At 38.9% G+C, this 576,716-nt stretch overlaps 3 protein-coding genes, 1 long non-coding RNA gene and 4 pseudogenes across 33 annotated transcripts; 3 read left to right on the plus strand and 5 right to left on the minus strand.

The window, feature by feature from the left end:
* The first annotated feature begins 39,430 nt into the window (after positions 1-39,430).
* EOMES (eomesodermin) lies at positions 39,431-45,988 on the plus strand. 2 transcript variants are annotated; one of them, XM_019745299.2, is made up of 6 exons: positions 39,431-40,661; positions 41,682-41,836; positions 42,480-42,601; positions 43,055-43,213; positions 43,298-43,359; positions 44,108-45,988. In XM_019745299.2, the coding sequence occupies exons 1-6, from the start codon at positions 39,784-39,786 to the stop codon at positions 44,844-44,846; spliced, it is 2,115 nt and encodes a 704-aa protein (XP_019600858.2). In that variant the 5' UTR covers positions 39,431-39,783; the 3' UTR covers positions 44,847-45,988. The 2 variants fall into 2 exon arrangements, with proteins under 2 accessions (XP_019600858.2, XP_019600860.2); XM_019745301.2 differs by having other exon boundaries at positions 44,165-45,988.
* A 36,313-nt stretch (positions 45,989-82,301) lies between these two features.
* On the minus strand, positions 82,302-83,467 carry LOC109454526 (BRISC and BRCA1-A complex member 1; annotated as a pseudogene).
* Positions 83,468-91,880: 8,413 nt separating this feature from the next.
* On the minus strand, positions 91,881-135,319 carry LOC141567196 (uncharacterized). 6 transcript variants are annotated; one of them, XR_012489635.1, is made up of 6 exons: positions 135,091-135,319; positions 130,875-130,952; positions 129,772-129,916; positions 123,266-123,407; positions 114,733-114,874; positions 113,615-113,861 (listed from the first exon to the last, which is right to left on the minus strand). It is a non-coding gene; the product is annotated as an uncharacterized LOC141567196 (long non-coding RNA). The 6 variants fall into 6 exon arrangements; XR_012489638.1 differs by lacking the exons at positions 113,615-113,861; positions 123,266-123,407 and adding an exon at positions 91,881-99,619; XR_012489639.1 differs by lacking the exons at positions 113,615-113,861; positions 123,266-123,407 and adding an exon at positions 99,626-100,026.
* Positions 135,320-193,907: 58,588 nt separating this feature from the next.
* On the plus strand, positions 193,908-292,629 carry SLC4A7 (solute carrier family 4 member 7). Of its 19 annotated transcripts, none has more exons than XM_019745246.2 (27): positions 193,934-194,240; positions 229,508-229,589; positions 233,775-233,921; positions 239,798-239,936; positions 240,495-240,655; positions 242,667-242,816; positions 245,342-245,710; positions 252,098-252,213; positions 253,368-253,427; positions 254,168-254,325; positions 255,742-255,829; positions 258,483-258,629; positions 262,658-262,764; positions 265,059-265,233; positions 268,850-268,983; positions 270,198-270,443; positions 272,408-272,513; positions 274,702-274,863; positions 275,234-275,347; positions 277,835-277,996; positions 278,210-278,461; positions 280,863-280,931; positions 282,301-282,474; positions 286,782-286,913; positions 287,520-287,617; positions 290,348-290,455; positions 292,398-292,629. In XM_019745246.2, exons 1-27 carry the CDS (start codon positions 194,193-194,195, stop codon positions 292,477-292,479), a joined length of 3,786 nt encoding a protein of 1,261 aa, XP_019600805.2. In that variant the 5' UTR covers positions 193,934-194,192; the 3' UTR covers positions 292,480-292,629. The 19 variants fall into 19 exon arrangements, with proteins under 19 accessions (XP_019600813.2, XP_074168839.1, XP_019600818.2 ...); XM_019745244.2 differs by having other exon boundaries at positions 194,057-194,252; XM_019745247.2 differs by lacking the exon at positions 193,934-194,240 and adding an exon at positions 221,764-221,811.
* On the minus strand, positions 228,051-228,851 carry LOC109454519 (dnaJ homolog subfamily C member 9; annotated as a pseudogene).
* On the minus strand, positions 249,543-249,931 carry LOC141567189 (ATP synthase F(0) complex subunit g, mitochondrial pseudogene; annotated as a pseudogene).
* A 7,012-nt stretch (positions 292,630-299,641) lies between the features above and the next one.
* On the plus strand, positions 299,642-480,776 carry NEK10 (NIMA related kinase 10). Of its 6 annotated transcripts, none has more exons than XM_019745290.2 (37): positions 299,642-299,845; positions 313,258-313,369; positions 313,653-313,713; positions 320,393-320,523; positions 322,209-322,307; positions 333,372-333,456; positions 342,230-342,271; positions 343,806-343,884; positions 345,029-345,096; positions 347,085-347,164; positions 349,507-349,593; positions 352,575-352,799; positions 355,814-355,953; positions 357,277-357,338; positions 358,906-358,983; positions 360,811-360,875; positions 362,264-362,366; positions 362,460-362,588; positions 363,118-363,255; positions 366,317-366,362; positions 370,633-370,754; positions 370,888-370,990; positions 384,248-384,323; positions 407,633-407,762; positions 408,306-408,376; positions 416,546-416,759; positions 433,031-433,214; positions 433,309-433,395; positions 434,882-434,936; positions 443,428-443,465; positions 443,565-443,705; positions 454,106-454,206; positions 462,202-462,312; positions 470,066-470,174; positions 472,129-472,181; positions 472,262-472,317; positions 477,014-477,607. In XM_019745290.2, the coding sequence occupies exons 2-37, from the start codon at positions 313,296-313,298 to the stop codon at positions 477,060-477,062; spliced, it is 3,492 nt and encodes a 1,163-aa protein (XP_019600849.2). In that variant the 5' UTR covers positions 299,642-299,845; positions 313,258-313,295; the 3' UTR covers positions 477,063-477,607. The 6 variants fall into 6 exon arrangements, with proteins under 6 accessions (XP_019600849.2, XP_019600851.2, XP_074168843.1 ...); XM_074312740.1 differs by lacking the exon at positions 299,642-299,845 and adding an exon at positions 299,908-300,005; XM_019745292.2 differs by lacking the exon at positions 443,565-443,705 and having other exon boundaries at positions 299,652-299,845; positions 477,014-480,776.
* Positions 480,777-565,992: 85,216 nt separating this feature from the next.
* Positions 565,993-566,615, minus strand: LOC141567097 (small ribosomal subunit protein eS8 pseudogene; annotated as a pseudogene).
* Positions 566,616-576,716: the final 10,101 nt, after the last annotated feature.

The following is a 576,716-nucleotide window of genomic DNA, read 5'->3' on the forward strand; positions in this document are numbered from 1 at the left end:
AATTAATGAGCCTACAATATGAACCCAATCTTGATCCTCAGCAATTGTCAGTCACCTCTTCTGCCTAGTCTTTTTTTGCTCTACCCAAACTACCCTACACTCTGCCCCTAGAACACCAAGCTGCTTTGGCAAGTATTATCCTTTTCTGCTCATCCAAGTCTTAGCCACCACCACCACAACTTTCCACCACCCCCGTAGGCTTAACTCAAAACGTGCTTTCTCAGAAACCCTTCCCCTAGCTGTTCAAGTCCTCAAATAATATTTTCTTTGCCTCCTGTGAACTCATAGCCCCTAATGGGAGCACTTCTCTGGGGTCCCTCATTATATACACTACCTTTTGCTATCTCTACTGCAATATAATACCTGATCTTGTTCTTTAACTTGTGTGGAGCTACCTAACTCTGCAGAGCTGAATGTTATCTGGATTCCCCAGTGACTTTGCAAATGGCAAGGACCATTTGCTATGCTTTGCCATATTCACACTTAGCAGTGTGCAAAGCCAAAAGTAGACAGTTGATAAATAATTATGAAAGGAATAAAGAAAGTAGGGGAAGGGCTAGTAAAAGGAGAGTTAGGGGAGGAAGGAAGATGGAGCTGGAGGTGAGAAGAAGAGCAAAAATGAAATGAGCTTCTAGAATGAATATTTTATGTAAATAATAGACAAATAATTTAATAAAAAGCTTTGATTTTTTTTTACATATATACATCACTATATAGCTATGCTATGGTATAACTCTCAATTTATCTTATTTTACTTGAAATATATATATTTTTTTTACTTCTTAGGCACTACTGTGAAATTTCACATATTCAGCTTTTGAACAGCCTCACTTTTTTGAGCATTGTACATCCACACTGCTGACTCAATAGATATATGATAGATAGATAGATAGATAGATAGATAGATAGATAGATAGATAGATAGATAGAATTTTTATTTTTATACATTTGTGTATATTCATGACCAAATATAGAATCTCACACACTGATTAATGAATGAACATTTTGGAGCTGAAAGAGTCCATTCAGAAAGTGGAAATATTGACACTGCTTTTATGTAGCATAAGTATCACAAATTAATACAGTTGATACAAGGGTAAAAACTATTCAGTGCCTCAAAAACAGAAAATCTTTACCTTCAGTGAGATGCTTAAGGATTCAGCTTATTGACAGAGTATGCTCTTTTTAAAATGCAATTAAAGAATATACATATTGTCTGAAAATTTGGGGGGGTTAAAATATATTTTTTATTTGTTTCAGGTGTGCAAAACAACATAATAATTAGATATTTGTACCCCTCATAAAGTGATAACTCCCCCCCAAGTCCACTACCCTTCTGACATCATATACAGCTATTACAATACCATTGACTATATTCCCTATGCTGTACTTTACATCCCATGATGATACATATATCAATTTTACATATATATATATATATATATATATATATATATATATATATATGGATGGGGGGGTGCCATAAAAATGTACACAAAGGGCACTTTGGTCAATGTTGCTCAAGCAGTAGTGTCAGGATGCTGATGGTAACCACTTTGAGCACCTCTTGTAATTGCAGAAGTCAAATGTGACTTGTATTCATCTTTTGTTTCCGGTATGAATTGAGTATTACAATTTTAATATAGTTTTTTTCCTTTCTTAAAATGTGTATACATTTTTTGGTACTCTGTGTGCATGCATGTGTGTTTGACACTTAATATTATTTTACATTAGTTTCAGATATACAGTGCAGTGGTTAGGCATTTATATAATCTATCAAGTGATCCCCCCCACAACAATTCCAGTACCCATATGACATCCTACATAGTCTTTACATTATTGATTATATTCCCCATACTGTATTTCACATCCCCATGACTATTTTGTGACTGCTAGTTTGTGCTTTCCAATCCCTTCACCTTCTCTCCCATACCCCAACCCTCCTCCCATCTAGAACCATCAGTTTGTTCTCTGTATTTGTGAGTCTCTTTCTGTTTTGTTTGCTCGTTTATTCTGCTCTTTAGATTCCACATATAACTAAGGTCATATGGTAGTTGTCTTTCTCAGTCTGACTTATTTCACTTAGCATAATACCCTCTTGGTCCACCCATGTTATTGCAAATGGTAAGATTTCATTCTTTTTATGGCAGAGTAATACTCCATTATATAAATGTATCACAATTTCTTTATCCAATTGTCGATGGGCATTGTGGTTGTTTCCATATGTTGGCTATTGTAAATAGTGCTGTAATAAATATAGGGGTGCATATGTTTTTTTCAAATTAGTGTTTTGGATTTCTTTGGATAAATACCCAGAAGTGGAACTGCTGAGTCATAAGATAGTTCTATTTTTAATTTTTTGAGGAACCACCACACTATTTTCCATAGTGGCTGCACCAATTTGCTATCCCACCAAGAGTGCGCGAGGATTCCCTTTTCTCCACATCCTTGCCAACACTTGTTTGTTGATTTATTAATGATAGCCATGTGGACAGGAGTGAGGTGGTATCTCATTGTGGTTTTAATTTGCATTTCTCTGATGATCAGTGACATTGAGCATCTTTTCATAAGTCTATTGACCATCTGTATGACCTCTTTGGAGAAATGTCTGTTCATGTCCTCTGCCCATTTTTAAATTGGATTGTTTGCTTTTTTGGTGTTGAGTCATATGAGTTTTTTATAAATTTTGGGTATTAACCTCTTATCAGATGTATCATTGGCAAATATCTTCTCCAATTCAGTAGGATATCTTTTTGTATTGTTGATGGTTTCCTTTGATGTGAAAAAAATTTTTAGTTTGATGTAGTCCCATTTGTTTATTTTTTCTTTTGTTTCTCTTGCCTGAGGGGATACAGCAATAAAAATATTACTAAGGGTAATGTCTGAGAGTTTAGTTCCTATATTTTATTCTAGGAATTTTAAGGTTTCAAGGCTTACATTTAAGTCTTTAATCCATTTTGAGTTTATTCTTGTATGTGGCATAATAAGACAGTCCAGTTTCATTCTTTTTACATGTATCTGTCCAGTTTTCCCAGCACCGTTTATTAAATAGACTCCTTACCCCAGTGTAAATTCTTGCTTCCTTTGTCATAGATTAAATGACCATATAGGCATGGATTTATTTCTGTTCCATTGATCTATGTGTCTGTTTTTATGCCAATACCATGCTGTTTTGATTATTATAGCCTTGTAGTATAATTTGATAATCAGATAGCATGATACCCCCTGCTTTGTTCTTATTTCTCAGGATTGCCGTGGTTTTTGGGGGTCTTTTATGGTTCATGGAAATATCTTTTGAGGTCTATCCTTAGATGAAGTATAATTAAGAATATTATAATATATTTTAACTCTCTTGAAATAGAAAACATGTATTATAACATGTAAATCTTTCATTTCAATGAGACCCCATGGTTTCAGGAATGCATTGTGTATAAAAGGGGAGGGGCGAGTGAATTACCTCTTGGAGCCTTATAAAGTAGAGCAAGCTTTCCCCATAAGTTATTATTATTTTGCTTACAAATAATAGAAACCATATGAGTTTCAGAAAAAAGAGGAATTTATTATTAAAGTAATAGGTATAAGTCTCCACCCTAAAGCCAGGGAAGAGGGCTTTAGAACAGTGCTTCCCAAAGTGTAATCCATAGCCCAGTGTCAGCCCAGAAAATATTAGTTACCCATATGCAACAAGGGAAATAGAGAAAGGAAGCCTTAATATTCAGAAACTGTTATAACCACTGACATTGCCACAACATCCAAGCACTTGACTTGAAACTTTACAAAATTGTTGGTCCACCATATTACATATCATTTCTAATGTCCATTATAAGTTTGAAAGAAATAGGCCTTCACCACATATAGTTTGAGATGCATTGCTTTAGAGGGCCCTGTCCGGCCCTCTTCTGCCATGTACCTCTCCATGGGGTAGAGACTGTGGACCAAGGGGACACATCCATCCAGATCCTTTTAGACCATGCTGCAAATGCCTGTGACTGCAGAGAGTTCTGTTCAAATGCACAGGAAGAAAAGCAAGTGTCAGAAAGTGGATCCAGCCCGGCTCAGAAGCAGGATTATTTCTTTAGCCTGTCTTCACTGTGCTTCCCTCTGTCTTCACTTCATATTTTAAAATAGAAGCATAACAAGGGAAGAGAGAAAGGATGGTGATCAGGGGGAAAAAAAGAAAAAGTAGGAGGAGGAGGAGAAAGTGAAGAGGAGGAGGAGGAGGAGGAGGAGGAGGAGGAGGAGAAGAAGAAGAAGAAGGAGAAGAATGCATAATGATGAGAAGCTTTGAAAACATAGAAGCAGAATTGACATCACCAGGAGAAAAGCAAGGGGTTTTCTCCCACTCAGCCGATGTCAAACACTGAAACAGAGACTCCTCCCCCACAGAGTCATCTTCTAAAACTGTGGTGGTTCAATAAGCCAAAAGTAAACTGGCCTCAGGTTCAGCTCTTGCCTGCTCATGCAGGCAACAAGCAAGCTCAGTGCCAAGTTTCTCCTGAAGTTCTTGAAGGTCACAACTCTGTATTAAGCCACTACTGCCCCAAATGCCCTGCCCTCCCCCTCTTTTCACTGAAGCTCATATGGTTTCTGTTATTTGTAATCAAAAGAAAATAATAACTTATATGGGAAGTAGACAGCTCTTTGCTCTATTTTAAAAGGCTTCTAGAGGTAATTCACCCCAAATTGCAACCAGTTTGGATTCCAGTCAACAGATGCCCTGTCTCGAGCTGCTCTTTTCTCCCTGTAGATTTGAACTCACTAGCCATGGGCTGAAGAACTGATAAACCCTACCTGCCAAGAAACCAAAGTCCACCTAATTTCCCAAAGTACTTACTTTCTTGACCCAAATCAGAGGAAACCAGGAAGTGAGAACCTGGGAGCCCTTGAGATCCTGTCGGTCTCTGTGGTATCAGAGAGAAAACATCTTTTGTTTACTCCTTTATTTTTTACCATAGAAGTTCTGCCAAATTCAGTCATTCTGATGACCTAGGTACCACCCCATCTCCCTGACTAGCCTCTCCTTCAGTTTGTTTACTATTTATCCAGTAAATCCTGGAAACATCTATATAGGATTTAAGGAGAAAGAAAATACAATAATTATTGTCATTCTAAGCAGTTGGAGGAGGGATTGGGGGCCAGGCATACGCACGCCATGTGGAAAAGAAGCTGGAACAGTTCCCCTACCATGTGGAGAAGAGCAACTGGCAAACCAACTAAAGGGGGTGGGGTGGGAGTGTGACTGCCATGAGGGAGAAGATGCTAATCCAAATGGCTCTGTAAATCATGGATACCAGAGGCAACAGAACTAAAGTCTTAAAAAGAAACCAAAGCAAAGGGGATCGAACTCATGGCTTGGTACTGGCTGAAGCAGTCGCCATCAAGAAAGGGCTGTACCGCTGTTGAACTTGAGACCTGAAATAAAAGTCCTGGATTGACTAAAGTAGAGGCAGCCTGGCGACCTCGAAAAGGAGGCTGTGTAGTTGTTTCCAGAGCTTCACAGACCAGACAAGAAAAGAGAGATGTTCACTTGCCTTTATTACTTTGGTTTGCCAAAGTGGAGTTTTGCTAAGAAGCTGTGTCTTTCTGTTCCAGACAAATCCAGAAGGGTTCCTACAAGAACAGGCAGAGGGAGCTGATGAAGCTCTCCTGAGTGGGAGAAATATGCCTGGAGTGGTCACAATGAAAAGAGGAAAAGAAAATAGTGCTCAGGGACAGTAACAAATGTACAGGTTCAATGAGATCCATTGAGTAGGTTTGTAATGCCAAGAACACAGAGCAAGTGACCACTGCAGGGAACGTCTGCAGAGTGGGTGTTGCTTGGAAGTTGAAGGTTCCACAGCAAGGAATGATGAGCGTCACCCAGTGTCGAAGGTGCCATGGTGCAAGGAGAAAGGAGGGGAATAAAGGGAAGGGCACAAAATCAGTTCTGCTGGCTAGGGAAACACGGAGAAAAAGCATCCAGAGGGCATTGGTGCCATTCTAAGCAGGGTAAACACATTCAGATCCTTTCTGACTCTGGTCAAGAGGGTGCCACATTAATATGCTCTTTGTTTTCAGAAGTCCTTTCTTTTTGAAAACACACCTTTTCTGCCCCTGTTGCCCTCCCCTACCTCCACCACTGTACCTTTCCACCCTGCGCGCGCATGGCCTCTATCCAGATTTGAGCAATAACAGATGGAAAAAGAGGCTTGAGGAGATCGCCCGTCCTTTGATCTTCCAGAGACCGCACTGAGCCCCACTCCCCTGGGTGCCCATCACCTCTTCCTGCCTGCTCAGAAAGTCCCATTGATCTTTCACTACTACTTCCCTGTGAAAAAAGTAGAGTGAATGCCATTACCATAGCTCTCTAGATGTCAAAGCTGGAGCCCTGAGAAATTCAGCAATTTGCTGCAAATATACCCAAGAGATCAGTGAACTTCCAAGAAGCGCTGAGTGGCCAACATTCTAAATTCAACTTATTGCTCTTCTACAGGACAACTTTTCTGTACAAAGTGTTCACTATCTCAGAAAAACCTGTGCTAACTCATGCAGGATGACTGAGGGCAGTGAGGGCTTTAAAGGTAACTTTGAAAGAAGGAGATTGTAGGCATAATATTTCAAAGGAGAAGAGATAGTGGCAAAAATAACATGTTAGGGAAAAGAAAGAACAAACTGGAGCCTGAAATTTTTTCAAACGAAATAAAATATTCAGTGTCTTAATTAGATAAGGTTTTGAAAGCGTGTAAGTATTAATAGCACTCTGAGAAAGGGGAAAATTAATTAGGAGAGAGGGAAAGGCTGGGCAGGGGTACTATAAGTTTTTAGCTAAGTCTACTCAGCACACAATTAAATATCGGGAAATACACACAAAAATTATTTATAGTCTCCCTTTCCCCCCAAAATTTAAGACAACTTAAAAGATAGTATGAAATAATCAATTTAAAATAAATAAGAAAATTTAACTGAGACTAAAGGTGGGATAACAAGATAGAGAAAAGGAGGTTAGTATCCAAAATACTGGCCTTGGGAGGAAGTGTTGCTGAATGGTTAAGAGCATTTTGCTGTCAGAAAAAAACGGGGTCTGCGTTCCTGCTCTGTTATTCTTCCATGACTTTGAGCAAGTCCACTTAACCTGGCTACGTCTCGGTTTCTTCCTCTATAAAATGGAGATTGAATAGAGCACTTACTTCATAGTCCTATTATTACAAATACATGAGAAAAATCTCATAAAGGATTTATCACAATGTTTGTCAAATTTGATAAACATTGGTAAACAAGACCATCTATTGTAACCCACTCACATGCTAAAAGAAACCCCCACATAGGATCTAAGCTTTTTAGCAACAACCAAGATTACAAGATTTACAGTGGACCCTGTAAATTGAAACAAATTCATTGTTCCATTCCAGAAAAGTATAAAAATTTTTCCTGAATCTGAGTCTAGACAAACAGGTTACTCCCATGGATCCAACAACAAAACACAATGAGTTAAATGCCCTCATAGTCTAAACATAGTAATAAGCTACAGAAGGTTGGGTGTTTTCTTTCTTTCTTTCTTTCTTTCTTTCCTTCCTTCCTTCCTTCCTTCCTTCCTTCCTTCCTTCCTTCCTTCCTTCCTTCCTTCCTTCTTTCTTTCTTTCTTTCTTTCTTTCTTTCTTTCTTTCGTGTGGTTTTTTTTGTTTTGTTTTTTATCACACCCGTCATTATGGGCTCTATGCTGAAGCACGTGAAAAATAAGGCAGTCTTTCAGAGGCATCATGATATGTTCAGCTACAAAGACCTCCAAAGGTCCTTTTTATATTAGAGGTAGACGTTAGAGTTTCAGAAAGAGTTTTTGTTTTATTTTGTTTTTTTAACATAGGGTCCCTAGACCCTGATTTAAGTTTGGATTTCTGTATATCTCTGAAGCCACTACTGTCAGGTGCAAAATCTTGGGGGGACAGGGGCAAAAATATATGTACTTTTCAGAGAGGTAATCCATAGCTTTCATCAGATTCTCAGTGGAGTCTGTGACCTCATACATAAAGACCCACTTTCCTAAAGGCATGGATAGAATATATAAGCTGCAAGTAAAAATAATTCAATTTGTTTGGTCAATTGCATATGGGTAGAAAAAGCTATGAAATAAAAGCCCTTGATATAGAGTCTCAACTGAGAACCTGAAAGCTCAGTATACTTAGCGAATCAGGGAAGTGTATTTAGCAAATAAATAAATACATAAGGTGAGCTGATAAAAGGTGATTAACCAAGGCAGAAAATGGAAAACTTACAAAATAATAAAAAATACAATTTGGCAAAGATTAACATCATTTTTATTACAGAAGAGTAGTATTAAAAATACTTAAATTGGCCCTTATATCTTACAAATAATTCAAGTATGCTGATGAGATTTATAAAATTTTGAGGATTCCCAATTGGATAGCAAAGACATACAGGGTATCACTTACACTTAAATATATCACTTCTCTACTGGCTTCAGGTCATAACAGAAATCATCTTCTCAACAAAGCCTGTCATCACATAAAATAGCTACTCCCACATCTGACATTTTGTATCCTTCTTAATTTTTGTCCAAGAATGTATCGTTTTCTAATACCCTCTGTATTTTTCCTTTCAGCTTATTTATTGTCTCCTTCCCAATTAGAATAAATTCCATGAGGGCAGAATTTTGTTCATTGCGACTAGAGTTTCTGGGTGGGAATTCCCGCCCATTCTCAGGAATTTGTTTCTCTTTCCCATTCCTGAATCCCGAAATACAAACTGTTTTCTGTTCTCCACAGTAAATCATTTCCACAAAGTGATGACGATACTACCAACCACCTGGGTTCAAGGAGCCAATTTTCCTGATTTCCCAACCAACTTTTTTCGGGATTCAGGAATGGAAAAGTGAAAAAAATTCCCAAGAATGATGGGAATTCCCGCCTGGAAACCCTAATTGTGACATTGTATGTAATAGCTAAAAATGGGAAACAGCTTAGAGTTCTATCAGTAGGAAAATGGAATAAATGATGTTATTCTCATATTTGGAAAATTGTTTTCATAATTTAAAAAATTAAATCTAGGTCACTCAAATGAAAATCTCTCCAAGCATTAATGTTACATGGAAACAAACAAGTTGAGGAAAAATACAGACAGTGCGATGCAACTTGTGTTTTAGGGAAAAAAAAAAAAACACTCTAATTCTATATTTTTCTACAGATCCAAATATATGGACATAAATACATAAAAAAAGACTAGAGAGCTAAATCAAACTCATAATAGTGTTTATATCAAGAAGGGATTTCAATGTGGGATTCTTATATTTTTACAAAAATGAATTCACTTAACATAATTTAAAATATAATAAACAAATGCATTAGTTGTGTTAAATTCCTACAGAATCAATAGCCATATATGGGTTATGCCTTATACATACAATTTGATCCCATAGCTGGTGAGAAGTTGGCCCTTTTCCAAATTCCCCCTTGATTTTTCTGTTCCTATTATGCTTCACATGACACTTCCTTATCTTGAAATATTTTTATTTATATGCACCTTTTACTAGTATAGAGTAGGAAATATCACTTAGCTTTTCAGTGAAATAAAGTATTCCCCACTAAAATATAAATTGCTGGTTAACTCAGAAAGCGGCTGAAATTCGGAACGAAGCATTGACCATAGCCCACCACATCCATTCTCCCATGCCCGCCCTATCCCAATGGCCTAGTGTCCTTCTGGTGCATTTATCCAGAGATTCCAGGTGGCTTTACCGTCTGCTGCACTGTGGCCACCTTGTTACCTCCTTCTCTTCCTGCTCCCACGGGGATTCTTCCCTAACTACACGGACTGGCTGTGGGTGCCCTTCCTTTGGACATTCTTGATACCCCACAACTTTCATGCTCAGAGCACTTATCACACTGTCTCCGTCAGAGCAAGTATTAATAGTACTGAGCATGTATCACAACCCGTGTGCCAGACACTATAGAAGAGTCTGCCAATAAAGGAGTGAATTAAAGAGATGTTTCCTGCCCTCATGGAGTTCGCAGTGTAGGATGTTTGCTTGTTTACTTATTTATGTTTCTCTCTTGATCTACTGTCTTCAAATTATCTTCATCTCACACTCTAATAAATACGTTTGAATTCATATTCCCAATAACGTGCTAAGAGACTTACATTTAAAATGGGATAAAACAACAACAAGAAATAGGAAAAAAGGTTTTGCACTTGGTGAGAGCAATATAATTTAATATCCTTTTAAAAAATAAATCTTGGTTTAATCCTTTGTAGTTCAGTAATTTTCTGGTATTAAGGCTTCTTTGTTTCAACACAAAGCTGTTTGACAATACAGTTGGAACAACAAAGGAGGTTCATAGCTATATAGGCCTACCTCAAGAAACAAGAAAATCCCAAATAAACAATCTAACTTCACACCTAAAGAAACTAGAAAAAGAACAAACAAAACCCAAAGTAAAGAGAAGAAAGGAAATAATTAAGATCAGAGTGGAAATAAACAAATAGAAATTTAAAAAACAATAGAGAAGATCAATGAAAATAAGAGCTGGTTCTTTGAAAAGATAACCAAAATTGACAAATCTTTAGCTAAACTCATAAAAAAACAAAACAAAACAAAAAAGATAGCCCAAATAATAAATGAAGTTAAAAGGGATACCAGAGAAATAAGTCATTAAAAAATACTACAAACTATTATATGCCAACAAATCTGACAATCTAGAAGAAATGGATAAATTTCTAGAAGTATTTAACCTTCCATTATTGAACCAAGAAGAAACAGAAATTCTATAAACAGACCAATTGCAAGTTTTAACTGCTGTCACGGCTGAAAATATATCCTAAAGGATCCTTAGATGGAAAAGGAAGAAGCACACTGCTGATTGACCTGCTTTTCCAAACTTAAAAGTCAACTACACAAAAATTTTTAGGAAATTTAGGAAATTTGCCTAGTAAATATCCATTTTCTCTGATATCGACCAAATATTTCTGGTTCTTCTCTCAGGTAGTAGGATTGTGCTCCCTCTCCCCAATCTCGGAATCAGATATCTCCATGTGACTTCTTCTGGCCAAAGTAATGTGCAGAAGCTTTTAAAGCCTGTGCACAATTCACCACAGCTCTCTTTCCCTCTGACATGGTGACCACGAATGCGACAAGCAGTGACAATGCGACTGCTGTGTCAGCTTCTGTCCAGGAGTGGAGATGACACCGAGCAGAGGCCCAGCCAACCTGCAGTGGACATAGAGGATCAACGAAAAGTAAGCCTTCGCCATCTAGATGTGGGAGTGCTTTATTGCAGCATAACTTAGCCTACCTGGACGGATTGGATGCTGTGAATCAAATGGCCAGTTATTCAGCAATTGCCTCTTTGCTCCAAACCCCCTCTTCGGTACTATGCCTTGTGGTGCTGAGCCTGGAGATTCTGCAGATTTCACGTCTCCTTTTCCAGCTGGCTCCTCGTTAGGCTGTGCCAACATGGAGGGTATTGGAACATGGGAGAGTAGTGATAGGGGTAGTGAGGGGAGATTGTTCCTTCTTGTTGGCTCACTTTTTCTCTTAGCATATATCAGCAGTAGCCTTTTTCTCTGACTGTAGCACATGGTTCCAGTTTCTATATTGCGACACTCCCAGGACCAGTGTGGTATTCGTCCCTCAGAGACAATCACACCACCTGAATAACGCCCCTCCTCAGGGGTCCCAGTTCCAAGAAGCCCTTCCTGTGAGTTCCTGAACCACCAGCTCCATCCAGGCAATACCTCCTTCCTCCCTTAGCTCCCATCCTCCCACTCTCATCCCGCAAAGATCCGAGTTTCAACAGCACACATCACACGGCCTCTCTTCCAAGTTCTATGTTCCAATAACTTTAACCTCATCTCTTTGTTCCGCCAGCGCTAGAAGTCATAGTTTCTTCTTGGGGTTGCTATCTCTGGATTATCTCAACTACTACACTCCAGTTTTTTGGTCCTACAAATCTGTTAAACTAATTCCCAATATTAGATTCTCTCTGTTAACATACCGTTGCAGTTTCTGTTTTCTTGTTTGGACCCTAACTACCAAACCAAGAAATATTTTTATGTGAGTGATTTGAGATTAATCTCTCTTTTCCTCATCTTGCCCTATATTTCTCCCAATCTTTCTTGACAGAAGGAAAAGTTGAGCCACTGATGTCATCTCTTCCTGTCTTTTCTATGAAGGAAATTGTGCAAGCCAGTAATGTGTATGTAGCAATTGCAATCAGCCACATAGTTAAGTGCTGAGGGGACATTTGACACTGAACCAAGGCCTGTGCCCTTGATTTCTAAACAATTCCAACACCAGAGATTGTCAAACATAGTTCTGGTATTGTTTTAAAAAGTAGACTCTTTAAGAAGAAAACTTAAGTGATGTTATCCACTCAGAATAAAATCTATTCCCAGGCTACTTCTTAAAGAAAATTCCCACCTACTCCTCAATTTACTGTTTGCACCTATTGAAGACACCAGCAAAGTAATGGAAATGCAGTCTTTGCTTGTTGATGTACAAGGACAGAAATCGTTTGACTTAATAACAAGGAATTCTAATTCATAGCAGACAACTCAGCCAAGCATCAATGGGAGCTGTTTTTCAACTCCCTTTATTACACAGATATAGCTAACAAGAAGATCTTCTTTTTTCCATCAAGTTTGATATTGACTGTTCTTTGCCTAGTTCTGCGAATGCAGTCTCACTTATATAATATGGAAAGTAAGTTTGGTTTTTTTAACCAGCATCTCGTAGCATAGCTTTTAAAAAGCCACTCAAAAGGAAATTGAAGCTAAGAATTCTAACAAGTGGCTTGTTAGTGAAGAATGTCCTGCCTGAAGCAAGGAGCAGGCCTGTCACTTTTTACCCCATCCTCTGAGGATAATAAGTAAGGAGGACAAAATGAGTGCAGCCCTCCTGGGTCTCCCCTTAAGAGTTTAAAAGCAAAATATTGATTTTGAGTTACCCTGCTTCAACTCAGCTTTGCGCTCATGATATTTTTATTCCCTTGTAGATTCCTGAGTCCATTTGTTGCAGATTTTAAAAAGTAAATCACTGGTGAATCTGTGGTGTGTCCATGTAACATTTCTGCACCTAAAAATATGGTCAATTGACACCTTAAAGGTTTCTGAGCAGCTCTAACTCTTAGTGACATCTCCAGTTGCATCCCCAGTATGTTCAAAACAGATAAAGTGGATGCATTGATTTTAGTTGTATAAAATCCTTGACAAAATCTCTCTGTGGCCATCTAGCAGTCTCTTGATGATTTATAAAGGATTTGCTTATGGCACAAATGTGATCCTTCCACTCTTTTCCATTTCATTTTTCAACTAGGTCCACAGTGAATTTCCAGAGGCCAATAGACCAACAGCAGAAAATTCTTAGGCACCCAGTGTTGGCCATGGAATCTTTAGTATTAAGAGACCGCACTGGAATTGTGACTCAGATTATTATCGGTAGAACCTTAAATTGGACCAGTTAGGACTCTTAAATTCTAGCTACTACTTTAAAATGAGCTTTCTCCTGATACATATAAAAAATTTGTTGACTAAATTCTGACTGGGGAGAGCTGGAACAAAAGCATACTAACATTCACTCTAAATGACGTTTAGACACTCCTATGGGTGTCTTGGGAGGGATAAAAGAGTTTGCACTAGAATATAAGTCTAAATTCTAAATCTCCCTTTAAATCTCTCCAAAAGAACTTCCTAACTTTATTATAGTTTCATAAGCATCCAAAGGAATGAACTCCTTTCTTTTTCTGGAATCTTCTGGGCAGATGAGGAGAGAGTTCCATCTAACAGAATAGATGTCAGCTTCTTTATCTGTAAAGGGAGGTTTTGGAAGTCTCCAACATGCTTTGATATTAAATGCCAAATGTGGAAGATTGCCCTTGGCTGTGCCATAGAGATGTTAGGTGACCTTTACTGATTTACTTTCACTCCACCTTTTCATATCTCTGGATTTCCCTCTATAAAGTGAAAGTCACCATATTCCTATGAGACAAATAGGTCTCCATAGAGATGCTGCTAACATCATTGAAAAGGTAAAAATCTGTTTGTTCAGTAGTACACAATGAGACATTTATGCAAGGAGCTACAATAAAGCGATGAACAAGGCACAGATCATGGTGAGATACAAGCAAAGAAATCAATGGTCAAAATGCAAAAGACATGAGGAGAGACAGAGTGGAGTCCTACTAACTCAGCTGTGGGAGTGAGCAGGGGATGTCAGAAAAAGCTTTCAAAAGAGGTGACCAACTATTGAACCTAAATATTGAACAATGGATAGGAGTTCATCAAATGGAAAGAAGGCATATTAGTTCCCTAGGGTTGCTATAACAAAGTATCATAAACTAGGTGGCTTGGAACAATAGAAATTTATTATCTCAGAGTTCTGAAAGCCAGAAGTTCAACATCAAGGTGCCAGGAGGGTCATACTCCTGCTGAAGCTGCTCTGGAAAGCTTTGTTGCAAGGCTCTCTCTTAGCTTCTGGTAGTTCCTTGCCTTGCAGCACATCATTCCAATCTTCACATGATGTTCTCCCAGTGTGCACATCTCTGTGTCCAAATTTCCGCTTTTTATAAGGACAATAGTCATTTGTATAAGGGCCCTTCATACTCTGGTGTGACCTCATCTTAACTAATTACATCTGCAATGAATCTATTTTCAAATAAGGTCCCATTCTGAGGTACTGGGGTTGGGACTTCAGCATATGAATTGGAGCAGGAGGGAACCCAATTCAACTTCCTTACAGCAGAGGGGAAGGGTGAAGTAGGTCAAGGAAATGCCTGTGCAGTCATGGAGGGAGGATCTCAAGGTATGGCTGAAGTGTATGCTGGAAAGAACATCAGAAAACAAGAAGAGAGCTAGACGGATTTGATAACAGAGGGCCTTGGAGGCCAACCAAACACTTTGACTCCTATCCTGAACATCACCAGAAGCCACTGGAGAACTTGCATCAGAGGAGTGGCATAATCAGGACTGTGCTTTAAAAAGAACTCTCTGGCAACAATAGGAGAATGAACTGAAAGGGGCAAGATTGAGGCAGGGAGATGATTTGGGAGACTTTAACAGAAGTTAAGGAAAAAAAATACTAGCTCATGGCCAAGTTATGAACTATTTCTTAGTCTGATCATTTCATTAATAACTTATATCCTCATTAAGGCTAATTACCCACAGAGGGAATGACTTTCATAATCAGGCTGAGTGAGCTCTTACTATACGCCTTTATGGCATAGTACTAGTTTATGAGGATGAACAGATACGTCATAGAGATCTATGTCTAAGTTATGAAGCATATAACCATAACAAATTATACACAAATTAAACAAATAGAGGACAAAATAGATTAAAAAGAAAATAAAAGTCAAATACCAAAACAGAATGTGTTGCTAAAACCGAAAATTGCAAGAAAACCTTCTGGAGGAAGTGGTAATTTGTATGGGTCTTAAAAGACAACTCGCATTTAGATTCAGAATAAACTGAGCTTGTGTTTTCATCACTTAGTTCAAAACAAGTTATTGCTTTCTTCAGTTGCCAGGAGATGAACTCAAAACTCCTTAACAATGCTTAGATTGGAAATGGAGAGCAATAATAGGCATGCATCGCAAAATTCTTTCCTTTAAAAAAATGCTTTAAATATTTGTAACTCCACGTGAGACGATCTATACCGTGTAAAATGCCTTGGCTCCAACTTAACACTTGAACACTGATAACTGGCTATTCTAGGGGCACCAACAAGAAATCTTCTCTCAAGAATATATGCAGCATTGAATGTCAGCCCTCTGGCAAGTAAACTGTGTCAATGTATTTCTGAGCCATCCTAACTTGTTCTTAATCCAAAAAGAAAGTGATTCATTTTTGCCCTTTAGGAAACAGGAGCAATTTTCATATTGTGAAATCTTGGCAAAGGTTTCCGCTTCACAATAGGTGAGGGGAAAAAAGCTGCATTAGGTACCATCTGTCAAATACAAATCCTTCAAAACTAGTAGTGGCCTCAGAATAAAATGTTTAGTGGTAATGTGGGCAATATAGTTTGCATGCCTAATCCTGCTAAGAGGAGGTGTCTTCACATAGTTGATTATCCTTCTTTCTTAATGACATTAAAAAACAATACTTCCCTATGCATCATACTACTTCCTTCTGGGGTTATTGATTAAGATGTTTTGATAACTTTATAACTGTTTTCTTAACACATGACTCAATTCTCATCAAATAATAATTAAATATTAGAGATTAAAAAACAATAGTGTGGCTCAAAATATGGTTTCTTTCTTTACAATGTAAACCTGGAGGAAAACGAATACATCAGTTAAGATGCTTTTAGCTATAAGCTGTAGAACCCCAACTAAATATGGCAAAAATAAATAAGTAAATAACTAGTATATTAAACAAAGCGACCTTATGGCATGTAATCAGACAACATCTTTATTTAGGTCTCTGACTCTCCTGTTAAAAGGTATTCAATGTGGAAAGTTTTCCCTCTCCCCCTAGATGAAAACTCAGACACTTAGCAGTCCTACCTATGATTTGTCTAATAACAGGAATGAATGAATGAATGAATGAATGAATGAATGAATGAATGAATGAATGAATGAAGAGCTTGCAGTCATTTTAAGTTGGAAGACTTATCTAAATTTAGTAAATAAATGTTTGTAGTCCCATGTAGTAATCATAAATTTGAACACGATTTTCATTAAAACATTCTCCCTTCCTAATTCTGGGGGCTTCTGAAGACAGGAAGCTGAGGAAAGCAGCGGGAACCTGCTTTCTTTTCCTGCCTCTCATCTCCATCCCTCCTTTTTCATCCTCCTGATCATGGTTGCGGATTTGCTCTAGGAGTCAAGGAGCTGGGGGAGAAGATGGTGAAATAGGGCAGAAAATTTCTTACTTGCCTGGCTCTGTCACTGTCATATGATGATATGTGACCCAGCCAATGATGAAAGTGGATTCTTCTTGGGAACTTTCATAGTTTGTTCAGAGACCACCAGTGGGAACGTGTATTCCCTGTGATGTAGGTGAAGCATTTTCTTTCTCTCTGGCCATTCTCCCCTCTGCTATTTGGGATTCTCCAGCAGTCCACTCCACAGCTGTGGCCTCATTGCCCCTACAGGTGGTCCTCCTTTGGGTGCTCTCTTTTCTTCTTCTCTCCTCTCATCTCTTCTCTCCTCTCTTCACATTCAATCCTTGGAAAAATCTCACTCTTCCTGAGCACAAAAATCTCTAACATCCACCTTCAGAGATTTCAACTAGAGGGAAAAAGAGTTGTTATTGATGGACCTCAGGAACCCTCTTAAGGTGATGAGCATGATTATGCTAATATTTAGTAACCACATACTAGTGCCAAGCACTATTTGAAACACTTTTCATGAATTAGCTCATTTAATCTTCACTACCTATTAGGTAAGAATTTTTCATTATCTCCAGGAAACGGAAGCACAGAGAAATTAAGAAACTTTCATTGTCACCCAGCTGGCAAGTAATGGAGCATGGATAGGTCCTCTTTCCATTGTATTTTTGTCTCTTAATTAGATTTCCTAACTGCTTTTTGCCTCCAGTCCTCTTCCTTTGCATGCACATAAGGACACGCCCTGGCCCATTGTCCCTATAGGGCTCCTCTGAAGAGAACAGGCTTTCCAGCACCGTGTGCAAGCCTTAAAAGATATATCTTTCATATCCATGTGACACCAAGTAGCACAGTGTCTGCCCCCACCCTTGCTTTGACCAGAGAGCTAAGCCTATTCACTCTCCAGACATTTGGCCAACACCCAAGAAGAAAAGCACAAGGTAACCCAAGTGGCCACAGGAATGGACCCAGATGGTTTTGCCTCATTCCCACCTTGACTTTTACCTGCCATTCTCTCCTTTGTTTAGCTTGTTCTTTAACAGTTAGGGAAGCATCTGTGCTTGGCTCTTCCAGCTGAATCTTTTTCATCATCTTGTTTAAGGGCAGCTTGGTTAATAGATAAACCAGACACTACAAGACCCTAGCCCACAATCTCTCAGGCCAACCAACCAGGGAATGCCAAACAAAAATGTTGGAAAAGAATTCATTCCCACTTCATTCACACCAGCAAGAATTTGGTCAATTCCACAATATAAATATGTGTGTTTTCAGCCTTGTTTCTGTAGCACATTAGAGCATTTCATTTGGAAAATCCAATAAAATGGAGATCATCAACTATATACTGAGAAAAAATAAAAGCAACTGTGTTCTATGTAAACAAAAAGAAACAAACATCCAGTCTGGCCTTCTGTGCATCACTGACAGATGTGAGGACCAGTCAAATCACAAGAAAATTCAACCAATCAGAATTTAGCCACTCCTTTATCCTGAACACCTCTGCACCCCAGTAATTTACTTTTCCCAGTAAATGACTTTTGTTGAGAAGCAAAATAGATATATTAAAATGTACATTACAAATGATTAATGTTCAGTAATAAAGTTGTTAGTAACTAACAATAAAATAAGGTTTTATCTGTTTTACATATCCAACTTAAATGAGTGGTTGATTCTAAAAATGAAGTAAATGTAAACGACAATAAATATATGAACTCAATTTTAGTCATTAATTTTAAATTACAAATCTAAACAGTATGCCATTTTTTAACCTATCAGACTGAAATAACACAACCTCCTCTAAGTTATGTATTCCTCTCCTGATTTTACATACATTTTAGATATTCACTTTTAATTGACAAAATCAGAAATCCAGAGAATTCCAAAGTCCATAGAAATTTCCATTGCATTGGCTGGGAGATGTTGAAGGGAATGGGATGGAAGGGTTACTGAGGCAAATTTCAGTTTATGGTAAAAAAGAAAAAAATTAACATTTTTCAGGTCCTTGATTTCCATGTAAATTTGCTTCCCAAAGTATTAAGCCCATCTATACCACCATAGTTGATACTTTCAGCAACATTTGATTTTATTGTTTTAAAACTGTTTATTGCTGTGTGGCAAAAATGAACTCCCTGGTCTGTTTTTATTGTTGTTGTTGTTTTGCATTGTTTGAATTATTAGTAAGTTATATCTTTGTTTTATAGATGCCGTTTATGTTCAATTTTGTTCATCACTTATCATTATTACTTCCATTCTTGACATATGTTTGTTACGAGTATTTCTTACACCACAGTTCTATTTTATTTTGGTTTGGTACTTTTTGAATTATAGAAATTTTCTATTTTTTATTACCAGATTTGTCTCTCTTTTCCTTGGAAATTATAAAAACATCATTCTAAGATTAGAAAATTAGGCATTCTCCAAAAATTTAATAAATATTCAAGTGTGTATTTTATTTTTAAAATTCAGTTACCTGGAATTAATTTCTGTCATCTAATTGTTATATTTTGCCCATTGTATATTGTTAGGCTAAGAATAATACCAAGTATTTACTCTATAGGTCTTTCTCTATGCCTTGTGCCATCAAATCTTTTTTGTTTTTATCAAATCTTTTTAAAGAGAGAAGAAATGTAAGTTTAATAGCTATTCTTAATGAAGAAATGGCTTCACTCCCCTAGCTTTGACACACAACATCTGAGAATTTTCAACAGAAAAAATAATTGGCCACTTTCCTCATGTTCAGAAAGGGGAAATCTGAGGGGAATTGCACCATTTTCATAAATCTGGGACACTTATTATCCACTTTCCCACAAGCATTTGCTGCAGTTCATTTTGTATACTACAAACTCCTAAACACAGGAAGTTAATTAAAAGTACAGTCGTCCTTCAGCATCTGCAGGGGATTGGGTCCAGGACCCTCTCGGATGCCAAAAATCCGTGGATGTTCAAGTCCCTTATATAAAATGGTATGTTATCTGCATAAAACCTGCGTACATCCTCCTGGATACTTTAAATCATGTCTAGATTATGTATAATACCTAATACAGTATATGTGCTACATAAATAGTTGTTATGCTGCATTGCTTAGGGAGTAATGACAAGGAAAAACAGTCTGTACATGTTCAGTACAGACGCAACCAACCATCGTAGGCCTCACTACAGAGTACATGTCAGCAATAACGTAACTTTTTTATCCAAATAGTTTCCATCATGGTGGCTTGAATCCTCAGACGTGGAACCCTGGGATACAGAGGGCAGAATGCATACTCTTGTCCTTCCTAGATAATGATAACATACTGGCAACAGTGTTACTGCCTGTATTTACAAGTACAGCTAAAGAGCTTAAAGTGACATCATTTCTCTTCTTGGGAATCACAAGTTTAACTGATGTTTTCAGTAGTGGTGATACTAGATCTTCAAAGTACTAGGCAGGCAAGTCAATAAGTAGCAATCAATCCATAAGTAATAATTCCTTCATTTAAGTAAAACGGTCTTGTTTTTATTGTTGCCATTGCTTGGTTGGTTTCATATTACCCGTAACCTTTGTAAAGTCTCTAAATAATAAGAGTAACAATGTTAGAGAATCAATAGATTTAACAATCCTCAAAGACATAAATCTAACCTTATTAAGTTTGGTATCGTCAGGCCCAGCACAGAGACTGGCATCTAGTAAGTTCTTCACAAATTTATGTTAAATGAAGGTACCTATCACAATCAAAATGGTGCAATCCTAAAAAAATAAATAAATAAAGCATTATGCTGCTGTCCAAGAGCCCCTTGACTAATTTGGTCTCTCCCTTCTGGAAGTCCTTTTAATACAACTATATTTCATTAGTGCTAACATTTTTTTTTTCCTCTTAAGGAGGGTGCAGCTCATAGTGGCCCATGTGGGGATTGAACCAGCAACCTTGGTGTTATTAGCACCATGCTCTAACCAACTGAGCTAAACAGCTAACCCAACGTATTCTTTATAATATCACTGAAGAAGGAGGAAGAGGAAAGGGACAGGGAGGAAGAAAAATAAAGAAAGAAAAGAAAAGGAAGAAAGTATACAAACAAAAAAATTTATCCACCTTATCTCTCTTACTGCTTTTTTCTCAGAATGAGCCATCCTAGGAGGTGGATTTGGGTCCGGGGAGCTAATCTTTACCAGGTGTTTAATCTGGCATCTTATGGTTCACATTTAGTTCACAGATTGCTTTCTTGGTCATAGGCAAAATTTTTCCAGACTTCAAGACATTGGAATGGTGTCCAATATTTTAAAATCTAGAAAGCTTGCATAAATATTTAAATTCTGACTTTACTTGAAAAATCCCTAGAGTTGACAAAACTGGTCTCTAATTCTCACCAGATAACAGTTAGCTGGGGCTGAATAATGATTGCTCCTTTGGATGGGGGCATGTGTTCTCCCACAGACGTTCCACTTCCAAATCTGTCTGCAATCCCTAATGTCAGTTGCATTTGTGATGCATGGATTTCAGACAGCCAGTCCACCACAGTAGCTATTAAGGCATGGGCTGCAGACCAGACTGCATGGGTCTAAATCCAGATTCCATAATGTATGACCAGTGATCATTTTGGGGAAGTTACTTGACCTTTCTGTCCTTCAGTTCCAGATTTGTAAAGCGGGATAATAACTGTTACCCATCTTGTGATGAGGATTAAATTATTCTATACATGCTAGTACTTAAAACAGTGCCTCATACATTGCAAGCACTCAGTAAACATCCGTTATTGTCAGCATCTTGCCTGAGCTGTGTTTTCTTATGGTAAGATTAAGGGGAAAAAGTGAAATTGCACTTACCCTTCTGTCTCTATCAAAAGTGAAAAATTTATAATAAAGTCAGAAAAATAAAGACTATTCCTGCATGTGGAATATGCAAATAAAATGTGTCTGTTTCAAAGAAATGAATGACACCATTCATTATGAAACGATTCAGAGTAAGAGCTTTAACCAGAAACACAAAAAAATGGTGGGAAATTATTATCTAAAGAAAGGATTGGGATTTCAACAACATCATTTTTCTTTAATTCAAGCAATGTAGTTTATCTTGATGAACAATACAGTAATGTAGGAAGAGAAAAGAAAATGGCAGCAACCCTGCTTCCCTCATTTACTCTATTCGCCTGTCCCTCATAAGCATCCAGTTTGGTTACCACAAATTTAGGCTTTCATTTCAGAAAAGGTCTAAGAACTACCAGGGAAAAAACGGGGGGGGAAAAAAAAGAAGAAAAGAGAGAGAGTTGTTCAAGTGAGGCAAACTGAACTAAAACCCTCAGACATTAAAAAAATCTATGTGTAGACGTATTTAATTTTGACATTATTTTAATAGCAAATTATTGTAAAACTGTGAAATGAATAATCACATTTTTGAACAATCAATTTAATAATACAGTGAATATAAAATAGACTTCCAAAGAAAGGTGGCCCAGACGTACAGAACATTGCTTTCCACAAAATGGAACAAAATGAACAGAAGACAAAAGACTCAAAGAAAGAGCCAGCCATGCTAAAACAAAAGAGAAAGTAACCTAATACAATAAACTGTGATAAGAATCATCCAGAGACAGAAAAATCTGCAATGTGTTGAAAAACAGACTCTGAGAATCAATACTGGGTTGTTACAAAACAAAAGCAGTAAGTCAAACTGATGCTATTGGCTACAACTCTGGAAGTTCTCACCAAGCCCGGAGCACAGTTGGCCCAAGGGGAAGATCAGAACATCTTATATGGAGCCCCTTTCCCATCATCAACAGGAAGTAATGAGGTCAGGTCTAGAGAAGTGCTAAGGTTCACACAATGAATGTTTCAGAGAGTCGAAGGAATACGTGTATAGGTATGGTTTACCATACATCACTTTCACCCAAAAGACTTTCATAAAAAGTCACAACCCCAGGAATTCTGATTCAGTTGGTGTTGAATAGGAAAGGACTCAGCAATGCAAAAGGTTACCTATTACAGCATCATTTATATAGCAATTGACTGGAAACAACCTAAATGACCATCAGTGGGAAAATGGATAAGTAATCAGTGTGCATTCCTGTAATGGGATACCTTACAACTGGCCAAAAGGAGAGAGAGACAGAGAGAAAACTCTTTATTAGTATGAAATTATTTCCAACATACATTGTTAAGGGGTGGGGGGAAGCATAATTTAGAAATATGCTATAATATGCAACCAATGGGAAAAAATTAAAGTATCTCCAGAAACATCCATAAGAAAATGATAATATTGGTTGTGTCTGGGAAGAGGAACTGAGTGGTTGGGAAAGGAGAAGAAAGAAGATTTCCCTTTTTTATTCTTGAGTTTTGAACCATGTAAATGTATTACTTATTCTAAAAATAAATAAAGGTCTTAGAAAAATAGAATGAGAGGATGGAAGAGAGGGTGGGTGGAGGGAGGGCAAGAGGAGGGAGGAAGGGAAGAAGATTTGAGCATAGGAAAATAGCACCTGCAAAGTTTTCCTGAAAAAAATCTGTATAATAACACAAGACAGTCATGCAAAAAAAAAAAAAAAAATTGGAAAGGCAGAGGTCACTTCACAAGAGGACTGGCAGTGAGCTCAGAATTCATTTAATTAGAAATGATGGCAAATCATTATAGCAATTGCAGTATTAAAATGAATGTTAAATGTTCTTATATTTTGAAGGGAAAACAACATAATGTCAAACTTACGAGAATATAGGTATAATACAGATATAATGGATTGGTACCTAATCTCAAAGCCTACTGTCAAAAATTCAAAGGTGGGCGTCCATGACTGCACTAATTCATTTATCCAATCAATTTCTATGTATCTAACATCTGCTATGTCTGAGGACCTGTGCTAGGCACTGAGGATACTGCAACAGCAAAAAGAGGAAAGTACTCACTCCCTAATGATACTTCCATTCCAGCCAGTTGTCTTCATTCATAAATCTATAGAAGTTATTTTGTTTCTTACACTGGGGGAGGGGGCAGGGGGGGGCGGGAGAAAAGCATAGGTATATTGTTTAAAGCAATAAACATCATCACTAATAGCAGGTATCTTCTGAAATACTTACAAAATATAAGGAGGAAAATGGGAGACAAAAATATATAGACTATATCACACAAACAAACAAAAAAGAAGAAAACCAAAAGGCAGCAAGGAGGAAGTAGACTCATAAAATAAGATGGTAGAATCAAGAACAAACATAAAACATGCCTATATTACTATATAAAATGGATTGATATATTAAATGACCATACTATTTGGTATAATTATCTGCTAAAACATTTGAAATTTAAGAATTAGACCAATAAAAATAAGTGAAGAAATTGTAAAGCATATTCCCAAGTTCCTATTCATGTCAGGGATACATTCTTGTTAAACTGATACTTGTATTTAAGTTGTTTCATAGAGAATAAAACAAAGTTCCCAAATTAATTTTACAAAGGTAGTCTATGATTACAATTAAAACCTAACAAAGACAGGGGGCAGCCGGTTAGCACAGTTGGTTAGAGAGTGAGCTCTTAACAACAAGGTTTCCGGTTTGATCCCCACAAGGGCCAGTGTGAGCTGCACCCTCCACAACTAGATTGAAACAACTATTTGACTTGGAGCTGACGGGTCCTGGAAAAACACACTTAAAAAAAAAAAAACTAACAAAGACAACAGAGACCAATTTCCCTTTTAAGTATTGATGGAAAACTTCCAAATACTAGGTTAGCATGTAGAGTCTAGCAATACATTGTGAATATAAAATATGACCACAGTTTTCTACAGGAATGTAAGGGTATAGAATATTACATACTCTCATAGTAAAGTTCCCCCATAATAATGGATTAAATAGGGAAAAATATACAGACATACCTCGTTTTATTGCACTTTGCTTTACTGTGCTTTGCAGATATTGTGTTTTTTACAAATTCAAGGTTTGTGGCAACCCTGCACTGAGCAAGTCTATTGGCACTGTTTTTCTAACAGCATTTGCTCACTTCCTGTTTCTATGTCACATTTTGGTAATTCTTGCAGTACTTCAAACTATTTCATTATTATTATATTTGTTGTGATGATCTGTAATCAGTGATCTTTGGTGTTACTACTGTAATGGTTTGGGCACAACACAAACCATGCCCATAGAAGACAGCAAACTTAATTGATAAACATGTGTGCTCTGACTTCCCTACCATTCGGGCTTTCTCCTGTTTCTCTCCCTCTCCTCAGGCCTCCCTATTCCCTAAGACACAACAATATTGAAATTAGGCCAATTAATAACTCTACAGTGGCCTTGAAGCATTCAACTAAAAGAAAGAGTAACACATCTCTCACTTTAAATCAAAAGGTAGAAATGATTAAGCTTACTTAGAAAGACATGTCGAAAGCCAAGACAGGCCAAAAGCTAGGCCTCTAGCACCTAAAAGCCTAGTTGTGAATGCAAAGGAAAAGTACGTAAAGGAAATTAAAAGTGCTACTCCAGTGAACACAGGCATGATAAGAAAGCAAACAGCCTAATTGTTGGTATGAAGAAAGTTTTAGTGGTCTAGATAGAAGATCAAACCAGCCACAAGATTCCCTTAAGCCAAAGCCTGATCCAGAGCGAGGCCCTAAATCTCAAGACTGAGAGAGGTGAGAAAGCTGCAGAAGAAAAGTTTGAAGCTAGCAGAGGTCGATTCATGAGGTTTAAGGAGAAAAGCCATCATAGCATCAAAGTGCAAGGTGAAATATCAAGTGCTGATGTATAAGCAAGTTTTCCAGAAGATCAAGCTAAGATAATTAATGAAGGTGTCTATGCTAAACACAGATTTTCAATGTAGACAAAACAGCTTTATACTGGAAGAAGATGTCATCTAGGTTTTTCATAGCTACAGAGAAGTCAATGCCTTATTTCCAAATTTCAAAGGACAGGATGACTCCTTTTTAGGGGCTAATGCAGCTGGTGCCTTAAATGAAATCAGCACTCATTTACCACTCTGAAAATCCTAGGGCCCCTAAAAACTATGTTAAATCTACTCTGCCTGTGTTCCGGAAATAGAACAGCAAAGCCTGGATGGCACCAAGTCTGTTTACAACATGGTTCACTGAATATTTTGTGCCCACTCTTGAGACCTACTACTCAGAAAAGAAGATGCCTTTCAAACTATGACTGCTCATTGACAAAGAACCTGGTCACCCAAGAGCTCTGATGAGATGTACAAGGAGATTCATGTTGTCTTCAGACCTGCTAACACAACATCCATTCTGCAGCCCATGGATCAAGGAGTAATTTCAACTTTCAAGTCTTATTATTCAAGAAATACATTTCATGAGGTTATAGTTGCCATAGATACCGTGTTTCCCCGAAAATAAGACCTAGCCAGACAATCAGCTCTAATGCATCTTTTGGAGCAAAAATTAATGTAAGACCTGGTCTTATTATAGCATAATGTAAAACTGGGTCTTTAAAATAAAATAAAATAAAATAAAATAATTAATATAATATAATATAATACCAGGTCTTATCTTAATTTTTGCTCCAAAAGATGCATTAGAGCTGATTGTCTGGCTAGGTCTTATTTTCGGTGAAATACGACAGTGATTCCTCTGACAGATCTTGGCAAAGTAAATTGAAAATGTTCTGGAAAGGATTCACCATTCTGGGTACCATTAAGAACATTTGTGATTCATGGGAAGAGGTCAAAATATCAAGATTGACAGGAGTTTGGAAGAAGTTGATTCCCACCCTCATGGATGACTTCAGTGGAAGAAGTAATTGCCGATGTGGTGGAAATAGCAAGAGAACTAGAATTAGAAATGCAATCTGAAGAATGGCTGGAATCTTATCATTAATCTTGAGTGGATGAGGAGTTGCTTCTTATAGCTGAGTAAATAAAATGGTTTCTTAAGATAGAATCTACTCCCTACCAGAATGACAGAGTGGAAGAATTAGTAATACTTGGTGATGGTGAGGATAAGAAATGCAGAGAGTGTCAAAAAATATATACACATTTTAAGAAAGGAAAGAACTGTATTAAAATTGTAATACTCAATATATACCGATAACAAAAGATGAATACAAGTTATGTGTATACATTTTTTTGGCACCCCGGTAGATGCTCTTAATCATTTTTATTGGGAGTGCAAGTTGGTACAAAAGACTGTCTATTAATATGTGCCAAAGTTTTATACAAATGTATTTCAATCAAACAGTACCAATACTAGGGATTTATTCTAAGGAAATAGTAGAACATATATATGTAAAGATGTTTATGCAAGGATGTTTATTATGGTGTTACTGATAACAGGAACAATGGAATTGTTTGTATATTTACATATATAATTGTGTAACATTATGCCCAAGCTTATTTGGAGAGATATACAATTTTAAAGTTAGGGTGTTGATTCAAATTAGCTTGAACATTAAGCTAATTATTACTTCAGAAGGTAGTACATCTACATCTCAGAGAAGTTATCAAGGATCCAAATTCTTCGCCTCCCTCATCTGTTACTTCAGCACTGGGTTCCCCTAAAGAGATTCCCCTCTTTGTCCCAAGATGGTGCCACGGCAATCAGGCTACTTGCTTTCTTTTTCTATTTAAGTAGGGCTGTGAAAGGAAAAAAAAATCTCTCTGACAAAAATGGACTCCAAGTCATCCCATTTAGTCTGGACCAATCCCAAATTCCGTGGAAACACACACTGAGTGACTTAGACTAAAGACGCTCTCCCGTAGTACTAGGTCTGGGATCACTTTTCCCTGAGTCGTGTGGGGAGGAATGGATGCCTGGATAAAATAGGAATTCTTTTAGGGAAAAAAAAAAGTGGGGTGAGATGGACACCAGGTAGACGCCCCTACAACCACCAAACGCTAAGCGTGGTTATTACTTGGAGGCTGGGTTATGAGTGTTTGGGCAGGTGTTTGGTTGTTTTGTTTCTGTTTTTGTTTTTTGTTTATTTTCTCACTCTTACTTTTAAAAATGATCGTATACTATCGGGGAGGGGGGGAGTTCTTCCTTTATTATTATTTTTTTAAAAAGAAATATCTAGACTTGAGAATTTACTGGTATCAGTAACCCCACATTTACAGGCTAGAAATTTTCAACCTAGGCAATTGTTACAAAGTCATAAATATATAAAATGAAAGTAAAGCAAGTGGTTCCCTCTGGCATTCTGAGTATTCCTCAAGTCCTGTCTGCTCTGCAAAATACACTTATCTATGGCTGTTCAACAATTTGTGGAAGAAATGTAAACATTCATAAGCATTTAGTGCTTTAATACTAGAGCATAGCAGTTCTTTTCATCTTTTCCTGCTTTACTTAATATCCCTTCCCTTAATACTACCAAATATTGTTGCAGTTAAGTTCAAGGAGTATAAGATGCCATGCTTAAATAGCCCAAAATTCTAAAATGTTACTAATCTTGTTTAAAAATATATAGGCTGAACTCTGACCCAGCAATCTCATTCCTGTGTGTATAGGCCTGACAGAAACGCAATACAGATATCCACCAAAGGACGCGTTGAAGAGTATTTATACCAGCACTATCCATAATAACCCAAACTGGAAACAACTCAAATGTCTCCAGCAGTAGAATGAATAAATTATGTATTCACACGATGGAATATTACACAGCAAGCAGAATGCACAAATGCAATTACACACAACAACATGAGAAAATGCTCCAAAGAAGTTGAATGAAAGAAGCCAAATGCAAAAATCACACTGTAAGCTTCCATTTATGTAAAATTCAAAAATTGGGTAAGCTTATCAGTGGTGATAAAAGTCAAAATTGTGGTCACCTTATGGGAGGCAGTGAACAGAAGGGGGGTGTGGGGGGTTCAAGCAATTCTGGATTTCTCAGCATGAATGCTGGTTATACAAGTGTGTTCAGTTTGGGAAAACTTATTGAGCTGTGCATTTAGGATATGTGTGCCTTTCTGTATGTACTGTACTTCAATTCCTTAAAAAGGTTTACTGAAAAAAACTATGTGGCCTGAAATATGCAGATATTTCCTTATGGTAAGTTCTTTCAACGGATGACATGAATGCTCTCGGCTGTGTAATATTGTTTTACCACCTGATCCTTTTCTACCCCCAAACGGTTACAAAACTAAGCTCCAACTGAAATGGAGATCCCAACCTCCCACTTAACTGAGCTCTCAAGTCCTTTCTCTCATCTTTCACCCCTATACAGTCCTTTTAACTCTTTTGGGTCTGTTGACTCAACTGGACACTGTTCTCAACTTAGTGTGGTAATTAAGCCCATAATGGGTTATATTCTATCTCTGAAACTTGGTAGTGGCCTGACTTAAAGTAACTTACCTTTCCATGCCTCAGTTTTCTCATTTGTAAAATGTTAATAAATAATAGTTCCAACCTCATATAGTTGTTGTATGGATTAAATGAGCTAAGATGTTTACATCATTGAGAGTAGCAACCTCTTACATGACACATGCTGGCATTAATTCTATGATACACCTTTTAATTTCTGGAAATCCAGATGCATTTTACAATCAATAGTGTCTTCTAATCACTGTTTGTCAGGCAGTAGTCATGACGTAGTTGTCATTGCTTGTGCATACCGTTTATTTTCTTTTTATGTGTGTATGAGTGAAATAGGAAATAACACATTGTCTAAATAAGCAGTTCTTTCTATAAGCACAGAAATTAAAATTTTAGGAGGCAGCTTTTTGTTTTCCTTAGTGGAAAACTAAATAATGGGGCATGTTAATAAATGGCGTCTTAGATTTGATGAAATGTCCTCATGAAATACCTCATGCAGTTACTATTAGAAGCTTTCCAGCATTATTCTATTTTAAAACTTCTCCCATGCACGATATGATTTTTAAATTATGTTGAAAAATCAATCGTTTTAAACTAGTTTCCAGTGATCTTTAAAAGCTTCCTTAGGAATTGGGCAATTGAAAGACTTCCTGGGAATGCATAACACTGTGACCAGCTGCTCAGCAATCACTTGCTTCCTTCTGCTGTTAAAATGCCCTTTCTTCCTTCTCCACTGCCAGTCCCAGAGCACCAGCAGACATAGGACCTGGGCACAGGGTGTTCCCTCAGGTCTTCTCCTGCCTACCACCTCTGCATTTCCATCTGAACTCAAATGTCAGTTCTTCAGAAAGACCTCCATCAACTCCCAAACCCATAAGCCCAATGGTTCTCCAACTTTGCTGCATATGGGAATCATCTGGAGATTTTAAAATAATACTCATGCCTGGTTCTCACTCTCAAAAATTCTGTTTCAGTTGTCCCAGGGCACTACCTGGGCATCAGCATTTTTAAGAACTCCCCAGGATGCAGCAGGTTAGCTCAGTTGGTTAGAGCATGATGCTAGTAACACCAGGCTTGCCAGTTCCATCCCTGCATGGGCCAGTGTGAGCTGGCCTCCACAATCAGATTGAAACAACTATTTGACTTGGAGCTGATGGGTCCTGGAAAAAACACACTTAAAATAAATAAAAATTAAAAAAAAAAAAAAACCTTCCCAGGAGATTGCAACATGTAGTCAAGATTGGGAACCATTTCATTACCCTGTTTGATCTTTCTGATATTCTCTTAATTGATGATTTGTTGTCTGTATCTTCCACCAGTTCCCCAAGACGTGGAATTTTATCCTTGTCAACATCGTGGGTTCTGTATTCCAGCACCCCGCACCCCACTATGAACTGAGCCTCATAGCAAGAGTTCTAAGAAGAGTAACTAGATAGTTTCGGCTTCTTCAAGAGTTGCCATCCGGGCTGAAGGGAATTCAGGAAATATTTCAGGATGGGTCACTCCTTGGGCCGTTTGCAACACGATTCCTGGCTCTCTATGCCCAACCTCATGCCCGCCCCTAGCTTCCAAGCCTAGAGAGATGTTAATGGAGCTGACTGTCCCCTCCAGGTCCTCCGCTTTGATCGGCAACGGGACTGTCTAGCAGATTGCTCCCCCACCCACAAGCCCCAGGAGCACAGGGCAGGGTCCGAGAGCTTGTTTACCCGCTAATGGGGTCTCCGAGGACAAACAATGAGGGATCTCAAAGAAAGGAAAATTCCCACAGGGAGGCCCAGGCGGGGTTCCGCGCACGTGGAGCAAGGGGGCGCTGCGCCTTCTGCGGCGCAAACCTCTCCTCCCGCCGCGCGCTTCCCGAGGCCCAGAACAGCTGGCAGCCAGCCTCGGAGGGGACCGTGGCGCAGCTGCTAGGAAAGCCCACAAAGCACCACTATAATCTACGTAAGCGGTTCCCGCCAATTTTGCCCCCCCACCTGACCCCCCCCCCATGTGCTGAGCCAGCAAAAACTCCGAAGTCTTCAAAAACTAACTTCAGTATGTATTTTAGTTGAAAAAAGCAAGGTGTTGAACAGTGTGTGTGACAGCATTCAGATGGGTGGAGGACAAATAAGGAGAAATTCAGGTGCAAACATGCTGGTGCAAACATAATAATAAGCCCCGGAAATACGAGAAATTAATCGTGGTTGCTATCTGGCTGAGGCGCGAGACGTTGCAACCTGGCGACTTTTTGAGGGTTTTTTTTAAGCCTGATGCAAGTATGTTTTAAAGTATATACTGGTTTTATATTTATATTGTATGGTGTTATATGTAATATATTCTATTGTGAAAGATACATTTATTATACATTATTATATTTAAAACCCAACAAAATGCTGTATAAGACACATATATCTCTGGCTGGTGGAGTCAAAGTCTAAGTTAGGTGTTCGAGGCTGACCTAAATAAAGCGGGTGAAAAGGGCAAAGCGGGAGGACCAGAGGAAACATGTGGGACACGCCATCCCCCAGTATCTTTTCACTGAAGACAACTGAGAAGTTGTGACGAACAGGACCAAGGGAAATTGAGGCGTCGAACTTCACGAGTGCATTTGGATGGAGTGCTAATCCGCGCGGGGGCGACGCCGGAACCCACGACCAGAGTTGCTGGCTCCGGGGGCAGACGCCTGGGATCCAGCTCCTGCCTGGTATTGGCATTTTTTGCTCAGGCCTCCTACCAGGTCGTGGGTGGGAACAATTATGCGTCATGATGGGGGCATTTGCCAGGCGCTGGGAGCCCTATGACACTCACTAAAAGAGTCTTTACTAGAAGAGGAATTGTCTTCTCTGATGGCGAGAGCGTGGTCCCAAGCCTACGTGTTGTGGGGTTAGGGCGGCCGCAGGGGGCCGCACGCGTAGAAGGGCCAGATCCTAGGCACGTTCTGGCGTCCCCGCCCGTCCGCAATTCAAAGGCTTCCAGCACCTGCCAGAGAGTGGAAAAGAGCCCCTAGCGTCCCCCTAAACCCGGCCCTGGAGCGCGTGGACAGGCCCGGAAGACAGGAAGAGAAAAGGAAAGTCGGCAGGCAGCGGGTGGCTATTGCTTCGCCTCTGCTCCCCTCCCCTCCGTAGAAGCTCGGAAGCCGGGAGACCCCAGTTTTCTATTAAAGGTTTCGAAGTTCCAGGGAGACGGAACCGCCTCCCCAGCTTCCAGGTCTGCTGGGACCTTCTACTTTCAAATTATATACCCTCAGGCAAGTTTACCTCTCCCAGACTCGGTTTCCTTATCTGTAAAATGGGGGTGATAAAAGTACCTACCTCTGGGAGGTGGTGATGAGGGTTTAAATAGGATATTGTGTGCCTAAGGGCTTGGTCCAAGCCTACCTTTTGGAGAGAAGTCCCCCCCCACACACACACACACACACTGCTATGGTTATCCCAAGCAAAAATGACCAACTCGAACCCAGACTTGAGATTTAGGGTGGAATTATGGAGCCCAGCAGCCTCCAGAGAGACTCATTCTAAAGTTAGAGCAGCTACAGACGGACACCGACACCGAACGCAGTCCACTCCCTTCCTCCGAAACCGTTTTAGAGGGTCCCTGTTCCAGTGCCAACCTGGGAGCCTTCCTCCTCAAGGAAAACCACACGCCCCGCCCTCTTCACACGTACTTAACCCCATCACCCGGAGCCCCGCAGCCCAGACTGCCAGGATTCAAATTCCCGGGCTACCTACCATTTTACCTTGTGCCCTTGGACAAGGGCCTTCACCTCTCCTACATCACTTTACTCTTCTGTAAAATGGGATGATAACATTTTAGGGCGCTGATTTGAAAAGGTTGTACACGTAAAGCAACAAGTCTGCCTTATAATCTGTTTCTTTTATTATTTCCCTTATTTGGCTGTGGATTCCAGGATAAGCTCTAGTCTTGAAAAATCAGCCCCAAATGGATGGAGCAATGATCCCAGCTGTTCTTTGCTCCCCATAGAGACTCTTTTCCTGTGGGCCTCTCATAATCTGGGGAAGATGGGCCCCTGCGGAGTGGTTAAGCAGCCCAGGGAGACCTGGGCTTGGGGGCCTCTTCCAGACTTTCCTGAGCAGCATCCCTTTATGGCTGGTCTTTCTCTGCCCTAGTCCAGTCAATTTGCAGATACCGCCACTGAGGCCCGCAGAGGCGTCCTTTTCGGGACTCCTAGGTCAGAGTCCCTTCTCCCGGAGCGAGAGCCCTGCGGGAGCTTCCGACTGTTCACCTAACTCCAGCGTCGTCTAGTGTTTAATCAAGAATAAAACCTGAGCTAAACACCCTATTTTCTTTCTTTGACAAGTAACCTGCCGGAACGGCAAAATCCCAGTGGGGGGCGGGAGGGCGGGGAAGTCTAGGAAAAACAGAATGCTAATGGCAGACTGGAGGGGGCGGAAGGCTCTCTCCCAGGTTGGGGCTCCTGGCCGCCTCCCTTTGAAATGCACCTTTCCAGCCGCGCACACGGGGAGGATACAGGATTTCCTTCCTTTCTGGGGAAATAGAAAGAAGCTGATGGAACAACTGAGGACTCTCCTCTCAGGTTCTGACTGATTCACTCCAGCTTCCTACCTCTGGTTCACGTGGCCTTTGACCTGTTTGCTTCGGGCCTCCCGCGCCCCCCCATCAGACTGGGAATCTCTGGAGGAGAAAAAGCCTAATGTTCACACATCCTCTTTCAGTACAGTATCTACGTAGCAAGAAGGGCAAAAAGGCAGCTGCTTGTAAGTGTGATAGGTAGAATAGGAAAGACTTTAGACTGTGCTCTCTGCCAGGTGCTGTTCTAATTGTTTTCTATTCTGTGTGCTATTATTGCATTGGGCATTAGGGACAGAGAAGTTAAGGAGCTTACCCAGACTCACAAAGCCCTGAAGAGAGAACCATAGATACATACAATTCTGCCTACAACGTTCTGCTTTTCTCCTAGGGGTCTAAAAAGGGAGAAGTGTAAGGAATGATCTCTTTGGTCTCTCTATCCTATTGACTTTCCTTCCTTCCTCTTTCCCTCTCATTCTCTTAACAGGGTATCTTATGGACTTAATTCTTTATGCTGAGTAAACTCCCCAACCCAGACTTCCCCTCTCCTCATTTCTCACATAGGGCCTGGATCTGAGATTCCAGCTGCCCCTGTCATATTGAAGCCTTGGTCATCAGGATTGGCTTCTGCCCACCTGTTGTGTAAACATCCTGCCACACCTGTATCATAAGGGGGGTCTTCTGCTGAAACATTAATTTCCAAAGGCTCTGCCAACTCGATTAGTGATGTGTAAGTGATTTATGTTCTGGAGAATATTTCTCCTTGGCTGCATGGTGGTGAGTCCCATTAACAGCTGCACTGCAATTCCGGCACGAACTTTTCTATTGTCCTGTGGAAGAATGTCAACATTGGCATAGACACGAAAAGCCATGCAATAATGTGAGAACTTTGGGTTAGGAAAGGTCTAAAAAAGACTTCTAAAAGCTTTAAAAGTGTAAAAAAGATGAAAATGCTTGTTCTATTAATTTAGGAAAATCTGTTTTTCCATTTATTATTATTATTATTATTTATTTTTAGGGAGAAAAAAAGCATTTGCACTTTAATCTCCATGTTTATGAAGCCTGAGACCTGACACCTTGGGCTCTTTTAGGTATCCTATCTTACAGATTTAGTAACCCTTTTCCTTCAATTAACAGATGAGCACCTACTAAGTGGCAGGCCTTTCAAGGTGCAAAGTAAGCAAGACAGGTGGAGACTGGTATAACTCTTTCATATTTTAATGTAGCCACAATTAGCCAAACATTCCCATAATTTATTTTTGAAAGTAATTTACTTTATTTGCTTTGCTTCATGTGGCTTTTCTTGTTATTTATGTGAATCTATGTACTTCCATAAATATCTTGATGATGATAGTGACAATAAAACAGTAGTTAACTCCAGGAATTAATCATTTGTAGTTTAAAAACTACTCTCATAAAAATTTATTGATTCAATGTTTAAGAAAAGATCATTTATTTTTTGTAATAAGCAACTTTTGGTATGTTCATTAACTTTTCATTCCAGGATTCCCCCAGCTCCTCGTATTTTAACAGTGAACAACCATTGCATTTAGGAATCTGAATATATGAATTGATAGCTAAAATAATAGGTTAAATTCGACATGTTTATTTGAAAAAATACAGTAAATTTTAACATAACCCTTTGCTAAACACATTGATGGACCTGGTGATTTTTTTAAAGCCATTGATCATTCTATTTTAGTATCACGGTGAAATATAAATTGTTATAAAAGTGAAACTATGTTGGTGGGAATATCTCAACTGTTGTCAACAGAATCAACACTACTTGCCTTTGCCAAAATGTTTTATCTTACGGGACATTTTCTTTTTTTAAAAGAAAAAAAGTGAAACACGAACAACCTTACGGTGATGAAAGCTCCCTCCCCCTTCAGAAAATCGAGGTGGCAGATCTGGCCATCAGAGAACAAAGGGCCAAACAGTGAACCCGAGATGGTGAAATAAAATGTAACGTCAACAAAGAAAAGGCCATAGATAAATAGTAAAAGGACCAACTCACCACAAAAAACCCATTGACGTTTTCCCAGAGTCCAGGCGAAGCGCTGGTGACCGGTTAATGTTGGAATGTTTTCCTAGGGTTAAAAGGAGAACCGGCAGCAAGTCTGCTCAGAATTTACAAAGTGTTTGAATAACACGGACAGTGTTTTGATAACACATTTTTAGTGGGGGTGAAAATAATAGAATTTATTGGGACGTTTATATAGGCCCCCTTGGTTGTGTGTGGGGGGTGGGGCGAGGTAAATCATATATCCCTGCACTCATCTATAACTGACCGCTGTAATTTATTCACACATGTGGATATGTATTTGATGTGTAATAGTCGTGTAACAGCCAAATGCTTCTCAGTTTTACTTTTAAAAGATGAGTGTCCTGATAGTGGTTTCATTTAAGAGAGAGAAAGGGGTAAAGAGGTCCCCTCGCCAGGATAGCAATCACTTTGTGTTATCAGGGTGAGACAGTGGCATGAAGTTAGTCTTTGAGACAACAGTACGAGATCTTTAATAAACTCACACAGGCTTGGCCTTGGCTTCATTGTAACCTTCAAAGGCTCCTGCTTGCTCCATCTCAGGCTGAAAGGTGCAAGATTTGAGTTAATCCAGCCGGCATTTGGGTCTGGAGTTCCAAGGGGTCTCCATGTTTCCTCCCCAGTGTTGATGTTTTTGTTCAGTGTATTCCAATACACTGTCAGTTGAGCCACATAAAACCAGGCACCTTTCAATAAATGTCTCATTTGGATTTCATGAAGCTTGGGGTGTAATTGAAATCAAACAGCAAACGGGCTGGAAGGCTCTGTTATTTGCCCACCCAATCTAAGGAGGGTGCTGCCTGACGTGTTCACAGAAGCCACTGCCTTAGGTTTCTTTTCTGCTTCTATTTCTGGAAAAGAGCATTTGGATTTTAAAGGGCGGCTGAGACACGTGAAAATAATGTCCATGTCTCTTTCCCTAGTTATAAGTAAAATTGAGCCAGCAAAAGGAAAGCCCATTCTAAGTAGAAAATCACAGATTTGCTCATCCATAATTCTCCAGGCATTGAGACTTGTATATTCCATATGTAATAATAAAAATGTAGTTAGTTAATTAATACAGAAGAACCATTAAATGTGATTTCCTTATCTCTATGAAGTAAGAAAAAAAATCTTTAATTGAGACAGTCCTTTTAATTATGTTAAAAAGATACTTGTAATATATATTCATAAAATGTAATATAAATTATATATATATTTTTTTCCATGTTCCAAAACTCCTGAGTCCCCAAACAGATTTTTTTTTGAAAGCTTTAATTAATCTTTATTTTTGGCAAGGGAGTAGGGAGCATAAAACAAAATGTCAAAAATGGGATTAATGGAATGAAAATGCCCTATTTCCATTCTTTTTTTAAACTTTTTTTATTAGTTTCAGGTGCACAAAACAATGTAATAGTTAGACATTTATCATTTATATCCCTCACACAGTGACAACTGCCCCCCCATCCACTCCCCCTCTGACATCGCACACAGCCATTACATTTCCACTGTCTCTATTCCTAATGCTGTACTCTGCTCCAGAACAGATTTTTAGAGCCTGAATTTTTATTCTCTTTCTCTTTGTTTCTGTGTCTGTAAAATGGGTTAAAGTTTGGGTAAAATAATAGATATATTAGGGAGGTGAAGAGAGATAAACTGCTGTTTCTTGCCCCAAAAATCAACGCTATACTGATTCCACATACTGTGTACGTATATATTTAATAATTAGGTAGCACTCAGAATGAGCCCACGCACTTTCAGGAGCTTGCTCTAGGGCTAGAATAAAATCAGCTCTTTCTGATGTGGCGCGAGGGACAGCTGGCTCGAGTTATTTGCGCCAGAGTGGGTCGGAACGATGCCTGTTGCCTGCGATGGCACTTTGCCACGCGCAGCGCTTCCATGGCCACCTCGAAAGCAATTTGGAGGGACACCGAGGCTCGCTTTCTCGCTGTGATAAAGCGCAAAACTGCTACCTACCCCCGGCTACCCTATCTTCAAATAATGTGAGATTCGAGCTCATCCCTATGTTTTCCTTAAACATCCCGAAGCTCAGGTCAAGGGTTCTGTGGAGGAGCCAACGAGTCTTGACCTGGATAGTGCTCCAAACCCGCCAATCCGCGCGTCCCCTTCCTTTCCTTGCTCTCCTCACTCCTCTCAGGGAATCTCCACTTTGAACATCACAAAGTCTACAAAAGCACAAAGGACTGGCAAAATTCAATTATTCGACCCTTCCCCGGGTCAAAATAAACCAAAAAGCCGGGGAGGTGAGAGTGGACGGTGGGCCAAGCCAAACCGGAACTAAACTAACCGGTGGGACGAGAGCAAGGAGCGCAGGGCTCAGCGCGCTCTGGGCCAGCTTTCCAGCGACCTGCAATCAGGCTGCTCCGCGCCGGACCTACAAGGCCCCCGCCCTGGCCCACTCGCAAAACTTGCTCCCTCCCACTAGCTGTGCCTCGACGCTGAACCTTCGCGCGCTCTCGGCTTTCACTACAGCGAAAAACTGGTAAATGCCCAGGAGCGTTGGAGTTGCGCTAAGGACCGCCTCGGTCTCTAACCCAGACGTGCCGCTGTTGGTGTTGCTGTGGGTTGAACCTAGCTGGGAAAGCTTCGAGCCGTTCTGCAGTGGTGTGAGCGCTCAGCAAATCCTGTGGCTGCCTCATCTGTTGTGGGCGAGGAGTTTCCCGTGTGATCGTGTTGGATTGGGGAAGGAGAGTCCTGATAGCTCAGCCGGAAAATGCGCTCCCGGAGCGATTACAAGCCGCGTCTGTAATTGCTTATTAACAGCGAATATTCAGGCTTGTCCTTATCAGCAACGAAATATGCCCCGTCTCGTGTAATAATAAAACAATAAAATATGATGGCATCACGCTTAACTCTACCTCTGCGGAAACGCACGAGAGAAACAGGCAGCTGGAGCAGAAGGGCTTCATTCAATATCAAACTGATTATTTCACTAATTATTCTACCTTCTGTGTTGTGAGGCAGAGGAGAGGCGCAGGGAATCTTAACCGCGAGGCTGCTGGGGGACCTTTGTTTCTCGGTGTCAAGCAAAGCTGAAGGTGGAGTGGGGGAAGAGCCGAGATTCGGGGAAACTGAGTGGCTTGGATTTTAAAGTGTGGGGAGTGAACGTGATTGCCTCCTGAAAGCAGGCATGTTGGCGTGAGAATGAGGGCGTGCCAGTGTCTTACCCCACCCAGACTTTTGATTCATAAGCTGAGGGCTTCTGCCCTCAAGAATAGCAGTCCCCGAATCCCAAAATCCCAGCACGAGGTTCCTCTCCACAAATCCTCCTCATTGAGTACAAGGATGGAACCAAAAGACAGGGAGCCCTCCCCTATCCGGAGGAAAGTGTGCCTTGAAGTTACAGCCCCTGACGAGGAACTAGACTTGCTTGGGCCTTTCTCCAGCTGGCCTCAGATCCCCACCCTCAGGGACTGGAGCCTCCCTGCAAGCCAGCTTGCTGAGCCTTTCTCCCTCCGGGCCTCTAAAACTTGCTTCCGCCCCCCATCCCCCACTCGGAACGTAGAGATGACTTCTGTGCCAAGAGTGGATGGACCCTGCTACGGAGATCCCAAACCCTGTTCCCCTAAACTCCAGCAAAATACATCAGAATTGATTCTCACAGCAGGAGAGTCTCAAAAAGAAAAAAAGAAGAAAAAGAAAAAAAAAATCAGACAAGGAAAAGTCGAAGGCGACTTGATCCAATTAGTATATGCCTAATTGAATTACTGTCACCCCCATCAGCCAATAGGAGGGTCCCGAGGCTGTGGGGCCGCGAAGCCCCTCCTTGCAGCACGTATATAAAGCAGCCAATGACAGCCTGCGAGTTTCCAAGTGGTCAACTTGACCGACAGTTTGGCAGTTGAGAAGGGCAGAAAGGCTAGCGCTAGGTCCTCGTTTACCAGGGCTTGAGTGTGGGAGGAGAGTGCGGGTTCAGAAAGGCTAGAAGCGCCGGGAAGGAAAAGGAGAGCGTTTCCACCTCCTGCCTTTCAAACTCAGTGCGCTTTCCTTGTGGAAAGGACACTGGGTTCAGGGCGCGCGAGTGCGCCTTAGCTGCCCGCGTCTCGCCAGGTGGGTAGCTCCGGCACTGGAGGAAGGGGAAGTTACCTTCCCCTCGGAAGAGGGCGCTGGCTCCCCCATCCTGCCTTTATAATAAGGCCTCGGGAGGAGAGGAAGCACTACCGTCTGCTCTTTGCAAAGCATGCAGTTAGGGGAGCAGCTCTTGGTGAGCTCGGTAAACCTGCCCGGCGCGCACTTCTACCCGCTGGAGAGTGCGCGAGGCGGCGGCAGCGGGACCTCCGGCCACCTCCCTGGCGCGACACCCTCGCCTCAGAGGCTGGACTTAGACAAGGCGCCCAAGAAGTTCTCGGGCAGCCTCTCGTGTGAGGCAGGGAGCGGGGAACCCGCAGCTGCCAGCGCGGGAACCCCCGCGGTCATGCTCAGTGACGCCGACACCGGGGACGCTTTTGCCAGCAGAGAGGCAGTGGCCAAGCCAAGGCCCCCGGACGGCCGCAAGGGCTCTCCCTGCGGGGAAGAGGAGCTGCCCTCAGCCGCGACTGCCGCTGCTACTGCGGCGGCCGCCGCCACCGCGCGCTACTCCATGGACAGCCTGAGCAGCTCGGAGCGCTACTACCTCCAGTCCCCCGGGCCTCAGGGCTCCGAGCTGGCCGCGCCCTGCTCGCTCTTCCCGTACCAGTCAGCAGCCGGGGCGCCCCATGGATCTGTGTACTCGGCTCCCAACGGGGCGCGCTACCCCTATGGCTCCATGCTGCCCTCCGGCGGCTTCCCCGCGGCTGTGTGCCCACCCGGGAGGGCGCAGTTCGGCCCGGGAACCGGCGCTAGCAGTGGCTCGGGCGCAAGCAGCGGCGGGGCAGGTGGCCCTGGAGCCTATCAGTACAGCCAGGGAGCTCCGCTCTATGGGCCCTACCCTGGGACGGCAGCCGCGGGTTCTTGCGGAGGTTGGGGGAGCTTGGAGGTTTCTGGTTCCAATTTACGCGCCCACGTCTACCTGTGCAACCGGCCTCTGTGGCTCAAATTCCACCGCCACCAAACCGAGATGATCATTACGAAACAGGGCAGGTGAGCGCAGCGCCGAGGGGCCCCGGGTCTCGGGGATGAACAGTGAATGTGTGGTCCTGGGGAAGGCTGGGGTTGCACTTTGCTAGGAGAGTGTTTTTCCTAGCGCAGTAAGTGGAGACTCCGCATCTTCCAATTCGTTGTCCCTCCGGGTCCGCTCACCCGCGCGGTTTGTGCAGGGTGTTAATGTTACGGCAGCTTCTTCCCTCCGGTTACCCTCACCTGGACTGACAAGGCGGAGGCGAAAATGGAAACTGGGGCTTGTTCACACAGCTGGATTTACTAGATCCGCCCGCTCGGCGGTACGCTGCTCCCTTCTTTCCTGAAAGGAACCGCTGATGGGGGGAGGTGCAAGGGTTGGCCTGGTGAGCGCAGTAGATGGGCTCCCGCAGTTTTAGGCGCCAAGGTCTCCCTGGGACGCCTTTGGAGGATGGGCGTGAGGACCAGAGCCCCGGCTTCCGAGGGTTGGTCAGCGTAGTTTGTTAGGCAGGCCTTAGAGCCAGACCTGGCTGGGTTTCGCGGGTGAGAAAGTTCTGATACACATCCAGCTGCTAACAGTGGTTAGTTACATATGCGGAAAGGCAGGAGTGAGTGCTGGGAGAGGGGCTGTCGAAGGGGACTTTTAGTTTTATGGGTAGAATTGAAAAAAAATTTTTTTTTGACAGGAACAACTTAATGTTGTTCTTTGGCACTTGTACGTATAAAAATGAATGATTTTTAACATCAAGGAAGAAAAATGAGCATCTAAAAGGGTCGAGAACTTGATGGGGAGGGCGCAGAAACACGTGAGTGGGAAATACTAACTTTGGGGCAAATTATATAGAAACAGGGATGTTCAAAGAGTTGTCAACGCACAAATATTTCACACAGTGTCACTTTATCTACCGGTATTGTTTTCATTCTGTAGACTTCTAAATGTTGTACTCTGACCCTACCCCTGGTGTCCGCAAACCTGGCCGAGTATGGGCCTGCTTTGGGGCATCGGGATTAAATCGCTTATCCTGGTTCTATTCCCTTGCACAGGCGCATGTTTCCTTTCTTGAGCTTCAACATAAATGGACTCAATCCCGCCGCTCACTACAATGTGTTCGTAGAGGTGGTGCTGGCGGACCCGAACCACTGGCGTTTCCAGGGAGGAAAGTGGGTGACCTGCGGCAAAGCCGACAATAACATGCAGGGTGAGGAGAGAGTAGGCCCCGGCGGGGTAGAGGGGTGGGGAACCCTTGACTCTGGCAATTCACATTTAAATGTAGGACCCCTCCCCCCCAATCTGGGACCTAAACAGGAGTTTCTTCGTGTTTGTTTGACTGAGGGAGAAAATTGTTAAATCAGACTTCCTGCCTACCAATATATAAAACTTAACCCTACTCCACAACCCCCGCCCCTGCGTTTGAGAAATGAATTGTCATAAACTCTCCCGGTGGCAAAGACTCTTGGCATTCTCATCTTCACTTGAGAAAGTCCTCCCCAAGATTGAATCCCACCTGTAAAAATCCAACTATTTCCATCAGATGTTGCCCCTTCAGCTTTATTTGAACTTCATGAGGCATTTTCCGTTTGCTCCGTTTAAATATTTTGAGATAGTGTTAAGATGAGTGGGGAAGGCTGGAAGCACACGGGCCTTGGGGGTGGGGGGGAGGATATTAGGCGAGTCTGGTTGGTCTCCACTGGCCTTCTTAAGCAGCTAGTGCTGGGGAGATTTGTGCTGTAAGTCCTGCTCTTAAACCTTGCCCATTGGTAGCAGACATCCCTCCCCCTTACTCTCCATTTGTAAACAGCCCTATCTGCTTGGGTTTTGTGTTTTGTTTCATTTTCTCTTAGGCAACAAAATGTATGTCCACCCAGAGTCTCCTAATACTGGTTCCCACTGGATGAGACAGGAGATTTCCTTTGGGAAATTAAAACTCACCAATAACAAAGGCGCAAATAACAACAACACTCAGGTAGAGTGACAGGAGTGGGGTATCTTCTGGCTCTAGATCTCTTTTCTAACAAGTTTCCATACTCTTCACTGTATTTATATTTACAGTGTCATCTGTATTTCTAAGCGGTTTATTTTATTTTATTTTTTATTATTATTATTTTTTGACTTTTCTCATTTTCGCTTTCTTACTAGATTTCAGTAACAGTGAGTTGACTATTAGGAACAGAAATACTGAAATCTTTGGAGGAATTAGGAAACCAATAGGGAAGAATGTTTCTCCAACATGCATACCCAACTATGTTTTAAAAAATGGCCATGTCAAGAGCTTGAAAATGGCAGTAGAAAAAAGGTAGCTGGTGGTGGGGAGTAAGCAGAAGTCCCATTCCACATATGTAATTTGTCAAAATCTACTCTTGTTGAGCCCCTAAGAGACTTTTTGGATTTGACCCCTCTTTGCCTGTACCATTTCCAGATGATAGTCCTACAGTCTTTACACAAGTACCAACCACGATTGCACATTGTTGAAGTTACAGAGGATGGTGTGGAGGACTTAAACGAGCCCTCAAAGACTCAGACCTTTACCTTCTCAGAGACGCAGTTCATAGCCGTCACTGCCTACCAAAACACCGACGTGAGTATCCCAAACATCCCAGAGCTCTCAAAGCGAGGTCCAGGGTGTTAAAGCACTCAATGACTATTTTCCTCCCCTATCTAGATAACGCAACTAAAGATTGACCATAACCCCTTTGCAAAAGGCTTCAGGGACAACTATGATTCGTAAGTACAGCTTTTATTTATACTTGCATGTCATTTTGAAAAGGCATACATAATCAAACACTTTCCTGAGAGCATAGTCCAGGAAGAGATTTCATATTTGGGATCTTTACATATATATCTTGGCTAATCTGGCTTTAGAATTTTTGCTGAAGTGTTTCTTTAATTTCTAAAGAAATGTTGAGGGCTTAAAAATCAGGAGCGGTTTTTTTTCTTTAAGATTTAAGTGGAGATTTGAAATTTTCATAATGTGCATTTACATACCTTCCTTTCCACTTAATCCAACTTTTTTATCCTCCCAGGAGCAAGTATTATTACTCTCCCACCTCTTTTTTTTTTTTTTTTTAACATAAGAAAAACCTGAAAGTAAGAGGATGTAATTTTCACAACATCAGCAACAAGGCCCTGCAAATGCCTTTTAAATTTGGGATTTCTCACAGCACATCAAGCATTCCTTCCATCACACTGACAAGGGAGACTTGCTCTGAGTTCTTCAAATCCTAGGACTAGCCAAGGTGGATTTTCTATGGTTTAAATGCTTAGTGCCTTTTGCTTAGGTGGTGGAAAATTTTTCTCGATGAACCAAGAGTTCAGCTCAAATGGCCCACTGCGTCTCTTACCTCTCCCTCCATTCCAACAGACCAGCGCTCCCCATACAGAGCCCCATACACCAGCCTTTTTTATTTCTGGGAATTTGGTTTGTTTGGGGACATTAGGTGTTTTTTTTTAAGTGTTTCTTTTTATATTGTAGCATGTACACCGCTTCAGAAAATGACAGGTTAACTCCATCTCCCACGGATTCTCCTAGATCCCATCAGATTGTCCCTGGAGGTCGGTACGGCGTTCAGTCCTTCTTCCCGGAGCCCTTTGTCAACACTTTACCTCAAGCCCGATATTATAATGGCGAGCGAACCGTGCCGCAGACCAACGGCCTCCTTTCACCCCAACCGAACGAAGAGGTGGCTAACCCTCCCCAGCGGTGGCTCGTCACACCTGTCCAGCAACCTGGGACCAACAAACTAGACATCAGTTCCTATGAGTCTGAATATACTTCCAGCACCTTGCTCCCATATGGTATTAAATCCTTGCCCCTCCAGACATCCCATGCCCTGGGGTATTACCCTGACCCAGCTTTCCCTGCAATGGCAGGATGGGGAGGTCGAGGTTCTTATCAGAGGAAGATGGCGGCTGGACTGCCATGGACCTCCAGAACAAGCCCCCCTGTGTTCTCTGAAGATCAACTCTCCAAGGAGAAAGTCAAGGAAGAAATTAGCTCTTCTTGGATAGAGACACCCCCTTCTATCAAGTCTCTTGATTCCAACGATTCTGGGGTATACACCAGTGCTTGTAAGCGAAGGCGGCTGTCTCCCAGCACCTCTAGTAATGAAAATTCTCCCTCCATAAAGTGTGAGGACATTAACACTGAAGAGTACAGTAAAGACACCTCAAAAGGAATGGGGGGGTATTATGCTTTTTACACAACTCCCTAAAGAGTTATTTTAACCTCATAAAAATGAGCTAACTTTTTGCAGATGGACTTGGTGTGTTTTGCTGTCTTCTTTGCCTAGGTTGCCAAAAAGATGTTTGCCTCCCACCTTGATGCATCCTGTTTTGTGCAATTCTCTAAAAGAAGGTGCCAAAGCTTTTTGATTGCTGCAGGTAACTGAAACAAGCCTAGTATTTTATTTTATTTTTTCAAAGTAAAGTTAATGGAGGAACTTTAAAGGGTTTTAAAATTTGAAGGTTATGCAAGATTGTGGATTTATTTATTGGAGACACTAAATGTTCAGAGAAACAGGCTGTGAAGATTGAGTGCTGAGCACTATGAAATGAGTTGAAAGCTTTGGTTCTTATTTCTATTTTTAAATCTGTAAGCAAACAGAAGCCTGTGGTGGTTAAAGTATTTTGCTTCTGGAAGAGAAAGGCTGGGCCTTGAGCTCGAACAGTGGACTTTTTTGCTGTTACCTTCTGTTAGGGACAAAAGAGGTTAGACCTGGGAGGCAAGAAAAATAATGTGAAGGTGCTGGTTTTACCTGACTTTGATTTCTCCCAGGCTTTCAAAACAAGCCATGTTTGCCCTAATTCAGGATTGCCTCACTTGCTAGGCCTCTTTGTTTCCCCCCACCCCACCCCCTCTGGCTTGTAGGACTCAGGAGAAGGCAAGGGAGGGAGTAAAAAAAGAAGAAAAAGGAAAGAAAAAGAAAAAAGTTAAAGTGTACAGTTGTGTGTGCTTAGATACACTGTAGAATAACGTGGAATATATTGTACAAATAGTCTACATAGGTGTCTGAGAGTATGTAAAATTGGTGCTTTGGCTCTGTAAAAAAATTGCAAATCACCTGACAACAGCTGCAGGGGCAGGGGGATAGTTTTTCTCCTCATCCCCACCATATTTTGGAATATTCTGTTTACTTCTTAGATAGTTAAGAATGTATTCAGCTACTCTGTACTAACTTGAACCGTGTCTAAGGAAAAACGCCTATTTCGTGCTCTTCCTTTGCCAACCCCACCACCCAACTTGGTAATGTGAAGAAAACCTGATGCCACAGCTCCTAGAGGCTTTTTAGAAATCTTGGATTTTTATGTACAGTTTTAGTCATTTTTAATAAATGTGGTTCATTAAGGGAACAGATACAGCTTTGTCTTCTGTACTGTGGGTTTTAATCTTTGCTTTAAAGATCTTATTTTACTTCCTCCTCCAGCATGAACCAGTTTCCCACTAACCAGTTTCCCACTAACCTCTTTCCCCCATGGAAGGCTCTAGAATCTCTAAGTGGACACTGTAGTCACCAGGGGGCTGAGGATGCTTTTGTTTATCTTCTTTTTTCCTGGAAGATGAATGGGGTTATTTCCTCATCCCACTGGGAAGTCTGGACAATGGGTGTTGGGGCTAAAGCGTGGGCGTTGCCGGGATTCAAGATTACCCATACCAAGCTAATCCAAGCCTGGAAAACCTCCGCCCCAGCCCTTGATGTCCGGGCCGCGGGGCCGTAACCGCTTAGCTCTGTGGGCTTTTTCCTAGGCTTGCTTGGGGCCACCCATCCCCGGACTTATGTGGGCTCCCTGGGAACCCCCGAGGCCCTCTGAGCGCCCACGAGTTCCGGGTACACGAGGAGCCGCGGGGATCTAGCCGCCCACAGTTGAGCTTCTGCCCCCGCCTGCGGCTTTCTTCTTCGTGGAGCCCTGGGGCTCACCCGCCCGCCGCGGGCTGCGTGCCTCGGTAGCTGCTGGCCGGGGGGGCACTTTGCGGTCAGTCAAACTAGCCCGGGTACGTTGGGGCTGCGGCGCGGTCGCGACACCTCCAAATGAAGATTCTAGTCCCGCGCACCGCCCCACTGCAAACAGCGGCCTGGCAGCAGTTCGCATCGCGTTTAGCTCCGTTTATTTGCCTCTCATTCCCCAGTAGGGCGCAGGCCATCCCATCCCCTGGCTGAGCCCTGGGCTGGCCAGAGGTAAACCAAGGAGTGGGGTGGAAGGCCCTTTGTCCCACTGCCAGACGTCCCGCCAGGCTTATCTGCAGACGGCTTCTGACCCAGCTTGCAAACTTTTCCAGCCCCCCTCCTGACCCTCCCGGGGTAAAGGTCTGGCCAGGAGGGTAATTCTGCTAACTGTGTGGCGCGGAAATGCAGCTGCTAAGAGGATTAGCTGCTGGGAGGCGAGCAATCTGCCGGGACCTCCCCCACTTCCGCGCCCAATTAAGACTGCTAGGAGCTTGTACCTCGCTTTCCCCCAGTTTCCCATTCCATCCACCCTTCTGGGGCCCGAGTTCTGCCCGCGCCGCCCGTGACCTTGGGGGATCTGACTCTAGCCCCGCGGGCTCTCTGACCGTGCAGGTTCAAAAGCTTTACCAAAAGAAGTGAAAGCTCTGAAGTGTGGTGTATGTATATTTATTCTGGATGACAGATTCAGACTCGGGGAAGAGGACTCCTTCCCTGATCAGTGCGTTCCCTCTTCCCATTTCCGAGGAACCACAGCGTATTGGGAGATGCGATGGAATTTCGAAAGGGTGCTCTCCTGTTCTGCCCTCTAGAAAGCCCGGAACTGCTAATCACCACTAGGATAAAGCCAACTCTGGCCCCCGTTTATTTCGAGTCCTGTATATCTTTGCACCGCACGGTAAAAAGAACCTGGTACTTGTGAAAAGTCCCTCACAGTGTTTAATAGAAACGTTAGTAGCTGAGTGGCCCCAATTAACACCTTGTGATAAGGCATTCCTAAGATGGAGTGTCAGACACCAAATTGTGAAGAGATGTATCTAATTAATCCTCCTAGGATGACACCGATAAACAAGCTTCTATTTAAATAAAGATCAAGGGCTCGGCGCCCCTTTGTTTAGATTCTCCGCCAGGGTCTCCGCGTTTGCACCCGCGCGGGCGGCGTTACCTGCGCTGCGTGGAGACTCCAGCTTAGAGGTCTGCTGGCACAGGAGGGCTGGCTTCACCTCTGTTCCGGCCTCAAACGAAAATATACAATAAAACAAGTAAATAAACCGCAACGAAAGAGAAAAAAGGCAAAAAGAACCCGACTTAGAGTTGGAAATAGTGTCGTTTACATTGCCAAACACTTTTTGTTGTTCGGGTTTAAGGGGGGGGGGCAAAACGAAAAAAAGCAGCCCACCCGTAGCCTCTGGAAGTCTTTTCTGCTTTGGGGAGAACTCGGAGCAGGACCTTCCTCCATCCTCCACCGCATCTTCGCACGAGTTCGCCCCCCCACCCCGTTGCCCCAGGATTTCCCCCTCTCAGTGCTAAAGCTGAGAATTGCTGGGACCTTGGGTAGCTTTCTTGGGGGGTGGAGGGAGAGCCTCCCGCTGGGTAAAGCAGGATGAGTCAGAAAAGAAATCGGGGAGGAGGGACAGCTGCAGGCTAGTGCGCCCAACTCTGTCGGTGAACCAGGGCCGGGGTTTGGAGCGGACTCGAAGTCGACAGCAGCGCATCTCCCAACTCCGCCATCGAGAGTATGGAGGCTCCAGATCAGCTTCTGGTCCTAGAATCCTTCCTTCCCGGTCACCATTAGCTTTAAACCTGAGTGTAAGGGCAGACTCACTGTTCTCCCTTTCCTCTGCAGCCTCTTCCTTCTTTCGGAACCTGTGAACAGGGGAGGCGGGGACGGGGTGGGGTCGCGGGTGGGAGGTGCGGGCCGGGATGATACAGGTTATTTAGAAATTCTGCAGGTGTCATGGAAACGCTCGGAATAAAAACATTCCCGCATGCCACTTAATTTTAATCAAAATTGAACCTCCAGTAGGGACAAAAAATTTAAATCACTTATTTTCCACTCTCCTGGGCGCTGCGTCCTTCCCTTTTCCTGCGGGCGCCGCGATGTACCCACCCCTCTGCACGCCGACTCCAAAAGTTTGGCTTTCACCCCCCGGAAATTGCGGCGCCATGGGGAAGCGCTTTTAAAAAGAGTTTGCAAAGCTCTGTTGGTGAGCCCGACTGAGTCCACTTCTATGAAATCCCATACCTCCATCTCCCATTACTCAAGCTTAGGCTTTCGAGTACGCGAGCTCCGCGGGTCCAGCCCCGGGTAGACTCGAACCCGCAGAATCTGTCCACCAATACCTGTCTGTCGAGGGTCGGATTCCCTCCTGCGATTCGCAGAGGCCTGGAACCAGCGAATGCACTTGGGGTTCTCGCGGGTTACCGCCGGCGCGAACCCCACAAGGGCTGGAGATCCTCCCCCGCCCGTGACCTGAGTGGTTCGTGGGCAGCCTGAAGTTACATTTATTTTTTAATATGATAGGAACTCTGACCTTGGTGACCACCGAATTTCACCTTATTATGGCGTAAGAGAAAAGTAAACTCCTGGCGATCCATTCACCCTCTCCCTCTTTCTCCTTCGGTCCTAGGAACCCTTTGCGTGATGCCGAGATCGTGCATCAAATTCACCAGGGGAGGGATTTGGTTGCGCCAGATACGGAGCAGGCCCTCAGCGATGGTCCCCGAAGAGTACCGGCTACTGTTGCGTTCAGAGCACACCCGAAGCACTAGTCACTGTTTATTTTAGGCTGCAGGGTGCGTACCCCCAACTTTAATCTCTCCCAGTCTCCTTAAAAACCCCTAAATTTTCTTCTATAAGCTCTTGTGGAGGCAGCAAGGCTTGAACAGTAACTGGTCATTTTAAGCTCGACTCAGCTTTCCCTGCACTGTTGGCGGGAAAGTGGACCCCGTGCCTTGCCCTTGGTCTTCAGGTCTGGCCGCAGCCTCCGCGCGGTGCTGCAGCGGACGTTCTCCTCTGCGAGGCGAGCAGCCTTCGCCATCTGGTGGCCACGACGAGTAAGACTATCCCTAGACGACTACGGCTTCCGCTCGCTGATTTGTCTGGTCCTGAAGCGTTCTGTAAAAGTGTTTTCTTCATCCCACTCTGACTCTTCCTTTTTAAAGCGTCGTGGTGTGCGGGGAGGAGCCCGGAATTTGGAATTTTAAGACTCGAAGTTCTAGACCTGAGCTGCAATTCAACTTGGTTTCTTTGAGCTTCATTCCCTCATCTGTGAGGTGGTGATTCCAACACCTCTCTCGCCAAGTAGTACCCCGGAGGACGAAATGAGATTATAAATTTAACTGCTTTGTGAACTGTTCAGTAGCTCCAAGTATTAGTAGGCATTATTAATTACTAATTTTATAACATGGTATGTGATGGTAAACTCAGATGCATTGATAAATGAAAGATTTTTTACTAATTCAAAAATAATGACAAAATTTCAAAATACACGAAAGTAAAGAGCAATGGACCCCCATATAGCTGTCTTCAGGCATTAACTCCTGGCCACTCTTGTTTCATTCTGTAACCCCAACCCCTTTCTTTCCACCACAAATCACATAAATTCCTGTCATCAAATCCATGCTGTTTCCACATAGAGCCCTAGAAGATACGAATTCTTAAAAACAAACAACAACAAATACACACACACACACACACACACACACACATATGTTTTTGTTGTTTTTCTTTGTTTGTTTTAAGTTGGTTTGTTTGAATCAGGATCCAAACAAGTGTCACACATCTGGTCAATGTCTCACTTAATTCTCTGAATCTAGATGTCTTCCCTTGCTCCCCTCTTTTATTTTTCCTTGAAATTTGTTGAAGAAGTCTGAGCATTTATTCTGTCTAGTTTTCCAGGTTCTGGATTTTGCTGATTGCATTCCTGTCATGATAACATGATCCTCTGACCCTTGTATTTCCGACAGTGGTAATTAGGTATGAATATTTGATCTGACTCAGATTCTGTGTTTTCCACAACACTATTCATATGTAGGTAGTAACCTCCCATCAGAAGGCTTGTAATGTCTGGATTGTCTCTCCTTGGGGCATGCCATTGTCCATTTAGGGTTGTCAACTAGATCCATTATTTCATTAAGGGTTTGACAGAGAACGTAAATTTCAGTACAGCTATTATTATCAACTGCATATACATGAGAAAGTTTTATTCAATGACACTTTGTTTTTTTAACATGTTTCTTCCCAGATTTATTGAGATATAATTGATATAGAACATTGTGTAAGATACATATATGCCAATTTTCATTCATTCATTCATTCATTCATTCATTCATTCATTCATTCATTGATATACGGTAAGGTTGTGTCCATGTTTTGGCTATTGTGAATAATGCTGTGATGAATGTGGGGCTGCAGATATCCCTTTGAAAGAGTGAATCTCAATGACATCTTCAATGTGACATTAAACTGAGTGAATGAAAGAGCCAAGACCTCTGCTCTTTACATATCATCTCAGGAAAATAACTGTGGCCCTCTGAGGGACATGGGCCATAGAAAACCAAGTGAGAAATGGACAAAGTGTATAAATTGGTAAGATTTAGCAAATGATACACATTTATTGAAACAGTTGCTTCAGGCAAATTGCTAAGAAAGCATATTAATCCAGTGTATAACAAAGTGATAAAGAATGTTTCTATTGTTTGCTTTTCTACTCCCAGGTCAAATTATCAATCTCTTAATCCTCTTAAAATATATATTTCCAGAATTGATAAGGAGGAGCATCATATAAAATCACAAGTGATAAGAAGAACTATCAAATCATTTGATGGTTGTTATCAAGAGGTGGAGATTCCATCCATGAGAAGGAAAGAAAGTCGTTTCTTACCACTTAGTTTGGAGTGAGAGGAAGGTTTGAAGAGGAGATCTGAGGAAGGGCTGAGAGTCCATGGAACTCCCAGTTTATTATCCACAATTCACAGCCAGAATGTCTGGAACTGGGACAGAATTGGTGACTGAGAATATCATCGTAATTCTAAGAACAACAGGGTAGATTTTAACAGGTAGAATGCTATCGCTATGATCCTGACCCCTTCCCCATTCCAGACACCAAATTATAGTTTATTCCACAGGCTACCAGGTAGTCAGAATGTTTGCTGCAGCCATCTATCTATGTTACCATTTCTTCTTATAATATCTCAATGCCCTGGGAACATGGCCTTCTGTTGATTAGACTTCTTCCTAGTCCCCAAGTCAGTTGTCAGTCCTTTAGCCACTCTAAGGAGAGCTGGAAGGCACCTTAGAGACTGCCCTAGTTCTGTCCGCCCCACTATGCAGAGGCAGAACCAAGGGTCACATTGCTCACGTGGGTGTCATGCCCTCCGAGGAGCCCACTGGTTCTTCAGTGGACTGCGGATTCTGCAGCGTACCATAAAGGATACATTTATACTTTAAACATAAAATTTTCAAAGGCTCGTAAAATGTTTAGTCATGAAAACCTTAAATTCTAAAGCGTAGTTTTTATTATTGTTTCTATTGTTTTTCAGGGGATAAACAAGGCTTGAGATCTAAGTGGGTCAATGATTAATCATGTCTTTTTCTTTATTTTTTCCTAAAATCTAAGCTTGTCATGGAGTGACATCTGTTTCTCCGTGCACTTGGACCTATGCTCAGCTCTGGGGCAGTGAGTCCATAGAATATAGTCTTCCACCTCACATATTTACTGGTTTTCTTAATCTTGGCAGGCAGGTTTTATCTTTAGCTTATAAATCTAAAAATCCAAGAATATTCTTTAACAGTTTACTTCTTCCAGGATTCCACTTCCTTTCTGTGCTAAAAAGGTGATTGTTGATCTAATTAAACAACTAATTAGGCCATGCTCATCACTAACATTTAGAAGACTGCAGATAGAGACCACATGGCTGTGACAGAAAAGCAGAGAGAAATATGGGTTGAGTTAGTGTGCATAACTGCGTATACGGCCTTGTATGTGGGGGGTGTATTTGTGCTCCAGTGCTGAATATCATTAAACTGAGATTGCAGAGTGCAAAATATGATTAGAATAAAATGATATGGTGGTATCTAATATTTCCTTTAGGGACTCTTCTGCTCAGAGCTGTCAAAATAGATTGTGTAAATAGACCAGACTGAGGGAGGTGATCCTAGTCATACTGATGAACTGCTCTTCTGAAAGGCAATGTAAACAGAAGAGTCTCTAGGAATACAATTAAGTCTTAATCCAGATGTGGTTGCCTCAACATAATTCCCTCCTCTTCCTCTTTCTCTTTCAGCAAAAAGAAAGTTTCTGGGAAAGGGCAAAGCAAGGGCTCCAGAGCCCTGCCATGTGCTCTTTCCCACTGGAGTTTTAGGAAACAACTTACGAGTCCCATTCTTAGCCTGGTACTAAGGAAGCAAGGTTCTTGCTGGGCTCTCTGAAGTCAGGGCAGTAATGTCTACCAACCATCCCTTTGGTTTCTCTTGTTTCCTAGCCCCCACCCTTCACCTAAGCAGGCTCACTGGAACTCAGAGAAGAACAGTATGTATATATATACGTATATATATATATATATATATATATATATATATATATATAGGTATAGGTATAGGTATATAGGTATATAGGTATATAGGTATATATACATATATACATATATATATATACACACACACACACACACACACACATATATATGTAAGGCCATTTGCCAAAAGCCACAGCCCTTTGAAGAAGGACTTGGCCAACCTGCGGCAAGCTAGCAAAGGGCAAGCCAGATTCTCTTCTCACCCTCTGATCCCCGGCGAGCGCCCCTGATGGACTGAACCCAAAGGGAAGCCAGAGGGCCAGGAAGTCCGTTGATGCAATCATACAAGTCAGCCTCCTGGGCACAGGGCAGAAGGAGAAGAATGGAGAGTGGAACTGAGGGTAATGAAGGTATCCGGCCCAGCTCTCACCTTCCGCCCTCTCCTGCACGCCTCCCCCTAACCCCCAGGCCTTGATGCTAAAGGTTAGCCTTCTGAATACCTTCCAGTTGTTTTGCGATACCCCAGAAAAGCTGTTTCAAGAACAAAAGGAAATCTAAGTGGTCAATACACACTCTTGTGTGTGGGATATGATGAATTTGTCACAAATATTTGTAATGTGTTAGAGACTGTTCTAACCACTTTGCAAACACTGATTCACTTATTGCTCAAAATGACCCTGTGAGGCAGTGTGAGGACAAAGCCAGGAGTGCGGTTTCCAGGCTCTCGGCCTCAAGTGGAAAGTTGCTGGCTCAGGTAATAAATGGCCATCAACTGTGAGTGGATGGCCATCAGCTGTGACTAGTTGGCCATCAGCTGTAACCAGTGAGCCATTGGCTACTAATATAACTGCTGTGGCTACGCTAGTAGAAAATGGAGGCTAGCAAGAAGATAGGGGCTAGCAAAGGCGGAGTGTGGATTGTGGATCCTGTGGCTCCTGCTTCCTGTGTCTCCAACCCAGCCGCCAGCAAGACTATAGTGGTATGACTCCCCGACATATGGCTCCATGGGTGTTCCCTTTTGGCCTCACCATGTCCTGCGTTCTTATGTGGGGAGCAGGACCAGAGACCCTGCATGAGACCCTGCATGACAGGCAGGTTATCCCCGAGTAACAGGCGAGGAAACCGAGGCACAAAGAGAGTCAGAAAACATGCCTCAGCTCATATATCTAATAAGGGCAGAGCTGAATTTTAACCCAGGCAGTCAGGCTGCTGAATCTAGATGCTTAAACACTGTGTCATGTGGCTGAGTCCATGAAGTGCAATCTTAGCACAAATAACATGTCCCAAACTGTCCCTGATTCTCATCATATTCCTATGACACCGGAACTATTATCCCAGTTTGATATATGAGAGAGCCGAGGATTGAGTGCCATGCACAGTTGACTCCAAACCCAACGATTTTGCCCGTATCGATAGCATGTCTTTATTCTCCCATAAGTCGTTACATTTATCGAGTAACAAGTCCATTTTTGGCAGACATGCTCTGCATATTCAGTCAGTCTGAGCAGTATTGGCAAAATCTCAATCTGCTGGTTAGTTTTGGGAAATGCAGTCAAGTCTCAACCATCCCATTTCTCTAGGGGCCCGCTTTTTCTCACGCTTACGTCTTCTCATTGCTCACTAGAGGGCAGAGTTGTGTCACCACTTTCTTCTCTGAGAGAAAAATGAGGATGCCCCAGTCAAGCCAGAAGAACCAGAAGCTGAGGACAAACGTTTCCTTGAAAATTAAAACGTGGACAGTTTTACCTCCTCGGTAGGCAAGTTGTTAGATGGCAGGGCATGAAACACCTCACATGGGCCTTAGAGCACGTCATTCCCGGTGATCACTTTCTGATGACTGCCGACAATGAAGGCAATGATAACTCGGGAACAGCTGTCCCCCTGTTTCCTTCACTCTTTCTGAAATCTCCAGCCACTTAAGTGAAGGACCTGGAGACATGGGAGTCAGGAGATGGTAACAAATGTGTGGGAACAGGATGAGTTCTTCTGGCGGCTTCGAGTTCTCAAGCTTGGTGCTGAGCATAAAGAGGCAGTGTGCTGTCAGGATTGTGCTCAGGTCCTCACGAATGCAGTTGGCTTGTAGCAGAGCTCCAGGAGAGAGCTGTGGGACCGTCGTCCATGGTCTGGCTTGCTGAGCGTGCTCAGCTGGTGTTCCCTGACAAGCCCCAACTGGGTGAGGCACGTGCCCATTTCTGGGTCATTGTCAGTCTAGTTAGCCCTGATTCCTGTGATAAGCTACTTGGATTCAGTGGGAGAGGAGAGAAGAGGACAGAGATGATCCTGGAGAGAGATGAGCTGTCTTTCTGTAGATGCTGGCAGTCTTGAGTGAGTAGCGGCCACAGCCTTTTCTAAGCAGTTTACAGCTAAACTTGATCACCAGATCTCTAAGTGCTGTTGGGGTGAAGGAAAGGGCATCATTCTCGTCTTCAGAACTAGGAGTAGAGATAGGTGAAGAAAACCAAAGTGAAAAGCAAAAACCAAACCCCAAACCTTGAAAACTAAATGTCTATAAACTGGGTGAAAAGAAGGGGCCCCTAGGGCTTGGCTCCACTCTCATGCAAAGGCGATATGTGCAGCCTGTTTGGGACTTACCTCTGTCATTTGAATGTATGTGACATTCTTTTGGTTCTATTTCTTCCAGTACCCTGCGTGTCAGAGCTCAGCTCTTTATGTCTGATGGTCCGCCCCGCATCATCATCTGTTCTAATACAAAAGTTAGTGGAAACAGAGCAAGTTCCATGCAGACAACCAGGAAGCCAGGGTGGGGGCTCTTTAAGTCACTTAAAGCCTTTATTTACACGTTGGCCACTTGAGGTCCTCAGGAACCAGGAGGCACTTTGATTTTTGTAATTTTATGGTGTTTTTTCCCTAAGGTTTCCTGCCAAGAAAAGAGAAAATCTGTTTCTCTGGGTACCATTTATTTTACAGAAACTAAATATTTTGAAGAGGCTAAAAGGACGGAGTAAGAAGATCCTGAGTTCTAGAACTGTTTTGATCTTAGAATAGCTACTTGCCCTCCGTGAGCCTCAGTTTCCCCATCTGTAAAATCAGAATTTGGATACAACTGAATCCATAGGTGGGGAAAGGGTTGAGTGAGAGGAGACACATTGAGGTGCTCGTTCTGGTGCTTGCACATTGTACATACTCAGTAAAAGGTTAGCTGTTCGGTTACTATTTGTGAAAGGAGTGCCTTGATATTCATTGCGATGTCAGTAGCTACTAAAGCACCCCCCTCTCAGTGACTTCTGTACCCTGAGTGTTGCCACCTCTTGACTGTTTTCTTTAAAACATTAAAAAAATTTTTTAAAAATATTTTTATTAAAAATATAACTAACTTACAATATTATATTAGTTTCAGGGGTACACCATAGTTGTTCAACATTTATATACCTAAAGAAGTGATCAGCATAAATCCAACAACCATCTGACACTGTAACACGCTATCACATTATTGACTATAGTCCCCCCTCTGTACATTGCATCTCCATGACTAATTTGTTTTATAGATGGAAACTTGAACCTCTTATTCCCCTTCACCTTCCCGCCCTTTTTGAATTTTTCAATTACAGTTGACATTCAATATTATTTTATATTAATTTCAGAGGTACAGCATAGTGGTTAGACATTGATATAATTTAAGAAGTGATCTCCCAGCTAGTCTAGTAGCGACCCAGCACTTTACATAGGTGTTACCGTATTATTGACTATATTCCCTATGCTTTACTTCACACCTCCATGACTATTTTATAACTACTAATTTGTACTTTTTAATCCCTTCACCTTTTTCACCCTGCCCCCCAACTCCTTCCCATCTGTCACTGCCAACAAATCTAGTACCCATCTGACACCATACATAGTTATTACAATATTATTGACTGTATTCCTTATGCTATAACCTACATCCCCATGATTACTGTGTAACAACCAATTGTTACTTCTTAATCCCTTCTCCTTCTTTCACCCATAACCCCAACCCCCCCCCCAATCTGGCAACCATCAAAATGTTTTCTGTATCTATGAGTTTCTGTTTTGTTTGTTAATTTTGTTCTTGGATTCTACATATAAGTGAAATCATCCTACATCTGTTTTTCTCTGTCTGATATACTCCACTCAGCACAATACCCTCTAGGTCCATCTATGTCACCGCAGATGGCAAGAACCCATTCCCTTCCTTTGCCAAGCAATGTTCCATTGTATATATGTACCACCTCTTCTTTATCCATTCTTACGTTGATGAACCCCCAGGCTGCCTCCACATCTTGGCCATTGTAAACAATGCTGCAATGAACATATGAATGCACATATTCCCTCAAAGTAGGGTTTTGGGTTTCTTCGGATAAATATCCTGAAGTGAGATTACTGGATCCTTCATTGTCTCTTCCTGTAGCCTTTGTTTCATAGTCTCTTTTGGGGGCAGCCAGTTAGATCAGTTGGTTAGAGCATGGTGCTAATAAGACCAAGGGTGCTGGTTCGATTCCTGCATGGGCCACTGTGAGCTGCACCCTCTTTAAAAAAATAAAAAGAAAAAAAACAAAGACAACACCCAATTGGAACAACAAAAAGAAAAAAAGAATCTTTAAAAAATAATAATAATAAAGTGTCTTTGGTCTGGTATAAGTATTGTTACCCCAGATTTTTTTGTTGTTGTTATCCATTCAGCCCTCCTATGTTTTTGATTGGAGCATTTACTCCATTTACATTGACAATAATTGTTGATAGATATGTAGCTATTCCCATTTTATTATATATAATTTTAGTTTTTTTTCCCCTGTCTTAAAGAAGTCCCTCTAACATTCTTTATAATACTGGTTTGGTGGTGATGAACTCCTTTAGCTCTTTCTGGTCTGGAAAGCTCTCTATCGGTCCTTCAATTTTAAATGGCAGCTTTGCTGGGTAGAGTGTTGGTTGTAGGTCCTTGCTTTTCATCATGTTAAATATTTGCTGCCATTCCCTTCTGCCCTGCAATGTTTCTGTTGAGAGATCAGCTGACAGGCTTATGGGAGCTGCCTTATCAGTTACTAGTTGCCTTTCTCTTGCTGTGTTTAGAATTCTCTCTTTGTCTTTAACTTACGCCATTTTAATTATAATGTGTCTAGTTGAGGGCCTGTTTGGGTTCATCATGTTTGGGACTCTCTGCACTTCCTGGACTTGTATGTCTATTTCCTTCACCATGTTAGAAAAGTTTTCAGTCATTATTCTTCAAATAGGTTCTCAATCTCTTGTTTTCTCTCTTCTCCTTCTGGTACTCCTATGACACGAATGTTGTTACACTTAATGTTGATCCAGAAATCTTTTAAACAATCCTCATTTTTTTGGATTCTTTTTTCTTTTTGCTGCTCTGATTGGGTGTTTTCTGCTACCTTGTGTTCTAAATCACTAATTTGATCCTATGCTTTATCTAGTCTGCTGGTGATTGCTTCTAGTGCATTCTTCGTTTCAGTTATTGTATTTCTTCCTGACAGGTTCTTTTTTATGGTTGCTACATTCTTTTTTATCTTTGTTGTCTTTGTTATCTTTGCTATCTCTTTGTTGAAGTTCTCAGTAAGTTCCTTGAGCATCCTTATAACGATTGTTTTGAACTCTGTCTCTGGTAGGTTGCTTTCCTCCATTTTGTTTAGTTATTTTTCTGGATTTTTCTCCTGTTTTATGATTTGGGACACGTTTCTTTGTTTCCTCATTTTGGCTGTCTATCTGTGTTTGTTTCTATGTATTAGATAAATCTGCTATGTCTCCCAGTCTTGGTTGGTTGGTTTTATGTAGTAGGTGTCCTGTGGGGCTCAGTGAAACAGTCTCTCTGGTCACCTGCTCCGGGTGCTCCAGTAGTGTACTTTGTGTGGGTTGTGTGTGCTGTTCTGTTATAGTTGAGCCTTGATCACTCTTGGCATGTCAGTAGGTGGGATTGACCCTCAAGCTGACTGGTTGTGAGGTTTGGTCACGTCCACAGTTTATGGGCTGCTGTGCAGGAGACTTACCCCACTGAGTGGGATTCATCCCAGTGGGCTCTGGTGACTGTTGAGACCACCCTTTGTGTGTGCTGCTTGTGGGGTAATTGGGTGGAGCTCTGCTGTGGTCTGAAGCCAAGCTCCAAGTATGTTGGTTCTGGAGACTCTTGGGAGGAGCTCTGGTGCAGGCCCAGGTTAGCCTGTGACTGGGCAGGGGTTACCTGGTAGGAGCTCAGTTGTTTGCTGCCTATGCTAAACCTAGATGCACATGGGAGAGGCCACACTGCAAACTGAGGACAGCTGCCACCAGTAACTGGGGTAACTCTGCAAAAGCCAGGACACCCAGAGGCCTGCTGTCACCTCTCAGCTCCCTTAAGTTTCAGCCACTGATAAAGCCTCATGCAGTATGCAAGTTAAGTGAGGCAGATCTCAGGCAGTCACTAGAGTGGAAAGAGTTGTGGTCACCAGGTTAATGTAGACTCTGTTTTGGTGCCAGTGCTGATCCTGGAGGGACTCATCAAAAGTCTCAGAGCACACTGAGGCCAGTCACTGCCCTCCCAGAGCCCATGGACTCCAATAATTTTCCTAGAAAGAATGCAGTGCAGGTGGGGCTGGCTTCTCCTGGAGAAAGTGCCTCAGGTGGTTTTTGAGTTGGGTGGGGCAGGGTCCCAGCTGAGTCAGCAGGGCAGAGCAGCGTTGCTCACTAGGCCAATCAGATTTATATTTGGCCTTTAGGGGTAGGCTGAACATAGAAAAGATGGCTGCCCACCTGCCAGCTGCACAGGAGGCCCTCTCACCAGGAAAATGCTGACTATCCTCTTGTCCTCCCAGTGTAGCCACACAACTCAGCCTGCCTCCCATAAGTCTTCGAGGACCCCCGAGTTACCGTCCCTCTGCTGGAGCCCAAGGTGAGTGCCTGTGAATGAGTGCATCTGTGCATGAGCTGTTTAAGAGGACATCTGGGTTTCCCACAGCCTTTTGTCCCACCCGAATGGTTGGAATCCCCCTGTCTGTCACAGCCAGATGTTGTGGGGACTCTTCTTCCCAGCACCAGTACTCCAGGCTGGGGAGCACAGTGTTGGGGTGCTGGGATCCCTCACTCCTCTGGAGGTAATCTCTGTGGCCAACATATCCCTCCTGATTCTCAACTGCCACAGGGAGGTTTGGGGCCTGTTCTGTGTCTCTGCCAGTCTTGATATGGCTTCTTTATATTTTTAGTTATAGGGCTTCTGTTCAGCTAGACTTCAGATGGTTCTCCAGGTTGATTGCTCTATAATTTAGTTGTAATTTTAATGTTTTCAAGGAAGGATGCATGTACAGTATTTTTCTACTCTGCCATTTGGATCTCTTTTTTTTTAAACATTTTTTAAACCCATCTTTTTCGTTGGTAAATATTGTCTTATATAACTTTTTATCCAGAGAAGCTGGAAGAAAGGGAAGGAAAATGTGCCTAGCTCCTGGAGGCCTTTTCCAAGCTACCCAGTATAAAAGCAATGATGAAATTGAGGTCAGAGAGTTGGAAATACCTGAGGGGGAGAGCCAAGGCCTGAGTCATATTTTGCATTGCTATTAAAATTCTCACCTGTTCAGCTCCTTTTCCTTACAAGTCCTATGTAATTTATTTCAGGGCCTGTGCCTGGGTGCATCTGTGTGTCTGCTCTAACATGTACTTATGATGCAGCAAAAATTCACTTCATTGTTTTTACTGTGGAGCTAGGGAACAACCCAGGCCCTCATTTTGGTTAGGTGTTACTCATTCAGACTCTTTTTTCTTCTTAACCTGGCTCTCTCCCTCATCACTCTTTTTAATTTCAGTTGGGGTGGGGTGGAAGAACAAGGTAGTTCTCTCAGTGTAGTCTAGCCATTACTGAATTCTAAGGAAATCAGCTACTAGAATTGTTCTCTCCCAAATAGGGTCTTTAAGGCAATACACAAGAAGGCCCTCACTCCACACCAGTGAATTCAGTGTGTGTGTATATTTTGAGTATATGTACGTGTGTATACATGTCTGGTTAGAGGAATGTGTACATGGTATATTGTGTTTGGTTGGGGGTATGTGAATATGCTGGGCATGTGCTGGGATAGTTGAGATGGAATAACAAAATTTTATCACAGCTGCTGCAGCCCTTTATATGTATCACTAACAAATATTTATTGAGACCCTAGTCTATGCAAAGCATGAGATAAAAAGGTGCATTACATGTGGTTCCTAATCTTGAGATCCATTATAATCAATATGGAGACAATATGTGAATATATGAGAAACAAAAAAGCAGTGACAATGACAATTGATAACAATTGCTTCAGGAATTCAAATGAGGAAGTATTCACTAAGGCCTAATGGGTTCTAGAAGACTGCAAGCATAAGGCAATATTTTAACTGGACTTTGGGGAAAAATATTAGGGCTCAGAGAATCAGAGGAAGGGCAACCTCTGGATAGGCTTGCTTAACAATACACTTAATACACTGTATTACTGGGATTATCATTCAAAATTCTTTAGGTGGCCAGTGATCAAAACCCCACTCAGATTACAAACACAACCAAGATGACCTATATAACTGAGAGGTTCAAGGCATAGTGCTGATTTCAGTTCTCAAAGATGCCATCAGGACACTGTCACACTATCCCTTCGCCCTGCTCTTCTCATTGTTGGCTTTATTCTCAGGTAGGCACTCAGTGTAGAGAGGGCTACCTGGTGCTCCAGAATTTAATTCTACTGGCACAATGTATATACCTTTTCCTGAGCCATGCCAACAAAACTTCCTGGATTCTCATTAGCCTGGCTTGGGTCAAATGCCCATCTATGAATCAGGTGCCATGACCAGTGGCATTCTCTGATAGCCAGATCTGAGTCATATGCCATTCCTAGAGACAGGTGGTGGGAAGAGTCCAACCTGAACCTCATGAACTGAGAGTGGGAGAGGAGTGTTTCCACGAAGGAAATTGGGATGGTACTACCAGAAGAAAGAAATGCAGTCTTGGCAGATGAAAACAACAGACGTCCTCTGTCATCTTATCCATTAGCAATCTGTTGGTGATGGTTCATATCCACTCCTTTCCTGAGTTTCACAGTTCTTTTGTATTAATATCAGAGATTCCTGAACACAATGTATCTTCAATATGTGATTAAATCTCTGGTTTCTATTCTACGTTTTATCGATAAGAGATCTATTGGTTGATGCATTCAAGCCCGCAGGGAAATGGGCACTAGAAAATCCTCATTCATGAAATTAGGACTGAACTATTCCCTGTAACTATAAAAGCTTATTTGACCAAATTATTGAGATAGAATAATACTTTGGCATTCACGGCTTATCTCAGTGAGTAAATTCTGTCTTTCTGAATGAACCTCCTAAGAGGTCACCCAATCCATTAGGAAATGGGAATCTAAATACATTTCTAGATATTTTTGTCCCTAAGGATGATAGTAACCAAAGTTTTAGCTCACTCCCAATCAAGAAACAATGCCATTGTTCTAGCGTTTCTTAATAGAGCAACACTTAGGATCAAGATAGATGTGCAAATGAGCTGAATTATGCTTGTTAATTGGGACTTGGCAAATGTATCTGGCAATGAACCATGTTCTTTTTCATTCTGAAGTCTTGTCATTAATGAAAGATGCCTAAAGCTACACTCAGCATCTGTATCATCAGGGTCTTGAAAATGAGGCAAATGCACTAGTCTATTGTTTTAAACTACAAGACAATTTGTTCCTCTAGACATTAATACTCAAGCCTTTAATTGAATTAATTTATATACATTTTATAGATTCAAACATATGTCAGAGTCATGAGGAAGCTTATGTTTGTTTTGTATTCATTTTTATTTTTTGTTTTCAATCTTTATTTTTTATATAAATTTATTTTTAAAGTCTTTGTTATTTCAACCAGACATAGTACAGATATCGTGCCATATACATGCAAATGTAAAAAAAAAAAAAAAAAGTTTTTTAAATGTTCATTGTAATCCAAGGCCATATCTACATAAAGCCACAAATTTGTAATTTTCTAAATGAATCAGAGATTAGGACAGCATTTAATAAGCTATTCTTTCCCCAAAAAGAAATATAAATTTCATAAGCTATATATAAATACATTTTCCTTTTTTAAAAAAATCAACTTAAGATAGAGCTAAAATTTATAGATAAAGCTAAAATTTCCCTCCTTCCTCACCTACCACCGACTCCCAATCCTGGTGCTTTACCCCACCTTCTCCCTGGTAAACTTTTATCAGTTTGGAGCATGTTCACAAATGTGCATGCACACGTACATACACCTATAGGCATAGAAACTTTACAGTGTTATTTACATAAATGACATTATACAAAACATATCTATCTACAACTTGCTTTTTAAAATTCAACAGTATGTCTTGTAAGTCTATTGATATTTTCACATATACATCTAGCCAGTCCCCAATTTAAGGACATATAGGTTATTTTTTATTTTTTACCACTATAAACAAAGCCATTGCAAATATCCTTGAACAGCCCTCCTGTGTGTATGTGTAAATGATTCTGTAGGTAGATACTGAAAAGTGAAATGGCTAAGTCACAGGGAGTTCTCAATTTCAATTTTAATAGGTACTAGTGAACTGCCATAAAAAGTAGCTGTAGTAATTTATGTCACTTCCAAAGTCCCAATTCTCTGAATATTATGATAATAATTTACCTTTTTTGCCGGTCAAATACATATTTGCCAATACTAAATGCCATCCCATTGCTTGAAGTTGAATTTCCCAGTTATTACAGAGGTTTTCCCTAAAATAAAACTGTCACCCCAAAATATCAAGTGGCTCAGCATGGTGCCTGGAGTGGCCAAGTCGGCAAAATAACTTTCTTGCGCTAAGTGTGATTTCTTGCTCCCCTAAGAGAAATCCATTTCAGGTGCCTACATATCCTGCTTAGTATTACAGGTGTGTGAAAAAACAATATTTGATAATTACCTATGCAAAGAATAAAATTCCATAGAAATACAATCTGGAAATGCACAGGCAAGACTTATTGTTTAATGTCTTTTTTAGTCCATTTCTATCTGTAAGAAAGCAGACAATGGTGCTCTTTACAGAAAGAAGAGTTGAAAGGCAAGATTTGAAAATCTGTGTGACTGCCACCTGTCAATATTTTTTTTTGTCATGTCCAAGAGATAATATGTCTCACTATTTTGAAGGGTTTCCAGGAAACACTATATTGTATCTACAGAGTCCTTTGTGAAGTGTACTGAGCCCTTTGAATGGGAACATTGGGAAAATAATAAGCTTTTTCCTGCTGGTACCTCTAGTTGCAAAACATTGCCCCTTTCCTGAACTTTTCACAGTCTCATTTTTGTCCCAAAAGTAGACATTTAAAGGGCATCAAGAATCTGCAATGGCCGAATCAATGGAACCCGCAGGCTTATTCTTCTTCACTGCTGTCTGTCGGTTGACTTTATTGACTACCTGCCTCCTTGAAACTATTTCCTCTGCTGTTTGCTGTGATGCTCTGTTAGGAAGAGCACTACTCAGGAAATCACAATATCCAGTTTTTAGTCCTGGCTCTACCACTTGCAAGCTATAATGTACCCTCTCTGAAATTCCCTTCCTTTGTCTATAAAACGGAAAACATGAACTAGAAGATCTTGAATAGTCCCTCCTGGCACTAAATTTCCATGGTCCAAGATTCTCTCTTTCACTATTTTTTTGTTTTCTTTTGATGCTATGCTTGTTAGTTCCATCCACTCTTTAGCATGGTTAAGTTTCTGGACTTCTCCCTGGCTAGTATCATCTACTCCAAATGAATGCTTCTAAATCACCAGTTTTAACTGCTCTTCCAAATGCTAGTGTCACATCTCCAGCTGTATACTGCCTCCCTATTTCCTCATAGAATACAGTCTGAATCTCTTAGCCTACCATTCAGAGATTACAGCCTGTTCCCAGTCTGCCCTATCTATATTCACCTCCATTCTTCCTTTAACAAGCCCTTCCCTCCAGGCACATAGTCCTCTGTCTCTCCCCCAATACAATTTCTACTTCCTTTTCAGGTTATTTGTTTCACATGACTCATTCATCCCGCTCATTACTGTCTCCAAAATCCCTCTCCTTCTTTAAAGGACAGCCTCAATTCTGCCTCAACTAGGAGTCTTCTGTGAGACCACAGGGATCTCTTCTGTCTTGAAATTGCTCAAGTCCCATGTTTAAGCAATTATAAGAAACATGTCTTTTTCTTTTTTCACATTTCAATGTCTCTGGAATTTGGATTAATGTTACAAACACTGTTGGCTGTGTAGCAGTCATGATAAGGTTGTGTTTGCCTGGGTGTGTGCATCAAAATTTGCAGATAAGGTTTTAGCAGCTTGGAAGAAAATTCTGAAAACATTAACAGAACACTCTTTCAAAAAAAGAAAAAATGCTGTATCACCAATGCTTCCGATAGTACAGAGAACAATACTGTGTGGAAAAGATTCAGAAGAGTCAAACTGTAATTCAAAGTTATAAGAATTCTTTAATTTATTTCACTTTAGTTTTTATTGTGCAATATTATACATCACAGAAAATTGATACATGATGAAAATCAATGTACAAATGAGTATCTAAAATATCTCTCTCGTTAAGTATAAAATAAAATTTCTAAATGAAAAGGCAGCATTGTGCCATAATTTAATTGGTCACATCCTTTCTTTTCCTAGTGACATATCATATAATGTTGTCACTTAAAATTAATAGTGCTTTAGATTTGGTGAAATGTGGTATATTAGTGAGATGGCATTTTTACCACTATGTTATGATTACTGGTTGCTTCTTATGTCATCAACTGGGTTGAAACTCCTAAAAAGCAGAGCTGTGGTTAAATATGGTTCAAAAAAATGTATAGAAAGTATTGCAGAGAAAAAGTCTCCTTTCCACCACAGTGCCCATCGGCCCAATATCCTCCCTACCATGAAATAAGGAAATGATTGTTAGTTTCTTCCAGAAATTTTTGACCCATGTACCTGCAAATAAGATATACATTCTATGTTCTTCTTTCCCCCTAAATAAATGGTAGCTGGCTCTGCATACTGTTCTATACCTTGCGTTTGTGAAATTTGTCTTAAAAACCTATCTGTTATCAGTTCATTGAGAACTTTTTCATCTTTTTCTTCTTCCTCTTCCCCTTCCTCTTTTCTCCTCTTCCTCCTCCTCCTCCTTCTCTTTCTTCTTCCTCTGTAGCTGCATTGTATTTATTCATATAGATATATTTAACCAGTTTCTCACTGATGAATATTTGGGTCATTTTCCTATGATAATCAATCTTGCATAGAATACCCGTGAGCATATATTGTCACCTACAGGATACATTCTTAGAATTGGAATTTCTGGGATCGATATCAATTGGCATATCAAATTGTGTAATTTTGATAAGCTTTTCCAAATTGTTCTTCATAAGATTCTGCCAGTTTCTATTCCTGGTAGCAATGCATGAGAACCTTCAATAAAAAGCTGAAGAATAAAGAAGTGGTGAATATGGAGTCACGTACTCATTTTGGGACCACAAAATTTCTCTTTTGAGTCAGTAGGCAAAATCTCCCCAATATTTAATCAATCATTCAAATGTTAAAAGATTGGTTTCCTTTAAAAGGCCAGTAACTTCCTTAGTTCTTCGTGTAATCTAATTATCTTCATCTGAAAGTGCCACCCAATTTTCTCTCTCACTTCAGTTAGTTAGACCTTTGTTAGTCCTCAAAAAGGAGCCTTGCAGGGTTAAGGAGACATCACAGGTCATACCAACCCACAGTGGTTGTGGTGATCATTACAAATCAAGGGCAAAATGAGGCCTACACCATGTTCTGGCGATGGAAATACCTCCCCCCACTATCATTCTTAGAAAAGTTTTGCATCTGCTCCTGCCCCCAAATCTGCCATATAGCTGGAGTACTTACAATTCAGATGGTCAAACTATTCCTTGTGTGAATGCACACAATGTGGGGGAGTGGGGGTGTGGAGTATATGAGAGTGTTTCTGTCTTCATGGAGTTTACTGAAGACACACTTGAAAGCAAATACAATTTATCCTGAGAAAATAAAATTTTTAAATTCAGATCACTTATCCAGATCTCAAATTATGATTTATTTGCACTATCATAAATAGTAGTGCTGAATATTTCTACAAAAACTCATCTAATGTTCATTCAGGAGAGATCGCAAACAAATTGTGACAAAATAATTATTAAGGCTTAACCAGCATTGGCAAGATGGCTCTGGAGTGTGTCCCAGGTTCCTTGTTACAGAGGTATCTTAGGTCAGGTTCCCTAGAAGCAGAGCTTACGGTGGCAACACTCCTGAATGAGATTAATTGAGGTAGGTCTCTCAGGAGAAGGGAAGTGAGAGAAGCAGGAAGCGGCAGTGGAGGGATTAGCATTATTTCTGCATGCAGACAAGTTTATTGAGAATGAATTACATAATAATTTTGAATTTAATAACGTAATAAGAATAATTTGGCCTTAATGAATCTTTCTTTCCTTAGATTCCAGGAAGCTCAGAGCTTAATACAATGCCCAAGTTGACCATATTTGCCTAATTAGGGTTAATATAATAGCTATCACTTACCACCACTACCCTCCCCCCACATACACATCCCATGTATATAGATTTTACTTTTCTGCATCAGTTTTGCTCTTACATAGGCATAACTTATTACTAGAATGCTAATTGTTCTCATTACCTGGAAAGTATTGTACTAAATTCTTTGCATCTATTATCTTATTTAATCATCACGAGAATCCTATAAAATCCTGATTTTTCAGATGAGGAAATTGAGACCTAGCAAGATGTATAATAGTAATAGATGACAGCCTGGATTTAGACTCAGGTAGTCTGACTCTTAACCACTCTTCTAGACCATCTCCTCTGTTTTATGTTCTGCTAACTGGTAGAATTAAACTATAAATATTACTGGTAGAGCCCTTACTCATCTAGAGAGATGATAGCACTTACCTTTTATACGGATCAATTTGCTCGGTCACAGGTTATCTTTAAGGCCTACACCATGTTCTGGCTGTGGATCAGAACAACATTCTGTGCACACCTGGCTAGAACACCATGGCTTTGCTCCAGAGGTCTTTGAAGACAGACAGCTCGCCCACCATCACGCGGGCGGTTGCAGCCTCAGGGAGGACATGCCACCCTGGACCACACTTGAGCTGCCTTCAATGAGTCACTGCCCTGTCTGAAGCTCTCTTTAACGAGCCTCACCGGGCCTAATGAGCTCTGTTTGATACTCTGCTCTGCAAAAGGCTGTCTCTCACTGTCTGTTCTCAAAAGACACCTGTGTCTTCTTTGTTCTTGCATTCACCTTAGTTTGGTGATTCTTGGTGTTTTGATAATCTGGCTGTGCTTTTTTAAAAGTTAGCATTTCCAACATCAGCCCTACTTTTCCATTGCTTCCAGGGACAGGCAATATTTATAACTTGCCAGACCTGTCCTCTCTCCTGAGGGTGAAAGCGCAAATGAGGCAATGTCTGAACAGGGAATTGAGTGACTTGAAGGTGAGCAAAAGGAAACTTGCATTGTGGTCTTCACATGGTTTTAACCTGTCTCTGTCCTGACAGGTTTAAGTTTGATATTACCTTGTTAAATAAATCCGCTTGTATTTGTTTAGACGTTGGTTATAATTTTCTTTTTATTTCTTATTGGGGAACAGTGTGTTTCTCCAGGGCCCATCAGCTCCAAGTCATTGTCCTTCAATCTAGTTGTGGAGGGCACAGCTCAGCTCCAAGTCCAGTTGCTGTTTTCAATCTTTAGCTGCAGGGGGCGCAGCCCACCATCCCATGTGGGAATTGACCTGTCAACCTTGTTGAGAGCTTGCGCTCTCCCCAACTGAGCCATCCGGCTGCCCCATATCATTTTTGATTCCTCTAATAGTTGTGAAACTATTAGAGGCAATTTTAATTTGCCAAAGGAGGTGTGTGATGACTAAAGGAGCACTGTCAAGAAGACAGTTCTCAATTCCATGTGTCTCTGAAGCTCCCACCAACTGCATTCGACAGGTTTGCCACTTGCTCTCTGATAAACAAGTTGGATAGGAGAGTTATGTTTGCAAGGTCTTAAAGTTTGTCTTAAAGTTTGAAAAGTGCATTGACAGTATCGTATATGCTGAGGTATTCAACAGATTATTTTAATTTAATGATGGTGTCACATCCTAGCCATATAGCCATGACATCAGTCTCTGAGACAACCCTAAACGCTTTTGCCCAACAGAATAGAATTTGCAGGTTTGTTTCCTTTGAGTACTCCTGGAGCAGACAAAGTAGTGTTACAAGTTTGGGAATCAGTTTTTATCTGTTCAAATTGGAAAATAGATGGAGACCTACCTTCACAGAATGCAGCCATGATGGAAAACAGAAAAACATGGGTAGACAACATCTGGGTGGGTTGGGAAGGTGAAAGGAACACCACGGTGGGGACAGGGTAGGACAGCTGGTGGGAATGGGGAGACATGTTTCTTCTCAGACAAATGCTTCTCAGGCTAGCCAGGAAAAAAACAAACAAATTCATATTAGCTTCTGGTTCCCTCGGTTTAGAAACTTTAGGCACTATTCTAATTTTTGTGCAAACATTCAGTTACAAGAGTTGGGCTTGGAGCTTGTCACGCTAATTTTAGCACAAGTCTTTTTTTTTTTTTTTTTTTTTAATTCTCCTCCCCCTCCTTTCTCCTTCTCCTCCCCTCCTCGTCCTTTCCTTCCTACTCCAGCTCTGCTATGAATGCTGCTTGACAGAGTTTCCAGCTTTTCAGTTTGAATGGCATAATCTTCTACAGAAGGTACCCATGCTGCATAGTGAAGCTTTCTGGAGCACACCCAAGTAATAAAAGTCAAGGATCTGAAACACCATTTCCCCACCACTGAACACAATCCCTATTAGAGAAAGAAAAACACGTCTATGTCCTAGTGAGAGGAAATTAAAAGAAACACACCGGGAAATTAATTCTCTTGGAGAAATGATATCTCACAATTCTATCCAATTTCTACTCTCTTTCAACTTTGGCCCAAGATTGATTTTATAGCAGACCCTATCCATCCCCATCCATACGTGGCTGATGGTCAATATTCCACTCTGATTTCCAGCTGCACCTCTGTGCCTGACTCCCCTTCCCCAAACACTCACCCTTCTGCTGTTCTGCTGCCAGGAAACTAACATTCCCCAAGAACAACCTCAAATACTGAGTTGATGTGTAAATACCTCAGCTCCCTCACTCTTCTCATGGATCACTCTGAGGTGTGTTTTATACTAAGTCCCAAAGTTGCCCCAAAACACTAAACTCCAGCTGCCCACTACTGCAATGGGCTCAGTAAGTGTACTCTTCACTGGGTGTCTTCTTTCCCTGTCTCATTCTCCACCCTTCTGCTTCCCTAACCTGCTAAATAAACTCCTCAGGCTGGAACCCTTATTTCAGCATCTGCTTGCCAATTAAGCCCACTTTGAAACATTTATTTAACCGATATTTATTGAATGCCTATTGTATACCAGGCACTTTTATGAGCCAGATGACACGGGTCTTGCCAGTTTTAAACTGCACAAGATCTCTTCCCGCTCTGTTCCTCCTCTTCCTCACCATTGAACTCTTCAGCCTGGGTTGCCTCCATTCTATCCTATGCATGAGTTCCAGAATCACCATCGTAATACACATCTCATTATGACCTTCTCTGGCTTAAGAACCCACAATGGCTTCTCATGACCAAAAAACAAACTTCCACCTTTTTGAAATGGCACTGGAGGGTATCATCATCGAGCCCTGGGCTTTGCTTCCCAGAAGTCTTGACTCTTGTTTCTCCTCTTTTCCCATGTATCCTGTGATCTGGACTTTCCCGAGCAATGGGATGAGCATCATACCAAGATTAAGAGCATGGGCTTTGGAGCCAGAAGCCTGTCTCTGCTACCCAATGTAAACACTGTTGTGACCTTGGGCAAGTTGTTTTGCCTCGCTGACTTTGTCTGCAACATGGCGTAGCTCTGCTTACCCTGTCGAGTCACTGCGAGGATTAAATAAGATAATGCATATAAAGTCCATAGTACAGTAGCTGGGCATGCTGTCAGGGCTGTTATTATTGATAGTTTTTGAGTACCTCTCATGTGGGACACACAGCATGTGCTTGTGTTGGGCCCTGCCTCGACAATATTCCCCTTTTGGCCCATTTAACAAACTTCTTCAAGGCCCTACTCAAGTATTAACCTCTCAGTGCACCTTTCTCTTACCAGATATTCACATCAACTCTAAGAAATAATTTCAATTCCATGATATTTTGCATATTTTTTTTGTACCAACACTGTATTATGGTTAATCGTGTGTGTGTGTGTGTGTGTATGTTTGTGTGTGTGTGTGAGAGAGAGAGAGAGAGAGAGAGAGAGAGAGAGGACCTCCCATGTGGACTGTGAGCTCCCTCAGGGTGGAGACTGTATCTTATTTGCCTTTACATCTCCAATGTCCTGTATATATGTGTATATATATATATATATATATATATATATATACACACACACACACATATATATAATAGATATAATATATATATAATTTTACAGAGCACCAACTTTACTCCAATATATATTATATATATATGTACATTTATATATATAGGAATAAAATTGGTGCTCCATAAAACTAGTTTAATGTAAAAATGAGTAAGTGTATTAATTAATTAATTAATTTGTTGCAGGATATAGAGTAGGACCTACATCTAAAGCCCATCCATCTTCTGCCTCTTTCTTGAGACCTCCAATAGAGCGGGCGACATCTTTCCTGATCCTTTAACAGTTTATTTGCTTCATATTCCCCTTGAGTACTGATTTCCTCCCCTCATTATACCTCCTTTCTAATGCTTCTACTCCGGGCCAGGAGAACAGAAGGATGTGACTACTGAAAGATGCTCAGCATTTGAGCAGGGAAGCAGGTTCCCATGGTAACCATCCACAAAAAGAGTAGCAGCATGTGCTACTGTTTCTCTTCAGGCCTGGGCTCCCCGCCTGGCCATGACTGGTGGGAGGCAGATGAGAGACATTAGGTGGCATTTCCACATTACACTTTGTGCTGTGTGCCCTTTTGTCTCCTCATTTCACGCTGCTGTTGTGAATTTTTATAATTTATTTATTTTTAAGCAGTGTAGACGTTATTTTACAACGAAAGTTCTCAGACCTTACATATGTAGGGTACATTTCTGTCTCTCTGAAGCATAAGCTAAAGAAAGACATTAATGCTGTTTATTTTTATCTTGTTCTCCTTACAGTGTTTATCTGTATTTATTGCATGTTGTGAATTTTTAAAGCTTGCTTTCCTGTAGGGATTTTGTTTCCTTAAGATTTGTGGTGATGGAAGAGGGAGGAATAGGCAGAGTAAACCCAAGGCACCTTTCTACATGGTTCTTAAAATAACAGGCGTCTACACTTGGTCTCCTATTCTTATCCCATAGAAATGCTTTGGGGATTAGTGAGGAAGCTCAGCTTGGTGCTTAAGAGCTTCTTTGTGAGGAAAGTATCATTATTGTAGAGCCAGAAACAAGCCACAGGTGTGTTGTGTTCAGTCCTTGGTGAGAAGATCAGGCTGGGAAGGACTTACTCCTCAGGTATTGTTCTTTCGAACCTATTGTTGTTTACTGAGCCTTTCACAAAAATCACATGGGAAATGTCTTTGCATTTCCTGTAAAAAAAAAAAAAAAACAGTTGTGGGGAAACTTCTTTACAATAAACAAGAATCTGGTGATACGTTCTGAGAACTCAAGGCCGCGAAAAGTTTATTTCTTTTCATGAACGATGGATTTTTTTTTTCTTCTGCTAATGGACAGTGAATGTCATATGGCGCTGGAAGCGCTGAGCTGCATATTATATTCCAAATGCTGTTTTTCCTCAGTCAGCAGGTCTTGTTACAGAATATTTTAATATATTTGTTTATATATTCCCTTTTTTGGCCTTTTTTGAAGCTGTGGTTTTATTAGAAATTGTCTTCTATCTTTTTGGTAACTGGGGATGGGGCAAGAATGGTATGTGTACCTGGTATCCTGAAGAATCTCAATAATGACATAATTGGTCCCTGTCGGCAAGTCCTAGGGGAAGGCAGTTGGCCCCAGCCTCTGCAGGTTCACTGAGGAGAGACTGTGGGCTTCCTGTTGCCTTTTGTTTTCAGCAATGACTCTGAGTCACAATTCTGGGAAAATGGGGAGGAAACATCACACAGACCCATAATCCCATCCTGTGGGAGTAAGTAAATTGTCAAAAATTGTTTCCTGAGCACATGAAGGGTTTATGGCACCAGAAAAGACAACCAGAGGGTTTTTTTGTTTGTTTGTTTTTTTTAGTAGTATTGCTCTCCTTTACAGATGTCAGACCTTATTTGAAGGAAAGGACAGATAAAAAGGCTTGCCATTTCCACTCTTTCCTTTGCCTCTAGGGGGCAGTGGTTTCACCTACAGCTCAAGACTGCAACATCTATCTTATAGGCTCCAGAGACAGGCACTTGGGAGCTCACTTCCTCATTCTCTGTTCTCCAGGTATGTTGTTGCTACGTAGCTCTCGCTATGTATCATGGACTAGAGAACATGTCTACATTCTTTTTAGTGTATGAGTTGGGAAACATGCTGTATGGTGAAGCTCACAAGGAATCTGTTTTCCTGCCCTGGATCATGAACAGTTGGGTAAATCCAACTATCAAAAAAGGACAAGAGGCTTAGAAATCAACGGGAGAACAGTCCTCATACAGCTCTATAAATCTAGTTTGATGTTGCACTTGCTCTGTGGCTACAGTGTTGTGATTAGCATAGAGCTATCCTAGGGAGAAGCCAACCTCTTGTTGATAGATGGGCTGCAGTGTTTGTGGGGGGCTCACACTTAAAAAGTATGATCATCTGCGTTGTCAGTCACCTGAGGAGCACACACGTAATTTAGAGCTTGAACTGAGATCAATACCCCCAGGTAAAAATAATAGCTACCAGGTGTTGAACACTCCATCCTCAATAGTTATCAAGTATTATCTCACCTATTCTCCACAACACCACCATGAAGTACATCCTATTAATACAGGCAGGAAAACTGAGGCACAGAGAAGTTAAGTAACTTGTTCAAAGTCACACAGCCAGTAAGCAGTAGAGTATGGATTTGAACGTGAGTGATTTCTCTTCAGAGCCCAAATTCTGTACCCTCTGCTATATTATTGCTGCCCTGGTGCAGGCGGGAGTTGGGGTACAGCACCTAAGCTGGGGAACCAGGATAAAGCCCACCAGCCAAAGGAGCAGAAACTGGCTCATTATACCGTTTGTGCCTTTTTTTTACTTACTCACTTGTTTCTGTTCGGTTTTCTATGGTATTGATTATACACTTTTTAGTTTAATTAGAGAGTCCATGAGAATGGGGATTTTACAGTTGGGTCAGATTGACACAGAGGGATGAGAGCAACTTGGGGCCACCGTGATGGTGGCACAGCAGGGGTCAAAGTGAGATGCCACCAAAGGCACCCTGGCAAAGGAGGCCTGGTCTCAGTTGTTTGGTGTGTCTACACTTGTTCCCATCTGGACACTCTCTCTCCAGGCCGAAGCTTGAAGTTCCTGGTTTGATTTTTGTTGGAGAATACAGTATTGTGAAACATAGCACCTTCACAAAAAAACTTAAGAGATTAAAAAAAATAAACAGCAGGGAAAGGTGAGGTGAAAAAGATGTTAAGTTTTGACGCGGTATAAAAGAGAATCTGGAAAATAGTCTACACCTGAAATTAATATAAACTCATACTGAGTGGCAGCTGTAATAGAAAAAATAATTAGAAAAAGAAAATAGACAATTGTTCCAGAAGCACACGTGAAATTTGTTGAATGTGACATGGATTCGTGTTAAAGTAGCACCCCCTTGGGCCATCATTTGGGGAAAAGAATTTCCTAGTAATGAATGTCACAGCTAACAGAAATAATTTATTTTAATAATGTTTTAAAATTTATACATTTTTGCATGAGGGAGTTTTTTTTAGGTGACAGATCTGTTCTGTATTCTGATTGTGGTGGTGGTTACATGAGTCTATTCATGTGTTAAAATTCTCTGAACTGTACACACCAATGACGGTCAATTTTGTTGTATGATAATTTTTTAAATGGAAAAAAATTTTTTGAAGGAAAAAAATCCTACTTTCTTTAGGGAAATATCAGAATGTATGCTTCCCAGCCTTTCTCAACAAGGTGAGTTGCATATGCGTTTACCTCTTCTGTGGGACTCGGGGGCATCATTTGAGGAGCCAGGTAACAAGTGATGTTCACTTTGGTAAAGGCAGCTTTCCTGGAAGGCGGATGAAACGTAAGCGCCAGGACCCCCTTCATTATCGCAGGTGCATGAGTTCAGGCTCTAGCATTGCAGAGTGTTTTGGTAAATTGCAAAATAGCTGATACATCTCAAAAGAAAGGGATCAGTAATTGTGTGTGTGTGTGTGTGTGTGTGTGTGTGTGTGTGTGTGTGTGTTTTCCCATTGCAAACAAATATTGCCCTTTATACCTAATTGTGGTTTACATACTTGTACTTTTTTTCTTAACGATAGTCCCTTAAGTTCTATAAGGTTCAAATCCCTCCCACAACACCTGGGTTCATCCTTGCTCAAGGGTTGCAGAGGTCCTTTGGGTATCTGATAACCCAGCATGCTGTGCTCTAGTCGTCCTTGGGTTGACTTTTTTTAGAGGATTTTTGCCATTACTCCCGTTTTTTTCCTGTGGCATTTTGCCTGACTTTAATAGTACTCACATTTTATTTGTTAATTCCCTTCTTCTGGTCTGTTTGGGGCTAGAAAATCATATAATGAAGTTTTTAGAATCACATCAACTCCGGGTAAGAGTTTAACAAAGATTCTTGTGTTTGAACACACTACCTAGATTTTTTTCTGCATGCTTCCCAGCTCGCACATATACTTCAGATGGTTGACGTTTCTACACAAGTCATTACTGCATGAGTCAGATTTTTATCATGTGCTTGTTAATACAACAAGACATTTTATTTTGAAAAAAGAAGGAAATGGAGTGTTAGGAGTTGATACATTTTTAAGACAAACTTTAAACGTTTACGCTGCTTATTATAGTCATCTTGATTCTCCAAGAAAGTACCCACCAGTGTACAGGCATGTACGTACTTTCGATCAATATCTGTGATTTCAGAGGCTCTAGGAGCACCTGTGCCCATTCAGGCTCTGACTATAATAAGTGGTGTGAGTTTTAATAAGTCACGTCCCTTCCCTGCACGGTGGTCCCTACGGCTCCTCCCAGCTCTGTGAGTCTTTCTGTAGTCTGTCTCTGGAGTTGAGGAGTGGGTCTTCCAGGGAAGCTCAGAAGTGTCACTGTAGCTTGTGGCCAGCAGGAGGCTGTGGCACGTAGTGGCTGGAGGCCTCCAGAACGCAGAATTGCCAAGAACAAGCAGAGGGCGCCGACCCATCCACGGAGCTGCTCACCACTATTCATCCCAAGCCGTATTGTCCACCTCTACACTATGTCAGCTGTAGAACTAGACACTAGTAATGAATAATAACTACCATTAGTATTAGCTACTGTATAATTAATAGGTTGTAATGAACAGTACTTTTAGTAACAACAATAACCTGTATTCTTAGGAAACTTTCGTCCTAAACTAGACAGCAGCTCTTTTCCAGTTGCATGACTGAGTGGAGGCAGAGGGCTACGGGAGGCCAACAATTTCCTCCAATCTGAACCAGGGAGGAAAGCCATCCCTTCTTTCCACCCATCACCTGACATAGCTCTAATGGGTACAGCATGACTCACAGGTCTATTGTCCAAGAAGTCTTTGGGCCCATTTCTGCCTCCCAATCTGCTGGTTCCAGTGATAAGTACCCAGGAAGTCTTAGCTGTTTGGTTGTACTTTAACCTTGGCCAGCTGAGGTAATAGGACATTGAGTACAGGACGAGGGAAACCCATACTCTTCTCTGTCCCTTTCCAAGGGACAGAAGATGAAAGACTACTGACAAAGCCTTTCTTGTTGAAGTGACAATGAGGCAGCAAATTCAGTAACAAGAGCATGGGTTTCTGATAAGGCCCTGGCCCAGGGTTGTTATATGATCTGCTTAGCTCCTCTGGGGGGTTTCCTTTCCCTGAACTCATCTGGAAAATGGGCTTTTACAACACCAGAACTTTGCTTAACACACGCGTATGTTTTTATTTATGTTTTTAAATAATATACTGTCATTGCCATCTCTATAGACTAAGATTCCAGAGGGCACACCAAGTACAGCTTATCGTCACCACATACGTGGAGTGTGCAATGCACTGATGATAATATTGTTCATGTTGTCATTCCCCAGAGAGGAACAAGCCACCAACACGTATTGGCCATTGTGTGTGGGCATTGTTTTTGTATAAATCACAGGGGTCATAATCTTTGAGGAGTTTACAGGTTAGTGGGGGAGTACCAGTGTAATTCTGTGAGTGCTGTGAATGTGGGGAGCACAGAGAGCCATCTAGACGGCCCCTTATCTCATATGAGGGGCCAGAGAGGACTTAAGGAGGCGACACTTGAGCTGAATTTTGAAGGACGCGTAGGAGATAGCTAGACGAAGAACAGCATAACCACGCAGAGATATACTGTTCATTAATGCCAATCTGAATGTCTTGTAGAGAAAAGCAAAGAGTCATATGGCCCTCTGGTCCAGAGGTTAGGAATCCTGGAGTCTTCTCTTGGTACTGTCAACAGATGTGTGAACTTGATTCACCCAGTCACTTAATCTCTCTGGGCTTCTTTACTCATCGACCCAATGGGAGGGCAGGCTGGTTATGCTCAAAGATGGCCCAAGCCCTAACTTTCTGGAATTCTGCATTTGGGGTGGGCCCTAAGAAGCCAAGTGAGGGTTTCAGGCATCAAGTGACATTGTACCATGGCTGGCAGCCCTGAGACAGTCATCAGTAAAGTCTTGCTGAGCACAATGATGATGCGTTTTATCCAGCACAAGGGCCTTGCCCAGCACAGCTGCTCAATCAGTATTATGTGAAAACTGGAACTCAGCACGTCACCTCCTCTCTGGGGGGGTGGAATTAGTGAGAATCATTTAGAACCGGCGAAATCAGAAATGTGATGTGTTGGCCGGACAGCAAAGTGCCGAATGATGATGGAGCCGAGAATTCTGGATTTGTGTCATGACGGTGTGTTATGAAAAGAGTTGGAAAGTTAATCCTGCCCCATGTGAGGCCCCTGATATTTTCAATGGATTGGGATCTCCGGGAAACATTCAGCTTCTGGAAGATTAAGCCTTTAACCTTGAATGTGGCTTTTGAAAGGCTTGGGGAATCTAGTTCCTTTGGACTCATTTAGATATGATAAAATTTGTACTGGCCTGCTGTGAGAGGGAAAATGAATTCCTGCACTGGCGCTGGAGGGGGCAGCGCGTGTGTTTAGGCAGAATTAGTCCTGGTTCTAGTCTTTGTCTCAGCAGCGCTGTATGTCCTTAACTGTTCAAAGCAAAGAGGGCCTGTAAGAGCTTGTATCCCCTACTCCCTTCTCTCCCTCCTGCCTCATATTCTAGAAATAGCTCCTGCTCTTTGTGAATCAGATCTTTTTACTCTTTAGATCTGGTTGTTAGCAGCCAGCCTCAGTACACACCCCCCACACCCAAAGCCCCTTCTCCATTCTTGCAAGAAATCAGCAAAGTCAAAGAAAAGGGAATTGGGCCAGAAATGTAGATTCTGGTTCCTTGGCCAAATGACATAAGGCTAAGGAAGGGCCTTATTCTCTGAAACTGTTTAACCAAGAGTAGCAAGAGAGGTTTTAAAAACATGAGGAGGTTGTGCGAATTGAAGACATTTTGCTTGCAGTTTCAACATTATTCGTTGTTCTTCTAAACTGAGTTCCCCATGACATTGCAGGCTCAAATTGATTTTCTCCATGAATCACGAAAAAATGTTCCAATAATAATCAGTGACCTGCAGAGAGACAGGCAAAGTAAATCACACCTGAGAGGGTGTCCCAAGTGTACAATTCAAGAATGTCAAGTCCTCACTATTTCCTTATCAAGAAAAATGTGGGAGGAAAAAATAAAGAGAGACAAAGGACCAGTAACCAGAAATTGGGGAAATTGTCACAAGGTTTCCCTTGGAGCCAAAAGTCAATTGAAATTTAATGTTTGTTTCCACTGCAACCTCTAAGTTCAAAGAAGCTTCGTTCGAGATTTCTTGTGCTCTCCTTCATAACCCTTGAACTACATTTAAGCCCACATACAACCTCTGTGTTTATGACGGTGTCCAATCCAAGATTGCCAGTTTGGGGAAACCTTTGCACCTTATTGCTGATTTAGGTAACACTGATTAATTAGGATTAATGACTAGTTGGGAGGAGTGTTTGAAATGAGATTAAGCTGTAGCAGAGCTAACTGTTACGTCAGCTTGAGTCCATGAGGGATGGGCCAACTGTGAGGGAGAAGTCTTGCCTTCCTTGCCCTCAGGAAACTGCTTTTGAAAAGTAAACAGAATGGTTCACTGCATTTGGGAATCCATAGATGAGTCTTTGACATGATGGCAAATACAGCTTCCGACATAAAAGTATCTGCTAACTAAAGCATATAGCTGCTGTTGCAAGGATCCTTTGGTGACCTGGAAGGCCAAGCTGAAGCGGTTGTGTGTGTGTGTGTGTGTGTGTGTGTGTGTGTGTGTGTGTATTGGGGCGATGGGTGGGGAGGCTCTTGGCTGATGCAATGAAAGCAAGGTCTTCCTTTTCTATGTGGGACTGCTCCTCAGCCTACATTCCGCCCTGCATCTTGATGAGAAATACAACTCCACTGCAATAAGAGGTGTCCGTTGTGAGAAATAAAAGATTGAGTTTTTAACAATGCACAAGGCATAGAGGACATATGTGAGGACAGAGTCCCAGAGAGCAGTTTTCAGGCTTTCGACCTCACGTGGAGGGGTGCTGGCTCGGGTAGTAGATCAGCTGTAACTAGTTGGCCATCAGCTGTAACCAGTTAGCCATTAGCCACTAATATAACTGCTGTGGCTGCACTGGCAAGGGGGTGGGTTGGTTGGCAGAGAAGCCGACGGTGGATTGCAGCTAGCAAGTGGTGTTGGTTGGTTGGCAGAGAAATGGACCGTAGATTGCAGCTGGCAAGTGCAGTTAGCAAGAGCGGATTGCGGCTAGCAAGTGCAGTTAGCAAGCGGATTTTGTAGATTGCGGATCGTGTTGATCCTACTTCCTGTGTCTTGCCTGGCTGACAGTGAGAATGATGTACAGGAAGACCCCTCATTGGGGTACTGGTGGATGTTTGCTTTTGTGTCTCGACCAGCCGCCATCGAGAATATAGTGGTATGACTCCCCTATCTATGGCTCCATTGGTGTTCCTTTTTGGCCTCACCATGTCCTGAGTTCTTGTCTGGGGAGCAGGAGCTGAGACCCTGCATCACAACATATCTTGGAAGGCATTCTTTCTGATTATTTTGCATCATAATTCGAGCCAACTGCTATTTTGTAGGAGTCATCCGTGAGTGCACAGCACCTTGGAGCATTTTTGCCTTGGCCATTCGGGATATGACATAACATCATATTCCCTGTCAGGGACTCCTTGAGATTGCCTTGTAGAAGGTGAGGGGCAGTCTAGCTGCTGCTCCTGTCCTGCATGCGTTTCCCGTGCTTTGCTGGTCTCCGCCTCTGTGTTGTGAACAGCATGGTGAGGAGAAGCCTCTCCTTTCATCTCTACAGTCTCTCTGAATAAGGGATTTCCATACACGTTTCCAGTTTAGTTGGATAAGAGGCACCTCTGAGAAGCCAGTGTGACCCCCATACACAATCTGGTCTGCTCGTGTGCCCAGTAAGACAGTGGTTCTCCAAGTTTGATGTATACTTTAGTTACTATTTGTTGTTTTTTTTTAAACTCACGCTGTACCCCAGACCAGTTTAACTAGATTCCCTTGAGAAGGGACGCAGACTCCAATATTTTTCATGTGCCTTGGGTGATTATAAGATGTAGCCAAGTTGGAGAACCAGCACTCAAGAATACCCAGCAGTTGGTGTTGGGACGGATGACAAAGCTCTGCACCCCACAAGGGCGTCTGGAGCAGCTACAGATGAATGCGTTTGTCTGAAACAGCAAGAAGAGAAAAAGAGACCTCACAGTTGTGAATGTTGCTGCCCCACAAACCATGTGAGGTGCAGTGTGCCCCCTCAGCACCTCTTTCTTTGCTTCTGAAATAGTGCAAACATATCTCAGAACGTGGATCTGAGATAACAGGCTGACATGTCAATCTTGACTAAATAACTAAGCAGACATTTTAAGCAGTGTCAGTTCAAATGCGTGTGAGTCTTCTGTCCATTTGCTTACCACCTGTTCTTAGCGTGAATTTATGCTGTGAGCCATGGCCCTGGTTTGGCAACAAAATTCCCCCTTCATGATTGGAAAAGCTGAGTGGAGAAGCACTAAACACACGCGTGCACACACACACACACACACACACACACACACAGAAAGAGAGAGAAAGAGAGGGAGGAAGTGAGGGAAGGAGGGAGGGAGGGAGGGAGAGAGAGAAAGAGATTGCGAGAGAGAGAGAGAGAGAGAGAGGGAAATGGGTCTTTAATATGACAGCCAGAAATATTATCACAAGCTGCTCTCAGACCAATTCCATCCTCCATTCCTGCTCAGTTACAACAGGTGTATCAGAGGCTATTTCCCCTCACTGATGCTGGAAAACAGTGAGGCATCACAGCTCCAACACAATTATGTGCGTTTGGGGCTTGGGTTTGCCATCTGAGGGACTGGGGAACACATTCTCCCTCATATCTATTTTCCAATATTAAAGAAAACCAGGAGCTGAGTTGCTCCCTTGGTAGAGTGTGGGGGTCACAGGACATGTCAGAGGCAGATACCTAGTTTTGCTACCTGTTGGCTCTTGGAAGAGACTGAGGTCAGCTTGTGGACACAGCTTGTCACGGATGGCCTTGAAAGGGCCACAAGTATTGATTTTGGGGTTAGAAATAAATTTTAGTGAGTAGGCAAATTTGCAAATATAGAATTCACAAATAATAAGGATCAACTGTATTTCCTAGGCTATATTCTTAGAATTGGACTCGTAGAATAATAGAGTTTACACACTTTAAGTACTGATAGATACTGTCAAATTTCTACCTTCACGAAAAGATATATTAAATTGTTTTGCCATCAATGTTATGTGAGAGTGCTCACTTTCCCACCTTCTTGTCAACCCTACGCCAGACTTTTGGTGGGGGTGTTGATATGGATTAGGGAGCCTTAGATTTTTATTTTGATGACAAAAATCACATGGGTAAGAACAAAAATTACAATTGACAAACTGGGAGTGAGGTGTGGGCTGAGAAACAAGGGGGATGGGTACCCAGAGTTCCTGAGATGCTTCCTAGCATCTTGGTTTACTTCCAGAGTCCTCCAGGTGCCCTGGGTATCTCCTGGAACCCCCAGGGTCCCACAGAGTTCAGTTTGACAACCAGCACTCTAGGCCAGAATGTTGAGATGTACAGGGATGATTCAGACAGTGAGCTCAGCCTCAATGGGTACCTCGTCCTCCTCTAGCAGGCTGTAGGAGGTGTGACTTTGGCACAGCTGTTGCAGTGGATGAGCCAACAGCTTGGCCATGCAGCTGTGCAACTTGAGGACTGGCCCGGCCAGCATCACCTCATACTTGTAGCTTATACCCTTGGTATCCAGGCTGCACATAAAGGCCAAACATGTCCTTCCAGCTCATCTCCTCCTCCTGTTGGGCACTGTAAACAGACACTGGAACATTTTCTCATGGGTGCTGTCAGGGAGAACAAGTTGGCAGGGCAGACAGCTATAGAAGAGAGTGGTGCAGACCCTGTAGTGGGGCACATTCTTCTGTGTGTTTTCATTGACTGGCAGCTCGGTTGTCTGCTGCATGAGGCTCAAGAGACCGTCTAGATTGAAGGTGAAGCAGGAGGCCCTCTCCTGGTCTGAGGAAGATGCCGAGCTTCCAGCGGTCTGAGGTCAGGTGTGACAGCCAGGCCCTGTGGTCACTTAACCATCACCAGTGCGAATTCGTGGCTCTTGTTGATCTTGGGTTTTATCCACAGTAGTTTTTTTATTACCTCCTGGGAGACAGTGAGGGTATTGGTTTGGCAGCTGTTGAGCGAATTCAGTTTTAGCACCAACATTTTCCCCAACAGGTTCAGGTATGTGATCACCTTCTGGACAATTGACCTAGAGCATCTACATAGGAACTCAGGGGCTGACAGGGGCACCTACCAGGGCCTGGGCCTGGTGCCTGGAGGGTCCCATTATCAGTAGTGGCTGCCTCTCCCCAGCCTTGTTGCAGCTGCCCACATTGGCCTGGGCTCCCAGCCTAGGTCCTCAGCTTCCTCAGAGTTGCATTACATGTGGGGACATGGTTTGGCAGACTCTGACTCCACCCCCTCCCAGCTGGAGGTGGTGCAGCACTGCCACAACACCTAAGTCTTTAACTTCTGTAGGGGCCGTGCTTCGCATGGTGCTTGGCATGTTGTCGGTGCTGAATCAATGATGGTTGGTTGAATGAATGAATGAATACTTCACTTCTGGGTCTTTACTTCTGTCCCATTTGGTTGTAGACTTACCAGATTTCTCTGAATTTAATCTTAACAGTAGTCCTTGGATAGATTCTCTGGGTATTTTACCCTGACTTTCAATGAATCCAAACAGCAGTGGGAAAGCAAAGGTTCTGAAAAGCAATGATGACTCAGGGGCCCAGCTTTTTCTCCACAAGTGCCAAGAGCTACTAGCAGAAAGTGCAGTTACTTTGACTAAGCTGATAAGAAATTGATTTTTCAATTTGGTAAATTATGAAACATTTTTCAAACCAAAGACAATACTAATTAAAGGCAAAGAAGATTAAGCATGCACTTAAGTCTTTCACTAACTTTAATGAATGACTTGGGTTGCTGGAACATTACTCAGCCCTGGAAGAATAAAGGACAGATATGTGCACCCCAGTCTGCTGAGCATGATAATAAGGTCTCCACCTCATTTGCAGGAAAAATGTTCTTCTGTGGGCATCCAGAAGAACTGACTGAGATAATGAATCTATGCCCAATTTTACTTCCAGTTTTATTAATAGATTATTTTACAGACTAATGCAATTATAAATTAGCTATTCAACAGAACACAGTGGAGCTCATGAACAAATCTGGTTAAATGCTTTCCTTGATTGCACGGCGTGCATAACATCTTTAAAGCAGGGATTCAATCCTTAATTCACACCATCAATTAATGTTTGCACACATTGTATTAATCAGTTCCCTTTGCCAGGAGAAAGTTGTTTATTGGTATGGATGTATTAGCATTTGCTGGCATCTCTAATTACTAATCTGAAATTCCTGGGGAAAGAGGGAGACATTTTTTAATTTATGCTTTTAAATAGCAAATTACTCTCTTATGTTCATGATATAGTAAAGGTAAAAAGCAGATTCAAATGATGTGAATTGTACAGTGCCATTTTTGTTCACCATCTAGAAGAGTCTTTTCTTTTTGTTTTCCTGTATTTAGGGCTTCTGAAAGCACACAGGCTCACCCAGAGTTTAAAATTCAGTAGAGTTGGGGTGGGATCTGAGAATTGCATTTCAAGTGAACTCCCAGGTGATGCTGATGGGGCCGGTCTGACCATACTTTGGGTACCACTGGCTTCAAAGAACTAATGTGGTTTAGGACTTTACCTAATGTGGGAATTGTAAAACCAAGGGATGAAAAAGGAATGAATTCAGCCCTCTGGTGAGCCCCAGGGTGCAATCACCTGTCATGTTTTCTCCAGTGCTCTGAACACTGACATAGCTCTTTATTTTACCTGCAGGCTTCCCCTGCAAAAGGTATGTTTGACTGCTTATCTGCTGGAGGAGAATCGACTTCCTCAAATGTTTTCTTTGTGTACAGGAACGCCAAAGGGTGTGTCTCTGTTTCAGCGGTTCTCAAATTTTATCATGCATGAGAGAATCACTTGGTGAGCGTATTTTAAAAGCACATTTCTGGGCCCCACCCAAGAGACTTTGATTTATTAGATAATAATAGCAACTATTTATGACACATTTACTATGTGCCAAGCACTATTATAAGCACTTTACTTGTATGAACTCATTTAATCCTTGCAACAACAGTATGAGGTAGCTACTATTGTTATTCTACAGATGAGAAAGCTGAAGGTCTGAACGGTTAATAACTAGTTAGCTAGTTGTCTTTCATAACAAGTTATTAACTAGTTAGTGGTGGAGCCTGGATGGGTACCCAGGAAGTTCGCTCCAAAGCCTCTTACCCACGGCACCTCTGTTGCCACTTGTCTGGGATGAGTCTCCTTCAGCTGAGTTCTTCAAAAGGACACTCTAAAATGTAATGTAGATGTAAGCGGTTTGTTGGGGTGGTGGTCCCAGAAGCACAAACAAGGGAGCAGAAAGTGAGGCAGGGCAAGTATACATTAAAGAGCAGGTTGTTGCCATGGGCAACCAGGGGACTCTCTAAGGAAGCAAACAGAACATGCCTTACAACTGCCCTACTAAAGTCAAGAAAAACTGGGGTATTTACTCACACTCCTTTCCCTTATTGGTTGAGAGTTGTCTTGCTGGGCATGAATTCTTTGGCTCTTACAAACTCATTTGAAGCCAGAGAAGGCCCTCAGGCAGAAGAGTTGAGGGATTAAAGCAGGGAACTAACCATCCATCAGAGCTTCAGGCAAGCTCTGAGTTGGGTCATGGGGATTGAGGTAGAGCCTCAATAATAGGAGCCTGCAACTTAATACACCATTGCAGGTGGGCCAGGAAATACGCTTTGAGAAACATGGTTTTAATTTGAGGATGACCTTGGGCTGCCCCAGTGTGGTGGCTCAAGCCACGACAACAGGGTTCTAAATGCTATGAAGCTAGATGATTTTCCCTTTCTCTTTTCATCCCCAGTGCCCAAAACTGTACCCTAAGAAGTGAGCCAAACCAGACGAGCAATTCATTGAGATTCCACAGTTGAGTTCTGCCTTATGTCTTAGAAGGACACGTTACACAGCCGTCCAGGGACCGCTGGATCTAACCAGTCACAAGCAAATCCAAGTTCTCTGGATGGATAAGGAAAGGAAAATTTTCTGCGTCCATATTTCCTTTACTAAGGAAATCTGTTTAAAAATCTGTCACTGTCTTTCTCACCCCACACGAATAAAATTAAACAGAACCCAGAACCCAAATCATGGGAAGGAAGAAGCAAGGACAAAGTTTAGGAGGCATCTAAACTTAATAGATCTAATTCTTGTCTCCCTCGGCACTTACTGAGTCCTGGTGAAGCAGCACAATGCTAAGAGGATAGTAACAAAGAACTAGAATCAGAAAGGTCAGAGCTGAAAGGGAGATTGTTATGTATTGGTTTGATATGATTTCAAGTCCACTTGTGGATGACAAAAATGAAGTTTCTAAGAGTAAATGGTTTTGATATAAGAGTGAGATAAGTATGTCAGGATGCCATCCTCTTATCTGTTGTCCTTGATAAACACTCAGTAGCTCAGCTACTGGTGTCTTAGCAAATAAAAGATGTGGAGAAGCAACTATGGCAAGCGGGCATTTAGACTATAAATACTGAGAATTTGTGAGGCTCATTCAAGAGTGTTTGGTCTGGGCAAGGTGACCCTCTGCTGATCGAACACCTCTCTGAAGACCTCTGGGCTATTAGTTCCTGCCATAGTAAAGGAACCCTCTTATGGGTAGTGCTAAAAGTGCAGCAGATGACCCAAGAAGGCCCTCCAATACCAGCACCATCGTTCCCTAGCAATGTGCTCTAGCAATGAGGGACTTATTTTTTTCTGTGCTGGCACCTGGAAGTCAGTTGGCAATTGGTTAAGCTGTCTCTCCCAAGAATCAGCCTCACAGAAAAGGTACACCTCAACTAAAGTTGGACTTTATTTTCTTTCCTCTCCCCTTGCCTGAAACAATAGTGTAATTAATCTATCATTACTTTGGAGTATGTTATTTCTTTATTGGTTTATTAAGAGGCATTATTATCCTGTATACTATTGGATAGTGAAATTCCCACAGAGAACCTATGTTAAATAAATTACCAGCAAAGACAAACTCAGTCTCTGGGCAGAGTTTTCCACCCCAAACAAAACAGGGACCTAGGAAAGCTTTCAATTCAGGGACTGCAAACTCAGAGGCCATCATGGGCCAAGCAGGCATCATGGCTGCTTGTATATATATACATGTATGTGCAACAATTGTGAAAACACTATAGAGAGTGGTGAGGTCTGTGGTAAACTGGAGAATGTACACTCTAATTTTCAATAATACTGGGCTGGCCAAAAGCCGAACAAAACCAAATACTTCAGAGTTCATATCTGTCTGCAGACAACTAGGATGTGAATGTTCAGTCTAATCTAATCGGTTCCCCTTTAATTGAGAGGAGACAGTTTCCTGGGGTCACTTGGGGACTTATAGTTAGAGCAGCTACGTGCCGAAATAGCTACACTTGTTATGAGTCGTCAGGGCTTGCCTATACATTTTCTTAAATATTCGACTATCACCTTTGAACTCACGCAACCTGCAGAACAAAGAACTGAAAATATGCCCATATTCTCTTCTGTCCCCTGCCTTTAAAAACTTACATTTTGCATTCATAATGCAGAAAAATAAATGCATATGAAAATTTTGAAAACAATAAGAAATACACAGACAAATGTATTTATCTGTGTAAAATAAGATAGTATTCCAGGTGAGGGGGTACTTAGCTTGTATTAAAAACTCATTGGGAGGGCAAGTCCGTCAGCAGGGTACCATTAATGATGTAAACATTCGTTAATCTTCCTTTCGTTGAAAATTATAGTCTCATTAGAATACCTGTCCATGTATTCTCATCAAGAATACATCAAAACTTATTGGAAAACTCTCTTGACCTTATTTTTAAAATATGTGTTTATAAATACAAAGTCTTGCTGTATTACTCTAAAGGAACTTCAATAAAAACCCTGAGATTTGGCAGCAGTCAACAGTTAAAGAAACCAATAGGTTGTACCACCAGGATGTCAGCTTGAGGAAGTAAGGGTATTTTCTGTTTTGTCCCCCTCCATATTCCCAGGAACCTATAATTACGTCTGTCCCAGACACTGAGCATGTTGCCTTGGCTCCCACTTGCTAATTGGTGGTAGAGATCGGCTGCCTGGAAGGTTTAAATTCTGAATTATTTGAAAGCCAACTTCTGTTATATCTACAAGTGCCGAGTAATGAGAGAAGTAGATGAGGGAATGACAAAGTACAAGGGATCATCTGGAAAGATTTTAGTAAATAGCAGAGTTTGGTGACAGAGTTTGAAGGGATAGGGGTTCGGGGTTAGGGTTGAGATGGGTGGGAATCCGAGGAGGTGAGCCTTCTGAACCTGGGCCCAGTGATTCAGAGTGGAGAGGAAAGAGAGTTGGGGAGCAAAATAGAGTTTTCTTCATTGAACAGGCAGCACAAGGCAGAGAGGATGGAAAAATAAGACTGGAGATCCAGAGAGAGGAGTCATTGGCAGGGTCTTGAAAGCCACTTTTTCAGGAGTTTCTGGTGTCTAAGTTTTGCTAGTCCATAGTGCTGTGTATACAGGGAATGCAAAGCATTGGATAGATAATACATAATTAAGATTAAAGATACCATATCAGGGAGATATTGCAGTATGCCCAGGAAACAGGAGTTGGAACAGCAGAGAAAAAGACAATGGGACTTAGGGCCAACCTTACAGACCAAGAGGCCGCTGCCCTAGGCATAAAGTGATAGGTGAGTGCTAGATAGTGCTTCTAATCTCACTGCAAAGATGGCCTGGGAAAATTTGTACCCAGGAGCCCAGGATCCTGAATGACTGTACCTTGTCATTCTTTTTTTCAGTAAATAAACTCATAGAAGTTAGATTAGGCATTGCCTTTTTTTCTTTCTAACTATATCATAAAAATGTTCTGTGAAACTTTGTATCAGTGTAATTAGTCAAAGGAAAGCAGGATCTTAGGAAGGCTGAAGAAACTTTTGATCCCATTAGAGCTACCGGGAGATTTGCTGAGCAAAGTCAGGGAAGGTTAATGTCTAACCAGGGCTTAATTTATGATCTGAGTGTACAAATCTCTTTCAAGACCATATAGCTGACTAATGAATTTATTAGGGAGATTAATGCTTAATATCTGCCATTTCAAGCTGTGCTGGTATGCACTAACTTGATTGTTAAACCTCAGAACATGCTGAAACCTCCCAAGGTTCACCAGAATGGCGGCATGTTTTCCAAGCCCAGGGCTCCCAGTTTGAAGTGGTGGGTTGAGAGGAGTCAGCCCTGACTCCTGTGTAGACTTATGTGCCTCAAAGCTCATCTTCAGGGTAAGGATAACCCAACAGGCTGACACATTCCCCCTACCCCACCCCCAGCCTTGCTCAGGGCTCGTCTTGAGTAGGTGCAAGCAATGTACCTGCTGCAGGTAATTACCCCCACCCTCTGGCATCCAAGTCGCCACCTCCCTTATGGAAGGTAAACATTTTTTTCCTATTGCCACTCACCTTCAGCCCCTCCCCACCCCCACCTCATACACATGAGCAAGTGAACAACGCTATACAGCCAGGTAGAAATAAAGCTCATTAAGGAAGCTATTAATAAGGCAGGGCTAATCACCTGATTCGTCCATGCCCAGCCCCAGATTCTTATCTGCAATTGCCTCATTGGGTCCTCCTTGTCCAGAGATCTCTTTTCCTTTAACCCAGAGTCACGTGAAAACAGCCAGGAATTTTGTAAAGAAAGACTGAATCTATGCAGTGGGGTGATAACCATATGCATTTCGTCTTTACATTTTCCCTAGACCGTGTAATTCATATGGCCCAGTTGATCGGCTCAAGTGGAGTCCAACCTACCCTTACTATCACAAAGCATAGCATCTCTCTCAAGAACCAGCTCCTCACTCCTTGAATTGACTATGGACATCAGGGACTTACTCAGACCAAATGGAGAGCATTGAAAAGTGCCTCATTGGTCTAGTATCACTGTTGCCTCGACTGTGGGCATGGCTGTTGCATCTGATCCCACATAGGCTGGGGATCACTTATCCACCATGACAGTGAGTCCCTTACTGGTCAAACGATGCCTGGGCCAGCAGTGCCCCAGCTTGGGACTGATCCAAGGTTATAAGCCTTATCATTAACCCTCATGTGCTTCACACAGTCCCTACGGTTTGCTACTGCCCTGCGGAATTTAACCTCAGCTGCCTGCTGTGCCAGTAGAACCCTCCCCCACACCTTCTCCAACTGTGGTGACCACCGTTTACCAGCCCCAACATTCCCTCCCCTCACACTGAGCTCCTCTTTGAGGATTTCTCTGGATAGCAGCTGTCAGTGGACCTATCTAAATCTAAGAGACATTCTCAAAGTGTGGACCCTCAAAAGAGTTGGAGTTGGGCTTTTCAGTCCCTCCTGTCCCAGCAGGCTACTTTATCACTACAAAATGTGTCTAACTCTCCCTCAGAGACTAGCTCTGTAAGGGGCAGGGTCCAGAGCAATGGACACCTCCCCATCCCCTTTGCCCCTAAGGCCTGAAGACTCTTCCCTGAATTTAAAAAATGCTGGCTATTCTCACTGCCCTGCCCCCACACCCTCCCAAAAGAACAAAAAAGTATATCCTTTCCTCTCCTACAGGCACCCCATTGTGAACAATCTATAGTAATTTCTGATTCCTTCTGCTAAACAACTGTTGCTGGAAGTTAATGGGTAGACAACAGGTTTTGGCTGAGGGAATCACCTCTGTTCTGCTATGGTCTAGATTGTTCTTCTTTAAGGTTCTACAAATTTTCTTCTCTCTGTCTACTGTGTAATATCCCAGCTCCAAGGTCTGCTTATGCACTTACTTAATGTTCAGGTTGTATTCTTACCTTTGTCTCATGCTTTCTTCTCAAGTGGGGACCTACAGATGTGCTCTAAAAATCTGAGCTGCTGTTATACATATTGTCCTAGGTAGATTTGTCTTCTGTCTGCTTACAAGATGCTGCAATGCAGCTCTGCTTGCTACCCTGGGCAGGGGTCAGTGTTATGAACTGAACGTTTGTGTCCTCCCCAAATTCATATGTTGAAACCTCATCCCCCAATATAATTCTATTAGAAGGTGGGGCTTTTGGGAGGTAATTAGGGTTAGATGAGGTCATGAGGGTGGAGCCCTCATGAATGAATTCGTGTTCTTACACGAGTCTTGAGGAGCTTGTTGCTTCTCTCTGCTCTCCACCAGGGGTAGAAACAGTGAGAAGTTGGCAGTGTGCAACCTGGAAGAGAGCTCTCACCAGGACCGTACCATGCTGGCACTCTGACCTCAGACTTCCATCCTCTAGAACTGTGAGAAATAAATTTCTGTTATATAAGAACCACCCAGTCTGCAGCCCAAACTGACTATGACAATTAGCAATGTCTTTTAGTGTGCTGTGTTACGGGTCTGTGGGAGGATCGGAGAGGTCTTTACTCTGCTGCTTTTGACATGAATTATTTCCTGATTGAGGTCTGAGCTAAGAGCAGGTTTTCTCCCAGAAAGGCAGAAACCAAGGAATACCATTACATTTCCTATATAACACAACTGAACTGGGATTAAAGACCAAATACTAAAACAAAAGATGCTCTTAGTACGCTTATCACTTAGGAAATCACAAGGGTTTTAGGAGCTCTGTGCCAGGAAGTAGGGCAGACAACAATATACATTGTTTCTATTATCTCACAGGCACTCATCCTCAAAGTCAGAGAAGTGGTTGGTAATGGTGGTGTAGTCATTGTCAGTTCCAGCTGATCTTTGTCATACAGGGAACGTGAAATTTCTTTATTTTTAAAAAAAGATTTTTATTTAAACATATAGCTAACATACAACATTATGTCAGTTTCAGGTGTATACCACGGTTGTTCAACATTCATATACCTAAAGAAGTGATTACTGTAAGTCCAGCAACCATCTGACACCGTACTATGCTATCACAATATTATTGACTATATTCCCTATGCTGTATATTAAATCCCCATGATTTATTTGTTTTATACCTGGAAATTGAACCTCTTATTGCCCTTCACCTTTCCCCCTTCTTAAATTTTTCAATTATAGTTAACGTTCGATATTATTTTGTATTAATTTCAGGTGTACAGCATAGTGGTTAGACATTTGTATAATTTAAGAAGTAACCCCTCTGACTATCCACCTGGCATTATACAATTATTACCATATTATTGACTATATTCCCTATGCTTTTTTTTACATCCCCATGACTATTTTGTAACTACTAATTTGTACTTCTTAATCCCTTCACCTTTTGCACCCTTTCCCCCAAACCTCCTTCCATTTATCACCCAATAAATCTAGTACCCATCTGACACCATACATAGTTATTACAATATTGTTGACTATATTCCTTGTGTTATACACTACACCCCCATGACTACTTTGTGACAACCAATTTGTACTTCTTAATCCCTTCCTCTTTTTCACCCACCCCCTCAAATCCTCCCATCTGGCAACCATCAAATTATTCTCTGTGACTATGAGTTTTTTCTGCTTTGTTTGTTAATTTTGTTCTTAGATTCTACATATAAGTGAAATCATATTGCATCTGTCTTTCTCTGTCTGATACACTCCACTCAGCACAATTTCCTTTTATCCAGGAGAAAAAGATTCAGAGAGCATTGTTTTCCTTGGTTCAAATTAGAATTCTAACTTGGAAGTAGCTAGGTGAGGGGGAGAAGTTGAGAGTGGTGGGTTATGTGTTCACTGGTACTCCCCCTCTCCCCTCATCACTGCATTTGGGAGAGAAAGGACAAGAGGTAGATTTCTTATATGGTAAAAGAAAATTATGGGCTGGAAATGGAAAGAGGTATTCAATTATACAGATGTTTGCAAATATCCATGAGGCTGATATCATGTAGTCAAAATCTAGATGAATCACGGAACCTGTCAGCCTTTGGATACATGCCTGGCATATGAGTATTGTGAGGGTGCTGTTTCCACTTAACAGATGCCGTGCCTTTTTCTTCCTTTCTTGGTTCTTTCATCCAACAAAGGATTCCAGAGACACTCAATGTAGTATTCCTGGACTATAAATAAGGGACCCATGGAAGCTGTTCTATCCCTTTCATAGCCCCAGGGTGTCAGACCATTCTTACTGGTCTCCTAAACTAAGTAACATCTGATGGGGCTCATATTTAGAGTATGTGTGTGTAACCCTCATGCTATCTAATCATAGCTGAATAGGTTACATAGCTGGCCCACTGTTTGCAATGGACCTAATAATTAGCAATGTCCAAGGTTACATAAAACATGCATAGAAAGGAAATCTATTAAATAATGAAGAGGGAAATGGACATGAGTAGGTACAACCTGAGTTTGACTTATTGGGCAAACAAAGAATTTGATTATTCTCACATGCATGAAAATAATGCTAATGAGTACATCAAACATAGCAAACAAAACAAAACGTGATCTGACAGTCGGTCTATTGCTTTAATTGATAGATATGATTTTTAATTAGACTATTAATTACCTGTAGGTTAATGAGTGTTAGAAAATTACTAGTTTTCTTTAACCTCCCAAATCTGTATTCTCAGAGTCATATTTGAATCATCTCTGTCTCTAAAAATATCAAGAGGGCCGGCCCAGTGGCTCAGGTGGTTAGAGGTCCGTGCTCCTAACTCCGAAGGCTGCCTGTTAGATTCCCACACAAGCCAGTGGGCTCTCAACCACAAGGTTGACGGTTCAACTCCTCGAGTCCCGCAAGGGATGGTGGTCTCCGCCCTGCAACTAATATTGAACACGGCACCTTGAGCTGACCTGCCTCCCAGATGGCTCAGTTGGTAGGAGCACGGGCTCTCAACCACAAGGTTGCCAGTTTGATTCCTCGACTCCCACAAGGGATGGTGAGCTGTGCCCCCTGCAACTAGCAACAGCAACTAGACCTGGATCTGAGCTGCGCCCTCCACAGCTAAGACTGAAAGGACAACAACTTGACTTGGAAAAAAGTCCTGGAAGTACACACTGTTCCCCAATAAAGTCCTGTTCCCCTTTCCCAATAAAAAATCTGTTCCCCTTCCCCCCCAAAAAATATCAAGATACCAAGGCCTGCTAATTGTCACCTTCATATGCTTTTCAAATCTACCATTCTCTCCTCAGTCTCTCAGCTAACATCCTAGCCCAGTGCTTCTGAAATTTCAATTATACTGTCAAAACTCCTGGGGAGTTTGTTAAAATATATGTATTCTGGTTCAGATCTTGTTGGTCCAGGGATCACACTTTGAGTAGCAAGGTCCTAGCCTATTCTGTCCTCACATCTCCACATTCTACTCTCAATTCTAACCTCATCATTGGCTCTTCCAACCCTTCCTGGATCCCACTGGCAGATAAATGTTTCCTAAGTACTGTCCTGGTTCTTTCAGTAAGGAATCAATCAGCTTCCTTTCGAGAGAGAGAGACTCAGGGCCCCCCAACAGTTGAGGAGGCAAGCCCTGACTTGTTGACTCTTCTGGAAAAGGCCTGCTGAACAAGTAAACCTGGTAATCTTCTCTGAAACTCCCCCTTCTCTGGGCTGTCTTTTTCTAGCTGTGATTTCTGCTGCCAGTATCACACCAGTCCCAAAGGATTCTCTGCTGCTGCTTTAAAACCCTCACGTGGGAATGGCCAAAGCCCTCTCTCTTGGTTATACTTAGCACAAAAAGGAAGTAGTGATAGAAATTCTCAAGGACATTATGGTAGTCAAATTCAACTATCTGATCTTAAGACAATGCACTCCATCCTGAAAGCCTGGTGTAATTTTTCAGAAGATGATCTGACTTTCTTTTCCAACTCCAACTTCCATTATGAGCACCATCTTATTTCTAGTGTCCTGAAAGATGATTCCCCAACAAGTAGACCCAGATATAAGTCTTTCAGACACACTGTATTTTCCCACTAAGTCCCGCTTTCCAGCTGGAGGGTATTTCATGGCCATGGCCAAATGGCAGACACAACAAATGAGCTCATCCTTCCTGAGCCAGGTTTGCCCACATGAAAGCATTTTCTGATCCTGGTGAGACCTACCTCTCCATATACAGAAAATGGTTGTGTTCATTTGTATAAAATGGCCGTAACACTTCCTTAACCATAAAATATCTGTAACGTATACACAAACTAGCAAACATTAATCAGAGCCAACTTATCCATTAGGCATGGCAGGCACAGTGCCTAAGACCCATGATACTTTGAGAGTCCCACGGAAATCTTTTAATTTTAAAATAAGAAGAAACAAATAACTATAATATAAATATAATACATGCATACTGCATTATATTCACCTTTATATTAATATGGTCATAATATAATTTTTAATGTGTTTTTATGAAGGAAGGGATCCATGAAGGCAAAAGTGCCTAGGGCCCATGAAAGTCATAATGTAGCCCTGACTGTAATCTGAGAATGGGCCTTGGAATTCATCCAAAGCCCGCTGGCTGACGATCAAGGTCTTCCCCAACATGGCCTCACTCTGCATGTAAAGCCTATTCCTAATTTTCTTCTGCTTGCACCCTCTATGTCAAGCTGGTTCTTTTCTAACTATTTTTTGGGGGAGAGTCCCAGGTCAAGCTTTCTTTTGTTCATGTGTCTTTATTCACCTCTTTTGCACATCTGGAAAGCTCTCCATTCTATTAATACAGAACCTACCCATCTTCATCCTACCTTTCTTCATGAGGCCTTCCTTGACTGTAACCGCCCACTTGATCTGTAGTCTATAATAACTGACAGCACCTTTAGTTTACCGTAGATGACAGAATACAGACAACCTCAGATCGTAAGCAATCATTCCTTTTCCCAATGAGAAACTGCCCCTTCCACAAGAAAACGAGTTTTGGCGAATTTAAATTGATAAACGTTTGGTGATGTAGATGAAATGTCTACTTAACATGTTTAATTTGTTAAATACACAAAAGTTTTAAACATTCCTTTTTATATAAAATCATATCTTGGTTTAGAAATACTGCCTTTTGGTCTTATCTCACATTTCATGAGACAGTTTTATTGAAACTCATTGCAGCTGAGTTCTTAGTCATCACTAGGGCTACGTTTTGAGTCATCAAACGGCAGTGTCTAGATGTTTTCATCTTCACTTCCAGCTGCATTCTTTACTTCCAAATAAGTCCGTCTTGAAGTTTTTTATGGGGCTAATGCTAGCGAATTTATTCCAAGCCACATGTGGCTATTTACATAATAGCAGGACTGTTTGCTCACATTTGTGATTTCCTCAATGTAACCACTGAATTGCTTTTAAGAAATGATCTTGTTTTAAACTAATTTCTTTATAATAATGGACATTTGCAACTGAGAGGCCATAGCTTTCAGAATAATTGCTGTATCTTTGTTAAATCTCTATATTCCTTTTAAAACAGTTTCCTTACCTGATATCTATAAACCTCAAGTTAGTATTAACTGAAGTGGTTGCAGGTTAATTAATATGTTGTTCCCCACTAATACTTTGTTGTTCAAAATGAAATCATTGAGACACAGCCCCATAATGAGAGAGACCTATCAGGACTGGAATTTAAGGTCACCCACTCATTTTCTGAAACATAATTTAGGGGATAGATTTTTGCTTTGTATTTGAGCCTGTATAACTATTTATACATGTCCCAACATTTAATGGCATGATTTGCCAAGTGTCTCAGATGTTGTCTTCCACCCAAATAATTATTTTTATTTTCCACTTTTTATGATGGAAATTCTTAAACATGTACAAAAAATAGAGACACTAGCTTGATGAATCAAATATACTTATCATCCAGCATCAACAATAATCAATATTAGCCAATCTTTTTACCACCCAGTCCCCCCACCCTGATTATTTTGAGGCAAATGTCAGGTATCATATCACTTCATCTATTAATATCACAAAAATACCCAAAACACCATAACACCATTTTCAAACACTTTCAAACCATGTAGCAATTCTTTAACATAATTAAATATTCAATGATCACCTTTTTGTTTTACATTGTTTGTACATTTTTTTTCTTTTATTCTGGATCAAAATAATGTCCACAGAATTGTGATTGTTTGATCTGTCTTACCTCTTTTGACTTATAGATTCCTCTAATGTCTCTCTTTCTTTCTTTTCTCCTTGCAATTTTTTTGAAGTAGCTTGAGTTGATTTGAAGTTTCCTACTGTGTGGATTCTGATGACTGCGTCCCCATGGTGTCATTTAACACATTTCTCTGTGCCTGTATTTCCGGTAAATGTGTTGTCAGACCAGAGGCTTGATCAGTTTTAGCCTTAATTATTATTTTTTGGGGGGGCAAAACTACATCATAGGTGGTACTGTTTGTTTCTCCGGGGAGGTATGTAATGTCTGCCCTCTCCCTTTTTGTGATGTTATCAACTCTTAGTGATCGTTGCCTTGTTCCAGTAACTCATGGTAATATTCTAACTCTATCACTCGTTCTTTATTTATTAGCTGTGATTTTTTTTATAAAGAAAAATTTCCCTTGGCAACTATTGAGTTATTTTTTCCATAGTAAAGGCAGAATAAAAATTTGATTCTTTATTTGCCAGTTTAAAAAATAATGAAGTATTTCTCTAGCATTCTTAAAGGGATTCATTAAGTTGATTTGATATATTTTTTTAATTATCATAATGAACTGTGGATTTAAACATATCTCTGAATTTTAATTCATTATTGATGCTTAATTTGCTCCATCTTTGAACTGTGGGAACTTCAGTATGGTGTTTGCCTTTTTTTGTTTGGTTAATAGTAAATTTTACTTTTATTGAGGTTACATTGGTTTAAAACATCATGCAAGTATCAGGTATACAACATTACACAATTTGACATCTGTATACACCAAAGGTCAAGTTTCCATTTGTCACCATACAATTGACCCCCTTTACCCATTTCTCCCTTCCCCACCTCCTTCCTTTCTGGTAACCACCAATCTGTTGTCTGCTTCTATGAGTTTGTTTGTTCATTTGTTTTGTTTTGTTTCTTATATTCCACATATGAATGAAATCATATGGTATTTGTCTTTCTCCTTCTGACTTATTTCACTAGGCACAATACCCTCAAGGTCCATTCATGTTGTCACAAATAACAAGACTTCATCTTTTCTATGGCTGAATAGTATTCCATTCTCTCTCTCTCTCTCTCTCTCCCTCACTCTTTCCTGGCCAATACAGTTTCTGCTGAGAAATCTGATAGCCTAATGGGTATTCTTTTGTAGGTTACTGTCTTTTCCTCCTGGCTGCCTTTACAATTCTTTATCACTGACTTTTGACAGTTTTAATATAATTTGTCTCAGAGAAAATCTTTTTGTGTTGAGATAATTAGGTATTTTATTAGCTTCATTGACTTGTATGTCTAGTTTCTCCTTCAGGTTTGGAAAGTTTTCAGCTATTATTTCTCCAGAGAAGCTCTCTGCTCCTTTCTCCCTCTGTTCTCCTTCTGGGATGGTCATTATCCTTATGTTACTTTTTCTAATAGAGTTTCTTCATTTTTAAAAAAATCTTAGTTCTTTGTCCACTTCCACCTGAATTACTTTTAGATTTCTGTCTTTGAGATCACTAATTCTCTCTTCCATGTGATCTGCTCTATTTCTAATTCATTCTAGTATATTCTTCATCTCATTTATTGAGTTGTTCAGCTCCAAAATTTTTGTCTGTGTTTTTAAAGCTATTTCTGAGTTCATTGAACTGCCTTTCTGAGTTTTCTTGTAGTTTGTTTAGTTTCGTCATGACAGCTATTTTGAATTTTCTGTCAGATCACAATCTTCCATGACTTTAAATTTGGGCTTTTTGAAAATTGCCATTTTCTTTTTGTGATACTGTGTCACCATGATTTTTCATGGTGCTTCATGAGTTTTTCCTCTGCGGACACATTTGAAGTAGTGAACACTTTTCTTATTTGGGTAAAGCTTTGTTTACTTTGATTCTAACAGTTCAAGTTGGTAATTAGAAGTGTTTCTTTTGTTTTACAGTAGGTGGTGCTATAGCACAAGATTTTGGTTTCGCTTACATGTGCTTCCTGGGGCTATATTTGAGAGCCAGCATTTTCCACACTCAGATGCCTATGCCAGGGTTGCCACCCGGGAGGGACCCTCCTTGTTGTCTGTGTCCCAGAGGTCTGTTGCTGTCTTGCTGCTATCGCTGTTGCTGCAGTCATGGTCGTTGCCTCTGAGGTCACTGGGGTGTGCAGCACCAATGCTCCATCTAGGGGCGCGGGCACAGCCCTGTGGAGGGAATCCGGGTGGAAAGCTGGGGCCAGTGGTGCCTTCACTGCATTTGAGGTGTTCGGGCTTACAGGTGCCACTGCTGTGAGTGGAGGAGCCAGGGTCACAGATGCCACTGCAGCAGGGGAACCTGGGGTTGTGTGTGCTGCTTCCAGCTGCTGCTACTGGGTTCTCTGGGAGTACAGATACGTCTCTCTGCAGCTGGTGGGGGAGCAGCTGGAGTCGGTGCCTATGTCGCTGGTGCCTTTTTTTTTTTTTTTGTAGGGGCGGTGTTGAGGGGACACTGGTTTCACTGGCCCCTCCACTGCTGCTACTGGGTTTTCTGGGGCTGTGGGCTTAGCCATTTAGGCCAGGCTGCCGGGATGCAGGCACTGCCTCCACTCTTCCCGAGTTCTGACTCCTCTATGCGCTCCAATCCATCTGTCTTCACATATACTGATGAGTGGATCTCTTTGCATCCTGGTGTATAGAGGAGAGAAACCTTTGTTGAGTTATAGATGTTCCACTCCTTGTAGATTGAAACGGAGAGACAAAAGGAGATTCTCCCTCCGCCATGAAGCTGATGTCACTTAGTAAACTGTCAAGGATAGAAGTACCACACTGCAGAAAGCATGAGGGTTCTTTCCGGATGTGGGGAGTGGCCGGGCATGCGTTCAAGGCATCTATCATTTGACACCACCCTAGTTGTCTTTAGAGCTACCTTGCTTTTTGGCATGACAAATTGTGGTGGAGTCCTTTTATAGAGAGAAATATATAATGTTTCTGATTGGAATTGGCCATTTCTCCAAGGCCTCCCAGTCTGGATGCTAGGGCTACGCATTGGTCGTGGGTTGGTCACTGTTGCTAGGCCTTTTCAGTGGACAGACCTAGGAAATATAAATTTCTTTTAAATCAACTTTATTGAAGTATAATTTATATACAATATTCACAAATTTCAAGAATATAGGTAAAGATCTTTGACAAAGTTTATACTATGCACACAGCACTCCAATCAAGATATAAAAAATGTCCTGTGCTGTTTGGTAAATTCCCTCTTTCCCCTTAGACAATCATTGATCTGACTTATATCACTGTACATTGTTTGTGACTCATATAAGTTCATATAAATTCAGTCATCCTCTATGTATTCTTTTGAGTCTGATCTCTTTTGTTCAACATATTTTTGAGAGTCATCCATGATGCTGTGTATATAAATAATCCATTCATTTCTATTGCTGGGTAGAGCCCCAATATGCAAATATGCTATAATTTGCTTATTTCTTTACCCATTGATGGATATGTTTGATTTCTTTCCAGTTTGGGGCTATTATGAATAAAGCTATGAATATCTGCATACAAATATATTATTGAGCATATATTTTTATTGATCTTGGATAAATACATAGAAATAGAACTGCTGGATCATTTGGTATGCGTATAAAGTTTAGCTTTATAAAAAACTGTCAAAATGTTTTCCAAAGTAGTTGTGCTATTTAATACTCCCAATAAAAAATTTATGAAGGTTACAGTTGCTTCCCATCCCTGTCAACATATACTATTACCGGAATTTTCATTTAGCCATTATATTCAGCGTGAAGTGAAAGTTCATGGTGGTTTTAATTTGCATTTCTTTTATGAACACTTTAACATGTGCTATTTGGCCACATATATGTTCGTATCTGTGTGTGTGACATGTGTAAGACTTTTGACCATTTTTTAACAATCGATGAACTAATTTGTTAATTTATTCAATAATGTGCCAGCACTGATATAGGAGTTGCAGGAAATAGAAAAAAGTTAACTTGTGTAAATTATCATTTCCCTACTTATAACTGACCAATTTCTTACCATATTAGAATAAACAACAGACAACAAACACCTGGAAAAAAGAGATCTTAAAATTATAATTATTTTGACTTGACCATTTTTAAATTGAGTTGTTTGTTTCCTAATTGAATTATAAAAGTTCTTTATATATTCTGGCTATAAATCCTTTGTCAGATATATGTGTTGTGAAGACTTTCTCCCAGTCTGTGGCTTATTTTTTCATTAATACTTTCAAAGACCAGAAAGTTTTAATTTCAACGAATTCAGGTGTATCATTTTTCCTTTTATGCATAATGCTTTTTTGTGTCCTATCTAAAAAAATTTTCCCTATCCCAAGTTCACAAAGATCTTTATTCTATGTTTTCTTTTAGAAGTTGTATGATTTTACTCTTATGCTTTAGTGTATGATCCATTTTGAACAAATTCGAGTGTACGGTGTGATACAGAGATGGAAGTTCATTTTTTTCTTACATATATCCAGTTCTCCAGCATTTGTTAAAAGACTATCTTTTCCTCCATTGAATTGCATTAATCCCTTTATCAAAACTCAGTTGACCATAGATTTGTAGGTCTACATCTGGACTCTATTTTATTTCACTGATCCATTTGCTCCTTGATAACTGAGGTTTTGCAGTGAGTCTTGAAATTATTTGGTATAAGTTCTCTGTATTAGGGTTCACTCATATAAACAGAACCTCTTAGAGTTTATATAAAATTAATAAGATGTTTGTTACAGGATTGGATTGTATGTGATTATGGTAACTGGTTAGACAAGCTCTGTAAGACTGTTGTCTTAACGTCAGAATCTGGAGCTTGGTGTCCATGGGGCAAGCAGTCAGAAAGGGAAAATAGATTTAAAGTAGTGAAGAGCCAGACAAGCTGGAACCCATCAGTATGAATTGGAACCCTGTGTCAGTTCTCACTGTATACAATAATCGTGATGAAGTATATGCCTGCAAGAGAAGCTGGTATCTTCATCATGGAGTAAAACACATACCTGGCCCAGGACTCAGAGAAACTACAGGAGGATCCAGGAGAAGGTGCCGGCCTAGTTGCTGCACGTTCCCATCGCACAGATCAACAGTAAAGAACTAAGTGCATGAGCTATAAAAATGTCTGCCCTGATATGCCTGCTGTGTCACTTCTGCCCTCCAAATCTTACCTACAAAATCATGTTTCTTGAGGCCCTGAAAACATGCAAGGAAGGGAATTCTGGAAAATGTAGTTCAACCTAGACAAATTGGCACATTACAAAGCCAACACACCATCCAACATTATTATCTTCCAAAATTGTTTTGGCTATTTTAAATCCTTTGCATTTTCATATAAATTTTAAAATAAACACATTATTACTTTAAAAAAACAAAACAAAACTGCTGATTGTCAATTGGAATTGCATTGAATCTATAGAACAATTTAGGGACATTGGACTTCCTAACAATATTGAGCCTTCCAACCCACAAATATAGTATGTCTCTCAATTTATTTAGATTGTCCTTAATTTTTCTCAACAATACTTAGCAGTTTTCAATGTAATGATTGTGCACATCTCTCAATAAATTTATTTCTAAGTCATTTATGATTTGATGGTATTGTAAATATTATAAATAATATATTTTACAATTCATTTCCCAATTGTTTGTTGCTAGCAAATAGGTATTCAATTGACCTTGTATCGTAAAGGCTTGATAAAGTCATTTATTAATTCTAGTATTTTTTTTTTATAGCTTGCTTGGGATTTGCTATGTAGACAATCATGTTTCTTGTAAATAGAGAATTCTTTTCCCCTTTCTTTTCCAAGCCGATGTCTTTAAATTTTTTACTTATTGCCCTTTTGGGGGGCCAGTACCTCCTGTTCTCTGTTGACAAGAAATGATAAGAATGTACAAGCTTGCCTTGTTTCCAGCCTTAGAGAGGAAAAGATTTACTCTTTCATCATTAAGTATATTGTTAGCTGTAGGTTTTTTAAATATGCTGTTTATTGGATTTAGAAAGTTGTCTTTTTTTTTTTTTTTAATTTTATTGGGGAATATTGGGGAACAGTGTGTTTCTTCAGGGCCAATCAGCTCTAAGTCATTGTCCTTCAATCTAGCTGTGGAGGGCGCAGCTCAGCTACAAGGCCAGTCACCGTTTTCAATTTTTAGTTGCAGGGGGCGCAGCCCACCATCCCATGCGGGAATTGAACTGGCAACCTTGTTGTTGGGAGCTTGTGCTCTAAACAACTGAGCCATCCTGCTGCGTCTCTGGAAGCTCAGTGGCAGCTTGTTGTCTTCAATCTAGTTGTGGAGGGCGCAGCTCACTGGTCCATGTGGGAATTGAACCGGCAACCCTGTTGTCCAGAGCTCGTGCTCTAACCAGCTGAGCCATCCTGAAAGTTGTCTTTCTAATTTGCTGACAGAGTTTATTATGAGTGGGTGTTTTTTTCAAATACTTTTTATGCATCTACTAAAATGCTTATATGATTTTTCTCCTTTATTTTGTTAATTTCATAAATTACACTGATGTTTAGATGTCAACTCAATCATGCATTCTTGGAATAAATCCCACTTGGTCATGATAGATTATCCTTTTTACTTATTGCTGGATTTGAATTGCTAATATTTTTTGTATATATATTGTATATATATTCATTAGGAGGTCAGTAATTTTCTTACAATGTCTTTGTAAGATTTTGATACGAGTTATACCAGTCTGAAAATGAGATGGATACATTAACTTGTCCTCTCTTTCCTAAAAGTTGGTTTGTGTTAGTATTATTTTTTTACTTCAATGTTTGGTAGAATTCATTCATGAAATCATTTGGCCTTGGAGCATTTTTTGTGGGAAGTTTTTAAGAGTTTGCACCCAATTAACAGTACATACAGCACTGTTCACATTTTTTAATCTTTTCAAATAACCACATTTATGATTTTTAAATTTCTGGGTTTTGTGTGTTTTCTATCTCATTGATTTCTGTTCTTTGTGCAAAGCCATTACAATGAAAACTACTAAACACTGGTGAGAAAAAATAAGAAAAATCCAAAGCAATAGATTTATAAAGAACAATTTTATTTTTTTCTTTCTATACATTTATTTTTTCTTAGCTTCCTAAAATGGAAATTGAAATGATTGATTTTAAACTTTCTTCTTTGGTAATATAGGCATTTAAAGCTTTAAATGTTTTTCTCTAAGCCATGCTTTAGCTGCACCTTACACGTTTTGACATATTTTTAATTATCATTCAGTTGAAAATGTTTTTCTAGTATATCCTTGTCATTTATTCTTTGATTAAAAAATTACTTAGAAATCATATATATGGTGATGGAAGGAGAACTGACTCTGGGTGGTGAACACACAATGGGATTTATAGATGATGTAATACAGAATTGTACACCTGAAATCTATGTAATTTGACTAACAATTGTCACCCCAATAAACTTTAATTTAAAAAAAAATTTAGAAATCGCATATATCTGGATTACTTCTTTCCTTACTAATATCTGAACACTTTTTATATTCCCTTTGTCCCCATGATCTCAGTCCTGCTCGGTTTGAATTCTATAACCAGCAGTTTCTCCTCACTGCTGGGCTTTGCCTGGGAAGGGAGTTCCTGTCTGTCTGTTAGTTTTCCTGAGTTTTCAGGGCCCAGGTGGCTCTAGCACTGTCAAACCCTATTGCTTTGCTACCGTCTAGAATGTACCCCTTAATTGGATCATGTGGGATCCCCTTCCATTTTTATTGGCTATTCTCAGATTGATGCACTGTGCTTTCTGGCAAATGCCTGTCGGTGACTTAAGGGCTGTCAGAAGCCCAGTTGCCTTACCTCCGTGTCGTCTCATACAGTTCCTTATTCCATGGGTCTTGAAGATTTGAGTAGTTTGTCCTCACCCACCTGTGTTTGGAGTTTGTGAGGATACCTTGCCGTGTAGTTTTATGGTAGAGGTTGCCTATGGGTGTTTGATTTTGGTGGCCTAACTACTTTGTGTGTTCATCTGAGAGATTCAGGGAAATCATAAAATATGTCACCTCCTCCATCTATCTGGGATTCTCTCTCTCCAACTAGTTGCTAAGCAGAAAAAAGGTCATATATTTCTGTCATAACTACCATGCAATTTGCCACAGTACTAGGCACAAATGAAATCATCTGATAGCTGCTGACTGAAGAAATTAATGTATTGGTTTTCTATTGCTATGTATCAAATTATCATAAATATGTGGGGCTTAAAACCACACATATTATAATCTCAGAAGTATATATTCTATTGGTTAGATACTGGCAAGTAATATGTTCCTCCCACATTCGAGGAAAGACCATGACGCAGGGCATCCACTGGAGCCACTCTAGGCTCTGTCTCCCACAGTTTACATCTGCCTTGGAACCTGGCTTTCCCTCTTTATTTGTTAAGAGAAGGTTTATATGAATAGACTGACAATAGTGATGTTTAGCTCAATTCCAGGACAAATGATAACACATTTAAATATAATAATGAAATAGCCAGTTCAAATAGAAAAATCTGACCTCGGAGACTTGAAAATGTACTACAGTGAAGTTGTTTTTAAGGCTCCGATTCTCTGTGGAATGGGCAGGGGGTGCTCTGCCACTCCCAACCTCACAGAAAAACTATAAAATGATGCTTTGTAATGGTCTTAGGAAAAATGAGATTCATATACATCTAATGCATTTTTTAACCTCTCGTGTCATCTGCGCTTGTGTGTATTTTTAGTGTCCTTCATAGAACTCACATTAAAAACTGACAGAGTAGCAAAGCAGTTGTTACCGTTAAACTCCAATAAATCAGATAATGCAAGGAATCATTGGAGGAGAATCAACAGACCATTTTTGGTGCAAATGATGAAGGAAATAATCTTATTTCCCATGCCAGGCCATTGTAAGATTTTAATGAATAAATCCATTGTTTGAATATGAGGTGGCATTATTACTTCAACTTTTATTCTAATAAATGGGAGGGATTACCCATCACTTTTTTCTGCCTTCTCACATGCTAGTTCTGTCTTCTATGTTCTTGATCTCATCATTTTCCCATTGAGCATGAAAAGGACAGGAAAAAGTGCCTTTCTTTGATGAAGATACATAATCATTTTTTTTTAGTAATGAAGTTCTGTACTCTTGGAAGCATTCAGTTGTGGGACTGAAGGATTTTTCTCATCTGCTACACTGTAGGTGACACATTGAAGAGTTTGATGGATGACACGTGAATGCTGTTTGCTATGGTGACGTTGTCTCCCCCTGGCAACAAGGAAGAGGTAGGGATGGGAGACTCAGGAATACAACATACAATGTATGGGTACAAATTGTACAGGACACTCTGCCCTGTGAATTCCTGATCCCCTTGCTTGTGAGAACAACAGTAATAATAATCAGAGTTAACACTTATTGCATGATTAACACTAAAAGTGGCAGACAGAATATTTAACAACCAAAACAGTATTAGTATCAACCAATTAGAATGAATGCTGACTAAAACAGCACCCATTCTCATGAGTCCATACCCTCTCCTGCAGTTGTTAAATATTTTGACAACTGTCTATTTGGATAGTTGAGGACTGCCAATGGCAACCCTGCTTTACCGCATGCCGGGTACTGTGCCAAGTATCTTAAAGACCTTTGCTCATTAAAACCTCCCAGCCCCTCTGGAAGATGAATACTCTTATTACTCCAACCTAACACAGAGAGAAACTGAGGCTTACAGAGTTTGAATGACTTGTCCCATATCACACAGCTAAGGAAAAATGGGACTGGATTCATACCCTGGTCTGCTGGCCCAAGAGTTCGAGCTGTTAAGTTCTGCACCCTAATGACTCTTGAGAAAGCCACACCCTCTGGCTCTCTCTGCTCTTACAAGAAATGTACGCTTTAGGCACATGAAGGCTGAACTTTATCACTGTGTCCTTAGTGACAAGGAAAGTAGCCCTTGGCCTGTCCATGAAGAAAAGCAATACAAACAGTTCAATAAAAATGACAGAATGAAGAATAAGCCCTGGGGTGAGGCCTACGCACCAGAAATCATTTTGGAGTTGATCCAAGGTCTTAGGAGGACAAGGGAAGCCCAAAGTCCATACTGGCCTTCCACCCTGAGGGGTATTTGTTAGATAACTATCACAGATCCTGACTCCACATTCCTCTATTCATTAAGTGAATTATCTGGTTGTGGCTTTCAAGCTGGGTTTATGTAAAACAAAGCAAACAACTGGATTCCTGAGACGAGCCACCCTGATCTTTTGTCACTGTCTTTTCTGACTATATGACTGCTGGTTGGGTGATGTTTTTTGTTCCTCAGCCATCAGGACGCCACATCATCACTGCCTGTGAGCCATTCTTGATAATGACACATTCCATTTCCAGAAACCTTATTTTTCAGCTGTGTCGCATACATCCACATGCCCAGCACACTGCCATGAGCTACCTTTGGGTGGTGTGCTACTCCCAGGGGTCACCCTCATCCCTCTCTTTCCCGTTCAAGAATGTGTATGGCAAATCAAAGAGTAAGGCTGATGTTACTAGAGGTATCCATTTGGACAACTTCCTTAAACTCTCTGAGCCTCAGTTTCCACATGTATAAAATGTAATTGAAATATATATGCTTTGAGGTGAGGTGGGGGTCACAGCATGGAAGAAGGCATGATGGGTCAGAGCAAATATTTATCTCAACTTTTTCACAACACTCACATACACAGACTGGATCAGATTCCTGAGTTGCAAAGAATAAGTTACTAACAATCAAATGCCAATATTTATATTATCATCGTCATTACTATTACTACCATTACTATTATTAACAACAACGATATAATAGCAGTTGTTATGGATTGAATGTTTGCTACATGCCAAGCTCCACACAAAAGGAGATAGATTTCATATCTCATTCATTCTTCAAAATCGCCCTATGAAATTAGACTTTGTGGGGGTATGTTTTACCATTGCTATGGCCTGGAGGAATAGGCCAATGGGTCCCGGAATGGAAGGATCAGATCTAGGTGGTCCATGTAGAGACCCAGAGTCCTGAAGCCTCCACCAGCCAGCATGAGCACCATCTGCTGCTGGTACCAGGAAGCTGTATGGGCTCTTAGTGCCATGGAGCCTCCAGCTTCCATTGTAGTGAGAAGTATTGCCTTTTCTAAGGAGCTGCACTAGTCATCCCGCCTCTTGGAGTCCTGGGAAGACAGCCCAGCCTCAGCAGCCAGCAAGATGCTATTGCCTAATAACCATCTAGCAGAAGTGATGTGTATCGGGCCTCAACATTTGTAGTACTCATGTGACATATTCCACATGACCCATACCACTCCGAAACTCTCTGCTCTGTGATGAGGCTGGCGTTGTAGACACTCAGAGCCAGGGCAGTGGTAAAATACAGCCACATTCACTCTTAGGGTTGCTTTGAGGAATGAGTGAGCTATGAGATACATACTATTGAACACAGTCCCTGGGACATCATTAACACTCAATAAATACACATTGCTATTGTTAGTAAATAATGATAGCACAACAAAAAATAGTATGCAGGCATTGGTACTATATTACTAGGAACATATTGCCAACACTCCTCACAAAGGATCATGACGAAGAGCACATCACCACACTCTGTTTCAGAAGCCTTGCTCCAGACAATGGAGGCAGTGTGACCTCAGATGCCCGGAGGGGAATTTCTGGCCTGGGTTGTGCCTGGTCTTGGACAGTGTTACTGGGTGCTGCCTCAGAGGAGATGTTTCTGTTTCTAGTACCAGCCAGCCAGGGAGACACTGATAAACTGGCCACAGCTGTGTAGATATGAGGTGCAGGGAAAGCAGCCAAATACAACCCAATGCAGACATCAAACATTATGTCTCATCAGCACTCAGCCAGGATATTGACAGTGCCACGTTAGAGCTAAATGTTCTTGCTTTCAAGGTCATTCCAGACAGAATAAAACTCTACAAATCACTAATACCCCATAGTTCTTTGTTTTGTTTTATGTTTAGTGTATCTGGACCTCTTAACAATACGTGGCCATTTTACTTCTCTCTCCAGAGTTATGCTAAATCTTGCACAGATTCATTCATTTGCTCATCTTCTCAGCCTATGATGAGCTCATTTTCTTACCCTAGGTAGAGTCTTTGAGTCTTAGATCTGAAAAAGACCTGTGAGTGCATCAGTCTGGGTCTAATAGAACTATCTGCAAGGATAGGACTGTCCTATATCTGCACTGTTTAGTGTGTTAGTCACTGGATAGGTAGCTATTGAGCTCTTCAAATGTGGCTCATATAATTGAGAAATGGAATTCTTAAATTTAATTTTAATCAATTAAAATTTTTTAAAAATACTTTTTAATTTTTCAATTACCATTGATGTGTAGTATTATATTAGTTTCAGGTGTACAATATAGTGATTAGACATTTATACAACTTATGAAGTGATCACCCTGATAAATCTAGTACCTATCTGACACCATACATAGTTATTACAATATTATTGACTATATTCCCTGTGCTATATTCTACATCCCCATGACTATTCTGTAACTGCCAATTTGTACCTCTCAATCCCTCCCCTCCAAACCATCCCTCAATCCCCCTTCCATTTGGCAACCATCAAAATATTTTCTGTATCTATGAGTTTGTTTCTTTTTTGTTTGTTCTTTCATTTTTTAGATTCCACATATAAGTGAAATTATTTGGTACTTGACTTTCTCTCTCTGATTTATTTCACCCAGCGTAATACCTTCTAGGTCCATCCATGTTGTTGCAGATGGCAAGATTTTATTCTTTTTTATGGCTGGGTAATATTCTACTGTATATATTTGTACCATCTCCTCTTTATCCATTCATCTATTGATAGACACTTAGGTTGCTTCTATATCTTGGCTATTATAAATAATGCTGCAATTAATGTATGGATGCACGTGTCCATTCAAAGTACTGTTTTGGGTGTCTTCGGAAAAATATCCAGAAATGGGATTACTGAGTCATTCTTTGTCTCTATAGCCTTTGTTTTAAAGTCTATTTTGTCTGGTATAAGTATAGCTACCCCAACTTTTTATTTTTCACTTTCATGAAATATTTTTTTTCCATCCCTTTACTTTCAGATTGTGTGTGTCATTTGATCTAAAGTGAGTCTCTTGTAGACAGTGTATGTAAGGGTCTTGTCTTCTTATCCATTTAGGCACCCTACGACTTTTGATTGGAGTATTTAATCTCTTTATATTTAAAGTAATTGTTGATAGAGATGTAGTTATTGCCATTTCATTTTTCATATTTTTCACCTTTTTCTTTTCTTTCTTTTTAAAAAAGTCCCTTTAACTTTTCTTGTAATATTGGCTTTGTGGTGATGAACTCCTTTAGGTTTTCTTGTCTGGGAAGCTCTTTATCTATCATTTGATTCTAAATGATAGCTTTGCTGGGTAGAGTAATCTTGGTTGTAGGTCCTTGCTTCCCATCACTTCATATATTTCATACCAATCCCTCCTGGCCTGCAAAATTTCTGTTGAGAAATCAGTTGATAGTCTTATGTGAGTGTCTTTGTAGGTAATTGCTTTTTTCTTGCTGGTTTTACGATTCTCTCTGTATTTAACCTTTCACATTTTAATTATGATGTGTCTTGGTGTGGGCCTCTTTGGGTTCATCTTGTTTGGGACTCTCTGTGCTTCCTCGGCTGGTATGTCTGTTTTCTTCACCAGGTTAGGGAATTTTCTGTCATTATTTCTTCAAAGAGATTCTCAGTTCCTTGCTCTCTCTCTCTCTTTTCCTGGTACCCCTATGAATATTGTTACACTTGATGTCCCTGAGGTCCCTTAAACTATCCTCATTTTGGGGGATTCTTTTTTCTTTTTGCTGTTCAGATTGGATGTTTTCTTCTACTTTATCTTCCAAATCACTGATTAGATCCTCCGTTTCATCTAATCTACTGTTGACTCCTTCTAATGTAGTCTTCATTTCAGTTATTGTATTCTTCATTTCTGATTAATTCTTTTTTATGTTTTTTATCTCCATTTTTATGTTTCCAATTTGTTAAAGTTCTCACTGAGATCACTGAGCATCCTTATAACCAGTGTTTTGAACTCTGCATCTGGTAGATTGCTTATCTCCATTTTGTTTAGTTCTTTATCTGGAGCTTTGTCCTGACCTTTTATTTGGGAAATATTTCTTTGTTTCCTAATTTTGGCTGCCTCTCCTTATTTGTTTCTGTGTATTAGGTAGAGCAGCTATGTCTCCTGGTCTTGGTAGAGTGGCCTTATGTAGTAGGTCTCCTGTGGGACCTAGTGGTACAGTTTCCCTGGTCTGGGTGCTCCAGGTGTGTCACTCGTGTAGGTTTTGTGTACCTTCCTACTGCAGTTGAAACTTGGTTCCTGTTGACATGTCAGTGGCAGGGATTGATCCTCAGGAGATTGGTTGTGAGGACTGGCCATGACTACAGTGAAGGAGTTGTGTGCAGATGCTGACCCTAGGGATCAGGGTACTTTTTAGCAGGGCTCTGTTTCCTGCCCAGTCTGCCCTTTGGGTATGTCATTTGTGGAAGTGGTTGGGTGGTGCTCTAGTGTGCTCTGAAGCTGGCCACCAGGTATGTTGGTTCTGGGTTCTCTGGGGTGCGGGGGAAGTGTCTGGTGCAGGTCAAGGTCAGCCTCTGCCTGTGCCCTGCACGGAGCCACTTACTATAAGCTATAAAGTAATCTATAGATGGTTGACACTTTTGCTGGGCTTGGAGGTGCCTGGGAGATGCTAAGTTGTTAACTGAGGCCTACTGCTGCTAGTGCCAGGTTTGGGGCTGCTTAGCAAGAGGTACAGGGTATGTCAAGGGCGGACGCTGCTTGTTTGGGGTTTGTGAACCTGTGAGAGATTTTAGGAAAGTCTGCAGCATGAGCCAAGACAGGCTGTATGGAAAATCTACTGGAAACAGCTTGGGTAGGCCTGCAAGTTGGGTGGAGGAGGGCCTCAGGGAATCACCACGGTGGGGTGAATGCTATTACCCAGGTTAATGGAGATTCAGATATGGTACCTACCTGCATGTGCACAAGGCTGGGGGAGGGCTCAACAAAGGAACAATGGCTTCTGCCAGCACTTCTGTCTGGGAGAAAGCTGCCCCTCCTGCCCTCATCCAGAAGCCAGACAATTCAGTTCTTTCCCATAGTGTCTAGTGCCTTTCAAGCTGCTGCCGCAGTGCTGGAGCTCAGAGCAAGTGAGACCATCAGTGAGTAAGTCTGTGAGCAGGCCCTTTAAGAAGAGCACCTGGGACTTCAGCAACCCTGTCTTACTCGGCCAAAATCTCTGCTGGTTTTCACAGCGAGAAGTTGTAGACTTCTGTTCCTCATATTGGAACCCTGGTCTGGGGAGCCTGGTGTGGGGAGGACCTCTCACTCCTCAAGGGAGACCTCTGAAGCCAAGACGTCCTTCCTGATTTTTAACTGTCACATGTGCGTGTGGGCCCAGCCATTTCTGCAACTTCACCCCTCTTACCAGTCTCAAAGTGGCTTCTGTCTATCCTTAGTGATAGGACTTCTGTTCAGCTACACTTCAGTTCAGGCAGTTCTCAGTGATGACTATTTTGTAGTTTAGTTGTACTTTTGAGGTGGTCATGGGAGGAAGTGAGCATAATGTTTACCTACACTGCCATCTTGACCAGAAACTCTCAATTCTTTTTTAATAGATCTAATTTATTTAAATGTTAATAGTCATAGGTTCTGGTGCTAATTATTACATAGTGAAGATCTAGTTGAATCCCTTCATTTCACCAATGAGTCTCAGAGGCATCAGTGACCTGTACAAGATCACACAGTTTGTGAGAGGCAGAGCAAAGCATAAAAAATCACTGCTTGCTGTCTTAGTCTGTTCAGGCTGCTATAACAAAAACCATAAACTGGGTGGCCTCTAAAAAACTGGCATTTATTTTCACAGTTCTGGAGGCTGGAAGGTTCAGGATGCCAGCATGATCAAGTATTGGGGAAGGACCCATTCCTGATTCATAGACGGCTGTTCTTTCACAGTGACATCTGACACAAGGGGAAGAGAGAGCTCTCTGGGTTCCTTTTATAAGGCCAGTAATCCCATTCATGAGGGTTCTGCCTTTATGATCTAATCACTTTTGAAAGGCTTTACCTCCAAGTACAATCACATTCAGCTTTAGGTTTTAACATACGAATTTTTTGGGGGGAGGGTGTCACAAACATTTAGTCTAAAGCAATGACCAGCTCAGTGTTCTTTTCTAACACACGATATTGGCACTTCATTGGCCCCAGGCAGAAACAGCTTTCGATGTAGCCACTTAGGTTATTGGCAGGGATGGAAGGAGGGAGGGTGGGGAGATGGGCAGATGCAAGCTGCTTTTGTTTTCTTGGTATAACAAGTATGCAAACACTTTGAGGAGACAGAAAGACTATAAATATCCTGTTTGAAATCTAAGAAGGACAGAGAGGAGTTAAGAATTGGGAGCTGAAGATCAGGGTGATGAAATGTGTTTTTTGTTATCACATCGTAATTAAACACTGTCAATTCACAGTGGCTCTTTTTTTCATGGTTATGTTTGTATAGAGTGAATGCATACAATGAAACTCACTTAAACACTGTTGAGAACCCACTGTACAGAAGACCCAGTGTTACGTACTATAGGGAGGTTTCAAAGAAGCAAAATATAGTCTTTCCCTGTTAGGCACGGCCAGAGGAATGAGTCGTGGGAAACCAAGATTGGTCTATTAGAATTTATTTGGGATGTTTGAGCTGCGGGAGGTCAGGCTAGAGCAAAGGGAAAAGGTCATAACCTCTCTGAGCAAAGAGGGGTATGGAATTTTATAGGAGGGAGTAAATGAGGCTGTTCCCCCTTCAATGCTTTAGGGGGTTTTCATTGACAAAGGGTTTCAGGGCTTGACCAAGCCCTCCAGCTCCATCCCCTGGCCCCAGGTTGCAGTCTGGACGCCCAGGCCTGCCCAGGCCCCTAGGAGATAAAGCAAGACAGGATCAAGACAAGATGGCTTTTAAGAAAAGGTTTCTGCTCCTGGCCTACATATGGCTTAACACTCCCTTTATAGAACAGCTCATCTAGCTGTAAAGACACGACATTGTATGAGAGGAAAGATGATTTTCCCTTTATCCTCTTGAGTTCTTAGCTGAGACCCCAGTAATATAATAAAAGACAGATTAACAACAACAACAACAACAAAAAAAAAAAACCCAGAAGTTTATTAACATGTATACCTCATGTATACATGCAGATACCCAGGAAAACTGAATAACTTCTCCAGGTGGCTTAATTAGAATTCAGATTAATAGCATCTTAGTAGGAGAAGGAAAGGACGATATAGACCTCCTAGGGGAGAGGAAATGATTTTTAGATGAATGGGCTCTTAGAAGAACATATGGGAGATAGAGTTTGTGACAACGTTTGTCTGGGTGTGGTGTCTACTTCAGGTCTCCTCTCCTGTGATAAGACTCAATCTTCCCTGGTGATAAAACTCCCAGGGAGGGGATTTGTGATGATTGAGTTCCCCTGGGAGGATCTGACTTTAAGCAGATAAAGGGAGTTCAAAGAAATCTTCTTCCTGCATTTGCTGTTTTTCAAGGGCTTACGGCTCAAAATAATCAATCTGCCAAAGCGACATATTTTGGGGTGGCATATTCTGCTCCCCTTCATCACTGAAGCAGGAAGAAAAAAAAAAAGTATTAGGCCCTAAATAATTGCCAGATCTGTTTGGTGCAAGCCTGAGCGATGATGGCTCCCTGCTTTTGAGAATGTGTTACACCATTGTGCTTATTTCGTAAGTGCCTTTCATTTCCTTGTAGGGACATTAGCAGTGGCCAGTGCTTACCTATAATATGTCCAAGGCAAGCTAAGAGCCCATTATCAGGAAGAGGGAGTGACATCAGAGCTTTGATCTCCTTAGTCAGAGCTCTCTCTGGCTGGATGGCCTTTAGCAAGTAACTTCGCCTCTTGGGACTTTGTTTTCTCACCTGTCAAAGGGAGAGAGAATAACTTTAGTTGAGCAGGTTGTTACCAGCTCACCCATGGATTCACCCACACCCTATCCCACTTCTAAATTCAAGCTACGAGCACCACCATTATTTGAGACTTGCTAGTCCTCCTTCCCCTTGTCAACGCTTCCACAATTCTTTGGATACAGAATTCTTAACTCTGGTATTGATTCCTCTCTTGTCTCCTGTCAGCTCAAGCTTGGCTTATTTCTCTTGGCTTTGCCTTCCCTTGTGAATGAAAGACACATTTGGAGAAGATTAAATGATAAAATGAGTGTAAGTGACATAGTACTTGGCACAAAGTAAGCACTTAATAAGGAGAATCATAAGTGGAATAGCTGTCAACATTGTGCATGCAACGGGGGCTCTGTAATAAATCTGACCAAAAGGAACCTCACAGGGTACTCTGATCATAAAATTCCTAACTGGGGTGGTCATGGTGGGTAGTCACACCCTATGCCATAAAAAGGTTTATCTTTGCCTTAAGCCAGCCCTGTCCATTGTTCTTATGCATCTAGGTTAACACACCTTTGAAATGCCAGAGTTATTTTTTCAAACACCTCCTTCATAACCACCGTTGAGGGAGCAAACTATCCAGTAATCCAATCATAGAGCTTTCCCCACCTTGCTTTCTTCCACCTTCATGTAATTTTCCTTACATTTCTTCCCTCCTTAAACTCCAAATGTACAAAAGAAATTGCAAAACTGCCGTTGGCTGGAACATTCTCAGTCTGTCACAATCTTGCTGCCAGGTGTGTCCACTATTGGGCTCAAATGAACTCTAATCACCTCTTATAAAAATGTTCTACAGATCTGGACATTCTTATGTCAATAATATTTATTAAGTTCTTATTATGTGCCAGGGATTGTTCTAAATCATTTGCGTGTGTTAGCTCCTTGAGAGAAGGTCCCTGAGAGAAGACCCAAGTGCAAGTGATGTTTAAAGACAGTGATCCTTAACTTGGAAGGAAGTGAGGGGAGCAGGAAACAAAACAGCATACTAAGTACAATTTCAGGAAAAATACCACAAAAGGTGGCTTCTGCTGGATCTCACAGGGGAGCTGTGGCATATAAGTTCTGTCTTGGTTGCTGAGCTTTCTTTCATATTGAGGCCCCTGGTAACATAAATCCTCAGGCTCTGTGCCCCCTCCGATGAGCAGCTCCAGGATGCTGAGAAGGCCTCCCAAGAGAGTTGTAGGTGTTCATGGTCAGGCGGACGCAAAAGCACAGAGAAGCCAGAACAGGGGTGCACAGAAAGTATTCAAGGGATGCAGGGAGATCTGGCCAGAACACTAACAACATCTCCTGCAAAGATTTACAAGAAAAAAACCCATGTTCCAGATGAAGCACAGGAGGTTAAGTAATTTGCTCTGGTCACAAAGCTAGTAGGTGGAAAATAAAGATTCAAATCCAGGCAGCCCATCTCCCGAGTCTGTGCCATTCAACTTGGTGCAGTATCAGCCATCTCTCCTAACAGACACCAGCTACTCTTTTTGGACATAATGCCTGCATGTTGGTCTGTGTGGCAGACATCTGGAAACACATGAAAGCGAACCAAATTATTCCTTCATGTAGGAGGTCCTTTGTCGTCCTGACTTTTCTCAGCCTCCATCACCATAATGTAATCAGGACGCTTTTCATCCCCATCAGCTCCTAATTCCTGCAATTTTCTCTTAATGGCACTCCGGATCTTACCGCTGATTATGCGCCATTCACGGCCCTGCAGTGGATACTGCGTTGTAGGCACCAGGTGCAGGCTCTCCAGACCCCAGCTTTTCATTTGAAACAGATTTCATTTTATTTCAACATTTCAAGAAATGTTACTCTCCTTTCAACATGTTAAATGGCTTTTTCCTGGGAAGAGTTTGGCCACAATTATTTTTTTCTATAAAAATAACGTCGAAGTATTTCCTGTTGGTGTAAACCACTGCAGAAACTATGGACTTCATAATGTGCTTTGACGTTTGGCAGCAGTTAAGTTTCATTTGATGTTTGAGTTCACAACCACTGGCTGTGAGGGCGAAAAAAATAGACTATGAAGATCTATGGCTGAATTGATGGAATGATGATAAAACTTTAATCTATTGATAAAATGTTCCAGATGAAATATATATTGTTTTTTACATGTGACTGATTACTTTTTACAATCAGAAAAATGGCAGGAAATAGGATAAAGCATTGATGTTGGTCATTACTCTCTAGAGCAGGGCTTCTCAACGTTAGCATTATTGACATTTTAGGTTGGATAGTTCTTTGTTGTGAAGGGCGATCCTGTGAATTGTAGGATGTTTAACAGCACCACTAGCCTCGGCTCAGTAGATGCCAAGAGCAGTACCCATCCCTCCAAGCTGAGATAACCAAAAATATCTCTAGACATGGCCACTTCTCTGGGAAGCAAACTTGCCCTTGGTTGAGAACCATTGTCCGAAAGGACCATAACAAGAAAATGGCTTCCCATTGTGTGCCTTCTGGGCTCATACCCACCAACCTTTCTGACAATTTCCCTTCTTGGTTTCTGTTTGACTGGTGTGTCTGAGATTGGCCAGTTTTGTTTCCTTGTATTTTGCAAATTTTTCTGGCTGTTTGTCACCTACCATCATCTCCTAGATGTCCACAACATTTCCAGTACTCAAATTTTGATCCAATGACTATATTTCTGGAACTGGATTGTGCCCAGTGCCTTCACATCTGCAGTGAAGGTCATTATTAGTAAGCATTAAATAGAAACTATTCTCCTTTTGCTCCATGGTTGTAAAACATATAGAGAAAGGAAAATTTATTGCTTAAGGTACAGAGAAAGCTTGTTTCCTTGCTAATGAGCCTCATTTCCTTTGGATTGCCTGAGTTTTTCTATGGCTTTAGGATTGTGAAGGATGGGAAATAATAAAGTGCTCATTTGGAAGCACCATGACTTCCCCACTGTGTGAATATCTGTATGTTCTCCCCTTGGTGCAGGAACTTTGGTCATGTGATGGCATTTCCTCCAAATATAACATCCATCAGCCCGAATCTGGATTTTCCATTATCAAATAGATTCTGCAGCATCCTGCAGCTGGTTGTGCTGCTTTTAATACGAGGCTATTTTAAACCACAGTCGACACTTGCTGCTCACATATGCAACTATAAAGGCTTGGAGGAGCTCAGTCAGAATAGAAATCAGGCTGGAGGTATAGCAAGAGTGACTTCAGTTAACTGTAGGAAGGTTTCCTGACCAAGAAGTTAGCCCAATCACACAGGCTCAAAGACGTGTGGTTTTAGTCCCATGGCTTATACAAAGCGTACAACACAGAAAAAAAAGACAGTCGTGTTAGAGGCCAAAGAAGACATGAGGGAATCAGATGTCTATTGGTTACATAGTTCATATGGAAAAGAACCCTTTGGGGCTTTGCTTGACGGGATTTGGAAATCTAATCAAAATGGGTGGATTGAATTGAGAAGAATGTAGTCAAAGCAGGAAACCCAGCCTAGAGCAATGTTATGACCAAGTCCTAAATTTCCCAAGATACAGGGTCTTCCCTGAACAGTCCATACTCCTAGAGGCTAGGTAGGATTCAGGGATTTGAATCATATGTCAAATTTTATACATTTTTATAGGACAAGAATCCATCCCTAGAAAGTGGAAATGTAACAATGTAGTTGACCAAAGAATTAGACTCTCTCCGCAAAGAGAGAAAAAGGAAAGTGCGGGCTGTTCCTGGAGGTTAAAATGTGAGAATGCGGGACATTTTGTCAGGAAGTTAAAATTCACAGCCATCCTACCTAATGTATTAGCACCTTCTAGCCGAAGCGGGTCAGTCTAAATAAAAGGAGTGAGGAGCGCAGTTGTCTGTATTTGTCTCATCCCTCTGGCACATGCAGCTCTGATCCCGCAGATTTCTGAAGAGCAGAGACTTGGTGAGGTGACACAGTCAGACAAGCTCTGGTTCCTGAATATTTAATGATGCGATGCCTTTCAGTTGCTCACTTCTTTTGTTATTTATAGTTTCCACAATCTCAACAGAATAGAGATACCATGGCCTTATTCCAGAGGCTGCCCAAGAGCAGGACTAAAATAAACACTAGGGGAGGTGGAGTGATCGACACATTAATTGTGGAGGTGTAAATGGGAGCTACCTTCACATTTTGATCTGAGAGGCTTCAAGAACAGCATTGCCCATTGATTTGCTATGGACAATGTCAGCAACCCCATCATTATCAGAATCACTGGACTGTGTCACAGCTTTACTTCTATTACATGGAAATACATCGATCACCAAGCCTTTAGTGTGAATCAGGATTCCCTTTTTTTCTCAACTAAGAGTATGTTGAGAGGGTGTGCTTTGTACTTTGCTTTAAATAAGAGAGAGAAGAGGGAGAAAGCGTTAGAAAATGAGAACAGAACTGGAGGGGTGACAGAGAGGGGAAAGGAAGGGGGATTCCAATAGAAAACCAGCAGAAAGGTGGGAGATGCTTAGATGACCCTAGGGGCAAACTTAACTGGCTTTACACATTGGCCCAGGACCAGCTCTAGGCATGGAATGTGATCTTCTTTCCCATATTGGTTCCTACATTAGGTCACAGACATTATTAGGTTTAAGATCAAAGTGTCTTAAACAATGCAGGTAATTTCAAGACTCACTCAAGCCAAGTGTCTAGAGGTCTAGAGGTAATTCGGGTTTTAAGGCTGACTTGTTTCTGACTCAGCAGAGCTCAATTTATTTCCATTAAGCCCTGGTGTGTCAGGTCCATTTTATGGCTGCCACCAGTTCTTCATGCTTCCTCTTCCATATTCAGAGAGAGAGAAGCAGTTTCTGGGAGATCTACCATGACAACAAGGAAATGTATTTCTCCAAACCTCTAAGAAAATCATCTCATGTATCATTGTCCATAATTTGGTTACATGTCCATTCCTGAGTCATTTTCTGCACTGGGGAAATTCCATGTGTTGATTGCCATCCAAACCAAGAACCGATCACTAAACAAGGGGGATGAGATTGGGTTCAACAAATGGGATCCACACCTGCACCTGGGTGCAGTTGACTGAATTGTCTCTATGCCAGAGGATCATAGCTGCTGCCCAGTGGGAGAGAGACCACTAATAATGTCCATTTTGCTACTCTTACATTAGTTTTAGTTTTTGACAAACATAGTGAAGAAAAAAGGAACTAACATTTATTGAATGCCCGTTATGTTCATTCAAGCCTTACCACATCTTCTGTGGTAGGAATTATACTTTCCATTTTACTGATTAAAAAAACGGAGAAAAGCTAACTTACCTATATTTACATAGTAGAGTGGCAGAGCTGAAGCATAAACCTGGGTCTGCCCATAACGAAATCTTCTTACCAACTGTTGTCTACTAGATTGTTGCTAATCTATTGTCTGATAAATTTATTGTGCATTATGAGAGGAATTACTCAATTTATTTCAACAAACATTTATTTAATACCTACTCTTTGCATAGATAGCACTCTGCTAGGCCTTGCTTTTCCCTGGATATAAGGTACATCTAGAACCTAACACTAATTTCCAATTTATAGAGAGGGAGAATGATTAAGTAGTGAACAGCAAAGAAGTATAGAAATGTTTATTTATTATTTATTTATTCAGTTCATTTAGAAAATCTTTATTCACCATCTATTATATGCCAATCACCAGGTTAGTCACTATTTACTTAGTACATGGGCCACAAACAGAAATGCCTACATGCAGGCAACAAAATGTATAAATGGGGAATTGGTGACTGTGAGACCTGGGGTGTCTACACCCCATCCAAGGACACCCAAAATTCATGCAGCCAATGTCTAGGCCCTGAGTATACAACCTCTGGCTTCATATGAGGATGAGCACGGTTTCACATTAGATACGTGATTTTTACCAGAAGCAATTACAAATCCGAGTGCCTCAAAGTAACCAATACCTGGCACATATATTGCCATTTAATCATCCTCTCTCCACACGACACATGTATCTTATCCACCCATGCCAGACATCACTTATCAATTGCTGCACTTTTTACCTATATCTGAATGTGACCCCATAAGGATAAATAACACCCTTATATCTTCAGCATTTAAAGGCACAAGGCATTTATTAAACACCTGTCAAAGGGATGTAATAGGGCCTTTATATAGCTTTTAAAATGTGCCCAACACAATTCTAAACATTGACCACATATTAACTCTTTTATTCCTCATAATCTCTTGGATGTAGATAATACTATGATACCTATTTTATATATGAGTACATTAAGGAAGAATGAGTTAAACAACTTGTCGAAGACCACCCAACTGGTAAGGATGGAACCAGAGTTAGGACTTGTGTTGTCTACATCTATGTGTATAATCTTAACCCCTGCTATACTGCCTCTTACCTCACTGTAACAAATAGATAAATCCTTTATAACACAATGCTCCTACTGACCCTATGACCCTACCATTCAACCATACTAATCAACCAGTCAACCATAACAATCTGCCTGGTTAGCTGATGAAGATTTTAATTTCTAAGGTTTATTTTGAGATTACTTATATCTAATGTGACCCCCTCCATGTGGCTTGAATATGAACGAATAAGTGCTATCTCAATGAAAATAGGTCCTTGAAACCCTCTCTCACTATAACTCTTGAGGAACTAATGTGATAGAAATTTATGATCTATCTATCTATATCACTTGGAAATTAACTTCTTCCATTAAAGCATTTCTTGTTTTGAGAAGAGGTGCTAACATGAGCCTTTGTATTCAATAAAACAATCTGATGCTATTTCTGCTTCAATGCCAATGAAGGAATAAAGAGGTAGAAATAATACAAAACAATAGGAATTTTGAAAAACATTTACTTCATCTATTTTGGAACAGTTTATTCTATAGTCCCTTGAAGCAATAACTTACTCTTGGTGGCCAAAAAATGAAGTAATTAGTGCAAATTAGGTGATGTCAGGATAAATTACAAAGGTGAAAGAATACCCTGCAAACTGGAACGGACAGTAACTGAGATCTGAATCTATTTTGTTATTTCAAAACTATTTCTATCTATAGTAATCCACTCTATAGTTAAATTTATACAGACTGATATTACCAAATGTTAGGAAGGATATAGACCAACTGGAAACTTCCTATATTGTTGGGGTGATGGAAAATTGGTGCAACCACTTGGGAAAACTGTTGGAAGTTTCTTATATAGTTAAGTCTACACCTGTCCAACATTCTACTTCTAGATATTCTCCAAGAGAAATGAAAACATCCCCACACACCAAAAAACCTGGATAAACATGCTCACAGAAGCCTTATTCATAACAGCCAAGTACTGAAAACAGTCCAAATCTCCATTAGTAAGTGAATAGATAAACTTATTGTAATACATTTGTACAACTGAATGTTACCACTGAGCAGTAAAAATGAAAAATTAATGTTACACATGACAATGTGGGTGAATTTCAAGAATATTATGCTGAGCAAAGGAAGGTAGACACAAAAGAGTACATACTGACTGAGAGCATTTATAAAAAGACTGAAAATAGGTGATAGAAGAAACCAAGAGTGGTTGACTCTGGGACACAAGAGGTTGACTGGAAAGGAGCCTGAGAAAACTTGCTGGGGCGTAGAAAATGTTCTCAGTTGTGATGCTGGTGATGGTTACATAGATGTACACAATTGTCGAAGCTCGTCTAAGTGCAAACTTAAGACCTGTGTGTTTTACTGGATGTAATTTATACTTCAGTAAAAAATTAAAATATAAAAAGTAAAGTAAACTATTATAGCCATAAAAAGTAAACTCTTGACCTTACTCAACTTGTCTAATCTCCTTAATATGGTCTAATTTAAAATTAATTCATCTTGTGGACTAATCACAAACTGTCATCATTTGAGCTAAAAGTACCTTGCAGAAAAGTTCAAAGTTCGTCTGTATTCTGTTGAATCATTCCATGTTGTGTTTTTTTTTTGTTGTTTTTTGTTTTGTTTTGTTTTGTTTTGTTTTTTAATCCTAAGTGTAGTTTCTATTTTAGTAATGGGAATAGCATTGATTTTGGGAATGACTGTTCAATTCGGGTGATACCTATTGGTCAATTAGAATTTTGAGTTAATAAAGGTGTTATTATTCATTTTGGGGTGAAACTTTTTTAGAAGTTGTTCATTTCTGTCAAGGGAGCACATTTTTTTTCTCCCCTAAAGTAATGAATTAGGAATCAACCTATTAGGTACATCAATATCCATGTTTCACTTAATGGTTTTCTTTCTCTTGGCCTGTTGTTTCTCAGATTCTTTAATTAATTAAAAATGAAAAAGGAAAAAAAAGTTTCGGTCTTTGCCTCAAACCCTGTCTTCCCAGAGCCTCAGATACTAATCCTTTGGTTGTTTGATGTAACCAAGTTGGCTCCAGGATGACTGACCTGGTATTTTCAAGCTAAAATTAGCCCCCATGCAGCAAGCAGGACCAGTCATTAAGACACATGAATCACCAAGTCATCAGAACCGTGGTCTGGGTTTCTTGTTGTGATGAGATTGCAGCTTCACGTCACTAGAGATTAGTTCCTTAACAAGAAAGATAAAAAACTGCTGTTTAATTCAACGTTTCAGCTAGCCACCCAGCTGGGATGGGAAAATTCCTGAATAAATGAAGAGAGCTGTGCATTTCCGCTCTGTGTTCCATAAAAGGGAGAGGGCCAGGGCCAGGCTCGGAAACACTTTCCAGCTATGCTTTAGTAATAATTCTGCCCTCTTCTTAGTCAATCCCCCCTAGCTAAATATAAGCATCTAATTATTATTACTGACATTATTATTTGATTTGTATTCAAGTGTTACAAATGGCTTGATGTTTAGTAGGATATCAAATGTATTTTGTACTTTTGGGGAAAATACTGCTGCTTTCCTCTAGCAACAATCAGGCCAGAGTGAACAGCCCAAAAAATTGTGGTTTGTTTTTTTGGCTTTTGTTGAATCTCTTCTCGTTTTCTTTTCTTTTTTTGCTTTTATGCTCCACTGGCCATGGGTGAGCAATTTTATTTATAGTCCAGAGAAATGCAGTTTTAGGTGGGGGTTACCAGAAGCAGACCCAGAGACCAAGATTTATGCTCAAGTGCTTTATGAGGAAGAATTCCTGGGAAGAAACAAATAAGGAATCGGGAAGTTTGATCTGGAAAGAAGGGAGCAGGTCAGGAGGCAGTGTCAAGCACAGTCCCAGGCAGGATTGCTTCAAACCTGCAGAGGAACTCTGGAGAAGGTAGTTGCCTCCGACACGGATGAGGGAGATGAAGTATTTATGCCCATCAATCAATGGTTAAAGTCTGTCTCAAGAGTCACAGATTCCTAGACTCTCTCATAGCTCTGTGTGCATGCAACCAAAGGGAGCTCTGATACTGAGGACAGTCCTCTGACAAACAGACCTAAGTTCCACCTGTTGTGAGTGAAAGCACCGTGGGAATCTGTGTGCATGAAAAAATGTAGTGTGTATGAAAATGGTAAAGGAATCCGAGAGGATATTGGTGAAGCACCAACATACGTACATCTAGTAGCAGGCTTCTCTTTTAGGGCATTTGATGTGACAAAGATGGACCTTCCTTCCTTCTTTCTTTTCTTCTTTTCCTCCCTTCATTTCTGCTTTCTGTTCTGTTTTTCCAGTTTTCCTCGAAGCCATTTTTTGAATAGTGGGCTAATAAGGCTGATCATTGGTTTTGCTTTTAAATGACTTGGCCAATTGCTCAGGCTGTCCCCCTTGACAAGGTGCAATATTTTGAAGACTCTTTTTTTCCAGTCTTCTTTTACTCTTAAAAGCAGGTCAAATCAAAGTGCTGTGCGGTCCCCTGAGGCTCTTTTGGGTTCCTGTCATACTAAGCCAGTTAGACAGTGTTTGATTACTTTTCCTTTTCTCTTCATCAGTCACTTTCTATCTTGTCATTACTTATATTCACCTTGGAGAGCTTGAGTTTATATTGTTTCAGTGTCTGTCTAGGGTTATAGACTTTATATCAGTTAGGAACATTTTTGGGTACAAGTAACACAATCACAACAATAAACAACAACAACAATGAAGAGTAAAGCAGCTTAAACAAATAAGCTTCATTTGTCTTTCAGGGAATTCTGGATGGGAACAGTTGGTGGAATGGCTGGATAATAATAACTAGGATTCAGGATTTTTCTTTCTTTCTTGATGCTCTGCTGTCTTTAGTGTGTTGCCTTTCATACTCATATTAATTATCCTGTGGGGATAAGATGGCTACTACATTTCAAGGCATCACATCCACATCTAAGGGAGAAAGAAAAGAGAAGGGATGGTGCTAATACCATCTGCCTCTTTTGTGGGAAAAGCAAAAGCTTATTATCTATGATCTCTTCAGCAGATTTTTCATTCTCTGTTCTTGGCCAGAACTTGAACAGTTGCTTCTTCCACAGCAAAGGATGCTGAGAAAGCAAGTATATAGTGACAGGAAGGGAACAAGGAAAAGAAGAATGAGTATTATGTTAGCCAATGAGCAGTACCTGCCGGAGGTACCATGGAAATACTTCAACTGGCAGAAATGTTTATATTTTTCCCCAATGTCTTTGTGGCTTAAAAGGAGGAGCTCTTCGGGGCGGCCGGATGGCTCAGTTGGTTAGAGCAGGAGCTCTCAACAACAAGGTTGCCAGTTCAATTCCCACATGGGATGGTGGGCTGTTTCCCCTGCAACTAAAGGTTGAAAACGTCAACTGAACTTGGAGCTGAGCTGCTCCCTCCACAACTATTGAAGGACAATGACTGATGGGTCCTGGAAAAACACATTGTTCCCCAATATTCCCCCCCCAAAAAAAAGGTTGTGCCCAACTATATATATATATATATATATATATATATATATATATATATATATATATACACACACACATGTATATGTATATTATGTATTATACATTTATAAAATTATATTTATAAGTATATTTTTGCAGGAAAAATTTAGAATATTAACTGAAATTTAGATTATTAACTGGATATATTAGCTTTTGTGAATATTTTAACTAAGTACATGAACAATAAATATTGGAAATCTGAGTGAATAATAAATAATACTGGAAAATGGAAACCATATTTTTTCCAGCATTGTTATACTTAATAACAAGAAAATCACATAATATTTAGTGACTGCTCCCAAATGTAAGCGAGCTTTTTTTTTTTTTAATTAGGGAATATTGGGGAACAGTGTCTTTTTCTAGGACCCATTGGCTCCATGTCAAGTCGTTGTTTTCAATCTAGTTGTGGAGGGGGCAGCTCACTGGCCCATGTGGGAATCGAACCGGCCACCTTGGTGTTATGAGCACTTCGCTCTAACCAGTGAGCCAACTGGCTGTCCATAAGTGAGCTTTTTAATGAAGAGATTTGTCCTCACTTTCGAGCAAGCTTGTGTTATTTGCAAATTGTGAAGGAACCACATTTAAATGATTGTCTTATTAAAATAATCTCACAGAAGTGTCCATTGAAGTGGAATTTTCATTTTCAATCTTTTTGTCATTTAAGATTTTCACTTCTCTGGGGCTTCCTGACATGTTCCTATCCCTGAGGAATGCCTCCAGGAAGTAAAACAGTTCATGCAGTTAGGGAGGAGGATGAGGAAGGGTATGATTTTTAGAAGTTGCAAAACCTATGGCTGTCCAGTATTACTCATTATATGAATTAATGTAATTTATTTTGTAGTGCAATTAAAGAGGGTGTAAATGACTCTATCCTTCCAATGCTGACATTCCACCCAGCTCTTTCTTCTGACATAATTGCCCAATGATTTATGGGTTTCCCATGGCTTCCTTACCTTGACTGGCTGTCACCAATTTCTTTCTGAGATATGAAAGTGGACTAGTGGGGAATTCATGATTCAAAGTCAATGGCTACTGGGCTTTGGTGTTACATCTAATGTACTCAGCTGGATTCTGCTCCAGGAGGAGATAAAAAATGAGAAGTTACTGGAACACTTCATTTGTAAGAAGGCAGCAGCTGCATATTGACCTTCAACTTCTAAGTGTATCCCTGCCAAAATGATAGTTGCTTAGTTTTCAGTCAAAATTACTGATAAAATGCAATGACTTTCTCCCAGTAGACAATGTGTGTGTGTGTGTGTGTGTGTGTGTGTGTGTGTGTCTGAGAGAGAGAGAGAGAGAGAGAGAGAGAGAGAGAGAGAAACCTTGATTGGAATGATGAAGGATTTCATACTGTTTTTAGGACTTGATGAAGGCATGGAGGCTATTGGTCTTCCTTCAAAAACCCTCTCCTCAGCCCAGGTAGAAGTTTTACCTAGTAGTCTACAAGCCATTAACACCCTGTCTGTCTGAGGAGGTGAAGACAAGAAAACTTAATGCAAAATCCCAGGCTGGAAAATAACTGTTCTTAAGACTGTATTATGGTGGAAAGTGAGAACAGGCCTGGAATCATATGTGTTGTAGTGATTATCTTTTATGACTCAATGTTAAAATGCCTCTGGTTGCTTGGGGTTTGGTGGGACAGGAAAGTGAAAGTACGGAGAGAATAAGGAACAAAGAGGAAGAGAGTGCAGAAAACATTCTGAGAGCAAAATTGAAGTGTGCCAATGTTGGACTTGTCCTGCCTTTCTTTTCTTTCCTTCTTTTTTTTTAATTTTTTTTATTTTCATTTATTGAAGCGAGTTATATAAAAGTATGTTCACAGTAGAGAGTTGGAATAGTATATAAAATGTCTCAGTTGGAACTTTGCGAGTTCTAAAGGGAAAATACTCTTTTTCAGCTTAACTCTTTCTGGCAGAATTTCATATAAACAGACTGCTATTTGCCTCCTTGAAACTGTTGATTAAGCCAAGCTTTAAGGGAAATGAAAGTATCTTTGGTCTCTGCACAACCACTTCTTTATTTTTTTCCTTTGCTGTTTACCAACTTAATGCATCTGTGTTGACAGCTAAAGACTGAAGATTAAATCAGAGAAAGGTTCTTATTGCATTTTAAGATTATGTTAAACACTTGAACACATTGCAATTCTCCAAGGCGGAAATGGCTCCTGTAATCTTTCATCAAGATGGATGACCAACATTTCCTTCACTGACAGTATCAAAAAGTTACAATGGCCAGAGAATGTTCTCACCCACACCGGCAAGGGGATATGATTATATTCTCAAGTGGAAGTTGTGACTTCCGGTTGCTTTTTGTCCCCTTGTGAAAACAATAGTTTCTGGTTACCCCCAGGGGTACTGTGACTTCATGAAACACTACTTCATAAAACCAGCTCTGCATTTCTTGAAGAGGACCTAGTAGAGATGGTGAATTTCTCTCTCTTTGGAAATGAAATTGTTCTCTTCTGGAAAATGGCAGAGGAAATAATATTCTAGGCCAGCACCTACTCCTGTGCAGGGAGACTGGGCTTTATCAGAAGTGATGACTGAATTTATATCTTGGAGCATGCAGCTCACCCTCCAGCACTGCTTTTCATTTTTCTTGACAGAAAATGTATTTATTTTTTCCTCCTTCAACCTGGCATTGTGTACATGTCCATGGAGAACAGAACAGTTGCCAATATTTCCCAAGAAGTCTTTTGCCTATAGAGGAAATCAAGCTCATGTTTACTTTTATGTAATCAGCAGAGAAGGAAAGAGATGAGAAAGCTATAAGGATGGACAGCATTTCTGTCTTGCTCTTTCTTGCTTGTTTTTTTCTCTTGTTGATGTCCATTTCTTGCTTCTTCAATTTTTATTCTTCTGCTACCTTCATATCTTCTTTTTGTTTTCTTTCTCCGATGTAATCCTGTTTTCTATCTCTTCACTTTGCTTTCTTTCCCCTCTTTGCTCAAGAGGAAATTCCCTCTGCTAGGTAGAGGAAAGGGACAGGATTGGGGAAGAGCATGTAGTAAAAATAATGGTATTGGTGATATCCTGGTCGTTTCATTGAGCTGGTTGATTCTACCTTCAGTGTATCCAGAATCTGACCTCTTACCACCTCCACTGCTACTGCCATAGTTTATTTAACTCACCACCATCTGTTGCCTAAATTGTGACGTCCTAACTGATCACTCTCATTCCACTTTTGTCTCTATAAAGTTACCATGTCAACCAGAATGACCCTTTTAAAAGTTAAATTACTCCTCTGCTCACAATCCTTCAACGGCTTCAGAATAAATTCCAAATTCCTTACAGTAGACTATGAGGCTCTAAACAATGCAACCCCTTGCTACTTCCCAAGTCTCGGCTCCTTTCGCTCTTCTCTTTGTTCACTGCACTCCAGCCACGCTGCTCCTCTTGCTGGTCGGCCTTTAACACCTTCTCAGTTACTCATCCCTCTGCCTGAGCCACTCTTGCCCAGAGAGCCAAAGTCTCTCCCCCGCCACTTCCTTACTGTCTCCTCTTGAATGTCAACCTTTCATTAAATCTTCCTGGAAGAACCTCTCTAAAATAGCATCCCCTTCTATTTTTGTCCTCTTTATTTAACAGTTATTGCCAGCTGACATATAATGATATGCTTATTATTTTATATTGTCTCCCCAGACCAGAATACAGAATAGAGAAATTGGTCTCTTTCCCCAGCACCTAAAACAGATTCCAGCACATTTACCATAATAAATATTTGTGGACTGGGTAAGCAAAAGTCGTAATACCAGCAAAATATGTAGCCTTTGGCCAACCCCCCTCTTTGTGACATTTGTGTGTTATAAGGCCACACTTCTTGTGGTATATTGGGGAAGAAAGCCATATTGGAATGCTGAGGCCCTGACCAGGAGCCAGTTACTTTTGCCTGTAAGTGGGCTTGCTTTCTTATCCTCAGCTTACTGGTCAGAAAGGACATGCCCAGTCAAGTACCTAATTTAAGCATTTTCCAACAGGAACAGTGTGCGCCTGCCCTTCCCTCATGCCCCAGTGCCAGGGGCTGTACCTGTTGGTTGCATTTTTAGATCTTATTCACAGTCATGATTCTGCCCCACCTGAGTACTTTATGCCTGGCCACTCTTGGAAATTGCAGGTCACCCTTGGCTTCTTGCAAACTGGTCAGGTGGGGGAGGAAGGTCAAAGCCTCTTCCAAGATGACTCGGTGGACAAAGCCATCTTTGCTCAGACTGTCACGGAATCCTAGAATATTAGAATGGGGCAGGATTTGGAAGACCTTGGAGTACCTTGATGTGAAATTTTTTCACAAGAGCAATGATACTTTTTCATAAAACAAATTCTTTTCTGGAAGCCCAACATGTCAACAAACCAAATAGTAGCTTCTCTGTTTGGCAGAGAGGCAGGGAGCAGAGTCTGCTTGGTTCTATTCAGCCTGAGGAATTTTGCAGAGCCAAGAGTTTCCACAGGGAACAGTGTGGAAACCCCAAGTGTCATCGAACTCTGTTGCCTTATAAGTAAGCAAAGCAACGTTCAGGGAGGGGAAAGGATTTCCCCCAAGGTTATACAGGAAGCCGCAGTCCTAGAATGAGAACTCCAGTCTCTTAACTTCCAGTTTATACACCTATTCCCACCATATCCACCATACTCTGCCCATAGTCTACCATCTATTAAGTACCTACCATGTGCCAATCATCATACTAGGTATTTTACATTCACCATTTCATTTAATCCTTACACATATCCTTTGTTGTAGATACGATTAATCTCATGTTATACAACAGAGACTAATAAGGGCTCCCAGGGCATAAGCACTAGAGAGTGGATTCGAACTCACATCAGTCTCATTCTAAAGCCTATGTTGTTTCAACTATGTCTCACTCAGAATAAACAAGGGAACAAGCTAAGTGTATCAGTAACAAATGGACCTAACAATGCATAACAACCAAAGTCCAAACAAAAATTATTTCTTGTTCCTCTGAGACCATTGGACAGGTGAACAGGTTGGCGAGAGACTTTCCACCTTGTAGTCATTTAGGGGCCAAGGTGTCAGAGGCTTTGTCATCTTTCACACAGTAGCTTTAACATAATGTCACTTTGGATGTCATCTTCATTCCAGACAGCCAGAGAGGGAAATAGCATGGAGGATCACTAAATGGAGACGTTTTCTAAACTAAGCCTGGAAGTGGCATGTGTTACTTACATATTCCACAAAGTCACTTGGGTGTGGTGGCTAATATAGTCCCTCGACGAGAAGTCACTTCCCTTTGAGAGGTCTGTCCTATAGAAGGAAGAGCACAGAGTTTTGGTGGACATCTAGCTATTTCTGCCTCACTAACCAGGCGCTGGTGCACATACAAATTTCTAGATACCATGTTCTTTTTATTGACATAGCTTTCAAAATGTTCATGGTTGCCATCATAGTTGTGATAGACACTTATCAATTAAAAAAAAATTCCTACTGTTCAATCTCCCTTCTTATTTTGGACGATTCCACCAATGTGCCTATTATTATGGCACGTAGTCCCCCTCAACTTCCTAAAATAAAGGAGAGGAAGGGTGAGGGTATCCTCCTTTTCCCTTGCCTCCAGCAGTAAGGATTCAAGCAAGGGAACTAGATTTTACCAATCAATCAAATGATCTCCCTTGCTACTTTGAATCTTCAAAGTATAGTGCAAAAGCATGGGACCTGCCGGTGTTCACTTCTACAGTTTCAACAGTGTCCATTGGGGGGGGGGGGGGGGGCTTGTTTTTTTTTTTTGAGGTGTCCAGCTGAGGATTGGCATTCAGCCAGAGAATGAAAAACCTGGTCAAATTGTTCCTGTGACAATTTCTGAAACCCCTCAGTTCCTACCTATTTTCTGAAGTTTCCGTACACTGCCATCTAAGCCCCTGCCTCTGGTCAATTCTGTGAGTCACTTCCTGATATCCTTCAAGAAATCCTCTTTTTGCTTATGTTTCACCCAGAGTTGTCTGTTGCCTGCAACCAACAACTTTGATTGATACAAAGCTTTTCAGAACACTTTGTCTAGTCTGTCTTCCCTCAGGCCTGCAGTTTGGTTAATTCTGCTCCCACTAGAAACACCATGGTGATTGACAAATCTGGATCCCCACCTTCTTAAGAGCTGAAGCCAGAGTTCCTGGCATGACCCATGCTCTTTTTTAAAGGTGGGGTGAGTCTAGTAGTAATAAAGTTTCATACTTCCTATGAGAAAGAAGGATATGGAAACAAGTTCAGAGGCAAGCAGCCTGGCTCCTGCCAGCTATTTCCAACCATTTCTTCAAGCAAAGAGCAGGGTATATAAAAATATTTCTGCAGAATTTTTTTCATGGTGGTTAGGTAGAGTCTTCAAATCTGGCTAACTAGAAGAGTGGGTGTTGAAGGGCGTAAGCACACACACACACTTTAGAGAAGGGAGCAAGATGGCCTGTGCTAGACTCTCCTGAGAAGGACATAGGAAAAGGAAATGAATGACCAACTTGTTATCTGGTAAACTTTTAAAAACCAGACATTGTGTACTTTCTTTCAGACAATCAAATCTGTTGACGCTATTTTTCCCTGCACTGTTTGAGGGATCTTCTGTGGTCAAAGAGAAGACCCAGACTCTGTACTGTTAGGTTGTTAACCATTAAGACCAGTAAATAATCACGGTGCTCTTTGATACCCCCGGGCTTATAGACACTGGCTTTTTGTGTCGGTGGAATTCTGACTTAACTTGGATTCATTGATAATCTTTCACAGGGCAACGATCTCTGTACTTCAAATTTGTTAAAGACCCCAAAGCTCACAGATATAAATGAGGTCATATTTACATACTATTTGCATACTATTTACATAAAAATTTCACTGGCTCATAGTCCTCACCTGTGTCTTCCTGCTCTCTACCAAGTCCATGTCCTTATTCTCAGGTGATTTTCAGATGTCTCCTCAATGACAGCCCTCTGATGTTCTTCAGTCCCAGCCATCCCACAAGCTACATCTCTGTTATGGACTGAATTATTTAAGCCTCCAAAATTCATATGTGGAAGCCCTAACCCCCACTACCTCAGAATGTGACTGGATTTGGATGTAGGGCCTTTAAAGAGGTGATTAATTTAAAATAAGGTTATTAGGATGGGCTCAAATCCAATCTGACTAATATCATTATAAAAAGAGGAAATTTGGACATATAAAGAGCCATGAGGGATGTGCTTGCACAGAGAAAAGACCATGTAAGGACACAGGGAGAAGGCAGCTATCTGTAAGGCCAGGAGGGAGGCCTCAGAATGAAGTCAACCCTGCTGACACTTTGACCTTGGACTTCTCACCTCCAAAACTGTGCGAAAATAAATTTCTGTTGTTTAACACACCAGTCACTGCTATTTTGTTATTGTAGCCCTAGCCAACTCATACAGTTCCTGACCATGACCATGATTGCTGAGACTTGTGTTATCCACGTGTTTCTGATGTTTTGACATCTTGGGGCCTTGCTGATCCTGGAAGAACTGTCCCTCCAAGGTCTAGCCAGTTCCTAGAAATAGTGAAGGACTCACCCACAAGTGTGCCTTATGCAAACCTATAAGCGCGTATATGGAAACCAACCAATCCAAATCTCTTATCCCATCACTTTCTTTACATAATTGGGCTTTCCCACTCAGAGTCACTAAGCCCCTGCCTAATCACCCCGGATCCAGGACCAGACAACTATGGACAGCCCCTATACCCCAGACAGCTGCAATTATTCAAATTAGCTGCGTCTAAGCCTGCTTACCCTGTCTCACCCATTCCTTCTCACAGAAACCACAGTAAAGGCTCTTCCCACCCCCCTACCTCCTGACTGACCCTAGTGCTTTCCGAATGGTCCTGAATGACATGCCATGCCCCTCCTGTTGGGAACTATGAGTAACCAACTATCTTTCCAATGGCAATTGTGTCCTGATCTTTTGGCCTCATTATATCTGAACAATAAAACCTATATTTTAAAACAAGGCTTTTGCTGAAAACCTGAGACCCAGGCTAAGATGCTATCTCCCAGCTCTCCTAAAACTGGAAACCCGACAGGTAGCAAAACAGTGCCATATTCCTTTCGGTCCTCCTTGGTAGGAACCATGAGGAATGCATGCAGAAATGGGGAGAGGGACCCCCAACTCTATACTACACCATCACCTGGCCTGAGAGCAGTACTGCTAATGCCCTGAGAGCTACAAAACCCCTCAAGAATCTGGCCCTCCTGCTTTGGCAACAGCTCCTACTCTCCCCAGAGCCCACCTGAATCCCCGGGGCCCAACTTTGGTAGCAAAAATCATGCCACTCTCTCCATCTTGCCGCACTAAACTTCCTCTTGGAATGCCCTCCCCCTCATGCAAAGCAGTAACATGTAAACTGATTCTTGTTTGCACAGCTTTTATATAAGCAGTTAAGTCTAAATTTGTACTATGGCCAGCCAAGACATACCAACCTCCACAATCACCTCTCCTAACAAGGTGGTTAATGAAGTGCGGAAGGGCGGAGGCAATAGACAGCACCACAGGACACAGTACCTGCCCTCCAGCTTTCACTACTTGTCTGGGGAGACTCACCACCTAGGGAATGAAGTAGTCTCCATATTATGATTCAGGAAATGCAAACGAAGCCTATTGACAGGCTTCAAAGGAGGGAGAGATGCCTTCTGATTGGGAATCAGGAAAGATATGTGAGAGCTAAGGGGCTTGAGATAAGGCACTTGCAAGTGCAGCCAGATTTTGACAAAGAGATTACCAGGGAGGGAAGGGCAAGAGGACTGATTGACTTACCTGGAGTAGGAAAGGAGGAAAGCGAGAGGCTTTAGGCTGCAGAAGCAGTTGCTGCCTGATAGAAAAGGCGTCTGTCATGTTTAGAAACATCTGTGGGAAATCCACAAGACGTGGACGATTGATCTTTGCCCTCAAGACTATGCTTTTTGTAACAGAGATGAAACTTAAATGGTGAAACATACAAGAGAACATATAATATTTATAAATTGACATTTTTGGGGTCTTAGCATGTGTGATATAGAGCAGGGGTCAGCACACATTTTCTAAGGTCCAGAGAGTAAATGTTTTAGGCTTTGCATGTGGTCTCTGCTGCAATTTCATAACTGCAAATGTTATGTGGTCTCTGCTGCAATTTCTTAACTCTGCCATTTTATTGAGAAAGCAGCCTGAGACGATGCATAAATGAGTGGGTACGGCTGTGTTCTGATTAAACTTTATTTACAAAAACTATCAATGGCCCAGATTTGGCCTGTAGGCTCTAGTTTGCTGACCATCAATATAGAGTACAACCTTTAAGTTGTTTGGGTCCCACAGTCAAGAGCTTGGCTCAAACCTCAGGGAACAACGCAATTTTAAACAGCGATTACATGAAAGATAACATATCTCAGGGTTGACACACAAACAGGTCTAGAAAATTAGGGGCTTACCAACATATCTTTACGTGTATCGAGAAGCTAGGTCCTTCCAGTCAAGAACAGGGGACCGTCATCCAAAGGGGAAATCTGAGTCTTGCACACAGTGGACTTAAACCCTGGAAAATCGATAAAGTAAGCATAGCAACTGCCCTTTGCTCCAGCCTGTGTTTATGACCTAGCAGGATTGGTCATCCATCTGTTGATTCCCAATCCTCTACTGTTTTTCTTTTCTAAGCTTACATTTATTGAGTGCTTGCTATGTGCCAACTGGTGTGTCGTAGCACAGATCCCCAGGGCTCTCTGAGGATTCTGAGCCAAGTACACACAGTTCCACACCATCCTGGGACCAGGAACAAGAGTTTGTACTAGTCCAGAAAGAGTTAGTTAATATTTCAAAGTTTCACCCTACTGTGCAGTTAATCCTCACATCCATCCTATGAAGTAGGAACTCTAGCTATAATTCCCATTCAACTGGGAGTGAGGAAACTGAGGGTGAGGGAGGCTCATTACTTGCCCAAGTTTATATACTAAGTGAACGAAGTCAATGGCAAGCTAGAGTTAGAACTCAGATACATCTGACCTCAAAGCCTATGAGTACAGGCCTTGCTTGTTCTGTGACTTGTGTTCTGTCTCAGGAGAGTAACTGCCCCCCCATGGGTGGGATAAGGTGTGGGAGAAAAGACTTGCTATGGCTGTCTAGTTTCTTTCGGACAGGACCAGAAATTAGCTGACCATGGGGGTCATTCCCGGGGTAGGTTCCAGGAACTGAAATGACTCAGGGACTGTACCCAGACCTTCCAGACAAAATCCAAAGGGCAGGTACCAATATTGGAGCCAAAGAAGAGAACTCTGGTCATTTTCAGAGAACCCAAATCGGTCTCAGATCCAAGGGACAAGTGTGAGGCCAGAGATGCAGGAGATGAAACACCAGGACCAGAGCCCCAGAGACTAGAAGCAGGTTAGGAAGAAGAGGAAAAGCCAGAAAGAGGCAAAATGCTTCAAAGTATAGAGTAAGAACAAGGCTGGGAAGTGTGTGTGTGGGGGTGTTGAACTGGATTCTGGCTGTCACGAGGAAGTAGGACAGCTTAACTGCAGACGTGGTTACACAGGCAATTGGGAATGGCTTCATGGAAGAGGTGATAATGGGGTTTGAGCTAACCCTTAAGGGATTGGAGAGGTTGGATTACACCAGGGAGTTATTTTAGGAGACTTAAACAAACCTGGGTCTATGCCTGATCAGAGAACAGCAAACTGGTCTTGTGGTTACGTAGAATTTAATAGGAGGCATTGCTTTGGAGCCAATTATGCTGTGAGTACTCCTGGTCTGTTCTCCCCAACCCCAGTGGTCCAAGAATGAAGTATCTGGTGTTCTTGTCAAGGGATTGCCCTTCATCTAACCAGAGGCGCTTAAGATCCAGGGCAGGGCTTCTACGAATGAATGCCAAGACAGAGATATTCTTACAGGAGCATAACACTCCAGTTTTTTATGGCTACACCAGGGGAACTCTCTTGGAGACTTGTCAGTGTGTGCAGCTGGGACTCAATCTTGGAGGCTTATCACTCTTTGTTCTAATGTATTACGTGTGCATATTGCTCAAAATATAGGGCTGTCACTAAGATTCTCTCTGAGGAAGCTTGGAAATCAATAATAGGTCAATCTGGAAACCCCTAAGAAAGTAAGAATTACACCAAGTGCCTTTCTGCCTTCACACAGGGAGCTATGCCCCACCTTATTATAAATTACACAATGAATTGAGGTTCTGGTGTTGTTTTGTTGGATTCAGGGTTTTGAAATATGCCTCGCCACTCCTCCGTACTCACCCCACCCTCCCACCCCAGCAAAAACACTTAAAGTCGTACCAACTAGAACGAATTCCGAATTCAGAAATAACATCTGGGACACGAAAGGATGATCACATGACTGTGTCATATTAATTTTCCAAAGAACAGACAGAGTACAGGACGTGAGCTGACTTGTCAGGTCACAATGTCTCGCTTACAAATGAAGCATCTGGAACAAGGATTGTGAGGGGAGCTCTGCCCGGGGAGGAGAGCCGGTACCCTGAAGGAACGTTCCTTGGTTGACATGGTCCCAGCTCTCTCAGAAGCCACTTTGTTGCAGGTCACCGGGAAGGAGTGTGCTGGGATTCGATGATGTACAGCAAGGCAAACAGCCTAGGTGCCCTCCTTCCTTTTAGAAACACTTTGAAACAGGATCCAGGAAGAAGAAAAGTCCGAGAATGATTAAGAGAATCTGCAAAGCTAATGAAGTCCGTGGGGGGCCCACAGGCAGGTAGTCTGAGCGGGTTTGAAATTCTCAGTAAAACATCTCTGTGTGCTAACCCTGCTTTCCGGTCTGAGGCCTTGAGAAGCCATAGGCCCCAGCTGGGAGAGCACGTGGGTGGCCTAGGAGCTGTGTCTGAACCTTGTAAGCACACGTACTTTTCAGTTTTCAGCTGCCCGTGTCCTTCCACCCCCCACCCCCACCCCCGTCACCCCTAATACAAAGCCTTGTGAGAGACTCAGGGCCAGGGCAGAGCATGTTGTCATTGTCAAGGGGAATACAACAACACGAAGCCTCCTTTGTTTCATTTTGTTTGAGGCTGAAAGACAAAAGAGTGACAGCACATGGCATTATTTTTTTAAACAGGAATAGAGCAGATGGGGAACCGGGCATCGACACAATTATTTTATTACTCTTGGTTTATTGCTGGTGTTTGCTCCTGCTGAGAACAGAACCATCAGAAATGTTCCTGTCATCAGACAGGTGTGTGTGTATGTGTGTGTGTGTGTGTGTGCTTGTGCATGTGCATGCCCGATAAGAAGGTCTCTGATGGGACATTCTCCCAGCAGGGTCTTTGACTTAGCATCAACCCAGCCAATCCTAGGTACAGTAATGAAGCAAAACCATAGACCACCAGATTGCAAGTTTTGGAAGGGCCCTTAGAAATTATAGTTGCCTACCCCCTCATAGTACAGATGGGAACTGAAGCCCAGAGAGGTGAATTTATTTGGAAGGCCACACAGCTTGATTATCACCAAGACGGGTCAAGAACCCAGGACTCCAACAAGATATAGTGGAAAAAACATTGACAGATCTGGGTCCTTATATCAGGTCTGTCACCCACTGGTTAGCTGTGTGATTTAGATAAGTCATTTAGCCTCTCTGAGTTTTGCTTTCCTTGTTTGTAAAAATGATTATGGCAATTTAATATCTATCTGTCTTCTCTCAGCGGCTGGCAGAGCAAATGGATCAGAAGGTGCTTTATGAAATACTCTACAAAAATAAATGATTTTGTGTGTGTATATGTGCGTGTGTTTCTATAACAAAATGTAGGCTGTGTAGTATCATGGGAAGAGCTTGGATAGAGGAGTCCAAATTTTTAAGGATTTTTTTTGGTTGTTCTATTGCAAATAATAAATCCCAAGTCATACTTACTTAGAAACGAGGAAGGGAGGGAGGGAAGGAGAGAGGTAGAGAAGAAGAAGTGGAGAGATTAAGATTTATTTATCCTGTAACTGAAAAGTCCAGAGATAATAGTCTTCAGGTTTGGCTGGATCTAGGAACTCAAGTGATGGCATCTGGCTCGTCCTCTCTCCTCCTTTATCTCATTTTCCTCTTTGATGCCTCCATTATTAGAATCTCCATAATGGCTGCTGGTGGATTCAGGCTCACAACACCCTTATAACTGCCGTTCCCAATGGAAACAGGAGCTCCTTATTCTCTTTCATCTGATTGAAATATGAATCTGACTTGGGTCATGTGTCCATCTTTGAACCAAGGGGAGAACATACAGTGATTGGCTTGTACCTGGATAACGTGAGCTCCTATGAAACTATGGATGGAGACATCTTTACCTGAACAACAAAGATTGAGGGCAGAAGAATCGTTTCCAGAAAAGAAATGTAGGCACTGTTACCAGAAGAAAGAGAAATGGATCCTGAACAGAGAAAAACCAACAGAGGTAGTTCAGAATCAGGTGGACCTCGGTTCTACTCCCAGGCTTGTGTAGGCTTGGGCACACGTCTTCCCTTCTCTGAGCCTCCGTTTTCTCTTCTATGTGATAAGGAGAATACTCCTTTCCTAAAGGCACACTGAGGATCACAGAGTACCATGAAGGCCGGCAGGAAAGCTAGGCAACTACTGTGAAGGAGAATCATCTACAGGGGTCTCAGTACGACAGCGCTAGAAATGTAACCTGATGGTGAAAATAGTGTTTGCCCAGTGTGCTGGGGAAAAGTACTCTCTGTGGTTGGAAGAAAGAGGTTCATGAACAATGTGGGGTAGGGGTAGGGAATGGGAACCCAAACCCTTGGTCTTCCTGTTGGAGAAGGGGCAACAATTACTTACAGGGCTTCCGTTTTACTGTATTTACAAGAGCTGGATTGTGTCCCACAGGCGGAAGGAGGCCGGGCTCCTGTCAACCTTCATCCATTCCCATCTCCCTACGGAAGGCCCAACCTCACCTCTTACTGTGTGGTCACGACATATTTTAAAAACATGGGCTGAAGGGCTGCCACGTGTAGAAGTCTCTTTGTCCATGGTCCTTAGTAGATAATTTATTTTCCTTTTTTTTTTTTTTTTATTTTGTTTAGGTGGGAGTATGAGGAATGGCTAGGGACTCAAAACCACATCGTGTGAGAAATATGTTGAAAGAATTGGAAATGTCTCTTTTCAGATATTTGAAGGGCTGACATGTGGAACAAGCATTAGGTGTTCTGAGCAGCTTCAGAGGGCTCAACTAGCAGCCCACAGGAAATTTGGAGACGGGGAGATTTAGAAAAAATGGGGAAGCATGTCTAACACTTGAGATTGCCAAGAGTGAAATCACTTGGCCAGGAAGTGCCAAGTTTCCTGTCACTTCAGGTATGGGGGTGAGAATTGGGACAACCACTTGTCACAAATTCCTGATGGAAATTGAAATCACCTGTGGATATTTTCCCTGGAAGGTGGTGTAGCAAATGTCCCACTAGCCCACAGCCCTCAGACTTCGCCACGTCAATATGCTTTGGCTAACTTCCACCTTCCAGCATCTATCTGCTCCTCGGAGACCGAGAGATTTTTCTGGAACTGTAGAAGGTCACCCTGTGGTCCTATGTGTGGCAAGCTTGAGGAGCTAGGAAATTATTATACCCTCAGGACATGTATCTGTTCCCAGAGATTCCCTGGGAGATAAGGCTTCAGTTGCCCACAGAGATAACTTGATAACACACCCTTTATCGGCTGCTTTCCTACGCCATCTCACTTCCCCTCTCCACCATAGATGTCCCTGGGGATACTTGCCAAATAAACTACTTGCACTGGAATCTTTGTTTCAGGGCATGCTTTTGGGGGAACTCAAATTAGGCAAGATAGCTTCTAATACTATTCCTTCATGGCGTCATTTAGCAACCAACACCAAGGGTGATTGGGGGTGGTAGGTGTTACAGGAGAAATTAAGGTAGCTAAGATGTGGCCCTTGAGCACAAGAACAGTCAGTGTGAAAGGGGAAGATGGAATGTACCTTGACGCATTCTACATCAGAGGAGGTAAGAGATGCTGTGAGATGCAGCCCCAAGAGCAGTCAGGCAATCATCCCATGAATCCCTTTGCATTTACTTGGTTTCCACAAGCAAAGAATATTTTTGAAACAAGAGTTCCTGAAGGCCTGGCCTCCTTGCATTTTTTGGCCTGGGCCTGCCTGGGAGTCTCACCATTCGCATCCATCCATGTTCTTAGGAAGCCCTCTTTAGTAATGATTCTGTCTTTCCTTTCCATGCTCTCCCAGGCTGAAGCCAGGCAGATGGGGAAGGCTGCAGCCAGCAGTGTGGGCATGTTTCCAGGCACCTGGCTGCTGAGCAGTGCTGCCAGCACCAGCAGGCTGACGTTGCTTCTTTATTTTGGAAGCGGAAAGGACCCAAATCCCCCAATCCTCCTAATCCTTACCTACCCTTTCAAGGCTCAGTTTCAATCTTTGTTGACTAGCTTGTTCCCAGCCTGCAACGGCCTCCCTCCTCTAAATTCCTCTGCCATCACTTGTAGGACCCTTCCCTCTTCTTGCTTTGAGTTACCACCACCCTCTTCTTGTGTATATAGTTCTTCTTTGTGGACAGAAGCAATGCTGTTTGTTGAACACCATGTTTTATGGTTAAGAAGTACAAAGTTTAGCGGGAGTCAAAGGTACATAAATGGACAATTAGAAACTTTGAAAAAAACCTATGTGTCCATCAGGAAGGAAAAGGATAAAGAAGTTTGTATAATCATGCTATGAAATACTTACATAGCTATTGAAAAAAAGGAGATAGATGTAGATTTAAGGATGACCAACCTTTCAGACCCCTCCTCCTAATATGTGACCACGCTTTCAGACCCCTTCTTTTAAAGCAGGACCACCCACAAGGGAGCACATAATCTTTACTCTGTAATCCAACCCCCTGTTGCTTTCTCCCACCTTTGGTTAATCTTCCTTAACGCTCCCTTCTTGATTTCAAATGCATAAAAGAAACTGCAAAATTGTTATTCTCCAGAGCATCTGGGGTCTTGCTCCCTGGTATATGGTGTCTATTTTGCTCAGATTGACTCATAAAAATTCTCTACAGGCTTGGACGTTTGTTAGGTTGACAGTGAATATTTATATTTGGAAACATAGCAAAAGGTCTAGGAAATGAATACACAATAAACTGTAAACAGTAGTGTGTTTTGGGGTTTTTTTTTGACAAAGAGGATGAGTAGCAAAAAAAAAAAAGGGAAAGACTGTCACATTTTAATGAAATAGTCCAGATAGAAGAAGGTATATAGAATAACACAATGAACACTGTATGTCTTTCCCAGTTCCACCAACCAACTTATGAATCCAAACATGGGTGAAGGGATTTATACTTGCCACTCTACGTACTTTTATGTTTTACAATATTCATATCTAAACACATATTAATATTGTTTTTTAAAGATAAAGAAAAAAGCTAGAAGAGTGATGAGACAAAGTACTGCATGAGAATAAAAGTGGAAGCAATGAATTATGCCTGCAGTTAGGGAGAGTCAGAGGTTGGCAGACAGGTGACATTGAAGCTGGGATGGAATTAGAGGAAGAGGGAAGGGGGAATTAGCACATGCCAAAACAAAGGTCTGGGAAAGGCCCAGCTCCTTTAGGAAACAGGAAGTGATTCTGAAAGCTGGGGGCAGGGAGGAGGGAAAGTGTTCTATGGAGCCTAGAGTGTTTGGTTGTGGTTTGATTATGAAAGGTATTCAGTATTGTGGTAAGGAGTTTGGTCTTTATGTTATCAGCAAAAAGTACCTAGAAGCAGCATCTAAGATGGTGCCAGACATGCTCAGATCTGTTTTGTAGGGAACAGCAGCAGGTAGGTAGCAAGGAAGAGGGATCACCAATGGGTAGACTCTTGCATCTCCCAGTTTCAAAGACATTACGTAGGTGTGTATTTTACTTTATAGTCTTTTAGGTGTTTTGTTCATTTGGACAAGTAAACCTAAGTATTTTCTCCTGAGATGTTGAAACAACTTGGAAGTATGCGTAAAAACCTGACTGCCCCGCTTTACTCCTCCCAACCTCAGTCTTCCTGAAAGTTAGATTCCATTAACCCTTATTATTTTTGGATGTCAAGGTACAGAGAAGACCACAGACTTCCCAGCATCCTCATAAAGGGGTAGGAACTATCTACAGGAGGTCCCAGTTAAAAGCATCTGTGTTACCCGGGCATGGCACTAAATTCCCAAAGTCACAGTGATAGCATGCGCTTTCTTTAGAGCTGATTGGATGTGTTTTATATTTCCTCCTTAATGGCATGCCATTGATTTTGTGAGTTCAGAGGTGAAAGACCTGATGGTCTTATGAAGCCATTTGTCTTTTCTAGGAGACAACCTTGTTTTGCCTGTTAGGATGAAGGGTCACTATTTAAGTCTCAATATTAGAACCAGAGATGCCTCTTGATTTGGGGGGGGGGGGGGGGGAGCATTGTCACAGATTGGATCTCCTGGGAAGCAGATTCTGAGATGGAATTAGGGTGCCGGAGGCTAACTGGGACGTGTTCCTGTGATCCACACCTGGGGAAGGAAAAGAAGTGAAGCACGATCAGGCAGAGGGGGAAGGTGAACAGTCCGGCAGATTCAGTGAAGGCCTCAGCCAACCCCACAGGGAACTCTGAAGATGGGAGGATCCTTTAGATCCTTCTGGATTAGGGCAAGAGGGCAGGCCCTCTATACCTCACCTGGATCAGTCATTGGGTTTGGATGGCTCTGGGAGGGAGGTGTGATGTTGGGTGAGGCAGCTCTCTTCAGCTGAGGTAATCCCCAAAAGGGGCTGAGCTGAAAAAAATAAAACCATCATTCCTGAAGAGTGATGTGCGCTAAGCATCACAACGTCCACCCCAGGGGTAATGTACTCATTTAGGTGCTTTGCTGCCATGCAAGGAAACCCACAGGGTCCTGTGCCTCCAGGATCTCCTCTCTTCTTCATCTTGAGCTTATACAGTGGCAGTTTGCCTTGCAGAAAAAGCCCTCAAAAAGTTTTTTAAATTAATTTATTTGACAAGTACTTATTGAGTTTCTACCCTATGGCAGACACTGTTTTCAATGCTACAACATCACCACCACGAATCAGCACTGTAGTGCTGACATTATAGAGGTCATGGGGTATAGATCATAAAAAAAAGAACTGATTAGAAGATATGGTACTTTAGATGGTAAGGATTACTGTGGAACAGGAAGGGAGAATGGGAAGTGCTAGTTGGGGAGGGAGTGGGAGTGAGGATTTCCAGGCAGAAGGAATAGTACGTACAAAGACCTTGAGGTAAGAGTAGGTCTGGGGTGTTTAAAGAACAGCAAGCAGGCCCATGTGACTGGAATAGAATAAAAGAGAATACTTGCAGAGAATACTTACAGGAGAAGCCCAAGAGGTGAGCAGAGAGGTTAGGGAAGGGCTTTGAGTCTCGAAGAGCCTGTGGGTCATTATAAGGAGTCAGGTTTTCCTCTGAATGAGAAGTTGGTGGAGGGTTCGGAGCACAGAGGTGACATGATGTGGCTGACGTTTTAACAGCATCACTGTTGAGAACAGACTGTGGGGAGCAAGAGTGGAAGTAAGGAGGCCAGTGAGGGAGGCTATCACAGTAGTTCCACTGAGAAATGGTGGGTGGCTTGGACTAGGGTGGTAGCAGTAGTGACAATAGCATGTGATGGGACACATTCTATGCGTTTTAGAGATGAAGCCAGCCACATCTGCTGATGAATTCCATCTGAGTAATGAGAAAAAGAGAGGAGTCAAAGATGATTGCAATGTGTTGGCCTGAGACAACGTGGAAAATGGTGTCTCCATTAACTGAGATGAGGAGAACAGCTGGGGGAAAGTTAAGTGTAGGGAAGCAATCGGGAGCATAGTCACAGACTTCTGAGTTTCAAAAGGTCTTAGAACACACTGTTTCCATTGGTTGGCCGTTTTTCATCAGCTACCCAGATTCTCACAGTGATTATTTTCTGAAGTGGAATCCATGGCTGCCAAAGCAGATCATTTCCCTAGAATACGCCCTCTTCACACCCTATGCTTTTTTCTTCAGAGACATGGCAGTTTGCAATGATATATATGTCATTCTTTCATGAATTGCTGTTTTCCCCACTAACCTGCAAGTTGCATGAGGACAGAAAAGTCTGTTTCATCCACGACCCAATCCCCAACTTTAAAATTAGTTCCTGTTATGCTGTCTTTATTAATATACTGAATAAATAAACTGAAATAAGCATATATGGAGAGGGAAAGATGTGTTTCACACTTCTTCCCATCTTTTTTTGCAAAAGTTGGAAAAATCCTCAACTAGGAGCAACCCTATCTCTAATATCTTTCGCCACGCATTAGTCTTTCACACTTCCCCCCAACACTGTGTTCCTAAATCCAGCTCTGGTGCCAAAGAGCATGGAATTTTTGTGTTCAAAATCTGTGTGACCTTGAGCAAGTTTATTTATTTTTCTAAGATGTGGGGAATAACAGTAGCCGTTTCATAGGATCATTGTTAGGATTAAATAAAGTAGTTTATGAAAAATGCTTAGTGCAAAGGTTAGCAAACAGTAAGTGTTTAATAAACATTAGTTATTTTTATTTTACACATCTTACCTCAAAAAGTCCTTTTGGCTCACATTAGGGCCTATAGAAATTAGGGCCTAAACTCTACAGTAGGCATTCAAGCCTATCATCTTTTATTACATCTTAATTCCATTCTCTGCACCCCTGTTACCACCCAACTACCCCACCAAACTATTTACCTTGATCGTCACGCTTTCTTAAAACCCACTCCTTCTTCTTTGTCCTGCCTTTATCTTAGTCTTCTGGCTGTGAAGCGATTGCCCATCTATCTCTCAGACCCCACTCAACTTAGGGTCAGTATAATGTAGTTTTTCTCGCCTTCCTACTCTAGGGAACAGAGCCGGAGGCAAGGACTGCAGTGCTGCTGCTTCCTGGTAGGTCACATCAATGGCAGCAAAGATGAGGAGAAAGTGCAGTGAGGCAAGGGAAGATGTGGAGCAACACGAAGTGATGTTTTACTGTGTTGAACACACATTTTCAGGCAGGTGTGTCTGCTTAGCACACAGGACTTCTCTCATGTTGAGGTTTCCCATGGGAGAGAGGGAATTGGGGAAAGCCAGTCTCCACTTCCCCGGAGGCAGAGACTACCCTGCACTCCTGGGTGTGTCATCTATTCCTTTCTTCCATCCAATTCCATGCCTGGCAGCAGGATGTTTCATCCAAATCCTGAAGTTGGGGGAGAAGAGTGTTTGCTTGATCAGCCACAGGGTACAACCATGGGGGGAGAGAAGCACCTTGAAGTGCCAGCAGGTCTGTGGAGGCTCACAGGGTCCTTTACGGTGCCCACATGGCAATGTGAGTGGATTCTGGAGAAGACCATTTTCCACCGTTCATAAGCTGTATGAGCTGGGCAATTCACATAATTGCTCTGTGCCAGTGTGCCTTCTTCTTTTTCTCTTTTTAACCTTTTCATTTTGAAATAATTTCACACTTAGAGAAAACTTCAAAACCTCCAGTATACCTGTCACCCATATTTACCAATTGTTAACATTTTGCTGCATTTCTTTTGTCATTCTCTCCCACCACGCTCCCTCTACACACACACACACACACACACACACACACACACACACCACACAATTACTATTTTCTGAAATATTTGACAGGTAGTGTACAACCTCATGCCCCTTTATTCTTAATCCTCAGAGTGAAATTCCTATGAACAAGGACATTCTCCTGTATAACCACAAACAAGTATCAAAATCAAGAAAGCTAGTATTCATATAGTACTATTATCAATCGAATCTGCAGGCCATATTGACATTTTACCAGTGGTTCCAATAATATCCTTTATAGCATATTCTCCCTCTGTGGCTGGCTAATGGGAACAATAACAGTGCCATCTCATAAAGTTGTTATGAGAATGAGATGGGATGATACATGTAGGCACTTTAATGCCAGCGCCTGGCACAAATTCAGTTCCCGAATTTGTAGCACACAAATTCAGTGTGTTAGCTACTATTGTTATGATAATTATTTCTCCTCCAAAGTATATTCCAGTCCCCTTCCCATCAATTCTGAATCAATGTCTTGCTTCTGTATCCTTAGCACTGTATTTCTCTATTCCTTATTGCACTGCCACATTTAGCCTTATTTTATAAGCTGCTTAAGACCCCAGCCTAATTCCTCTTTGTTTCTCCTCATGGCACCAAGCACAGTACCTTGTACATAATAGGGCAGAATTGAGTTTATTAGTATGAAAGTGGAGGGCTGATGAAGGAGGATGGAAGGGATGTAGGTCACAGTATTGTGACAGACACATTTTTGTCTTTAAAGAGCCTATGACTCATGGAGGGAAAGACAAGTATGCAGGTGAAAAGTTAAAAGAAAATGAGAACAGAATAGATCTCAAACAGCTTCTGAGAAAGGGTTTAAAGTGACTAGGAATATACAGATGTTCTGGGAGTTTGAAGGAGGAAAAAGGATGGGAAAGAGAAATCACTTCCGGAGATTGTTCAACATGGCCTCCCCAGAAGAAGGGACTTCATGGAGGCTTGGTAAACCAAAGCACGAAGGGCAAAGCTCTCAAATCCACTTTCCCAAGGCTTGTGGATCTCGGCAAACAGCTGAATTACATCTCAGCCACTCTTGCCGAGATGGTATTCTAGCCAAAAGAATCTGAGCCAAAGTGCTGTACACCACTTCCAAACCTGGCTCATAAAAACCTCCCATTTGTAATTTCCCACCCGCTAGTAGCTTTGAAGACCACATATGGAAGATAGTGATACACAGGTGGATGGAACATGAGTCCCTGCGTGACTATATGGAGCAGAATTCCCAGCCCCAGCAACCCACACTGCTGTGACAAGAATAAGAAAAAATGTTACTGTGTTCCATCCACTGAAACATGAAGGTTCTTAGTTACTGAAGCTACCATTATTTACTCTGTCTAGTGCATAATTAAAACTGAAGTCTGGATTCAGAAGACCTGTGTTTATTTCCTAGCTCTGCCACTTAGTTACGGGTAAGCCCGGGCAAGTCGCTTCATCTGGGAATTGCTGTGAGGATTACATGGAAAAAGTCTTTGTAAACTGTGAAAGTGCTATAAACGTTGGATATTATTAGTATTAGTCTATTCTTCAAGTTGGCCAAAATAACAGAGTCCAAGAATAGTACATAGGGATTAGTCATTCTTTCCAAAATAACAAAAAGAAGAACAGAGTCTGGGATCTCATGATACTGATATTAACTCACGTGTTGGAACAGGATTTTAGGTGGGTTTATGGATGGCCACTGATTCACTTTAGAACTCCTGGAATTACTTTTCTGCTTTGCTATTATGGGGTAAAGTTTTTATGAATATGTTGGTATTTGTGGGTAATTTTAACATTGGGATCTCTTAATATTTCAACTTTTATTGGAGGAAGGTAACAAGAAGGAAAGAGAGGAGAATTATTTCTAGATCAATTTTATCAATTCTTTTCATCAGAGTCAAATGTATTCAAAGTATTCTTTTTGGCCACACATTGGTTGGTATTTTTGTATTTCTCATAAATGTTAACAATTCTTGCTTTATCAAGGAGGTTGAGATAATCCAGAAATCATATCCCAACATGTACTGCATTTTAAAGTAAATGATGGACAGGACCAATCCTTCCAACAGATTTATCCACCTTATAAATTCCACCAGTCCTAAATGCTGGAGACGTACTGCATGTGGGTAAGCAGGCTTCTTAGTATGAGGTTTGGGGAATGGGAGAGTATCCCAGACTCAGTGAAAAACTTCCAAGGCACCAGTGGGAGCCTGTGAGGTAGACCACTAACAGGTTCGGCCTGTCACTGGTGGCAGTTCCTGTCGCGGTCAGATGAAAGGCAAGAGGCAGAGTCTGGTCATTAAAACCATATGAGCCCTTTATTCCCGGCCCTGGACCCACCCTATTTCTTAAGCTAGCCATTGCTCCTTTTCTTCTTTTCTTATGCCTCCACTTCCTATGTGTAGTGTCCCTCTTCTCCCTAGCCTTCATAAGCTTTTCCTGTTACTTTTACATCTTGGGGTGAGGGATGATTTAGTAAAACGAAGACACTGCCTCCTGCTTTCCTGAATCTTTTCTCCATGTGATTATATTCCCTTCCTCCCTTGTTGATTCTCCTGTTCCTAATACCTGTTTTAACTTCTTACTCAATTTCGGGAACTGGAATGGAAATCAGGACTTGGGCTCTTGCTTAGCAGCACACAGATAAACTCACTTTATTCTGTTCGGACTCGATATCTCATCTGTAAAAATAAAGGAAGGGTGAACTGGAGTGTCTCTCCATCTGCTTCCTTCTTAGGTTCTATGTAAGATCAGGTTCCCATCAACAGCTAAAGAAGGAGGTCTTCAGAATTATCTTGCTAACTTCTAAGCGCTACAGTTAGGTAGATGTTTCATATATTTGCTGAGTGAGATATCTGGGTGAAATTCCAGAAGAAGCGAGTGAAACTTCTGGAATATGAATAAATTCAGTGTCAATGGAGATGGGACTGGAGAAGTAGCATCAAGTTTAATTAGAAAGGACCTTGCCTTACATTTTAGGTTTGGAACTTTACTCTTTGGGTAATGGAGAACTTGGGAAGTATGATCATATTTGTGTTTCAGGAAGTCCATTCTGTTGGTCACATGGAGGATGGGGAAAACAGAAGACAGTGCCACCAGGTAAAACTGCTGCCAATTTTTCAGGCAAGAAATGAGGAGGATCTGAAGTAAGAAAGTGGAATGTAGCTGGAAAAAATTGGGCGGGACCAATTTAATACATTTGGGAGTTTTCTGGCTGGTTTGGCTAAGATAATTCAAGAGGGAGAGGAATCTAGGATGACTCTCTCACTGATTGAAGTGGATAGATTTGCAGTGAACATGGTTGACCCCTGTGGCTTTGTCGACCTAGCACCCTGTGTTTTTTACTGAAAAAATTAAACCTTTTCTTCTGAACACTGTTTAACAATTTACTTCAAGGGAAATGTAATTGCTTTTCCCATAATTTTGCTCCCTTATCAGGTTATTCCAGGAAGCTACCTCACCTGTAGGTAGAACCTCAACCCACTGGCAGCATGTGATAGATACAGAGAGGGCAACTGATTTGAACCAAGTCAATCAGAGTTCTTGTCCAGAATTTTGAAACAGGAACTAAAGCAAGCTTCAGTCAGCCCCTTTTTAGGGATAGAAGTTATTACAGACTTGACAGTGTTATTTTGGACTTGACCCCCTAATTTATAAGTTAAAGCCTAATTTCCAAAGTGATGGTATTTTGAAGTCAGCCTTTGGGAGATAATTAGGTCATGAGAATTGAGCCTCATGAATGGAATTAGTGCCCTTATAAGAAGTGACATGAGAGAGGTGCTCTCTCTATCAGCTTATGAAGATACAGAGAGAAAGCGACTGTCTACAAGCCAGGAAGTGAGTACTCACCAGACACTAAATCTCCCAGCCCCTTGATTTTGAACTTCTCAGCTTCTAGAACTATGAGATATTTCTCACAGTTTATTTGTTATTGAAGCCACCCAATCTGTGGTATTTTTGTTATAGCATCCTGAACTAAGACAACATTTCAAAATATACTAAAATAATGGAGCCAGCAGCTAGGTTTTCCACCATATAGAAAGAGTCAGTCTGCGAATGGAGCCAATGGTCAAGGAGAAACAGAGAGAATCCTAATAATGTTTGTGACCCTGGTTCCAGTTGTCCCTGGGGCCCACTTGCATCCCTTTCCTTTCTATAATTTGGTTGTACAACTTTCCTTGGATTTCCCGAGATGATACATTCTTTGTGTTGCTTAAGCTAATTCAAGTTGAGTGTTCAGGCACTTGCACCTGAGAGTTTTGACTAGTATGGCATTTCATTAATTGAGTTGGGGAGGAGTAGAGACAAGTTTGACAGAGAGGAAAATGAGTGGGTTTGGCACATGTTAAGTTGAGTTGCTTTGGACATCCACATGAAAATTTCCAGCAACAATTTCATTATGAAGCTGAAACTCAGAAGATAGATCATATTCTCCAAGTCATTAAAAATATGTTGAGAAAGACAAGCCTAATTATGATGATTTATAGTATATCCTTCGATATACCCAGTCAACATTGATTCTTTTAGGATGCAATTATTTAAATTGCTACACCTCTATTTAGTTGAACTAGCATTTAACTTACCAATCTCACACTCGTTCACAATGACATCATAAAATATTATTCTAAGAACTTGGATGCAATCAAGATTGAGTATTTTTATGGAATCCCCTGATCTTTTAGTTCAACAGAATATCATAGACATAAGATGGAAATGAGATGAGTCTGACATGACTTGACGTTGGAGAACATAGCTCCTAGCACGAGATCCAAATGAATGTTGCTGTTTTTTTAAATATTTATAAATCAACTGTAAATAATATATTTTTCTGTCCTTATTTAAATTAGTAGAACTAAGAAATAATTGATGAATATCCGGAATCTGGAATAACTTCTCCACAAATTATAGAACATGTCTTTGTTAACTTTGGTAGCCCTATGTATGCATGGATGCTTTTGGACCTCTCAGCAAGGGAGGGCCCAGCATTCCATAAACTTAATGGTGCCTATGAGTTGTCCTTGTTCTGTTCAGCATGGACGGGCATTGCTTAAGAAATGCCAGGTTGACCCTCCATCAGAAAAGTATCTTTTCCTTTATGCTGTACCAGAGGCTATGAGCAATACAATTATCCTTTCAAGGTAGAGAAACCTGGGGTGCAAATATTGGTTCCAGAACTTACATGCTATGTGATTTTGGGAGAATCACTTAAACATGCTGTGTCACAATTTTTCTCATCTGGAAAATAGGAGCAGTGATGAATTCTGAATTCTGTAGTATGTTTGAGGGACTTAAATGAGATCATGTATGTACTATACTAAAATAGTTCATGGCCCATAGTCAACTTTCAATAAAGGGTAAGTGTGGCTGTGTTGGGTTATTTGCTTTAGTTGATGATACTTTTGCTTCTTCCCCACTCTTATCACTGGTCTGGATTCCTTTGCATATCATTGGCTTATCTTTCTGGTTTCCTTTTTGAATTATTTCTTTCATTATGACTAGGTATAGTTCATCCTCATGAAAAAGCTAAAACATTCCTGTACTAATAAGAGCTGTTTGCATCGATAGTTTGTATAACTGCTGACTTTCTTAGGCAGTTATTCAAGCAAGACCCATGGTCATTTCTGTCCATTGCCCTGGAAAAATGTCCATTTCTGGTCTGGTTCTCCAGTAACTCCAGGTCAATCAAAACGGCACTATGGGTAAATTATGAATACTTTACTAAACATGTTAATACAAATAATTACACACATCTTGTTTGTCATCCCTTTATGAGACACCCATTTCTTTCTAGCTGAGTTGGCATTGACAGCAATGGCTGAGGCAAACCTGCCCTGAAAAACTAAGGCAACAGGGCCTTGTTATGCAATGTGTAACATCAAAGCAAAGGTAGAGGACAGGGTCAAAGATTTTGTACTCATCCAAAGAACAAGAGTTTTGAGTGATCTATTGAGTAGCTCTTGCCATCTACTTTTCTCCATACTCATTCCAAGTCCACAATAACACTGTCCTAACCTGCAGCCCATTCTCCCCGCTACTTCTAGAGGGAGCTTCCTAACTTGTAAATATGATTATGTCATTTTGCTGTGTGGATCATTCATAGGGGCTTCAACAAGGCCCCTGGCGATCTAGCCATGGTATACCTCTCCAGTTGCATGTCTTGATACTCATAGCCTTCTGGTCTATGATTCAACCCTACTAAATATTCACATTTTCAATTTCTCAGGTGTCCAGTGATATCTCTTGTCCTCTACACTTTGACCTTGTAGTAAATACTCTTTGATAAGAACCTCCCTTCACTCTCCCAACCTTTTGACTTTAGAATAATCTAGATATCACTTCCTCTGGGAGTCTTTTTCTGACCCAAGGCTGGGCTAATTGCCCCTCTAATGAACAAACTGAATTATGGCATTTATCACATTATAGCAGGACTGCCTTTTTACTTGTCTAGATCAGTCAGTTTTGCCCACCACTGTGTGGTCAATACTATGCACAATACGCGACACACAGTAAGGCCCTAAATAAATCAATGTTGAATCAGCAGATGCATGAATGAATATGACATTAGAAGGTGACAAAGATTCAGAGCTGAGACACCAATTGCAACCATCCATGAATTATTTGGGATATACTTATATTAAAAAATTATTTGTTGTTTACCATAAATACAAATTTAACTGGGCATTGTATAGTTTATCTGACACCCTTACTTGCTAATTTAATACCTCTTTCTGCATGTCTAAGAGATAAATGCTAATTTTATCAAACCCAAGTCTTAGATTATTTATTGCTTTAGCATGTCCATATACTGAATGACCATGTTACTGATGTTGAAGAAATTGCTTCTCTCCCTCTTTATTTAAACAGTGGGGATTGTGCAGTTTTCTTAGTCGAACTTCAGTGCTTCGGTGCTCTGACTTAATGTGAAGCGACATAACATGCAATCCTTGACACTGCCTAGTGCTCTGACCACTGTGGTTGGATAAGTTCAGAGGGACAGCTGTGACCCTTAAAATGACTAACTCCTAATCCTTTTACACATTCTATTTGTAGTCAAATTTGCTGACTCCTGTTCAAGTCTCTTGTTTTTAAATTTTACTTTCATTATTGCATAATTTGTAGTGACTGATGTTGAGTAATTAATGAGTAATCTGATTTGCTTTTTAATAAATGCACTTTGTCTTTGTAATTCAGTTTCACCAATATCTATCATAGATCTTTTTAAAGATAGAATTTTTTTTTCCAGTGGACTAAGAAGGAAACCAGTACTGATAAAGTTAAGTGCACGAGTGTCATAACAACAAGCAATATCATAAGATATTGGCAACAAAGAAGGGAAAAATCTTTAACACACAGTTGGTTACATAATTTAATATATTTTTCGAGCATCTGCTGGAAAATGCAAACATTACTAGACTACTGGGAATTTTTAACTTAAATTGCTACAGATAAAATTAATTTAAGTCCAAAATTATTCATTTATTAAGAACATTATTAAGTATTTAGTTCCATTTAAGGTTTTAGCCTGGGAGCAGTTGCAGGTGTAAAAATGAGTGCATTCCAGAAAGAAAAGTCTTATTTAGAGATAAGATAAAAAGTAATTGATGCTACATAAGAGGCACAGAAAAAGTTCAGTGAGAACTCAGACGATGTAAATGAATTCCCTTTCAACTGGATGAAACAGGTAAGACTGTCTTCCTGGTTTTTGTAGATGTGGTGACATTGATCTGGGACCTTCAAGGGTAGGTACGATTCCAAGACAGATGAGAGTGCACTGCCATGCAGGAGGGTCCCTGTAGAGGCAAAGCCTTCCTTCACCGTTAACAGGAACAACATTCAATTGCTTGAAAATTACATCCTCTAAAGAAGACCTTGAACCATGTCATACAATGGCCACACATCTGAGAATTTCCAAGATGGTGCCATAAAATGCTAATGAGGCCTCTAAGTAAATTTTAAGACACCAACTGAATTGAGAGCATGACTAGAGATATGCTGAGAAAATATAGAGTAGGGAGTTATCTGTGTATGTGATAGCCACCTATAATGGTTTAGTATATTAATATATGTATTTGAAGGTAATGCTTGCAAATAATTTTCCTGTGACTGGATGCTGGAGACAGTCTCTTGAAGCTCTTCCCCTAGTTTAAGTACCATCAGCCCCACAGATGATAGACATTAATACTCCTTAAAGGGCTGCATGACTTTTCCCGGTTTGGAGCCCTGAGTGCTGACAGCCACCATTGGGATGCCTTAGGAGGAAGTTTCTGTGGGTGTGCTACAGTGCGTGAGGGAACAACACCAGGAGAGGCTGTGGGGATTTTTGTCTCCTGCAACCCTGATTCTGATTCATTTTCTAGGCTCACGTATCTTTCAGTTATCTGGGCCAAAAGGTGTGGAAGGCAATTACAAAGCTAAGCTCTAAGCCTTCCTCTCAGCCTTTCCTTCCTGTGTGTCCCAGGATGCTCCCTGCTCAAGCTCTCCTCCTTCATTTTGTTCAGAGTTCATTGCAGTCAGATGTGAATGTGAAGGCAAGGAGAGGCCCACCACGGAAACAGAACTGCAGGTCCACTAACCCTCCCCTGAGTTTCCAAAATCCAGAAAGCTCTACAGACTGAAGTTTTGTAACTCATTTGGCAGCAAAATCTGACCTCACCTGAACTCATGTGAAAGCAAAATCTTAACCTCGACTGACATGAGGCTGTTACAGTCTTTGACCAACTTGCATACATATTCACGTTTTACTGCAGAAATGTTAATGTATTTCAGTACAGAGTGCTGTCCCAGAGTCTATTGGGAGTGTAAATAATATATAGTTCTTACACTGTAATACTTTTCTAAAAATCCAAGATAATTCTGACATCTGGCTCCAGTTTTGGATAAGAACTTGTGGTTCTACAGTACAAAACATAACATTGATCGTGCAAAGGGTGAAGAGCTGAGCTAACGTACAAAGGATGGACCTTGGTTCAGTTATTATTTCTAAAGTCTCACCCTTTAGCATATGAAATTAATATTTTTCTAGATCAATAGGTTTTAATACATGATCTTGGGACACTAGAAATTTGTAAGCTGTTTTATGGGTCTATACTTTTATTCTCATATGTAAAAATTTATTTGTACTTTATAATGACAGCAAGACATTCCTGATAGCTTATTAAAACCAAAGTAATTTCTTCTTCTCACTAACCAATCTCCTCTCCTCTCCCCTCCCCTCCCCTCCCCTCCCCTTGCCTTCTCTCTTTCTCTCTCCCCCCCCCCCCCCCGTGGCAAGGGGGTGGGGGGATAAGAACAGGGCCAGCTTCATGGATATGTAACCAGTGTAGTCACACAAGGCCCTAGCACTCAGAAAGTATATGAGTTCTCCAGAGAAACAGAACCAATAGGATGCATACTATGTATACAGATAGAGAGCTAGAGAAAGTGCTTTATTATAAGGAATTGGCGTATGTGATTATACAGTCTGGCAAGTCCCAAGATCTGCAGTGTGAGTTGGAGAACTGCAGACCCAGGAAAGCTGATGGTGTAGTTTCAGTCTGAGTCTGGACGCCTGAGAACCAGGGGAGCCAATGGTGTAAGTTCCAGTCCGAAAGCCAGCACACTTGAGTCCCAGGAAGAGCTGATATTTTCAGTTTGAGCTGAGACCAGGAAAAATTCTCTCTTACATGGGGGAGGATCAGTCTTTTTGTTTTATTCAGCACACAAAGATCCATCCATGCTGGGGAGGGCAAGTCTGCTTTACGTAGCCTATGATTCAAATGTTAACTTCATCTAAAAATCCCCTCACAGAAACTGAAAGAATAATGTTTGACCAAATATCTGGGCGCCCCCAGGTCCATTCACGTTGACACATAAAATTAACCATCACATAAGGGGACCACATGCTTGGCGTTTAATACTCTGTGGTCACCATCTGGAAATTTTTAAGAATCTTATCTTTGAATTTGTAGTTTCTAATGTAAGTCCAAGGGGACATCGGAGCATGTGCTGAGGTCTTAGAACCTCAACTCATTCGCCACCTCTCTGCGTCGGGAGATCAGTTCCCATCTGCCTGTTTCCACATCCCTGCGCAATGACAACAAGCGTGGAAAGGATCAGGGTGGAGTACTAGCCACACTGCAGGGCAGGGCTCCAGGTACGTGGAGGGTTTCTGCTGGTGCTGTGAGTAGCTTTATGCTTGAGGTAATGTGACACTAACTAGCAAAAACAAACAAACAAACAAACAACAAAAACATAACACATTAAGAGAGAGACAAGAGAAGAAAGGAAAAAACGATTTTTCTGATTTTTAGAACAAAGGGCCTGAATTTTCATTTTGCACAGGGCCCTGCAGATTATGTGGCTGGCACTGGATAGGAGAAATACTCAATGAAATTGAAGCTTCTTCTTACACACACACACACACACACACACACACACACACACACACACACACGCACCCCCCCCACACACACACACACAGTGTTGTTTTCCTTTGTTTTTTCCCCTACCTTTGGTGGTGTGGATGCAAAAGAAGGAAAACTTCAAGAATCAGTCAATTCAACAGATATTTTAAACTTCTGTTTAAATCGTAACTGACTTTTTCCCTTTCCTCACTTCTCATTTCTAGACTGCATACCCTCCTGCTGCTGTTTGCCAACGGCTCTCATAACTAGTCTTTGTATTCATTTCTACTCCTACCATCCTAGTCCAAGAATAGCCCTCTGATTCTTCTCTTCTTCCTCCCCTTCCTCCTTCATCTTCTATCACCATCACAACTACCACTATCACTATAAGAAGTTCTCATGCCAGACATTGTATTAAGTGCTTACTATATTATTTAATGTAATCCTCACAGCCACCGGCAAGAATTACCCCCACTTTGCAGATGAGAAAACAGTGGCTCAGGATTTGCATGTGGTTCATTGCCAGGAAATGATAGGCCTGGAAGTTGCACCTGGGTATGCTCTTTCCACTGAACCACACTGTACCATCTTAACAGCCTCTTAATTTAAATGGCTCGTCTTGCAGTCTTCAAAAACAAGTCCCAACTTTGTTGTCTAGCATTTAGGGCCACCACAACACAACTATATCTACTTTTTAATCTTTCTTTGGCAACTCCTGCATTAGTCAGGTGCCGTTCAGTTGCAAGTGACAGAAATACAACACAGCTGAAACACAAAAGCAACTGATTGGCCCTTGTAACTGGAAAGTCCAAGGTGGAAGGGAGTTTTGCCTCAGGCACAGTTGGTACTAAGGATTCAAACTCTCCACAGGGCCCTCTTTCCTCCCCTCATGGCTCTTCATACTTCCAAATTGGCTTACTTCTTCAGCAGTCTGCTCTGTAACAGCAGTGGTGTCATGGCAGAGCTAAATTAATTCTGTGTTCAAAGCTACCAACTGTAGAGAAGAGAAAATAGTCCCTTCTCTGCACCCTATTCATCTCCTCAAGTGACTCTGATTGGCTCTTCTTAGGTCATGTGTCTACTCCAGAGAAGTTTAATGTTCTAGGCCAGGGACGTACAGTATCCCAATTGGACATTCTATTGGTCAAAACTTAGTCACATGGTCTTACCTAGCTACAAGAGAGGCTGGAAATGTGGTACTTGGTTGGGCTGCCATTGTTTAGCTAAAACTGAAGTGATCTTATTACTAAAGGAAAGAAAGAATGCACAATGGTATAACCAGAAGTAAGTAAAATAGAGATTAAATAAAGGTGGCATTGAGAGAGACATGTTTGCTTCATCTATTGATCCATTGCTGAAACAGAAATGTTAGCACACATTTTCCAAATGTTAAATTGAAAAATAGTTTTCTTTTGACCTTAAAGCCTGCTTTTTGTCCCAAGTACCTTAGTGTCTATCTTCCCTTATTTCAATTTCATTGTTCTATCTGTCTCTAAGTTTAGCATTCTTGAAGAACTAACACATCTAACAGGATTAGGACACAGGCAAAACTTAGTTCATTCATTTAGTAAATTTTTCTTGAGGGCCTACTGTGTGCAAAGCACTGGTTTGAAAACTTGGATACATCAGTGAACAAAAACAATATCCCTGACTGTGTAGTTCCTATTCTAGTAGGGGGTGGGGAACACACAGTAAACAGGAAGCATTAGATCTCATAAAAATAAAGCTAACTATGTCTCAGACAAGACTAAACTCCTAGAAGGGTGCAGAGGACATCCCTGGTCCTATGGCCTTATAAGGTGGCATCCTACATGTGTGCTGTCCACACATTTGATGAAAGATCCTTAACAATGTAAATAAGGATCTCTGTATAGTCCCCTGGATCAAATTTTGAGAAAAAAATATTGATTCAGTTTTTCACAGTCAACTCAGTCAATGTATTTAGTAGGACTCTTCTTTGGTGTGTTAGAAACTTAAGTAGCTTAGGCCATAAACAGGGGGTCAGAGGTGGTAGTAATAAAATTGTTAAAATATTCTGCAGTATCTTATGCCTTAAGACAAGCTGAATGGCCTTAGGACAAATAACACCCAAAACTCAAATGCACCCAGCACTTTGTCTTACTTCTCTAGGTGTCAGCTCATTTTTTATCCCTCTGAAGATTGGCTTCCTCTCTACGGTAAGGAACACCACACCTCCAAATTTCGCAGCCTGTGTTCTCATACAAGAGAACATGGGATCCTTTACCACACTTCAGTGTGAAAAATTCCAAGGCAGCAAGCCCTCCAATTGTCTTGGCTTGGGTCAGGTATCTAACCCGATCTTGACAATCTATAGCTACAGAATGAGGTTAACAGAAAAGACATGATTGCTGGGAGCCTACTTTTTAGTCTCAGCTGGGCAGCCAGCTCAATTTGGGCATGGAAGTGATTTGATGGGTAGACATAAGTTCTGAGAACATCTCACCAGCCCCATTTCCAAGAAGTGGTACCCAAGACTGAGCAGGCTAAGAGGAGAATTATTCTGAAAAAGTTTAATATCTCTGTCTGCCAGAGTCAAATCCCAGGGCTTCATTTTTTTTTTTTTTTAGATAATTTTAAATCTGTGCCATAAATAACAGGTTAGTTAAGCATAAAGTCACAATCAGGGGTGTGTGTTGTTTTGTTTTGGAATAGGCCTCAGGCATCTTTTAAATGTATGTGCCTATACCAAATGGGTAGTTTAGGAAGTTCTGTGATAGCTACAGATAATTACCTTTAAAACAAGAAACTGAGACATTAATGTAATATGTCAAGGTCCCAGGAAAACAGCTCCAAGTTCATAATCTTTGTTTTCCATTTGGAGGTTACGTGCATTATAATTTTTTCTCCCCTAATGAGAAGGCTTTGAATGAAATAATACTTCTTCCTTCCATTGTGATTGGACGTGGGGCGACAGCAGAGTTAGTTTTCATTATCTTAACTTTTCTGCCAAAGATTTATATAGATTGACTAAGATTCAGAGTGCAAGGGAAGGAGCTCTGTTTTTCTAAGCTTTGTAAAGTCCCTAATGTAGCCACAATGTGTGGGCAGCCATGTATTTTTTAATTATATATACTAGAAATGAAACATTGTATCCAGTCTCCTACTGTTTAAAAAAGGTCCAGCTTTGACTTCCACATTCAAACCAGTTGAAAAGTTGAAACTCTTTTCCATCTCCTCCGATTTGTAAAACGGAAACTGACATGCCTGTGGTTAAATACTTTCCCTGGGCCAAATCCAGTTCAGCTGTCCATGAGCTCAAACCTGTTTGTTTGTTTGTTTATTTTGTGATCACTTTTTTTTTTCCCCCAACTATCTTAAGGGGCTTGATTTTTTGGCCAATGTCACTGAAATAAAAATTAGCTGCAGGGATGCCCCCAACTGTCAGATTACTGTTTTTTAAACTGGTGTTTTTTGTTACCTGGTCTCAGCATGGCATTGGGACCTTGTACAATATCCCACTGTAGAATTATGGGGCGTCTTGAGGTCCTTTCCAGGAATAAATGGCGCCAGGCATAACACTGATGGGAGGGACATCAAGAAGATGTCCTTTCAAAGTTAAGATGGTCTTTCAGATTCCAGAATTGTTTAAGGATACCGGCAGCCCCATTAACCCACCCCACCCTCTCCCCACCCAAACTCCGAGGCCAAGGAGGAATAGTGCCAGGAGACAACATGCAGATTTTGGTTACCATCAGCAGCCTCATCCCTCCTCTAACTGACAAACACACAGCTGTCTATTTTTACTTTGACTAGATGCTACTTCCGTTTACCTCAATCACATCCTTTATAGACTTATTTCTCTTCCTTCCCCTCCTTCCTCTTTCACACTGTTATTTATAAAGTTGTAGATTCTTGTTTACTGAGAAAAGAAGTTTCTTTAACATTAACTGCTGATACAATTGCCAACTGACCAGCTTTCAGGTGCCCACTCTTAAGCATCAGAGGCATTTCTAATAATCTCTTTTCAGTGGTTAAGAAGGATTGAGAAGACCAACAGCAGGAAGGTGTGCTGACTCAAACCCAAAACCCAAAACACAAACCCCCTCCAATGACTCACTTGCAGGAACCAGGGAGATTCTGAGACTCTCCTTTACTGAAAAAATGCATATGCAAACAACATTCCATCCTTAAGAGGCCACGTTTGGCTCTTCCTGCCCCTGAGACTCCGCTGAGGTGGTAGCCAGTCAGGGATTTGTCATGTACCCAGATGTGGAGTTTACTGGGTCAATGGATGGAAGGTGGCCAGAACTCGGATTTCTTTTCTTTTTTCCAAATGCCTGTTGGAGAAAATCTGATGTGTCCTGTATGAGTCAATCATGAGTGTTTCTGTTTCTGGGGTAAGGGCAGTTAGTCACCATTCTGCATCTCCCAGGCTGGTTTTGTGATTTTAATTAGCAAGCCTGTCCTCTGAGTGGAGGCGTGGCCTTTCTTCAGAACTGGAGTTTTCTGGCTGTGTGGTCCTTGGTGGGGCCACTTGGATCTTTAATGATATATATATATATATATATATATATATATTTTTTTTTTTTTTTTTTTCTTTCTTTCTTTCTTTCTTTAGTATTTTTTCTTTCAAAATTTCAAAGTGCTTTACCAAGCTTTAACCTGGAGGGCCCTCAGTTTATATTTAGATTAAAAACAAGTGAAGATGGGGATCTTTTGTGGCAACGAACTTTGAAACCCTGAGATGAAAGGGAATCCATGAGAAGAAACCGCCTCATTTATTTTTTAAGCAGCATTTTGCATGCGTGTGAGGACAAATGTAATTTGAGGCAACTTGAATGAAGCGCCTCCTCTTCATTCTGCTTGTGACCCTCCTGGTCTCCAGTTGAATTGAATGAAGGACCACTTTTTTCTTTTCACTTCTCTATTTCCCAAGCCAGGATCTGTCTGGTAGGGAAGGCTGATTCGGGCTTATAACTGACTCTGGGCTCTGCCTCTGGGCCTCCCCAGGTGGAGACATCCCAAGTTCGTTAAAGAAAGGGGCAAGGGAGGGGTGTAGAGTGGGGGGTCCCAGTATGAATTTGCTTCTGTACCTTTTGCATCCCCTCGTTACGTTCCTGAATCCATGAATACACATGTGGCAAAGCTCTCATAAGCACATTGGGACAAGGCTAATATTTAGCTGGAATACAGTCATATTACCATGCATATTGTTAATATATTGAAATGCTCCCCTACTGGTTTGCAAATAGTCATTGCCTATGCCTCCACCATTGTTAAATATTTGAATTTCACCCCTGCTTTGTGAGCTAGGGGAGTGTCTTCCTTCTTAGTTTCATACAGTACTTAGCATAATATCCTGTGGTATATTTGAAATGCATCTACTGATTAATTGAGGAGAAGAATGGAAAACTCCAGCTGCTTTTTTTAGGCCTTTAGGGTAGTGGGGGACCAGCTTGGGGTTTCCTACAACTATAGTTGAGTGTTTTCTAGGAGAGGATTTAAAACTCAGATTCTCTCGTACACTTCCTTTGAGGTTCTAACCTGAGGGAGGGCACACACAAAAATCCATGCCTGGTCGGGGAACAAAAGACTCTTCCAGTTATGGAGAGCTAGCCAAAAGCATGGTCCCAGCTTGAGGCCTAACACATCTGTTATGGACTGAATGTTTGTATTTTCCCCAAATTCCTATGTGAAAACCCTAACTTCCAATGTGATGATGTAAGATAGGGTCTTTGGAAGATCATTAAGTTTAGCTGAGGTCCCAAGTGGGGCCTCGTGATGAGATTAGTACCCTTATAAGAAGAGACACCAAAGAGCCTTCACTCTCTCTCCCTCCCTCGCTCTCTTTCTCTCTCACTCTCACTCTGTCTCACTCTCTGTCCCACTTCCTCTTTCCCCACCTGCACACAAAGAAGAGGTCATGTGAGGACACAGCAGGAAGGTGGCAGTCTGCAAGCCAGGAAGAGAGCTCTCACCGGAACCCAACCAGGCTGGCACTCCGATCTCAGACTTCCAGCCTCTAGAACTGAAACAAGACATATTCATATAACTGTACCAATTAAAGATTTCTGTTTTTTTAAGCCACCAACCTACGACATTTTGTTGTGGCAGCCCCAATATATAAAAACAGTGTCCTACTCCCACTCACTGGATTTTTATGACAGACCCCAGAGGGGACCAGTCTGTCTGCGCCCAACCAGTAAAGACCAGTGGCCTAGAAACAGGAAAATGAGCCATTTCACCTGAATGTTAGTAATAAAGGGGGAAAAGATGGAGCCTGGTCTCGGCCTTCAAGGCACAGTTCCCGTCAGTGTCTCAGATTTTGACCAATCAGAACTCCTTTTCTGGTGAGTGAGGATGAGGGAAGGGAAGATGAGACCTTGTTGAGGGTACGTGCCCTAAGATTACCCAGAAGACATATTCATATAACTGTACCAATTAAAGGTATGGTTTAATTAGAAGTGCAGGTTGGACTTGGTATAGGGAAGAATAGCCAACTTCTCTCCCCATTGGTTGGGTGTCTCTCTACCTTTCCCTTGACTCTGATGAGATATTGGAAATGGCAGATAGCTCAGTCTCGTGAACTCACACCTTAGGGCTATGGTTCTCTACCTTTGCTACACACTGAAATCATTTGAGGTATTTTGAGGAAGATTCTGACTTAATTGTTCTAGGATGTGATGGGCACCAGGATTTTTAAAAATCTCCCTAAATGAATCTAGTGTGTAACCAAGGTAGAGAACCTGATCTATTTCATGGAGCAAATTTCTTAATTTGTCTCCTAATTCTGACTTATCTCATACTTCTCTTTGGAACAAGTGAATGTATTTACTACACATGAAGGGCACACAAGGTCTCTGCTCAAATGGTTTCATTGATTTGTGTTTCAATACACTTGATGGGCCAATAAAGACAAATATATCATTGTTCCCTTGCTGGGCCTGAGTACTACCCAATAAAGTCCACATAATTTCAAAAGAAGTGATGTCATCATGTGCTCTTGGACAGTGTGCTCCTAGGTTCCATGTTCAAGGTCACTGCCTTCCTCTTATGTGGAAGGACCACAGCAAACATCTAATTTTCCTACTCTTATTTAATTTAAAGACAAATGAAAAAATTATTCACCGTTTATTATAAACCAGGTCTTCTAATAGATAATTTTGAGGCACAATATGTCATTTAATTTTTTTTTACAAGTTTTAATTTTTTTTTAAGGTTGTATACTTACATTGTTTTAAAAGTCAAATGAAGCTTACTATGGAAAATAGCAATCCTCTACTTTTAGCCCTTCTCTTCCCCAAATCCCACTCCCCAAAGGCAACCACATTTACCCTTTCAGCTGTTCCAGTATTTTTCCACTATATGTCCAGGTAACAGGCATACCCTGCTGTTCTTTGATTTTTCACTTTTAGAGATAATCCATTGACTTCCTAATGTGAAAGATAAGGAATTAACTCTCTACCTCTACTACAACACACAGATACTTCCTCTCTGACATCCTAATTAAGGCATGGATTTTGGTGAGATTGATATTCAGTTGATTACGTAATAGTATCCACAGCTGAGTTCTGTACTGTGCTGACTAGATTTTCTTGCCTGAATAACTTCTTGCTTTCTCTGGATTTAATTATTATCTCACTTTCGTATTGGCTTACATTTCTATGTAACCTATATTAATTTATCTTTGAGAAGAATACGTCTTCTGTGACTATGTTCAAGTGTACTCGTATCAGATAATCTTTCAAATTCAACTTTTAATTTTAGAATGATTGCTACTAGTACCCTCTCTGCGTGTGCGCTAATCTGGACTGGTTGTGCTCTAGACTTGAGAGCTAATGTCCTAGGATCTCCCTTCATCATCCTCTCAGAGATTACCTTCACCCCTCTCCTATGTTGGATCTCTAGTTTCTTGAATCTCATGTATTCCTCTTTCTTGGTTTTACTGCCTTATTTTAGTGGTGCATATTCTCCAGTAGCGTTGAGGCTTCGCATAGTCAGAAATGTATGTATTCTAGCTTCAGAGTTGATTAATTGTTTGCCTAGGTATAGAATTCTGATTGGAACTAATTTTCTTTCAGAATTTTGAAGACATTGATCCATTATCTTCTAGATTCTAGTGTTCTGTTGGGATATCCACTGCTATCTGAAAACCAACACTTTGTATATTACCTACTTTTATATTCTGAAAGTCTTTAATATCTTCTGTATCTTCTCAATATTATGAAATTTCACAGTAATCTGAATTGGCATGAGGTTGTTGTTCACCCCTCTCCCCCCATTTATTTTCCTGGCTCTTGGTAGGATCTCTCAATCTGGAAATTAGTGTGCTTTACTTCTGGGATGTAGTCTTGAATTACTTTGAAAATTTCCTCTCTTTTATTTTCCATGTTCTCTCTTTCTGGAACTCCTATTAATTAGTTGTTGGATATCCATGACTTATCTTCTCCTTTTACTATGTTTCATTTTCTGTTTTTCTTCTCTGTATTTTAGCTCTGGGAGTATTGTTCAATTTTATCTTTTAACTCCTCTATCAAGTTTTTCATTTCTGCTATATAATGTTATTATTTTTGCAAAAGATCTTTTCATTTTGTTTGTATTCTCTCTTAAACAGCATCTCATTCATGTTTCATAGATGTAATATATTTTCTTATGGTCTAAGGATATTAATAGTATTAATTTGAAGTTTTCTCCTTCCTGCATAGCTCTGTTTCCTCTAAGTGGCTTCCCCTCCCATGTGTTGTTATTGTTTTCCGTATTCTTTATATTAGAGATTTCCTTGGATGTTTATTGTCATTGATTTTTCCATTTATGTTTAATAATGGGAGACTCTAAAGCTGATCAGAAGTTCTGAATGTGTGTGGTGATCTGCTTGGGCTGCAGATTAGAGAACCTCTGTGGTCAGTATATTTGTTCTTTTCTATTAAGTTGGTCAGATATCTCCAAAAAAAGATCCCTTCAGTCACCTGCCCAGAGGAAGGTACCGGTCTAATTGCCAATGTTCCTGGGTAGAGGGTTAGATAGGTGGGTGGGGAAAGGCATAGAATACTGTGAATTCCTTCACTTAATCATGTTTGTTTGTGTGTTTGTTTGTCATGGATCCTGTCTGCACAGCTGTGAGTAATATCACTCAAATAAAGAGACCCCATGTTTTATTCTCTCCAGAGAATAAACTCCCATACTTCTACCAGGGTAGGGGATAGGCAGCTTGCCTATGCACAGAGAGGGAGAGGGGATATGGGGACCCAACTGCCTTTCAAATATCCTTCAACCAGTCCTTCTTGTATCAACATTCTCTTCACCCTCCACTTTCAGAGGGTTTCATCAATTTCTGAACCTTTTGATGAATCTTAAGCTAGCTTTCCCCAATATTGGTTTAAGATTCAGCTTTCTTCAGTTTGATAATTTGATTGCCACTTGTCTGTTTGTCTTCATGTCTCTATAGAAAATTCTGTTTCTATAGTTCCCTTCCCTGCTCCATATAGATTTATGCTTTATAAAATTACTTTTATTGATGTTGCAGTCAGGTTTTAGGAGGAACATGTTCAATCACCATCTTTATATAGAAGCCATTAGGTTCTATTACCTTCACCATATCTTGAGAGGCAAGAAGACATCTCTATTTTACAGATGAAAAAATTAGGTCTGCTATCGCGCAGCTACTTCAAGATGCAAACCCGTATCTTCTGAGTCCAAATCAATGGTTCTTTCCTATTATGTCTATCTTTAACTTAAAATTTGAGGGAAGAAAAGTCAGTTATGATATTTCAGTTACATTAGAACAAAGTATGGAGTGGCAAGATGAGCATAAAACAAAGAAGAATTAATGAAGTAATTAAAGAAGTAAAGGCTTCATTTTACTCTGAATACTGAAAATCGTATATCTCTAAAGAATTTCCCTGAATAAAATTGAAGCTAGGTTAACCATCAAAAAACAAACAAAAAAAAAAATCCACTACCGAATTCCTATCAAATTATTTAACCCAGAATTACTTAAGTTAGGTAGTCATTTCGTTCTAAGGAACATAAAACCATGTAAGTTAGCTCTCACAAAAGTACAAGAAATCACGTCATGAACATTGAAAGATAGGAAACCTGAAAATATTGTGTTTAAAAATTATCAAATCTGAAACAAAGATAAGTTAGAAATTTGGTTTGCCAGGCAATTTAAAAACATAATCATTTTATATTTAACAGTTATATCAAATATATGGTGATGGAAGGAGAACTGTCTCTGGGTGGTGAACACACAATGGGATTTATAGAGGATGTAATACAGAATTGTACACCTGAAATCTATGTAATTTTACTAACAATTGTCACCCCAAGAAATTAAAAAAAAATTAACAGTTATTAAGGGCAAACCAAGTGCTATGTAAGGGCTATATAATTCTGGTTTCAAAATATCTCCTTTCAGTGTAAGAACATATTCATGGAAACTTCTGTACAGAATTTAGTGTAGTTCACTGACTTATAGACTATATTGGATTACTAATATACATTGCTGTACATATGTATGTATGTATGTATGTATGTATGTATGTATGTATGTATTATAATCTGGAAATTATGTGATTTTCTCCAAAGGAAAAGTCTTATGTGTGTTTTCTGGCTCTGAAATGTGGTTTTGTAACCACAGAACAAATATTTCTCTACCTACAAATTTTCCCCTCCCCCCATTTCACAACATGTGTATTCTAAATGGTATTCTTTATGACTCTGAATGGTATACTCCCTTAGCAGAGTCACTGATAGAGCCTGAGGAGCTTAGTGAATATACTAAATATGTTTTCCAAAAATAGATTCTAATTCTTATCCATTTCCAGCATTGAGAGTTGTTTGAATATTTATAAGGCATCAGATTTTGAGACTGATCATTCGGTAGAGTCTCTTGGATTGCTTTGACCCATACTGGTAAAGGCATATCAGTCACTATCAATTGGTATTCCATCCTTGTCTAAGAACTAAGTTTAGTTTAAGTACCCTGTTGAATATCCTAAATTCGTTCTACTTCTTAATTTTGTCCATGGAAAACTCTTTCAGTTGTTTTTAGGTCTGGTTTTCTTCTGGGCGTGACATTTCATATTTGGTTCTAATCTGTGAATAATTCGAACTAAAATAATGGGCTGCTATGAGCATCATTTTTAATTGAACAGATAGAAATTATATCATGCTTCAGGCTGTAAGTCTTACAAAAAATTTCCCAAGTGATAGCAATTCTGCATTTGTGATTTATGGGAGAGTTTGGGTGTCCCAGAATGATGAGTAAGAATATGAACACTTTAAGACAAATGGTAAAATGACTCAGAGTGGCTCCTCTAATTCTTTGACATTACTTGCCCTCTCAGGAGGGGTGTGCGTGTGTGTGTGTGTGTGTGTGTGTGTGTGTGTATGTGTGTGTTGGAATTAGAGAAACTATAATCATTGGTCTGTCAGGTTCAACATTGAACCTCTGGTCCCAAAATGAAATGGACAAAATTGCTGCACTCAAGATAGTTAAAACTCCTAAACAATTTTTAATGTCTTTGATCTGAGACATTTTTATGAGTAGGCACAGGGCTTCTGAATGCATCATACAATTGGACTGAAGCCTGGAAAGTCACGCCAGTGTGTTTGAACAAACCGTAGCCCATGAATCCCATATATATATATATTTTTTATGTTGGAACATTCCTTTCTTTTTTAAAGGGACCCAGTACTATCTTATTCCTTTTTCACATTCTTGAGTAGTTAAAATATCAGTCTCAAAAGTCTTTTGAAAAACTTTACTTTTATCTTTTTACAAGGCCAGAAAACAAATCAAGAAGGTAAATGCTGAATCTGCATTTCAAATTGGATAAAAAAATTCAGCTGACAGAATCCTCTCTCTCTCTCTCTCTCTCTCTCACACACACACACACACACACACACACACACACGCACACGCACATGCACATGCACACATACACACAGTATATGTAATATGAGTAATATTATTTGTGGACCTAACACTGTCAAATGACCTCATTGCAGTCTATTACATAGGTGATATATGAGTATGCATCTTTGCTACTTTAGTTGATCATATAGTGAGATGAACAATGTTGATATGAGAGGACAGTATCAGATAAAATACAGTGAATCTGATGATTTCAAATGTTTTCAGAATAGCTGCAATTATTTGTTCATCAAACTTTTGAATATTTCCTAGATGTCTCAGACTCTGTTCTAGGCTTTTGGAATGAAAAGATGAAAAACATGAGGTATCTGTGTAGGAGACAGAAGTATAAATATAAATTGTATCTCATGAAACAAACGCTGCAGGAAGTTTTTGAGCAATGTGCTAGGGGAGTGCTATAGAGACTGAATGTTTCTTTCCTCTCTACTCCCCCCAAATCCATATGTTGAAGTCTAATCCCATAGTCATGGTTTTTGGGGTGGGGGTACATTTGGGAAGCGTTTAGGTCATGGTGGGGGGAGTCTTCATGAATGGGATTAGTACACTTATAAGAGAGACCCCCACAGAGCTTCCTTGTCCTTTCCCTCATGTGAGGACACAATAAGACAGCAATCAATGAACCAGACATCAAAGCTGCCAGTGCCTTGACCTTGGAGTTCCCAGCCTCTAGAACTGTGAGAAATAAATTTCTGTTGTTTATATAAGCCAGCCAGTGTATGGAATGCTGTTATAGCAGCCCAAACCAATTAAGACAGGGAGCAAAAATGAAGAAACTATACCGAGTGAGGGAGGTTTCACAGAAAGGAAACATTTCATCTGAACCTTGAAGTATGAGCAGAACTAGCCTGGCTCAGAAGAAGGTCAAGTTGTGCTCGCTTCCGCAGCACATATACTAGAAAAGGGTCAAGTACATTTTTGGAAGAGGTGCGATAGCATGTCAGCAGGGATCGACCAGATTTGATTTACAAGATGAACCAAATATAAATCAATGGATTTTTATAAGCTGGGTATTGGTATTTATGGAGCCATTCTTGGAGTCATTTTGGACTCTTCTCTTTCTCACACAATATCCAAGCTATTGACAAATGTTATTGGTAAAACCTATAGACTCTATGTTAAAAACACATCCTAAATCAGACAATTTATCCCCATCTCCACGGCTACTAGCCAGGACCAAGTCACCATCATCTCTTGCCTGGACTAATACAAAAACATCTTAGTTGGTTGTATTGGTTTTCTGTTGCTGTGTAACAAATTGCCATAAACTTAGTGGCTTTAAACAACACACATTTGTTATCTCACAGTTTCCATAGGTCAGGAGCCTGGAAATGGCTTAATTGAATATTCTGCTCAGTGTCTGACTATCTGTAATCAAATGTTAACATGCTGCATTCTCATTTGGAGGTTCGACTAAGGAAGAATCCACCTCCAGGTTCACTCTAATTGTTGGCGAAATTCATTTCCTTGTGGTTATAAAACTGAGGATCCTGCTTCTTTGTGGCTCTTGGTTGAGGATGGCCCCTAGGTCTTAGAGGTCTCATAGTTCCCTGACACATGGCCCGTTCCATAGGCATTAGGTTGTTTGTTTCTTCAACATAGTCAGGAAAATTTCTCATGTTCCAGTCTGCTAAGATGAAGTCTTATATAACAAAACATAATCATGAGAGTGACATCCCATCACCTTTGCCACATTCTGTTCATTAGAAGCAAGTCATGAAGAAGAAGAAGAAGAAGAAGAAGAAGAAGAAGAAGAAGAAGAAGAAGAAGAAGAAGAAGAGAAGAAGAAACAGCAGCAAGTCATAGGTTCTGCCCGCATTCAAGGCAGAGTACTATACAAGGGCGTAACTCATTAGAGGTCAACTTAAAGTGTGTCTACCACATTGGTCTTCCAACTTCCACTCACACCCTCCTACAGTTTCTTCTCCATACAGTAGCCAGAATGATCCTTTTACAATGTAAAACTAACAATGTCATTCTCTTGCTTACACCCTTCTACTGGCTTAGAAGAAGGCCTATGAGATCATGCATATTTGATCACTGACTACCTCATTTGCTTCATTTTTCACCAGTCTTCCCCTTGTTATTCCTTTTCAGCTACATGGGAATCTTTGCTGCTCCTCAGTCATGTCAACCACCCTTCTGCCTGAGGGTCATTGTATCTGCTATTTTCTCCACTTCAAACACTACCCCAGCAGATCCTTATGACTTGAACCCTTTCTTCATTTAGATGTCTGCTCAAATGTCACTTCCTCAAAGAGCACTTCTCAGAATCCCACAATCTAAGACTTGCTCCACTATATATCACTACATCTTTCTCTTACCATGTTGTCTTCCTAGAACTTATCTTTCTATATTTTTCAGAAGGTATTTGTTCACTCACTCATTGACTGTCTCTCTCACTATAACTCAAGCTTCAATAGGACAGGAACCTTGTCTTTCTTATTCACTGTTGTTTTCCCAGTGCCTAAATCATTCCCTAGCCTAAAGTAGGCACTTAATATCTTGTGTGTAAATAAATATGAAAGGATTTAAGACCAAAAAAAAAAAAAAACTGTTCAAAATATTCTATTGTCGTTCATAGTATGTTGAATTATTCAATTAAACAGTGACTAAACCCTAAACCATATCATGAAATCTTTCTTATGACTTGGATTTATTGGAATAATGAAGAACAATCAATGTCACAAATGAGACTTGAAGTCAGCTGGGTAACCTCACAGTAGTTGATATTTCTTAGTTGTCAAATAATCAAAATTAACATTACTTATGGTGGAAAAACCTGATATAAACACAAAGAAGGCAGTATAGAGGAAAATAAATAAAAAAGTCATAAGACATGTAGGAAAAAAAACAACCCCAAATGGCAAATGTAAATCCTACTATATCAGCAATTACATTAAGTGTAAATGATTAAACACTTTAATTAACAGGCAGAGATTGGTAGAATTAATTTTTAAAAATTATCCAAGTGTTTGTTGTCTACAAGCAATGCACTTTTGATTTAAGACACAAATAGGTTAAAAGTAAAATGATGGAAAAAGATATACCATTCAAATCGCAACCAAAAGAGAGATGGAGTGTATATACTAATATCAGAAAAATGGACTTTAAGATAAAATTAAGTTAAAGTTCTAAATGCCTATATTAAAAAAAGAGTAAAGCTCTAAAATCAATAACCTACCATTTCATCTTACGAAACTAGAAAAAGAAGAAGAAGAAAAAAAACTAAACCTAAAGCAGAAGGAAGGAAATAATAAAAATTACAGCAGGAATAAATGAAATAGAGAATAGAAGAACAATAGAGAAAAGATTTAAAAAACCAACATTTGGTTCTTTGAAGGCATCAATAAAATTGACAACATTTACATAGAATGACACAGAAAAAAGGGGAGAGAACTCAGAGAGACTAAAACCAAAAATGAAAGAGGTGATATTATTACCAACCTTACAGAAAAAACAAGGATATAAGGGAATACTATGAAAAATTGTATGCCAACAAGTAAGATAACCTAGATGAAATGGACAAATCTCTAGAGTGCCATGGAAAATTCAATGAGGACAGAAGAGTCCAGTTCAACAAATGGTGCTAGGTCTACTTGTTTCCACTCACAAAAGAATGAAGTTAGTCACTTAACTCATACTGTATACAAAAATTAACTCAAAATGGATCAAAGACTTAAATGTAAGAGCTAAATCTATAAAACTCTTAGAGGAAGCATAGGTGTAAATCTTCATGACCTTGAATTAAGCAATGATTTCATAGATATGGCACCTAGAGTATAATTCACCAAAGAAAACATAGACGAATTGGACTTTATAAAAATTAAAAATGTTTATGTGTCAAGAAAGTGAAAAGACAACCCATAGAATGAGAGAAAAACATTTGCAAATTATACTTGTGATAAGGGTTTGGGATCCAGAAAAACACTATAACTCAATAATAAATGACAAAATAACACAATTAAAAAATAGGCAAAGGTTTTGATTAGCTATTGCTCCAAAAACATACACAAATGAGCAATAAGCACATGAAAAGATGTTCAACATTATTAGTCATATAAAAACAACAAATCGAAACCTCAGTGAGAACTATTTCACACCCCCTAGGATGGCTAGAATAAAAAAGTTAAACGATAACAAGTGTTGTTGAGGTTGTGGGGAATGTGGTACACTTATAGATTGCTGGGGTGAATAAAATGGTGCAGCCACTTTGGAAAACAGCCTGGTAATTCCTCAAAAGGTTAAACAGAGTTACCATATCACACAGCAATTCCACTCTGAGGCATACACTCAAGAAAATTGAAAACATGTATTCACATAAAAACATGCTCAGGAATGTTCCAAGCAACATTGTTCACAACAGCTAAGAAACGGGCACAATTCAATTATCCAACTGATAAATGGATAAAGAAAATGTGACATGTCTGTACAATGGAATATTATTTAACTCTAAAAAGGAAAAGTGCTATACATGCTGCAACATGGATAAACCTTAAAAACACGCCAAGTGAACAAGGTACACACAAAAGGCCATATATTGTAGGATTCCATTTATAAGAAATTTCCAAAATATGCAAATCAATAGAGACATAAAGGAGATTTTTGTTATACAGAGGCTAGTAGGAAGAGAGAATGGGGAGTTATTGCTAATGTGTATGCAGTTTCTTTTAAGGATGATGGAAATATTCTTGAATTAAGTAGCGGTGATGATTGTATAACTTTGTGAATTTACCAAAAGCCCTGAACTGTACACTTTTAAAAAGTGAATTTGATGGTTTGTAAATGATATGTTAATTAAAAAAATAATCTAGGAATCTATAAAATTCATAAAGAAGTGAATTGTGAGGAGTCACTTAAGTGAGAATATCTTTCTGACTAGAGACACATGGCTGTTCATAGAGTTTATAGCAAATGTAGGAAATGTCTACGCACAGCTAGACCTACCTTGATCTCACGTCACCTGAGTGTTGCTTTGATCATAATGGCTAGAATACGGGAGAAAGCCTTTTCTCCAATTCCCTTCCCTGGTAGGTAGGGTCTTCACTTTGTCCAAATGTCCCCTACTCCTCTTAAAAAAACCATTTTGCTACTATTTTTCCCCCCGTTTTTCTTTCCCATTCTCTTCCCTGCTTTCTTCCCACATGCTTTTCATCATTCATGTTTTCCTTTCCCTTTTTATGTCTACTCACCTTCCTGTCTTTATTTCCCACACTTTGCTCCCACCTCTTCTTCTTTCCCTATTTGTTCCCTTCTCTCTAAACTGGTCACAGTGTGGACATAAAGCATATTTTCAAGTATTTTTGTAAGCATGTTTGCTTTCTTAGGTGAAAAAAGAAGTAATTTTGATGCTTAATATTTCTTTAAGGAAAAACAACTCTCTATTAATTACAAGGTTGGTTTTGCTTTAGGGGATGAAGCAGCAATTAAAAAAAAAGATTATCCATGCATGCTATATGACTAGTTACAAATAAATAATTGAGGTAAGATACTTTCGTGAACATTATAAAGTGATTTGTAAATATGAGCAGACACTACTGGTAAACACAGATAATATCTAGTGTGGTGGTGTTCACTGACAGTTCTTAATTATTATTCGGCTGTTCCATGTGTAGACACGCCTGAGTTAACCATTTAAGCTACAAAGCAAAAGCCTCCCACACAGACGGTTTCATTTGACTCATATAAACCTGATCACATTTCCCCTCAGGAATGTCCTTTTTGAACTTAAAAAAAAAAAAAAAAAAAGAAATACAGTATGGGTCGCAAGCTCTTCCCTTCTAAAGCCATCTTCAGAATGACCAACTGTTCTCTGTCATTCATCTGGAAGAGCGAGTAAGTACAAAAAGAATATCATTAATCACAAAGTTGTCATCTTCTTCAAATAAAATGCTCATCTCTGGCTTGAATGTTGAATGAAAGATTCACTGTTTTCTTGTATGAATGGGTCAAGAGAAATGATTTTTTTTTTAACTGTCCTTTTAGGAAAAGAGTGTATTTCATTTGTTGACAAAATGTTAAGAAAATGAACTGGTTAAGTTTCACAGGGCTTCTTGATTGAAAGTCTAGTGCCAGAAATAGTGGTGTCAGAGTGGTGAGGCACATGATAATGATCTCAGAAACCTTTTCAAACAATGTGACTGTTTCATTAGAAGGAGGAGGGGGATAAAGACCAACTTAATTCTTCAGTCAGTTCCTAAGAGGCCATCTACCCTGTCTTGGAGAGACAAAGTGCTTTACTGTGGGGCTTCCTTTGGTGTACTGGTACCACGATTACTGAAAGATTAGAATTATTTTTAGATATTAAGTTTCAGGCACTTTGAGAAGAGCTGAAGAAGGTGGACTCCCATTTGACTGGCTCTAGGAGTCAGCCAGCTGGAGCCTCTAAGATCCCCCTGGTATGGTTTGAGTAGCTTGGCATTCGCTTGTTTCCTTAAGCTGCACAAGGGCTCTGTGTCTGGGTCTGTCAGCTGTTCAGCAAAAATGTGTTTTCCCTTCTTCCTGGGCTTACAGCTAGACTACATTTCCCAGTCTCCTTTGCAGTTATTTGTGGCCACGAGACTGAATTCAAACCAGTGGAGCATGTGCAGAAGTGATTTATGCCATTTCTGCGCCAAGCCTTTTACAAAATAGGTATGTCTCCTCCTTGCACTGTTTCTTCCTTTACTGGTTGGATGCTGATGAAAGTGAGGCCTCAGGGAAGGGGGAGCCACTTGAGAAAACAACACAATACAGAGGGGCCTGAGTATGAAGGAGAGCCGTCCACCACCCAGAAATAACTTATGTGAGCAAGAAATAAACTTTTATTAGGCTTGAATACTAGACATTTTGAGGTCTAGTTATTGCAGCTGCTAGCATGACCCTCACTAATAAGACATTTGAGTCGCTAGCAAGTGAAGGACTGCAATTAAAGGAAGCAGCACCAACAGATGGGCCTTCGCTAAATGCTCGGGAAACACCATTTTAGAAACATAATCCTTTCCCCTTTTTTTCCTTTCTCAGCGTTAATTTATCATTGGTTCAATCTCTGTTTTTATGTTTTAATTCACTTATTGGCAGTGATATCTCTTCATTAAACCTTGTCCCACACACCCACTCCCCACACACCAAATACGACTGAGTTTGAAAAAAGCTACCAGAAAATGTTTTCATAAATCCTCCGAGGAAGAAGGGAGCGATGGGAGCTTGGTGAGGAGAAGTGTGGTGATTAACGAGAGGGCCTAAGGGGCATTCACGGTATTTGAACTGTTTCCATTACGATGATGGTGAGAAAGGACCAGTGATCCATTAGGGACAATGGTGGATTATTTTCAGGTATGCTAAGTTTTGAAATTCTCATTCAGCAAAATTAACACTGTTTACATTCCACCTACCCATTTCAGTTGTCAAAAAGTCATTGTAGGTATAGCAGGTAGATAGAACAGCCAGGTAGATAGCATGAGCCTTCTTATTTATATAATGTCTTTTTTTCTTGATGAGTTTTGGGGATTTTGATTTTATGATATATGATAATGACAGTAACTTAGTGAGGGTTCAGGTGAAGAAACTGATACAGAATGCCTACTTGATGAAATTCTGATCCAATAATTTCTGCAGTTAAAGAAATAATTTATTTTCATTGTTTTACCTACCTGGGTATAGATTAAAATGTGAACATTTTTATTAAAAACAAAATTATTTACAATTAAAAATGCACAATCTTTGAAGTACTTAATTATGAGATGAGTGTAAATCATGTTTTATTGTAAGAAAACTCAGTCAAAGATTCAGGCAATATTTGTTGAGCTCCTTCCGTATATCAGGTGCTGTTACACTAGTTTTCTGTGGTTCAACCCAATCTATTCACTTTATTTTTCCATACACTTTTAGTAGTAGAATATACAAATATATACTGACATCTTCCAAGTTTTTATTATACTATTTTACATATAGTAGGCAGAGTGCACAGATGATAATAAATTTAAATGAACACATTTTTACCCCCACTTGATATTCTAATTTTATTTGTCATACGTAGGTCAGGTTCCTGGGAAACAGACTCTGAGATTCTGAGATTTTTGTGCAGAAGTTTAATTAGGGGTACCCTTGGGAACAATGCTCGCAAAGACTAAGGAAAGCAGGACTGGGCTAAGAAGACTCAGCTGATGCTACACAGCGCTTCGGAGCTGGGATGGTCCTTCGGAGTTGTTCCAAATTCAGGGTTCCTTGATCCAAGCGGGATCTGTTGGGCAGATAGCAACCACTGTATGCATATTACGTGGGCTTGTATCATTTTGTCATAAAAAGAACCATGACAGTCTAGAAATAAACACAGGAAGAAATGTGAGTAAAAAGGGAAGAGAAGAAAAATAATAAACTAGTATTTAGGGTAAATGGGGAAATAAAGAACAGTGATCAAAAATTAAATAAAGTTAAAGAACAAAATCTATGTGTACCAACCACTGACTATGATTCCGCAACACAGCGTTCCAGTTGAACAGAGGCATCAAAAGGGTCAAGGTTGCTTGGTACATCAGAATTAGAGTTTCAGAAAACACCTGTGAATCATGATTCAGAGGTTTGTGTCCTAACCTTCAAAGCACATTAAAATGATTTGAAATGCATGCTGTTAAACTATTTACCAGCAGAGGTAGGTCATTCAGTCAGAATACTTTCAGAGCGTGAAGAAGCAAGCTTGATGAATATTGATGGTGTGAGTGAAGAAACTTAAATTTAGGAACTTGAGTCTTTGCTTATCTATGAATTGTCAACTTTTAATTAGCCTATGGATGATTAAGAAATTACATATGTTTGGCTCTGGAGTTTCAGGAGGAGCCTGTTGACCAGGTTGGTTTGGGTTTCCCCAGAACTTGACTCTGTGACAGATTCAAGGGCTAGTAGTCTATTTGGGAGTTGCAGGAAATGTTAGTACGGTAGCAGGATACAGTGACTGAGAATGGCGCGAATCATAGGTATTTTAGGAGCTTAACCCGGCAGTGAAATATACAACAGACACTTTAGAATTATCTCAACTGATGGGCAATGGAAGCTGGGATATGAATCACTAATGCTTGTTGGTCATCGTTAATGGCTGGTCCTGGGCTGTTGGTTCTCCTGAACTCCAGGCCTGCTTTGTGCACAGGTAGAACAGCATCCCTGGGCTCATGGAAATAGCCTCAGGGACAGAGAAGCAGATACTGAGAGTTGGAAGCCTGAAAATAAAGCATGAGGGACCTGTGCAGGGACCTGTCAGTGTGCCCTCTGCTATATTGACAATCCTGAATGTATTTTTCTTGTGATGGTCTCCATCCCCAAGAATGAGTCAAGTTGTGGCCGAGGCAGAGACAACCCAGATGTGTGCTGGGAAAGAAGGGGAAACCATTCTGAGATTAAATATTTGAGTGTGGGCTGGGCACACAGGAGGAAAACTGGGAGTGGAAAGTAGCTTAACCAGACACTCAATGCTATAGGAAAAGTCCTGTAAAAGAGAGCCTACACGGGCAGTGTCCTCCATTCATCCATTTGGACCACAAGACTCCCCAGTTAGAGAATAATAGCAGAGTGGAAAGTTTTCAGGTGGCAGTTACCTTGGTCCTGTGCCAGGTGTGTTACTCACTGCTCACAAAGCTCCAGCTGGTATTTACCACCCAACAAAAGGGGGAAGAAAGAGAAACGCTCTTCTGCTGATTTGCACATCACATTGTGTGTAAGGCGTGAAAGATGAGCCAAAGTGATGGGGAAGACAGAGAACATTTTCCCATGGCCCTCGTTTATTTTTATCACAGGATATACATGATTTCTACCACTTTAGGGAATGTAAGAATCTAAAGTGTTTTGATTCTTGAACTAAATTTTGTTTATTAACTTCATATCTGAGGAAATAACATTTAATCGGCTCACTTCCTGAAGGGCTGGTTTCATGTCCTTGACTCAGATTACTGTTATGTGATCAGGGACAGCTTTTCTCTCTCCTCCCACAGAGAGATGAAGAGCAATTCCTACTCCCAATACATTGCAATGACTAGAACAAGACTAGAACAAGAAATGTCCTGACCCGGAACATTCTCTTATGGTTTTACTAAGAAAATCCCCCTACAAATTTAATCTGTAAAAAACTCAGCCAGGATCATATTACCAAAGGAATATACTGAATTTATTCATTTACTTAACAAATCTTTGTGTACTTTATGTACAATGAACAGAGTGCTGAGAGGGAGGCAAAGAATGAGTGGGCCCTAGTTTTTATGGAACTCACTTGTTTTCAACACAGAAGGCCTGGAAGCAATTGATCACAACCCAATGTGAAATGGAATAGTGTGCTCTGATATATGAGAACATTAATGGTGCCGATAGCCCTTCTCTTCTCAAACCTTATGGCCTTTATATTTCACGGCACATTATTTAGCAGTTTTTAAAAATTCTGCTCTCAATGGATTCCCATGGCTTTCCTAACTGAAAGGATAACCTTCTTAAGGCCAGGAAGAAGATCTTAAGAGCTGTGTTTCCTAAACTTTGTGTACAAATACCCAGGATTCTGCGTGTCTCACAGACTCTTCTGAACAGTTCTTGTATCCCCTACAGCAGTTGTCACAAAGCTCAGCAAATCAGATTCATGACTGCAAAATTACCTTTGAAATTATCAATCACTTTTCTTATAGTACCTGGCAGACAAACTAGGGATTCCTTAAATACGGGAGACACTTCATGTACTCAAAAAGTTATAGGGCAAATTGAATGTGTTGAGACATGACCCTCCCAACATTTACCAGCCCATGATGCTGTTCTATGTGCACAGGCCTAATGATTAATCATAGGCACATATCCTGTATTCTTTAAAGGGGATGAAACATGGGTCCGTAGTTTACCTCTGGTCCATTTATGGAATTGCTCTGATAACGTGTTCCCTTAGGGTTATTATATTTGCTTTGCAGAGTAAGTTCTTTTCTAAGGAAGGGCATTGAACTGAGAAGTGATCATGGGCTCCAGAGCAACTCTCAGGCCTCAGTGCCACGTAACAATTGTAGAACATTGAGTAGTAAGAGCCTGCTGCTAATTGAGGCCTGTCAAAGAAGCACACTCAATGCAGGCTTCAGCCTGCTCTGTTTGATACATCTGGTCCCCACGTACCAGATGAATATTTAAATGAATTCTACACACCTCAGTCTTTGGTTCCTAGGTCTTTCTCACCCCAGTGCGAGCCCCTGTAGTTATCTAGTACCCTCCCATACACCCCCAAACTGCCCTCTGCTTCCTCTCCTTTGATCTTGACTGCTCTCCCTATTAAACTTCCCACGTTTTGGAACATTTCGTTTTTCCACTGCAACTTAAGTGATTTTACACAACACAGGTCTGATCAAGTCACTCTCTGTCTTAAATCCCTCTAAATGGCTCCCCATTGTCCTCAGAAGATGTTGGAACTCCCTAACATCATGGGGAAGGTCCCCACTCCCCACTTGCCAGACCTGAAATGTGTGTTCTCGCTCTAGCCAGCCTCTTTATGTCCTGGAATGCGCAGTGCTCTCCACCCGCAGTTGTTTGAATGCTGGGTCCTCTGTCTGCACGCTGCCTCTGGTTCTATTCTTCTTATACATTAGTATGTCTCACTTAGCAGTCTCTGTATTTGGGAATCCTTCCTTGACCCTGGGACTGAAGCTACTAGGCTCTGCCTGTTCACATCATCGCTCTTAAACACTGCAGGGTAATTTCCTTTTTCCTTGTCTGCTCTCCTTGTTAGACAAAAATGGTTCATGGAGCAGGCACTGTCTGTTCTTGTTCACTGAGGGTCTGGCACACCGGAGGTTCTCCCTAGGGCCACCATCATGAACACTTGGGAGGGAGCTGTGCATTTGGGGTTTAATGCTTGTCAGCTGCTGTCTTGAACTTCTTAATGATTTGTCCTTGGATTTAGGTTTTGTAAGTGAAGTTCAGTGGAACAATGGAGCATGCACCAGAGCTTGGAGCCTAGCCTCGTTGGGATGCTTCTCTACCTCCACCCAGTAACCACCATGGCCCTCCCTCCACCATTCCCCTCCACCACCCACCCTGCTTCAGTGCAGGAGCAGGGATGGATTGGGCCTGGGGGAGGGATAGGTCAGGTTCTTGTGTCCATTTGTGGAGTTCTGCACAGAGTCTGAAGTGTGTGTGTGTGAGGGTCTGCACTCTCTCTGCGGTGCCCGAGGGGGTACAGTGCTGGGTAACAAATAAAAAACACAATGACAGGTTGAGAAGGGGACACATAAGAAAGGAAAATACCTTTTTCCTGCTTTTTGAACAAGGCACCCTGCATTGTCGTTTTGTACTGGGCCTCACAAGTTTTGTAGCTACCCCTGGCTCTCAATGAATATTTGTTGAGTAGATGAATCAAAGAAATTTGATGAACCAATACATGTTTCTTCAAAGTAGTCACCTATGGAGTGTTATTTCCTAAAACGTTGTTGGAACTTTTTATTAAGAAGTCAAACATTTGTTCAAAAAATATTTTTTGAGCACTTACTGTGGACCAGGTTCTGGTGTATAGCAGTGAACTACTCAGGTAAGGCTGTGGACAATATTTATCCTTAGAATTGCTCTGGGGTGGATTTACTTTTTTAAAGAAGTCAAAAATTTCTGGGAACCACATCTGGTGAATAAAGTGGACCATAAAATGAAATAATCTCAATAATAGCGCTTGGGACTAAAATAAACTTTATAACTATGGAACGAGAAATTAAAGATATTGGGTTCCTTATGTGAGTAAACTGGTGCTAAAGATAATTTCCAAATATAAGTTCCAAAGACATTTTGAAATACTTTTAGTAAATGAAGAGTATCCCAAGTGACTACCTTAAAGCAGAAAATACAATTTAAATACAGATGTTCTGGAGTAAAACATTTTTTTAAGAAAGCATTTTTTTATACTTTCTATTTTTTGTTTGTTTTTGTTTTCCTCCAACATTACTTTTTAATCTAATTTCATACACAAAAGGAAACTGCAGCTGGTCAGAATGTGGTTATTAGTAATAACCTGCTTATGATCATACTGTTTCTATAATCTCCACCAAGATTTAGAGCTTCTAAATGACAATTTTGTTTATAATTTTTGGAACCCTGTGATAACCTATTTATACACTACCTCTCCTATTGATATTTCTATAGGTATTTATTTACAATACCTATCTATTAGCTGTGTTATCATAAAGTCTTTGTGCCTCAGTTTCCTGATTGATTGGATTATAGTAAGGATGAAATGAATTAACTATGCAAAGACCTTAGAATACTACTTGGCACGTGGTAAATGCCACAGAATAATTTTATTTATAATAATTATTATTATCTGGCCCTATGCCTCTAGGCTGAGGTAGGCAAACTTTTTCTCTAGTAGGCCAGATAGTAGATATTTAAGCCTTTACGTGTCAGATGACCTCTAAGTACTCAAGTCTGTTGTAGTGCCAACATCAGCCTTTGGCCACATATAAATGAATGGGTATGACTGTGTTCCGATAAACCGTTATTTATAAAAATAGGTAGTTGGTCAGATTTGGCCCATGGGCAGTTCATTTGCTGACCATCTACGCCTTTCTTATGGGGTTAAGTGCGAATGGCTGGTGAAAGCTTAGCCTGGTATCAAAAGAGTGGAGCAAGAGCGACCTCAGTTCATCTGAAGCTCAGGTCACAGTAGGAACAGGCTTCTAGGGATATGATATCCCAAAGGGAAGGCAGAAGTGGCATCTCCATGGACAGTGCAGCTGGGGCTGGTGGAGGTGGTAGAGCAAGTATGCTACAACTGGAGAACTCCATGTATTTCATTCTCCAGAATTAGTTTTGTCCTGGCAAATTGATTCAGAAGCACTTTATAAACACCTGCTCGGTACCTATGTATGCAAAGGAACACTGTACTTTCACAGTAGGCCTGTTGGATAGTCTCTGTACCTACCCAAGTGCTTTATGGAACCAGTTAATATTCAGTAGCCATCTCTAATCTTTTAAAAACTAGAGAAAAGTGTTTTGGGTGGGGGGTGTTGAAGGCCTCAGAGTTCTATACCATTCTTTGCCTTTATAGTTCTTGGTGAGCCTAAATATTCAGGAAAGTGGAACCCTATTCAGTTACACCGGCCCTTGACTTGCTTGGCAATCGCTTCCTTCAGAGTGACCTCAAAGGAGCCAGGAAGTTATTATTATTATTATTATTTTCATATCAGATTAGCATGCAATATGTTTGCCTAAGTAATAGATATTATCTAGATAGATATGTAGATATGGACAGGATGTTTGTTTTTTTCTGAGAATTTGATGTCTTAATGTGCCTGGCAGTTAGCATGCCCTCTTTTGCAATACTCTTCCAGTTTTGTATGCACACCCTCCTTGAGATAGCAAAAGGTCCCTGCCAGAGTATAACATATTCCCCATTCAAAGTGTGTTTGCCAGAAGCGGGCTTTTTCTTATAATTGAACTCTGGATGATCCAGACTTAAATTGGGCCCTTGTTAGATACAGCAAAAGGAATTTTGATTCATTGATTGATTGAGTCAAGAAATATTTACTCAGCTTCTAATCATATATGCCAGATACTACACTGGTCCATGGAGGTGCAAAAATAAATAAACACCCTCTCTGTTCTCATAGAACTGATAGGTAGTGGAGGCAGACATTAAACCAGTCATCAAACAGGTAAGGACAGCATACAATTAGAACTAGCAAGAAGTGCTAGAAAGGAAATGAAAGTTTATAATAATGTTTTTCAAACTTGCTGGTCATAAGAATCATCTAGGGACTTTGTTAAAATTATGCATTCCTTGGCCCCATCCCAAGTCTGCTGAATCATAATCTGTAGCAAAATCCATATATTTCAAAAGTACCCCAGACAATTCTTACGAACAAGCAAATTTAAGAAACCCTGGTCCAACAGAATTTAAAACAAAGACAAAAACTCTAGCTTCCAATCAGGCAGTAATTTTAGAAGAGTTCATTTCAAGGAAGGGTTATTTGGCAGGTCTTTGAAGACTTGTTATAATAATTGGCAGAAAACTTTCAATTCAAATTTGTGTTTGCTGATGCTGATGACCTATGGACTTCAATGCCACCTTTATGAAACCTTCATTCTGTTGCTAGGCAATGGGCCACTCTACCAAATGGGTTTAGTTTCCTAAACATGAGACCTTCAGAAACTCCTGCAGGTTTCTTTCTCTTTGTTAAAAAAAAAAGAAAAAAAAAGAAGTGTGTGTGTGTGTGTGTGTGTGTGTGTGTGTGTATACATATTTTTTCTAATCTAGAAAAGAAGCCTTGAGATATTTAACAACTTAACATTCCTCTCATTTTGGACCCCCACAGCTTACTCAACAGACTTCATGGCAGGCTTTAGTTTAATCCATTCTGTTTTTGATTTGAAGTGGTACCTCTTAACAGGTTATGAAGAGCCTTATGTTGTAATTACACTGTTTAGTTTTAGTTACTTTTAATGTGTTTGGCTTCTTTAAAGTGGTATTTAACTTTGAAATATTACTATTGTAAAACATCATAAAATTTTCCATTGGTATTTTAGTCTATTTTGTCTTAAAAATAATGTTTACAGCTTTTTTCCTCAATATAAAAGTAATTTATTCATTGTAGAAATTTGTAACAACCTCTAAAGAATAAAATGTTAAAATTATCTGTAATCCTATTACCCAGCACTAACAACTGTTAACATTTTCACCTTTTCCTTCTAATCATTTGTTTGTTAATTTTAAATATATTTCTTTCATAGATAGATTGTAACAAGGATTATACTCTTATCAAATTTTCATCCAGATCTTTTTATAAAACTTGACACCATGAGCATTTTCCATTAAAATTTAGCATATCTTTTTGATGAGTACATTGTATACCATCATATGGATATGCAATCATTAATTTAGTAATTTTTTTGATGCTTCAATTTTAGATGGGTTTTCATTTTTCACTTTTATACACAACATTGGCACAAATCCCTGTGTATATAAATCTATGTCCATATCTATGACACAGAAGATAGTCCTAGACATAAAATTACTGGGTTAAAGGACATGTTCCTCTTTGAGATTGTTAATACACGTTGTCAAATTGCTTTTCAGAAAGATTATACCAATTTAGGCCCAGAAAAGTATCTTTAGAGGGAGAGACTAGAAATTATTCTTGACTAGAGGGATCCACTGGGACCAATAAGCACTAGGAAATAGATGTGATTTATGGATGCACCAATTAGCCTCCTTTTGTTCTGTGGTCCTAGACTTGTATTCCTAACTCTGACAATATATTTTCACAAGTGAATATCATAGGTTGGACATTTAAAGAGCCATGTCAACGGATCCCTGCCATTGCACTGCTGTCTTAAAGAACACGTGTTACTGATAGTGAGTAATCATGCCATCTTTCTATACAAAGGGCACCTTATGACTGGAACCATGGTCTGTATCTCTACTCATAAGTAAGCAGTATTGTTAGTTGGCATTTAAAGGGGAAACACAGCCAGTGAGTCATTGATGGATAATAATGCTAGTATTTACTCCATTTGCAGGGGATATATTCTCAGTCCTCAAATGGAAACTATTCCAAATTCATAGTGCTTTTTCTGGTTAATTGTTTTAAAGCAAAGATGAAATACTGGTGCTTGTAGCTTCATATTTTGTAAAATATCTTTTTCATCTTTTCCTCCCCACTCTCAACTTTCAATGGTGCATAATGTCTTAGTGACCTCAGCCAGGAAAAACAAGTAAAAGGAAAGCTTACCACTTCTCAGTCCTAGTTGACTCTAAGTTACAGGGACACACTTATTATATTTCAGTGCAGTTGTCACATGGGCCAGTGAAATGTGATGAACTTGCTATTCCCACCAAATGAATCAGTTGGTATGAGGAAGAAACCATAATTTATTTGAATAGACGAGGGCTTATGTTTCGTGTGTGTGTGTGTGTGTGTGTGTGTGTGTGTGTGTGTATGTATGAGAGACAAAGAGAGAGAAAAGAAAGTAGATGTACTGTTTCACATACAAGCACATGTTATACCATATACATGGCTTCTGGCTTCAAGCATTGAAGATTACAGGTCTCTAGGATGCATATAGAGCATTTGGAAGCATCCCAAGTGCTTATATTTACACTTGATCTGATTTCTCTCCACTCTCTTTTGGCAATTCATTACTATGCTGAGTTTAGCAAAGCTACAGAACAAGAGACCCCTTGCAGACTGACCATGGATGGGAATGAACCCCAAATCACAGATAGCTGTTTTTAAGAGAGATGTTTAAGGGAGAGCATGGGTGTGGGACAGGAAAAGAAGCTGGAAGACAGAAGCTGAATGCTGCTTCTAGAACAGGAGGAGAGAGTCTCTACACCGAAGGAGGTCTAGAAAGTAGAATCCCCCAGGGCTGCCTATAGTTAGAGTAGGTACAGCCTCCATTTTGTCAAGTATTTTCTTATCTGTTACTTTAGTTGGCCCTTGCAACATCTTTTACATAAACAGAACAAGTCTGCAGTCCTTTATGTGAACTCTTAGGGCCAGGTAGTTTAGATTTCAGAATTTTTCAGAATTTAGAGAAGTGATACAACGTATATTACGTATGCTAGGAAACACCCTCAGCAAGGTCTAGGACAACATCTTGTTATCAGATATATTCATATTTTGGTAATTAGACATACTCGTATGGATAGTCACAATAGGAGATAAAGACAATAAACAGCCTCATGTCAGTTTAGGTTAGGTTTTTGCAGCCAAAAGTGTTCTAAAAAAACATTAGTTTTTCAGAGATTTATGGATTTTGCAATTGAGGATAAGGGATTATTGCCTCAATTATCCTCATTTGACAGACTAGGAAACGGAAGTCCATCAGCATTAACCGACATGTCCAAGGTCATGCAGAACCTAAGTCTCCTTTTTCCTGTCAGTTTTATGTTATCTTACGTAATCAAAATGGGATGATTATGAATGTTCCAAGATGACCCACACCAATCCAAGTCCTTATTTAATATCCATGCATGGTAACACTTTGTTTTGGGAATTTTGATTCCATGGCAAGAAATGTTTTCTTCCATCTCGACCTCCCTAAATTCTAGTATGTTTTTGTGTTTCTCAAAATGGGACGTTGGGATTTTAGATTTCCCCATTTGGTTCAGATGAGCTCTTTTTCAAAATACATTGTAGTTTCAGTCATGGACCTGGTGGAAGGGATCATTTTCATAAAAGGAGTGTTTGTTAAAATTTAACTATGTGTAAAGAGTGGTCCTGAGAAGAGAAGAAAAAAAAAAATGATCAAGAAGGATCTTTCAGTGTTATCCCAAGTACTAAGAGGAACAGTCTTTGGAGAGCAACCAAAACATAAACCACACCCAGGTGTATGCAGGTGTGACTGAGATGGACTCTGACTTTTAAAGAACACTGCCTAAGTCAAAACAATCTTTAAAATAACTTTGCTGGTACAACTCGAAGCACACTATTCTGTACTCACTTGCCACTTGTTACTCAACAGTAGATTACAGAATTCCAGCCAATGCCTGAGCAAATTACATAGTCAATGACTTTTAATTGACTCAGAAAAAATCAGCATTGTTAAAGAAACAACGAGCTGAGTGTTAGCCAGTCTAGAATTCAGTTGCAAGACCCTTCCTAACTTGCTGTGTTATTTGACCATGATGGTGCTTAGCCTTTTGTTTCAATAATTGTAGTTCCTTATGGATATATATATATATATATATATATATATATATATATTATATATATATAATATAAATAAAAGAATTCAGAAACAGACACACAAATAGTTTTGTATGTATTAATAAAAAGCCAAAATAAATAAAAAAGAATCAATTGAAGCTCTAAAATTAATATTCTATTAAGGATGCTGTGATATACTCTTTAAATCACAATATAGACCTAATGTATAATCATAAATATGTAAAATAAGGTTGATGAAAAAACAATCCACGAATCCCAGATTGTAAAATGTGTGTGTATATAATGTAGTACATATGTTTCTTTTCTGTTTTATGTTGTTTGTTGGGGTACTATTTACATGCATGTTACATAAAACTCATCCTTTCTAGTGTACTGAGTTTTGACTAATGCATACATACAGTTGTGTAACTACCATCATGATCAAGAAATACAACCCTTTCGTCACTCCCAAAAGTTCCCTCATGTGCCTTTGTATTCAATACCCAATACCCACCCCTAAAACCTGGCAACCATTGATTTCTTGTCTGTTTCTTTTGCTTTTCTCGAGAATGTCATATAATTGGAATCAGACAGAATGTAACCTTTTGAGGCTGGCTTCTTTCACTTTAACAAAATTCATTTTTGGATTCATCTATATTGTTGGTATGTATTGTTGTTGGTAGCTTTTTTCTTTTTGTTGTAAACTGGTATTCCATTATATGGATATACCACAGTTTATCTATTCACTCTGATATAACTGTGACTCTTATTCATATTTCTCATTAAAGGACATTACCATTGTTTCTAGTTCAGCCATTATTGAAAGTTACTATAAATATTTGTGTATAGGATTTTTTCTGTGAATATAGTTTCATTTCTCTTGGGTAAATACTCAGAAGTAGGACTTTATTTCTTTCTCTAACATCACTCCATTAATTTATCACATTTAATGACATTGTATCTGTACAAACAGAAATGGGGAATGACTGATACAATTATCTTTGAAACTTAAACCAAAGAAAGTACTTTGCCTAAATTGGTACTGCAAGTTAAGATGATGTTACATATTATTGGAATAATAAGAAAATGTATTTTACTTAAGTGTGATTATTGCCAGTTTTGTTTTTTCTATCACAAACATTTCAGAGAACATACCTGAACATATATGTACTCTACCCACTGGTTTTTATTAGGGAAAGCAGGTTAAAATGCTTTTATTTTTTTCCCCTATAGCACCAACTTGAACTTTATTCCTTAGGATTTTTTTTTCTTTCTTCATTATTAAGACTTTAGTTTTTGAAGCCAGTTTTAGGTTCACAGCAAAATTGAGGAGGAAGTGCCCACACGCACGCATTGCCACCCCCATTACCAACATCCCCCACTAGAGGAGTACATGTGTTACAATTGATGAACCTAAAATGACACATCATAATCGCTCAAAATCCATAGTTTACACATGGTTTACTCTTGGTGTTGTGTATACTGTGGGTTTAGACAAATATATATGACATATATCCATCATTATGGTTTCACACAGAGTATTTTCAATGTCCTTAAAAATCCTTGTGCTCACCTATTCGTCCCCCTACCCCCACCAGTTCCTGGCAACCATTGATCTTTTACTGTGTTCATAATTTTGTTTTTCCGGAATGTCAATAGTTGTAATTACACATTATATAGCCTTTTCAGATTGGCTTCTTTCACTTAGTAATATGCGTTTAAGGTTTGTCAGTGTCTTTTCATGGCTTTATAGCTCATTTCTTTTTAGTGCTGAATAATATTCCATTGTCTGGATGTATCGCAGTTTATTTGATCACCTACTAAAGGACGTTTTGGTTGTTTCCAAGTTTTGGCAATTATAAAGCTGCTACAAATATCTATGTGTGCAGGTTTGTGTGTGGACACTAGTTTTCAACTCCTCTGGAGAAATACCAAGGACTGTAATTGCTGGATTGTATGGTAAGAGTATGTTTTTTGTAAGCACCTGCCAAACTGTATTTTAAAGTGGCTGTGGCATCTTGCATTCCCACCAGCAGTGAATGAGCGTTCCTGTTGCTCCACGTACTCACCAGCATTTGGTGGTGTCAGTGTTTCAGATATTGGCCATTCTATTAGGTGTGTAGTGGTATCTCATTGTTGTTTTAATTTGCATTTCCTTGATGACATGTGATACAGAACATTTTTTTCATATGCTTAACTCCCACCTGTATATCTTTTTTGGTCTTTGACCCACTTCCCCCCCCTTTCTCTTCTTCCCTTCCCCCCACTCCTGTTCAAGCCATTGTTTCTCAGTCTAGTTGTGTAGGACACAGCTCCCTGGCCCATGCTGGTATTATGAACCTTGCACTCTCCCCCCCATGCCCCCACCCGCTGAGGCTGTTGGTCGCCATTCGGCAACTCACAGAAGCTCATGCTGGCCACTGGCTGCTCATGGCGGCACGCGATAGCCCACGGCAGCACATGGTAGCCCATGGCATCGCACAGCAGCCCATGGCAGCTCACACCAACCTCCAGCTGCTCATGGCAGCCCAGCTCCAGGGAGAGTTGTTGTTCACAATCTTAGCTGTAGAGGGCACAGCTCACTGGCCCATGTGGGAATGGAACCCGCTACCTCAGTGTTAGGAGCACAGCGCTCCAACCACCTGAGCCACCGGGCAGCCAACCCCCTTTTTAAATTGTTTTTTTCTTATTGAGAGTTCTAAGAGTTCTTTATATATTTTATATAACAACTTTTTATCACATGTGTCATTTGCAAATAATCTTTCCCTTAAAATGCTTTTTAAGTCTTTAAGGGGAAGTGTCCCTATCAAGGAAGAGGTACCCAGAGGAATGATGGTGATGTTACTGTTACATTGTAGATTAACTGAATATGTATACATAGACTCACTGTCATATTTAGCTTGATCTTAGTGATCTATATCCTTTTTTTCCCCTCTTCTCTGGATGACTCCTTGAGTAATAATGGCCCCTCAATGTCTCCCTGGGAGGATCCTGGCCTAGGGATTTTGTTGCTTCAGTAGAGACAAAAACATTTCTTGACTATGTACCACTAGCTCAGAGCTCAGCTTTCAGTTCCAGATATGTTTATTCTTAATCTCCAGCTGGATAGCCCTGAGGACATCCAATTCAACCTGTCCATGGACATGGGGTCGTCTTTCATTGTTCTTTCTGCAGCTTCTATATCTAAGGAGTCACTATGTTCTATTAATTTTACTTCCAAACTATCTCTTATATCTGACTTACGTTTTCCATTTCCTCTATCATTACCTTAGTCCATGCTTCATAGCCCAGGGCCATCCAATGGAAATATAATGTAAGCCACATATGTAATTTAAAAGTTTTTAGTAGCCACATTAAAAAAACGTAAAAAGAAATAAGTGAAATTCATTTTAATAATGTTTATTTAACCCAATATATCAAAATTTTATCATTTCAACATGTAATCTATGTAAGATTAACGAGATTACATTCTCTCTGTGTGTGTCAAATCTTTTAAACTTGCAGCACCTCTCAATTAAAATTAGCCACATTTCAAGTGCTTCATAGTCAACATAGAGCAGCACAGTTTGGAAATATCTCCTTGTTCTTGGCATTTCTCCTTTCCATTCTATCTTTCACATAGTTGAATCTATTATATAGTCACATCACTTCCCTGCTTAATACCCTCTGATGGTGGGTCTGCAATTGTACGAGAATGTAGAAAAGAGTTCAATTATCTTAGCTTTCACTCATTCGTTCTATATTTTTTTAAGTGGCCACCAAGACTAGGAACTCCAGAATGTCCCCAGTGACAAGGCAGATATATATAGTCCTTGCACCTGAGGAGTTTTCATTCTAATGGAAATATAAGTGCCTCAGGAACCTGGTATACAAGGCTCTTCCTTTTTTATGAGCTTGAGCCTACCTTTGTCCCACCTCATGGTGTCTCAATCAGATAAAAATAAAACATATAATGAGTATTTGCTATCTGTTAGGTAGTATGCTTGGTAATCTCCTTTAATCTTTATTTGCAAAGCCATCAGGAGACTACCACTAATATCCCCAATTTACACTTTAAAAGAGTCTGGCAAGGGGAGGTAATTTGCCTAAAGGCACAAAAACTAGCAGCAAGGCAATTAGCCCCAGGCAGTTTGCCTCCAGAGGGGGTGGGGAGAATACGTCACCATTGGGCAACCCTGCTTCTTCACATCAATACCATCGATCTTGCTATTACCTCTGCCTATAATGCCCCTCGTCCCATCCCCCCCTCGCATTTCATGAAATTATACTATTTTCATTCATGACTCAGTTTAAATCCACTCTTTCTCTGTGGCTTTTTCAAACACTTTCATGTACATCCTTTTCCCACGGGTGGCAACTCCCCATTGCCTCCCACCTCTGGCAAAAACTACCCCATTCTCTTTCACTGAGATTCCTGCAGCTGTATTAGAGCTGTACACATTGCTTTGTTGGCATTTGTTTATATATCAGTGCCTTCCACTCAGAACTCTATGAAATCAGAGACAAGGTCTTTTGTTTGCTTATTGTTGTTGTTTTCTCTTTTAAAAATTTTTTCTGTTGGCTTTGTCTACAGAAATAAAGGGTGACACTTTTTTCAATCCTTTTCCTTTTGTCTTTTACTCATTGAGGCAGCCTGGTGCTCTTGTAAACACTATTCCAAGGATTTTAGTTTTCGTTATAGCATCAGATAATTGGGAACATTTAAATTTTGGCTCTGACTAAGAAAAGGCCATGAAGAAATTGTCAAAGGATCCTCTGCTAAAGGTTAAGGATGGTTCCAGGCTTTTCAAAATGACAAAGAAACTGCTATTTGTCTTTACAAAATATGCCCTGACTCATGAAGAACTGCTGGGGGAAGATTATTGCCTTCCAGGATAAAGATCTTGCCAAGAGGTTGTATCCAAGTCCCTGCTAGTATTTCCTAGTGTTCCAGAAACCCAGGAAGTGTCCTGAATTTGGGATACAGCTAAATGTCAATTTTAGGTGCTACAAGTTCACTGTCAGTGAACTTAGGTTCACATTCTCCTTTGTTTAGCAAATGTTTCCCAGCTACATTTTGGATGGATATTTAAAATACTTAAGAGAACAATTTGCCTTTCAGCACCTTGGAACATTTTATAGCCATCTCCATTTCCATGAAAGCAATATTAACACATTATCTTCTTTACTCACTACAACCTTCAATTCACCTCAGGATGAACTCTGGCTGAGCCTGAATTAAGTGGGCAATTGAGAGTAATAAATTCTATAATTCAGATTTTTGCATTATTTTTCTAGCAGCTGGAATGATTTGAGGAGTGTGGAAAAAGTGCATGGCAACACAGAAGTTACTCAAAAAATAACTGTGGACTAAATAAACCAAGGGCTTATTTTTCTCCTTTTGCAAAATGAATTAAGAGAAACTCATTTGCTAGCATGGTCTCCCAAGCATATATTTTCAATCCTTCTTGAAATTGACTACTTAGCTCTTTCGACTCTGGCACCAAAAGGTCTTGGCTCCTACTTTGTTCCTGTTCCTACTCTGGCCACATCCTCAGCTGTCACCCAGAATGCTCTTAGGTCCTAAAGGATGTTGGCCTTTTCTTCCCTTTTCCTATTGGTCAACTCTCTTTAATGAGGCATTAGAATAGTACAATAGAGCAGTTCCAGTAACTAAGACCTAAAACCAATTATCTGTGTATCTGCGTGAGCTTCAGCTTCCTCATCTGTAAAACAGAGATAATAAAACATATTTTGTAGGGTTGTGAGGATTAGAGATGAAGCATGTTTGCGAAATGTCAGTCTCTAACTGTAGGCCTCTTTACATGGTAGCTATTTTATAACAGAAGTACATCTGCTCTTATATTAATATAAGAGAATAATGTGTGCCAGTCTCGAAGTAACTCAGAGAAATTGAGAACAAAAGGGGACTAGGACCCAAACCAGGAACGAGTCACCCAGCAGTCTTAACTATTTCTGACAAAGGCTTTACTAATATCCTGTTGGAGATAAATAGGACCCTGTACTACCAGGTCCTTCCATAGCCCTGATTTAGCTCTTCTCAACTATTTTGTTATCTTTTTTAAATACACAAGATAACTTTGTTACAATAATGCTATGTGTTAGGCACATTTATGGATAGAAATTCGCTTAATCCTTCAGTGGCCATGTGTGGCAGGTACCATCATCATCCCCAGTAGAGCTGTGAGTATGTGAGAGGAGCCCTAGAGGGTGGATTCAAGAGACTGTGAGCCTGGTTGGCGCCCAGTCAGGGGGCAAGCACACGAGGATACCTGGATAGTAGTACTCCCTCTTTCACAGGCCGGGAGTTGGGGTTCATGCCTACCAACCTGAGGGGAAAAAAATATTGCAGGAGTCCTGAAGACCCGTTAGTTAGTTCCTTTGGGGTCCCATGAGCGTCCTTGAAAAGGGTGGCGTCCTCCTTCCCTCTTGCCTTTAAAGATATTGGTTAGAAGCTAGGGGCGGTGGTGACCCCCACCCCACTTCCGAACCTCAGGGGAACCTCCGACCGGAAAAACGAGTTAGACATTCAGTTTCAGTCAGTTAGGATTTTACAAAGAGGGGCGGGGCCTCTAGAGGAGGCGGTGGAGGCAGGGGGTGGGGCTCGTGAGCGATTCTGCGAGCCGTCAATTGGCTGGGATCAATGCCCATCCCGCCTCTCTCCCGCCCCACCTCCGGGTGGCCTCGCGGCCGGCCCCGCGGGCGCTCTGCGGAGGCTGGCGGTGCCAAACTGGCAGAGGGCGTGAAGCATGGAGGCGTGTCGGGGGGCGTGTCGGGGTGGGGCCAGGGCTGTGCGCCCGTCACGGCCTGCGGCCCCGCCCCCGGACCCCTATGTTACTCCCTCCTCCTCCTCCGCCTCGTCCGGGAGCTCGCTCAGTTCCCACTCCACGTTCCAAGCTGTGGCCTCGCTGTCCTGCGAGAGGCAGCCCCGCGGCTCGTGCGCGGACACGTACGCCCCTCATCTCGCGCACCCGGATCTCCCCACGCGCGCGCATCTCGCGCACGGACACGTTCGTTTCTCCTCGCGCGCTCGTGCCTCGGCGGCGGCGGCGGCGGCGGCGGCAGGCAGATCGCGCAGGGCAGCACCGTAGCGGCCGCGGCGGGCTGGCCAGCTGGCCATGGAGGCAGATGGGGCCGGCGAGCAGATGAGACCGCTACTCACCCGGGTAACGAGCAGGGTGAGGGCGCCACGAGCCGCCGGGCTCCACGGCTGGGGGCGCGGAGCGAGGCAGACAAAGGCGGGGGCGCGGCGGGCGTCGCGGTCCAGCTACCTGGTCCGGGACCCGGTGCCCTTTCACCGCCCCGAGGCCGGCGCGCCTCGCCATCCCCTTTGTGTGGCTGCCCAGGGCGCGGGTGCGAGGGGGCGGGCGGCCGTGGCGCCGAGGAGGCCCGAGTTGGGGCGGCGGGCAGCGCGCCACGCGCATCCTCGCCACCCTCATGCTCTGCACAGCTGGGGCGAGACGCCGGCACCCCCGCAGGGCCCGCCCGTCCGCCCGTGACCCCGACCATCTCTTCCTTTCTCTCCGCAGCGCTCGCCCCCCTTATCGCTGGGCGTTCTCCCCGGCCGGGGTCTCAGTTCCGGTTGCCTTGGCGCTGGGGTTCAGATAAGCCCCTCGAAAACCCATCTTCCTTCTCCCTATAAAGAGAAGCACACGGCTCCACCTGTCTCTAGCTCCAGGCAGTGGTGAAGAGCTGGGGTGAATCTTTCCCCTTCTTTCCTGTCTCCCCACCCGGTCCGCGCTGTGCTTTGTTCGGTGAGTTCTTCGGCCGCGTGGACGAGCGGCGTTCCTTCGAGGCCAAGGCTTCTAGTCGCTGCTGACTCTGTCTGGCCCGCCTCCTCCTCTTTTGGCGAGAACCCGAGTATCCTCCTGCCGCAGGCCAAGTAGAAAGAGGAAGGTGTCCGGAGCCTCCTTGCTGCTCCTTTCCATCAGCCTAGTAAAATCGCGTTTCCCGGTGAGGCTGGCTTTGGCCTCAGGGTTAGACGGGAGTGCGGTGGGCTTTCACAAGGCCGATGTTCCCATTTGGGATGCTGGACCGGCAGCCCCTGCTCAAGAAACGGACTTCCTGCTTTCATGTAGACTACATGTGCCCCCACAGTTGTGATTCTCTTCTTCCTTCGTAGTTCCTGACTCAAAGGGCATGGAGGTGTTATAAATTTTCCGACTTCCAATTCTTACTCTATGACCAGCAAAAGAGGGAGGTTGCAGTGAAAATTTTCCAGTGTTTCACAACTAACAGGAAAATTGCTTTTCACGTGTGTTTAGTAGAGGTTTCCTTAACAACTCCTAACCCCCCCAATCTTTTTTAAGATGATTCTAAGGCCCTGGAAAGTAGTCATTAATTAGTTCAGTATTTTCACTTACAAATTCTTGAAACATGGAGAAAAACTGAGTCTCCAGACAGTGAAGTCATTTAGCAGTGGTTTTTGGGAAGATCATTCGTAGTAATAGTAATGGAATACTGGAAACTCGTCCTAAGGAATCTTCTGTAATTGTGAGCCCTTTGAATAAACTGTTCTGGGTGTGTTTTTTAGCACCTTCTCTAATTGTGTGTGTCAAATAGTGTTGTTTGCTCTTAAATTTATTTGCAAATATTCAATTTAGAGCTCTAAAGAGCATCCAAGTGTTTGTAAAGCTGGACAGAAACAATATCTCAGATATTGCCAACTTAGCTAGCAAAGAAGCATAGAATAATGCCATTGCCTTTCAAATCATTCATTTATTCATTGTAGTAACACTTAGAACCTATTCTGTGGAACTCCACGAGACAGAACCACCTCTCCTCTAATAGTACTTACTTTCAAATCACAGAAATTATCAAACACTGTTATTCATGGCATGGCAGGGAAGCACTTTGGAAGGGTACACCTCCTAAATCTGGGAAAATAAGACTTGGCTACAGTAAACATACAAATCAGTAAAAAAATAAAAAATAAAACTCAAATACAATAAGCTGTTATACAGTCAAAAAATAGGATGAGAGAACAGGGAAACTGTTGGTTAAAGCAGTAGAGAATACTAACTTGAAAACTGGGAAGAGAGGACTATTTTCAGTGACAGTTAAATCTTTCCTCACTGATTTTTTCCCTGGTAAATGAAAGTCATAAAAATGGAAGATTATGCTACTCATCAGTGATAACTTCTTTAACTCCAGCCAACTTCTTAGCTTAGCCAAAAAAGTAGAATGCAATTCATAAAACACTATTCGTAGATATGTAATTATGCAAAAGTTTTGGAATAAATTGGTGGCAGTTTATATTGTTCTGAAATTGGAGCCCATCTGTTTCATAATTAGACTCAAAGGTTTCTTTCCTCCTAAAATTCTCTAATTTTCATTGATCATGGTTTTGAGATAGAGAGAAAAGTTATTTATCTTTACAAAAATGCAATTTTTGTTTGCTTTTGTTACAAAAACTCATCCCTGTAGGCCTCAGAATAGATTTGAACTGTCATTGTTTTTCTGGAAAGGTAAAATCCTGTTACAACAAATAAATAGCACTGTTAAGAAGGTTTCCAAATTTTAGCAAATGTTCTTTCTTTTAAGCAGTACATGATTTAACACATTTCTGTTACCACTGAAATTTTGGGTTTGTTCCGTAATTTTGCTATATACTTTCATTCGTTTTATGGGTATTATGTATCAGGTGGCAGGCACAAGGTTATGGGCAAACAAGGTACACAGAATCCTCATCTCACTGAGTTTATTTTGGCGTGTGTAGCGAACACAAAGATAACATTTGCATTATTGCTAATTGGATCTGTGAGCTCCAGTTAAAACATTTCCATAAGTCTGTTAAAAAGACTGAAAAAAAGTAGTCATTAGGATTAAAGATACTAACAACCCAGTGTGAGTTCACTGGTCATTGGCAAGTAGGAGGTTTTTTTGTTAGGTCTGTAAGTATTCTCTTTGGGGATCTGTGGTTAGGTATTGATAGCTCTAGAGATAATATGTACCCCAGGCATAATGTCAGGATTTTTGTTACCTTTGTGCTTTATAATTGGTATCTCTGGGCCACAATTCCTGGAGTTGTAATAAAGGGAGAGACAGCAAATCTGTTATTTGTGCAAATGAAACTAGAACAATTGAGTTGGATTGAAGAATTGTTTGGTAATTGAGACTGGGAAGTACCCAGGTTTTCTTCTAAGAGAGCTTAGGGTATGAAAATTAGAGTATTCTGTTACACTAGACTTCTGTTACTTGAGTAGGTTCAAATCGAAAGCCAAAGTAACCTGGTGTTGGAGGAACCTGGTATATTATTTTAGTGGTATGTGGTGTGCTAACCAATACAGTCTAAAACCTTGGTAGTTAACACGTGTCAACATCCTGTAATGGGTTGTTTTTCTCCCTCTTTCCTTCCCTTACTGAATTTTACCACAAATATGATCTTAAAGTGGATAGGATCTGCAACTGACAAAATGGGCCATTTATGTAAAGGAACATACATATGATTCATAGGGTTACTGTTATAGCTTAGTCAGTGTGGCTTTTGATTAACTACTATAGTTTTAGCTTATTGATTATAGATTCTTCTAGTTGTTACTTTTAATGCATACTGTATCTTCAGTTTTGCAGTGTGTATCAGTAATAAAGTGTTTAGATATCTAAAAGTTCAGTTAGTCAACCCCCACCCCCCTTTTGAAGAGAGAATTTTTGATCCTATAAAAAACAGGTAGCTATTCCAACATTCTAGCTTATAAGGAAGCTTGCCTCTGCTTTTGTTTAGCAGACAATACTGTGTATTTTGTTTAGTGGTACACATTGAATTTTACAACCTGGGGAAATTTAGGATTATTTGAATTGTAATGATAATAAACCATGAAGAGGTCTGTGGTTGGCATATTGTTACGGTGTTTGGAAATACCGCTGTTAATAGTCTTCCCGGGGAAGAGAGCTAGCAGACTGGATTGCTAGATTTCTAAATTAGTGACTCTGCTTCCATGGGCTGGACATTTTTAAGTGAATGCTGTGAGAGTGGCCAAATACTTTTTCAGTGCAGCCTAGGAAGATAATGTGATTATGGCATAGATTAGCATTTTTATCTGAAGCTGATAAGCCAATACAGAAAGGTTCTAGCATGGCTATTTTAAGCAGACTTTCAAGAATTTCCTCCAAAAAGAATATTTTTAAATATTTTGATTTTTCTTAAGCCAAAGTTTGGATTTTAGTAAGTTCATTTAAGCAGTTTTTTGTTTTGACGATAGTCAAGTCATTGGTAAAGCACAATTCACATTTCATAATGAAATAGAAAAGATGCTTTACTATTTTAAATATCCTTTTTCATTTGTAGAGAATGTTATGTGGACTGGTGTCATTTGGTTCTCATTCTGTTCACATGTCAGACAGTATAGAATTGTCCTCTCTATCTGGATTCCAGGACTGTATTGCTTCTTCTTTTTTTTTTGTCAGATTGCCTGATTTGGAGAAGCTGTTGAGTTATATATCATCTCTGATTAGAAACTTGGGAAGTAGATATACCTTTGAAAATGGATTAACAGAGCAAAATGCCTATACGCTATTTTATTATAGAAAGGAATGTGGAATGGTTTCTCAAAAGAGCAAGAGCTTGAGAAGGGAAAAGATGATACTTATAATCTTTTTTTCTCATAATTTGCCAAAACATATACAGTTGAGCTTCAACAATACAGGGGAAAGGCATGCCAACCTCTGCAGTCAAAAATTCCTGTACTACTTTTGACTCCCCCAAAACTTAACTCTGATATCCTGCTGTTCACCCGAAGACTTACCAGTAACATAAACAGTCGATTAACACATATTGTGTATGTTGTATGTATTACATACTGTATTCTTACAATAAAGTAAGCTAGAGAAAAGAAAATGTTATTAAGAGAATCATAAGGGTGATATTTATAGGACTGCACGTATTTATTGAGAACATCCATGTACAAGTGGACCTGCACAGTTCAAACTCGTGGTGTTGATCAACTGTAATTAACACTTGGTACTTTTGTGTGTGGTGTATGTTCTTTCATATACAGGATGTTTTCAGCTTAGTATCATCCTTTATTTTGGAAAAATACTGAAACTACTTAGGCAGAACCCCTCTTACCTGAGGAATTGATGTATTCAACCAAAAAGGAATAAGGCAGATTCATGGATAGTGGACTCTCTTCTTATGGAGTTCATGGTAACGTTGGAGATGTTTTTGTTAAAAACAATCCTCTTAAGAAATACATTTTTCCCCCCTTCTTCCGCATCCACCCCTCCTCCCTCCCCACTCCAGTTCAAGCCATTGTTTCTTGATCTAGTTGTGTAGGACACAGCTCCCGGGCCCATGCTGGTGGTGTTATGAGCCTTACGCTCCCGTGGGCTGAGGCAGTCTGGTGCCCGTTGTTGGTCGGCTGCTCACGGCAGCTCACAGCAGCTTTCGCCGGCTGCCGGCCACTCACGCTGGCTGCCAGCCGCTCCTGGCAGCAACAGCAGCCCATGGCCGCTCACGCTGGCTGCCAGCCGCTCCTGGCAGCAACAGCAGCCCATGGCCGCTCACGCTGGCTGCCAGCCGCTCCTGGCAGCACACAGCAGCCCATGGCCGCTCATGCTGGCTGCTGGCTGCTCCTGGCAGCACATGGTGGCCCACAGCAGCCCAGGTGGACCTCCGGCTGCTCAGGGCAGCCCAGCTCCAGGGAGACTGTTGTTCACAATCTTAGCTGTAGAGGGCGCAGCTCACTGGCTCATGTGGGAATGGAACCCTCGACCTCCGTGTTAGGAGCACGGTGCTCCAACCTCCTGAGCCATTGGGCTGGCCCAAGAAATACATTTTTGATAAGACTTTAAATTAGAAATTTCCATTCTGTTATACTTTGGCCACTGGGATAGTATCTTGATCTACAAAATATCTTTTTCAAAATTTTTGTACTTTTTAATATTTAATATATGTGTGGGTGGGCTTATTGGGGGGAGGAAGTGTTAGGGAAGGGAGGAAAGGAGGGCGTTAAACGACTGTGTTTGTCTGAGTTACAACAGGATGCCCCTTTAGCAGCAGACTCAAACTTTACCACAAGGTTTGATGAGAGGAGCCTGGGCTGGGCCTTACCCCCACTGGCCTGCTGTCCTTTGAATGCCCTTGTATAGGTAGAGTACCACCCCAAATCAGATATGGTAGACCTGCGTGTTTCACTGTTCAATTTAATGCCTCTTTCCTCATCATTTCGTCTGTGAGACTATAATCACGCTTGGGGATTTTTTGATCTACATTTAAAAGTCCCAGAATTTTTATATCTTTCCCCTGGGCATTCACATTGTCACATTCAAATTTGCAGCAGAATTATATTTCTAGTAGATACTGCTGTCTAGTGTGAAACGTATTGGATTTTAAAACTCCTGGATGCTAAGATTTTATTTTGTGTAAGATCAGTAAAATACCAACTTTCTTAATCCTGTAAAAATCTAATTTATTTATTTAAAATGAGAGGCACCTGTATAAAAATCATACTACAAGCCTGTGTAACAGTTCCCACAGTTGTTTAATAGAATTTGCTTTGCTTGATATCATTAATTGCTAAATAATGATCCCTTTGAGTATGATTTATTTGCTTTGTACCATGCTCTGCTGTTTTTTTCATTAGCTTTGTATGAAAAGTCCTTTGGGTTTTATCCTAGCTTTTGGAGTATTACTATTGCCATAGATAATATAGCACTGTCTATTTAAAATTGCTTTTAAAATAGATATGACCATGGGGACAGTGGATGGGCCTTAGGGTCCAGAATCCCCAGAAACTGAAAAATTTTATGCTTGTATACATCCTTTCTAGAAGAGGATCAAGTAGCTTTACATTCAGATCTCATAGGGGTTTATAATTAAACAAACAACTAACTAAGTAAGGAATGCCTAGTCCAAAAATCAGCTCAGCTTGCTTTCATGTCTTCCTTAAAAGTTCATAATCTTATATTTTACTTAAATAGATGACAGTACTGATCACATCCACCCAAGTATTTGCTAAAGTTTGTTCTGCAGAATACTATGTCTGTAGGAGGTTTTGCCATAGAACCATTCTGTAGCTAAATACATTTGGGAAATGTTACACACTATACTTTTTGGAGATTCACAATGCATAACTTTATATTACAAGCTCTGAGAAATGCTATAATAATTACATTAAACTTTGATGGGGAGAGAATGCAGTCATGTGAGGTGGAAATTTCTGATGGTTCTTAGAAATTATGAACAGTAGGTCACAAGTATGTTGTATTATCGTAAGTTTCAGAAAGCGAATCCTGTGATGTTGCTAATTCACTTTGTTTCAGTAGCAGGGGAGATTTGAAAATGTTTCACTTAAGAAGATGCTTTGGAAGCAACCTGATAGGGCACTAGTTAAATAAATTATGGTATATCCACACGGTAGGATCCTGCAGCTATAAAAGAGGAATGAGGAAGATCTTTGTACTGAAGTGGAGAGATCTCTAGTTTAAATTGACGTAAAAAGGCAAGGTGTGGGACAGAGGGTGCCCTTTGGTGCCTTTTCCCTAAGGGGAGGAATAGGGAAGTATATTTGTATTTACTAGTATTTGTATAAATATACTGGAAAGATAAATTAAAAAACTAATAAAAACGGTTGCCATAGAGGGTGTGCGGGAACAGAAATTGAGACAGGAATGGGAGTAAAACTTCAGTGTATACCTTTCTATACAGTTTTGATTTTAGAACTGTGCAAACATACCTGTTCAGTAAAATAGAGGGATGATTTCTTACATTGCTTTATGTCATAGGTTTACGTATCCAGCTATATCCTGAGTGGTGTATTATTGTTGATATAGTCTAATATACTGTGAACTACTTAATTTTTTCATGTTATAAAGGTACCACATACATTCCAAAGTTATTAATACATACATGTCTTTTGGTAAAATCACATACTTCATGCCTAATTATATTGAATGCACGAGTCCATTGGAAATTTGGAGTTTGCATGCTGCTGATTACCTGATCCTCACTTTCAACTCCTTTCTATGCAGGGATTTAGATTAGTGAGGAATAAATAGAAGGCAGGTGCGGAAGAGACTGCGAATGCTGCTGTTGTAAATGAAATGCCTGAGGCACAAGGAAATAACTGCTTGGCACATGTTTGCCCCCCCCCCCCCACGTCTTCCTCCCCCTCCCCACTCCGGTTCAAGCCGTTGTTTATGTCTAGTTGTGTAGGACACAGCTCCTTGGCCCATGCTGGTGTTATTATGAGCCTTGCGCTCCGCCCCCCCCCCCCCCCCACTGAGGCAGTCGGTCGCTAGTTGTTGGTGGGCTGCTCACGGTGGCTGCTGGTCACTCATGGCAGCACACGGCAGCTCGTGCTGGCTGCCTGCCACTCGTGCTGGCCACCAGCCGTGAGCCGGCACACGGTAGCCCTCGGCAGCCCACGCCAACCTCCGGCTGCTCACGGCAGCCCAGCTCCAGGGAGAGCTGTTATTCATAATCTTAGCTGTAGAGGGTGCAGCTCACTGGCCCATGTGGGAATCAAACCCACGACCTCCGCGCTAGGAGCATGGCGCTCCAACTACCTAAGCCACTGGGCCCGCCCTGGTATATGTTTTTAAACTTAGAGTTTTCCTTTGTCATTTTTATATTTACCATTGATTGAGGATAATCACTACTAAAAAATTATCCAGGTCAATTACAATTAATTGTTGAGATTGCAGTGGCACAGTTGCAGGGGGCATTCACTATTCGCATTGTTTTTCTGGTTTTGCTCCAGAAGGCACCATTTACCTTTAGAACAGTGTAACTGGTTTCTCCTGGAGTTGTGCAACATTGCATTACTGTGGGAAGGCATAACTGTGACTGCAGATTTCTCATGTCATTATAGAAATAATGTGAAATTTCCATCCCTACATTTAAAAATATCAGTTAAAAATAAGACTAAAGGAACGATTCCCATTAAACCAGTCATTAGAAGCCAGTACTTGGAAAACATAATCGTGTTTTTCCGCTCTTGAAAGTCATTTGTATATTTATATTTGGGTGTAAACCTCAGTGGTATTCTGAGACTTTATAGCACCTCAAATGAAATAATGACCATAACACTGGGAGGGAAAAAGAATGTCATGTTTCTTACATTGATGTGAATCACTAATTTAGGATGTAGGGTTTTGTCCTTTGCTGGGGGGAAGTTAATGAAGAACAGGTAACTAACTTCTTAGAGAAAGCCTGCTTTGGGCCATGCATTTTATTAGGCATCTTTTAAGCACTTATTATTCTTGTTACAGATGCAAACTCATGGGCAGAGAAGTTTTCTAAAATTTCCCAGGCCATACAGTTAGTAAACGGCTAAGTTGAGATTTGAACCCATGGTGGGTGCCAAATAACTGCTCATCCCTTCATCTTCCATTTCTAATTCTTCTGGAGGAATCAAAGATCCTGTTGTCAATACCATTCAACATTAAGCCTATCAGATAATTTTGTTTGTCTGATATTTAAAAGCTCTATTTGCCTCAGACAATTGAGTTAACTATAGTTTTCTATATTTAAAAACTTTCGCGAATTTGTTGCTAATATTATAGAAATTAAATATTTGAGTGAAATTTGCCTCTTTGCCTCCAGATTCTCTGAGAGCTGGGATAGAATTTTTCTGGATTATTGGTAAATTTTCGATTACGTCTATTCTAAAGTTTAATACATAGAAAGCATTCAGTGAATATTCATTCAGTGAATAAACGTTAGCATATCATGAACTCGTAAGATCGAAGTTGAATATGCTTCTAGTTAATTATTTAATCAGTCAATTAATAAGTTATATAGTATTTATTTGCGATGTTACCATTAAGAAAAAGACCCTACTTTGCTTGCTATAACTGCTAGTAGAAGAGAATATTTCTTGCCTTGGTTCTACTGAGGCAGGATAATGGGTAAATACAGTTTAGATTGATTTCAGAGTAAAAGAACATAACATTTTTTTTTTTTTAACCTGAGAGCATATTAGGCCAAGTGGGTATTAAGCACCATGAAAGTGAACATTTTATGATTCTTATGATATTTTCACAAGTTTTAAATGCATTTAAATTTATTGATAAAAAATAGTGGGTATTTTACTTATGTATGAATACTTGCGTAATATTTGCTTTATGAAATCTTTTGACTTGACTTTTACTGTTTATGATTATAAAAGGACCAATGGCAAGAAAAGGAATTTCAAACCCCAGATACTATGCCAGCTGTTATGTCGATTGGTTTGAAATTGCGCTATTTGTATTAATTCTTTAGAATTGTTACTTACATAATAGAATTTTTTTTTCTGTCCATTGCCATTTAATTTTATGGTTTTGAGGGTCATAGACCCTCTTCCTTCCTGAGCTCTGCCTCCCTGTTTGTCCAGGTGCTATATATAACTACCCGGTGCTCTGACTCAGTAGAGTCCTTTCAGTAATACTCTGTATTTATTTTTGTTTTGCTTATAATTGTTCCCAAATGACCCAATATGTTCAGGAAGAACTTCCTTATCCATTTTTGCACATGCCATTAGCAGTATCATCAGGATATGGTTCTTTTATGAGCCTGTTTATATCTGGGCAAGTTGGTCTCCTTTTTTTAGGAATAATGGGTTCATTCAGACTGTATTGGCCTTTATTTGGTCTCTCATTTTATTGTATTGAACTGTTTTGTTCAGTAATAGGAAATTCACTAAATAACCAGAAATACAAAACCTCATTTTCAAAACAAGATAAAATTTGGAGGTAAGTCCCTGGTGTAACAAGTACATGTTTGTGTTTGACACACCTCAGTTCCCTAGCCCTAATCTGCCACCAGGTGGCCTTGGGCAACTAACATCTTTGAATTTCTTTTCTCATCTATAAAATTGAAATTATAATACTTGTAGGGCTTTTTCAGGATCAGGGAAAAACATATACTGTATCAAATGCTAAATGTACCCTTGGAAACTTGTTATCAATAGCCATCCTGTGTTCTTATGTAACAAAATTCTAAAAGAGTGTACATATTCATTGAAGAACTAGCAAATAGAAAGTCTCGAGAGTCCTTAAATACTGGCCTTGAGGTATTGTGGATAGCTCTCTGGGGAGGGGTTAGGTATTAGGAAAAACTCGGTCTTCCTCCCGTGTTTCTCCTTTAACACTACTACCACACTCACAACACTTCTGACACTAGCTGTGTGGGTTTCTCACCCCACATCAAGCAGTTCTGTGAACCAGCTGGGTGTCCTACACAATTCAACTCAATTCTCATACTATCTACCTGGAGATGCCGTGTTTCCCTGAAAATAAGACCTAACTGGAAAATAAACCCTAGCATGATTTTTCAGGATGACATCCCCTGAACATAAGCCCTAATGCATCTTTTGGGGCAAAAATTAATATATAAGACCTGGTCTTATTTTGGGGGAAACACAGTAGTAGTAGATCCAGTGGGTTAAGGGGTCAGTCTCATAAAGCTGCCCCTCTTCAGGTGCCAATTGCAAGTCCAGGTTGTCACCTGTGCTTCTGACCAATTAGCTGTAAATCAGAGACTCCTAACATCCCCTTCTCGGACTCTATTAATTTGCTAGAGTGGCTCACAGAACTCAGGAAAACAGTTTACTTACTGTTTGCCAGTTTATTCTAAAAGGATATGATAAAGGATACAGATGAACATGCAGATGGAAGAGATGCAGAGGGGCAAGGTACCATATTTTACCATGTACAATATGCACCCACATTTTGGCCCAAACTTTCAGGGGAAAAAATATTTCATTTTAATTTTTTAATTCAAATTTTCATTCGTTTACATTTAGGTACTTTTTTTTTGTATTATAAAGGATTTTAACATTTTTTAACGTGTTATGGTACAAGAATTTTATGTAACAAATAATTACAAAACATAAGAACAGATACAAGATAAAATAAATTTTATGTACCTGTAACAAATTTACGATATTTACTCGCTATAGAAGGCCAAGAACTTTTTCATTGTTGCAAGTTCGTGGTAAGTTCAACAAAACTGATTATCATATTCCAAGGTATTATTTTGCATGCGGATATTGTTGATTTCTAGAGTTACACTTTTAACTCATAAGCATAAATGAAAGAATTAAAAACATTTATATAGATTCGGAATTAGTACTACCCATGTATAATGCACATCCTTATTTTTCCAGATTATACAGATTTGGGCAAAAAAGTGCACATTATACATCAAAATATGGCATGTGGGAATGGGCCTGGAACTTCCATGCCTTCAACCAAGCAGGCCACTCTCATAGCACCTCCACGTGTGCAGTCACCCAGAAGAACTCAGAACCTTGTATTTTCAGGATTTTTATGGAGGCTCATCAGTAGGCATGAGAATCATTAACTCCATTTCCAGCCCTTCTCCCCTCTCTGGACAAGGAAAGATGGGGTTGAAAATTCCTAGTTTCTGATTAATCATGGCTTGGTCTTTCTGGTGACCAGCCCATCCAGGAGCCCACCCACATTAGAACAAAAATACTGCTGCAAGGGATTTAGGAGCTCTGTGCCAGGAACCAGGGGCAGAAACCCATATATATATGTATTCTTTTTTACTGTCACCGCACAGGTTAGATAGTGGTTTATTGCCTTAGCATCACATTTCAAAGAATATATTTTGATAGAATATTTAGAAGTTTAAAGCATAATATTTTCATTTAATTTTAACCATTTGACAGAACATTTAAAAAGTGATGTATGTCCTTTAAAAAACGGAGTACTAATCGCTGACTAAGCTTTAGATTATTGTGGGTGTTCTTAATCTTACCTCATTTTAATTATTTTCTTTTGTCATTGAATTTCTTATCTGTAATAGATAAGAAATGAAATTGCATAGTTATTAAGTGAGGATCAGGGAGGTATCTTCTGTTTTGTCTCTGTCATACAAATTTTACTTCCTAAGACGGTCTTCTGGTTCTTGGCTTGTAGAGAGCTGCGATTACTAGATAGCTTAATTCTTTTTTGATGAGATCTTACTGTATCTTTTTGTTACTGTTAGCCTTTCAGAATTTAGTCTGCGGAGTATTGCAACCCAGAAGAGTATTCTACTTGGAAGGATAGGTAAAAGATAGTTCCTAGTTGTTATTCTGCTGAGGCCTGATGATAAGAATTGTATTATAAAGAGTTCATTAATTTCACCTTACATTTAATTGTCATTTATGTTATTTTTTTCCCTGTAATCTGAAATAAGAATTACCGTGTATTTTATTGGATAAAGTGAGTCTTTTGAATTTTGTTTTGCACAGACATATATCCATATATCCATATATATGCACACATGCCCCCACTCATTTTATATATGTGAGTATATACTCATATTTATTTGAATCATTGCATCATTAAACAACTTAGAGATATTTAGGAATTTTCAGATTACCTATGTAGCATTGAATTTAATGGGTTATAATAGCCAAGCTGCCGTTCTATTTTCTAAACATGATTTCTCAAAAAGGTCATTAATTTTAAGATAATGCAGTTCATTTTAAGGAGGACATATATGGACTTATATTAAGTTGACTGCATTTTTTTGAGATGTTTTCTTACCTCTGTTTTTCAAGCTATTTCAACTCTTTTTAAAAAAAATTTTGATAGAAATAAGATATAAATAAAAGTAATTTTATTGATTAGAAATTAAAACAGTATGTTAATATAATGATCTTATAGCAAAGTATGGACCCCCCAGAATTAGAATTTATATTGAAGTGTGACGGGGAGAGGTGAGAGATAAGATCATAAAGGAGAGGAAGGAAAGGATTTTCAGGTTAAATTTTGTTTTCACATCACAGTTGAAAAATGCCAATTGCATGTTTTACATAATTGCAATTAGACTCAATTTTTAGATGTTAACTTATTTTGCTACCATCACCTAATTACATTGATTTAGCAATAAGTGGGTTTACATTTAAAAGGTTAAATGATGAATATTGAGTGGATTAGCCACAGGGTATTATTTTATGCTTATAGTGTCAGTGCTTTCTCAGTTATGGTTGTGACCTTCAAATAGTTAGGGACAGTTTGAGATTATAGTTTGGTGGCTGTGAATTTTAGATCATTGGGGATTGCTGTATCTCCCTGCCTCTGCAATAGGCCGGGGTATCTGTTTGGAAAAGTACATCATGTTCATTGAGAAAATTTTTATAGAAAGCCAAAATGATATTTCAGCTTTATTTTCAAAGCTGCCTCAAGAAAAATGGCACATGCATTATCATAAATGAGCATCAGTTGGCTAATTTTGGTTGGGCCTGTTGGGTAGGGGTTGTTGACTGTTTAATGCCTTAAATCACAATCGAGTCACAGCTCTTGCTTTAGTTTGTTTGAAAAAATAGTTTATAGAGTGCAGGTCTAGGGCTTTAAATCAGAACTTTTATTCATGGTGTCGATTGGGGATTAAAGTTTTAACGTTGCTCTTTTCCCCCTTGGTCCTCCATTACTCAAAGTAGCTACGGAGTAAAACCCTGACTAGTAGCGTCTGCTTGTTCAACTTTTAAAGTAGTTATTGTTAAATAGAGTTGAGGAAGGGTTATCCCAAATATTCATGCTCTGAATCTTCTCACTGTTTTCCAAACTACAGGTTGTGACTCATTAGTGATTTACCTACAATGAGAAAGACGTTGTTTGACCCAGAAGTACCTGAAATATTGCAATATTTTTAATGAGATGATCATTTGAAAACTACTTATATGGAAAACTACAGAGAAAGTGTTACCTTTCGTACTGTAGCAACTGAATCAGCACTCTATTACTGTACATTAATTGCTTTGAGATTTTATAAGAAGCAGGATGAGAAGCATGGAATGCTTAATGACATTGAACTGTAATTCTTGTTTTATGTGTATGTAGTAGATACATAGAGTGCTTGACAGAAGATAAGTATTATGTAGAATAATCCTAGAGACAGGTTTTTTTTTTTTAGAGATATCTGAAAGAGATTCCATTTGGTTCAGTAGTTTTTTGATGTGGAAAGCAATGAGTGATTCTATTTGGTAAGCTATAATTTAAAACTCAATATATTAGCAGATTAAGTATCTGAAAGTGAAAAAAGCGGAGTATGTCCCTATATGATTCCATTTTTCTTTTTGAGTATTTAATGGAAGGAAATTTAATATTAAAATTAATATTGAATATTGAAATGATCAAAGGTTATTATTGACTGTCTCTTGGAGGTGGAATTTAAAAGTAAATAGATTATTATATTTAGTTTTCAAAATTTTCCCAAAAGAGCATACATTATTTTCGTAATAAAAATATTTTTAAGTATCTGAAGCTATTATAGCCATTTCCAACACAGATCAGTAGAATGAGTATCTCTGAGAGTTAAATTATTTTTCAGGGATTGAACAAAATGGTCATTTTCTTTTTCCTGAGACTGTCAACTGGATCAACATCTTAGCACCTTAGCAGTGGCTTTAATTATTGCCCTTTGTGTTCAGTTTTTAGCTGTGAAGATTGTTGTAGTGAAAATTACGTACATATGATTGAGGTTTAGGCTCTTGATGAGTGTAAGTGTATTTAGGTGTGGCTATCATTTTACCAGAATATGGCCTACATCTTTCTAAAAGTGAAAAGGTGGTGGTGGTCCTTGTTGGTTTTTAGCCACTTCTCTCCCTTTCTCTGCTGAGAGAACTGATTAAAAGAACATTTTTGTTACTTTAGTATATGTCTCGAACAGGTGAATTCCTGCTCTTTTGAAGCTTATGCTACGTAGCTGTATCACCCTGTATCTTTCTTCTGGTTACCTACTAATTTTCACTGCACATCATACATTGAAAAAGTTGACACCTGATTCACAGTCTTCCTAAAGGTCTCTTCTGATAAGGTCTGATATCATTTTAGGTTGAGAGTGCAAAATGGGGTGACCTTTTCAGTTTGTTGATTTTTCTCAACTACCAGGACACGTATTTCCATTCTGTAATGCTCATGGCCTTATTTCCTGGAGCTCCTCTATATGTGAATTCTTAAATGTAAATATTCACGTCTGACTATAATCTCCTTTTGTTTTTTCCTTAGCTCTCTTGTTCTACTCCATAATTTTCATTCTTTGAGGCGCTCTAGTCTCTTATCCCACTTTTTATTTTCTTGGTTCACTGCCTCCACTTCTCTATGCAGTTTACCTTCAGCCTCTCTGTTGAACAGCGGGAAAAATTAACTCACTTAGCCTTATAGATTGGTACCCCTGTGCATTGGTACCCCTGTGTTTCCCTCCGATTCTTCAAACATAGAAAATACTCTTTCTAAGTCTTGCTAATTATCTCCTCTTCTCTACAGTGGCCACACTGAACATTCTCTGCTCTCTTCAGACTGTATCCTCTCACCCTTGTATCCCAGCAAATGTTGCTACTTTCTTCATAGTCAGTAGAAGATACCAGAAGGGAGCTCCATCCATTGGTGTGTCTATTTGGGTGACTCAGCTGAAACTTGACATGTCGTAAGTAGATCTTAATCAAACCTTCTCTTCTTTCCTCATTTCTTATCTCAGTGAATGTGGCACCACTCTGGCTCACATTTGAAAATGTGAGCATTATCCAGGACTTTTCTTTCCCTCTACCCAAACACCAAATCCAGTGGATTCAGCATCCTTATCTCGAATCAATTGACTTGTCGCCATACTTCTTTGACCGCATAGCTCTTGCCTCTATCTTCTTTTGCCTGGAATAATGTAGTGCCTTTCTAGTTGGCTTCCAGTGTTACCAGAAACAAAAATATTATTTTGACTGTTAAAGAAAAAATTATTCAGTGACACTTACTAAAGAATGATAAAGCAGACTTTGTTTAAGGGAGGACATTCTGATGGGTGTAGAGACCACTACAGTTGGGGAGAGATTGGACTCAGCTCGGACTCTTAACAAGGACAAGTGGGCATTTATATTCAAGGAGCAGGGTGGGGGTGGGGTGGGGGTGAGTGGGTGGAAAGTTACTAAGAGGAAACAACAGGTATGGGAGATTCTTATTAGACCAACTCAGCAGAATTGCTGAAGGCAGGACAGACAGGGTGATAAAATATCTAGGCTAGGTCAGATAGCAAGGGTTAGGGATTTTCCTTCAACTGACTTAACAGCATTCTTGCTCAAACTGGATTCTACGAGGACAGAGAGGCCTGCTCTGAGCCTCATTCAAGTTTGGTCAAAGGAGAGAGTCTTTGTCACCAGTTCCTGCATATAATTCTGTACAGTGTTGCCTTGCTAGCATGATCTTTGTGCCACTGGTTATAATCCCCATTGCTTTCAGGATGAGTCTAAAACTTATGTAGGCCCTGTAAGGTCTGGCTCATTTTCCCTTCTCCATCTTTTTCTGTCTCTACTGCTCATCTCTCTTATTCTGCATTTCAACCATAGTCAGCTGATTTTAGTTACTTGAACATTTTCTCATCTCTGGGTCTGGACATATTATACCTCTACTCCTAGCACAGTACCTGGCACATAGTAAGCCGTTGACAGATATCTGTTAGATGATTAAGTGAATAAAGTAACAAATGAAAGTGTCTTGTAGTAGAAGGAAAGGTATAAAAATCTTTGAAAAATATATGTAGATATCCAAATGATTCCGGTAGTGAAAAAAGACACTTAGGTTTTTTTATTCAATTGAAGAATTAGTTGATAATGCAAAGGCAACTTGGGTATTTAGGATAGTGCTTACTATATTTTTAGTAAAATGTAAATTTGTATATAATGAATGGAAATCGTTTGCATTGACGAAGCCTTTGATATAAAGGCTGGTGCTAAATCTCCTTAGATTCAGGTTTGAATGTTATTTCATGGTTACATTCTTGACTGCTTACTCGGTCTCCTAGGATTCATGAGGAAGTGACTTAAATGAGTATGAAACCATTATCACAGCTGAAAAGGCAAGTGACAGTAATCTTCCCTATGCTCAGACCAATTTCTTTTTTAACCTTTCAAATTAACAGTATTTTGAAAGCAAATAAAACCTATTTGTGACTTGCTTTGTACCTATTTAGCATGGAATATTGTATTTTGTTTTTATCACTAAGAAACATACAGAGTTAACATTCTGCATAAAGAAAATTATATCTTCAAGGAACTTGAAATGAATTGGGAAATCATTTCAATATGATTTTGAATACGAGCAGAATTAATTAAATTTCACCTAAGTATAAAATGTAAAATTAAGACGGTATGACCAATAGAAATGATCGTATGGTAGGGTGGTACTAATATCTAATATTTAATTCAGTGTTTATTTTGTGTTAGTGGGAACTTTTCTACGCTCATTGCATTCATTGTCTTGTTTAAATTTTACAACCTGTCAGTTGTAAGTACTGTTACTATCCTCATCTACAGATGAGAACACTGAGATCCAGTGAGATTAAGTAACTTGCATATCTATCTGGTGTGTAGCAGAGCTAAGGTTTGAAGTCAGGCTATCTGACTCTAGAATCTGTACTCATTAAAACAATGTTTTATCTTCAGCCAAAATAAACTGGTTGACAAATTGCATTATATATGTATAGGTACAGTTTTCAGTAGTATCTAGTCTTAATTTTATGCTAATATAATTTGTGGAGATAATTTCTTGGATTAGATCATTAATTAGAAGCTGTTGCTCAAATATATGTCAATTATCTTAATCACTTAATAACATTTCATGCAGTGTTTCATTATTTAAACATGATTTGGTTTCTGAGTCCTTTTTTTCCCCTCACATCTTCCGACTTCCACCCACCCCACTCCGGTTCAAGCCGTTGCTTCTCAGTCTAGTTGTGTAGGACACAGCTCCCTGGCCCATGCTGGTGTTATGAGCCTTGTGCTCCTCCCGGCTGAGGCAGTTGGTCGCCGGTCAGCTGCTCACAGCAGCTCTCACCGGCTGCCAGCCACTCATGATGGCTGCCGGCCACTCATGCTGGCTGCTGGCCACTTGTGCTGGTCACCAGCCGCTCATGGCAGCTCACGGTAGCCCACGGCAGCACACAACAGCCTACGGCAGCCCACGGCAGCTCATGATGGCTGCTGGACTCTCACACTGGCCACTGGCCATTCCTGGCAGCACAGAGCAGCCCAGCTCCAGGGAGAGCTGTTGTTCACAGTCTTAGCAATAGAGGGCGCAGCTCACTGCCTCGTGGGAATCGAACTGGCAACCTTGGCAATAGGAGCACGGCGCTCTAACCACCTGAGCCACCGGCCGGTCCCTGAGTCCTATTTTATTTCTTTCATAGCCACCTATTTTAAGGTTGCTGTTTATTTTCCAAATGAGATAACTATTCCTACATCCACTTTATAGCTTTCAAAGATTTTATGTTATTTCTCATTTGCTGTGGTTTCTTCTATTCTCTTTGTCCTTGTCAGCTTATCCTTTAAAAAATTACTATCATGTTAGTGAATATTGGGAAAGAGAACAGATAAACTCAAACCCTAATTTTTGGTCTATCATGTTCCTTGATGGACCTCCAAGTTGTTTTTCTTTGCTCCCCTGCCCCTCACTTTATGTAAGCATTAAAGTGAGTTACTATGGTAAGGAGACTTTATTTTTATTCACAATGAAAATGTGTCTCCCCTTAGAGAACAAATGCGGAAAATACTGGGAGAATGCGAAATAAAATGATCATAGTGTTTCTTTGAATTCAATTCAATTAGATACTAAAAGTACTTGCAGTTAGATTATGTGCTATTGAGCATGAAGATAATTGCCTGATGGATTAATATTCATTCAAATTTAGGTAATTTGAAAGGTAAATATTATTTTGAATCTTTAGAAAGGAACTAGTATCAAAGTAAATGACGACAGCATTTGTTGTAATTGGTAAAGACCTGCCAGTTTACCTGCATAACAGTTAAATTTGGCAATATTTTAATCTTAAATTCTTGAACTTTCTATTTCCTAATTGACAACTTTTACTTCAGTAAGTAAAAACAAATAGAAGGAATTGCCTGAGTGCTCCAGGCAGGGTTCTTTTGGTTGCCCGGAATCACAAATATATTTAAACTCTCTGTAGTTAGAGAGATATAGATTAAGTCTATAGAGTTTTTGCTGGGATCCCGGAAAAGCTGCACGAAAGTTTCAGAAAGGGGAGCGAGAGCGTTAGAGAACAGCTCCCCCTGATCTTCATCTTTCCCATCTCGGACATACGGCTTCTCTGGCAGATACCACTTGAAATCATATTTTTTATCTGCATCAGCTTTAATTTCCCCTATTTTTTTTTAGCTGTCAAGCTGACAGTATCTAGTCTGGATCTTTTAAAGCAAGGTTAGGACTGAATTTTAATTTAGCAGATTAACCAAAAAACTGCATTGTGGTGAAACGCATTCAGGGACAGGATATAATGATTCTGTAGTGTGTTCAGTTAGTCTTGGATCACTTAATGTAGAGGTCTCTGCATTTCACAAGCCACTTTGAAATGTGAAGGTTTAGGCTTAAGGCCTGAGGACTTGTTTTATAATGTTTAAAAGTATGCATATATAAAAAGATTTCCATCCTGCCTTTATTTATCTAAAAGTGTTATATTAAAACTACAATAGGAATATTTTTATAGAGTAAAATTATCCCTATGCCATCGTTGAGGTTCATACACAGAAAACAGGTAGCTTTCAATAAAACTTTTAAATTCAAGTGCAAGATGCGGAGAATTCATTGCTAAGTGCAGCTTTTTTTATTTTTATTTTTTCAAACTTTTATTTCTTTAAGTGTGTTTTTCCAGGAACCAATCAACTCCAAGTCAAGTAGTTGTTTTAATCTAGTTGTGGAGGGTGCAGCTCACAGTGGCCCATGTGCGGATCGAACCAGCAACCTTGTTAAGAGCACCGCGCTCTAACCAACTGGGCTAACCAGCTGCCCCCTAAGTGCAGCTTTTATAAAGGGTCAAAGCTTTACTTTGTGTTTGCCTATGTGCATGTTCGTGCCAACATACTTTTGAGGAAGAACGTGATAGTTTTTTGGTTTCTTTTCTTTTACAGGATCTTAGAGTACAGGAAATCAGTAGTAGCTCCCAGTTATTTTACTATAGCAGTGGTTCTCTGGGGGGTTATGTGTTAGGGTGTGCTTTTGCCTCTTATGGGACACTTGGCAATTCCTGGAGATACTTTTGCTTGTCACAACTGAGGAGAGAGGATGTGTGTGCTACTGGCATCTAATAGGTAGAAGCCAGTTATGCTACTGAACATCTGCAGTGCAGAGGACGTCCCTTTGCAACAGGGAAGTGTCCAGCCCAAAATGTCAGCAGTGCCAAAAGTGAGAAGCTCTCTTCTGTAGAATCCAGGATCATAGAACAAACAGATAAAAAGGTTCAAAATAGAGAAGACTTAAGTTTTTGGAGTTAGAGAAATTACTCGCCACCAGTTTTGAATGCCTTAGAGGAAGTGAGAGAGAAGTTCACTTCCACGGAAAGCCTGAGTTTAAATATATCTGACTTGACTATATTAAACCATATTTCGACTTTGGTAAGTCAGACATGAACATCTACATTTAAGAATTCACATATAGAGGAGCTCCAGGAAATAAGGCCATGAGCATTACAGAATGGAAATAAGCGGCCTGGTAGTTGAGAAAAATCAACAAACTGAAAAGGTTTAACCAGTTTCTGGTTATGTTTTTAATTGTTACACCAATCAGATTATTTTTCAATTTCTTTGATAATTTTTTTTAGCTAACAGTAGCCCAAGATAAAACCTACAAGAATGAAAAATTTTTTGTAATATTTAGGAATAGTACAACTAAATTAATATTTTTCTCAATTCAAATGTAAATTGAACTGTATCTTTATCTCCAGTATTTAGAGTGAAGTATTATTAAGAAAAAGAGATGTGCTTTGTCGAGTACAGTCGTAACTTTTTGTAACTGGAAGGTTTCTGATAAAAAGGCAATTTTTACCCTATTGTGAACTGCATTTTATTTATGAACTGGATTCAACTATTTAATTCTCATGAAACTATAGCTGTACCTCAAAATATGCTTAAAAACAAAATTCCTAAAATGTTATGGGTACTTGAAACAACTTAAAAAAAAAAGAGACTGTAAATGTACTTCACTGTAACACATTGATTATTCAGTGGTGCATATAAAATGCCTATATGAAAAATATAGCTGTACTGTATCCTAAATATCCTGATATAAAAACGGAATATTTATTCAGTAGTTATTTACCCTCTTAATATTTGAGTTTTTCTGAATGAAATTAAATGTCCAGGTTTGTTAAAGCAGCTGTCAGGGAAACTTCAAACCCTGAATTTCTTTGCCTGGAACAGGCGTCTAGTTTGATTCCCTTCACCATAAGCACCCCGTAAGAGAAAAGTATTCCTCATGTCTAATGATAGCCACCAGATGGCGATCTTATATGTTGCTGAGACTAGTAATAAGTGGTGAAAACTGAATTGGTTGCCCCAATTAAACAACATGTACTCAGCAGTGATACTTAGCAGTGGTGAAAGGTGTGGATTGGCTGTGCTCCTCTCGAAAACATGTTTTAAAATGAGACAGATTTTCATTTGTATTTATGGGAGTTCTTCCTTTTTTTTTTTTCTTGGCTATTTGCTTCAATTTATCTGTGGAAACCAAATTAAAATAACATCTCCATATGTTTATTATAATATGGATGCTGATTTAGTGTTAAAGTTTTTGCTTTTATGCTAGTTATTTTATTAGCTCTTACTGATTTTCTAATAGATTTAAAGTATTTAAAAAGTATTAGGTGAACATTATTATAATTGAAATATTTATATTTAACTTAAAATTCCATAAATAAGGAGCAAATAAGATTGTATGTAGAGCAAATAAAGCTATATGTAGTTTAACTTAGGGGAAGGTATGTGGCCTATTGGAAAGAACATAAGTTTTGAAGTCAGACAGCCCTGGGTTGGAAAATGATCAGCTATGTTACTTTCAGAGTTCTTGTGAGAATTAAAAATGTTAATTGTAATTGAAAAACAAAAATAAAAACAAAAAATGGGATCATAAAAGGAAAAAAAAGACATAATAACCAAATGTAATACGAGATCCTGGATTGAACTCTGGGCCAGAGTAGTACTTAGTATATAATGGATATTCTTGACATAATTGGTGCAATTTATAAATAAAAATTGGCTTTGTTAAATTAACTCACTGTATTATATCTGATTTGATAACTGTGTTATGTTTATACAAGAAAATTTTATTACTCTCAGAAAATAAAAACTGAAGAATTTAGGGGTAAAGAAAAAAAAGTTTGTTAAGTGGCCTACTGAAAAGTGAAAGGTCCCTAGAGGCAAAGGGCATGATTTAAAATTCTTGCTTCTCCAAGTACAATCTACGGGACTTTGAGAAAATTACTTAATTTTTTAGAGCCTGAGTTTCTTTTTTATATTTGGGATGGTAATACCTACTCCTTGAATTGTTTAGGGTAGTAAATGAAAGAAGATGTGTAAAGCATATAGGAAGTTTTAATACATTATATCTATTATTAGTATTTTCTGATACCATAAAAGCTAGTAAATAACCACAGTATTTGTCTATGTATAATAAGAATAGAACTAACTTCCTTACCTATTGATATTAAAAGAGATTGTTCTTCCCATGCATACTTCTATTTCTTAAAGAGTTTAGGAAAATATAAGGGAAGTAATTTTAAATTAAAGAATTCAAAACATGTTTTCTCTTAATTAAGAAAATAATGCATCTCAGTGTACCTTCACCACTCCTTATTTTGGTCAAATAAAGAGAAACTTTTATGGGTCCTTTGCTTTATGTCAGCAGCTCCATCTACATTAGCAGTTGTACCCTGTATTATGTTCTTATACTGGAAAAGTGACTTCACATCTGTAAAGGGAACTTAACGTGGTTACTACTTTTGCTTTCTTAATCATTTTAAATCCTGTACAATTCTCCACCTAACTTAACTTAGCATTTGTAGATTCCCTCCACCCCCTTTGGCTGATTGAAATGCACAATTAAAATTCTAAACTTTTTAGTATTTCTTTTTCCTGAATTTAAGATAAAAAAAAAATTGTTTATGTGATTATATCATTGTCTGACTGTGAAGCTGAAAAAAAAAAGTTAGTTTCTTTTCACTGTGCCTACAAAGATATTTTTAGAAAATGGGAATGTATTGAGGAAAATTTTGAACCATCTTCTGACCTTGTAAAATGTGCTTTCAAAAATATTACTTGCTTTGTAATCAAAGTTGTACCTATTAAAACATGAATTGATCATAGTTTTAAGAATTGACTAAAATGATAATTTTTCACCGTTAGTGACTTCTTAACAATTATATTTAATCTTATATCTTACACTATATGTTGAACTAATACATTCTTAACATCTTTGAGAATCATGATTTTTGTTGAAACATAACTCCTAGACCAACCTATATATCCTTCTACACTTTGTCTATATGTTCATGTAAACATACTCACAAATAATGTTTTATCCTTTGTAAAACATAAGAATGTGATCAGAAACATACAGCTCCACAACTTGCTTTTTCTTAAAAATGTGTTATCAATATCTAGTGAGAGGGATCTTGTACAAGGTTCTAATTCTTTATATCTTCATAATATTACTTGGTAATCAGGCATTCTGCTATTTATTTACTTTCAAGTTGTCTTCTGTTTTTGCCAGTTTGGATGAGAAACATGCTTGACCTTATCTTTATATTTTTGTGCTTTATTTCTATGGAATAGATACCCAAAGGTATATTGCTGCACAAAGGGCATTCTTAAAAATTTTTTAAATGCAGTCTCACTAGCTTACTCTCCAGAAAGTTTTGAGCAATTTATATTCCCACTAGGAAGTATGAGAATATCTGTGTCTTCCTATCTTTACCAGCTTTAGATGTTAATTAAAAAATTGTTTTAAATAAAGGGGGTGGGAGGAAGCCAGCAGGTAACAGATATGTCTATGGCCTTGATGGTGGTGATGGTTTCACAGGTGTGTATTTATCAACTCATTGAGTTTTACATATTAAATACGCATAGCTCTTTACATGTCAATCATACTTCAATAGATTGGTTTAAAAAATAAGTATTGCTATTAAATAAATAAAAATGAAATCTTTAAAGAGCTAACAAGATTAAATTTCCTGAGTTTATGTGTTAATACCTGTTTATTTTATCAAGAAAGTAGTACAATAGACTAAAATTTACCTTTCTATTTAATCTGTAAAACTTGATTTCTAAAGTTTTCTTTGAATATTGGCTTAGTAGTGCCCAGGAGAGTGTCACAACAGATGACATGTTGGAGCAATGCATCTTTTGTGTTTTGATGAAAAATAATATTTCGTTTTGCAGTTTGGGGAAATTAAAAATATGTATGCACCTAATTCTTTCTTTTCCCTCTGGAGCCTCACACAAGCTTTTCCTCTTTCCCTCCCTTCCTCCCACCTAAATCCCTATGCTCTGGGTTTTTATAATCCAGTGGGGGAAGAGACATGCATGACCAGGAGTTTAAGCTCTTAAATACTCGTGGGAGGGCCAAAATTTTCTACCGGAGGTAAATTTCAAGAGGTCATTGTAGAAATTGCTTGTTGAACCTGATGGTTTGCAGATGTTCTTTGTTCTGAGCTTGATGTAGTGAGAATTTTTACAATCAGGGAATAACATACATCTTTTCTGTTTGTTTCTTCAGATTTATGTTCATTTGCCAAGTGTAAATCATAGAAAGTTTTGAAGATTTAAAAAATGTGATTAATTATATACTTTATTATAACTGTTGATGTCATTGGGGTTTCTGATTAGAGAAGTTTAATACACAGGAAACTTTAGTTGGATTTGAAGGCTACGGCATGTCTTTTGCTTGGTATCAACAGTCACATGTAGAGCAGTGGAAGATTAAAAGAAAGTGTTTTTTCTTTTTAATACATTATTTCAGTTTTAAATTTCTTATTTTGTTATTTATATGGTACACGTCATCAATGAATTCTATAGGATTAGCAGGTAGTAAGACCACTTTTGGGAGATAGCTATTTCTATAGAAAATATCGTTTATTTGCTTTGTTAAAATACAGACTTTGATGGTACCAGGAAGCATATTTGTGTATACAATGAATATATTTTTAGTTTAATTTCAATTGCATTTTATGTGAATTTGTTACACAATTTTTTTCATTCATGTTCAGTTAAAATTTTGTTTTAATCAATCATAGTTGGATTTCTTTTTTGCTTAAATTCCTTTTATATTGTTGGAGTAGAGGAAAAGAATGGATTGAGGAAGACTGGGTTTGAATCCTAAGCTTATTGCTTACTAGCTGTGTGACTTTGGAGAAGTGATTTAACCTCTCTGAGCTTTAGAGTTGAGAGGATTAAATGAAATATTTGAAAGTTAAATGTGTTACATATGATCGTGTTTAGCATAGCGTTGGTACTTCTCTCTTTCTATACACATTAAAATGTTTGTTGAACAAACAACATTATAGAGAATATAAAAAGAATATAATTCACTCATAACTCTTTAATTCTACATTTTAAACCTATAGTTTTTTGCAGTAGTTCTTTCCATGGACCCCTGCCAGTCCCTGAGATCCTTTCAGGGGATCTGCAAGGTCAAAACTATTTTCATAGTAATTCTAAGACATACATTATTTGCCTTTTTCACTGTATTGAAATTTGTATTGATGGTGCAGAAGCAATGATGGGTGAAATCGCTGGTGCCTTACCACAAAACAAGGCAGAGGCACCAAACAGCACTCGTAGTCACTCCAAGTTTAAAAAACAAAACAAAACAAAAATTTTCATTTAAGAATGTTCTTGATGAAGTAGTAAAAACGATTTTGGTAAATCTGAACTTTAGAGTACACATTGCTTTAATATTCTGAATGACAAAATAGGAAGTGTGCACAAAAACATTTATACATACCGGAGTACAGTGGTGTCTGGAGAAAAAGCCAGGGTCCAATTGCTTGCATTGTGAGCTCAACTAGCTGCTGTTTTCATGAAACACCATTTTTGCTTGAAGAATAACTGGCAGACTAACTGGGGTTAGTCAGACTTTGCATTTGACAGTTATTTCCTCAGAAAGAAATGAAATGAGCCTGTCACTTGAAGAAAAACAACTGGTCGTATTTGTTACCAATAATGATAAGCCTTAGGTTATTTTTCCCAAACAATTAGAATTTTGGAAAACTTGTGTTTTCCAAATGCTATTTATATTAACATGTAATGGCTTTATTATTTTTAAAAATGAAAAGTATTTTAAAGTTTTCTCAGTTTTACTTCCAATAGGTAAATATAGATATTACGCTTTTATAAACCAAGGCCCTTTGAGGGTCTTCAATAATTTTTTAAAGAGTGTAAAGAGATCTTGAGCCCAAAAGTTGGAGGAGCACTGCTCATTTCCTTTTCCCCTTTAGCTGTTATCCATATGAATATGAAATTTTTGGTTAAAATTGTAATTATAAACCATAATAGGGTTTACTAATTTTGTTCTTAATATAGTTACAATAAATTGGTATAAATATAGCAATAGTAAAAAGGCAAAACTCTTCCGATGAAAACATCTTTGGCTCTTTCCTGAAATTAAGTGGAAGGGCTAGATTTAACCGACTGTTGTTGAAAATTTATTCTCTAAGATATATGTATATACACACACACACACTATGTGTATATACATGCACATATCCTTAGGGTTTGCTCTTTCTATAATGTTACAGAAAGGTTTATGTGTATATTACTTTAGCTTGGAAGATTAGGTAACTTAGACGACGGTGATTGGCTGTACCGTAAAAGCAACTTAGAAGAGTTCATCTGTGCAAAGCACAGTGACCTAAATCAGATACGTGCTCACTGTCCCTGGAATCTTCAGGGGACTTACTGCATTACATTATCAAAAACAAGGCATTTATATATTACTATGGAAAGACTTCGCCTGGAGAAGAAGCTACCTGTATGTACTTAGTTCTGATCTTCTGTTTTACTTACAAACAAATTTGAATCTTGCAGAGTTGAACACTGAAGCTTGAAGAAATGTCAGGCTTATTAGCACTGGCTTAGAATAGTATCATCCTCTGTGTCCTTGACTGTGGAAGTCATCGCTGAAAAGAGTAAATCCTTGTGTAAAGTTAGCAATGTCTGTACATCTTTATTATTCTGTACAATTAGTTTTTTGATTAGTTAATACTACTTGAATGAGGCTTTAAAAATTCTAATTGGCTAAGAGACTAGGAAAGAAAAATCTTTGTCATAATGGCTAAGTGTGTTTTGAAGCTAAACTGAAGTTTTTGACAACTAAAATGGTTAATAATCATAATTTATGGGAGGTGTTACTTTTGGGCTATAGCTATATGTCTTATCTAATGAAGAAATTCATTTGTGATAAGGTTCTTCTGTTGCTGTTTTAATGGGTTTTGTAAACCTGAGGTATCAAAAAAGGGTATTAGAATGTTTATGTGAATATGTTATTAAATAATCTTTTAACCCCTTTCCCCCCCTAATGTGCCTTTGGCATGTTAAAGTCCCATTTTTGAAAATTTGACGAAGAAAGTACAAATTAGGGATTTTGCTTTTCAGGCAGGATAAATGACTATGAGAGAATTAGTACAATGCAGTATGTTGTTATAAAATCTGTTTCAGACAAAACTAGATTTGTTTGATTTTCCCACTTGTGAATTGCATTTTTATTTTATCATGTGCTGATGCTGGGCTTTTTTTGTAAGCTGATTTATTAAATTTAAAAATATTGAGTAACTTTCTATATTTGAGCTTTAATTGGGTTCATAAGGAGTCCTTAAGTGGATTCAATATGAATTTTCAGCTGAGTGTCTTGTCCTTTGAAACATACTTTAACAATCAACAAATATTTATTAGAGAATTTACCAAGGGCCAGGCACTGCCTGATGGTGAAGACACAGTGGTAAGCAGAACAGACATGATTACCCTCTTCTTGAAACTTACTGTTCAGGCTGGAAGACAGTTAAGGAAATACTTACATCAATATGTAATTACAATTTTTAAAAAATACTATAAAGAAAAAGTACGGTGTGTTCACAGCATGTATTACAGTGACCCTGGTTTCTTGTCTAGTGTTAAATAACCCATGTAACTGGGACTCTAGATGCCTGACTTTTAATTTTAGTTCTTTCACCAGCTAACAGTGTGATCTTAAGCTTTGTGTGTACATGTGCACATATACTTATGTTCTCCCTCCTCTCCCCCATATACATATTAGGGAGGGGGGGAGAGAGAGAGAGAGAATGAGAGAGTGAGCGCGAGAGCGCACATGCTGTAAAATGAGAAAATTGAACTGGAAAAGTAAAACCCATCCACACTAATGAGTTTGTGAGGCCTCATTTCTTCATTAGGAATAGCAAGGATAATTCATTTACCTCTGGATTGCTCATCATGGGGAGTCATATCTTTCCTGTAAATTAAATGATAAACTGGGAATTTGATTATATTACAGTTTTTCATTCACTGAAGTAGTCCCAGTACGTGGAATAATGTTGGGCACATAGTATGCACTCAGCAAATATTTGTTGAGTGAATGGATGAGTTCCTTAATAACTAGTCTTTGAGGAAATGAGACTTTTTGTGGTCTGTTGATTCATGGGGAACAGGGATATTATCCAAGGGGAAGAACAATTAAACGGACCCTATTGCTGAGGGATTCCCTAGCTCTCTCCTATTTCTTTTCAGTACTAACATGCAGTTGAACCCTAAAAATACCTAGCTAATGATAACCCCATGCTGACTGCAGGTGGGGAATCTTGACAGAGTACCTACTGGACCTTCTTATGATGAAAAGCATCTACTGGATGTGTATGTGTGTGTGTGTGTGTGTGTGTGTGTGTGTTCTGTGTGGAATGCCTATGATGTTTTGGTACATTTTAATTACTAATAAAGTTTACATATGAGTGTGTGTGTATATACATATATATACATATGTATATATATGTATATACACACATATATTTAAATATATATATATTTAAGTCCATTTTGGAAATAGATTTTATTATTTTCATTTCTGCTAATAAACATACATACTTGACAACCTTTAAAATAAGTGATTTCTGTGTTTTTTGGTGTGTGTGTGTGTGTGTGTGTGTGTATACTGAATTAGAATTTGGAATGAATGCATCTCCTCAGAGAAGTAGTATAATAAGTATTTATGATTTATAATTTCAGGTAGGAACCCTGATGAGGCATTACATTGTCCACGATGCTTGTGCCTTATAACGAAGCATCTGATAAGAAAATGTGTCACTAACACTCCTGGCATTACTTGCCAATTTTTATGCCTCATACCTCTTTGATTTCTCTCTCTTCCATTCTTTGATATCTTTACCTTTGATCTTTGAAACTTTCTTAAAACTTAAATTGTCTTTAGTTTTAACCATGGTATTTGAAATAAAAATTTCTGAAGCTTTTTGTTCAAATGTTTGAATCTATCCAGTTTTCCTACTGTCTGGTGGCAAAGCATTTTTCCTAAGGCTTTAAAATTTTTTTTTCTGTGGGAATCACATGATTGACTAAGTTTAAATAATTTGCAATTTAAAACTTGCAATTTTCCATATTCCTTCTACGTCTCTTTCATCTTATTTTAGAGTTAATAAATGGATCCAAAAATGTCAAGTGAGTTCTTTAGAAACTGTGAATATCATTCTTTAGCTTTCCATTTTATGAAACAGTAGTCATTGATGATTTCTCCCTTTAACTGGATTAGTAAAGATTATTGCCTTACTCTTAAGCTTTTGCCCATACATTGAAAGCTTTCTAATATTTAAGTTCAACTCTTGGTGATAGATGGGGATAGGGTTGGGAATTGGGGTTATTTGGAGGAAGTTGGTATTTGGGGGGCGGCTTTGTTATTTATATATATTTTGATAGATTGCCCTAGGCATCTTGGGGAAAATATTCTAACATACAAATCAACTTTGAGAACACTGTAGACTTGCAGGGTTGCTCGTATTAGTGAAAGTGTATAGTAACTTTATAGTCTTTTCCTGTGAACTACAATGCACATTTCCTTTTCTGAGTGGTTAAAACAATGTAAATGGAGTGTCAGTGGTCCCAAGACACATATTAAAATGATTAAGGGCATGAAGTAGCCTCAAAGATTTATTTAAATATGTGGAACTTAAGTCTTTAATATAATCCAAGGATATGTTCAAACTTCGGTGTGTACCAGAATCACACAGAGAGTTATTAAAAGTGCAGGTGACTGGGCTCCACCTTAACCTATTGAACCAGCATCTCTAGCATAGGGCAGGGGAAGCTGAATTTCAACAAGCTTTGTAGGTGTGTCTGAATTTATAATATATCATAAAGTCTCTGAAAGTAATACAGTTTTAGATCCTTATGAAGCTGAGTTGCAGCATCTTGGCATTTCATCCTAGATAGTTATGTATGCGTCTCCTATGAGTAATTCTCGTTATGCAACCATCATACTATTTTAGGATACATTTTAAATCTTCATATCAGTTTTAATTAGACAAATAGGTGTTTGTTTCTGTACTTGTAAAACTTCTCTAATTAATCTAGTTATGTGTTAGAAGAGACAGCATTTTTATGGAAAAATGGAATAGTTTTCTTAAGATTAGAGTGATCAATCTTGCATTGATATAATTTGGCCTTTTTAGTCTCTGATGTAGTTGAGATTTCCCAGTGCCTTGACTTTATTTTATTTTAGGTAGGTGTTATAAGCACTGGATTGTGTCACTTATCTGAGGTTAAGAAGGAAAACATTTTGATGTCAAGGGTTGCTCTTTGCTGTTGCTATTTTTAGTTTTCCACTATATTCTTGGAGTGAAAATATGAGGAAGAGTTTTTTTTCTAGATGCAAATTTAAAAATAACTGACATATTAGCAGATTGAAATTTGAATTCATTCTTTTTTTAAAATACTAAAAATAAAACATATTTGCTATAACAAAAATTAAACACGACATGACTGTCTGTCTCTTTGTCATCCCCTGCTGCTTTCCCAACCTCAGAGTGCAACTGTTAGTTAGCAGTTTGATATTTAGCCTTCCACATATTTAATATTACATATATTTTTTGTATATACTTTAAAAAAACACATATAAAAATGTCCCTTCTAGTGTATTCACTTACTTTATATTAAGAAATATGGCTTAAAGCATTATGCTAAAATGATAGGATTTAAAATACAGTATACTTTTTTCAGAAATGTATCGCCCCCTTGAAACATCTGTGGCTATCTAAGGGATTTTTAATATATAGTCCTATGCACCCTGAATATTTGGGTGAATTACATACTTGTAATATGTCAAAATGGCCAATTTGTGTGGCCTCTTTAGGATTTGCACTTATAGCAGACGGCCTTTCTGATTCCTGTTTCACAGGCATTGCAAAGCTAGGTCATGTTTTTAAGAGAAGGGAGAAATGCAGGTGCCCCCCCCCTCCCTTTTCTTTTACATTGCTAATGTACAAGTTTTTTTTTAGACTTTAAAATTTTAACTTGAGTTTGTTCTACAGGTTAAACATAAAAACATTCCCATTGAAAACCCAAGCAATAACAGTAAAATAATCTCATGTGGTTTTAAGTGACTGAAGGCTTTACAGATAGTGTCTAATGGGTACAAGCTGGGAGGGACCATGACAGTACGTGCTCATGGGCATCCTTTTTTTTAGCATGCTGCTTTTTGTCCATATGGGAAGTTTTATTTTTATGATAGATGTTTAGAGGTCAAAGAGTAGGTGTCCTTCAAATAAGTAAATATTGTAAGATTGCCCAGTTTAGCTATTTTTGAGTGTTCACTGATTAGTGTTAGTTCATCTCAGCTCATAAGTATTTCTGCACTGGAATAAAAGTGTGTTGTTGTTATTGTTGTTGTTTAGGGGAGAGAGATAACAGCATTGTTTTGTTTCCTATCTTGGCAATTGTTCCCACTAAGTGAAAGTTTAGAATGGGAGCAGTTAATCCCTTTTAGAATACATGGTATGCTGCCTCTTAGGATAATCCAACTTCCACACCTTTTATTTAGGAGACAGCTTGTTTCTTTGTACCTGTGCATGTTTAGGACCTACATGGCATGAAATCATTAGAGGAAAGCTAAATACAGGTTTCAGAGTATGACATGCTTAATGGATGGTAATTATTATTCATTCTTGAACTTTTTTGTGTGTGGGCTTTTGTTTGTTTCCTACTTTAAATTTAGCCTTTCCTCATTTCTAAGGGTGTATGATTGCCACAAGGCAGTTTGATTAACCTTCATACTATTGTCTGTCTTCTTTCTGAGTCCATTATATGAGAATGTCTCACAGTCTACACAGCCTGCTTCGTACTTCTTTAAATACGGAGCCTGGGCAAGTCATTTGCCTTCTGTGAGTTTCCTATATAAAGTTGAATAGCAATCCTTTAGAGTCATGTACATCTTGATATCCATATCTATTCGATTCTGTAGTTTGGCTATCAAGAGATATACCTTTTCTTGATTTACTGTGTCTGGTACTGAATTTTGAGTACCAGAGTTTGGATAGCAGGGAAATTTTAAAATGGAATCAAATTGGTTCAGTTCCTGAGTTTTAAGATAGGAGAATTTGGATACTGAGAGTTTGGATAGCAAGGAACATTGCATATGAATCTACTTTGTAGAAAAGCTATACACAAAAGTGCAATAACTTTAGATCAAAAGTTGGAGGAAACTTTAAAAGGTCATTTACCCAACCTCCTGTTTGATCCTTTCTAAAACAAACTGGTCCTCCCAGTTTATGTTGGAACACTGAAGGTGGTAAGAAGGTAAATACAGTACGTGCTACTTTGGTTTATTGTTCTAAGTGCTAGAGGAGATACTGGGCAGTAGCAGCAACCACAAAGGAAATAGGAATGGTTGAAAGTTTGTCTTACAAAATTCAAAAAACGCTATAATCAGATGGATAAAAATATAATTTCATTCTAGAAGAATGCTTTCAATGGAATATTAACAGTGTTGTAATTAGTGTTAATATTACTTAATTCTGTCATCTGTAGTTGTCTCTGTTGCCTAACGAAAGTACCAGTTAAAGCATAAGAGAACAAGTTAGATTATTTATTTTCCTTCCTGAAAGCTGTTTGTTTCCTCTCCTGCTTTGAAGGTTTGTAGTAACTGGCTTCCCTGGGAGCCAGGACTTGGCCCATTTCCCGTTGCCCATCCTTTGCCTTCTCTGAACGACTGGGTACAGGTCATCCCCCCTTCAAGCCCCAACCCCTTCCTGTTTGTTCATTTCCGCTTTTAGCCTCTTCCTGGGCCATCCTTTTCATGCATTCATCTTTTGCTTTGATTCTTTGACAAAGGCATTATAGGATGGGACCTCTCTGGTGGGAAGGGCTTACTGGATGAGGTTCCCTCCTCTAGGCTCCTCCTCTGCACACACAGCACAGACTCCGTGAGCTGATCCGTGTCACCCTTGCAATTCAGATAGGCCTGTTTGATATCAGCCAACTCGTCCTCAGGACCTTTGTATATCTTTCCAAAAGCTTGGATATCCCCTTTAATATGTCTCCCCGTCCTGGGCTTAGCTGAGCACAGCGGATTCCTTGTCCACTGTTCCTGCTCGTTGTACACTGCTGTCTAGTCTTTGTCACATAAAATGGAATAGACTTTCCTGAGGACGAGGAAGCGGTGGATGGCATGGCATCCTCCTTGTCACCCTTACCTACCCAGGCTGGGTGCACCTGTTGAGATACCTCGTGATAGTTGCGTTGGACGAGGTTCAAGCCCTCATGCCACCCAGCAAGGTTAAAGGTCTGCACGGCTGAGTGTTTACTTCCGCAGATCCAGCATGTCCATCCTGGGCAAGGCTGCAGAGTGGGCTACAGCTCAATTGAAAACTTTTTGAGGGAAGGGATTTGGTTCATCTATGGCATAGAAACTTGGGCGTAGTAAGTACATGGTAGTTGATGATTATAATGCGCCTCTGAAAGTTGTAAGTTGAGAAGGGAAGGAAAGCGAAAATTTTATTTTTTTGAAAATACACTATGCATACTTATTTTACAGTAAGTACATTTAGTCTTTTTGTTGAGCTGAAGAAGGGAACAAAATCATGAAGGTAGACTTTCACGACTTAAAGCCAGAATCTCCTTGGAGGTTAAATTTTAGCATGGCTTCTCTTTTGTCTAGAAAAATACAAAGTTCTTAGAACTTTGATTGGCTCTTAGTTAATTTGCCCATGAAAGTGGTATTGCATGTTAAGTCTGTAGACTCATTTTTGACAATTTTATGTTTAACCGTAATTCAATCTAATAACTGTGGTAAATGTTTCCTTTTAATTAGAGGACCAAAGAGGAAAGAACAAGAAAGAAAGCATTCTATATTGATATCTAAGGGTTCCCCTTACCTCAGATTTTCTTTAATTTCTGATCTGGAGGGTTTTTCTGTGAGTATACGTACCAGTTACTTAGTAACTTCCAGAGACAACCAATTAAAAATCTTTGCCACTTCAATTCTTACCATGAGATTTTTGAATGGTCTTACAGGTAAGCCTGTAAGCCTACTTTAAAAAGAATGCAGTTAGCTGTAATAAGAATTCAGTTCTTTGAGAAGAATGACATCTTGTTTTTGATATCTCAAATGATTCACCTAGTAACAGGTCCTCACTGTATATTGATTTCATGAGCCAATGAGAATAATTTCTTTTTAGGGTCCTGATGAAGAAGCTGTTGTGGATCTTGGCAAAACCAGCTCAACTGTCAACACCAAGTTTGAAAAAGAAGAACTAGAGAGTAAGTTTGTTTAAAATCACGTATGCTTAGCAGGATAAATTACTAATGAATGTTAATCTCCTTTTAACTTTTACCTACTTTTTTTTTTTTTTTCTTTTATTAGAGTGAAAATACAGCTCTCTTACGAGAGGAGGTACCCAAAACTGGGTTGCCCCTTTACCTACTGTTTGTTGAAGTAGTTTTAGTTATTGTTGTGAGGTATAGTGTACATTTAAAGGGGGTGTTCAACAGTTTTCTAAATATGATTTAAAGAGTCATACAGCAAAACACCTGTGTAACCACTATCCGTATCTGCAAATAGAACATTCCCTGATTATTAATTACTCTTTGTTGAAAGTATTGGCATGACATAGATTTCATAATGCTTATCAAACTTCACTGATAGTTACTATTACTTGACAAATTGAAATGCCAGTTATAAAATCAGTTAATACTTTTATTTTTTTTCATTTCTAGCAGGTTGAGTAATTTGTATTATGAACAAACTAGAATGCTAGACTAATAAAAGCCACAGTTATCACTAGTCATCTAAGTGCTCATTTTATAGGTCTGTTACATCAGCCTTCTAAAATGCTATAAGAACCTCGGCAGAGCATTGTGGAGCAAATGAATTATTTGCCAGTCTTTCTTCCCTGAGCAGGAAGCAATATTTTCTTTCTCTTTTTTTTTAAATTTTCTTTTGAAATAAATTTAGATTTACAGAAGAGTTGCAAAGATAGTACAGAGTGTTTCTATATACCCTTCATCCAGCTTTTTCTAATGTTAACATTTTATATAACCATCATAAGTTTATGAAAATGAAGACATTAACATTGGTACAATACTGTTAACTAAACTACAGATTTTATTCAGGTTTCACCAGTTCTTCCACTGATGTCCTTTATTCAAGAATCCAGTTGAATAGTTTAGGATCCAGTAGTACTTTTTGTGTTTCCTTAGTCTCATCTAATCTATAAGTTTTTGGTCATTCCTTGTTTTTCATGAACTTGACATTTTTGAAGAGGAGTGAGTAGTTAGATACTTTGTAGAATGTCTCTAAATTTGGGTTTGTCTAATGTTACCATCTGAACAGACTGAGACAATGGATATTTGGGGAGCATACCACAGAAGTGACGAGTTCTTCGTTTTTTTTTAAAGATTTTATTGGGGAAGGGGGGAACAGGACTTTATTGGGGAACAGTGTGTATTTTCAGGCCTTTTTTCCAAGTCAAGTTGTTGTCCTTTCAATCTTAGTTGTGGAGGGCGCAGCTCAGCTCCAGGTCCAGTTGCCATTTTCTAGTTGCAGGGGACACAGCCCACCATCCCTTGCGGGAGTCGAGGAATCGAACTGGTAACTTTGTGGTTGAGAGGATGCGCTCCAACCAACTGAGCCATTCGGGAGCTCAGCGGCAGCTCAGCTCAAGGTGCCGTGTTCAATCTTAGTTGCAGGGGGTGGAGCCCACCATCCCTTGCGGGACTCAAGTAGTTAAACTGGCAACCTTGTGGTTGAGAGCCCACTGGCCCATGTGGGAATCGAACCTGCAGCCTTTGGAGTTAGGAACATGGAGCTCTAACCACCTGAGCCACCGGGCCGGCCCCGTGACGAGTTCTTCTTAGTGTAACAAATCTGTTGACATATGATTTGTTGGTGATGTTAATCCCGAACACTTGGTTAAGGTGGTATTTGTGACAAATGTTTTGATAGCCTTATTTTTGGGTCTTTTTGAGAACTACATTCTCATTAAGTTAAAGTCGTCTGTGAAAATTGCTACCATCCGTAAGAAACCTTAATCTGTTGCTTTGAAAAAGGAGATGGAAAGAGACACCAATAAGTGCTCCCCACGTTTACTTTCTGAGATGGAAATGAAAAAAACCCTGTCTTTCAAAATTGACTTTAAAAGTCCAGACTTACTAGGGCTTCTAGAAAGAATCTCAGTTACCTAGAAGGTTGTGGTTAGATTCTGGGACTAGGGAAGTTAAAATTTTTAGCAATAATTTTATTAACTCAAATGTACGATGATACATTTAATCCATCACTTGCCATTTAATGACATTCCTCAAATACACATATATATGACCTAGAACTTAAAGAGAGGAACTTGACTATGTTCATTGACTTTCCTTGTTTACCACAGGGCCCATTAACTTTGCATGCTTTGTACAGATCTAAATTTCGGTATCAAGTTTGAGGGAAAGATCAAGTTTGTCTCAGAGTTTGAATAGGCCTTTGATGAAATAAAGGTGAAAGAACAAAGAAATAAAAAATTATAACTGAGAACACTGAGAGGGCAATAACAAAAACAGAAAAAAACGAAGACTTGATCTCACCTTTGAATTGTAGCATAGTCTTACTGATTTTATCTAGTCTTTCTAAATTGCAAACTCATAAAATTTATTTTTGTCTTTGTACATTTGGGATTGTGTGCCAAAACCCATTAGTACTAATTGGAGTAACAATGTTGTAATTCCCAGTGCACAATGATGAGAATTGACTCTTTAATTTCCACTTTTCTTTGATGTTGAGAAGAAAATAGTTTTATACTAAAATAAAATTGTAAGATCACGAGTTTAGTTATGCTTTTCTTCCTTCCTTTTTTTTTTTTTTACTTTTTTTACTGAGATAGCATTCACATAACACAAATCATCATTTTAAAGTATATAGTTTATTGTTTTTTAGTATATTCACTATGTTGTGTAGCCACCACAACTTTAATTCCAGAACTTTTCCATCATTCCAAAATAAAGCTTATATAATTGGTTTTTAAATTTAGAATTTTCTGGTAAAATATTTAAAAACAATTGATATTTAATTTCCACAGTTCTTTATCTCGTGCTGAGTCTGTACTAGCCAGAGTGCTGGGTGCCAGGAGATATTTAAACACTTTTCATTCAATATGTTTCAATAGGTCTAGTCTTTTAAGTTAAAAGGTGATTATTTATTTTATTGACATTAATATGTTGGCAACTGAAACAAGAAATCAGAATGTCACTGTTTTCAACTGTAGCTGGGAACATGTACGTCAGGCAACTCAAACTTTTTGCTGCTCTGTGCATGTTTATAAATGATTATGAAATCGCCATGAGTTTGGGGTTACAAATAAGTTTTAGTGAGTCGGCAAATTTTCAAATACAGATTCCATGAATAATGAGGATTGACTGTATTTTTAAATCTCATCTAAAGGTGAAGATCTCGAGTTTCTTGAGGTATTTATTTTCTTACCATCTTACGGAATTTGTTAGGAAAGGAATGTCATTAACAGCACATATTTTAGCACAGTACTTTTTTATGTTCTACACGAAGGCATAAAAACAGCTCTAGGCCAGATGATTTTTGCCTAGTTGCAAATTAGTTAAACTTGTAGCCCATGACCCCTTTCACTCAGCACAGCTTAAATAGGAACCTCATTAGAACTATTTAAGAAATCAATTTCATGCTTCTCAGTACTTGACATAGTGCTATTAGCTGTCTGCCTCCCTGATTCAGTTTCATTTAGTGGGCAAAAGCAGAGACTGCCTTTCATAACTGTTTTGTTGGTCAGAATACAAACCTAGGATAATGTAACATCTAGTAGTTTTTTTCTGTTCTAAAAGTAGATGATAGCAGATAACCTTACTGTATTGCTTTGTTTTCCCCAATCTGATATTTTCTACCCTTTAATTGGAGTATTTGAACCATTTACATTTAGTGCAGTCCTCAGTAATTTGGACCTTGATGATCTGAGATTTTTCAAAACTTAAAAAAATGAGTAAATACGTACAAATACCCATTTATGAATATTGATTATAAAGTATTTAATCATCGTTAAAGCCTATCTCTCATGCGAAGGATCTTTGCTAACTAGGGTTGGCCATAAATGTAGATAGAATAAATTTATGTCTATATGATTTTAAGAAGGCCAAGCTCTGCTTTCCAAAAATAATCTTTTTAGACTTGCAAACTAATGCTTACACAGGTAACCTGTATATCTAGTGTATTTATCAGTTGATGATATTAGTCCTTGGTATAACATTCTGTCTAGAGCTCTGTACAATAAGAGACGTAATAGGAGACTAGCATTTTTAATTATGTGAACTTATATGTGAGCTTAAAAGAATTACTTATATGTAATTCTTTTTTATCAAAGTAAATTTCGTTGTACTTTTGTGTATATCACTTTTTTTTCCCAGTTTGGAAAACCAGTAATACGTTTCTGAATCTTTTGTCAGGTCATCGAGCTGTATATATTGGTGTTCATGTCCCGTTTAGTAAAGAGAGTCGTCGCCGTCATAAGCACCGTGGACACAAACATCACCACCGGAAAAGAAAAGATAAAGAATCAGATAAAGAAGATGGACGGGAATCTCCTTCTTATGGTAAAAGGAAACAGTAGATCTCCGTTAACAGTTTAAAGTTATTTCTTGGAAAGCTTTTTTTTTTTTTAATTGAGTATTTCCTTTTTAAAATTGTATGTCTGAAATAATTTAGACACATTATATCCATTGAGGAATACTAATCGAAGTAAGAATGTTTTTTTCTACAAGGAAAATATTTAGTTATAGATTAAGATCTACATCGATAAGTAACAAAAGTAAGAGGCTTTGTTTTCTAGCCTTGGAATTCAAAAAGTTGCATCTTAAATTTCAATTTAGTAGGGTTTTATTTCCCTTTCTCTATTACATATTTTATTATTTCCATATGCAGTGAACAAATATCTGGAATCCTCAGGCTCCTGAAAGAGGTTGAATATTTTGTTTTGTTTTTAAACACATTATGGGCAGAAGATCTTATCTATTAAGCTGCATTACTTGGTATTCTATGCAAAAAAGAGTGCACTGATTTGGTAGTATGGTTTATAGGACAGGATTTGTGTTTGAAAGCAGAGAAATATAGAAGTGCCCAATAGACAGAGAAAATCAGAAAGAATAAAGGCATTTGAATATAGTACAGGAAAGAGAATGTTATCTGATAATAAACATTGATAGTGCTGATTTGAGTGGCCCTGAGAAGTGGGAAAGGGAAAAGCCAGAAAAACGAGCTGTGCAGCCTGAGGAGAACTCTCAGACACAACACTTACTTGACGTATAGGGAGTCATTGGTTTTTTTAGGACAACACAAGCCCACGTGGCCAATCTTTACACTATGGGTCCTAGTGTGTGCATTCTAGCAAAGCTGCATGAGCTGCGCCCCTATAGGCTCCTGTGCTCAGCTAAAGGAAAGTTTTGTGAAGAGGTAAAGGGAAAAAGAACTACTGTGTATAATACAGCTACAGTATGAACATGAGAAAGAAAATACTGATGGCCCAGTAAAATATCAAGTGCCAGTTCTGTGCTAAGCATTCCACAAGTCCTTCACATACACTCTTTGATTTACTCTTCTGCCTTTTTTTTTTTTTTTTTTTAATATAGGTCTTACTGTTTTCATTGTATAGATGGAGAAACTTCAGCTTAGGGAGTCTAAATGGTGGGAATCTCTTAACAACCTGTGCTAAAAGATACTGATGGCCTGGCAAAATATTAAGTGTTCATATAGCTAACAGCGTCATGTAGCTAGCAAAGGAAAAACCAACACTAATTTTAGAAAGGATCAGTAGTACACTTTGATGATATTTAGTAATTTAGAGGTGTTTTGCTGTTCCATATCATGTATCCATCCAGTTTAGGATATCTTAGGTGATTCTGTCAGTGGATCAGTACGTGTCTCTAATTCATATTGAATAAAATGGCACACAATATTTTTATAGAAATGCTATTTACTTAATTGTAATTAAGTATGTTTATATAGTCACCTGGGTAGTTGGTTTGATGTTTCAAGCTAAGGTATGATATTTGAAGTTTAAATATAGTGGTTTGAAAATAAGTTTGGTGGAGGAAATATTTGTGACTTTTTAATGGAGTAGCTATCCCTAGAATAATTTTATGTCACTGAAGTTGGTTTATTTTGGTTTTAACTGCCAATATATATCCTAGAAATTATGAATGAAGTCCCTTTTTTCTTTCCTTCACTCTCTAAAGTGAGATTATAGAGGACTATTGCTTCTGGACATGATGGCCTAACAGGAATTGAATTTGCCCTCCCATTTTAAACAGAAAAATGGATAAAATATATGAAGCAGTAATTTTCAGACATTGGACAATACAGGCAGCACAGGCCTCTGACTTCTGAGAGCAGGGAAGCAAGTTAGATGAACTTTATGATTGCCTGACCTTATTGCCTAGAGATAGTTTCTAGGCCACAGCACAGGGAAAGGAATCTGAGCAGAGCTTAGCAGTCTCTCAGAGTTGAAGCAGACAGAGATTGGAATTTGGGGATGTGAAAGTATTTGAGATGCAGAGTGCCAGAAAGTAGAGAGCTACACACAGAGGATTCCAAAGGTCTGAAGAAGGGTCCTTTTGAATCTTTGGCCGAGTACTGGTCTAAGCCAAAGGAAACTACTGGAGGCGTCGGAAATAACCACCAGGAAACACTAGGCAAAACAATTCCTGGATTTTACAAAAGATTGGGAATAGGGTGTTTTCCCATCAGTCAGAGTGGGAAAGCCTTGTGACATACAGTACAGTGGGTAGAGTTCATAAAAGGGTATTGCCTTAGCAGTGGGTCTTAATTAGTTTTACACTAAAGACAACAGTGGATCTGCTCTGAAAATTCTTAAAAACAGTTGTTGAAAGAATTAAACTGATTTCAAATATCTGCATGCCAGAACAAAGTGTAACACTGCTAAAAGAAATGCAGTGAAACCAAACACCGAACTCTCTAAAATTCACAATATCTGATATCCACAAATTATTTAAAATATAAACAAGTGGGACTATATGAGTCGTAGCCAAGAGAAAAATAAATCAATAGAAACAGATCCAGAAATGAGAGTTTGATGGAATTAGAGAACAAGCGTGTTAAAGAAACTGTAACAAATATGTTTTATATGCTCAAGAGGATAGAGGAAAATATGACTGTGATGAAGAAATTGAAATATAAGAAAGCCCCAGATGGAACTTCTAGAGATTAACAATATAATATCTGAAATGAAACATACATTGGATAAGATTAAGAGAAGGTTTGAGACTGCAGAAAGAAAAAAATAATCAATGATTTTGAAGACTGATAGAAACTCCAAAATAAAAGAGAGGGAAAAATGACTGAAAACGAATAAACAGAGGATGAGTAACTTGTAGGACAATTTCAGGTAGTCTAACATATATATAATTGGAGTGCCAGAAAGAAGGTTGCAGAAAAACTTGCAGCTAAATATACAGCTAAAGGAGTGCTTAGAGGAAAATTTGTAATCCTTGTAATAGAAAAGAAGAAATATCTTAAAACAATGATTTAAGCTTCTGATTCAAGAAACTAGGGGAAAATAAAGCATATTAGACCAATGTAAGGAAAAGAAAGGAAACAAAACCAAAGCAGAAATGAATAAAATAAAAATTGGAAAAACAGTAGCAAAAAATCAATCAGACTGAAATCTAGTTCTTTGAAAATATTAATAAAATTATGAACCTATTTCCAGATTCATCAGGGAAAACAAAAATGATACAAATTACCAGTATTGGAAACTTTCAGTACAGATCCTACAGACATTAAAAGACTAATGAGGGAATATTATGATTGATTTTATGCCAACAAAATTGATAATTCAGATGAAATGAGGAAATTCCTTAAAAATAAAAGCTAAACAGAAATGGATAACCTGAATTACCCTGTATATATAAAGAAATTGAACTTGTAGTCTAAAACACTCCTACATTAAAATTTACTCCCAAGTGGCATTATGGATGAATTCAATCAAACATGTAAGGAAGAAATTACATAGACTTTACCAGAAAATTGAAGATGAAGGAATACTTCCTAGTTCATTTTATGAATCCAGCATTACCCTGATACCAAAACTAGATAAAGATGTTTACAAGAGAATCAAACTACATTCTATATATGTCTCCTGAATATAGATTCAGAAATCCTTAACAAAATAAAAACTTATCTTACCCAGCAATATTTAAAAAGGATATCATAACTATGGTAGGCTGAATAATGGCCCCCAAGATGTCCATATTCCTAATGCCCAGAACCTGTGAATGTTAGTAGTATATGGCAAACTCGAATTTACAGTTGTGATTAAGTTAAGGATTTTCAGATGGGGAGATTATACTGGCTTGTTCAGGTGGGCCAGATGTAATCACAGGGGGTCTTTAGTCAGAAAATCAGAGAGGAAGTAGATGTGACAACAGAAGCAAGTAGTTATAGTGATCCAAGGATGGGATCCAGACCTGAAAAATGTAGGCAGCTTCCAGAAGCTAAAAGAGACAAGGAAATAGATTTTCCCCTAGAGCCTCAGGAGGAACCAGTCCCATGATTTTAGTCCTATAATGCATTTTGAATTTCTGGTCTCCAGAACTGTAAGAGAATAAATTCATGTTGTTTAAGCCCCAAACTTTGTGGTTGTTTTGTTACAGCAACAATAGGAAATTAATATAATAGCCAAGTGGAAATTCAGGGTTGGTGTATCATTTAAACATCTATCAATGTAAATAAGCACATTAACAATATAAAGGAGAAAAAACATAATCATCTCTATAGGTGCAGAAAAAAACCTTTGACAAAATCCTACCCCCATTGATAATAAAACTCTCAACTAACCAGGAATAGAAGAAAGCTTCCTCAGCGTTATATGGAGCATCTACAATAAACCTGTAGTCAGCATCACACTTAGTGATAAAAGACTGAATGCTTTCTCCTTATGATTTGGAAAAAGGCAAGGATGTCCTGTCTCGCCACTTCTGTACAACATGCCACTGGAGCACCTATCCGGTGTAATAAGGCAAGAAAGAAACTAAAGGCATACAGGTAGCAAAGGGAGAAGTAAAATTGTCTTTATTCACAGATACAGGATCATGTATGTAGCAAATCCGAAGCAATGTACGAAACTGCAGAACTGAGTGAGTTTCTCAAGGTTGCAGGATACAAAACCATATTTCTATATAGTAGCAATGAACAGTCAGAAATGGAAATTAAAAATACCACTTACAGGAACACCAAAAATAGTACTTAAGTATAAGACCTAAATATTGAAATGTTCAAAACGTTAAGAAGTTCAATAACTTCTATTAATGTTTTTGTTTGTCCTGCGTAGGTCTCAGGGTATTCCTTCAATATGCAGACCTATGTCATATACATACTGGAAAATTTTCAGATAAACGGTTTTCTATTGCCTTTCCCCCAATTCTTTATATTTTCCTCTTTCTGGCATTTTTCCTGTTTGACTTTCTTATTCTGTTCTCTGCATCTCCTTGTGTTTTTCGTCTTATTTGTCATTGATACATTCTGTCTGATTTCCTCAGATCTGTCTTTTCCTTTAATAATTCCTTCTTATTTACTCTTTAACCTGTTCTAATATCCCTGTGTTTTGCATTACAAGTGCATGGAGGTTTGTTCACTTAACTGTAGATTTTGAGTGTGACCTCATCTCTCATGTTCAGCAGAATTTGAATTTTTTAATTGATCCTTGTGGTTGTTTGCTTGTGTGTTCATACTGAGGCCCTAGGGCTTTCAACTCGTCTGGACTAGAATTTATGTTAATTTCTGTCTTTGGGGATTCTCTACCAAATAGGTAGTTTAAATTCAGATGCTATGAGTGAGATACCTGTTTCTTACATTGACTGCCCTACCTCCCTTACGTCAGCTGACCGAGTTTTACTTTTCCACGATAGTAGGAAAAGTCAGTTTCTGCGTACTCCTTGCTTTGAGTTTTCTCATATTTTTTGGAACTGGGAGGATTTTCTGTTTTCAGTCTTGAATTTAGCTATATATTAACTACATTTTATTTAATGTCCTATTTTATCTAACATTTCCACATTTTTAGTGAGGAGCCTTTGAACATAGTGTTGCATGTTTTTGGATGTTGCTTGTTTTTATTTGTTTGTTTTTACATCAGTTATAAGATTAGTCTTGTTTACTTTTAACATAATTTTTCCTTTTTTGTCCGTGCATGTGATCTGTCTGTGATAGTCTTTTTTTTTTTCCCCCTGGATTGTTGATCCTTGTTTCTTTCCCAAATTACAGCATTTTAATAATAAAAGTAGTAAAAGCTAGTTATCTTCATTAAATATAGGGGTTGCTGACAAGAAGAAATATAATAAAAGAGTTTTGAGGGAATATGTTTATTTATAACAAAAGGATTTCACTTTCAAATCTGTGAATTTATCTTTGAATGAATTGAGGAAAATTTTGAGTGTATTTGAATTCTTGTTTTGTCAAGATACACCATCCCAGAGAGTTCAGTTCATCCTTGGTACTGAGGATGATGATGAGGAGCATATCCCCCATGACCTCTTCACGGAAATGGATGAACTGTGTTACAGAGATGGGGAAGAGTACGAATGGAAAGAAACTGCCAGGTAATAAATACTCAGTCTCAGTGTTTGACTGGCTTTAACATGATTTCTTTTTGTAATGAGAGTATAAAATTGAAATGATGAGCTACCCAGTGCTTAAAACAATGAACGGAGAATTTCCTCGTGTCTGGAAATTATGTCTTTAGTTTTCCTCTTTATTCTCAAAATTTGTTTCCTTATATAATTCTTAATACTTTAACACGACACAAAAGGAATTATCGTACATTTTCAAGTCCTTAATTAGAGAAACACATTTGAAAGTCAAAATCTTGCACATTTTAAGTTTAAAAGAGGATTAGAAGTGGAAAGTACGAAGTGCCATAGTTTGTCGACTTCTTATTGAGATAGCTAGAATAGAAAGTAACTACAAAGATGACTTGTGACTATAGATACGGTAGCTCTTTAGCCTAATTTATAAAAATGGGTTTGTTAGCCAAGTTATGTTTTAGTGGTGGTTATCGTTGTTTCTCTTTAAAAGAACAAGTTTATGTGTATCATGTTAAAATCAGCAAATGAAATCGTCATTCTTTATAAAATATTTTTACATTTTATACATTTTAGATGGCTGAAATTTGAAGAGGATGTTGAAGACGGCGGTGACCGATGGAGTAAACCTTATGTGGCAACTCTCTCTTTGCACAGTCTTTTTGAACTAAGAAGTTGCATCCTAAATGGAACAGTCATGCTGGATATGAGAGCAAGCACTCTAGATGAAATAGCAGGTTATAGCAAATTAACGTTTTTATATTTAAATTGTACGGAAATTAGAGAGATTTAAATAGCGAAATAAAGTGGAATTTTAGGCTATTGATTTAACAGTTATAAGTTGAGCTTCCATTCTGTGCAGGGCAGTATGAGGAGTAGACATACAAATAACTCTTTTTGCCTCTGATACGTTTAGAGTTTAGGAGATTAATTTAGACAGACATAACTACAGTATCAAGAAGAAAGTGCCTATACCATAAGCCAGATAAGGAGTACGTTCTCTGGAAATAAAGAGGAAGGAGCATTTTGTTTCTTTATTTTCTGGACCAAGGTATCTGGGGAAGATCTACAGAGTACATTAACTGTACAACTTATTCATAGAAGTTGAACACGGAACAAGGAGCAGGTGGTACAGGAGAAAAGAAAGTATTCTGAGGTGGCAGACAAGGAAGAAAAGTCTAGAAAGTATAGATAGGTATGAATCTCAGGAAATCCAGATTCCTGTAAGTATACAGATTTCTTGAATAGTAATAGAAGATATGTTTGGAAAATAAATCAGAGATAGATTGTGACTAGCCTTGAATTACGGGATTAAGAAATTGGAATTGATTTGGTAGGCATTTTGGCTCTTGGTGACTTCTAAGTTGGAGAATAGTGTGATCTAATGTGTGTCAGGAATCTTCCTGGCAAGAGCATATAGGGTGGCTTTGGATTAGGAAGAGGTGGGAAGCAAGTTCGGCCAGTTATTCTCTTGGAATAGTCTAAGTAAGAAGTGATGATGACCTGTACTGTCGTAGGTAGTAGCAGTGGAAATGAAGGAGAGAGAAGCTTAAAGGATTCTGTGGGTTAGAAAGTGGAAAAAGATAGCTGTGAAAATGGATTTGATAGTGTGACTACCTTTATAGATTGCTCCCATGGGAAAAAAAAATCTGTAGTATTTGATCTTCAAGAGAACCACAAATTATTAGAATTTCTCAGGCTAGAAATTACTTTGATATTATTATATTGTTAGATTTGACCACATGCTGCAAATGTTTAAATTATCAAAGTTCTTACTTTCTTGTCTTTTATGAATGACTTAAAATTGAGTTAGGGTTATGAATATTGAATTTGGACATGCGGGACTTACTTTGGCTTTGCAATCATCACATAAAACAATGTAATATTTTAGTAAATGTTGTATAATCCATCATTCATTAGTACCGAGTATGGTAGCCTGTAGTCATTTTGTTAATGTTGTAGTGAATCTGGTAGGTTGATCCTTTCCAGTTCTCTTTTGGAATAACCTTATAAGTTTGAAAACTTGACTCTTATCTCAAGTTAGTGCCACTACTTTAAAAATAGTTATATACAAGTATACTCTATAAAATAAAAAATATTCCAATCACCACAAAAATGTATAAAATGACATTACCATCAATCTCCCCATTCTTTATACCCCCACCTCTCCTTACAGTGTGATATATTCATCTTCTTAGAACTTATTGCTTCATGATATTTTACCTGTTTGCTCATTGGTGGTTCTACCTCTGGACAAGGGAGAGCAGAAAATTGATCTGCTTAGTTAACTGCTGTATTCCCAACACATAATCTGTACTTGGTAAATAGTTAATGATTAAGTGAATGAGTCCAGATATTCATCTACAGTTTTTGGGAAAAGTATGAGGTGAAGCAATAAAAAACCTACACTTCTCAGGAAGCAAATATTATTGAATATTCAGTTTAATAGAATTTCTTATATCCATATCAGGAAAGCACTTTCAACTCTAGGGAGGCTATTAGTGTATAACAGTAGCCTCTTTATGAATAATAGTACTTATTAAAATAAGGGTGTCTTTGTAATTCGTTCATTTTTGTTGGATAATGTTCATACTTTATGCATGCATTATTCAATATTAGATAAGAATAATACTTTCTAGAGCTATTTAAAGATCTTATTTTTCTAGTAGGGTTTCACTTACAGTTTATCGTATGTTATAGTCATCCAACTGTTATTTAATAAAAGCAACTTTCTTTTTCTTTGAATAGATATGGTTTTGGACAACATGATAGCCTCTGGCCAATTGGATGAGTCCATTAGAGAGAATGTCAGAGAAGCTCTTCTTAAGAGACATCATCATCAGAATGAGAAAAGATTCACCAGTCGGATTCCCCTTGTTCGATCTTTTGCAGATATAGGCAAGAAACATTCTGACCCTCACTTGCTTGAAAGGAATGGTGAGATAAGTTGTGGCATCCAATTTTTGCTAACACTTCTACTCTAACAGCATTGTACTATGTTACAATTATCATTTGGGGAAAGAAAGATATTTTTTCCAGATAATTATTACATAACTCATTTCATCTTTTTTATTCTTAAAAAAAAAAAAGTGTTATTTGTGTATTTAAAAAAAGCTAAAATGTCTTTCTTTACAACATGACAGAATTATGTGTAGAAATCATTTAGGTAAAAGACTTAACCATTCATTCTCTTATCATGGCACACTTAAGTATTGGTAATATTTATGCACTATCAATATACCAAACCCTGCGTTACTTCTCCTTCCTGTTTTTTTTTTTGTTTCTGTTCAAGAATTCTTGTATAATTAAAGAGGCATAATTATGACCTATAAGTTTAGTTTAATTTTTTTAATTCTAAATTTTTGGTTTGAACCTTTATTGTCTATATTAGATTTTTCCTAGTGATTCTTTTGTTTCTTTGGTCTCCTGAATATATTTTACCGAGCATAAACAAGTGTTTTGGGATTGGTTTGCTGATTTCTTTCCCTTTTATTTATACAATTTGTGAAAGGTTTTTATGACCATTCCTATCTTATGCTAGAAATTACCTTAGCCGATGTCTTCCAAGCCATTGAGAATGGCGCAGACCCACATATTCCAGCTCTCCACTCTCACTCACGGTCTAGCAGTGCGCGCGAGTTGTATGTTTTGGTAGCTGTTTACCTCTGTCACTGTCTTGGAGGGACACTTGGAGGGCTTGCCTTTCCTCTTTCTAAAGCAGAGGATTACATCACTGGGGTTCTATTTTGGCTCTCAAAAAGAGCTTTGATGTCAGCGACTCTGGAAAACCCAGGTTCAAAGGCTTGGAGTTGCTTATGAGGGTCACTGTTGCCTCTGGCTGCTCCCATTACCCAAAGCTTATGAGGATTGCAGTGAAGAGGAGTGGAGGATGGGCCACAATGTCTTCCTGCTCATCTTTTCTATCACTGAAATAATGGCTTTTAAGTGTTTTATAAGCAAACCAGCCATAGGTGATAGGGTTTAAAAATCTAAAGTTGACAGTAATCACTTTTTGCAGCTCAGGCAGTGTAAAATACTTGAGTCCATTTCCTTCTGAACCTATGACCACTAAGAGTCTTTTCTATTTAAAATTATGCTTTTGTATATTTAAGGAAGCTTAAGTAAAAAAGAAAGCTCTTCTTGTCATAAGTTCAATTTGAAAGCACACCATCTATGTCACATTGTATTTCTCCTTTTCATCTTTCATGTATTATATATTCTTTACTTGAGTGAAATGAACTCATTTACCCAGAGACCCTATTAAATCTCTGTTTCTCATGTGCAGTGCTTCCTGATTATTCTCCAGTTGTAAATTTGTTCCTTTTAATCATAAGACAGTGGCTTTTTTCTTTTAAATACCATTTTAAATGCATGGGAATTGTTATTTGTATTATAATTTAACAGTTTTCCTGCATGCAGCTTATTTTTTAACTAAATGGTGTTTTTTTTTTATGGATTGAAGGTTAATCTTTATTTTTAATATCTCTTTAGCACATAGCTTTGATTACATAGACTTAGATCATACGGGATTTTTATATTGCTCGTTTTCCTAAATGACAATGTCATTCCATTAAGCACACTTCATAGACTAGGTGTTTGAATTGTAAGTATATTTCACCTTTTGAAATATGCTAGTTACTTCATTATTGCTGTTGGTGAGAAATACTTTATTCTTATCTAGCTAAATTAAAGACTGTATGCATTTGTTTAAATTTATCTGCTGTATTACAATGGAAGCATATCTGATTAATATCTTTAGAGAGCTCAAGAAATTCTTTACAATTTATATTTCTTTTTAAAATTTTCTATGACTAGTCTTATATTTTTAAATATTACATGGGGGTACTACCAATAGGTGATGCCCTATTGACTTAATGTTATAAAGATTTGATATCAATTTTAAGCTAGAAATTACTAGATAATGTTAATGTGGACTTTTCTTGTGAGAGATAATAATCTGTAGTGGTTCGGACAGTGTAGGAAATATATACTAACTAGAAGCTGTCAGTGCTGGTAAGTTTTGTTTGTGTTCTATTTCTTAGATGATTTTTGTATTATCTAATTTGTTATTTATCACTTATTTAAGCAACAACTCTGCTTTGATTTTTTTTTTTTTTAAAGCCTCACTATTGGACATTCTAATTACTAACAGAATATTTTTCCCCACCATCTCTCATTAACATTGTTTTTTATTTTCTTGTTTATTTATTTATTTTTGATACACCAGGGAACTAAATATAGCTTAAGCAAGTTTTCAATGACTTTCTAACATTTAAAAATTTGATTGCCATGCTGACTCCAATAAGCATGAATTTGAAATTTTGGGCCTTCACAGCTTGCCATTTACAGTGTAAATTGATGTTTTTGTGTTTCTCTTTGCCTTCTGCAGTGAACTTCATCATATTTCATTTGTTTTATCTCAGGGGAAGGCCTTTCAGCCTCCCGCCATTCTTTGCGAACAGGTCTGTCTGCCTCAAACCTTTCATTGAGAGGAGAATCGCCTTTATCTCTTCTTCTCAGTCATCTTCTTCCTTCTTCAAGAGCTGGAACCCCTGCAGGCTCAAGGTGTACAACCCCAGTTCCCACCCCTCAAAACAGTCCTCCTTCCAGCCCTAGCCTCAGTCGCCTGACCTCCAGAAGTTCCCAACAGAGTCAGCTTCAGGCCCCAGCACTACTGGTTTCTCCTGCCAGTGATGATATTCCCACAGTAGTAATTCATCCGCCTGAGGAAGACTTAGAAGCACTGAAAGGCCAGGAGCAGAAGAATGAGGAAAATGTTGACATAACTCCAGGCAACTATTCACAATCCTCCATGTGTGGTGCTTTCTGCCTCTGGATCACTTGCACTTGGAATGCCTTTTAGCACATAGCTTTAGCAGCATTTGCAGATAATGCTTGGAATTTATTTTGACTTCTGCATGTTTTTTTTTCTTTATGTTGTAGACAAGAATAGAATTATTAAAAATTTTAAGTTATAAGGAGACTACAAAGAACACTACACATAATTTAAGCTCTTTCAAAAATTGCCAGTGAGATTTTACAGGTCAGGGCATTTAAATGGTTTAGGAAAACATAGATGTTTTTATAAGTAATCTTTTAATTTGCCATGATTAAAAAAAATGGTGGCTTTTCTTGTGTATTTCATTCATAAGGTAAATGAGTATATAACATATTATGCATAAATTATAATGAGGTGTTGTGCTTTTTATCTATTGTTTAGTGCTTTTGTCCAAAGAATGCAGGATGTTTTAACCTTCCTAGCAATAATAGGACCGAATGTTCTTTTTCTGAGAAGATTGATGGTCTCTAGTGATTGCCTGAAATCATTATTTCAAGACTAGTATTATATTTTGGAATAGATTTTAGTTGTCTTTTATTCAGTGCCATATTACCTTTACTCCAAATTCACCTTGACATTTAGGATATATTTTTGTATGTGAATTAGAAAACTTATTTCTTAGTGGATGAGTGTTTTATAACTAATATAAGGGTTTTATATTATGAAAATTTTGGTTCTTTTACTTTAATTATATGTGCATTTGTATATGTATTTTTGCCGATTTTGTATAAAGAAATATTCTTTAGTGACTATTTTACTGGTGGCCACGCATCAATGTGACATACACAAATGCTAATTAGTGATTTTAATCATATAAATACTACTATGTTTCCCCAGAAATAAGACCTAGCCGGACAGTCAGCTCTAACGCGTCTTTTGGAGCAAAAATTAATATGAGACCCAGTCTTATATTACACTATATTATATAAGACCCAGTCTTATATTATAGTAAAATAATACTGGGTCTTATATTAAGTTTTGCTCCAAAAGATGCATTAGAGCTGACTGTCCGGCTAGGTCTTATTTCCGGGGAAACACGGTATCACATTTCTCTATAATACTGATAATATCTAACACTTCAATGGTAGTTTATAGTTATTAAATGAGCCTGTTTAATTGGTATAAACATTTGTGTAAGTTAGGTGGAGTTAAGTGAGTTTCATTTTCAGAAACTCACTCAGAAAGGTTAAATAATTTCCCCTGGATCATACAGCTAGTAAGTGGCAGCCTGAATCCTCTGACTAAAAAAAATCCTTGTGTCCCTAATATCTGACAAGCCTCTCTCTCTGTTGGCTATATCCAGATGCATTTAATTAAAGCTAGTTGTAGTTGCCCAAAAAAATGATATTCTTTTAGAAGTAAAAAAATGGAAGTTTTATGGCTAAATCATTGTAATACTATAATTGTAGTTACAGCTACTGTTGTTTTATAGCTTGTTTTACATATAGTGATATGTTCTTTTCAAATAGCGTGTTTTTAATTCTTCTAACAATTAGGTGAGGTTCATGGCATTATCCCTATTTTACAAGTGAAGAAAACTAAGACATGGAGATATTAAGATCAAACTGTAAATGAACCAGAGCAAGGAATTGAACTCAGATCTACCTGTAACAAAATCTGTAGTATAGTATTTCATTGTAAATTTTACTACTTTGTGAAAAAGCTATAGTGTAATAATGAAGTAACTGAACTAAAATGAGAAAAAATAAACCTAGAAATAATTATTCAAAAATAATCACACTCTTACCGTGTTTCCCTGAAAATAAGACCTAGCCGGAGAATCAGCTCTAATGCGTCTTTTGGAGCAAAAATTAATATAAGACCTGGTCTTATATTACATTATATTAATGTAAGACCCGGTCTTATTTACTATAATATAAGAACAATTATTTTGAATAATTATTTCTAGGCTTATATATAAGACCCGGTCTTATATTATAATAAAATAAGACCGGGTCTTATATTAATTTTTGCTCCAAAAGATGCATTAGAGCTGATTCTCCGGCTAGGTCTTATTTTTGGGGAAACACGGTAATTAGAACCAACAAGATTTACTATTTTCCTTGAACAAAAATGATTTTAAAGGTACTTCTTTGAATTTGTTTTTACCTATACTTACTAGTAGCACTATATTTTTTGTTTTACCAGCTTCTATGTTATTAATAATAAGGGATTATAAATTTTATATAGGATGGAAGGGACATACATATGGGCCACAATGACTTGTGAGGCCATGTTGTTAAGGGATAAAAGGAGCAATTCAACTGAGACTTAAGGGACACAATTTTTTCCTCTCCTCTGCTTTAAGTATGTCTTGAGATTTATCAACCTTTCTGAAAAATAGAAATACGAGTGGAGGGAAGAGAGGGAGTTTCTAAAGACAGAAAAAGCTCGTAATTACTGTTTAAGAAGACATCTGTAGAAGTTATGTAATTAAAATAATGGGGGTGGCTATATATTATTCCCTGTTTAATTATCTTTGGTGCTTAAAGCACCTAGAAACTCTAGTTGAGCTTCCTTGAAGTCTGATGTTATGTTAGAGGAGGAAGGTGGCCTCAGTATAATTTTGGAGAGACCAGTGCCATAGATTTTTGTGTCATGGGGTCGTGATTTGTGCATACCCACAGTGAAAAAGAGGGTGGTGGTTCCCATAGTTATTTTTTTGAGAATCATTATATGTAAAAGAGGTAAACTCGTTTCTAGTATTTGTGGCGATCTTCTAACTCAATGTTTCTCATGCTCAGCAGTGTTGATATTTTGGGCTGGGGGCCCCCCTTTGTTGTAGGGGGCTGTCCTGTGCACTGCAGGATGTTTGGCAGCTTCCCTGGCCTGTTTTCACTCGCTGCCAGTATAGCACTCCCCAGTTGTGACATCCAAAAATGTTTCTAGACATAGCCAAGTGTCTCTTCAGGGACAAAAATCTTCCCAGTTTGCTAACCATGGCTCCAACTAATTCTACTTCAAAATGTGTAAGACAGCAAACTCTCTCATACCTTTGATTTATCTTTCTCTAGCTAGATTTGCTATTTGGAAAAAAATATACAAGGACAAAACAATAAATACACCAGAATATGATTTTTAAATCTCAGTATTGATTTCATATATGCCAATATTCAACATTTATTTTATTTTATTTTATTTTTTAACCAATCACTTCTGTTTATTTCAGCACATAATATGCTATTTAGACCCATGGATGATACTGAGTTATAATCCTGTTTAAATATCCATAGGGTGTTTTATTTTTGCAAAGATAGGTTCTAAATATCATAAAACCAGATAGATTAATAATATACATATCAAAATTAGATTAAAAATTTAGTCATGGCTCTCATTCACTCTGTCCTGGCATTAAAGATGTTATAAAGATACATAGAATACCAGCATTTTCAGATGTAAGTGTTGTCAAAAAGTCTTTCTCTGATTTTAGCAAAGAGAAATCATCCAAATATTATTCTTTATTCTACTGACAGGATTTAATTTTGGTACGTGGTATTACTATTTCTCCTACTGTAGCAAGCTCTAGTTTTCTCAAGGCCTTTCCCCAAACTTTTCTGGAAGTAAAATACATTATTTCCAACCTTCAAATTAAAATGTTATCCTCATAAATATATGTAACATGTTGGTATACTCACATATATCCTTTTTAATTTCAAGCTAAACAAAGATATGCATTTAGAGCTATATTAACATCATTAAAGCAAAAGACAATCCAACTTAACGTCAAGAGAAAATGTGACCTTCCATACAGTGTTTGATACAGAAAATATTGATTTCGACACATTTTACTCGAAGACCAATCTGGTCACACATGGTTCAAGAACATTCAAATAATAAACCCAAAAGAAACAGATGTTAACGATTGGGCTTCCAACAGTGATGCCACACTTGCCTCTGATCTTGCCAACATAAAACCACATCCACACCTCAGTGGCCCCCAAACCATTCAGCAGAGCTTCGTTACTGTGAGCTGTTTGGAAGCTACCAGTCTGACCATTATTGACTGTTTTTATTTCAAGCTCTGAGTAGCTGTGGAGATCTCAGCAAGGGTTGGAGGAACCAGCTCCACCTTGGCATAGTGCCAGAATGTGGCCACCTGAGGCTTCGAGTAAGTGACAGCAGCGTTGACCAGCACCGGGGCCTTCTCGCTGAGGTGATGGGCAAACTGGGCCATGGTTCTAGGATGGACAGCCTGTGGCCTCAAACGGCCGGCTGAATGTCACCCCCTGGAAGCTGTTTTTTTCTTAAGGAAATACAGGCCTTCTGAGTTACCTGTACCAATGATACTTTTAACTTGGGGGAGTTTACTCATTTAATTCTGAGAACTAGAAATGTAGGAGCAGGGAGACTTTCTTTACTGATTGAGGAAACAGCTTTAGCTTAGCTGAGATTGGGAAGGACTGAAGAGAGAATATAATGGTGGAAATCATGTACTTGGCATGGCAATTTTAACAGGTTCAAGATGACCAGGTTAGCTAAGTGACTTAAGGTTATACCATCTACTTTTGTCAGTATTGAGTTCCACATCATTTCTTCTTATCATTCCGTCTCTCTCCTTACTTCCCCTCATAGCTTTCTCACCATTCCATTCTTCTTCCCAAAATCTGTTGGCTGGGACTATTTTTGGGAAACTGTGCATATGTATTCTTTTGATTCTACGTCTGCATATTGAATATGTTAGTAGTCACAAGTGTATCTATTGGTGCTTTGTTGCACTTGCTGCCAGGACCTTAATATGTATTTTAATAAAAGAATGAGCTCTATTCTGGAAGTTTAGAAACAAAGGTCAAAGAAGAGGAATCTTAATAATGTTTCTGTGCTGAGCTAAAATGGTGAATAATGAGTTAAGTTTTAGGAGATGTTTTGTTTCAGAATTGTCAACACTTCCAGAGAATGAGCACATGGCTGAATAGATTGCATATGCTTTTTATATTGAGATTTTGGGGGCCCAGTGACAGCCTCATTTAGGTATTTAACAGAGAAGTGGGTATCACAAAGGTCTGTCATTGAGTTTAAGCAATAAACTCAAGTGACTACATTCCAGTTATTCGTTATAGTATGTTGTATTCTAGAAAAATGGAAACTTTCTTAGATACATGAAATAATTGATGTGCTTAAAATTCTGGAATTTAATTACCAATATTAACTTCAAGATTTATAAGGAGGTAACCACAAACAGTTTGTGTTTCTGTAGTTCACTAGATTGATGTGAGTGGTAGAGTCAAAACTGAAAGTAAAGTCTGTTGTAGTTCAGTTTAGTGCCTTCTCTCCAGTGATACTCAGCGTTTTGGGTAATATTAATCTATATTCTTGAACTGGACAATTTTGGGTGTTTTGAAAAAATGCAATACATTTAATGGTAGAAATCTGTGATGTACTTTAAAATTTTTGAGATTTGAACTTTTTGCAAAATTCATGGTGGTAGCAGTTGGTCATATACTACAGGGTGACTTTAGGTTATATTACTGTTGTGAAATGTTGCTGCTGAATGTCACTTGAAAGGAGTATATGAATACGGGGACATGTATCTATCATTTGTTATCCAAACAAGCTAATTTTATAGAACATGTGTCTATCATTTCTAATCCAAACAAACTCATAGGTTTGCCTGGATCTTAGAGGTTGAGTGAGTTACTTCAAGTCACATAGGTACAAAGTGGCAGAGAGTGCTCATTTCAACACAGATCTGTTTAATTATATAATCCGTACTCTTTGTATTCATGTTGTAAAAGCATTGCTATTATGAGGTTGTATTTCTTAGGAATAATGACAGTAGGCAGCTCATAAATACTAACTACCTAACAGAAATGGAAATTCTTGAGGAAACTGTTGGGATCATGGAATATTATGGTACATTTAAACTGCATTTAGTTAATGTAGGTCTTTAATTTTCTGAGTTACACTAAGGGTTTATCAGAACATTTATGTTGTTTTTGGGGTAAGCATGCTAACTGTAGTTAGGCATCATTAACCTCTACACTTCTCATGTATGTTAGATACATTGCAAGTCTAATCCCTAAGTATTTGTAGTGGTAATCAGACTGTCGGGTCTTCCATCTTCTGTGGTTCCGCACCTGGTCACTTTTTTCTTTTTGCAAAGGCCACCATTTTTGTAAATTCCAATTATATTATTTAAAATGTAAAAATGTATAGCTTTATTATTGCTTAAAATGTTATTCTAGTCTTGCTGGTGTGGTACTAATACTTGGCACTTTTTTTTTTTTTTTTTACTTTGCACATTTGCTTTTTATAAACTGTCACTTTCAGGCTATGAGGAGAGTCAGGTTGCAAAGTGAATTTTCTCCTTATTAATTTGGAATTTGTTTCCTCTTAAATGCAGGTGTTTTAGCCTCTCCACAGTCTGCACCTGGAAACTTGGACAATACTAAAAGTGGAGAGACTAAAGGTAATGGAAGTGGAGGCAGCAGAGAAAATAGTACTGTAGACTTCAGCAAGGTAATTCTATCATTAACTATACGTTTTCATAATCATTCTTACTGAGAAAATCACTAGCAATGTGCCTTTATTAATATTGATTATAATAAATAGACAGGTGCTTACAAACCGGCATGTGATGCTTGTGATAAGTTAATTTAAGATCAGCTGTTGTGAGAAAGATAATCTTACAGCACTTGAGTAACTTTATGTCTTATTGGTTTTAGAAGTTCTGACAAAAGAATATGTGAATAATATAGTATTTTCATCTATACCTACCCATAGATATCATGAAACTTCAGTACCTTTTGAATTACAGTCATTTGTTCTGGAACTACCACCACTAGAAAGATTAATTCTGGGAATGATGTTACAGCAGTAGTAGTGATTCGGCCTTTTCTGGGCTGTAATGCGATCCCAGAATTACTGTCTTATGGTGTCAGTACTTTCTGGATTGTCACTGGGAAACATCGGTGCTTCCCCATGGGTAGGTAAAGGCATGAATTTAAAAACAATTCACTTATCTCAAGTATAATTTTTTAATTTTGGTAGATGAGTATTGAGCTGAAATAGAAAAAGAAATTTCAAAAAAACAGGGCAAAAACCTATAAGTTCAAATTACAGTTGAATTTAAAAAGTACTTTATGATTACTACTTCTGAATAATCGATTCTTGTGGACATTGTAATTTAATGATATTTATTTGCTATAGGATGATACTCTCTACTTATCCAATGTCAGGCACTTAATGTGATCCTTTCAAGTTAAGATTCATTTCTTGAAATCCTTTTATTTTGTGATGCAAAGTGTAAATCACATTTTGTAGAAAAGGAGTTTAAATGATGATTTGCTTTATATAACTTGCCGAGTTTCATGCTCTAAAATTTTAAAAAGCCTTGCATATGGGACATTGATTGCATAGAAAGGCTATTGTACTTTTACTTCTGTTATAAGTTGATCGTATTTTTATTGCTGCTCCTATTACTCCAGATGAGTACAAAGTGTTCAGTAATTAAATTGCAGTTTATTCTTGTTAAATGAATAAATAAATATAATTTACATTATAGATCTCCTCTAGACATGGCAGATGCCGTTTATTTTTGCTCCTCTGTCACAGTTTTACTTTTTTTTACTTGGCCTATCCTTGTGTACACCTCCTTGTCTCCTGTTGGGCAGGAGTCTGCCTCCTGGCACTGTAGTTGTGGCACACTGGGTGTGGGACTCAAGAGGCCCGCTGTAAGTGCTGGTTTTATTTTTAATAGATAGCCTTGTAAGTGGTTGTTTAGTGACTTGTGTGAAACTGCGTATAAATGAAGAAGTTCCCATACTTTGACAATATGTTTGTAACCTTTTCTTTGCAATTATACACAGACAACTAAATTTGATTATGTAGCACTGCCATATACCTATATCAATAATGGCTATTTATTTGAGTTTTGAATAAAAATAAAAACTTTTTTCCCCCCACTTAATGAAAGCCTGGGGGAGTGCCCAGCGTTCTTTAAAATAAAAAGGACTTAACAAAAAATATAAAGGGACTAAACTGCATTTCTACAATTAAATAGTAGATAATCATGAAATGAATGTTTTTTTTTAGCACTGTGTATAATTTCATGAGCCATTGTTAGTTTGTGAACTATATTTTTGTCCTTAATAGTTTTTAATGAATAGTGTTTTATTCATTGAAAATTTTCTCCACTTTGTATGTTTGATAATTTAGATCTCTGAAGTAGTAAAGATCATGACAGTTAAAACAGTTGGGAGTATTGTTTGATAGATGTGTTTTGCTTGCTTTTTTGTATTTGTCTACTCCATTCTTTGTACTTGTGAGAATTTTGGCATTTATACATTCGTTAGATCACTAGTTTTGATGAACAAATACTAGTCTTAAAAGCCTCTTTTCTTTCCTTTTCCCCTTTAAATAGTCTTAAATACCATGCAGATTTTATTTTTAATTGTTATTTATTTGTCAATAGGTTGATATGAATTTCATGAAAAAAATTCCTTCGGGAGCCGAGGCATCCAATGTTCTGGTGGGAGAAGTAGACTTTTTGGAAAGACCTATAATTGCATTTGTAAGACTGGCTCCTGCTGTTCTCCTATCAGGGTTGACTGAGGTCCCTGTTCCTACCAGGTAAAGAGTTAGTACCAATCAGGTCCAATCAGGTCCCAGAAGGTCCACAATCTAAACATTTTTATCTCCTAAAGGAACGTGTTGTTTTATGTAATAAAAGGTCTTTTAATTGTTCGTATTGTCTTTGTACCAAATGCTTTGACTATTAGAGGATAAAAAAAATGATCTTTACTTCTAGATCTAAAAATGAAAAAGAAAACAAAGCATCCCTTTTTTAAAAAAATGCTTTGCTTTTATACCTTTGTAAGAAGTTCGGTATTGCAGGAACTTTGGTTTAAAAAACAGTTCATCATTTTAGACCTATTATGTTCTGTGCAGGCACTGGAGTCAGAGAAAACGGAATTGAATCCTTGTTCTGCCACTTTTTGTGGGAAAGTCAAGCCTGACTTAAATTTTCTAAGATTCCTTGGTAAAATGAGTATAATATAATACCTCACAGGATTGATTAAATATGATAATGCCTCTGAATTAGGGAAAATACTTTGTCCTGACCTGATCAAAATCTTCAACTGTATAAATTTAATTTTAAATGAGAATAATTTTTAAAAGTTTTAAAATTATTTTTGTAATAATAAAACTGTAGAATTAATTGTAACTTGATTGAAATGTATGAACCTGTTTTTAACATGCTTTACTGGAGGTGCACTAATTGCACAGTATTAAGATAAATGAGAAAAGCAGTTCCATAGAGTCATACTGAAGTTCTCATAAAGCAGGACGATGAATACTTCTCATTTGGATAAGTGTGCATATTACTGTTTTACTGTAGTGTTAATAAGGACATAACTAAGTAGGAAGTTAAATACTTTTTATTTAGTGACTGTAAATAGATTTAAAAAATCAAATAATATGAAGTGTGATGTTAAATTTGGAGTTGTAGATAAAAATTCTTTTTCCTCCCAAAGGAATTAGTCCTTTATTTACCGTATTAGTGTCTTTATCTAGACTGTATTTTGTGGGATTGTGGATTTTTTGTGTATATTCCTTAACTATTTTATTAGACAAACCTTACTTTTAAATACTTAAGTGGGATTGGTATTCACTAATTTTATTATTTTTTATAATATTATTTTTTGTCCATACAGACCAGAAAAAATTGTTCACCCAAATTCAAAAGAATATAGAAGATGGGAAATATTACTGTAAAACATTAAATTCCTTAATTACTGTCTTCCCTAAGGAGGATGGGAAATAATAACTTGGTAGAAAGTTAATTATGAATGCCTTTCTTAGTTTTGTGATCTGCTTTCATCTGAGTAGAACTGCCATCTTTTTTTCAGTGACAGATGTGGGAGGATGGAAAAGAGGTCCAAGTGTTACTTTTGTGTTTACATTTGAATGATTTTTTTGTGATTGCTGAGATTTTTGTGTGTATGTTGTTCATGTTTAAATCTATGTATTTTAATGTTTCCTTAGGTTTTTATTTCTGTTACTGGGTCCAGCAGGCAAAGCACCACAGTACCATGAAATTGGAAGATCAATAGCCACTCTCATGACGGATGAGGTAATTAAAATACCCTTTGAAGTGGACACTTGGTTATGAAGCATATAATATCTGAAATCCCTTTGAAGTGGAGTTTCAAATCTCTTTGAAATGGACACTGCTTATGAAGCTTATAATGTATACTAAATTACGGTGCTCCTTTCTTTCATAGTAAAGCTTAAACAAATGTCCTTGCTGTCTGTACTATTATAGCTCATATTCACTCTCCAACCATTTACCTTTGTTAAGATCTTGAAGACCTTCCTGTCAGAATCAACAGATAGATAAACTCTTTGGTCTCTCACCTTTCTCCAACGTTTGAAATTATTGACCACTTTCTTGAAATTCTCTCCATCCTGGATTTTAGGATATCATTTCTTTTGGATTTTCTCAGGACTTTTATCTTTTGCCCTTTTTTCTCTCTTCTGTTTGTGAACTTCATCTGTGACCGTGATCTATGCGGATCAGGACTTTTCTCTCTGGGGGACGAGGTTTATAATAAGGTAACAGACATCTCTGCCATGAGTCCCTGAGGGATCTGAAACCCCACATATCTGGATATGCCCTCTTTTTTCTATTCTGTTTCAACCAGTTAGTCACAACCTTTACTGATTTTACCTCTTCAGTGTGCTTTGCACTTAATCTGTCATCTCCTTCCATGTCCGTGCTAATTCTCTGGTTTAGACTCTCTTACCTTCTTCCCTTTGGTGATTAAAATGGATTTTTTTTATGGGTCTATCTCTTATAGTATTTTCCTCTACACTATCCATAACATGCAGATCTGAATATATCATATCTTTGATCCAGGTGTGTCGGTGACATCCTGTTATACACCTATTTATGTTTAAACTTAAACACTTTATCATTGTGTTAATAGGGTCTATCTAATCTAGCCTCTACATACGATCAGACAATACGGTGAATGTTTAAATAAAAAAAAAAATTATTACAGTGAAAGACACTTTGCCATTAATCTCCCTCTAAATACTCCCCCTCACTTTGAACACACTTACCCATTGTTCTTGCCACTTTCTGAAGCAGTTCTGGAAGTCCTCTTTCATGAATGTCTTTAGTTGTGCTGTCATGGCTGCCTTGATGTCCTGAATCATTTTGACTTTGGGGGAGAGCCAGAAGTCTCATGGTGCCAGATCTGATGAATAAGGTGGATGTGGACCCATGGTAATATTTTTATTTGACAGAAGTTGCCGTACCAGAAGTTGCTGTACCATAAGTGACACGGAGCATTGTCATGATGGAGGATGATTTACGGCACGCTTTAAAATACACCACTCTCAACTGTAGCTCACACCCGACTGACTGCACCAAACAAGTTGAAACTTGTCACACACTGTTACTAAGGTTTGACATCCCACTTGCCGTATTGAAGATCCCTGCCTTTCCGTTGAATGGTGCTCAGGAACAGCATTCACCATATATTTTGATCACAACAGAAAGGCTCTGTGTCACACATCGCTTCTGGTATACGGCAATTTCTGTCAAATAAAAACATTATGGTGTGTCCTCATCCACCTTATTCACTGGATCAGGTACCACATGACTTCTGGCTCTTTCCCAAAGTCAAAATGACCCTGAAAGGAAAATGTTTTGAATCGATTCAGGACACTGCGGCAGTCACGACAGCACAACTAAAGACACTCAGGAAAGAGGACTTCCAGAACTGCTTCAGAAAGTGGCAAGAATGAGGGGGGTAAGTGTGTTCTAAACGAGAGGGAGTATTTTGAGGGGGATTAATGCCAATGTGTTTTTTACTATAATAAATTTTTTTTTAATGTAAGCATTCATCGTATTTTTTTATCACACCTAGTACTTCTCAAAACCTACATCCTACTACTACTCTTCACCCCTCTTTCCCCATTTTGCTCTGGGCACATTAGCTTTCTCTTCGTTGCTCAGATGTGTTATGATTATTTCTACCTCTGGACATTTACAACTGCTGTTTCCTTTGCCTGAGTGCTCTTCCACCATCTCCACCTCACTCCACTACCCAATGCATGTGTTTGTCCCTCATTTCTTTCAGATTTCTCCCAGTTACCTCCTCTAAGAGACCTTCCTTTGCCTTGCTTTATTTTTATCAGAGCGTTTATTGTTACCTGCAGATGTATACATGTGATTAACTTGTTTCACTGTCTTTCACCTTGGTTCTTGAGTGCAGCGTCCATTGCCCTATACACACGGTGCTTGGATTTGTGCCTGGCAAATAGTAGGCGTCCAGTATATATAAGTGATCAAATAAATTAATTATTTAAGTAAAACTGTTTGCATATCCATGATTGCAAACTTTAGGATAAATGACATTACTATATCCCATAAGTGAACTGATATGCTATTATATTTTATTTTGTAATGAATTACTGAGTATAATACTATTTCTCTTTTTAAAAATTTCTCTTTTAAAAAGTTTCTCTTTTAAAAAATTGTTTTGTCTTACATCACTATTTTCTTTTGTTGTTTGATTGTTACTGTTAATTTATCTAATGATACTGATAGTGGGTTATTTTTTATAGTTGCTGTTCGGGGTGGGATAGAGACCTGTTTGGGTAAGAGGTTAGGTAATTATCTTTATTGCAGACTTATCTATGATATCTAAAGTGGATTTACTATGTAGAGTTTTCTTTCAACTTTAAAGTCCTTTTACTCATTTTTTTTTCTTTAGATATTTCATGATGTAGCTTATAAAGCAAAAGACAGAAATGACCTCTTATCTGGAATTGATGAATTTTTAGACCAAGTAACTGTCCTACCTCCAGGAGAGTGGGATCCTTCTATACGCATAGAGCCACCAAAAAGTGTTCCTTCTCAGGTAAGAATGTACAATTCTTTGAGTTACTTAAAAAAATATTTTGAATACTTTATACATTTTCAAAAATGAAAACTATAGAAAGAGGTACAGTCAGGGAAGTTGTACCCCAGCATGTCCCCTTTACATTTTTATCCCTATACCTACCGCTTGTGGGTTGCCATTTGTTACTCGTTTTTCGTTTATCCTTTTAGTTTTTATTCAGTACAAAGAAATAGGAATATATAGTCTTATTTCCTCCTCTTAGCAAACGTTGACATACTACATGTATTGTTCTGCACCTTGCTTTAATCATAAAACAATATATCTTGGAGATCTGATTATAAGAAATAATAGAAATATTTCTTATTCTTTTTCTCATAGCTTTGTTGTATTCCATTTATGGGTATATCATAGTTTATTCTATTCCTGGGCTCAGGTTGTTTGCAGTCTTTTGCTATTACAAACCCTATCATAGTATTCATATGCCATATTAGTCTTGTGCAGATGTATCTCTAGGATAGGTTCCCAAAAATAGGAATGCTGGCTCACATGGGAATTTATAATTTTCGTAGATATTACCAGAATCTCTTTTTAATCACGATGAACTATTTTGGACTCCCACAGTGATGTATGTTCTTATGTCCCTACAGACTTACTAACACAATATGTTGTCAAACTGTTTAGTATTTGTCAATCTGGTAGATATCTTTATCTTACTATATTGGGTAGTTTAATATGGGTTTTAATTTGCATTTTTGTAATTAATAAGGTTGACTATTCCTGAACATTTTTTGTTCATTGCCCTCTACCACATTTTTTTTTTTTTAACATTTAAATTGATCATTGATCCTTTGAAATTCATCATGTATATTATGGTATATTATGTGGAGTATGCATTCAGCTTTATCTTTTTTTCTAAATTGTTGTCTGTCTCAATTTATTACAAAATTAAGCATTACTCCCTTTGAATGGTGATGTTGCCTTTCTCATTTACTAAATTTCCATATGCATGCAGGTCTTTTGTGGAATTTATTTTCCATTGGTGTATTCTATTCATGGACCAATTCCATACTTTAATTTTTGAGGCTTTCTGGCATATCTTAGTATCCGGCAGGTCTAGATTCATTCTTGACCCCTCTCTTACTGTTTTTCTGAATTTCCTTGGCCATCTTTGCATATTTATTTTTCTATGTAAGCTTTAAAATCAGCTTTCTATTTACAGAAATAAAACCTGATTAAAAAAAATTGTGACGGCAGTTAAATTTCTAAGTGAACTGAGGGAAACTTGACATTTTTGTAACATTGAATCTATTCCAGAACATGGTATACCTTTCCCCAGTTGTTTTCCTATTTCAACTCAGTTTTTGTGTCCTTAAGGAATATTATATAAAGTTCTCCTTATCTACACTTTTCCATGCTTCTTGGTGAGTGTGTGTATTCATAAGTATTTTGTCTTTATTGTTGCTATTGTAAATGAAGTCTTTGTTCCATTACATCTTCTGTTTGTTACTTTATATATATGAAGGCCTTTTGTTACTGTATATTTCTTTTTTATCCTACTATCTTTCTTAATTTATTTATTGCATATATTTTCAGTCATATCTGCAGTAAGAGATAATTTTATCCTTCCTTTTTAAATTTGTATACCTCTATGTATTCTGTTGTCTAATTGTATTGACTAAAATCTCTAATAGTGTTAAGTAGTAGGTGACTTTAAATGGGCATTTCTTATCTGTTTCTAACTGTAGTCAAGTGTCTAGTGTTTCTCTCATTAAGTTTCTGACACTGGAACCAAAATACACATTTTATCATGTTAGGAAAGTACCCTAATTTCTATTTATATGAAATTTTTAATGTAAGTGGACATTGAGTTTTGTCAAAAGGCGTTTTTGTGATCATATGAGTTTTATTTATCAGAGTAAAACATTAATAGATTCTTTAATATGAAAACACTCTTGCATTGTTGGAATAAACCCAACTTGTGCTTTGAAGTGCTGGTAATCTATGTCTAGTAGTTTATTTAAGTTGTTTCCATCTCTCTAAGTTGATTGGTCTATAGATTTTTGTGCAGTCTTCATGTTTTGATATCATTGTTACATTTGTTTCATAAAAAGAAATGTTAAGTTTTCCTTTTTCTGTGATCTTAAAACTTTAAATGGCTTGGAATAATTTGGTTCTAAAAGTTGGAAGAATTCTTTTTTAAAGAATTCTGAGCTTGAATCTTTTGTTGGATGGTAGGCTTCTACGACTTGCTTATTTCTTCCATGGAAATTGGTTTATGTAAGCTTCTTATGTTTCCTGGGGTCAGTTTTGGTAAGTTACATTTTCCTAGAAAATTATTATTTCCCTCTTTTCTGGTGTCAGTTTTGGGAAATTATGTTTTCCTAGTATGTTACCCATTTCACCAAGGTTTTAAATTTTATTTTCATAGGATGTACAGTATAGTCTCTCTTTATATGATATATATATATATATATATATATATATATATATATATATATATATACACACACACACACATATATATCATATATATACAAAATTTGTATATATATGTATATATATGTGTATATGTATACACACACACACACACACACATATATACAAAATTTCCTTCAGTTGTGGTTTGTGAAGTTCCTCTTTGGCATAGCTTTTGCTATGTATTAGCTAATGGCCTATCGTATTTTTCAAATAGAACAGCTTTTAAAATTTATTTAGTTCTCCTTTTTAAAAACTATTTGGTTTTCTAACTCAATTTCTTAACTTAGCTGTTTTATTTCATTCCTTTCACTTTCCTTCAGGAAAGATTTTTGTTACTGTTGTTTGTTTTCACAGTTCCTGTGTTAGATGCTTAATTCATTCACTTTTATTCTGTCATTTTTTTTAAATATAAGTGCTTAATTTTCTTGAATGATGCTTTTGTTGCATCACATAGATTGTGATATATAGTATTTTCCATTATTTTTGTTTTCTAGGAATTCTATAATTTTTATTTTCTCTTTCTGCAATGAGCTAAGATGCAATTTAATTTTTAATTTTGATATATTCAAATGGTAATCTTATGATTATAGATAAGTCTTTCTACTGTATAAATATTGAACATATAAACCAGATAGTGTATGTTTATAGTTCATCCAGAGCCTTTGACACAGGGGACCTTCTGGGATGAACAATCCCCCACTGTCATCTTTTTCTCCCTGCTCCCCTCCCCTCCCCTCCCCTCCCCTCCCCTCCCCTCCCCTCCTCTCCCTTCCCCTCCCCTCCTCTCCCTTCCCCTCCCCTCCCCCTCCCTCTCCTCTCCTCTCCTCTCCTTTCTTCTCCTCCCTTCTCTTCCCCTCCCCTCCCCTCCCCCTCCCTCTCCTCTCCTCTCCTCTCCTCCCTTCTCTTCCCCTCCCCTCCCCTCCTCTCTCCTCTCCCTCTCCTTTTTGGCCCAGCAACCTCTGACTTCTGGAAGTAACAAATTAAAAGCTCACTTCTTTCTCTTCAAGTGAGGGGGCAGAATCCTTTATCATGAGAATAATACTCTTGAATTTATAATAAAATATAATGGGAAATTGATTTTTATTAAAATGTGTTTAACAAACAACTGTTAAGCTACTTATATTTTAAGGGAAAAGAAAAATCACATTTACTTTTTCTTAATGTAAAGTACATTTTCAGTAGTTAACATGAGAAATATTTTAAAAATTCTGGTTGGTAAGATGCTTTATTGGATATTTATGTTCCTATGTTGAAGAGTAATTTGAAATGGTGTGTATGCATGTGTTTTATGGTATATTTGGTATTAGAATACAAAATGGAAAAAGCCAATCATAAATTTAAAATGTTTCAATTTATTTATAGAGATGAATATTAGATTCTGTTCTAAAGTACAGTGTATTTAAAGTTGACATTTACTTTAGGAAGCATTTTTTTCTAGGAGCAATAATTAAATATATATCCAGCGTGAGAGCTCGTGTTTCCTCTAATTGAAGATGCCGTCTCAGCTTTCTTAAAACAGAATTCTGAAAGGTTTTCTTTTTTTTTTTTTTTTTTCTCATGAAATGCAGGAAAAGAGAAAGATTCCTGTATTTCCCAATGGGTCCGCCCCCAGTTCGGGTGAGATTTCTAAAGAAGCTGCTCATCATGCTGGGCCTGAGCTCCAGAGGACTGGACGGTGGGTACACATCCTGATACCGTGTGGGTGTCTGTTTGAGACTAGGGGTTGATTTGATGAAAAAGGCATAAACAGTCTTTTTCTTGGCAAATATTTGAAACCTAATCTTATACAGTATTCTTTTTTTCATATTTAAAAAGATGTACCTTGTGGTATATAGGGATATGATACTAAGGAAAATTAATATGCATCTTAAAGTAATTTTACTAGTATACACTTGGGTTCTGCATGTCAAACTTTAATTTAAAATGAAAATGTTAGGCACCACACGTTAAGAGTATTGCACAGTTATATAGTAGGTTAATTTACATTAATTTACAAGAAGGTTCTTGAAGAAAGTGTGGAGTCTGATTACAATTCTCCATGTGAAGTTGGAGAATTATGGGAATAGAGAGGAGTGATAACCAAGGTGTTTTATGTGTGCAGACTTAAAACTCTTAAATGAGCATTGTATCATGAGATAATGTAAAATTAGATCAATATACTTAAACCGTGGTAATGATCTCCGGAAACCTATTTAGAAAAATTATTGAAGTTCTTCATTTTAGAAATAAAGAATAGAAATATTGCGAGGTGCAAACATTGTTTTAAAATATTTTTGTAGAACTAGAGAAATGTTATGGTATCTTTATATTGTAGAAAATCATGTGGATATTGATACTGTTTCGTCCACTGGTTGTCGCTGTGTAAGCAAAAGTCTTGAATCTTAAATGTTTGTTTAAAAAAACCACTCTATTAGAGAGATTAATGACACGCCTAAAGAACACTATATAGAAGTAAAATAACAATTGGCATACTGAATGTAAATTTTAGAGAAGCTTAAACTCACAGTTAATTTATTTACCAATATATTAGTCTCTGTGAATATAAGAGAGAATAAGACTCTGTACCTGTGTGCAAGGTGCTGGTCTGATAGTAGATATTGTTATTATTATTTTCTCAAACTTCAAACTGAAATAGGGTTGGTCACTGAGAAGTACCAAAGTCACCATTGATCTCACCATCCCCTGAGAGCCTCATATGTAAACTGTTAAATAATCAATTACTGGTTTGATGATGTAGTTTCATTTTCTCTATCATAATTGGCACCTCTTTTATTGCAAGTTGATTCCCCCTGCTGTCAGAGTATTTACAGGATAACTTCTACTTGTCAATGTGCGTTTAGGATCTATTTCAATATTAACCTAAAAAAATGAGAATGATAAAGCTTTAAAAACAGCCAAAGCATTTGAAAACATAAGGTTAACTTTTTGGTGTGTTTTCTATAGTAGGGATTTGAATGATTATATGTTTTTGAGTCAACAAAACCTTTTTGAATTATTGATTTGTCACCAGTATTTATTGAGTCCCAACTTTGTCTCAGGTAGTATTCGACACACTGGAGATGATGGCAGTGAACAAGAAAAAGTCTGCCCCTCACAGAGCTTAATTTTAGTGGAAGGCTTTCAAGTTAGATACCCAACAGTCGGATTAAAAACAAAACGAAACACTGAAATGATACAGCTTTGATGTGCACAGATAGTTTTAAATTTTCTAATTAAAACCTCTTTTATTAATGTGCACACTAGTTTGCTTATATATACAGTAAATTACATACACTAAGTAGTTTTTAGGCTTTTTTCCTGGACCAGAAATATTTATGTGATTAAAGTACTAATTTTAAAAATAATTAAAATTACTTAATTCACTACTGAGTGCATCTAAGTACAGCATACTCTATTCATACTAAACGGTATTTGGGAGCTCATGATTTATATTATAATTGCCTTCCTGGTATTTCTGACTCTTGCCTTTAAGATTTGTCATGTAGATAATAAGTAGAATTGCTTATGTACATTTTTATGAGTGGGTTGTTAGGTATTATTTATTTTTAATGTACATTTCCTTGCACTGTGGTAATGATCTCTGGAAACATAGTTGGAAAAATTGTTGAAGTTGTTCATTTTTGAAATAAAGAATAGAAATATTGCCAGGTGCAAGCATTGTCTTAAATTACATTGTGTCTGAAATTACATTTACTCATATAAAATCATTTGTCTGCAGTGTTTTCAGTATATAGTCCATAAAATACAGATGTTTATGTCTCTTTTAACTGAATGAGATCTGCCTTTCCTTTACCAATGGATTAGATTAAATGAGTGTCTCTTCTATAATTTATACCATGATTTAAATAGGATATTAATTTTGTTTACAAAACACTAGACACCAGCAGTTTTATGTAGCCCATAGTTTTAGTTTGAAATAGCTAGAATCCTCTAGTGTACAGTTTGACGAGTTTCATCTCACCTATTTAGGCTTTTTGGTGGTTTGATACTTGACATCAAAAGGAAAGCACCTTTTTTCTTGAGTGACTTCAAGGATGCATTAAGTCTGCAGTGCCTGGCCTCGATTCTTTTCCTATACTGTGCCTGTATGTCTCCTGTAATCACTTTTGGAGGGCTGCTTGGAGAAGCTACAGAAGGCAGAATAGTGAGTACAAAGATTGGTAGCGGCCAGGCTCTTAGCTCTTCAGAGGCAAGTGTCTGTGTGCATTTGTCTCACTATTCATACTTTTATTTGAAGAGTCTACCCACAGCATGATTAACCAGTCCCAAAGCAGACTTCCCCCAGAGGTAATTGCTATGGAAAACATGGGGAAGCCATATGAACAGGAGAAGATGCACAGTTGAGGTAAAAAAAAAAAAAAAAAAAAAAAAAGAAGAAGAAGAAAAGAAAGAAAAAAAGAAAAACAAAAGTTTATCCCGGCTTGCTGGATGAATGGTTTTATACATTTGAGTAAAAGGCTTGTATTGTCTATGTGGGGGAGAGGGGTCGGGTTGGGGGAGACCAAATGAACTGATTCTGTGTGGGTCAGGGGTGGGGGAATTTATCACCGGGGCTACTTCATACCCTGTAAGGCATCATAGGATTAGTTAGAGCCATGTGATTAATATTAACCCCTCAGCCCTGGAGGGTAGGCCTGGACTGCACTATTTGGAAGAAGAGAACGTAATTGTGGACAATGACGGATTTCTGAAGTGGTGCTTACTTTAATTTTGTTATTAAATTAATGTGGAAGTAGTTAAAGCTTTCATTGGCAAGTATAACGGAAAACTGTATCCATAATTCAATATGACTAAAATGAAAGTTATGCTTTTTCTTGGTAATGTACTAGGTGCTGTGGGAGGTATAACCAAATAGTGCTTTGTAAAATCTGGAAGATTTTCTTGTTTGTTTATATATATTATAATGGATTTAAATGAGATGATTTGTAATTCTTACCTGTATTTTATTTAATTACATTTACTCTTGGGAGAAATTTATTTTTTAACAGATAAAATGTTAAACAATAGCCAAAGTTAAGTAGTGATAATTATTTAATTAAAATATTTCATGAGCTGAACATGAGATAAACCTGACACTTGAAATTTCCTTTCAACTCCAACTTATTTCTGATTGATTAGATTCTTTTACCTTATTCTGTAATTACTGTATCAAAGGTACATATTTTTTGTAAGTTGCTTTATGTGCTGTCGTAGGTCGTACATCTGACTCTGCTGGTCCTTGTGGAAATGTGTCTTAGCTGTTACCATCATGGAAATGCTGCTTTGCTTTTGGACTATTACTCACTGCCTGCCTGTCTCACCCTGCTATTTAATGCCTTGTGCATGTGATACTACTTTAGGCACTGGAGGCGTATAGACAAGTGTAACACGAGCATGTGTCTTCTGTCCTGAGGAATCCTAACCTAAGAAAGAAAAGATAAGATAGTATATACGTAGTTACTATGTCATAGGGTGCTGTACCACAGGAGGGAGATAAAGGGAAGGGCTGAAGTAATAGGCAACTCAAGAGTGTTATGGAGGAAAATGATACGGAAATGATGTGTTTGTTTTCAGATGCTTTATTGGAACTTCAAGTAGAAAAGGAGGCATTAGGAGGTGGAGTTGCAGAGTTTATACTGTTAAGGAAGAAATGAATAGATTGGGAATGGTTCACATGCAAGTGGGGGTTGAACCAGAATAGATGAGGTTAACAAAGGAGATCATTTATAGGGAGAAGAAGAAAATGGGAAGTTACATTTATGAACTGGAGGAGGGATGAGAATGAAGGGGAGAATGGCCCAGCAAATTAGACACAGGCACAGTCAGAGCTCTGAAAGAAGAATCAGGATGATGTAATATTGCAAAAACCAAAATACGTTTTGAGAAGGAGGAAAGACTGGCAGGGAGTGTTCAGTGCCGTGCAGTGTGTGGAGAAGTACATGGGGGAGATAAGAGGAGTGCTTGTGATGGGTGAAAAGGAAACTCCTGAATGTGGGGTAGGAAAGGCAGGTAGTGGGGCTGTCATCTCTTTAGGGAAAGACATGGTTCAGTTTCTGAACGAACATAGAAACACTTTCAAAATTAGAAGAAAAAATAGGTCTGGGTAAAGGACCTAGTAAATGTGGCAATAAGAGTTTGAGGGATGGTGAAAGGAAGGTCTTCATGTGGCTGTTTCTGCTTTTTCCATAGAACAGTTGGAGAGGGAAACGTAATTTTGTTTCCATCTGCCCCCTGTTAGCGTCTATTTCATCTCTGCTCTTTTTCTCAGTGTTCTGCTTTCTATCTCGAGATACCGTTTAGACATTTTTTCCTTTGGCTTGAGCTCTGCCTAAATTCATTCTTAAATATTAACATTCTGTCTGAATAAAAGGATTTTATAATGGCTTAGCCGTGTCTTTTAGGACAAACTTTGTCTACGGCCCGGAAGACAGATTGCTCTCTTACAATTAACGAATATATTGTTAATATGAACACTTTTGCATTTTGCCAGATGTCAAGTTTGTATGCGGGTTTGATCCAACTTTTTTACTAATAGTTGAACACAACTTTTACTGCATACTATTGTTTTGTGATTTTGGTTGTGGAAGATGCTGTTATTGCTGATAGATGAGATTTGCTACCATTTGATTGAGTGCATTCTGTATGTCAGATTCCAGCCTTGCTAGGTGGTTTCACAGATACTGCTTCATTAAGTTCTCCTGGCCATCATCAGCCCCATTTAAAAATGAGAAAGGCTGGGCTCCAAAAGTTATAGGTATGTCCATGGCTTAACACCTAGTAGGACAACCTGGTTCTCAAGCCCTGCTCTTGGCTGCGTCCCCTTTCCTGGAGGGCTGTCACAAGCGCCTTCTCCCGGCCTGAGCCCATGAAGGGTTTTACCTTTCCTGATAGAGCACTCCAGTTGGCCTTCTATGTGTGAGTGGTAGACTGTTCTTTCCTTTCCTTGCTGATCACTCCTCTCTGTCCATGGCTTAGCCTGTACCTTACTATCCAATAACCTAGTGAGAGTATAATGGTGGTGGTGGTATAAAATTGGCTTACTAGCTTTGATTTACAATTGCTGCGTCTTTTCATTTTCCCATTTTTATCCTTTGTTACCAATCTTGAATCATGTTCGTAATAAGATACTTCCTCCTTTATGGTTGCTGTGAGTTTTTTAAAAGAGATTTTCCTTCCGTTTTATTTATGTTCAGCATTTCATTTTTGAAATCTATGGGTTAAACCTATCATGTTAATGTCTTTAAAATGTGTGGAAAATTGCTCTTTAGAAATCAATTTGAAAGCAATAGGATCACTTGCTAATATCTCACGTACCTGTTCGAAGGAGTCTTTTTCTAACACACAATATTGAGTATTTAATGTTTCCTATTTTTTAAGTGAACTATTTCAGATGTATGAAAATATTCAACATAATGTATACATCTTTGTACTCACCACAGGCTAAGAAATAAAACATCTATAGATAGAATTGAAGCCTCTATGCCTGTCTTCCATTTACTCCCTCTTCCTTTCCTTTCACTGTATTGAGGTTTGAATTATGGTTGACTGTAAAAGTTTACTTTTAATATGCAAAAACACAGCAATTTTCCTTATGTATTTAAAATGTATTTGTAATTTTCCATATTTAAAATGTAAATGTGAGACTCAAAGTTGTGGTGGTTTTACAGTTTAACTACTTGATTAGTATTTTTATTTTCCAGATGTCTATTACATGTATTATAATAGGTTAGAGATATGTTTATGATGTATTGCTTTTATTCATTTCTTTTTCCCTTAAACAGAGTGCAATAGAATCTCTTTTTGGAGCATCACTAACTGGGATTGCCTATTCGTTGTTTGCTGGGCAACCTTTAACAATATTGGGGAGTACAGGTCCAGTTTTAGTGTTTGAAAAAATTTTATTTAAATTCTGCAGGTACGTAATAGTTACATACTTGTCACATGTGTTTGCATATGTATATAATTATATATCATTGTTTATTAACTTTAGGTAAAAGTACATTATATATTTAATAGCTGAAAAAGAAGATCTGATCTCTCTCTCTCTCTCTCTCTCTATATATATATATGTATTTAATATTTTTGTGTTACTCTGGCCCCTATCATTAGCTCTGCCCCAATTACCTAGAGAATAAAATCAATGGATTTTAGTACTGGTAAGCAAATCCTTTGAGGGGCAATACAAATCCTTTGAGCAAGCAAATTTCCACCCGGTAAGAAGGTATTCATCTGAATTGTTTGTTAGATGGCATATTGGTCTTAACAAAGGAAGTTTAGAAAGGGGAGGGTCTTAAAGGCTCAAGCCGCCTTTACCTATCCGTCTTGTTTAACGGGGGAATTTCCACAGTTGGCGTAAGGTGTCAGTTTCCACCGGCAGGGTTGTTCCCAGTGTGGCCCTCAGCACAGCGTTCTGTAGCCAGTGGACTGGGAATTTGATCTGGCCAGCACTGTGCCTTTTGTGAGATAAATGCAATTGAATAGTTTAGCCTGAAACAACTTGATGCTATTAAATATTTGATTTCTCTAACTCCTCTTACTCTGATTCTTTGGTGAACAAGCTGATTCTGATTCTGATCTGGCATGCCACATAGACTAGTAGAGAATGCAATGACCTGATGTGTTTTTGACTCTGTGGTAGTAATTTCTTATTTGAAATTGAATAAAAAAATGAAGTCACTTTCTGTGGTGATACTGACTGTAGAGGAGATGGTGGTGGTGATGGCAGTGACCTTGGGGCAGTAGTATGATTACCTTAGCAACACACTGGAACACCTGGGTCGTCTGAGAGAGCCATATTCAGTTCTTCTGTAGACTGCTTATCTGCTATTTACTCCTCAGACCTGGTTTCTGAAGTGAGGTCTTTGTTTTTGAACTATTTATTGCCTCGTAGATTTTCACTGCAGATCTTTTATATAAGTAACGTATAATCATTAACTGTTAATAAGAAGCTAGTCTTCAGTTGAAGCAGAAAAATACATAGAACTTTTCAGTCAATTATTCTGTAATTTACTCTCTTTTTAGGAGTATTATGTTGTTATACTGTTCTTATTGCTTGTTATGAAAATTTTAAGTACAAATATTATTCCATATGTATATGTTGATCATGTTCACATTTTTCTTTCTAAACAGAGATTATCAACTTTCTTATATGTCTTTAAGAACCAGTATTGGTCTGTGGACTTCTTTCTTGTGCATTGTTTTGGTTGCAACAGATGCAAGCAGCCTTGTGTGTTACATTACTCGGTTTACAGAGGAGGCTTTTGCAGCGCTCATTTGTATCATATTCATCTACGAGGCTCTGGAGAAGCTCTTTCATTTAGGAGAAATATATGCATTTAATATGCACAACAATTTAGATGAACTGACCAGCTACTCGTAAGTGTTTCTGTTTCCCCTAAAATTTATTTTTGCACAGATGTCTGAGACCAGGAAAATGGATTCTTTTGTGATGTGATACTCACTGTATATTTAGCTATAAGGACCCCACTGGCTATATGGAGCTTGACTTGTTTGTTACAGATGAGATTTTACCAAAGCATTCAATGGACCTAAATACAGTTGAACAAATGCAATCATTTTTATTCACTGAAATTACGTATTTAAGTGTGTATATTTTGGTCTTCTGTTTGAACCGGGTTGGCTAGTTTAAATTCAATTGTGTGGCAACTAACCACCATATATTTGAACCAGGCAATTATATTGAGTTTTGTATTCTTTCACCAAATCCTGGATGCAGGATATAATATTTTTTATTCTTATATATTCCTCATGTTTTGCATTTTCTTTAACATTTTTGAAGCCTGATGATTTTTATTGGAACTTGTTTTAAAGAATAACTTCAGTACATTCTCATATGCTATTTAGTGGAATATTTTCTTTGTGATAAGCATGAAATGAAAATATTTTAAGACTCTAGAACAAAATAGGGTTTGAAAAGTAATTATAATAGTCAAAAAAGTTTGGAAAATATATTCAATAAAAAGTCTAATAGGTTATTAAAATTAGACATAGCTAGGTAGATGCCTGTATTTTGTTTTCTTTAACAGTCATGCTTGGTGTAAAAATTGTGGTTCTGCATTTGATTGACGTATATGGAGAAATGCGGTTAACAAAAAACAAGACCTATATAACTTCCTCCTCCTTCCCACCTAAGGCTGAAATACCTGTACTCTTTTCTTTCCCTCTGTCCTCTCCTCCTTCCTCCTTCTCTCGCCTTCTTTGCACACTCTCAACTTTGATGGACAGAGTTGGGAGGGTATGAAAATTTCTTTAAGACATTGATCTGTTAGAAAATATTAGTGACACTTTGTTGCCAAATCTTTTTTGTGCTGTCTTCTTTGCTCTTAAGCTAGTCAATTATTTTAATGTTATTTTTTGTCTTCTTTTACTGCTCCTTTAACCTTTATGAAGCATGGCTTTTCTACTTGTGCCAGTGAGTTAGAACAGTGTTTCCTTCTGATTAACCGAGTAATTACCTGTGAACAGCATTTGTTCAACTAACTTTCTGTGAGCACTTGCAAGCACTGTGTTAGGAGTGTTGCATAATTCATATCATAGTGTTACTTATTCATATGTATGAAGAAACAGGCCTGTGGAGGTGACACTTGCCTTGAGTCAGCTAGTCAATACTAGAGCCTGGATTGAATCCAAAGTCCAGCCTCTTGCCTCTTCTCAAATAGCTCATAATCTAATTTGGAATATTCCTGTTTGTTTTCATTTTTAAAATCCACATTTAAAGATTTCTGTGTGTGTGTGTGTGTGTGTGTGTGTGTATCTAGCTTTTTTAGGCAAGTGAGTGAGTTCTGGATATGAACTAAACTCTCCAATCTCCTAATGACTTTCCTAGTCTCGTCCTGATGAAAAACTGTATTGTTATTTATTTCTTTAAGAATGAATCTTAAGATCAATAAAGGATGAGTAGATAGGGCTTGTAAGAGTACAAAGAATTACGAGTAGTACACCTTTATTGGGAATCTGCATGGTGTGTGTGGGTGGGGAGGTAGCAGCGGCTCCTGTGGAGATCAAGTACACAGGATTCAGTCGAGAGTGACCTTGCTAAACGTGGTGGTGTCTTCTCAGATTTTAAAAGAAATTAGTATCCCCCAGAGGGATATATCTAATCAGTTTTATTAAGTAAACCATTTTACTGGCATTTATATTGTTACATTTTATTTATAAGGCAAACCTTACTTCATTCCATTTTTTATGATGTGTTTTCACTTCCCATGTTTTGCAACATGAAAAACAGTTAAAAACTACTGCATTGTGTGATCAAGTTAATCAAATGTAAACATGAAATACAGGATCCTTAAAATTTTGCCCTATTGTATCTTTCTCAGATGTGTATGTATTGAACCTCCTAACCCTAGCAATGAAACTCTAAACACGTGGGAGAAAAATAATATAACAGCACACGATATTTCCTGGGGGAATCTCACTGTTTCTGTGAGTATATTATGAAATAAAGGATTTTGCAAATATTAATTTAGTGCTTAAGCTTTTTATGCGTTCACCTACATTTTCTTTTTTATTCATGGTTATAATAGTATGTATTCAGGATATAGTGTTATGTTGACCAAGTAGGAGTTACCACATTTTTTATGTATCATGCACTACACAATACATGCTGAAAAGAATGAAGCTGGTAAGGGAGAAAAAGATGGGATATATTTGACTTATAAGATGGAATTATTAAAAAAGGGTGAACACACTTCTTGTTTCTCATGCAACTTGGACTGATAAATTCAAAGGAAGTGTTTACTAGAGGACTATGGTCGCACGTACTAGACTTGACAGTTACAACAGCCCGTCTCCACTTGTCCTACTTTCTGTTTATTGGTTTATCTGCTTCCTGAACCACTCGTTTAGAAGACTGTCAGTGCTCTGCCAATATCCTGAATGTCAAACTGAACCTTGTTTAACTTGAGGAGACCAGTCTGACTTAAGCATTAAAGGAGATAAAGGAAAAAGGACGAAAACATGGAATCAGCACCTACTGTGTCCTGAACGTTATTACATATTCTTGTATTCTCTTGGGAAATGTTGTCCTAGCCCTGGCCCTAGAATATCCATTTTGGACACTTCCCAGGTTGGGATTTAGGAATAAAAACGTAAAGTGATACTAGTAGTATCAATTAAAACCAAGATCCCCTGAGCTTCCCGGGTGCTTTTTGCATCATGTAAGCAATTGTAAGTCTTTTTTTTTTTTCTCCCTAAAGGTGATAGTTGTTAACTATGTAATTGAACGGATATCATCTGAAATTTTATCCCATTGATAGTTTAAGTCTGTGCTGTCCAATATAGTACTTACCAGCCACTTGTATCTATTTAAATGTATTTTAAATTTATTTTTATATAAATTAAAATTAAACAAAATGAATTAATAGTTCAGTTTCTCAGTTGTACTAGCCACATATCAAGTGCTCAGTCACCTCACATGACTACTGGTTGCTGTCTTGGAAAGTGTAGATACATAACATTTCCATCACAGAAAATTCTGTTGGACACTGCTGATATAAGGCATAGGTCAGTAATCAACTTAGAATAATGCTTTGCTGTATCATATTTAAAAAGTCACTTTTGTTATGAAAGAGGTAAAATTAATAGAGATGCTTAAATGAAAGTGATTTGTTAAAAAACTCATTTCATGACAAACAGGATGTCTCAATATTGTAAATACAGGTCTTTTCAGTGTGTTTTCTTGATATCCCAAAGGGCCATGTTAGTTATTTTTGTTTGTTTGTGTGTTTTTTTGGTAATTGTAGCTTTTATTTTCATGATCCATGTAAATTTTAGGTTTTCTAATTTCAGCAAATACAAATCGAGAGTAATGGAACCTCTGACTATTTTTGGTAAACCTGAGTTGTAGTTGTGTAAAATGAGTCTCATTAAAATATAAAGAAGGGATAAAGGACTTTAGTAGCACGTGCCTTTGTTCATCTCTGGTTGCCTTTCAGTTCCTTTTTCCCCTAAAAGGAAAATCAAGTCAATAGATTTCTATAATGCTATTATATTATGCTACGTCATTGATTATATTATTGATTTTTATGAATGGAAATATTATTTTAATGGTCCGTTACTGTTCGTAGTCCCATGCTTTAATCTCACAGCCTCGAGTCAAGTCAGAAAAGCCAGTGACAGTTTTTATTACTGATTGGAAGTTAGTACTACAGTCAGTTCTGATTTAACATCATAAAAAGGTGTAATAGTAATTTTCTCTCAGTTGCTTTTGTTTTAAGCAACGTGTTCAGGTGTAAAGGAAGCATAATCGAATTGTGGACCAGTAAACTGTGAACTAGGCAAACCTTTGGGAATTCATATTCACTATAAGCCTTGCACTAAAGGGAATATGGAATTGAAAGAAAGGAGTATGTAACTTGCAAAATAGTATATTTCAGTTCACTGATTTAAGGTGCGCATAGTTTTCAAACCATAACATCTCTGAACTCAGGATGAGTCTTAACAGCTGATGGTGTGTTAAAGTTGACCTGACAGTGTTTTTTTCTTTCTAAATGAAACATAAAACAGTGGGTGTCTTACAATCAGTAGGATCTTAGAGTTAGTGAAGTTTATGAGTAATTTATTGAATATCTGAGAATCTACTTCAGCCCTTCCTATTTCTCTTTTTTTCCAGGAATGTAAAACCTTTCATGGTGAATTTGTAGGAACAGCTTGTGGTCTTCATGGACCTTATATTCCAGATGTGCTCTTTTGGTGTGTGATCTTATTTTTCACAACATTTTTTCTGTCTTCATTCCTCAAGCAATTTAAGACCAAGCGCTATTTTCCTACCAAGGTAATTGGGGTGTGGTTTTGGAGTTCTGGTAATAGTCGTGTTTTCAGTTTTCATTTATTTCCTTGGTTTATTTCAAAATGGTAATATATTGTTTGAGGTTAAATAGTTATAAAGAAATTATTCATAGTGAAAAATGTATATTACATGCCTCAGCTAGCAGTAGGAAAATAATGGTACCATGAGAGATGGTAGGTTAGTTGTGAAATGTGTTCCTTATCTTTTGAAAAAGATATTAGCTGTAATGTATTTCACTGACATAAGTAAAATCCTCATTCACACTTTCTAATGGCATACCTTAATCTGTGAAAGATTATGTAGGAAAGATACATAATATTTCTGTGTTTGTATTAACGTAATCCCTTTAACATAGGTGCGATCGACAATCAGTGACTTTGCTATATTTCTCACGATACTAATAATGGTTGCAATTGACTACCTTGTAGGAGTTCCATCTCCTAAACTTCACGTTCCTGAAAAATTTGAGGTAAGGATTAAAGCACTTGGATATTTGTTACTTGAGCATTCCAAACTACTTTAAAGGGAGATTCTGCCTCCTAGGTAGTTATTTTAAAAATACACATAGTCTCTCTGAAGAGCTGATGCTTTGAAAGGATAAATTTTATACACACACACACACACATTTCTCACACATATGAAAAATGACAAGATGCAAAGTGACACGTGAACCTATTTAGCCGATAAGCAAGAAGGTATCAAAACTAGTCCATCAGGGAGAAGGAATGAAAAACATCCATGGTGAAGAGTTGGGAGACATTTAAAAAATCTGACCTTACTCTCATGCTGGAGTTCATGATGTACTTTCCAGGCAAAAGAAACATTCTTTATTCCTTTAAAAAGATGTAACTCAAACTTGAATTTATGAGAGTAGCAAGGACATCCTAGTTAAATTTCTAGAAAGATAGTGTATCTGATGGTAATTGGAAAGCTCCATGTAACATTCTCCATCAGAATCAGGAGAGAATCAAATGTATTCTTTCAGCAGAAAAATGATACTTAATCTGATCATCCAGGAACCCTTTGTTTTCATTAGCAAACTGTAGTTCTTTTGTATACAGTATACATATGTACCTAATATTATTATTTCCCCTTCCAAGTTGGAGGTGGTAGCTTTTGAATAGCTTTGGGAATTTTCTTAGTAGAGTATTTGTGTCAATGCTTATATTTACATTTAGCAGATTAAATGACTTCTTTTAGAAGCAGAAGGTTTAAAGGGGATTAGAAATAAGGAATATAATGAAGATAATTTTTGTCTGTTTTATCTTTCACTGGGATAAAAAAATAACATTTTTAAAATAATAAAAAAATAATATTTTTACTTCTAAGAGTCTGTAATAAAAAAGTTTGGAGAGAACTTTGTGTAAAAGCGTAGATATTGAGCCACTAAAGATTTTAGGTCATTAAGAGATAACTATATAAAAGTCTATTTTTACCAAATCTTAACAAATAAATGAAACTGAAAATTAATATTGGGTGAAAGTATTGATGTAATTTCTTATAGTCTTGGCCCCATTTCCTTCTTTTGGTTCCTAACTATATCCTTGTTACTCATTTATTGATCTAGCTTTCAGGTAGCAGACTGATTTCCAGGGACATTTATAAATACATTTGGGGAGACAAATTAAGGAGCACTTAAGAATGTATGCATTGGGGTGGCCGATTAGCTCAGTTGGTTAGAGTGTGGTGCTAATAACACCAAGGTTGCTGGTTCCATCCCCACATGAGCCACTGTGAGCTGTGCCCTCCTTAAAAAAAAAAAAAAAAAAGACTGTATGCATTGTATAGATAAAATATTATTCATGTGCAGTATTGAATATGAATTAGTTTAATGTGTATCAGTGTAGGAAAACTGGAATACTTGAATTAGAAAATATTAAATTTCCTTTTTGTATGGACAAATGTTTTCATGAATCAAAAAAAGGCTTAATATGAAGTCTAGGTAATGAAAACATGTTTAGATTTTAGTATATCTGATATCTTCCAAGAATACTAAACTCTCTTGCGATCTTTTAAAAAGTTTTTGCTATAAAACAAATTTTATGTTACAGCATTGAAATGTACTAGCATCTGATAAAGTGTCAGATTTGTGTCATTAGATACTTTGGAAAAATAGTGTCCTGAGGCCTGATTCTTAGCACAGACCCTGCCAAGATCACTAGTCTGCAGGATCTGGAAGGCAGTTTAGTTTAGGAGTTGAGCTAGTAGGTAGATTGATTTTGAATTATATGAAATAAGTAGTAGCATGTTGAAATGACACTCTGTTTCACTAATCGTTCCTACATAACAACTCCCCCCGCAAAAAAAATAAACATACTGCCTTTAAACAGCTACCCTTTATTTGTTCATAAATCTGTGGCAGTTGGGACTATGTTTCACTGGGTAGTGGTCTGGTCCCTTGTTTGGGAGCATTCATGTTGTCGCAGTGATCTTGTTGCCTTGATGGGGGAGTAGTGTCACCTCATTCACATGCTTGGGACTTCAGAAGGCTGAAACAGCAAGGGTAGTTGTCTCCTGTCCCTCTCTTTCTCTACATTGTGTCTCATCCTCAAGAAAGCTTATCCAGGCATAGTCAACAGCTTAATGTCAGGGTTCTACGAGGGTTAGAAAAGAAGCTGCTAAGGTCCCTTCAGATCAAGACTCAGAAATCACACATTGTCACGTTGGCCTTCTCCTGTTGGTTAAAGTAAACTATAAGATCATTCCAGTATCAGAGGGAGGAACTAAACTCCACCTCTATAAAGAGTGGCTAAATCACAAGGACATGGGACCTGTGTATAGAGATGGAAAGAATCCGTGTGGCTATCTTTGCAAATAATTTACCATACATCCCAAGATGTAATCTTGTTCTTTCTGATCCCTTGGCATTTCTTGGAATAGACACAGTTGGTGCTGCGGGAATTTTGTGCAGTGGGAGAAGAACACTTTTTTCCTTTCTTTTTTCATTTTTTAACAGCCTACTGATCCAAACAGGGGCTGGATCATAAGCCCATTGGGAGAGAATCCTTGGTGGACTTTGTTAATAGCTGCTGTTCCAGCTCTGCTTTGTACCATCCTCATCTTTATGGATCAACAAATCACAGCTGTAATTATAAACAGAAAGGAGCACAAATTGAAGGTAACTTGAAAATTTTGTCTCAAGTATGATAATTTCTTCAAGAGTTTGAGGTGTTTTCATCATAATTCGAACATTAAAGGATGTAAGATGATAATTTCATCTTAACATTAGTCATGCTTTTATTAATATAATCCACTTCATAAGCAGTACAGAATTTTTACTTAAGAGAACGAGTTAGACTTATAAATAATGCCTGTTCGTTTCCCTTCTCAGAAAGGAGCTGGCTATCACCTTGACTTGCTCGTGGTTGGTGTTATGTTGGGAGTTTGCTCTGTCATGGGGCTTCCATGGTTTGTGGCTGCAACGGTGTTGTCAATAAGCCATGTCAACAGCTTAAAACTTGAATCTGAATGTTCTGCTCCAGGGGAACAACCCAAGTTTTTGGGAATTCGTGAACAGCGGGTCACGGGGCTAATGATTTTTATTCTAATGGGCCTGTCTGTGTTTATGACTTCAGCACTAAAGGTAAAAATCTCTTTATTGCAATGTTTTAAAATCTTCTTTATCCTAAAATTTATACTTGGTGGTGTGAAAATGAAGCAATAAAAATGTCTAAAATTATTTTCATTTTCTAGACTTTACTTGGCAAATAACATTTTGGTATGGTGTTTAGTATAATAGGCATTTCAGTATTAGATGTATCCATTTTAAAAACAGTTCTAAAAGGGTAGTATGAAGAACACTTTTGGAAGGAATTAACCCATGACTTAGAAGTGATCTAAAAGAAGAATATATCCAGAGGATTTTATATTGAAATAGTGAAAGATGGGTGAAACTTAGTTATTTGACCAAAATGTAAAAATAATATTGCTATTAATTAAATCAATGCATTCTTTCTGTTGAACTAAATGAAACAAAAGTAGTAGCACTTAGTAGAAAAACATAAACAGTTAATATAAATGAGGCACGTAAGAAAGTTTTAGTTTGGTGCAAAAGTAATTTTGGTTTAAAAGGTTAAAAATGATTGCAAAAAACAATTACTTTTGCACCAATATCTTTTAGTCACACCTGATTTTTGCTCTACACATACTATTGAATCTAGTAACTTAAAAAAATATAACAATAACCATAGCAAATTTAGCTAAGTATCTAATCTGAAATTTTCGGCTTATCCTAGAACTCAACTTCATTTTTTCCTTGTTGTTTTAGTTATTTTTGTAGTAAAATTACTAAGTAAAGAGTTATATACTAGTTATAAATTAGGGTACAAGCTTGGAATATATAGTATATATGTGAAGTAGAAATATACCCTCTTTTATCACTATTTCACTAAGCTCCTGCTGCTTGAAGAATAACAGCCCAACCTTTAAGACCTACTAAGTTTTAATATCTATTAACGTCCCTTACTTAAAAAAAAATTATGTATACAAGTTCTCCTTTTTCTTATATTTCTTAAGTTTTGGATTGCTAAAAGAATTCCTTGACTAATTTTTTCACATGCTGTGCCATGGGTGGTAAATTTCCAGTGTCCTTATAATGTTTCAAAATTACCCTCACATTTGATTGATAGTTGGATATACATTTGAACATCAGAAATTATTTTTCTTTGAGTCTTAAAGTTATTGTTTCCTAGAGATCAGTAGTCCTAATAAGAAATCTGTTATCTATTTGTATTTTGTGACTTCAGATACTTTTTTTTTTTCTTTCTAGAACTACCCAAATATGCTTTTTATTCCCGGTAGTCTGAGATGTTGCTGGGATATTTGGGTAGACAGGGACTTTTTATTTACCCTACTTGTCTCTCTGTGGTTCATATTACTTTGGAAACTTGGGCCTCTTTAACTGTGGGAATTTTCTTCCATTGTTTATTTCCTTTTCTCTATTGTCTCTGTTAGATATTTCTTCAACTCCAGTTAGACAGATGTTAGACCTTCTGGGTGTGATTTCACAGTTTTGTCTCCCAATCTTTGTCACTATTAAAGAAAATTTCCTCCTTTCTCTTTATCATTATATTGGTTTCTTCAGTGTCATCTAAGTCATTATTACATTTAAAAAAAAATCATTTTGATAATTATAGCTTTGATTTCCAGGAGCTTTTTCATTCTATTTATTTACTTTCCCTAGCATTCTGAAGTTGCTTTAGGATAAAATAGTTTCTTGAAAATCAGAGTATGTTGATTAGACTTTTAACATATATTTTTTTCTCTTCCTGAGTTATTTTTTTTTCTCCAGGGTCCTTAAGAATGACACACTAGGTTATTCAGTAGAGTTTCTCTGTAACTCTTAGGTCTTTTTTCCTCACAGCTCTCTTCCTTGGGTAAGAGTGCTGATGTGGTTTTTGAGTAAATCGATGGGGCCTGTTAATAGCTTTTCTATAGGACTCGGTAGACGGTTTGGGATCCTCCTGACTGCCAAACTAATAAGAACTTTTTGGAGGGAGTGGAGTTCAATTATTATACTCAGGAAATGGTACTGTATAATAGTTACCTAGGGGTAGTGACAGTAGTAATAATGGCTCATATTTTTGAGTGAATATGTACCATGTGCTTTTTTGTTTTTTTGAGTATTTTGTTTATTTGAAATCCTTTAATCTTCATGGCAAACTGATACAGGAAACTAAAGCATAAAGAGGTTAAGAAGTTAATAAGAAGTTAACTGGGTTTTTTTAACCAAGTATTCTGATTGTAGTGTTCATGCTCTTAATCATGGAACGTACTCCCCTTTTAGGGAGGAAGGAACATGTAGAAGACAAACATTTTTTAAAGAGGTTCTTGTTTACTAGCGTTTTTCTTACGGAAAAGTTAGATCTCGTCACTGAAAGATCTTTTAATTCTATCTCAGTAAATACTCATTGACCATGTTTTTGTGTATTACTGTGAAATGATTTTAGTAGCATGGATTCTAATTGTGGTCATTTTACTTACAGTTTATTCCAATGCCTGTTCTATATGGTGTTTTCCTTTATATGGGAGTTTCCTCATTAAAGGGAATCCAGGTAAGTCTTAACTATGTAATGATTTTGTAGAAACACTTGAAACATTTTTTTTTAAATTTGCAAAGATTATTTTGATGATGGTAGTGTGATTTATTCTCAACTGTAATATTTTGAGGGTATGTTAACACTTTCTGAGTGATTATTAGCTTACTCCACATTTTTTCCCCCTGGCAATGAGATCACGAATTGATATGGTCCTACCTGTTTCCAGTTGAAGCCATTGAAAGTCCCTTTATTATTAAAGACTAGTGTAGTACAAGGAAAATTAAAAGAATTCGAATGGGAAAAAAGTACTGTTTCTGACATGTAGAAAAACAATTTCAGTGCTTAAAAAGAAAAGGCAGATACCAGTTTTCTATAAAAATGGTAATACCTGCCATTTGTATGGGCCATACAGTTTATAAAGCTAGTATATAGATTATTTTCTGTTGTCCTGAAAACAATGTAAGGAAAGCAGGAAAGGAAGAGATACGAGTAATACTAATCTTGTAAATCAGGAAATAGAAATAGAGAGACCTACTGAAGTTTCTTAGCTAAGTAGGCAATGGAGCCAAGGCCAGAATCCAGTGATTTCACTGCTCTGTTTTGTCTTACTTATAACACTTTCTGGAAAACAACCTGATAAAATTTATTAAGATTTGTATCAGTCCATATTAGTGTAAAATATGTAGCTCATAAAGAATACTTAGCACTGCATGCATGACCGTCTCTTATCATGAAAAGCATGTTGTCTAACGTTGCCAGCTAGTGGCTGGCAGGACTTCTCAGAGGCGGCATTTTGATTTTTTTCAACACAGTCTAGGATCTACTCTCCACTGGTCAAGAAATGATCTCATTAACTCGTTTTTGGCAAGTTTGAGGTAGCGCTGATCTTTTTCCCAATTTATAAATGAGGAAATTAAAGTTCAAAAAGACCAAGGAATTTGCTCATAGTTTCCTTTTCAATGGGTGCAGAATTGGTAATTGTTACTTAAGGTTATTTTTATAGAACTGAAAATTAGATATGGAAAGAACCTTGTAAGATTGTTACTCTTTTATTGTACATATTAGACACAAGTTGAAAGAGATTAAATAACTTGTATATTTGATTATACCAGATTATTTTAATCCCACAAATCAAATCATTTTGGCTTGAGTTTTTTGATTAAATTCATTACATTAGTTTAAATGATTTCCTTGATTTTTTTTTCCCCCCTCCTTGGATCCAGATGTTCTATATGAAGCATTCTCTTATACTATCAGAACATGTTAAGAAAGTTATAGTTTAAATCACAGAACCATAAAGTTAATATAATTTCTTTTCCTAAGTATCAGAAATGATATTTTTATTGAAAACTTTTTCTTGTTTTGTTTTTCATTCCATACATAGTTTTTTGACCGTATAAAATTATTTGGAATGCCTGCTAAGCATCAGCCTGATCTGATATACCTCCGCTATGTGCCTCTCTGGAAGGTCCATATTTTCACAGTCGTTCAGCTTACTTGTTTGGTTCTTTTGTGGGTGATAAAAGCTTCAGCTGCTGCAGTAGTTTTCCCCATGATGGTAAGTATTTTTTCAGACTTTGTCATTAATTAATAATATTTTTCTGTGTATGGATAGTAATTATTAGTATTTATGATTGACTTGAGAAGAACAGCCCGTGTTAAGTACCTTAGGTATTTTGAAATGTGAATTACTCCTTTCTAGCTATTAAACCAATCATTCTGAAACATAATTTGCTTGTCATTTTCTAAATTGTTTGTTTTGTTTTTTTAGTTTTTGGGCTGTAGAATACTGTTTTGTAATTTTGAATAACTTAAGAGGTTAGCACATTTGTGGAACAAATATGATAACCAAATGTAAAAAGCAAAGCCACCAGAACAGCATGGTTCTTTAATAGAATATTTAAATACTTCTTTTTTTCAGAAATTAATAGATCTAGAAGTTAAAAAGTAATAAAGATTATAGTGATATTAATAAGACAACCAATATAAGTAATTAAATTATCACAGGATATTGTATTTTGCAAATAGAGATTATTCATTCTTTTGTAAATACCATATTAAAAAATTGGTGCTATACATGGCTACAAAGGAAATCTATAAAAAAATTAAAAAGCTATAAAAATTTTACGTCATATTCCCTCATTACAAATAAATTACAAATGAATAATGAAAAGTCACTAAAATAAGAGTTTAGCAAATTAAATGCTGAAATAATCTCTGGGTGAAAAACTGAGTTATAAAATTATTGTGGAGGTATTGAAATGGAGAACTTTTAACAAAGTCTGTGGGATACAGCTAAAGTTATACTTGTAGGAAAACATATTCCCTTCCTTGCTTTAATCAAGAAAATTTTAAAAATGAAACAAGATTTTTTGTTTGTAAAGATCAATAGTAGATAAATTCCTTCCAAGCCTGAGTAAAGAAGAAAATGAGAGAGCAAAACATACAAGATTACGACAGAGAAAAGATACATAACTACAGTTATGGAAGAGATTTGAAGGGTTTTAAGAAAAATGTTACATAAATCTGTAACAGTAAATTTGAGCATCTAAAGTAGAGTTTGACACTTTTCTGTAAAGGGTCAGATAGTACATATTTTAATCTTTATAGGCCAAAAGAATATTATGGAGGCACTTATGTAACGAGAGAAATTTGCAGTTTCTTATTGATGAAATTCAGAAAGTATTACACAGTTTTTTTTAAAAATGAAAATCTAATAATGAGAAGAATGGAATTCTTTTTCATTTGGGATATTTCACTTAATTGGGGCTCAGAGAGTGTTCTCAATTATTAAATCAATTCCAAATGTTTATCTGTAAAAGCTTTTCTTAGCTTATAGGTGTATCAAAACAGGTGGTGGATCAAATTTAACCCGTGGGCTGTAGTTTGTCTACCCCCTACCTAGAGGAAATAGGTGGTTTCCATACTATATATACATTTCCAGAATTGATCCAAAGAGAAGTATAAAACCTAGGTATATTTATAACTCCATTGCATAGAATAAACTGGAAAGATGATTAAAGATCTCCCCTTAGATTATCAGGCCCAGGTGGATTAACAGCTGAATTAAAAAAGACAGTTATTTTCAACCAAAGGAAAAGGTGGAAACTTCTGCACTTTCCTCATGAAACGCTAGCAAGATCTTAACACCAAAGCCTAATAAAGTTGTACAAAAGAATTACGATGCCTTCTCACTGGCTAATATAAGTACAAACATCTTAAAGATGTTAACAAATAAATGTACAGTGTTTCTGTAAGTAATATATCATGATTAAATAGATAAACATTGATAATTCTTTATCAAGAATTAATATAAGTAAGTTAAAATTCAGTCATTGTGAACAAAAATCTATAAATGAGTTTTAATATAGGAAAGCCCACAATGTTAACTTTTGTTATTTGATATTGAATTGAAGGTTTTAACTGTGATATAAGATAATATAATAATTGGTATAAAGAGATAATAATTTATCTGTCCATAATGTTGATGCTATTAATCCAAATGACTCAAGCAAAAAAGACTAAAAGCCCTAATAGAATTAATAAGAATTTTGTTTGGGGGCTAGATATAAAATATGAGAATTGATATATTATTGGCTCTTTCTTAGTAATAATGCTAAAAACGGGAATGGAAAAAATCATAGTAATAACAGTGACCAAAAACTATAAAATACTTATGGCCAAATTTAAAAGGAAAGACCTATTTAAAGAAAAAAATGAATTTTACAATAGTATTTGTATTAGTTTTTTAGGGATGCTTCAACAAAGTTCCACAAACTCATTGGCTTTTAAAGCACCAGAAATTGTTTCATAGTTCTGGAGGCGAGAAGTCAGAAATCAAGGTGTGGACAGGGTCATGCTCCTTCTGAAACCTGTGGGTGAATCCTTCTTTGCCTTATCCTAACTTCTGGTGATTTGCTGACAATCTTTGGCATTCTTTACCTAGCAACTGCATAACTCCTATCTGCGTTCATCATTACGTGGTGTACTCCCTGTGTGTCACTATTTTTATGAGGATACCAGACATATTATAGTAGGAGCCCACCCTACTATAGTATGACCTCATTTTAATTAATTATATCAACAACAAATCTATCCAAATGAAGTCATATTCTGAAGTACTGGGGGTTAGGACTTAAATATTTATCCTTCTCAGGGGATACAATTCAACCCATAACAATATTGAAGGACATAAAATTTAAGGCCTGAACAAATACAAATATAGCATGTTTTTTGTTTTGCAGACTTAGTATTATAAAAATGTCACTCCCAAGTATGAATTTTACTAGAGTTTTATTTGCATGTTTTTTTTCTGAAACAACAAGGAACTCGTGCATTTGTCAAAATCATCAAACTGTACACATGCTATTTTTCTGTTTTACAATATGTAAATTGTATATCAGAAAATAAAAGGTGTAATAAATACCACAGAATAACAAAACAATGATAATTATAATTAAGAATTCCTGGCTAGCTGTAGGTTGAGGGACTTGACTGTTCCTGTACTGATACTATACTGTTTTTATAATTAAATAATTAAAAATTACTGTCAAGTCAGTGTAGCTAACACAATATGGAATTAACATAGGAAAAGACAAATAGATGAGGAAAATAGACTTAAGGAGTTCAGAAATTTATCAGAATACATGAGAATTTACCCGTTGAATACCATAAGCAGATTATTTCATTAAAGGTGGTAATTCATTTATGTGGAAAAATTTAGTGCTGTGTTTTCCTGAAAATAAGACCTAGCTGGACCATCAGCTCTAATATGTCTTTTGGAGCAAAAATTAATATAAGACCTGGTCTTATTTTAATATAAGACCGGGTATAATATAATATAATATAATAATATAATATAATACTGGGTCTTATATTAATTTTTGCTCCAAAAGACGCATTAGAGCTGATAGTCTGGCTAGGTCTTATTTTCAGGGAAACATGGTATATAGCATTAGAAGATTTGACTATATACTGGGAGTAAAATAAGCTTGCTTTCCTTACCTGATACCATATTCTGAAAGAATTCATAAATGAATTCAGGATTTAAATGTTAAAATAATACTAGTGGAGAATTTCAAAAAATATGTAGTATACTCCAGTCATTGAAAATAACTTTTCAAAGAAGACAGGGAAACCCAACTGTAAAAAAAAGATAGATATATTTGACCACATGCTAAAAAAATGTTTTATATATCCATGGTAAAATCAGATTGAGAGCTAGGAGAAAATATTTGTAACATAAGGCAGATAATGTGTTTTTATTGAAAACGACACAGAACTCTTATAATTCATGAACAAGTCATAAAAACCAATTGCAAAACAGGTAAAGGATAGGAAACAGTAAGAAAAGAAGAGAAAATCCAGATTGCCAGTGAACATTTGAAAATATCTTCAACCTTCGTAACAGTTAAAGAAAAGCAAGTTAAGGTTATAATGTGTCTCTTTCACAAGTATGATTGGAAAGTTAAAACCTAATCCTGGAAAATTGGTTCTTGAATGCATTGCATAAGAGATTTTTTTTTCATTATCTCTACTTATATAATGTATATAATGCAAATTCATCATAAAAATTAATAATCTTTTATTGTGAAGACATCATACTTTTTCTGCTTTATAATTTTATGCAGAGTGCAAGGGATTTATATAGGAAAAGGTATCTTTGAGCAGCAAGTTCAGAAAGATAAATAGATGACTCAGTTCCTTTGAAATAAGATGGTGCATGAAATCATTTTTAAATAAAATATATGAAGTACTGTTTTGTTATTTGTGATTTAATAAATATTTTTTTCTCTCGTCAAGTGATATAATTTATATATTGTTAGATGTGACTTAATATTCTCCCCCCACCCCCCTTTTTTTAAGGTTCTTGCATTGGTCTTTGTACGTAAACTCATGGACCTGTGTTTCACAAAGAGAGAACTTAGTTGGCTTGATGATCTCATGCCAGAAAGTAAGAAAAAGAAGGAAGATGACAAAAAGAAAAAAGAGAAAGAGGTAAAAAAGACAAGAATTTTAAATTTGCACCAATCACTTGTTTGTATTTCTGTACCAAGTAGCAGGCACTATTACATTCACTTTACAGGAATCAACTCCTTTAATACATCCTAAGAACATTATTATTATAAAGTGTAAGTACTTTATTATCCCCAGTGTGCAAATAAGGAAACTGAGGCTGAGAGAGGTTAGTTAGGTAACTTGTCCCAAATGTATTTCTTACCCATTGTACCAAGTTGCCCCTTTATAGCCCTGACACAAAAATACTTTTTAAACATTACATGTCATGTGTGTATTTAATCACCTGTCAGAACAATTTAGCAGTATGAAGACCCAGGTAACACAGAATAATTCTACACCATAGTCTACCATCTAATTTAATCTTAAATATGTAGTACATTTTAGTGTGTATTTTAACAGCATTTTAATAATCTGGTATACATCACGATGAAAAGGACTTATAGTAAATTTTTTTTTTTTTTTACAAAAATTAAATAAAACTTTAGTCTTTATATGCAAAATTCTGTACCATTACTTGGCTTGTAACATGGAAGTTGATTTGAAATATTCTGGAAAAAGTAATCTCTTGGTGTGTGTGCTCTAAAGGAAGCTGAACGAATGCTTCAGGCTGATGACGATACAGTGCATCTTCCATTTGAAGGGGGAAGTCTCTTGCAAATTCCAGTGAAGGCCCTAAAATATAGGTGAGATAAAACTTGATCCTGTGAAATGTGTTTTCTATGTATGTCAAGAGTGCATGAACAAGCCATGTAATTCTTCTTTAAAATAGTGATATCTATTTTTAAAAAGGTGATAAAACCTGCATCTGGTATATCAGGGTTTCGTGCAATTCTCCCGCTCCTTCCCCTCCTAGGCAGACATGAAGAAAAAGCTAGACTTGAAGCAGAGCGTTTAATCTCCATGCCAGGCAGATAAGATTTCTTTGTTTTTCCTCACCCTTTCTGTTGTAGTAAAGTTTAAAATCAGTGCACATGCCTACGAATAATATTCCCATTCTTTCAGTAGTGCAGCTCTTTCCTCTCTGCCCTTCGGTCAGTATGTGCTAGAAAGTAAACATTTGTAATCCATTTTCTAATAACCTTCCAATGCGTAATTATGTTTAGAAGCCCTGGAACTCTCCTGGTTTCCAGGTATGATTTGACTACTTTAAGCTCCTATTACAGAAAAATTAAATTTTGTATATTGTTTGTCATGAATGATGTTTGTGATTTATATTTTAAAATATGAACTAAAAGTGAAGGTTGGGAAATGTCAACTTTTTTTTGTAGTTTTAAAAGATTAAAAACCTATGTTTTTTGTGCACACCTCTGATTTCTGTTTCTACACATTTATTTCATTTCTGATTAGCTATTTATAGTAGAAAAATCAGTTTAAGAAAGTATATAGAATTCTTCTGTGATACTTAATGAAAAGTGTTTGTTGGTATTTAATTGACTTGCTACAACCTTTTTTAATTTTTAACTAATCTTTACAGCTTTTAACAGAGATCACATTTGGACTTGTAAATGTTGGTTAGTTTTGATAAATGAATTTGTTAAGTAATTCTTCTCTATACTTTTTGCGACTAATTTTTGTCATTGGTATTATTTTGTGTCACCTTTCATGATCTTCCCTCATATCGTTACACATTTTAAACACTACATATAGCCGTCTTAATATACCCAACTGTGGTGCTCTGCTTCGCTAGATTCTGTAAATGTTTGTTAAATGAATTAATATATTAACTTTGTTGGTTGTACTTTTAAAAAATTTAGGAAATGCCATGATGGTTATTAGTGACACCAATTTGTTGAGATTATTTACCAGTTAATTTCTATAAGTCATATTAGCACTTTCTCAGTGTGATTACATATGGGCCTTGACAAATTTAGGTGGAGTCTATACTTACACTGTCTGATATTTAACAAAAAGAGTGGGTATCTATATAGTTACTTTTATTTTTTAAGTGATGACTTCAGCCAGGATTAATGCTGCTTTGCTTGAAATTTGAACACCAAGAATGCCAGAAATTGGCTGATCTCTTTATCTGCCAGAATTTTAAATTTTAAGTATTTTTGGATTACTTGCCAGGAGAATCAATGAGATAATGCATGAAAGCATTTGGAAACTGTAAAGCCCTATAAAATGTGAAAATAATTTATTTAATGTATGTAAATTTTTCCCATTCAGTTTTATTTGGTGGAAAAACAAAATGTACATAGGCTTAATTTCCAGTTCTTACTTAGGATATTTTAGAAATGAGAAGGTGTTTCAGGAATTTATCTCTTCAGTTATTTGAAGTTGGCAATCAAGCAAAGAAACATTTACTCAGGATAGGCAGTGTTTCAAGTTGTGTGGCTGTGCCATTGTGAATTTGGATATTCAAATTTTGTGCACTTTTAAAAAATTGACTTGGTGAAGTCCCATTCCTAAAGACTCTAGTGCCCATGTCACACTTTTCTACCATCTTATATTTTAAACGATATTCGGATTTAAAGAGGGAACAAAGCTAGCACTTTTTAAATGACTGCTACTTATTTATAACCTGGCTGCCATCACATTGTTCATTTAATATCTAATTTGACATTTGTATCTATCGCTTTTTTGCATGAAATGTTTTTCTTTTGCTGAAGAAAAAGGGCTTGCAAGTATATTTCTTTTAACTTTGTAGTACTTTTCATATTACATGTGACTCACAAAGTTGAGCCCAAAATTGTTTATAGATACCATTATTAGATTTGGGTCTTGAAGTAATTTTTGCAGTATTTCAGAGAGACACGGAATGGTTATATTTGTCCCTTACAGTGAAAGGAACATTATTTTGTTCTTTTGATTTTCATTTTGATTAATTGACTATAATAACACTTCGATACTAAAAATGTGAATGCCAGTGAAAAGCAATATATATAAACCTGTTTTTATTCTGTTGCTATATTTTCAAAGCACTGTGCTTAGTTTTAAAGTGTCTTCTTTCCCAGCATTCGTTTAAATATTTTTTGAGAGCTATAAATAGTTTTAGTTTACCCTTATCTACTTTGGATATTTACTCGATGAGATTAAAATTTGTGGCAATTATAAAAGTTTTCTAATTGACTTGAGGCAGTATTGTTTTTATGAGCACGTTAATACTGTATATTCTTTATCTTAGCTCAACAGTATATGTATTTATATATAACCAAGATGATCTTCTTAGGCATCATTGCCAATTGACCTTATTCCTAGTTTTGATTATAAAGAAAGATGCATTTCCTCATGAGACCTTTATAACAGAACTCCAGTATTCTGATACCTGCTAGAACTTGGTTTATGTGCATGGCTAAGTGTTTTCTCAATTTTAAGTTGATGAAAGCAAATATTACATAGGTAATAAGAATGACATTATTAATGCTTTTGCAAGTACTGGATACTAACCAAAAAGTGTGTTTGTTCTTCAGTGTTGATCCCTCAGTTGTTAACATATCAGATGAAATGGCCAAAACTGCACAGTGGAAGGCACTTTCCATGAATACTGAGAATGCCAAAGTAACCAGATCTAACACGAGGTAGCTGTAACTATTTATGAATTTTCTAACTGTAACCAATTTTTAATTTGCTTATGGGTAGCTGTTCAATAAAACCATTAAATTTAACTCAATTTACATAATTTATATTTTCCTTACTTAAAACCAAGTTTCTTTTCTCTTCTTCCTTCCTTTTATCTATCAATCTATCCATTATTTTTCTGTATCCTGGAACCAGCTATAGATACTGATTGTTTTGTTTTTTAAATTTATAGTTCCCTATTCCAAAAAAATTTGAGCTATTCTATAATACAGATGGAATATATAACTATGGTAATGTGAAATAAATATATAAGAGATCAGAAGCCATATAAAGAAAGATAATTACTAGGGATTAAATACACTCTACCTCAATCATGCCTCTGGTGGCCCAAGAAAAAAAGAAAAACATGATTGTTCTCCTTTTTTTTTGTTTTTGTTGTTGTTATTGTTTTAGCCTATAGTTTCTCCAGGTGAGGTAAACTTTCTTTTTGAAGATATTTGGAAGAAATTTAATCCATGGATATAAAGGCCACTCAGTTTTATAATGGACCATACATCACATAACTTTCTTATACTTTTGTTATATAACCCCTGTTTCTTTCTTTTGTCCTCATTTCAAGGCCTGAACCTCAGGGATTCCAGTGTGATAATCATTAGTACTTTAATCCCTTAGGTCTGTGGAGAAATGAGATATTGTCTTTTAGGGTACTCAGTCATTAATATTTAACAAATATTTACTTTATGTATGCTTTATGCCAGACACTGTGTTGGGTGTCAGCATACTGTGCTTGGGCATCAGATCAGAACTTTTCCAGGCAAGCAATCACATAGCTATTTCTGTTTAATTATAGTTTTTCTTGCCTCTGTCTTTTGATGATAATTGACTAGGTTTTGTCATTCATTCCCTACCTCCTTTTAGAACCTTGCTCCTGTTTACTCTCTGTCATTTTTGTTTGTTTATTTTAATCATCATTTCTTGAGTTCCACTTTCTAAGTTGGACGATTTCCTTTCTTCATGTCTATCTTGATCTTAAATGTTTTTAAGTTAAACACTTTGTCACTTTGGATTATTCCGTGCAGCCAGAATTTCACTAAGTACTCTTTTACTCTTAACTTTTCATACTTTGTCAGCACTCTTGGCCCAGATTATCAGTGTAGTTTTATGATAAATATAAAGACCTTGCAATAATATTATAGTATTTTTATACTTCTGTCTTTTTTTAGGTTGTCCCTCAATTCAGAATCAAATGGGAAGAAAGAGAATGTTTGGGTTATGTTGTTTAAAAGAAAAATTTTTTTGGGGGAGACTTTCTTCAGTTTTGTCTGGAGAAGGCAGCAAAGCATATGTGTTTTTATTTTTTGAAAAAAATTTCAAAACACAGCTATTCATGTGTTACAATTAAGTCAATTAAATCTGTATACATGGAATTACTGTATTTGATATAACCTTTTGAAAATATAGAATATGTATTTTGCTCTTATATTTGTGAGCCAAATTTGGTGAGAGAAGTCTTGTAAATTTGTTATATTTTTAAGGAAATTTGTTTGATGCTTACCTGTAGTAACAAAGATTAATTTTTTAATGGATTCGTCAGTGAAATAAAAGTCCAGTGCTATAAATGTTCATATATAAAGTAAAACTAATAAATCAAACATAGTCATATACTGACCAATTTTAAGGAGTTGTCTTCAGTTGTAAGAAAAACATGAATTTCAGTGGGAAAAATATCCATTGGAAAAAACAAAACTAAGAATTTTTAACATTTGCCTTTCCCATTCAGTTTACTGATAGGAAAAGAAAGCAGTAAGATAATACCCAGACATGTCTATAGTATTAATAGTCATCTCAAAGGCTCATTATGAATACTTATTGTTGGCCACGTTTAGAATGTAATATCTATCCATTTCAAAATCATTTATTCTGATTCTTTGTTTTAAATAGCCCTGAAAAACCTGTGAGTGTGAAAATAAATATCGAAGATGAATCAACAAAGAAATACATGGATGCTGAAACTTCATTATAGAATTGAACCAAGAGGAATTTTATATATAGATATACAGATACATATATATATAAAATGTGTGTATTTCATGTCACTATATATAACAATATTGTATGTCATGCTATTTATGCGTGACCACTGGGTTTTTTTAAGTAGTGTCTGAAGTTTGTTAGGAGCTCCATGGAGCCTGTGTGTATAATGGAATGGTCTTTTAGAAGTGAGGTACATGGTTCTTACTATTCAAATATTTATTCTGTTGAAAACATTTTTTTCTGTTCTGAAATAGAAATTTGTGGAGATATGCGTTCAATCTACTTTAAATCTGTTCATCAGTGACAATTCATACCAACCTTAAGTGATATGTGCTTTATTCATATATTTATAATTTTAATTTGAGTTTCTAAACACTTTCCCATATTATTTCACTTCTGTTAGTACTATATGGAAAGAACAGGGAGTCGTTAAGCCAGTGCTTTGGAACAAATGATAACATGTCATGGCTTTCCTTTGTGTGTGATTCATTTACGTAGCTGACCGTCAGGTTTAACAAGTGATGGAAATTTTTTAGCTACAGAGGTAGAACAATGGAAACTTTCTAGATAAGAACTATAGTTTTGACTTTTTTGTGTAAAAAATTTATTTTAAATCTTAAAAACCTCCACATCTAAGTTACCATTCAGACAGACAAGTAAAATTGCAGATGATTTTATAATTTAACCCCCATACCAGTCATAATTTTGTGAATTTTAGAAGCTATAAAACGCCAATTTACAATAATTAAATTTTGTTGCCTTTGTAGACATTTTTTATGAAATCTAATACTTTATTGGAGTCCAGAATGCCCATTCTGCCTTGCTGTCTTATACTTAAAATGTGGTTTAGTTTGTATCAGGTTCAAGTGTTTGCTTATTTTTCTGTTATAAGTAGTACGATTAAATAATCAGGAGTCAGAATTCTCTTAAATGGATTTATGATCAGTATTACTTTATTCTATTAATTACTTTCATTTTCTGTTTACGTTATTCTTTCTATTGTATAGATAATATTTAATTGTATCTGTGATCTCATTTTGAAATATTTTATTTATTTTAATTGTTGTGATGCTTAAATATTATATAAACATTTGAAGAGGCAACGAATATAGAGTAAACTGTTAATGTACATAGTTGGTGCTCACTTGCATTTATGGTTTATTATCTGAAAGCAGTTGACAGATTTTACATCTTTGATATAAAGCACTGCCATATTTGTATTTTAAACAGAATTTAGACATTTTATGTATAGCTCAGATTGATGGCATTCTTTCTATTTTGTGTTAGTATTTGTTATTTAGCTTTTGTTTTTCTGAGCTGTCTTTAACTTCTAGCAATTTTTTTTTTTCAGTCATCTTTTATATACTCTTAGCTCCACATGAAATAAATAAATGTTGTTCTTGTTAAGCCTGTAGGACTGGATATGTGGGGTTGTGAAACTAATTTGGCAAGAGGATAATTTAATTGAAATGAAATGAATATTGAGAAGCCACAGAAATATTTAAAATAGTGACATGAATATTAGGATGAAAATTCCAGGGCTCCCTATAATCATTTGTAGTTAAAGTACAAAAGTATGAAGAATTGCTCTGATAGAGGATCATGAGAAATGACAAACATTGATATTTTAGCAATTCTGAAATGTTTTTAATCCATTCTAAACAACCTAATAAATAATGTAATTTCCCCATCTGAGACCATATTTTCCGATTCTAGTTAAAATAACAGATTCAACTTCTGCCTCAGATGGGAGGTTACAACTGTAGCTACTTGTATTTAGAAAATAATGCTGGCATCATTTGGTACTGCCTAAGAAAAGAGACTCTATTGATAATTGATAATAGAGTATCACCGTGGTGCTTGTTACTATTTATGAGCTTCCATTGAAGTGATTCCTTTTTATTCATAGCAGCGTAATCATTTCCAAAGACCCCAGTATTTGCTGCTATTATTTTGTAAACTCCCCTGATGTTCCTGAACAGGAGGATTTCCTCACATCGTTTCCTTGGGTCTGGACATCATAGGGATAACAAATGTGCTTATTTTATAGGAAGTGATTTTAAAATTTAAACTGAGAACTACCTGGGATCATAGTGTTTCTGTGATTTTATTTAATTATGTATAGTAATTGTCCAGTGCCAGAAAAACCATGACTTGCAAAATACTTTGCACTCAAAATGTTTTTAGTGTGTTTTTAATTGTTTATGGTTTCTGCTTTCTTTGACTACTTGACGTACAAAATGATTTCATATGACTACTCCATTGAAGAGCAAAGGTAACTCATGTTTAAGTAATTAACTGCTTGTTTTATGTGGTTATGATATTATTCCACTATTTTCAAAAAATAACAATCATGCATAGTATTCATTGCAAGACAGTGAAAAATATAATTTACTACATATATTGATTTTAAATGTTGCCTTAAATAGGTGGAAATGAGCAGTAGTAATTGCTGTGTACTGATTTACCTCAAGGTGCAAAAGAATAAAACCTGTACATACTCCATTTGCAAAATAAATTCATATAAACAGCCTTGCACTTTCTTAGATGCCTTGGTTTCCAGGATGGAGCTTAGTGCTACTGAATACCCTGGCCACAGTGCCACCTCAGGATATTCTATTCTTCTCTCCACCCAATTTTATTTATTTATAGATGTCTGTTTACAAAGACTATAAGAAATCCTGATGTTGACCATCTGAAATTAACCTTTTTTTAATGCTATTTCACTTTAAAATAGCTTTTGAGAAAACAATGAATGAACTTCCTTATGATAAAAGGATGATTCTGTATATTCTCTAATAATATTAGATACGCCGAAATGAAGCACACAGTCTTTCTAATGGTTTTGTGTGTGTGTGTGTGTGTGTGTGTGTGTGTGTGTGTGAATGATTTATCAAATCTTAAATCTTAAGTTGTTCAAAAAAGCTGTGGAGTATCAATATCCACTTTTGCCAAGTCTTCTGTAAAAAATGTAGGACAACATTTTTATGAGCTAATGCATGTATTTATAAAGCAGATTTCTTTTCTACTCAAAATCAACTTTTGTTTTTTCATCCAAAAAACATTTCTGTTTTTTCCACACACTTAAAATTTATGTATGTATATAATAGCTTTCTAACTTTTTTTGCTTTTGCAAAGACAGGTTAAAAATTCTGTAAAAAGAAAAATGGTTTCAGAAACTGAAGTATGACACCAGAACTTGCTGTTTAAGGATTATATCATGTTCATCAGTTCTGTATATGTGCTCCACAATTTTACATGTGAATCCTGTTTTAAAGTGCTCAGATTTCAGACATGTATGCCATTGATATAACATTGTAATTCAGAAATGTTTAATATTTTAAATTTATTTTATGTAGCTCACATCCTTGTTATCGTATGCAGTTCAAATATGTGAAGTGTCTTGGTTTAGTCCAACAATTATTTATTTTTTAGAAAGTAAACTTAAAGACTTTAAGGACATTCAAAATCTAAAATAGTGTTCAAAATTCAAAATTTGGCAATTTGAATGTAAAGTTGGTTCTTTTTTTAACTTTGTAAAAGGTAATATAAATATCAATAATAGGAAAACCTAGTTGGAAATCATCTAAAGGTCATTGAAAAAAATTTAATTAGCACATATTCTACAATTGACATAGAAAAATTGTTAAACCCCAGTTGTTGTTTTTTTATCAGATTTTTGTGCATTGATTGTTGTGGCTTTTCTTCTGTTGCTTTAATATTAAATTTTATTGTTTTGTTTTGTAGGGGAGATTATCTTCCAGTGTTGACTATGTTTAAGTAAATAGAAATTGAATTTTGTTCATTTACATAATATTTGATAGCTTGGTATAATTTTACAGTACAGTTCTAATTTTTATGGCTTTTATAATTACAATGATATTTTCTTTTGTAATAAAATCCAAAGTAAATTAAACATTTAAATTATAGAACTGATATTTTTCATTTATATGAAGTACAGGTCTCTACCAAGTCTATAATGTGAATGATCCTGCCTTTCAAATTTGTTCATAATTGTTAGAAGAAACTATATTTTGGAGATCTTACTGAAGTTGAAAGAGCAATAAAAGTCTACTGAATTAGTTGTTGGATGTTGTCTTGACTTTGCACTTTGATTATTAGAAGAGCTGCATATCTTTCTCAGGAAGAAGGGTTGGGGATATTAGTGATTTCTATTTCCTGCCTCCTACTAGGCATATGCTTCAGTAAGGAGACAGAAAAGAGGAAAACAGTGAGAAAAGAAGATGAAACAGAATAGCATATGTTCACAGTGACTTTTTGATAGTTAAGAAATACTGAAATTAAAGCCCTTTAGATAGGCTGGTCTATTAGTTTCCCTATTTTAAGACATATCTATTTAGGATAGAATTTTGCAATGTGATATGTAATGAGCATCATTACATGATGTATAATGAGCATGTAAATACTGAACTCTCAGACTCAAGGCTTGTTTTTATTTAATGGCTAATTATGAACTTTAAAAAAATAATAATAGCAAATGACAGGTCTTGGTTTGTTTTCCATTTGACATATACCAGGGGTGCCAAAAAATGTATACAAGTAGACACTTTGGTCAGCATTGCTCAAGCAGTAGTTTGCTGTAATCACAAGTGTCTGGGCGCTGATGGTAGCCATTCTGAGCACCTCTTGTAATTGCAGAAGTCAAACTTATATTGAGTATTACAATTTTAAGTGTTTTCCTTTCTTAAAATGTGTGTACTTTTTTTTGGCACCCTCTATAGGTACTACTGTCTGTGTGTTCTGCACTAGATAACCTTTGGGAATGAGATGGAGAAAGGTGCTTATGGCTTTGGAAATTTCATTTGAACATTTTGCTTACATTTATTTTAGGAAAAAATATTTTTGTTTAGTTCCATCTTCAGAACTTTGAGTGTTTGTTTGTTTGTTTGTTTTTTGTAGGAGGAGGGGGATAAAAGAAAGGAAATAGTTTCTCACTTTTTTTTTTTTTTTTTTTGGATCTTGTTCATTAAGGCATATCTGATCTCTTGAGTGTCAGTTCTTTCTGTGGTTGAACTTTATTTACATTCCTACCTCTGTGCTTTTAATGAAAACATTCCTGTTTGGAAAACCTTCCTTTCTAATTCTCTGCTATTCTTTCAAAGCTCAATGTAAGTTCTGCTTTTTCTTCAAATTGTGCTCAGCCTATAAGATCATTCTCATTCCTCCACTGAAAGAGTGTGTGTGTGTGTGTGTGTGTGTGTGTGTGTGTGTGTTTAAATCCCCCCCTCCGCCTTCCCCCCCCCCCCTTCTGGTGATTTGGTGTAAGTATACCAGTGGTCTAGGGGTATTTTAAAATTTGGGGGAAGTGTTTTCATCTTTTTGCCAAGTTGAACCTGAATATTTTTCTGTTTTAATACCTATATATTACTTTTATTTATGTTATAGTTATATATAGTGTTTTACGTTTGAACTATGTAATTTATATTATCTGAATTCATTTCAGGATAGTAAAAATATATTAGAAAACATAAAAGGGGGATGTTAGGTCTTACAGATCTGTGCTCTACCACAGAAACCATAAGCTTGGTGCAAGCATGATTCCTCTGTGGTCATGTATCTTTATCACGTTACAGAGGACAATGTTGCCCCTTTCTAAGTGGAGAACAAGTGCACCTCTCCCCCAGAAGCCAGTGTCTTTCATGCCTCTTAATCTGCTATGCAACTTTCAGCTATATTCAGGGAAGGCGAAAACATGAGTTTAATATTTTGTTGAGAAGGGGGGAGGGGGAAGCACATTCAGTATTCTGATGAAGAAAAGTACAGTGGAGTCATTTCGTCTCACTGCTTAATTTAAATGTAGAGAATACTTTTCCTACTCAGCATAAGTTTGCCTGTCCCCATCAGCTTTTAAAAAATTTTTATTAGTAACATTAATCCCTCTGGTTTTATGATCTCTGAAGTTTAAATTTTAATTAGTTCTGCTATATTTACCTGAGTTTTGCTTTTGTCTCACCTTTCTATATTTCCAAAATGGGACCTTAGTATTTTAGTTTAAAAAGTAAGTTTTCAGTTACCAAAAGCCACATGTTATTCCATTGTGCCTACTTTTCATTATTATTCAAAGCAGAAAACATAAGGGGAGGGTTCACTTCATTTTAAACTTAAGTTTTGGGAGATTTAATCACCATAGTAATTGAGACACTAGTGGGTATTTGGAGCGATATTAAGATGGGATTGACTAGATCCTATACTTGAAGAAATTCTCATGGGAACATCACTTGACAATTGGTTCAGACTGCACTCTAGATTCTAACTGTAGGTTCAACCCTACCTCATCACTTAACTAGCTCTGACATGTTGGGCAACTTAGGAAACTTCTTGTGCCTGCATTTTATAACTCCAAACTGGGATGAAGAATAACAACTAACAGATGATGTTGTGAAACGTAAGTGAAATAAAGAGGAAGAATTTGGAATAGTGCCTAGCATAGAATGATCACTCAATATGTTTCATTTTTTAAAGCTCAATACTGTTAAGTCTTTTTAAAGCTTTATCTAATGCAATTACAATATTTTTCAAGAAGAAGCTTCAGATTTTCATAAAATGTGAAGAGACTTGCCCAAAGCCAGAAAAAGAACCAGTATTAGGTGTACCATACAGATCCTTTGAATCTCAGGTCACTCTTTGCCGCCACCATATTCTCATTGCCTGAAATACGCAGTGCGTTTGAGTAACTATTTTCATGCTATATGAAAGCTATTTAACATGTACCATTGATCCTTTTTAAACTAAATGTTTGCTTTGAAAAAATTGATTTTTAGTCCATAGCAATTCTTGAAACTAAACACCCTAAGATGAAGGAAGCTGCTCGTTTACACCCATTTTATTTCAAATGTTAAAGATTAGGCACACTAAGTCTAGAAAAATCCACAGCGTTTTGGAAAACAACACAGGCAAGTAGCTCTCGATCGGGGTGAAGTTCCTGCAAAGCCACCTGTAAGCACCATCTCGCTCCTCTCCAGCTTGCAGCCTTGGGGCTGGAAGCTGCGCGTTCTCTGGTTACTATGGCAACACTGAGGCAGGCGTCACCTGTGACTATAGCGCTCGGCACGCGGCAGCGCGGTGGGTTCTGATTGGCTGCGGAGCCCCGGTGAGGCGGAAGAAGGAGTGTTGGCATTGGCTCAGCCGACGCCGGTTGACAGCCTAGAGGAGGATTTGATTGAAAAACCAACGGTGCAGCTGGCCGTGGTGCCCCCGAAGTTGAGGGGACCTGAAGTGGGCTGCCGGGAGGGCGGGACGGTCCCTCCTATCCGGAGCAGCGGATGACAGCAGCGGTGACAATGAGAAGGGCGATTTAGAGATTGGCCTTAAGGAGGGACCCTCCCTCCGGCGCGGTGAGTAGGGCAGGAGCGGGCGTTCCTCCGGGCCCCGCGCGGTGTAAGGCAGGGTCTCCAGGGAGATGCCCACAGTTTCCTTTTGGAGCAACCCCGAAGCCTTGGGCGTCAGCTTCACTGACATGCGGCAGGGACACGACAGTGAGGGCGGTTGTGGTAGGTGAGTCACCATGAGATTGTCTCATAGCAGATGGGTTGGTGTTGGACGAACGGATGGTGGGAAAGTGCCTTCAACGATGTATGTTCGACGAAGGAATTATTCTGGTCACCTGGAGCTTCAAACTGTTCACACATCTCTGGAGACTCAGTCATAAAACCCTGATGGGCCTCGCTCTTTTTCGTTCCTCTATATGATGATGCCCTGACTGGCCCTAAGCTTTTCTGTTGCACGTGGGTGAGCCTGTCCACTAACATGCCTCAGGCACCATATGTCTGCTGATGACTGGAAAGCTTCCAATTCCGCTTAGCAGGCTCCACTAAGCTCCAGCCCCCCAAATCCAACTGCCGGTTAACCACACATGAGCAATCCTAAACGCATCTACCCCCACTCCCATCAGACTGTCTCTCCCTTAGATTCCCTGTCTTGGGCACCACCATCTATTCAGTTACCAAGAACACTTTCTGGGCAATATCTTTGACACTACCACCTCTTCTTGTGCGTTTCCATCAATTATCAAAGTTATACCTTAATAGCTGTCAAATCAATTCCCACATCACTGTCTCCATTCTCAGTCTATTGCAGTTTCCACCAGTCCCCTAGTTAAATTCAACACCCATCCAGCTTCCCTGATTCCAGTCTGGCTCTATCCAATCCATTTTCCCCCCACTATTGTTAGACTGATCTTTCTAAAAAAACAAAAACAAAACAAAAAAAAAACCACACAAAAAAAAACCATGTAAGGGTGTTTCACTTCTTGCAAAGATTCCCCATTGTTCAAATACAAACTCTGTCCGCAGTTCTGTCTTGTTTGTTGCCATATCGTGCCACAGTCTCACATGTGTGTGGTAATTTCACCTCCTCTCACACTGCTTGCAATGGACTCCACTTTTTGCACCATCCCCAGCTCTGCTCTCACTCCCCAGTCATTCTCTGTTGCCTGAGTACTTTTCTGCTTCCTCCCCTAGACTTCAGGCAAGAGACCATGTTTGTTTTCCCCACCATGTGTTGTATCTGTCACAGTACCATGCACATAGCAGGGGCTCAACAGATACTGGTTAAATGAATGAGTCTCCAAAATGAGAAATTATTCTTTTTAATGGCATCCTTATTAGTTTCAGAAAAGTCAGAAATAACTTCCAGCCAATGAAGCTTTTGTTTATAAAAGCTGAATGTTGAATTTACAGGTTTTGCTTTGATTTTAAGACCCCTATGTTAATTCATAGTCTGTATTTCAAGGCATAGTCATTATGATGGTAGCTGTTATTATATGCCATAAATTTAAAATGGAAAACAGAGAGAGTACATCACTGTTTGCAAGAGATACACTTCAGAGTCAGATACTTGTACGTGGGTTGGTCAGACATATATGGCTCCAGCATTTTAGCTCTGAGGCCCAAAGCAAATTAGCCTCTAATTGTTATAGCTTCTTTATCTGTACAATGGAATAATATTAACACCTAACTCACAGGACTGTTTTAAAGACAAAATGCACATAATCCATATCAAGTGCCTTATACTTAGTTCATTTTCACATGTTTTAAAAACAGAAACATTCACATGGATGTTTGTAGCAGCTTTATTCACAATTGCCAATACCTGCAAACACCCAAGATATCCTTCAGTGGGTGAATGGATACATAAACTGTGATACTTCTAGACAATGGAGTATTTATCAGTGCTAAAAAGAAGTGAGGTGTGACACCATGAACAGACATGGAGGAACCTTAAGAGCATATTATTAAGTGAAAGAAGCCAATCTGAAAAGACTACATACTATATGATTTCAGCAATATGACATTCTGGAAAAGGCAAAACTGTGGAAACAATTTAAAGATCAGTGGTTGCCAGGGGTTAAGGGTGGGGAAGAAATGAATAGACAGAGAACAGAAGATTTTTAGGGCAGTGAAAATACCGTGTGATTTCATAATGATGGATATATGTCATTACACATTTGTCCAAACTCATTGAATGTACACCCTAACGTCTATGAACTAAATGCAGAGTGAATCTTAAGATAAACTGTGGATTTTGGGTGATGATGATGTGTTAATATATGTTCACCCTTGATATAAAGTGTACCATTCTGATGAATAATACTGATGATAGGGGAAGCTATGCAGGTGTGGGGGCAGGAGGTATTTGGGAAATCTCTGTACCTTCCTGTCAAATTTGTTGTAAACCTAAAACTGCCCTAAAAAATAAAATCTAAAAAAAAAAAAGCAAGAAAAAGAAACACATTGAAAGTTAGAATTGTGAAATTTCCATGGTTAGCTCACAAAAGGTAAAAATCAATCTTTTAATTCAGTCAAGTGCAGTTTCTAGCAAATCATCCTACTACTTGATCAAACTACAGAGGGTGCCAAAAAAATGTATACACATTTTAAGAAAGGAAAAAATGGCATTTATATAATATGCATGTGTATGTTACACTTGACATAAATGTGAATAACACCTTTTCTTCAGGAAATTTTATTGTCCTGTTCGTGTACACTTGAGCTAGTCCATATTTAACATGAATTATCTTACCTACTTTGTGGCTTCCTTGTGTTTATAAAGAGATTTTTGTCAAACCAAAATTCTATAATTGGATACTGGTCAGCTGGGGCAAACTTAGTATTTGCTGATAGTTTTTTTTTTCATTATCTTTATTCTCCATATCTAAACAATGATACTCCAATTATACTCGGAGGTTCCCAATCATGTTTCATGGGATTTCCGTTCATCCATCCATCCATCCATCCATCCATCCATCCATCCATCCATCATTTATTGAATATTTCTTTTGCTGTAAACTAGCAATGCTGTGCTGGATGCTGGAGATGAGAAAAATGGCTGTCATTTCTATCCCTGATTAGTTTATAATAAACAAAGGAGACACACATGCATATTTATTGAATTATTGCCTGAATCTGCCCCTTTACTAAGAGCGGCAAGGCAGAGCCTGGTGGGGTTGTGACCCATTAAGGTCAGTGAAAAGTTCCTTAAAGAATGGGTATGATGGGTGAGCCTGCCAGGGTGTTCTGCACCAATATGGCCCCCCGAGTCCAGGAGTAAATGTCCTTGGGTGTCCTGGAGCAGCAAGTCTGGAACAAGGAGTCAGGGCCCAGGTATGAGTGGAGCTGGCTGAGGGGCAGAGGTCCCATTCATGGAACACCTGACAGGCCTTAGTAATTTTGGTTTTCATCCTAAGAGGAATGGGAAGCCCATAAAGGTTTAATTGGTTAAATCTGTACCATAAAAGGGGGCACTTTCGTTGCTGTGTGGAGAACAGATTTCTTGTTTTTTGGGAGGAGGGAGAAATTGGAAAATGGGGCACCTTAGGAAGTGATTAGTACGGTGTTCAGCTAGTTCAGGTGATGATGTACCCTAGGGTTATGGCAGTGAGCGTGGAGAGAGGTGAACAGAGAGGGACCATATGGAGTAGAAACAGTCAGGATTTAGTGACGAAATGAGCAAGGGAGGGGCGAAGAGGGAGGTGTCATTTTTCTGAGGTTCTTGCCAAAGGGCTATTCTTTATTTGAGACTATTTTATTCCATAAATAAGCTGTAGCCTTGCAGGTCAACACTATTCATGTACCCATCAGTCACCTATTTCCGGATTTCTCAGCTCCAGTTCCACTTGTCTCCTCACCACCTCCCAAACCCACTCTCAGGATCTTGGTTTGCTCCATCCCTTGTTTTCTCCACTGGAATATTCTTCACCCACTGTGGGGACAGAGCCAGGAGTGCAGTTTCCAGGCTCTCGGCCTCACCTGGAAAGGTGCTCACTCGGGTAGTAAATGGCCATCAGCTGTGATTGGATGGCCATCAGCTGTGGCTAGTTGGCTGTCAGCTGTAACCATTGAGCCATTGGCCAATAATATAGCTGCTGTGGCTATGCTAGCAGAAAATGGGGGCTAGCAAGAAGATGGTGGCTGAGCTAGCAAGCGGCAGAGTGTGGATTGCAGGTTGCAGAGAAGTGGATTGCTAGCAAGTGAGATTGTTTGGCAGAGACAAGTGGATGGCGGGTTGCGGATAGTGTGGCTCCTGCCTCCTGTGTCTCCAGCCCAGTCGCCAGCGAGAATATAGTGGTATGACTCCCCTATCTATGGCTCCGTGGGTGTTCCTTTTTGACCTCACCATGTCCTGCGTTCTTTTGTGGGGAGTGGGACCAGAGACCCCGCAGGCCGCCCCACATGACACCACCCTGCCCATTCTTATGGACCTTCTTCTAGTCCCCAGTTCATGAGTCTTTCTATAACTCTCCGGCCCATGGTGGTTTTTCTTTCCCCGGAATTCATTCAACTTGTAATCTCCTTTGGAAATTAATTTTCTCTGCTTTCTGACATTTCTGTTTTAGGTTGAACTATAAGAACTTGCCCCTTTTTTTTTAAGGGCCCAATATCAGCAGTTTCATATTGTTTAACTGCATATTTGTGATTTCTCACACACACTGAATTGTGGGTGGATTTTTTTTTTTTTTGCAGTGCCCAATAGTGTGTCTTGTGCACAGTCAGAGCAGAGTAAATAAAAAAAATGCGTTTAAAAGCAAATGTTAGTCGATGAAATTTAATTTAATGTAATCGCTCAGAAAGTACTTCTGGTTTCTTGCAGTGCTGCCAATTGTTATGAGCATCAATGTGTTTATCCAATGTTCTCGTCACTCTTAAAAAGTCTAGGGGGTCGGGCTGAATCCATGGATTATAGCTAACCCATGACACACTTATTATCATGACTTGTCACCATGCTGGTTAACCTTCTGAGGAAGACATTTCGGGCCATGTCTTATTCAGTGCAGTATTCTCAGTGCCTGGCATATATGAGAGGATCAATAATTATTTCTTGAAGGAATGAATGAATATCATCGTCACCTTTCTCTCTCACAGAAACAGGGAATAGAATGTAATTTTTCTATGTTTGGGGCTAATGGGAAATTGGTGAGCTACTTTAATTATGTTCATTGACTGATGAATATAAATTCTTCCTTCATATCTTCTGGACCCTTTTTTTTTTTCTCTTTTCAACATCACTACTTAATATATGGGTCTCAGGTTCATTTGTTCTGACACAGGCACAGTATAAACTCTGTCACGAGTAGACTCGGGTTAGCAGCCACACAAGACATGAACACAGACATGTCATGAGTAAACTTCATGCAGTGGCAATTGAAGGAATCCACAGAAATGACATTCATGCCTGAAGGTATTTACCAAAGATATGAATTTGAATGGGATTAAAGATTGAAAATAGGAATATTATAATGGTATTTGTTGCCACATATTCTAGTGGGTTTTGGAGCAGCTCTCTCAGACCAACTTGGGTTAGAAGCAGCGAGAGGAAAATGAAGGCAAACTCTTAAAGGAGTTTCTAACATATAGTCGATGGCCAGTAAATATTTGGAAAGAGAGGGAGACAGTCAGAATACTATTAGATTCTTTTATTCTTTTTACCCCCAAGTGCTTGTTTAAATAAAAAATAGAAAGTTGTGTAAAGTATAAACTATTTACACAAGGAGAGTATCAAGGCTGTTGACTCAGAAGTAGGGCCATGATAATTCCTGCCCATAGCTGGCGACAGACACACTCCCGCCAATGGAGGTTCTGTAGCAACCACATCTTTGTTTTCTCCTACGATGATGATAATACAATACACCACCTATCCATTTCACCTGAGTGAACCAGGATGAATGAATGGATGTTTGTAAGCACTCCAGGGTCCCGGAAGGGAAGTTATGCAAGCATCAGGTGTTATTATACCACTCTTTGCCCTCAGCAAAGGGCCAATGTCAACAGATTCTCTCTTTCCCGTCTACTCCAGAGTTTGCCATTAAGATTTAGACCCTGAAGGTGAAATGGCGTCTGTTTTCCTTCTACTCTTAGGCACATTTTACCTCTTTGGGCCTCCGTATCTTCATGTGTTAGATGGAGGGCACTGAATCGTGACCTGCAACGGATGATTGTAGATCTGTTTTGTGTGTCCTGTGCAGATGTTTCAACTCGTTTTGCTTCATTTTTAATGTGGTTTTGAATCCCTTTAGGCAAGGTATGCCTTCTCAAATTTAACTAAAGTCCTGCCACTCTGTCATCTACTCTATACCTGTCATTCATTTACATTCTGTTCCTGGGCCTGGAAAATGTTAGACCCCTGATGTTCTGTAAGGTTCTTTCTTGAACTGTCTCTATTCTGCTGGTTCCACACATATCGCCCATCAAAGAACAATAATAATGTAATGTCAGGAGTAAAATCAAACCTACAGTTTAGAGAACCAGACGACCTTTTTGAGCTATAATAGGTATAAGCAAGTCATGTTTCATATAGGAGTTCCTTGACTTTTTGATCACTTTGCTTTTAAAATGTGTGTGTGTGTGTGTGTCTCATTTTCCAGTAATTTGTCCAATTTAAGTTGACACTTTCTGTTCAGGGTACATAATTTTCTAAAACACAAATAATTTGGAAGACTAAGTACCTCTATAGCTGTGAGCTTAAGTGCAATTATTCTTTGTAGAAAGAAACCCTTTCTCTATTCTCAAGCACTTTACTTAAATAAACTGCTTCAGTGGCTAGCTCATTTTTAAGGGTGTATTTTGAAACAATTTTAGACTTACATAAAAGCTGCAAAAGTAGTACAGCAAGTTCCTATATACCTTTTACTCAGTTTCCCCTAATGTTAGCATCTTACATCACATGGTACAATTAGCAAGATTAATAAAATAACATTTAGCCAATGCATTTTAACACAATTTTTTTTGGTTGCTTTATGTGAATTATATCTTATTTTAACCACTTTTTTTTTTCAAAGAACCTTTATTAAAGGAATTTTAAGAAAAACACATATACAGCAAAGGAATTGGAGAAATGATTTTTCATTTTGCAGCGCCAGCTAGCTATGGGGCTGCAAGTTCACTAAGTTTCTTTAATGTCCACTTGAGCAGCAACACCTCTGCCACTTGTCATCTAATATGGAGATTAACCATAATTCATCAACGGAAATGAGGACTGTTGTTGGAATGAGGAAGTTCTAACTTCCTTTTGTGGTAGGGTTCATGGCAGTTTGTTTTAGTACTTTTTCAAAATAATAACCCTGATGTAGCCAAAGTGGTAATTAACTTTAGTCATGCCAAACTCTCTTACTGTTATTATTTTCCAAGTGTTGCATTTTTTTTTTTTTCCAACCATTGGTAAATGTAGTAAATAAAAATGTTTACAAAGATGCAATCTAAGTGCTTGGGAGAAAAATGTATTTGTGGGATTTGAAGCTATTTCCCATAATGAATCAACTGATTTTGTTTTGTCTTTAGCAAAGATGAGGCCGTTTAAAGCTCTTTTGAACAGTCAAGTCAACTGTAGAATAAAAAGAATTTCCAGGTAGAGAATCTGAAAACCATATCACAAATACTCACTGTATTACTTAGTTAGTGGGTTTATATTGTACAATTTACATTAATTACAGTCAATTAGGTGATTTTACCATGGCTTGGATATCTTTCTCTGTCATATGTGTTTACCTGCAATTACCAAGTGATCACAAGCAATGAGGTGTGTGTCTCTGGGGACTTCTGGTAGCATTAACCCAAATTTCAGTAAAGACAGGAATTACTTTCAAGAGTTTCTTTTTAAAAAATGGATTAAAAAATTCAACAGTGAATCAGAACTATGATGATTTCTGTGCTTGAGGAGGGCTGTAAACACCAAACACATTTGGCTGTCCTGGGGGGTATGGAAAGATCTTTTTTTCTCCCATCAGAGATAGTATTTGGATCCCATGACTGAGATGTACGAAGGAAAGATACCAAGAGTTTCTGTTCTTAAAGTATATGCATTTGGATTTTATATATAAACTTTCACTTCTGTGCCCACTCCCATTTTTTAAGAAAAAGTATTAAATTTCAACTTTTCCCTTTAGAATCAAAGGAAAATCCACGTGAGCTCAAGTGTTTGTATAGCAAGTATTGTAATCTCCTTGACCTCATCTCATCTTTAAAATAAATGTTAGAAAATGAGTGGTTTTCTATTTGTATTTTTAGTAGTGGAATCCTTTTCTCAAATGAAACTGTACATGGAACCCCAGAGACATGCTTGGGTTTAAGTGGGGAGCCCACATTCAGCCCTAACAACGTACCCATAGCTCTCTCTTTCCAGTTTCACTCCCTCCTCCTGGTTGTCCTGGAATTGACAACTACTCAGTCCCCTCAGGCTGTGGAATTAGGGTAGTGGGTCTCAGAGAATCTTCCAGGGTTGCTGTGAAAACAATATTCTTATTTGAAAAGAGAGACTTCAATTACCTAAGACAGTGCTAGTTATAGTATTTAGGTGGTCTTCAGACTGAAATGTTACTGGTCTGTGAGTGATAAATATAAAATTGAGAAGAAGCATTTAGAAATGTTTACAGCAATTCAACATTGCCGTGGTATCTAAGCACATAGATAAGTGGACTTATCTTGCTGAATAGGATATGGACCAAAAGTACTAGCCCTTAATAGATTTGAAATAAAAAAAAAGCTTCATAGATAGTTTGAGTAGCACTGTTCATGAATATTAGCTACTAGAGAACTCTGATTTCCCTCCTAAAGTCTGAATAAGTGAGATAATTCCTGAGTGTGTTCAAGGTTATTAGAACATTACAAATACTGATCAGTTGATTTGATTTATAAGGATGGTTTATGAGAGGTTTTTTTTTTTTTGAACTAAAAGAATAATGACAGTTTTTTTAAAATAATTTTTTATCCATTTTTTCATTTTTTTATTCAATGAGTATTTATTGTTTGCCTCCCAGGTGTCCAGTAAATAAGGGAGGTCCAGTCCCTGACCTTATGCGGTCATCAGGCAGTCGCAGGATTTCATGCATGGGATTGCAACGTGGGGAGGACAGACTTTCTTGGGCACCAAAGAGGAGCATAGGCTTGGTGATGTGGGTAAAAGCAAATCATTCACAAATGTTGCTAAAAAAGTATTAAGTCACTCCATAGAGATTGTGCCACAAACATTTTTTGAGTTTTTATGCTGTGTTTACACCTTGCTGTGTGCACTGTTCTAAGAGCTGTTCTATGTGCTGGGGATATATCTGGTGGATAAAACAAGACACAATCCCTGTCCACACGGGGCTTAGGATCTAGTGCAAGGAAACCAATAAATGGACAAGAGGATTCGCGACACTGATGAGCTCAGGAAGGAAATAAAACAGGGTGAGGTGGTTGACATGAGTACGTGGGGGTAAATATGGTGCAGAGGTTCATCAGAGGCGCCCTCACTGAGGAGGAGACTCTGAGCTGAGACCTGAGTGACACGAAAGAGCCGGCCTGGGAATGTGAGACGGAAGCAGTGAGTGGCAAGTGTGGAGACTTTCAGGCAGGAATGAGGCTGGCATGTTTATGGGCCCGGGAGAAAGCCAGCGTGGCTTAAGTGGAATAAGCAAAAGGGAGCGGCTCGAGGCGTTCCGAGAGGTGAAAGTCATGGTTACAAGCCAAATGCGGTAGGAGGCCGCAGGAAGGTTGTGCTGTGCACCACAGAGTGGCTCGATCTGAGTCAAATTTTAAATTAATCCCATGGGCTCCTGTGAATATAGAGGAGCAAGAGCAGAAGCAGAGACTAGTGAGGAGGTGGTGACAGTGGTCCAGGCAAGAGATACGATGTGATGGCTCGGAGTATAGAGTGATAGCAGTGGGGCTGGAGGCAAGGGACAGCTGACTGACCGGCTTGAATGTGGGAGGTCAAGGAGAGGGATCCTTGACCTAGGCACCTAGGGATCCTTGTCTAGACTAGCTGGGTGGTGCCAGTGCCTGAGATGGGGAGCACTAGGGGAATTTGGTACTGGGGGTGGGAATCTAGAGTTTTGTGTGGGGAGTGTTAGGTTTGGGATGCCCATTAGACACCCAGGTGGTGACTTGCATTGAGGAGGTCAGGATGGGGTTAGGGCTGAACACTTAAATTTGGAATTATGGATGATACGTAAAGCCATGGGACTGTAAGGGCTCCCTTAGGGAGAGGGGTTAGATAGAGAGGAGAGGAGGGCCAAATCCCAAGCTAACTGCTAGGCCGTGGGATCATGCTGGCTTCTGGAGAGGTCAAGCAAAGGCAAAGGGAAATTGTACTCAGTAGTTGAAAGCTACTGCAGTAGGCCCTGCTCAGCGTGTATCCACAGCGAAGATTCTTGTACCCTCATCACCCACAGCTCCTGTACTGGAGTCGGTGATCACAAGGGATCACATGGGCATTCCACCCAGAGCCTCTGCCATCCCTTATGGCTGTTTGTTCCAGGTATTGGTGTCAATGTTCTTTTACTTCTAACAGCCAATTCCTGTAGCTCTCTTTTTGGAGGACTCCCCCCAAGCTCCTGGAATTTCCTTGCCTCCCAGTCAGAAGTGCCTTGGGAGTTATGACCTCCCATGGTGGCCCTTAACCAATGACTGGTGGTGACAGGAGCACGAAAGCCCAGCTCCCCCCCACCCCCTCAGGTTTAGACAGCTCTGAGGCATAATCTATATATCCAGCGCTCCCCTTGGAATCACACGGAAGCTACCCCCTGGAGAGCTCTTGCCTCAGGTGGCACCCTTGTCTGACCTGATCTTGGGAACATTTCCTCAATAAGTGTTTTCCCCTGGGCAACCTGACTTAAGACCAGAACTGCCCGCCTGGCCACCACACACTGTGCCCCCATTTTAGATGATAACCATTGGTATAGTGTCATCATTATTTTAAAATGAGATTGGATTAAATATGTAAAGCATTCCCAAATTCTCAAAAAAAATTTGTTTTTCAGAATAATTTCCATGTTAACAGCCATCAAGCGGAAAGGATTTTGTTTTTTTATCTTAAAGGCAATTTTCTGTTTCTACTGATTCTGGTGAATTTATTTACTGTTTAATTAAGTGAAACATTTCCAGAGAGTTATTTATTTTCGTTCTTCCAGCTCACAGAGTAGACGTTAATCTTAAACGGATAAAACTATTAGATGATTGTTTCCTGTTCACATACTGGGTCAATAAAATTATGGAGATTAAACAAGGGATAAGGCAGGGTGTTTAGCAAAAGGAGCCTGTGAGCCTTTACACTTTTCATGTGTTAATCATTGTGGATTTCATTTCCTACTTCTCAGACCGTCTGCAGCTATGGTTTGGGCAGAAATTTGAAGCCATTGGGCTAGTGTGTCTGTGGAATTTTCCTTCTGTCCTTGAGGGAAAAGTAAAATTAGATTCTATTTATTTTGACTGACTTTCCATTTATTTTAGAACTTTTGGGGATATTTTAATATCTTGTTATAAAAAGTACTTGGGTCTTTTAAAGAATAATTTACGGATCATCATCCAACCTCCCTCTTTACCTCCCTTCCTCCTTCCTTTCTTCCTTCTTTTGAGTAAAACTGATGCTAAGTCAAATCTCTATCTGAATACACAACGTGTGTTTTAAAATTCCTAAGTGGGTTTTTCTTTGTTTGTGGGAGAATTACATACCTGTGGTAGCCTCTTTTACCTGTAGCCATTTTCAGTTTGAGATTGGGCATAGTAAATGTTCATTAAATATTTGTTGAATGGATGAGTCCATGGTGTCATGTACTAGGCAGAATCCTAAAATGTTAATAATGTGCTTTTCTTGGTGTGCATCTGTGGTGAGAGCCTTGATCCCCAACTCTGAATTCCAGCTCAACTCTTCGTCACAAATATGACGAGTATATTGGGAAAATCATTTTTATGTCCTTAAATTGTCTTTGTACATTTCACAAAATTAAATTTCACTAGATTCTGTTGCAGTGAAACACCCACTGGCAATTCCTTTTTAAATGCCTCTGAAACACTTGGATGTTGACCATCGATTTCACAATACATTGAGGCATGCAATTATAAGACAATAATGCGTGCTTTTTCATGCCTGAAAAACACACTGAAGTCAAGCTGTGGCATTGAAGCACAATGGAAAATTTTACGTACAATCAAGTTAAACCAATAGTATATTTAATTTTGTATTTGCTATGTAATTGAAAGTGTGGGTATCTTCAACTTTTTATTTCTAGTCTGGAAACTAAGCAAATGAATAAAAAAATTTATTAAAGGAAAAAAAAGCAAACAAATAAATTGCTCTGTCTATTACTCTGCCCATATTTATATTTTGAGTGGGGGTAGGAAATAGTATTAAAATTTATTCTAGGAAGGGTGATTACATTGACCACAAAGCTTAATTCAGATGATTGAAATGCCGGTTGGGTTGTTTGCCGAGGCTGGCAGCCTCACTATTCTGCTTGTTAAACAAAATTCAACTGAGTAAATTTTAAAGATCTTATTGGCTTTATTCAGAAATTCATAAATCGGGCAGCAGCCAATCTAGCAGATAGCAAGGAGCTCTGAGTTGCTGTACAAAATGAAAGACTTCTATCGGCAGAAGGGAATAGAAACAGGGAAGTTATATTAGGCAAAAAGCAGGTCGGTTATTGCAAAATTACCAAAAGGGGATGAGTTGGGTTTATCAGATAGATTACCTAACTAATGCTGATCAGGTGATTCCTGATTGACTAGTTTAAGTTTCCATCTCTGGGAGAGCTGAAAATGAAATTAAGTCTTGGTTTAGTGGCATGGAGTTTAGCATAAGCGACTCCATTTTGGGCCTATTGTCTTGGTTTAACAGGATGGTTGGGTGAGTTCAGAGGCTGTGCAAGACTGACCCAATTGTTGCAGGAGAGCTTATGACTGGAATTGATCCACATGGGCCTTCAGGTGACTGCTTGAAAGCTTTAGGAATTCTGGAACTCTAATGACACTTTGAGTGTTGCCCTCAACACTGTAATGTTTATTTGCAAGTGGACGGGGCTTTCTCGGGGACTCCTAGGGGCATGACTCATGATGAGGGCAGAACCCCCTGAACTAGCAGCATACAGTTAAGGATACTTGTCAAGAAAGACAAGTAAGAAAGTACAAAAGCATCAGTTGGGCTTCAGGTATTTGCTTATCGGTATATATTTTGGACATCCCAAATGAGGGCACATTTGCTGATATGCAGAGCAATACTTGTTGGGGCAATGAGTCAGAATATTTGAAATCAAGGATGACTCAGAAAATATAGACCCACGGGCTACTATAATTATAAACCATGCCCTAAATGTATCCAAAGGCCTTTGGATGATAATAGTAAATGGTATTTATATTCACATTTTTATTGTTGTGTTAGAAATAAATGTTAGTTTTTGAGTATGTAAATGAATGTTATAAGTGACTTTTGCCTACATTGATCGAGAATGTTTTGGAGCACACAACCCAACTAAAGTTTTTCCCTCTGGTTTACTTTGAAGGGAATGCAATGTTAATTCTGGGGCATTGACGTTTTACAATGCCTGATCCAGACAAAAAGGTGAAGACCACAGAAAAAACAACCGATAAAAAACAGCAAGGGATCACCACCAGGTAACCCCATACTGAGTCTCTGCTAATGATTAACTCAGGCAGTGGCCAGCAACCAGGTTTAATGGCTTTTTGAGAAATAGAATAGGCCTTTGACAGATGCTACACTGGGTTACAGTGTTTCCTGAAATGTTTGATCATTTCTAGAGTTCCAAAGGCAGTGTTTAGTGTGCACAGGTTTCAGCCTATAAAAACAGGCCTCCAAGTGGCAGTGCCATCAGTGGGTAACATGACTAGTTCTTCTGGAATCTTCTGTTGGTTGATGTTGTGTTATTCTTTCTTCTAGGGACTATTCAGATCTTAAAAGACTTCGGTGCCTTTTGAACGTTCAATCAAGCAAACAACAGGTAGTGTTTTCAAAGCCTGTGCAGACATCAATAAAAGAGAAATTACACCTTTCCAAAGGGATCTGTTTAATATCTTATGAACGATATGTCTACTTCTCTTTGTTCTTTCACGTGTTTTGTCTTTCTTCATCCAGCTGTTTCTCTCCTACCTGGTTCAGGTTCTGCCAAGACTTGGCATCCACAGCCTTTTCATCCTTCTGCTCTCATGCCTGGGTCCTGCTTTATCCTATGCTTCTCGCCACGTGTCCTAATTCCCAGAGCTCTTCAGTCTAGAAACAGCATGCTCTTCTACTGAATGTCTGATGTTCAAGTCTTCAGAGCTTTAGGGCACCTGATTTTTTTTTTTTTTCAAAACACTGTTTACCACATTTCCCTTCTTCTCCCCTTCACCCCTCCTCATGCTGCCCACTTGCTACAGTACCACTCGTGAGGCTTGCTGCACATTGCATCTCACCAAAAAGCGGGGGAAGGACTGAGTTTTGGCCATTTTTATAATAGCATTTTTATATGTTTACTAGACAGAGAAAGAATGGTACCTCTGCTTGATTTGATCTCTAAACATTTCTTTTTGGATTTGTTTCTGTAAGACTTTGGAGAGCCATGAGATTCAAGGCCATTCATGGAAGTTTGGGAAACAATACAGCAATACTAATACTAATACTAATACTAATACTAATACTAATACTAATAAATACTAATACTAAGACTAATCTAACAACAACAGCATCAGCAACAACAACAGACACTTATTTAGCACTGTCAACCAGTAAATGGCAGGGATGGGACTGGAACCCTGGTGGCATGGCTCCAAGGTCTATTATGCTTTTCTTGTTTAATTTGTTTAAGAGCTTATGTGGTAGTAACTCAGCCCTGATGGCCTTTGTTATATCAACCAAACTTACCAGAGAACTACAACATTTTAATCTATTTATTTATTTATAGTGGAGAATGACTTTCTAATCATTTGATGGCATATGAAGGCCAAAGAATGATGGTTCATCTTTAGGGAACATTTGCTATATGCCTGGCACTCTACCTGCATTACCCTGTTTAATAAGCAAAGCTCCCACTTTTACATATTAGGAACCTGAAGCACGGAGAGATTAAGTGACTTTCCCAAAATCATACAGACAGCTAATGGTAGAATACAGATCTGAACCCAAACACTCCATCTCTGCAGCGTGTGCCTCTAACCACTGAAATGTCTTTTAAATGACTTGGGAAATTAAATTACATACAGGACAAAAAATAATTGAACATTAATTTGGACTAAACACTGCCTTAAAATATAATTTTTCCTATCAGTTCCTTCTTCTCTGTTATTCATGCCACCCCCTCCCCAGGAAATCCTTTCTTCTTATCCTCCTGTTTCAGCAGTCACGCTAACCTTTTGTCTATCTCTACACGCTCACTTATCTTTCTGGTTCACTGCTCACAAGCCTGCATGAATGATTGCCCCGAATTAAGTCCGTTCTTTCTTAGTCAGGTTAGCAGGATGACTCAGCACACAGTTTTGGTTGTAGTTTCCATTCTTTCTCACTGTAAGAGCTAACCACAATGTCAGACTTCTACTTTTTGCTTTTACTAGTACTGTTCCCTTCTCCCAAGTTTTATTTCCTATAAAATCTGACTTATTTCCAAGACTCAAATCTAATGACACCACTTCCACCAAACAACTTTCCTTTATTCTCCATTCTAGAAGAGAATTTATCTCTTCTCAAAGCACCTTGTTTCACGGTTGTAGCCCTGTATTCCCACTTGTTTTGGAAACACTAGTCTACATGGCTAATTTCCTGGCAGGATGATGTATTTCCCAATGCCAGCAATTTTGACTTTTGCCTCTGGTTCATTGTATCTCTGTTCAGCAAGCTCGTGGTTAGTTTTTTGCCAAATTGAGTTGTATCTTAAGAATTCGGTTACCACATGAGTGTGCATAACCCTCCAGCCAGGGTAAAAGAAATACCACTGGTGGGTTTTAGCTGTCATTTTCCAACTTTGAAGCCCATGCTCACTAGATCTATCGTGTCCCCTTTCAACACCACTTCCTTGCTAACACCTGGTCGGCTTAATTAAAGTGAGTTTAATAATTTCCTCCCCACTTAACCCATTTTGGAATTTGCACTCTGTTGCCCAACAGGTTCCTATGGCATATCTTTTTGTAAAATATTTCACACGTACAAAAATGTGTATTTGTAATGCTTGAATTATTTAGAAAGTAGATGGTTCCAAGAAAAAAACGAAAATAACTGTGCTCAACTATGTGAAGTTCCCGAGGCTCACAAAATTCATTTCTAATTCTGGTTATAAAACTTTTATGCACTTGCAACTTTGAAATAATAAATGCTATTCTGAATACCCTCTTCTCCTTTCCATAAAGTATTGTGGAGACAATTATAGGGGAAGAAAGATATTGGGGAGAATAAATCAAGAACTTGTGGATACCTTGCTTGTTCCAGAAAGACTCTAAAGAGGCTTATAAAGATACATAAAATATTGCGGATACGTAAATTAAAACCAAGGCTAAGGAAGAAAGAAAAACAAAGGTTGGGAATGAAGTAGACTCAGAGTTAGGCAGAAATGTCCATCAAAACATGCAAGTGGGCTGTGCATAGGTTCTGAGACTGTTAGCCCTCAATTTAAAAAGGAAACCTGGGATTAAGGCCCATTCACCCGAATTTCTGTTCTCACAAGTCCTGGCCTGTTCTTTGCAAATGGGCCAAGATGGCTGATTAACTGGTATCGGAGGAATCTACTTGGTCGGTTTGGGTGGAGAATTACCAGAACTAAGTGTCCTTCATCTCAGCGTCTAATGAGCCAAGGCATTTCCCTCCCTGTTTGCTTATGTTCCAGGATTTTATGTTTGCTCTTTGTCCTGTTTGCTCGGTGTGTCTCTGTGTATCTTTTTTCACCACATTAGAGTCTGCTGTTCTGGAGGACAGACCCACAGTCTGACTGAAGTGGGGGTAGACATACACTGAGGCCCCCCACTTCGTCATAAGCAGGATTAGAATACTCAGAACCCAGTGAAACCAAATAATTCAAGAAAAAAATTGCTCCAGGCTTGTTAAAGCAAAGGCAAATTATAAAGTTGGTTGGAGACTTCACCAGAGGTTTTCATAAATCTTGAAGTCATCTGCCTAGAGCTGGAGTTCTGATTTGTTTCCTCCTACATTTAAAGCCATAAAGAGCTGAGAAATTGGTTTGCAATTAAAAAAAATAAGGAGAAAGAAAAAAAATTAATTTATTACAGGCCCATTTAAATGCCGTTGAAATAAAAGAGTTTTTGATAGATGGTATGGAGAGAAAAAATATTGCACATGGTTCTTGTGGTCTGAGAGACCAGGCATAGGAAAGACAATTCGGTACATGATTAAGAGACATGAATCCTGGATGAATGGTACAAACAGTGGGGATATGGATTTTGAGGAGAATGAGGAAGCCGCTTTTAGCTTGAGTCCCAGGCAAGGAGATGGTTCTTGAAAAATAGGGTGGTTTTCCATCAGTGGAATTGATGGGAAAGGCATTCTAGGTGAAGTGAATAAAATAATGAGATATCTGAAGGAAAGAAAATAATAAGCATTGAAACAAAATGGTGACTAGACATTTATGTTGGAAATAGTGATAAACAAAGCTGGAAGAAATTGTACAGTGTCTGATCGCCCATCTACAAATTTTCTACTTGATCCGATAAGCAATAGGGAATGTTGAACTTTCCATGCAGAGGTGACAAAATCAAAATTTCAGGAAGACCCTGTGCTTCATTCTCTAGTCTCTTTTTTTCGACTTATGTTATTCAAGCTGCTCAGGCGCCTTCCAGTTTCTAGAGCACACATAGTTTTTCTCTGCCTTCCTGCTTGCGTGAAAATGTGCCCAGAATACTCTGGATTACTCCTGGCATCTTGGTCCAAGACCCACCCTATCATCTTTCCACTACAACAAACCCTTGTTCACTAATTTTGCAGCATGTTCCCACGCTAGTTTAAGACCCCATGCCATGGGTCTTAAATGTTCTTATGCTAGTTTACAGACCCACCCCCATGGGTTTGTGAACTTGAAGGCAGAGGCCATGGCCATCCTGCTTACTGTATATATACCCAGTATCTCACACAATATCTGGCAAATAATGTGCCTGCTACAAACATGCTGAAGGGATGAACTCATCTGGAGGTAATTTACCAAATGAATCAGTTTAGCAAAGAGACGGGACAGAGTGAGCATTTATCCAACAGTTCATTCCTATTTGAACACCTACTATGTGCCAGGCTCTGTGAGAGGTGCTAAGAACACAAAGATAGACAGCTGTGATGCTGCCCTCAGGGTGGCCAAATTCAAGGGGAAGCGGCTGATGTGTAAACTGGACATTGTACTAGACCGTGAAAAGTGCTGTAAGAGAGATCAGCGCAGTCCTGCCACCAGGGAGCTAGAGGACAGCCCCACCAGGAAGGCGTGGGCAGGTGCTCACAGGGAGGCTGTTTGAGCTGAGCCCTTAAAACGTGATCAGGAGTCGTAGCCTGTAGCATATGCCCAGGCATAGGTGGCCAAACACTGTGGTGGTTTCTGGGGTGTGTGACCAGTTCAATGCAGCCAGAGCTTGGGGTGTGGTTTTTTTCTTCACCCTACATTTTTTGTCTATTCATGTATTTATTTATATTGTAAGGACTTGTGGATTCTTACTTTATTCTTTGGTAGATTTGTTATCAAATACTGCATAGCAAATCATTCCAAAACTTAGTGGTTTACAGCAACAATGATCATTTATTGTCTCTCACCCATTCTGTGAGTCAAGAATTCAGAGCAGCTTGCCTGGATGATTCTGGCTCAGGTTTCTGATCAGGTGAGAGCGATGCTGTGGTCCTGTCAACATCAACTGGGGCTGGCGTGTCCACTTCTTAGGTAGCTCACTCCTCAAGGCTGGCAAGCTGGTGCTGTTTGTTGGTGGAAGATTTCCCACAGGGTTGTTTATCCTCACAGTGTGGAGTCGGGGGGATGTCTCCAGAACTAGTCACTGAACATGTTCAAAGAAACAGTTTAGTCCTTTCAAGTATTGTGGAAGGCGATGATGCTGGACTAGAAGATAGAGACAGAACACAGGGAGACATATTTTCATCTTACTATGAAGAAAACCTTGGGTAAGAGTAGAACTCTGAAAAGGAAATGGTCCGGCTGACTTAAGCATGTGTTTCTCATCATTGGAGATACATAAATACATGTTGGAGGGTCGAGAGTATTGGAGAGGGAGGGACAGTGTCTGGATTTGAATCCCAGCGCTGCCCCTTGCTAGCTGCATGACCCTTAGGCAAGTCACTTGGTCCCTCTGTGCCTCAGTTTTCTCATCTATAAAATGGTGTTTAGCTCACTGGGCCAATCCACAACCACCACAACACAACATCCTGTTTTACAGGATGGAAGATTTATTATTAATATTTTGTGAGAATTGAACTGTGACTGGCGTACAATGAAGAAGAATTTTGTTTTGTTTTTGATAGCTATTTAATAATATCCTTATTATAATGCATCATTCTATGAGTTGACTGCCTTAGGGAAAGTAAGACAGATTCTCTTTGGGTAAAGAAATGGTGTATTTATGCAGATTTCTATCAAATACTTCAGTGAAATAAGACAACAAGTACAACATATTGTAGCTTTATTGGACAATTATAATATGTAGAATGGAATAATTTACTGAAAATTAGATCCTTTATTTTGTTATATTTATGCTCCACTTACCTCATCTGTGATAATTTAGCTAATTAGGGAACACCTCTTGTTTGTACTCTGGAAAGAATAGACTATTTGTTTGCACTATGCTTAACTTTACTGTGGTACAAGAAATAATTCTCAGGGTTTTCCCAATGATAGACACATATTGGTAAGTGAAACTATTTGAATGCTGGTAACTTGAGAATTTATTATGTAAGTAATTACCAGTTCACATTGTAAATGGGGCATGCCCAAGTTGTAATTGATTTAAGCAAATTTTACTTTTCTTATGGTGAATTCTATAACCTATTTTCATGACTTTTATAAATATGATTGAATAATTAGGATGTTCAGACTAATTAAAAGTGATAGAATCTTCTTTACCTTTGTATCCCTAACACCTGGAAAGCAGTGTGTATGATTGGTAAATGCTGAAGAATGAAGGAATGATGGAATGAATGAATAATGACTCATTCTCAGTTTGGGGCTCTACCCTATAACAGAGTAAGTAGTCTAGCTGGATCCCGAAACTCTCTAATCTGGTTGCCTATTGGAATCACCTGAGACACTTCAAAATCTCCTAATGCCCAGGCCCCACCCATACCTGTATGCCCAGGACTGTTTGAGGTGCTGAGGATACAGCATGGAACAGAAAGAGCCGAATTCCTGCTCATGTCCAGCTGACACTTCGATCAAGGGAGACTGAAAATACATAAATAACTATAATATGTGACGGGTAGTGTTATAAGCTATGAAGAAAAATGAAGCAGCCTAAGACAGAGAGAATAAAAATCAAAGGTGTTTAAATCTTGGAAAAGCCCTACATTTGACATAGCTATCACATTAACTATTGGTTGGGAAAAATACTCGTTCCCTTCATCCCATATCCCCCCCCCCACACACACACACCCATTTTATTCCTTTCTTTATCCTGTGCTGAATTGTTATCTTCATGTATTCTGTGCTTCTGTTTCTGTAGCTTCCAGCCATTAACTTTGATAGTGCCCAAAATAGCATGACGAAGTCTGAGCCTGCCATCAAGGAGGTTGGACACAGAGCTCCACGTCAGTGGCACGAGTCCACAGAAGCTGTTGAACTTGAAAATTTCAGGTAAGAAACCCAGTATCTCCCTTGCCTTGAGCAACCTATTCTAATTAGCCCAAAGCTTTATTTAAGTTTATCACAGGAGCTAAAATGTAAAGCCTGCTTCAAATTTTACCATGGGGATTCCTAATTTAATAATTTTAGTTAGTACTTAACCCATTCCCAGAAACAGTGCGTAGTAACAGTCTTAAGTGGCTGCGGGTGAAACTGACCTGGGAGTTTCAGGATGCCTTGCTGACATGCATTTGGCATTTGCTCCATGAGGAAGTGGTTCCACGTTGTTGACCTGCCTAGCTGACTCCAGCCTTTGTCTTCAGCTTTTGGTCTGTCCATACCATGCCAGCAATGAGGAGGCCTGAAAGTAGGTATGGGAGTAAAGACTGGGGTTGTCAAAGCAACAGAGGTTTTCAGTTGGAGGGATTGCACCTCATCTTTAACATTGAAAGGGTCGGCCCATATTTAGCTCTCCTGTCGCCATGTAGACCTTCTAGAAGCTGTACATTCTTATGCGCCACTCCCCTTCCAGGAGCTGGTTCTGTCAGTTTTACAATGCGCTAAGGTCATTTGGCACAAAGTGCCATGTAAATAATGAATGACATGAAATATCAATACGAATATTCTAGAATGATCTTTTATTTATTTATTTGGCCTAGATTTTGTTTCCCTGTCATTTTATAATGAATTTAATAGTTCACAAAAGTCACATGTTGTTACATGAGTTCATATTTTTAAACTGTATATTTTAGTGAGGAACACTGAATTCTTTAAAAATTGTTACATATTCAGTCTACAGTGTCCACGTACTTAGAAACTGTTATGGCCTTCACCTTGCTAGGGTAGGGACACACTGTCCAATGACATCTGCGAAGCCAGAAAAGTACCGATGGCAGTATAAGGCTGCAGACATTGTCTTTGAGGTCGTATGTTCATGTAATTCCAGCTTATTTGGTTTAGATCTTAAAATTGGTTTACTTTAATATGCACAAAAGTGTTGTATCATGTATCTATAGCAGGGTGACCCTTTTGTTCGTTATCACTTATCCTTTCCTAGTTTTAAAGTGAAATGTTTTAAGGTATTTTTAACCTCTTGATGGCTGTAATATCAGAAAAAAGAAGCTGAAGCCCTATCTGAAGACTTTGTTACACACAGGCTGTGTTTCATAAATCTCTACTGTCTACAAGGAAATACGTATGACAACCACTGGTGTTAATAGTTATAGCAGCCACTGAGAGGTAGAAAAGGGAAGGGGGATCCTCTGCCGATTGCCCAGCTGTCTGGATAATGAGCCCCAGTCATTCTTTCCCTCCACATACCCTCTGACCAATTTTAGCTGTGATGTGTTTATAGGGCATAATTTAGTTAATATGGTAAAATGAAGTATATGCTTGACTGTAATATTTTTTTTAAATTTCCCAACTTTGTTTTTAATTAAAGTTTACTGGGGTGACAAAACTGAAAACAACAAAGGAACAAGACCAACAAATGAAGAAACAAAAACTCATAGACTATAATCTTTAATATTTATAACTGAATTTCTGTTTTCTAGTTTAACAATTGATACTCACCTTTAGCAATATACTTGTGTTAAAATCCAGGAATCCTTCAATATTTGCATGAATACAGATACTCTTTCTCTACATTGGTAACTTTGAGGCAGCCTAAATAATTTTTTCTATTTGTTTCATCTCAGTATAAACTACAAGAATGAGAGGAATTTCAGCAAACATCCCCAGCATAAACTATTTCAGGAAATCTTTACAGCCTTGGTGAAAAATAGACTCATATGCAGGTAAGAGTGTCCCAGGAAAGACCAAACATACATTTACCCAAGAATGGCATATTTTATATATCTATTGCATATGGTTTGAAGCGGTTTACAAGATTGAATACAATGTACTTAAAGGATAAAACAGAAAAAGCCATTTAGAAGGATGTGAATGAACAGGCATTACAGATGATCTCGTTAAAATTACTCTGGTTTGGTACTGAATTTAGCTGAATTTTATGATAAATAAGGTAAAATGAGAAAACAGCCAAGTTACACTGTTTTCCTTATTTTGAGTTTAGATACTCAGGAGGAGTTTATTATGTGGGTCCTTATGAGAAAGATATTGGGTAACACATGACAACATCCTCACAGTACACTTTTGTAGTCGATACAAAGACTGATTAAATGGGCTGCCCAGCCTGGACCTTGAGGAAGTGATGAGTATGTGCCACTCAGTCATAGCCTGATAACGACATTTCACCTCAGGACCAAAGCAAACGTTATTTTCTTTGCTCGCCTTTGTTTTAACACAGGTGTAGAGTGGGACTGTAGAGAAGAATTAGTTAGCAAGTCCTTTAGATTCTCTCTCACCACTATCAGGGGTTTTCAGTGAGCATTGACTGCTGCTGGATTGCAGTCAGGATTGAATTTTCTATCCATTTTGGTCAGCTTAAAGCGAGAGCGGGCTCTCCTGCTGCCAGATACAAAGGAGGCTCCCACCATTCTTTATAGTAGGGCCTGGCTTTCTCCTCTTCCCAAGGGGCCCACATTCTCCCCCCACAAGCACCCGCTGAAAAGAGGCCTATGAAAACCTTGACGCTTCCCCACCACTTATCTGAATTCTGTCCCAGTGAGATGAGACAAAAATCACTCCTCGTTTGGAAAATAGGAGAAGTAATAATAATTTAATGCCTTGACTGAAATAAAATTCTGCGTTGGCCCAGTGCAATAACTGACTTTAAGTAGAACATCATCTGGATGGGTCCTCCATGATGAATCAGCTACTCAGTGCAGCCTAAGGGGTGACCTAATGATTTGATCTTTTGGATGGGGTTACTTAGTATTGCATATTTAAGTACTGGACAGTGACAGCTAAATATGTTGGTTTAGTTTAAAGCAATCCAGAATTGGGACTACATCTGTCATCCCTCTGTACTTGGTTTAAGTGGAGGATTATTAGACTAGCTCAGCTGATACAAGAAGCACAGACTCTTTGCCAAGGTTATGTAACTGGGTCCATGCTCAGTTCTTGATGATACATGCAAAGATTGTTGAAAGATTAATGAACATTGTTGCGAGGGACCCAAAGTTGTCCTGATCTGTTTCTCCTTGAGCTTGAACAGAGTGGAACAATGGTTAGTAGCAGAATAATTATGCCTGAAATGTATTAGAAAATGAAGTTCTTTCATGTGTTTTGAAGATAGCTATCATGGCTCTTCAAGGATATTCAGTAGGCTATTTGTCAGGTTGGTACTTTGGGGAAGGAAGCAGATTTCCTGTATTAAAGATGTAGACACCTCGCTATGTCCCTACACAAAGGGCACTAGATGTAGATATTGTTAGGGAAAATGATTGGGCAAGGGCTGGCATCCAATAGTTGAAAAAGATCTTAACAATTCTGAAGTCAAGAGATCTCTTGTCAGAACCTTTTCAAATCTTAGTGATTAATGAGGCATTTCTATTGGATGGAATTACTGGCTTGCAATATGAGCAGTCCCTGGAAATCTTCAGTCCAGGAAGAGATGATTATAGATCTCTTTGCTTTCCTAGTATGCGAAGGAATTCAGGAATGTCGAACATCAAGAGCATCCTTTTATGTCATCCTTTGACTGCTGACAGATTGGTATGTTCAGTTCTATTCTAAAAGCAGAGTTGGGTAAAAGATGGCTTAAGTCTGAAGGTCTTCCATTGTTTCTCACCCCACATAACCTTGCTAACTTGGCTGAACCACATGTTTTTCCCCCCTCTGACTTTAGACTTATAGAAGAAGTACATCTCAGCATCTTTTCTGGTGTGGCTTCCTATCCCCTTTCTTTGTGAGCATCAGAGTTAATGTTGGCGGGAAGGCTTGGATTCAATTCAGTAAACCAATTGTTGAGCATCTACTATGTGCGAAAAAGAGAGAAAGAGTGAGCAAATGGTTGAGAAGGAAGAGTGAATGGGTGAAAATACGCATATGAGTAGGACATGTGGTTCCTTTCTTTCTCGGGTCTCTACTAGAGCCTCCTCTGGTCAGCCAAATAGTTACCCACTATCCCAAAATAAGGGAAAATGTGGTAAATATAAATTATATTAAGACTGCCAAAGGCTGGATGATATTGGGGTGTGTGGACTTTGGTCTTTGGTCCGATTCTGGTTGTAGACAAGATGGGCATATTCAGGATGTTATGCCGTTCAATCTTTCCCTGAGAGTATGGCCAATTGGGAATGTAGTCTCATCTGTGAAGTGGGAATCCCTTCTAACTCCTGTCTTGATGTGTATGCCCAATAGATGTTGTTCTTATTGTTCCTATTCTATTTCACTCTACTCAAATGCAGTCTTCCCCTGAACCACACTTCTGGATACCTCCTTCCTGAGTTTTTTTCCTGAGATTGACCTGTGATTACTCCCTTGTTCTCAGAAATGAGATTGCCAGGCAGCATCTGAAACGAAACAGGACTTGTTAATCCAGAGTCAGATAAGGTAACACTGCAAATACCTCATGGTAGATCTCAAAGGGCAAGTGAAAAAACGTATTGCCTCTGAATCCGAGGTCACTCCTGGTTACACTTGGTAATGAATCTTGATATGTGTCAGAGTATGGAAGAAAATTTTGATCTTTCAACTTTTCTTTCTGCCATAACATCATTTGATTATAGGAGAGTCTGCAGTTAGAAAATAAATCCACCACTTTTTCCTCTCATCTGGAGGAAATCACAAAGAAAGTGCCTGGTATCCAAGAGGAGGTTGTCATGAGGTTCTGTAGAGAGATAAAAGTCACAAAATTGTCATATCTCCCAATTAACTGACCATCTATAAAACAGAACTCTACTCAAGTATCTCTTCTGTGTATCTGTTCCTCTGAGCTCCCTCTCTGTTAGTACATTCCTTGATGATTGCCAATGATGTGAAGATTCTATAATACAATGCAAATATAATATAATCTACTTGTGAAATGAACTTGTGAATTTGGTTAAAGATGTAGAATTTTATGAAGTTACTAAAAGTAAGTTTGAATTGAAGAAGAGAGTATTAACAAGGAAGCTGATAAGATGGGACTTCAAAAAAGCATCTTTTGAATAACAAAGATTAGGAGAGGACATTAGGAAGAATTGATAAATTTTTCTACTGTATTTGCAAAAATGAACCTCTTTATGCTGCAAAAGTCAAAAGTGAATTTCTGGATATTGGATCATGTTGTATGATTTTGTCAGAAAAAGCATGCCAAAAAATGTCAGCAGAATCCATTCTTGCTTTGTTCTAGTTATTAGGTTAGTGTTATTAACTTAAATCTTGTCAAATCTAGTTATTAACTTAAATCTTGTCAATGTAAGATAAAGTATATCTTAGTTTCATAATTCATATTATAAAGATAATATTTAAATCGAATTTTGCCCCTGCTACTTAATATGAAACTTGGTTTTGTTTTAAAGTGGGTTCACATAATTGGCCTCTTTCTGGTAAAATTATCCTACAATTGCCAGGATATCCCTTCTTTCCCCACGTGTTACTTTCATAGAAGAGACTATGCCCCAGGTTGTCTAATTGCAGTTAAAAGAGAACCAACTAATCTATTTAGCATGGCGCTCTTTGTCCAAAAAGGCAGTCGCTTTTCTGATAAGAACAAGTTGGTATCGTTATTTTTCATCACATTTCCTGAAATATCTGCTGCAAATTTGAAATGTTTTGGAAGAGTTTGTAGGAAGATATTTACACGCTATACAAGAGCTCAAGAACTGCTTGAATTAGGGGAAAACATTTGGCCCAAACCATTACAATCTTATTAGAAATGCTTTTGAAAGTGTTCTGGGAGCTGCACAGAAACCTCTAACCAAGAAGATCTACATAGTTATCTGTTTACCAATCACATCTTTTCTGTCCATGTCCATGCTTGGGCCCACGTCCGATGCAAGTGACTCTTCTTTTGAAAATGACCTGATCCCCCCAGCATTGGCCATCTGGTCCCTGTCCCAGGGAGTTGAGAGGAGAGAACCAGAAATTAGGAGGCAGCCACAATCTCTTCATTGTCTTAAGTTCTTAAAATATATGCAGTTGATGGAGAGATGCTTTTTCTGTGATTTTTGCCTGACCAGGTGGTAGAAAGGCCAAGAAGGGGCCTATGAAAGCTTCCTAGTTGTCTACGAGAAGAGACTCCTGGTCACCTTGGTCTGTCAGACAGTTCATGCCTCCTTAGAGAGGTCTCCAAGTCAGCCCCAGCAATTGGATACAGTTTCATTAAGGTCCCCAGAGTCTCAGGTTTGGGTCTTTAGGTACTTCAAAAAACCTTGTAATGGCCAGGGTAAAACTCCACTTCCTTAGCTGGTCCACAGAGTTCTCTGAGATCACGTTCCTACCTCGCCTCTTCTCTTGATTCTTCCTGTTGCATCCTTTGGGCTCACGAAGGTCAGAGTGAACCACTCATTGTTCTTGTAAAGTTATTAATCTCACTTCTGAGCCTTGGCCTATTGTCATCCGTGCCTGAGGCCTGCTGCCCCACTTCATTCCCTTGCGGGAGTTTGGCCCCTCAACTGGCCTGCCCCTCCACTTCTTCCTGTGGCCCTGGGCCCATGTTCTGCCCCACTACAAGTCCTGGAGAACGGGACTTGGATCTGGTATCCCCAACTCAAGCTATTGATGTTGGTTTTAGGAGGGTATGGAAGTGCAATTTCTTTGCGTTAAATTATTTCAATCACTGTAAAAATTTGAAGAACACAGAAAATTATAAAAAATGAAAATTTAGTCTTTATACCACTCTTAGAAATAAGTACATTAACTGTTATATTTCCTTCTAATCTTTTTTTTAATTCTATGCTTTTTTCTTCACTTACATGAGAGATTACTATGCACATATAAAATTGTATTCTGCTTTTATTCAGAGTAGATTTTCTAAAAGAACTGGATCATTGGCCGAGGATCCTTTATGATTTTGTCTTGTTGTCTCTTTTTTGCTTGAAGTTTTAGAACCTTAAATGTAGAAAGGAAGAAAATAAGCTTTAAGAACCTAGGATTTCATGTAATCCTCAAGCAAGAACAATGATTTCTCTTCTTTCTATCACCTAACTTGGAACAAATATCTAACTTACATTTTTATTTCTCCAGAAATGTTATTTAGAGTTTGTTCCAAACTTAAAGTATGTGTGTGTGTGTACACATACACACATACACACAGAGGGTGCCAAAAAAATATGTACACATTTTAAGAAAGGAAAACTGTATTAAAATTGTAATACTCCATATATACCGAGAACAAAAGATGAATACAAGTCACGTTTGACTTCTGCAATTATAAGAGGTGCTCAAAGTGGGTACCGTCAGCGTCCAGACACTTATGATTGTGGCGAACTCCTGCTTGAGCAACGTTGACCAAAGTGTCCACTTGTATACATTGTTTGGCACCCCCTGTGTATAAAAAGGCATGCAATTACAGAGGTGGAATGGATCCTGAAAGAAAAATCCAGTGCGGCCTCCTTTGGTAGATGAGGCAGCTGAGAGGTTGGGGACAAGTCCACAGTTCTGAAGCAAATCTTGAATGGCATTATTTTCTCCTGCGCCTTGCTGATTTCCTGATTCTTCATTAATCCAAACATTTAATATTTGTTTCCAGTTTTGCACCACAGAAAATTACCGCTTCAATCATGTCCTGTCTTTTTTACGATTTACTACTGCTTCTTGTGAAACTCTTTCACTTGTATGTGTAATAGGCATGAAATTAAAGTGTTCCCACCGTCCCGGGAAAGGACTGCTTGTTCTTTGGCCACATGTAACCACCAGAACCAGTTTTAACTTGGCCAAATCAATAAATGACAGTTTCCCATAGGTACACGAGCTTCTGAGAGCCAGGCAATAAGCGACAGACACGTACGTTCCAATAACCACATTCTCACGGCTAAAATCAAGCGGTCTCCAGACACTCCCACTTACGAAAGTCCTCCCATCCCTCAACTACTCTGTCAGCTTTGCTTTGCGAGTCTGTGCCTTGTAAGTATACGTCTCACTGGCTGTCAGTTCATCTTTTGTCTCGCGTGTTGATTGGTGGCCTTCTTCCTTGGGCATCTCAAAGTTAACGTGTGCAACAGGATTTTTGATTTCTCTCACTCTACTTGCCTTCCCCTCAGCTTCAGTCTTCCCCATCTCGTAACCTCGTCCCAGCTGCCTTCGTCTCTTGCTGGGCCCATTGCAGTAGGCTAACTGGGCCCTCTGATGGATCCTTGACTTCCTATACTACTCTCAACGCCATGTATGGAAGAGGTTCCTTTCAAAATCTCTGGCAGATCATGTCAGTCCTCTGCTTAAAGCCTTCGGTGACTTTCCAGAATGAAAAGTCCAAAGTCCCTATTCGTATTCTACGAAGCCCTGCAGATCTGGCTCTTCCGTCTCTGGAGTCTTCAGCTCCTATCACTCTGTCTTTGCTGAGCCTGCTCCGCCCCCGTGGGCTTCTTTGCCGTTCCTTGCACAAAACACCATGTGCCTGCCTAGGGCCTGTCTACTTAACCTAGACTCTCTCCTCAATTCACTCAGGTGCTAATCTTACCACAGAACTCTGACTCTCCTGAAATAGCATCCTCAGTACTCCCCAAACCCTTAAGCTTTGTTGTTGTTCACTGGTCACCACCTGATGTATATACCGGTGTGTGTGTGTGTGTGTGTGTGTGTGTGTGTGTGTGTGTGTGTTACTGGTCTTCTCCCTTAGCGGGTACTCTCCATGAACACAAGTCCATGCTTTTGTCCCATGCTGTGTCCCTAGGCACGTAACAGTACCTGGCTCCTAGTAGGTGATGAGTAAATATTTGGAAGCATTCTACCTCTGAAACTTTCATCAACTATGTAGAAGAAACAACAACTGGAAGATAGTCTCTAAGCTTGGGGACCATGATTCATTGGGTGGACTTCTGACTGGGTGCCTATTCTGGACTAGGTTTAGTGAGAGACACAGAGGGAGAACAAAGACCCATGAAGAATAGTGGCACAAGTCAGTGAAGAGTCCTTGAATATTCATTTATAATTAATTTCTTCTTATTACCAAGGTTTACATGTCTATTTTGATGTTAATTTTACTTTTCAACTATATAAAAAGTAGGGCTCTGTCTTATGAATTTGAAGTAGTATTTAACTTGAAACAGGCTTGAATTGTTCCACTTTAAAATTTTGAGTTAAAGGTGGCAGTTTTGTTGTTGTTGGTGGTTTTTTTGTGTTAGTGAAAACAGAACTACAACGTGAAAAGGGAACTCTAAATAACACCCTATTATGAAGTCGCTGCTTATTCTGAGTGAGAGTTAGAGGGAAGCATGTTACGAATGGGGGGGATAGGTTGTAACCTCTGGCATTTGCAACAGCCCCTGGGTTCAGTTAACCCCCGCCCAGTAGGCGCTCTCATTTATCTTGGTACTCGCAGCTTTATTCAACATTCTACACCACAGCTTCATGATTGATTTTTACAGGGAGCTCGCACATCACAGAACTGGTTTCTTCCCCGGTGCAGAGTGAAACCTTAGCTACCCTTTCTCTTTCCAAATACCGTGTCTCTGGTGCTACCATTTTTCTTCTCTTTTTATGTTGATAGCAGGAAGTGGCATCTGATGCTGACAGCGTTATGGCAGGTGGTCACAGACAAAGGCCACGGGAGCTGATCACACTGCCATGTATTAATAGTCCTGTGAAGGCAGTGGCAAAAGTTCAGTCACAAGAGGGGAAGAATATTTGCCTGCTTATGAATCTGCGGCTGTGTGGCTGCTATATTGGGACATATCCCCCAGGGAAACACTATCTTTGCAGACAGACAAGTTTTTCAGAGCCGCCTCAAAGGACCCCCTCGCCACTGTGCTGAAAACTCGGGCTGCCATAGTAACAGACTTGAAGAGTCCCTTTCTCGTGACTGTTCCCCTCGTGTAGGACCCAAGAGGAAGTGAGGGAAGGCACAGCAGTGACCGGGAGTCAGGCACCAGCTCTGCACTTATGGGCAGCCGTTGGGCAGTCACTCAGCTCTGCAGGCCACAGCTGCTGCCTCAGTAAAATCAAGGCACCCCGCTTTACAATCTTGTCACTTTTTTTTCTCTGTAATTCTTGGTTGCGCTAAGTTGTGTGTTTCCTAGTCCCCCAACTCTTGGCAAACAGAGATATAGATCATCTTACAGAACACGCCATTCCCCTTGAATATCAGAGCTCCATGCACGGTGCCACGTTCTTGTGGGGGTTAAGGGCGGGGAGCCAGGGAAGGAACAACTGCTCCTTCAGAGCGGAGAAGCCAGAGGACTCAGACACCAGGAATTCTATTTACATTTACAACAGCAGAGGCCAGAATCATGTAGAAATATTAATAGCTTTGGGCTTCTGTCCCAAAACTGCAAAAAAAAAAAAAAAAAGCCGTTTGCTTGGCATAGCGCTTTCAACTCTGAGACTTTTCTGGAACTCTTCATTTATTTACACTCCTTTAATAGTTAAACATGAAACCTATTCTGGAATGTTCTTCTCTTTTCTTTCTTTCTTTTTTTTTTTTTTTTTTTTTTTTTTTTTTAGAGGGGAGAGTAAACAAAAAACTTTTCATCTTTATTTTAATATGAAAAGCACTTGGAAAGGCTGTGAACTTTTTTCATGAAGATTGTATACAATTAGGAAAAATACCAAGTGCACACGTATTTGTACTGCGAATCATAGTATGTCCCATGCCTTTTCCTCTTTAATGTAAAGCAATCAGCATTAAACCTTGTTAGGTTGCCAGCAACTGTTGCAACTTGATCATTATTTCTGTTAGGTCTTTGGGGTGTAGTGTCTTTGCACTACAGTTTAGGCTACATGCTATCTTTAACTGTCCCCAGCACCTGCAAGGGAAAGTAGTCCTGTGTCATCTCCCTATTTATAAAGATTGAAGGTGTTCTCTCTGTTAATAGAAGCCTCAGAATAGCCACATCCTTACAAGTGTTCCTATAAGCGATGGTTTTAAATTCAAAGTATATTTCAAATTTGCCTTATTTTTCTCCACGCGGGGAAGTCAGGATGAACTGCAGTGCGTGCAGTTTCCCAGTGTGGCCTTGGATGGTTCTGCCCAGCTGGTAGCCCTGGGGGGGGGGGGGGTTGAGTCCCACCCTTATTTTCAGAAGAAACCGATTTTTGCCTTCATAGCAAAGGTGTTACTGTCATGTGCCTGGGCTGGAGAAAGGGCCATGGTGCTGACATTTGCTGTGATGGGTAGCTCCTTCCAGGAGCCTTGGTGATGGCAGGAAGAATAATCCTCAGCCAGCAATGCTCTGGCACAGCTTACTCAGCTTCTCCCCACCAACACAGGCCTCTGCTGGGGGCTCGAATCTAAAAGGAACACTCCGACATCCCTGGGAATCTAAGGCTGTGGGAAAAGCGTATTTACCAACCTACTTCCCATGAGCTAAGTCTTCATAGATGGAAGGAATGGTGAGTGGCTTGGGGTGGAGTGGAAGTGGAAGAGGGTGGGGGTGACAACTCCAGTGTCAATAACCACAGTTGTTCGTTCTGCCTTTAAGGAGGGTGGGATTTGTGCACTTGGGTTTGAGATGTGCAGGTTTGGGGGCGGAGTTGAGCTTCTCAGAACTGTAGAGGAGACAGCTGAATTCTACCACTAAGGATTAATATGGAACAAGCCATACTAGGCTTGGCTTAAGATCATAGCTCAAGTAAATCCTCCACTTGACGGAGGGGCAGGTCTTTAAAGTATCCTAACCTTGCGGGGTGCACAAGCAGCTCAGCTGTAGAGGTGGGAGAGGGTGGGAGAAATTATGCGGATTCTAAGCTGGAATAGCTCCCGTTATCTTCCGCAGAGTTTCTTGGCTAAGTATGGAATAGCAGGCACATTTTATTTTGGGTTTTTGTTCCACTGTTGGACTAGCTTAGAGGACAGTGTAAGACGAGTATCCACTGGCGGGACCGCCTTCCATGGACGATTTGGGCAGTGCACACAATAGCAAGTTCTAGTGCTCAGCCCTCCTTTCCTCTTACCTCAGGATCCAGGCTGTGCTGTGTTGGTGACTTCTGGTCCACGACATACACTTTGGTTAGAACAGTTGCATGTGGCTGGCCTCATGTAACAATGGAGAACATCTTTCTAGTTCTCTGGGAGGTTCCAGGTAAAAAAAAGCCACAAAAAGGCTGGCCTGGCAACACCCAAAGCATGGGCACCCAAACTGCCCACTGAAGTGCCCTGGGGGCTTTAGAGAACCCGCAGGGGTGTCAAGTGCTCTTATATTTTCAAGGACAACAGCGATAATGACATCCGTTAGACACAGTGCAAACTACTCAAGGTAGCTTATGATTTCCACGTTAAGCTTATGCTACCTTCCTTTAGATGACGGCATATCTTTCTGAAGCTGGGCTTTCCGTGGCTGCTATGATGAAAAGCAGATGGAAAATGACACAAAGATGGTGATGCCCAGTCTGATTCCAAGGCACGAGAAGTTGTTTAGTGTCCACAGGTGCACACACCCCATTCATAAGTAAATGTGGTTATTAAAGTATAAAATGCAAATGTGTTTCTTTTAATGGATGTGTATTCTTTTTTTCAAATGGATGCTGATTTATTAGGGCTTGCATTCTGATTAAGTTGAACCTAATTATTGGACCTTCTAGCTATTTCTTTTGGTCAGGGGCTGCCTGGAATCCGTAAGGGCACTATGAACCACATAATTTTGGGGGCCTCTATTTCACAGTGATGATGATGCTTTATATGATTTATATGTGTTTTGCAAAAAATGGATGAAGTGTTCAAGTCCCAAATAACAGTCTTCATTGCAAATTAAGTTTGAAATAAACTAATGCTATTCCATTATGTGTTCCTCATTCTCCTTCATACTCTTGCATTGTTCATGAACGGTCACATTGGTCTTTTATACATGAAAAAACATGTTCTCTCTTGTTTCTTTCAGAGAGTGGGTTAATCATGCCCCATCTATTCATTTTCTGAGAGTGTTAATTTGTCTGAGACTACTAATGCGGGATCCATGTTATCAGGTTGGTTGGAAAAAATAAAAAAAATGTATTTTACTTGTAATGAAGATGAAATTTAAAAAAAACACACAAAAAACAAGTGGGCTTTTGTTTGAATCAGACCATGTTAATTTTCTTTTCTCTCACAACTCAATAGCTTCCAAATTTGGGGAATATCATCTGCTATTTAAAAAGATAGAAGTGATTTAATGGGCACAAAAAAAATCTGTACATTTTTACTGTATTACCTGTGGGGTTAAATGGATGACTAGCATTCTTACCTAGCATTTTAAACCAATAGGCAATTCAGAGAGGTGTACACTTGGCCACACCTTCAGGTGTGCTCAAGGTTAAGCAGGTCACTAGGTCCAAGTCAACATTGACAAGTGGGGCCTCCTCAGGGGCCTTCAGAGGCAGCCAGGGGAAAGGCAGGGCCTGCAGCTTCAGCAGCTGCTCCAGAGTCCACGTGTTTCCCAATGGCCAGCCTAAGCCGCTGAGTCGGAGGTGTGGAAGGGCCTCCCACTTGTCTCAGGGGAGGCTTCTCAGGTCAAGAATGTTTTCCTCCTCCCACTACTTAGTTGAATGTGCGGCCTCTAGTTTAGTGCCTTCCAAACTTTCGTGTACAGACAAATCACCTGGGGACCTTGGAAATGCAGATTCTGATTCAGTCAGTTACACTGAGGCCTGAGATTCTGCATCTCTAGCAAGTTTCCTGGTGATGCTGATGCTGCTAGTTGGGGGACCCCAGTTTGAGAACCATAGCCCCAAAGCCTCAAGGTTGCTTATTAATCATTATTGTTGCTGCTCGCCAATGTTCAATATCTGAAGACCATTCTTATTACTCATACGTGCTTCAGTAATTTTCACAGATTATTTTTTCCCTAAGAAGTATTTCCTTTTATGCCCTGATAAACAACTGATAAGCTACTAGGAAGCTCAGCTCACTCTGAAGATCTTTGATTTTGTGTTTGATTCTATTGATGACCTATTATTTGAGTCAAATGTGTTTTCTTTCATTATCCCAATAACCATCTTTCCAAACTTCGCACTTAGAAACAATTGTTTGGGTACTAGCCAGCTATCGTAGAACCTGCTCTGATTTGAGTCGTCTGAGAGTCATGGTGGCTTCACATCTTTCCTTTAGGAGAATCACCCACTTTCTTCTTCTGTATTCTAAGCTGGCTTTGTGCTATTATACTTTAACCACAATCATTTGAACATATGGACTTAGAGCATACCCTGATGGTGTTCTGTCTTGGTCACTCACAGCTTTCTGTTTCCCTCATGACCAACCATACAAAACTGTGTATTCTGTGCATTTCTGAGCTGCCATTTGCAATTCTGTGTGGTCATATATAATAAGGATGGACCATATGTCCACTTTGCCTGCATCTGTCCCACTGTGCTCACTATTCCTACTTTATTATTTATAGCACCCTGTTTTACTGTCCAGCATGTGTCAGTTTGGATGAGAACATTATATATATATATATATATATATATATATAAATTTTATTGGGGAATACTGGGGAGCAGTGTGTTTCTCCAGTGCCCATCAGCTCCAAGTCGTTGTCCTTCAATCTAGTTGTGGAGGGCGCAGCTCAGCTCCAAGTACAGTCACTGTTTTCAATCTTAGTTGCAGTGGGGGGAGGGCACAGCCCACCATCCCTTGCAGGAATTGAACTGGCGACCTTGTTGTTGAGAGCTCCCGCTCTAACCAACTGAGCCATCCAGCCACTGCTCCGGAAGCTCAGCAGCAGCAGGTTGTCTTCAATCTAGTTGTGGAGGGTGCAGCTCACTGGCCCATGTGGGAATCAAACCGGCAACCCTGTCGTTCAGAGCTCACGTTTTAACCAACGGAGCCATCCGGCTGCCCATTATATATAATATTAATGAAAGTGCCAAGGAGGAAGGTGGATTTTTTAGCAGGAAATCTAGTTTTTTGACTTACAGAAAGAAGTTAGCAAAAAAACTTGCCTTAGAGATGTCCTGTGTGTTCAGAAAATTAATGACAATTGTGTCATGCTCTGCTGATCTCCATCTAAAGTATTGTCTCTCTTAATCTAGTTCTTGACTGATTGGAACAGGGTTGACTATACTGCTCTCTAAAGGAAAGAATTCAATGACCTCTTTGTTTATGGGATTTTCTGACCAAAACACACATTCCATTATATCTCCAACTGATTGCTTGTCTTTCCATAGAAGGGGATGCTCTCTGACTCTCTCCTCCTGGATCTCTTTCCACAAAGAAAAGCATGTGCTCAGGCAGTTGTTTAACATCTTAAGTTGCCAAGAATTGTTGGCTGAAGTCACAAAGCTATGCAGGCATTTATGACAATTTATGACAGTGAATTTCAGCAAGCCTGCAACATAGCTAGACATTCCTTTCCTCCCTTGTTGAAATAGCATTGCACGATCTACAGCTGCTGTTCCAAACCATCTCCACGTCCTCACCCCCCCCCCCCCCCCAGTCATTCTCATCAAATTACATCATCTGTTTTACAGGGAAAACTGAAGCCATCCCAGCCAGGGCTCTCTTGTTTTCTCTTCTTTGTTCCTTGAAATATTTGAATTATCATGCAACTGTACTTCTTGTTTCCAGAGAAATATCTCTCCTCCTTGCCAAGGCTTACTCTTCCATCTGTTCTCTCTCTTATGGTGTCAGTGGCTCCCTTTCTATTTTCCGTTATAAATATAAATATATAAAAATGCCCTTTTCTTGAGCCAGATATCCCCTCAAATCTTCTATCTTACCTTCATTACTACATTTTTTTGAAAGGTCAGGATGTATTTTTTTTTAAATCCAGTTCCTTTCTATCTGGAACTGATGTATTACATAACTTTGAATTGAATTCTGTGTACAAGGTTCTCTCTGGAAGCCATTCATATAGACCATTGTGTGTCACGGTTCAGTCATCATTCCTTGACCCAGAGGCTGCAAACTGGTGGCTTGTAGATTGGATCTTCCTGCCAGTATACAGAGGCGTCAATATATGCTTAATGGAGAGTCCAGCAAGAAAAGACTGGATGGAATGGAAGAGAAGCATTTTTGAAGACATAATTGCTTAGAGTTTTCCATAATTAAAGGAAGACATGTGTTCTGAGATTTCAGATATAGTTAGAGTCCCAGCAGGATAAAGATAAATGCCCACCTGAACTCATTATAGGGAACCCACATCCCATTACTTATCAAAGATAAGGCAATTTAAAAGCTCCTAAACTACAATTACCTTAGAAACAACAATAAAAAAGATAATCAAGCCGAGTGGCCTTATCTTAGTGTTTGCATTCCCCAACCTCTCTTTAGCAGCACACACCTTTACCGCATTTTCTGTTTGCATTCAGACTCTGAGAACCCCTAGCTCTTCCTCAGCATTTTTTGCTTTTCTATATTATAATATTTACTTGCTCTTTTTTTTTAAAAAAATTCTGCTTCCCTAAGTGTTAACCTTCCCAAAGTTATTTTCTTTACCATATTCTTTCCTATCTTCCAAACTCTTGGCTTCAATGATCATTTTTGTTGTTGTTGCCACTGCTGTTATTCTTTGCTCACAAATACACAACTCCATTCTCAAACTTTTCATTTAATCTAAGTCTCCCTGATTTCCAGGGGTATATTGGACAGCCGTCTCGATGACATGATAGCATAACGATTCTCAAAGTGCAGTCTGGGAACTGCTTATAGTTCTCTGAAACCCTTTTAGGGGTTCCACAGAGTCAGAACTGTCTGCAAAACAATGCTAAGATGTTATTTGCCTTTTTGCTCTCACTCTCTTATAAGTATGCAGTGGAGTTTTCCAGAAACTACAGGAACTGGGATGACATCATGGCTCTGAAGGCTGATGGGAAATGTGCTTGGATACTCTTGTGTCTTAAAAATTCCTCACTTTTAGTTTCAATATGGTAAAAATAAATAGACATAACCCATATAAACAAAAGCTCTTTCGGGTTCTGAGTGATGTTTAAGAATGTAAAGGGGTACAGAGACCAAAGAGTATGAGAACTACTGTTGTAGCACATCACACTCAATAATTTGAAAGTGGACCTCTTCCGTTGTTCTGCTCACCTTGAATATTGAGAATCAATTCCTAATGCTTTTTTAGCATTAGGGTTTCCAGGTGGGAATCCCTGCCCGTTCTCAGGAGTTTTTTTTTTTTTTTTTGCTTTCCTGTTCCCGAATCCTGAGAAAAGTTAGTTGGGAAATTGGGAAAATTGGCTCCTTGAACCCGGTAATACCCACAATGGGAAATAAACGTACTACTAACTATGTATCTCTTAGACATTTTTCCTATTTATTGCTAGGGTTTCTGGGCGGGAATTCCCGCCTGTTCTTGGGAGTTTTTTTTTTCACTTTTTTGTTCCCAAATCCCAAGAAAAGTTGGTCAGAAAATCGGGAAAATCAGCTCCTTGAAACCAGGTGGTTGGTAGTATCGGCCGTCACTTTGTGGAAACGATTCATCGTGGAGAACAGAAAACAGTTTATATCTCGGGATTTGGGAACGGGAAAGCAAAAAAAAAAACAAAACAAAAACAAACAAACAAAACAAAACAAACAAAAAAAAACCTCCTGAGAACACGGGCAGGAATTCCCACCTGGAAACCCTAATTGGCACCATCTTTCCTCCAGACTCCAGGGTAGAAAACTTTTACTCACCCCTACAAATACTGGGGGTGTCAAAACAACGTATACAAGTGGACACTTTGGTCAGCGTTGCTCAAGCAGTAGTTCGCTGTAAGCAGAAATGTCTGGACGCTGATGGTAACCATTTTGACCACCTCTTGTAATTGCAGAAGTCAAACGTGACTTATGTTTATCTTTTGTTATCGGTATACATTGAGTATTACAATTTTAGTACAGTTTTCCTTCAAGTGTGTATACATTTTTTTTTTTGTCACCCTCTGTATAATATGCCCAGCCTCTTAGAAGAGTATTTGCTATTACACCTGGAAGGATAAGTCTTCACTTATCTCGGCAATGCCGAGAGGGGCCTTAAAATTGTGATGGAGGAATAAGCAGTGTGGAACCACTGACGAGTTTTGAACAGAGGAGTAAAATGATCATGTTAGTGATTCAGTATCAAAGGCTCACTGCAGTGTGTTCAGCATTGATTTAGTGGCTGAATAGGTTTAGGACGAGAGTATCTAATAGTGCTGACATTTTCAGCGGTGGTAAAAATAACGGTGTCCTGATGACACCCATATTAGCATTGCAGTGTGCGCTATTTTTTCAGACATAATTATTATCTGTATTATATTATTCTATTAATTTTTTTTTTAAAGGAAAAACTAAGGGACTAGGCAGAGCAAGGACGTTGTTCACATTTTGCATGTTGAACTGTAGGTCAGATTGACTAAGAGAACGTCTCCAGGTCATTAGGCTCAGAAGTACAGAATGCAGTCTTGTGACCTTCTGGCCTGAGACCAGGGAGAAAACGCTGAGGTCTGAAAGGGCACAGGGGAGGCATAGCTGTAATCTAAGCATGCAGTCATATTTGCTTTTCAGATTAGTAACCAGAACTGTTAAACCCAAGTATGTGCATACCTGTGGTCTTTCTTTTCTCCAGTTGATACTCTCAGGTTAGAGCAACTCATTTGTACAACCAAAGGAAATACAAGAGAGACCATGGGTCTGTGAGCAATCTCCTGGCCTCACTCCAGTCTCCATAGGAGTATGTGGGGAAGTGTTTATTTCATAAATGAAGGGTAAATTCTAAAGAGTACATAGTAACAAAATTATCTGAGAGTAACAAAGCCTCTTTGTCCTTTTTATACTTTATAACAGTGCTTCTCAAACTGTGTGCCACAGGAGTTAATAAGCGTGCTGTGAAAAGACGTGTGCTTTGATTACTGATGCTTAGAAAAATCTCCATGCTAGTTCTCCCATTGGAGACTGATAGTGCACGCAGCAGATTAAAAGCTCTGAGGAGTCCTCCGATAAAGTAATTTGTTAAACTCCGGTTAACCTAGCATTTCCCAAGCTAATTTGAACTTGATCATGAAATTTTTCTGTTTTTCTTTTCTTCTTCTTCTTTTTTTTTTTTTGCTATACCGTCTAATACCACCCTCTGCACAGAATATAATGATTATTCCCACACCATAGTCTGGGAAACACTGACTTAGTCCCATATTGTTAATATTGATTATTGGATAGATATATTTCTCGTCAAGGTGAATATTTAAAAATGACCATGACCATGAACAATCATTTAAACATTATTTCCGTCCCTTGGTGTCCTCTCACTCCCAAGCTTCAAATTTAAATCTCTTTCATGGCGACGACTCTCAGATTTTAACCTTTTGCCCTTATCTCATTTTTCTTGGCCTGTTGTGCTTTTTTGTTTTTTAACCTGCATATCCCATCAACAACCCAACATGTCCAAACTGAGCCTTCTCCTGTAACCTAGTTTATTCTTTTCTCCTTCCTTGTATTTGTTAATCATGTCACTGTCCCCTAGTCACCCAGCCTCAAATTTGGTGATGTCTTCAACTTTGTTCCCTTTCTTCCCATGTGTCTTCCTGTTTAGTTGACTATATCACTCCAGAGACTAGTCTCACCTCCCATTTGCCTTCCTGCTGCTACTGCCAACCAGCCGGGCTTCCAGTTGACACTTTTCTTCTCCAGTTCATTCTAAAACTCCTTATAGCTGATTCTGATCTATCCCTTGTTCACACATTTCCATTGGGTTTTATGGTCTGCGTGATAAAGTTCAAATTCAGGATCGTCTGTAAGTCCTCCCACGGACTGATCCCACGCCACTTTTCTACCGTTGTTTCCAACCAAGCCTTTCCTGGAGTTATGGAAGTGCTTCGCAGTTATAGAACTTGGTGTTCTTTCTACACACCTTCCGTGTGCCTTCGAGCCTCCTGTTGTCAGTGCTTGAAATCTCCTTTGTCTTCCCCTTTCCCCACATTTCTTCTCAGCACATCTATCCATCTTTCTAAGCCCATTCACAGGCCCCCGCCCTTATGAAGTTTTCTTTACTTTGCTCAACAGGAAATGATGTGTCCCTCCTCTGGGGTATTGTAGCATATATAACACTGACCAAATTGTATCTTAAATTCCATTTATTTGTATATCTGCCATATGCTTGCCTAAAGCTCAGTGAAGTCGGTCTCTGTCATCTACATATTTGTGTCCTCTTCAGAGCCTGTCTCAGGGTTTTCATGTAACAGCAATGAAAAAAATATTTGTTGAATAAATATTTGTTTTAAAAGGTTATTTTTATAGGTATAAAATATCCTACCATAACTAGGGTTAATGTATACAATATTCTTATGTTCTTTAATTGCAGCCTTTCTAGAATGAATAGCAATGATGAGAATTGGAATTAGTAGGTAGTCACAAAATTATTTTTAATCGAGTTATAAATGTCCGTTTGTTCTTAATTTAAACATGGATGTGTTTAGTGTTTCCAAATTCACTTCACACAGACTGAGGAGACCTTGACCTAGGAGGCCCTGAGGTCCCGAGCCTTTCTCCTGGCGGCCCACTCAGTCGGCTTCCTGGTGGAACTAGATTGTTGTCGCTCAAACTCACGTACTCATCCCCATGCATTTCCCAGAATTAGAACGATGGCTCATGTTTATATCTCAAAAAATTTCCTTGTATGCATGTTAAATAAGAAGAGAGACGTCAATATAGCTTTAATTAAACAGGTTAGGGCCACCTGAAATACGTCAGTTTGGATAACCTGAGAAGATGTACTATTATTCAGAGTTCCAAGCCAGTCCCTTGCACGACTCCAGCCTCCCACCCCTTCTCATCAGTCCCCAATTAGCACTTTTAGGTCAGCTTCAGAAAAGGAATGAAATGCCTTCTTGTCCGGAATTGGATTTAAAGACCTGTATCAGGAGACTTGTTGCAATGATTATCCTTATATTGTTTTAGAGTATGATTTTAAGAAGACCATTAGCCTAATCATTTTAAGGAGGAGCCCTGCAGTCTAGTCTACTATAGCCATGCTTCTCAAACTTTACAGTGCATGCGAATTATCTAGGGATCTTGTTGAAATTCAGAGTGATTCAGCAGGTCTGGGGTGAGTAGGAGATTCCACAGGTCCAGTCAGCTCCCAGGTGAGGCTGGTGCTGCCGGTCCAGACCACACTAGGCAGAGGCCGAGAGGAAGGTTCTCAGGGCCTCCTGGGTCAGGCTTTCCTCATTCTGTGTGAAGTGAATTTAGAAATTGGTGGCAATGGATTCTTATTCCGGCTTGTTGCTTAGGCAAAATGGTTTATCTTTTTGGGTCTTATTAATAGTTTTCCAGGGGGGTGGCCGGTTAGCTCAGCTGGTTAGAGCACAGTGCTCTTAACAACAAGATTGCCGGTTCGATCCCCACATGGGACACTGTGAGCTGCGCCCTCCACAACAAGATTGAATCAACTACTGGACTTGGAGCTGATGGGTCCTGGAAAAACACACCTAAATATATAAAAGTTAAAAAAAAAAAGTTTTCCTAATGTGCAACATGAGGGGGTTGAAGGGAGCGATAGCTAATAGTACTTTCCAGCTCTGACATTCTATGATGACATGGGAGGAAGTAAAAAGAATGAGGAAGCCAGTCTGTAGTTCTGAATGTATTTACATTCTCTGAATCTCAATCCAACTTTCATTTTTATTAACAGTTTATCTTAAATGTAGTATGAATGACAAGCATTCAAGTTTTCCATATTTATGTTAGAATGTGGACCTTCAAAAAATAGTTATAAATCTCATGATTTAATAAAGAAATCGCATGCAAAATACATGTTTCCTTCCACCCTCATCTTTTATGTGTGTTCTGTTGTTTTTATTTTATTAGGAAATACTTCATAACTTGGGTGGGATTGAAAACCTAGCTCAGGTAAGATTCCTTTTGCGGTGGCTGGTCTTGCGTTTCCATTTTGTGCCATGGCTCTGGGCAAGGATAACATAGGTGTGTGACAGAAGATGGTTTTTTTTTTACCTTAGGCTGCCTGCTAAGGGGAGGAGCAGGCAGGGTTAATACCTGTGAGTGTGGGGCAGGATCCTCACAGAACAGGGCGGGACCCATGACATTTTGTTCTGGTTAATTGGGCTCACTTTACCCAGCCTGTTGAAACGAGAAAGTGCTATAAAAGGTCACATGTCTTTACTTAGTAATGAAAAGAGATAGGCCTTGGCTGGCTAGCCCAAGTTCTCAGCACTGCACGTACCAAATGATGGGAGAAAATATTGGTTATGAAGATGTCCATAACTTTCTCACAAAATGAAAAATAATTACCATGCTCACTAAAATATTAACAGCTAAATGAAAATGTGAGGAAGGATCTTGATTAACTTCATTTTTCTGCTTTGGTAACTATAGAGGGAAGGTAAGCAGGTGAATATATATGCTGAGCCAATCAAATGTTTGGGTTTATTAATATGATGAAACATGGCATGGCACTGAGATGGAGTAGTCTGTTCACCTAAAACCTATAGCATGTACGGAAAGAATGGTTTTCATAGGAAGCCCGTGGCCCTACAAACTCATTCTGAATTATTAAGGGAAGATTAAGTTTAATGGCAATTTAATGTTATATCTATTTTATTTTAATTATTGGGAAATTGATACAACATAATCTGGCTTTCGTTTGTAAGATTTTTTTTTTTAATTGGCTGGAGATTTATCTCGTTTAATGAAATAGACTTTCAAAAATTTATAAAGGAGCTTCTTATCTACTTTAAAATCCATTATCCTGTCAGAAATTTATGTTTCTCTGAACCTATTTCTTATTATAATCAGTTATCCACAACTAGAGATTATCAGAGTAACTCTTACCCATTTTATTCTGATTTTTGCTATCTGCTTGTATGCTGGTTAGCTATAACTTAGGATATTATAAAACATAAGATCAACAAAATATATCAATCAGTGTGTTATAAAAATTCTACTAAAAAGGTATGTTGAATAATTAAAATTCTGTGTACTATGTATTAGGTTGGTGCAAAAGTAATTGCGGTTTTTGCAATTTTTTTTTTTTTTTTTTTTTTATGTTTTGAAACCACAGTTACTTTTGCACCAACTTAATATTATGCATCTTATTTGTATCTTATATTTGGAAACTAAATTACACCAAACTAAATTACCGCCAACTCATTCATTTACAAGTCATTTTGGGACTTTTGAGAGCTTATACAGTTTTACACGGTCCCTCCTCTACTTCAGGGCATGCAAGAGAGGGCAAAGAATCCAGAAACCTAAACCACCTGTTGCCCTTGAGTAAAACGGGCCCAGAAACACTGAGTATTATTTGGTGAATCTGTTGCGCCACCTACAGCTCATTTTCAGAAGTGCACAATCTTGTCTCTCACGTGCCTGTGTGCTTTTGGTGTCTTCTCTTCTGACTTTCTTGTTGGTTTGGTCCCTCCCGCAGTACATGGAGAGTGTGGCTAATGAGTACCTGGGCTACGGAGAAGAGCAACACAGTGTGGACAAGCTGGTCAACATGACGTGTAAGTGTTGTTGTGGAGACACAGCCTACTGTCTGGACTTGCTAGAATAAGCAGTATGGTGTTTGCAGCAGGAAAAGGGATACGTACTTTAAATGTTTATGAGTGTGTCCATACAGTTATGGTGTGGAGAGTCCATGCCAATTGTTATATTCAGTGCCAAAATATACCCAGAAGGAAGACTTTTAGATCACAATTGTTACCTAGTTTTGTTAGCCCAGTTTCATGTTTAAGAAGATGTGCATCGAGTGCAAGCTATTTTTATTTAATGCAAGAGAAACTTCCATAACAGCAGATTTTGTTAAAAATATTTTTTGCCTCCTTTAATTTCTATTAAAATGTCACAGGCTGTTCAGTTTTCGTCTGTAAAGTTAGGTTAATAATAATATCTACCTCAAAAAATGTGGAACATTCCAGACATAAAAAAGAAAAAGAAAAGAAAAACCATCCTAATGTGATGACAATAATGAAAAATATTGATCTGTGTGGGAGAGCTATTCTCTCCTCACTGAATCTTCTCTCTTTGGAGACTTCCCAGCCCTACTTTCCATCCTCTTCAGGTCTGATGAGCCAGAGACTTCCTGCTGTTGTGGGATGCTAGCCCGTGTTCTTTGTGAATAGGCTCGTTTCCTGTATTTGTTTACAGGAGAGCACACTGACCCTCAGTTACAGGGAGAGAAGAGTATGTGGCCTAAGCACCAGGAAGGTTCTTTGAGAACAGCTGTTTCCCTCAGCCGAGGAACCTCTCCAGTTCCATCACATTTTCTGACCTTCCCTCTTCTCTTTATAAAGTTGAAATCTTTACAGGCAGGATCTTTGAAGAATCGATTTCACTTTGAGCTTGTAAGTAATGCTTGTGAAGGAACTCATCTAACTTGATGTAAAAGGAGCATTGTGCCTTTTTTGCTATCTCCATATCTCGTTATTATAATGGTAACACACAATAAATACTGGTTGAGCTCAGGAGGTAATTCTTGGAGTGAAACACCTAACCCTGTCCCTCCTCCCTCCACTGTTCCTCCTGTGTTATCTGTTTGCCCATTTGCCCTTTCTCTGCTTGCCCGGCCCTGCTTCAGACCTGAGGTTCCATGGGTACTGCCCCCTTCAAGCTCCACATCCCTCTTTGAGTTATTTTCTTCTTTTGTAGATATTTTTCAAAAACTTGCTGCTGTCAAAGACCAAAGAGAATGGGTCACCACAAGTGGAGTCCACAAGGTGAGTGGCCCTGGGGAGAGGTACGACGTCAGCTCCTTGTGCAGTGGTGTTCAGAGCCTTCGTGGTCCAGACCCCTGTCGTTATAATTCACAAATCTAACCTGGCCTCGGATTATAAATATCTCCCAGCCCTTTTATATTGTTTATCAACCCAAGGAGTAAATACAGAAACAGCACATAGGGGTTTTCTGAAACTCGTTTTTATTTTTTCTTGTGCCACTTAATACCAGCTAAATCTACTGCTTAGTGTAAATGTTGCTTGAAAAACCTTGACTATACAGAAACTGGCCTTAGATGTGTGTTTACAAATACAATGTATGTACACATATACATATAATCCATATGGCACCAGAAGGAAGTCTTATATTTTCTTATCTTGAAAAGCCCAATTTCATGTTTAAGAGTTTCACTGAGTGTGAGCTTACTTTATTTAATGCCAGAGAGACTTCCATAACAGCAGATTTTGGTAAAAAGTATTTTTTTGGCTCATTTAATTTCTATGAAAATGCCAGAGGGTCTTCAGGTTTCATCTATAAAGTTGGATTAATAACAATAGCTACCATATAAAATTTGGAACATTCCAATTTCAAAAAAGATTTATTTTCCATTCCCCAAAAAAGAGTTTCAGGGTTATATTGGTTTGAACCACATGGTATTGCCATGGTCCATAGGCCAATTTCACATGGTTCAATCTTATAATCAACCTATATAATCACATAAGCATATGGGTCAAATGTACATTTCAAGATGGTTGAATGCAGACTTAACCAAAACAGACTACATTTATATTTATAGCAAAAACAATTCAGGTGGTAGCTGCCTAGAGCCAAGCTTCAATAATCTGCTGTGTTCTTATATCCCAGGGAGCTACTTTCCAGCAAGGTGGCCCAAGGTGCTGCTCATGTATAGGGGATGAGTCTAGGTGATAATACAGGTCAACATTTTCATTTAAATAGCTATATGTTTCACTGGTATTATTTCTTAGAAACTGAAGAACATTTTTTAATAGTGTTGAGGTGTTAGGTAGACATGGTTAAAATTGTGAAAATGATATGTCAGTGACTGAAGTTTGGAAAACATCATGTGACAAGACAGAGAGGAAGTGGGAGATGAAAAAAGAAAAAAGGATCAGAGAAATACAGATAATGATAGCTTCATAAAAAATGCATGAAATCATATGGGGGTGGGGGGTCTAGGAGGGGAATCTACATGGAAATCAAAAAATCATCCTGGCCGCTGTTGCCGCTATGGCTTAGAATGTCTTTGGGTGTGTACTTCTGGGGGAACTCTGAGTTCTAGAAATGTAGAGAGAAGAGAAATGCATTTGCATTAATAGGAATTCAGAGAAGGCAACTGATAAGATACAGGAGACTCAAAGCTAAGTCATGCTACTTATGATGGTTCCTGGGAGCATTAATTCATGTTCTTTTGACAGTAATTGGAAATCTGAGAGGCAAATAGAGTGCTTGGTAATATTGACATAGCTTGCTTAGTTTGGGAAAAAAATGACAGTTTTCAACATTTTGGTGAAAAATAGTTCCATAATTTGGAAAGTACCTAGCACAATGCTAGACTCAGAATGTGTTCTTAGTGACTGGTCGCTACCAGTATTATATGTATGTACTTAGTTATTATGACCATTGTTTCTGTCATAAATCTGCCCACTTCTCCTTGGGGAGGGGTCAGAAGAGGCAAAGCAGCCCTCTTGGGCACCTGGACATGAAGGCAGTGTGAGTACCAGGTTGGCCATGTAGCTTTGTCCCTTTCCCTTTCTGTCCTGGGCAAGGAATGGCTACAGGATGCTAGTGTCAAAAGTTCCAAAGAACGAGGGGATTGACGCCTGCTTGCTGTAAAGAACTGGATGTTGTGAATGTGTAACAGAACTCTTTTGAGGTTAAGCCTCTATGATCTTTAGAAGGAAGCATTAAACTGTTCAAGAAGCTTGTGGTACTTACGTGATTAAACTTTGTTTTACTTCATTTTTTTCAGACATTAGTGAATTTACTCGGTGCCCGAGATACTAATGTTCTGTTGGGCGCCCTTCTGGCCCTGGCTAGTTTAGCTGAAAGGTAAGTAGTATGCGTTGCAGTTCTGCTGTGGTAGCAGTTTAGGTGAGAGAGATACAAACGAGATTAGTTTCTCTAGTTACTTTGTTACCTACTTAGAAAACTAAGCATGGCATACTGTTAATATAGTGAAGAGGATCCTGGATGCAAAAGCATCATGTTAAAACTTAAGTTGGAAAGGCAAATCACAGTTTAAAATTTTCTTTTTTTTTTCTGAACAGAAATATTACCTAGTCTTGCATCCAGCCCTCAGTTACTGCTACTTCCAAATTACCACAATATTTCTTTGATAATTGAATCTCCCTGACCGTCTTTTTCCATTCTCTTCTGTGTATTTATTTTAACATATAAAACATTTTCAAACACTTTTACCCTTAAAAAATCTAGGTAACTTGTCCCTTTATAGATGTTCATAAATATTTTAAATAAAAGAGCTTTAAATATGTTTTTGTGTCAATCAGTGGATCATTGCTTTGCTTTGTTTTTGTTTTTTCCCCAACTTTGTCGAAAATTGACAAATATAATTTAATATATTTAAAGTGTATAACATGATGATTCAATATACATTGTAGAATGATTACCAAGATTAAGATAATTCATGTGTCAATCACTTCACATAGTTAACTCTTGTGTCTATGTTATAAGAACATTTAAGATCTACTCTCAACAACTTGCATGTATACAATACTGTATTATTAACTATAGTCACTATAGATACATTAGATCCTCAGCTTTCATTCTTCTTATAACTAACTGAAAGTTTATATACTTTAACCTATACCTTCCTATTTTCCCCTCTTCCCAGCCCCTGGCGACCACCCACCATTCTATTCTTTGTTTCTGTGTAATCAGTTTTTCCTTTTTTTTGTTTGTTTGTTTTTGTTTTTACATTCCACATATAACTGGTATTTGGTTTTCTCTGGCTTGTTTCACTTAGCATAATGCCCTCCAGGTTCATCCACGTTATCACAAATGACAAGATTTCCTTTTTTTTAATGGCTGAATAACATTCAGTTGTGTATACATATGAGGTCTGACAATTAAGTTTGCAAACTTGCCACCATGCGCTTACATTGGGAGCACTGTACAAACAGCTCGGTAAGGTTTCATAACCCTGGTGTATCAGTGTCTCACAGCTGTGCTCGTGTCAACATGTGGCAGTGTCTTGCTGAGTGGCATTCATTATTACTGTTGCGTGTTTTTGTGTGCTGTGGTGAGAATGTCTGAGCTTGAATTAGAGCAACGAGCAAACATTAAATTTCTTGTCAAACTTGGCAAGAGTGGAAGTGAAATCAGGGACATGTTAGTCCAACTTTATGGGGATAATGCCATGAAGAAAATGGCAGTGTACAAATGGGTTAAACGTTTTTCTGAGGGGAGAGAACACGTCACTGATGAAGAGAGGTCAGGGCAGCCAGTGAAGAGCAAAAATTCGTCATATTGTGCGTCAAAATCATTGGCTGGCTATGGGAAGCATAGCAGACAGTAAGTCTGCTTACTGTTAATGTTAAGAAGCAAGTAGACATCGATAGAGAAACAGGAGAATCTTAACTGCAAATCTTGGCATGAGAAAGGTGTGTGCGAAAATTGTCCGAGAGGAGCTCTAGTATCATGACAGTGCATCAGCTCACAGGGCACTGTCAATGAGGGAGTTTTTAGCCAGTAAGCAATTAACTGTATTGGAACACCTACCCTACTCACCTGATCTGGCCCCCGATTACTTCTTTACCAGAATATAAAGGAAATATTTAAAGGAAGACATTTTGATGACATTCAGGACATCAAGGGTAACACGATGACAGCTCTGATGGCCATTCCAGAAAGAGTTCCAAAATTGCTTTGAAGGGTGGACTAGGCGCTGGCATCAGTTCATAGATTCCCAAGGGGAGTACTTCGAAGGTGACCGTAGTGATATTCAGCAATGAGATATGTAGCACTTTTTCTAGGATGAGTTCTAGAACTTAATTGTCAGACCTCATATATTTTCTTTATTCATTCATCTGTCAAAGGATAGATAGATAGATAGATAGATAGATAGATAGATAGATAGATATATCTCATTTCCACATTTGGCTGTTGGGAATAATACTGATCATTAATTTTTTATGTGAACAGCATATGATTTCCTTTGTAGTAAGGGAATTATGTTATCATCATACTGTTACTAAACAAATTTAAATTTATGACATAATATTTATCTAATGTTGGAATTTGATATAACCTTGCTTCATAGAACTATGTTCCATTTTGATTCTCATCTTAAGATACTATGAGAACTAGGATATTAAATAAATGGATATGGTAAACTACGTTTTTAGTAGTTACTAATAGCTTTTAATTTGTAGCCCAGAATGTAGGGAGAAGATAAGTGAACTCAACGTTGTAGAAAATCTGCTGATGATTTTACATGAATATGATTTACTCTCCAAAAGGTAGGGTTGCTAAAAAGGAGAAAGAAAATATCTTATATTTGGTGAAAATGATGGTTATTATTTCTTTTATGTCATGTTATTTATATTGTTGACATATCATGAGTCAATTTGGCATTTATTTCCTTTTAAAGTTTACATAAAGAAAATAGAGCACAGCGGTATATCAGTTTATCTTTGGCCCTGAATTACTTCTAGATCTGGGCATGGAATCAAATTATATAAATCTTAGGATCATATTTTTAATATTTTTGTTTATTGTATTTATTTACATCCTGTCTCTTTAAGGAAAGAAACTCTGAGGTGGGTCTGTTTTTAGTAATTTCAGATTGTATGCTGAATACTTGACTAGATTGCCAAAATCTAGTTTCCTTAAGGCCAGTAAAATAAATTAAAATAGGTACTGACTTGTTTCATGACCACCTGTTGCTATAACTCAAAACAGAATCTGGAATAAAATGAAATCATTTTCAATTAGACTACATATTGCTCTAAAGAGTTACTGTATCCAGATAGTAATTAGGTTTTTTTTTTTAAAGATTTTATTGGGGAAGGGGAACAGGACTTTATTGGGGAACAGTCTGTACTTCCAGGACTTTTTTCCAAGTCAAGTTGTTGTCCTTTCAGTCTTCGTTGTGGAGGGTACAGCTCAGCTCCAGGTCCAGTTGCCGTTGCTAGTTGCAAGGGGCACAGCCCACCATCCCTTGTGGGAGTCAAAACCGGGAATCGAACCGTCAGCCTTCGGAGTTAGGAGCATGGAGCTCTAACCACCTGAGCCACCGGGCTGGCCCAATTAGGTTGTTTTTAAATGGTGTTGCAATCAACATCATTTGATATTTAGTTGAATAAATAACTTTCTAAAGTGGCAAAGTAAACAACTGAAAGTCAAGTAGTGAAACCCTGACCCTTAACTAGTAATAAGTCCCCCTGGACTTAAAGGCAATTTAACATACTACACTCATAGACTTGGCTACATGAACCCATTCATCCAATGAACAGCCTCTGCACAAGTGTTGACAAACTGAAGGTGAATGAGATATGAGTGTATAGTGTAGGAGAGTGGACAGGCTCACAAAGCAGCAGTTTCATCATAACACTAAGTGGTGTGGTCGATGAAAGCACAAGGTAATCTGGGGCATGGAGCAGAACCTCCCAACAGGGGAAGGGGTCATGCCAAGTTTCCCGAAGAAAGGAGGAGTTATCTAGACAGAGGGAGAGAACAAGTGAAAACAGAATATGCTCCCGCATGGGGGCATGAATTGGTATATGTTAGAAGATCTTGCATGGTTGGGCACAGCTGGAGCAAAGAGTAGAGGAGAGAAAGTACCAGAAAACTAGACTAGTCAGTTAACAATAGGTTAAACATAGAACTAATTTTGTCAGGCTTTCTATACATCAGGCCCTGTTCTGAGCACATCTGTGTGTTTACTCATTTGATTGTCAGAATAACCCTGTTCGCTTCCATGTGTTACAGCTGAGACAAGACCGCTAGCTGGGTTGCGATAGGCTCACTGTGCTTAATAAGGAGGGGAGTTTTGATCATGAACTTTATGGGGACTCACAGAGAGATTTTACACTTGATCAGATTCATCTGGGGGGAACATTCTTCTGACGGCGGTGTGTGGGGACGGTGATGTGGGGAAGGTATCCACACAACGGGATCCACGTAGAACAAGGAGGGACTGACTGTTTTGTGTAGGAAGTTTGAGAAGGTGAAGAATACTGTTTACCAAAGAACGTGTTCTGAACGTCAGAGTATAACAGTTTGAGCAGGAGAGGCACCATGGAAAATTGGCTGCGGGGAAAGCAATTGTGAAGCAGAACGGGAATGAGAATATTGGAGAGGTAGGTAACAGGGGCACACATCTTGCACATGATCAAGTATCACAGGAAGGGGATGAGCAGGGTAGGGGGTGGTTAGCTGGCTGCACGACTTTCAAGAGAATACATCCCAGCAATTGCCCAGGAAATCAGGGGCTCTGAAGATCCTTGATTGGCAGTGCAGGTTGGGAAAGGAGAAGAAAGTGTGTTGAATGATTCCCAGTCCCCTGGCTTGGAAAATTGAAAAGACTGGTGCTATGAGTCAAGATCAGAGTTATATGAGGAAGAGACGATTTGGGGGAGGAGAATAATGACTTTGAGTTTAGACAAGTGGGGTGAGTACCTGTGGAACAGCCATGTGGCTAGAACTTCTAGAGGTTGGGAGTGTTGCCTGGGCCGAGCTCACAGTACCGGGTTACAGGGAGTGCCTGAGCCGTGGGGATGGTCGATACCGTCCAGGGAGAGTGTTTAGAGTGTGCGACTAGAAGATTAAGGATGGTTCCGTGAAATGTTCGTCATCATAATGTTTTGGAGCTCAGCTGAACCCTGTGACTTATGCCATCGTGCTTCATATTACTCTCCAGGCAGTCACTGGACACTTTACATGTAATCTCCCTGCACTGTAGTATTTTTGCCATTTTGTATTAATGTCTTGCTTTTGCAACCACTAGAGTAAGTTTCTGAAGACTACGGTAAAGCTTTCATAATTCTTTTATCTTGAGCCTACAGCAGGTCTCATTGTAGGTACTTGACACCTATTTGCTGGTTAGTAGGTTTTTAGTCAGACCAATGGAGGTACAATGAGCATATGACTTAGAACACCAGTCAGCCAATTGTAACCTGGGGGATAAATGTGGCTCCCTGCCTGTATTTGTAAATAAAGATTTATTGGGACACAGCCAAGCCCATTTGTTTTTTGGTGTTGTCTATGGGTGCTTTTGCACATGTTGGCATGGTTGGGTAGCTGTGATGGAGCCCGTAAGGCCAGCAAAGCCGAAAACATTTGGTTGTGGTTCAGCCCTTTGCCGGAAACGTATGCTGACCTGTGACTGAGAAAATGTTAGAGTTGTAGTCCATGCAGTGGTGACAGCTCTAGTCTAAATGTAAAGTCAGCGACCCACTGTGCTGTGATTCTCATCCTCACCCTTCCCGTCCCCTTCCAGACTAACTGCTGAGTTGCTGCGCCTGCTGTGTGCTGAGCCCCAAGTGAAAGAGCAGGTGAAGCTCTATGAGGGGGTCCCCATCCTCCTCAGTCTGCTGCACTCTGACCACCTGAAGCTGCTCTGGAGTGTCGTCTGGATCCTGGTGCAGGTGTGTGAAGACCCCGAGACCAGTGTGGAAATCCGCATCTGGGGAGGCATCAAGCAGCTGCTACATATTTTACGAGGGTGAGTTGGGGTGGGCTTTGGCTCATTTCACCCCAGTCATTGCAGGCTGGGGACTCTGCCATGCGATGGCAGATTGGGCACACGTTCAACTTCCTCCCTCCTGCTCTTCGGTCATTCATGTTTTGCAGAGTCATTTATACTTGTTGCAAGCATGCTCTAAATTCCTGTCGGGGGCATTTGTCTTTCAAGCTCCTTGGGAGCCCTGATATGTTTATCTTTGCATCACCAGCCTCCAGTACAGTGCCAGGAATGGAAACCCAATAACCCAAGGAAAACATTTGTCTTGCCACCGTATTTCTTGAATGAGTACAATAATTACTACTATTTTACCAAAATGTCTGTGTATGCGTACCTGTCATTCATCTGTAAAGAGAAAGCAATGTCTATGTTAAAGGGGCAGATATATAATCCTTAGTCAAAATAGGAGAAAGTATCATTAATGAAATGATTTTCATGTTACTGACCCTGATCCAGTTGCTCTTTCTTTCTCTCTAATCTTTGTTATGGTGCTATAAGATGGGTTAACACCTATTATCTCTCTTTTAAAAGTAGAATTCCAATGGCATTCAAAACCATGATATGAGGAAGGAATGGTTTTCAAAAATACTTTCGAATTGAAATTCTCTTCATGTTGCAATAACTACTATATTGCACATAGTAGATATATTGAAGTATTGAATAAAAACATCTTTTGTACCATCCGTGGGAAGGTTTTATTACCGAAAATTATTATAAAGCATAATTCAGCCCTATATGTTTTTAAACAAAGTTGAAAAGGAGTATGTCTGCCTCAGAGGGCTCACGTTTATTATCTGTGGTACATAAATAAAACTCATGCTAATAAAAGCCATGACTTATCAATTTTAATATGACTAGATATTATCAAATCAATATTATTGGGACTTTATGCTTATTATACCTCCAGGGATATTGCAGAACTATGTATTATCAACTTCATTTTCTCTGAGGGGACATTCCAAAGCATAAGAACAGACTGCAGAGATAGGAACTGTAGCTCTGTTAACGATTTCTGTTATCATCAAAAAAAAAAAAAAAAAAGAAAAAAATACATAGACTGTTTACTCTCCACTTGCTTTTATAAGTATCACTTAAAAATCTCAAATACATTAAATTTTAAATTATAAATCTTTCATCAGTACAGTGGCATAATAAGCTAGCCCCTTGGTCAAAATAATCACATTTGACAAAGGTTCATTTTTGCTTAAGTTGTCGGATGGTGATGGCAATGCTGCTGCTGGTGGTGGTTATTATTTGTCAATATGCCCGTGACAACAGGGTTGTCTTCTTGGAGAGCAGTTATTATTTATTTATTTAGATGATAAAATTAAATTCTATAATAGTTAAGCAATACTTCAAAGACAAAGTATACTTTAAAGACAAAATATACTTTTTACATATAATTTACATATAATTTGAGTTTAATACAAGGCACCATTTTCCTCTTTTGCTCAAGCTATAACAATCCTTGATGGAAAAGAGTTCTTACATGTCTAAAGAGTCATTTTCCTAGTATGTTTCTATGGTGCAATGTTAGGAAACTCTTTCCTGGGAAGGTGATAGATGTCAACACTTATTCCATGTTAAATATGTCACTGTGCTCTAGGAGAATTTATTATCCCAGCTGGGTAAATAGTATCCTTTCAGAGCTTGTGCCCGCCCCTGAATTGCCTGGAGTGGGTTCGATGGCTGGAGGCTGCCAGGTTGTCTGCTGGCTTGATTATGAACAGGCATTGTTGTCAGGGCAGTTTCCAGGAAACCTGTGCATACCCAGTCTCTTGCACCCGCAAACTCAAAAGTGGTTCCTAGAGGGCTATATACTCTTGATCATGTGGAATGATCACTGAAATTCAAGTTTTAACGTAATTATGTTGACAGATAATATCACCAATTATGACTATCGCTAGGCCCAGCTCCATTACCTTCCCCATGCTCAGTGAAGGAGGGACACTAGTGGGTCCAGATGAGGTGGGAAGAAAGCCAAGTCCATGTTATATTTAGGCACATAGAAATCCAGATAGAGCTGCTGGCATAAAAAAAATAAATGATAAAATATGGTAACAAAGTAAAACAAAAAGGAACAAAATAGATGAAAGACATGAAGAATCTCTTGTGGAAGAGGTTCCATTAAGTAAACAGAAAAACAAATGCTTTATTTTTATCGAAGACATTAAATAGAACATGAAATTTATGAAATAAGATTAAAGATGAGATGAGAAGATAATAAAAAAGGGAGGAGAGAGATTGCAGAGCTAAGAAAGAAGACAGGAACGGAATAACATACACAGAACTGATAAGTTCACTAGAAACTGGAATTAGAAAAAGGAAGGGCAAGATTGAAAGATAAATTACACGTAATGTAGAGGAGAAAGACAAAGAAATACGAGCAATTAGAAAATGAAAGCTATGGCCAGCAGAAGACAGGTTTTTGGATAATTGATATCCCTGAGTTAGAGAAAACAACAAAAGGAATTAAAAAAAAAAATTAAAGATATAATAGAAGAGAACTTTCCTAAAATAAAGCAAGATTGGAATTTCATGGAAAAAGTAAACAAAATGATGAAGACTGACATGTATTAAGGTGACTTGATTGCAGCAGACTAGAGGTCAAAACAAAGGTGGCTGTGTGGAGCAGTGGGGGAAGGACAGCCTTGTCAATAAATAGTGCTGAGCCAGTTCAGTAACCATATTAAAAAGAAGAGAGAGAGAGAGAGAGAGAGAGAGAGAGAGAGAGAGAGAACAGGATGGAAGGAAGGAAGGAAGGAAGGAAGGAAGGAAGGAAGGAAGGAAGGAAGGAAGGAAGGAAGGAAAGATTCCTACCTCACACCATATACAAAATCCATTCTAGGTGGATTGGAAGGTGAAACAATAAAGATAACACAGCAGAAAACTTCGTGATCTGGGTGAAGCAAAGATTTCTTTAAAAAGGACTCAGAAAACACTGATCAGGAAGGAAAATTGATAGATTCATCTGTGCATTAACTTTTCTTTTTCAGAGATAGAAATTTTGTTTCTGATCGGTCTTCCATTGGAAGCCTGTCTAGTGCAAATGCAGCAGGCCGAATTCAGCAGCTTCATTTGTCAGAAGATTTAAGCCCTCGGGAAATACAAGAAAATACTTTCTCTCTTCAAGCAGGTATTTATATCATATTATTATGTTTTACTATTTTATGTTGTTTAATATTATATTGTCTTATTATTCTGTTATAAAATTAGTATGATAACATTGATTAGGCACAATTTATAAGTTTTAAAAAATGTGAAGTTACATCCATATGATGCCCAAAACTTGTTGGTACCAGGGTTGGACTTGCAGGTTAACGATACCACAAACTTTCCCCTCCCTTCCATGTTCTGAACACATGAAGAAGTCAACAATAGGAGTCCGACATAAAGAGAGCAGAATATGAGCTTTATTACTCATAAAACTGCGTTAGGGAATGCAGCTTACTTGGTGTACAGATCGTGGTTCCTATTATTTTCTAGACCTCGGGCACCCTCCTTTAGGGACATTCTACAATGCAGGTACCTGTTCCACTGGGAGCAAGGGAGTGCCTTCCTCATACTTCGTGAGCACCTGAAGAGAAGACAGAGATGCTGCCCTCTGTGGGATTTCCACACAGAAGCATTGCGGGGAGCAGGGACATATGCATGCACTTTTTTGGCACTTTGGCACAATCTTGAATAGTTGTGTAGCCACTGCCTTGCATGAGGGCACCTGGCCTTTGTGGCAAGCGGGGCCACAGTGTTGTTGACCAAGCTGGGTGCCCTGCAGTGACCCACAGAAAGGGAGCAGAGAGGTACCGGGTGGGCCAGCAGAAGGCCCGGTAGGTCCTCAGAGGGGAAGAGCAGACATGGCTGGGGGAGGAAAAAGGCCAAGCAGCAACTCAGTACAGAACTCCACCAGAGGCTGCCCCAGTGGCTATAAAAGGCAGGAAGGGTAGTGCTCAGGGCCCGGGATGTAACACTTGGCAGACTAGGGTCAGACTTCTGGCCCCTGCCGCTTACTAGTGCTGTGGCTTCGTCTCATAACCTTTCCGAGTCTCGGTTTTCCCACTGGTCAAACAGGTCATCACAGTGCATACTCTGAATATAAATGTTAATTTGGATTCTATATGTAGAGCACTCTCTCATTTAGCCAGCCATTGTAGATGTATTTATTGAGCGCCTGCTCAGTGGTTGGGCACTGGGCATTACAATGAACCAGACGGATGCAGTCCCTGCTTCCGGGTATATGGTACCGGTAAGTACTCAATAGAAAGCTGCTGTGGGGTGTACATGCACTAATCACATGAAGAGAAGAGACATTTTCCTTGTCCCAGAACCACGCCAGAAGGACAGTTTAGTGTTTCTGAGTGACTCTGCTAACCAAATTCCCCGTGGAGTTCGAGTATTGATGTAAGAGCAGTAGCGCGGGCACATGGTGACAGACCTGATCGTGTGGTGATTTTCGTTCCAGCCTGCTGTGCTGCCCTCACTGAGCTCGTGCTCAACGACACCAACGCCCACCAGGTGGTTCAGGTGAGCATCCCGCTCCCCAGGGTGGGGGCTGCATAAGCAGGTCACCACTGATTGACCCCACCTCACACCCAACTCTGTATCCCACATTTCAGTGTTTCTTATTTAACTTAGAGGATTTCATTTTACATTCTTGTCCTTCCTCTTTTAACTCATGTGGCTTGAAAAGAAGTGCCATGTGGTTAATTGATGATGTTTCTTCCCTATATTATGTGTGGTCCCTTCCCTTCCCTTCCCTTCCCTTCCCTTCCCTTCCTTTCTTCCTTTCTTCCTTTCTTCCTTTCTCTCTCTCTCTCTCTCTCTCTCTCTTTTTAAAAGCTATTCTGAACTGTTTTAATTCTGGGCATATAGGCTTCCATGAGTTAAGGGTAGCAGTCACTTTAAGAATATATCAAGTATGTACTCTCAAATTCAAGTATATACATCAGAATTATACCTAAATACACATGTATGTATACAACCCTCACATGGGTTCCTATTATAAAAGTTATTTTCTGCTCATTGAATTTTAAAGAGAAAACTTTTTTTTTCAATACAATATATCCAACTTCAAAATCCGTAAATAGATAAAAGTTAGTAATGGATCAAGTTACTTACCAGTGACTAGAGTCCCTCGGGGACGTTGTGCAAATCAGGGGGTAGTTAGTACAGCAACTGAAATCTAGGGAAATTTTGATAATATCTATGATTTTTAGAATATTTAGGTTAGCACTAGTCCCTGTACTGACTTGTGAGGGAAAAATATCTGATGAGGGAGGCTGGCCTGGAAACAAATCCTGTTAAAACAATTCCTATCATTACTGCTGCTTGGCCCCTGGAAAAATGACTTAGCCTCTTTAAGTTTTGGTTTTATCATGTATAAAACAGGAAAATTATAGACTAATTCACAAATAACTATAAAGACTAAATGCAATAAGGTGGGTAAAGTTCTTTAGTTATAATATAAACATCCACATATAGTAGACTTTAGTAAGTTATACATTTAATAGATAATGGAAAAGTAGCAATAAGTTAGTAATTCTTTTCATTCTTCCACGTATATATTTGTATGAGCATAAGTCTAGAAATATATTAACTGTTTTCATGAGTAATATTTGTTTTCTATTTTAATCTATTCTTGTTTCTTTTTCTATTTTCTTTTCTTCAATAATTTATCTGTAGTGTTTCACAAAACTATAAAGGAAGAAATTATATTTCATAGTTATATTTCATTATATTTAAAATATAATGTGCAAAGATTATAAAGATATTTGGATCTCTTTATGCTGTCCCCCACACTGTTTTTAAGTTTTTGAATCACTTTAAATTGATATACTTTATTATTTATAATCTTTAAAGACAGTTGAAATTTTAAGATTGTGGTTATAGTCTTTGGTGTATAAACGTGTTACACCTACATTCATTTTTAGTATTGTCCTGTCACATTTTAGGTATTGTCCTGTCATATTTAAAGTTCGAAGATTATGCTAACGTTTTTTTCTTAATATTAATTTTTGAGGTTGTTTAGTTGTTTTTTTATGCTTATGTAGCTCTTTGGCATTGTCATAACATGGCCCCTTTATTCTTCCAGGAAAATGGTGTATATACAATAGCAAAATTAATCTTACCAAACAAACAAAAGAATGCAGCAAAGACTAATCTATTACAGGTAAATAAACATGTCCATTGTTCTTCAATATCAAGTTACTGAAATCTGGGGAAACTTTGATAATATAATCTATGATTTTCAGAATTTTTAAGTTAGCTATGATCCTGTACTGACTGTGAAGGAAAAATACCTAGTGAGGGAGGCTGGCATGGAAGCAAGTGCTGCTACAACGTAAAAAGCTTGACAGTGGTTTCTCTATGGGAGGGAATTAGGCCATTTTATTTAGATGTTTCTTTGCTTATCAATAAGTTCTGCTTTTAAAAAAGACATGTATTGCTTGTGTATCGGAAAATAATAACAGGAAAATTCTATGCCATATTTAAGCATGGCCAACAGCCACTAACATTTCACCTTGACAAAGGAAAGCCTGTAAAATCAGTCTTGATGGATGAGAAGGGACTTGCCAAACGGATAAAGGGATATGAGTGGGGCACCAGTGTATCAGGGTGGAAGGCCATTCCACACGGAACAACACCTGCAAAGTATGGGAGCCTGACAGCTTAGTGGGGCTGGGGTGTGCGTTGAGGGGACGGGGTGCCTCAGGAGATGAGGCCTCACAGGTAAGAGGGGGACACAATAGGTGCTTTTCTGAGGAGTTGGGCACTAGGGGCCAGAGTCCCCAAATTGGGATGATAACATCAGATTTGAAGTTTGCCTTTGCCGTAGTGGTGGCTCACCTTTTCTTCAAGTCGCTTAGAAAAGAAAGTGCGAAACCACCTTTGCCTCAATCTGATTTAAGAGCTATCACCCAGAATGATGGTCAACCCTAGCAGAGAATTTCGGGTGGTATCTGTGGACTGGCAGCCACAGGTTGTGGAGAGCTACAGATGAGAACATCCAAGGGAGGGGCTTCGTTTCCCTAGTGCCCCGCTATGTGTATGACACTATACTGGGACACAGGCAAAGTCAAATCCATCCAGCAGATGCGTTTTGTTAGGCAGCAGAGGGTTTTTAAAAATCCATGTTGCAATGGCTTTCGAGGAACATGCATGCATGTTCTCCACTCTCTCACAGTCGCCACTACTCTCTTACCAGGCTCCTTCATTTTGTTGTCTGCCTGGCTTCTCTGGGCAATTCTGTGTGTGACCCTTCTTCTATATTCAGGTCACTAATATTATGAAACAATTCTGGATTTGAACTCAGCAGACCCCGATCACCCCAGTGGTGGCTTATTGTGCAGGTACATCTGCAGGCTGGGGGCTGTTTTTTCTTTTTCCTTTTTTTTTCCTCAGCATTGCAAAATGTCAGATGTTTATTTTTCTTCCTTAAGGTCTCACAGGCCTCTTTCTGAGCGTTCACAGGAGGTACTGTAGATTTTTCTATTCAGGGAATGCTTAGGCCTCTTTACTCAAGAGACCAATTTGTCAAGCTTGAGTCCAGTGTGCCTGTGGCTATTTTTACATGTCATCATTTCTAGTGTTTATTTTCTCACAGAAACCATGTAAATATTGAGGCATACATAGCAGGCTAGAAACAAAATAAACCTTGAGCTCCTGGAAATCTCTGGACATTTGGTTTTCTCAGCATAGGCATTTTATTTCTTGTCTTTTTGCTCATTTTGTATTTTCTAGAAAGGAATTAAGGACAACTACTGAGTGAAACAAGGCCAAGGTCCCTAGCATTTCTACAGCATAAATAATTTTTAAGTACAAGAACTACCCCAGGTGTTGATGGTTATTGTTTTCAGTCACAAGCTTTGGTTCCGATGTAGACCAGCCACCCTCACAATCAAGCCACGTTAATATTCACTTCATGATAATTCTGTCCTGAAAATGTTCTAATTTGTTGAGCTACCATTTGAGAATCACTTCTCCTTTTATTTACCAGTGTTATGCTTTCAGAGCCTTGAGGTTTCTCTTCAGTATGGAAAGAAACAGACCACTCTTTAAAAGGTATGGGCTTAGAGCTATTTAAGTAACCAGCAGTCACTAAATTGAACTGTTTTCACATGCCTGATTTAGTAACAGTAAAAGAAGAATGAATCAGCATGAAAAACAGGTGTCTTCTGATTTCTTAGAATTTACAGATAAAACTGAGCTACCCTGGTGATATCTTAACAAAATGATGAAAGAACAGCAATCACAATATCAATATAACTCTTCTTAATTACATGCGACTGCTATGGTATTCGTTTTTTCTTTCTTTCTCTTTTTTAGACATTAACATTTTAAGTGGATGACATCGAAATATGTCCTTGTTTTTGCCCATTCAGAAATTCCAAAATTGATCTAGTCATTTCCTCTTAATAAACAGAAAAAAAAGTATTTGTCTGGATATCCTCCATAGTGTAAAAGCTCATTTGAAGGGGAGGAGGCTGGATGTTCTAGGGTCAGGAGGTTGGCTATGCTGGTTGAGTGTGACAGAAAAATCACCACCTTGACAAGGAGATGCTAGTTACCTACATGTGTGGTCTGCATGCAATTTAGTTGGGTAGGGTGAGCCAAAACCATAGGCTCAAGTTCCTACAGGAATTGTATCGACAAGGCAGAAAGAATAGAAATAACACCTTGAGTTTTAGTAACATCTTTTATTCAGCAGCGGAACATTTTATGTTGTTACTTTATTTTTATATGACGCTTGAATTTAGGGAAAGAAAAGGACGTAAAATTAGTTATTCATCAGAACCTTTTTTGTTCAAGGCCCTAATTCGTCCATTTTAGTGGACCTAAGTATTTTAATAAGCCTCAAAGCCAGTACCTTGGAAATGATGCACAAATCTCTCCATCCCCTCCCCCCCATTTACCTGTATTTTTATTTGATTTTCATAAAACATTTAAAATTAGGTTAATAGTTGCCTCCTCGAGTAAACATAAGGACTGAATCAAATAGCATTTATGAAAGTGCTCACTCAGTAAGCACCCAGTAAACATTCCTTCCCAAAATGTTTAATACCTATATCCACAAATACTTTACAAATAAGGTCTTTGTACAATCTGCATCATATCTATTTTTTTATTGTTGTAAAAAACCCATAACACAATATCTACCCTCGTAATAGATGTTTAAGTGTACAGTACAGCGCTGTTAGCTATAAGCAGAATATTATACAGCAGATCCCTAGAACTTTCCATTTGTTTTTCCTTATGCTTATGAAATGCAGCTACAGTTCACTTTTGAGAGATCAACTGGTGGGTATTATGTCCACCAGCTTGTTGATAACCTAAGGAAGTTAAATTTGTTTGCTATAATTAATCTGTGAATGAGCTAGATCCAAAAGGGAGGGAATGAACAACAGTTTCCGAGTCCTGCATGACACACACGTGTGCCTTTTTCCCTGTAGGCTCTTCCCCACTGACTTGTTTGAGGTCTTCATTGATATAGGACATTATGTTCGTGACATCAGTGCTTATGAAGAGTTGGTATCCAAGCTGAATTTATTAATGGTAAGTCCTGAGTTTTAAGTATCTTGGCAGGCTGCCATGTGGTCAGGATGGGCTTTATCATAGTAACTCGTTTCCTTTGTATTTTTTGGTTAGGACGATGAGCTGAAGCAAATTGCTGAAAACATTGAAAGCATTAATCAGAATAAAGCTCCTTCGAAATACATAGGCAACTATGCGATTTTGGATCATCTTGGAAGTGGAGCTTTTGGCTGTGTTTACAAGGTGACTGTGCCCTTGGGGAACATTTCTGATACCCCCAAGCAAAGCAGATGCCACACTTGCACAGTCACACACAGTTGAATTGGAGTCCTCTTGAAAGGACCTTGAAAGTCCTTGTTGAAAAGTAGTGAAAAATAGTTACGAAAATTTGAAGGATTGTTTTTGTTCATCAGATAGCTGCACTAGAGTTTTCAGCTCTAGAAATTGGTCACTGACCTTTGAAGACAAAAGCTGTCATTAATCTCTCACAAAAAAAATAGTAAAAATGGCTTGTCCCACTGCATGACACCTTTTCTAAATTCACACTAGTGTTTCTGTGTTTACCAAGTAAAATCTTACTGAATATTGCAGATTACTCCAGGAGATACTGGTTTTTTTTAGCTGAGCTTAGTGTAAATACAGATAGAAGTTTTAAAGTTCCCTGACTTATTTAAAAGACTTTGTTTAAACATGTGACTTTGTTAACCTATCTCTTTCTTCCTTTCTACCCCCATCTCATTTATTTTCTTTTTCTTTTTGTCTTCCTTATTAGGTTAGAAAGCGTAGTGGTCAAAATCTTTTAGCAATGAAAGAGGTCAATTTACATAACCCAGCATTTGGAAAGGATAAAAAAGATCGAGACAGCAGTGTGAAGAATATTGTTTCTGAATTAACCATAATTAAAGAGCAGGTAAAGGTTTTTCTTGTTTATGAGGGTGTTTTCCTTAAATAAATGTCATCAAAAGAAAGTAGTGTTCTTATGCTATTCTTGTCCATACTGTTTAAGAACTGGTTCTGCTTAAAATAATTGACGTTAAGGTTGGGATATTTTAGCCAGCTTTTTTCTGAAGGCTTGACATTGAACCTTAAAAACACTTTCTGGAGTTTATGTCAGGGCCAGGGGTGCAGAACAACAGAGTTTATAGCACAGAGTGCATTCGATACGAAAAACCCTTCTCTTTTCATTTTAGGCATATCCATTTCCTTCTCCTCGTATTGCAGACTATTTTGTTACTTAGTTACATGCATAAGAATATGACTCAGAGTTCCCTAATTTTTGTCAAGTGGAACCAAGCTGTTAACATTCTTCAAATATGGCTTATTACATCTAAAATGTGGATTTTCCAGATGGGTCATTATTTATTGGCATGAGCAGAATATTCTGACATAATGTAACAACTCAATTAACTATCATTATGAAGCTTTGTTTGGAGAGAAAGAATAAACATGCCAGAAGAGAAATGGGATTTCTTTTTGTGATCCAAGGACACACTGGTTTCTTTTATAGGTTTCCTTATTTGTACATTCATTATGAACACTGTCCATTTATAATTCCTGTGAAGAGCTATCAACTTCACTGGGCTTCGGTCTCTAGCAGTTCAATTTGCACAGTATTTGTGCTGGGATACAATGGTCATGAATATGATGGTCTTAATTCCTCAAAATCCATAGTTCTATTCCAATTTCTAAATTACAGTAAGTAGTATCATTAATAGCTTATTTTGTGGTTGGTTTTTATATAGTAATAGATTAGATTTTTAAAAATTTGTGTTTGCTCATGCTTAGGATAACCTAGCCTCCGGCAGAGTGCTGCTTCATTATGACACAGGCTAGAACATGGTCCACTATCTTCTTTTGAACTGAAATCGGAATGTAATCCTAGTTAGTGGGCTGGGTCTAGAGTATGGTTCTGGTTGTTTACCTGGTCCCATATTGTTCAAAATCTGCTGGCTGCTTGCTAGCTGATGAGGTAGACTATTTGTTTTCGCCCATTTCCTAAGAAGAAAAAATATCAGGCTGCGGCCATGTAAGAGGCATCTGCTTGGGCTTTGAGATAACTCAAAATCGTACAACTACACTCTCACCGGAGGACTGAACTGATGGAAAGGATACTGATATCGAGGCTTAAAAGTAGGAGGTATTGGCAGACAGAAGCAACAGAAACGGGGCTAGAATGGTAGAGTGTTATTTGTTAAGCTTAAGCTGCTGTAACAAAGAGGCTCTACGATACAGGGGCTGAGAGAAGAGGCCTCACAATGCAGTGGCCTATTATTTCTTTTCCACGTAACCATCCCAAAGTGAACAGACCATGTTGGTCGTGTTCTCTGCTCCATGCAGATGTTTATGGATGTCGGTTCTGTCTCTCTTATTACTCTGTCACCTTCTAGGACATTGTCTTCATTTGGGTGGTTGGAATTGCCATAGGCCATTCATATCAAGGTGGGAAGGGAAGGGCACAGGGTGGGTACCACTCTTAACGTTTATGGTTCAGACACAGGAGTACACATGGTTCCCTCACACTCCATTGGTGAGACTGAGTGTTAGGCCCACTCCTGGTTGCAAGACAGGCTGAGATGTGATCTCTGACTGGGAGGCCATGTCCTACTACAGCGCTGTTGAAATGGAGGACTGAGAGAGCAGGTCTTCGGTGGAAAGCTTGCCTTCAAAAAGGCAAGACGGAATGCCAAAAACAGATGCAAGCCATTTATAGATGTAATGACCACTATTCTGAGATAAAAGAAATTTCAATTTACCTAGAAATTAAAATTATAAACAACTATAAACTTTTTAGTATTTTTGTAGAAAATGACTTTAAAAGACATAATTTCATGTTACATACTAAGATAAACTACGTTAAAGAGATCTTGTACTAGATACTTTTTAAAAATTGAGATACAATTGATGTATAATATATTAGTTTCAGGTGCACAACATAATGGTTCAATATTTGTATATATTGTGAAATGATCACCACAATAAGTCTAGTTAACATTCATCACCACACATAGTAATAAATATTTGTTTTTCTTGTGATGAGAACTTTTAAATGGCAAGGAAGACTTTATTCAAGACTACCTTTATAGGGGTCAAACTATTGCAGTAAGGGAGAGAGACTGAACTCAACTCTGAATACAATAGTAGGGATAGCTGGGGAATTCCAACCAAAAGGTAAGGTGAAGGGTCAGTGGATGGAAAATTACTTATAGAAACTTGGTTAGGTATCAAGGTTGGGGGAAGAGAAACTGGATTAGATGATAAAAATATGGGCCAGGTGAGGAATTTGATTGGCTATCAAGAGGGGAGATTCTTGCTAAACTGGCTTATTGGAATTCTTGCTAAAACCAGGCAGGCCAAGGATGAGGCCTAGTCAAAAAAGGGCTCAGAGAAGCCTGAGTAAAGTTTGATCAAGGAAATAGTTCTTGTCAACTATTATAATTTAAACAGAGTTAATAATGCTTAGGTTATTTTAATTTCATACTAATCATTTTGGAGAACATAAAAACACAACAAATAGTGTCAATAGACATAAACAGTGTATGTAAATATTAAAGTGGTGAGGAGAGATAAGAGAAATGATGTATGTATTCAACATAAATTGCTTTATTTTGTTTTCTCCTCTCTGCAGTCTGTGTGTGGTTTTGGGGTGGGAGTGCTAAATAAATTCTTAAGGTTTCTTCTAGTTCTACAATTCTCTACTTTAGTTAAATTAGGTGGTAGAGCAAAATCAGTTTTTAATTTTATTTGATAAGGCTATATAAGAGATTGCTACTTTCAGATAAGTTCTGTAAGTAGCAAATAAAAAGAATCATGAAAAAAATCTCAATTAGATGATATCTTAAAATTCTTAGTTTTATAAATAAATATAAACAAAATGTCTTTGCTGTTTTCAAATATGAAATCCAACTAAATTGTCTGTGAAAATAAGTTTATATTTTGAAGTAGTGTAATGTTTGTTGTTTATTTTCTTATAGCTTTATCATCCCAATGTTGTACGCTATCACAAAACATTTCTCGAAAGTAAGTACAAATTTTCATGATATTTCTAATTAAGGAAAAGTATCTTTGTTACATATTTTATATTAGAATGTCAAAAATAAGCTTAATCAACAATTTTCTTCACTCTTTGTTTTTTTATATGACTGGACAATCTTGTGCATCACTTTTTTTTAAATTAAAGTTTATTGGGGTGACAATTGTTAGTAAAATTACATAGAATTCAGGTGTACAATTCTGTAATACATTATCTGTATCTCACATTCTCACATTGTGTGTTAACCACCCAGAGTCAGTTCTCTTTCCATCACCATATATTAGACTCCGTTTACCCTCTTCTAGAGTCCCCCTCCACCCTAACTCTCTGGTAACCCCTGAACTATTGTCTGTGTCTATGAGTTTTTGTTCCTTCATTTGTTTGTCTTATTCTTTTGTTGTTTTCAGTTTTGTATATCACATATCAGTGAAATCATATGGTTCTCTACTTTTTCTGTTTGACTTATTTCGCTTAGCATTATAATCTCAAGATCCATCAATGTTGTCACAAATAGTCCTATTTCATCTTTTCTTACCGCCGAATAGTATTCCATTGTGTATATATCCTGAAGACTGTTTCATCTGACATCAGTATGGCTACACCTGATTTTCTCTGGATACCATTTGCTTGGAGTGTCAATTTCCTCCCTTTCACTTTGAGTCTATGTTTGTCCTTGTAGCTAAGATGTGTCTTTTGGAGGCAGCATATGGTTGGGTTTAGTTTTTTGATCCAATCTGCTACTCTGTGCCTTTTTATTGGTGAATTCAGTCCATTTACATTAGGATGATTATTGATATGTGAGGATTTCTTATCATTGTATCTGGTTTTCTGGTAAGACTGTGTCTCCATTGTTTCTTTGCCTTTTTGTTGTTGTCTATTATTTATGTGTGGTGGTATTCTATGATTTTCCCCTCTGTTTCTTCTTTTATTACATTATATATTTCAGTTCTGGATTTTGTTTGAGTGGTTACCATTAAGTTTATGTAAAAGAAAGTTTCATATTTAGAGTATTCCATTTTCTTCAGCATGCTTACTTTCTCCATTCCCATATTCCAGTTCAGGCCTTTACTCTCCCCCCTTTTATGTTTTGCTTGCCACAATTTATCCCTATTGATGCTGGTTGACTATCCTCCTTCAGTGTTTCTTGTAGTGCAGGTCATGTGTTAGAAAATTCCCCCAGCTTCTGTATGTCTGGAAAGGTCTTCCTCTATATCTAAAGGATATCTTTGCTGGATATATTATTCTTGGCTCATTTCTCTTTCAATAGTTTGAATATTTGATTCCACTCCCTCCTGTCTTGTAGAGTTTCTGCTGAAAAATCTGATGATAATCTAATGGACTTTCTATTGTAGGTTACAATTTTTTCCCTGGCTGCCTTGAGAATTCTTTCTTTGTCATTAATTTTTGACAGCTTCAATACAATGTGCCTTGGAGAAGGCCTATAGGGATTGAGGTAATTAGGTGTTCTATTTGCTTCTTGGATTCGAGGATCCAGTTCTTTCTACAAGTTTAGGAAGTTCTCATCGACTATTTATTTGAATATATTCTCTGTTTCCTTCTCCCTTCTCTTTCTGGTATGCCCTTTATTCTCATATTGCTCTTTCTGATGGAGTAAGAAAGTTCTTGTAGAGTTCTTTCATTTCTTTTAAGTCTCAAGTCTTTCTTTTTCCATCCATGTCATTTCCAGATTTCTTTCTTCGATGTCACTGATTCTTTCCTCCATCTGGTCAACTCTACTATCTAAGCTGGCTATTTCATTCTTCATTTCTTTTGTTGAGTTCTTAATCTCCAGAAATTCTATGTGGTTCTTTTTCAAAATTTCAATCTCTTTGGTAAAATATTCATTTTGTTCTTTGATTGTGTTTCTGAGTTCATTAAACTGCCTGTCTGTGTTTTCTTGCATTGCGTTGAGTTTTTTAAGAACTGCAATCTTGAGTTCTCTGTCATTTAATTCACACATTTACATGTGTTTAAGTTCCTTTTCTGGAGACTTTTCACTTTCTTTCTGAACTGTCTTGTTGCCTTGGTTATTCATGGCAATTAATGATTTATTATTTCTCTTCCTAGATATCTACAGGAGTGGGTTCTGCAACAGACTGATAGAAAGATGTCTTTGTTTTGTTTTCCAGTAGGTGTTGGTAGAATGTTTTATTTTGTCTCCAAATGCAGCCTTTTATTCTCTCTCACACTGTAGTGTTATATTTTCTCTGCACTATTTCGGCTTCTCACATAATGGGGGGATTCCCTGGAAGGCGGGCTTCTCTTCTGTGAACAGTTCGCCTGGGTCATAGGGCACCGCCTCTGTGGGGGATGTGGAGAGCTTCTGAAGTTCCAAAGCTCTTCCTGCACCAGATTCAGAGCCCATCACATCACTTTCTTGATCAATGAAACAGTGATATAATCAATGACCTAAAGATAGTTACATGTAAAATACCCGGACTCCCATTTGCGAGACACTGAATGAACAAACCAAAATAGTTATTAAAGCTATTTTCACGCGCACACACACACACACACACACACACACACACACCACTGAGTAAGATCAGGAGAGAAGAAAACTAAAATATAGTGACTTGTGTTAGAAAAAATAAAAAGTTGTTTTGTTGAATTAGATGACATTTTTCACCTCCAAAATACATTGGGAGGGGGCTAGGTCTTTCCGATTTCTTTTGCTTGAAGTTCAAGTAATTGCCACAAGGTGGCGATGGAGCCCTGGCTGATTCTGCAGGCAGGCAGCCTCTTTCTGCAAGGTTGATGGAATATGGAATCAAAACACTGAGATAAAGCCAAAGCTAACTGAAAAATATAAGTATTGATAGACTGTAATGATATGTGTCACATAGGAACTTTCAAAATAAACCTGCATTTGAAGGAAGATTTAAGAAATACAGGCAAAGATTGGGGCTTCCTCACTGCCTCTTTATGGATGCTGTTATTATGAAAACCTGTTGTGTACTTTGACATATTATGATTTTACCCATCTTCCTTTCCCTAGATGACTCAGAGGAACTCAGTACTGAAACTCTCCAGTAAATAATACACCCTTGGCTGTTTGTTCTTGATATTAGGATAATATCCTGTAATTTGGTACATATTCTATCATAAAGAGATCTAGATTGGCCTCTAACTTCTAATGAAGTGACACAACTTGTCTTAGTTAAAAATAAAAACAACAAAAAACACTTTTTTAAAACCTGAATTCTTCCAAAAGAGAATTGGAAGTGGCTTTAAAATACATAAAAAATAATAAAATAGATTATAAAATTGTCATAAAAGGAAATAAAAGGTGAGAAATTAAAAATAAAGCCAGAGGTAAAGTTAGTATCTACAATAAATATTTCTTGGGATTATAAAAAAATTAGAAGCAATATAAATGTCTGTCCTTAGGAGAATGATTAAATAAATTATGATCCAACTGTGTTATGGAATACCATGTAACCAACAGGAATGTTGAACAAAAAAAACTTCAGTTGCAGAACATGTATAGTATGATTTCCTTTTTGTAAATATTATGTACATACATATTTCTTATACATACGAAACATCACAAAAGATATTTCACATACCATTGTTGAGAGTTTCATACTGATTTTGGAGGAGAAAACAATACTTGTTTCTTGGCATCCAAAGCAAAGAGACAAACACAATCAGTTATGAAATTCCCCAGTATCTATAAGATAAAACCAGGAGAAGCCCAGCTTTCTCTGGTCTTGAGGGGAGTAGCAGAAATTTCTGTCACGGGAGGTGTTTTCAGTTGTGTCGTTCATTGCAAGACCATGGCATGATTCCATTGTAAAACTCTGTAAGGTAAATCTGTGAGGCTACAAAACAGTGCAGCTTAAAATGCAATTCTCTAAATGTCTAACTTGATTAAAGGGTAAATGTTAAACTATTGAGAGGAAAGGTGGATTTACATGTTCTTCAGGGAGTCCTTCAAGACTTGGGATCATTAGCTTGTTCACTTTGGCACCTCACAACCATTCCACATTGCAGCATATACAGAAAATGATAATATTTGCCAGCGTAAACTTATGCTAGGAGGTAGCCTGGAGCTGGAAGAGATTGTTGCTGGGCTCCAGTTGCCCCAAGGTCACCCACACCCACCCCTTCCAGGGCTGAGTGGATCCATTATCATAGTGCATCTCTAACTGTTCAGTGCTGTTCCCTGCACACCCATTGGGAAGCTTGGATTCTAATTCGTGTTTTCAAGATGTCTTTATTGAGTTTAAATTTCTATTTTTTTTTTAAATATAGATGATAGGTTGTATATAGTTATGGAGCTTATAGAAGGGGTCCCTCTTGGAGAACATTTCAGTTCTTTGAAGGAAAAACAACATCATTTTACAGAAGAAAGACTATGGAAAATATTTATTCAGGTACACTTTTACTTTCATTAATTTTTTCTGTAAAATGGTAAAGATCCGAGCTGATTTCTTAGAGACATAGTAGTCATCAGTGGTTATATGTATGTTGGGGGCAATAAAATTTGCTTTTCTTTGCTGTTTCAAGCTGTGCTTAGCTCTCCGGTACTTACACAAGGAGAAGAGGATTGTCCATAGAGACCTGACGCCGAACAACATTATGTTGGGGGATAAGGACAAAGTAACAATTAGTAAGTATAAAAATATTAAAATTTTTAATTTAAGAATTTCTGAATATTATTTTAGAGCAGAGCTACCCCCATAGAACTTAACTGCACTGATGGGAATGTTCTGTATGTACCCTATCCAGTATGGTAGCCGCTAGCCACATGTGACTATTGGGCACAGAAATGTAGCTAGAAAATATATTAGCTTTTTTCCTGCCTTTCTTCACTCAGGAACATTTGTGCTACTATCACGGACTAATAATGGTTCAGCACCTATAAGTAGGGAGACATTTCTAAAAAATTGGTTTCCAAATATTTTTGATCATTTTCCATCCGTCAAAAAATGTTTTTGGTAATACACTGCCATTATATGTACGTTTATTGTAAATTCTATATATATGTCACTGTAAAATTATTCCATAGTGCATGAAGTCTACAGGAATAAAATGTAAAGGTACATTAAAAAATCAAAGTGAGTATTTTAATATTTGTTCCTGCCTCTCAGTGGATTGCCTTAGGCACCCAGCTTTGGAGGCCACTGCTCTAAATGTTATAGATGTAAGAACTACATAACAACATTTTGAAGCTGAATTCTTAGTTGTAGAGCAGTCTAGTTCTCTGTGAAGGCAATTCCAAATGTATACATTTCCAAAACCATATGTCTTCACTAACAATGATTAGATACACTGTCTAGATTTTTGCAAGTAGAGCATCTTATATTTAAAAAATAAAAGCAACCTAATACAGAAATTCATAGATAACCTTCAGTGAAAAATTACTTGGAAATATTTTAAGCTAGTGCTTTGTAAAATATAAAGTGAGACCAAATAATTGTGAATCTTCATCTTGTGTAAAAATCTTCAAATATTTACACATTTGCTTAGTCTTTTGAAATGAATTATAATTTTGTTTACCGTAAGCTTTTTACATTTTTCTTTTTATAAAATGTTTCCTTAATTATTTTTTACTATTTATATACATGCAGGTATTTCAATTTATAAGTTAAAAAGGATTATAATAAGTTGTATATTTGAATTTTATAGCAAATACTATATACGTGTGTATATACACACATATATACATATAATTATTAAATACTGTCAACCAGATTTGTTCTATATGGTATATTATATATATGTATATATGTATATATATATATAATATACACACACATATACATGAAAAAATCTGTTTCATCCTTCTTAGATGGCTATTCAAGTCATATTTCCTAAATGATAGTTAATCCTGCATTTCATTTTCTTACTAAGATTAGCTGTGATCATTTTCTTTGGTTACATTAAAATACATAAAGGCTCATCTGTTGTTATAGTAGCCTGATTTCTTTTCTTTCTAAATTTATTTTAATTAATTTTTATATTTATTTTCTTTAATTAGCACCATACATTATAATAGTTCACAAAATGAAATAGTGCTAAAAAACTTATAAAGGAAACTTCTTCCCCCTATGCAGCTCCTAGCTCTCTTTTCCTAAAGTTTTAATTCTGTTTAGTTTTTTTTTTCTGGTATTTGATTTTCCACTGTGACAGCTGAGGATTTAATTTTTCTTATTCCATCTACCATCCTGCCAATACACTTATAGCACAATTTGGGGTTAAATCAATATTTAATGTTTACATTATTACTATTGTGTGATTATCATTCAATGTTGATTACCTTTCCTTTCTTGTTGATCTTTTTGTTTTTCTTGTTCTTCTGTTTTCTTTGTTTTTCTAGTTTTTTGTGTAGCTATTGTTTCTTTTTCCCAGATCTTTCAAAAGCATCATGAAAGCCCTCTCTGTACTACTTACACATGGGCAAACATGGCAATTACTCTCAATTTTGTTCTCCTGACCATCCAACTCCCATAGCTACTTGCTGTAATATAGACCAGATTTGAATTTAGTCTGCTACACAGGCATTGTTCTGGAACTTTCATTTGCTGCTTCTCTGGTTGGAGTCTCTGTTTCTTACATCCTACGTCTTTCTCTTTCTTGTTTAACTCCTCTGTTTTGCCGAAGTGTATCTTCCAGTACTTTCCTAAGAAAGTCCTTCAGAAGTTATAATTTTTCGATGTTTGAATGTCACAATATATTTTTATGGGGCCCTTGTACTTTATTGGTAATTTGGCTGGGTGTAGTATTCTCAGAGGAAAGTCATTATCCTTCCAAAGTTGAAGGTGTTATTTTAATCTTCTGATATCCAGTTTCACTGTTAGGAAATCCAGTATGTTCTGATTCCAATTGCTTGATACATGAACTGTTTCACTTCTCTGGAAACTTTTAGGATGTTCCCTTTACCCTCTGCTTTGGACGGGTCTCTTTTCATTCAGTGTGTATGGAAGGAGGTGTGCTCTTCAATCTGGAGATTATAACTTCAGTTCTGAGAAAATTTCCTACATTATTTCTTCACAGCTTTGCTCCCATCTGCTTTCTGTTTCCCCTATTAGAATGCCTATAAGTCTTACATGTTTATACTAAATAATCTACTAATTTTAAAAGTAATTCTTCTTAGTTTACAGCTCTTTGTCTCTTTGTTCTATTTTAGAGTTATTTCTGCAACTTTATTTTCTTGTGCTTCTATTGAATAACTTTATCATATTTTTAATTTCCCCAACTTTCATCTTGTTCTTTATTCCATTTTCATGGAATCCTGCTTTTATTCTCTCTCAGGATAATATACACATATAGATTTTTTTCCCCTCCAGCACCCTGCATTGTTTCTACATCTTCTAGGCCTATCTTTTCTATATTCTTTTTTTCTGTTTAGTTTGATCTCTGTTTCCTGTTGGAGACTTTCCTCAAATGTCTGTTGAACCTGGACTGGTCTTTCATACATTCAGGAAAGTCACTAAGTAAAAGGCTTTTAAAAGCTCTGTGAGTTTCAGTTAAGCCTGTCATCTGGTGGACTTCATTAGAGCCCAAAGGAGCCTTTCCTTGAAGACCCCCAAAGTCATTACTTAAATTTTTTGTAGAGAATGCACCTTCATTACCTTGCCAGAGGCAATGTCTGTCTGTCTGCTGTCCTTCTGCGAGTCACATGGGTAAAGGCGGCTTAGGGAGGCCACGTTCAGTTGTCCCTTGGTCGGTGCCCAGGCTCTGCAGGCTTTGCCCTTATATGCTCAGCCACGTGGGTTGGGACTCATGCTCTGTGCCGTCCTCCATCTACTTTACATTTTCCAAAACTTCATTGGACTCTCGCAACCTCTGTTGTCTTCAAGCCCATTCTGATCATCCCTGTGGGTTAGTAAATTTACAAAGATACTTTTCCCCCTTCATGTTAGCAATGTTTTGAGAGCTGAAGGAGATAAACACATATGATCAATCCACCTTTTAACTCAGAATAGGCAGGCTAGTTACATTATTATGTCTCCACATTAGACTTAACACAATATACCACTTTCATGTTTAGTCTCTAACTTTAATAAGAAATATATTTTTTGTTGTTGCTTATACTCATATTGTAAAGGACTCTCTAGAAAAGTTACTTTGTTTTACAAGAGTAAGCAAACTTTTATTTTGTTTTTCTCTGTTCTGCCCCTCATTGCCTAAACTTATTCTAACTAATATTTATTAAGCTTACACTTAGGAGTTATTAATTAAAAAAAATGATTTTCCATTTTCAAGACTGTTTAGCTTTTCATGAGGCATTATTTTTCTACTTTCGAATAAAGAAGCAGTGATCAATCTCAAAACAGAATTTTCTCCTAATTCAGTTTCTCTCCATTAAAGGAATTATATGGACAAGGCATTGATGTGCTACCATTATTTCAAATGACTATAAAATGATTTTATGACTAAAATTACAAAATAAAATAGTGATATGTTTTTCTGTTTTTCAGTGTCTATCATTATTGATATAAATATTGACATTAGAGACTCTTATTTTTAAGAGGTGTTATGGTTAAATTAAAATCTTACAGCATTAATTTGAAACCAAATATATAAGATTCCCAAATTTTAGGAGGTTTAAATAAAGCTACAATTCATAGAGTCTATAAAAATAGACTGTGGGGTGTGTGTGTGTGTGTGTGTGTGTGTGTGTGAGAGAGAGAGAGAGAGAGAGAGAGAGAGAGAGAGAGAGAGAGAAAGAGAAAGACAGAGAGACAGAGACAGAGAGAGCAAGAAAGCATGTTACCACAAAGGGGCAGCCTTGTCATATTGTATTTTTCTCTTTTCTTGTGCTAGAAGGTTTATTTACTCCCAGAAAAGAAGCAGAGAGTTGCCAAGTGATGTTTAAGATGCATGAGAGAAACTGTATTGCAAATGTGACCAGAACAAAGCTTTAGAAAAACTAAAATTTCCCTCTTCTTTTTTTTTTCTCACTATAGGTGAATTAGATGTTTTAAGATTGAGGTTGGTTTGCAGTTATTTATAGTGAGCATTCTGGCTTGAGCTTGCCTTCATGCAGCAGCAGAGTAGAAAGTACTAACATATTTAGGTATGCACAGTTTTACAAATGGTATCTAATTTTAATGTCTAAATATATTTCTGCTTAAGAGACTGCATCTTTTAATGACTTGTGCCATGAAGCATGTCTAGGCCTTGCCCCTGCATTTATTTGCAGCCTTGGAGGCGACACAAGGAAACAGACCCTGACTCAGTGGCACGTTGGGCTCAGCGGATTTAGGCTTGGTGGGCCACATATGGTCAAAGTTGGCCCCAAAATGCTTTAACCTGCCATGTAAGATCCATGTTGTGCCATCCCATAGAGAACGACTCTGCAGGAGGGAATCTGCTGAAAAGCACTTGCCTTCCACCCCAGCATTTCACATGTCTTGGCTTTTACAAATACTCGCTTTTTAATGTAAACCTTACATGCCCCCTTTACTCTCTGCTCCAAAGTAGAAAAGAAGGAAAAAGGAAAAAAGAAAAAAAAAGCAACAACGCATTCACTTATAGGTGATAGAATTCAGACACGGGCTTCAGTGCATGAGGTCACATGTTCATTCTGCAGTAAAACAGGCTGTGTGTATTTCTAGATGTTACTCAAATGATATTTGGCTGTTGCTACTGGTAATAATAATATATTCCTCCCCTGGAAAGACTATGGGTGAACAGTTCTTTTCACAACTACCACACACAGGAAAAACTGTGACTAATTCTGCCTATAGGGTCTTCAAGTAAGGAGTTAAATAGGAGAGTTAAATGCATTGCAGGAAGGCAGCACAGCCAATAGGAAGGATTAGAGATCTGAAGCAGTACAGTGTGCCTATGGACTTGTACGATACTGAATACATCATGACAATAGAGACTTTGGTGGGTGAGGACCTTGGACTTGACCTTTGGTCAGAGACTTATCTTCAGAGATTTCAGATCGGAAATTATGCAATCAGGTTTGGATTATAGAGGAGAATTGTAATGCAGGTGAGGGCACACCAGGGTCTGACTGGAGACAGATCCCAGTTTTAGAGATGTATCAGTTAGGATGTTTGGATGCAACAAGCCAGGCTACCAGTGGCCTAATCCATGAGGACACGCAGTTATCTCAGAACCAGGGGTCTGGAAGTTGGCAGTTCCAGAGCTGGTTCAGCAACTCAAGAGGTCAGCCACGATCTAGGCTTTTCCATCTTTTTTCTCCATTATCCTCAACAGATTGACCAGAGCTCCAGGCATCATTATTCAAAGACAGGAAGCAAGTGGCAGCTAGGATGAAAAAAAAAATCTGTTCTTCAAATGGCTATCTCCTTTTATCATTAAAGAAACTCTTTCACAGAAGGTCCCTATTAGACTTCTTACATTGTGTTAGCCCATCCCAAGTCCCGTGACCACCCTAACTCTAAGGGGGACTGCTAAGTGAGTTTCCAGCCTTAGTAGTTGGAGATGAGAAAGGGAGAGGGGGGGTGGCCCATGGCTTTTGGAGAGCTAGCCCCAGTATTTGCCACTAAAGACTCTTGCAATTGTCCAGGAAAGATGATGTGCATTTTCCTATGGCAGCAGGAGAAGATGATAGGGTGGAGGGACTAGATTCAGCAGTTATTTGGGACCCAGAATTAATAAGATTTGGTGGCCAGTTAATGAGGTGTGTGAACAGTTGAGAAAGAATCAGAGTTTTGAGATTGTGATACCATTGGCAGAGAATTGGGGGAGGAGATTTGAGGTGTAAGATTTTGGACATATTGAGTTAGAAATCTGATTATATCCTTTTCCTGGTTAAACTCCGTCAGGTAGCTCCCTATTATGTTTAAGATCAAGTTTCGATTCCTTAGGGCACCCAAGGCCCTTTCTTTACGATCTCCCCCATGCCCTTTGCTCTGGCCTCATGGGTCAGATTGCTTTTTTCTGAACTGACCAGGCTGTGGTTGTGTGCTTCTGTGACTTCACACATGTCACTCTCTCTGCCTGGAGCACACTTCCTCACTCCTGCTACTTAATTCAGACATCATTCCTCCAGATGACATCTTTGATGCCAGCCTCTGATACATTCTGGTTCTGGGCTCCCTTAGTCCATTGGGCTTGCCTCTCTCATAGCACAGAGGATGTTGGTTTATGGTCATCTCCTCCTCGAGGTAAGGGAAACCACTTGCCTTGACTTTGTTCCTCTGAAATCACTTAATCAATGTTTATTGAATAAATGGATAGAAGAATGAATGAACACGTGAATGAATAAATGAACTAATGAACGAAAACACATCTCAGTGGAAATATTCAGAAGCCAGTTACAAATAGGCAATAATGAGATTTTTGCATGTGAGATTTCGTGAGTCTGAGATTTTGATGTGATAGCCAAGATTTCCTGGAAAGAGTGCTTGATGCGAGAGGAACCAAGGATTAAGGTGGAAATCGTGTGCATAACTGGAGAGAGATTTAATAGGTTCCCACTGTCATCTCAGCAAACAGTGTAACCCAAAGGTGTGAAAGGAAAGATTTTACTTTCTTGAATGCCTCCAAAGTTTGAGAAAACAAGTCAGATCTGTCTTATATTGCCAGAATCCTTGGCATTTTAATTGTTTCTAGAGAATTAGAAGATTTAATTGCTATTAGTTGTCTTGACGGCTTCTGAGAAATGTTTGTCATTAATAGAAAAACGAATTAGTATTGCACTTCTTTTGGTAACTCAAAATCCTTATATGCATATGATCTCATATACCTGTAAAATCTCCTGGTCAAATATGTATATAATGACTCTACTTATGGGTTTTGTAGGTCTCTTGACTTACCTTACTTTGAACTAAATCTGTGGTTTACTTCCCATTAACCACATATAGTGTCTATTTGAATTTGAGCTGACACAGAACTTTGAGTGCTCTTAAAAGACGACAGAACATTGAGTCACTTGTGTTGCATACTCTCATACATCTGTGTGGGAAAGGTAGCCATGGGATTTCTAGAAAGTCTCTCAGTCAACATATTGCCTTTCTTGCTAAGAGAGCAAGAATATTTTCTGTGAAGTCCACCACAGTTTCTTTATATTGCCATTGGGTCATGTAAAATGAGACAGTGAAGCAAATTCAGTCAAATCCTATTTCTAAAATAATAATAATCATCATCATCATCTCACAATGTTGGTGGGTTATTCTGCAATTCTGAGCTTTGAATAGTACTTGGCTCGGAGGAAAAGTTGAGAATGGCAGTCCTGGGAAAGTAAGAGCCTGTTCCTAACCCTGGGCCAGATAGTTGTTATGCTCTTCTGGAGAGACAGTGGACTGGGTGGGAGAATATGGGAGCATCAAATCTTTACCACCTTAGGAAAACATTGGAAATGGAAACTTTCCAATGTTGGGTTTATAAGGCTATATAAGTTTATATGGCTGTATAAGTACCAAAAATGAAAGATAACAGAGTTTATTTTAGTGTGTGCTTTCATATCGGCATATTGGGATATGGGTTAGTCCTCTGAAAAAGTTGTAATGTATAGGGCACACTCTGATGTATTCTGGATGTGTTTTCATTCTGTGAGTTTTCCCAAAGTGTGTTCTCTGAAGCAGCATGGTGAGTAGGTGGGAAAGTCTATTTTTACAGACAAATTTCATCAGTACACTGTACTACACATCTGATTTCGTGGACTGAAACATTGGAGCCTTTTGGACTTTAAAATGTTACCACAAAGAGTGAGAGAGACAGAGAGACAGAGAGACAGAGAGAGAGAGAGAGAGAGAGAGAGAGAGAGCGCGCGAGAGAGAGCCTGACCTGTTTTTATAAGAATCTGACTCTTAGCACTCCTACTTAATATTACAACTATGTGTGTAGTTTCATTATTCCAAATAATAGTAACCAGAAACAAACCCCACATTAAAAATGATTTTAAAGAGCCTACATTTAGTAAGGACATTAGTTTCTCCCAAAATCCAGTGTGCTGTAGACATGGAGTTACCTAGAATTCAGAAAGCACGCTTGTGTCAGGTGTTGAATTTTTTATCCTGAAGCTCTCAGTCATAACAACTCCATCAATAGAAAACAGTAAAATAGTGATGCTGCTGATAAAAAGAAATATCTTCACTCTGCCTCATGGGTAGGGACTGCACTGGGGAAGGGAGCTTTGCAAGAGTGGAAAGCGGCAGGGGGGAAGAGCGCCCCGGTATACCAAAGTTAATTCCCTTCCTCCTTCCCCTGTTTTAAATTTTTAATTTTAGACTTAATTAGCATTCAACTTGTTGAATTAGAACTAATATAGTTAGTAACAGCTGAACTTCAATTGGAAGAAGGTCAAGGAGAAGTTTTGGTGGCAGGGATTAGAAATCTGAGTGGCCTTCAGAGGAGGAAGTGCCAGTGAGATGGGTTTGTTGAGGGAAAACTCTGAGCACCTTTCTGGGAAACCCCTTCGTATCCCCCATGGAGCCCTGGACAGAGAGCATTACTGGTGACCCTTTTGCTATGGAAGTTGGAGGCTGGTCACTCCATTTACTGAGGCAGAAGGAAAGAGCGAAACTGTAGACAAGATAGGGTTGCAAGGTGGATATCTTCCTTCTGGCCCCTTACACAGTTGTGCTCAAATAGACTCCTCTGTTATCGACTAGCATTATAGAGGTTTCAACTGATCCTTTCCTGAAATTGTCAGTCATTCCTTGCTTTCACTTAGAGAAGACATCCTTAAGATTTCAAAAATGTTAGCTATGCTTCGAAGGAAAGAAGCAACCACTATAGCTGTATCTCTTGAGCATGTACTACAGGGTAAAAGTCTTATAGTCATCAGCTCATGCCGTATCTGAGGCATATTTCCATATTTACAGATAATAAAAAGGCTTAGAGAGGTAAGGAAACTTGCTTAAATCACCCAAATAATAGGTGACAGTGCCAGGGATGAACCACGTCTTCCTCTACAGTTCGTCACTCATCTATGTATCTTAATAGTATTCCCTTAAGAAAGGAATTTCAGGTAAAGAAACAGGCATGTATGAGGGCACCAAGGTGCTCATTATCAAGTGCTGAGCTTTGTTGAAATGGACATTTTAAGTTGGCCAATGAAAACAGAGGTCGGTCATCCGTACACAGCCTGTGGAGTCCTGTATCACCTGGCCACACCCTCTGTTTTCTACCCTCCAGCCAGACTGGCCTTTTCTCAGTTCCTCAATAGACCGTACTGACTTGATCACAGGACCTTTGCATGTGCGGCTTCCTCAACCTGGAAGTCTCTTCTCCACGTTCCTTTCTTACCTAGTTAACTCCTGTTCTCCTTTACATATTTACTCTATCACCATTTTGTCATGGAAGCTTTTCATGATCAGCTGTGTTCCCTATAGCCTTTCATAACATCATATATTTACTTGTTCTTTAATGATCTTATCACAACTTCAAATTTACACTTATACATGTGATTCTTTGTTTAATGTATCTCTACCACTGGTCTCTAAGGGCTATGTCATTGTGGATGATTTCTGATGAGTTTGCCATTTTATCTTTAGTACGTAGCCCAGTACCTAGAATATAGTAGATGCTTAGTATATACTGGGGGTGCCAAATAAATGTATACAACAAGTATACACTTTGGTCAACATTGCTCAAGCAGTAGTTCGCCATAATTAGAAGTGTCTGGATGCTGATGGTAACTACTTTGAGCACCTTTTGTATTTGCAGAAGTCAAATGTGACTTGTGTTCATCCTTTGTTATCAGTATATATCGTGTATTACAATTTTAAAAGTTTTTTCATTTGTTAAAATGTGTATACATTTTTTGGCACCCTCCCTATTTTTGTTGGGCAAATGAGTGAATCAATGAATAAATGGACAGTCTCAAAGACCAGATAGGGCAGCTGTAATCTTTATGAAGAATAGCAATCAGGAGACCTTCTGGTGCTTATATAGGGTCCTGTTGTGTTGAAGACAAAGGTTGGCAGATTGTTACATACCATGTAAAATGGATAAGAAGGAAATGCTTTCTTTTTTTTCTTGTTTATTTTTTTTTAAAAGATTTTTATCGGGGAAGGGGATCAGGACTTTATTGGGGAACAGTGTGTACTTCTAGGCCTTTTTTCCAAGTCAAGTTGTTGTCCTTTCAATCTTAGTTATAGAGGGTGCCATTCAGCTTCAAGTTGTTGTCCTTTCAGTCTTAGTTGTGGAGGGTGCAGCTCAGCTCCAGGTTCAGTTGCCATTGCTAGTTGCAGGGGGTGCAGCCCACTATCCCTTGCGGAGTCAAACCGGCAACCTTGTGGTTGAGAGGACGCCCTCCAACCAACTGAGCCATCTGGGAGCTCAGCGGCAGCTCAGCTCAAGGTGCCGTGTTCAATCTTAGTTGCAGGGTGCGCTGCCCACCATCCCTTGCAGGAGTCGAGGAATCGAACTTGCAATCTTGTGGTGGAGAGCCCACTGGCCCATGCGGGAATCGAACCGGCAGCCTTTGGAGTTGGGAGCTTGGAGCTCTAACCGCCTGAGCCACCGGGCCGGCCCTTATAGGCCATTTTTGAGCAGAGTAGCTGAGCAATTTGTCCAGTGTCACACCAGTAGTAAATGACAGAGTAAGAATCTGAGAACTCAACCAGAGACCACACACCTTTTCCATCTGAAGGTTAACAGCTGCAGGCTGTAGCAGAAACATGCTACAGCCTTTAACATTTCCTATATCATTTGTTCCATCAAAGGAGATGTTTGGTTTTTTTTAATCCTAATTCTTTTTTGCATAACGTGCTATATGTAACGCAAAGGGAAAAACAAAAATGTTTTCTGTTGCTGCTTTTGAATATCTGTTATAGCTCATGAATGCTTTTATGACCACAGTGCCTGAAATAAAACCATTTCCTCTACTCCAAATATGATCACAAATGAGAAAAGAGTAATAGAAACATTACTGCTGCTACCAAAATCTTCCAAATGGCCAAACAATATTAGCTTTTACTCGCTTTAAGAATACTTCTCAACCATCTGTGTTTTTGCAGACATCAGTCTGAGTTTCTGCCATTTATCTAAATTAACTGGAGTGAGTAGAATCATTGTTGAGTACCACTCCTTAGTTTCTGCCTTTCAAAATCAATGCCATTTTTAGAAAAACAAGATAATTTCTATGTAGAATTAGAACTAAAAGTTAAAGTATTATTTTAGATTGCAAATTGGTCAAGGTTTATGAGTGCTAAGATTATAGTGAGCCTCTAGAAATATTAAAATACTCTACTATTTCTATTAATAGTAATTTTCTCCGTTACAGAATAGAGGAATAGAAAGGTTGTAGCAAGCCATCTTGCTCGTGAATGGGTCTTAACAACACTTCATATAATTTAGCCCTCTAACATTTCCCATTTGTTAAGAGCACTACTGGTTTGAGGTAGGTAGATAGATAGATAATAGATAGACACATCCATATGACTATATATATCTATATATTTATCAAAAGCTATCTGTCAATCTATAGTGATAAATGACATCAAGTCCTTGCTGTCCTGGATCTTGCATACTAGTTAGGAATGACAGACCTTAAACGTATAAATGAATATTAAATAAATGAAAACAAGTTCAGATAATGATAGGTGTCAAGAATTAAGTAAATGTAATAGAAGGGTGTTCAGGAAGGGAACACATTTTTTATAGTATGGTCAAGAAAAACTTTCTGAAAACCTAGGTAATGTATGTATGGCCTTATATGCGTATTAGGCATTTAGCCTTGGTTCTTAGTATTTATCAGAAGTCTTTGTAGAATTTTAACCTCCTTAAGTGTGGATGTGTGCTCTAGGTTTTTCAAAGTTCCTTTAGGCTCTGGAATGGCGAGTGATGTTTTGGAGGGAGTGGTGGAAGCAGGGAGGCTGTTGAGGAAGTGTAGTTCAGTAACGTAGTTGAGACTTCACGGGGGCTTGGACTAGGGTGTTAGCGGTTGTATTAAGTATCCATTGCTGTGGCACAAATTCCTGTGAAACTTAGCAGCTGAAAACAACAAACATTTATGTGATCACCATTTCCGAGCATCAGGAATTCAGGAGCAGCATGGCTGGGTGGTTCTGACTCAGGGTCTCTCAGGAGGCTTTAGTCAAGCTGTTAACTAGGGCTGCGTCATCTGCAGCCTGCACTCCCTCTTGCAAGAGGCTCACGCACATGGCTGGCAATTAGTTCTGGCTTTTGGCTGGGACTCAGCCTCTCGTTCTCCAGGGCTGGTCGGGTTCAGCGCTGTGTTTTTGCGTAATCATGGTAATTAAGTCTCTTGAAATGTTGGTAAATCTGTACAGTGAGGATATGAAGGGTAAGTTTCTACCACCTTGCCCTAAGTGTTAAGCGATTTAAAAAAGAAGAGTATCTGTAGGTGATTTGAAATGTACAGCTAGTGCTAATATTAAATAAATATAAGTATTTGGTGTTCTAAATTAAAAATCCGAATTTATGTCGGTATAAACCCGAATTCATATTTATATTGGTATGTAAATATTTTGAGGTGATTTTGAACATCATAGTGTGATTTGGTACCAATAGATTACATTTAGTTCAGGTTTTTAGATGTTCATGGTGGTTATTCACGCTTACCTTATGTTTATATATTTATTTATTTTTTGGACAGATGAGGTCATGATTGCCATATGCCACAATATTAAGTTCATTCTATTAATTTGACATTATGAAAGATAATGTAAAAAGTGAAATCACAAGTTCAATGAGTACTTTGTCCTATGTTTCAGTCAGCAAGACTTTAGTTTTTTTAACGATAAACCTTATTATGTCAAAATATGTAGCATAATGTCGTATTATATGTATGCCATTCATTAAGGCTGTGAGTGGTATGGAAGATTGGTACATAGGACATTCTGACAGAAGGTAAAAAAAAAAAATAGAAGGAAAGCTTTCAGTTGTGAACTGTAACAGTTATTGTAAAACTTAAGGAATGATGCTAATGCTGGGAAAATATAGTAACATTATTTTGTTTTGTGAATTGTAGCTGACTTTGGCCTGGCAAAGCAAAAACAAGAAAACAGTAAACTCACATCTGTTGTTGGAACAATCCTGTATTCCTGGTAAGGACACTTATTTTATGGCTCTCAAACATCATGCTTAACTGGTTTGGACTTTCATTTCTTTTCTTGGCTCACAAAGGAAAGACAATTTTAGGAAAAGAAGTGTATTTAGTAAGTTTTCCCCAATTACTTAGGTAATATATGTGTATAGAATTATGTATCATTATGTGTGTATAAAACAACAACCAATTCTCATTCCTCTAGGGTAATTCTGCTCCTCATGTGGACTACTTCTATTACCTATAAATTGAAATGATCCTTGGCACGTTGTAGGTGTGCAGTAGTTGTTGAATGAAGCTGTGAATGCGCTAGTTGATTTGCTACCCAACATGGCACTTGGAACATTTTATTGCACCTGTGGTTTATAAGATTCTTTTTCTTTCTTTCTGCCTATAAACATTCAAGGGCAGGGGAAGGGTCTTTATGACTTTATATGTATTTTCCAGCATCTGGCGAATAGTAGGTGCTTCATAAATTTTATTGTGTGAGTGAATAAATGATGACATATATACTTAGACACGTTTACAAGGTTGGTTGCTTTACGGATAAATGAGTGTTTATATTTTGATGCATCAAGACACTTGTAGCTTCTTTAGCATGCATTGAGGATTGCTTTGCAATCCATTAATTATTTTGAAGCGAGAATCTTCTTTTGCTGATCACATCACATTTGTCTGAATCTGTTAAAATTAACAAATAGCTATAGTAGTTAATAGAAATAGCAGCTTTCAAGGAAAGTGTTTGAAGTATCATTCATCAGGTCAAACAATCAAGACACGTCCATCTTCTTTTTAAATCTCGTCTATTATTGTGCAGTTGAGTCCTAGGGATAGAATTCAGAATGAATCTTCTTAGGGGAGGGTAGAGATTGTCTGTAAATATAACAGCCTCATTTAAAAAACTCCTTTCATAAAAAAATGTTCCGAATGGTGCTTTAGAGGGTGAATTTTCATTTATTTTACTAGAAATTTCTTACATATTTGTTCTTGAAACTAACTTAGAAGATACAGAGGTTGGTGACCATGCTAATATTGTACCTTGAAAACTGCAAGTTTATCTGTACACTTAATCTATTAACAACATGGCTGACTCACCCATTACTTCTGCTAGATGAATAATTTTTCTTTTGTTTCACTTTGCATTCTTTTTCAGATAAAATGAAACTTTAATCACAAAAGTGTGATCATATATTCCTGAACAGATTTGTTTGTCAATCAAAATTACACAACAAATAAAATACAAACTCAAATTTCAGTCGATCATACTTACGATAGGCAGATTTATTCCCAATTTTAGAATTTTAGAATTGCTAATATTACTCTGTGTGTGTGTGTGTGTGTGTGTGTGTGTGTGTGTGTGTGTGTGTGTGTTGGGTGGGAGGGAGAAATCTCTAGAGGATATAGGAAGAAATCTAAAACCTGACAAGTATTTTGCTTTATTAGCCCACAGACAGATTCACCTTGTCCTTTAAGTTTTAAATTAACTGAGCATTTAGGAAAAGTGAACCTCCTAATGTAGTTAATCTATTATTTCATTTAGGTATATCACAATTATTCTATAACATGTACAGTATATCTTATTACCATTCGTCTTTGTATCAAGCTTTTCATTTTTTTAAATTGCTGTAAAAAGTTATTTCTACTTCCTTCTCCTACGTCCCCTGTCCCCTAGTTGTTAGAAATGGCCCTTGTATGATGGGCTGTACCATGACATTGGGCTCACAAGCCATTTTTTCCCTCTCGTTTTTGATGTCTTCAGCTGAGCCTGGAGTTAAGAGAACTCAGTCCTAAATTATATTCTATTGCTTTCTTACTTTGGGATTCTCCAGCTGACAAGGATTCAAGTGAAATCCTTTATTTGGGAGGTGGTTCCAAGAAACACTGGTCGAGGAGTGAGGAAATGAGACAGAGAAGAGAAAACAGCCAGAACAGGGAACGTTAATAATCAGACTCATAGATTATTATCTGGGATATAGTGTAGATGTTTCAGCGTTGTCCTTTATGCCGAAAGAAAGGTTGTAGTACGTACTTTATTTTTTAATTTTTTTTCCAATCGTAAGTGGGAACACTTGTCATTGGCGAGGGCTGCGTTGGGAAGTGAACCCCCCCAGGTACTCTGGCCTGCCTGGGGTGGGCTGGGAGAAAGCCCTTGGGCAGAGACTCCTGGGACATTGCTTAACAGTATGATGCCAAAGGCTTGCATTGGGCATGTCAGTAGGAGGGGACCTGGCCAGGGTCCTGACACTGTCAGCTGTCATAATCTCTCAAGTTCTAATTGTTCCAAATTTAAGGTGTTTCCCAATAAATTGTTTAATCTGTCCGGTTCCTTTTGAATTTTCCGTATCCTTATTTTTGAGTTTTCTCTGAGTTTGTAAATTGGATAAAAATAGAACAAGGTATCTTTCATAGTCGCTAGTCTGAGTCTCACACCTTCATGCCTTTTCTTGAATTGCCCCTGTAGTCATCCGCAGGGTATGTCCCTCCACATTCTGTGATCTTTGTGTGATCCATCCTTCTGAGCGTCTCTGAGCCTATTGATGTGGATCTGGGATGCCTGTCCCTCCCCTTCAGGGTCCCCAGAGTTTGATGGGCTTGATGTTCCCATGTCCTTTTGCTCTTGTATTTTGCCTTTGCTTCCTTAGATAGTGACTTACTTAGTAGAAGAAAGTTCTCTTTATCTGTTCTTGTAGGAAGTGCCTCAGAGCATTCTTTATTTTGTATCTCAGCTGTTAGGTAAATGGGGTGTGAGTACTGGACTGATTGTGCTAGAACAGAAGGTCATTTCCACCTCCTTTTCTTCCTCTGGTTTGATTCATTATTAGGCTGGTCTTTGGAAATATTCTCCAAATATGGTCTTTGGTTTGATTTTTTAAAATCTCTATGTCCTACTCCAATTCCAGAGACCAAAGCTGTACGTTATTTTCAACTGCATTTTCAGATTCAGATTTTAGAGTTTGAAGCTCTGAGAAACATGTCAGGCTAGTTCTTCACAAAACACATATTTGGGATTGCTGGATAATAAGCAAATATGATCTAATAAAAATGGAAAACTTTGACTAATCCTGGAATGAGAATTCTTTGAGACTTTATTGCTTAGCGTAATCCCATTCATGTTATGACATTAGATAATTAAAAGAAAAGCTGGTGTAGTTTTCAGTGGATGGATCAAAATAAACCTGTAGGTAAACCAGGACAAGTAGAGTCAAAATGAAGCATTCTGAACTATTGACTGTACCTCGTAAGTTCTTAAGAAAGCTATAATATACTCAGAACTCTGAAACTGTTAAATGACTTAAACCACTTCAGTAACTTCCAAGGGAGCTACAAGCAGACAACCCTACGTGTTCCAGCCTCTGTGAAGTCATCCAGCTTTACCTCACCCACACTTAACTCTAGCAACGCTTAGCTGTTCCCTCTATGTTCCCTCTGACCACAGGGCTTTTGGCACATGCTGTTTCCACTGCCTGGAATACTCTTTTTTCCCACTTGTCATCTGGTTAGCTCTTTCTCATCCTTGGCCTTTCAGCTGCAAGGTAGCCTTCTCAGACGAACCTAACCTTCCCTAAACAGGGAACGTTTCCCCTTCCCTGTACACTTTATGCACTTTTTCTTCTCAAAGTTGAAGTGTTTTGTGATAGGCCATCATGATTTTGCTCATCACTGTCCCCAGTGATGAGCCAAGAGTTTGGCATCCTAAGAAATATTACTATATGAATGATCTAATACTTGCATGATTATGAACAGTACCTAAAATAATGAACTACAAAGAAAATTGCTCCTTTCGCTGTAACACATTTTTCATCCCCTATCACTGTCCCCCTTTGCTGTTCTTCAGATCTCCCAAATGCTCTGACCTGGATGCTTTTCCTCCAGGTAGCTACAGTTTACTTCCTTACTTCCCTCTGGTGTCTGCTTACATGCCACTTTGTAGAGAGGTTTTTCTGATCACCTGCCCCAAATAGCAACCTTCTTCAGACTCCATCTCTTTATCTTGCTTTATTTTTTCATAGCGCTGGCCTCTATCTGACATTAGGTTGTTTTTTAATTGGTTTATCGTGTGTCTCTCCCACTAAAACAGAAATTCCATGAAAGTAGGGCTGTTGTCTCTTTTGTTCACTGTTGTTTCCCTGGGGCCTAGAGGAGCAGATGGACAGAATCCTAAAACATCTTTTGAATTATTACAGTGAAAATAAATAATTCTGGGTTTTTATTGTTTTTGTTTTTTTTTTGTTTTTCTTTTTTGGTTTGTCTGAAAATGTCTTTAAAAAATATTGAGCAGTAATTGGGAAAAATTGACAAATATAATTATGTATATTTAAAATGTATAATGCAATGATTTGATAGACAGACAATGTGGGATGGTTACCAATATCAGGACAATGAACATACCCATCACCTTACATAGTTAACTCTTATTGGTTGTTGTTGTTGTTGAGAGAATGCTTAAGATTTACTCTCAGCAAATTTCAAATATACAGAACCATATTATTAACTATAGTTTCACCATGTTGTACGTTAGATCATCAGAACTTATTCTTCTTATAACTGAAAATCTGTACCCTTTGACCTTCATCACCCCATTTCTCCTTCCTCCCAGCTCCTGGCAACCACCATTCTATTCTCTGTTTCTATGAAATCTACTTTTTTGTTTTTTTTGCCTGGCTTATTTCACTTAGCATAATGACCTCCAGATTCATCCATGTCGTTGCAAATAGCTGGGTTTCCTTATTTTTATGGCTGAATGATATTGCTTACATTCTTTATTTGAATGTGATTAAAAAATCCACGTGCATTTTTATCAGGCTTTAAAGAACTAACAAGTCTTTGAACTTTTCTGACTTTTGCCTCAGAGAAGCTCAGAGTAAGTGTTTTCAGTTGGAAACAGTCAGTACCTTGGTGCCAAGGTCTGTTTTATTTTATTTTATTTTTTCCCATTATTTACTTTATATTTTCCATAGTTACTGGAAGAGTGAATAATGGGATCAAGTAGGTTATCAGTTTTTAAAAATAACGTGGAACTATTATAAATTATTGAGACAAGCATTCTTTTGTGATCGATAAATTGGCCCTGAGGGAAGTTGCTAAAAAGGAATTTTCAAAACTAAGAACGTAATTGGAAAAAGAACGTAATATTGACAGACATGGTGGGTTATAAGAGTACAGTCTCTGGGATTAGACTGCCTGGGTTTAAGTCCTAGGTCTGCTGCTGAGAGTTATCAATTATTGAACTTCTCTGTTCCTCAGTTTCCTCAGCTGCAGATGAGGAATATTAATAGTGTCTACCTTCAAAGATTGTTGTGAGAGTAAACGAGGTGTGCACGTCGAATGCTGGGTATGGCCTGGCATGTGGTAAGCGCTCACTAGATAATAGTGATTGTTGTTTGCTGTTAGTCTAAAATTTGAAAAGACTGTGCTCATTTGGATGTATAGATTGTATTGTGTCTAAGAATCAGATTCATTTTTTAATAATCACAATAGAGGAGAGTTACTTGTGCTGTGTTTATTTATAGCTCCGTCTCCCTGCCTGTCTCTACATTTGTTCCCTGGCTGGCTGCTTTGGTTACTAGCAGGGATGAGGATTTTTCTAGCAGCCAGGCCCAAGCAGCTGAGGAGTATAAAAGGGAAGGAATATGAGCTTATTAGCATGCAAAGGCGGGGAACCTGGAGGTACAGAATTTTCCAAAGTGGTTCCTTGAACAGGTGGGATGCAAGGATGCTTTTGCCTGTAATTGCTTTTATTTATGGCTTCTCCGTAGCCTAGCAGGATAAGATTTACCTGAATAATATTACCCCTCCCTTCACCCAAGGCTCTATAAATACATACAACACATACACACTCAGAGAATTGTTTTATTACATTATCTGTTTAGGTGAGGTAGGTGGGACTTTTGAGTGAACTCAGGATTTCTTGCACACATTGAACTCTAAATACATCTTAATGACTCAGTGGAACAGGTCACATGGTCTTGTGAAATTAACATAGAAGTTGCTAAATAGAAACTACCAGAGAGCATATGTTAATGATGCTCTACCCCATAATGTCTTGAATTATGTTGCTAACCACATATTTTTACTTATTTTTGTTTATCTAACACGTGTAAAGAGTTGACTAGGTGGCAGGCACTGTTGTAACTACACTAAATATTAAGTCATTTAATTCTCCAACCTCCTTTAAGACAGGTGTGATTATCTTAAGTAACCTTTTGGGAGGTTAAGTGATCTTAACCCAACATCACACAGCTAGGAAGTGGAGGAACGTGGATGTAAACATCCAAGTCAGGCAGCCTGACCCGGAGGTGTGTGTTCTTAACCGCTCTGCTAGGCTGCCTGCTAACTGAGTAGGAAATCACTGGTAGATTCCACTGATATGTGAAAAACTAGAAATGTCGCACTGTGGTTGATGGCTGTTTCAGGGACATTGTGATTTGTTCTTTAGAACGCCTGCATTCCAGGTAATGTTTATCGTACATTTATTTGCCGAATTTTACTTTTATTCAACTGAAAATTCTTGTTTAAAATGTTTTCCTGATTTCCACAGATTTCTCGTCATTCAACACTTTATAAATACATTTTAGATAGGTTTTGAATACTAACAGCAGACTTAATAATGTCCAGAAAACCTTTCGGAATTAAAACTGAAAAGTTATAGACTTTCTAGAAAATAAAAAAATAGCAATTCCAAGTTAATAACATTTATAGCCTCATATAATTTTGACATTTGTAGTATGTTTTGAATCTACTGACAGCGTGGGAAGTGTATAGGTGGGGGGAAAAATACAGTTTATAGTATATAGTTAGGATATGGCTAGTTTTCATTTTGTGTGTCTCTGGCATTGCTAAATACTTGGCTTAGCCAAGATTAAAAGTCTAAATATAGATGCATGATGCCACGTACATTATGGATTTTTCAGAGTCTGCTTTGTTCTGAACTGTCCAAACGGCAAGAACGGGGCTCTCTGCTGATTGATTTTGTCAGTGGAAGCCCTTGCTGCTTTATCAACTGGTTATTCCAAATCACTTGTCTTCAATGTCTATATCTTAATTTCCTTACCTTTATTTTATTATTTTTAAAATTTTTATTGGGGAATATTCGGGAACAGTGTGTTTTTCCAGGACCATCAACTCCAAGTCAAGTTGTTGATTTTTTCTATCTAGTTGTGGAGGGCACAGCTCACTGGCCCTTGTGGGAATCGAACCAGCAACTTGGGTGTTATGAGCACTGTGCTCTAACCAACTGAGCCAACCAGCCGCCCCTCCTTACCTTTTCATAGTCTTTATTTTTACGAGTAAATATGGGTCTGTAAACAATGGATTTCTTTCTCCATATTTATTTACTTGTCCTGTTTGTCACTTTAAACATTTGATACCCAAGTCTTTATGTAATACATTCCACATTTCCCCTTGGAAGGAGGTGTGAGAGGGATCACAGAATGGTCAGACATCTTACTACAATAAAATGATTTTGTGAGAGGGATGGTGATCTCGTCAAAATAAATGCCCTTATATATTTAACACAAATCAATTTGTTAAATAATTAAGAAATTAAAAGAATTATTTGATGATGGGAAGATGTATATTTTGGTCCTCTATTGCTATCGAATGAATCATCCCCAAATGTACTTACTTAAAACAACAACAGTTTGTGTGGGTTCATTAGGCAGTTCCCCTGTTGGTTCCCCTGGACTAACTCGTGTGGACACATTCAGCTAATTATTGGCTCAGCTAGGAGGTCGAACATGAGTTCCCGTATCTGGCAGTGGGTGTTGACTCTTGGCTAGGGCTCCTTGAGTCTCCTCCAGGCAGCCTTTTGTTTACATGACTGTGCTGGAGCAGCATTCCAAGAGGGCAAACAGTGGAAGCTGCAAGGTCCTTTAAGGGCTAGCCTCGGCCATCACTTAACATCCCTCCTACCACAAACAAGTTGAGGCCAGCCGAAATTCAAGAGATAGGCCAAGAAGTACAGTTACTTCTGGTTGGAAGGAGCTGTACAGAGTTTGTGGCTGTATTCAATAAACCATAATATAGCACTGTAGTCCAGTCAAAAATAATCATAAGACCCTATGTGGCTTCAGAATTTAAGAACTGTGATACAAAGAAACAACTGTTTTAAACATGAACAGCTGGCACTTCAGCCCTAAATCTGCTCAGAGTAAAGTGGAACAGTCTGGATCCAATCAGGAGACAGAAATGGCTTGGTGGGTTAAACGGGAAGTTTAATAAAGAATGATTAGCTATGATAAAGGAGTAGCTAGAATGTATAAGGAAACTGTGCATGGTACCTTCAGGCTAAGGGAGAGCATCCAGGGAAGGACAAACTTGGAAGAGGTTAAGACCTCACTGCAGAAGGTGTGATTCAGCCCACTTGCCAGCAGGGAAATCGGCTGGATGGGCCGGGCTGGTGCTGGTCTGGGGCTGCTGGGCAAGCAGGAAGCAACCCTCTGCAGGACAGGTGGGTGAGTAGGCAGTCAGCACTCACTCCATGGCTGGGGCATGCGGCAGGAGGGTACAAGGCCTTCAGCATTTGAGGGCCACAGGGAGGGAGGAATGGGGTCAAGTCCAGGTATTGCACAAGCCTGAGAACTTCAGAGGGTGCAGACTGTGCCTGGACGCTGACTTCTGTGTTTAGGGGCTGCAGAAAGGTGATCACCAGCCGGAGGCTGCAGGTTGCAGAGGGACAGCGATTTGGCCTGTGACTGGGCAGGCTCCCCTGTATAGTCTTGCCCCTGTACTGCCTACCCTGGCCCAGCCAGACATTTCAGGAAGTCTCTTCCTTCAATTGCTGGTGGTATTGCCCCTCTAACACAATCTACAGAGAAAGCTTAGCATGGTGCTCACTTTAAAGGAGAAATACTTCAAGGAAAGCCATTGTTTACTGAAGAGTGCATTAGAAGCTAGGAAGCATTAAGTTGGTAGGGTTTGACCCAGCACACCTGAATACAGCTACATACTGCCATGACGCGGTCAGTGCTTTATTTCTTCCACACAATAGGTATTACATTTCTCTGTGCTTCCAGCTTTGGTACATCTCAGAGTTGTGAAAATGAAATCATCCTTCACTTCAATTCTGAAAGACTGAGCATAGTTAGGGGACAGCAGGAGCTATGGTGTGGTGGGGTTGGGATGTATGTTGAAATTATGGGAGACATGGAATTTTCCTCTTGGTGTTTATAGAACATCTCATACCATTATAGAGTATCTCTGAGCCTGACAGTTACTTAATGGAAGTGCTGTTTTTTGGAAAATTCACAGAATAAAAACGGGAAAATGGAATGGAAGAGGGATGTATGCATTTACCATTTTCCCTGTCCCTTATGTAGTAGCTGTCCCAGCACTTGTCAGGAGTTGGTGACTTAAGTCCTTTTCCAGACAAAGCTTGTAAGAGCCGTGATCAGGTGCATATAGAAAGTGCCCAGATACAATACAGAAAGCCAGGGGTAGAACAGGGACCTTCCAGTACTACAGAATTTGAAGGAAAGGCCGGTGGGGATGGGGTGGGTATCATATTCTATGTACTAGGTAAGCATTATGCAAAGTGACTTACATCTTCCTCCTAGTCAGCCATTATGACGGAACTTGCTTGGAAGTGAATCTGGATGACTGATAAAATGGTAACAAGTCAAAAGTGAACAAGAAAAGAGATAACAGTGATGAGGGTCAACAGGGAAAGGAAAGAGTAGGGGAAGTTAGAGGGTTTAAATAATGGGAAAATATGAAGGCCAAATTACCATATCAGGGCTAAAGGAATTAAAGAAACATTTTAGTTATTTTGCAGAGCTACAGTCAACTTGTCTTATTCTTATGAATGTTACCCCAAATGACCTTACCCGTCACATTTCCCTTTACATCAATTTCTGTCATAATTTATTTAGCTAATTTTAATATTCTACATTACTAATTTTTTTAAACTTAATTTTAATGATTAATTTTTTAATTTTGAATTTTGGAATGCTCATAACAATCCTAGGAGAGGCAGTAGCACAACACCAAAAAAAGAAAACCTTTTTTGAAGTGTCAGATGATGTTTTCTCTAAAACAGTAGGATAATAGTTACACATCCAATACTTTGAAATTCAAGCTGCCCTTGGGGGAAGGATTTTATAAAAAAAAATACATAAAAACAAAATAATAAACTGTCAATCTGTGACAATACTATGGTCTGTAATAAAATGTCAACATAAAAATTTGAAAATGTGAGCTGTATATAATTTTGATACACATTGGCAACACTCGACCATTTCAAAACCTTCTTTTTCTCAGAAAGTGATACTTCCAGGATCCACACATTTGGTGGTTAAATTTTGAGGATTTTATGTATAAATTACCTAATGTCATCTTAGTGCTCTAGGCTTTCAAGAGGGCTTTATTCCCAAGAAAGCATTTGCCTCTCAGTCTACCCAGCTTCCCTCACCTTATTTTGTCTGAATTCATTTCCAATTTTTATAACAGTCTGCTTTATTCATAAACTTAGCAAACAGTGCACCAAATGGCAACAGTGAAAGAAGTAATGAGATGTCAGTGGTTTTGCCTGTAGGGCTGTGGCTCCCCTTGGGAGCCAACATGACCCAGTTCAGACGGTAGAACTGAACAGCCTGGGTTTAATCCTGGCTCTCATCTTCCTGTTTGACTTTGGGCAAGTGACTGCACCTTTCTGGGCCTCAATTTTCTTATCTGAAATGTTGCAGTAGATGGTGATAATGATAGTTCCTACTTCATAAAGTTGTTATGAGGATCAAAAAGACTGATAGAAAGGAAAGGAAAGGAAAGGAAAGGAAAGGAAAGGAAAGGAAAGGAAAGGAAAGGAAAGGAAAGGAAGGAAGGAAGGAAAGAAGAAAGAAAAAACAGCTAGATAGCAGTAGCATCTGGAGTATAGCACAGATTTAATAAATAGCTGTTATTATGCAGGAGCAACAGCTTTATTCTTTAGGAAAAGATTTCTTTCCCTCACTCTACTCCAAGTGTGTCGTTTAGTAAGTTCCATTGCCTTAGAGATCTTGCCTCCTTGGCCATACATGGTTTGCCCAGACTTGGCACTTGTCGGTAGGCCAATAAAGAACATTTAATTTGTGTCCTTTCTTGAAGCCAAGACTGAACAAGTGCTTATCTGTTTCATTTTTCACCATCTTCATGACTGGTTAAGGGGAAAAAAGTCTCCAAGGAAGGTGATTGATAAATTCTTTTCATTGTTTTGGGCCTATGAACATTTCTGTAGCCAGAAAACCAAACCAAACCAAACCAAACATAACAAAAAATCAAGTGTTTGGATGTCTAATTGAAGTCCTGCTCTTATGACTTGAAGTTCTTTTCGGAGTTTGGTGACTACAAAGCAGCTGGTCAATACCCACCCTTTACTTATTCTTCCCAGTGAAAGGATCTTTTAACTCTTTTCTCTTTCTTCATGGTTCTAACCCTTTAATTCAAACTTCTAGCTGTCCTACAAAAACACAACTCATACAAACCCTTCTGATACCTTGGGAAAGTCACATGAATTCATCTGATGAGGAGGAATCTGAGTTCCTTTCTAAAAGTACAATTTTAGTGCTGCATTTTAACTCAAATATATGTATTTTCTTCACATTGGGGTTGATTTACTTCAGGACTGATGAAACAAATTTAAATTCTGAATGTCTCCAAAAGATTGTCCAGTCTGTCTTCTCTTCCTTTCCTCCTTCCCCACAGTGACTCTCTCTGGAGCTTCCCTACAACAGTTAGGCTTCAGGCAGTTTAGAAAGAATTTGACTGAAAGTAAATTGGTTGTGGAGACAGTGTAGTCAAAATAATGAAATTACTATAAATAAATATTTCTCATCACTGATTTTAAAAATCTATGGAAAAATGAATTTAATCTTCCTTTTAAAACTGTGTATATCTGTCATTAAGATGTTTTGAACCTTAATTGATGGATACAGCATTCCAGAACAGGAATATATTTTATAAATCTCTCTTTCTTATAGAAATAAGAGAACCTTCAAAGGTCAAAAAGCTGCTTAATGCTTCAGAGCCGTTAGATGCTACCTCATGAAATTCGCTATTTCTTTTAAATTACTAATCTGTTTTGTTTGTAGCACTTAAGAACTTTATTTATTTATATGCTGGTTGCCTCCACTAGTAGAATGTAAATTCCACGAGGTCGGGGATTTTTTGGTGTGTTTTGTTCACTGCTGTGTTCACTGTTTTGTTCACTACAACAGTGCCTGACAACATAGTAAGTAGGTGGTCAATACATATTTATTGAATAAATTAAAATATGATTGACACTCCAAGCAAATGGAATCCAGACAAAAGCAGGTGTATCCATACTGATATCAGATGAAACAGACTTCAGGATGACAAAGGTAACAAGAAACAAAGATGGACATTTCATAATGATAAAGGGGACTATACAACAAGAAGACATAACAGTCATCAATATTTATGGCCCCAATCAGGGAGCACTGAAATATACCAAGCAACTTCTAACAGAACTAAAGGCAGAAACAAACTAAAACACAATTATAGTAGGGGACCTAAATACATCATTGACAGCAATGGATAGATCATCCAAACAGAAAATAAATAACGAAATAGCAGCCCTAAATGACACATTAGATGAAATGGACATAATTGACATTTACAGAGCACTTCATCCTAAAACATCAGACTATACATTTTTTTCATTAGTGTACATAGAACATTCTCAAGGATAGACTATATATTGAGACATTAAACTAGCCTCAGCAAATTTAAGAAGACTGAGAACATACCAAGCATACTTTCTGATTATAAGGCTTTGATATTGGATATCAGCTGCAAAAAGAAAGCAAAAAAAACCACAAATATGTGGAGATTAAACAACATGCTTTTAAAGAACGACTGGGTCAAAGAAGAAATAAGAGAGGTAAAAAGATACATAGAAACAAATGAGAATGAAAATATAGCCTACCAAAAATTTTTGGGATGCAGTGAAAGCAGTTTTAAGAGGGAAATTTATATCATTACAGGCCTATCTCAAGAAACAAGAAAAATCCCAGAAAAATAACCTCATGTTATACCTTTAAGAACTAGAAAAAGAAGTCAAATGAAACCCAAAGTCAGCAGATAGAAGGAAATAATAAAAATAAAAGCAGAACTAAATAAAATAGAGAACAAAACGACAATAGAGAAAAATAGAGAAAAAAATTAATGCTACAAATAGCTGGTTCTTAATAAAATTGACAAATCTTTGGCTAGACTCACTAAGATATAAAGAGAAAAGACACAAACAAAATCAGAAATGAAGGAGGGGACGTTACCACGGATGCCTTAGAAATACAAAGGATCATCCAAGAATACTATGAAGGACTATATGCCACCAAATTCAGTAACCTTGAAGAAATGGACAAGTTCTTAGAAATATATAGCCTTCCTAGGCTGAATCATGAAGAATTGGAAAATCTAAATAGACTGATCACCAATAAGGAAATTGAATCAGTTATCCGAAACCTTCTGGAAAGCAAAAGTCTGGGACCAGATGGAAGTGAATTCTACCAAACATTCAAAGAGGATCTAATACCAGGCCTACTCAAACTCTTCCAAAAAATTGAAAAAGAGAGAATACTCCCTAACTCATTTTATGAGGCCAGTATTACTTTGCTACCAAAACCTGGTAAGAACAACACAAAAAAAGAAAATCACAGACCAATATCTCTGATGAATACGGATATAAAAATCCTAAACAAAATTCTAACAAATCAAGTGCAGCAATGCATTAAAAAGATTATACTTCACCACCAAGTGGGGTTCATCCCAGGGGCACAAGTGTGGTTCAACATACCCAAATACATCAATGCGATATACTACATAAACAAAATAAAGGACAAAAATAATATGATTATATCAATAGATGCAGAAAAAGTGTTTGACAAGATACAACATCCATTTATGACTAAAACACTTAATGAAATATCACTCCGAAACAAAACAGGCTGTAGTGTTTTCAGAATTTGGTGTCAGATCATCTGTGTTTGCTGGCTCGGTAAGGGAAAGTTTCACCCAATAGGTAGAATGTGATGCAGACGTTAAAGGATGGTATTGCTCGGGGATGAAGGGAGTGAACATGCTAGATAAGGGTTGCCATGATCTAGGGGCAAAGATCAGCAGGGAGGTTGACATGGGTGGGACAGGATGAGAGTAGGCTGCCACTAGTGTTTTGAGATCACACATTTTTTTTTAATTAAAATTTATTGGGTGACAATGGTTAGTAAAATTACATAGGTTCCAAGTGTACACTTCTGTAATATATCATCTATATATCACATTGGAGAGCACACATATTTATCTCCAACTGGATCTGCTGGAAAAGATGGCCCCACACCTCTGTTACCACTACCAACTTTTTTCACTGAGGGTGGTAAAGACTTTGACTTGAATAGACTAAAGATCAAATATTTAGGAATTCAGGAATTCTCATTCAGGAATATGACAGTCCCATCTTCACTACTATGTCTATCGTGCTGCCAGTTTTTTATCTAACCCACTTACTGTCACAATCCCCATGAAAGGTGACGGATCTCTCTCTATAATAATAATGCCACTTTGTATTTGTATAGCACTTAGTATTTCTCATGGCACTTGCACATATATGATCTCATGAACAGATTTTTTAAATAAATTGCACTGTCATATAAAATGATCTGAAATCAATTGTGCCATCTGGGCAACGTTCACTGGTCCTAGTGGGGAGATGAAAATTGAGTCTAACTTGACTTTTCATTTTCCAGTTAAAACAACACATCCTTAAAAAGTCGATTAGTAGTCACACTGATAATCACAGATACTGGTTTGCATAAGACAGTGTCAATCTATTCTTTTTACTATCATGAGGTTTTACATACATATATGTATGTATATATATATATATCTATATATATCTATATATATATATATATATGTATATATATATATATATAGATATATATATATAGATATATATATATAAAATGCTTCCGTAGCTTAAAGAAGTTTTATATTGAAGAAATAATGGGCAGTTTTAGTTTTAGGAGTCATCTACCACTTTTTCATGGAAAATATGTTGATAATTCTTCCAGCAGAGTATCTTGCCACTCTAGTTCATAAAATGTTACTTAGGGGACTGAATCATAACATCTTCCAAAACCCAATCCACTTGAGGCAGGTGATCCAATGGCAAGGTTTGGCGTTTAGAAATCAGTCATGGCCCACCTCGACCTATGGAACTAAATGAGGCTATTCTAATGGATCATAGTTTGTTTATTTAGCTAAAATGTTGACAGATAATATATGCTAATTGCTGAAAAAAATAGAGCCTGGACTTAATATTTTATATATTCATATGTGTTTTGTACTTTAAGATACTTTTTATACTTAAAAGAACTTTCTAATCATTGATTTCATTGGTGTTAAGACATGTGAATACATGCCTTCCTATAAATGAGAGAAATGTGATGCTTTTAGAGAAATGTGATGCTTTTAGAGAAATGTCCCAAATGCCCCATATAAATACACTGCTATTGTTCCTTTTTTCTAAAGAGAGTACAGAAAACCATATTTAATGCCTAAGTAGCTTTCTGTGTGCCTTTCTACAAGAAGGATGACTTGAGCACTAATAAAGCAGAGTAAGCAAATAACATTGCAACTCGGATAAAACATAGGACGTCCAAGGAAATTTGAATTGCAGAAAAATAATAGTTTTTCAGTGTGTGTCCCAAATATTGTTTTTTTTTTTAAGTATAAATATGTCTCACATGTTAGTTTTTCAGTAGTTGAAATTTAACTGGATGTCCTGGATTTTTATTGGCCAAAGCTGCCAACCATAGATGCAACCTAGGTCCAGGCAGGCGCTAAGATTTGTGATAAAGGTGTGACCAGTTTCCTTCAGCAGAATAGTATATTATCCCATGGCTCTTCAGTATGTCATCTAATTCTCTTTTCTCTCTGTAAGAACTTCATGTTGAGAGCAAACTTAGAGCTGCTTAGATATAAAATCTTTTGAATTATTTGCTTAATGGCAGCTGGCATCTGTGAGCTGAGAATATTTCTTTGCTGCCAGGTTACAGAACCTTTGAGGATAAGCCTTCAAGAGAATGGTGTTACCCTCTGGATATCCCTAATTGTGGATCTCACAGGCTTGAATTAATGTCTTCCAAATTGATCTAGTTTCTTCCCTTCCACCTGCTCCCCCTGTATGTATGTAAAAGAGACTGATATCCATCCTGCCACCCAAGCCAGAAGCTTGGGAGCCTGGAAGGTAAGGGGGTCTTCCCTTCCTCATCCTCCTTCCCATGTGCAGTCAGTCCTGTGGATTTCCTCTTTCCCTCATTTCCTTGACCATGTCATTAGTGAAGACTCGCCCTGCCTTTCTGTTTCTCCTCCAGCTCAATCCCCTCACCCATCCATAATGGAGCACACCACTGGGCTGATCACAATACAGTACCTTTTAACTTCTGTCGCTGTAGTGGGACTAGACCATATTCTACCAGTGCCTTTTGGTACTTACAATAAGTAGGGGCTCATTGAAAAAGATCAGAACATGGATGGATCTTGCAACCACATTCGTCATTCTGCCCAGAGTCCTTTCTGCTAAATTCTGCTCATCTCATTGAGTATCTGGGTATCATATGGCTCACTCTCCTTCAGAAAATGCACCGAGCCACTTATTTCCCTGGAGTTCTCCCAATTTACCTCATCCCCTTTAATTCTTAGTAACTCCCATCCCACCATAATGACTGTTTTCTGAGCCATTTCTTGGAAAAATTTACCCACCTCTAGCAACCACAAACATGTACTGACAGGCGTGTGCATGCACACACACACACACAGACACACACACACACACACACACACACACATATGCACATGCGCTGTATGTATGTGTGTGTTTTAGCAATCCTATACTGCTAAGTGTCCTACATTTTGAATCATTCCAAGATACGACATAATTTGCCTTTCAGTCCACATAAACTATAGTTATTGGCTTATAGACTTAATTATGTCACATCAGGTCAGATTTTCATCCTCAGGAGTTCCTATGGATGTTTGCCTCCTTGACTGAAAAAATTGTAGATCTTGTGTCCTCAGACAGATGGTTTATATTCTTTAAAAGTTTACATTTTTGTTTCTTTTTTATTCAACAATGATAAGTTAGTTTTCTTTCTCCTTTTTTTTTTTTTTTTTGTAAAAAAGGCAGTCTAGGGAGATAGAAGTTTGATAGCCAGAACCTGAGAACTAAATGTACTTTTTAATAGACTCAGAATTAATACATTGCAATGGGATGCAAAAATCCCTTTTCTATCTTTACGCAGTGAAGTGAATATTACTGAGTGAATTATTTCAATAAGAGAAATATGTCTCCAAACATTTAGCCTTCACTATATCCCAAACTTCTGAAGATCCTTTTATTAGTATTGTCTAAGATATGCTAAGGAAAAATTTTCTTTTATGATATCTCCAAATGCCACTTTCAAGATACTATATCGTTATATTGCCAATGAGACACTTTTTCTGTGATAATTTTTCAATTTCTCTCAAAGTTTTAATTTCTTCAATTTCACAAACCATTCAACAAATAAATATGCCTCAGCCCTAGTATTTCTTTCTGCTCATTAGTGGTATATGTAAACAAATAAATTAATTTTATCTTCTCTGTAAAGTACTAGCATTTGCAAGGTTAAATTTAACTCTGGTTCCCTAGGATGATAACGGGCACACACCAGGAATTACTCAAGTGGCAGATGCCTTGGGAACGCTGGATCTTACATTAGAAAGGGGCAATAGGATGCAGAGTAGCCAGCCCCAGATTCAGATTAAGAAAAAGCTTACCTGTGAGCCCACGAACACATCCATGCACAACTACACACATGTTTAAAAGCTGAAGGAATGCTTGAAGTGCAAGTGGCAGCAGAGATGGAACTAGAAAAATGAAGAGAAACATTTGCTTCAGGAGGTATTGTGGGGGCAAAGACAGTCACGGGTCCCACCACCAATTACGAAGAACAGAAGCTCTGGGGTTGGAGATACCACGCTGGAGCTGACTCTCTCTCGGGTGCAGCAGCTCTGGCCTTTGTCTGCAGAGATGCCCCAACCTTCTTGTGACACCTTAAAAACAACCCAGGAAATTGAACAGAGTGTGAGAGTTGTGAACATCAGATATGGCCTTAGCTCTGATTTATAAAATAGCCAAATCATTCACAGAGTGCAGCACTGTAGCCCTAATAAAGAACCCATGGTTTGTGACAGAGCCCACCACAGGATGGGGCGTTCTGTCGGTAAAGAGGGGCAAGTGGATGGAGATTGGATCTGGGAATTGTTTGCATATGGTATTAATGGACTCCTTGGTGTGAATGAAATTATCCAAGGAGAACATGAAGACTGAGAAGAAAAGCATCATTTAACATGTGGATTAAGGAAAGAAGTATCATCATATGGGATTTGAGAGGGAGGAAGGGACCATCCTTTCTAATATTGCAACCTGCCTCCCCACATTCACTCCCAGCATCCTTTACTCTAATTCAAGTTTTCTACTTCCTGTAGCATTTATCACCTACTAAAATACTATATAATTTACTTCTAAATTGTTTTATTGTATTTTATTTTATATCTTCCCTGCCCCTGCCCCCCCATCCTTTACTGGAAGGTAGGCTCCATGAGGGCAGGTGTCTTTGTCTGTTGATGTATTCCAAGTAGGTAGAACAGTGCTTCTCTTCTTCTCCTACAAGTCCCTTTAACATTCCTTGTAATACTGGTTTGGTGGTGATGAACTCTTTTAACTTTTTCTTGTCTGGGAAGCTCTCTCTCTGTCCTCCGATTCTAAATAATAACTTTGCTCGGGAGAGTAATCTTGGTTGTAGGTCCTTGCTTTTCATCACTTTGAACATTTCCTGCCAATCCCTTCTGGCCTGCAAAGTTTCTGTAGAGAAATCAGTTGACAGCCTTATGGGTGTTCCCTTGACTGTAACTAACTGCTTTTCTCTTGCTGCTTCTCTGTCTTTAACCTTTGGCATTCTAAATATGATGTGTCTTGTGTGGGCTTCTTTGAGTTCATCTTGTTTGGGACTCTGTGCTTCCTGGGCTTGAATATCTATTTTCTTCGCCAGGTTAGGGAAGTTTTCTGTCATTATATCTTCAAATAGGTTTTCGATTCCTTGCTTTCTTTCTTCTCCTTCTGGTACTTCCATGATGCAAATGTTGGTATGCTTGTTGTCTCAAAGGCCCCTTAAACTTCCTCATTTTTCTGGATTCTTTTTTCTTTTAGCTGTTCTGACTGTGTGTTTTCTGCTACCTTATGTTCTAAGTCAATGATTCGATCCTCTGCTTCATCTAATCTACTGTTGATTCTCTCTAATACATTCTTTATTTCAGTCATTGTATTCTTCATTACTGACTGGATCTTTATGTTTTCTGTCTCCATTTTAATGTTTTCTATCTCTTTGTTGAATTTCTCCCTGAGATCATTGAGCATCCTTATAACCAGTGTTCTCAACTCTGCATCTGATAGATTGCTTGTCTCCATTTTGTTGAGTTCAGGTTTTGGAACTTTGTTCTGTTTTTTCCTTTAGGACATGATTCTTTTTCTCCCCATTTTGGCTGCCTTTCTGTGTTAGGTAGGGCTTCTACGTCTTCTGGTCTTAGAGTCACCTTGTAGTAGGTGTCCTATGGGACCCAGTACCTGGTCACCTGAGCCTGGTACTCCAGGTGTGTCCCTTGTGTGGTTTGTGTGTGCCCTTCTGTTATAGTTGAGTCTTGGTTGCTGTTTGCACATCAGTGGGAGGGATTGACCCTCAGGCTGATTGGTTGTAAGGACTGGCTGTGACTACAGTGGAGGACCTGTTGTGCAGAGGCTGACCTTATGGAGCAGCATTCACTTTAGCAGGGCTCTGATGCCTGTCCAGTGTGCCCTTTGGGTATGCCATCTGAGGAAGCAGCCTGGTGGTGTTCCAGCTTGTTTGAAGCCAGCCATCAGACATACCAGCCTTGGAGCCTCCTCGGAGGGGTGCCACCATAGGCCAAATTCAGCCGCAGGCTGTGCCCTGCCCCAGACCACCTAGAATGATCCACAAAGCAGTTTGCCGATGGCAGCCACCTGAGCTGGACTTGGAGGTGCTTGGGAGAGGCCCAGCCACAAACCAAGTCTGGCTACCACTAGTGCCAGGCTTGGTGCAGCTCAGCATGAAATATGGGGCATGCTGAGGCCAGATACTGCTTGTTTGGGTTTTGTGAACTTTTGGGAGATTATAGGAAAGTCCACAGCATGAACCAAGATAGGCCATTTGTATGGAAAAGCCACTGGAAGCGGCTTGGGTGGGCCCACAAGTTGAGTAGGGTGGGGTCTCAGGGAATCACCAGAGTGGGATGAAGAGTGTTAGCCAGGTTGATGGAGACTAAGCTACAGTGGCTGCCTATGTGTGCATTCTGGGAGTGGGGAGGGCTCAACAAAGAAACAATGGATTCTGCCAGCATATATGTCTGGGAGAAAACTGCCCCTCCAGCTCTTGCCAGACAACTCAATTCCTCCCTGTTTGTCCCTGGCACCCCTTGAGCCACTGTCCCAGCACTGGCGCTCAGAGTGAGTGAGACCATCAGCAAGTAAGTCCATGCACAGGCCCTTTAAGAGGAATACTTGGGACTCTAGCCACCCTCCATCTCACCCAGCCACAATCTCCACTGATTTTCACAGCCAGAAGCTATGGGGACTTGTCTCCCCTGTATAAGAACCCCAGGGAGTTCTAGTGTGGGGCTGGGACCCTTTGCTCTTCAGAGGGGACCTCCACACCTGAGATATCCCTCCTGATCCCTCACATGTGGGTGTGGGACCAGTCCGCTCCATGTCTCTGCCCCTTCTACCAGTCTCTAGGTGGCTTCTTCTGTGTATCCTTAGTTGTAGGACTTCTGTTCAGCTAGACATCAGGCGATTCTCAATGATGACTGTTCTGTAGTTTAGTTGCAGTTTAGATGTGGTCATGAGAAGAGTCAAGTACAGTGTTTACCTACTCTGCCATCTTGACCAGTGTAGTCACCTGGTTTTCAATGGCTTCAGTCACAGGTCTGGTGGTTGATTGGCTGTGGTTAGAAATGACAGGGGTAATTGAACCATATGTTGCTCGTCATCCAGCAGGCAAGCCTGAACTCAATCATTTGGTTGTGTTCATAACGTTTTAAATAGCAGAAAGAGAGAGTGAGCCCCAAAGTGTAAGTGCTTCTCAAGTTTCTCCTTTCTTCAGTTCTGCTGATGTCTCCTTGGCCAAAGCAAGTCATATGGTCAAGCCCAGATTCAAAGGGTAGAAAAGTAAATTCCATATCTTGATGGGAGAACTGCAAAGCCACATTGCAAAGGGGCACGCCTGTGGAAAGGAAAGGGGTTTTTGTTCTCTGTTGAGAAGGAAGAGGAGACGTAATGATGAGAAAAATAAGTTGAGTAAACTTATAAGTGTTTTCCCCCACATTGAGTAATTATATGTTTATGTTGAGAAAAAATGAAGGTTATTCTCCAAAGAAATACAGATGCTGGCTGGTAAGAGTGAAAATACACTGGGAAGAGGAAATAGAAAAGGGATCTGCAGGGCTATGGGTGGAGTACTCAGAGCATCTGCTGCATGAGCTTTTGGAAATATGAAACAAATCTGAGTTCTCAGTAGGTTAAAGCATGAGAAATTTGTCTGTTGGGAGCCAAGGACATTTTTTTTCTCTCTCAAGGACATTATTTCTTTAGGCATTTATTAAATGTGAGCAGCTGATCAGGTTTTGAGAGGAGACATGTTTTGTATACTTAGGACCAGCAGAACCCTGGGACGTTTACCCCAAACTCCCCCATTGCCATGTCACTGAACTCAGAAACACCAAATATGAAAATGCTTAACTGAGAGACCTAGAAATCATATTTTCCTCTACAAATACATAAGGTAAATCTTAAACCAGGAATTCTCCATAATCTCACAGTAATAGCAACTCCTTGTTTATTTTTAACAGTCAATACTGAATTATACCTTCTCTGTTCTGACATTGATTTATCAGTTTCTTTATATTTTAGTCCGCTGTCCAAGTTAACCATTAATTCCCACTCCATTTATTGAGAGGGCTATGCAGTCTTAAGTACATACTATAGAACTGAATTATTGAACTACTTAATTTGGAGTGTGTGGGTATTGAGTGCTTTTAACACTTTGATGAGTTTCATTCTACAAATGTGATAGAGGAAACTTCTATTAGTCCAAAATATCCAAGGGGATGACACACTCCTCCGCATTAAAAAAAAAAAAAAAAAAAAAAGTCAAATTCTTCCCTCACAGCTTAACTTCATTTAAAGGCTGATAGCATCCTTGTTCAGACTGGACATGATGGATATTGTCATTTCCTACAACATATTTAAATATGGGCTTTCACCTACTTTATAAATTAGAGTTGAATACCAAAGGAAATTGCTGTATCACATCAGTCAGTCTTTCCCATAATAATGCTGCATAGGAACCACCACAAAATCTCAATGGCTTTCAACCATAAGCATTTATTTTCACTCTCAGGTCAGTGGATCTTCTGGGCTGGTTCTCCTTTAAGCTGCAGGTTTATGGGCTATCTGGGGGCAGATCTTCTCCAGGTATCTTACTATGGACCCAGGCTGGAGGGGGGGCAGCATCTACTTGGGATTATGTTCTCCTGTTGGTAATAGACAGAAGCTCCTAGAGGGACAAATGGAAGCATTCAATACTTGTTATGATCTAGTGCACTGTCCCTTCCACATTCCATTGGCCAAAGCAAGACAACTCAATTACAACCAAAGGCAAGAGTGGGTAATAACTAACTGTCCACTAAGAGGCAAGGGTGAGATGTACAAAATCGCCAGAATAGTAAAGAATTCAGGCCAACAATTCCATCCACCACAGAGAGGTGGTTATTTATGGAAACAAAGATTGCCTTGGACATTTAATAGGCCATGCTTATATGGTTCATTGATACTTAGTGCCTAACCTGGAATTGCTTAATTGTGCTTCTTGATTCATCTGACTCTGGGAGAATTAAAAGATACTTTTTTTGTTTTAATTAACGTTTATTGGGGTGACAATTGTTAGCAAAGTTACATAGATTTCAGGTGTACAATTCTGTATTACATCATCTATAAATCCCCTTGTGTGTTCACCACCCAGAGTCAGTTCTCCTTCCATCACCATATATTTGATCAAAGATACTTTTCAATATGTTTACTTGAAATAATGATACAGAGTTTCAATTTTTTTCTTGTATCTCCAACTATAGCTTGCAAATTGGATTTCTTTCTGTGCTGACTCTTCTCCCTTTTCAGTGTCTATTAACATTTTTATTTTCATTCAGCCCTGAGGTACTGAAGAGTGAGCCATATGGGGAGAAGGCTGACGTCTGGGCAGCAGGCTGCATCCTTTATCAGATGGCCACTCTGAATCCTCCCTTCTGCAGCACCAACATGCTTTCCCTGGCTACAAAAGTAAGAAACTTTGAGAGAGGTCGAAAGGGTCTCATGCTGCTAAAAACACCATCCCTCTTTTCCTTGAATAAAACCTTAGTGATTTTAAAAAAAAGTTATCAATTAAAATGAGGCATTGTTTTATTAACTGCATGATCCAGTTTATTTTCTCCCTTTTCTAAATGTGTTATGGCACATTTTTTTCTATAATGGTCTTCATTTATTATCATAGAAAATTATGAAATAAATATAACAAATTACTTTTGGTCTGTTATTGTTGATTGTAGTTTGGATTACTCACAATCCAGCATATTTTATTATCCTCCACGTCATTAATATGAATCCGAGGTTAACTTTAGCTCATCTTGACGAACACAACACCAAGTCCAAGAACTGTTTAATTGATGTTAGTTTTTTATTTGTTGGATGTTTTTGTTTATGATTAAAATTTGTGCACAAAGTTATAATGCTTATTGAGTAACTCTCATGTTGTGGCCAAGTGTTACTGCTCAAAAATATCAATGGCCCCTTTATTTCCGTCATTCCACTCTGTTTGTTTTGCAGATAGTGGAGGCGGTATACGAACCAGTGCCAGAAGGCATCTACTCTGAAAAAGTGACAGATACCATCAGAAGGTAATTAGTCTCACAGCGTTGACCATGCAGAAATTATCAAGCAATACCTCATATGTATAAACATTCACTATGCAAATATTCATTGAGAGGAAGGGCTTCAAAATAATTCAAACCTAGAAAAATGTTGGTGCACCATCAGTAATAATGACCATTGGAAGCCATGAAGTGTCCAAGAGGAAGCGGTACATTTACTTGAAATATTATACAACCACTAGAATGCTGGATGTAAAAGGCTCTGTATCAACCTATAAAACAGGTACAATATGACGCTAAGTGCAAACAGGATGTGAAGCTATTTATAACGATGACCAAAAACGTGAAAATATGCATGAATGTGGGAAAAAGCTGGACAAGAACATATGAAGCTGCAAAAGGCTGTGTTAGGTGATACACCTGTAAGCATTTTTCATTGCTATTTTTAAATCAGTAATGTTATATTATGTAATAAATTTTCAAAGAAAGTCAGAAAAGTTTTCCAGCTATCACTGTAGTAGGAGTAATGAAAGTCATTATCCCCTCGCTAAGTTCTGACCTCGCAGGGCTTGTCCCAGCTGACCTCGCACCCCATCCCCTCCCACCTTCCCTCTTTTCCCTGCCTCCAGGGAAGGAAAGTTGCCTGATCGTCCTGGCCTGCACCTTCCCTCTGGACCTTTGTCCTTGCTCTTCCTGGAACTCTCTTTTCTCTGATACACTCCTGGCACAGGCCATCACTTCCCAAAGGTTTCTACTGAAATGTCCCCATGACAGAAAGCACCCTGATGCCCCCACAGCCTCTCACTCTTGCCCCCTTGCCTGCTTTATAAAGCTCACAGCACCCATCACCCTGACCTGCTATGCTTGCGTATGCAGACTTGTTTTTTTATCCCCTCTCTTCCCACCAGAATGAAAACTCCACAAGAGTGGGACTTCTTCAGTTTAGCTCATAGCGGTTCAGTGCCCAGAGCAATGCCTGGCATGAAGTAGACCCTTAACAAATACTGATTGTATGAATAAATGACTCATTTATCTGGTTGATTGCTATTTCTGGATCATTTTATACACTTAAATTGGCCCGAGATTACTTCTCTGCCCCACTCGAAACCCTAGAGTCAGTCCAGATAGAATCTTTCTCCATTCCCCTGCCCAATTTCCTTAAACTTGATTCTGTATCTATTTTAGCACTTTGCACTATCTCTGATGGGATATCATAGACATATTACCATGGCATGCCCCTTTCTCTTTGGTTTCCCCTCCCAGCCCATTGTTTTGCACTAATTGGTCCTCCTCACATGTTTATAGGATTATATCTTTCCTCCTTCAGCACAATGCTGCCCTCAGGCCAGCTGGGGCTAAGTTTCACTAACAGTGGACTCTAAACAAACAATTGGACCACTCTTTTCTGCATCTGTTTCCTCATTCAGTAAAATGGGGATCCTAATAGTACCAAACTCATCAGGCTGGTGTGATTTTTATACAAAGTACCTACCTATGCAAATCATTTAGCATGGGCTTGGCACATGGTCAATCTTGAGCAACGCTGGCCGTTGTCATTGTTAATATTACGGGAAATGAGCTGAAAACGCCTTCCAAATCATCTGAATTCTGCGTATGCTGGATCATGCCCTATTGCTAATGAATCCAGACAGATGTATTTAAACTGCTCATCTCCATGATTTGTTCCTGTTCTCTGTTTGTTTTCTGTGAAGTGCCTTAAAAATTCAAGAAGTCTCCAGAGATGTCAAGGCAAGAGTACCAGATTTACTCATTTCATTTCTCCGTTTCATAGGTATTTGATTGCCACAAAGAACAGGGGAGGCATAGTGCAGAGAAAAAGAACGGAGATGTTATTCTGATTTTGTGTCACTGGGCAAACAGGACCATAATTTGCTTCTGACAGGCTCCCTGCCTATTGGTATCCATGCCTCTTGGGGCTAAGAGGCTTGTGGCAGAGTCAGATATAAGTTGTCGTGTAAAGGTTAAGAACATCAGTAGGTTCTAGAATCAACTGGATTCTAATTCTTCTACTCACTTTAACATCCCCAGGCCCCATTTGCCTCATCTGTGATGTATGGGTAACAACAGTAATTACTCATGAGCTTGTGTCAAAGCCTAAGTCAGATGCTCTTAGCACAGTGCCCAGCATGTAGTGAGTCCTCAATAAAACTAAGTATTGTTACTAATAATATTATCACTTATGGAATTAAGTATATAAAGGAAATTATGATAAATTCAGTGAAAGAGAGGAAAGGGAGCAAGAAGAAATTACAGAAGGACTTGGCATACTCTGGGAATTTGGGAAGTGTCTATGAAGAATGGACATGTAATCTGAGGCCTGAACAATCACTAATTCTCAAATAGTAAACAGAGCGTAGTAAGAATTCATAGACCAACATCTGTGAAGGCTTTCCTGAGGGAAAGAGCTTGTTAGTTTGAGGAACTGAAAGAAATTGGTGCTGTAGTATGTTAAGTAAGGGAGAGAGTAGCCAGCGAATCATTAGGGCCTGGGGAGGCCGACAGGGGCCGGATTGGCCATGTCCTATAGGCCACAGAGTGTTTTGAATTTTTATCTCGAGTATGAGGAGTAAAGGGCTATTCACAAGCTGGGACATGGTGAAAATTTCCTCTTTAGCAAAGATCATGCTGGCTATTCTATGGGGGATGGACTAGAGGGAATGAGAGAGGGAGGGAGAAGGAGGTCCAGCTGTCCACTGAGAGATGATGGCGGCTTTGACTGCATTGGTGTTGGTGTTGATGGAGAGAAGTAGGGTTTTTCCACTGTGGGGTGGAAATTGAGTCAACAAATTTTGGGGCACGATCATAAGAGGATTAAAAACTGCTTTCGTTCACTGGGACAATGGAATGGCACTGAAAATATGAAAACAATTGGATTTATTCTGTGGCACTTTTGAAAATGGAGCCCAGATCATGGAGTGCAAGTTCCAAGGAGGCCAAGGTCAGCTCACCGTTAGGAAGTGTGTGTCAGAATTGGAACTACACAGTGGAGCAGGCTGCTAGAGGGGTAGTGAGTTCCCTGTCACCAGAATGTTTAAGAGGATGAATGATCACTATTAAGGGACTCTGGATGAAATATTTTTGAGAATACTTTTTATTTGAAATAATAAGATGCCATAATAAGTAAGAACTGACCATTGAGTTTGTAACTGACTATAAATTAAGATTGCAGTGTGCATTCTGTAACAGATGTTGTTTTCATTTAAAGTTATTCGAGACTCATTGTCTGGGTTCACATCGCACATAAAGTTTTATCTTTAGAAAATTTGACATAAAAAAACAAAATCAGTCATGAGTTGCATGCAATTGCATATTTAATTTGCTTTGGATTTGTAGTCTTTAAAAATTAAGTTCCAAAAGAATTAGGGAACAAATCCAATTTCCTATTTTCTTCAGGAAATGGATACAAGGGACACATGAAGGCAAAAGTGTCCTTAATCATTTGTGACTCAGCAAACCAGGCTCAGAGCCAGTCAGTAGTAATGTTGTAGAGCTTTTGAAATATAAGCGAACCCTTGATGGAAACGTTCACCAGACTCATTCTTAATTTTAGACCAGGCGTTGTTTCCAATCACGTGTATCTTCTTCCTTCATCTGTACCGTCTCCTCACGTTTACTTTCTACATTTTGTCAGGTAGAGCTCATACACTTTGTGTTTCTAATGTGTGGCATCTTTCCTTTTTCCTGTTTGTTCATGGGGTGCATAAGCACATTTTGTCACTGGGAGCTTTCTTTCCTAACAGGCTTTTAGATTGGGAGACTGTCTTAGGAACCCTGAGCAGTTTGGGGCAGAAAAGAAATACATTTCGTTGCTCTGCCCAGTACCAGCATTACTATTTTTTTCCTTTCCAGTACACTATTAAGAGATTATTGTCTGTTTACTTTCTAAAAAGGCAGAATGCTGCCTCCTGTGCACAAAATATTCCAGTTGCCTTATTTTTCTCTCTCTGTGCCTGGTTGCGTAAGCTGGTTGGCGCTTTTTGTTTCAGAGTCAATCATGAGACTAACAAAGTTAGTACTTTCAAATAGTACTAAGGACAAGTGGGTCATTACATTTTCCACCCTACCTTCAACTCTTTGTTTCTTAAAACATGAAATGAACACAATTGAACATTGTGTCCTATAATTCTTTTCATCTGGTCTCTCAGAGAAGAGTGGGGACAAAGTAGGTGGGGTGAGTGGAGCATCCCAGATTTATTTCTAGAACATGATTTTATGGTTATCTGATTAGAGCATTATTTGATTAGAGATTATTGGAACATTCAGTTGCTCTTAATAGTCATGGGGATGTAAAATACAGCATAGGGAATACAGTCAATAATATTGTAATAACTTTGTATGGTACCAGATGGGTACTAGACTTCGTGGGGGTATTACTTTGTAAGTTATTTAAATGCCTAACCACTATGCTATGCACCTGAAGCTAATATAAAATAATATTGAATGTCAACTGTAATTGAAAAAAATAAAAATAAAATTCATGTGTTCAAAAAGTAAAAAAAATAACACAAATTAAAGCTGTGAAAAAATGATTTCTCTGAAATATCTAAGCAGGGAGATATTTCAGAGCAATGAGGCTAAACTGGAGCTTTTAGTAGGAGATGTTCCTGGGAATCCAAAAATCTGTAGCCAAATATTTTGGGTTATGAACAGATAAATTCTTAGATGTTAGGCTAAGTTTGTTTCTTTGTTCATTCGTTTGTTCATTTGCTGAGTACCTGTTAGGACCCAGATTCCATTTTATTTGGTGGGAGATCATGGTAAAGGGGACACATGTCCCTCGTCTCGAGAAGTTTCCAGGTTCTAGTGGTGAAACAGATCATCACAATACAATAATTATGGTAGTTTTGAGTACTTAGCTATAGACAGTACAATGAGAACATATAAAAGGGGGATAGTAAGTCTATCTGAGGGTGGTCCAAGAAGTCTTCCTAATGGAGACTTGGGAAAGAGTGGGATTTTGGCAGGCAGTTAAGGAATATGGTTTGGGAAAGGGTCGGTATCATCAGCAAAAAAACCCAGATTCAAACAGAAGGGATAAAATGAGCAAAGAAATGGTGGCATAGGAGAGCCATGGGTTGTTGGGAAAGTACAGGTAGGAGCATTTGTTGTGTTGCTTGGGGAAGGGAGAGGGGGGAAGAGGAGCTGAAGCTATGGAGGGAGTTAAGGGCCAGGTCAAGAGGGGCCTTGTATGGCACGCTGGGAATTTTAATTTTGTCCTATTGGGTCAATGAGAGGCCAGGGAGGAACTCTGAGGAATTCTGAGCACAGGAGTGATGTAATCAGTTTTGGAATATTATTCTGGTAGAAGTTTACAACATGCATCAGAGGTGAACAAGTGAACAAGTGAGGAGCGTGCAACTTAGGACACCATTTCAGTAGTCTCAGCAAGTGATGATGCAATAGGCCAATGGCCGTGGGATTAGAGGGGGAGGATGTGAATTCAAAACATATTTAGGAGGTGGAAGCCACAGGACTTGGTTTTGGTTGAGTGTAGGAGGGGATGGAGGAGAAATACAATGGTGGATTTTCTTTTAAATTTATTGAGCTTTCATAATGTGTCAGCACTTTGCAAGCATGGCTTTATGTAATCACCATACCAGCTTGGTGAGGTAAATACTGTGATCACCCCATTTTATAGACGGGCTGTCTGAAGCTTAGCAACTAAGTCTTGCTTAAGATCAGAGTTAACAAAGGGTGAGCCAGGATTTAAAGCCCAGCAATGTGACCTAGAGCCTGTAGGCCTAGTTATGATGCTAAACTGTATCTCCCAGGTGGTTCCTTTTCCAGAACTGGCAAATACAGGATGAGGAATAACTTTGGGAGAGGAGGAGATGACTAACTGCCAGAACACAAGGCCATTCTGGTTCTCATTTACCATAATATATAACCATAAATTTGTAAAACTAGCTTATGTTGCCTTTTTGATTAAAAAACAACACAAAACAAAACTCAGCTGATAATTCAACTGCTAATATTACCATGAAAATCAGTTTGTGTATCTGCAGACTAAGAATTTAGAATATCTGCACTAATGAAAAGCTTAGATGCTAGAAGTTTTGTTTATTTTTTTGGCTTTTTTGCTCACATGGTAGTCATAACCAACATTAGGTCAAGCAAACATTTTTATCAGCTTTAATCCCTTTTGCTAATTAAATGAGAGTAGATGAAGAACTTGATTTAATTAGAAGGTGAAATTCAACACTTAGATTCTTTTGTGATTATGAGTAAAGGTAAGACACTTGAATACAAATATGTTATTGCCACACAGGCTGGCATCACATGTTTATGACTATGCCTGGGGCCTCCACACTGACAGGGGTCCTGTGGTCTGGGTCTAAGACTCTGTGTTCAAGGTCTTGAACTTAATTTTATCTTTGAATTTGTGTTTGGGAAGTGAAGTCTGATGGGACAAGGAGCATGTGTGTTGGGGGCTTGGAGCCTCAGGTCATTTTTGGTCCCTCCAGCTCCCTGCTTCTCTGGCATAGATTCTCAGCCATCTACTCCCAACCCCTTTTGCCCCCACCTGGCCTCCAGTTTTATCTACGTGTCCCTGTTCCATCATTGCTGCTGCCCTTTACCTAGTATGGTGATTGGGTATGTCAACAGGGGAGGCCTGTTTCCACCTTTACCCTCCTCCCCCATGGGGTGTATCTGTAGGTGAGGAGAGGGTCAGGGGGCAGTATGTGCCCCACTCTGTCTTGCGGCGGGGCCAAGAAGAAGCCATCCCTGACCAGGCTGGCAGCACCATAGCGTGTTTGCTGGTCGATTCAGTGGAGGCCTCTTATATCCTGTGGGTATGGAGGGTGCAACTTTTTGGGGTCTCTCTTCTACCATCAATTAGGATGCTGGACTATGGAAAGGGGAGATTGACTTTTCCACTCTGTGGAGGCCCCACATTTTCATTTTGTACTGGGCGCCCAACAAATTATATAGCTGGCTCTATCTCCACAATCTCTTGCCTTACTTTGTATATAATAAATGCATAGGCTGAACTTTGTTATCTAAGAATTCAGAAGATGTATATATGTGTTCGTCATAATCATAGTATTAAGCCTATTGCCTTAGAACTTAAAAAGAAGTAGTGTAAAGGTAAAGCATGACATGATAAAGTAATGTCTTAAAATCTGATTAAGACGTTTGTATTTTACTCATGGCTAAAAACCTCAATAAGAAAGAATAATTAGCATCTCAACAAGTTAGAGTCTGAGTTTGACTTGTTTTGAAGAATAATTATGTGTAATAACTCTTAAATCTTGCCTGGAGACGTCAGTATAGAGTTATTTTAACTGGGGGTTGCTAAATCAAATACAAGATGTGAAAATTAGACCTTTTTCTTAAAGTGCAAACAAGTTCAATTTTACTGAAAAACACACAGGACTGCAGTGAAGTTAGAGTAAAAAATAGAGAAAATGTAGTGAGTGCCAGTAGTATGTAACACATGCAAACCAATGGTCTCGAGAATTGATCCCATGGGCATCTAGAAGAGCCTTCTATGAGTGTCTGGCTGTGATATGAACAATACTCTCTGTAGCAGGCTGATTGATAATTCCTATCTCCCCAAAATCATAGAAAATATTAGCATGTAATGTGTCAAATTAGCTACTTTAAAAGAAAAAATTACTACAAATATCTTAAACCTCTAAGTAACTGGGTTGCATTTTATTTTTGTGACTTGGTGTTTTGTGAGACACTCACTGATCAGGATGCGTTTGATATTGCCGCTGTGCAGCTGGAAAAAGCCAATAAATTGTGACACTCCCGCCTCAGAAAACTTTCTTCCTTTTGGTGCATCAGGGGTGATCATCAGGGCCTATATCATTCGTGTCCCTTTTTGATTCACTGACCAGTGAGTCGGCAGTGATTTTAGAAATTAACCAATTCACACAGGAGAAGATAACACCACCCGCCTATCCTGACCCAAGGAGCAGCTTCCGCTCAGTCTGGAACCCTTGCCTGCCAGTCCAGTTGCAAAGAGAACAGTGCTGCCATTCTCTCTTTCCCAAACTTTTCAAATGCCTTTTGAGAAGTCTTGGATTTAAAACTGAGCTTGATGTCTGTCTTACCCCATGGGTGCAAACACCTTGGTGGACATACAGTGGAATTTATCTTTGACCCTCCACACCTGCGGCCTGGCCCTGACATTGAGCAGAGTGTAATTCTCTTCTCTTCTCTTAGGTGCCTCACTCCTGATGCAGAAGGCCGCCCAGATATTGTACAAGTCAGCTCCATGATCTCAGATGTCATGATGAAGTATTTAGACAGCTTATCTATATCCCAGCTGGCCTTGGAAAAGAAACTGGAACGGGAACGGAGGCGCACACAGAGATATTTTATGGAAGCCAACCGCAACGCCGTCACATGTCACCATGAGCTGGCTCTGCTGTCTCACGTAAGTGTGAACCTTTCAGTCTCTTCGTGATACCCTCTAACAAGGTCGTCTGAGGTTGTCCGTACTGGTCTTAAGGGAAATTCATCCTAAGTTAGGAAAATATCAAATGCTACATGTAATATTTCACTGTTATAGTTACATACTTGCATCCCTGTCTGTATCTTATAATTAAAGTAATTCAATATAACTGATTTCCCAAAGGAGTAACCCATAATTTATTGTATGTATTACAAAACCAGAGGTAGCAAAAGGATCTCTTAGCAATTCTTTAAGTTTATATATTGATCTTTGTATAAATAGCAGTGAATGCTTATATTTAATTTTTTCAGCCATCTGATTTTGGGCATATGGATGAAAATGTCATGTGTTATTGAGAGAAGGAAACAATATTTGCCTTAAAATATTTTTCTTGTTAATCTGTGTAATTGCTTTCATTCCTGTTTGTGGTGGTAATAACGTTGCTATCCTTCAAATCGGAATATGTGCTTTTATTTTTCTTTCCAGTAACCTTTCAATTATTTGGGTGTTTATTTCTGAGCATACCTTGAAAAAGGGATGCCAAAGTGACAAATGTCCATGTGTGCAAGTGGTCGTGTCAGTTATGTGCCTGTTGCATCATGACCAATGGCCCATCCTTTGCTTGTGATCTGGGCTCCCCTGAGCAGGGACCTAGTAAGGGGCCGTTCAATCCCTAAGCGTTCTTTTTCTCCCTTGGGGGGGCTGGCTTCCAAGGCAATAGGGTCATAACACTCATTCTTGATCAGGATACTTGATCAGGGTACCTGTTCATTAAATTCCTTTCCAGGATTCTAAGGACCTGCTCTGCTTCAGCTGGGAAACTTATATAAGACGTTGGTCTCTTATATAAGATGTTCTGATTTCTCAAATAACAGCATATCCAGCAAACTCCTTTCTTTTTAGAGGGAAAACGCTACTGTTCAGTGGGTTTGTCTTGACACACTTGGAACCCGCAGTTCGATATAGGTTTCTTTGTGGGGGAATCTCTTTCATCTTCATTGTCTTAAAGGCTGAGCCCAGCTGCAATTTCAGAGAACAATCCACGGTGATTACCTAAGGCCTCGATTTGTGTTTAGGAGCTTGTGACTTGGAGTTACAGCTCTTGCAGAACACAGTTAAATCTTATACACAGGGAGTGAGAGTGCACTTTGCTTGTAATTCTGCTACCAGATGCTGTTAAAACTAGGCAACAATGAGAAACACATTATTCTATGGACGTCATGTTGCATTCCGAGTATAGCATTTTCAGTAAACTAAAATGCAAGAGATTTAGTCATTTCTGTTAAGTTCTGCATCACAGAGCTACTCGGCCAATTTCCAGTTGGATATAAAAGAATTAGTTTATATTAGCTTCATGTAGCTGACGGGTGGAGTTAGTGTGAAATCTTTCAGTAGAAATTTTCTTATCTTTAGCAAAACACCTTGAGAAGGACCATTTCATTAATTTATTTAATGTTACTTCTCAGCTTTTTAAAAAAACTCTCTATTGTGGAAAATTTCATATATTTGTAGAAGTAAAGAGAGTACTTCGTGTACCCATTTCCCAGTTTCAATAATTGATACTTTAGGCCAGTCATGTATCATCTCTATAGCCACCCACTACCCCTTCCAAATCCAAGATACCTATTGTTTCACCTATCAATATTTCAGTACGTTTTTGGGCGGCCATTTTAACTGTAGAAATCTAACTCTCAGGCCATGACCAGGTAAAACAAAGGAGAGATCTATAGTCAAGGACGGAGTTTTGAGTTTCTAGAGGTTCTTTACTCATCCGTACATTAGGGGGAACATATTACCTATTTCAGAAGCTCCTATGGTTAATGTGTTTGAATGTACTGCGCTAATTAAAAAGTGGCGTAAATTGTAAGATAGCATCAATAATATAAAATGAGCAATGCTTGTGTTGAAGAACAATTTGTTGATGCAACTTGTTAATCGAGTACTAACTGATCCATTAGTACTAAATCCATGTATGTTATTTATGCGATTAATAAATATTAAGTACCTGCTCCTAGCCAGTCTCAGCACCCTCATGGAACATTCAGTCTTATAAAAACCATAGAGAAGTGCTTTACTATGCTTCAATTTTGCTTTAATAAAAGCAAATTTTGTATTTTTAAAGTGCCATAAAATATCTTCTTTTGCACAATTTTAGGTATACTGGTAATTTTTCACTTCAAGATTAATCAAATGTTAACTAAAATGAAAAAAAAAATGCAACTTTTTGAAGGAACTGAGAAGGAAATATGATTACATTCCATTAAAAGAAAACATGTAATTAATTGACATTATCCTCACTAAGTACCAGTTATTATTTTTAAAAACATACCACTGAATCATTGCAGGCAGAAAAACTGTAGTGTAAAAGTGCATGTTTCTTTTTGTTTGTAAGCAGTACGAGGTGTGATCAAACAATATGATGAATGTTTAAATAAAAAAAAATTATTACAGTAAAAGACACATTGCCATTAATCCCCCTCAAAATACTCCCCCTTACTTCAAATATACTTCCCATCGTTCTTGCCACTTTCTGTGGCAGTTCTGGAAGTCTTCTTTCGTGAGTGTCTTTAGTTGCATTGTCATGGCTGCCTCAATATCCTGAATCATTTTGACTTTGGGGAAGAGCCAGAAGTCAAATGGTGCCAGATCTAGTGAATAAGGTGGATGAGGACACACCGTAATGTTTTCATTTGACGTTAATTGCCGTATACCAGAAGCGATGTGTGACACCGAGCATTGTCATGATGGAGGATGATTTACGGCACACTTTAAAACACAGCTTCTCCCAATCATAGTTCACACCCAACTGACTGCACAGAACAAGTTGAAACTTGTCACACACTGTTACTAAAGTTCAACACGCCACTTCCTGTATTGAAGATCCCTGCCTTTCCATTAGATGGCACTTAGCAGCAGCATTCATGGTAATTTTTTTTATCACAATGGAAAGGCACTGTGTCACATATTGCTTCTGATATATGACAATTTCTGTCAAATAAAAACATTACAGTGTGTCCTCATCCACTTTATTCACTGGATCTGGCCCCACATGACTTCTGGCTCTTCTCCAAAGTCAAAATGACCATGAAAGGTAAATACTTTGAATTGATTCCGGTCATCGAGGCAGCTATGACAGCACAACTAAAGACACAAAAGAGGACTTCCAGAACTGCTACCAAAAGTGGCAAGAATGACGGGATAAGTGTGTTTGAAGCAAGGGGAGTATTTTGTAGGAGATTAATGGCAATTTGTCTTTCACTGTAATACATTGTTTTTTAATTTAAACATTCACCGTACTTATTGATCACGCCTTGTATTATGGTACTATGGTTGTTTCATTTCAAATACAGTGGGAAGTTATCCCAGAGCAGTTAATATCAATAATGCAGTTACATAAATCTAATGATAAATCATAATCAAAGGAAAAATAATTTAGTGGGTTCAGTAGAACTTGATGAATTCCCAGCACTGGTAAAAAGATCCACTGTGAATTACCGAAATGTTGCAAATTAGCAGGCAAGCACAATTAATGCGAACCATTAAAGGCTCCTATCTCGTGGGGTGCATCCTGTTTACTTTCACATGTTATCTTATTCTTGACTATGGCAATTCTTGACAATTTTCATTATGAGCTGGTAAATACAAGTATTAATATATATTTCAAAAGAACAAAGAAGGCTTCACTAATAAAATTCACACCTGTGCACTGTGGTTTACCCTCTATGGAAGAAGCAAGACTTTCCTTTTGAAGAACGTTCAACTTTCCAAGTTATATAGTTCAAAATAAGATATCATAAGGAGAGCACAGAATCAAGAATACCAAAACTCCAGCAGAGAAAAATGAGGTGCAATTTTCCCTTAAATGCGGAGTAATAAAAGGCCATTGCAATTAGAGGGTATCATGGCATTGTAATAGTCAAAATCATGATTCGTGTTTTGGCACTGCATACATGTTAAACACACAGAATAATTACCCTTTAGATATTATCTTGAAGCCCAGACAGAAGACTTGGTTGCAGAGACTTCAAAAGAGTGTGTTGCTTAAATCTTCACCAACAAATACAAGGATGAGTGTTAAAAAATAATCCAGCCTGGAAAAATCTGGATACTCAATGGAAAACTTAAATTGAATTCAGTTATTGGGGTTTTATGGATCCAGCTTCAGACTACTATTCACATTGGGGGATAGAGCATATTCCTACATGTACAAATGGAGCTGAGTTGAAAGTTCCAGGGAGGCTGAAGAGTAATCATGGGAGAAGCATGTCCTTGCAGTATGAGATTTGCAGACTTTTACCACTTCTCTTCCAATGATGTTTGGTAGGTACTTTTATCTTCACTGCCCCTATTTTAAAGCTTAGTAATGATTTCTTTTTACTAGTTTAGTAAGTTCGTTCAGTTTGGAGAACTACTTTCACATCCATAAGGCTATCAGGGAAGGAAACAAAGAGAAAAATGAAAAATGCTTGCTGTCTATAAGGAATGATGAAACAAGGATTTGCCGAATGTCTTCTGAATGTGAGGCATTGTGCTTGGTATTGTGAAGGTTATAAAAACCTATAAACAATGGTCTCAGTCATGAAGTAACTTACAATCTATTTGGGAATCCAAGATATATATGCAGGAGGAAATTTCTAATGATTCCAGACAGTTTGGATAAATGCCAACTGAGATATGCGTATGTGGGTGATGGTTCAGGGAAGTACCTACAGTGAAAGACTGGGCCTTGAAAACTAGGTAAGAAAGTCACTCCTGGATGGGAAAAATAGCAGAAGTGTAGAAACTCCAGATATAACAGCTTAGCTCATTTACAACTAAGAATTAGATTTTGGAAATGGTATTATTTTATTATGCTTTAATTTAATAGGCAAGCAAAAGGAAAGCAATAAAAGTTAAGAATCTTATCCAAGGTCACTGAGCTAGGTGTTAGTGACAGAGCTGGAAATGCAAGTTGTGTCTCCTGATTTACAATGCATAATATTTTTATATATCGTTTGAAAAGCCTAGGAAAGCAGACTGGTGCTAGACGGCAGAAGTTTGTGAATACCATTTGGATTCAATCCTGGGTAATGTAGACTAAAACCTTGAATTTCTCCAAAGTACCTACCAACCAAATTATTAAACTGAAGGCTAATTTTTCCTTGTTGTTTATATGTTCATGAAATTTTTTTCTCTTTTTTCTTTTTGCTGTGGTTTCCACTTCACTCCGCTATCCTGGTTTCCATCTCACCTCACTGAATACTCTTCATTATTTTCTTTTTCAACCCTGGCCTCTTAAATTTAGATGTTCTGCTTCTCTTCCTGTTCTTCCCTTGAGTGATCTCCATCCAGCACCATGGTTTTTCATTTCCTATGAATTTGGGTAAAAATCAATTGTACCAAATCGATACTTTATTTTCTATAATCATGTATCACTTTATTTTGAGTCCCTGTCTCTGCTGATGGCAGGAAATGGTGGATGTAGCCATTATCACTTACATTAGTCACGTTTGGCCTAAAAGTGTTTTTTCCCATTTCAAAGGTTCTCCTCTCCATTTCTGCCTCCCAAGGTGGCAAGTGGGTGCAGGAGGAAGCTTAGGCATCGCCGTGCAGGTGGGAGAGGGCCAGGGGCTCTGCAGGCTGCCTTCTTCTCCTGGCCTCTGCTGACCTTAGATGAGGTGAACACTTCTCTGTGGCTTTGGGGGCTCTGCCTTTGCATCGTTTTTTGAGCTAGCTTCTCTGTGCCCCCCACCCCATGCAGTGATGGCCTGGTAAACTCGCCAGCCAGGACCACAGCCATCTTCTAGTGGGTTCCCATTCATGCACATACAGCCCATGGAGAACTAACTGGGAGTGGGGGCAATATATCAGCCCTCCTGGCTCAGGTACTTTCTTCATCCTTCCCTACTCTTCTACCCCAGGTGCCAGTCATTCACCTATCCATTCAGCAAATATTGATTGAATATCTATTAGATATCAGACACTATTCTAGGTGCTAGTTATATCACAATCAACAAAACAGACATAGTATCCCCCCTCATGAGGCCTATCTTAAGTGCCCTTATAAACCACGTAAGATACAGTATTATGATGATCCCAAAACTTTTCTGAAGCTTTCAGTCTTTTCTGGCTGCATCTGGATTGCCCGCTCAAGTTCTCCGTGTGTTTCTACCAATTGCCCTACTCCACTCCTGAGGTTCCCCTCTGCTCAGAGCGGTGTGAGGAGGAAAAACATGGATGGTTGCACCTGCCGTCTCATCTTCTGTCTTCCTCTCAGGGCCCTCCTTTGAGCTTCAGGAAGACTTCCCAGTTTCCTGTCCCCTCTACCAGAAACTGCCCTTCCATCACGTCCTCCTACTTTCCCAGCCTATGTTCTTCATCCCAGCCTTCCCTTGGATTTATAAGCCTCATCCTTATGGCCTGGTCTCAGTAATATAAGCGTTGCAGGAAGGAAAGCACCCAAAATTTTCTAAGAAGGCAAAATTCACTGGGATGTGTTTTACAATTTCCACACCCATTTTTCTGAAGACCTCCAAAACTGCATGTCTAATCTCCGCTTGTCCTGTGTATCAGACCTAAATTTTTTACTGGACATTTACCTGCATATCCAACAGGTACTTCGTACTCAGCAAGTCTGACAGTGAACGGATTCTCTTCCCTTAACTCTGCCTTGTTCTACACCTCGTCACCTTAATTGGAACCTTAACTCCTTCAAGTCCTACATGCATTTCATTACAAAGCTCTTGCCAATCCTATCTTTGGAATGTCTGACAAACCCATCTTATCCTTTCAGTTCTTATTCTCATTATCTCACATTGCATCATTGTAATATCCAACTCTCTTGCCTCAACGCTCTTCTTCACCCCTAGCAGTGGTTCAGGGTATTACCTCTGCACTATCCACAGGGGTCACTAGGAAATGTTGGGTGGGGTGGGGTCAGGGGTGGCATTTTTTTTATCCCAGTGACTTTGAATACTGCTGCTACTTAAGGGGCAGCAATCAGGGAAGCTAATATTATTCCATGTGCAGGACAGTCCTACACAAAATGTGTGAATCAGAACCAGTGGGAGTTATATATTAAGAGATTTTTTTGCAAGGAATTAGCTTATATGATTGTGGGGGCTGGATAGGCAAATACGAAATCCATAGGGCAGGCTGGCAGGAAAGGCAAGGTAGAACTCTGGGGCACCGGCTAAAGCTGCTGTCTACAGATGTAATTTCTTTTTCATCTTAGAGAAGCGTCAGTTCTCCTTTGAAGACCTTCCCAGTTATTGAATCTGTTCTACCCAAGTAATCTAGAATCATCCCATTTCCTCAGCCATCTATCCTCTATGTGCCTACCTAAATGATCTTTCAAGAAACTTATATCTGATCTTGATAAATTATCTAATGCTTAAAATGGTAGGCAAGTGTACATAGATTGAGTCCTAGAAACCTACTCTAAGCTTTTGGTGAATTAAAAAAGAAAAATTTCTATGTTAATCTGATATTGTCAAACTATTTAAATATGATGCACATAATTATCATCTTAAATTTTACCTGTTTTCGGGGACAGGGTAGCTAGTAGAGTACTAATGAGGAAAGATTATTTTCTAAATTCACAAACCCTTCATAATTTCACTTCTTTATTGTGGAATTCTTATTGGAGTTTTCAACTACAGTCTGTATGTGTTCTTAGCAAACTTTATTGACAGGCATTTGCTATTTTTCTTAAGTTCTGAAATGTCTTTAAAGTTGACCACTTAAGAATTGAGCAGGTACGCAAGCACCGATTCTCATTTTCTTGCAAATTAAGAAAGGAAAGTTGATTATTTATCTGAGTTGCTTTATTTTTCTTATACCATATGCCTTTTATAATTGCTGAGCACACCACTAACGGCATGTGCCTGTGGTCCTTTGCTCAAAGATTAAATTAAGTCATGTAGAAAATGATGCATTTTAAAAGGACAATATTTTTTTGAACATCTTTACTTTTATTGTCTGGTTAATTGTTGACTGAATTTCCCCCAAAAGCTGTGAAAATACAAGTAATGATACAGTGAAAGAAGTATCAGGAACAATCATGACTTGTTTTAAATGTTCTATATTTGTTGTGTTTTAAGAAAACTAAGCAATGCCTTATAGGCTCCCACACAGATACGCATGCAATTCTTACATCCACCCTACAACTCTCTCCCAATTTTCATTGAGGTATAATTTGCATATAGTAAAATGTACAAATTTTAAGTGCTGAGTTTAATAACTTTTGACACAGGTGTAGCTCCCACCCAACACCAGACTCAGAACATTTACATTACCTCAGAAAGTTCCCTCATGCCCCTTTTCATACAATTCCCTGCCCCTGGGCAAGCTGTTAGGATTTCCATCACTATAGACGACTTTTGCCTATTGTTTGACTAAATGCAAACAATATGCACTCTTTAACATCTGACTTCTTTCACATGACATAATGTCTGTGAGATTCATCTATATTGTTGTGTATAGCAGTAATTTGTTTATATTGCTAGAGTATTATGCTATATGAATAGGTCATAATTTGTTTATTCTCCTTTTGATGAATACTTATATGGTGTTTCTAGATTTTGGGTTTTATAAGTAAGACTGCTATGAATTTTCTTGAATAAGTCTTCTTGTGGATATATTTTCAATTTCTCTTAGATAAATACCTAGGAATGCAAGGTCATAAGGTAGTTTATGATTAACTTTAAAACCTTAAACACTACCAAAGAGTTCTCCAACACTGTGCTATTTAGCACTTTAAGGAGCAATGTATGAGAGTTCCAATTGTTCCACATTCTTGTAAACTTTTGGTATTGTCAGTCTTTTAGATTTTAGCCTTTGTAGTGGATATAAAAGGGTACTCTTTGAAGTGTTAGTTTGCATTTTCCTGATAACTATGGGTGTTGAGTACTCTTAATTGTGCTTGTCAGTCATTCATATATCTCTTTGTGTGAATTTTCTGTTCTAATCTTTGGCCATTATTTTATTGAATTCTTTGTTTTTATTGATTTGTGGGAGTTCTTTATATATTACAGATATGACTCTCTTGTCACACATATGTATTGCAAACATTGTCCCAGACTGTGACTTAACTATATTTTATTAATGATATTTTTGTTAAATTTTAATTTTGTTGAAGTCCAATTTATTTATTTAGTTATTTTGTTTGTTTTTTGTTGTTCAGGCTTTTTGCATTCTGTTAAAGAAATTGTTTCCTATCCCAAGGTTGCAAAAATGGACCTTTTCGTTTTGTTTTTTTTTTTTGTAAATTCTTTACGGTTATAGCTCTAGGTTTAGGTATGTGATCCATTTCAATTTAATTTTGTTAATAGAATAATGAAGAGATTGAATTTTATTTTTTTTCCTACAGAGGGTGCCAAAAAAATGTATACACATTTTAAGAAAGGAAAAAAATCTATGTTAAAATGGTAATACTCAATATATACCAATAACAAAAGATGAATACAAGTCATGTATATACAATTTTTGGCACCTCTGGTATATGGGTATTCAGTTTTCTAGGATCATTTCTTAAAATTCCTAGTCTTTCCCTATTAATTTTATTAGGCATCTTAGTTAAAATCATTTGGCAGTATATGTGGATCTATTTCTGAACTCTATTTTGTACCATTGATATATATGTCTATTCTTAGGCCAGTACCACACTGTCTTGAATATCAGTTTTGTTCTTTGTCGAGTTTGATTTGGTTATTCTAGATCTGTTGTATGTCCTTATTAGTTTTAGAATCAGTTTGCCAATTTCTTCAAAAACAATCATGCTAAATTTTTTATTTCTACCTCGTTTTAACACTGAGAGGATCTTTTCAACACTGAAAAAAATCAATATTTTATTTCTCATATTCAACAAAATTTATTGAGCACCTACTTTCTTCTGGGAACTATTCTAGTCTGGTGTTGTAACAGTGAACAGAACAGTCAAAGAACCTCACCTTCATATTAGGGGAAGACAAATAAAAACTAAAAAACAAATAAATTTAAGTGCTATGGACAAAAAAATATAAGAAGACAAGGTAATAGATAATGACTGGTGTATGTAGAGAGACAGGGTATTTTAAGAGATGTCATGGAAAACCTCTGTAATTATGTGACATTCGAGCAGAAACCAGAATACAAATATCTGGAGGTGCAACATTGATGGTGGAAGGAACAGCAAGTCCAAGGACCCTAAGCTGGGAATGTTCCTGCCAAGTTCAAGGAACAAGCAGGGAGGCCTGTGTGGCTAGAGTGCAGTGAAGCAGGGGAAGACAGTAGGAGGTGAGGAGGCTCGAGTCCGTGGTGTAGACTTGAGTGGTGTGAGTTTAGTGAAAGGGGTGACATCATGCTTTAAAGTGATATATAGCTGGCTGCTGTGTAGCAATAGAGTGCTGAGAGCCAGGAGTAGAAGCAGGGAGGTTGGTTTAGAGGAGATTGTACTGGGACCAGGCAAAAAATGATGGTGACTCTTCCTTGATTTTTGATTCTATGTCTACTTGTTCTTAAAAGTTTAGTACATATTTTGATGTCATGTGCTAAGTGTGCAGTTTAACAAGAATTAGACCTTTCCTTACGTAATTTTGCGTGAAAAATGGAATAGTAAGTTGGGTTCCCATTTGTAGGTTTCATCTATATTGATACCATCATGTCTAACTCCATACTGTTTAGTGCTTTAAGCATTGCTGGTTTTCAGTTGTATTTCTTGTTTTTGAGCAATCCAAAGTAGAATGTCTTAAAACTTGACCACTTGATAATACTCTGTGCATTGTTTCTTCTATATATTAAGTGGTGTTGCCTAATTCTGGCTTCTTTCAAATGCTTTTGGAAATATTAACATATACACTCAGTTCTTTTCATCAGTTTGTTTGCAGTCTTGGAACAAAATGGTGGCCAGTAAATGTTGATGGAGACCATATTGTCTGTGTTTTCAAAAAGTGACATTTCAGATTATGACCCTGTTCTGCTCCTCATCTTTATTAGTATTATTACTTCTAGCAAACCTGCCTTAGAATACTAGGTTAGTTATTGGATAGCAGTGAAACATTGCCAGACACAGTAAATTTGGTACTGGAATTTTAGATTGAATTATTATAATCAATTCATTCTCTAATTTTACTTAATTTAGTGACAGTTCATTAATATGTTCTTGTGCTTTGAAGAAGTTCTAATTAAGAGAGTTTCCATTATAATAATGGGGTCATAATTATGTGCATTTAATTATATTAAAGCAAAATATTTACCTTTATATGAACGTTTTAAAGACATTCAAAACAAAATGAAAATTAATATCTAAACTTAAAGAGAACATTTCCTTTTATTATACACCGTGTTTCCCCAAAAATAAGATGTAGCTGGACCATCAGATCTAATGTGTCTTTCGGAGCAAAAATTAATATAAGATCTGGTCTTATTTTAATATAATATAAGACCCAGTATAATATAATATAATATAATATAATATAATATAATATAATATAATATAATATAATATAATATAATATAGTATATTATTACCGGGTCTTATATTAAGTTTTGCTCTAAAAGACGCATTAGAGCTGATGGTCTGGCTAGTTCTTATTTTCAGGGAAACACGTTAATATTTATAAGTTTAGCTATTTTCTAGGCCCTAGACACTAATTTTCCTAATTTAAATTGAATATATTACTCTTCTACTTAATATGTGGGACATGGGAGAAGGGAAATTCTTCCGAATTTTATAAATGAGATAAGACATCATCCAAACAACTTTGGAGCTAAAAGAATTCCATCTACCTCAATGAGGGACCAGGCTCCAGCTTTGCTCTAGCAGTCCATCTCTCTGTGATGGCAAAGCTGTGTCCCAGACTGAGGTTCTGCAGAGGAGCCTCTCATCGCCTTCCTCGAAGTGGAGAGTCCACTCAGCTATGGACTGTGTCTACATGGCCTCTTCAGCCATCTGACCCCCCCGGCTGATTTTTTAATACTTTGAATTTTAGGGACTGAGTTTATATACAATAATATGTAGTCAATGATCCAATGAACAATAGAATATTTTGAATTTTCTTTGTGCTATCACTCCGGAAAAGCGTAGAACTTGGTTTGCCACTGAAAAGATATCACCTCAGGCAGATGACTTTCTGTCAAGCACCAGATAGCCCCAATTTATGTATGTAAGGTCACAGTTATTAACTAAACAAATAGAATATGGGTAATTATAACACAATAGAAATAGTACCTTCCTCATGGTTCTAAAGTAAAGCTTCTCTAGGATATAACTGCTGTTATCCATTATATTTATTGCTTGCTTTTCTTTCTCTCTATCTGTATAAAACTAACATTCTGGGCAATTATAAAAATTGCACTAGTTTTAATAAAATAGGCTCTCTTAATTCTTTCTCTGTTGCCTCTGTTAATTTGGGCAATGTCAGTCTGATACTGTAGAATTGCTGTTCAACCAAAATGTATTATGATCTACTCCACATATAAAAAATTACATTATAATGAGCAAAACCGAGCTAAATATAATTGCGCCTATGTCAGCAATGGAGCCAGGAAGCCTCTTCTGTAGCAGTAATGATGACCCTATCAATGATGATTTTATCGTATGATTTGCATTGTCCTCTCCTTGCTGCCATGTCAATACACGGAATATGTCCATCATTTCCTGGGACATACAAAGGCCAAAGAAACTTGAACTCCCTCTCCTACTCCTAGAAAAATCCTAAGTAATTAGAAAGTGAAAATGATGACAGCAGCCAAATTCCATCCCCCAAGGCTGCACCTTTTCCCCCTAATGCCTTTAATAGGTTTATGTACTTGCCAGAGGCAACTTTTGAACATGTCTTAAAGGCCTCCACTCTCATACTGAAAACATCCAATCATCGCTGCCTTTGGCCGGTGTCTGCTGGATCACAGAGGCGTATGGTCATTTCTGGGCTGGTCATCTCTAAGACAGGTGAACTTTACAACTTTTCCTAAGCGCAAAGGGGAAAAAGGAAGGGAGAAGTCGCTCTTATTCACGGGTGCATCACCAAATAGTCCCTTCCATGCTTACAGAAATTTCACACTGGAGGGTCCTGGGTACATGGGCAAGATGAAAAACACAGAAGTTACAAAGTCTACTTGTCCTATAAGGGAATTCACCTGCTTTTCTAGCCCTTCTTTCCCTTCGATCTCAACACAGCCACTACTTACTGAGCATTTGCTATGTGCAAGGTATTGAGGAATTTAAAAGGGACTGAAATAGCTCCCAGTTTTTCAAGGAATGAGTTGAATAATAACTTGGCTATGCAAATATTCTCAAGCAAAAACTCTGGAAATCACACTTGGGAAAGTGTGTCTACAGTGGCATATAGTTTATGGCAACTTCATAAACTATATAGATTTTTTTTGAAATAAAAACTTCTCCAAGATATTATAGAACTAGAGCTTTTAAACTAAAACAAACTACACATTCTACATTATCATACCTTCCGTGCTTATAGATTCTGAAAAAGCATTTGTCCCAGAATGGGAATTCCTTTTATTAGAATTTAAGCAAGCACCCTATGGATGCGATTTTGGCAGTTGCAAATGACTAGATTTGCAACCCAACTGGGTATTGGTGGTAAGTCAAACCTCCTTAAGTCTAGAATTGCCTGTATGGAACTCACAGCTTCTCCCTACTCTGCATTTGTTCAAAGAATAATGTTCCTCTGATGTCTTATCGATGCCTGTTCTTAAGAGAAACAAAGCCTTTGCTGAAGTTTTGCTAGTTTTAGAGATACATAAATTCTGGCATCTAACTGCATCAACACGATAAAAAATTTTCTCTACTCAAAAATGATCTCTTGTCTTTCTCAACATTGATAGCTTTGACATCTCTTGGGTGTATAGTCCTTACAGATTTGTAAATGCCAGTTGTGATCTTTATAATAGGGCAGGAGACGATTTATTTAGAATTAAAAAGTTACAAGGAGGAGAAAACCTTAAGTTGAACATTTATTTCTATGTCAATTTCTAATGACATCAGTTGAGGATAGTTGGAGGAAGAAGGATCTGTGGGCTGGGACAGGAAAAGGAGGAGGGCCTGTAAGAGGCTGAATGGATTTTATAGGAAAGTTTTGAGCCTTACAAGGAGCTCCTGGGTTTGGTATCAGAGGCTGGGCTTGGGCAGAACTGAGACTGGCATTGGAAGTCCCTTAGGAGCCTTAGGCCCTGGAAAATGTTTTGAGAAGCACACATTCAGCTTTGCCAAAGTGCATCTAAAGCATTTCTCATTTCAGGTTCTAACTTAGCAGACCCAAAAAGCAGGAATGAATAATTCTGAGTCACAAAAGCAGGAAGACTTTGAATACTGGATGGGGAACTAGACCAAAAAAATTAAAATGCTCCTTCAACTTCCTGTTAGCTTCAATGGAACAACAAATATCTCCAAGCCTTTTGGTGAAATTTTGAGAAAAGAACAATGAAACAATTTTCAGGAAAAAGAGATAACAGAAATTCTTTTACAATGCACAAAATGTCTTTGGTAGTCTTTGCATTTTTGCCTTGTTTAGTGAGCATAAACAATGAAAGCTTTCAGAGGTGTACTTCTCGCTGCAGTCATTCATAATGTCTTAGATTGTTTTCATCTGCAAATTTTACTACCATGGAGTTTTAGGAACCTGCTCCTTGAAGCTGTGGGTGTCACTTTAATTTTAGGAAAAACCATCTGAAAAAAGAAAAAATTAACCTGTCTCTTTAGCAAACATCGTTCATCATTGGAGCCTTTTAGTTAAGAAGAGGTAGTTGACTTGTGACTAAACAATCTCTGGCACACTTCATGAGTGGATATTTTTCCCTTTCAGTAAATGCAGCCTTTTGCTTTCTTCGCATGTTCTCCAACTGTTATCCTTTGCTTTTTTATGGCCGTTCTTCCTTTGTCTTTTCATCTCCTTGGTCCATACCTTAGGTTTCTCAACACTGTTTAGCCCCACAGCCTAAGGAGGTCTTGCACACTTGCTGCAAACTGCCCCATGTAATAAACGTGTTAGGTATTGAGAATTACTTGAGTGAAGAAACAAGGGATACTTCTCTGCTGAATCATATGTAGTTCCTTCCCCTCTGTCTTTTTCTTAGGAAAATAAAAAGTTGCAGCATTTAATGAGAGTGATCTTTTTTCCCCTTTATTTTTATTGAAACTTCAGACATACTCTTGCAGTTTCTAATAATACTGTTTAGGGAAATGTGGACTCACATGGCCAGAGGGTAATCTGGCACTATCATAAAAAAATGTCCACAGCAGTTTAGTGGAACCTGGAGGAGCCTGTGGCTAGCTCTGTGGAGAGAGCGGATGCCAGGCAGTGGCGTGGGGTCCTAAGTGGTTGGAAAGCCCCCTTAGCTGCAGCTCTTCGTCTCTTAGGGGACCTCATCTCTCTCTTTCCATGGCCTGGCTGTGTCTGATACCAATTTCCCTTGAGCTTTGAGAAACTAAGCTTTACTTATTCACTGTGGTACTGAGAAGATTTCATAGCAAATACTTTTTTTAACACATTTTTTGCGGGAAACGAGTAAACTCGTCATATCGCCTCTAGTTGGAACCGGCAAAAATTTTGCAAAGTAAATAAATAGAGACCTCTTTTTAAACTAAAACACTGAAAGTTTCATAGGAAAATATCAAATAGATTGAAAGATATGAATATTTTACGGAAAGTCTAATTTTGGCGAGAAAATGTCAGAAAAGCCCTGCGTTACGATGCGATTTGGCGGGAAAATGCCCGCTTACAATTAAATAGCTTAATGTAGGGAAATTTCAGTTTAATTGATACTATACCAGGGGTACCAACAAATGTATACAAGTGGACACTTTGGTCAACGTTGCTCAAGCGGTAGTTCGCTATAATCAGAAGTGTATGGATGCTGATGGTAACCACTTTGAGCACCTCTTGTAACTGCAGAAGTGAAATGTGACTTGTATTCATCTTTCGTTATTGGTATATATTGAGTATTACAATTTTAATACAGTTTTCCTTTCTGAAAATGTGTATACATTTTTTTTGGCACCCTCTGTATGTGCTACATTTTTTTCACCTGATTGCATAGACCTTTGTTACTGAGCATCTTGCCACATCCATTCTTTTTGTCCAATGGTAGCTTGCGATCTTACTTTTTGTTGTTACGCAGTGAATGGAGTCTATAGCCTAGGTATAGGTGGAACTACTAAGGTGACTTCAGCACACATGTAATGCTATTTTAAGCATTTTAATATGTGTTCTAATGAACTATGGGTCCTGCAGAAGGAAGGAAAGAAATGGCTGTAAAAAATTGAATTTCTCTTTCAGGAAACCTTTGAGAAAGCAAGTTTGAGTAGCAGCAGCAGTGGGGCAGCCAGCCTGAAAAGTGAACTGTCTGAAAGCACAGACCTGCCCCCTGAAGGTTTCCAGGCCCCCTCTGGTAAAGAAGAAGACAGGACCTGCGATGAAATCCTGTCAGATGATAACTTCAACTTGGAAAATTTTGAGAAAGGTATTTCTAGTGAAAAGGTGGCAGCATGAATGCACTCTTGACTCCTTCTTGTTTCAAGGTTTGTTTGATTTTCATTTTCTTTATTAATGTGCAGATATATATTCAGAGCTAGACGATGAATTGGACATTTCAGATAACTCCAGCAGCTCCAGTTCAAGCCCTTTGAAAGAATCTACATTCAGTAAGCTTTCTTTACCAGTTTGTGAATTCCAGCAGGTAGTAATTTGAGAATCATACTTGGGAGTCAAGTAAGTGTCATTATATACATAACCCAGTGGTTTGTCTCCAGGTGCAATGCTAATTAGGACAGGTGTGTCTGTCACTCTGACAGAACCCAAAAGCCAACCAGCACGGTAGTTTTCTGTTGCCTCAGCTGTCCAATGAATAATTACATTATTTCTACCAGCAAATGCAAATTCTAACTGGAGAGTGGAGATACGTAATTTGGAGACACACTAAATAACCACAAGAATCATGGAAGTGACCTTTTATGAATCTGTTGATTAAGGGTAGAAACATGAAGAAGAAATCAGTGTTGGTATATTATTTACATTAATATAAAGGGATATATTATTCTTAAAACACTAAAGTAAAGTAAATATTTTAATTGTTTAGAACTATGAAAAAATATATAAATTCAGTCCATATGTTAATCTTGACTCTTATTTTGAAACAGTAAAGAAAATAGTTATACTGAGGTATGGAAAAGAAATGTTTAGATAAAATATAAAGATTTTAAGGAAATATAGGATTCAATTTACTCAACAGATCTGAAACTGAAAGAAAAGAGAAGTCATAATAGAAAATAATGACTCTTTTAAAAGAGTAAGTTGATAGACTATTAAATAAGATAGATAGAAATGCTCTGACGTAAATTAAGTGTAAAGAATTCTTTTTCACCAATGACTATACTATAAAAATGACTTCTCACCAATGACTATTTCAAAAAAGAAGGTTTAAATAGCCTCCCTAAATATAGAAGTAGAACTCTAAGGATTTGCCTTCTTCTTTTTTTTTTTTTTTTTTTTGGCCTTTTCCTAACTTAATCGGTCCATCAAAATGGTAACTGAATGTTCCAGATTTTCTGGGACAATCCCAATTTTCAACACTCTGCTCTGTTTTCTCTTTAAATTCCAGCTGATGGGTAAAATGTCTTGATTTGTGATTGGGAAAACATAAATATTATACAGTAAAAATATTCATACATATAAACGTGTGCAGCAGTTAATTACTGACTATTTTGAGATGAATTCAGGATTATGTCTCTCCAGTAACAGTGGCGGGGAGGGTCAGTGGGGAAATGGGGAAGGAAAAGTTGGACCCTTAAATTTGCATGTGGTAACTTGTAACTGGCTTGGCAAGGGCTTCTGGATGATTATGACATAGATATTTTATTGTTCTTTTGTTAGCTGTTAAAAATAAGGAGTTTCTTTGCTTAGCACCTTTTCTTTGGAAGAAGACCCTTAGACAAACCTGTCAAGTAACTAGTAATTTGCAACATTATAGTTTAGCCGATACTTTCACAAATGAAGGCAGTCTTTACAGTACATACAATTGCTCAGATAGTAGAATGCAACATTTTTTAAACCAACAAACAAATGAATGAATGAATAAATAAAAGATTTGCAGTGGGAAAAGGTGAAGTTATTTTTATTTTCTTGTTTTAGGAATTTTAAAGAGAAGTTTTAGTGCTTCGGGAGGAGAAAGACGATCCCAAACAAGGTATGTACACGTTGAGCTTCTAGAAATATTTTCAGATTGCAGAGTTGAGTTACCGATGACTAAATTGAAACCTGATAACCAGAAGTTACCGTAGGCATGTGGTAATAGAGGCTACTAGAACCCACCTTCCCAGAACTCATTGTAGTTTACCAAACAGCATACTGAGAAGAGTGCCACGCTGGGACCAAGGTTCCAGTCTACCTTTGTGATCCTCAGCCAGTCAGTTAGTCTTTCTGAGCCCAGGGGTGGGGGTAAGCCAGTTGTGCTTCGTGAGATCATATGGAGTCCTGGCTCCTCATACCTTGCTTCTTTACTTCCCCCAGGGTATAGGTTTTATCCTCCTGGCAGTTGTGACAAATGTGGACCATATCACATCCACATCCCAGCCAGCAGGAAGTAGAAAGGGGAAGTGGAGACCACCCACACCCCTTTTTTAGGACATGACTCAGATATTGTGCTCATCCCTTCTGTTCATATACTGTGGGCCAGAACTTCGTCATATGACCACATCTAGCTGCAAGGGAAGATGAGTATGTCTGGGGGATTCTGTTTTATAAGGAAGAAGAAATTGTTATTTTGGGGCAACTAACAGTGTCTGCAATAGTTATTTCCTGGGCTAAGGACTAAAACGAAACTATTCAACTTGACCTTCTGCAAGTTCCTGGTGACCTTCATGAGAACAGTGTCCGTGTCATTGGGTGAGGCTGTTGTGAGCAGAAGCCTAACTGTGGTGGTTTTAGAAGTTACAGAGGCAGGGCTGGGGAGGGAACAAGTGAAGAAAGCGAGGAGTGAGCTGGGAGAGTTAGCTGGTGGGGAATGTTTGATGGGAAAGGGCCTTCTAGAATATAAATGACTGCAGGCTGTTTGGGACTGCGCAGAAGCAGCCAATGGAAAGGAGACATTGAAGAGGGAAGGAGAACTGATGGTGCACAGTCACCGAGTAGATTGGAACCCGAGGGTGGGCCTGGGAAAGGTGAAGGGACAACCCTTTCTCTGTGTCTGAAGAACAGGAGTCGAAGGTAAAATTAAGGTAGAAAAATCAAAGAAAAGGGATATTACAGAAGATTATACTTGGTGGTTTCTGTTCATTAGGTGATGTTCAAAGTCACTGCTGAGAATGTGGTCTAGATTTGAGAAGTGTGATCACGTAGGAAAAACCAATAGAGAGATGGGCAAGGAGCTGAGCAGAAGCAGGCAGAAGGACTGCCCAAGCGCTCTGAGGCTGAGGCACCAGGTGAGGCTGGGACTGCCCGTTACGTGGCGGTGCCCATCAGCAGGCTGGTGGTGCAGGACCCTGCCTGTGGGGTGAGTGTGTGCATGTGACTCAAAGCTCAGGCTGCGGCTGTGCTTTATCAGCCAGGCATTTCAAATGCAAGCAAAAGAAACTCCCTGGCCAACTTATGCAACAGCGGGGTTCATGAGAAGGCTTTGGGGGGCTCACCCAATTAGGCACCCAGAGAGTCAAGCTTAAGAACGGATAAGAGCCAGGTCAGCCCCTGACGTCTGTGGAGGAGGCACTCCTGGCAGACTTGCAAAGGCACTGATACTAGGCTAAATGCTGTTTTCTCTCTCTGTGTGTCACCATTCTTAGGATTCAGTGTCTTTCAAGAGAGTCAAATTGGCCTGATTTAGATTAGGGTCCAAGTTACTGCTGTGGGGAGAGCTGAGCTCCTTGATTGATAGACGCTTCCAGTCTGCCAGGAATCCCTTGCTGTAGTGAGCAGGTGAGGGTGCTGGGCTGTCCAAATGGAACTACTATCCACTCCTGGGTTTGAGGGTGCTGGGAACTGCATAATGGAAATGAATTTCAGAATAAAGTCCCTGACTGGCAAAATCCTGAGGGGATCAGGTAGGTAGCAACAGTTGATGAGTTAAGAGACACACACATAGGTGAATAGGTGACTAGGACCTGACTTCAAATAACATTTGCCGAGCTGTGCCATGTGTGATATAGTGGGATATGCCATCGGGGGAGACAGGTTGGTTTAGACAAGCTCTCTTCTCTCAAGGGACTCACTGTGTAACGGGGAGATAAGGGCAGACTTGAGAAGGAAATAAATGACAAAAGACAGCCTATGATTCATGCCAAATACGAGAGAAACTAACTTTTTTACTTCCAGCTAATCCCCAGAGCTTCTCTGAATTAAAAGGAGACAACTCTAATATGTATTTCTGATTCGTTAAAAGGCATTAAATAAGGCTAAAGTTATTTGCATTCTAATTTGCTTAGGATTTTCCTGGGTTTCTTGGTTTATAAATGTGAAAGTAAACCCCTCCTGCAAAATAATTAGAAGCTACATGAGAAGTTAGAATCTAAAGGAAGATGGCACAGCTACAAAATAGAATAAAAATAAATTGAAAATCAAGCCTGTAGAGATTTTTGGCTATTCTGTGTCATATATTAAATGGTCAAACAGTTACAGTGAGACCTTCATTGGTTCCTAAAACAAGGGAGTTGGTCTCAGTGAGGAGAAACCACAGAGCAGTGCATGCATACTTGACCAGAGCACAGCTTCTAGAGGCTAGAATTCAGAGTTGGCCCTGGATAAATAGTATACAGAGAAAGTTGAAGCATAAACTCTCAGCTTTGGTCACCTAAGGTATCAGGGGCTAGAGTTAAGCCAATTGCCTGCTGTAAAACCAAGTTACCTTCTTAATAAGCTGAGATAGATTTTTCTTGGGCAAATAGGCCAGGCAAATGGATAAAACATGAGCAAACAAAACTATGAAGGGCAGCCCCTGCTGTCTTAGAGAAGTACTGAAGTTTCAAGGCTGGAGAAAGGTCACATGACATTAGAAGTGGGAGGCACCCTGTTGGTCTAAGCCATCGTCATCAAATAATACAGCTTTTTTTTCAGGAATATAATTAAAGGCAAAACAGGAGAGAACCAGTCCCCTACTCTTAGAAGTCCATGTTCTTTCTATGTAGTATTTAGCAGAAGTCACGTGAAGCTGGCAAATAAGTCCTTTGGGCCCCCTTTCTTGCCAAATTCTTCCCCAGATCTCAGCCCTCCACCCCCAGGCCACGAAAAGTCCTGGAAGCCAAATTCAAAGCTCAGAAACCAGATGAGTGGTGAGAGCTCCCACCCCCTTTCCTTGGCTTCTGGAAATGTAGCCATTCGTGAAGCAGAGGTGAATTATCAAATGCCCATTCCCAAATCTCCAGGCACCAGGGTACCACATAGCAGTCATTCCCAGGGCTCTCCTGGACCCCCAGAAAACCTGGAGGTGAAGCAGACAGTGGGGAGCTTCCAGAGAACCCCTATTTCCTAGCAGTAAACAGGCCATTCATGCTATGAGTATACTTACTTAGCATACTTTGCTTTTAGTTAAGTCTTTGGTTTACTAGCATAGAGATTTCATTTTACATCTTCGTCCTTTGCATGTTACTGGAGGGTCATAAAAAGGAGTGCCCCTTGGGACACTCCTATAGCTGTTTAGCAATCTGAGTCGTCACCCAGGAGCTGCTTTAGCTACAACCACTCATACTCTGTTGAGGGCTAACTCTGTAGTTAGCTCTCCTGAAGGTGGAGAGCCGTGAGATAACCAAATCTGACTGCATTTCACTTCCATCTAGTAAGTAACAAAAGGCAGGAGAAAATTAATGGTGTATTTTTTATGTATTGCTTTTAATGAATGCACACAGATCATGTGATGATCTATGTTGAATAACTTTTCTTGAATGAGAATGTGAGAAGTTATTTTAACAGCTTCAATGATCTATAATTCGCATGAAATAAATTGCACATATTTAAAGTGTGCAAGTTGATAAGTTTTGAGTGTGCATATCCCCGTAAATCCCACAATTTAGAAAGTGAGCATAGCCACCTAAAAGTGCCCATTTGTGCTTCTCGCTCCTGCTCCTCACTCCCCAACCCAGGCAATCATTGATCTGCTTGCCAGACTATAGAATTGTTTTGTGTTTTACAATTTTATATAAATGGAAATATGTACTCTTATTTGTCTGACTTTTTTCAGTCAGCATAATTATTACGAGATTTTTCTATGTTATTTTGTGTATCCATAGTTCATTCCTTTTTATTGTTAAGTAGTATTCCATCCTAGGGATGTACCAGTGTTTATTTAGCCATTCATCTATTAATAGACACTTGAATTCCAGTATTTGGCTATTACAAATAAAGCTTCGGTGAACACGTACGTTTTGTTATCTTGGGAAAATACTTAGAAGTGAAATGGTTGGATTGCATGGGAGGTTTATGCTTACCTGTTTAAGAAACTGCCAAACTGTTTACTGGAGTGGTTGTATCATCTTTACATTCCCAGTGTGAGACATTTGAACCCCACGTGTCTGTTGACAGGGGTGAAGTGAATGATGGTATTTGTGGAAATCATCTTCTCTTTTGATGTGCGCATCCCTGACATCATAAGGAATGAGAAGGAGAGTGGAATTCACTTTTCCCAATCAAACTCTCACAAGATATCATATACTTTGAAATAATCATATAAAGTAAATATCCTTATTGTTAATGTTTCTTTGATGTTATGTGCACATTGAGAGAATTAGCCAAAAGCTGGGTTAATGTCTGTGCCAAGATAAAGGCAATCAAAAATTCAACAATTAGGACTTACTTTGAAATGTCCAACTTTAATCATTTCCATGATCTAAGTGATCTAAAATCTCCTGCCTCTATTACTACTTGCTAGGACAGAATTAAGAATGGGCTGATTTTTACCAGTTCCTCTATGGGTTTTAAAGTCTCACTCAATATATATATATATATATATATATATATACACACACACACACACACACACACACACACACACACACACACACACACCCTCCCTTTTTTAAGATTCCGTTGCTCAGGCAACAAGATTTCTCCATACTCACTTGTGTCCTGTTGCCAAGGCAACAGGGCATAATTGGCAGACTGGTTTAAGACAACGATGTTTTCCACATCAGGGATACCTGTGGTTTGCAACTTTGATAAATCAGCGTATGTGTACTTGAATTCACGGTTGTGCACCCGACTCTAGTCTTTGTATATAAAGATGACTGTGGATGTTTGTGACCATCCTGTATCATACATGTGGTCAGAAAGACCATATGTAGTTTTACTTAAATTGAATAAATACTGCTTGATCGCTACTTTGCCAGAATAAACCCAGCCTGTCTGTGAATGTCACAATCAAGCAATCTGAAGTTTTTGTCAGTAAGACCATGTTATTTCTTTTCTGTGACAGTTCTAAACTTTCCTGCTTACTTCCCATTTATTTCTAGCTATTATTAGAGTATGAGTGGAGAGCCACAGAAGCACTATACCACTTTCCCACTCCATTAACACTGTGGATAGATGAAAAGCTCTTAGGAAACAGGAGAACTCAACCCCAACATAATGTCGCTTATGTGCATAGGACATGTTTATGAATGTCATCACCTGAAGGAGGATTTTAAGCAGTAAAATCCTAGTTAGCATTAGACACAGAAAGCATTACCTCAATATTGCAAGCCAAGCCTCTCGTTTCATAAGGTTACACATTTCCTTCTTTTAATCGGCATCAAATAATATTGACTACTTTTCACAATTGAATTAAATTATGTGATGCAGTTACAGTGACTGGAAATATTTTCTTGGTTCAGAGATAAATTTAAAAGACTTTTGTGAGATATAAAATTCTAGAACTCCATTTCCTTTATGGCCAGAACTCTTCTGACAAAATAATTATCCAAATGATTTACCCTTGCGCTTGAATTAACTCAGTGAGAAGTTGATTTTAAAAATTACAAAGCCAATGCAACCTCCAATGTCTGCCTTACCTATAGTGGTTTGGGGTGGAAGTAGTAGGCTAATATTCGTATTCAGTGCTTCACCTTCTGTTTTGGCTTATGAATTCTGGATGAAGTCACACCAGATCTGAAGAGAGTGGGAAGTGATGACCTTTGAGAACCTTTGAAACCTCCATTTCTCTGAGATTCCGTTTCGTCAGCCTGAGTTGCTGTTGGTCAATGCCCATTTCAGAACTTTTAGAGGACACAAGCATCATTATGTTAAGCCTTTCCACCATAACACATTTCTGGAATGCTTTCTTCATGTTAAACCATTTCTATTTTATAGCTTGTGCCATCACGGGAAACCATCCTCTGCAGCCACAGTGTTCTATTGGACGTAAACATTCAATCTGGTTCATTCTAGAGGCAGACTTCCCTCAGGCTCTGCATAATTTCCATCTTTTGTCCATCTGTGGACCCAACAATTGTATAATTAAAAGCTGTCCCTGCTAGTTACAATGAGTCAGTTCTATTTCGAAATTTCAACTGACTATGTTTTCTTGGGATCCATGATATAATTTCCAGAGAAATTAACTGTTTTTCTGCTACCCTTAGTCAGCCTTGTAAGGTCCAGGACTGTAGGGACTGTTTCTTTTCACCCTCCCATCTTTAGTGTCAAGCACAGTGCCTATACGTAGTGCGTACTTAATAAATATTTGTTGAATAAACAAATTTATTTTTAAAGATCCCCTAAAGTTTATTAAAGAAGAATGTAGAGTTATATAAAGGAGTGGCAAAGCTGGCAGCAAGTCAGTGTCGTCAGGGGGGTCTCTTTCACATCAACCACCAGCACATTTTTAATAAGTAAAAATATTTGAAGTTTGATGTTCTTCAGGACAACTGGAATAGTCATCTAGTTAACTCAGAATGTGAACAGTTATCAGCTAGCAAGAGCTCCCATAAACTCTTGAGTGAAAGATGTTCCCCAGTTACATTTTCATTCAACTTTTAAGACAGTGGGGTATTGTGGGGTGCAGCTATATGGCATGACTGTTAGCCTCAGTCAGAATGTTTATGAAGACAATGACCAGCACCTTCTAAGGAAGGGTCTGGAAAGCACTGTCGAATATGGAGGCCATTGGCCACATGTGAGTCTTGAGCAATTGAAATGTAGCTCGTGTGACTGAGGAACTGAATTTTAAATTTCATATGACTATTAATTTAAATGCAAAACTGAATGTAAAATATCATGAATTTTTCTATTTAGTTAAGTGTTGAAATGATACTATTTTGGATACATTTGATTAAATAAAATATATTTTTAAAATTAATTTCACTTCCTTATTTCTACTATTTAAAAATGTGGCTACCAGAAAATTTAAACTTATGTTTGTGGTTTGCATTATATTTCTATTGAGCCGTGCTGAACTTGTCTGGAAGGCGAAGGGACAGGGTTACTTACTTGCACTCTCTGGGGTAGAGTGTGTGTGCAAGGATATGACGAGCTGGAACATATGCACTGCTCCTTAGCTCAGCCCTCAGACCTCCTGCCCACATATAGGCACTGCTGAGATTACTCTCCTCTTCCAACTTTCTGAGGTCAGCGTCCATCCCTTTTCTTTCTTTAAACATGTCCGTTATCCCAGGGCTGGGGAGAGTGTATTAACGAGTAACGCTGGAGAGTTTCACTTACTTTTCAAGGGTCTGGAAACCTAGATCTGAGAATGAGATAGGAAAAACAATGGGATCAAGAGAGGGCTGGGTTGGTGGGGGGTTAGGAGGAATGGGACAGGATAGGGAAGGAACTCACAGTGGATGCCAAGATTCCAGTATTATTCTGGTACTTACGTTAGGTGGCAGGTAATGAGTGTCAATTTTGTTATGCCTCATAAAAGGTATGTGTTACATGTATGTATCAAAATTTCTATAATTAAAATGAAAGGCTTGTGGTAAGAGAATTATCAACAATGTTTATTTATATTTGAATCCCTTTATTCATTCCCACTCAGCAAATTACTGTCATGTGCCTTGTATGTCGTAGTTGTTGCGTATATTTTTGTTGGATTGCATTAAATTGAAGTATGGCTCTTATAACTTGTCAGAGTACAGATATTTCTTATTTTATTCCAAAAAAAATACCATTAAGAAATTGTCTCTAAATTTTAATGGAAAGAACAAGGTTGAAGGTTATTTATGGCAGTCCTTGGTGGGTTCTTAGGCCACCTCCACTGGTGGAAGGCACTGAGACCAACTTGCAAAAAGATCAGGAAATCTAGAGTTTTAGGGCAGGGCAAACAAGCGATGTTTAATAATACTGAAAACTAGGGTAAATGTAATCCTCTGAAATGCAAAAATCATCGAATTTTAGATTTATAGCTTTTTTAAGACAGCAAGAACAAAGCACCGGAAAATAATATATGTAAAATTTGAAATATATTTCTTTTTAATACAAAATCAGTATTTTTATTTTAAGTGTAACAAGAAAATCATTCAAGGCCCTAAGATTTAGACTCTTAATCCTTCTTATTAAGAGCTATGATGGGACAAGGTTCTTCTATTGGCCAGTGGAATGTCAGTTCTGCCCTGGGTTCAAATATGTTTATTTCCTTCTTTGTTTAACTCTTGAGAGTGTTTTGAGGAAAAATAACATTTATTTATTTTTATAATCTAAACCATAGCAAGGTGTAGGCTGTCAGTAAGTGTTGGTCGAATCCAAGTTGAGTCAGGCCTTCTAACGGCTCCTACTTCTGTTTTCAGGGACTTCCCCAGGGCAATAGGATCAAGACCACGACCAGGTAATTTGGTGTTGGCAGCAATGAAATAATGCATACCTCCCTGAAATGCAATGTAATTTATGTTATAGTCTCATATCTTTCCCCCTTTTATTTCTTCAGCTTTGCTGCCTCTTGACCTGCTTCTGAAAGTGCCACCCCTCACGCTCAAGGCCCACATTAAGGAGCTAGAGGCCGAGTTAGTGATGGGGTGGCAGTCCCATAGTCTTCCTGCTGTGATTCTTCGCAATCTCAAAGACCATGGTAGTACTTATTAGATCAAGTTGATGTCAAGCACACAATGGGCAAACACAGGAGTATAGTTGGGCCTGAAATGTCTAAATGATGCTTGGGATGGGCAGCAGGGGGATTTGGTTTTATTTGTCTACCATAATTATTAGTTTGGCATTTAAGGATATCGAACTACTTTTCTGTGTTCACTTATTTGATTGGAATATTATAGGATGTTCCAAAATGTGCATTTCTACTTTGGTGGGAATGTTAACGAGTTGAACTATTGATGCTTAAAGTGCTTACCTACTAGTGAAAAATAGCAACTATGTTTTACATGTGTGTAAGACATACACATGTATATAGTATATAGGTATACATATATTTACATAAGTTCTAGATCTATATGATACAAGAGACTGGAGCATATCTTTTTTCTATCTCCTTTACGCTGACACAGATAGTTCTTTATGGTTATTTCTATTTGTATTTGACTAAAACAATGTTATATCACATTGTTTCTTTAATAACATAAAAATTATGGGTTTTTAAAACATAAATATTTATAATAATGGTTTTTGGGGAAAAAGAATGTGTTAATTAGTTTCTAATTTCTGTTAAAGAGGACCAAAGTACAACAGTAATAGTAAAATTATTAGTTAAACCTGGACAATTCAGGAAGAAGTTTAATGATTGTGCTTTTAACTTATGTATAAATATGACTCTTGAGTATAAAGTTCTATTTTAGTACTTTGGTTAATTTGGAATTATTACCTACTGCTGTTTTCACTTTAACTTCTTTAATTCACATTTTTTTTGTAGAGTTAACACATATAGTGAACAAAGATGATATGAATTGATTTACTGTAATATTAGCCCATGCCTCTACATTTATTAAATTTGCTTTGGATGAGTTATTGACACATTGGGGCCATTTACACTGTCAACATAGATGAAAAAAAAAAAAGATGGTTTTTGTTATTGATATGTCCAAAGCTATCATGTTGACTGTACTCTACTGCTATTGTGGCATAAGGTAAGTTCATAACATAATCTTAAAGCTAAAGCAATTGTTGATTTTATAACAGCAAGAGTGGAACACACACATGTATGTGTATGTAAGCAATTCATAGTTCTGTTGTAATGCATCATAGGAATTCCTTTCTCTATCCTAGCTAAGAGAATAAAAAGGTGTCATGGGACACTGTTGGTCTGGTTACTTGTGAGTTACACTTTATGTATTCCTTACTCAGAATAGGCAAAGCACTGAAACATATAAATGATGTATTTAAAAAAAAAATCAGATTATATTAACATATTTTCATTTATTTAAAAATTGATTTAGATAAAATCAATTTTATCTTGGATAAAAGGGAACATGCTGGAAATTATGTATGAATAACAGCTACAGCCCTGTATTGCCTAAATATACTGGGGAAAAAATTGTCAGGGATGGGAGATTTTCGTCAAAACCTGGGTATGCCCCGAGGACTACATCTAGTATGTGAACATCATTCTCCACATGCTATGACAGAAAAAAGGGTGACAACTATTATTTTAGAGTGCCTGGTGGGTGTGTTATAATATCTTGCCTCTGTGGTCCTTCTAAAATGTGGACTTCTAGGTCGATATTGTGATGATACAGCAGTATTTAATGTACCTCCAAACTCCTGTAGAACAGATAACTGTGGAACCATTTCAAGTTAATACAATTAAAAGTCTTGTTGTTCTTTTAATACTAACTAGATTGTGTAAATAATTTATTTTATACAAATTCTTTAGGTTAAATAATAGACTGTAGTCCTCTGCCAACAGAAATGAAAATTTAAGAATTTCTATATTGCACAGATGAAAATGTTAACAGTAATTAATGTGGCACGAATGAATGAATAAACATTTTAAACATGTTAATTATTTTAGCTCTACTTCCCTCACTTCAGTCACTTGTAGATTACCATTGCACAAATTTGGCCATACCTGAGTACCATCTATGTCATTCTCCTAATATATGCTTCTTTAATTTGACTCACTTAGTCAACTTAAATTTATTTAAAGAGGAGGTTATGTTATTGCTACAAATGGGAAGCCAGTAGAGTATCACTTGCCATAAATAGATGTCAACTGTAAAAATAAATGCAAATCTAAGCAAGACAACATTGCTAAATTCCAAGTAGATATTGCTGTCTGCTTATCCTGCGTTCTGTTTTCTGTGTTATGAAAGAACATTAGCTAATCTTTGAGAAATGGTGACGTCATACTTGCTTCACACTGAAACTTAATCTTGATATAATCAGTAGAAGGAAAAGAAAATTAAAAAAGGAATACTTTTCATACACAATCTACTTACTATGTAAAATTATATTGTGTGTAAGTATCCTATGCCTCGGAAAACTCAACTTTTAAAAATAATTGTTTGGTTCTGTTGGCTATAGAGTCAAATGAATTAATCAAACAAGATATTTTGAATGAAAAAGAAAAAATCTAGAATCTTTTGATATAAAAAACAGTCCTTTCCTGTTGAAGTAGGGGAAATGGTGTCCTATATTTGTGAAAATAAAATCATACCAAAACATATTACGAGAAATGTATTCTTTGTCAAATACATAGAGTACATTTTAATATCATGGACATTATCAATGTGGGTCAAATGTAAATTTTTAAGAGTATCAGTCAAACCCAAATTTAAAGTGCAAATGTAATGTCAACTAAGAGTATGGCCTAATTTGACTGGATTGCCACTGATGTTTTTCCTTCCCTTGATTAGTTTTTCATTTTCCAGTCGCTAACACCCAGGTTGTGAACTGATGTATGGAAATTCTTGTGCTCTGCATTTTGAATAGAAATTGTCACTTCATGACTTCTAGGCTCTTAATTTTATTTTCTTACTAGATGATAGGGAATCTATTTTTATACTTGTCCTTTGTTCGTAAAGGTCAGATCTAAATAGTCAGTGTCTCATCTAAATATGCCATAGAGCACAGCTAATATTTTAGTTGCCTTTATTATGAGCAACTTTCAGTAGCTTACTTTCAAATTAGTTACTAACATAAAGTACGTAATACTAAATTTTATAGTTTCCAAAGTGATTTTAAGTATATGCGTTCTTTCATTTTATGGCATAGCAATTCTTTTAGCATATAAAAATGTACTCGCCAGAGTTTAATCAAAATTTATATGCGTACCAGTCTATAGATGCAATTTAACATATAATTATATACTCTTCTATATTGTTTATTGGGATTTGGATATAATTAGCTGTATTTCCCAACCACATTAGAAGCATCTTTAGTAAAGTTTGCATATATCTTGAATATGTGCTCTGAGATAAGGCCCTTGAAAACTACTTGTTGTGTAACTGATGCAGACTTACCACTGTATAAATCCTTATTTATCCTTGCTATTGAGAACAACTGTATAAGTAATCTTATGACTACTTAAAGAATGGGGAAACAATGATATTTTAATGTTAGACTTCAGGCTGAGGAAGGAGTGGGAGACACAAATTTATTTTACCAATGATAATTTGCTTCCGAATTCTTCATGCCAAGGGAGTCACTGGGGGCGTGTGGACTAGGTTCCAGGAGGATGCTTCCTGGCGATGATGTACACTTCTTTTTTATTGGTTAGCCTTTGCATCCATAGTGCTGAAACAGTGTGTTTTTCACATCACAGTATTTTATTCCTGAGAATTCTGGGCTTCAGCAATAGAGTTGACTTTCATACAAAAAAAAAAAAAAAAAAAGAAAGAAAGAAAAAGAAAAGTTCCTTCTAAAAGGAATAAAGGAAGCCAGAATGACTTGGTCAGTCATTGTAGCATTGCATAAGAAATAACTAAGTCAGTGGAGAAATGTCAGGCTGTATGGACTAGACCAAATGCATATGCTAGTTTTAGATCACAAATTCAGGAACAAAAATTTAACTTTCTATATTTTTCCAACGTTGAACTTAATTTTTATATTGAGCCCCCTTCCAGTTATCAGAAAACATAATCAACTAGCTTAAAGGTAAATGTCCATGTTTGGTGATTTCTCTATCATATCAGGCTTAAAGTCAGTCAAACTAAGTATTGCCCTTCTCTCTCTTCTTCCCTGGGTGATAGTTTTGTTCCAAGGATTTCATTGGCATCATGTTCCTGGGGCTTTGAGACCATCTGTGCTGGTATCTAATCTGATTATTGAGTGTGGTTACCCTTCCACGTTGGTATCCAAAGAAATGACAGAGCCCTACCTGCTTTCCAGTTCCCAGTCCATGTTTCCACCAGTGGCTGTGTTCCCTAGAACAAAGGCAAGACGTTGGTAGGACAAGCTCTCTCGTGCTGTCAGCTCACCTTGTCAGGTGTCTGGGAAGGTTAGCCTGCTGGTCCCCACCTCTCCAGGCCTGGAGATTTGGGACTTCAGTAGAGACTCTTTGCCTCTGATACCCCAGGAAGCCTCACTTGATCCTGTGCCGTATGGTGCAGGGAACATCTGCACGACTAGGGCCTCCCCGAGGTCCCCATGGCAACTGGGCACACGGCCTTACCACTCCTGAATCCCCAAACTTAGACAGTTCCATCATCCAACTCTTCCTTCCTGCCTGCTCCCACCCCACACTTTGCCCAAAGCGAGCTAGAATTGGAGTCTTTTCTGAGATTTTCCTTGCTTCTCATTTTCTCTTCATCCTCCCTCCTCAGAGAAACTTAATTTTATCCAGGAGGGGCAGGAAGAAGTTTATTCAGCAATAGCTGTTTTGAATCTCTGCCTTTTGATTTTAAAGGCCAGGAATGTACTCTCTCCATTCCCTGGTTCCTCTCTTCCACCCCACCTTGGGGAAATGCAAGTCTCCATTGCATGCTTGACAGTAGGAGGCTCATGAAGTCAGAACTAAGTGTGGGAAATAATGCAACAGTGAATTCTCTACACAGCATCTCACCATGTATATTGTGTAGTCATTTCTAAGAACTTCTACTTTAAGCACCCTGAGGTCATACTTCGAAGAAATAGCTAAAGAGATAGCAAGTTTGGAACTGGGGGAAGCTCTCCCTAATACACACACACACACACACACACACACACACACACACACACACAGCCTGAACAGGATGTGAGATGCATTATGTAAAGGTGATTGAGCCAGAATACAAGAGAGAAGGCCTTCAAAGTAGCCTTGCTTCTTTTGCCTTTATAGAGTTTGTATCTGAAGGTTCAAATGAAAGGGCAGTGAAAGGAGCCTGATCACTCAGAGAGTGAAAGGAGCTGAGGCTTTGATGCGGTTTCCTGCCATCCTGTGGGAAATTCCGCCGGGATGTGGCTTTAGGGGGAACGAGGCCCTTTCTAACAATTTCTGCCTGATTGTGGAACTTCCTGTTGATTTGTGTTGGGAGGGATTTCATGCCCTAGCCCCCAGTCATCATCTTCTCTCTCATTTTCCTCTCCCTTTCCATGGGATGTCATTCACTCAATGACTGAGTCCAAGCTTCAGCTCCTGCTCCCACAGTCACCACCTGCTATTCCAGCCCCGACCTTCTGACTTCAGCTCTAGGCCTCTTCTCATGAGATCATACATACATCTTCCTGACGTACAGTCTCTCTTATGGCTCCTTGCCATCATCTACAGTCCCTGGCTACCTCTTCAGCTTTTATTGTACTTCACGCCTGATAAACTAGACACTGTGCTGTTCTCCAGAGGTGGCCCTCACTTTGCTAGAACTGTTTCTTCTACTCAGAAGCTGCCAATCAAATATACAGTCCCTCGCACCAAATCGTCCTGTGCCTATTGAAGGCCTAGTAATTCTTCATGGACTTCTCAAATGAAACCTTTCCATCAATTCTCTATCCTCCGTCCCATGGTTCTCTGGGTGAACCTCCCATGAACCTCTTGTGAGTGCAGCATCCTTTGTCTAACTTCTAGCACCTTCCACACTGCTGGGCATAGGGGTTGATTACTGAACATTTGTAGATTTGAACTATAGTTCAGTTACTTCACTTCATGTACTTAAAGGAAAGAGGTGAGAGTGAATCTGTTCACCATACTTAAAAATGTGTTTTCTTTCAACAGGGAAGTTGGTCCAATAGCGAGAAGCCCATGTATGTTTTAGCCCCATTCAAAATGGAAAAATATTTTCCACTTCTGTGGGGATCTTCTGCCCCAAAACTTTATCTTCTCCTGTTGTTCAAACATTTCTGACTCTTAGAGAGAATTCAGAAAAACAGTAGGTTGATACTATATCTTGGTCAACTGGGGGAATACAGTGTAATCCAACTCTTGTTCAATTTGTAGTAATTAACAGCTTCAGGGCTCACATTGTGAATTGTAGTTTCAGTAGACAGGATATATGGTGTAAATCAGGTCTCAAAGGACAGGGACATGAAACAAATAACTTGGTGTAGGAATGTGCTGTGAGATAATAAGTCAGAACAGAGTGCACTGCACAGGACACTGAGACCTAATGCTTCCCGTTTATTCCATGTATATGATTTCCAAAAATATTTAATCCATTAAATGTTCAAAGGAATAGGTAGAACATCGTGTTAAAAGTTGCAACCCTTTTAAGAAGAGAAATAGTATTTCAGGCCTAGGAAGGAGTATAAATATTTTATGAGGTAATCAGAGGAATTGTCCATGATTTCACAGCCTCCAAATCATAAATTAGGAGGACAATCGGGAGCCCCTCAAATCCTGTGTAGACTGAGTCAGTGTAGTGTTTTAGGGCCCCCTAGTTTCCCATCCCAGCACTCACTTGCTTTGTGTTCTTGGTTGGGCAATTTCCGTAATCTCAGTATCCTTATCTGTAAAATGGGGATTAAAAATCCATCCTTCAGAATGGTTCTGAGGATTAGATGAGAATAAATGTGTAAATCCCTGCCCAGTATGTCACCCAAGTTCCCGCTAAAAAAACACTAGTCTTCCTCCTTACCACCCCTGAGGGGAATAATAGCTATTTATAGTGTCATGCTCACCACAGAGTAAGTGAGCAAAACTCATTAGTTATTTTAGTTTTTTAACACTTTTATGTACATTACCTCTTACGGGGAATTTTCTAGTTTCTTTCCTTCTAAGTTTCAAAACACTAAATTCACTAAAAATTATTAAAGGAATATGAAGTACTCTAATTTTAAACTTTGATTTTATTTACATTTTACATTTTAATAAGTCCAATACTGTCTACCTTTTGCAGTAGGAACCACATAAATATGAATCATGGGCATACTCCATATGAATGACATTGAAATATGATCTACTTCTTGATGTCTTTTTAAGGGAAAATTGTTTTAACAAAATGATTCTTAGGACAAAATTGTCAATGTAAATATGTGTTGCGTTTTACTGTGTGTGAATAGTTAGGATATATAGTATTTTTAGTGGGCTAATCTGAAAGATTTATTGAGAGAGAATGCTTTAAAACTCAAAATGAAGATGGCTAACATTTTCCATGATCTTGGTAGTTACTAATATTTAAATAAAGAATAAAAATTTTAAAAATTATCTATTTGGATATTTACCCTTTTTTTGTTTTCTTAAAATGATTAAGGGCTAAATAAATACACATTTTAGGGTAAGGGGATATAAAAAATTGTGAAGATTTGATCAGATAGCAAAGGAGGAATAATAGTTCTCATACCCAGGATTAGCTGAAATTGTTCAGGAAATCAAGAGGGTTTGCAAATGTTACAGCAAAATTCCCTGCCCATCATTGCCAGTCTCACAGTTTCTTTTCTCCCCAATCCTAACTCATGTGATGCCTCCAACATGTCTCAGTAATCTTGCCAGAGCATCCCAGGAGTGCTGAACTGGTGATGGCATCTTGCCATGACACAGCAGCAACAGATACCAAAGAGACTGTCCTGGTGGTACCTGAGACTAAAAATTACCCTTAGTCTAGGTGATGGGAGTGGGAAATGCCCTTTAAATTAAAAAGAAGTAACAGATTAGGTGAAAATGCTTCTAATATATAAAATGCAATTAAAGGGTAGGTGTTCAGACTATGTCAAGAGCTCTTACAAATCAATAAGAAAAAAGAAGCATGGGATACAGACAGGAAATTCACCAAACAAGTGCAATAACCTCACCAGCCTTCAGATACTCGTGAACACAAAATAAAACAAAATCAGACTGACAATTGAAAAGTTCGATAATATGTGGTATTGATCAAGGTGTAGAAAATGGATTCCCTTCTGATCAGAGGGCAAATTGATTCAGCCACTTTAAAGTCTACTTGTTAAAATAAGAAATATGTATATCCGGATGCCCAACTAGTATTTAATTTCTCCTTATCTACCCTAAGATACCTTTTGTACTTATGCACAATGAGGCATACATGTGTATTCTCACTGCAGCATCATTTATAATCATGAGAAATTGAAAGTAAACTAAGTGCCCATCAAGACAGAAGTGGCTCAGTAAACTATGATGCATGCAGAACATGTAGTACTATTCAATAGTGATTATAAAAAAAATGAGCTAAAATTGTGTATTGACACAAAAAGAATGTCCATGACAGACTGAGTGAGGAAAAAATTTGTAAAACAGTCTTATGATATGTCACCATTTATTTAAAAAGAGAGAAAGGGAGAATGAGGTAATACTGTAGATTTTCTATAATAGTAGCTTTTCAACTCTTTTGGAAATGACCCTCAATATGAAACACATTTTATATCTTGACTATGTGGATTCTTACTACGTGCAATGCACTCTGACATTTTTCTATCCTGTTCCATTTCATTCCATCCCATTTTTCAAAATGCTGTTCATGACCCATTAAACTGATTTCAGGACTCAGCCACATTTTGAAAAATACTGTTCTGAAGTAATACACTTATGCATGTAAATGGATAGAAAAGAGACTAGAAGGCAACACACGAAGGTGATATCAGAGATTAGAAGGAGGCTGATGGGTAGTGGTTCCAGGGAGCCTCCAGCCTCTTTTGCAATATTTAGGGTTTTTTTTATGTTTGTTTGCTGGTTTTACAAGGGGCCTGTATAATTAAACATTTGTAAATTTACTTTTTAAAGAGCCATCAAAACTATTTTTAAAAGTCAAGAATTTCCTGGGATTGAGAGAGAGCGTGATCAAAGGGTCTTAAGAGCAATTTTAAGTTACATTGCATAACTGAGTAATTCAGAAGGCAGGCATCTAGCCTTTTTGTATCTAGGGCCACAGATGAACACATTCTTGTGGCAAGGTAGAGTGAAACTCATGTGACATCCCATTCAAAATGTCATCACAAATCTAAGAATGCTCTGCCATGCTGAGAGTTTAACTCATTCCCCTATAAATGTCCACATACTGAAAACATAAACTAGTCAATATAAAGTGATCAAAACCAAGCCCTTTAGTTTCAGAAAATGCCAAGTTAATGTTCCTGTTGCAGCATCCACTTGGCCACATTACATGGTCTCTAGTTTTAGGTATGAGTCTAAACAGACAGTTACATTTTAAGAATTATTTCTGCAAGAAGCATCATTGTAGAAAATATGATATATGTACAGTCGGCCACCTGTATAGTCTGGAGCCAACACCTCCAATTCTCTGTTTTCTATTTTAGATCTGTCTTAATTTGTCCTGATTTACCTTCACATTTTTACCCTAACAGTAATTTACTAAATCTTTGCTAAGGGTCAAGTAATTGATGTTTAAAAGGAGTTAGACACAGTTCGTAGGGAAGATAGATCCTGTAAATTTCAAACATTTAAACAAAGCATTAAATACATATGAATGAGAACTAAATTATTTCTTGTGTAAATTTCTCAATTAACTCAGAAAGATATCCATAAGGAAAATAATAGTTGACACCAAGCTAGCCTAAAACTGTGAAAGTGGTGTAGCTCTATGATGAAAATTTGGGATAAATTATAAATGTGTCCTGTTTAGACCTAGATAGAAATCCAGGTGAAAATTATAATTTGTAATGACTAAGGATTTGAAAGTTACTTAGTTCTAAGTAAATTTTATTAGAATTTTTTGGTTTTGGGTTATTTTTCCTGTAAGATTGTCTATTCAGTGTTTGCATTTAGTAGTTTTAATCAATTCATTTTAAAATATGTCAAATGAATTTAAAAACATGATAGTCTCTTAACTGCACATATCTAACGCCCAGCTTTTCAATGGCCACAGTATCCAAGGCACTACTGCCTCCTTGTGGCAGCCTGATGTAATTGCAGGCAAAAATTCTGAGAGAGAGAGAGAGAGAGAGAGAGAGAGAGAAACTTTCAGATATTATGAGAGGTAACATCATTATGTTACTTAGACATCTGAGAAGTAAAGGGAAGGAATTGTGCATCCAATATTATAAAGTATCAAAGTGCTACGGGGCCTCTGTATATCATTTCATTGGTAGAATGATAGTCTTTGCTTAATTTTTGTTTTCTTCAGAATTTTACCCCAGTTTCCACTCATATAACTTCTGAGAGAGAAATCCAGGATCTTGACTAACTGAAAAATTTATCACCCACAGCATCTGCAGGAATTGCTGTGTCCCAGAGGAAAGTTCGTCAGATCAGTGATCCTATCCAGCAGATCTTAATTCAGCTGCACAAAATCATCTACATCACGCAGGTCAGTGCTGGCTTTTTAGTTCTCCCCATGAAATACAAGTTTGCTGCTAATATTGCTGAATAATTTATTTGCGAAACTTTCAGTTAGAGTCAGTATTTGTTGCTATCCTCCCAACTAAATATATTTGGGGGTACTTTGTCTTAACAGCAGAGCTAGGGAGGTAGGAGGGTAAAAAAAGCAAATATGTCACGTTTTCCCTATGACCTCAAACATACTCTTTCTCTGTTAATCCCCAACCTAAACCAAACTTCAACACAAATGGACCTCAGTGTGGGGATGAAAGTGGGGACAGAGCTGGGCTTTTGAAGCAGTTTCACTACAGGAAAGGAATGATAAAGTAGCGTCCACTCACAAATCCTGGGATTATTGGGTTAAAACCAGAACCTCTCAGAGAAATGAAACCTAAAAGCTCACAAAATCAAGGGTTTGCAAAACTTCGTTTTTGTGACTCTTCCTGCAGTGACTCTTGGGTACTGGGGAAGCAGTCACTGCTTAAAAATAGCTATTGTTTATAGAAATGTGTCTAACTTGAATGTTCACTTACCAAAGGTGTGTACTGTTAATGAGCAAAGAACTTTTTTGTAAATAAAGAAGTATAGACATTTGGACAAGAAAGTAACTATTATTTTGAAATCTAAGATTGCATGTCTTATGCAGTTCGTTCATAGGTGCCTACTACGTGCCAACCACTATTCTAGGCATTTGAGACATATCAGTGAGCAAAACATATAAACATTCCCTCACCCAAAGATTCAGAGAATCTTACCCAATGTGGGGATTCTGTCAGTTGCCAACTGTGGCAATTTCAATTATACATTCAGGTACTAGAGAGAAATACCACCAGATCAGTGGACCAACTGGGTTCATTATAAGTGAAACTTGGGCTAATATATCTGTGGCTGCCTCTAAAAAAGCAAACAAAACAAACAGAAAACCATTTTGATTGGTGTACCACAGTGACATTATAAAACTCGAAGAATAAGTGTCAGTTTGCAACCAGTGTCCAGTGTCCCATGTCCCCGAAAGCCTGTGTATTTCCTGCTCCCGAGTGAACAGTCACTGTAGGAAATGGCTGCAGATCTCTTTACGGAAGGCTTGGGGGGTAAATTTATAGTGTGTCCCTAATAGCAGTGTTTCAAGGCTCTTTCTCAAGCGACCCTAGCTTTCCCACTAACCAAACAGCTTTGGATCTTTGAACTGACTTAAGCCTGGAAACTGTGTGAGAGGCTATGATTCTCCACTGTGGCAACAGCAAGTCAACTCATGTTTTTGTCTACCAGACCTAGAATTTTCTGTTATATACATTAGGAATGCTGTGGCAAGCTGAGGGCCTACAGTTAAGCCTTGAACAATGCAGGGGTTAAGGGCACTGACCCTCATGCAGTCAAAAATTTATGTAAAACTTTTGATACCCCCCCAAAAAAAAACCACAACAACAACAACCACAACTTAACGGCAGTCCCTTGGGATCCACAGGGACTGGATGCTCAAGTCCCTTTATAAAATGGCACAGAACAATACATGCAGTGTGCCCTCTGCATCGGTGGCTTCCCAACCGTGGATGGAAAGTACCCACACCACAGCCCTTGTAGTCTTCATACTGCCTAACGGCCAAGGGCAGCAGCCACTTGGGCATCCAGGACACTCACTTCAGTTGGCTCTTCATCAGTGTGATAACCTGGTTAATTGTGATGCCACCGCATGCCATGGCAGCCTATGTATGTCCTATTGGCAAAAACCTTAGCACTGGGCTCAGTTCCAAGGGCACAATCAATTCAATTCCCAAATCCCATCCATATGGGTCTTTCTCCTAGGACATTCATGGAACCAAATCTGTATCAGTGAGAGTCCAGTCAGGAGACAGACACAATACAGTAATTTCAACAGGGAAGGTTTAATATGAAGAATTGTTACCTGAAACCAATATTATCTACGAAGGAGGGGAAAAGAAATCTAGAGAACATAGGGAGAGCAGATAGGGAAATCACTACTCACAGGGCTAAGGCATAGCACCCAAGAAAGGAACAAAATAGGAGAGGACACCCCCACCTCCCGGGCTGAGGTTCAGGCATCACTGGAAAGGTCAGAGAGCTCTGCTGAGGTGCTGTGCTGGAGAAACTAGTAGGGCAGCTTCCCTCTGGGGGGTTGGGGCAAGCCACCTGTGGTCAGGTGTCGTGCTGTGGAACTTGCTGGAAATTAGCACGTGGGGGTGCTGTGATGCGCAGTGCCCTTTATAGGAGCAGCTGACCACAGGCAGGGGTGGCTCCATGGAACTCTCTGGAGAGCCACCTGCAGGATTTGTGCCACTGAGTCTGGCTGGGGGTGAGCATCTCTAGGGGCCCCCATTGCTGCTGACTGCTCAGTGCTGCAGGACTCGGGCAAGGCAGGAGCTTCCCAGGAACCAGAGACAAGTTCCTTCAGTGCCTCTACTGATACAGCTGGACATCCTGCCAGTTGGCAGGGGAGAAATATTTCAGGATTACAAGTAGGGCAATGAAGGATGGATTTGGAGATAGGCAATAAATTGACCACTGGCATACGTTGCCTGAGAGGCTAAGCAAGGGAGTCCCTTCTCCGGGACCCACCCACCTCTGAATTCTCTCTCATTGCTCCCTTTATGACATCTCTCTCTAGCCTGGGGAGTAGCCTTACTCTTACCTGTCACATGTTTTTTTGTTACCCCAAATCTTGTGTTCTTTTCAGTTATTCTGAGGGCTACCCTTTTGAGATTCAAGAGTCTGAAATTGATTACATTTTCTCCATTGTCTGCTGTCAACCTTTCTCCTAGGCAATCACACAGAATTGTCTACCTGGTTAACTAGGTGCAGGGGCAAAAGGAAATATAGGGGGGTGGGGCCAGAAACTTGACTAATAAGTTCAAATACAATATGCTCTATCTCTATTGTGTAAAGATATTATATTCAAAATTGCATTTCCATTTAAATACTGATATGGAACTATGGAGAAAGCATTCTTCACTTTAGTGTTATGGAAATAACTTTACATAGCTTTCCTCAATGATTAACTACTAAATTGAGAGAAAATACCCTTTGAAACTTAAATACAGTGTTCACATGCCTGTCTTGCTCAGTTTTGTACAAAAGAACACCCTTTTAATGGAGACATTCCCTTTTTTTTTATTGTATTTCAAAGTATTTTAAAGCAAGAATGAAACTGTTGTGAATGGCTTACTATTATGCGCTTACGTTGGCAGCATAACAAACGATTTCACAGTTTTGGGCAAGATGGAATTCCATGCTACCAGCTCACATATAACCATTGTAGTTTTTAAAATGTACTTCCAGAATACTTTAAAGTTTATGGGATTGCACATAATAAGGAATAAGTTCTCTTTGGGAAACTAAATTACTGAGCGAACCAAAGTCAGTGCCTTTCAAAGGCAGGAGATAAATATAAGTCTAAACATTAAATTAGAGTGTTTGCTGCAGGTTACAGACCAAGATCAGTTTTTTCTCTCTCTCTGCAAATGGCAAAGGAAAACCGCTAAAAGTAAAACTGAAATGACAGAACAAACAAGAAATAACAAAAGCACTTTCTTGTTCACATATTTATTTACTAGTCAAACTCTCACAGATGAGACTGGTGCTGTGTTAGCTGACCTGAATTTCAGGGCCAGGCCCCTCCTGACAACCAACTGATGACCTTATAGGGGAAACTGCTTACTTTTGGCTGGTGGTGGCCTTTTCTATCTGGTTTCCATGGAGACAGATCTGTGGAAATAATCTACAAGCAACTATTTTTAAAAGGCAGGATGGATGTTAAAATCCTTACCCTGCCTTCACTGATTTGACATCTGTTTTCATCAAAACTAAGATGGTAATCTTCAGACCAGCAAGCTGAGAATGAAATCAATGTGGTTCATTTCCATTGCTGGAAACCAAAATCGATCTCTGGGCGTATCAGATGACCAAAGTACTCACGTTTCCTTTCCGTATGAGTCTTTCTGTGTTATTGCTTAGGTAAGACCCACAGAGCCGAATTCAGCTTTGGATTTAACTCTATACTTAGGATGTGATTGCTTTGTTAAATAAATGCTTTGAAAATCAGCATAGAGCAACTTTAGAAAATTAAACATCTGTCTCCTAGAGAACAGACAGGCAGTTTGGTGGGAGCTCCTTCAGATGGTCATCTTAACGACCATAATTGTTGCCAACAGAACAAAAATATGTGGTTAGGAATAGCAATGTGCTGTCCTCAGATGAAAGTTATATTACTAACTGTCATCAGTGACACACACTGTTTTTTTTTCAACAATGGTGATGGATGAAAATAGAACCATCCATAACCTCTTATCTGAACCCCCTGGTTTCTAATAACAAAGGCGACAGAGTAAATAGAATTTAGGGTAAAGCTGTGTTTCTCAAGTCTACTCATGTTTTCAGGGTTTATAAATTCTAAGAGAAGTTTTACATCTTTATATTTATTTTTATGATACTATGTGAATATTTTACTTTAGCACTGAGGGCAGTCTCTTAAGTAGTAATATATCAAAATAGGGTTTTTATGATAGAAAAGATTTTAAGTCACTATGATGGAGCCCTCTGGTCTGCCAGTGTGTTCTTGGAGAGACTAGAGAATGTCATTCTTTAGAAAGAATCCATATATTATGCAAGTTGGAGAAAACCTACTATAAACCATACATTTTGGATTTCATTTTTTTCTTGTGTTACTTTGTTTGGCATAGAGTAAAAAGTTACAAAAATCAAGCTTTCAGACATGTGACATTGAGGGACTCATTATCTTTTCTAGAATCAGTAAAATTTTCTTCATTGGTAACATTTAGGCAGCTTATGGGACTATTGTGATAAAGAAAATAAAGTATGTGAAATGTTTCTGAACTATGAAGTGCTGTGCTACAATAATACTAGTGGTGCTGGTGTTTGCTCCAGAATAATAGTTGTTCTAAAAGACTCACAAACTGAGAAAGTATCCTTGTGTGTTACATGATGTCTTTAAGTTCTGATTTCCTCACCTATAAAATAGTACCAGCTTTATGAGTTTGTTGTTGGGGAAAAAAATGACATACTACACATAGAGGAGTAATCATAGTGCCAGGCACATATAAATCATACACATTAATATTGTATTCTTAGTAATATAGTGTGTGTATATATATATATAATATATAGTACTTGCATCATCTGCAGTTAAACTATGCATGAGTCATCATTCTGTGTTCTTCCCTGAAAACTTTAAAAATGGGGTGCTGTCAATAGAGATAAGTTATTCCAATAAGATGCAACAGCTTTCGAATATTGCCCTGTGCATGACTCTTAAATTGACAGAATGTTAACCGACTCAAGAAAGTTTTTATGAGGATTAATTCAAGCCAGCAGGAGTAGTAAATAAATTCTAAGTTAACTAGAGGATTGAGTTAAATAAATCCCAACGATTTTAAGAGTATCTGAATTAGTAATCTGATACTGATAGCTGCCCGCACTGGGCAAGTTGCCTCTGAAGGAATCTGGGGACCCACTGATGCTTCACATCGTCAAAAGTTTGCCATAGTATATGACGAGGTATGTGAGAGAAAGCTTACCACCTTTCTCTTTGGCAGTTGGAATCCTGTGGGGCAGCCACGAAAGGGTCCTGGGCCAACGATGCCCTCTGGTGTTTAATTTAGGGAAGTAGCATTTTCTGATGAGTAATTGTAGGGAATTGTCAATCCCCAAAAAGTTATCTTCAGGTGCTTTGGCCATGCCTTCTCCACTCTGACTCATCCACTTGCTAGGAAAGCGTGTACATGCCCCTCCGTTCCATTGTCTGGTTCTGCTCTGAGTTAAATTCCTCCCACTTTTGCTAATCTCTCACACACACATATATCATTTATATTCATTTTCCTTCTCCTCTGTCTTCCACTATTTGCTCATTAGTGCTGGGAAATCTCTCTCTGTCTCTCTGTCATTTCTTGATTTCCCCTTTTCATTCTATGTGAAAGGACAACATTAATTATGACTATTTGCTGAGGATAGGAGGCAGTAAACACATCTGTATCAAGGTAAATGAAAGCCATAATATTGACATAAAAAGAAATCAGTAGAGGTTCAATGCTGTGAGCCTACAAAACCTTTCAAAGTACATTGAGGGGCTGCAGAATCTCCAGTCTTACTTCTTCTGTAATTAAACCTGCTTTGGCTCAAGCAAAGTCGAAGGATTGACTAGAATTGAAGATTCATTTTAAAAACTTTTTTCAGTTGCATTGTTATTATTGTATATCATTACAGTGCTTTCTAATGGGTCCCATATTCTAGTGTGTTGGGGCTTATGAACAGTTTTTCTTCGCTATAAAATCAGCAGTTGTGAGCAAGCCCCTGTAGACCCTGTTTACTGCCCTACCATGGCCTTTTGTCTAGCTCCCTGTTTCGTGAAACTTGAATAATACCAGGGGTGCCAAAAAAATGTGCACAAGTGGATACTTTGGTCAACGTTGCTCAAGCAGTAGTTTGCCATAATCAGAAGTGTCTGGACGCTGATGGTAACCACTTTGAGCACCTCTTTGAATTGCAGAAGTCAAATGTGACTTGTATTCATCTTTTGTTATCGGTATAGATTGAGTATTACAATTTTAACAGTTTTTTCTTTCCTTTCTTAAAATGTGCATACTCTTTTTGGCACCCTCTGAGATGTTCCTTGTATTGGTTAGGATATGGCTAAGTTATGCTGCACTAACAGATACACCCTGAAGTCTCTTAGCTTGACACAATAGAGGTTTATTTCTCACTGAACTAAAGTTGGATAGGTCAGGTGGCTGTCCTCCGTCTGTGGCTCTGCCACCTGGAATCAGTGAACTCCAAGCTCCTGGCCCTGGGGGAGGGGAGGGATGGGGAAGCACACTGGCTTGGAATGGCCTCATTCTCGGAGTGACACACATCATCCTCATTGGCCACAAGTAGTCACATGGCACCAAACCAAAACTGTAAGAGGATAGAAAAATGGAGTGGGGGTGGGGTAGTAATTGTCTCTGCCACATTTCTCTTTCTTTTCATCTGAACATTAAACTACATTCTTGGGTTTTTAAAATTTTTTTTTTAATCTTGAGAGTGCCTACTACTACATTTTCCTTCCCACTTAGCCATTTTTTTTTTCTTTTCCGCTTATTGGTTCCTTTTTTCCTCCTTCCAAATCCTCTCCATAATTTAAACAAACGAAATGGCATTCCACTGTGAGACTCCTTATCATTTTGACCCTATCTCTTTTCTCTGTTATCCTTCTCCCAAACTTGACTTTATCCCTCTTTGACTTTTAGGGCCTTTGAGTTCCTTGTATAAATTCAGTCTGCAAAGTACTAACTACAAAATCAGTTTTGTGAAATCCCCATCTTCATTTAATCACCATATTTTGTAAGATTCTGCCGTGACTTCCTACTACTTACTTATTAAATCTAGCTCATCCTGGCCTGGCTCTAACATATACTAATTAATTCTCTCCTCCTTCTTCATAAGCTTGGTCCCTACAGACTGATTTCTCTCCAGCTGTGTATTGAAGTGCATTCATAGGCAAGCACCTGAGTAGGTACTAATGCAGATATGTGCTTCCTGGTCTGAGGTAGCACATCCTTCAGGACGAGGGCCAGGGGGAGAGTGTTTAACATGGTACTAGCTTGTGGGCATGACCCAAACTCCTAAGCATCTGATAGAATGCAACCTTCCTGTCATCTGTTCTTTGCAAAAGTCAATTTATATGTGCACTTGATATATCATTTAGTTGTTCTATGAAAAATGGTTGCCATAACATGGAAAAAAAACCAGTAAGATAAAATAAGCAGCCGTTTGAAAGAGAGCACAGTAATATATTTTTTCTGGATTATAATGAAAAATTATAGCAGCAAGTCATGCTATTTGCAGTACAATTTAAATTCTTATTTAGTGCTGTTGAGCGAATACTGTTACACTGACCCTCAGTAAATGCTTCCCAGGAGTCACCTGTGCAGTGTGAACAATTTGCTTATAATGATTGTTTTCTCATTTTATGCAGCTTCCTCCAGCTTTGCACCACAATTTGAAAAGAAGGGTTATAGAGAGATTCAAGAAATCCCTCTTCAGCCAGCAGAGTAACCCTTGCAATTTGAAATCTGAAATTAAAAAGGTATGGTATTCTGCATGTAGGAATTCTTCTTTGGCTAACAAAAGCATATCGTCAGAGTTAAATTTCATACCTCCTTTGCTTTGTGCTTTAAGCTCTCTCCTCTACAAAAGGATATTATCATTGTTTGTCTTAGTCCAGCGGGCTGCTATAACAAAAATACCATACCCTGGGGGAGATTATAAGCAACAGAAGTTTATTGCACACAGTTCTGGAAGCTGGAAGTCCAAGATCAGGGCACCCGTAAGGCCAGGTTGGTGAGGAACCTCTTCCAGGTTGTACACTGCCTACTCATTGTGTTCTTACATGGGGAACAAGGGGGTTCTCTCGGGCCTCTGTTATAAAAGCACTTGTGAAAGGAGAACTCCTAAGGGCTCCATCCTTATGACCTGAGCACCTCCCAAAGGTCTCACCTCCTGAAACCATCACCGTGGGGATTAGGTTTCAACATAGGAATGTGGGGGGAGGATTTGTCTTTGCTTCTAATTTCCTCACCTTTATTTCTGAAGCCATCATCCTCAGAAGACTAACAGAAAGTTCTTTCCATATTATTGCATGTTTTCCTAAGAATAAATGTTATTAAATATTATAAATATCATATATATATATATATATATATATATATATATATATATATATATATATATATATTTTAGAGAAATCTATCGCAATCTGTTATAAGAATATTCTGCAACAAGCCCCTAAATTGAGCTTTGCCACTATGAATAAGTAACTTAATCACCTGAGGCCATTCCACCTATGAGGATGGAATGAACTATTTGTAAGGTCCTTTCCGTCTTGACATTCTTCCATCTCCTAGACTTCAGATACTAGTAAATATTTCTATTCATACATGAAGAAACTAAATCACAAAGAGAGCAAATTAACCAGACAGAAAGAAAATTGGTTATCTCTGTTTAACACAACTTGGTGACAGGAAATCCCTTTGTCCTGGTCAGTAGCCATGTTAATACAGGCTTTGGAGGTGGTCACAGTCTCCCATTCTCCTGTCCCTGAAAGACCCAAGGCCCAAGCAGTTTTGGCTCCACCTGGGTAAAGATGCTTGGTCCCACTCCAAGTTTATATAATTTTTAAAAGTTTCATCATATACTTAAACTTTGGCCCAGTCATGCTTTTCTTTAAAGTTTCTTTTTCCTTTAATGTCTCCAATCTTAGGCATAAGCGTGTTCATTATTCAGGCATTATGATGGGTCCTTTGATAAGAAATGCAAACAGTATATTTTTGCTTTGTTGCCTCACATCAGTGATGTCGGCACATACACTTATAGGAGATGGAAAACATAAAAAAAACGAAAAGATACAGCCGCAGGTAAACAAAACATAAACCGTACCTCATCAGAGTTTAGAGAGTAAAATTCCTTTCATGGGTTGTATTGGCAGATAAGGCCAAGAAACAAAACTACTAGGGGAGATGAAAACAGAAGTGGAGGAGACCTCAGATATTTATTTGGTGATATTTCTATATTGTAGCTTGAATACCAATAAATACATTTTTAAAAGACTAAAGTGCACTTCTCCCATGAAAAGAGTATATGTTGCTAGGTTTTTATATTCCTATTAAAATGATATTCAGAATAACCCAGCTTGTACACAAATTTGTTTTAACAGAAATCCTAGATTTGTGAGCTGACAGTGCCTGTTGCAAACTGTCTGATGCACAAAGGTGGCAGGGACGCTTCCCCTACTCAGTAATTTTCCATCAGTGCTATTCTGAAAGCGAATCATTTTTTCTTCTATTACTTAGGTTTGTGTTTTTGCATCTCTTCCTTGCTGTTTTTCTTTTCTCTCCTGACAGAAAAGAGATTTCCTTTTGTTAAATTGTACCCCGCCCCCCAACCTTGTCTGCCTTCCTCTCTATGGTGGCGGCATCTCTCATTAAAGCTCCTACCTTCCGTTCTTGGTCTGCGGAAGTAAAAGCAGGGGTGGGTGGGGTGGTAGAGGATGTTCAGGAGCATGGGTGAGGGGCCCCAGAGGGGCATCGACTCATCCTTATTTTCAACTTGGTTGAGAGGTAGATTCGATTCTCCTGTGAAGAATGCTTTGGTCCCCTTCTCTGATAGCATAAGCTTGGGGTGGTTCCTACCTGGGTGTGTACCCTCCCAGTCAAGCAGGCAGGTCTCCCCTCCTAGGTGATAAAGAAATCTTCAGCCTGGGATATTAACATATTTTTCTATTCTTCCCCATTGAACTGAGAAGCCAGTTCCTCTGTAAAACCTTCCTTCATTTTCCTTGTCCAGAATTCATCTTCCTTTCCCCATGCTTCAATCACTTTGTCATGCATATTGTTGTATTTTAAATAGATTTTTACCTGTCTTACATTTCTGTTTTCCCCAAAGGCAGTGAGTATGTCTTACTCATCTTTGATTCCCAGTGTCTTGCGCAGTGCATGGCACACGGTAGGTGCTTATCGTATAATATGTTCTGTATCGGTTCTATTCTTTATTGCTATATAGACATATTCATATATTTCTGTATGAAAATAGAACAAAACCCTCCTGCCATCATCTAAACCTAAATGAGAAAAGCCTGTGACCTCTGATTTTTTCCCCTTTGGTATAATCTCTTGTTGGCGACAATTTTTGTTCAGAAATGGATTTTTCATTCCCTGTACAATCATAGAGGAGTGACCAATTAGCCTCTGACTGTCACCATCACCCACACTGAGGCCATGGAAGCAGTAAATGGCGATGGCACATAAAACGCATTTGATGTCTACCTTCCCCTCTGAAACGTCTCCTGAAATCTAGGGACTCCGTGTTTAAAGGAGTCATTCTGGGATCACTGTGGCTTCTTATTAATGGCCTAAGACCCAGCAGGATATAGAGAAGAGTCGGGGGGTAGGGAGGAAGGAAAAGCCCTTTAAGCTCCTTATTTATAACTCACCTACGTAAGATGGTCTTCAGTTTGATCTGCTCAACCTTGGCTAGAATTGCAGGAGGAAACAAAGCACCTGAGACATTGTATAGGTGTCTTTGGGAACTGGGACTTCCAGCATGGGAGAAAGGAGAAACAGAAACAAGACAGAAGATACTAATTCAAATTCGAATTGGAAGTATCAGTATGAATGAATATAAATTCATGATCAATCTTATCTTTTAAAAAAGTATGTATTTTCTAATATTCTCACTAAAACTGCCAGAAACTAAGCAGGCAGTAATAAGCTCCCTTAGCACCCATGGCAAAAGGATTGTAGCCGAGTGCCGCTATAGAATGGAACTGAATGAGGTTAGACTGGAATTCTTGACATAACTGATCGCATAGCAAGGATACCACCAAAGAGGACTGAGGGTCTGTCCAAAGGACTTGGGAGCCGACTTGAAAAGGCTCTCACTGGCTGTCTATTGGTTAATTAGAGCATCAATAATAATAACCACAATGGATTGAAAGTATTAACTAATGTTTAAATCTAAGAGTTCATGATAGTCAAAAGAAGAAATGCCTCATTCTTTACCTTTGGAGAATGTTGAGTAACCAAGTTATTATTTTGAAAATTATTTAAAACAGGAAAGAATCAAACATTGATTCTACCTTTCACCTATGAATTCTCTCTCAGGGTAACTAAATCAATGAGGGGAAAAGTTCTCATTGTAGAAGTACTTCAGCTAATAAGTACCAAAGAAATAAAAAATATTGCCATTTTATAGCCCCTAATGAAATAATGGATTTAGACATGATCACCAATGGCTGCTCACATCATGAAAGGAGGGGCAACCAGATATTATATGCCTCCTGGTGAAAGTGCACAGCACCACCCATGAAGTAGACTTGCTAAAAGCTTGAATGTGCATGTGACCAGCCCCTAGGTAAGAAATGGCCAAACTATAGTTCCCAAGCCAGTCTAACCTGCAGCCTGTTTTGTAAATAAAGTTTTATTGGAACACAGCCACCTGCATTCACATATATATTGTTTATGGTTGCTTTCGCCCCACAGGCACATTTGAGTAGCTGCAACAGAGACTATATGGCCTGCAAATCTGAAAGTGTTTACTATGTGACCCTTTACAGAAAAAGTTTGCCAATCTTTGCTCTAGATCTGGCCATCCATTTGTAGCAAATACAATGGACAAGAGAACATGTTAAATGACAACATGGGGGATAATCAGCAAAATCCAGACTAGGGATTTTTACATGAAAAATTACCTTTTTTTTCTTTTTAATAAATAAATTGCAGGGAGAGGAGAGGTAGGAAACAGGAGAGGATAGGAGAGGGAAAAATATCAACGACTTCTCCATTTTAGGCCAAAATATCAACCCAGATTACATTTACATTCCGGGCCTAAGATTCTGCGTTTCTCCTCAGCTCCCAGATCTGCCAGTGCTGCCATACTGCAGAGCACATTTCGGGTGAGAAGGCCTAGACAAACTCAGTGACATTTTCAGTGCTATGGGGTAGATTAGCCAGAACTGCTTCCTGTCAGCATGAGCCTTCCCAGCGCTTCTCTTCAGTTCCTAATCTACACTTCAGCTCAGATCAGCAGAGTCAAGTTTACCCAATTCAGCAGCTGGCAGTCTCTTTAACCCCTAACTCCAGGTTTCTGGCTCTTTTCCAAGCAGCAGGTTGCTAGTCTCCTTGGACTTTAATTAATGGCTTTATACCTATCATATTCATGCCTTATATTTGCCTAGCCCTTGTCGGGGCCCCATGGAGGCTTCATAAATCAGCAGTGCCCAGCACCAACCTGTTTGGCCGAAGTGGAGAAGCCCCTATATCAGGGCCCTCCAGCCCAGCAGGGTCAGGCCACCATTCACCTTCTGCCTGCATAACCACCTTCAGAGTCTGAGTGGAGGTGCTGAGAGGGTGAGTTCCTGGCTGTACATAATTAGCATAGAACAGTGGTTTCCCAGCCTTCTTTCAGTTTTGGAATTCTTTGTTAGAAACATGCTCCTTGGTGGAAATGTAATTACCATAGCAGCAGGGCTACCTCCGGGAGAAGAGGGGTGAGGGTGGGGTTGTGCCTCCCTGGGGCTGGTGGTGGGCTGTGCATATGGAGGGGCACACGCCTCTGTGCGTGAGGGCTTAGGTACAGGAAAACAGTGAGGACAAACACTGACCATGTCTGTTAACAAAGTGGCCTATAAAAACCTAATACAAACTAATAGAAAGGAGCTGTAGGTTAGAATAGGGGGAAAATAAGGCCATATGTTATATCTTAATATGCTGTAATTCAGTCAAGAGGACAAGGAAAATCGAGAGGAAAAAAGATGAGAGGACTGGTACGTACGTGAAGTGTGATGGAACATGCTGAAAGTGTTCTCACTTCTGGCACCTAATTTCATTTATGTTCCAAACATAAATGTGTCCTTTATAGAGTCCTACCTCAGTTGTTTAGATTCCAAATAATCTGTGTACTTGTTCTACAGCAAAGTCAACCTTATTTTATGATACAGAAAAGAAGGTAGAGTTGGAGGAATTTAATAATGATTGTATGTGTAGTTTCTCATTGTTTTCTTCCATTTAGGTGCTGACTGTATTCTCAGCTGACTGATGATGTGCTAAAATTGCTCAATACTTATTCCAAATCAGTGGTTTTTGGGGCAGGGGGGTGAGGCTGATAACAGTGATACAGTCTGTTCTCTTTCATATTATTTAGTTCAGAAGTGTGTGGAATCATTTGAATTTTAGAACTGTGGGTGTTTAGCCGAGCAGGAGAGCCCCTTTATGTCAGTTCAGAAGGGGGGTTTTGTACATCCTGCCAAGCAGAATGTACATGCCAAAGACAGGAGTGCCCCTCTGGGCTGACTGTTCATGAGGGAGAAAGGGCCCACTGTGTGCTGGCCCAGGACTGTGGAGCCACCTCATCGCTCAGCCAGCCACAGGGGCCACTGCTTTGAAAGGTTCTGTGGGATCATCCATGTTTCCACCTACAGGCTGAACATTTAGTGTGCCGTCTGGTATGTCCGGAATTGGACTCCCCACCTTCTTCTTCCTTCCTTTGTCTGCATCAGTATCACTGGGAACATCAGTTTTCCTTCTGCTCATTCTTTAAACTCCACAGTCATTTTCAACTGCTCCACTTTTGTTTCATGTTTCCCATGAGTCATCAAAATCTGAGGAGTCTTTGGAGCATCGGTGGTTTTGCTTGACCTTTGATATCACAGCCCTGCATTTTAGCCCTGATTCTGCGACTTACTAGCTATACTCTTTGAGCAAATTACTTTATTTCTCAGTTTCCTCCTATGGGAATAATGCCTGCCTTAGCAAGTAGTTAAGAATATCAAATGTGTCTAGAATGTAGTACGTCTGAGGTCAGACAATTATGTTCACGAACTCATCCTAGAAAAAGTGCTGCATACCTCACTGCTGAATGTCACTACAGTCACTTTTGAAGTACTCCCCTTGGGAAGCTATGCACTGACACCAGTGCCTAGTCCACCCTTCAAAGCAATTTTGGAACACTTTTTCTGGAATGGCCATCGGAGCTGTCATTGTATTACCCTTGATGTTCTGAATGTCATCAAAATGTCTTCCTTTCAATATTTCCTTTATCTTCGGGTAAAGAAAGAAGTCATTGGGGGCCAGATCAAGTGAGTAGGGAGGTATTCCAATACAGTTATTTATTTATCTGCTAAAAACTCCCTCAGAGACAGTGCCCTGTGAGCTGGTGCATTGTCATGATGCAAGAGCCATGAAATGTTGGCGAAAAGTTCAGGTTGTCTAAGTTTTTCATGCAGTCTTTTTAGTACTTCCAAATAGTAAACTTGGTTAACTGTCCACTTGGTACAAATGCATAATGAATACTCCCTCTGATATCAAAAAAGGTTAGCAATATCGTTGCAACAAGTTTGCAAACTTAATTGTCTGACCTCATATACTTAAGAGTGGGATTGCTGGGCCATAGGGTAGCCATGTATTGTTTAATTTTAATATGTACTGCCAAACAGTTTTTTCAAGTGATTGAACAATGATGTATTTTAATTTATAAGCAGAGTATGTGATTCCAAGGTAACTACTGTTACATAGTCCAAATTGTGCCATTTGTTTCTGGTTTATTAATTTATGAATTGACATTTTAAAAGTATATTATATGAACACAGACACTAAAACTTGGCCAGCCCATGTGCTGGTTGGAATTAAAGGTGAAAGGAGGTTGAAAAATGTTTATAGTCTAAAATTCCATTTAAAAAATTCAGCTGCATAGAAGGGCATTAAACAGTTGGAGCTTCAATAAATTCTGTCATTTAGTGAATTACTCTTTCTTTCAGAGTGCTAGGAATTAATATTTGGAGATTAAAATTAATTAATAGTAATTTGGAAAAATACGAGTATATTAAGAAACTTGTTTGCCTTGGTCAAACAAGACATTGTTCCAAGCAGATACATGAAAAAGGCTGATGATTTGAGTTAAACATGTTGTTCTGTTGAATAATTGGATTTTATTCCTCCTACGCCTGATGAAAATAACATTTTGATGTCTCAGGCCCATGCCATTATTTTTCTATCCATTTTTATATTGTTCTCATAAAGCTATGAAGTGTTTTTTTTTTGTTTCTGTTTTTTTTTTTTTCATGTGACCAGGGAGTTGTCTAACTTGCTTTCATTGTAATTTGCCTGCCTCCAATGTATACATTATTTCGGAGGAAAGAAGATGTGTGTTTATCTATTTGCAAGGGATTGAAAAGCACAGGGCACTAAATTTTCTGTGCAGAGACATAGGGAAATGGAAAGGCCCACACAGAGGTCTCAGGCCGTTCGCTTCTGAGTGTAAAAGATGTGGTATTGCTTTCTCTATTCCAGTTATCTCAGGGATCTCCCGAACCGATCGAGCCCAACTTTTTCACCGCAGATTACCATTTATTGCGTCATTCAGCAGGTGAAAACAGACAATCCCCAAATGACCCGACAGGTAATGGTCTTCAACTGATGGAATCTGGCTTTCCCAAAGGTATACTGTGTGGCTCAACCGCTGTCCTTAAAAGATGATCTTCAATTTAAAAGAAAAATAGAGCTTATTTTGATTATCTGCAGCAGTGGTTGGAAAGGACATATGGTAGGAATCTAGAAATTCCCTGAGATTGATTTTACCCAGTTGTGGCAGCTTCCTTGATCATTTATTAATACCATAACCAAACAGCAGAATCTGTGTGGGTGGGTCGTATTTCCTTTTTCTTCTTCTTGCTTACCTGGTGAAGGAAAATTAAATGCCCCAAAGCACCCAGGGAGATAAAAAGCAGAAATGAAGATTTCTAAATGAATACTTAAAATGGAGAAAATGTGAAACTTACCTGAAGAATCCCCATCTGACATATTTAAATTTTTTTTTTTTGGCATAAGTCTCACATGGGGATTATAGCAATATAGCATAGATGCAGATTTTCCAAACCTAGATTCAGATTTTGGCTCAACCACTTAGTAGCTGACCTTGGGCAAATTATTTGACCTTTCTGAATTCTAGTTTCCTTACTTGTGAAATGGGGATAAAAATGTAGCTGCATCACAGGGTTGTAGTGAGAATCCGTGTAAACGTATAAAAAGTACTTGGCCATTAGTAGGGCCTCAGCAAGATGTAACTTTTCTTGTGATATTTGAACTCTCTGAAGAGGGTTTCAAGGTACTCTGAGAATTCCTAGATAATTTTTGAGTTCGTATAAACTATAGTTGCCATCTCCTCAGCCTAGAAAAGCACTCACTTCTGTTGTGTTTTGGTTATTGCCTAATTGAGGCAAATCATTTCATGTATTAATTATTAAACTGCCCCTACGTCTTAGACTCCTGTGATAAAGCTAACCTGTGTAAGCAGAATTTCATTTAAAACAGTTCCTGAGAAGTCCATAAAGTCAAGATAAACTGTTGTCTAAAGTAATTTGTTATTGAAAGCACCTCCCAGGGCAGGTAAGTCTGTCTGCAGGCCAGACTTCTTACAGTAGCAACTCTGATGATAGGAAGAGCTCTGGCTGAAGTCTCTCAGAGGCCAGAGAGAGAGCTGACAGACTCTTCCAGGGCAGCTGAACACCCTACCCCAGAGCAGACCAGGTGTGTCCCTTGTCACAGCAGGCTGGGCAGAAATAGACAGCAAAGCCTGCAGGCACTTCTGGGGACACCTCTAAGCTGGGCTTGAAATACAGATTCCCAGGACTCACATCCTCATGTCTCCCCTCAACCTTCAATACATTCTCTCTTTTCTCCCCAAAGTGGCAGGGGCACTCCTGGGCCTCCACATAAGTCAGTGTTGATTGATTTGAGTGGAAGCTGGTTACCATTGCTTTGGGTGGGGTCGCGGTGAGTTAAGGTGCTGGTATATCACACTCAGAACAAACCTCAAAAGAAGTACTATCTTCTGGCATTAAATGTGTGTATTTTGTTTCCCTCTCGGCAGCCATAGGAGAGGGTCATGTCTTTGTTGTCTTTCACTGTCTATTTCTGCCTCCCTCTAAAAATTTATTTTCTTTTTAGCACATATCTACTCTTTCCCTTGTGGATTAGGGAGACTTTTCTTAATCAGAAAACTCACCTATCTGGTAGTTTGTGTTTGGAATCACTCTTCACCTAACACACACACACACACACACACACACACACACACACACACACACAAACTTAATGGGATAACTAACTTACACCATAAGCAATGCCTAAATCTTTGTGTATTATTTTGTGATCGCCACCCAAAAGCAGCCAGTTCTTAAAGGAAGAGAAACAAAGCGTTTGAATGTTGAAAGCCAAGGTAATTTGGAATGTGCTTATGTCATCCTCATCATTAAGAAATTGACCTGTTTTTGCTGCACTTGAGTCATAATTGCCAATAAAATCTAACTAAGAAAATGTGAACCAAATGTCAGACTTCCCATAATTTATTTCAGGCCTACCCACCAGTTTTGATTTGGAGGAGGGAATAACATATGAGCAGATGCAGGTGAGGTTTTTGCAGTCCCTCTAAATGATTTTTTTTTGTTGCTTTCAATTCAATACTAACCTGACTTTTTTCCACTTTAGACTGTGATTGAAGAAGTCCTAGAGGAAAGTGGTTATTACAATTTTACTTCTAACAGGTGAGTTCTAGAATTTGCTTTCAAATTTGAAAACTCAATTGAGATCCTTGGATGTTAGGTCAGATTATACTTGATTCCAGCAGGGTTATTTTCAACTTTTACTTTAAACATTTTTGTAAAATATCTTTGCTTAGACTAGATACGACCCTAGAATATATGTTGCTCGTGTTTTCTATGGATGCTGTATTCTCTTTTGAAAAAGAAAGGCTGGTTGCTTAGTAGTAATTTACTCCCATGGGAAAAAAATGGACATAATGAAATGGAGAAGCATTTCTAGATTGTTTTTTAAAATTAAGCATTTCTTTGTTCCCTGCTAGAAGGGCTGTGAAATCAGGTTTCTATCACTGAAATCTACCCATTGTTTGTATGGAGTGCAAAGGGGAAAATGCAACTAAATAAAGAATGAATCACTTCCAGTGAATTTAAGATATGTTTGTGAGAGAGGGATTTGTTGGTATGTGTTGCCATTTGCTTACCCTAAATAAGAAATATGTTTAGAGGGGCTGTATATTATCTTCTCATGTAACCATTATTGGTACTTTAAAAAACAAACTTCTTCTGTTTTATCAATTTCATCCAGTTTTGGATTCCTGAAATTTTACTCTTGGGCATGGTGTCAGGCATAAAGACCCGAGTACAATTAATTTATTTGAGTGGCAATTCCAGGAAGCACTGGTAGAGGAGTGAAGAAATAATAAAGGTTTCGTTTTCAAGCAATTTACCATTGGAGGTGACTGGAGCTGGATCCCAGCAGGGGAAATCTGAGTTCCAGTATAGAATAGGCACCTCTCTGATTCCCCTCTGGGGTATTTATCCTCCAATTTCCATCAGTCATTGCTTGCGGCATTTCCCTCATGGGGTGTTAGTTCCTTGGCATTTTGGCCTTCTGTAGGGTACACAGAGCAGATTCTAGAGGCCAGAGAAATCCTCAGGGAAAGAAATGCCGGTGCTGGCAGTTGGAAATCAGGCTAGCACGCTTTGAAGTGGTACCGATGAGGGGCTATGGGCATGGACAGTGTCTACTACACAAGAGTTGCCCCTTGGCTGTTCCAAGGAGCCCACTTTTCCAAGGAGCCATATGGAATGTATATTGCTCACAAGCAACCACATACACATTCTATATGGCTGAAAGTTGCTGTAAGAGGCACAGTCCCGTGGAGTTTGTTCTCCCACAGTGGCTTTTTATGCCTGGAATGAACTGCCTTCCTCTCTAGCCAGTGAAGCTGTCTTGTGACCACGATTTAAATTATTCAAGAAGTCTTCCCCAAAGATAACTATTGGCCATGGTAAGGGAAAGAGGTTTCAAGAACATTCTGTTAAGGTCATTATACGGAAATTAGATTCTTTTCTGAGGTTAGTTCAGTCTCCAACATTTTTTTCTTCCTTCTGTTTCAATGAGTTGTTCTTATGAATCACACATAAGATTATTTAACTGCGCTCTTTCAGTTTGACAATCTATTTCCAAAATACCACCTTTGTAAATTTAGTTCTGTTGTGATTTGTAACTGCAGAGAAATGATGAGTAATTCTCATTTTACAAAAGTATATTGTTAATAGAAATCACCATCTCCATAATTACTCTCCTCCCAGCATTCCTGGAAAGATTTAAAATTTTCATTTTCTACTCATGGACTGAGAATGTCCCACCTTCCATGGGTAGTATAAATGTCTCTGTTATTGACTCTCAGCATCTTATTATTTCAAGTGCCCTTGGCTTAAGTGGAGGCAAAAGTCATGCTTGTCATTTTTTAATCCACATTATCTCAGAGACTCAAGATCATGGGCAATGAATGTCTTCATATTTTTGCATAAAATCAACTAAATATCTGTTAAACAAAACAAAACAGGTGTGTAAGGAACTTAGGAAACTTTCAAGAACTGTTTTTCCTTTTTGAAAAACAATTTCAGTCTTATTTTGAGATTTATGGTTATCCTTTTTCAGTTCTACTGTCAAGCTTTTGTTTTTTTTTAAATCATTACTTCTAAAAAAACACATTACTTCTACTTTCAAAGACATATTCCTGTTTTAAAAGACATTGCAAGGTCTCTTATTGTGAAAAACACATAATAAGATGCCTAATAACAAAAGCATAAAAATTATTCACAGTTTTATTCAGAATTGTGAATAGACTAGGAAGACTTGATTCAAATGATCAAGTTCAAGCAACATAGGATGGATATGACATTCATTTTCTTAAAATGCTCCAAATTAAAATGAATCACCCACTTAAAAATACATGGAGCCATAGCACTCCTTTTTCCACTTCTAACTGCAATGATAGAATATACTTTGGGAGAAAGACTCTTCACAATCTACTGGTAAAACTAACGCTTGGTTTTACTTAAAGGCATCACTTGTTAGCTGGTGTCCCAAATTAATCCCCAAGAAATAAGTAATGCTCTACTCAGAAGCACCTCCTACTTCACAAGCTAGAAACATGCATAATTTCAAATACTAATCAGATCACCTGTGACAGTTTTGATTTTTTTCATCATCACAGGATAGAGGATGTTAAATATCACAGAACATGGACAGGTGTTTAGAATCAGTAGATTGTATTTTCCCAAATAGTTTCCATAGAATAGCCAATGATGTTAATAGATATTAAATGATGTAAATATACAGAGGGTGCCAAAAAAATGAATACACATTTTAAGAAAGGCAAAAACTGTGTTAAAATTGTATTATCAGTATATACTCAATATATACCGATAACAAAAGATGAATACGAGTCATGTGTGTACATTTTTTTGGCACCCCCAGTCTTTAGGAAACTCTGAACATGGAATTTTGCATTTTTGGAGAATGTTGACACACATTCCCATATTAAAGACTCTGAGATGGACTGTAGGAAAGAAATCTGTTGATTCTATTTACCCCAGTGATTCCTCAGCTGTTACTTTTTTTTTTTAATTGGAGGCATAACGAATTGGGATTTTATTTTTCATATCTTTTTTTTTTAAAAAAGCATTAGGTGATATATACAAATAATTTGGGGGGATGTCAAATTTGTTATAACATTAGAAAAGGAAGGAAAATTACTTAGAGGACCATTTAAATAATCCAAATGAATATGAATATCTAAACAGTGTAATGCAGTAGGATTATAAAAGGATAGACCAGTGTAGAAGATGTGGAGGAATAACTGACTGAATTTGATATCGTTGAAAGATAAATTATGTTGGTTGAAAATAAAATAAAAATGTTTCTTCTTCCCTCTAAATGAGTGGACACAGACTCAACAAGATCAACATGGTTCCTCTTGAGAACCAGTGGGAAAGCAAAGGGAAAGTGTCTTAGCCACACAGTTATTAATTTCTCACTTCTTTAGATACTGTGTTTCCCCAAAAATAAGACCTAGCCGGACCATCAGCTCTAATGCATCTTTTTTGCTCAGCTATTACTTGGAACACAAGTTGAGAAAAGCTGCCCTAGCAATATGGTTAACAATGGGAGACATTGTTTTAACTCCTCTGCTAATATCTACCAGGATCTGCTAATGTTCTCATTGTCATCATCATCATCATCATTGTAAAATATTATTAAGTGATCTTGATTAATCACCATGGACAGAGAATGACATACCTAATTCCTGCATTACTCAAGTTTACAACTTAAGACTGCCAGTTCAAACCCATGCATATGTCTACAAAGCATCCAGACAACAACTAAAGCATTAAGCCAAAATATGGCATATTTTCAATGTAGATTTTAGAGTTTATATTTAGTTAGGGATAGAAAGATGCCATTTTCAAACAGAAAGTCTCAGGATAAAGCCATTATCTAGCTACTGGCAATCTTTGGGGATATCTAGAACTGTTTAAATAATGGGGAGACTACTTCGGAAGTTGGTAGGAAGACTGCTTCGGAAGTTGGTAGGAAGAACGTCTCAGGCACAATATGCTGCATTAGTTAAAGAAAATGGTAACAGAAACAGAAATAGCAGCAAGGAGCCCTAATCAAACAGGGGATTCCTGATTTCTGGGCTTGTGGGAAGAGGAGGTGGCATGACTTGAGAGGAAGAAAGCAGGCTAAAGAAAACGAAACAAGGTTAACACAGACTTGACCAGCTCTATTGTTAGTCATTTTTAGGGTTGTATGATTAATCATATTTTACACACATAAACATTCAGTTGTACCCAAAGGATATAGCCTAGCATGCCTTAATTTTCTCATTGTTGTTTGTGGAAGTGAATAGTGTCCTGTGAGAGTCCTGAGAGTGAATAGAGGATGACAAGCATATCATCCTTATATACTTAGGAGTCCACATTAATATTTTATTTTGTAGTGATGAAACATGTGTTGATAAATAATGATATACAAGATAAAAATGAATCAACATTGAATCAACTAGCATTGATTTTCCCCCAATTAACTGATGAACATGTAAAATAGATATTTAATGTGCATAGATAGAGATTTAAATGTACAAGATACTTCGAATGGTGTTAATTTTTCTACTATGAAGGGTTATCAGTTCCTATTGAGTTCATCATTTGATAAAGACACTGTTAGCACTGAACTTCAGCAAAAGGTAGCTTTCTAAAAATGTTCCTATTCTCTTATGTTTAGAATCAGCTTTTTATTCATTGTAATTTATTTACTTAAATACCTGAGCTACTGCTTTTGAAATTGAATGTGTGAACGAAAAGATTTGTGACTATAGAGGACTCTTTCCACTTCTGAATCTCCTAGGTATCACTCCTATCCATGGGCGACCAAGAATCACCCAACCAAAAGATGAAAATGCTACATTTTAATGAATGGACTTGGTTTTCCCAGTGAAGTTCAAGTTCTGGACTTCAGCCGTTAAGCAAGATGCCCAGAGATTGGGTGTTGTTACAAGAATGTGGACGAGAAGAGACCAAGATGCCGTGGTGCCTGCAGGACCTCTTTCTGGAGGTCCGGTGCTAGGCCATGTGACATCTGCAGTGCTTGGAGGCTCCATTCCTAGGACACATTATACACAGGATGACAGGGCCCTCAGTGTGCTCCTGGGAGAAAATACCACAAAATTCATCTGTGGAAAAAAAATACACTCTTCACAGAACTTCCCTCCAAGTAAAAAAAAAAAAAGAAAAAAAGAAAAAAAGAAAAATCCTTGTCATAGTTTTCAAAGGAATATTTTACACTTAGGGTTGCTGAATCTATGTTCAAAGGCATCTAGCCTTCCATGTACAAAAATAGTTTTACACAAAGAAAATTAATAGGACTCAGAATAATAATATATTGGTGATTCACTGTTATCTTCCAATTTTTTAAATCTTAAAAGATATTCAAAATATGTAATTGAATGTTGTTGTTTTTTTGCTTGTTTTGTTTTAATGAAAGGATTGGTTCTCTCTTAACCACTTGGGTGCTAGTGGTCTTGAACCCTGATACTGTGTAGACAGTATTTGTAACCTTGCACAGCGTCTGGGAATAACTGTCAAATTGTCAGATTTAAGTTACAGTAATAGAAGATATTAATTTACATTGTGTGTATATGTTCGTGTATATGGGAGAGGGGAAGGTTTTGATTTGGCTAATGCTTCGCTGCTGATCCGACTTATAGTATTTTTAGAGCACTTTGAGTCTATGAAAGAGATTCAATATCCCTTGTTCTAAGACCTTCCTTACTAAAATTACCTACATTGTTTTAAACTTTTTATTGTTTGGGAATTTGAAATGAAAATAAGTTATGTAATAAAATATAAGTTCCTTCTTTATTCATTGAGACATCCCTAAAAGAAGAGAAATCAGAATGCCAAACAGTGTCTCATTCTTCTGTAGGGAGAATTTATGATGAAAATTTTCTAGATTTTTATTGGGCTAAAAATCTCTACAACTGGCTTCTTATAACAGGTGGCATGTCAAGAAATGCCCTCATTGCCAAATCAGACTTTACTTCTAATTACTTAAAGAGCATTTTAATGCTATATAATTAGTAATCTGAAAGCTGAAATTATGCTTTTTATTTACTTCTCACTGAATTCTGTTATCTTTATTTACATTGATATATTTTTAGCGTGATGGAATAAAGCTTAGTTCAATATATATTTACAGTGGTTGAAACCCAATAACCTTTTGTATAGTACAGGAAAATTTTTTTAATGTGAATCCAGACTGTTTTTACATTTAGTATGTTTAACATTTAAATGTTACACAAATTCCCTTTAATACCTTTGAAAATTGCCAATGAATCTTTGCCTTTAAGCCAAATTAATAATAAAAATATACTATAATTTAAAATAATAGATGCAAGTACAGTGATGAAAATTTTAGTTTCAGATTTCAAACCAATTCTGTCCATATGTGAAATTTACATGTGAAATCAAAATTTATGATTTTGTTAAACTAGGCAAAATTTTATCCCTATTTCAATTTAATTTGAACCTGAACTATATTATTTTTATATCTTTCCATGTATGGAATGAGCACATTTTCTCATTGTGTAGGAGGCACAGGCCTAGAGGGACACAAATTTTAATTGTAGTAGAAGCCAGTATTTAGAAACAAACCAAGCTGTGGAGTGAAAGTCTGAAGAATAAAGTTCTTTTCCAAATGATGATATAGAATAGAATAGTATTCAGAGGTCACACCTTGGTTGGAAAAGAGAAATTATTTGTTTGAAAGTGTTCTTAAATGCATAGTCTATTGATCTTATTGATGAGAACTGGAGCAAAAGATGTCTAACTAAATTTTTTAGACCATACAAATGGCATTTGTTATGCTAGGAACCAGTGAGAATTTAAAAAAATAAGCAAATACGCATCCTTTTGAAAGGCAGCTTTAGACCCATCAACTCTACCATCAAGAGATGCATTCTCTTGCCAAAATAATAAATGTGTGTTATTTGAATCCCGCCTCCGCCCCCCCCACCCCCCCATACACACATGCTGAAACTACCAGTTACTGAATCAACATTCTCCCAGTGCAAGACCAAGCCTTTAAGAGAAAGTTAGGTACTGATAAGGGAATCATTTTGTGCACGGAGGCACATCCAATTGTGAAGTCAACTTATCAAAAGCCGTCACTTTCAAACAAGTCCCCTCCCCTTTACAATAAAACAAGAATGGTCATTTTCTTTTAACTATCTGAACTGTCTTCTAGTGCAAAGAAGTTGTTACCTGCATTTAATAGACCTCATATTCTTTCCTTGATTGCATTTACAATTTTTCTATTTCTTTTGTATAATTTTTAATTATTTGTTGTACGATGAAATCCCTGTGCACTCATCTAATTCTCAGTCACTGAATATTGGTATGGGACAGAATATGAATCAGTCTTTTCAGATCACTTTTGTTTTTACAAATACTTCAGTTGATTATGTTGTGATCCACCAGCCCTATCTAAATATGTGCATGTGAAACCTTAGTTCGCGTTTTAAAAGCAAAATGTCCCATGCTCAGGGAAGTGACTGCAGCAGGCCCGTGTGCTGACTGGTTGTTAACCTTGTCTTCGTCCAGATGTGCGAGATTTAATTAGAGATCTTTAGGGGATAGTAACATGGACACAGACCCAGCGCTCATGGATGAATTTCAGAAACCTCCTAGCGAAATGCTGCTTGAGTTTAATACGGATATTTGTACGGCACTGGGCAGCATGCACAGTCTCTTTTGGCATTCTCAAGCAGAATTAATTAACAATCACTGTTATGAAGTTTACCCTAACGATGGAACTGATTCGGGGTTAAGGTCTTCCTAGAGGTTCCATCTATCAGTTAATAAATGCTGTGAATTTTGATGTTCGAAAACAGATACGGGACTGGTTGATTATGTGCAATTGCAGCAATATCATCGATTAATCACCACTCATATTTAAGATGTGTGAGAGAAACAATATAATTTAGTCAATTCTATCAGTATTAATATGCATAGAATCCACATCGTTGTTTTTGATCCGCTGAATTGCAAAATATATTTATTGCTATTTTTCTGTACATAGTAAATATGCTGAATTCCTTTCGAAATAGCTTCAACTTCTATCTGAAGGCAGAAAATCCTTCTTTATAAGCCACTTTTATTGTTTACCTTTTACTTTTTAAATGTATATTCACAAGCTCAGCAATCAATGGGAGAGGCAATGAAAAGGAACTAGAGTTGAAACAGCTTCTCAGCACCCTGAAGAGGCAGACACGGAGGCCTCCTAAGCAACGAATCCTCGATACTTGACTCTGGGTGAAATTCTATGTAAACACGCAGGTCTCCATGTTCAAAAATTAAATGTGATAATAAGTGTGTTTTATATATCTCTATGATATCTTTCAGATTGCATCCATTGATGGAAATTGGCATCGTTTTGGAGACATTTTTTCACTTCAAGTGTGCTAACAGTATGCTTATGCTTGAATGCTGTTTTTTATATAGATAGGAAGCCTCAAATGTCTCAGGGAAACAACTTTGTTATAAAGAAATTCTTATGTGTGTCATTACAGTTAAATTGCACATTGTAAATACAAGTGCTAGGGTTGATTATATTCTGGCTGGGATGTTGTTTTGAGATTTGCAAGAGGGACAGGAAAGATTTTATGACTTTGATGGGGTGACCGATGGATATTGTAAATTTACACACCCTCTGGGTCCATGGGCAGTAGTGTTTATAAAAATGAAGATCACACACCCTAAAATCAGAGCAGCATTCTTGGTATGTGAGGTATGCTAGATTTATTTTGACCACGTATATGCAGCAGTTAACTAATTATATACAAAAAATTAAATATGGTTTTTGATTATAATTAAAATTCTATTCTCAATTGAAAACTAAAAATTATTCTTCTAAACACAACAAGCTGCCTTTTTCCTGTTTGGTACCATAAAGCTCTGCACTATACCCAGAAAATGTATTTAGAAGTAGCAGGAGCATATTATAGCAAATATGTTACTTTTTTAAATGCTGCCATTTGGAAGTGGCTTACCTTTGTTTCCTCTGAACATAGATAGAAGTTTTGTCTTTATAGAAAATCATTGTCGTTTTGACACGTAATCACCAAATCTACGTCGATGCTTGGAATGAATCTGGAGAGCTCACAAATGAAAAATTAGCTGACATGTTTACAATCATGTGACAAACTGGACCCACAAAACAAGAAAAGAGAGATTCGGACTAGAAATAACAAACCAAGGGGAACGCATAGCTTAAAGCCTTGGCACCTTTACGTCAGACTGTGAAGGTCACTTACACAATAATATTCTTAATTCGTGATTTAGTTCGGCATTTCAAGCACCATTTGAGTCAGGAATCTGAAAAAGAATATCAGGCTTATAAATGACTTAACATTTCAGCTTTCCTTGCCCTCCATGTTCTCTGTGTTTACTTTGTCCTTCAGTGAATTTGGAAGGAAATGCAGCCGGTTTGAGGAGATGTCAAGAAGGAATATCTGAAGTATTTGTATGAAGCCAACATTCAATTGAGGGAGGTGCATAAATATAAGTATTCAGAAGTGAAACCCCAACTTGTTCAAGATGAAAGATGAATCTTGCAAGGACGTGGGATGACCCCCAAATAAAAACGGCTTTGAGAATTTGGAGGAAAAGTAGAAAGCAAGCGGTTCCCCAATGTCTGACATTGCCCAACAGGCTGGTCACAAAGTGGTGAGTGATTGACCAGGGACCAGGTACTCCATAAACCTGAATGCTTCATATTGTTCCCCAGAGTGCAGTTATCATTGGACTGTTATTTCTGTGCTGTCACCAGTAAGGTGACCACCCAGAATGGCCCCTAAAGCTCCTCAGTAACTTGTTGGTCGAGTCCTTAGGACAGGGTCCCTAGGAAGCATTCCAAAGACATTAAACTCTTCAAAGAAGCAATCTTATCTGCCATTAAGTGAATGCAGTTCTGTCTGGGTGCTGTGGTTTCTCCCCCTTCTTTCATCCATGGCCTCAGGCCCATTTCATCTGACAATGCAAATTTTGTGAGAAATATATGTGGAACTTAAATAAATGATGGCAGATTTGAATATGCTTACACTTAGCTAGATTAGAAAAGAAACATTTTAAGGTATTTGAGTTGTTTTCAAGCAAACCAGTTGATAGGTTGTGGAAAGATTTCCATCATTTTTCTCTTCCAAAATGGGAAACAAAAATCAGTTAAAAGGAAAATCCTCTGAGTGCATTTTGTTTACTGACATTTAGTGGATCAAAACTGAATTATAATGCTTCCTGCATTTTATTGTCCCCAGTGGTAAGTTCGTAAGGATCAAAGGGAATAGAGCTGTTCTCTGAAAAGACATGTAGCCCCTAATCTCACTTTGCCCAGCATGTCTATTATCTGGACAACCGAGGTCTGACAAAGGTCTGTGCCCACAAAATGGAAAAGTACTTTCAATTTGCTTTTTTCCCCTTTGCCTCTGAGACAGTATCCATCCCCATCCCCAGGCCTCTCTCCTGTCTGGAATACGACCCCCTCCCCATTCCTACCCAAGGAAAGAGACTGTTACCAGGTATCCTGCAGAGACCCCTTTGTTATTGGAGGACACGTCGATAGTTCTGTGACCGCTGTGTGATGTGAAGGCAGAGGATGATGGACTCCTCTGCATATGCTTCTGTCCGTCCAAAACCTCCAAAACACTTATGCACAAGCACAATGAAACTCTAACGTGCTGATGAACCGGAAGGCCTCGGAAGAGAGGAATAAATGAAATGCCTCTATAAAAGATTTATATAAAAAACGCAAGCAGCCTTTATTTTTGTTATTGCTTAAATATGCTGTATAAAATGCTACAGGAAATTAAAAATGTATTTTCAATCTTACTGGAAAAGAATTTCTCTTTTATCAAGAGTTCATAGCAAACGGTCATCTCTTTTCTCTCACTAGCTCCCTGACTCTCTCCTTTTAAGCTTTTCAGTCTTTTGATTTAAAAAATATGTATATGTTCCAAATAGGCAATCACATATGTGTTTAAGTTCAAATGTGTCCCACAGTTTTAATTGGTGGGTCCCTGTAGCAATTAGCTATTGCTACCAAAAAGGCGCACAAAGAAGCATCTCAAAACTTAATGACTTAAAATGACAAGCACTTATTATTTCTCATGAATCTGTAGGTCAACGGGGTGATGTTCTGCTCATCTGAGCTGGGTTCCCTAAAGTGTGTCTGCTCAGATGGCAGGTTGCCTGGGGTCTGGCTGGTCTCAAATGGACACAGAGGGAACAAGTCAGCCTTCCTCCATGTGTCTCTGACAACCCTCCAGCAACCTAGCTGATGTGTTTTTGTGGCAGCAGCAAGAGCTGAAGAAAAACAGAAATGCAAGACTCCTGTGTCAAGCCTGTGCTTACGTCACATTTTCCCCATTCTCCTGGGCCAAAGCAGATCACATGTTCATACCCAGTGGGGAAGTCTATTTTATTGCTGTGTAACAAATTGCTATAAACTAGGCAATGAGAAACAACACACATTTTTGAATCTCACAATTTCTATAGGTCAGAAGTTGGAACATGCCTTAACTGGGTCCTCTCATAGGCTGGAATCAAAGTATGGGCAGGAGCCTAGGGTCTCATCTGGGACTTGGGATCATCTTCCAAACTCTTATGATTGTTGGCAGACTTCCGATCCTTATGGTTGTAGGACTGAGGTCCCCGGCACCTCCATGTAACCTGTAGTAGTCCCCTGCCACATGGCCCTGTCCACAGACAGTTCATATTAAGGCAGCTTGTTTCTTCAAGGGCCAGTGGGAAAATCAATCTCTCTCATTGACTCAGACAGAGTTTGGTGAAATAACCAAATCAAGGGAGTGACATCTCTGCACCTTCACCATATTCTAGGGGTTATAAGCAAGTCACAGGTGCAGCCTACACTCAAAGGGAGGGGATTATACAAAGGAATGGGTGTTTGGGGTCACTTTAGGGTGTGTCTACCACAGAGTGCAATACCAAAGGGAACACATATAGGTAGACCTGAAAAATTAAGGCCATGAAATATGAAATATCAAAATATCAAAATACCTGGAGAAGAAAGAATTGTGTTAGGTAGTCTCATGAAAATGACCTCAGACTATAGGACCTGAATTCCAGAACATTTCCCCTCCCCATCCCAGAATTCAGTTAGGTATCTCCAACATGCTATTTGAAAGACAGATCTAACACAGCAAGTAGACAAACCTCAGTCACTAGCATGAGAAGCAGGAATGAGAATTCTTCCAGAACCCAGAATTCCAATAAGAATCTGCTATTCTTAATTTAGTTCTTTGTCAAATGGGAACAAATTGATTGTTCTCAGTAATTATGTTTATATGGCAAAGAACAGAAATTAAATAAGTGAATTATAGAGTATAGTTTTATATAGCTACAAACCACAATCTTAAAAAAAGCAATGAATAAAAGAAAATATCTCCCAAATTGAAAGATCCTCTTTCTCCTCAAGATTGAGAGTGTAATTTCATATTCATTTTACGCTTTATATGAAGCTGCCCCTATAATGTAGATTTAATTTGCTCTTATACTTTAAAGACTAAAATGGCATGAATTAATTTTGTGCACACACTGGTTTTATCTCGTGAGCCATGGAGTGTTGCCACAGCCATTTTAACCATCTTTGGTACGTGCAAAAAATTTTGTTTACCGTGTTTCCCCGAAAATAAGACCTAGCTGGACAATCAGCTCTAATGCGTCTTTTGGAGCAAACATTAATATAAGATCCGGTCTTATATTACATACGACCGGGTCTTATATTATAGTAAAATAAAACCGGGTCTTATATTAATGTTTACTCCAAAAGATGCATTAGAGCTGATTGCCCGGCTAGGTCTTATGTTCGGGGAAACACGGTATTTAACCCAGAAAACTAATTGTAGTTTCCCTAGTGAGTATATAGGTACATATCGTGAATTGTTCAAGGATCAAGAAACAAACCACTTAAAGTCTAAACTTCCCTAAATTTATTTGCACATTAAACTAGACGTAAACATCATTCAGGATTTGGGCCCTTGGCTCATGTCGACTTGGTTTGGAATGCCAGCTCCATGATTCCTACTTGGATGACCTCAGACCAAGGATTTAACCTTTCTGAGGCTTAGCTTCCACATCCTTCTAATGAAGATAATAGGAGATTCCACTTTAAAAGTGTATCGAGCCAAAGCTGGACGCAAGAATTAAACACTGCAATGGAGGTACAGCACTCAGTATAATGTTAGCCCGTGTCTACCCAGGTCCCACAGGTCCTCTAACTGTTTCAGTACACGTGACCTCCTGGGCACTTTCTCTCCCAATAGCCTGCATCTGAGGCTCTTTGATGGCAACTGTCCTCAGGTTGCGGGAATTGGTTTGGCCTGCTGGCAATGGTAACACCTGGAAATTTCTACCTTCAGAGGCGGCCATTAACCACTGACTGAAATCTTCAGGGGAACGAACCTCCTCATGCCTGATGGGACAGCTCTGCGGTGTGTTCTTCACTGTTCCCCTCCAGAACTGAGTCAAAGTCACCCGCCCCGGAACTGTGCCTGATAAGGTACCCTAGCTTCCCTTCCTTCTTGTCTCTGCCTTATTTCCCCACTCATCTGTCAGTTTTCCTGTCAACACTTCCTGATGAATTCAACCCACATCTCAGGGCATGCTTCTGCAGGAGCCCATGGAAGGCATTGGCAGAATATAAATGGCCAAATTAATATTACCTTAAACTTTTTGTGATGAGTGTGGATTGACAATCTCTACACGCATCTGAGGAAATGATGCTTTGATTGGTCTCACTGTAGTGTGTCCTGGTATAGAGTTCCCGTTAAGCAGGACTGAAAATAGGCACTAGGCTCTGGGCTTGGGCCCACACTCCCTGCTTCCTCTCTCTACCCCCCAGGTTGGTGGTTACTTGTGGCTGTCAGTGGGATAACGGATGCTCAGCATAGGAAAAGCTCCTCCCTAGCTTCCTAAAACGGCTTGGAGCATTCCTTCCTGTCCTTGGGGAGCCAGCTGCGAATGATTGTTATACTTTAAATCAAGTGAGGTCAAAATTCCTAGACAAGGAGAGGACATCACGGGAGAGCCCTTAGACAGGGAGGAAATGGCCATCCCCTGCCTCCATTTAACCACACACAAATGGAATGAGCTCAGCTTTGGGGAAACCTCCCTGCTCTCTGGGATGGAGGGAAGGCTGGCCGACTCTACTTTGGTCTCTAAGAAAGGTGGGATGCTTTTCTCTTATGTCATTCACTAGTGTTTCCTTCAAATAACCTCAACCAAAGTAATGAGCATCTTAGGGTCTGCTAATTATTAAAAAATGTTTTTGAATGATGCTGATTAAGCTTCCTGTGAAACTTTTAGATGATCCTATTTTCTGCATTTCCAAAACATGCATTTTCATGACACACATGTAACTTTGAGCATGAGGTATGTAATGACTATTGATTCTCTTCAAATGCTTATCAGCATCTCAGATCAGTTACACATCAGGAACTATTTTCATTGGAAATTTTTTTTTCAGAGGTTGACGTGTGCCATTTTGTTCCTCTCATCTGCCAGGTAGGGCTTTAGCAGTAACACCATTAGCATTTTGACAATAGGTGTCCTCATTAGGAAAGAGTATTTCAAATCAGTGATGCAGACAGGCGGGGGTTGGTTGTTCAAATCTACTTGCCCCTAGGGCCTGTATGTGAGCAGAGTGGAGGAGACCTCTGGTTCCTGGCCAGGCTCTCAAAGGAATCAATAGAAGAATTGCCACTGGAAACCATTTCCTGGCTCCTTCTACTCCCTATACTTGCTCTGTCCCTGCACAACACACACACACACACACACACACACACACACACACACACACACACACACCAGTCTTTTAGGAAGGCAAACAGAGTTTTCCCTGTCATTTTCTGATTGATTAGCATTTTCATTAGTCAATTGATGTAGCACCAGGCTACATTTCCAAATATCTACTTGACTCATTCTTTTTTTCTTATTCTAGAATTTGGAGTGTATTGGTTTATATGCTGACTCTGTCCAATAGGAAACATTTCTCAGTCTACATAACACAATGACTTCAGGAGTCAACACTGTTTATATTACTTAACATTAAAGCTTGTCATCTTTTCTCTCCGACCTTTTTCTAAATTTTTAATATTGTAATGTGTATTTTATACTTTAAGGGATAAAAAATGTCATGGAAACTTTATTTGTTTTCCCACTTTATCCTATAGACTTCATAACACAACCTCAAGAGTATTTACAGTACATCGTTTTTTTTTTTTTTCCTTAGTAACAATTGAGGTGAATTGCTAACTTTGAAAAAAAATTCTGGCCTCATCTTTAACTAGTATTTTTATCTTAAAAAGCTTTATTGAGCTACATGGATTAAAAACAAACACACAAATGAATAAGAGATTGAAAAATAATATTTGAACCAGAAAGTCTTGTTCATGTAAAGGCTAATCAGATCAATTTTACGTAGTACTAGGTTTATCAAGAGTAATAAGTTCATGAGAATAATTTCTAAAATTCTCACCTCAAAATTCTCAGTTTCTTTACTTTCTGTGGAGAAGGGAAAGATGTGTTGATTGGCTAAGGCGTGACAGATACTGGGCGAAGCAATTTCCATATTTTTATTTAGTCACCATAACAGCTACTGTGGAAGAGGTTATAACTAACACTATTATAGAGATGAAAAGAACTGAGGTTTAGAGAAGTTAAGAAGCCAATAGCTAGTGGTTAAAAAAAAAAAAAAAGCTAGAACCCCAGGAGAAAACTTAGTTTCTGAATGGTTGCAATACCCATACTCTTTTTATCCCACCAAGCAAAATCTTTAGTTCATATTGTAGAGGTAGGATTACTAAATTTATGGGATTTTTAGAATTCTCTGTTTGTCTCATTGAATGGAATCATCTTGTCTGTAGCTCCTAGTGGCTGCTTTGTATGTGTCACTAATGAACAACTTAAATAGTTATGGGGAAAATGCTCTACTCATCCTTTTCAAAAGCACGAATGTAGACTACACTAGCATTTTAATAATTCTTCCACTGCTGGAGCCTGAGCTACCCCAGAACTCTCATAATCCATCCCACTTTTTAAAGTTTTCATTAGGACCCAACTTTCCATAAAGTGCGTTGATAATCCTGATCATGTGACCTTTTGATATGTAGTAAGTTTTCAAATAAGATTTTCTAATTAAATGGCTCAAAAATCAATCAGGCATTTTGGCTTTAAAAGTCAATGAAAAACAAAATCAATGGACTGAAGCTGCTCCTTTCAGAGACAAAGTAAAAGAGATATACTACAGGCTGTGTGACCTAAGGTGAATGACTTAACCATTCAGAACCAGTGCCGTTCTTATTGTATTATCAGAAGGATTAAAGGTGCTCACATATGAGAAATAATTAGTTCAATGCATAGAGCAAGGAAACATGAAATAAATAGAAACTATTAGTTTTATTAACCTGTTGTTTCCCAAAGGTTGAAAGGCAACCCTGCTAGCTCATTTAAGTCTCTTTCCTAATTTTAAAATGACCCAGCCAACACTGCCTCCTTGAGGATGTACAACCCTGAAGATGGCCTGTTCCGGTGGGACAGTGCCTGAAGGGTCTGCTGATATCCCAGCACCCTTTCAATTCTTGGTTGTGGGAGGTAGAGTACCAACTGTTTCAAAGAATAGAAGGGAATTTATTGGCTCATATAATTGAATATTCAGGATAGGACAAATTTGAGGCATCACTAAATTCAAGGGCTCTGAAGCTAGCAACAGGACCCTCTCTCATTGTCTTTCGACCTTTCCCTGTCTTTTTTTTTCTCTTATACTCATTTTTGAGTTCTGTTCTTCATTATGGCCTTACTTCCAAGCAGATCCTCTTCCCACAGTGGTTCCTAGGAGCACCAAGATTACATCCTTCCAGTTCCCAGGCCATTAGAAAGATTCTCTTGTCAGTTTGACAGAAGTTCCGGAATTAAATCTCAGTAGATCAACTTGGGTAACAGGTTCATAGAGAATAATGGGACATGCTAATTGGCTTGGGCCTGGGTCATGTGCCCAACCCTTAGCCAATCATCTTGGCCAGGGAAATGTGAGCCCAGAGTGGAGGAGCACATGGATCACCGTGATTTGAGAGTATAAAGGAGCAGTTGTCCAAGAATGATAGTGGGGAAATGATGAATCTAAGGATAACACGGAGGTGGGTTTTCGGCGACAAAAGCAAATGTTTATAAACTTGGTTTAGTCTAACCAAGAAGCACTTATATCTGACCATTGACAGGAATTTCTGGCCTGATTGTTCTTGCCCCACTGCTCCATCCCCTCAGTTTGCTTCCAGGTACTCAGATAAACCATCTCTTAATCAAAAGATTTCAGCAGGAAAGAAATATAATCAAAGCAAATCAGGAAGCCTGGGGAACAACAGTCTGCATAGCTCTTGCATTTCGTTAGTCAGATTGCCCACTGGGTAATTAATGGTGGGCAGACTGGTAACACTGAACAAGCTGGAAGAACAGATGTATCCTTCCCTGTGGTCAGTTTCCAGCTTTTCTAATACTAATACCTGCTAATCCCTTGTTCTTCAATTTTACAGCATCCAGTTCTTTTGTTCTCCAGGGGTTTTGCATAGGTTTCTGTGCAGGGATGCTATCCTTATTCCTCTCCACCACTCTTCTCCACTGGGCCAGAGCATGCCCAGCCTTTCCCCAAACTCTACTCAGCCTGCACCATTGATTGTTAACCTCCAGGTTCAGGCCCTCCCACTCTTGGGCCCATCCTGGTGGGGCAACCAATATATTACTAGAAGCTCAGAACCACACCAAACCTCTTCCTTAACCCACTACCAGTGGGATCTTGCATTATTCTTGCTGGCCAGTCAGGTATGTCTGATAGAGCTCTTAGATTCCTCACAGTGTCCCCTGTTATCTTGGTCATCGAACCTTCTTTTCGGGCTTATCTGCCTGACTATAACCCAGGCCCTGGCCTGACCTTCAACCCTGACCCATTTGGTTGAGTCCAACACAAACCACCTGGAACCTAATATACAGCCCGCTACACCCCAGACAACAGAGTAACCCCTTGGATAATGATATGCATATCAAGCCCAAGTTTTCAATGCTCCTTTAGATAATGAGTTTTGGGCCACAGCCCTCACTCCCTCAGCTTACAGAGGTCCAACTTTTCCTGTTCACGCACCATAACTCTGTACTGTGCTTCAAAGGTCCCAGTGGGTTTGGGTACCACACCTGCTCACATGACTGATGGCCCTGAGAGAATTCACCCTAAGCAAATACAGCAAAGCTGGGTTATCCGGACTGGGAAGGTCTCCTGAGCCACGAGTATTCATTCACCCTTTTATTTATTCATACAACAAATGTTCATCACAGAGCCCAGTGCTTCTAAAGCTTTCGTATGCATACCAATTACCTGTGGGTCTTATTTACATGCAGGTTCTGATTCAGGAGGGCTGGGATCCGGTCTGGGCTTCTTCATTTTTAATAAGCTCTCAGATGATATAGTTGCTGATATAAGTGTTTCAGTAATAAGGAATACAGGAACTCAGTAAATATTTGCTGAATGCTAAATAAAGGAAAACCTGAATCTAAGTTTCAAACAAAAGTTTCAGTTTAGATAATTAGAAAAGAGAAAGGCAAAATGTTGGCGAGTTATTGGTAAATGACAGTTAATAGGTCAAACTCTTTCGCCTTTGCCAATTGAGGCTTCCCTGGTACATTCCCCTCATTATCCATCCTTATAGTCTTTGACCCACTGACCCTGCCTCTTGCCTTTGACCCACTGCCCTGTCTCTTGCTAAAGAACCAGAACCAGCTTCAGATTAGCATTTCAGTTATCTGATTTTTTTTCAGCCTGTTTTTTTTGAACCATACTCAGTTTTCCAAGGTGCTCCGTATAAGCACAGCTTTGCATTCGCACGCACATGCACCATACGTTGCCTAATTACCAGTGATTTTGGTGTAACCAGTAACCTATATCCCCCAACCCTAGTGGAAACCAAAACTTTTTTATGATATTTCACATCTAACTGATTAACCGCCAATCCTGCAGAAGCTCAATCCAAGTAAAAATGGAAGGTACCCAGGACATCACCTTAGAGACAAGGTCTCTCCCCACCTTACCCCCTATTTATTTTCTTCCTCTTTTACTGTTTCCGGCTCAATTTCTTTGCCAACACAGATTTCTTAGCTAGACAAAGCAAACACAATTTTGTACCCTCAGAAAGTTCCTTTTTTAGCTCACAGCATATTTTGTGGAGAGGCTTGCTCTGTGAAGAAGGGGCACAGGAAGAAAAGGTAGGCTGTTTCACAGAGGTCAGCTGGGAGCCTATTCTCTTGATAATAAGAATCTCGCTTCTTGGAGAGCTCATTAGAGGTCCCCAAGAGGCCTAGAAGGGAGGCTGGGATTAGGAGAGGGGGATAATGATGCTTGGTGAAAATGCTAGGCCTGTCATTCCTACCTCAGAACCCTGGCTCTCCACATAATGAACAATTTGCCCTTAACTCGCTGGAAGTGACAGAATGTTCATGCATTAGTAATCTTCCTGCCTGCCAGCCACACACTTCCTTTGCTACATTTCTGCGGACTATAGATGCTCTAGCCCCAGACAGGAATTGTGCAGACCTCTGGTTTCTCAGATATGTTGAGCTGAAGGGCATATCTTTGAAAGTAAAATTTAATGGTGAGGTTTCTTATAAGCAGCACCTTAAACAACTTTGGCTTTGCTCCTAAACCTCACCCCTCAACAAGTTTAATTTCATCTGTTCTCTCTGGGATGGGCTCTCTTTCCAATTTAAATAGCAAGTGGATTAAATTAGAGTTCCTGTTCAGCAGGCATGCCATTTCAATTTAAACTGCTGTCAACCTGAGCTCACCTGAGGTCATGAATAGAAAATAGCTATGTCCCTGGACCACCATTCGGCAGGCTTTAGTAGACAACCAATGACATTCAACAGCTTTTTCAGTGGGCAGCGTCTGGCCTCAGACTTTCAATGTCCTACTTGTTATAACCATTGAAGATTTAACAGGCATCCATGGACCGAAACTACTCTCTGTAAACAGCAATGGTCCCTCCACAGAATCACTAAATTGTGGACTTTCATTGCAAGACAAGCCCGGAGAGAAGCGTCCTGGGGCTCCACTCTGCAGGTCATAAAACTGGTCCAATATCACACATGACTTCAAACTCATGGAAGAGCACAGACTGGGGGGAACCCTCAAGCTGAATGTGGATGGATGTATTGAAAAGGCCATACTTGAATTAGAAGTGATTTGGATGGGGCTTTTTCATTAATGCACATTAGTGTTTTTTTTTTTTTGCTGTACCTGACAATGTGAGGTTGACAATGTGACATTTTCGGCTTCTGAGCTGGATGACAATGGCCAAAAACTGGAAGATTTTGAGTGTCATTGTTACCTATGTATCAGGACAGTGTCGCTCTAGGGTTTTATCTTTCTTTTTAAGTTAAAACACCCTTTGGTATCCCACATCCCCCAGAATAAAAGGAATACAAAACACATGCACACAAAAAAGTAAAACACCTATAATCCTGCCAATCAGAGCTTTATTTAGGCTTATATGTTGTTATTATTCTTTAAAGATAGTATATATGATTCTAACCCATTTTACCCCCCTTATCAAGATAAGTGGGCACCTTTATATGTCCAGGAAACCGTCATCTATACCAGGTTTCAGCAAACTATAGCCTGAGGGCCAAAGCCTGGCCACTGCCTAATTTGGTAAATACTAAAATTTAATGGGACCACAGCATGCTTATTCATTTATGTATTGTCTCTGGCTGCTTTCGAGCTACAATGGCACAGCTGAGTAATTCCAAAGTGTGGCCCATGGACCAGCAGCAATGGTATCATCTGTGTGCTCGTTAGAAATGCAGGATCTCAGGCCATACTCCAGACCAATGGAACCATAATCTGCATTTTACAAGATCCCTCAGGTAATTCTTATGCACATTAAAGTTTGAGAGGTGCAGTTTCAGATCAACCTAAGTCCTGCTGTTTGCTTCCACCAATTTTTCTCCGGAATCCAGTTGGAAGAATGAAGAAACATGGATTACTGAAACCAAGGATTACATCACATTAAAATTGTTTTTCATTTTTCAGTGAAAAAAGAAAAACTATTGCGTGCTGAGAGAAGTAAGGAATGTGAATTCAAATGTTGTCTGTTTTATTCAACAGGCTGCAGTTGCTTCTGGAATGCTGTCAAGGTTTATTTAGACTGGAGAGAAACTTTTTTTTTTTTTTTTACTAGATACAGAGAGAGAGAGAGAGGTCCTATTTCATTAGGAAATATTTGAGGAATCATTTCCTTTCTTGCTGTTGTAAAAAATAGACTTTGTTTGCCCAAGGAACAGAAATGCTTCCCCTTGAATTCTTGCAGACAAACAGTCCAGTAGGAATGTTGAGCTCAGGGGATTGGGACGCAGTGCAGCAGCTGGAGCTGTGCTGACCCTGCAGTCGCGTCTACAAATGGAGTTGCCTGAGTCCACTTCCCAGGAGAGGTGATGGGTGAGCAGGCAGAAAGGAACGCTGTCCAGGCCACTCCGTGTCTGAGACTCACTGCTATGGGGCCCTGAGCAGGGAGCTTGTGGGGGGCATTTGGTCTGTTTACTTGCTGGTTGGTCTGTCAGAGTTTGTTGGTGAATTTCCATTAAAGAATGAAGATGTTGTTGAGATAGCCATGGCATATTGATAAGTGACTGGGCTTTAGAAACAGACCTGGATTATATGATAGCTCTGCTACTTATTTGCTTTGTTTCCCTACCTCCCTATACTAAAACTTAATGTTCGTTACTACTATTAATTACTATTATTATTAATTATTATCCCCCAGAGTTGCCCTATAAGTAGTGTATGCCAGAGCTAGGACTGAAATTTGATTCTTGCTTTTTCCTTTCTGCTTTGATTGCTGAGGGGTGATGACATACTTTAATTCATTCTCCCACAAATGTATATTGAGACTGCTTTGAGCCAGGCATGCTGTGGGCTCTCTGGGAGTGAAGAAAAGGAGATAGTCTCTTCTTTCAAGTTGGTAGGAGGGAAAACTCAGTGATGTTAGCTCCTCAAGGACCAGATCTTGCCTTATCTTCCTTTGAAATCTAAGCCCTACTATGTGCCCTGGGGATATAGGTAGGGTAAGACATAATACAGAGGCAATCTGAAAATATATTTGGAAGTAGACACAGGCATATGAGAGAGACAACACATCACAACACATCTTGACCATGCCCCCTTTTTCTTAGCTCTCCATTTCTCCCGCACCTGCTCTTTTCTGATGGTTCTTATTGCCTCCAGAGTAACCATCAAGTGGTCCACACTCAGGCTTTTCCTACATCATTTCCATTCATTCTATGCCCTCTGAACTGTTTTCTTGAACACATTGCAAGATGGTTGTCTCTCATCCACTACTCCTGCCATTTCCTCTTCCCAGAATGGGCATCTCCTCTCTTTGGTGCTACTCATCCTTCAAGGTTCAATTCAAATGCCACATCTTACAGCTGATTCTATCAGTAGCCCACCCATATCCCGAGGGCACATTTTTCTACGTGTGTCAATTTGACTTCCAACTGCCAGTTGCTGTGACTTCCTGAGAGCTCTCAGAGGCCACGGAGTCTGGTCTGTCCATGTGCAGTGCTGGCTCCAAGTCCCTTTCCCAGGACTCAGCAGCCCTCACCAAAAACCAGCATGATTGCTTTCTGGGCTGAATAACCCCAAGATGTGGGTTGCCCATGGACCCCCCTCCCACCCCACCAGATTCTCCAGCAATATTGATCTTGATAATATGCCCCTTACTGCTTTCCTTTCCCTGTCTCTCTTCCCATTTCCCTACTGGTGATTCCTGGGATAACCTCCAAAATAAATTACTTACCCTCATATCCTTGCCTCAAGGTCTACTTTCCCTCCTCTCTGGCTCTCTGAGAACTCCTCAGGACATATAATTGCTTCCCACCTATTGTCCTATAACATCTGTGCATACCTCTGGTATAGCCTTTATCGCAATTTAGTGCAATTATTTATTTATGTGTTAGGTAGAAGAGGCAAGGCCCATGTCATTCCAATCCACGTGGCCCCCTTGCCTCGTGTGCACCTGCCGCATAGCAGGCACCCAATATTTATTGAACTCAAAAATTTTGGATTGACTTCCCCTTCTCAACTCCTCACTCTACCCTGACATGGCTGGAATGTATCAGTTTTCTCCCAACCCCTATTTGCACTGACACGTTCTCTGAGAACTAACAATGTTATGCAAAGATTTCCTGGACTTCAACCAGCATAGCAAGAAGCAGTTATTGAAAAATTACAGAGCGGTGCAAAGGTCAACCAAATTTGTAATTATAACAAGTTCAGCCTAATAGCACTTGGGGAGTTGCCGTGTTTGTGTGATGAGTACTAACAAGAAGGTTAGGCTAATGAGGGTCCCTGACCTGGGTGGAAGGAAACTTGCCAAGAACAGTGGGTGTAAGCTCCCAGTCATGCTGGGTCTCCCGGGTTCCCTTCAGAATAGAGTCGGGAAGTGCATCACTCCCACCCTTACAACAAGAATACGGGCACAGAGAATACAAGGCTCTGACTTTTCTTGAACTCATCAGATAACTAAAGTCACAGGGCCGCCAACTGACCTAAAATCTTGGGCAAGACAGACACCTGCAAGGTGTTTATCTGAGATGTTTCCCAGCAGATCCCCGGCAAGAAGAATTCAGCTGAAAGAGTTGACACGTTGGTGAGGGCCAAGTATGGGCTGGTGGATAGTATGAAGCTTGTGGGGGCTGCAGACATAGGGAACGTTTGTATCCTCTTGCAGGCTTTTCTCTAAACTTACTAGGAAAAACTGGGAAGATTCCTGAGGAAGCCTATATCTGGCGAAAGCCTAGGAGAGACAAAAAAGAAAACACAAAAAACCAGTAGCTACAGGAGAGGCACAAAACTCTTCTTAGACCCTGCTCCCTCCCTATTTCCCCTCTGGAATAAATACTTAATCTGGAAGGGGAGGAACAGAAAGCATTACTCTGGGGTGCTGGCAAAACCCATTGCAATGGGGGTGGGGTATGGGGAAGGAACAGAAAACAAAAAAAAAAGGAACACTTTAACCCCTGAGGGTGGGCAGGAATACAACCTGAGCCTAGAGTATTCTGTAGTGCCCAAAAAAGGATGAGGACACGTTAAAGTGGAACAAGAGTCAAACTAAACAAATTCCCAATGGCCAAAGCTGGAACAATTTGACCAACAAAATAGTTAACAAGGGTAGATCATAAAATGAAGATCTATGAACCCATAGTTATAGAATAATAATTGAATGACTAGATATGGGAAGAAAGGAATCTCTTCTTTATAGAATAATTGCAATGAATAAATGTAGAAAAACAAAGGAAACAGAAAATCATCATTAAACACCTTAGTAATAATTGTTCCTTGCAGTCAAGAAAAGGTCCACCAATAGATGCTAAAATTAATGAAAGAAGATTGAAGAGAAACAAGGTATTTGCATGGTCTCAAGTATCTGTCACAAGGCATTTATCAGTTTCAAAGTAAAAAGTAGTAACTTTATAAGGTTGACGTCACCAGTAATATGGCATATTGACACTTGTACCCCTTGATATGATGCAATGAGGACACATCATTTCCATGGTATTCCTGCCCAAAATGCAAAACTTTGACTCATTATGAGAAAGCAGCCGACAAACTCAAATTGAGGGATATGCACCACAAATTGATCTGTATTCTTCAAAAGTGTCAAGTTCATGAAAGACAAAGAGGGACTGACACACTCTTACTGGTTAAAGGAAACTAAGGAGATGTGACAACAACTTGCAAACTGGGATTGCTGGAGTGGATCCTGGAACAATACAAAACCACCTGGTGAAATTCAAATAAAATCTGTAGTTTAAAGTATTGAACAAATGTTAATATCTTATTTTTTATACTTGCGCTATTTTTATCCTTGTAAGATATTGACGATAGAAGAAGCTAGATAGATGCAGGGTCTACAGGAACTCTGCTATTTTTGCAACGTTTTGGTAAGTCTAAAATTATTTCAAATTAGATTTTTTTAAAGCACGTTAAAAGTCATATCTATGCTCTCCTTAGTGCTATGAAATGTTTATTTATTGGGAAATTATTTGGAAGAAATATATAAAAATACACCAGCGTTTGTTTCTGGCTAATGGGATCAGGAGAAGGAGAATAATACACTTCTTCCAATTAATTATTTTGCATAATTCTCAGAAACATTCTGTGATGTGGCATGCTTATCCACAATTTATAGGGGAAGACAAAGGCACAAGGAGGTCAAATATCTTGCTCAAGGGTACAGAAACCAAGCAGAAGATCCACAAAGGAGCCCAGATTTCCTAACTCCAAGGACCACGAACAATGCTACTATTTCTGTCCTTTTCTACATCTCTTTGTCTCTTTTGGATTATGTAGTTACATTACCATTTTAGTAGGGAAAAAAAACCACCCACAATACCGTATAGTATTAGGTTGGTGCAAAAGTAATTGCGTTTTTGCAATTATTGTTACCCTTTTAAATTACAATTACTTTTGCACAAACCTAATAAAAAAGACACAAAGTCTAGTATCTGAAGATAGTACAATGCTGAAATACACCAAATAAGAGGAAAATACACCAAATAAGAGTCCTGGGGTGTCGTATACGGATGACAGGCAACTGCTTAGTTTCATTTCTTAAAACTCTTGGGAATATTACTGGGCTTGCAGAACAAAGGCCTGCTGTATTCCTCTTATTTCCTGGGTGTTAATGCTCACAGATGCAATAGTCCCTAAAATGCATTAAGAATATACTAAAGAAGAGTTCTTAACCCTTTTGGGGTGGATAGCATGACAGACCCCTAAAGAATCTGATGAAAGCTGTTGAAGTTTGCTCCTAAGCAACACATCTGTAAAAAGATGTTAACAATTCTTCTTTCTTTTAAGGCTGAGCTCCCAAAGGCCTAGAACAGCAAAACAAATGTCATATACTGCAATTAATTTAAAAATATTCAGGCCCATGTGGCCTGTTTAGCACAGAAGCATGTCCACAGGCCTTATTATATCTGGCCCGTGGTACCCTGTTATTTATGACCTCTGGTCTTAGAAATTCTAGGTCTATCACATCATCTGCCAGAGTCACTAGGAACCATAAATAAGCCCCAGACCAAGGAGAATCAGAAGGAAGAACTCATCAAACTTTTGAGACCTTGCCTACATGCAAGATGACAACTCATCTGTCAACCCTGCTGTGATAACTTGGCAAAGCACGTTCCTCTCCAGTGTATATTCCCATTTTCTCTGTTTCTCACAGGACCCATTCGTTAGGCAGGGGGTGGAAGGAGCTGCAAGGCAATAATAGGTGCCCGATGCCAGCAGAACTCCAGCTGTTGGCTGTGTCCTTAACAATGACAGGGAGGAATCAGGCAGTTTGTGTAGATGTGGTTTTCTTCACCAATTTCTCGATTTTGTTGGTGATTGCCAAATAGCTTCGCAGTTTTTAGTCTTGGACACAGGAATAAATAAACATGAAAGATTCCTGTTGGAGTCCAGCCAAGGACTCTGGAAATCACAGAATCAGTGACTGGAGAGGCCCTCTGACCACCCTCCACCCCCTTTCATTTGGCAGAGGAGGAATCTGAGGCCTGTGACGTTACAAAGCTTTTTTCTCACGGACAGGCAAGGGCTTGGGAGTGCACAGGGGTTTTCTGAGGCTATGGCATGCGGAGTTCCACAGAGAATTCACAGGGCACAGGGAATTCAGTTGGAAAATGGAGTCTCCATATTGTACTTGTGTTGGAACAGGAAGACTCTCAGTCTTTCAGGTCAAATCTTGTGAGCACTTGTGGTAGCTAAAGGAAATTATGATGATATTACGGAGGGGTTGTTGATACATTTCAGGTTCACAACTGGTATTGTGGACTTGACCTAGATAGACCAAAGCTGTACGCCCACTATGCGGAAAGGAGGAAGGCAGGATCTTTCACCTTTGGAAGGGCTTAAGAGGGGATCTCAATTCTGTGCAACCAGCCTAGTATAGCCTTTCCCATCTCCAACATCAGTAACTTTCTAGGCCTCCTGGCCCCTGTCCTCAGTCTTCTTCTGATTGCCCTGGGCCATTGACAAGGGTCAATTGATTCATGGAGTGATTCAGACAGAGCAAATTTGGGGAGGGGTCAAATGATGTCACTCTTGCTGGAGCAGCCACAGCTCATCACTCGCTGCTGAGGGTGAGCGCTGCTACCGATGACCTGAGAAGGACAGCTGGTACCTGGTGGAGACAATAGGATGTACACCCTCCCCTGGCAACCAGAGCCCCCTAGATACCAACTCAGCTCCTGAGAGCTGCTCCCTGATTCTGCCCACTGCCCCCCTCTCTCAGGCAGATTCTGAGGAACCTTCTGACACTAACTCTGCTTCTGGTTACATGGTCCCTTCCAGCATTTCCACACAACCCTCCTTGCTCCCTCTGTCACATTCCCCAATCTCTTTCTGGTCTCTTCTTTCCCAGTGCTCTAGAATTCTATCAGAGTAGCCAGCTCTTCATCCTCAAATCGATTACTGATCATAAAACATTTTTTTCTTTTGCTACTCAAAATACCCAGGTTTTTGCAAAGAAAGCTTTTCCTTTTGAAAACAACTTTCTTTGCCAAGGGCCTCAGAAGTGTAGTTTGAAATTCAAGGCTGTGCCGCCACCTTTTCGTTTTCTCTGCGTTTTGCTGTAACAGCTGTACCCTGAGAGCAGCAGGCAGAACAGAAATCCTTGTCCCTGTGTGAAGGGGTGGAGGTGGGGGGTGTAGAGGGGTGGACTGAACTGCAGAATAATGCATAGGTTAATTTAAAACTTTTTATCTCGCTACACAGAGAATTAAGTCACCTCCCGCCCATCCCAGATGTTTGCAAACTGTCCAAATAATTAACGAGAAATGGGGGCCTTGTTACTTAAATTAGTGAGACTCTCATTCAACTTTCCATTCCATAAGCTGTTTTGTCGTGATTTGAATATAATTGATTTCACCCAGGAGGAGAAATATGTAGATATTTTCTACAGGAAGAATATTCTTAGAAAACAGCACTGGGACTTTGTATCTTTTCATAGGTTGTATTAAGGTGGGTTGTTCAGGTATCGCCTACCCAGAAACAGAGAGAATTTGATGAGGGCCCTCACGGCTGAGAGAAGCAGTGAGAAAAAGAGCATGTTCTAAAACCAATAGGGACCTAAGGAGAATATATTGTCTGTGTCTTTCAAGGATGACTCTCGTTTATTCTCAAATATGTCCCTGAAGGAAACCTCTGTGTGTTTAATTGAGATACGGGATAGAGTTTGAGTAATTGGCAGCCACCCTACTGGGGAAAGAAAATCCTGCAGTGACGTCATTATTACTATTATTTCTAAACTCTGTTGTCATTACTCCAGTTGTGGATGTTTTACCTACTTAATAGTCCATTTCGGATTAGAGGTTTGTGATGTGAGAAGTGGGTAGGGGTTGCTCATTGCAGGTTTCAGCAAGTCCTTAGGAACTGCAAGGTCCTTTCAGGGCTGTGGATTCCCCCATTTTGCTGGTTTCAACGTTGACTAGGGCTGGGAAACCAGAGTCAGTCCCTGGCTTCCCCAGCCAGCTTTGGCTTTCCAGGTTCATGAGCCAGTTGGTCCCACCCCTTACCTGAGGTAGGTGTCACTCAACCTCAGGCCACCTTGATTTTTGGGAGGGCCCTCAGTGAATCAGGAGGCCTTAGTCTTCTCTCTTGTGGAGCTTACCCTGTCCCATCTGCAGTGTTTTTGCCTGTAGGCAGCCCTAGACTCTGCCATACTTTTTGCCCAATTCTTTGAGGAGGTTGGATTTTGCTCCCTTTGACACAGCTACTGACTGGAGTCCTTGATGACGAGGGACCAAATGCTGAAAACTCTAGGGCGTTGCATGTCAGCTTCCCAAGACTACTGCCAGATATTCATGGATAGTTGCTTCTGGTTTCAACTCTCCTCTCTCTTTAGCATAGCAGTATGGCTAAGGGTCTGTAGTGTGGGCTTTGAGGTCAGACTTCCTGGGAAGACATTTTCCCTAGGCCCCATTTTCTTTTTCTGAGGCTTCTATGTAATAGACATGGATTCATCGTATCTTCCTAGCTGAACTCCGGTTTTGTTCAGGTCTCCATCCTTCCTCCATAGAGCCACACACCTGAGGGAAAGTGAGTCTCTTAGCATTTGCTTCATGTCCCAATTATGTTCACTGAGAAGTGAAGGGAAATCTGCTATTGGTCAGCTCCCCGACCCTTAGGAGAGAGCTATGAGAAGAGTCACTTGTCCATCTAGATATTGAGTGGGACAACCTAGAGCTGCCATTCTTATCTTGCTACACTCTGAGGATGCAGCCACCACTGAGGATGGAAGTGCGTGGGCATAGGTAAAAACCTAGTTCTTGGGTGACATGGTTAAAGCACCGAATCCACCCAGTCCTGAGATCCGCTCTACTTCTGGATTTCCTCTCATAGAGAGAATACTGTAGTTCCTAATTAAGTCAGTTTGAGTAAAGGCGTTCTATTTCTTGCAGCCAAAAGAATCTTAACTTACCAGTAGCATTATTGGCAGTACTAATTGAGAACAAAGCATTTAAAATACTATGGCACAGTCAGCACATGTTGCCTATTAGTGTGATTCTTTTTATTGCAACTCATCTGACCCTCGTGGGCCTGCCTCTGGGGGCTGGTCCTATCTTCCTGGACCGTTTTCCATTTAGTCCTGGCACGTGTGTTCATAAATCCTTTGCTATTGAAATTTCAGCATGTCCCATTCTCAGTCCTTCCTGAGCTATGATTACCAAGAGAGAGAAGAATATACATATGTGTCCACCGGAACCATTAGAGCTTGTCCTCAGAAACACTTGCATATAGAACAAGTGGGGCTAAAAGACATGGTTCATTCCTTAATCCTAAAGGCACCAGGTAGCATTTATTTTGGGCTTTTGTGTGTGTGTTCCCTTACTGGTAGTATTCTTTTAGGATTTTTCCACATGCCCCTCAGTTTCAACTCATTAATGCCTCCTTGGACCCAACTGAACTCCCATTTATTGTCTGGTTCCCTCTTCTGCTTTCTCTCTTGGTCTGCTCTCAGGTGGACATGTTTTGCATTACACTGGTTCATGGAGCCACCAGGAAGCCCTTATCTTTTTGCCCATCAGTCTTCAGTACTCATTTTCTACCTGTATTCCCTGTCTGTCCTCTCCTTGCTCCCATCACCATATAGACACACACAGCCTGGGGGTATGATGTGCGAAGTGTACCAAACGTGGGCATCCTTGGCACAGATATTTTATCATAGAGAACTAAAATGCACATCTATTCACAATGACCAAACATAATCTAGTTCATCTCATTAAAAATCACAAATGCATTGAACGTTACTAAAGTGAAGTTTAAATGATGCAATGCAGTTTCAAATTAATGTATGCCTAACACTTTCTTATGCTTAGCTTTCTCACAGGTGAGTTTTGAAGACTAAGTTCATTTATCACGTCAGGTTATCATTACCAATTTATTCATATGTTTGAGAGCCATGACGTTAGGAAGAACTCAGGTTGCCACCATGCTGTAACATTCAGTTTATGTTTTGGGCGGTTTGTTTAGTTTTTCGGAATGAATACAAAATTTTATGGGGAACTGAGAAGCCAAGAAGAATTGAGAATTCGTGTAGTCTGGAACAGAAAATAAAGAATTACATGTGTCAGCTGTCAGTTCAGCGTTAACATTTTAAACTCTATTAGGATTCTATCCTTAGGGAGTAGTGATCCCAACCTGAAGAACATTGTAATCGCCTGGTATTGTCTGGGAGATGCGTTATGTAGTCATCATGACTAGATTTAAACTTATTTCTTAAGCTAATTCAATGGCTAATTTTAGAGGCATCTATATGCAACATTCTCAAAGGGGAAAATACACATTCCCAATTCCTTACTAGGTCTAATAATAATTCCTCACATGTGTGTCATCCTTTATGATTATCTTACTGACATCACCTTGAAGTTCAATAACATGCTCTCTTGCTTAAGATAGTTAATTGTCTGTCACAGGATATGGTGGATGACCTAGAAAAACATGTAAATCTACAGGTAATTCTCAGAATCTGCTTGGCCAGCAGTTTTAACGTCAGTGTTTTTGTCTCGATGTGAATAAACTGCACATCTGATGGCTAGACAATTAGAATGTTTCTGCTCTCTTTTTGGACTCTTTCTGTGATGGAAGAGATGACGAGCAGTAAAAAAATTTGTGGAGACAGTTATTAAGCAGCTGTCAGGGTTTTATATTCATTATCTCATTTACGTTTTATGCTCAGTGGTACTTAACGTGTACTGCATGAGAATCACCCGGGAAAGTTTTCAACAAATTCCAGTATCCAGGCTATACCCCAGGATCAAGACCTTAGTATTTTCTGAGCTTCCCAGGGGATTTAAATTTTTCAGGATGAGAACCATTGCACAGTGTGGTCCCTTTGGGACATTGGCACTTGAGGCCCAGTAATTTTGATTTATTCAAGGTAATAGCCAAGTGTAGGTTTGGGAGGGAACATTTGAATGCAAATCTGTTAGTTTCCAAGCTTGATGCTCTCTTGTTTACATTTCAACTATAGTCTCGCAGGAAATTGGAGGGCATCGCATAAAAGCTTACATATTTAAAGAGCTTGGCACACTATGTTAACTAATTTTATTTTATTTTATGCCTTTTTCATCTTATTTCTTATGTGGTTGATTTTCTAGAAACTGTCCATGGCAAAAGACACTCATAGTATTGCTTTGGTTGAGCCCCAGTGGCTGTAGGATGCATGTTCCTGCATACCTCCAGAACCTCAAACTGCATATGTAGCTGTGATGAAGTTTCTGTGGCCCTTGCCACACCTTTGCCACTTCTAGCTGAGGCCTGAATGTAGTCAAGACAGCAGCCCCCAACCCACCCCTTCTTCTCTTGGTTTGCTGGGCTGCAGTGGTCACTGGCATTTAGATAAATAAAGGAATTAGGTTCCTGGGTCTCGGCAGCCAATTTCCTCTTGCCATTTTTAAACCTTAGAAGATTGCCTGACAGGACAGGAAACATTTCAAGTGAGACTGAGTTTTAAGGAGGAAACGAAGCAGGTGGCTTGTGTGAACACAGTAGGGTAGAACGTGAACTCTATTTGTTCTTCTGGTTGTTTAATCTCCAGGGAGAGTCTAGGTGTCACGCAGGGCAGCCTGCGGGGGTGGTCTCTGCTCCCGCTCCCCACATAAGAACGCAGGATGTGGTGAGGCCAAAAAGGAACACCCACGGAGCCATAGCTAGGGGAGTCATACCACTATAGTCTCACTGGAGGCTGGATTCACACGACGTGCGACCTGCTGTCCACTTTTCTGCCAACCCACCGACGACTCTCCTCACTCCGCTGCTTGCCAGCTCAGCCACCATCTTCTTGCTAACCCCCATTTGCTGTTAGTGTAGCCACGGCAGTTATATTAGTGGCCAACGGCTCACTGGTTACAGCTGATGGCCAACTAGCCACAGCTGATGGCCACCCAATCACAGTTGATGGCCATTTACTACCTGAGTCAGCACCTTTCCCCATGAGGCCGAGAGCCTGGAAACTGCACTCCTGCCTCTGTTCCCACACTAGGCCAATCAGGCTGCCTCTTCTTACTAAAATTCACTAAGGCCAGAGGCTACTACAGAAGTCAGAGATGGAGAGCATGGTGGAGAGAGAGGGAAGAGAGTGGGGAGCTGAGAAGGACTAAGCAATCGGAAAGCCCCTTAAAAGGATGTGCTATGCTAACGAAACCACTGGCGGCTAGGAGGCCACAGGCTACAGAGGCCAGATGCTCCCATGCTTGTCAATCGCAGTTTTGCAGGTAATTTCAGCACCCATGCTTCTCCCTGGACTAGGACTAAGCATTGCAGCTAACAGCGGGGGAAGGAAGAGACAGTGGAGGCTGTGGGCCTTTTTTATTTTAATCACCAAGACCTTTTAATCACCAAGTTCACAGAGCTCACTTTATTGGTTTCTCTTAACCATCAGTTCTGGATGGTAGTGGTGGATGTGCTTGGTTGGTGATGAAAACAGCCAGAATAGGTGCTTGCATAGGTGCCCCTGCAGAGCTGGTGGGCAGGGACTTTCTGCCAACTTGATTTTAAATGCAGAACACGTCTTGATGGGGTAACAGACGTTCCAAGAATAACTGTGCCTTCAGGGAGGTAGCTTCTGACATGGTCTTCATCTTTGCCTCATTCTGGCAACTGAAAGAGCACACTGTGCCCTCCCAGTAGGAAATGGTGCAGGTAGCCTGCCTCCAATGAGGGAAATATGAAAATTTCTCTGAGAGGAAAATAATCTCAACCGTAACCGTCACAGTATTGTGGTTAAGTGGGCAGCCTCGGGAACCAGACACGCCTGTGGTTATAATCCAGGTGTGTCACCGCAGGAAATAATTTCCTCTCTCCAAACTTCATTATATGTATGTGAAGTACGAGCAAAAGCCCTGCTTCTCAAACTGTATTCGCATCAGTCACACCTGGAGGGCTTGTTAAATTGATATCTCTGGGCTTTGCCCCCAGAGTTTCTGATTCAGCAGGACTGGGCAGGGGAAGGCTTGATGATCTGCATTTTTAACTAGTTCCCTGGTGATGCTGACAGCTGCTTTTCTGCAGACCATGTTCATTTATTCCACGGATATTTATTAAACCGTGTGTCTAGTACTTCTGTAGACCTGGGTCATGGTAGTGAAGAAACGAAATCCTTATATTTAGTTGTAAGAGATGACGATAAACAAATAAGTAAATATGCAGTACAATAGGTGTGTAGCATGATAAGTAACGTTACAAATTAAAGCAGGAGAAGGGCGGCACCTAGTTGTGGTGAGAATATTGTTCCACACACTATGGTCAAGATAGAATTCACCAGTATAGTGATATTTGAGCACAAACCTGAAAGAGTGACCCAGACTTGCAGATATCTGGGGAAGAAATATTTTACACAAGCAAAGTCCAAGGGCTCTGAGGCAGTTGTATGGTGTATGTTTTTGAAGAAGTCAAGTGGCCACTATGTGTTGATGAGAAGTGATCATAGGAGAGAACTGGAGGAAATGAGGTCAGAAGTGTGGCTGAAGGAAGGGAAGGCGTCCAGGATGCTGAGAGGAGCCTCTGAAACGGGAAGCCAGTGGAGAGTTTCATCAGAGGGGGAACCTGATCTAGCTTCCAGTATAAGAGGTTTACTCTCGCTGCTGTGCTGAGAATGGACTGTAGACGGATGAGGATGGAAGTGTGGAGATTAGGTCAGAGGCTATTCTAATAACCTAGATGATACTTAATGGTAGCTTGGATGAAGGTTGGGAGAAGGGGTTGAAAGTCTAAATAAATTATGTAACTAGAGCTAAAAAGATTTACTGATGCATATGATATGGGATAAGGAGAAAAAGGAGGTGTCAAGAATTACCCCCAGGTTGGCTTGGCTATCTGGAAAGAAGAGGTAGCTGTTGGTACAGACAGGGAAGACAGGGAGATGCAAGTCGTGCAGGCAAAGGGTGAACCCAGCAGGTTTGAGTTGCTCAATCCCTACACACGGCAAAGGAAGGCTGGTCTTCAGGACTGGTCCTTGGCCAGCTCCTCAGAGATGACCTCTGAGCCCTTGGAATATTCTGCCTGATCATAGTGTTCTGTATGTCTGAAGGTTTGGGCCCCGCTGCACCAGTGGGACCAGGTAAGTTTATCCTAACAGTGTGATTTATGGCGAATGCCTGTTTTTGCTTTGGGGGGCTGGAGTGTGAGTAACTGAGGTCAGTCATATGAGTGTTGCGTGCTTACATGACTGACCTGCCAGGAAAATTCTTGAACACCAAGGCTCCAGTGAGCTTTCCTCGTTGATAACACTGTACATATGTTGTCGTACATCATTGCTGGGTGAATGGAGTGTGTCCCCTATGACTCAACTGAGAGGGACACCGGAAGGATGAGTCTTTTATCTCTAAGGAGTTGATTTTGAATGTCCAGTTGACATAAAGACTGAGGCTGCCACATTGGGATGTACATGAGTGAGCATATACATTTTCCTGCAGAAGGAGAAGAAAAGAATGAAGCACACTGGCAATGCAAAATGGAGCTTTAGACCATGAAAGTTCAGCAAGAGAGACATGAGGACAGTCCAGTTTCCAAGAGCCCAGCTTTGCTTTTTACAATTGGATTCTATGAGATTCTTATGGAACCTTCCATTTTTCATGAATTTTTTTAAGTGGGTTTCTCTTCCTGGTATCTTTATAACCCTTGTCTAAGACTCTGTCAAACTCTTCTTTTTCTTTCTTGTTCCTTCTCTGTTTTCAAAGCCTTTTGTGACTTACTGCCTCCTGAAACTTCTGCCATTATATGATCATCATAAAACGTATAAGGTTAGAGAAAAAGAAAATTTCTTTTATAAAATGTATTAAGGCCATCATTGTCTCAACAAAGCAGTGTGCAATTCAGGAAAGATCACTGACTTTGGAGTGAGACACAGCTGGCTTTGAGTCCTGGCTCTATCACATACTAACTCTGTGATTATGGGCTGACTGTTTAACTTTTTGGAATCTAAATTTCCTTATCTGTAAAATGAAGATATTAGTATCTATCTCATAACACTGGGAGAAAGATGAAATGAAATAATGTAGCTAAAGATCTTGGTACAGTACTTGATACTGAGTTGGGGCTCAAGGCAAAGTAGATCTATAAACAGTGCACATTATTTTTATTATAGACTCAAAGCAAGAGGCATCAGGCTTTCCTGATGGAGGAATTATAGCAGATATCAGGTGGGGAGTAAGGGGGAAGCAAACCTTCTCTAGGTCTGGGGGAGAGATGGAAAGTGTGTTTGTTTGTTTCCAGGAAACATCTGTCTAGTGAAGTCTCAAGAGCTAAGGTCAATGATAGGATTGGGGCAAAGTCAGGTGTCACATATTCACAATACTTTGGAGGAGCTTTGAGTATATGCTGCAAAGTAGTAGGTTCAAGTGACAGGATCAAGACTGTATTTGAGAAATCCTCGTATGACTATCTGTGTGCTTACTCTCCCAGCGTTCCTGGTACACAAGAAGTTAGAGCTCTCTGCTGCTTCATCCTCCTCTCTTCTCAGAATTTTCTTTTGTGAAGTTGATTATGTTCTTCCTCTCAATTGTATTTAATATTTCCCTCTAGTATTGGTGAACTCTTAAGGCCTACTCCAAATGACCTATCCAACCTCTTCAATTATAGGTTCTCTCTCCTGCTTCTAATCTACTGTAGTCCTTTTGTATATATAATATATATATATTTCCTCCATACCATTCAGCACTGTGTGTCCTGCATTACAATTATAGCACAACAGACATTATAAACGTATAAGAGGTCACAGGCCCTTGCCCTATTCTGCGAAAGAGACTTTGCCTTTGCCTGTGTATGTTTCCCAGTTCCTAATGGGATTGCAGCATTGGTGGACTACTTCACTGGGCCTTCATAATGTAGAATTTGGAGGCTTGGAAGGGAGGGGTTGTGGCCACATTGTTGTTTTCCTATGCAACACCAGTTCATTCTTTGCTAACAGAACCGAGTTTGAGTCAGGTATCAAGCAGGTAGCAGAGCTCTTAGTTAAGTTAAGGAGGGCCCCTCTCTAGTGCTAGGGGATGAATCAGAGTTAGCTTTATATAGTCACGGTGATCTCAATTCCTTTGCTAATGACCAAGGGGCAGCAGGTGACCCAGTTCTGGCCAATGAGATGTAAGGGGGAGTTTTCTGAGAGGTTTTAGACAGAGTTTTGCTTCCTGATAAAAGAGATATATGAGAAGTTCTTTCAGTTTTCCTTTTGGACAATTTGGGTGAGGATGTGGTGTAAGCAGCAGCAGATATCTTACAGATATGGTAGGAGATTTTGCCCACACACTGAGCAAGCTGAGCAGAGCGAGAAAGTAGGAAGAAACTGAGTCTAACTGAACCCCATCTCTTTCCTTTTGTACAGTGAAGTAATATATTGGGGTAAATTAACTTTCTGTTAAAAAATATCAAGCCCCTTAAATTCAGCAGCTTAAGGCCACGGATAATTTCCTATTCACATAATGTTATCCAAGCCATTTTGGATAATTCTTGTCCACATACTCATCCAGGGACCCAGGCTTCTTCCATCTTGTTGTTCTGCCTTCTCCTTTGCATCAGCGATTGGAAAGAGAAAGAGCATGGGAAGATATACATAGTAGAAGGTTTTCATGGGCCAGGTCATGATATGATGTTTCACTTCCACTCACATTCTATTGGACAGAACTGAAAATTTATAGATACCCCTGTCTAACTGCGTGAGAGGCTGGGAGATACAGTCTAGCTGTGATCCAAATATGGGGGACATTTTTTTTTTTTTTTGGTATAACATTACTGGATTCTGTTACAGATATTAAGTATCTTTATTGTTGAACCACTTTTAGCCAGATTTTCTGTTAAATCACAGCCCAAAGCATCCAAACTGCTACTGAGATAAAAACAGGGAGACAGAGAAGAGGGAAGAGTAAAGAAAACAAGAGACATGCAGGCTAGATCTGGTGAAGAGGTTTTTTCCTTGATGAAGAAAAGAAACCTTTCAAAATCAGGAGTGGGAGAGGAACGTGAGGGTGGTGTGTATAAAAGAAGTGCTAGATCAGCTGTGGCACATGAAATCAAGTGGACAGTAAATAAAGGGAAAAACTTACTAAGTTTTTCTATATACTTTGTCTTTGGATCCCGTTTTCAGTGTTGAAGAAACTTTAGTTTCAATGTTTAATTTAAGAAACACTTTGATTTATGATGAAATTTGTTTTAGTTGTTTCACTGTTTCTTGATTCATGGCATTACCCTGAGACTGGATCACGCGAGTACCAGGGTTTATAAGGGTTACACAGTACACACTCTAGTCCATCCCACTAGAACAGGTAGCCCTTTGAAGGTGGGGGGTCAATGTGATGGAATATGGAGAGGGTGGAGGCAGCGATAACTGCTATAATATTACCAGAGATGAGAAAGGCCTCAGTTGAGAACTTTCAAAATAATCTCCACTGTCTGAACTGGCTTTGGACATATGGACAGAACGCAGTGAACCAGACTTCCAAAAGTAGAATATAGGTAAGCATTGTTATTCTAGCAGGCCGTATGGTGAGATCCTGGCTCATAATTAAGTCCAAATTCTTTCACATGGAGCAAGGAGATCCAAGTAAGTCTTTCTTTTTTCTACCATTATCTTGTCTACTCTCGTCCAGTGCTATATCTTCTAATAAAAATATTGAATACATTTTTTTTTAATATCTAGAGAGGACCATTGTCTTTTACTTTTGCGGCTTTTGCATACACATCTCCCTTATACTTAAAATGTCTTTATTTTCTTAAATTTTCTTAAAATTTCCTTTATTTCCCATTTTCATGCACATCTCTCTACCATAAGCACAGTCCTCTTGTGTGAGAATGAAATTATCCTTTAGGTGTAGGATTAGAATGTCACTTCTTCAAGAAAGCATACTCTGCTCTTCCTGAACGGGGTTAGGTCCCCTTCTCGCATGCCCTTATAGCACCTTTACTTTCCCTATCATGGTTCCTGTCATAATGTATGACAAGTGCCTGTTGACTTGTCTGCTTCTCTAACTATACTAAACATTTCATGAGGGCAGGAATGTGTTCTTCCTATGCTCACAGTCTAGCATAGAGCTGACACCAAGTGGATGCTCTATAAAGACTTGTTAGCTGAAGAACTGCGTGAATGAATGGAAAGTTGCTATAAGCCTGAGATTGTGACCGAGTGGCTTTGGGTCAGACGACTGACTGCCTCTTAGAGCTTGAAGAGGGAGAGGAGCGTGGTTACGGCCTTGTGCTGGAGGTGGGTAGGTGTGCTACAGATGTAGGACATCAGTAATATAACCTGAGTAGCTGAAACCTGCTTTCTGATTCAGTGCCCATGCTGGGCTTCAGCAAGGTTTGCTATGGAAGTGAAAACAGAAAGACCCAAATAATTAAAATTGAGCAAGACAAAGTGAACTTTAAATGCTTATGATTAGGGTCTGCCTTTTTATATGCATAGTGAACACAATGAGCTAATTAGGAAGTTAACAGGCCCCTGATTTGAGCTAGTATCAGGCTTGATTGCATCTCATCATTATTATTACAAACAAGAGGTGAATTCAAATTAAAGTTTCCATGTCAATATGACATAAAGAACTGAAGCCTGTGGAGACCTTGATTGGATCCGATCTATCCCCCTTCCAAACACACATCACCCTTCCCCCCAGGGGAAATTGTAGCTTGTCCAGCCCTGAGGAAAGAAAGCTGGGTTTGGCACCCACATTGGAGAGACCAGGATAATCCTGAGTGGCAAATTATTCTGGCAGATGATGTTGTCAATATTTAGGGTGTTAAAAGAAAATTTTCCACAGACAATTTACTGATCTAGTAGACTTTTATTTAGTAATTCATGAACTGGGCAACATCCAATCTAGCAGATAGAAAGAAACTCTGAAGTCCTCCATAAAGCGAGAGATTTTTATAGACCAAAGTGAGAAGGAACAAGGGTATTATACCGGACATTTGCAGATTGGTTAAAGCGGTTACTTTCCTTAGATAGAACAAAAGGAAGTCGCAAAGTTGAATTAGGTAACTTGTGCCAGCAGGCAAGCACTGATTGGTTGACCCAGGCCTTCCTTTTCTGGGAAAGCTGAGCAAAGACATTTAGTTGAATTTTGGTTTGCTGATGTTAGCATAAGTGACTCCGTTTTGGGCCTCATCTGGTTACTTTAGCAAGAGTTGAGCTCATATTAATCAAAAAGCCTCCTGCAAAGTATATTTTGCATAATCAGAAAAATAAACCTTTTTCTTATTTCTGTATCTATCTTGGAGGGTAGAGCCTCCGAATGCTCACACAGTTTCTGAAAGAAAAGGTATCAGTATGAATTTGGTGCAAGAATGAATGAACGAGTGAGTGAGTAGGGTCCTGTAAGTTAGTGGGTATTGGGAGATGAGGAGGAAGAGACTAGCACATCTTGCAGTCCTAAGTACCATGTGATATCATTCAGAATAATGAATCTTCTCTTTACTACAACTGAAATTGGCGAGATATCCTGCTGTTCCCACAAGTAGTTTTTACCTCTTATCAGTGGTAGAACCTTAAGTAAGGTGACTGAATCTTCCTGGCCCTTAATCCTTCTCACCAGTAGGATGGGAATAAAAATACATACATGCTTATAGGGATGTTCTGAGAATTAAATAAAGTAAGATATATAAAGTACTTGGCAAACAGTGGGCACTCAAGTAATATTCAGTTTCCTTCCCTCAGCAAATATCTCTGGGATAGTTGCATAGATTTAAAGACATTGGCTTGTAAGTGCTCTCTGGCAGGTCCTAGGTGTGGCAATGTAGTCATACAACCTTTTGTTTAGTCCTTGTAAGAAAGTGTCATCCAAAGAATTCCCTAAATCAAAAATAGAGGATACTCCATATGTGAGATTCTTAGAGCACAGGAACGTGAAATGCAGCCAGGGCTGCTATCAGGCTGTAACCCAGCCAGAAAGGGGGAGGAGAGAAATTTCTAGGGGAAGGCAGCACGTATTGCCAAGGTCACTCTCTTTCTTGGGGCTGATGCTTGCTGGTCCAGCCTTCTGTAGCCAGAGGCTTCCCCTTTGGGAGGAGGCTTATACCCCAGGATGGATGTGAGGCACCTGCCATTTCATACTGATTCCTAGGATGAAAGGGAATCCTACATGGATGTCTTTTTATTTCTGTTTGTTTGATTCCAGAAGGATTGTTGGAAATTTCCCTTCCTTGTAATGTATCTGGTTGTGGAAGACAGCATTAGTTTTCTCCTTATGAGGATCTTCTTTATTGCCTGGCATATTTCTCTGCAGTGTCTTGAAACTGTAAAATTGGGAATGACAAAACATGCAGAAATGAATCATAGGTAAGAGTGATGGTTCAGAAGTGACAAAATGGGCTGTAGGTGGGATGCAGTTTAAAATGGAACATGAACATAACAAGGTTTTCTTTTCCTTATTCTTTCTCCCCTCCACCCCTACTTCCAACCTTTATCTAGGCACAGAGACAAAAGGTGAAGTGAGGAATAACATGCACTCCACTCACATGGGCCACGTGTGGGATCAAATCACAAAATCACACAGTTGAGAGGAAGGAAAAGCGTAAAGGGTGAGACCAGGTATGAAGGCTGCAATGAATAAATATGAATTATATTGCTGAAGCCTGGATTGCATTATCCTCTCTTTCAGATAAGGAAGTGAGGGACAGGGAAAAATAAGAGGAGAATGAGATGTGGAAAATGATATACTGTGGGCTTTCGGTTATAGAAAAAGTCAGGGAAAGGCTGAAATTCTAAGGAAGGGGGGATTGATCACATATTGCACTGGCATAGTTGGTGTGTCAGCTAGTTATTGCTATGTAACAAACCACCCCAAACTCAGGGGCTTAGAACAACAATCATTTGTTCTTGTTTATGTGTCTGTTAGTTGCCCGGTTGAGACTGGGTTTGGCTGGCAGCTCTGCTTCAGGGTGTGAGTATCCCTGGACTTTGCTTCTTGTTGCGTATTGGGCTCCATTTGGTTGGTCTCTTTCATATATATTCATTCTAGGACCTGGGCTAAGAGGGCAGCAGTAACTTGGGGAAACTTTTGTCATGTTGATGGCAGAAATCCAAGAAAGAGAACAGAAACAAGTAATGCCTCTTAAGGATTAGGCTTGGAATTGGCACCCTATCACTCTTGGCCCCATTCCATTTTTGGCTATTGTCAATATCGATATGAAGTTGGAGGGGAAATACACTGCACTCTAGTAGGAAGAACTACTCAGTTACAAGGAAAAGGGTGTGGATACAAAGATGGGTAAAGGCATGGAGTCATTATTCAATCTACCACAATTAGTGTGTTCTCAACTTCTCATCTCACGCTTTTAGAAATGTCTAGGTGGGAAGACTGGATAGCGCTACCATATGCCCACTGGGTCAAGGACTCAAGTTTCATTCCTTTGGGATGACATGACATGAAGAGCAACATACTTTAAGAGAGGGCAGTATATAAATTCCTTTTATCCTGAAGGGCCATAGGATAGACACATTCAATTGCCCATTTGTGTTACTCACTTTAAATTGACTCACTGAGGAGTCACTATTGCTCTCTATGGGGGAGGGGTTTATTACAAAGTTTGATTGGCATCTGTAAGAGGACTGACAGAACGCAATTCAGGCCTCCCACACAGAGGTATTCCAGAAAAGTTGGTGACAAAGTACATTTCCATTTAGTGGATTGTATTTCCCATTTGATACATATGGATATGTGGAGTGAGGGGGAAATTCTCAACTCCTTGATTAAATTAATTGGTGATACATATTTTTTAATATTAAAAAGTATCGATTTGATTACTTTCTTTGTGTTTGGGGACTGGGTGTCAGTGTGCTTTGTCTGGTGTGAGCTATAGATTCCCAGCAGCGGCTTCCTCTCAGACACTTTGCTATCTTCAGTGTCTCATCTTTGCCAATAGCTGACATTGGCTCCTTTTTTCTGCCCCCACATCATTGGCTTTGGTGTTCCGATTAAAAGATGACTTTAGGGTGGCCAGTTAGCTCAGTTGGTTAAAGAGTGGTGATAATAACACCAAGGTTGCAGGTTCGATCCCTGCATGGGCCACTGTGAGCTGTGACCTCCTTAAAAAAAAAAAAAAAAAAAAAAAAAAGATGGCCTTATATTTAAGGTGATCTTACTATATTGTTTTTCATTTCTATTATTTGTCCTTCCCTGTTTTTGTAATTAGCTCACCTATTTTATTGTAAAAGAAAATGTAGATAAAGGCAACCAGAGAAAATAAACGTACAACTCAATGAATTATTACAAGGTGGAAACCTATACAATCACATCCAGATCAACAAAGAGAATGTCGCTCACACCCCAGAAAGCTTCCATGTGCCTCATCCCAGCTGTAATAAGCGCCATCTTAACTTTTGAATAATAATTTCCTTGCATGTCTTTATGTTTCAGCTGCCAAATATTTATTCCTTAATACAGTAGTTTAATTTTGCCCATTGATTTTATTTTTTTCATTTTTTAAAGTCTCCTTTTAAATCTACAGGTTCCCCTTCCATCCTTTTCTTTTCCTTATATTTTATCTGCAGAAAAACATAGGTCATTTGACCTGGATTTTATGGATCGAATCATGATGGTGCCATTCAACTACATACATCCTCTGTATTTTCTGCAAATTTACAACAAAATGAAGCTTTATCCGACTCAACTTTACTCCCTTTGGCCACACTCTAGGTGATGTGTTCTTTTATCAGGGGGTGCATATCCACTCTTTTATATTCTGTCCTTCCAGCAGGAGTTGATACCTCGGTCCATTAATCACTTGGGGATTGTAAAATGGTGATATTGTAATTCTATCATTGCACTTCCGTTTAAGGAGAAACTTCCCTTCATCTACTGTTTAGCTACGCAGTGGTACAGTTCATGTAGGAAAGGCAGATTAGATGATTGATTTCTTTATTTGTCAGTTTTTAAAATAATGATTTTTTTCATCATCCTTTGAAAGTGACCAATATTTTATATCATTATTATTTCACTGATTTAAAAATATTTGATGAGTTTGCAATTCTTATCATTATCGAAGCTCAGACTGTCCCAAATTTGGCCAGTGGGAGCTTCTTCAAGTTGGCTCATGACTCTGTTTCCACATGAACCTATTGGTTTTTGATGTCTTCCTTACTATCAGACTTATTGTACATTTCCTGGTTCCGATGACAATCTGATGCTAGGGATAGTCCCTGCTACTGGGCTTGTCATTTCTTTTCTTCCTTTTCAGTGCTGGAACCTGGATATATTTGAGGGATACCTTGGTACTTAGTTTTGCTCCAAGTGTTGTTCATGTTTTCTGGTATTACTATCAAGTTGCTCTATTTTTATGTGTGAATTTGGGAAGAAGCAAAAGTCATGCTACCTTTATTGTGGCTATATTTACATCTGATCTTATTTGAAATCTTAGAGAAATGTGACAGGTTATATTTTTATATTTTTTAACATTAATTAATGAATGAGAGAAGAAACGTGTAAGGAAAAGCTCTTTTCTTTTTCAAATGTGTACATTTTGTTTGTTTGTTTTTTCAATGAACTTACCTAAAATCAGATATTTGGGATTACTTGGATTATACAGTTAATGATTCTTAAACTTCACTCCCTGTTTCTCCTTTTGTTTGTAGGTATCAAAAATGAACCAAAGAGTAATAATTTAGATAACAAGTGCCACCATTAATCTTTTGTTAATCCTACTTTAAATATTCCTTTAATTTAAAGATTTCAATAATGTTAAATGACTTAGTTTACTATTTGAATGATTCTTCAAATTGGACATTATCTGCTGCGATCCCAAAGGAATGCCGCCCAAGTATGCTTTGCTCTTACTCTGGCCTCCACTTGCCCTCATCTCTTGCCCAAGAAGCCGCTTAAAGAAGTGTTCTTGTTAACACAGCAAAATGAGGGTGACTAATTCCTGATGCTCATTCTACTTCTAGTCCTCTGCCATCTCCATAACAGCATGTCTGGACTACATACTAGTCCCAGGAGAAAGGACTAGCTGAACCCAGCCTAGATCAGTCAGCCGCCAGCAAGCCGCCCAGTGAGTAAGTGAGCCCAGCCCAGCCCAGCTTAAATCAGCTAGATCACAGCTCACAGAGATATAGAATGTATGATTGTTTATCTAAATCCAAACTGATTTTTGGGGGTGGTTTATTTTACTGCATGGCTAAATGGATATACCTGACAACATATTACTTATGGATAACTTGATGTTTCGTCGTGTTGGATACTTGTAAGCCTTGTAGAGATATGGCAGGGAACTTAGGGGTCTTGGGTGGATTGGGGCATGAAGGGAAAACATGACTTTCTGCCTAAGGTGGAACTCAACAGAAATAGCAGGGAATTTCACTATGGTTAAGCAGAAATGGAGAAATTGGATGAAACCTGATGGATGGAAGGAGAGAGAATGAGGCTATGATTTATAAAAACACTGATTGTATCGTATTCATTTGATTGTGTCTATTGAAGACCCTCAGGATGTGAGATTTGTTTTGTTCCTTTGTTGTCACCCTTTACCTGGATAATTATAGAATCAACTCCTTGAATATTGTTGATTACCAGCCTTTTTTTTCCTCTTGCATTATCTCTGGCTCTATCCATCTACTGCTTTTCTGTTGTTAATGGCAGCCTACCTCAGCAGAGGCATGAAGTTCTCAGGGACCTCTAAATGATGGGGCACACAGAAATGCAACATTTTATTATTCCATAAATGGAAAAGCCAAGTACTTTTTCAGAGTGATTAAACTCAGCAACTAATCCATTATTGAGGTAATTACTTTTTAATTTGCTAAAATGTTAGAGCACAGCTGGCTGTGACACTGGGAAAAAAAAAATTGACTGCTTGTGGGTATTGGAGGCAAAGAGATTAAACCAAGTATGACAACGCGAAATGTTCTGCTCAGTCAGTATAACAGGACTGAAGGTGTTTGATGTTCTCGTTGTCAGGAGTTAGTAGGGTAATCTAGCTTTTAATGTGCTAAACCCATGTCAGTTCCACAGCTGTACATTTCCCTCAGCTTCTAAGAATAATCATACAATGGGTTTTCCCTCAATATTAACTGCAAATCACCAGGTGTGACCTTGAAAATGTCACTTCCCCTCTTGGGGTTCATTGTTCTCACCTATGAAAGGAGGTTTTGTATGATACTATCTCTAAGATCACCTTCTGTACTAAAACTATGTTATACTCAAAAGGTCAGATGAGGGAGTCGTAACTTAAAAACGATGGGCAAGGACCAAGCAACAAATTAGAACCTGTGTGGAGTTAGAAGATGGTGAAGAAAATTTCCAGTTCATGCTCATCTGGGCAAGGAAGTATCTGAAACCATCAGGCCACATTTCCCAAATTCTAGTTGCCTGCCCATTAGGGTATTTTGGAAGCTCACACTACTGAAAGGGACATGTTAGGGGTTGGGAGGAAAGGCACTATAGAAGAGTCTGGAAGAAGTGAGCTCCTTGAATACTGTTGGTCACCTGCCTTCTTTCTAAGGAGAGGGAATCTTTCTGGCCTGTAGACTTCTGGATTGTTCTTGTTGTTTGCTCTGTTTTACTTGTGTCTTGACTTATTTTTGGACTTGACACGGCAGCTATAGGACCTGCCTAGATTCAGATAGACCTAGATGCAAATCTCTGCTCTGGCACCTATCAGCTGTGTCATCTTAAGCCAATCACTTAATCTCTGAGCTTTGGTTTTTATATTTATAAATTCAGAGAAATAATACTTGCATCACAGTGTTGTGAGTTTTAGTTGAAACAATATACATAGCAAGGGGATCTCTGTTTAAGACTAGAGTGGGTCTACTGTGGGGTTTAACATTTGTCAATTTTATGGGTTGGCCCAGAAGAAGTATATTTTAGGAACTCTAAGGAAGCTTCCAAATAAACATTTATCTTATGATAAGAAGGAGCCAGGCCTAATGAGCTTAATTATTTGTATCAGTCAGAGATCAACCAGAAAGTAGGCCACCCTACATTCTAAGGGATTGGAACTTACACAGTCTTGGACGCTTACTAAGTGCTCTATGGAAGGTTGGTGACCCTGTCTGGTCATGGGCAGACTTGGGAAGGGAAGATGGAATGAAGTGGCAGGGACCAGGAGCGAAGAAACCTGCAAAAATGAGCTGAGATCCATGCTGTCCCTCACCTCATGTAAGCCCAGTGATGAAGGTGACATTTAGAAGGTGCTGATGCCCTTCTCCATGTTGCTGAAACATATGTGATCCAGGACTAGAGAGAAACTGAAGGAGAATATCAGGTAGCAATTGAATGAACTGCAAACCCAGCTGCTGGCCCTCACCAAATAGTGAGCCAGGAGACCAGTGACAATGTGTGTGAGTTGCATCAATATCCAGTCCCACATTAACCTTCAGAATTTAATAGATTGCTGTGAATATACTTCCACTTTCCAATCTCAAGTAAATTTCTCTGAGGCTAAAGCTAACCTAGAACCACCTAAGAAAAGAGATTCTGGGAAATGTATGGTTGACACAGTATAAAGTCGTCACTTTATGAACAAAGCCTTAGGAGGCTTCTGAGCATAGCAAGGAAGCTGTTAACGGACGCCAGCCCCAGCTAATTGAGGCCTTGGGAAAGAGAGGGTTATGAGTGAAAACTGGAACAGTGAATTCAGTCCATTTTGATGCACATCGATATGAACCACACCTCAGGGAGAGGCATTATTTCTCTGCTCACTTGATCCCAGACTGAGTCTAGTAGAATCGGTGTCTTTGGTGAAAGGAAAAAGAAAAATAGGACTTGGAAATTAATTCATGAAATGGAGTCAAGTAGGCACTTCTTCTAGAATCAGAAGGTCACCCCTAAGGGAGAAGACACTCCTTTAATTCAGTGGACAGAAATTACCAGAAGGAAAGGGGCCACACAGCAGCAGCTACAATTTGAGGATTAAGCCGAGCGAAAGGAACAAACCAAAAGAATTATGGTGATATATTACTTTATGATAACATTTTTGAAAACCTGGGTGAAGTAGATGGTTATCTAAAAACACACAAATGACCAAAGTTGGCTTTGGAAGAAACAGAAAACCTAAGCAGACCAATTACCAAGGACCCAATGGGGCATGCTGTCAAAGCGTTTCCCACTCAATGAATACTTTTTCCATTAATTGATTCTTGACTTCTTTAAGCAACAGATGATTCTGAGTATATTTGAAGTGTTCCAGAACACAGAAAGGTTAGGAAATAGTCGATGCTGTTGGCTCCCCACCTAGCAGCACCCATCCCTGAACTACTGGGAGCATTGGCTGCTAATGTCTCACACACTTCTCAGGAGAACTGCCCCTGACCTCTGGGAGCCACCTCACCAAGAAATACCTGAGAGCTTTTGCTCACTCCCCTCGAGCAGCCCACAGCAAATAACTGACTACTGTGAGGGGACAACACTCAGCCCCCTTCCCTGAAGGCTGGTCAGCTTTGTAGCTCTATTATGTGCCACCGTTCCCTGTGGGTCTATGTGGAGCCTAGAGTGCAGCTCAAGCCAGAGCTTGGTATAACTTCTTTCCCTTCCTCTCCTGCTTCCGTTCCAAGCCTTACTGGTTTCTCCTGGGAAAAAATGTCTCAGTAAATCGTGACACAGAATCCCTGTTTCAGTCCTTGCTTCGATGACATAAAACGAAAAGCTTTTTATTTTTTTCTCTAAATGACGAGTCACTGATTAAACAGGAACAAAGATAAAAAGTGCCCTGAATAGGACGACAGGAAAAGAAGAGATCAATCTCACTTATAAACAGTGATGCAAAATTCCTTATAAACTAACTGCAAATGTAATTTAGTACTCATATGACATCATAACCATATGGATTTTATTTCATGAGTGCCAGGATAACTCAATATTTCAATGCTTTGAATGCCATTATTCTTCCTATTAATAGTTCAAAGAAAGAAAGAAAAAAACCCATAATGGAATCATGATAGCATATATACTTGAAAAACCCTTTCCCTTTTATCTGTTTTCATCTTCTGCAAGTCTATTATGAGTTGAATAACTTCCACATGAGGGCTATTGTCAATCAAATCATGCTATGGCATTTCCTGCAACATGGTACCATTTGGAAATATAAATATGTGGAATTTAAAGGAGAGAAAGCATTGGAAGGGGGACCTGGGGAAGGAAAACTTATGCCTACAAATGGATTGTAACCAGCCTTTGCTGAGTTCTGCCACTTTGAGGAGTTCTGATATTGTGCTTTTGTGCCAAGAAGCCTGAAATCTGAGGACAGTGAACCAAATTAACAAAATGGGCCAGAGAGCTACTGGGAGGAAACAACCCTTGCATACATAAACGAAGAGAAGAGTGGGGAAGTTACAAGCTTTGCCAAAGCTCTAAGATCTGCAAGCAGTGACTTGGAAGGGGTCAGGGCACAGAAGCCTCAACATAGGCTGGGGAGGCCGGGGGCGGGGGGTAACTCCAGCTACTACAGAGAGTCACTGCAACGGGCAGCTCCTCTGAGTGACAACTATCACAGGGCAAATCTTTTAGGACTAGCTTGGTATTTGATAGATACACCTTATTAGGAATAGAAATTTTTGGCAACGACATTTTTCTTTTTACACAAGTAAAACAAATTCATTTTAGAAAACACTGGTAAGCAAAACAAAGTAAAGATTAATATCACATGTAAATCTAGCATCTCAGAAAATATCACATTACCATTTTGCTTCATTTCCTTCCAGGCTTGCTGGCTTTCTGTCCAGCTGTCTACTTGTCTATTTACTGAGCTGTTGGTCCACCAGGTGTCTGGAGAATGATCTAATGTTATATATTATATGCAGGTAGAATATGCGGTATGCCAACCTATTATTTATTGTATGTTGCTTTAAGAAAAATGATATACACACTTTTTCTGCTTCTCTTACTCTCTTATGGTTTTCCCCTTATTACTCCCTCAATTAATCATTTTCAGCTGAACACCCCTCTCAGCCTCTGTTTGGAAAAACGGCCTAAGACAGGCACATACTCCTGAAAATGAGTGTTTGCTTTCAGGTGTGCTTTGTCTAGCCCAGCACTTACTCTACTGCCTAGAAAGAATTTGATTAAATTTTGTTTCGTTCTTAATCATTAAAGTTTACACCTTTCAAATCCTGGTCATTTCTCTATAGTTGTCATAATGACACTGAACATATTACCCCAGGATTCTGAAAAAGGGTTAGTAGGGTGCTTATTATTATTTGGGTAGGTTATCAAACGATTTCTCAGGCCATCAAACTCTTCATTCCTGTGACACTACAGGGAGAACCAAACTGAGTCCTTAAATAGTTGCCTTTTTGTATACATAATCCTAAAGGTCCTATTCACTAAGTGTGGTTACTATGGTTACACCAACTGCCCTAGGAGAATAGAGGTCAAATTGCTTTGGTCTCATACAGGGAGTCCATGGTGTGTCCTGGCTTCTGGAAATCAAACAGCTTCACGTTCTTCTCCCCAAAGTGTGTGACTTTGCAGTCTTGGGCTTAGCTAGGAAATTGGTAACCTAAGGACATCCTTCAGGAAAGTAACCTGAAGCCTGGTTGAGTGCCTACTGGCACTATTTTTCAGTACTTCATGTATGGAGATTGCTTCTTACTGATATTAAACCACTTCACTGATATTAAATGTTTTAAGTTTTAGTTTCTAATACAATAGACATGGAGATTTATTATCCATGTCTCATTGGCACTTTTCTACTTTTTCTTGGTATCTTTAATCATCTTCAACTATTTTTTTGCATTTTTTAAAATTGAGTTTTAGCTTTGCAGCAGACAGTAGTACTCATTTCCCAACTCCCAGCTGTGCTTCCCTTTACATTCCAACTGCCAGTGATTTTTTTTCCCTAACATCTTTCTCTGACACCCAAGTTTACTTGGCGCACCTGCCAGATAGCCAAAAACTCTGTGGAATTCACCATTTCTCCACTTCCTAGCAGCTCTCCCCCAGTGACTTGAGGGGGCTTGATGTACACATCCCATTTCCCTTGTAACCCTCAGGCGGGGTAACTCTGAAGCATGTGTCCTACACAGGCTCGCAAAGTTCCTTAGAGAGTTCAGCTCCTGTGGTCCACAGGGGTAACTTGATTGACACTGCACTCTTTCCTGGCTCCTTCCCTTACCTGTCTCACTTCCCCATCCCCTTCCAGGTGTTTGATGAGCTCACCTCCCAGATAGACTATCTGTACTTTAATCCACATCTTGAGGTGCACGAATCATACCTCTGGGGGAACAGAAATGAAACCAGGCTTTCATCAACCCTGATTCAGTGTTAAAAAAGTGAAAGTTAAAAAAAAAATCAAGGAGAAAAGTGTTTATTAGAAAAAAATAAGAGAAGAGGTAGGTACAGAGAGGTAGGGGTAACAATTTTGATAGAAGGGAATATATCATATAAAATGGCTCTAATTAGGAATGCCACAGAAAATAAACCACATGCTTATTGTCAGGGTCAGAGCACGACATAGGGAATATGGTCTGTAGAATCTCTGGGAAGCGAGCCAATCAAGGACACTGGGCTTCTGTAGTGGGCATATTTTCAGTTCCTGACCAGCCCCAATAACCTTATAGTGTGAATATTATCAACACAGTCAGTTGGGCACTGACTTGCTCATTCTTGAGATAGTCCATCACTATTCTAGAAGGACATGATGCCAGAAAGGCCAATTTTCTGTGAAACCAATCACTTGAGAAACTCCTGGAGGAAATCCAACAGGAGTGATCCATCTATGGTACTGGGAAAACATTTGTTTATTTTTCCTTCTCAGGGGTTCTGGGTGATATTGCCCTGGCAAATGTATAGTTGTTAGTTTCCTCAACTCTATGAAAGAATCCCCTGGACTGAGGCTTATTCCTGACACATCTCTCCTTTTATTGGTTGACGATCAAGCCATGCGTTACTATTTGAATGGAAATTCAAAATTGTCTTTTAAATTTGTGAGGTCAATTTTACATAACTATTCAAGGTCTGGAAAACAATGTCAACTTCTTCATCATACGTTGATTCCAGTTCTTATTTCTGTTAACCTTTGCTTTTAGGTTAAATTGAATGTGTAAATAAATTGGAGGAAAGTTGGGAACTTTCCACAAACTCCTATGACATTTTAAGCGGTGGAGGGAGAGAAAGGTTTGGAGAGGTTGAAAGGACAGGGTGGGTGCTGGGAAGTAGGAATGAATACTATTGAGAGGAGTCCCTTACAGAGGGTTTTGTTTGCTATACAGTCCAAATGATGAATAGAGGCCCTCTACAGATTTTCTTTTTCTACTGTGATTTCCTTGTCATTCAGAGACATCATACAGGATAGATCAGGTTGAATCACATGAGATTAGGTTTGACTATTTTTGTAAGTCAAAGGAGTCCAATATTGGCAATTCACTTGATTTCACCTGATATGTTCTAAGTGGAGTAATTAGAATATAACTGTCTTGAAACTTCTGGTTTTGAAGTGAAAACTAGAATATATTCATCTTTCTGTCCATTGGCAGCTGCTGTGTCCTGCCAGCTGGAAGAGCCACAGCCAGGAAAGGAGTCCCCAGGACTATGAATACTCTCCCCTCCTCTCCTCCTGCCCAGTGGAGTCAGCTTGCAGGCCAGCATCACAGGACCCATGCTGATCTCTTCCGAAGCCAGCTCCGGGGCAGGAAGTGTCAGCATGTGGTGCTGTCTCCTTCAATTTCTCCGAAATAGGAAGGACAGCTGGCATCTTCAAAGGACTGCTGTTACCCTATGGGTCTCCCAGAGGTGTCACCAGCCTTCCGCTGCAATCACATGACCAGATGGCTTGTGGTGAGCCCCTGGGAGAAGGGGAAGAAACTAGTCTGTCAAACTCTATTGAAGTGTAAGAAAAGGAGGAGAGAGGGTGATAGAGGGAAAGAGAGAGAGAAAGACTGAAAGAAGGAGTGGGGGGAGATTGAAAAAGAATTGGAATTGGAAGCTTGGAAACAAAAATCTATCTTGTTAGATGTGTGCCTCCATGCAAGCCTTACATGGAGAAAATGAAGGCAACTGAATTGTCCAAATCCGAATCAAAAACATAATCTGTTAACATATTTTTGTCGTTGTTGCTGTTCTGTGAATTTATTTATATGAAAAAGTTCTAAAAATATGTACACATAACACCTGGATTGAGAAGAATAAAATTGTAGTTAATCAATTGTTGAACAGTGACTTAGAAAGAACATTGCACTTCTGGATTAGTTTGGGCTGTCTCTCTAGATAGCTGTATAGCAGTGTGCCTTTTATTTCTCTTCCCTTTCTGGCCTCAATTATCTCAATTAATTCAATTAGCCAAATGACCCAATCATATATGTTATTTGTTGAAGGTGGTAGAGTTTGGGAAGAAGCCAGCTGGACAGGACTTTGGCCTCCCACCCCATCTCATTTGGATCACCATGGTGCTGGAACCCTCTTCTCTTTTTTTATGGTCCAACTCTCCATTTGGTGAAGCGGCGTCCCTTTTGACAAAGCCCTCCTATATACCCTGTCTAAAGTTCACCTACCATGTTTCCCCAAAAATAAGACCGGGTCTTATATGAATTGTTGCTCCAAAAGATGCATTCAGGCTTATGTTCAGGGGATGTCATCCTGAAAAATCATGCTTAGGCTGATTTTCCGGTTAGGTCTTATTTTCGGGAAACACCGTAGCAGAGACTTCTAGACCTCTCCCTGTTTCCAAAAACCTCTATCAAAATTGCTTATTTAAGATTCTATGAGCCAACATCTCTTCTTCCTTCAGTGGACAATTGTCATCATGGGTGGTAAAAACCAGAAAATGAGCATGCCTGCTAACAAAAGGCATTTCCTGCCCCCAGAGCATTTGGTGGATGTGGCCTGATTGTGAAAATGGCCTGAACACAACACTTCAGGCAAAAATAAATGAGATTGATGAAAGTACATTGTCAGTGCACAGAATCCAAGGCAGCTGGTAGATTTCTATTACCCATTTTTCCACTTGAGGGGAAAGATTAGTTTCTGCTGCTTTCTCTGAGTGCAGCAGAAGCAAGGTTGTAGTTTTGGTTGAGAAAGCACTCTTATTATCCAACCTTAATTTTAGAATTTTTAGAAGTCTAACTTATTGATGTGAGTTTATAGTTTAGGCCTGTAACCTTTAGGGAAAAAAATGATCCTTTCTCCTCGAAATTTATCCCATTTGATTTTAGCCCAGAGGAGAAATTTTGTGAAAGTTTAGCAAAATCTGCCTTATCATCATAGTTATAGAGCTATTCAAAGAGAAAAGAGTGATGTTTTATCTATAATATCCTGGTATACTCCCTAGGTTCCCACTTCCTGATGTAATATTCAAGGACCCACTGCATCTACATAAAAGAGAAATTTTGAATTCCACATACTTAACATTCACTCTTCCAGTACATATTACTTAATGTCTGTTTTCTATTTGGAGGGCATATTTGGAATACATGGTGGGAGATGGAGGTGCTTGTGTGAGGTGTTACAGAGATAGCCCTTTGGAACAAGTTAGTAGCTGTAGCAGATGCTGTTGGTCCCATTTTATAGAATGAACGTACCTGTCCCCAGTTACTCTGAGTTTGCCTGATAAGAGCTGAAAGCTGCATCCTTCTCCAGAGACTTGCTCTCTACTGCAGGACCTATATTTCCAGGAGATGCTTGAGAGGTTATGGCCTCTTCTTAACAGCTGGTGACTAACTGAAACAAGGTGCAAAAACCTGACCCCGTTGCCTCACACTATATATCACCATGTATCCAGAACACCACATCTAATTGGCTGCCATTTTTGTGACTTATGGGAGAAAATTATGAACAACTCTCATTTGACATGGTTGAAAGGGGAAAATAAATGTTCAAGGTGTATTTGTGGAACACACATTCAGCTTAATGGTGGGAATCTAGGACAAATAAGTCACAGTTCCTACTCTTAAATCTTCTGCAGTTTAAGAAGGAAAGATGTGATTAATGTTGTTCTTTTAAGCTCAGTTTTTTGTTTTGGTTTTTAAATTTTTTAACTGGGGAATGCTGGGGAACAGTGTGTTTTTCCAAGGCCCATCAGCTCCAAGTCAAGTTGTCCTTCAATCTAGTTGTGGAGGGCACAACTCACTGGCCCATGTGGGATTCAAACAGGCAACCCTGCTGTTAAGAGCTCACGCTCTAACCAACTGAGCCATCCGGCCACCCTTAAATTCTGTTTTGATGCAAGGCATGATCAGGGTTTTATAAATGATTTCTAACTGCTTGGAGAAGGGTCAGACCTGGACAAATGCTGAAACAGTGTCTTGATACAGTCCCAGAATTGCCAGGAGAGCATTCTGAATACTTGAATCATCGTCTTCATAACCTGCTACCCCTTGAGTCCTGTGATTTAACCCTCCTGATCCAAGCCTTTGGTTTTAATGTGAAACTATCTCCCCAATGGGATTTGTAGTATGTGTGGTAGGTCCTAAAGCTCATTTTTTCTTCCACGATATTTCCACAGCAGGAGTTGACAAGAGGCCATCTTGAGCACAATTTCCAAATTCTTTTTCCCTTTCTTTCATCCTTTTACTCTCTCCCTCCTTAGCCTTCTAGACAGCTCTATTTTCAGTGTTGCATTTACAGAGCGAACCAGATAAGATCTCTGGAGGCCAGCAGTCATGTTTTATTTTGTGTGAGCAAAGGCCAATCATACATCTGAACATGGTTCTCATGGGACATTTGCTTCTGATTTTAATCATTAAGCTTGCAGTGATTATAGCAACTCAACAAAGGCAAATTGTATTTCGAATGTGCCTCAAATAAATACCATGGTACTGAAAGTAGGTATGCTTTAGATAAAAATGTTTCATAAAAAAGCCTGTCATTCTTTTCTCTGATTCCTTTGTGTCCAGGAAAATAAGAATGCAACACAGAGGTCAATCTGCAATGAATTACTTTTCTGACGGTATCACCAAGGGACCTTTTATGAGACTGTGTGCTTGATGTTTGTGACGTGTATTTCAGATTCTCTGAACACCTTCAAGACCTCTGATTTGAAATTGATTATTCCTTAAGGTTTTTGTATCCATGAATTTATCTAAACTTCTTGATGTTTAGCAAAATTTCTGGTAATGAATGTTAAGTTCTGACTTTCAACATAATTTAGTATTTCCTTTACTTATCCTCTAAGAATTTTTGTTTATCCTTAATTTTTTTTTTTTCACAGAAGGGAAGTTATTTCTCATTTTAGTTTTGTCTCTCTTAGTTTAAAAGCAGTCCGCTTTTTGCCAAATACATGTGAGTTCTGGGGATTGTCAGGCTGCTTTCTTGAAAGCTCTTCACAGCCCAACAGAAAGCCTCTGTCGGGGCTCAGCTTTCTAGTTCTCTTCTCCACATGTAGTATGAGACTCTCAAAAGCAAACTTTGGAAAGTAGTTTATTTACGTTTTTTTTTTTTTTTTTACAGCTCTGCTCGAGCAAAGAGTGTGCTTTTTGGCCATAGCTTCCTGGATGCTCAAACACAATTTTTAAAGGCCTTTCAAGGCTGTCAAATACCCTCCCATCCTTTGACTTCAAAAGGACTACATCTGGTCTCTGAGTATAGTTCAGAACAGTGCCTGAAACAGATTAGCTTTAATAGTGAAAAGAAAAAGAATAGATTAGGGGGTAAAATTCATGTTTTCTTCTTTAACCCAGGTAAACTAGGAATGCATTATTAATCTCCGCCATGTCCATCCTATTGGCATCAGCCCTCTTGCTATTGAAGTTTGCCTCATGAAAATAGAGGAAGGGCCCTAGAGGCGATTGCCTCTACAACCTGCTGGTTTTGGAGCAGGACCCTGACCTTCTCCGCAGACATTGCATCACTGCTGCATTCTCCCAACTTCATGCTTTCAAATGTGCCTCATGAACCTTCCAGGTTTTCTGAGTGATCTCCTAGGCAGGCTCATAATAGGCGATGATAAACCAAGTTTGCCTAACACAGTCAAGCACAAAGTTTGTAACTAAAGCCACAACCACCACCACTACCATTTTTGAGTCATGACTATGTGTTAAGTCCTTTGTTTAATGAAGATCATTATATCCATTGACTCATATAATAAACCCAACCCTAAATGCTAGAAGATTGAGGGGTTTATTATTCCCATTTTATAGATAAGAAAACTGAGGCTTAGAAAGACTGCTAAATCACTTGGCCAAAGATCTCTAATTGATAATAGCAGAGCCAGAATTTTAACTCAGGTCAGACTAACTTCCAACTGCACACCCTTAGTCATTATGCTGATGTGCTCACTATGCTAAGAGAATGGGATTGTAGAGCTTGACTAGTGAACGGGAACTTTTCTACCTGCCCTGTTTTACAAGTGGGAGCCGTGAGGTCAAAACGTGGGAAGAATAAACCTTAAGCCACTTCATTTTATAATAGCAAAGATGTCAATAATAGAACTTTTCCTGAATTAAAAATAAAGTTTTAAGCACTCCTACTTGAGAAATTAGAACTTACATTTCAGATATGTATTCATTTCATTTATTTAAAAGCGTAATCCTACATTTTATTCTTCAGCATTACAAGTCCTGGTTTGCTCCAATACATACCTCATACTTTTCTGTAAGATACCACCAGGCACTGTGTCACGCTAAATACAGATGCACCCTTTGGAAGATATATTCATTTTTTATTTCTGTGTAACAAATGACCACAAACTTAGCAACTTAAAACAATATACTGTATTATCTCACAGTTCCTGTGCGTCAGGAGACCAGTCACAGACTGTAGGAACTCTGCTTAGGGTTCCACAGGCTGCAGTCTAAGTGCATACTATTGCTTTCTGCTATTCTGGGTCCTCTTCTAAGCTTACATGATTTTGTACAGAATTCATTTCTTTATCTCTGTAGGACTGAGGTCCCCACTTTCTTGCAGGTTGTCAGCCAGGACCCACCCTCAGCTCCTAGAGGGCACAGTACTTCCTTGCTGTGTAGTTAGCTCCCTCAGAGATTGTTTTAGTCTGTTCGGGCTGTTATAACAAAGTACCAGAGCCTGGGTGGCTTCTAAACAGAAATTTCTTTCTTACAGTTTTGGAGGCTGGGCACCTGAGATGAGGATGCCAGTTTGGTGGGGTGAGGCCCCTTTTCTGGTTTGCAGACTGTTAGCTTCTCATGTATTCTCACCTCGTAGAAAGAAAGTGAGTTAGCACTCTGGCCTCTTCTTATGAGGCATTAACCCCATTCACTGAGGCTCCACTCTTCTGACCTAATTACTTCCCAAAGGCCCCACCTCCAAATACCATCACACTGGGGATTAGATTTCAACACATCAATTTGAAGGGACCACAAACAGTCAGTCTAAAACAGAGACCCTTTCTCAACATGGTGGTTTGCTTCTTCTTTGCCTACAGGAGAACTCTTACTCCAGTCTGCTGTATAGTTATATGTTGTATATATGACATAATTGTGGGAGTGATTATTTCAAATCTTTACCATATTCTCTTGGCCAGAAGCAAGTCTCAGGTTCCACCTGCACTCCGAAGGGGTTGATGCAAAGGCATAACTCATTGGGAATCATCTTTGAGTTCTGCCTGCCACAGGAGAACAAGTTCAGAGATGATGGAACATTTAAAAGTTAATGTAAAACTGAAAATGACAGAACGTCCATGTAGTGTGGACTCAGGAATAATCTGTCCTCATGGGTCTCAGCCCTGGCTGAACATTAGACTCACCTGATTCTATTAGCCCCATCTTAGGAGAATCTGATTCAATTAGTCTAGGGTAAGGCCTGGGCATCATATTTTTGAAAATCTTCCCAATTGATTGAAATATGTCCAGGGTTGAGAAACACTGATGTAGTCCAACTACTTTATTTCATAGATGAGAGAATTGCAAGCCAGGAAGATTATGTTTTCTTGAAGTACATGCATCCAGTTATTGGTAGAGGTAGGATTAGACCCAGGTCTTCTAGCTGTTGTCAGGCGTTCCTATCACTGACAAATACATGTTACCTTGCAGAGGTTGTCTATTTTGTCAGGTGAGACTTCAAGCCAAAAAGTCCCTATATTATAGGTAGATTTGACCAAAGCAAATCTCTCTGTTGCTGTAGAGCCTACTTCTTGGTACCAATATGGATTTCCCAGACTGAGCTTTCTGTCACCAGCTCCAAGAGTAAAAACATAAATAAAATTCACTTATTTTAGAAAGTTGATGTAAAAACAATTTCGGGTGCTTGGGGAAATAGATTTTCCATTGTGGCTTAAATCATAAATTATTTGCTGCTTATGTAGGATGTTATTCATTTTCTGACACGAACGAATGGGCACATGAGCTGTGTCATTTAGAATGGTGGTTGAGCTCTTTTGGCAATATATCATAAATCTGAAATAACAAACTGTACCTACTGGTGGGCTGATGAGTCCTGATCTAGTGATCAGTGGATTAGACCTTTTCCAAAACGAGTTCTTTCCTCTTCCTTGCCTTTCATTCAGTCTCTACTACTATAGACTCTTGTCATTCAGCCCTATGTTCTCTGAGTTTGGGGAGTACAGTCGTGGTCAGTAAAGAAGCACCCCTACAGAATCAGGAACCTACCACACTCCCCTGTTTCTCACTTGACTTTAGCAATATATACCTCCATTTTGAAGAGATAGCAGGGCCACCAAAGCCCTGGACAGGCGACTTGTCTAGTTTCCAGATTTGTCAGGAATGGTCTGTCCCTTTACTTGACCAGGAAATTCTCACTGTATTATATCTGAACAGAGAAAATAGGACCCAGTTGGATTTGGGCACTAGCTTCAAATTCTTCCTGCTTGGTGAGGGAGAAGGATCCAGCCTGGCCTCTTTGCCATTTACTCACTGGACTAGCCTGGGACTAAAGGTCGGGACCTAGACCAAATGATCTCACAAGGCTTTCCAGATAATGACATCCACAATTTCCCATCGAAAAGCACAATGATGGGACCCTGCATTTAAAATGAACATAAATGTATTAACCATAATCTAGAAAAAAGAAACAGTATGTTAATTCATTTTGATTGAAGACTCCTCTAGCTAAGCTGAAACATGTCTGCAATTTCTGTAGAGACCTAAATATACAATTAAATAGCATGTAATCATGCTAATCACCATGGAAAGACAGCATGAATTCCCAGGAGCCTAAAGGCAAAGTAATTAATGCTCCTGCAATTTGTGCATGTTTTTTTTTTTCTTTCTTTTTTTTTTTTTTTTTTTTTCCTAATGGCAATTTGCTTTCCTTTTCTTTAGAAGAAATTGTTACTAGTTATGGAGAAGTGCCCTTACTGAGAAATGCAGCCCTAACAATGAGGGCTAACTCTAATGAGACACAGAGCAGCAGCTGCCTGAGTCTGAGGAAAAAATAAAACAGTTCATGAAACCAGCTCTTTGGCCTGATAATAGGGTGCTGCAGACATTGAAGGATGTCCTCAGAAGACTGAGCAATCATACAAACGCCAGTCTTTCTTCCTGTCTATCTTGTAACCAGCATTGCCCTGGAGGTCTCATCTTATCATGAATTGTAAGAATGCAAAAGACGGGAGGGGGCAGGGGGGGAATCTTTGCCATTCTCCTGCCTTTAGGCTGCTGCATACAAATTCTCCCAGGCAGAAGAAAACTATTCAGGTTTGATGACCTCGTAAGAAGGAAAATCCATCACCTTCTGATGTTACTGATTGATCAAAAGTAATTCGAGCCGTGACAACTATAGTAATACACCAAGTACAACGTTTAGCAAATAATGAAGACTTGATACATTTTAGTGATTATGGATTTGATGAAGATGAGAGTGGCAATGATGATGACTTCTTTCTCTAGGTTTCTGCTCTTGTGTTAAGTGTTTTATATTTCACCTTCATGAGAATCTTACCAGATGAATAACATAATCCTCATTTTACAAGAAATGAGGGTAAGCTAGGAAAGGTACAAGCCACTCAGTTAGTGAGAAGTGGTCCAATTTGCATCCATGTCCATGTGATTCTATAGACATTCTTAGCCATTCTATATTAGTTTTATTCACTTGCCTGAAGCTATTTAAAATAGTAGTCCCTCGCATCAGTCTGTTTGTCCTTTCTTGCCCCAGGGTCCAATATCAATAGCATAAAATTTGTTTTATTCAGCTTTTTCATCTGAACCTAGTCCAACTTCTAACTGTCACCCTCCTCTTACCCCTATGAAGGAACCGGTCACTGTTTTGGAAATATCTTTGGAGTTCTCTGACTTTGAACCCCCAAATCAGTTTCTTTCCTTTGGCCAAAAGGTGCCTCAAGTGGGAGTGTGATTCTTTGCCTCTCACAGCCTTTAGTCCTATCAGGGATCTGTGTCTCATTGGGACCCTCTGATTCTCTGATTTCTATTCCCAGGGCTAGGGCAGTTCGAAGCAGAGAAGTGAGCAAGAGAAAGGTAGGTGAGGTAATTTTTGGATTTCTTCCAACCTTAAAGTCTAAGGGTCTATGAACTACCTCTACCTTGGAGACACAGAAGGATCCTTCAGCAATATCATGGGTGGCTAGCATTCTGGAAGGACTGTACATTAATGAGAATTTCACATCTATGTTGTTTGCAAAGTACAAACTTTCTAGGTAGCGTCAATCCCCTTTCCTGTCTGGGTCCTACAATTGCTAAGGCAACTTCAACCCTGTTCTTTTTCATCCTTCTCTTGTTCTTCTTACTGCTGATATTGGCTTTCTCTTTTTCTCATCTTGCCCCTGTTTCCAATTTTTAATGGTCTTTTCCATTCCCTTAATTCATCCTTTGCTCATATTAGCTTACACAAATATTAACTGAATGGGTCTTACTTGCCACATTTAAAGTCAGTTGAGGAAGGAACTGAAATAAATACCATGGTCCCAGACCTCAAGAGTTCCCAGTCTAATGACAGAGGATAGTGTGAAAAATGCTATAGAAACACAGAGAAAAGAGAAAAGACACCCTGGGGCAGAGATAAATGAATCAGGGAAGGCTCTAGGAAGAGGCAATGTCAGAGATGATGCTCAGAACAGTCAGAACTAAGGATATCTTATTTTTGTTGTTCCAAAAAGAGCCCTACCTCTTCCCCTTCCTTTTCACAAGACTGGGAAAGAAAATATAATCTAAGTCCAATGGAATGTACTTAGAGCCTCCCCTAAAAGTGAATGCATTAGGACTGGATGGCCATGAATGTTCTTATAGAAGAAGAAGAACATTTAACTGACTTGAAAACATATTGTGTAAAAAGATAAAACACAGCCAGCCCAAGTTTTCATCTGTAGTACAATGTCATTGGGAATTGGGAACTTAGATGCATCAGAATTAACCAAGGTTTTATTTCTCTTACAGAAAGCACTCTTCTTACTACATGTTATGTGACTATATTATGGCTTTGATTGAGAACCAAGAAGACTGAATTATATTTCTGCTTTTGTCTCTAACTACCTGAGTCCTCGAACAAATCATGTTATTTATTTGGCCTGCCTTCCCTTGGCTAAACAGGTAAGGAAATGCCTGAGCTTCCCAATAGCTGATTTTATAATTTAGTTCTTCCATGATATGAAATGAAAAGCAGAAAAATTGTGTGGGTAGTGGTGTAAATAAGAGTTCTTTTCCAGAACATTGAACTGAATTATTCACTTTGAACTCCAAATTATCATCAAATACATAAACATATAAATAAAGAATCTTGGGATCCCAAGAAGGAATACAGACAGTGACAAAAATTTAACTGTGTTATAAATGTATGAAACAACCACACTGAAGATCGGGAGAAAGCTGTTGACCTAAGTATCTTTGAAAATAGGAGTTTGTGAGACTCAAGGCAAAAGGACTACACATAAGACCTAGTTGATAAAGCTGTTTCCATGGGGATATAGTTAACAATTCTGATACTACCATACGTGTATCCTGGAATGAAAAAATTAATTAAATGGATAACAGATGGTATGAGTGAGAGGTTACAGATAAGGGGAGCAAGCTAAAATGATCCATGGGGCAATGGATTAGAGTTGGAGACATCAGTATGAACTCATGTTTAGTTTAATATAGATACAGGTGTTTACATATGAAAATATTCATAGATATGTGTATATACATGGGTTAGTATAAACACATAGTTTTTTGCTCTGTCAGCTGAGAGGGACTGAAAGAAGGACTGAAAGAAGCTACACCCCTTTAGCAATGAAAACACCTACAATCCAAATCTTGGTTTCTCATACCATTCTCCAATAAAAATAACCAGGGCTACTTGGAGAAATGACTGATTCCATGACAGAGAGGAAATATGTAAGATAACCCTGGATCATCTTGTAGCACCAGAAACTAAGGGGGGAAGAAAAGCACACAGTAGGGAGGATATACCAAAGTAATAGGCACAACAAAAGAGCTCCCAATGGCCCAAACTGGAATGAGTAAACAAATAAAGTAGTATTGGATTTGAACCCAAAGTAAAAAATAAATATCTATGAGCCCATATTGATATAAATAAATGATTGATTAAATTAATGAATGGGGGAGAATTTGCAAGTCTCCCACACAGAAGAATTCTAAGTAGTTAATGCAAATCTCCACCCTCAAAGAGTTGAAGCATAAACTCCCACTTATTAGGCAGACAATGCCCATGACTTCATTTCAAAGTGTATAGCATGGAAAGGGCACAAAAAGAATAACTTTATCCTGGAGAAACCTGACAAATGCTACCTTAGCCAGGTGGTCAAGGCAAACATCAGTGATCATAAATCATGTTGATTGTATATATGCTTGATAGGATGTGATGAAAACAGCACTTTATCTCTCTGGCCTTCTTTCTAATAATCCATAACCCCAATCTTATGATAAAAAATATCAGACAAATTCTAACAATGGAGCATCCTACAAAATATCTGATCGGTACATCTTAAAACTCTCAAGGTCATCTAACCAAAGTCTGAGAAATGGTTACAGCCAAGAGGAGCCTAAAGGGACATACCTATAAATGTAATATTGGAATAAATGTAAAATGGAATATTGTAACAGAAAAAGAACATTAGATAAAAACCAAGGAATTTAAATAAACTATGGACTTTCGATAATAATAATAATGTATTATTATTTGTTCATTATTTGCAACAACTATATTAAGGGAAGATGTTAAAAATAGTGGAAGCTAATGTGAGGTAAATGGGAACTCTGTACTATCTTCTCAGATTTTCTATAAATCTAAAACAGCTCTAAGAAATACATCTATTAAAAAGAAAAAAACTATCTCTCATCTCCACACTCATGGTAGAACAGAGCTGTTGGTCTCCATTCCTTCCAGGCACCTGACATGTTTCAGGGTATACTAAATGGGAAGTCATAGGCTCTGGTTTGAAAGGTACCAAAGGAGGGCAGGTTATTTTCCACCGGTTGCATAACTGCAGCACAGTAATTGTAACAGGGAGAGAAAAACTCTAGGATGTAAAAGCAGCCAGGTTTCAGTGCTGGACCAAGATGTCTGTGGGCTTCCAGGGGCACCTGGGAAAGAGGGTACCAAACTGCAGTCATTCTTGCAGGCAGATGGATGTTTTTTGTTGTTATTAAAATAACCACATTCATTCTTCATTGTCATTGAAAGAGAATAGGGTGGAAGAGAGGATAGATTGCTCTAAATCTTTTCAAATCTTTATTAATTGAATTTCTTATTAGCACACACATTATACATAATGAGATTCTAAAGACCAGCTGCAAAGGGAGCTAAGTTTAACATTCTGTTCCCACAATATTTCTGTGTAGGTGGGGCAGTTGAACAGTCATGGAAACAAGTACTGGCCTATGTGGCCTGGTCCTGCATGCAATTTTTATCAAGTAATGAGATTAATGACCATTTGGCAGAAGGCTTAAAATAAATCACAGCAGTCATGCTTCCTCGGTTCACTTTTCGTGTATGTCTTTATTTGTGGAGGTAATGAATATATTTTCTTCTGCTAATACTTAGAATCATAAGATATAGAATTCTATGATAATATTGAAGCCTGGAGAAGTGATGTGACTTGATCGATGTCATACGGTAGCCACATGTGGGTTAGCACCTGGCTCTTCAATCTGTAATGCAGATCAGCTGCAGAGCAGAAACATCAACAAACCTGCTTGTTAGAAATGCAGAATTTTAGCCCCGATCCCAGGCATGCATCAGAAATCTACACTTTAACAAGTTCCCCTGGTGATTCATATCCAATTAAATGTAAGAAGTATGCTAGTTCAGAATCTACAATCGTTTCTACAAGATCATTGTATTGTATTGGATGTTTTGGGCCCCAATTGCATTAAACATAAAAAACAGCATAAATAAACAAGATTCTGATTGTTTCTCATAACGTGAAATCAAAAAAATGGTGACCCCCATGACTGAGCTTATCAATGACTAAGATTCTTTATCATCTTTCCATTTCATCATTTTTAGACGAGGTAGCCTCTTCTGTATGTCTTTAGTCGTAGGGCTTCTGTTCAGCTAGACTTCAGATTCTCTGAAGGCTGCTCTGTAGTTTAGTTGCAATTCTGATATTGTAGTGAGAGGAGGCAAGCACAGCATTTATCTATTCCACCATGTTGGCCAGAAATCGATAGCATGGACTTTTAAACACAGATTGACCTGGGTCTGAATCCCAGCTCTACCAGTGTGTGACATGGACAAGTCCGTTAACCTCTATGCTTTAAATGCCTCATCTAGAATGTGGTATCAAACTCAGGATGATGTCATGAGGATTAAATAAGGGAAGGTAAATGAATCCTGTTACAGAGCATGGCTGAATGTCTGAGCTGATCCATAGTAGCTTTTGGCCCTCTGGCTTTGGTGTGCCCCTTTATGTGATTGTGGGGGGTGGGTATGTGGATTTTCTTAGAGTTATTTTTTTCAATTGAACATACAAATCCACCTTTTCACAGGAGACATTCTTAAGCTGACCAGTTTCCAAGTTGGAAATATGTAGGATGGCCCACTCCTCCACTTAGATTTTGCAGGACGGTCTTGATTGAGTCGGCTCTGACTGTGGTTGTGGTGGAGCCCTTGTTCTTCAAAGTGTTTCTAAGAATTTTGTGGCCCTCCTATGTTCCAAGTGTGCTGTATAATTTATATCATCTTTATAACAGCCTTAGAAGCTAGAGGTGAAAACTTTGGCTCATTGAGAAAAGGTACCTTGTCTGAGTTACCACAAGTAGTGAATGGTAGAACCAGGGCTTGATAAATTTTAGACACAGAATGGATAATCTATGTGCAACAGCTCTATGTTAATGAAGACAAGGTCAGTCTGGTGATTAGTTAGCCACACTTTCATATCATGAATTGCCTTTGCTACCAAGTCTATGCTACTATAGACTAATGTATAAAGTGTTCTCAGTTTCGTAGGAAGCAATACAGTGTAATGGTTAAGAGGACAGACAGTATCCTGCCTGAGTTGACAACTTGATTCTGCCGCTTCCCTGATTGGTGATTTTGGGTGTTAATTAAGGTCAGTTTCCTCTCTGGAGTGGGAATAGGAATAGTACTCCCAAGGTGAATCGTCATAAGGATTAAACGAGAAAATCCCTGTAAGCATGATGTGCCTGAGATGGAAGAAGGTGTATTACAAATTAGCTGTGAAAGTTATAATGCTGCTGGTGCAAGTAGTAAAATGCCCAACAAATGCAGGATGAATAAATGAATGATATTGGGCAGACCTGTTCTTTCAAAATCCTGAGACTCTTGACTTGTTTCATCCTCCATTAGGTGGATCTGTAGCTGTAGTTCTGCACTTACTTGTATATTAATGCAGGTTTTAATAAATGGATGTGTGTATGTGTGTGTAGAGACACACACACACACACACACAGAGAGAGAGAGAGAGAGAGAGAGAGAGAGAGAGAGAGAGAGAGAGAAACAATTCAGTTACTCATTCATGTAGCAAGACACAAGCTTCCAGCTCCTTACCTGGACCCTGAAGTGTTCAGTGAAGAATCTAATCAATAATTGAAAACAACTGCACATTCATAATAGTCATGGTCGTGATATTCAGGTGATGTAGGTGAATGAATACAGTTTTGCATGCGGTTTTATTCTCGCCTGACTGTTTATTGGCACAGGAAACACTTGTCAAAGGAGGTGAGCATAATTTCTTGCATGGTTTCTGTTGTTACATTCCTCTGCTCTGTCTACATGTCCCCCATTATATTTTGGGACAGTCCTCTTCAAGCTCAGGTACTGTTCTGTCTGCTGCCTGAATTAAAAACACACACACACACACACACACACACACACACACACACAAAAACAGCTGAGATTTTGTTAAATTGCTGTCTTTTTATACATGGCCTTATGTCAATATTCTGGAATATTCTATACCTGTGTTTCTCAAAACTTAGCTGTATCAAAATCACCTGACAGGCTTGTTAAACACAGACTGCTGAGCCCACTCCGTTAGTTTCTGACTCAGTAAGCCTGGGTGGGGCCTAAGAAAGTCCGCCCTATACTAAAATTTTCAGCACTTCCATTTAAGAGGGTGTTTAAAAATATTGGGACTCTTGAATCATACTCAATACCATAAAAATTAGCTCTTCTTCCAGTAAGAGAAAGTATAGTCATGCCTGGATGGGCCTGAATGATATTTCCACCTCCAGATTTCTCTTTCTTGAAAAACCTATTTCTTGAGTTTACCCAATTCTTGAGTTGTAATTATCTCAGGAATAGCCAGAACTTCTGAAGTTCACATTCACAAATCAAAGTACAAATTTATTTTCAGTTTCTACCATCTCATTTTAATGTATTTGTGGGGACAGAGCCCCAAAGAGCAGTTTCCAGGCTCTCAGCCTCACATAGAAAGGTGCTGGCTCAGTAGTAAATGGCCATCAACTGTGATTGCATGGCCATCAGCTGTGCCTAGTTGGCTGTCAGCTGTAACCAGTGAGCCATTGGCCACTAATATAACTGCTGTGGCTACGCTAGCAGAAAAATGGGGGCTAGCAAGAAGATGGTGGTTGGCAAGAGTTGCACGGCAGAGTCGAGGGGAGCCGGTAGGTTGGCAGAAAAGTGGACAGCAGGTCTCATATTGTGTAAATCCAGCCTCCAGTGAGACTATAATGGTGTGTCTCCCCTACCTATGGCTCCGTGAGTGTTCCTTTTGGGCCACATCCTGCGTTCTTGTGCAGGGAGCGGGAGCAGAGACCCCACATGACACCCTGCACAACAGTATTCAAGGGAGATCATTTTCTTCTCCACGTGAAAACTCTGGCAGGTCTATGACTTTTCTGTTCATTTCCATTAACAGGTGAAAATATAGTTTGTTTATTTGTTTTTAGTACCTAAAGTGTTCCATTCCAGATGCTACCCAAAGCCCTGAGCTGAATTCAACGAGCACTACTCTGCCCTGCCCTCAGCTTCATTCTGCTGCAGGTGACAAGTCTGTGGATGAGGAAGTGAGTGAGGTGTGATAGTCTCCGCTGCACGTCTCAGCCCAGGGCTTTCCACTTTTCCTCACCAGCTGCTGTTTGGGTTTTCAAAGGGGTTGGGTGAGATAGGAAGGAAAGAGGTGGGAGGAGATGAAGAGGACCGGATGGTTCTTACTTGGCTTGGCGCTCTTGGGCCAAGCAGACGTTCAAGCCTAACTCTCCTTTGTGTTACACTTGTATTAACTCATTGGAGGTTTTTGGCTTCATCCTGCACTTTCATAATTGCCTCAACCTGGATGGATACATCTCTATAACAAGCAATTTTATGGAATTCCTTCCTCACCTTTTAGGAACTGGCAATTCACCTCTGTATTTTTGCTGCTGGGGACCTGATGCCTTGAGGGAACCCTATTGGAAAGAACCCAGAGTAACTCCATTCTGGGTCTCTCTTTCCCTACCCAACCCTTTTCTTAATCACAGGAAGAATTCATGCATCTCTTGCCCTGACTGAACTTAGAGTCTGTAAGGATCCTGAGCGTGCAGCATTCTCCCGGTACCACTAAGGCAGTTAGCTAACTTGTTCCTCATGCTATAAGTTTCCTGGGGCGGTGTGGGGGTGGGGTGAAGGGAGGAGGAAAATCTCAGTTCACTAATTCTTGTCCAGTTGGAAAATGTCACACATTCATTTTTCCAAGTGGAAAACTTATTTTACCAGGCACTAGCACTGTTTACCCTTTTCCCCAGAGGGTGGACACACAGCAGACTAACCATTCTCTTCAAAGAAATCTTTTTGCAAATCTTTGTCCTCCACATGCAAATGGCTTGATCTGGCTGAGGGGTCCAAGAGTGATCGAACCCATCCTCAGAATTCTTTTATAAATTCTTCCGGTACTAATTTTTGCTGTTTAATTTCATACTTATCGAAAGGTTAGTAACTACTTGAAACTTCAGTTTCAATATTCTTGTGTTCATCCATCCAAATTTTATTTTCTGACATGTAGCTGATTGATTCAGAATCAATTCAGTTGAACTCAACATAATTCAACAGAATCCAATTCTTGAGCTTATTGCAAGTATTATGCTAAAACTGGTGGTGCAAATATTGACATATACAGACCCTCACAATCATCAAGGTGCTCATAGTCTAATAGGAGGACAGTCATCTTAGAAAAAAAAAAAAAAAAAAAGGAGCAAGAAAGAAGAGTTTATACAGAGATAAAGTGGTTTCATTTTCAAGCACAGGAAGTAGAGGGTGTATTGACCCCTGAGTTGAGTTTTGAAGGTGAAAGGAAGTTCACCAGGCAGACGGGGAGGTGAAGACAGGCGATGATGGAAAAATTGCTCAGTATCTCCAAGTCGCAGTCTAGATATTTGTACAGTAATAGTACCTATTTTGGAAGACCTTTTTTTTTGAGAATTACATAATTTGTACAAAATGCTTGGCACACTATCTTGTATTTAAATTCAGGTTTCTGAGAAGTAACCACCAAGACAACAGTAAACATGTAAAGATTTTATTAGAGGAAATATCTGTGAGAGAAAATGGGGAGGGTGACAAACGAGCTCACTTTCTACCCAGCCGACCGTGTTACCTGGCCCCACCTCGTTGCAAGGGGAGCTGCAAAATCAATTTCCTCTGGGCATCTGTCTCCGAGCTAAAGCTCTACGTTAATGAAGACAAGGTCAGTCTGCTGATTAGTTAGCCCCCCTTTCATGCCGTGAATTGCCTTTGCTACCAAGGTACTTAGATGGATTGTACAAGTAGATGGTGGAGAACCACTAAAGAATTCTAAGCAGTAGAGTCACCTGATAATATTTGTATTTTAGAGATTATGAGAGCATCAGTGTGTCAGTAGATGGAAGGGAGTTAGGAAAATGCAGGAAGGAAACCCGTCTTAAGCCTTTTATAGTAATTCAGGCAAGAGATGAAGGTGCCCTAGATATGGGAGAATTAGGAGGAGTGGGTATGTTTTAGAGGAATTTAGGAGGTGGGCCTTAGAGATCAGCTGAACACAAAGAGATTGGAAAGGCAAGACTAGCTGACCTTCTGGCTTGGAGAAGCGGGTGAATGTTGTGTTACCAACCACGTGTGAGCAAAATGGAGTAGGATCCCTTCCAATCAATATGGTGTTCCTCAAAGTTTTCTTTCAAATCTCCTTTAGCAACAAAACAAAGTAAACGTGTGTGTCATGGGACGCTCCTGTAGGTAGCTCACCCTGCACCTGGAAACCTTCTTTGAGGTATCATGTTTTATTTTGAAAGCTTATGCAAATTCCATTTTCTATTCCATTATATATCTGGGCTGGCTGCAAAATGAAATAATGTTTTAAATTGCTTTTTAAAAAGTTTATTAAACAAGTAATTTATAAATCTATTCTCCTACTTTGAAAATCGTAGAGAACATTATAGACTGAAGTCTCCCTTGAGTGCCACCAAGAAAGAACCCCTGTCTCCTCTCAACTCCCTAGAAATATTCACTACTTATTTGTGGTTTATCCTTATAGATTTGCACTCAGTTATGTATACTGGAAAAGATGTCATGTTTTCATGTTTTAAAAATAAATATCACATTGTAGAAAATTCTGCAGCTTGACTTTTTCACTCAAAAACCACATTTTTGACTTCTGTCCATGTTGATACGGATAGGTGAGATCAAATTAAATTGCTTCTTAATTTAATTCCTTTAAATTCCTTCTTAGCAGTCAAATTGATATTCCAGAAAGATGAACTACATTTGTCTGGTGCCTTTGAGTGTTCCTGGCGTTCTGCTGCATGTCCCCAGTATTACATTAGTTCAATTAGAAATAAAAATTTATGGAAGTAAGGTCTTCTATCCCTGCAATAGTAGGGGTCTGCTTGTCTGTATAATGATAGTCACTCATATTTGACACTGTGGGCCAGACACTGTTCTATGTGTAGTGCATGTATTCACAGCAACTCTGAAGTCGCTATGATAATTATACTGTAATTGCAAATGAGAAAATGAAGCCTATACATTTAGGCAAGTGGTCCAGGATCACTTAGGTTTTGAATGGCAAAGACAGGACATGGACCCAAATAGCTTGTGTTCTTAACCATGTTGCCAAACTACCTGGGGGGAAATGTGTATGATGCACTTAAAAATGTGTGTGATGCACTTAAAAATTTTAGCAGATTTCTCTTTGTTCCCCAAGACAATGAGGTATCCAGTGAGACATGTTCTTAATGCCAAGCTTGAGCCAGATAGCTACAGCCAAATGGTATTTCCAATAACTCACTTCTGAGGTTGCACCTTGCTTTGTTTACAGATTAGATGCCTATTAGTTTATCAGGTGAACTGAAGCAGGATAGACATTTATTGTGTCTGTCTAATGGATGTGTGCAGTGTGCAGTATGGTGCCGAAACCCTCAGCTACGCAGTTCAATCTGCATGATTGATCCAAAGAATTGGGGGAGTAGTGAGTCCATTTTCGTGGAAGGACAATGCTTTCTAAAAAGACATTCATGGCCTACTGCTTTCCCTTCTGATGTGGCCCTGAAAGGACAGTGCCACCCTGGTAGATGGATTCACAACTGTTTCTAGTCCACTGAGACAAGGGTCAAATGACACTAATTAAAAGGTGTGAATACATTTGTCCTGCCTTTTGGTCTCTCCCCACCCCAGATATGATTGTTATCTTTGACACTGTGTGAGAGTCTGTGGTGGAGGGAATATTTTTCTCACTTTCTTTCACTGGCATATAGAGCCTCAGTTCAGAATGTTGGGATGAATGAATTGTGACTTTGTTTCTCTTTCTCTTGCATTCTCTAAATACAAAGTGACTTCGAATTCTGTTGCTGAACAGAACCCTTTGGAGTTTCCAAACAAATGTAGCAGGGTGAAAAATAGCATTGTTTGAATAACTGGAAGCAGTTTCTCTTCCTGAGAGAGCAACATCAATTTAGACAAATGCCTTGATGAAACACTTAAGTTGTAGGAGGCGAAACCTGGGGGGAAATGAGTAGGAAGGCAATGATATTATGCGGAAAAAAGCTCTTATGTAAATATTTTGCATAAGAAACAAACTAGGATTTGGGAAAAGACAGAAGTGAGGAAGAGAGGAAATTGTGCAATATGGTAGGAAGATAAGATGGGAGTAAGATGGTGGCCAAACAGAACTTGAAGTGTGCCAGAGGGTTGAGAGGTCTAAGGTTCAATTTTAATTATTAGTATCTATCTATCAATCATCTATATCTATCTGTCTATCTATCTATCTATCTATCTATCTATCTATCTATCTATCTACCTACCTACCTACTTGTCTGTCTGTCTACCTACCTATCTCTCATTTCTCTGCAATGTAATCATTATTATCATCAATACCCTCCAGGATATGTGCAACATACAAACCATCACAGTTTTGGAGTGGAATTAAGAAAGAGGACTGAATCCCCATCTGGGTAAACCTGGAGCAAAAAAATAAGTGACTAGACCAGTCACAGGAGAGGAAGTGAAAATGAGACCATGGATAAAGGAAGAACGGGAATTTATCCCAGGGAAGACTCTTGACTTCTCACAAGATATGTGACACTGGTCTTGAGCCAATTTTCTTTACATCCTGAAGGGTGGTGTCAGCAGACACCTGAGTGACACAAAAAGCAGACTCAACTCAAACCTGCAGGGAGTTCTCATTGATCTATACAAAAACTTCCGTAATTAAATAGCCTGTTAGGCTGTAGTCCATGCAGATCCTCCACCATCTCACATCCACTCTTTCTTTTCATGGAAATGTATAATTTGGTGATGTTTGGCTCAGCTTCCTTAGATTAAAATACGAGAAGCTGTGAAGGGCACAGGCTCTGGGTCAGAAACACATGGGTTTGGAAGACTGCCTCCACTATTTGTGAACTACTTAGGTTATTTTGCCTCTATGGTTTTTTCCTCCATGGAAGCCACCATGATTTGTAATTACTTTTTATTTGGTTTGCTTATTGCTTCTCTAGTTACTCATTAGAGAACAGACTGCAAGGCCTGTGATAGGGAGATTATATCTGTTTTGTCTGTAATGTGCCCCAAATCCATGGTAAATAATGGATACTCTGTATGTATGGCTTGAATGAATACATACGCATTTTTTTTGACTTTCTGTTTATAAACCTGGAAACAATATAAATGAGAATGCATGTCACAGTAAATGTCAATATTCTTTGTCTTCCAAAGCCATGGGTTTGTTCTTTTGCTGGACTCGACGATGTCCGTGACCATGCTCTGTGACTTTTGATAGCTGACAACCGTGTGTCCTTAGTTAGATAAAGATGTTGGATGAAAAGAACAAAAGAACATAAGAAACTCAGTGTAACTCTGCTAGGCGTACTTCAAAAACAGATCAAGACTGTGCCCTTCAAGTGGGAAAGCTCTGTGACATCGGCTACAATGACCAAAGTCCTGTGCTCCTGTGCATCTACCAGAGCCTGGAAAACGAGTTAGTTTAGCCGATGACGCTATGGGGCTCTTCTCTGCATTTTTGCCACGAGAAGGACTCTGTATGTGTGATATTATCTCATTGATAATTACCAAAGAGGAGAGCAGTTGACAGAGATTAAAGACAACGGATACAAAAAAGGAATGCATTTTTGCAAAGACCAGGAATACACCTACCTGTAGGAAAAATTAGAACAGTTCAGACTGTTAGAAAAGGGATAGAAAAAGAATAGACCTCACAAAATACAAAAGTGATTCAGAGGGGACGGCTGTCCCTGCTTGAGCGTGGTACCTAGCCTTTTAACTTGAATAGTAAAATTGTAGGCCCTAATTTAAAATTTATGAATAGGCCAGTGTCACCTCAGAGAGGTCATTCATTGTTAGGAAAGGCTGGTTTGATCTGTGGGAAGAGTCTAAGATGAGAGACCGGGAGGTCCAGGACGCCTGGCTCCTGGGCAGTGTGAAGGAAGAGAATTCACCCAGGGTTTCATGTAACGGAGAGTCAGATGTTTCCAGAGAGCCTGCCCACCAACAAGTCCCTTAAACAAACTTTGGGATTGCCTTCCTTGACTTTTTTAGGTGATTTTCCAATTTATTAGAAAATATTTTAAGATGGGCACTACCAGTTACAGTAGTTATGTACATATACTTATGTTCAGTGAAAGAAGCTTTGAGGCCCATGGACCCAAGTAATTTGGATGCTGAGTTTGACTCTGTCTTTACCAGATTCTGTGACTTGGGCAAATCATAAGACCCTCTCTAAACACTTGTTTTCCCATACATGAAATAAAACATTACTGAGGTAACATTTGTCACACAGCTCAGAGGGCCTTGAAATTTTCGTTTCATCCCTGTTGAGACATAGGATTCCACCCCTTCTTTTGAGTTCCCAGGTTCCTGCTGTATTGCAGGGGCTATCCACAGGAAGTTATTAGAAGTGGACTGTGGTTCATGATTGAATGCCACTCCTGATGGCCAGTCCTTGCGGTAGTGATACCTACTGACAAAGTTAGGTCCTTACTGGGCATCCATTGGAAGGCAGAGTTGGTAAAAGCACCCCAACCTGAGATGAAATGTTCACCTCCACAGCCTGGGGAGTGGGCAATGATAGATCAGCTTCTATGAAGCTCTTCAACACTTGAGTCATGCAGTGAACTTGGTGAGCTCCAGTCCCCTAGCTCTTCCTATGTAGCTGGCATTTTCTGCAATGGAAACTTCCTTAGCACATTCCCCTTCTTTCCCAATAAAGCTTGATAACTTATTTAATTTGGGCCTAGAGCAATTATAACTAAATGACTTGTTGCTATGTTCTCAGGGGGTAGGGTAGGTTTAATTTTCAAATCTCCCTTGGAGGTGTGGAAAAAAAACAGAGCCTTTGATTCTGCAAAGAAAAGGAAGAAAGCAGAACAGTTCAGTTTCCATACAAAAACGATTCGAACCAGCAGCAATCTATGTGCTAGATTGGATAATCTCTAAATTCTCTTTCATCTCTAACATGCTATGAATCTGAAGCCAAGAGCAACAGAATGTTGCTTTTCCTTTTAGTGCCACTTATTATATCAAGAAAATCTTAACCTCTTTAGGATCTGGATCTAGGGAAATGTTTACACTCCAAGGCACAGAAGGGAATGAATGGCAGCATGTAACCTAAATCTTTAACATCCTGGATTAGTGGATGTATGACAAATTGCTGTTGCACCATTAGTTAAAAAGATGGGCAAGTTCTTGGAAAACTACTCTCTAAATGTATTACTTATGAATTTGATGGTTATCTAAGTTAATCAGCATGCTAAATCCTTACCAGTAGAAGTCCCAGGAATTGTTCAAAGGGGTTGATATGGACAAGTGAGTTAGGGGGAAAATGACAGAGAAACTACAATCAATTGCTTCACACTCTGAGAGTCAAAAGCAAACATCTAAGACCTTCCTGATATGTAGACTGACATTTTCCCTAATAGCTCAGTCTGTTTAATCAGGTTTCACGATGTTGCTTGAACTATGACAAGCATTGCAATTCTGAATTTGTTCTGTCAACTAAAATATTCCCGAAGCATCAGCAAGCCATTCCAAGCTGTTAAGAGGCTAGAATCTAGGATGATGAGCGTGTCCGAGTCAATGCTTTATGCATGATTCAATAGAGAAGAGAGCTTAGTTTTTCAATCATTTATTCATATTCCCATTCATTCATTAATCCATCTGTCCATCCATTCATCCATTATTGGACATAAATTATGGATCAGGCAGCATGATAAGCAATAAAAGATTCTTAGATACTTCTGTTTGGAGATAAAGTTCAGGAAACAGGAAAGAGACACACTTTTTATTTTAGTGTCAGATGGTGGGGAACCATCGAGGGTGTATGCGTTTGCAGTTGAGTTTTTTGAGGGGATGTTGCTGCTATGAGCAATAATTGAGAATTAGGCTGTTCTTCCTGCCACTTTGGGACATAAAACCATCTTAATGTTGCTCCTAGGAAGAGGAAGGAACCCCTAGGGAACAAGGAAGGCTCCCCATTTTCTCTTTATATTCAAGGCTCACAGAAAGCAGAATTTAGGGCTCCATATGGGGCACATATCTCCCCAGGTTCTTTTTTGCTACTATCCTCTCACTGAACACTGCTAAGGGAATTAGATGCTGCTCCAATGTAATGCGAAGTTAATTAATAATCTCAACACACACTCTCCCTCCAAGGGAGGCACTCAGAGAAAACTACCTAAATGTGCCTGCCTAAAAACAAAGCCATTAACCTAGAAATTTCCACACCCAGGACTTCAATCCGTGATCTATTTTCATCCACAGAAGAGATTTAGGAAGTTATATTTTCATCCAGGACATTGTCCATTCTTAGTTCTCTTCCCCAAAGGTCAGATAATTCTGCAACCACCTAAAGCTGGCCCACTAGGAGAGGTCTTGAGTGGATATTTTGTGAAGAGTCTTAGAAAAACTTCAAAAAAGGCAAACTGAAACTTCGTGGTCAGAGTAAACCAATATCCCTCATCTGAAAAATGGGAATCATAGGACCTCAGGTGCTGTTATAAATAGATGAAATGCTGTGCAGATGATACGTAAAGACTTGGTACATAGGTGGTCCTCAATAGCTATTACTGCCTTTAAGGAAAATATTGGTTCTCTCTGGGTTCTGGAAAGGCCAGTAAGAACAAAGTACTTCTGTCTCATCATCTCTCACAGATGTCTAAACTCAGCCTGGGAGAGAAGAATGCTTATCAGACATTCACCTGAAGGATGAAGGAGTGAAGAGGGAGAAAGGTGAAGGAGGAGGAAGGAGCCTTTGTTATATAATGCTGGGCTTGCTGGGACAGATGGCTGCCTCAAAGAATGCACATCACTTAGAACTCTAGCCCTTTTGTAGGAGTGCAGATAACATTATTAGTTGATTAGCCTCTCCCTGGCTAGAGGAGGGATGTTCCAGGCTCCTGTGGTTTCCAGGATGTTGAAGCTTCAGGAGCCAAGATACAGAGGAAGGGCCAGGTTGAGCAGAAAGGCCGTCTTGGGGGGCGGGGTCTCTCTCCTGTTGTAAGCCCTGATGTGTGTTCACTTCTTCCTGCTCCAGGATTCTCTGCTGTACGAGGTTTTTGGACTTCTGTCTTTCCAGCTCTGCCAGCCCCTGGAGGGCAGCTGTACCTCTCGACCAGTGCCATGGAAAGAGAATGTGGCTGAACCCATAGGTCTAAACTCATTCCTTCCAACACAGCATAATCTAGCATAATGGTTAAGAGTGTTTTCCTCTGCATTTTACCTAACTGGAGTCAAGTCCCAGATCTGCCACTTAACCTTGTGAAACCTTAGTTTCCTGGACTTACATGGAAATAGTAATACCTACCTACTGCATTTCCCCGAAAATAAAACCTAGCCGGACAGTCAGCTCTAATGAGTCTTTTGGAGCAAAAATTAATATAAGACCTGGTCTTATTTTATTGTAATATAAGACTGGGTCTATAATATAATATAATATAATATAATATAATATAATATAATATAATATAAATCATAACATAATATAATATGTGGTCTTATTTTACTATAATATAAGACCAAGTCTTTTCTAACATAATATAATTTTGCACCAAAAGATGCATTAGAGCTGATTGTCCAGCTCGGTTTTATTTTCGGGGAAAGAGGGTGGCAGTGTTGTTGAAGGATAATAATGCATAGAAAACAATTAACCCAATGCTTCACTCATGGAAGGACCCAATATACATATGATAGCTATTACATTTGTGGTCTGCCTCTGCCTTCCATGTTTCTTCTCTGCAAAAAACCTTGAGGATTAAACAACTTTGTGGACATTATGAGGAAAAATGTTTGCAGAGTCAACTAAAGAGGTGATCATTAGAATAGAGCCTGTAGTTTGCCTCGGCTTGTCCTTTAGCTAGAGATCTTTTCCCATTTAGATGGGGCTCAGGAGAGTCTGCCACCACCTAAAGCTGAGGAATGAGGGATTCCTTATTTTAGGACATAAGGCAATTGCTGCGTGTGCTTAGCTTGAGTCCCTTGGGCCTCTCCACTTCAGTGCTCTTCAGCTATATTCCATCTGTCAACATCTGCATCTCTTCCCTCAATGGCTTTCTCAGTAGCTGGAGAAGACCCCTTGGCAAGGAAGGCTGGGCGTGCTGGGAGTTAATACCCTCAGGGAAGCTGGTGTATAAAAACCTCAGGTTCCTTCCCCTCACATGGGATAACCCTAGAGTGTGTGTTGTATGGTTTCCCCGATGTTTCCCATGAGAAGAAGCTCCAGTTTATCCACCATCAGAGGAGGATTGATGAAGCATTCCGTATTTGCTGCCTTTCCTCATCAGCTGCACTTCTCCACTCCCTTGCTAATGCTTCCTGTGCTTCCCAAACAAACTACTTACACTTGATCCTTGCTTCAGGGAATGTTTCTGAGACAGTAGAATTAAGTTCAGGGAAGACAAGTCACTAGCATGTGGAGCTTCTTGAGGGCTGACAATGTCTGATTTGCTTCTGTATCCCTAGCACGTAGGAAAATGTTTGGCTCAGGGTAGTTACTCAATACATTCTTCATTAAGGGAGTGAAGAAAGACAGAGGTAATACTATAGTTCCTGAGGAAGCAAAGTAGAAAACTAAGCATTACGAGGTCTGACAAATCAGTTCATGCACTTGCCACCGTGTGCTTACATTGGCAGCACTGTACAAACAGCTCGGTAAGGTTTCATAAGCCTGGTGTATCAGTGTCTCACAGCTGTGTTTGTGTCGACGTGTGGCGGTGTCTTGCTCAGTGACACTCATTATTGTTGTTGCGTGTTTTTGTGTGCCATTGTGAGAATGTCTGAACTTGAATGAGAGCAATAAACAAACAGCTTGGCAAGAGTGGAAGTGAAATCAGGGACATGTTAGTCCGAGTTTATGGGGATAATGCCATGAAGAGAATGGCAGTGCACAAATGGATTCAACATTTTTCTGAGGGGAGAGAATGTGTCACTGATGAAGAGAGGTCAGGGCGGCCAGTAATGAGCAGAACTGACAAAAACATTGCAAAAATTTGTCGAATTGTGCAGCAAAATTGTTGGCTGACGGTGAGAAGCATAGCAGACCAAGGAAACATCAATAGAGAAACAGTTAGGAAAATCTTAACTGAAAATCTTGGCATGAGAAAGGTGTGTTCAAAGTGGTCCCGAAGGAGGTTTTGCATCACGACAATGCACTAGCTCACAAGACACTGTCTGTGAGGGAGTTTTTAGCCAGTAAACAAATAACCATATTGCGACACCCTCCCTACTCACTTAATCTGGCCCCCAATGACTTCTTTCTTTACCCAAAGATAAAGAAAATATTGAAAGGAAGACATTTTGGTGACATTCAGGACATCAAAGATAATACAGCAACAGCTCTGATGGCTATTCCAGAAAAAGAGTTCCAAAATTGCTTTGAAGGGTGGACTAGGCACTGGCGTCAGTGCATAGCTTCCCAAGGGGAGTACTTCGAAGGTGACCGTAGTGATATTCAGCCATGAGGTATGTGGCACTTTTACTAGAATGAGTTCGTAAACTTAATTGTCAGACCTCGTACTTCCCCTACCTTGCAAACGTCTAAGCTTCCTTAATGAAGTCAACAATTATTAGCAGATTTCTTGTTTTCTTTAGAAACATGAGTTGGGACAAACTACACAGTCCCCTTAATATGCATATTAATAGTCTTTTTCCTGTGCTTGGATGTCACCCAAGCCTCAGTTTGTTTTAATTTAAGACTCTCCCATATTGGGCAGCAACCAATTTTCCTATCTTATCCTTCATTAATCCTTCCATCTTCCCAACTGTGCAGTGAAAATGGGAATGACTAGTTTTCTTTCGCTTTTCATACATCATAAATCCCATTTGAAAGGCTGTCCCTTAGACTTCTTGCCAGTTAAAATCCTACCAGTATCTCAAAGCATGACTCAAATGCCCTTTCCTCAGCCAAGCCTTTCTTTCCTAATATTGAATGATATTTATAATGACAGCTAACATTTATTGAGGGCTTGCTATGGACCAGGATAATGTGAAGAAGGTTCTGGTAAATATTTAAACCAAAACCTTTCAAGGTTTGGAAAGATTAAGCAATGTTAGCTTCTGTAATAAATAAAACAAAATAAACAAGAAATAATCTCAGTAGCTTAGCAGAATTGAAGCTTATTTCTTATACTTATAAAATCTAAGTAAGTGTTCCTTATAAGCAGGAGGAGTGAGGATTTACGGATGTGGCTCTTTCTACCTTGTGGCTCTGCTGTTTTTAACAAGCAGCTTCCTGGCTTGGCCATTGAATGGTCACATGTGGGAAGCTTATATGGGCCAATCCTAGAAATTGCTTCTACTCACATCCCATTGTCTAAAATTTAGTCACATGACTGGGAAATACAAACCAGGAGGAAGTGGAAATCAATTTGATGAAAATTCAGAAGTCTTTGCTACAAAAGCACGATGCTAGTAAATAGGAGAGCAGCGACAATGTTGAATTTCACCTGAGTGCTATGCTCCTGGAAAATAGTAACAATTAAGAAGTAGCCCCCCCCACACACACCCTTTTGTGTTTTGGGAAATGGCTTCTCACAAAGAAGCACTTCTCCTAATATGACCTTAGATAAGACTCAGAGGTGCCCGTTGTTTACCTGTGACAAGGACAGACAAAGACCCTCCAAATTCCCACTTTTTTCCAGAAATGATTAGCTAGACTGTGTCCCCACTAATCAATCATCCCACTTCCCATTCCCACTTCTTTCCAACCTTGTTTCTGTCTCCCTGTAGAAGAAAAGTGATCAGACACTTAACTCAGATACTTGCAGATCTCATGGTTGGCGCATTCCACCTATTGCTGTAATCCCTGTCCTTCCTCTTTCAATATCATTTAGAATAAAGTTTCTCCTACGTAAGTCTGGGTTTGTTTTTTTATTTCACAGAAGAGATTTGAACCCAGTGGTTCTGACTTGAGTTCACCCTCACCTTGCTTTCTGTTCCAGAGATGGCTACCGCCGACCATGTATGTGCCCTTCCCACTTCCATAGTACAGAGTTATCGGACAGCCAGGAACTATAGTTTCCAGCACCTTGATTTTAGGGATGGGGCACGTGACTCAACCATTTAATGGAAAGAGAGTGGATGTGATATGTCGTTTTAGACAGGTGGGTGGGTATTTCCCCAACCACCTGTACTTTCTCCTGGTTCTTGCTCCCTCCTCAGGAGATATTGGGAGATGCCAGCAACAAAAAATACAAAGCTCTTGATTCCTGAGTCATTGCTTTGAAAAAAAAATCCCATCTCCCTACCAAACAGATACTAACTAGGAACATCTACATTGAACTTTTGAGATTTCGGGACATGTAACAGACTACTCTGACTAATACACTTTCCAGTATTAGCAACATATTGAGAGCTACAAAATAACTTATGATGAGTGAGTAGGAATTGTGTATTCTTTAGATACAGGGGCCATCCTTATAGTCCTTTTCACCCCTACTTTGCATTGTGGTCAGGTATATTTTTCTCTCTGTACTCATCCTTAGGTCTTGAAGACAAACATGAGCATATTCACCCACAGGATTTAGCAGGTTCTGACATATATATCAGGGACTAAATGTTGAAAGAGTGGATACATGAACTGTCTAATTTTCAAAACAATCTTTTTAGGTTGGCAGGACAGGTATTTATTTTTGTTATGGAAGTAAGAAAACACAAAACATTTGGAAAACTAAATTAAAAAAAACAGTTTTAATCTCATCAGCTTTTTCTGCTAATATCTTTGAATATTTTATTTTTTCATAATTTTTTCATATTTGCAACCACAGTATACATGCATTTTGGAATCTTTTTCCATTTAATTTTATAATATGGTTATTTCTGCATGCTACTACTTTGCCTCCATAACTATTGTTTTTAATCTCTGTTCACACAAGTGAACACAGAATTATTTATCTGCTCTCAATATGTACTATGCAAATACCTTAATAAAAATCCTTAAACATAGAGCTTGTCCACATATTTACTTATATCTTTTCCTTAGAATAAATTTTTAAATGTAATATTGACCATGTCAAAGGGTATGGACATTTTTATTATTGTTGATAAAGTTACCAAATTGCTTTCTAGAAGATTTGTACTTGTTTACAGATAATTACTAAACCCTTGCTCATGATTAAGAATGAAACATCTTTATTTGGATTTGTTATATAAAAATCTTCTTATTTTCAATAACATTTCTTTGGTTACTCAAAAAGGGAATGCTTTTGGAGTGTTTTTTGGTTGTGTTTCTTCTTTTATAAGTTGTCTATTTCTATCCATTTTAATCATTGTTTTTTTTTTTTTAAATTCAGAAAAACATTTATTGTGCCAAGTAATGTGCTGTTGGGTGCAGTGGGGAAAAATGGTTGGAGTTTTTGCCCTTAAAAAATGTTTATCCTGGTGGGAAGAGATGGAAAACCAACAAGTAAACAACTTTGTATTGTTGTAAGGTTTATTAAGTAAATTCATAGGATTGATGAGTATAATACTTTACAAGGTATAAGGACTCTTTTCAAAGAGTCTTCTTTGCAAAGAAGTTTAAGCTGAACTTAAAATGTGAAAGAGCCAGTCATATGAAGAACTCACCATTCCAATATCAGGGAGTTGACAATTTTAGGCTAAGAGATTAGTAAGTATAAACCCGTGGAAGTGCAAAAGTTGTGACACGATCATGGAAGAAGGTTATAATATAGCAGCTGGAGCGTAGTGTGGTGTGGGATGTGGTGTGGGATGGGGTTGGAGATTAGGCCTGAGACTACACATCAAAGGTTTCACTGGCCATTGCAACACATTTAGGTTTTATTCTAGGTGAGGAAGGAAGTAATTGAAAGCTTTTAAGCCGGGAAGTGATATCATAAGTCTTAAAAAGATGATTGTGATCGCTGTGTGGAGCATGAATTTGAGGTAGAAGAGGCAGGTTCCTTAGGAGGTTATTACAGTATTCTACAGAAGGGATAATGGGACACAGACGAGGGCAATGGCTGGAGGGATAGCAATAAAAAGACTTTAACTTCTTTGGTTTATCCCAAAAGCAGAGACTGAGATACGTTTCAGGTACAGAAGATTTATCTGGGAGGTGATCCCAGGAAGCAGAAGTGAGAGATCAAGGTGAGTGAGAGAGGGAAGGAGAAAAAGTCAACATGAAGATATATCAAGGTCATTACTGCAGGCAATGGGACCTCTAGGGATAGAATGTCTCCCAGCAGAGTCCATCCAAACACCTGGAGGCTGGGGCATTTATACAGTGTGTCCAGATCTCCTTTCACCGTTTCTGGAGGCTTATCCTTGGAATATTCATTCCCATGCACTTCTGGATTCAGTCACACTGAGTAGACAGACTCCCATAGCTTTGGAGAAAGACCTGAGCTGAAAATGAGAAAATATATAGCTGAGTCTTGAAGTGGAATGCTGTCAGGGTACAGCAAACTGTTTATCACAGAGGCAGCTAGTAGAATCAGAGGTGGCCTGAGGGCATGTGGTATAGGGTACCAAAAAGATTTGCTGTACATGTGGATGGATGCAAGATATAATTTTCAGTGCAAAAATTCTCCCTCTTTGACAGGAGTGGTAGCTGGTCAGTGAATCTCAGAGGCTTTTTAGGTCCCATAGGTATTTAATTACACATGAGGCTAGGATGTAGATCTATTGCTGAAACTGGCAGGAAACAAATTGTTAGTACTGGACCCTGCATCAGATGCTGCTACTGATGTTTGCCATGGATTCTGCTTCCTAAGGGTAACTTTTCTTTTAGAAATAAAAGAAGAGAAAGTAGGCCGAGGTTTGACCATCACAACTTAAACTCTCTAGACCACTGAACCTCATAATCAGAACATTGCATGCAGCATTTCCTTTGATGAGTTTTTCTCCTAGCTGACTTCATCTTTGGCTTTTTCTTGCCATTTCAGAGAAAGGAAAAAGACCTGTTCCAAGAAATAAGTCCTGGAATAACCTCTAGGAAATCAAGCAGCAAGTGATGGCTTCTTCCCTCTCTCTGTGCCATTCTTGAAATTTCAGTCTTCCTTTTCACGTATGTGGTCCAGAAACTTTAGAAATTACTTTGTGATTCTGAAATGAACAAAAATTTTGCTTGAACAAAAAGGAATTAGGATGAGATTGGCTAGCATTCTCCAGTTTTTGTAAATTTATTTTTCTTTCTCCTTTGACCAAACTCATTTGAATAGGCACAATAACGTGATGATACTGATATTACGATCACGTAGTACGATGTGATAGAATGATAACATCCATGAGGTATGGAGGCTAGAGTGTGCCAGATTTTTGGCTAGGCAAAAGATTTTTCTCAAATTCCCACAGCATTAGGAAATAGACATTGTTATTTTCATTTTATGGATATATAACCAGGCTCTGAAAGGTTACATGAAATGTCAAAATCAGACAGCTGTTAAATGTGAAATGCAGGTTTATCCAACTCCAAAGCTCGTACTGTTTCAAGTGTGTTTTGCTGCCTTCTCAGACTCTGTACTCATTTACACTGACCTGTAGGAATTTTCCAGTGCATTGAATAAGGACTCCTAGGGTATAAATTCCTAGTGGAAGATTTCTCTCCCACTGCCTCCTCCTCCCCAACCACCCCCCCAAAAAAAAACACCTCCTGAAAGGCTCAGTCTGTTTTTGTTTTCCTTGTTTTTTTGTCAATATTAGATGATAATATTGAGTTACTACTATTTTGTATTTTTATGTTTATGAACCAAGCCTAATCTTTATTCATAGAAAGTTCCAGTAAAAAAAAAGTCCCAGGTAACAACCGATTAGCAAATGGCCACAGGTATTGTTGACAGTGCAACAGAGAAAAGACAAGCTAGGAAAGCAAACCAGATCCAAACTGGTAATTGATTACTAAGACCTCACTCTCCCTAGTCTTAAATATGGTGATTTCAACACTCAAACCCAAATCTGTAGTGAAAAATCTTAGAAGTGTCATTGCTTATGAGTGGGCAGGGACTGGCTGGAAAGGCATGTAAGGAAGCTGTCAGGGGGGGTCATGATGTTATGTGTTTGGATAGGGATTTAGGTTACAAGGTGTGTTGCTATCACAAAAGTTATGGATTGGTATGTTTAAGATTTGTGCATTTCACTGTATATAAACCTTATCTTTAAAAAGTATAAATAAACATTGAAATTTAGTTAGTGATAGTCATATGTATGTTGAATTATTTAGGGATGGTTATATTGATGTCTGCAATTCGTTTTGAAATGTAGCTAAAAATAAGATAGATTGATGAATAGAGGAATGGACAGATGGATAGCTATGTGATAAAGCAAATATTGCAAAATGTTAATAGAATCTGTCATTGGTATAAAGGTGTTTAGTGTATAATTCTTTCAACAACTTTCCTGTGTTTAAACATTTTCATAACATGTAATGCTGGGAAAAAAAAAAGCAAACCCAGGAGACTTCATAGTTCCACTGAGGAAACTCAATAAGAGGAAACTTTATATGAAGTCTTTTGGTCTTTCTCCTTGTTCTGGACATTTTTTTAATGCAAAGACTAATTGATCATCCACAATAAGGCCTTTGAGAAAGTGAGCCAGTATCAGGGGCTTTTACTTGATCCCCCTGGTAAGCTGGTAATTCCAACTCCCCCCTCAGCCAGAGTAATGGTTCTCCAGAGATGTCTTTATCCTAATGTCTGGAATTTGTGAATTTACTACCTTACATGGCAAGAGGGACTTTGCAGATGTGACTAAATTAAGGGTCTTGAGAGGGAATTTTCTCCTGGATTATCTGACAGGGCCCGGCGTAATCACAAGGGTCCTTCTAAATGAAAGTGGAGGCAAGAGAGTCGGAGGCAGAGGCGATGGCAGCAGAGTTCAGGTGATGTGAGTGTCATCTTGGAAGATGGGAAAGGGGTCTGAGAGCAAAGGACTGCAGGCAGCCTCTCGTGGCTGGGATGGGAAATTAAAGGGATTCTCCCCTGGAGACTCCAGAAGAAATGAAGCCTAGATTTTTGCCTCCTGAGAACTGCATCGGATTTCTTACCTATAGATCGATAAGATAGTAAATTTGTGTTGTTTTAAGCCACTAAGTGGTGGTCATGTGTCACAGCAGCCACAGAAGACTACTTCAATCTCAGAAGGAAATTTGTAACGTCAGCATATTATTCCAAAGTATCATAGAAGGGTAGGCAAACCACTTCACATTGATGTTTATTTTAGGTAGACTCAATGAATGGAAGGATCAGGCTAACTGACAGTATAAGTTTTGGTGGTTTCTTTTAAGCATACACATAGAGTGAGGAAAATAAGAATCTCCACCAAGTCTCATGGGACCCTACTAAAAACCAAACATCCAGGCTGCATGAGAAGCATCTGAATCACAGAAGACCCAGGTCTCAAGAGTGTAAACAGAAAGATCGTGCAGAACCAAGGCAGATCTAGGGACCTCACCAGGAGGAGTTTATACATCATTAGTGGTACTTAGCTTTTGTTAGATCTTTGCTTCATTCTGAATCACTCTGTGTTTTCTCCTGGTGCCTGTGGCCAGGACCACTGTGCTCACCTTTGTCTGGTGGGCACAGCCACGCCCGAGTGGGTACAGTTTGGATAGAAGAGTGCACACTGGATTTTTGTCCTGACTCTCCCCCTAAGCCAGGTGCAAGGTACAAGGCACAACCTACTCACCCTTTTGTGTGGCCTGGACTTCTGGATCCTCACTGTTCTGCATCTCTTTTGTCCCCGTAGCTTCTTGCTTCTTGATAGTTTCTATTGCCTTATAACTCTTGTTTATTTATACCTACAGCTCACGTTCCCCCCGGTGGCTCCACAGGCTTCTCTGTGTGAATCCCTTTAATTCAGTTTTCACTGGCAACTGCTTGATTTTCTCATTGATTCCCCAATTTAATTCCTGGACATGAGATTCTGATGGTCGAAAGGGATCTTTACTTGGCAAAAGATTTTTCACTCCAAGGGGTCTTATAACCCTGAAAGCTTGACTGCTTTTGGATCAGGATGCCACCCCTGCTCTGTAAAAATATAAATAAAATAAAATAAAATAGAACGCAATCTTCGAATAGAAGGTCAAACCACTTGGAACCCAAGGTGGTTACCTAAACCTGTCCCCTTGTAAGGAGCTTTAAAAAGGTAGGAACATAATTGACTTGTCTGGTTCAACTAGTTCATGTCTAGTTCAATAAGTTCCAACTATGATGGAAGTTATTTGTATTTATGTTTTGCCTCTGTCCACAGAGAATTTGGAAAAGCTAAAACAAAAATACAGACAGTACATTTGATGATGTTATCAAGCAGAAAATACAAATAAATGGAAAACGAAAAATCAGGAACCTATGTATGAAAGAACACCTAGTGTTTCGGTCATTGTGGTCAATATGGTTGCTGAATTGTGTTTCCGATCTGTTTCTGAGCTTCCTGACATCCAGTGAAGTGGTGTAGTTGTATAATTCTTATTCTTGGAAAGGAAATATTGTATTTCTAAATTTATTGAGTGGCAGAGGCTTTACGCTCCTTTGACATGGGTCCCCTGTAACAACTGTAAGTGGAAATTCCACAGGACTCTTCTGAGGGATAAAATAGAGTTTTAGTCTGATATGACTTGCAAATCAGAGAATGTAGCCTTTGGTATAAACCAAAGACATGCTCTGAGGTGGGAAGAATAAGGTGATGGTCTTTTTGTTTGTTTGTTTGTTTGTTTTTATTGGGGAAAGGGAACAGGACTTTATTAAAGCTTTATTAAAGCACTGTGTGCTTCCAGGACATTTTTCCAAATCAAGTTGTTGTCCTTTCAATCTTAGTTGTGGAGGGTGCCATTCAGCTTCAAATCTTAGTTGTGGAGGGTGCAGCTCAGCTCCAGGTCCAGTTGCCATTGCTAGTTGCAGGGGGGCACAGTCCACCATCCCTTGCAGGAGTTGAACTGGCAACCTTGTGGTTGAGAGGCTGTGCTCCAACCAACTGAGCCATCCAGGAGGCAGCTCAGCTCAAGGTGCCGTGTTCAATCTTAGTTGCAGGGGGTGGAGCCCACCATCCCTCGTGGGACTCGAGGAGTTGAACCAGCAACCTTGTGGTTGAGAGCCCACTGGCCCATGGGGGTATCGAACCGGCAGCCTTTGGAGTTAGGAGCATGGACCTCTAACCGCCTGAGCCACCAGGCTGGCCCCAAGGTGATGGTTTTTTAAAGGTGATGGTTTTTTAAAGGTGAGCGTTGCAAGGAGTTGCTGATCAAAAGGATGGATTGCTAGAGAAAGAAGACCGTAAACTTACATTATTCATGTTCTAATTGGTGAGGGCAACTGGATTTTCAGGGGTCTGCTGACTCAGCGGTCAGCAAGTGGGGTTTTAAGATATGGACAATAGGTAGTTTTGATTGATTCAAGTTCAGCAGGTAGAGTCACGGGATATGGCCAATAGCTGGAGACATAAGATGTTGTCAGCAAAGGGGGCAGGGGGCCACAAGGCAGTGGCCAGTGACTCAATTTCTCTTGGAATCTGCAAAATAAACTAGTAAAACAAGTTTTGTAGTGAAACAGACAATGCAAACAATGCAGTTCATCAGGAAGACAGAGTCAGAATTTAAACTATCAAAAGGCCTAGTCACTTGAGCAAGGTCAGAGACCAAACTGCAGAAGGGTCCAGATATTTGTTCACAATTTGTGATGTTAGAATCCTCATAACAGACAGGAGTTGGGGGAAAGAACTGTGTTGAAAGATCTGGCAGGAGCAGAAATCTAAATATATATAGGTAGATTATTTGTCTTTGTTTGTAACTGGTTCTTAATTCGGTAGAGTATATTTCTGGCAAGCTAGTCATTTGCTTCATTCCATAACTCAGAACAGAGCCCTCAGGTTTGTGAATCCTCATAGATAACAAGACTGGTATTTCCCACTGCTGAATATCCCTAAACAGTCGGCACAGAAGCAGGTCTAACCAGGTCAAATACCACTATATGGAATCACAAGGCAAACTCGAATGTGCTCCCTCCAGAGATCTTTCTTTCAAGGTTTCAACCATCTTCAGCTTATCCCAACCTCCATGATCACTTGTCTCTCTGAAAGGAGACTTCAAGAATCTTTTGTTTTTGGTGACACCCCATAAGTCAAAGCTATAGTTATGGAAAGAGCGTTAATCCGAATATCAAGAGAGCTGAATTTGAGCTCAGATCCTGTCACTGATTTACCTTGTGTGGCCTCAGTTTCTCTCCTTATGACTTTGAAAGGACAGGAGACCACATTAATAGTCCTCAAGCTTTCACCCAGAATCATTACTAAGGAATTCCTTATGACAATGCAGATTCTAAGATCATACTCCAGACCTACTGAGTCAGAATTGTTGGGAATGAGACCTGAGGTTCTGCATTTTCTCTCCAGGCACTTGTGATGTACATCCAAGTTTGAGAATCACTCTATTGGTGATTTCTAGGTTCTTTTCAGTACATTATTTATCTAATCTCACATTTCTGAAGAAGTAATCATGTTTTTCCTCCTGGTGAAATTTTCCAGCCATCCCGGACTAGACTAGAATGGGTACAGAAACAGATTAAACGCAGGCTAGGATTTTTCTCCCCATTTAGTTACACATTAGACCATTTCTTGCCAGAACTATTCCCTTAAAACCTCCAGGTAATTTCTTAATTGTTCTATTTAATAACTAGCACAAGTAGAACATTTTTATTTAAAATAGTGACCTAAAGAGTAGCTGGAGGCTTATAATTAGATGGCTGTAAGATGGTAAAAATGAAGGTCAGCCAAAAACATGTTCAGGATAAAAATTAAAAATAAACTTCACATATCAGTCTGAAGATGTGTGAGCTAGAGTCATTTTGATTATTTACACATAATTAACTTCTATGCCTATTACATTTCTGGGACAATTCTTTTTGATAGCTGGTGCTCATTTTCTACAGACCCTTTAGTAAATATTGCATATTTTATACAATTGGATGGAAATGGTCTCTCACTTTGCCTACCTGGGCATCACATGGCAAATTGGGGCCCAGCCCTCACTGGTTTAGCCTACAGTTTTGTGCCTAAGCAGTTGCGACCACCTATGATACTTAGTATGTGACAGCTCTTCTCAGCTTTACATACATTAGTTCATTTAATCATCACAGAGACTCTATGCATCTATTTAACAGATATGGAAATCCAGGCCCAGCGATGTTATATAATGTGCCCAGGGTTCCACAGTCAGTTAGTGGAGGAGTTGGAGTGGAAGAATGACTTAATTTGCTTGCTCTGCGAGAGCACTCATGAGAAGACAGCTCCTGCATCAAGTAGTTAGAGGCTTATGGAATTAAATTGTCATTTTCCTCAGTGGTTAGGTGCCTGCTATGAGTGGTAGCTTGTGATGAACTCAGCATTGTCCTTACCTTGATTTCCACCTAAAGATCTGGGGTACCGAGGAAGAAGACGTTACCCTCTCTGGCTTCCTTTCCCTTACCTGTAAGAAGAAATAAAATTTCTAGGTCTCTAAAACTTGGTTATGGTGAGGCTAAAATTCAACGATCAGTACATAAGCCTAAGAGGTCATATTTTCAAGTGTCAGTTATTGTTATGACATGAGCATCAAGTAGTGGGAGTGCTCTGATATGGGGCTCAAGAAATGGTGAGGAGCTCCAGCTCTACGGTGGCTTTGCCCTGTGTCCTTGGAAAAGACATGAAATCTCTCTGGTCCTTGGTTCCATCACCTCTAAAATAAGGGATCAAATTAAAATCAATGTTTTTCAAAAAATATTTTGTTCTGTAAAATAAACAGGTATGCAGTCAAATAAAATTAGGAAAATGTACCATCTATGCCTCTTTCAGCAATTTACTGGGTGCATTTATATATAAAGTGCTTTGAGAAGCCCAGCCATAAATAACACCTGTTTGTTTTAGTTTAATTGAGATTCTTAAATTTATTTGAGTGCATGCTTTTCCACCCTTTTATTCCCTCCTAAAATCAGTAAACATCTCATGGGAAACACTTCAGGGAATGTGAGATTACATAATTTGTATATTTTCAAACAAAATTTTTTTTTTTTACTGCCTACTGTTAGTTGGTTGATGCTTAGGATAAAAGGATATAAGTAGAAAACACTGACCTAAATAGATTGAAACCATTGGGTATCTGGATCAGAATAAGAAAGAAAGTGGGGTGTCTTATTTACAGATTGGGATGTTTTGAGTTGAAATCTATGTTGTGTTGAACTGAATGCCTGCAGTGAGTTTTCCTTATCTGAACATCTATCTAATTGTCAGAAGAGAGTCAATACCTCCAGCTTAGTTTTGGAAAAGAGATAGAATTCATCAGACATCAATTAGCTAATCTGTGAGTATGCACCAAACCTCTTAAGATGCTGTTGTAACCATTAGTCCAGCAAGTCAGGACCTGCATGCTTCCCACTCTGTAATAAACTAGGAGCATCCATTCCTGTTGCCTGTGTGTTCTCTCTTTTTGTAGCTGAGCAGATTTAATGTCCAACTTAAACAAACAAAACAATTCCTTTTCTCACTAAGAGGATAGTGAATAATTGAAAAAAATGTCAAGTAAAAAGAGTTGAAAAAAAAGTTGAGATTTCAGGCATAAAAATGAGATGTAGAGCAGAGTCCAGAATTGACAGTGTTTTCCAATTACACATTGGATATCTCTCCTACAGATTTGGATGTGTATTAGGGGTAAGCTCTGGGAGGAACAGATGCAGGCACTCCACATCCATCACTGATCACCTGCAGAGATGCAGCTTTGACAGGGTAATGCGTAGTTTCTTTTTGCCTGGCATCTAATTTAACTAGTCCTTTGGTCCAAAAACGCTGACTGCTATTTCTGTGTGGGCCAAATCAAAAAGCAAAACATTGCCTCTGGAAAAAGCTTAAGGGGAGGCTTTACTGAATCACTTTTTTTAATATATAGTAATTGTTTTAATAGCATTTCACAACTCTATATTTATTCTCTTTATCTTGATCAGAAAGGTGTTTTCCCCAAATACTCAAAAGCAAAGTCATGCTATTCCTGTTGGCTGCTTCTAAAACCGTTTTAAGTTTTTATTTTAAAACATAAACAAATGTAGACAGAATAGGCTGATGAATCTCTATTTACTCATTCCCCACCTTCGAAAATGGCCAATCTTATATTTTTTATATCTTCTCATTCTTCTTCTCCTCATAACTGGATCATTTTGAACAAATTCCCAGATATCACATAGTTTTATCTACAAATACTTTGGTATATACTACAAAAAGATATGATTTTTTATTTTAGGATTATCACAACATGAACACTTAAAAATGTATCAATGATTCCTTAATATTAGCAAGTTACTAGTCAGTATTAAAATTTTTCTGATTGTTTCATGATTACCGTGTTTCCCTGAAAATAAGACCTAGCAGGACAATCAGCTCTAATGCAGCATTTGGGGAAAAAATTAATAAGACCCAGTCTTATTTTGTTATAAGACCGGGTCTTATATAATATAATATAATATAGTATAGTATAGTATAGTATAGTATAGTATAGTATAGTATAGTATAGTATAATAAAATATAATATAATATATAATATAATACCGGGTCTTATTTTACTATAAAATGCGGTAAAGCTGATGGTCCGGCTAGGTCTTCTTTTTGGCGATACAGGGTAATTTTTTTCCTTCTTTTACAAAAAGCAAGGTCCATATTTTGCATTGAGCTGATGTTTGAGTACTGTTTGCTCTACAACCTCATCAACATTTGTTATCAATTTTTAAAATTTGAGCCATTTAGGTGTGTGTATAATTGAATCTCATTGTGGTTTTGATTTGCATTTCTTTTATGACTAATGATATTGAGTACTTTTCTTTGTGAGTAATTGCAAGAAAGGTGTATGTCTCACTTTAATCACAGCTTGATACAGGTAAGATGGTTTTCCTGGGCATATCCCTCTCCTGAGGTGACTCAAGGATTTGGGCTTTCTTTTTGCAACTTTGCACTTTGAAGAACTTCGCTTCCATTCATTTCTGCTCTTAACCATCTTAGACCAAAGGGGCACATTCACATAGGCAAGAACTCAGTTATAAGATCCTACCTTAACTATTAGTGGAGCTGGGAGATATAATTTTCCTGAGTTTGCAGGAAGGATAAACAGTGTAGTGAACACAAGATTATTTCAACTACAATTATTATTTGGTCCTACTTATAAACTCTGGTAATTAAACTCATTTAAATATTTTAAATTGCCTCTGTAAATTTAAATATTCTATCTACTTTTAAGTATCTCTTATTTAAGCATCTCTATTAAATAAGATACTTAAGCATCTCTATTATTTAAATACTAAATAATTAGTGTTTAACTGTTTCCTATTAATCTAATAATTCAATTTTATATATGGCGAGTCTTCAGTTTTATTTAGTGTTCTAAAACGATTTACAATAACTTAGCAAGACTTCAATTTAAACCTGTAAGTCTGTGAGTATATAAACACAATTTTAACAGTATTTTCGCCAAAGGATGCAAAAGGGTGGTGTAGAGAATTAAAAAGAGGATAAGAATTGTGGGAATGTTAACTATTTGTTAATATACTTTTGTAGTTTTTAAAGGTATGATTTAACAAGTAAAAAAGATTCAAAAGTTCATGTATAAACCAATAACTGAATTACCTATTAATTTTTGAATTGCAAGTCTAATCTATTATTTTAATAAACCAAATTTTTCTAGTTATTATAAATACTCAAACGCACCAAATATGCACAAATTTAAAACAATATTGGTATCATGGCTTGGATTCTCTTAAATATTTCTACACTGAAGAATCTTCAATCTTCAGTGTATTGAAAGATGATAGCAGCTACCGAAACAATTATGCTAAACCAAAGTATTTAGGGTACCGTTTCCAAATAATTCTGGAGGTTACATATACAGCTGATTGAGGTTTTCAATGACTTAATGAAGTTTTCATCTGAGATACCGATGGGATTCTTCTCTACAGCTCACAACTGCCAAGCTGAGCTAGGTGGGTTTTGTTGTTGTTGTTTGGTTTTGTTTTGTTTTTGAACACCAAAAACCTGTATTACACAGACGAAGCTAGGAGGGAGGAGGATTTATTTGCCTTTCCAGGCCTTGGTTTTCCTCAGCTAGAACTCCAGTTTCTTGCCCTCTTAGCACATAGCCACCTGCTCCGCCCTGTTTGCCTGGTCATGAAGCGATGCGTGCAAGAAGCGTGCCCTGCTGGAACTGCGCCTCTAGAAAACTGCTGATTTGGGCGTTCTTTTTCCTTTCATGATATGTCTTCTGAATTTTCTTTGATTGTTTTTTTGTTTGAAAATCTCTTCCTCCTCAGGGGTCAGCTTGGCCTCCCTCTTGCAGCCCAGGGGCAGTGCACAGTGGGACTGATACCACGGTGGGCAGGTGTGCTGTCAATGAGCATCCGGCAGTTCTTTACTAGGATCTTGGACCAGTTGCTTGTTACACGCATTGCAGGCAACATCAGTAACCTTTGTTTGCGCGTAGGACACTCAGAGCCCCAGGAGAAGTTCCCCACACCCAGCCTCAATGCATGGTGCTTCTTCTTGCCTCCACGCACACGGACTGTGCGCATGCAGGGGGCAGCAATCTTATCCTTGGCAGCAGGGTGTCCCAGCTCCTATTTTCGCTTCTTGTGGTAGGGCTTTCTCTTGTCCCTGGTCTCGCGGCGCTTGTACCAGTTGTCCCCAGAGAGACCCATGGCTCAGTGCCGACCAAAAAGAGAAAACATAGAGTCCTGAGCTATTACCGTGTTTCCCGGAAAATAGGACCTAGCCAGACAATCAGCTCTAATGCGTCTTTTGGAGCAAAAATTAATATAAGACCCGGTATTGTATTGTATTGTATTGTATCATATTATATTACATTACATTATATTATATTATATTAAGACCTGGTCTTAAAGTAAAATACAGTAAAATAAGGTGAAACCTGGGCTTCACCTGTAAAATGATAGTAAAATAAGACCAGGTCTTACATTAATTTTTGCTCCAAAAGATGCATTAGAGCTGATTATCTGGCTAGGTCTTATTTTCAGGGAAACATGATAATATGTCTTATACTTGTTCCTTCTGCCCTTCTCAGTTCACAACCCACATCCCGCAGATTTATTTTCCATATTACCTATTTCTTATGTCTCCACACAGAAGTGGCTGTACTACTTGTTACAATTTCGACTAATCTATTTGCTCCTTCTTCTCCTCTAACTTCTATTCATATTCCTCCTATGTGTTACTACCAAAAATTATATAGATATTTAAATGCTACGCAAGTCAGTCATTCATGTGACCTCAGAGTCAGACAGTAAAATGAGGTGGTTACGACCATGACCATGAGTTCTGGATCCAGACTACGTAGGTTCCAATCCCAGCTGACCCATTTCCTTGCTGTGTGACCCTCACCCAGGTCACTGGACTGCTCTGTGTCTTGGTATTCTTATGTATAAAACAGGAATAACAGTGGTACCTACCTTCCAGGGTTGTTGTCAGGGCTAAATGAGCTAATAAATACAGAGGACTCAGAACAGGGTCTGACACATCAAGTGCCTTATACAGGTGAGCTATGGTTATTATCATGATCATTGTGATTAACACTATTATTTGTATGACTCTGAGGTCACAGGTCTGAGGTCAAGCCAATGACACCCAGAGGGTCGTGTGCAGAACCCCACTTTTCGGAGTCCATCGACGTTTATCTGCTCACTGCATTCCTCCACTCATTTTCTTCCCCAGGGAATCCTTTTCTTGCTTGGGGCCAGATGGTAGGAGGGAGGAATTCCTCTTCTTTGGCATGTTTTTGCGGCAGTCTTTGTGTGGGCCTCGAGTCATTTTCCCCAAGGATCCTATTTGTAGTTTCTGTGCTCCCTTCCCAAGCTCTGGTGTGCTTCGCTTTCCGCATCTGTGGCTCTTTCTGCCACTTTTTCTCAGGCTACCATTTTGCCTGTCCTGGCAGAGAGTTGGAAATCCCCTGATAACCCCTTACTCCCCACCCCACCCTTAGGGCAGGCCCTAGGCAATGACTGACAGGTGTGGAAGTATGAAAGCCCTCCCCTTTGCCTGGGGTGGGGCGGGGGACAACTCTAAAGAGTAATAATTTACCCTTCATGCTCCCTGCCAGACCAGGCTGAAGGCAGCCTCTTCAGGATTATTCCTGTTTGGCTTCTGCAACCTCCCCCAGCCCTTGAAGCTTCTCCTGGGCACACCTCCTTCCTGACTCCATTGCAGGGAATTCTGCTGCTAAAACAGAGCAAACCTGAACTAGCTGTTTAAATGAGAAGGACTAAGGGAATGGAAAGTATCAGATTCTAATGATTATATTTTTAGAAACGCACTATCCCACCACGCCTGTTAACATGTTATCTTGTTTGCCAGGGCTTCTTAAAATTGGAGGCCCATCAAAACCACCTGCAGAACTTGGAAAAAAACACAGATTACCATGGACCTCCTCTGTTCCAACTCTGAGTTTCTGATTCAGTAGGTTTGAATCAGCATTCTTGGGGCCCAAGATTTTGCACGTCTATTGGGTCCCTGGTAATACTGCTCCTGCTCGTCCAGGGATGGGGCTTTGAGAACCACTGCAGTAAGTGATGCCTGGGGCCAGATCTGTCCCAGACAGGCAACATTTGCATAGTAACAGAAATCTGAGCCACAGGATCAAACAGTGAAGATACAAAGCCATTTATTTCACCCTCTTATATTGCCCTCGGGATAAAAGACACCTAGCCATTAATTTAAAAATATAATAATAAATGAACAGAAGTAAATACCTCACTCTGTTCCTATATCATACTTAGTAGTCATTTGATAGGTATTATTTCCTATCCCTTCTCCTCACCACCTTCTCAAGCCAGACCAATCTGTTTGATTTCCTTGGTGCAGTTCCTTGCTGCGGTCTGGAAGCAAACATGGTAGGGAGGATGAGGTCACGCTCAACTCTTATTTCCCGCACAAAGTTGTGCTGTGATGTGTTGTTGCTGTCTGAAGTGTCTGGACTCTTATTACATGACTTATATGTGGAAGTACATTAGAGATGAAAATGCACCAATAAAATGTCATCGTTTTTATTATCAGGGGTATCTGTTCAGGACTGCACTGTCCTTTTGGAACAAACATTTATTTTTTAACCCAGGCAACCACCTGAACAATTACTTGTTGATCTTGAAAGAGATCTGTGGGGAAGCCAGGAAGACCTCAGGGCTGAGGTGTCACTCCCCTCTCCCAAGGAGGTTGGAACACCTGGTGTTCTCAAAATTGGTCAGAGGTCTCAGTTTTCGGACCTTCATAGTGACAATGGAGATTATGTGACTCACTTGAAATTTCACTTTCCTTTATTTTTTTTCCTTCAGAAAGCAAAACATATGCTTGTTTAATTCAGATCATTTTAGGGGGTTTTCGTATGTGTCTGTTGAAAGAGGAAGTGAATAATTTGAAAAGATGTGTCTTATATTTTTAGGAATAATATTTCACAATTATCACTTAAATAGAAGTTGTTTCTCTTTTTTTTTAAAGATATAATTTAACGTGTTTTCTGGTTATAAAGGTTAAAGAATTCTATTTCTAAAAATTCAGAAAAACTTTGAAATACATGATGAATAATTAAAATAACCACAATTTCTGAGAGAACCGCTGTTAATATTTGGCCAAATATTATACCCCTCTTCTCTTTTTGTAAATAAAACATGCGTATATTGTTTAACAAAATTAGTATGTGACTTGATTTTCTATTGCAGATGTAACAAATTATCACAAACCTAGTGGCTTAACACAGATTTATTGTCTCACAGTTCTGCAGTTCAGAAGTCTGACATTGGTCTTATGGGGCTAAAATCAAAGTTTCAGCAGGGCTACGGTCCTTCTGGAGGTTCTAAGGGAGAATCCATTTAGTTTCTTCAAAGCTAATAAAGTGGCCATCTACCTGACCCTTCTTCTGTGGTCAGATCTCTTTTTGATGATAGCTAAGTAAGGTTCTTTCTAAGGACTCGTGAGATTAGATCTGGCCCACCTGGATAAAACGGGATAATTTCTCCACCTCTACATCCTTAACCTTAATCACATCTGCAAAGCCCCTATTGCCATATAAACTAACATGCACACAGGTCCTGGGGATGAGAATGGACGTCTTTGGGTGAGGTTGGGGCATTATTCTGCCCACCGCAGGATAATAGTGTGTATTGCACTTTGTAACCTATTTTTCCTCCACTTAGTAAATCTTGGGCATTTTCTGATCTCATTAGACATTTTCCTGCAACAAGACTGTTAAAGAAGAGTGAGATCCACTGATGTAGGTACCCATGTAGAATTTAAGCAGTTCTATTCTTCAGTATATAGAGTGAGGGGGGAAAAAAGTTAAGACTTTTCCTCCCACCTTCTAAATTCTTCTAGTTGGAATAATAATCAAATTAACGGAGATTAACAGGAAAAAAAATCAAATGTTTAATACATGTGCATGGGGAATTCACATAAGCAATATTAGGTATATGGGACATTTTTTTGAACAAAGGAGGAAAGGAAGCAGGGAAGGGATATTAGATTTCAAAAGTGAGAGTGGGCGATTTACTGGTACTTGAGGAAGAGCTGAACATATTTGGCAGGAAATTCTTGCTGAGCAACTTAGAAAAAATGGGACCCAGTGGGTATCCAGCTAAGAGGCAGGATTTATCTGCCTGAAGCCCTCTTATTTACCTTGCTTAATTCAAATTAGACTAAGGGAGAATTCTAAGATTTCCTTCCTGAAGCAGGTTTCTCTGTCTGAGTTCCTTGAGCAGGAAATGAGGGGATGGCAAAGGTTCTTTCTGAGGCTTGTATCATAATAAACAGCTTGAAATCAATATCCCAAAAAGGAGCTTCAGGGTGGCAAAATTTTGGTTCCTTTCAATACAAACTGTTTCTAATTTTTTACATTAAAAATAACACCATAATAAAGACATTTTAAAACAAAAGGACACATTTTCAAGACTTTACTAAGATAAATTTCTAAAAATGGAATTCCTGGGTAAGGGACATACCAATGTGTTTCAAGTCTATGGCTATGTTTTGCCAAGTCCTTTCTTTGCCTCATGAGTTTTGACAACCTTATCATTACTGTGCAAATGAAAAAATTCCCTTGCATCTTTACCAGTGTTGGTATTAACATTACAATTTTTTTGTGTCTAATTTCCAGAAAAAAAAATGCTTTGTTTTTCTTATAATTTGCCTGATTTGGGTTTATAGTGAGGTCAAAATAATGTTTATCATTTAAAACAAAATAATTTTTTAAACATCTTTTATTAGTTTCAGGTGTGCAAAATAATGTACTAGTTAAACATTTATCATTTATCTCCCTCATACAGTGATAACCCCCCTTCTCCTCCTATCTACTACCCCTCTGACATCGCACACAGCCGTTACATTTCCACTGCCTCTATTCCTAATGCTGTACTCCACTTCTTGTGTGTGTGTGTGTGTGTGTGTGTGTGTATATATATATATATATATATATATTTTGTGTGTGTGTGTGTGTGTGGGAACAGAGCCCCAGAAAGCAGTTTCCAGGCTCCGAAGAGCAGTTTCCAGGCTCTCGGCCTCACATGGAAAGGTGCTCACTCAGGTAGTAAATGGCCATCAACTGATTGCATGGCCATCAGCTGTGGCTAGTTGGCCGTCAGCTGTAACCAGTGAGCCATTGGCCACTAATATAACTGCCATGGCTTTGCTAGTAGAAAATGGGGGCTAGCAAGAAGATGGTGGCTGAGCCTGCAAGTGGTGCCATGAGGGTTGCGAACAGTGTGGCTCCTGCTTCCTGTGTCTCCAAACCAACCGCCAGCGAGAATATAGTGGTATGACTCCCCTACCTATGGCTCCGTGGGTGTTCCTTTTTGGCCTCACCATATCCTGAGTTCTTATGTGGGGAGCGGGAGCAAAGACCCCGCAGGCTGCCCCACACGACATATATATATATATATATATATATATATATATATATATATATATATATATATATATATATATATATATATATATATATAAACTTGTAGTTGACATTCATTATTGTTCAGCTTCATCTTCAGGTGTACAGTGCAGTGATCAGTCATCTACATCATCCCTGAGGTGGTTTCCCTAATGAGACAAGTGTCCATCGGATACCCTACAAAATCTTTATAACATTATTGATTACATTCCCCAAATTGACTTTCGTATCCCTGTGGTAATCTTGTGGTTACCGATTGTGCTTTCTAATCCCTTCACCTTCCCCCTTATCCCCCCACCCCCAATCTAGCAACCCTCAATTTTTCCTCTATGTCTCTGAGACTGTTTCAAGACAAAATAATTTTCTATATTCATAGTTTATTTGTTTCCCCACAACCAGGTATTACCAATGGTCGGGGGTGGGGGGTGGGGGGGGAGAGACAGAGACAGAGACAGAGAGAGAGAGAGAAAAAGAGAGAGAGAGAGAGCATAAATCTTGGCTAGTCTGAGTATTAGAAAATAATATCTATGTTGCCAGAATGTTTTTCTTCAAACACATTGTTAATTCTCTATCATTAGCTACCAAAGCAAACAAACAAATTGGAGCTAAATTTCTTCAAATTAAAATAAAATTTCTTCTCAACTAGGGTATTTACACGAGAGACAGAAAATCTCTACTCCAGATAAAGGTCAATATTGACTAAAAAATTCCCTCTCAGCAGACTAAAGACTAGATATAGTCAGTAATAATAGGAACATCTCATGTATGTATATAGTTCTTTGAATATTTTCAGAGCATTTCCCAATTATATTATTACTTGCTGTTTTTGTTATGATTGGGTATTGAATTTATTCAAATTATTTCCTACATCTATTGAAATGATCATATAGTTTGTCTTCTTCACTTTATTATATTAACACATTGCATTATATTGATTTTCAATTGCTAAACCAACCTTATACACCTGGGCAAACCATATTTGGTCATAATATATGAAAATATTTGTACCTTGTAGTTCATGTACTAATATTTTGTTATGAATTTTTGTGCCTATGTTTGTGAGGGATACTTATATTTGTTTCTTTTTTAGCAATGTCCTTGTCAGATTTTGCAATAGAGTTATGTTGCCCTCATAACTCTTCTCTGTTTCTTTAAAGACTTTGGGTGAGATTGGTGTGTTTCATAGAATATCCCAGTGAAATCATCTGGACCTGAAAGTTTTTGTTTTTGATGTGTATGTGTGTCTGTGTAATAAGGAGAGGCAGTTTCAATAACCAATTCAATTGTGGTAAGCTGTAATTTTCGAGAAACGTGTTCGTTTCATTAGAGATGTCAAATCCGTTGGTATAAAGTTATAAATAGTATCTTCTCCTAGTCTTTTTTCTTCTTTTTCCTTTTCCTTTTTTCTTTTTCTCCTTGTATTTCTTCTTTTCCTTATTTTCCTAATCACCTATTTTGTTTTGCTTAGAAACTGTATTAATATTAAGAAAGAAAACATCATCAGACTGACAATGTAATCAAGAGTAACACTTGGACTTGCACCAGAGTTGGGGAATGACCAAATTAGACAATTTGAATGTGTGATGTCAAAAATACTCAACATTTGTTAGTTAAAACTTCTCCATCAAAAGCAATACTTAATTTCCAATATTTGGTTTTTTTCTTCGTGTTTCTGTGGACAATCAACTCCAAATATGTATCCTTCTATTCTAACCCATTTACTTTTGTTTTCAACTTAACTAAAATTTATACACAATAAAATCCATTGTGTATGTTTTGACAAAAGCATACATTCATGTAATAGTCACAGTCAAGATACAGAACAGTTTTGTCGCCCACCTGTCCCCCAGACTCCTTCACATGCCTTTGTAATCAACCCCGACCTCTATCCCAGATCTTGTCAACCACTGATCTGTTCTCTATTTCAATAATATTGCCTTTTCCAGACTGCAATACAAAGGGAACCATTTATGTATCCCATTTTTTTGAAATAGTGAATTTGAGAGTCATCCACATGGTTACATGCATTAGTAATTCTGGTATACTGGCTTATAGATGGACCACAGTTTGCTTATCCATTCACAAGTCTGAGGACACTTTGTTATTTTTCCGTTTGTTTTTTTTTGTTTGTTTGTTTGTTTTTGCGTATTATTAATGAAGTTGTTATAAGCATCTGCTTGTAGATTTTTGTGTGAACATAAATCTTTCTGTATTGGGGGTACGAAGAAGTGCAATTGCTGGGTTACATAACAAGTATATGTGTAACTTTATAAGAAACTGTCAAACTATTTTCCAAGGTAGTAGTACCATTTTACATACTCATTAGTGACATATACAAGTTCTGGCTGGTATTGTTAATTGTTTTTAACAATTCAGCCATTCTAATTGGTTTTAATGTTGAACAAGCCTTGCATTCATGAGATAAATATCACTTGATCATGATATTTTATCTTTTTTAAATATAGCTGGATTTAATATGCTAACATTTTCTTTTTCGTTGTAATTACTTTGTCTAGATTTGGTACCACGATGATCCTGAAATCGTAACATAAGTTAGGAAACGTTTACTTCTACTTTTTGGAAGAGTTAGTGTAGAATTGGTATTATTTTTTCCAGTGTATGGTAGAATTTACAAAAAAGCCTGGAGTTTTCTTTGTAGAATAGTTTTAACTATGAATTCAATTTCTTAATATATGGGGGCTATTCAGGTTATACATTTCATCTTAGTTTCAAATTGCTGGGCACAAAATCTTTTATAATATCTCATTATTATCCTTTAATGTCTGTAGGGTGAGTAGTGATATATCTTTTTATATTCATTCTCTTTTTTCCCCTAAATATGTGTAGAAGTTTATCAAATTTCTTGATCTTTTCAAAGAACAAGCTTTCATTTTCATTTATTTATTCTATTGTTTTTCTGTTTTCAATTTCATTGATTTCTACTTTTATCTGTATTATTTCCTTCTTCTCTTTGCTTTGGGTTTAATTTGCTCTAGTTGTACCAGTTCGATAAGGTGGAAATTTAAATTATTAATTCAATAATCAATTTGAAATTTGGTAAAATTTCCTGTGTCTTTAAGCTATATTCCACAAATTTTGTGTTTTTATTTTCTTTCAATTAAAAATATTATCTATTTTTCTTGTGAATTCTTGTTTAAGCCCTGTATTACTTAGAATCCTTTAAAATCCAATTACTTGGTGCTTTTTCTAATATATCTCTGTTAGTGGTTTCTACATTAATTATGTTATGGTTAGAGAACACACTTTGTCTGATTTTAATTTTTAAAATTTGTTATGGTTTGTGTTGTGATCCAGAATATTGTCTAGTTTTGTTATTGCTTCGTACTCACTTGAAAAAGAAGGCATATTCTGCATTTGTTGGGTGGTGTGTTACATACTCGTATATGTCAATTACGTTAAGTTGGTGGCTAATGTTGTTCAAGCACTCTATTATTTTTACTAGTGTTCTGTCTACCTGTTATATTGATTGCTGAGAGAAAAATGTTGAAATTTCCAACTATGATTGTAGATTGGTGTATTTTCTTTTTTTTACTTTTGTTAGTTTCAGATTCAATATTTTTCAGCTCTGTTGAGTTGCAAACATTCATATTTTTAATTACTCTTGTTTAATGTGCTTCTTTATCCCTCAAGATATTTATTTTAAGATCTATTTTGTCTATTATTTACAGCCAGACCAGCTTTCTTTTGATTAGTGTTTGCACGCTATATCATTTTTCACCTATTACTTTTAATTTATGTATATCTTTAAAGTGGGTCTCTTGTAGACAGTGTATAGTTGGGTCTTCATTATTTATCTAATATATATTTATCTAATATATAAATATTTATCTAATACATATAATAAATCTAATTTATCTAATGTGATGACATATCTTTTAATTGTCCTGCTTAATTTGTATTTAATGAAATTATTAGATCGAGCATTTTATTATTTTTTTTCTTCCTTACTCTTGATTCTTGTTTCTTTGTTTCCCTTCTTGCTTTTATTTAGAATGTTTGAATATTTTTTTTGTATTCCATTTTAACTTATCTTTTGACATTTTGGCTCTGTCTATATGTATTTTTTTAAGAGATACAATATACATATCTATAGTTTCAGACCCTACTCAGAGTTAGTATTGTACCACATCAAGTGAAATGTACACAAATTGCAACCATGTAGGTCCACTTAACACTCCACAATTGACCTCAACATTATAGTTGTCAGAAGGATTGTATCTATATGTATTGAAGACCTCATTAGACAATGCTATGAGTTTTACTTTTACTAATCATATGTTTACTACTTTATGATTTTATGTTTACCCAAATAATTACTATTTCCATTTTTTTTTTCCTTCATTCCTGGAGATCCTCATTTTGATATCATTTCCTTTTGATATCATTTTCCTTCAGCCTAAAAAATTTCCTTTAACATTTAGAGCTCCTTTGCTGGGATACATTCTTTTAATTTTTCTTCATCTGAGAATGTCTTTATTTTGCCATCATTCCTGAAAGGTGTTTTTCACTGGATATATATTTCTGAGTTGACAGTTCTTTCAGTACTTTTAAGGTATTATTCTAGTCTTCATGCCTCTATATTTTTCTGATGAAAAATTCAGTTATTTAAATCATTGTTTCCCTCTGTGTAATATGTCATTTTTTTGAAGGTGCTTTCAAGGTATTTTTATTTATTTTTGTTTTAGAGCTATTTGATTGTGATTTTGTCTATCTGTGGTTTTGCCTGAATTTATCCTATTTTGGATAACACACCTTCTTAAACCTGTAAATTTATATCTTTCACCAAACTTGGGAAAGTTTTTGGCCATATCTCTTCAAATATTTTCTTTCTACAATC

This window comes from Rhinolophus sinicus, linkage group LG10 (genome assembly GCF_036562045.2).
Source record: "Rhinolophus sinicus isolate RSC01 linkage group LG10, ASM3656204v1, whole genome shotgun sequence".
In the NCBI taxonomy this organism is placed as follows: Eukaryota; Metazoa; Chordata; class Mammalia; order Chiroptera; family Rhinolophidae; genus Rhinolophus; species Rhinolophus sinicus.

What these genes read in the sequence shown, in the direction of transcription:
- EOMES (XM_019745299.2), top strand. Translation starts at nt 39,784, where the DNA reads ATGCAGTTAGGGGAGCAGCTCTTGGTGAGCTCGGTAAACCTGCCCGGC. An exon ending in CAAATAACAACAACACTCAG is followed by an intron (nt 42,602 to 43,054) that starts GTAGAGTGACAG and finishes TACCATTTCCAG; the next exon opens with ATGATAGTCCTACAGTCTTT. An exon ending in TTCAGGGACAACTATGATTC is followed by an intron (nt 43,360 to 44,107) that starts GTAAGTACAGCT and finishes TTTATATTGTAG; the next exon opens with CATGTACACCGCTTCAGAAA.
- SLC4A7 (XM_019745244.2), top strand. Translation starts at nt 194,193, where the DNA reads ATGGAGGCAGATGGGGCCGGCGAGCAGATGAGACCGCTACTCACCCGG. An exon ending in CACTCTAGATGAAATAGCAG is followed by an intron (nt 240,656 to 242,666) that starts GTTATAGCAAAT and finishes TTCTTTGAATAG; the next exon opens with ATATGGTTTTGGACAACATG. An exon ending in TCGATCTTTTGCAGATATAG is followed by an intron (nt 242,817 to 245,341) that starts GCAAGAAACATT and finishes GTTTTATCTCAG; the next exon opens with GGGAAGGCCTTTCAGCCTCC.
- NEK10 (XM_019745290.2), top strand. Translation starts at nt 313,296, where the DNA reads ATGCCTGATCCAGACAAAAAGGTGAAGACCACAGAAAAAACAACCGAT. An exon ending in TAACCATAATTAAAGAGCAG is followed by an intron (nt 363,256 to 366,316) that starts GTAAAGGTTTTT and finishes ATTTTCTTATAG; the next exon opens with CTTTATCATCCCAATGTTGT. An exon ending in TGAAATCTGAAATTAAAAAG is followed by an intron (nt 462,313 to 470,065) that starts GTATGGTATTCT and finishes TCTCTATTCCAG; the next exon opens with TTATCTCAGGGATCTCCCGA.